Below are 469,437 nucleotides of genomic sequence, written 5' to 3'. Positions count from 1 at the left end.
TTTCTAACCTTTTGCTGCAGACCGACAATTAAAGGGAATGGAAATTTCGTACTTATCTTGGAAATTTTTCGCTGGTGGACAAAATCGAAAATCCAGGTTATCCGGGTCGAAGGACCAAAATGTTGGGTTGTGATGGGGGTGGCTGGCATGGAATTTGCCTTTTGGGCTGAAATAGAAACACTCGAAAAAAAGCGAACACTTGACTTTTCGTAAGTGCGCGAGCGCGACCGGGCGTATGTTTATTCGGCGAAAATCAGTTTTACACTAAAGCTTATTCTAATTAGCTAGGCTCTCCCGAGCGCAGCGAAGTCTCCAATTTGAGCTGCCACGGGGAGAGTAGAGTTGGATACTCTGTGGTGAAGAGCGAGAGGGAGCGGGTGACAGTCCAAACTTGGACATATACAAATGTAAAAACAAATCTTATTAAATTAAATTTATAAAATTTTTGCTTTCATTAGAAAATTAATTTGTTTTATGTTAAAACATATTACGAACATGGCAACCATAAAATAACCAAAAAATATGTTTTCCACCTTTCTGTTAGTGCGTCTTCCGGGTATAACCAGATTCTACTGTATATACATATGTATATGGTATTAGCCAATCGTATAACTCAGCAACTTCTCCAACGGCGATTAGACGATTGGACACCTTATTAATTTCTCTACCTTATTCACTTTTTCGACTGTTGTTGAAGTGCTCGGCCTTCTGAAAACATTTTGTTATACCAATAAACGTTGCTTCGGTCCAAGGTAGCTTCTCCGTATGCCACATTCAACACTCTGAATGCATCCGCGCACTTAATTTCCTTTTTCACACCAAATTTGATACAGGTTCTTTAATTCATTTTTTGAATAGATAAAAATCAAAGACGATCCAAAAACACGTGCAAGCATAGAATCTGTCAACAATTAAGTGAACATACAAATTATTCTAATGTCTTTGGTAGTATATAGTAATATAGAATACTAATGATACTATATAGTAGTATACTAAATATACTATATTATTCTTCTATCATAATCTTCTGTTTATTAAAAATTTTTAAAAAAGTAAAAACGAAAATGTTAAAAAAAAAGAAAGGCTATATTATGGCTCGATATGGAGGAGTCCGTCCAAAAAGAATAATACAATACAGTTGTAAATAAGAAGAGTTAAAAAAAGTACTCTCACAGGCCAGACATCTGAAATCCTCACAGGTTAGTCACTAGAATCACTGACTTGCAAACAAACGGACAAAAAGGACGACTGAAAGACGGGCATGGTTAGAGGACTTTCCTATCATTCAAGCTTAAGCGTCGTAGATTCTGTCGACTGACAGAAATAAATTGGAAAAATTTCCACTAAAAAGGATATTTTTTTGGGATTTGGAAATGAAAATGAAAAAGGACAATTTTTTGGGATTTGTAAATGAAAATGTGGTATCGAATGTGGGATGTATGTTTTTTGTATTTATTTTGAATTAAAACGAATATTTAAGTGCATATAAAGGATTATAAACCGAATTTCGTGTAAATTATATTTAATCTGTATCCATATCACTATCCAAATCATCGTTATTGCGGGTTTCATCCGCTTTTGGGTTGACGTTGTACTTATTGTAGGCAGCAACTTGGCGCAATAGCTCAGGTTTTGATTGCAGAAACTTACGGAATTCGATGCACGTCAAAGTGAAATTGCAATTTATTTTTATTTATTTATACTCTGGTTCCGGGGCAATTACAAATTACCTCTAACCGATTGTTAAGCTATAGCTACTAGGCCTTAAGCTATATTTACATACTTGGATTTACATTAAATTGAGTTTTAATAGTAATATGAGTAGATATTGGTTAGAATAAAAGTATAGTCTATGTTTTACATTAAGTGATATAAGTTTGTAGCCTTTAGGAATTTCAGGGAAGAGATGATATTCATGGTACTTGAGGATAGGGAATCAATTGGGTTAGCTGGTAGGAACTTCTTTCTTTCCGCCTCAAAAAGAGGACACTCTAGAAAAATGTGGCGTATCGTGATACTGGTGTTGCAGAGCCCACATTGGGGTGCAGGTTGCTTGTTAAATAAGTGTTCTTTTGTGTATTTGGTGTGTCCGAACCTTAGTCTTATAAATTTCACCATATCTTTGCGGTTGATGTTGTCTTGTGGAGTAATATTATATTATATTTCGAAATCTCTGATTTCCCCTCTATTGTTTCGGAAAAGTATTCGATGGAATGGAGTGTGCTTCGGATCTACCCAGATCTGCCGATACATTTTTTCGATATCGGCGCTAAACACGTATCGGCGCCACTTCAGAATTTGAATGGTCAAGTCGGATTGTAAGACAGGGCCAGCATGAAGGATATCATTTAAACTTGTACCATTCGATGAAGGGCTGGAGGCATTGAATTCTACACGGAGTTTAGTAGTTACGCTCTTCGGTTTTAAGACGGCGTGATGTGGCATATAATAGGCGTTGCCATCATGGGTAGGAAGAACACCGAATCGTATCTCGCTTTTAAGGCCTCATCTCTTTTTAGACGCAGCTCATTTCTTAAAAACTGAGCCAACGCGAAAGAACTGGAATGCCCTAGCTCGGAACCGATATGTTCTGGGTCGCGAAAAGGCAGAGTAACGACATATTTGCCACACTCGTCTCTCGTGGTCGTTTAAAGGAAATTCTTCTCGCACATGGAATCGGATTCTTTTACCAACTTTTTTGGTAAAATTTTGTAAGTAGTTTGTCCAGTGAATTATCGTACGCGTGGAAGATCTGCGTCGAAAAGGAGTAAATTCTGCTTTGTGCTGAGGCTGACACTGGCCCAGTTAGAAACCAGCCGAAAATAGTCTCTTGCCCCAAGAGAGAGCCACAGATGTTGGTTCCGATTAGCACATCTATTTTTGCGCTCTAATAGAATTTTGGATCCGCCAGTGGAAAATCAGAAAGATCCCGAAGGAAATTTTGCGGAATTGGGTAGGAAGGCAGATTTCCGGCTAGTTGAGGGAGGACATAGGCCGTCGTCTCCAACTGCAACGCGGGCCTAGTCGGAGATCGGATGGTGAAACTGCGGAGCTTCGGATTCCGGAGTGTTGATCTGATCTGATCTTCGGTCAGAAACCGAAATGAATTTGGCTAGCGCTAGATCGGAAGCAGCCATATTTTTAGCTGTGCGCTGCACTGTGGCTTTGGATGGAGTAGCACAGTCGTCGGAAATCTGCGCAGGCGTTTTCACCGAAATGCTTGGAATTCTTGGACTCTTCGGCCCTTGTATTGAAAAAAATAGACCTGGGTTTGTCAGCGGACAATTTCTTCTTATCGTCCCCGATGGGCATAATCGATGAAATGCGAAATGAAAAGGAAGCGGTTTTGGAGCACGGTCACACTTTTTTAAATGTGGACAGATTCGTTAGACTGCACTTAATAAGTTTAAGATTGCTACCGTGAACGGTAGAAAGCAGCGGAAAAAGACCGTATAGGATGTAACGGGTCTGAAAGTGGTGTAAAATTTACGAAGTGGAAACGCCGTAGTTTGGACTAATTGGACAGCTGACTTAGAGTGACCAGCGAATTGTATAAATGACCGGTGATTTATTGTAATCAGGTCCATCTGATTTACGTTTGGAACACTTGGAATGTAGAACAAGGTCGAAAAAATGTTTATTAGAACGTAGAAAAATTTTTTTTTTCTTTACAACTGGAAACGGAGAAAATTGGAATGGTGGAATTGGATCTTTTCTCCGCGTTGTAAGTACTTCTAAAAACAAACACAAATTAATAACCAAGCAATACAGGCAAAAATATTTGTCGGGTGATCGACTTATATTTGGCGGTCGTCTATTTATTTTTTTTTTTTAATTTTGGTTTACAAAGAATAATTTTTTTTTTGGATGAAAAAATTATTGTGTGTCTTATAGTTTTTATAAAAATTTAAAAATAATTAAAAAAATATTGAAAAATTTATTTGTTAAAAAAGAAAAAATCGCTTTTAATTTATTGCTCGGAAATTGATTTGGAAATTTATGGAAAAAATTGATGGAAAACAAAACGCCTTTTCCGCGTCGGCATTCGGAAAAAATTTTATTTGTGGTTTGGATTTGCCGACGGGAAACAATTTAACGAATGCAGATAATATGAGCATTGTATGTCGGTAATATATGTAGATAATATATGTGGGTGTAATATATGTAATGTACAAAGAAACCCTATTTGAGCATTTAGCAAACCTATCTTCCCAATTTTCTTAACATGTGTGCCTACCCAGAGCAGGAAATCACTTTTCAGCAAGATGGGGATCTCAAGTACACTGCGAAAATTGTTAAAGAATGGCTCGGAAACCAAAATTTTAAGATGATGGAGTGGCCAGCGCAAAGTCCCGACCTCAATCCGATTGAAAACCTATAGTTAATCGTAAAGAGACGGCTGGGACAGTATCAGTTAGCCCCATCCAACTTGGAAGATCTTTGGGGGCGTGTTGAACAAGAATGGAATAATATTCCAAAAGGAATATTCGAAAATGTAGTTGAAAGTATGCCAAAATGTATGAAAAATGTCATAGAAAATAAGGGTCTTGGACAAAATATTAATAATGAATTTATTTTGTATTTTTTCTCAAATGGGGCAAAACTGAGTACATGCTGCTTGTTTTTGTTTTTGAATTATTACTTTTTCAATTCTTCTTTTTCTATTTTGCTATTTACGCCTAATTGTAAGAAATGAACAAGGTGTTTAATAAAAAAAGTTTTTGTCATTTACATTATTCGTTTAATATTTATGTGAGCTTAAAAATGAAAACGTTGATCGTGGAATCACTTTTGCTCCCCACTGTATGTTGATTTTGCATTTTTTGAACTTTAATTCTTTTTCGTTAGTACGATTTGACAATAAATCTTACAGCAAATTTAACGAAATTGGATTTTCTAACCTTTTGCTGCAGACCGACAATTAAAGGGAATGGAAATTTCGTACTTATCTTGGAAATTGTTCGCTGGTGGACAAAATCGAAAATCCAGGTTATCCGGGTCGAAGGACCAAAATGTTGGGTTGTGATGGGGGTGGCTGGCATGGAATTTGCCTTTTGGGCTGAAATAGAAACACTCGAAAAAAAGCGAACACTTGACTTTTCGTAAATGCGCGAGCGCGACCGGGCGTATGTTTATTCGGCGAAAATCAGTTTTACACTAAAGCTTATTCTAATTAGCTAGGCTCTCCCGAGCGCAGCGAAGTCTCCAATTTGAGCTGCCACGGGGAGAGTAGAGTTGGATACTCTGTGGTGAAGAGCGAGAGGGAGCGGGTGACAGTCCAAACTTGGACATATACAAATGTAAAAACAAATCTTATTAAATTAAATTTATAAAATTTTTGCTTTCATTAGAAAATTAATTTGTTTTATGTTAAAACATATTACGAACATGGCAACCATAAAATAACCAAAAAATATGTTTTCCACCTTTCTGTTAGTGCGTCTTCCGGGTATAACCAGATTCTACTGTATATACATATGTATATGGTATTAGCCAATCGTATAACTCAGCAACTTCTCCAACGGCGATTAGACGATTGGACACCTTATTAATTTCTCTACCTTATTCACTTTTTCGACTGTTGTTGAAGTGCTCGGCCTTCTGAGAACATTTTGTTATACCAATAAACGTTGCTTCGGTCCAAGGTAGCTTCTCCGTATGCCACATTCAACACTCTGAATGCATCCGCGCACTTAATTTCCTTTTTCACACCAAATTTGATATAGGTTCTTTAATTCATTTTTTGAATAGATAAAAATCAAAGACGATCCAAAAACACGTGCAAGCATAGAATCTGTCAACAATTAAGTGAACATACAAATTATTCTAATGTCTTTGGTAGTATATAGTAATATAGAATACTAATGATACTATATAGTAGTATACTAAATATACTATATTATTCTTCTATCATAATCTTCTGTTTATTAAAAATTTTTAAAAAAGTAAAAACGAAAATGTTAAAAAAAAAGAAAGGCTATATTATGGCTCGATATGGAGGAGTCCGTCCAAAAAGAATAATACAATACAGTTGTAAATAAGAAGAGTTAAAAAAAGTACTCTCACAGGCCAGACATCTGAAATCCTCACAGGTTAGTCACTAGAATCACTGACTTGCAAACAAACGGACAAAAAGGACGACTGAAAGACGGGCATGGTTAGAGGACTTTCCTATCATTCAAGCTTAAGCGTCGTAGATTCTGTCGACTGACAGAAATAAATTGGAAAAATTTCCACTAAAAAGGATATTTTTTTGGGATTTGGAAATGAAAATGAAAAAGGACAATTTTTTGGGATTTGTAAATGAAAATGTGGTATCGAATGTGGGATGTATGTTTTTTGTATTTATTTTGAATTAAAACGAATATTTAAGTGCATATAAAGGATTATAAACCGAATTTCGTGTAAATTATATTTAATCTGTATCCATATCACTATCCAAATCATCGTTATTGCGGGTTTCATCCGCTTTTGGGTTGACGTTGTACTTATTGTAGGCAGCAACTTGGCGCAATAGCTCAGGTTTTGATTGCAGAAACTTACGGAATTCGATGCACGTCAAAGTGAAATTGCAATTTATTTTTATTTATTTATACTCTGGTTCCGGGGCAATTACAAATTACCTCTAACCGATTGTTAAGCTATAGCTACTAGGCCTTAAGCTATATTTACATACTTGGATTTACATTAAATTGAGTTTTAATAGTAATATGAGTAGATATTGGTTAGAATAAAAGTATAGTCTATGTTTTACATTAAGTGATATAAGTTTGTAGCCTTTAGAAATTTCAGGGAAGAGATGATATTCATGGTACTTGAGGATAGGGAATCAATTGGGTTAGCTGGTAGGAACTTCTTTCTTTCCGCCTCAAAAAGAGGACACTCTAGAAAAATGTGGCGTATCGTGATACTGGTGTTGCAGAGCCCACATTGGGGTGCAGGTTGCTTGTTAAATAAGTGTTCTTTTGTGTATTTGGTGTGTCCGAACCTTAGTCTTATAAATTTCACCATATCTTTGCGGTTGATGTTGTCTTGTGGAGTAATATTATAGTTTTTAATTGATGTTTTGTTGGGGTTGATGTATTTGTAGTGTTCCGATGTATTTTCCCATATTAATATGGATTCTTTTTTAAATAAGTTTTTAATATATATTTGTGTATCTTTATAATTTTTATTGATTTCGAATATTTGTGGGAAGATATGAGCTTCCCTAGCAGCTAAATCTGCCGTGTCGTTCCCAGTAATATTTGTGTGGCCTGGGATCCACAATAATATTATTTTTGGTTGGCATCGGTTAAGGATGTCCCTGATTTGGGACGTATAAAAAGTTTGATTATTAATATTGCCTATTGATTGTAGTGATGACAGCGAGTCAGAGCAGACAATAAATCTCTGCTTCTGGCTTTCCGCGTATTGGCAGGCAGCATAAATGGCTGCCACTTCTGCCGTGTATATAGTGCTATGTGCTGGTAGGAGAGTGGATTTGATAACGTGTGTGTCAGTCGTAATGCTGTAAGAGACTCCTTTTGTAGATTTCGATCCATCTGTGTAAATGAATGTGTAGGTGTTATAGTGTTCTTTGAGGGAGAGGAACTTTCTTTGAAATACTTCTGGTGGGGTGGAGGATTTTAAGGTGTAGTGTAAAGTTAAGTTTATTGTGTCTTTTGAAAAAGACCATGGGGGAGTTTTTTGTTTTCCGGATTTTAAAGGAGGAATAAATAAACCATTTTCGTATCTAAATTTGGATACTCTGTGTATGATAGAAGGAATTCTGGGTTTTCGTCTAGATTTTTTAATTTTTTGTAGGACGCTTTGAAGAGGAGTGTTGTTTGCGAAATGGAACGACTTACATATTCTTGCAGATGTCAGACTAAGTCTTAACTCTATTGGCATAATTTCAGCTTCAAAGAGAAGATTATTAATAGGTGTGGTGCGGAAGGCACCAAAAGCGAACCTTAAGGCAGCGTGGTAGAGCGTTTTCAGTTTTTTTAGGTATGAGGTTGGGCAATTCCCGTAAAACGGTAGGCAGTAGTCGATTTTAGACATTAAGAGGGCATTTATTGTACTTACTAGAGATCTGAAGTCGCAGTTGAGTCGTTGGTTCCCTAACCATTTTATAATATCTAATCTTTTGGAGATCTGAATTGCCAATGACTCTATGTGGTCTTTCCACCTGTATTTGTTCGAGATTATTAATCCAAGGATTTTAAGGGAGTTAGTTTGGATAAGGGGGTAAGCCTGAGAATTGATCTTGAAGTTGCATCTGTGTTTTCTGCATATGTGTAGGTGCTGGCATTTATGAATCGAGAGTTTCGCTCCAGAATACTCGCACCATTTTATTATGTCTTTGAAAAGGGGATTGATTTGCAAGGAATTTACGTTTTTGTTTATTTTCTTTACAATAGTGAAGTCGTCTGCGTAGGAGAAGAACTGGAAGCCCCTATGGACTTCGATGGTACGACAGAGTTTGTTGAAGGCTATTAAAAATAGAACCACTGATAATGGGGAACCTTGTGGAATCCCATTGTAGAGTGGTTGGTTGTCTGAAAATTCGTTGCTGACTTGGACTTTAATTTTACGTTTGGTCAGGAAGTTTTTTATAAAATTCAGTATTTTTGGGCCGATTTTCCATCTATGCAATTCGTCGATTATACTGTGTATTCCAATTTTATCATAGGCTTTTTCAAAGTCAAGGCTTATGACTGATAGGTGGCTTCTAGTGGATAGGGCTGCTGTAGTTTGGTAATCTAACAGAGTTAGGCACTCAGATACTGACATTCCCTTCCGAAATCCGAGTTGTCGACTATCGAGAAGTTTGCTGTTAACCGCAAGCCACCATAGTCGGTTTGCTATGATTTTTTCTAGTACCTTAGATATGCAAGGGTTTAGCGAAATCGGTCGATATGAGTTTATGGATATTTTGGCTGTGTTGGGTTTATGGATTGGTAGTATTGTGCTGTTCTTAAAATGCTGTGGAATGTGGCTATCGAGAATGTTATTAAATAAGTCTATAAGGCGGAGTGATACAGGGTAACTGATGTTTTTTAACATGGGATATGAAATCCGGTCAAGCCCTGGGGTCTTCCCTTTAAGGCTATTTAGTGCTGCTCTAAATTCTATGTATGAGATTTTACTTTCTATCAAAAATGACTCTGATGATGTTTCGTAGGTGGGGATTATAGCTTTTGATCGTGTCTTATTTGCTTGAAAAGAGTCGCTGAAATTAGAGTCGGAAGACGATTCTGACCAGTGGGTGGCGAAAATTTGGGCGATGGTTTTTTTATCAATAATGTTTAGGGTAGGAATAGTGGGAGAGGTTATGCAGTGAATGTCATTTCTAATCTTTCTGCCACAAAAGGTGTTGATGTTTGCCCAAATCTTTGAAGGAGATGAGCTGGGATTAATTTCCGCAGTGAAGTTTTGGAGTGAGCTACGTTTTGCTTGCTTTATTTCTCTTCTCAGTAAAGCCTTGGCTTTTTTAAACTGTATAATGTTTTCGATGTTAATACACCTTCTTAATTTGTACCATGAATTGTTTTTATTTCTTTTTAATTGGTCGAGAGTTTTACTCCACCAAGGCACAGTGTGTTTTTTATTAAAGATTGGGTTTGTTTGGGGTATTGCGATGTTGGCACTTTGCCGAATAATCTTAATGATGTTGGCGGCTTCTTGGTTAACTTGGTTGCCAATTGGTTTTTCAATGTGGTATGTCAACGTTAGAGATGTAAAGAGGGGCCAATTCGCAGAGTCTACTTTAAACTTGGGTAAACTTTGACTGGCTAACATATTTAAAAATAGTGTTGCCCTTCTTGTTATTATTCGGCGATCCCCAGCTCTGATGCCAGCTGTTGAAGTCGCCAGTTATAATAGTGTTGTCGTTAGGGTTTCCAAACATGTTTTCTAAATTGTGTAATTCAACTTTTTTGTCTGGGGCAATATACGTTGATATAAGTCGTATTTTTTGTTTGGAGTGCAAAAGTACTCCAACCGCATCGAAGTCGTTCCTTAGAGTTAGAGATTCATATTGGATAGAGTTGTGGACAAGTATTGCTACTCCTCCGTGAGTGTTATTTGACGTGTTTTCGTGTATAAGTGTGAAGTTGATAGGGATAGGGATGTTATGAAGGGAGTGAAGATGGGTTTCTTGCAGGCATATGGCTTTTGGCTTATAATATTTTAATAGTAATTGAAGTTGGTCGTAATTATTTAGGTAACCGTTACAGTTCCATTGAACAATTAATATCATCAAAAATACTTATGTAAAGGGAAAATGCAAATGAAATGAGAATTAAACTTTATAAATAAGTGCTTAGAGCTCTTCTTCGGAGCTGTTGTTATTGGCTATTTTACTTAATTCTTCTGCCAGACTTAAGGAGTTAGGTTTAATTTTTTCGGTTTTGTTTTTGGCTTTTAAAGAGGGTTTTGCAATAGGGTTAGACTTATCTTTAACTTGGCTTCTAAGTTTACGATCAGTTTCTGGAATTAGTCTGTTAGAGTGGGTCATCTTGGGGGCTGCTGAAGTTTCGGTATCCATTTTTTCGTCGACGAATTCTTTTCTTGGGTTTATTGACTTCGATGAGGTACTGGGCTGGGTGTCGATGATGTCGCTGTACGATCTTATTTGGCGATTGAGTTGGTGTGCGCTAGGGTTTTTGTGTGTAGATCCTTGGGATTTGTCATTCTGTTGTGTTGGCATCATTATTTTTTCAGGTTGTTGAGCAGATGTTATCTTGGAGTACGGAGTAGGCTGATGGATATGTCGAAGATTGTATATTCTTGTTGCGGTTTTATGGTCCACTTTTTCAAGAGTCTTAATTGTTGTTATCTCTTTTTGCTTTATAAAAGCGGGGCATGATTTATCTAGGGGGCTGTGGTTGAATTGGTCATTGATGTCGTACTTGCAGTTTACACAGAATTTTGGCTTGTCGCATTCCTGGTCTTCTGTAGTATGTTCTTCTGCCGAGCAGTTCTTGCAGGCTTTATGGCTTTTACAGGCATTAGAAGGGTGTCCAAATCGGAGGCAGTTGCGGCATTTGAGTGGGTTAGGGACATGGGGTCGAACCTTAACTCGTTCATATCCGACCATCATTGTTTCTGGTAGAATAGTTGATCCAAAAGTGACAATTATTAGTCCAGATTCCTGCAGCTCGTTGTTCCTAAACATACGAATCTTTTCAATGTTAATAACTTTTTGGTGTTTAAGTTCTTCTAATATTTCCGTTTCGTCAATGTTGCGTAGTTCGTTGGAGTAAATAACACCTTTTGAATAGTTTAAGGATTGATGTTCAGATGAGGATACGGTAAAGTCATGGAAAGCTGTTAGTTTCAGTAGCCTACTAGCTTGTATTAGGTTCTTGGTCTTCACTAATAAGGTTCCGTTCCGAGTTTTATTACATGACTCTACTTCGCTTCCGCATGTAAAGTCAATTACTTTTTATACCCGTTACTCGTAGAGTAAAAGGGTATACTAGATTCGTTGAAAAGTATGTAACAGGCAGAAGGAAGCGTTTCCGACCATATAAAGTATATATATTCTTGATCAGGATCAGTAGCCGAGTCGATCTGGCCATGTCCGTCTGTCCGTCCGTCTGTCTGTCCGTCTGTCCGTCTGTCCGTATGAACGTCGAGATCTCAGGAACTACAAAAGCTAGAAAGTTGAGATTAAGTATACAGACTCCAGGGACATAGACGCAGCGCAAGTTTGTCGATTCAGGTTGCCACGCCCACTCTAACGCCCACAAACCGCCCAAAACTGCCACGCCCACATTTTTGAAAAATGTTTTAATATTTTTTCATTTTTGTATTGGTCTTGTAAATTTCTATCGATTTGCAAAAAAACTTTTTGCCACGCCCACTCTAACGCCCACAAACCGCCCAAAGCTGCCACGCCCACACTTTTGAAAAATGTTTCGATATTTTTTCATATTTGTATTAGTCTTGTAAATTTCTATCTATTTGCTAAAAAACTTTTGGCCACGCCCACTCTAACGCCCACAAACCGCACAAAGCTGCCACGCCCACACTTTTGAAAAATGTTTTGATATTTTTTCATTTTTGTATTAGTCTTGTAAATTTCTATCTATTTGCCAAAAAACTTTTGGCCACGCCCACTCTAACGCCCACAAACCGCCAAAAACTGTCCTTCGCACTTACACTAGCTGAGTAACGGGTATCAGATAGTCGGGGAACTCGACTATAGCGTTCTCTCTTGTTTAATCACAAATGGTGATACGTTTTCAAATGTTTTGGTGTCTGTTCTCGTGATAGTTATAAACTTCGATTCGGTTATGGGGGTCTTGCCACAAAGTGCGGGGTAATTTAAGTCAGGCGGTTTCGTCATTTCGTTTGTGCTTGGGCTGCTGCCCGGTACACTTGCGTTTGTGTAACTGTTTTCCTGTATAATTGTTTTTGTGCTTTTTTCTTAGATCTTCTTTGTGCGCTTATTTGTTTTTACCAAACTTGGTAGAACTTTGTTTTTGTGATTGGTGGATTTACCGAAGCTCTTCCGATAGCACGTCTTTACCGATTCGTTGCTATTCTGTGTGGGGAAATTGCAATTCACCATGAGAATTGCTCTCAAAGTGTCCACTTTTATTGTGGATTTTTCGGCTGTAAAAAGTAATTACGAACATCGGAACTAAAACTGTGAAAAAGGTGGCAGCTCTAGATTTTCTTAAGCCCTCCATTTCTGACTTCTCCTGACTTAAAAAAAAGCAATTGCAAACATAAAAGGCATTTTTCACGCTGATTGATTTTCACAAATAAAATTAAACAGGTGTTTGAGCAGCAAGAAGCGATGAGAAACGAAACATTTCGATAGCAAAACGATAAAAAACATTTTGCGAAAACCTCTAAACACGAAATCGTGCGTTTTGGCCCAAATCGAATTCGAAAAAAAATTACGATTGCCGGAGCATCCCTGAATATGAATTCTGTTGCCTTTGTTACTATAAAATTCATTTTTTTGCGATAAATACCTATAGTCTATATGTAGATGTACTATAGTCGAGTTTGATGATGTGTACTGTGTACATTTTATGCAATGTCTATGTACTATGTATTACATTTTGAATTTTAAAATGTAATATAATTATCGCTGCGTATTGATATTTTCGGATTCGATCGAAGGCAAATTCATAAAAAAAAGAGAGAACGCTATAGTCGAGTTCCCCGACTATCTGGTACTCGTTACTCAGCTATTGGAAGTGCGAAGGCAGTTTTTGGCGGTTTGTAGGCGTTAGAGTGGGCGTGGCAAAAAGTTTTTTTTTTTGGCAAATCGATAGAAATTCACAAGACTAATACAAACTATTCAAAGAATTTTGCAAAAGTGTGGGCGTGGCAGCTTTGGGCGGTTTGTGGGCGTTGAAATGGGCGTGACAAAAAGTTGTTTTGGCAAATCGAAAGAAATTTACAAGACTAATACAAAAAATATCAAAACATTTCTCAAAATGTGGGCATGGCCGTTTTGGGCGGTTTGTGGGCGTTAGAGTGGGTGTGGCAACATGAATCGACAAACTTGCGCTGCTTCTATGTCTCTGCAGTCTGTATGCTTAATCTCAACTATCTAGCATTTGTAGTTCCTAAAATCTCGACGTTCATACGGACGGACGAACGGACGGACATGGCCAGATTTATAAGGTTGGAAACGAGTAACGGGTATAAAAATTCGTTCCCATTTTGTGACAATGTGGGATATTTCACGGGTTTTGGGAAGTTCCTGTGGGATAGGAAAAACGCTTAAAAATGTCAGAAAACCCCAAACAATGTGGGACATCTACGACGCTTATAATGCTCGAAAATATTTATATAGTTAATAGGGTCGGGTCGGAAGCGCCTCCTTTTACATGTTAATAGTTTCTAGCGATTATCGTTTACCCATTTGAATTAGTTTTGGTTTTTATACAATACTACGTAACGCCGTAATGTAATGGTAAATTGAAGCGAAATCGAAATGGCAATCGTAACCGTAATCGTACCGCAACTAGTCGGGAATGTGGCTAACCCTTGACAGCTGCGAGGCGCTCGACCTCTCTACAAGCAACAGCTTTAAATACCAAACTAAAACCAGTTAATTTAAATATATCATTTTATTTTATTACACTTTTTATATATCGCATATATAGACTATATATATATATATATATATATATATTTACAACTTAATTATGCAACTATGCAAATTAAATTTTTATCTAGGTCTAAATAAATGTATTGATTATGAAATAAGCTTTGAAAATGTAATCTTTTGCGCCCTTACTTTTTCGATTTAAGGGGGGGTAGGGTTTTAAAGGGAGAAAAAACAGGTTTTTACAGATTTTTTTTGGCGTACGGTAAAAGTAAATTTATTTCTGATTATTGTACATTAAAGAGTAGTATTTGAACTATATTCTGTGAAATATTGGTTGAAAAATATTGAAAATTGACCGAATGCAGCAATTCTTCGTAGCGCCTCAGAAAAAATACATTTTGCGGTGCACGTCATACCTCAGCTCTGGATAATCTGATATGAAATACCAACGTTTTTCCATCAATTTTTATGTCCTCTAGGTATCCTGTCGAGTTTTTCCATTTATTATAATTTTTGAACTTTTTACAAAACTTGAAAGTGAAAATACCGATTTTTGGCCAAAGTTCATGACTATTGTTGTTAATAATAAAAAATTAAAATCAAAACGAAAAATCTCGACAGGGTTACCTCATAAATTATGTAAGGAAATACTGTAAAAATTTGAGAACGATCGTTGAATAGATTTGAGATACAGAGTGCACCGACTCAAAAACATCGATTGAGAAAAACGTGTTTAAAGTTTTGTTGCTGTCTTCCCTGCTGAGGATTACTCAGGTTGTCGTTCGAGACCCGCCTACTTCCAAAGCTATATCTTTGTGAGTTTTGCTCCGATTGACTTCTATTTACAGACAACAATCTGAGTTACTATACTTTCATAATATGCAATTAAAAAAAATCACTTTTTTGAACCCTCAAAACCCTACCCCCCCTTAACTTTGACAATTGGCCAGACCCTTAATAATATACTACTCGACAACTGACTGCATACAATAGACAAAATCAGCTGTCTTACTTATTTCCACCAACTTAACATTAAGCTTTAATTTGAAAGTATAAAAGTTTGTATTATGTAACATTGTTAGATTTAAGCAATTACATACTTTTTAATTAATCCGAAATCAAAATTTCATGTCATGTTCATCCATTTAATTAAGTGAATGTAACTACTTTTTTAAGCACCGTGTGTATTGCACCTGGAAATCTTTTTCTTTCTGCTGTACTTAATGTAAAGTCCAGTCAAATAAGAAAAGCACGGATCGCTTTCTAGATTATTTAAATGCTAACAATCTCTACTTCTCTCTCTCTTTATCGAAATCGATATACGGCAACATAGGGAATATGCGAGACATAGAAAGTGTTTAAAATAAAAAAGCCATCCGTTTATCGACTTTCGACTTACTAGGGATGGGTATAAAAGGTGAAGTGAAACTTTTCTGGCAGTGTAGCACGTAAATAATAATGCGAGTGAAATTAAAAATTATTTTTAGAAGATCTGTCATTAAATTTACTATTTTTTCTACGTGTCTGAAGTGTAGTGGTCTTCTCTTCTTTCACAATATTTTTAGCTTGCTGATTAGTCTATCGATTTTCTTGTATTTCTCGTTATACTAAAATGTCATCAATTCAGTTTTTATTTTGTATTTTCAAATCTTTATTTCTGAAAAAATGATTTTACTCGCTAAGATCTTTGCCTAGCAATTGTGTGCGTTGTCAATCAATATACGTATAGGTTCTGACTTAAAGATATACTCGGAATTGTATCTTGAATTGGCTGTTATAATTGTATATATTTCTTGTGTATTAATGGTACAATTTATATTTGTATTACTGATTTCTAGACATTGCAAATGAAATTAGACTTATGGTTTCTCCCCTTTTTTACTCTAAGTTTGAAAATGGCTGCGGTTCGATAACTTAGTCAATATACCTAGTATTATATTTCAATTTCGCTTTGGCAGTGAGAAAAACTCAGCTATTTAACTCAAGACATTTTAAAAAGCTTTCTCTTTTTGCCCTTGCTTATGTTATGATTATGGAAAGAAACTAAAGTTTAACATCGCCGATTATAGTTTTGATAACGCCTAAAGCTGGGCAACAAAGAACGGCAAACCAGGTAGCTTAAAGAAGTTTTATTGCTTTTTAGTTCAAAAGGAAGTCATCGTGTGCTAAAAGTGCGATAGAAAAAAAAAATAGCTTTCTTGAGTGTATATACTTTTTTCTTTTCCTGCTCATGCTCTGCTGTTAAGGTCTCGCTTGTAGTTACATTTATTTTTATAATGTTTAAAACCTTTCCATCACCCAACATCGGTTGCCCTTTAGCTTAATCATCATTTGTTTTGCTTGAGGTAGTTTTTCAATTCAGGATCAATATATACAAGTTGAACACAAAATTCTTGTAAGTGTATGAGTGTCAATCAATTTCTCTTAGGGTTACACGTTCTGTCCACGGTCGAGGTCGTGGGTTCTACAAAGTTAGGGTAGGTATTATTGGGGCAAAACAAGTTACGAGTTTACACATAACAGAAAACAGTGCATAAAAATTAAACATATTATTGAATTTCAAAAATCTACATAACGATTTTATTACGTTTCAGCTTAAGCTTTGTGTATTTGTTTTGGTAATCTTTTTTATATGAATGAATCTGTCAACAAATTGTTATTTTATAGCATACAATCTTTCGTAATTCATCAGGTTGCAATTTTTTGTATTTTGGTTGTTCTCATTCTTTGTTTTCATTCTTACAGAGCGAGAGCTATAAATATATATATATATATTAATATATGCATATGTACAAAGACTTAGCGTGCTGTTATAATATTGGAAAGATTTAGAAAGGGTCAATAGAGAGTATTATTATACTTGACTTACACTTATTATAACACTCGATTTAGGTCAGGAATTGCAAATCGAATGAAATATGTGGAAAGTCATTCGCCCTGCCACATTCATGCTCTTACTCTATGGGTTTTTATACAGTACGCTTGAAGGCTATTAAATAGCTTACTTGCGGTTACATCCATAATCCAACATAAAGAAATCATAAACCAAAAGTCGAGAATATAGACAACTGCTTAATTCATGCTTTGATCTCTTCCCTTTGTTCCTCGCCAATTTCACAGCCGTTTGCATCGTATGCAAAATTATGTTCAAATTCTGAATTTCTAGCTCATAAGTCTTTCACTCGCACCCCAATATTCCGTCACCTTTCCCTAGCAATTGAAAATCAAACGGAAATGACAAAAAAATTGGCAAAATAAAAACACTAAGGTTTTCGTTTATGTTTTTGAATATTTTTTTGTTTTCTTATTTTTGTTTAAACTTTTCATATATTGTGTACATTTTTCTTGCTTTCTTTTTTCCCCCTGCAGAAATAAGGTAAAAAGTTAAAAATAATCTGTATTTCGATAGTTTGTTTCTTTACATTACGTGTAGAACTACAAAACAAGGTATTTATAAATGTAACTTTGTATATTTGTATAATAATAATTGAATATGCATGCTATAAGGCATTTAACTAAAGTCTACTGTAAAAACGAATCTAATAAAGAGTTTATAAAGCCGGGATTATCCATGGATTCCATTGGAGCTTTCTCCTGTCCGTCTTCGATATTATGAATAAAAATGTTAAAGAATTTTATTTGTCAAAGTGCAGACTATATTTAAATAGAATTCTCTTCTTCAATGCATTTCGATCGTTTGTTAAAGTTATTTCCATATACATCCATGATGTCATGCTAATTTTAGTTCGTCTTTACACAAATTCATCTTTATAAATTAAGTTGACTTAAAACTAAAAATATGTGGCTTTATGTGTAGGCGTGTATATGCGTGTGTGTAAATTATATTTAAACTAGAATTAGTAGTAAAAGTAAAAAATTGCACAATTCAAGTAGAAAGCTACGTAAAATATTTGATGTCTTCTTTTTACATAATAAAAGAATCACTTTAAACGTTAATTCTTTTATTAATATTTTACAGTGTTCTTATTTTCGATTTTTAACACAAATTTTTACTAAAATTAAAATAAATTTGATTTAAGTTAAAATAAGGCCAACAATTTAAAAAAAATTGATTAAAAATGTACATTCCAAAGCAAAAAATCCTAAAAAAAATCTAATAAAAATTATTTTGAAAATTAATTGCATTAAATTTTGTTTAACATAAAAATTGCCAAGGTAAACAAGTTTGCACGTTTTTGTACTGGCTTCCATAAAAATTTTGATTTTGCCAAATTAGGTGGATGAAACTTATGGTATTATGAAATTTCGAATTACCAATGTAAATTTTTAAAAATATATATTGAAGTCTTTTGGTATTTATTTATTTGTGTGGGTTTTATCAAAGTGATTGAAAACTATTTTCCACCAAAAAGTGTTTGTTAAACTGGAAATTAGAATATATTTTAGATTTAATACCTTTTGATGCCTTTTGGTTTTTGAGTAAGACTCCAATCACTTTCATTTCATTATCCTTTGTTTAGATTCAATATCAAATTTTTTTGAAAACATGTCTAAAACAATGCCAATAATAAAGGTTTTTTCTGCCAAATATTTTTGGATAAAATTATAAGAATTGAAATTCTCTTTTTTAAAACATATAAAATATGTTACTTGTTTTTTTAATATTTTTTTTCATGTCGCCTTTCATTATGATTAAAAAATATTTATAAAATCAGTCCAAGTTTTGCGTGTTTTTTAAAGTGGTTTGTTTTTAATTATTTTAAATGATTTTAATTATGGTGGATGATAATGTTATTATCATAACTTTTTGTTTCATTTAACAGATTTACTCTCTTCTCTACATTACGAATTTAGAGTTATAGTTAAATATTATACAGTTGTTTTCATTACGTTTAGAGTTAGTAATTATTATTTTATATATTTTTTAAATATAAACAATCTTTATTCTCTTCTCTCTTCCCCTGTTCACACCCTACTGTCTGTTTTTCATTTCTGATCTGTTTTGCATGTAGTTTGGAGGATCAATTTAGTTAACAAAATTCGAGAATTGATCGTGAATCTGATGCGACACGCATTAGGTCATACATCCACCAAAAAATTTATTCTAAATTTGATGATTTTCAATAGTTCTCTTAAATTTTTTTTTCTCCCTGTTCCTTAACGAGTTTGTCCAATTGTGGTTGAAGATTGGTTCAATTAAGCTTTAGCGTAATTGTTAATAGGCCGTATTATATATTAATTTGTATGAATAATCTTTAATATTTGCAGGCTTAAGACTAAATAACTGCATTTTACGCTTGTCCACTTATTTATCCACTTTTTAGTATTTAGTTCGGCTTGAACTCTCTAGAGAGAACTCCCTTTTTCCCTATATCTGTGTGGTTCAGCTGCGCTTTTTACTCCAGCAGGACGTCGATGTTGGGTTGGTGATGTTGATGGAGCTGCCTCTGCGTCTGCTATGCAGTCGTCGAGTGCTCCGACTTGACCGCTACTCCTCCAATAAGCTGCTCTTGGTGCGAGTGCAGGGCAACACCCATCAAGGCCATCGCCGTCTGAGCATTCGCATACATGCTGACGTTGCCGCCCACCGCGACACCGTTGCCCATCGGTACCGCTGATGTAGTGGAGCTAGCGGAAACGGCGGCCGGGATACTGCTGGTGGCCGCCGGCGTGATGGGTCCTGTGGCCGCACTTCCGCCCATGTATTCGCTGCTCGTACTGACCGCCGACAAGGAGCCAGAGGCGCAAACGGAAGCGGTTACGGGAGCGGAAACGGTAAGGAGCTGTGGCTGTGGTTGAATCTGCGGCTGAAGTTGCGTCGAAAGCGGGGGCTGGAGCTGAGGTTGCAGTTGACCTTGCAGCTGAGGCTGCAGCTGCGGCTGTGTCTGGTGCTGGGAGTCGTTCTGGGTCAGGGTAGAGGGCTGGGGCTGAGGTTGATGCTGGGCCGCGGCTGCCGCCGCCGAAGTGGAGGCAGAGTCACAATCTATGCCGGCGGTAATGGCGCCCCCAACTGATGCTCGCATACGCTCAGCACGCTCGAGGCGCTCGTTCTCCTCTTGGGTAATCTGAAGGTGCGACTGGACCGAGGGCGGGATGGCATGAACGTCCCAGATCTCCTCGAGGAACTTGGGCAGTTTGCGGTTTTTGAGCTTTAGTGAGAAACACATCTCGGCGTTCTGGTTGCCCAGCGTACGCAGCTCAGTGAGAATCGAGAGCAACTTTGCGTAGAAGACGAGGCTCATTGAGTCGCCGCAGTGGCGGTTGAGTATATAAATGCGTAGAGTGTCGATGTAGTAGCTCTGGATCGCTTCGACTAGTTGGGCCTTCTCCAGGCCCGGCCGGTCCGAGAAGATCACAATGGCAGTGAGAAGCGCGTATTCGACGTTGTCTACCTTCATCGAGAACATTTGGCGGCAGAAATGCAGCAGGTCTTCAATGTTATCAGCCATTCCGGCCATTTTGTAAGAATCCCGCGTATAGGATCTATTATTCGCGAAGAATATTGAGTCCGAGCTGTGGTCATAGCGCCGTGCCATACGCAACATCATCACCTCCGACGAGCAGGCCTACACGTTAAAAAAATAAGTTTATAGTCTTATTGGTTAAACCCAGTGATTTCGATAATACTCACCTTTAGTAACGTGATCTGGTCCTCCTGGGGTATTTTTGTAAACGCTGGTAGACCTTTAGCAAACTCAACAATCAACTGGACCGTGAGTATGGTTATCTCGGTAATGTGCCGAAAGCTGACGTCCGTCTGGCTCTCGTTCTCATCGGGTTGACTCTGCAAAACATAGAAAGGAATTAAGATTCAAATTATATAGTAAATTTCGATCTGACCCACCATTATACGTCTGAGATCCTCTTCAGATGGCTGCTCATAGCCATCCTGATACCAAATTAGCTTGTATATAACGGCCAACTGATTGTACGTTAAGGAAGGTATATTGCGCGCTTGACACTTGGCCAATATTTCATCAGGTAGTAGCTGTACCGGAAATTGAAAAGTATGGGTAAGTGGGAGTCTGGTTGACATTAAGATCGGAGACTAAGAAATCCTAGTTACTTGTTAGAACTACATTACTATTATATTTCTATTACATTGCCATTACTATTATTATTCACACTACGCTGGTATTTATGTTCTAGCGGCAGCTTCCACGACTCTTTGCTTCTGCTATTGGGATTCTTTATTACTATTACTATAGACTCTTAATATAATTGATTATATTGATGTCTCATTACTATTAGAATTGTATTATGTTACCACTATAAAAATACCACTAATAATATAAAATATAAAATAATTGATATAGTAACTATTACACGTCCGTCCTGTCCGACACCGTTCCACATCGGATACAATAATACACCAGCGCCTCTGGCTGGGGAAACTGCTAACTTCACACGAACCTCGACGGGCAAAAGGGGAAAACATACACGGTATCACAATGGACCTCTAATGGTCTAAGTGGGTCGGATAACCGAAGGCCGGTAAAAACTAACCTAACCTAACTATTATATTACTTTAAGTACTACTTTCTAGTAATATACTCTTATATTATTATGACAACGGTTGGGGTTTTATTATTTCCATTTGTGATCTATAATCTTTTTTGAGTGATAATTGATATAAACCCTTACCGGAATAGTGGCATGCTGGGGCGGCTCGCATGTCATAAGGTCAAGAATCTCTTTCTTAACAAAGTCGTGGGCGCTACCAGAGCCCAAGCTGCCGTTGCCGCCGTGCTGAGAGCTGGGCGAAGTGGTCATTTTGTCTTTTTCCTTCTGGGCCTTCTTTTCCCGCCGCTTCATTGCGCACTGGTTTTCCGGGACGACGCACTCTGGCCGCATGCCCACGGCCAGGCACTTTTTCAGGCGGCACTCCTGACACTTACGCCTCATGTACATGTCCATTTCGCAGGCGCGGCCGAACTTGCAGCAGTACACGGCGCTCTTCGTAACGCTGCGTCGAAAGAAGCCCTTGCAGCCCTCACAGGTGAGGGCGTTGTAGTGGTAGCCGGAGGCCCTGTCGCCGCAAACCAGGCACAACTCCTCCTGCACCCGTGGCGCAGGGCCCTTCTTGCTCTTCTTCGCATCGCAGCTTTCGTTCGCCGAATATCCGTTCAAGCTGCTCGAAGGTGAGAGATCGTCGCGACCTGTGCACAAAAAAAGGGGAAACAAACCTTATTTATTATGGGGTTTCTTTAGCAACGATCCATAAAACATAAGACCCAAATAAATAAATTTTCTTTCGGGGAGTTCTATGTTCTCCGCCATTTGCATGTTTTGCAAGCTCCAGATCCAACTGGAACTCGTTTGCTTACTAATCAGCTTTGCTGTATCAGATAACTGGCAAACGCAGTTTGGGAACGCCCACCCCCGCCATTGTCCCCTCAGAAATTTAAAATTCAATTAACGTTGTCGCTGAAAGTCAACGAAAATCAGCCGAAATCAACAAAATGATTGGTTGGATACAACAACAGGATAGAACTACAGGACTCTAAAGTTATATTATAAGTTTTAACAGGATCTATTGATCTAATTTTACAAAATATTACCCATTCGTTCAACTACCTTATAAAAAAAGGTCAAAAGTGGAATACCTATGTATTTCATTATACCAACATAATTCTAAATTTCAAATCGGATGTGCTATTAATAATTCTTTCTATTTTCTTTAATAGATCACCAACAATATTATCGATTACATTTAAACTAGGTTCTTTGTGGGAATTCGGGAATATTAAATGGCGTTAGACATACATCGCGAAGATAATCACACTTTCGGGACTTCCACAGATATAACAGAACATCAAGTGCAATTTTCCCCACGCTGTAGCTATTTGCCAATAAGGGGAAAACAAAGGATAAATGGATCGTTGGGCGTTGGTAGCGCATAAGTACGTGCTGCTATTGCAACTGCAACAGAAACAGCCACAGAATTGACAGTGACAGCAACAACTTTGGCAGGGAAGGCTGGCATAGAAGGCACTTTAAGATACGAGAAGCAGGAAAAATCGAAGTCGAGGCGACTAAGACGTCACTTGGGCACAAATGCCCACGAATGCCCTCCTTCCAAGTGTACCACTCCTGCTGCGCCTTTCTTCTCAGGCCTCAGCTGCAGCTGAGTGCAACGCAGTGCATTGTCGGCATAACACAGTTTCTAACAACCGTTTTCCCCCCTTGCCTTAAAATAAATACCAGTACGCCCCATTGTCGAGGCTTTTGCTACAACTACTTTCCCTCCCCTGCTGCAGTCGCTGCGTTTCAATTTCACTGCCAGCGTATAAAATAAACGACGGCGTCATGCTAACTTTGTCTGCTCCAACGGCTCATGGAAAATGGGAAAGACGCCAACTTGACTGTATCTAAACTGCACTCAATCTCCAAGTTTGTTTGTGTGCTCCGAAGTATGTAAAAATGTGGAAAACTGCTGCTGCTCTTGGGGGGAAATCGCATCAATAAAAGAAAAACCGGCTGCTCCAACAGGATCGCCAAAGCTGAAATCAGAGCCAATGTCATCCCATGGGATCACCACTGTAGATCCGATGGATCACAGATAAGTAGGCGCCAGGTGCCAGGAGAAGTGTATTGAACATTAGTTTTATGCACTGCTTGTAATTATTTTCCTGCACTCAAAAGCAGCTTGCTTACAGATACAATAACTTACCACTCACGGACCCACAGAAAAGATACATTTCTTTTGTTTTTATTTGTGAAGCACAAAATAAATGCAGAACGGCAATGATGAAAGAAATAGACGCCAAAGCAACAACAGTGCAGCACAAATGACACCCCCAAATACACCCAACTGCTTACCACCCACTCATTTGGAGCTGCTTATGTTTGGAGTTCATTGTGTTATTGTGTTTAGTCGCTCGGTCTCCGTTCCCTATTCCGCTTTACATACCCACATAACCCATGTAAGTGAATCTACCGACTAAGACGTCACCGGGTTGGCGGGGGACGAGGCCAGAAAGCTATAGCTATAAATGAACCTCTATGTATGTATTTATGTATGTATGTATGCACATTGCCAATACAGCAAGCGCCAGCGTGAGCTTTACAACTTACTCTTCACTTCTGGTGGGGATCTCACGCCAGAATAAAAATCTATTGAATATACAATGATTTTCAAAATCAATTCAATGTGTTTCGCCAGGGAAGAATAGAATTTAGTTGTGGATCACAAACCTATTCTGTAGCTATTTTATTAAAACTAAGCCCAGTGCAAGTCTGTCTTTAGGAAAGTTTTCGCGCTATCGAAATTACTGGAAGGCAGCCAGCACTCCATTAAAAAAGCGAGTTGCTTTTAGATTCTGCACAGAAAATACACGCAGTGTATATAATTAACTGTGTTCGTTAATATGAATCTAGTTGGTCTAGCTATGTATTTATTTGGTTGCGGCTAAGCACTGGGCGCCCAGCACTTTGGGTTCTTTGCGTCTGTCTCTCTCTGACACTCTCTCGCTCTCTCTGCGCCTCTTTGTCTGCTCGTGCATTCTCCCTCGTGATGCACGCCCTTGTTGAAAAACGCTGCAGAAGTGTTGATGTAGGCCTCGAAAATATGCAGTTTGCCTTTGGCATTGCCACTGTCACTGCGGGCGGCGCACCCCACCCACCTACGTGTGTGTGTGTGAGTGCTGTGTGTGTGTGAGGAGAACGGATTGCATGTCGCAAAAGCTTTCGCAGTGGTATAGGTAAGTTCTCCCTTCTGGCGTTGGCTTCGTTCGCTGCATTTTGCATCTCATTTTGTCCGTTCGCTTCGCCTTTTCTTTGCTGTATTTATCACACGCTTTTTGTGCTAGGCAAAGAAATTAAACTTTTTGTTATTGCTCCTGTTGTTGTTCTCCCCTTGTTTTTTGTTGTTCATAGGGCCGAACTGCTACAGCAAAACTATCCCTTTGTATGCATTTCTCCCGCTCAGCTGCGTGTGTGCTGTGAATGTAATATTTTTAAGCGGATTGTTGTCTGTGAATACACAAAAAGAGGCAAAAAGGAGACAGCCAGGTCGCTTTGCAAAGAATAGAGAATAGAGCGGCAAAGTAAATAAGTTTAAAGTCGGGGGCCGCCCACCACCCCTTGCATATTAGCAAGTTTATGCGACGAGCCAGATTTGCACGATTTGCAGCTTCGAAATGAAAGCCAACCAGGGATGAATAGTCGACTTTTGATGCACAGTTGATATTTGATCGAAAAGGATAAAGCAACATACATATGTATGTACATACAGTTTCATATCATGGGGTGTCGGAATTTTTTTTAAATGACAGAAAAAAAAGAGATTTTAAACCATTGGGCTAAGAATATTTGCTGTGACTTTAACATTGCTAACAAACTTTTCTTTTGAATGTTTATTACGCCAAGTAAAACGAGTTTCTCCGTGATTACATAAGCGAAAACCGACGACCCTAAATAAAAATAAGTTGAGCAGGCCCAACTAACCACCAAAACTGCGGGTTTACCCACAAAGGGGATGATTACTGCAGGTGGTTGGGGTTGAGGTTGGGGATTCAGGGCTGCTCCCCACTCCACCTTGGCTTTGGCCGTAGCTATGATGATTTGTGATGGCCAACCGGCCGAGTAGCTAAGGCCGAAATAAACCCATTCCGCTCAACCAAACCCACTGGGGGCATTGTGGTTTGTTCGGGTGTGTAGAATCAAAAACTGAAAAACTGTACTACCGAAAGCGCATGTCCGATGCACTGTCTGCAATTCTCTCCGTCTATCTCTATCCCTCTCTCTCTCTCCTTCGCTTGTCCCAGTCGCGCGCCTCTTCGTTTGTTTGGGGTTGCACACGTTTTTCTGTTCCACGGGGTTCTCTAGTGCAAGGCTGCAATTTATTTTGCACGAGTTTGTCAGTTGTTAGGCACGTTTCGCTATTTCCGACCCCCGAACGAACGCTTCGCCTTCAGGGAGCTTGGATTATATGGTTGAAAAATTGATTTTTTCAGTTCGTTGGCATGTTGCCGCCTAGCCATGTACTTTCATGTTCCTGACCAGGGGCAGGGACACGGACATGGACACGAATCCAAGTCCGGAAGAAGGTTGGGGGATGCACTGTGTGCAAAAGATGGCTGAAAAATAATTTTTAGCCTACTTTACGCCCAGGTCGGCATTAAGACGAGGGTCGTCGCTTGACCTTTTGTGAGTTTTGAAACGCATTATTTGGCCTTTTTCTTCTTCTTACTGCGCGGAGTTTTTGTAGTTGCAAGAAAGCGCCACTGGTTTCATTTGGAGAAAGCTGCAAGCGCCTTATTAACGAATGCCATTTAAAACATTAATATGGCTGTGTTGGCAGAAAAATGGGAATTATTTTTGTTAGAATGTTACCTGCTGATGACAATAGGTAAAACTTGGTTTCAGAACTAACCTTTGGTATTTCTAATATGATCATAATTTGCCTGTGATTCCAAAGATTGGTAGTTTACTTTTCCCAAAAGCCCTGAGTATTGTTTAGCTTTACTAGTGATATACTACCCCGCTTTACCACTCTGTTCATTTACATTATCTAAATTCAGATTCCCCCTCTGCTGTTTTGCGGCTTATATACTTTAAAGTGGGAACCCACTGCTTTTAAAACGCGTTCCTTTTTTAATTATATGTGTTTGCGTTTATGTGCATCATGTACACAAAAAGCGCCTCGTGTAATGTTGCATTCGTGTGCGAGGCACTGGATTTGTTTACAATTAGCTTTTTATAGCCAACATATGTTGGACACATCCATGTGCGATGCTTAATGTACGAGACTTTGCCCCGCGGCATCATTTACCATTGTTGGGCAGCTTCAATCCCGTCCAGATATTTTGGTATGTACATGGGAGTGAGGGATGGCTCTGCGGGAAACAGAAGCGGGCTGCTACACGTAAGGGCAAAGAAAAGCCCAGCAAACAATGGAGCTCAAAACAAATGGCTATGGAGTGAAGCCATTAGGAACACAAAGCCCAAAGTGAGCTAGGAAAAACGAACTCGGAGAATAAGAGCTAAAATAAATGGGCACAGAAATGAAGAAGTTTCAGGGTAGCCAACAAAAGCGTTACCGTCAGTTCTATCGCGATGTTTTTTTTTTCCTTTTACACAGGGTTTATTTGTTAGGATAAAAATTTGAAGTCTGAAAAATTGGTAAGCGCTACTAAATGCATTCCTTGTTCTTCTAAATATAGATATAAAAAGAGATACCGCTATAGTCGAGTTCTCCGACTGTCACATACCCGTTACTCAGCTAGTGAACAGAAATTTCTTCTGCTGATCCTGATCAAGAATAAATACACACATATCAAGAATATATATATAAGTACTTAAATATTCCTTTACGGATTACCACCCCAATCGAATTCACACAGACCAGAATCTGCTCATTGCACCTCGATTAGTGAAGCGATTCAGCTGCTATGCAAAGTCAGGCATATAACTTGGGTTCAAGTGCAGTTAGTGGGGACGCTATTAAAATTTCAGCAAACGGAAGTAGCTTATTAACTGTGGAAAAATAAAATCCAAACCGAAAAGCCAAGCTTGGCATAGAACCTGAAGCGCAGTTATAGTTGAGTTTTAATACGACCTTGTTGCGGTAGGTAAAAGTAGTGTACGACTTTGCCGCATTCTGTCTGGCGTGTTCGTTTTATGGTTATTGTTATTATATTATCAACATGTTGTGCAGCATTCGAGCACCCCACCATCCCAGCACCTCTTCGCCCACTTGCCAGCTGGTGATTTGTGTGGCTTTGTCGTCTTTGCTGCAGACTTATTAAATACCAGCTCATTGTTGATGGTCAGTTATTCTTCTATTCAGCGAACGGACGACGACAGACGTTGTTCTGGCTCTTCAGCGATGGACGATGTATATTAATATTTTGCAGTAGTAACTTTTTGTTTTTTTAACTGTCTAGAGTGCGTGGGCTAGTCTTCGTCCTTGAAGTATTTTAGGTCCCCTCCCGCAGGTGGGGGCTGATAATGCATTAAGTGCGAAACTTAAATCAAGAAGGATAACATTTGAGGAGGAAACTTATTTGCCATGCTTTAATGTAATTTTTCCTGTGCTTAATTTATTTTAGACGTCTACAACTCGTTACCTAACCTTTTACGGTTGTTCACTTGCGCTTTTAAGAGCGGTAATATTTTAGATATTCTCAACACCCAGCGAACTCCACTCTAATAAATGTACAATGGTTTATACAAAATTTAAAGCAGTTTTTCAGGATTTCATTTTGTTGGTTTTGGCTATGGCCACAGATTAGACAATTGTAACCAAATTTTCCAACCAAAAAACGTAGGGCAGATGAGGATTCACTGGGCATGTAAACAATTTCTCGCTGAACGTTGCCCGCGGCCGCCAACTGTGCGTATGCGCGATTTCTTCGGCCCTTGGCATTGTGGGAAATTCTTTTGTCAAGTGCAGCAAAAACATTTGAGTGTGTGTTTTTTTGTATGGCGTATTACATTACAAAGTCGTCTTTGGTTGTAAAACGAATCGACAAACCCTCTCGAGTGGAAGAGGACAGGTGGCGTTTTTAAGCGGTAAGTTATTCGCTCGATATTACAAAATTCATTTCTAAGAATTTTAAATTTATGCAAGCATAATTTTTGCGATTATGAATTAAACTTTCGGCTTATGTACAGTCACGTAAATTAAATGCTGGCGGGAACTATAAGAATGATTCATAGATTGATTTAAAGATAAATAGGATAGTTAAGACACTAAACAAAGCCAAGAGGCTATACTCGTCTATCCGATACCCGTTACTAGTTTCACGTACTGTATTAAAAAAATATATAGCGATACCTGTTTAGTTTACATTACCCTCTTAACCTAATTTTAATAATTTTTTATACATTCTACTCATAAATTAAGTCGTTTTCATTATGAAGTATTAAGTATTATATTATACACTCATACATATATACACTTGGAAAACAGATTATGAGACTTTTGGCCTAACAGTAACTATCGTTCTTTGAAAAACAAAAATCCTGATATAAGACATCGCACTTTTAGCATTTTCAACATTTTTTTAGATTAACGAATTATGTGGCAATTAGGCACCAATCAGTGCAGTTTTTTATTAAAAATAATTTTATTTTTGGCGTTGCTATGTCAAAATGTATGTCAAGGGGGATCTTGTCAGTCATAGGATTTCTGCTTGTCAAATGTTTTCGATCTCAAAAAGAAATCGCACGAAGGCAGCTGTGAATACCTATTTTCGAGTGTGGGAGTCATTTGTCGCAGATAATTTCTATATCGGCACACAAGCACCAGTATGTACGGCAAGATACAGAAATGGCTCACTGTGAGAGCCTTACCTGGTCGCGAAAGGGAAAATGTTGTTTTCTTTAGAGCATTGACTGTAATTTTTCTTTACTTGCCAAGAACAGAAACCGATATTTAAATGAGCAAAGGTTTCATACAGCACACGGCTAGGTGTAAGGTCGACCTACTGCATGCTGCTCACATTACATTTCCGCGGCTATGCCACAAAAACAAGCTAAGCTTCACAGCTCAGTACACTGGCCACTTTAATTACAGGCAAGAGACGAAGCCTAAGGTAAGCGATTTTCTTGGCCAGGTAAATGAAACCGAGACCCAAGGTAAAGCTCGAAAGCATCGAAAAACGAGCGAGAACTCTGAAGTTGCTTTCGTCCAAATTGTTTTTATTACTAATTATAAAGATGCGATCATCGCAGGCATCATCATCATTGGCAGCAGCAAAATGCGAATTAACCAGAGTGACTTGAAGACATTTTATAATACTCTAGGAGGCAGTTCCGTTCAAAGTTAGCTAATAACAGAGGGGAGTAAAAAAAATTGATAAAACTTTGTCAAATGCTACAGAAGATCTCAATAGGACAGTGTAATTGACGCAGAAGTGGCATAAAACGAGTTTTTCTTAACGGATAGCCTCCATTAATACCACCTCATTAATATCCCCATTAATACCAATTCCAAAACAAGAGAGAACGCTATGGTCGAGTTCCCTGACTATCAGTCACCCATTACTCAGCTAGTGGAAGTGCGGAGAGACTTCAACACTGACAGTTTTTGTAGGTTTGTGGGCGTGGCAAAAAATGTTCCGTCAAATCGATAGAAATTTACAAGACTAATAAAAAAATAAAAATATCAAAACCTTTTTCAAAAGAGTGGGCGTGGCAGCTTTGTGCGGTTTGTAAGCGTCGCAAAAGGTTTTTAACGCAGGTTTTAAAGGGTTCGCAAGACTAACAAAAAAAAAAAAAAAAAAATCAAAACATTTTTCAAAAGTGCGGGTATAAAAATTTAGCTGGTGAAATTCAAATTAAGTACGAGCAAAAAGACAGATGGCAACGCAAAAAGAAATATATAGCTTGTAGAAACAAAGCAGACAATTGTAAATAATTCAGCATTGAATCAATTGAAAACTAGAAATGGAAAAATGGGCGAGTGAAGCAAAAGTGGCGGCACCAGCCTATACCACAGATACTGGCTAAAATTAAAACCACTTTCAGACGGCGGCAGCAATCCGTAACTAGTTTCAGACTCTAAGTAGGTTCGGCAAGTGCAACGAGAGCACTAAGGCGAGCGGAGTGCACAGCGATCGCAATCTCTATCACGGCCTGTAAGTGTATATCTGTATCTTGCAGATACACAGCCACATCCACTGCAGCAGTAACAGGCTGCACTGCCGCTTTCTAAACCAACTCCAGACTCACATGATTTGCTCGGGGCCTAATATCTGGTTGCTCTGCTCTGGGGCTCGCTCCGACCTGGTCTGGTCTTTCGTTTCGTCTCAGCTCGGTCCATATCGCTCCAAATGCTTGTTTGTGCCACAACATGGCCTTGAAATTTTAATCAAGTTTCGCGCTAGTACCGTGCCTTAAGACTAAGACTTGAAAGAGAGACCCAAGGCTTGAACATGGCCCCTTCCCGGCCACTTCGCCGAAAGTGCCCGTCATGATGGCTTAGTTCGACTTAGGAATACTTTATGAGTGTGCGTTTCAAGCACTGCGATAGAAACGAGTTCTATTGAACTTGGCACTGCTCTTCAAAACAGCAAATCAGACAAAAATAAAAGGCAATTCTTCGGCTACTGTGGGATTTTCGGACTTATTGTTTCCAAAGTGATTAATGACATATCTGGTTTCTTCTCTCTATTTTTTGGCAGCAGTACTGTGTAATATTTGCAGAATATTTTATTTCACCGGACGCACCAAAGAGTAACAGCGATAAAAACTTCCCGGTGTGCACGAAGGATGGGTACAAATTTAAAAAATCTCAAAACATTAATGAACATTTTTGTAGAAATACCGAAACGAGCCATACACTTTATTGTTGCTTTATTTAATAATATTTAATATTAATTAGTACTTATTACTAATTCTGTAAAAAATAGTTTGAACAACAATTCTGGTTAGGAGAAAGTATTCTTGCTATGGGGTTTGCAAAAGGATTGCAAGTGAGAGTTAATAATATAATCGAATATAAAATATGAAAATAATTATGAAGCCAGCAGGAGGAACCTGAAGACATAAAATGAAGAAACAGCCATTTTTGTTTTCTTGAAAAATCCAATTTCGACGACAGGAAGAAATGTGTAATTTAGTTTTGAAAATTTTGAGATATTCCCAGTCAGAAGGGGTTTGTAATTTCTTTTTAACAGAGGCTCTCAATATTAAGAAACGACAATTACTAAGAGCATTAATGCATTAAATATATTTCATGTGTATTTCATTGTAAGTTATGGATGTTCACCTGTAGGTATCGAGTAGATTAAATAACCATTAAAAAACATAAGTGGGCAAATATAACAATTTCCCACACTGCTGTACAAACATGTAACAACCAATTTTGTCTCTGAGTATTTTGTCCCTTTCCTACTACGTGTGCGCATTTTAATGACTTAAGCTTTGCGTTCGGGGTACAAAGTACACATATAAAAGACGACAAAGCCCATTCTTATGCACATGTATATATACGGATATATATTATATAGATGCTCAGATCAGATGGCTGGACAGATCAGACTAAGGAGACAGACAAACAGCCGAAGGCCGAGTCATATTAATGCCAAAAGAGCCAGAGAATTGATTTATTGGGCACTGAATATTTTTGGACTGCAACTTCTGGTCTTCACATCGTACACTTATTTTATTTTTTCATTTTTGCGACCATTTCTTCAGTTATGATTGGGTCAAAGTGCTCGGATCTACCGCTTCTACATTAACGCATAATTTGCATTTCGCGTGAAATTTGTTGTTGGTGATCTGACGAGTGATTCAATTTCAGCGTTGACTGAGATTGCATTCCGAACCGATACAACCCAACCCAGCTCAAAAATGAATTTCTTGTTAAAACTTTTTTGCCGTTGATTTTTTCGCGTTTTGGGTGTGTTCGCAAATTTTAAAATTTAAGCGAATATACTGTCTGTTTGTCTTTCCAGAGTGTGCTCGGTATTAAAAGTCAAATGAATGCAGAGGCCACATCCTTTCCGATTGTTCTCCACCAACCGCTGGTCATGTGGATGCCACATTTTACATGTGTCGCTGAAGCGTTTTGCTTGCCATCTTACTCCGGTTTTCTGTATTTCATTTATTATTTGGATGGGGATTTATTCGTCATGTATTGCATGGAATTTGGCCATTACTTAGCCGAGTCTGTCACGCCCGAAGTGTGGTTGTAATTAATTAGCTCTTCAGAACTTTAAACTGGGAACGCATAATTTCTAACCATATCGTCAAATTTCTGTATTTAAGATAACCATAAAACTTTGAATATGATACAAAAAAACCAAACATTTTAAACTTCCAAAAAATAATTTTTGTTTTCAACTTGGGCTTGCAGCTGCCTTAAAAGTCAATCACTATTTATTTAAAAGTCTCTATTATGACACCTTGTTGTTTTAAGCGATCCGTTTGGTTCGATTGACGAACGGTGGCAAATGTTTTCCTAACTTATCAGAAGTATTAACTTGCCTGACATTAATTGTTTATAGTCAATACACAATTATACACAGAGAGTCTGTGCTTAACAAAATTAATAATAACATTTTGATCCATTGCATCCAAGGATTTCCCCCTACTTTCCTTTGCGACTGCAGGAGACTAAATAGGAATGCGTAATACATATGTGAGCATGAGTAAGGCAGCGTTCCACTTTGACATTGAGTTGCGTGATCCGAAGCGTAGCCCGATAAATAAACACTCTCTATGGATGAAAGCCAATTATTAGTAAGACGCAGATAAGGCAGCCCGACAGACTGAATTGCAAGCTTGTTATGCTCCTTTGCCTGGTCACTTGGTGCTGCCAATTAAATGTTCAAATTCGATAAAAATCGCCAGAGCTCAAAAAAGGGATCAAAAGCATTTCCAACTACTTTAAAGACACATAAACTGCCGACAACCAGGAGCGGTAGGGGGGCAGCTTGAGCCGCCGTCTTGGCCCGAGTAGAAGTAGAAGGCAGATGCCACGATGGAGACCGCAACAGCTGCCAAATCGAGGGCTGTGGGCACTGGAGGCCGAAAAACACAGAATGAGACGGCGGGACGTTAGCAATTGGAATCTAATTTAAAATTAGTGCTTACAGGATTGAAATAAATTTAGTCAAGCGACGGCTGCCGGTCTCGGCCCTTTGTCCCTTCGGCCAACTGCTAAAAGCAACAGCAGCAAACTCATTCAAAATGTGTCGACGAGCCTCGGTTCCGGTGGATGCCAGGTGGCATGTGGCTTGACTCTGACCGGGAATTGCGGAGAGCTCGGAAGTTTGGGATCGAGATAAAGCTCGCCCAAGCTAGTTTCACTTGGGTAAATTTTCATAATTATATCTATGTTTTTTATCAATATATGGTCCTGCGAGTGTTTAACGATCTTTCCTGGATGATATACATTTATTATATGTATTTATGCGTTCGAATTCTGTGTAGATCCTTCAGAATATCAGTGAAACCATTTTACATTTATGAGTAAACATCACAAAAAGTACCGCTAGTCGCCCACATATAACCAACACGTGGGTTGCCAAAAGAATTGTAAGCATAAGCTACTGCCACAAAAAAATTTTTTAACCCATTTTTCAGAGAATAATGTTTATTACGTTTTATTCCACGTGTAACGGATATAACGACAAGCAAAAAAAATGATACAAAATTTGTGTGAAGATTGTCGTTGAATAAGTACAAACTATACATTTAACAGTGTCATTAAAAATCACTAATAATCATGAGAGTTAGACAATATAATTTTGCTTACCAAATAAGAACAAAACACAAATTTTCTGGCCCGTCCGGACTTTTAAAAATAGCCACCTTGAACGTTATTTATTTTTTCAGAAATACAACATTATTCGACTAGATATATGCTTTGTAAAAGGCACAGTAAAAATTGGTTGCCAAAAGCACAAAGAAAAAATTATGTGAAAATAATTTAATAAATTATTTTGATTGTATCATTGTTATTTTAGCAGAAAAAAATAGACACTCCAAAATTATAATTTTATTAAACAAAAGGTGAAATAAAAACCTAAACAAAAACTTGGGCTACGGCTTACATATGGCTTAGAATCAACAAAAAATAAAAGCGAAGTCTAAAAGAGGGGAGAAAATATTCCAAAGTAAACAGAAATACAATTTTTGTTTTTGAATGGATAGGTAATCATAAACATCGTAATCATTTCCACCACTTTATTACAAATGAAATTAGTTTAAAAAAAACCGCCAAAAGTGGCAACGAGATTTTTGGTAGTAAAAATAGCAAAAAGTAAGAACGAGAAGCAACCAAAAGAGCAAAGGCAAATAGAAATCGCGTGTGCGCTGACGCAGCAAGAATAACAAAAAGTCCAAGCAAAAAATTCGACTATTCCGAACCCACCTCCATCTTACCACCTCCTTAACCCCTCCACCATTAGTATAGTACAATTTTTCAAATAGTCAAAATAAAGGGGGAGCGAGACGGCTAGCACGCACAGAAGTTGTGTTATTATTATTTATAATTATTTTTTTGTTGCCAGCACACACACGATTCGAGTCAAAAGTGTGAAGCTTCTTTTGTTTTTTTGTTTTTTTTTTTTGTGCTTTTGTTGCCATATTACGCCTCAACATTTAACCTTGAGTCGGGCGGGTCATCGGCCGTTTTGGCCAGCGAAAATTCTAACGATTTCGTTGTCAGCTACAACTACAATAGTACTCTGTATAACAATAACAAAAATGAGTGTAAAACCTGATGGGAATTACAAAAGTAGAACTTGCTTTGTTAGCTGATCTAGCTACTTATTCTTTTTCATCTGAGTTTGGAGTCATACCTGGCGTATGCGTAATAAATGAATTTCCGTGAGAGGGGTGTAGAAATGGAAGGTTTAAATCTGGATGCTAGAACAATGAGTTTGTTTAATTAAAGATAAAGGTCATAATTAAATTTTGTGAGGTTCAATTTCGTCCACACATCTCAATTACGATTTTAAGAATAAAGTAAATGTGTAGACTCACTGACCTCGTCCAATGCAAAGCAAACTAATTATGTATCGCCTTCTTTTAAGCGAAAAATACATTCAAAGCAGCAAACAAAACCTCTTGTTTTAATTAAAAAGGTTTTTAGCGGTATACTATCAATAGGTTAAACGACTTGGTCAATGGCTTATTTTTAAGATTTGACCTCTTCCTTCGGGCGTTGTACAGTGGATTGGGTATTGCGATATGTACATTTATTGTACTCTCCATCAAAGTCATCAGCACGTGTCTTTATTAATACTCTCTAATATTTTCGCACAACGTTTTAATGGTTGTTATTTCCCACCAATAAACCTTTTCCGTTTCCCTTCGAAATCGTTCACTATATGTTTAAGGAAAAAATACTGCAAGTAATGAACGCGAAGTTCCAAACAGCAAAACACAAATCAATGTATGTATAAACGCAATGTCCCTTTCCTGGCCTTCTACTTGACCACGATATATCGTTACATACATAAGTATATCCACATATTTTTCGCCAGGTGTGTGTTGAATTCAAGTACGCTTGCCACTTTTTTCGTCGGTGCGAATCGAAAATAATTGCTTGACCGTGCGGACTCGATTTATATTCACCAGCATGAATGAACACGGCAACAAAAACTTCGAATTCACGGCTTATAAAATTAGGAACCGAAACAAAAAACAAGCCTAATTCTCATTTAAAAGTCTAATATGTACATAAAATCTACTTAAAACAAAAACCAGATAGAACGCTATAATCGAGTTCCCCGACTATCTGATACCCGTTACTCAGCTAGTGGAAGGAATCTAGTATACCCTTTCTTTACGTATGATAGGTATAAAAACTGGGAAGTGGTGAAGTCATACACCTAACTCAGCACAATAAGTAAAAAGAAAGTACACAGCCACCAACTTTTTTTGTGTGGGTGGTTGGTTGCCAATTGCAATTACCCAGTAATTTTTTAATTGCTCCGCCGCACTTCACTTGGGGCCAGTGCGTTTATCGTTTTAAATGTACAATGTATACACATACGCACAAGTAAAAGTGCCTGAAACTGTGTCAGGTTTATCCGCAGGCATTATTTGTCGGCTGCGAAGGCTGCTTCAAAAGCCAAGTCCAAGTCTGAGAGTTTAGCGTTACCAATTTCTTTGATTCCATCGATTGTCTAGGCTAAGGTGGGCGTTGCTTGTGCTGATGTTTTTTATTTTTTGCCAAACTATAGCTGTTTGATTTTTGAAGGTTTTTGCAAAAAAAAAACGGCTTAACAAATATAAGTAATGCCGAAAAATGTATACGCAAAAAAAAGAAATGTTAAATAAGCACGCACTTATTTGCCTAAAACAAATTACAAAAAATAAAATTAAATGTTACAAGGTTAAGCCTTGACAACGGCACGAATTTATTGTTTAAATCGAACAAACAAAAATTTTAGCACAGAAATGAATAATGAGCGAAACAAAATAATGCGAATAATTGGCCTAATTGTTGACCGATTTTTATTTAGTTTTCGAAATATAACAGTTCAGAAAAGGTCAGTTTGGTGATTTCGTAATGGTGCTACTATAGAGATATATCATTTTTCAAACAAAAATGTGCACCTATTAATCTCATAACTATTAAGTAAATGTAGGATAGTAAAATGTTAACTACATCTCTGGTGTAGTAGACAAAATTGTCCGTCCAATAAATATTTTCGCTTTAACTTAATTCCTAAGAATTTTTAGTGGGCGCTTTACGTGCCTAAGTAATCTGCGTTGCAGCCGAATTTTTACGAATTTTCGCCCATTTTCTACTACTCTCGTAGTCATTATCTTATCAGGGTGATGGAGCCGAAGAAAACACGGAGAACAATTCAGCCACGGAACGTACTATATTTTGTTTATATTAGGAACAAGAAAAAAGAGCATTGTTTTTATGGCAAAATAAATAGCACAAATGTGCATTATCAGCCAGTGGTGGTATCTACAAAGTACCTCACACTAACACGCATATGGACACACACACTCACGATTCACCAACACACAGGCACTAACCCCAATTCGAACTGAACGATTGCGGGGCACTGTGTTATCAGCAACGCCCGAAAAATAGACCCAAGCACAAAAACTCACACCGTTGAGGAAAAGAAGCAAACAAAGTGGGCGAAAGTGGGCAGTCCCCTCTCTACTTCCCCCCGCACTTTCTCGACGCCCTATTAAAGGGACCCGAAAAAGTGTATTGGGAGTCTCTGAGCGGGGTCTTATTAAGATATTGATTTGCAGCACGCAAATAACGCATCAACCTCAATTACAAACCACTGGACAACTTGAAACGTACCCTGTCCCCAAGTTGAACGAACTTATCAGAAACAACAGCTAGCTAGCTTTGTGTTAAGCGCCTGCGACTAATTAAAATAATTATTGCTGGTACTTCCGCACTTCTCAGCCTGCAGTTTTAGTAGCTCCGCAGACCCTGAACTTGAACCCAGCTATGAGTCAAACAAAACTAACCAGCATCGCCGACTGCAAATTAACCAAAATCGTTAAAAGTGAACATAACAACCGACTGCCAGTTCACGAACTCTTTGGCCAAGTGTGAAGGCTAAATAGCTCTGAACAAAGGAAAAACACGTTTGGCTTATTGGAAGTGCCGGTTTTCTGTTCAAAGGTCTATCATAAAGTAGTTGGCTAGTTGTCACTCCTCGGCGGCATTTACATATCCAGATGCCGAAGGCGAGTGTTCAGGCCCATAGCCAAGATACCAAGATACATATCTTCTAAAATAAGACACGATCTGCAAATACCTAAACTAAGTAGTTTTCTTTTAGGAATTAGCAACTCCGATTTTCGTCCCTAAGAATAAATGAATTTTCACCTGCACCGTAACGAGTATTAAAATAAATAAAATTAAAAAAAGGTATGCTTCGATAATGGCTGCTAACTAACAGAAATGGAACCTTTAGCTTTGAGAAAGACAGAAAGCAGCGCTAGCCAATCCCATTCTGAGTTTTATTTGAGAAAGCAGCATACACAAAGCGGAACTATTACGATTACGAAAACGAATCATTTTTTCCAAGGTGCGTGCTTCCTATGCAAACCAAATCGCCTCAATCACCTTATGGCCATTACAATGATGCCTAATGCTACAAACAATCACTCTCGCACAGTCGTCTTCCGTCCCGCTTTACACAAGCACGCGGTGCGCCCCAGAAATGCGTGTGCGTTTCCAATTTGGGTTACACTCAGTTTGCGCCGCCGAATGCTGCCCTACTTTTGAGATACAGATATTCAATACCCGCGCGGGAGTACGTAGCTGTTGCTGCCCAGCCGGCGATTGAAGTCAGCATGTTTGGCGCTGCGTTCCGTCCCCGAAAACCAATATTTAGTAACGAAAGGTGACCGACCGGCTTTCCTGACCTTTTTGCCGGGCCTCACAGTTGTAAAGAACACCGAATATCGTTTTGGGTTAATTTGGGTTTGCTTGGGTTAATAGACAGATCCGGGTCAGTCGCCCACATGATGGATTCACAATTGTTGTTTTGAGACAGTCATCATTTATTTAAAAAATGTTGAAAGCTAATGTTGTAGCTTGAATTTATCTAAAAAAATTAATTTAATACTACAATATTAAGGAAATAACTTCCTTAATTGATTGTGAAAACGTACTCTGCAAGACATCTTCAATTTAAATTGCCACCAGCAGCAGCTCTCATTTGTCAGCCGATTGGTTGAGTAAAAGGGAGAGGGGTAAGACAGAAGAAATTAAATTCTTCTGCATAAAAGTCTTTCCAGCATTTCCCTAGGTGTTGTGATTGCACTTCGGATACGCCGATTTCAAGCGGCCCATGCTGAGTGGGAATATACATACAGCTAATGGCTGATGTCGTGGCGAGCTAGTTGACCTACTTTCCGGCACGCACTATCAGACGCCCCGCCACCAGCCACCCCCACATTTGTCCCCACTTGCTTGGTCTTACTCGCTAACGCTCGACGTTCGTAATCAGAAAAACTTAGATAAGGCGCCTGTTCGTAGTTTTCCGCAAAGTCTACACATACCTGTAAACTTTACAGGTTAAAACGGGAAGATACGTCATTGAAATATAAACTAAAAAATAGAAAAGTGAGTAAAAAGTAATCAATTCTAGTGGATGTATTTTTTTTTTGATGTCAAGCATTGCGTGACAACCTCTCAACAAATCGTGGAGTGAGGGGTTGGGCATACGTAATATTGTCCTCTTAATATGGAAATCCACCTCATTTTCGGCGAACAAGGTAATTAAGGTCGAACATTATTTTAATAAACTCATCATATGGTTTGTAATAGCCAAAAAATGCAAAGAAATTTTGCGAATCGGCACACAGTAAACTATTTGGAGAGCGGTTATGATAGAGTGGTTAAAAATTAAAATATATGTAAAACTTAATCTTTAAATATTTCATTACAGGCATCGGGCATATAATACATACATGTGTACATATGTACAAGGAAAAATTAAAAAAAAAAATCCCCGAAGTCTAGTTTGATTAAATCAATCAGCGGAAAATAGGAGCTGCAGTTGCGATTTCTCCTCACACTGCCTACATGATTTTCAAGAGCCTTTCGCCGCTTCCAATTCGCACTTTCCTCCAAATGCTGGCAGCCAGCTTATTTCAAGTTCACTATCGACAAACGGGCAGCAAACAATGAATAATTTATGCAGAAATGATTATGTCGCTGGTGCAGTGGCGAGGAGGGGAGGGAAAATTGCCACCAATCAGCGGCGCATAAATCAAAAATGTTGTTTTCATTAATCCATCAAGCATCTCCCTCTTCGTGGGGCCATCTCGATCTGCCGCGGTGCAGCTGAACACGAACATGAAAATGAAAAAGAGGGGCAAGGCAAAAGTGGAAAATCATGGCTCAGCTGCGAGCAACAACAACTTTCACCCGTCCAAAGAGCGAGATGGGCAGAAAGAAAGTGAGACAACTAATGCTCTTATAGAAGCTCAAAGTAAAGAAAGTTAAGAAACAGAATTCCCATTTGTCTTGTAGTTGCTGGTGTTGATGTTGTTGTTGATGTTGGTGAGCAGCTAAAACTCGTTTGGGAAGTAGAAGAAAGTTGCCTCGGCCGCTTTAAGAATGCTGGACTAATTGGACGGCGGCGAGAAAGAGATAGTTGTAGACCAGGGCTGGCCAGTGTGTTAGTTGGTCGGCATTGGTGTCCCTAGTTGCGGGAAAATTATCTCTCTCACTTCCCTTTTCTGCCCCAAGGCGATCTTTTCCCTCGGCACTGTCTCTTAGCGATTGCTTAATGCCAAGTATTCTCGGAATATTTGGTAATTTTTTCTCTGCGTTTTGTTTGTTTGTTCCATTTGTCTGCACTTTCTCTCACTCTCTCTCTCTCTCTCTCTCTCTCTCTCTGTTTCACTCTCTTTTCACTTTTTGTTTCTAATCAAGAATAGAAACAGACACACTCGGTCCGGTTTTACGAAAATATATTTATACGAAAATATTTCACAATTTTGTTCGCTTTTTTTGGGCCACATTTGTGCATACACACTACTGACATAGTTCGGTCTTTCTATTATAATTATTAATAATATTTTTGTGTGTACAGTGGGACAGAGCGAAACTTCCGTGGAGTAAAACATTTAATAATGTTTTGGATGAATTCATCCACAATCTGAGTAAGTTATTTTCTCGTAAGCCGCCTTTAAAATGGTATGGTCTGTTTTTATTATTTTAAAAGATCTGATTAACTTAACAATATACATAATCTATTAGATCTCCTCCTCGCTCTTTCGCACCTTTTAAGCTGTTTCTGCTGCAATTAATCGTATCTCGCATCAATCAAATTTAAAATTGTGTTGACCAATGAAGCATTTTTAGTGCCGTTGACTTGCTTTTAGTCACAGCTGCAGGCTGTTGTGTCATTAACCTAAAAAACGTGTTTGATTAGAACGGCAGTGCGAGCGGGAGGGTTCTTTATTGTGCTTTATTGCACTCAATCATTGCTCCCTCTTTCTCTACCTACATATGTATAAGTAAATGACTGCTACCAAGTACAGCTATTATGTACATCATGTGCACGGAATGTACATCAGCTAACTAACCATGTGGCATTCTTGCTTTTAAAATCTTTAGAATACGAATCACGTGGAATCAAGTTTCAGAGATAAACAATCACCTTATTATGCACAAATGTGCATGTGGGTTAAAACATTTCGAATGGTTATCTCAAAAGTCCCGAAGTCTACTAATTAGTATCCAAAACTCCGATATCGGCCTGTCAGAATGACAGTTGTAAGACCTTTAAAATAAGCATGGCCAGGAGTCAAAGTCAAGCGACAGTCAAAGGGACTTATCAATGTCAGGCGACATTCTCGCATTGCAACTACAAACAAACGAAACAAATACCCAGTCGCAGCAGCAAAGCAACATCTCGTTTACAGCAACTGTGGACACAATGTATGTACATAATATGTATCTGACTGCAGGAGCGGGTGGTGGGTGGGTGGTGAAGAGCGATAGCAATTGCAAGTGAACGAGAGAGAGTGAACGAGAGTCGGTGAATGAGCGAAGGGAGGGGGAGGGGGCGAGGCGCGTTCTCGGCGCTCCGCTTCGGTGCTTCACGAAGTGCTTCGTGTTCGCCTGATCGCGATTGTCGATTGCTGACAGCAGCACCAGCAGCAAAAACAACAACTGAAACAACACTGTGAAATGGCGGCACAAAATCATTGACCTCAATTTTTCGTCATGCGAACACACACCAACATTTATTTGTATGTAGTATGTACATCGGTACTTGCGGTAATTGCATAGGTGTGCGAGAGTGCAAGTTAAAGTAAAAGGCAAAAAACAATACAAATAAGAAAAAACTTGTCAACGGGCGTTATCGTTCGCCAGCACTGGTATTTTGCTTAAATTATTTGCCATTGTAGGACTGCTGTTTAACTTCATTTGCGGTCGTCCTTGAGCATCGAAACCCGCTTTAAACCAATTATTCACATATGTATGTAGGTACATACTCATGTTTGTCATAAGACAGTGCGAATATCGACCCACCCCAGTGCGTTTGACAAAAGAAATGCAAATAAGCTGGACGGCATGGGAGAATAAAACGAAATGAGATGAGGCGAAACGAGCAGCAGTTGTGCACAGACACGCAACCGAGTTTTGCTGCTGCTGCAACAATACCACTTTTTCAGGGGGCAAGGTCATGTACTTGAGCTTTTGTTCTGTACATCACGTTCGACAGAGCAGGGCAGCACGCTACGAGAGAGAGGCAGGGCTGACGTCAATGTCCTTGCGGTTTACTTGGCCTCTTTCTGGGTCCTTGCCCAAAATGCAGTTGTGACCCAGTTTGAATTTTTGGGGAATCAAACGCGGACTGCACTTCAAAGCTACCTTAGTCACTAAACCGAAAGAGGAAACCCAAACTCAGATTATGTAAATATCCAGTTTTTGAACTAAATTTTCCTTGAGTTATGTGAAACACTGACTTGTAATGCGATATGATCAAAGACTGCAAGATAACTTAATATTTGCATTTCCCACAATTGATATCTGGGACAGTCTGTTATCTTGTTTGCATAATAATTCATACAGATAGCATTGTTTCGTTTAATACTTTGCAGAAATATAAATTTAATGAAGCTGAATGCATATGATGTTCGTAGCCCAGCTTACTTCTAGAATGCCTTTGCACTTACTCGCTCCATGACTCGTAGACTTAGGCAAAGAAAACGGCATTACTCACTACTTGAAGCCCAGACTAGACTTGACCTGCCCCACTCGCCTGTACAGAGACAAATACAAGCCCATGACCCAGGCGCCAGCAAAGACGTAATGATTGCAGATATTGGCCTTGAACTCTCGCTCCCGTCGTCAATCGAATTGGGTCAAATGCAAATGCTGTCCTGCCGTCGCTGCTGCTTCTGCTTCCTGACCTGACCTGTCCTGGATTAGCCATTTGGCACGAGGTCAGTGCCACGGCAACGACCAAAGGCGAGCACGAATCGCTCGAAATGACGTCACTGCTTCCCTGCTCACCAATTGCAGTTGCAGCACAAACAGGAAGCGAAGAGTGGAGAGCCGAAGAGCACATCGCAACAGAACTCAAGTGAAGAAGCAGCATTCCTTCAGTTCTCCCTTTTCCGGCTGCTCGCTGCAGGGAGGCCCTAAATATAGAACGACTTGAGGTAGGTTCGAGCTCAACAACGGGCATTGCATCAGCAGCAGCCTCGGAATGGCACCAAACCGCCCTTATGTCTGCATATGGCCCGGTGCAGCGTCTACATGACATGCACTCGTCCACGACACTGCTGATAGAGTGCCGAACAACAATGCTGGCTGCCTGTGTGCGTGTTTATTGCACTCAGCAGCAAACGAGCTCCTGATGATCCCGGGGAAGCGAACGAAGAAACATAAAATGGGCACCATAAAGGATTTTCGCATAATTAAATATAATTGGCCCACTACATCAATACAGATACAGATACTTAAATACCAATTACGGGAAAGAACTAACGAGAATCTGTGTTTAAAACTAAACTTCGAAATCGTAACATTTTCTTCCTTAAATCTTTTGGATCTTTATTTAATATTTTATGCAGTTTTCAGGAAATGGACCATACTATGATTCTATAAGGTCATTATTTTAAGAAATTGGTATGTTGTGAGGATACAAGCTTAAGGAACTCTATTTTTTACAACGCCTTTACGAAGCACGAAAAATAACAATTTAACGCAACATAACTGGCTTGCTCTGTACAGTTCATAGATCTTACCTGAAGATATAGAATTTACCGAATCGCTTCGGGGCGTGTGCTGCATTCCTAGGCCTCCCATTCCGCCTCCACCCACTCCGACACCCGATCCGCCGCCGCCTCCTACAATTCCGATAAGGCCATTCGAGGTGCCATTCGCGTGGTGAAGAATACCCATTCCCCCGATACCTCCCCCGCCCCCCAGGTTCTGCTGAAGGTGGAGCGGGGTGGCTGGCGTTGAGGGGGTTGTGGAGTTGATGAGGCCTTGGCCATTCTGAATCTGTTGCATTCCATTGAGGCCCCCATTGAGCATCCCGTTGGCCAACGCGCCCAGATTGGTGGCACCCGGTACATATTGGCTATTGCTGGAGCCTCCATTCCCATTCGCGTTGCCGTTGATCGGGATGATGGTTGTCTGAGCTGGCAGAGTGCTAGAGCAACCGTGCATGGCCAGCGTGATGACGCTCTGCTGCTGCTGATTTAGGCCATTGCCGTTGGAGCCGCCGAACGAACCGGATTCATTGCCGCAAAGCCAAAGCTCCTGATCGCAATAGTCGTGCGAGTCCAGGGACGAGGGCGACATGTTTACCCCCGAGGGCAGGACGAGCCCGTTTGAGGAGGACGTGACCTCCGACGACGACTCCTCCGGTAGACGCATGAAGCCGCCGTTGTTTGACCAGCGCCGCTTCATCCTCTGGTAGCCAATGGCCGCCGTTTTGGGGCCGTTTTCCGTTCACTTGGCGTCGGCTGGGGACAAGGAGCTTGTCCCTGGCAGTTGGTCAATATGTGGAGAAGAACTATCTCCTGATGCTGTGCAAAGCTCGGTTGTGCGGCTAGAGGTTCTACTCACTTCTGGCGGTGTTTTGTGAAATTTTGTGGCGGAGCTAGTATTTTTTGCGCACTTGCTTGCGTTCAAAATACATTTTCGCCCAAATTCCTGCTCATTTCGTGCGGGGAACAATCAGAGCTGTAAAAAAGAGTGGGTACAACCCATAAAGATGACTCAAAAGTGCCCCAGAGAAACCAGTTCTAGGCTTTATTTCAACATTTTGTGGTCACACTGGAAAATGAACGGTTCAACGCACCTGGGCGGGGGCAAGCTCATGAAATTTTCATTTCATTTAATTGCAAATTTTCGCACTACCTTGAACACGGCACTGGTCTGAGGCTAAGCCCAGAGAGAAGAAAGCTTGCCCACCAAAAAGGAATACGTAATTCTTGAATAGATCAACCCGTGCCCCAGTATCTTACAGAGAATTATACTTAAGAGATTTCCACCATTTGATAAGCTCGCTCAAACTGAATTTATAGTCATAAAGAATGGTATATAGTATAACGTATAGAATAAGTTGACCCGAAGGCGGAATACATTTTAGAAACAATTTATCTTTTTTTTTAAATTCAAGTTGTGAATTATTATCATGGCGAATCTTGATTGTCCCCAAAATAAATGGTCTACTTTACTCGCGTACTTAACTTAACTCAATATTTCGTTGTATTTCACTAAATATGTACTTTTAACTTTACAATCATTCAATGGCACCCATCATGGGTGAACATATGTAAGTTTGAAAAGTCACTGGACAGTACACCCACTCCCCCTTGCGTGACATGTACAAAGCTGCATTCGTTTCTTTTGGAAAGCCGGTAATAGCTGGCACTTAATTAGCGAAAGTCACTCGCCAGCATAGACAATTGGCATAAATAATAAATGCAAACGACCCAATAGTTTGTACTGACGATTGTCAACTTATTAACCATGGCTGGTCAGTGCGAGATACGGATTAATCAAAGTACCGAAGTCGAGAATCCTCTGCATTTATGCCCGATTGACTCACTCTGCGATTTACAGGTGAATCATTATTTTGTATACTGGATTTCGACAGTTTCAAGCTGTGTGTTTTCTTCCCCAATCGTGTTCTTTTATGGTCTACCCACCATTAAGAGACCGGCACAACAAAACCGAGAGGAAAGAGCAAAGCGAAAATAAAAATAAAGCAAAAGTCTGAACTTTTCGTCTCTTTGTGCTATAAGGCACCAAAACTGGTTTTATGCCGTACTCATTCGCCAAAGAGCAAGCGAGAAAATAAAAAAGCTTAGAAAATTTGAAAAGAATCTCGATCAAGCGCAAAGTGAAGAACAAGGTAAGCTGCAAAGAAGCAGTCAGAATGAAAAGAAAAGGGAAGACTAGTCTAAGCTCGCGTGACGACTGAAGGGTGAGGGGGAGGGCGAGGCACTGAGTTGGGATTTTGGCCCGCATTAAGGAAAAAACCTGTCGCCCTCGCTGCCAAAGTCGCTGCCGACTGAATTCGTCGAGCAGCAACACAAAAACAATGCAAACAGGTTGTTACTTGCCGTTTTTGCTTTGTTGTCTACAAAAATAATTCTGAAAACATCGGAAGAAGCAGAGACGGAACGCGTATTTATCGCATTCTGAATATACTACACACATAGTATATACGACGTGTATATGAGCGGGATGCGCAGCGATACACATGCGTACGCGACATTTATGGCATTTTTGTGGTCTTGTTGGTTTTGTTGATGTTCTCTGTTGGGTTGCCACTTTATTTTGCCCACTTTACTTTTTCTTGGGTTTTCCCTGCTTCAGGAGTTCAGGCTGAAGTACAAACGACGTTGAAGAAGAGTCAAAAAGCCAAACACGCTTTTCCAGCTTCCTGTTTGCAATTTAGTATTAGGAACCAAACAGAACGGAGTAATAGTTTTAAGAAATGGTGAGACAGAATACTGAGATAAAGGTAGCGTACAACTCTATTTATAGAATCTTAAAAAATAAAATATTTAAAGTATTTGGAGCTTTAGAAGCGATAAGTTTTCCCTTAGCTTCATGTATCGGTAATTTTGACCTGCGGTCAATTAGCACGAAAATAGTTATGCAAATTCAAAATTCAGTTGAATCCTAATAAATTGAACCGCTGTCTTTTAAACAAAATACTTTGTTGGATATCTTGAATACAATTGCTAGCACCATATGGTAAAATTATTTAAAATCGTAAGTTAACTACCCTTTTTCATGAATCGAAAGGATTCTGAATCTAAAAATTCCATTGACTCCTAACTCAACCCATTTAACCCTAAAAACTTGACTGACCCCTGATATAGTAGGGATAACCTGCTGGAACGTTTACTCTGCAAAAGTATGTCAATAACTGGCACGCGAGGCTCGATGGTTAGGAGTCCCACTCTCCTTCACGTCCTTTTATTAGTTACCAACCCTCCCAAACAACTTATTAAGAATTGTTGTACACGATACTGAAATCAATGGGTGGTGGTCAAATAAGCATATGTTGGTGCCTTCAGCTCTGGTAGAGCGAAAACAATTAAACATCCGTTCCCGGATAGTCCAGCAGGAATAATATAATAGGCAAATGAGGAACGAATACTTCTGCGAGCGGATCATTTTATTTTCCTGCACGTAAAACCAGCGCTGCGTGATTTCCATTTGCTGATAAGTGGAAGGAGCATACATGTGCGTTACGTTCCCACAAATTCCTTTAAAGGAAGAAAAAGAGTAGTGAAGCAAATGACCGATATTTAACCATATTTAACCTGCAGGCGATACCGTCATTGACCGTGCCAAACCGTATTTAACTCATAACTTGTAAAATATTTTACATAAATTAGAAAGGAAAATAAATTTATCCGTAGAATTAAAAAAATGTGCCTGAAGTTCCAATAATCTAGAATTAAAGGTTCCCAAAATTCCGACGTTTACAATAGGCGACAATAGTTCAAATAGGGTGTAGTTTTAATCACTAAACATTAAATTTTTTTAAATTCAGAATCACCATTTATTCATTCATAATTCCCAAGAGGGGCTGCAAACCTAACGGTTGTTTCTTTCCATATATCTGTATTTCTTTCACTATCAGCCCCAACACAATACCAAATTTAACCAAAAGCAGGTTTAGCGTATCTTTCCGCGAACTCAGTGGAATGCGTTTTTATGATTGTGATTTTTTAAAAGTTTTTTAATTTGGTTAAACATGAAAAATTGTGCCATTCCATTGACACATATCCAATATTTCGGTTAAGACAAATCCAAAGTAAGCTGGTGGAATTCGTTTCAGTTCGAATTGATGCGGTATGTTTTAAGAATACAAAATGCATCGTAAGATTTCAATAAAGTTTTGTTATCTGTAGAAGATTATGAAATTCGATGGCTTCCATTAGCAAAAACTAGAACAAATCTCGTTTTCAATAAGTAGGCTATAACATGGAACCTACATTTCCATTAGACGCATCTTCAGTTCTGTATTTCTTCAGCTGCTGACTTTCCCAAGCAGATCTGTTAACGGACCTAAATATCCCAGAGTCTCCTTTTATTAATTCACATGTTCTTTTTAATTTTATCGACAAAAGTCTTTGCACAAAAAATCAATTAGCAATAAAAGCTATAGAAACTTTTTAATGCTATGCCCGAAAAAGATTTATAGCATTTCGCGATGGTCCGCTTTCGGCTTATTTAGAGCACTAAGCAACAGGGCACGCGTTTGAAATAATGGAACAGCAAATATTTTATTAAATAATATTTAAATCTTTGTACATCCTTAAGACAAATACAGCTTAATAACCTTGAAGCATCAACCACTACAAATAAATATAAGAATTGATAATAGGTGGCAAGAGGAAAAAACCCTAGCGACGCGTCACGACTGGCCAAAAGTTTAGTTAAACTGGTTAATGTTAACTGGCCCGGCATTAAAAATGCGCTTGAATCATTTCCTTTTCCGGTTAGTTTGTGTCTGTCTTGCTTTCTGCGGCGTCTCGATTTGCATTTATAATCAATAACACTAATGGTTTGACCTTTCTTGACGGCATAGAAGACACATTAAACCCAATATAGAATGACAGCGCACTGTGTGAAACCAGATTTAAGACTCATAGTTGAGGCTTGAGAAATTATAAACCACAATAACTTAACTGGATAACTCATTGTTTTTACGAAATAATAATACATCTGACATGAGTAGACTTGTCTAACGGTATTTTCGGGAAAAGCAACTTAAAACCATTAACAAAAAACTGATTTTTTGACATAAGTTATTGAATTTAATAGTTATAGGGAAAAAGATTTAAGATTTAGGACTTATGGTGGAGGTTCAGGAAATAATAAACCACACTAACTGAACTAGATAACTCATTGTTTTTACAAAAATAATACATTTAAATTGAGCAGACTTGTCTAACGGTATTTTCCGGTACGGCAACTGAACACAATTAACAAAAAACGGATTTTTTTTTATATGCCATTGACTTTATTAGTTACAAGGGATAAGTCAATGATAAGAATGACGACGGCAAAATTATTACAACTACATTTTCGCGTTGTTTGGATGATCAACAACAACAATATAATTGTTTTGTCTACTTGGAAAGCAGTGGAAAGTCATGGAAACTCTCGTCGTCGGCGATTGTCTGCGAAAGTGTTGGCAGCTCGACTTTGTTACTAGTCTGCGAAAGTCCACAAGGCATAACTTGTTCCAACCTCAATTGCTTTATGGAAGGCTACTGTTAAAATGCATTTACACACATTCGGTCTATTCAGACCAAACGGAAAGGAAAACCATCTGGAAAAGGCTGCCAAGATAAGGCACTCAATGCAATTGATACAAGAGCACATACAATGGCACCTGTTTGCCATTCCCGTTCCCCATTTTTATCCAAGGGCTGAAAAACGGAGTGGTGCTCTCTCTCGTGACCCACTGGTCTGTTCCCATCAGTTTGGCCGCCCCGGTCGTGGTTATATTGCACCTTTTTAAGGAGGGGTGGTGTTTGACACTTTTGAAACAATTATGAAAGATGATATTTCAATTATCCAGGCTGATTTGAATCATGGATGATAGTAACGAAAAAACACTGGGAATTCGGTTTTCTCAACATGGTGGAAGTAAAACACTGAATACCATGTATAGACATACATATATCTATATATTTGCATAAAATCGCATTAAAATTTGCCATTTGGGCACTATAATGTCCCATAAAACATTAACAACAGCGGCAAAGACGAAGTGGTCGACGCCATAGGATATAAGCAACTTTTTTGTGCCGTTTGTTTGTGTCCAGAAAGTGTAGCAAAGAAGAAAAAGCGAATAACTTAATTTGCAAAAAGCAGTTGAAAAAGAGAATCTCTAATCAAGTGCTTCGACTAAAAGATACCTGGCACTCCGTTAACAAATTTCAAAGTAAATATGCAATTCTGAACCAACCCAATGGCACTTTTTAGATTATGCGGGCGGGACAGTTTTTCGAATTTATGTGGACTTGGCCAAGGCTAGAAATAAACTTGCACAACTCAGGCACCGCAAGAACCTATATACGGTGTAAGTAAGTGGTATCAAAACAGAAAAGAGCTATAAAGTCGAAACTATAAGCAGAGACGCCCAGGAAACGATGGCGAACGGGTGCCGGTAGGTCAGCGGCGTCAAAGGGATTGGACAAATTAATTGAGGAAGAGTCAAACTAATGTTGGGGACTTTAACGAAACCTTAGCGTAAAGAACGCTGTTACCTAATGCTTCATTAAATTAAGAAAGAAAAACCTAAGCGCATATGCAAGAGGACTTCATAAGCATAAATATGTCGCAGTGACTTTTAAGCAATATACGAAAAAAAGAAAACTTAAATTCATAAAATTTTAGACTGTTTTAAAGAAGAAATTTTATATTTATTGGAGCCAAAAAATATCATGTATATGTGTATGTACATATGTATATACAGTTTGACAAACCCTTTAGCTCGTCACACCAATAGAGTTTACATGTTCCCCAGCATTTACATCTCAGCCCAAACCGTATTAAATGATTTTCGAGCCTTTTGTTGCCACTCAACAAATCGAATATGAATACACCGAATAAAAACTCATCAACAGAATATATGATGTAAAAGTTAGAGTAAATATGTTGGCTAAGTTCAATGAATGTCCACTTGAATTTATTGAAATACATGCTAATTACGCAGTCGAATGATTCCCTAGACTAACACACACATATCCCTTTACACCGTGGATCTATAGTGCCCGTGGCCGTGCCCGAAAAAGATTTGATTATGTTTACGCAGGCGAAATACACGATTTTTAACGTTCTCTCTTGACCGTCTGTCAGTTGTCAAGCCCATAATTAATGTATTGCCAATCGAACCCCCATCCCGAACATGTGTATCATTTTGGCACATCATAATGCCTGTGTCTACAACATGAATTCATCTATGCGAACAAATGATCTGTGTGTCTTGGCATTGAAAATTTGTGGTAATGTATGTAGATTTCATTTCGGCTGGATGAATAAGAAATGGAAATTGGTTTTGCTCATACAAAGTGACAAGTGCGCCAAGACAAACACATTAAGGCCTAAGCAAATCGAAAATGGTTTCCGCTTCCGAACATCGAACTTGTTGCCCAACTCACATCTTTCGTTTAGCAGTTGACCACAAAATGTTGTTATGGAAAACCAAGGTGCCCACACTCACCATATTCGTCAATATAGTGCGCCAGTTCTGCTACTAATCCAAAAGTATCCATGAGCACACTGCGTTCTCGAAAGAGGTATTTTCAGTTGACAAAGCACTATTTGGAATGTTGGATAAAATCTTTTCACTACCTTTATGTATATGTAAGAGGATCCACGGCACAAATACCTCACACACTCGCGCACTATCTTCGATATATGCAATTTTGTAGATGCGGAAAAAGTCACAGACGACGACTAGACGGGCGTCTTATGTCTGTGTGTTACGTTGCTGATGTTTGATTTTGAGTTCTGGCTTTCGTTTGCTCCTATTTACATTTAGGTCCCGCTAAATTTTCTCAACCGCTGCACTAGGCAGCCGCCATATAATATTTGTACAAATATGAATATATACTCTCGGTTTCCGGTTTTTAAGAACTATTTTCTTGTCATTCCTCGCCACATATGTATTTTTACTATTATTTGAGTTTCAGCTACAATGCATTTGCACTTTATATTAATCTCTGACGATGAATTGCACTTGTTGTGTTTGTTGGGAGAACTGGAATTATTTGGGTTTTGTCTAACAATTTTTCATAAATATAGGTGTATATGTGATTTAAACATGTATTTTATTTGGTTACAACATTTTGAAGGGTTTTTTTTGAAAATGTTCGGTGTTTGGGTTTATCGTACTACTACGTTGTCGTTTTGCATTGTGTGCTGTATTTTGTATCTTGTTTTTAGACAAACGCGATCTGGCTTCGTACGTGCGAGCGAACAACCGTTAACAACAAAGTCCAAAAAAATACTAAATCGAGACGAACAGAATGTTAAACCACCACAGCAAATCAAACTCACCACACACTAACACAATAACAGTGGCAGCTCAGCCGACGCAAAAAAGAGCGAAAAACAAGACTGCTTCAAAATTTCTCATTTTTTTCATTTCAAATTTTACGCTCTAAAACGAAAAAAGAGAGAAAGAGAGTCAAAAGCGGAATCGGCGCTAAAGTTGAATGTGAAACGCAGGCAGCACTCACTCACACAGCTCCAGACACACACACACACTAAGCAAGCAAGCGACTTGAATGAAAATGCCGATGCAATCCGGCACGTATTTGTATCTGCGAGCTGTGTGCGAACGTATACGGCCGTGTGTGCGTGAGTGTGAGTGCCATCATCGCTTTTATTTCTTGCTGCTTTATTTTCGGTTTTCTACATTTATTTGTTGTTTTCTTTTCGTTCATTGCTACTTTCGGGTGCACAAGTGTAAATTCACACGTACATAGGTACATACATTTGAAATATTTTCACATAGTGACGCTTTGCAGTAGGTTATCAACAATTTCAAATAGGTAAAAGTACGATAAGTCCATTTTATAATTAAGGGACGTAAAACCGTTTTATTGGAATATATTTATTTAAATAATTACATCAGAAAACAACCATATTTGTCGGTTTTAAACTATTAAAGTACATATGTTGTCCCACCTATCATTTATTTGGCTTAATTGTGGGCTCACTAATTCACCTTTGCGATACATTACAAGTTTAATTTTCAATAAACTTTTACCTTGTAATTTGTTTTTTAATACAACAATAAGATTTTAATTAATAACAAGACAGCTAGTGGAAGTTCGAAGAAGAAATTTCAACACTGTCAGTTTTTGGGCGTTAGAGTGGGCGCAGCAAAAATTTATTCGGCAAATCGAGATAAATTTACAAGAAAACAATGGCATAGTTTTATCCGGCCAAAAATACTTTCTCACGTCAGCTGAATGAGTAAAAAATCAAGATAGAGTCAGAAAACCTTATAGAGTCCTCCGAAGGGGTAAAGGAATTTGGCTGTTTTCCATTTGTTGGAAGGGAAATCCAACAGAAATTAGTTGTATTGTAGACACCGGTATTTAAAGCAGACACAACTAGACGTAATTGATGTAAAGGAAGAAGATCACCAGGGTAAAAAGAACGCAGATCAAACTAACACGAAACAGGGAACAGCCGCAAAAGTATCTTAGTACGTACATATGTATGTACATAAACGTAACGCCGCCGTCTGCTGGGCGACGTATAAATTGCACATTTCAAATACATTGTGGTTAAAAAGTCAGAGCAAAGCGAACCGAGATACTCAGATACAGATACGCACACATCGCTGCAGATAATTGTTTGCCCCCTCCCTTTCCTACCGCCCCCCCCCCAACTGCCTATCGAATGCTACATATTTACTTAACGTCGCTGTGTGCGTCGACTTAACGCTGGGCAAGTTCAAGTGTAGAATGCAATAGAAAATTGCATTCGCTAGAGCGAGTTGCTCTCTCGCTCTCTACGCATACGCATAGAAAAGCCGGCAAAATGCAAGGGTAATAGAGATGAGGTGTGGGAATGCGGGGGTGGTCGTGCTGACGGGGACAGTTGTTAGCATGTGGTGAGTTTCGTTCTGTTTGGTGTTGGCTGGACACATTGAACCACAAAAGTTCAAGATGAAAACACAAAATATCAACAATGACAGCTGAGTAGTGGGGACTGCAGAGGCTTGGTGTTCTTTTACTTGTACTTGTTTGGTTATACCAATGCAAACACAGCTGCAATCCATAACTGCTTTTATGATGATTTTCTTCTCTTTCGTCCTTTTCCTCATTCTACTCCTCCACACGTCCCTTACTCTTCTCCACTCCCATTCTTCTTCTTCTTGGCCGACTGCCAAACGACTCTCAGTTCAGTAGTACACTAGAGCAATTGCTTAGAGTATGGGTGCAACATGTATCTGTGCTTTCCTATGTGTGTCTGTGTATCTGTGTAACTGCATGTGGGCGTGAGAGAGTTTGTCTAGCTTTGGGGGTGAGAGTAGGTGAGAGAGGGGGGAGCGATCGAAGTCATGTGCATGCCTTTTGTTGGGGTAGTTCGTCGGAAAATAAATGAAATAGAAGAGAGCCGTTTGCCAAATAGTGAAAACTTGAACTTGCTTGAGTAGACGATACCGTTCATAGGAAGAAAGAGGTTTGATGTGAGTTAACATAGCTCTTAAAAAACAAGCTTTTTTTAAAAGAAGAATTGTTGTCTGTTTAGAAACGATTGCTTTTGAGTAATTTCACCTAAAACGAAAATAAACAAAGAAACACTTCTTTGTATAGCTTGATTAAACTTATAACTAATGCTCTAATCAATAATCACGTTGACCCTTTAGTCTGAAACACGTTTCCGTTTAAGATGCAATATATTGGGTGTATCCAATTCGAATAAGTTGGCTTTTAGTTGGAACTAGTTCATTCTTATTCATTTTATCCAGTTATTGCAGTGCACAGATAGACACAGATAACACATAATGTATCTGAGCATCATCCACCAGCTACAGTGGCTACGTGTGTGTATCTATGTGCATTTAGCGAGCGAGATAGCTGGCTAGAAAATAGAAACAAAAGAAAGGACAAAAAACTTGTCTACATGCCTGTCGCTCAAGCTGCAAAATTTATGCGAAGACACACAAATCCACTGAACGACCGACCGACAACGACAACGCTGCCGATGGTTGTTGCTGTCGGTGCCTGGTGTTTTGGTTTTATACCCATAGACAGACTGCACCAATCTGCTTCTGCTTCACAACACCATGTCCCCCCTCACCCTCACCATCAATCCATTAAATGCAAAAAAGGCCGACACAGACACAGAGAGAAAAGATGTACAATTCACATAAGAAGAAAAAGCACACCAACACTTCAGATATTTAGATATATTATTTCTTATTTAGCTTCAGTTTCTTGGGCTTAGTTCATGAAGTTTAAAGCGTGCACGAACGTTTTATAATTTGTTTTATTTTTATATTTTTTTTTTTGCTAATGTGGTTTGCCTTGTGTGGCTAGGGTTGCTTCGCTTCGGATCAGAGCGGTTCGGCTTGTCTTTTGGTATGATTTTGACTTTGAATCGGGTGCCACAATAAGCAGAGGGCAGGCATAGAAGGAAGGCAAAGTCAGGTTTAGTGTCGCTCAGTGGCAGGGCGACGTTTTGCAGTTGAGGTAGTCGTGGTGAGCCGCGCGACGAAGACTGGAGGAACGGGCAGTAAAAGTGGGCAAAAAGGAATAGATGACTCCACGTTGGGCAAATAGGCAAAGATTGGCGGTTGTTTACCGATAAGCGCCCATGAATGGGTGACGGCAGTAGTCGACAGACCAAAGGAGAGCAAGTGCCATAGTTATCCAGACGGGCTGTATGTACTATATGTACATATGTAAACACATGGCCCTGCCATGCAAGGGGTTGTTGAAAAGGTCATGTACAGACACAGTGGGCCGAATTGAGCAAGTGTAATAAGATTTTCGTGGGGTTGTCGATGTTGCTTTGTCTAGTTTTGTATTACCGCAAAGAAATAGGATAACGCATTATTCGTATTATCCATACTTACTTGCAAGATCATTTTACCCGTTACTTGCAGATTCAGGGGGTATGCATGATTCGTTTAGAAGTATCAAAAATCGTTTCCGACACAATAAATTATATGTTATGTTGTTAAACGGGATCACTAGCCGAGTCGATACAGCCATGCTCTAGATCAAGATCTCAGGATTTGTAAGATTTTGGCATTGTCAATTTGGCCATGCCCATTCTGACGCCCATAAAATTAATATTTATATGGCCAATGTATTTGCTTATCCATCATACATATATTAAAAAGAGTTGATGTTTTACACTTCCCGACGTGCAATTTTCCAAAGTAGTCTGTGTTCTATTAATTTGCAATTTTACAAGAAAAAGAACTATAAATTACTTTGGACTAGGATTCGGTCATTATCCAAGATCTAGTCAATCTTTGAATGGGACCTGATAGACTCGTAGCAAAGAAAATAAATACTTATTATTCGAAAATAATATTTTAATGAAATTTGTTTTTCACTCTTTGATATCTTGCTATTACAAAAAATTGTTGGGGGCTTTAACAGCCCATTGCGTTTTCATATTTTACAGTGCGGATATTTACATGTTTTGTTGTTTATGTTGACTGGCATGACATTATTTATTAAGAGTACCAATTTTGGGGTAATACCAAACGAGCTCCCAACATTTTTGTAGATGTGTGGCATCCTGGGTGCCAACAATTCTGATCATAATGCTCACTGACAGGTAGTCCCCCAGCTTGCATACTAAGCAAAAAACCAGCGTACGAACATATTTAATTGGCGTGCCCTTGTCGCGCCAGTTATCGATAGCTATTTCCTGAACAAGTCAACTGGATCGCAATACGGCCAAAACAAAAACTCATCAGTATTCAGGAGGCTGGGGAAACAACAGAGCTCTTGTTGTGCAAGTGCCAACTCATTGGCTTAGCTGTAAGTGTTGGGTGCTGTAATTGCAACACGCGCTACTGCTTTTATCGGGGGCTAGGAGCTGATGCTCCAGTAAGCACCCGACATTGTTGGCTGATAAAAACAAAGCTTTTGGCTACAGAAATAACCATGCTCTTGCCACAACGCAGTTTGCGTCGTCCGTATTTGGGGTCCCTATGCACCCATAAGCCTCAGGCCACCCCAAGAACTAAGGCAAACTTGTGATCATTATACTAGGGTATACTAGATTCGTTGAAAATATGTAACAGGTAGAAGGAAGCGTTTCCGACGATATAAAGTATATGTATATATTCTTGATCAGGATCAGGCTAATGAGTCGATCTGGCCATGTCCGCCTGTCCGAATGAACATCAAGATCTCAGGAACTCCGAAGCTAGAGATTGAGACTAAGCATACAGATTCTAGGGACGTAGACGCGGCGCAAGTTTGTAGACTCATTTTGCCACGCCCTTTCTAACGCCCACAATCCGTCCAAAACTGCCACGTCCACACATTTGAAAAATGTTTTGCTATTTTTTTACATTTTTGTTACTCTTGTAAATTACTCTCGATTTATCAAAAAAATGTTTGGCCACGCCTACTCTAACGCCCACAAACCCCAAAAACGTTCACTGTGGAAATTTCTGCCTCACACCTACACTAGGTATCAGATAGGCATGAAACTCTCTTGTTTTTAAATTGCATATAATTATTCAAGTGTGCATTGGGCTGCCATGCTGTCGATGCACGATGTATGCATGTCAAACAATTAATTAGTGCAAATTTCTTTCACTGTTTGGGATTCTGTTTATTTTGTATTGTTATACCCGTTACTCGTAGAGTAAAAGGGTATACTAGATTCGTTGAAAAGTATGTAACAGGCAGAAGGAAGCGTTTCCGACCATATAAAGTATATATATTCTTGATCAGAATCAATAGCCGAGTCGATATGGCCATGTCCGTATGAATGTCGAGATCTCAGAAGCTACAAAAGCTAGAAAGTGAGATTAGGCATACAGACTCCAGTGACATAGACGCAACGCATGTTTGTTGATTCATGCTGCCACGCCCACTTTAACGCCCACAAACCGCCCAAAGGTGCCACGCCCACACTTTTAAAAAATGTTTTGAAATTTTATCATTTTTGTATTAGCCTTTTAAATTTCTATCGATTTGCCAAAAAAACTTTTTGCCACGCCCACTCTAACGCACATAAATCGCCAAAAACTGTCAGTGTTGAAGACTCTCCTTCGCACTTCTACTAGCTGAGTAACGGGTATCACATAGTCGGGGAACTCGACTATAGCGTTCTCTATTGTTTTATTGTATGCGTCTTTTGAATTAGGTTTTATAGTCCCTTGCAATAACGAAGCAACGCAGTAGTCGAGTTCCTTGACTATCATATACCCATTACGTAGCTAAGGCCAGTCCGAAGGAGGTGGAAATAAGGGGGAAAGCGACTTTTTTATTGGTAAGAATATGCTATTGAAGACTTCCATAATCAAAACAATTTGAATTTAAATATTTTATTCAACCATATTTTGTGATATTTAAATAGAAATTGACAAATAATAAGGAACAAATAAATAAAACAAAAGAAAAGGCTATACTCAAGTTCCCCGACTATCAGATATCAGCTATTCGAAGTACGAACAGGAAATTTTCTCATTTTTCTGGCTAATAATAGAAATAAAGAGAAACAAGAATTAAATGAAAAATGCATAACAACATGTTTCAAAAGTGTGGGCGTGACAGATTTTGGCGGTTTGTGGGCGTTAGAGTGGGCGTGGCATAATGTTGTTTTGCAAATAGATAGAAATTGACAAGTCTTATAATAAAAGGAGAAAATATTTCAAAACTGTGCGACTGAAAGTTTTAAGCTGTTTGTGGGTGTGGCCAACAAATTTTTGGCATACCAATAAAAACAAGAGAGAATGCTATGGTCGAGTTCCCTGACTATCTGATACCCGTTACTCAGCTATTGGAAGTGCGAAGGAGCGTCTTCAACACTGACAGTTTTTGGCGGTTTGTGGGCGTTGGAATGGGAGGGGCAAAAAGTTTTTTTCCAAATCGATAGAAATTTACAAGACTAATACAAAATTCAAAAAATATCAAAATATTTTTCAAAAGTGTGGGCGTGGCAGCTTTGGGTGGTTTGTGGGCGTTAGAGTGGGCGTGGCAAAAAGTTTTTTGGCAAATCGATAGAAATTTACAAGACTAATAAAAAAATTAAACAAGAGAGAACGCTATGGTCGAGTTCCCCGACTATCTGATACCCGTTACTCAGCTATTGGAAGTGCGAAGCAGCGTCTTTAACACTGACAGTTTTTGGCGGTTTGTGGGCGTGAGAGTCGGCGTGGCAAAACATTTTTGGAAAATCGATAGGAGACTAATAATACAAGTAAAAAGTTTTAATACATTTTTTAAAGCTGTGGGCGTGGCAGCTTACAAGATTAATACATAACTAAACAAAGTTTTAAACATTTTCCAAAAGTGTGGGTATGGCAGTTTTGGGCGGTTTGTGGGCGTGACGGCTCGGTCGGAAATGCTTCCTGCCTTTTGATGCTTGCACTCCTGAAATACACACATTTTCAGAGAGGAGATTCTGTGAATAATCTCTATGCAATAAATACTTTAAAAAGGGCAATGTACGAATCGCGACGCAGCTGCTGCGGTTCTTAATTCTTTTGGCCTTTTATCTAATTAGGTTCATAAAATGGGAAACCCCGGACACGCACACAAACAAACAATAGACTAAAATTTAAACGTAGCTCAAAATAATAATAAATAGAAACGGGATCCACAAATTGTTAGTCGCGTTGCAAACATATCTTTTTAACCGGGCATGGTTTCATGTTATAAAGTTAGCCGCTACAAAAATTATCAAATTAAAATTTGAAAGTAGACAGACCACGTTAGAATATTATCCTAAATGATTTGAAAACCAAAGACTACATCGCTACACAATTCAAGAAGTGTGTTTAATACTGTTTAAACTTTTGAATAGAAGTCTTCGAGAGTTCTTTCATGTGTAGAATTTAGTTTGTTTATGCTCAAATGTATTTCCACCACCATTATCACAAGCAAACACCACAAAAACACGAGAATTTCAAATATGGAAAACAAGACAGTAGGAGGACGTATATGGAACGTATCCCCGAGACTGGGACGACTAGAACATGTGGAGGTAGAAACCGAGGACCTAAGCGGGAGGAGCATATTTCACTTGTGCGTGAACGTCCTGTGGATAATTTTGTGCTTCTATGTCCTGTCCAAGCTGACCCATCTCGTGGAGCAGTTCATCGGCCAGCGGCTCCTTCGCCAGAAGCAATGGTGCGACGTCCACACAATTAAAACCGATTGGGAGCAGACCCTGCAACTTTATGAGGAGGACAAGCGCCAGCTGGACGCACAGGTGCGCGAGTTGCGAGAAAGGAACCTGAGTATGGAGCGCTTGATGGTCGATTTGCGAGACTACAACATCCACTTGATCAGTGAAAACTTTATGCGGTCCGTGATGCAGGAACAGGTTAACACAACATAATTGATTCAACATATTGTCAATCAATTGATTTTCTTAATATCGCATGAAATATTTTTGATTTAGTTTTGTGTCATTCAAAGACACTACTAGCTAGCAATGTTAATGAAAGATCTAATTGACCTCGAGACATGTAAAATTTTTTAACAACCAATGTTCTTTACTCAGAAAACAAGGCCGGCGCAGCCAAACATCTACATCACCAACAGCCACTTCCACCTTATACGCCAGATGTTTCTGAATGAAAGTCAAATCAATCTCGACGTCCATAACGCTGGCGAAAAAGGAGCCTCCGCGGAGTCGAAAAATGTCTGGCTACAGTATCTGAGGATGCGCAAGTGCTATATGGGTCCAATTGCTGATCCAAAATTGATAGATCCCAGCACTACCGATCAGATCCTCCCAATTGTTATGACGACCGAGCAGTTGGCCGAGTTGCAAGGTAAGTAAACTAACATTTTAGGTGTTGTAAATAATCGTTGTCCACTTTTTAGGCATGATCTAGTTGGTTTTAAGTTAAATTCAAACAGATATTTCGATTGTTATATTAATCACAAAACAAAAAAAACACAAAAAAAAAATATTAAAATTAATTAATATATAATTTGTCATTATTTAAAAACGGAAAGGGTGCAAGTCTCAGTCAGCGCTAATTTTAATATCCTTGCAGCTAAAATCACAAGATTATTATGATATTCGTGGAGGTTATCATATTTTCAATTCAATTAATATACCAGATTCAAATTCAGCTCAGTGCTTCGGTCCCGGGAAAATCGGTTTTATTTCTTTATCCACCTACCGCCAACCTTCAAACCACCTTACAACTGCCTCAAACTTCACCCCACTTCGTTGGCCTTCGTGTCAACATCTGGCGGAAACGAAACAGAAACAAAAATGCAAAATATAGCTGTCTACCAGTTTGTCGTCTGTTTGTTCCAACTGGGGCTGCTAAGACGATGACTTATCAAGGCAGAATTTAGCGATTGGTTCTTCAGCTTTCTTCTCCGTTCCCCCTATGTGCCAGCACTTTCCATTTTATTTTCTTTGCCATGGGGTCACTGGCAGTTATCGTTGCAATTTTGTAATCAGTTGCCGGCTCAAGGTTAAATGCTCGCCGGCACTATGGACAAAGTCTGTGGGTGCAGGTCCTATTCGGCCTGATGCCCTTCCATTTCTATTATTTCTTTCCCCGTGTGCCATTTCCGGTTTCGGCGTTCATTTGCTCATATTTTTGGACGAAGATTCGCCATATTTGATTTACATTTGATCGAAAGCTGGCGCTCTCGATGTTGTTTTGCTTACTACTTAATGGGTCGTTTGCCTGACTGGCCCATGAGTATATACACGTATGTACATATGTATAAACATACATATGTATGTACAAATGTGCAAACGAACTCGAATCGGATTTATTTAGTTATTCATTTGCGATTGTCACTTGGTTGAGTTAGATTTATTGCCATTTATATGCAAGTTTATTGTATTTTCTGGATCAGTATTGTGCGTTAAATTGGGGGTTTCCTTCCTCCGTCTGCACTCGCATTTTCTGTTTTTACTGTCTGATTTGACAATGATGACGCTGATGAGGCCTAAATTGATTAGCGGCGAGTGATGTACATACATACATATGTATAAAGAACTTAACTGATGAAGTCATTGAACTAATTCATGTATTTGCCTTCGCCAAAATACATTTTATATCTGGTTTCACGTAAAAAAATTAAAAAATATTTTTCGCCCCGAGGCAAGCAGAATAATTACCAAAAAGTTAAAACGAAAGTTTTTCTGATATCTTGCGAAATATTCCAATTAAAGGTTTTTTGTTTGGATTTCGTACTACATTAGTATTTTAAATGTTTAGATTACTCATTTTTGACCCTGTAACGATTGTAGATTTATTTATTATAAGCTTTGAAGCCAAACACATCATATTACAAAAATTAATTATTTATTTATTTATTAGAGATGATAGTATAGTTTATAAAACTAACACTAACATAAGCGTAAATAGTACTAGCTACGAGGCCATCAACTATGTACATCTATATTTTCTTTCAGTTTCAAAAAAAAGTTATTAAAAAGTTTCTTTAAAATCAGATTATATTTTAAACTCTTGTATTTGGTAGGGAAAAACACACAATATCCATAAGATAACAGAAGAATGGTAACCAATGTAAATATTCTGTTTTGACCAACTTATGTTTTTTATTTTTAGCCCACTTAATGGTCGGGGTCGCGAAACAAGCAGCGTCATTGGAGCACCCGCATCTTGTAAGACTGGACGACTCTATCTATACAATCTTATTGTTATGCACTAGCCATCAAGTCGAGTCAAATTGTCTGGCTACGCCCATAAATACTTGGTCTAACATGTATGACGCATGACCAGGTGTATATTTCTATGGCTAGGGTATAGTGTCGCGCCATCTACGCAATTGGGATTCGTAAGCTAGTGGCTTATTTTAGTTTCGTATTTATAGATCGTGAACAATGCGTAACACTTTACATTTAACCAGCTTCGGATGGCATTTGCAAAACTTATTTTTTTACCACTCGATCGATAAATTAAAATTCTCCAAATACAAATAATTTCGCACATCAGGGGGTGGAACGGAGAGTGTAAGAAATAATCTAATCGTTAATTGGCACACTAACCCCAAACAGAAATTTTGCTGCCATTGGCCCCATTCCACACTCACTGATAAAAATAGTTTACGTTTTATCAAGGTTATTTGCCAAAAAAAAAGAAGCAAAAACAAAAATAAACAAAGACGAAAACGAAAGTGGCAAGCAAAAAAAAAAAAAGAGCGAGGGTGTGAGAATAGATAGACCGCGCCAAACACAATTGGAAACAACCTTGAGATAATGCCCTCATTTATGCATTGCAATTTTTTTTATTTACTGTCAAACAATAGCTAAAATTGAGAAACGGATATATTTTCCGCATGCTATAGCTTAGCATGAGGAAAGAAATGTTAGATTTTATAAATAAAAACCACAAAAAAAATGTATAAAATCAAAACATCTTTCAAATGCGTGCGGTTTGCGGGCGTTAGAGTGCATGTGACAATCTTTTTAAACACACTTGCACTGCGTTTGCGTCGCCAAAATCCGCAGGCTTAATCTCAGTTGCATAGGTTTTATAGTTTTTGAAAAATCTCGACGTTTATACATATGTACAGACGGCCAAACAAGCAGACATGACCAAGTGGATCCGATCAAGAATACATACATATGTATACTTTACACTTTGCAGGCCCGGAAACACTTCGTTCTTTTATTTATCTTAGTTATAAAATATAGTTGACAGTATGCCGATTGCTTAAGTATAGGCATGTTTAGATTAGATTATAATCTTTACGAAAATGTTAAGAATTGGCTCAGCGATCCCCAGACGGGGGACCCTAACGAAATGTTTGTTTACCCAAAAATTAGGGTCAGGGCTAGAGACATCGCTCGACGTTTCTTTCCTACTATCAAGAGTCGCCTACGTTTTGTTCTGTGTTTGCGAACGTGTATCTGTGTCATGTGAAAGCGAAAAAGATACATAGTAACACCCACCAGCAGACGGACCGTGTCGCACAGGAGAAGGGAGGTGGACAGTAAGTGTTCATGACTTCCATTCTAATATCATTTAAATGCTCCGTAAATACTGTATACTCAGACGAATTCCTAGCCGCCCGCCTGACTCTCTTCTAAAGGCCAGACGAAAATTTCTATATACAATATTGCAGCCGACGTCGGCCATTTTGTTTTTTTTTACTTGTGTTTCGTCGGCATTTTGGCAAAAATTTCATGTAGCCTTTGTATTGCCGAATCGTTGTTGTTGGCTGGTGTCTGTGGGACTGTGTCTACCCTGCGCCTGCCACTCCCTCCATCGCTGCCTGCCTCTACGTGAGTGCTGGATACAGCAGTGACACGCCCCGCACGGCCCCACTCACACACGCCTTTATCATAATCATCGTCATTGTGTCTTGTTTTGTGGAGCGAAAAAACGTGTTGCTATCGCTTTTATTTTATTATTTCTCGCTCTTCGCTCATATATTTATACGAACTTTTTAGTTGTTGTCATTGTTAAATAAATATTGTCGGTTGATTTTTGTTGTTCATTATATTATTATTCCCCTGCATTGCTCTGACTACAAATATTCAAGTGAAACATTGACCGACAATCAATGGCCGAACTCCTCCCACCCAACGGTTTACAATACATCAAAATCAAATTTCGAAAAACTCAGGGTGAAAAGGATAGGCTCCTGCAAAAACCGGTTTACTTGTCTACGAGTGAAAATACCGAAGTAAACTACAAAAATGTCAATAATTTTCTAAGCTTCAAAGCGCTGAGATAGTGCACAAAATCATTTTTTTCCAACTGGTCCTGTGGCGCAATGGATAACGCGTCTGACTACGGATCAGAAGATTCCAGGTTCGACTCCTGGCAGGATCGTGAAGAATATTTATTTTTTAATTATTTATGTCGATATATATATATATATACGTATATATTTTAAAGTATTTTTATAAATGAGATAAAAATAAATAAAATATTTGTTTTCGCCCAACGTGGGGCTCGAACCCACGACCCTGAGATTAAGAGTCTCATGCTCTACCGACTGAGCTAGCCGGGCACTTACAGCGAGACCCCAGAAAAGGGGATACGAGCTTGTTCTTGTCCGCCAAGTAGCATATTGACAAACAAGATGCATATAAGGTGTGTACTTTGAGTAACTTCCACATGGCTAAAACGAATACACATGGCGTATACGTAATCTAATTCTTTAGCTAGAGTGATTCAGGTCAAGCTAATTAACGCGACCAAGCAAATTGAATCAACGACTTTGATGAGTTGGCCATGACAAAGATAATCAGATAATCAGAATGTGATCAGTGGTCGTGTATATGCACGATACTCTGCTATTACACGATACTTTGCGGGCTCTTATTGCTTAATCAATTGAGGGAGTAAGGGAAATTCCATTCATTCATAGTGCGCTGCTCGCTCTTCTGTTCGCTCTTCTAGTTGCTCACAACTATTCATAGATTTCTATTTCATTTTTACCCTGACCCACCGCAATAGTTTTTATATTGCTTTGTCTACCCCTTTTCTCAGTCGACAACAGCTGCAGCAACAATAGCAATTCCAACTATTTATGGCAAAATTCATTCGTTTGGTTGTTGTTGTTGCTAGCTTTCTATCGCCATAGCTGCTCTTGATTTAGTTTATTATTGTTTGATGCTTTATTTTGTTTGTTCCTCTTTTCTGGTTTCTGTTTTGCTTTTCAGTCCGTGGTTCATTGAGTTCCAAAGCGATAACAGTCTGAAATCATCGTCACACGCACATGTTTTCACGCACGGATCGTAAATACAGCAACAACAACAAGGGCAATTTCAGCTAGTGCGAAATATTTTGCAGCAGACGGTGCGTATACGCGGCGTATGAATCATATTACTCATACGCCACACTGTCTGGCGCACAAGCCTCATAGTTTTCAATTTTACCGAAATCTGTCTGCGAATTTTTTAAGCGGTATTTAATATACGGTCTATTATTTTCAGATATGCTCTTCTTGTAATATGTTTTCTCTTTTTTAAAAAATCAACACAAACTTATGCATTTTAAGGTTTCTCATGTGTGTATTCATTTTTTTGTTGCCTTTCATTGGCCTTTGTTCACAAATATATATATATTTTTTTATTTGAAATGCTTTGTTCTCATTTCTCTCATACATACCTAAATGTAAATAAACACATGAAGTTTATGTGTATGTGTATTTTTTTATTTGGCAGTTTCACATCCAGGTGTGTATGTATTATCAGTATTTATTGCGTTTTAAGTTCGTTGTTTCCCACCAATTTTAAATTTTTTAAAGAAAATATAGCTAACACTCTGTATTTGCATACATAAAGCGTACATTCATTTACAAAGTGCACAGCACTGTTCTAAACTTTATCAAGATAGGAAGAATGTTGCTATTACTTACTACGGAGTGGTATGTGTGCAGTATAGATAAAAGTACATTTACCTGCCGATCTTATGTAAATACATTCAATTTAAAAAAAAAATTTCCAACCTTAAAACCACAAGCGCTTATCTCAACAAATGACAAATCATCGACGTTGAGCGCGATGAGCGTACACAAAAACAACAAAAAGGAATGCGTTTTCAAATGCCTCTTTTTGTTTGCAATAAGTACATTTTTAAATTTTTGAGATAACCAAAATTATAGTACATCCTTGCAAAGAACATTAACCTTTAACATATATCGGATAACAGGATAACAGTTGAACATTACTAATTATTTATAAAAAAAAATGCCATCAATTAAATAGCTATGCGAAAACACAAAAGTAGCTAATATACAGGTGCCTAATTATGATTAATTTCTAATCATTATTGTGCCTTAGAGTCAGTGCCTCGACTATCAGGTACCTTTTACTGTGGTAGTCAATTTTAAATGGCCTTCAGATTTCGAAACCCCCATGTGATATTTTACAGAATACATTTATCTACCACATTTTACATAAAAGGTATACCTACTCGTATGTGTGCAATATATGTATGTAAATACACATGACATATTACTAACATTACTAGTAATTCGCTATGTAGATTCCAATAGTGAACTCTATATCAATGAGAAGTCCCATTACTGTTTCTGTAGCGATCGGAAGAACTAGAAAGAAATGCCTAAGTGTATCAAAATAAAATGTATTTTTAGGTCCCTGGCATTTCAACTTGATTTGCTTAGCAGCCATTTTGATGACGTTTGGCCGACTGTCTGACCGACGGAGAGACCCAGAGCACAAAAAATCACACACAGGCAATTGTCTCGCCATACACATACACTCGCATGTACCGAAACGGGGGAGAAACTCATCTGTATGCGATTCGACTGACGACATACACAATACCCAGGGACCCCTGCCCCCCTTTTATTCGTTGTATATATGTGTTAATGGGTCTCTGACCTGATTTAACAATAATAAATAAACTGTCACGAGCAAAAAGAACGCGGCAAGGGTGGGGGCAGGTGGGTCGAATTCGAGGTATAAGCGATATATACAACAAGTTTAATATGGTTGTGAATAATCGAACGGATAATTGAATAGAGAACTTATGAGTCAATGCAAATGTTATAGAATCCTTCTATTCTAATATTAAGTGAAATGCCTCAAATTAAAAGTATGTATCTACATCAGTTAAATTAGTTTTCCATAATAATGTATTTTTTTGGCCCGGAATAAGTGCTACTCAATTCTGCAGCACGCAACATGAGTTGAAAAACAAATAAAATCAAATAGGAAATAAAAATTAACCAAAATACACATGAATGCATACTTACACATACATCGGCTTCTCATTAATTGATCCCCAAAAATTGTTTTACAAGAGCTTGAAATGAATATTACAGCCCTTAAACGCACTGTACAACAAAGCCGAAAAATAACAACGCAAATATTATCAACACCGCCTCCTTATTGTTGTTATTTTTTTTAGCTTTTTGGCAAATTCGCCTCTTTGTTTGTGTGACTTTTTGAGCGACTGGGGCGTGGAAGTGTGTGCGTGAGTGACCTTGAAATGGGTTGCGCTTCGCTGTTGGCACATTTTGGAAATTATCGCGCGTGTTTCTGTATTCGCGTATGCGAACATCCCGCTCTCCCTCCCACCGCAAGAAACGAAAGTAGCCCCTCGCTTTCGTTTTGATCGCACAGATGTACATATGTATGTATGTATGTACGGGACACGGCGGTTGACAAAATGCAACCAGCTGAAAAATGTACATTCATGTGGATGTACACATGAGCGAACGCGAGCTAAAAAGAAAGAAAAGAGAAATGAAATGCGCTCGGCAATTATCAGAGCCGCTGCCATGAAATTAATTATCTTTTTACAGAGATGCACGATAAACTTGTGCGACTCGCCAAAAGCCAAAGTTCGCTGTATTAATTCAAGGCCAAGTGCGATACGCGAAAAAGTGCAAACAGCAACAACAACTGGCAGCGCAGTAGCAGCAATAGCAATGAGTATTCATGTGTACACAGGCGATATATACTTTATTTAATATATGTACATATGTATACATATGTAGGCGCACATGAGTGTGTACGAGAGACTTCCATGCCAGCGCAAATATATCAGCAAAATCAGCACCGAGAATCACTAGCGAATGTGTTGCGCAAATGTTTTCTCTTTTCTTTCTCCACTGTCTCGGTTGGAGAAAGGGAATACTGGCAAAGTGTGCAGTAAACATCTGTATTGCAAAGAGAACTGTTCCATTTGAAAATATGTAAATTATATGGGCCTAAAAGCAGCATCAGAGCTACACTGATCAGAAGTGCTGAAGAACGCTCGTACTTGATCTAGCACTAGGTCCCATTCGAAATATTCAAATTGAAAAGTAAAACTTGCTGGATACACTCAGTCTGATTCTTCTCGAAATGGACTAATTCTCAATGTCTATTTGTGGCACGAAGTCCTCGCTTGTTGAGTTAAATAAACAAGAGAGGATTAAAGGTAAGGCTTCGAAGATTCGAACAAAGTATCCATCAAAACCAAAACGTCATGAACATCACCGTCCTTATGGGATTCATTATGTACATACATATGTACATATGTAGTTGATTAAAATCATGAAAGCGAAAATTTCACATGATTTTCAAGGACAAACACAACGTGCATACATATGCATGTGTATATCGGGGAATTTGTTATTTTTTGGTTCTTCTGTTCTCCTGCTTCGGTTATTTTGCAGAAATTAATAGTGCGGGTTTTTGCATGAAGCCCACACACACAAGCCCACGTTATTATTGCATTGTGATACATACATATATAAAATAAAAAAAAACCAACGCCAAAAGCAAACAAGAACCCGCCACTCTGGAATCGACAGCGTCGCACGAGGCTCCTGTGCTAATGGCATTTGGCCTATTTATGCTTCCACGTATCGAAAACACACACACACGCACAGGAGGACCAAAAACAGCGTGGTAGAAATATTAGGTAACGCTGGCCCCGGGTTTGAAATTCGTTTTTAACCCTTCGACGGCGATGGCTGCAGTTGGAAAGTTAATTGGGTTAAAAGCGCACTGGGTTAACACAGGGTGCTTGGAAAGTCCTACCAGCAAATGTGTACAGCGGCTCACAGGAAACTCGAAGGACGCAAGCTTTACAAGATACTAAATTTATTTCCTCCAACACCTTCATACATACATATATATATATTTATTTTTGCTCACAGAAATTAAAAATTATTATTTTTAAAAATGTATTATTATTATTAAATTAATTATTCACTAGCCAAAATTTTTTTCATGTAGCATGTACTTTTGTTTTTTAGGAGAATTTTTTGTACAAAAAAATTTTATTTTTTTCATAAACTCATTTACATGTAGCCAAAGTAGACTTAGGCACAACAGTTCTTCCAACCAAGTGTTAAAAAATAAAAATGTAATATAAATCTTCGGTCCCCAAAATCAATGTACAGAACTTTTTACATTTTTGGAGGACCCTGTACTATCAGACTCGACTGTTCGCATCCCCGGCTCCCGCTGTTGCAGTTACCCAGTTGCGGGTCTTCGTACGCGCATGTAATAGATATACAAATTTATATATGTATATACATTCAAGATCAAGGTCAAACTACATATAGAAGCCTATGTACAGATAACACACACAAGAAGGAAGAGAAGAGTGCCGAACCCAAACACAATCACAATAGCAGAGCAGAACCTTTGGTCTTGGTCCGATGCCAAACTCCGTCAGACCGTCCGACAATCCGACCCTCCGACCGTTCCCTCACCGACCGCTGCGGTTTAGCTACCCTGCAGACCATTTGACACACTAAGCCAGGAGTCGTGTGTTTTTTGTACTTCTTTACGTTTTGACAATGGCAAGCAAGTGTACCTGCTGACTGGCAAAAAAAGCATCTGCTGTCTTTCCGTTTCAAGCCTAGCGCAGACGCGAAGACCTTGAACAGCCACTGCCAGAGGAAGACGAGCAAGAGCCGCAGCGACAAATTTGAAGAGGAGAAGGATCGCATTTTGGTCAAGCTACAAATTCTATGGTATAATCAGGAAATGCAAGCACGAAGGGAGAGGAAAGAGGAAACTGGCCGAAACCAGTTCTGCAGCTCTGATATCCAGAGCCTTCCAAGAGTCCAGACACCGAGTCAGACTGGGAACGGCTATCATGTTTCGGGCGCATGATTGAAAAATCATTGCTGGAAGCCTTGGGGAGCTTATTCTTGGCCCGCTTCCCTCCACCTTAACTTCTCTTCCTCGTCCTGCCCTTAGCATTGCGTGTCCTGTTCACATTAAACTGAGTCTGGGCATGGTCGCGGGCTGGGCCGTCTAGACATTAAATAAGGCAAGCTAATTGTATACAATGCTCAATCGATGTGATCGATTCGATTCGATTTGGTTTGGTTTTGCTAAAGTTTCGCTGGAATTGCCTGCAGCTAGCACCTTTTATGCTAATTTCAGTTATTGAGCAGAGCCTAGAGTTTAAGAAAGTATTATATCTCGCCTATTCAATTAACAGTTGGAAGGACGGTATTTTTGTGGCCGGTATGTTTTGTATTTTGCTTTATAAAACCGACGTAAAAGAAGTTTGGGATGTTATTGATCACCCTAATATTGAGATATATCCCTTTATTGAGTTGGAAATAAATATATTCTAAACATTTACTATATTCTACACCATTCTTGAAGCCCAAAAACCAATAAAAAAAACTCTAGAAAATAGTCGAGAATTCAAGCGTACCGTAATCTGGTTTTCCTTGGAGTATTGTTTGTGGAATTGCGCATACGCCACATTGCACACGTCCAGCATCAGCAAATCCACGAAAGATGAAATGAGAAGCAATCGCAAGTGAAATTGCTAAGAAAAATAGACAGAGCAACGCAGAGGATAGGAGAACAGGGGTTATGTCTGCTTGTCGTGTCCTCACAACGACCGGCAACAGCCTTGGCATGAATTTTATTACACACACATCTCCAACCCAAAACCCCCTTTTGCTGGTTGATTTTTGGGTCGCCGCAGCCCGCGCACCGCCAGACATATCCACAACTTAAAGTGAGCAGAGTGAAAGCGAGAGAAGTTTAGGCGCACGCACAATTCGGGGCTTTCGAGGGGGAAGTGGCTGAAGGATCGATTATTTTTGCGCCGACAGTGGCCATTTTATTTTCGGAGTCGTAAAACCAACCCAAAGGAACCTCTAGGACCCAACGTGGAGGCTGGATGCCGTTGGCTTATGCGTGCGTCTGGCGGCGAGGGGACTTGTGGGTGTTTAGCCTCAAAGAGTTTCGTCCCTCGCGCCCTCTCCCCCTTTCCACCAGAAGTGTTTGCGACGCCGAGCATTTAGTGGCAAAGAACGACGTCGACGTGGCGGTCGGCGTCGCAGAGCGCGTGGTCGTGTATAGTCATCGTCTGGCGACCTTCAACTTTCAACTTTATTGCCATTGTCAGTTCGACGCCTAACGCCCACCTCGTACCTCCTGCTTTTGTCTGCCGGCTCGTCCCGACTACGACGCGTTTTTGTAATTTAGAGGCTTACATTCGCTCCATGTCTGGATGCGAATCGGTGTTCGGTGATGGTCGGTGGTGGCTGGGCCACCACCTTTTATTTGGCTTGTCTGCAGCGCCCATGACCTTGAACCTGGCCACGTTTTTACGTGAAAGGTGAAAGGCACGTTCTCGGCTTACATAGGTCTGTGTGCTCGAAAGTATCTTGTGTATTTTATTCCTTTGCCGTTCGTGCCTAATATTCTTTTTGGATTCCCTTTGTCCAGCGTCATTTTAAGTTCTCTAATTATATTTAAAATTTATATATAAAATCGCGTATGCAATGTTACTACGAAGAATATGTATTTATAATGAGCATTAAAATTCCGGATGCTTTTTAGAACAAAGCGTTAAAGTGATGGCTGATGGTCTGCATTTTGTCGAAAACATAAAATCTGTACCATTTCTTGAATAACGTATAAATGTATCCTATTTTAAGCTTATAAATACTTATAAAATTAAAATGAAATTTTTACTCAACTATGCCTGTTTGCAGATCAAGAATATATTTCCATTATATTGTCAAAAATGACGTCTCCCCTGCGTTGCAGTTAAAATTGTAATACTCTGCCAGGGTATAAAATGGAGTTCTACATCTTTCGATTAAACAAAAAAATCGATTCCCAAAAACTAACAAAAAGGTTAAAATAGTTAAGCTTCTAAGGCTCTGTATGTGCTTGATGTCGTATAAAAGGAAAGGTATTGATTTTAAATTGATTTTAAATGAATATTATTGAACATTAAAAACTCTCCCTCTCTCTTAGCTCCCACACTTTTGATTTTTGTAGTTGGATTTTTATTCATTTTATTATTATTTTACTTGCCAATTCAATCGATAAGCTAATTAGAAACTTTGACTTTTTCGTTCGCACTCCTACTAGCTAAGTAACGGGTATCTGATAGTCAATGAACTCGACTATAAAGGACTTTTTTCTTATTATACATATTTCTCTATGAACATTTGTTTGTAAATGAACAAGAAACCCCTATATATTTAGCGATCCTTTGCAAATGTAGACATTATCGAAATTTAAAAACATTTACAAACCTACTTGAACTGAAACTCGTCAATAAATTGTTAAAAAATATCCATACACCAACCGGGTATACTTTATAGGAGTTCGCACTACTCGTACATTCGTTATACAGCACCATCTACCTTTTGGTTTTGGGACTCGGACTCAAACGGTTATAAGTTAGCAAAGAGAAAACGACCATGTGGATTAAAAAGCGCCATCTAGGTGGCAAGAGTCATCGAGCTTACAATCATGTAAAAGCGCTCTCTGGACAAATACGCCAAACAGTGAAGCGAAGACACCAACCACTTGCTTTTTAGTCTCCAAATATAAAATTAATATGTTCATTATTATTTAATTCATTATTTTCTTAAATCATTTCCTTGCTAGTAATCTTCTTCATCATGATGTCTAGACAAGTCTTTGTACAAGAAATTAAAATTGAACTACGTAAACTTTTAGAAACTGCACTATATATTCTTAAACATGTTTTCAACAACTCACCTGTTTTCCCGGTAGGACTGTAAGGATCATAGCTTCCGGCCGACATCGGCGATGCATAGCCGTTAGACATGTTGTAGCTGTGATTTTGCGATCCGGGGGATGGCGAAAGTGGCGGCGCAGAGCTGGGCACGCTACCTGGACTAGGAGTGGACATCCAGTCCTCGGTGCTGCGGGTAGTGGAATAAAGACATAATATGTAATATATGCTGCATTATATTACATTTTTTTCAGTTGTCTTACACATCAATTCGCGGCCTTTTATTCGGCACGAGCACCAAGTGACCATTTGCAGCAGCAGCCGACGTCGAGGGCGCTGCTGTAGAATTTGCCTTATTGGATGTGGTTGCTGCGGCGGGGGCAACAACAGTAGCTAAGCTAGATCCTCCGTCTACCGTGCCCACGGAAATGACGTCGGGCATGGGCTCAATTTTAATTGTTGTGGGTGTCGGCCTTAGTTTATCCTTGACTGCTGTTGCAGAAGTTGTTTCTCTTGCACCGCCATTCGCACTGGCCACATGCAAGGTCAGAGAGGCTGAGGAAGATGGGCCTGCAGAGGCAGCTAATTGTTGTTGTAGCAAAATGTGGCTGGGTATGCTCGACCGCTTTTGCATTGACTGTTGTAGTTCGCTCGTCAACATGGCCACGCCTTCATGATGCCCATTCGCTTAAAATCACATAGTTTCCAAGCGACAGCTAGAAAAAAAAGAGTGGATTCAATAAAAATTACAAAAGAAAATAAATCGCCCCCGGGTGGACTCGAACCACCAACCTTTCGGTTAACAGCCGAACGCGCTAACCAATTGCGCCACGGAGGCTTACATGCGACCTTGGTCTAATGTCGAGTCTAAGGCGTGCCAAAAGCCTTTGTTGTTAATACAAACTAAGTCATAAGAAAATCTTAAGTTACCATGCAGATCCACAGTACATTGTTTCCCCCGAATTGAACGCATTCTAGGTTAAGCCGGCAAACGTAGCAAATCGTTCACATTATTTTTTATTTAAGTATAAAGTTAATAAAACTTCGCCTAAGAAATCTAAGATTTTTTTTATAATTTTATAATTTATAGGAATTGTGATAGATTTTATCGTATATGATAAAATATTTTTTATATGCATTTTACAGGTAATGTAAGTAGAAATAAAATAAAATACGTGCTCCATGGCCTCCGTGGCGCAATTGGTTAGCGCGTTCGGCTGTTAACCGAAAGGTTGGTGGTTCGAGTCCACCCGGGGGCGGCAATTAATTATTTTTTTTTGGGTGCTTTCATTTTTGTTCTTAAAAGCAATAAATAAAATATCAATATTAACATTTTGTATGAATTTACATATTTGTGATCTGTGACAAAAGGAAAGCCCTTTAACAAAATGGGGAAGTAAAACTAACAAGATAAAAAGAAGTATCGCCCCCGGGTGGACTCGAACCACCAACCTTTCGGTTAACAGCCGAACGCGCTAACCAATTGCGCCACGGAGGCTATAGCGCTGCGCTCGTCAAGTGGTAGATTTCAGCATTGCACTATAATACTCGTCTGATAAACTCCAATAAATCACTGCCATCGTTGAGTTTTAACATAGTTTAAAAGAACAAATTCGTGCAAGTTCATAAACTTAAAAAATGTAATTCACCACGTTTCTTTTATATTTATTATTTTTACGATAAACCGATGTCTAATACCAAAAGTTGCACGATGCCAATTTAATGCACGTTAAGTGTGACATGGAACTGGGGAACTACAACTTAAGAAGAGGGATTCAACAGGGCGTTCGCTAAAGGCACCGCCTTCCACACACGAAAAGCACCAAAGCAGGGCGCCGACAAAATGGCGTAAGCATATTGACCCAGAATCCTTGATAAGGTCGTTTCACGATGGGTAGAAGCACTTCCGAACTTTGGCGTCATACACCGACTAGAACCGAGCGCTATGACCCAATTTTAATTGATCTGGTTTTTTATTTAAATCTGGTTTCTAAGAGGATTATTAAATTTTCATTATCATTTCAATGATCCATAAAGGTCCAGAGAATGTAGTGGAAAAGCTAACCGAACTGCGAGCTCAAAATTTAAAAGTAAGCCGTGCAGACTTATTTTCAATTTTAAAACTGCAGCATGTTTATATTCAGATGTTACATCCGCTAGTTCCTTTGCAATCGTCGGAGTTTATTCGCCTTTTGGTTTGTTTCGATTTACTTTTGGCATGCACTTGCACTAAGTTCTCGGACCGGCTTGTTTTAGCTCATGCCGTCGGACCGACAAAAGCATTGCTGACGACCAACTGACCACCAAAAGGGAAGCGGCGGTAGATGGGGAGGCACTGCAAATGATGTATTTCCGCTGAATAAAAAACAGAGGAATTCGGTTTGGATAGTATTTTTCTAAAATCGTCGGGAGAACTTGACGAGCCGACCACAACTCATCTGCATTTCCAATTCCCAACGCTGCCGAGCACATAGCGGCTGGAATTTATGTGCATAACAATTAGCAGAATGACATTTTTACTTTGGGTAATATTATTACCCGTTACTCGTGGAGTAAAACGGTATACTAGATTCCTTAAAAGTATGTAACCGGTAGAAGGAAGCGTTTCGACCCTATAAATTATATATATTATTGATCTGCCCTTGAGGTTTCGGTAAGATTAAACACGCATATTCTCGTGTCGCCTATCCTGTGTAAGGTTGTTCTTGCCACGCCCACATCAATCAAAAGATGTAATAGTTAAACAAAAAAAATTAAAAAAATATACACATTAATTAACACTTGTTTGGCAAAGTCAAAAGCTTCCTTTAAAGAATATTATAAAAACACAATTTTGGAAAACTTTTTAAAATACAACTTTTGTTTTGGATTTTGTATGATTTTTTATTATTTATTTACTATACTATAGTACTAATGACACTATAGTGACAGGAAACATTTAAACATTTGTATTATGAGTCACTAACTAAAAAAGACATTCTTAAAAAATCGTAAAATCAGGAAATATGGAAAAAATTAACCCTTTAAGCTTTTTGGTTGTACAGACCTTTAACGTTTTTTTTTAAATTTACAACTTTAAAACTTTTGCAAACTTGTTCTGGTCATAGTATTAGGGTAAAATTAAAGAAAGAAGCAAGAGAGAAAGGTATAGTCAAGTTTCCCGACTATCAGATACCCCTTACTCAGCAAATGGAAGTGGTTTGTGGGTGTTAGAGTGGGCGTGGCTACATGGCTCAACAAATATATGCGCTGTGTCTACTTCTCTCGGAGTCTGCATGCTTAATCTCAACTTTGTAGCTTTTATAAGACCTAAGATCTCGACGTTCATACGGACGGACATGGCCAGATCGACTCCGCTATCGACCCTGATCAAGAATATACTTTATATGGTCGGAAACGATTCCTTTTGCCTGTTACATACTTTTCACCAAGTCTAGTATACTCTTTTATTCTTTTTTTTTATTTTTTTGCTTTAACATTTTTAAAAATTAGAATCCATTTGCGATCTTGAAATTAATTATTTATATTTTCAGCAATATGTTTTAAAAATTTCACCCGAGTCTACTCTTTACTTTTGGCAAATAAACTGTTACTCACTTACCTAATGTATTTGTATTCCGTAATTAATGCGCTGTAATGATTGTTTACATTTACTTCTCCCTGTGCTATTAGCTTTTATTGTTTTTGCTACTTATAACCGAAATTTTCAATTTTCACACTTGCTATCGGGGATAACTTTATTAGATTGCACATTCAACACATTTAAATGGTATTTTAAATTCAGTTTTGCTCGACAGTGCAAGTGCATCTTCTACAAAAAGGAAAAGAGAGAATCAGAAAGAGTGGGGCTGAGAGAAAGCTAACCAAAGACTAGAGAGCGAGAAAGAGAGAATGAAGTGCATTAGCAGCGCCCAGACACGTGCATTTTTCGACGGTTCAGTTGTTGGCGCAATTAAAATGTAGAACCTAAGACTCAGCAAAAAATTTGAATAAACTATAATAGGCACAAAATCGGTGTAATACGTATTGGGCAGAAGCTGCTTTTCATTTCGGCTTTTAAACAGTTTTGTCTGTTTTGTCTGCTCTCAATTCTCTCCGTGAAAACTCTCCTCTCTGTCTCTCTCTCTCGCTTGGCGAGTAAACAAGCCCCAACTGCATGGAATTTTTGTGGACGCGGCGGAAACGGAGGGGACGTGTCTCTCACTACAAAAGCAGCAAAAACAACGCTGGATATCCAGTTCGGCACAGTTTTTCTGTCTTAAGTAACTATGTAAAAGGTTTTTTAAATAGGGTATATAAACACTGGAGCTCTGTTTCAGCACATACAGAATCGGAAAAACGATTTTATCAATGCGAACTCGAATACACTCCGTCGCCGTCCGTTTTCTAGCATGGCCTCCGAGTTTATTTTCGATTTTTCTGCATTTTTCACCGACAACTGCGCGCGATGTATTTTGTTTTACTCGAGAAACTCTGAAACTGAAACGTCAACGGCGCCGCCTCTCACAATCAGACAGTTGGCAACTTGTAATTGTTGCTTTTGCTGCGCAGGCGCTCTTTTCTGACTTTTCTGGCTTGGCAATGCCACCCTTTTGCTCACGAGCTTGACTTTTGGTTTCTGTGATTTTTTTTGTATTTTGGCGCTATGTATTTTTGACTCTCGAGCTGAGCTCGCTCAACTTTCGCGCAAGTTTAAGCGGTTAGAGCAACGATAACTCGTTGCAGTAGCCACAGCGGCAGCATTCAGGTACAGTGGTTAAAGTTTATGACCCAGCAAGTTTCAGGAAATTTTTATAGACGGGAAATTAGATGTACTATGTACATACATATTATGTATGAATATAGATATAGATAATAGAGATTCGGAAACGCTTTTTTCTATTTGCTACATACAAACCTAGGACTACGAGAAAAATATCTACATTTTATTTTTGAAAATATAGTTGTTAAACATACATATCCATTTTCAAAAGCCAAAAGAGGAAGCTATGCGGTTTTAAGCCGCAAAATTACTAATCTTGAAGCGGCTTTCTTCAGATACATATGAACATACATACATACATATATAGTTTCGATTAGGCTTAGAAGTCAAATCTTGTGTTCGACGTGAACACTAAAATGGATAAATACTTGTACTTATGTATAAGCTAAGCATTGCAAGTTGACAAAGTATCAACAAAATTTTTATAAGCCATATAATCATTTAACAATTTTCTGGATGAACGTTGCACATATAAAACAAGCTGGTGGCAAGCATATATGTACATATTTACATATCAGATATATGTACATTTCTAATTCACAAAGTACCAAAAGAATTCATTTGGACTGCACTTAGTTTCTTCCACTGTGCGCGCACTTGCCCAAACATACGTACTCAGGTTGGCTTTGGGCCAGAGAGCGGTTCTTTTGAGGTACTGAAAACTGGTTTTAGTGTTGGGCTCATAGGCATAGTGCGACTTGTTGTTGCTGCTGCCATTCTCTGCCTCTTTGCGCTGTGACTTTTAAGCTCTACTTTCTGCCGACTGCGCTGCCGAGATTTGTATTTGTTGCTGTTTTTCTGGTTTCATTTTGCGCCTGTGACTTTGTAACACACTTTTTGTTGTTGATTTCCCCCCCTTCTTTCGTCGCTGCTATATGATTTTGGTTATAGTGCTTTGGTGTAATTATTTAATAGAGTTTTATATTAACTTGTATCCACTCTCGAATTACAATTGTCTGAGGAAAAGCTACGCGTACTTTGTGCTGACCGTGAGAATTTAAATACATACTATTGTTGGTCAGGAGGGAAAAAATCTTCTTTCTAAAGTCGATTCCATCAACATAACCTCATAAAAGCTATACCTCTATGCTAATTTGCAATAATCGTATATTGAACCTATTAGACAGGGAAATCCAATAAAGAGCATACGACCCTGCTGCCATCCCCTTCCACGCCCACACTTTCGGGGACGGGAACGAAAAAGGGGCGAGCAGAGTAGTGTGGTCAATGGAATGGCAAAACACGCGAACGGCAGGCATGCAAGAGGCAACGATACAAAACGCTAGCGCAGCGGTGACGAAAACGCTGAAAACAACAACTACATCTACAACGGCAAAAGCCGACAGCAAGTTGAATGACATAAACCAACAACTGACCTTCAACTCAGAGACTGAACCTTAGAAAAAACGAACAATTTTACAATCGCATCACACACATATAGCCTCATGCAAATGGGAATGCGAGAGTGGCGTATGCAACTTACAGCTTTACAGCTCGTTTGTTGTGAAAGAGAGATTTCGGGTGAGAAGAGGAAACCACCTAAAGTACTGAGCCGTGGCGAAAATTGTTGTTGCAACCAGACCCCCGCTCTCTCTTACACTCATACTTTCCCAACTAGTGCACACCACCCCCTAACCAATACACCCATACCCTCTGTAATGGGCGGCAACAGAGGAAGTCAGCGGACAATTGCGCATGATACGCTCCAGATTCAGATTCTAAAGGTGGCAGAGTAAAGAGCGATGAGTCACGACGAACGGATCGAGAAGTGATCCCATAATAGTTCATTGGTTATTTTAGAGTAAAAGCGTCAATAGATTTATTAAAAATAGGTTGAAGGAAGCCTTTTCGCGTGTCCATATGGCCATGTCCGTCTGACTGTCTGCCCGTCTATCAATATGGAGGTCGAGATCTCGGAACTATGAAGGCTTAAAAGTTGGGACCAAGTATGCGTTTTGGTTTTGTTAGCAGTTGCTATAGTTTTAGTCGACAAAAAAGTAAAAATCCACAACTTTAACAAAAAACAAGAGAGAACGCTATAGTCGAGTTCCCCGACTATCTGATACCCGTTACTCAGCTAGTGTAAGTGCGAAAGACAGTTTTTGGCGGTTTGTGGGCGTTAGAGTGGGCGTGGCCAAAAGTTTTTTGGCGAATAGATAGAAATTTACAAGACTAATACAAAAATAAAAAAAAATTTCAAAACATTTTTCAAAAGTGTGGGCGTGGCTGCTTTGGGCGGTTTGTGGGCGTTAGAGTGGACGTGGCAAAAAGTTTTTTTGCAAATCGATAGAAATTTACAAGACTAATACCAAAACGAAAAAATATCAAAACATCTTTCAAAAGTGTGGGCGTGACAGCTTTGGGCGGTTTGTGGGCGTTAGAGTGGGCGTGGCAAAAAGTTTTTTTGCAAATCGGTAGAAATTTTCAAGACCAATACAAAAATGAAAAAATATTAAAACATTTTTCAAAAGTGTGGGCGTGGCAGTTTTGGGCGGTTTGTAAGCGTTAGAGTGGGCGTGGCAACATGAATCGACAAACTTGCGGTGCGTCTATGTCCCTGGAGTCTGTATGCCTAATCTCAACTTTCTAGCTTTTGTAGTTCCTGAGATCTCGACGTTCATACGGACAGACAGACGGACAGACGGACAGACGGACGGACGGACAGACGGACGGACAGACGGACATGGCCAAATCGACTCCGCTATTGATCCTGATCAAGAATATATATACTTTATACTTTATACGTTTCTCGTAGAGTAAAAGAGTATACTAGATTCGTTAAAAAGTATGTAACAGGCAGAAGAAAGTGTTTCCAACCATATAATGTATACATATTCTGGATCAGGATCAATAGCCGAGTCGATCTGGCCATGTCCGTCTGTCTGTCCGTCCGTCTGTCTGTTCGTCCGTATAAACGTCGAGATCTCAGTACCTATTAGAGCTAGAAAGTTGAGATTAAGCATGTAGACTCCAGAGACATAGACGGAGCGCAAGTTTGTTGACGCATGTTGTCACGCTCACTCTAACGCTTACAAACTTTTGTAAAGTGTCTTGAAGTTTTTTCATTTTTGTTTATTATTTGAAAAATGTTTTGATATTTTTCACATTTTTGTTAAAAAAACTGTTTGCCACTCCCACTCTAACGCCGAAAAATCGCTAACAACTGTCAGTGTTTTAGTCCCTGCTTTGCACTTCCTCTAGTGGAGTAACGGGTATCAGATAGTCGGGGAACTCGACTATAGCGTTATCTCTTGTTTTTTCTTTTATTTGCAATTTTTTTTTTAGTCAAGAAGATAAATATATGAAATATATTAGAAGTCCATAAGAGTCGATCCAGCCATGTCCGCTTGGCCATTCGTCTATACTAGATTCGTTGAAAAGTATGTAACAGGCAGAAGGAAGCGTTTCCGACCATGTAAAGTATGTATACTGCCAAATACTCTCCTTCGCACTTCCAATAGCTGAGTATCGGGTATCAGATAGTCGGGGAACTCGACTATAGCGTTCTATCTTGTTTTAAATTGAAATTGACCTATTCGAAATTGTTTCATTCTATTTGTTGATGGGTGCTTTAAGGAATTGTGCGGTTATTATTTTCCTTTACCTGATTGATTTCTTGCAGATGGTTTCACGATAGCAAAGAATAGGGGCGAAATATGAAACCGGAAAAACGGGAGAAGACGAGACACCCAAAGTATACCCAGTACCGATGACGTAAATTGCGGATGGATGCCGATGAACGGAGCATGCTCTTGCACTTGGCAGACTGCAAACGCTCTCTGCTAAGAGTACTCTACAACAATACTACTATGGAAGGTAGCAGAGCAGAGCGGCCTATTTCTCGATGGTTGTTTATATTTGGATGCAGTTTTATGCGCTCTCCTATCTCTGCCACGCTTTTATTTTATTTTTTGTAGGTTTGTATTTTGGGTTTGTTATTTTTCAGGGCGTTGTAAAATTGAACAAATACATCATGTGACGAAGGTTGAGGACGGGTGGAATAGTAAACAGTAAAATGTAAAATATGTGCTTAAAACGAGTATCTGGGTCAATTATGGGTATTCATTAAAGCGTCTTTAAAGTTTTGAAAATATCTGTGAATTATAGACATTATACTGCTCCGACAGCGTCGACTGCCAGATACTTGTGACTTATTTACAAAAAATTAATATATGCAAGCAACAAATGAAACTGAAGTTTACAAGATGTTGAGTAACGTTGGAAGGGAGCGCCCAAAACTTGTAGGTCTAACTAACGCAAGCTTTGATATTATCCTTTTTGACCTCCAAGCAAAACTAAGGGGAAATTGCGATAACAATTTCCTAAAAAATTTGGCTCCCGAATTGAATCAAAACTTGTGTATCTTCAAAAATTTTTTTATTTTCTCAACAGAATTTAAAGATTGTTGTGTCAACTTTCAGAACGAAAAATATTGGTCGCAGAATATTCAAGTAAGAAGCATTTCAAATGGATTTTCCGGTAAAACTACCAATCGCAAATTACATATAAATTAGTTCACAGAAAACCACCTTTTTGTTATGGTCGCTTTTTTGTTATTTTACAATATGAAACAAGAGAGAACGCTATAGTCAACCAACTTGCGCTGCGTCTATGCTTTAATAGTTCCTGAGATCTCGACGTTCATACGGACATGGCCAGATCGACTCGGCTATTGATCCTGATCAAGAATATATATACTTTGTATGGTCTGAAACGCTTTATTTTGCCTGTTACATACTTTTCAACAAATGTTTTCAAGACTATTAGCCCCGTTACTTAGCTAGTGGAACTGCAAGAAAAAAATTTACAAATTTTGTCGTCTTATCAATAGAAATGGGGTAGATAAACACCAAAATGAAAAGTAAAGCTAAACATTTTCTAATATTTTGGGCGTAACAATTACGGGTTTTTTCCGGACAAAAATCATTTTAACTTAAAACTAGAGCGAAGGCAATAGCCGATTTCTTTGACTGTCAGATTTTCTACCACATAATAGAAAAGTACGACAAATTTTAAAAGTTATGGACGTAAAAGTTTTGTGCGGTATGCGCTTTATCTAAACTTTACATGTTTTATAACCCCGGAGATATCGACGTTCATACGGACGAACTTACGATATGCCAAAAATTTTTTGGCCTCTCCTTTTTTAACTCCCACAAACCGCCCTTAGCTGCCACGCCTACGTCAAGTAATTGGGACACTACAAAATTCTATCACTTGCGTCTCACTACGGATCAGAAGATTCCAGGTTCGACTCCTGGCAGGATAGACAACCAAACCTCTTAACAATATTATCATTTTTGTTTTTACTAATATTTTAACTTCATTTAAAAATAAAGCGCCCCCGGGTGGACTCGAACCACCAACCTTTCGGTTAACAGCCGAACGCGCTAACCAATTGCGCCACGGAGGCTTCGGATTTTTTTTTGAAGTAACGTTAAAATTTCAGCAGAAACCTATTCAAAAATTCTTGCAAGAGATTTATTATGAAATATTTTCAAAATTTATAATTATTTTTGTTATTATTAAGGAGCCTCCGTGGCGCAATTGGTTAGCGCGTTCGGCTGTTAACCGAAAGGTTGGTGGTTCGAGTCCACCCGGGGGCGCATACCAAAACCTTTATTTTGCTATGTAATATTTTTATTTTTACCTTAAGTCTTAATGGAAACAAATGTTACCCAACTATGCTTTGTCGAATTGTAATAACGGTAATATTTTGCAGATATAGATGAATGATTCTTCTTTTAAAAAAATTTCAAATGAATAGTAAATTAAATATTTTCGTCCTGAATATGAGACACCTGCCTCCGTGGCGCAATTGGTTAGCGCGTTCGGCTGTTAACCGAAAGGTTGGTGGTTCGAGTCCACCCGGGGGCGAAATATTCTTTTTTAGATTTTTTATACCCGTAGACTGAAAGGGTATACTAGATTCGTTGAAAAGTATGTAACCGGCAGAAGGAAGCGTTTCCGACCATATAAAGTATTAATATTCTTCAATCAATAGCCAAGTCGATCTGGCTGGTCGACAAAACGATCACCCTCACACTTTTGAAAATATTGTGATATTTATACCCGTTACTCGTAGGTAAAAGATTCGTTGAAAAGTATGTAACAGGCAGAAGGAAGCGTTTCCGACCATATAAAGTATATATATTCTTGATCAGGATCAATAGCCGAGTCGATCTGGCCACGTCCGTCTGTCCGTCCGTCTGTCCGTCTGTCTGTCCGTATGAACGTCGAGATCTCAGGAACTACAAAAGCTAGAAAGTTGAGATTAAGCATACAGACTCCAGGGACATAGACGCAGCGCAAGTTTGTCAGTCATGCTGCCACGCCCACTGTAACGCCCACAAACCGACCAAAACTGCCACGCCCACACTTTTGAAAAATGTTTTGATATTTTTTCATTTTTGTATTGGTGTTGTAAATTTATATCGATTTGCCAAAAAAACTTTTTGCCACGCCCACTCTAACGCCCACAAACCGCCCAAAGCTGCCACGCCCACACTTTTGAAAAATGTTTTGATATTTTTTTATTTTTATATTAGTCTTGTAAATTTCTATCGATTTGCCAAAAAACTTTTTGCCACGCCTACTCTAACGCGCACAAACCGCCAAAAACTGTCAGTGTTGAAGACCTCCTTCGCACTTTCCCTATCTGAGTAACGGGTATCAGATAGTCGGGGAACTCGACTATAGCGTTCTCTCTTGTTTTTATTTCTAGTGTGTATGATATGTATGTTATAACAATATTTATAGTGTGTAATGACTTACTTTATATATTTTAAAATAGTTAACGTTGGCCCATGAGGGGATCGAACCCGCGACCTTCGCGTTATTAGCACGACGCTCTAACCAACTGAGCTAATGGGCCTGACGAATCAACCCAGAAAATTAAAAGCTAGACTGAAAAAGAGAGAGCGCTATAGTCAAGTTTCTCGATTATCAACGAGAAATTTTCATATTCTCTTGGGCATATCTATAATATGCAAAAAAAAAAATACAATTAAAATCAATAAAAAAAATATCAAATCTGCATTTCTAATCTCAACTTTCTAGCTTTTATAGTTTCTGAGATCTCAACGTTCATATGGACAGACAGGACAGACAAACCATATAATTTGGTACAAGTTTTGGTATTTTAGTCTCAAAGTTTTACGGTTAGCTTTTAACCTTATGATTGATTGGACGACTACTGTGCAGTAATATGTAAACTGTAATTTTGGGAACAAAATAATATGCGCCCAACGTGGGGCTCGAACCCACGACCCTGAGATTAAGAGTCTCATGCTCTACCGACTGAGCTAGCCGGGCCACTTGATCCATTTAAAACATTATTTTCAGTTACGTCGCTGGCTTTGAAAGAAACTACGAAATATCCGAACAGTTCTGTTCATAACGATTTTGGTGATACAATTGTATGGCCTTGATTTCAAAATCATTGTCTTAAAGCCATCGGGTTTACCACCTAAGTATTGTTTATGATAAATTACTGAAATGCAGGGATTGCTAGGTCATTGTTTCGATAAAAACCGTACTAGGAAGCCCTTGCAGTAAATGTATAATTAGAAATTAACTTGTGTAAACGGAATTTTGTATACATGTATACTTTATGACGAAGCTATGATTTCAATTAATACTTTGAAGCTAGTTTGCGTAGAAAACGGACATGGATATATTGTCCCGGTCGTTAATACTAGCCAAAAATATAGATACATACATGTACATGTATACTATCATGGTCGCCAATGCGTTGCATTTCTGACTAAAATTAATGTACACTCTATAAGGGTATATCAAATGATGTTTATAGAAAAGCAAAGCAATTTTTATTAAGCGTGACAGTTTTTGGCTGTTTGTGGGCGTTTAAGTGGGCATGGCTAATATGCCTGCATGCTTAATATGCCTTTCTAGCATTTATGGTTCCCAAAATCTCAACGTTTATACGGAAAAACAGATAGACAGGCGGACATGGTTAGATCTACTCGTTTAGTGATCCTAATCAAGAATATATTTCCTTTATGGGTTTTAAAACGCTTCCTTCTACACGCTACAAACTCTTCAACGACTCTTTTATTCTACGAGAAAAAAACAAAAAAGTTACATGGCGCATATTCCATGTAATTTTCTTTACTACATGAACTGAGGATCACAGTGATCTGTCGAAGATTTAAGCGTTTTGCAAAATCACGTTCCAATTTCTTTTTATATTTCGAACATACAGCCCGGCTAGCTCAGTCGGTAGAGCATGAGACTCTTAATCTCAGGGTCGTGGGTTCGAGCCCCACGTTGGGCGCATATTATTTTGTTCCCAAAATTACAGTGTACATATTACTGCACAGTAGTCGTCCAATCATAAGGTAAAAAGTTAAAACTTTAGGGACGGGAGTAAAATACCAAAACTATTATGTATATGGTTTTGAGGAAAGAGCGGTAAAAATGTTTAAAAATACATTTTCTTGCCCGTAGCTTGTGAAACCCCAAAACTCGTTTAAAGGGCATTTTCTAGAATATCCAGTAATGTTTATGTGTGACATACATACACAACTTTTTTGTCATAACAATAAAATTTGGTTTTTGGTTCTTTTTGCCTATAACTAGGAATTTATTACATTTTTATTTTAACGCGAAATTAAAAAAACAAAATCTCGATGTAAGAGTGTCCACGTAGTTATCTCAAGTTCTTGTATGCATAATTTTGATGCTTGTATTAAAAAAACGGTAAAATTTATCTTAACTATACATATTTTATTAGGTTGCCTCAGAGGTTTTCTTAAATTTTTTGGCTACTAAATGTAGTTTGTTTACCCGTTATTAGTAGTGTAGTTTTGATTAGCAATATATAAATTTGTTATCAAAATAGAAATAGCTTTGTCACTTTAGTCTTTCGGCTGTGTGCATTAACGAACTAAGCCGTGGTCTGCCATGACTCACAAGATTGTTGAATAACACTGTTGTATTTTTTCAGAACATTGTCCCGTCTTTTCTGATGTCCGTAAACCGATCAAAACTTTTCCAGCCAAACTATTTTAAAAATATTGCAACTCTTATTTATTATTTGTTATGCCCAAACGATTTTGGCTATAACCACTCCAACTCATCCAAACCGCCAATTTGGCTGTTCACCATACCAATAAATTTTAAAAATAGTTTGAAAAAATTTAATTTTTTTCCCCCCAATTTTGTTAACGATATGGAAAGAGCATCCATTTGCTAGTCAAGGAACTAGCCAACAATATATCGATTATAATGTGCATTATTCAGCCCGGCTAGCTCAGTCGGTAGAGCATGAGACTCTTAATCTCAGGGTCGTGGGTTCGAGCCCCACGTTGGGCGCATATTATTTTGTTCCCAAAATTACAGTTTACATATTACTGCACAGTAGTCGTCCAATCAATCATAAGGTTAAAAGCTAACCGTAAAACTTTGAGACTAAAATACCAAAACTTGTACCAAATTATATGGTTTGTCTGTCCTGTCTGTCCATATGAACGTTGAGATCTCAGAAACTATAAAAGCTAGAAAGTTGAGATTAGAAATGCAGATTTGATATTTTTTTTATTGATTTTAATTGTATTTTTTTTTTTGCATATTATAGATATGCCCAAGAGAATATGAAAATTTCTCGTTGATAATCGAGAAACTTGACTATAGCGCTCTCTCTTTTTCAGTCTAGCTTTTAATTTTCTGGGTTGATTCGTCAGGCCCATTAGCTCAGTTGGTTAGAGCGTCGTGCTAATAACGCGAAGGTCGCGGGTTCGATCCCCTCATGGGCCAACGTTAACTATTTTAAAATATATAAAGTAAGTCATTACACACTATAAATATTGTTATAACATACATATCATACACACTAGAAATAAAAACAAGAGAGAACGCTATAGTCGAGTTCCCCGACTATCTGATACCCGTTACTCAGCTAGTGGAAGTGCGAAGGAGAGTCTTTTCAACACTGACATTTTTTGGCGGTTTGTGGGCGTGGCAACATGAATCCAACAAACTTGCGCTGCGGTATGCTTAGTCTCAACATTCTAGCTTTTATAGTTCCCAAGATCTCGATGATCATTCGGACAGACGGACAGGGTAACGAGTAACGGGTATAAAAAAAGGATTTTTAAATTCACCTGTAGTGAACAGATTTGAATTTTATTCAATGAACTAATTTTATAATAACAGTTTTAAATGAGATAACATTTTTCTTGGGAATTAAAGTTAATAGAACAGTAGGTTTAGAACAAGTAGGTCAATAAGCATATACTAAAAGTATTATTTCAAAATTCAATATAAGTTATTGCAATCCAGTGAATTGCCTGCTAATAGGACGTTTAATGTATATAATGCTATGTACACGACAAAATTTAAAACAAGAGAGAACGCTATAGTCGAGTTTCCCGACTATCTGATACCCGTTACTCAGCTAGTGAAAGTGGTGAGTAAGTCTTCAACACTGACAGTTTTTGGCGGTTTGTGAGCGTTAGAGTGGGCGTGGCAAAAAGTTTTTTGGCAAATCGATAGAAATTTACAAGACTAATACAAAAATGAAAACATATCAAATCATTTTTTAAAAGTGTGGGCGTGGCAGCTTTGGGCAGTTTGTGGGCGTTAGAGAGGGCGTGACAAAAAGTTTTTCCGCAAATCGATAGAAATTTACAAGACCAATACAAAAATGAAAAAATATCAAAACATTTTTCAAAAGTGTGGGCGTGGCAGTTTTGGGCGGTTTGTGGGCGTTAGAGTGGGCATGGCAACATGAATCGACAAACTTAATCTCAACTTTTTAGCTTTTGTAGTTCCTGAGATCTCGACGTTCATACGGACGGAAAGACGGACGGACATGGCCAGATCGACTCGGCTATTGATCCTGATCAAGAATATATATACTTTATATGGTCGGAAACGCTTCCTTCTGCCTGTTACATACTTTTCAAGAATCTAGTATACCCTTTTACTCTACGAGTAAAGGGTATAAAAAGCGATATGAGAGAACTTACAGGCGCATTACATTTGTTGTTGCGTAGGTTAGGGTGAGTAGCTCCCACATTCTCACAGACTAACATTTCGGATTGCACTGGACAACTCCAATGGCCTTTCGCGTCCGACAACATGCCATTGTCAAAGAATGAGCGTAGAAACAGGCAGATTGCGTTAAGGACTGCAAGAGATAGAAACTATAATCGTTTCAAAACTTGCAACGCAACAACGGCAGGGTAGACCGGATGGCGGACGAACAAGCATTGAGTCTGATGTCAGGGGCATGAAGTTGCAATGAAAATGAAATTACAAACGGTCCAAAACATGGCGGGATATTTATAGGAAACTGCACTTGTGTGAGCGCCGCACATTATATTTAGTCTCTAGTGCCTGGTTCTACTATGTTCTATGAGGCGGTTTTTAAATATGTATCTGCGATATACTTTTCTGCAGGCAAAGGGGACGTCGAACATTTTGCACCATAACTATTCTGTGCGCTGTTTTCGCTTTCAACGAATGTCTGCTGTAGCGTCCTATGGCGAAGTTGCAAGCCAAAATGGACGACGATGTCTCTCGGCCTGCTAGACTTGTTTTCTGTATGTTGTTCTTTGTAAATAGCGCTCAAAAGACTAGAAATTTTTTGTACGGAATAGCGCCTTTAGTGAATTTAGAAGTGAATGTACACACGTCAGCAACAATGTTTTGTCATGGTAATGTTTTTCGTTATTTTTCAGATTTTATTTTAGAATAGTAGTATATAATGTAAAAACATAAAATAAAATTAATGTGGTATTTTTCGTATCCATTTAGTATTTTTTTTTAAATTTATACAAAATATATGACAGTTTAATGGACGACATAAGTGTTTTGACATTACGCTTTTCCACATCTAATATAACAAAAACTTAATTTCATAGCTTTTAATCACAAGATTAATAAAAAATAAAAGCACCTTTTGCATTTATAACCTTTTGGAGTCGTGTTGGTAACATCAATAATTTGCATTGATCAGGCAGAAATCGTAAGACAACAGATAAAGATAGTTTAGAAAAACTTACAATTCTTTAAAGTTAATACGGATAAGGAGTATTCTGTTAGTATGCATTCTAGTTCTAAAAGTTCACCGATTTCGCGAATAGCGAAACAGCATTTGTACAATGAGTAAAAGCAGGGCTTGTTCTGATATTTCTGAGGCCTACAAACACACATATGGCAGGAGAAGAGAGTACAATAAAGAGATAGAGAGAAAGAACCGCAAAGAAAGAGAGAGAGAGAGCTGCAAGCATACACCAATATATGTACTTACTAACGAATTTAGGTGCGAAGACGAAACGGAAACTAAGAGCAACAACAAGAACCACTCATACAAATATGCCCACAAAAAGCATTAATACAAGAGCATGGGCAAACAACAACGACGTCTGTCTGTCCCAATCTACATATGAGCTTTTGTATTAGGTTTTCTCTTCTCTTTCTGGTCCCCAGCAGAAGCAGACGATGAAAACAAAAAAGCATGTGAAAAACAGAAAAGACAAAGCCCCGAGAAAAGTGATAAAGAAAAAACACGGCTAGGATTCAAATAAGTTGGATACCTTTTACGACTTACTACTGCTATGCTGCAACTTTCAGAAGCTAAACAATAAATTTGTTTACTTTTGACACTCTGTGTTTCGTTATATTACCAGACAATCACTAAAACACACACCCACTATTCCAATAGTAGTTTCCACAATAAGGTTACGGAGCACAACGTGAATTGGCCTCTAAACGTTTCTTAGACCCGAAAACACGCATTTTTCTTCGAAGATTAGTATTCAATTGAGTACTGGCTTTAACCGCTCTCGAGAACTGCACACTTCTAAAGTCAACGACGGACTGAGACCCACTGATTTTCTCCCTGGGTGATGACGCTTTGGCTCTCTCTCAACGCAGTGTTGGCGTCGCTGCAGTTTGTGGTATTGTAGGGGGAGCTGCATCGTTGTTGCATTTAACAAAAAAGGTCAAAGAATGCAAAGTTTACTTACATATGAACAGCTGCGTTCATTGAAATAGCATTGCATGAGAAACTTAGAAATATAACGGTATTTTTCAATGTCTCTTTTCGTGAGCGAGTTTTTTTTTTTAAATAATTATTGTAAAATGGACTGAATTGATAAAAAAAAAGAAAGTCCCGTTAGTTTTTCAAGTTATCGTTCTTATCTTTACATTCTTGAGCAAATGCACAACTTTTAGGATGTTCATTAGAATATCAGTGTCTGGTTTTGTCCAACGAAAAGACCCGAAATCATCAATATTTTGTAAAAAGTCAATTTGGTTAAGTTGATTAGTATATTTGAAAGGGCAATAAATTATAAACCAGGACCAAGTTCAGTTTTTTACCCTCAATAATAAAAACAGTATTTATGTGTATTTTTATGTTTATAATTTGTATTCTTTTATATTTATATGTTTTCTGTGCAACACCATTCACTACGAGCTATACATAGAGATCAAAACGCAAGAGAGAAAGAGCTTCTTAACGGAAGACAATAATAATAGTGTGGCCAAAACAAATATATAACTTAAATACTTAAATACAAGGGCCAATGGTATTTTTGTAAGGGAATAATATTTTAACAGTCCAAAACATGTGATTGATGGTATTATGGACCAAAACGTATATGTTAAAAAACTTACTAATGTATTGCTGTCTTTTACTAAATTGAATATGTGCTTTAAATGTACACTCCAACAGAATACTAGAATTGGTTTAACCAAAATAATATAAACGTAATGCCATACATCAGCACAAGCCCCCGATCGAAAAACTGTGGGGCGACATTAAACATGATGTGTCGAAGAGCTCATCATGCTCTAAAGCTCAGCTTTAAGTTGCATGGGCTCAGATTTCCCCAAAATGTTTCCAGAAAATGGTGGACTCCATGCCGCGCAGGTGTAAGGCACTGATAATCAACAAAGGCTATGCAATAAAAATATTAGTAAAAAAAATTAAGTCATGTTGATTTTTCTTGCTAATTTTTCATAACACTGATATTTTAGGGAACATCCAAATGTATGCCTTTTATGTTCTTTTTATCCATATTTTCGAAACTATTAAAGAAATAAAAGAGATTCATCTGTTCATCAATTATTTTAAATTAAATACACAATGATGTTATAAAGAAATTTGGCCATTAAAAGTGTAATTCATAGATTTTTTTTATCGTAAACATGAACCTCATAAGCACTGCTATTTCAATAAACACAGCTGTCGGTAGTCATAAGTGGGAATACAATAAAAACCGGGACACACGTATAATTAATGTGTAATTTTGGAGATAATTACAACTCTCTTAGCTTGTAAACTTACGGATCACCAATGGCTCTGCTTGGATGGGAATGTCGATAACAATGTGCAAAATAAATTTACGAGCTTTGAATTTTTTAACTTGTTTGAACTAGCTTTGGCGCAAGTGGTCCTGTGGCGCAATGGATAACGCGTCTGACTACGGATCAGAAGATTCCAGGTTCGACTCCTGGCAGGATCGACTTTTTTAATGTTTTTATTATACGTTAATTATGTGCAATATTCTATATTAATAAGTCTATATTAATTAATTAAAAATAAATTATATTCTTTTTTTCAAAATATAAATTCAAAACGTTACATATCCTTGATTATACTTGGACTAGTTTCAAGATGTTTACAAACAGATAAACAATCAAAACAGACATCTTTATTTCAATCATTATATTGTGTTTAAGACCATTCTTTTTGGTGAGATTCTGTTCAGGCTGCTCCATCTTCATCCCGGTTTTTGCAGACTTGAGCTCCACTCCATCTTTGTCTATGGATAATTTAAAACAAATATTTAATATTTTAATTCCAGAAAAAACACGAACAGATATGTGGAAATGTTTTGGGGTAAGTACAAAAAAAATTTTACCAAACATCGGTTTTGCGGCGGGGACTAAACAACTTCCAGCCACACCGCAAACTTTGTGCAGTACGAGGCCAACGACATTTGTTGGACAAAACAAAAAATGTCGCCCAACGTGGGGCTCGAACCCACGACCCTGAGATTAAGAGTCTCATGCTCTACCGACTGAGCTAGCCGGGCTGTCTGGTTCTAAATTATAATTGTCATTTTGAGAATGCTCAGCTGCTGCCGTTTGGAAAAAGCTTTTTAGCTTAGGGAGACAAGATCTTCATGGCATTTATAATTCAAGCTAACATGTGGTCCTGTGGCGCAATGGATAACGCGTCTGACTACGGATCAGAAGATTCCAGGTTCGACTCCTGGCAGGATCGGTGACTTTTTTTTTGTCCCAACCAATTTTCAACTTTAATAAATACATTTGCATACAATGCATACATACAATATTGGCACCATAACTAGATGTAATAAAGTCAAATCTGTTTGTCCGTCCGTGTGTGTGTCTGCGCAAACTAGCCTTCTATTGCATATCGGAAGAGCCCAGAACACACCGCAATATATGTATGTATTTTGAAATGTTATTTTTGCTTTCATTATTTCTGATCAAATATGGTTCTAGCAAAGACATAAGAATAACAAGATGCGTAACGCCATAGAATTTCTTTTGCCACACCCACTCTAACGCCCACAAACCGCACAAAACACGTTTTGATATTCTTTTTCCCAAAAATTTTCTTCCCACGCCCATTTTTACTGAAAAATGTTTAAATTTCTCCTTCGCACTTTCACTAGCAGATAGGCGGGGAACTCGACTAAACGTTCTCTCTTGTTTATATTTATATATATGCTATATGAAATAATAAAATGATGATAAGACAACTATGAAAAAATTGAATAATTCATACCAGGAGTGTTTCCCCAACGTCTGTTTTAATCTAACAGCACACGCTGACTCGCTGAAACAATATCTCAACTTACTTCTATTCGTTTCGCAATTGATTCAACTTTATGTATAGTCATGAAGTCTTAGCAAAATACCATCTACAAAAGTCGTCTAGTCAAACATTAAATGGCGATTTAAATACTCTTATCAAACGCGTATATACAGAGTATAGTATACACCGAACAATGTCGGGTATAAGTTTGTTTGTAAAATTTTTATAACTTTTCCCATTTAATAAACTATTTTGATTGATTTGTGTATTTTTATTGTTGTTATATAAAACAACTGAGGTAGTTTGAATAAATATTTTGTCTAAGATTTGAAATATGTAGAATTATCTTATAACCATATTTGCCCATAATTAATCTATACATTTAAAATAATTGACCAACTAATATAAACAAGATGTATGTCGTCTATAGAAATGTGCAATAAACAGAAACGGAAATAAAATGGATAATTATACATTTTTTTCCAGTGCTGGCAGTCTGAGCATCTACGCTCTGTCTTTGTAACACAACACTGCATATGCCGTCAAAAAAGCTTTGGCGATCGCTTAAAAGCGGCCTGCTGATAGGGAATTTTAAAAGTGCCTTCCTAACTTTAAAACGTCAAACATGTTGTACGAGCTAGTGCTTCTTCTCGGTACATTAACCTTAGTCTTCTATATCTGGCAAAGGAGTACCTTATCCTTTTGGAAGCGCCATGGAGTAAAATACATCAGTCCGCTGCCTATTGTCGGCTGCACCCGGGACTTTTTGACCGCAAGAGTGCCGTTTTTCGAGCAAATCCAAAAATTTCATGAAGCCCCTGGCTTCGAGAACGAGCCTTTCGTTGGAGTATACATGACTCATCGTCCGGCTCTTGTAATTCGCGATCTAGAACTTATTAAGACGGTGATGATCAAAAAGTTTCAATACTTCAACAACCGCGCACTGCAAACTGACCCACACAACGACGCCCTTGGATATAACAACCTCTTCTTTGCACGAAGCCCAGAATGGAGGCAGTTACGCACAAAAATCTCTCCAGTTTTTACGACTGGCAAGATCAAGCAAATGTACCCTCTAATGGTGAAGGTAAGTCAAAGAGAGATCTTTTTACATTTAAATGGGACTTATTTAAGTTTTGTATTTTTTAGTAAAATTAATTTTCATATTTAATGCTATTCATAGATTGGAAAGCACCTAGAGGATAGCGTCGAACGCCTAGGCAGTGGTACTAAAGTCCAAGTCAAGGATCTTTGCGCCCGATTCACCACTGACCTAATAGCGACTATAGCTTTTGGCGTCGAGGCCAACGCTCTGCAGGACACCAAGAGCGAGTTCTTCTACCACAATAAGGCTATATTTTCGATGACTTTAAGTAGGGCCATTGACTTTGCCATTATTTTTATGCTTCCTTCTCTGGCGTCACTGGCCCGTGTGAAACTCTTTTCTAAGGAAACCACCAAGTTCATTCGGTCCAGCATCAACTTTGTACTAACGGAGCGCGAACGGACAGGCGAAAAGCGAAACGACCTCGTCGACATTCTTCTTGCTATTAAGCACGAGGCTGCTGCCAACCCGAAAAAGTTGTCAAAGGAAATTGACTTGGACTACTTAGTTGCCCAGGCAGCTATATTTCAAACCGCCGGATTCGAAACTAGTTCGTCGACAATGACGCTGTCGCTTTATGAGCTGGCCAGGAACGAGGCTCTGCAGGAACGTCTGCGGGAAGAGATCGTTGACTTTTTCGGTGACGATGACCATATAAGCTATGAGCGTATTCAGGAGATGCCCTACCTATCTCAGGTTATCAACGAGACACTCCGCAAGTATCCTATCGTGGGCTATATAGAACGTGAGTGCTCTCAACCGGCGGAAGGTGAGCGATTCAACCTAAAACCATTTCACAACATGGAGCTGCCGCACGGGATGTCTATTTATATGTCCACTTTGGCCATTCATCGGGATCCCCAGTACTGGCCGGACCCAGAGAAGTTCGATCCGGAGCGCTTCAGTCCGGGCAACCGCGAAAATCTTAACATGGACGCATACATGCCTTTTGGTGTTGGACCGCGAAACTGCATTGGCTTGCGGTTGGGTCTGCTTCAGTCTAAGCTTGGACTTGTGCATCTTTTGCGCAACCACAAGTTCCACGCGTGTGATCAAACTGTTAAAAAGATCGAGTGGGCTCCAGTTAGCCCGGTTATTGCTTCTAAGCATGATATTGTCCTTCGATTGGAGAAGGTTTCCCGGAACTACGTTTTTGGAGAAAGATTACCTACGAAATAGAATTGTGAACTTACAACCGACAATATAAAAAATTAAAAAAGAGAGAATGCTATAGTGGATTTGGGTGGTAGTGCGAGATAGGAAATGTGCATATCAATAAGAAACGCCCACAAACATGCCCAAAACTGCCAAGCCCTCATTTTTGCAAAACGTTTTGATATTCTTTTTACATTTTTGTTAGTCTTGTAAATTTCTCTCGATTTGCCAAACTTTAATTCAAACAAGAGAAAACGGTATAGTCGAGTTCCCCGACTATCTGATACCCGTTACTCAACTTTTGGAAGTGCGCAAGTTTGTCGATTCATGTTGCCACGCCCACTCTAACGCCCACAAATCGCCCAAACTGCCACGCCCACACTTTTAAAAAATGTTTTGAAACATCCATGTTTCCTTGGTGCTTTCATTTGGTATAAGATTTAAAGTCGATACTGTACATCACAAGCAAATTGAAAACTTCTGCAAGATCTGCAGAATACTTGAAAATATTATTTTAATAATACTCCACATCACGTAAAGCTTTCTCATACGAAATCAAAAATGTAGGTGGAATGCAATGGGAAATACAATGACATCAAATTTAATGATAAACTGCTGCTAAGCCAATTTACAGTTGACTTGTTCTAAGGGTGAAACTGCAACTGCTACAGACAAGGGCACTGGCAAATGCGTGGCACGCAACTCAATGACTTTGGACTGACCTTCTTATTTGGATTTGCTAGCAACTGCTCCCTCCGGCGTATCGGGATATCGCGTGCGACTTTTTATACGACTGCTGCGTAACTTTTGCCACCTTTTGCGAGAGTGATTTTCCCTTCCGATTGAATTGCAGCCCTTCTACGACGAATCGAACAAGGAAAGACACTCAGATAAGGACATCCACCTGCACCCGCTAATAGTAGCTGACATTGGGTCGTTACTTGCTTGACTTGGCCATTACTTTTAATTAGCCAGTGGTCATTGCATAAATGTGTTTCTGCTAGATTAAACTCGAGTTCGTCATCATAACCAAACTAAAACTGGGTTTAAACTTCGCCTTGAGCGGGAAATTACATGCAAATCGACATTAAATTAATATACTCGAGAATTGCGTGGCCCCTCTTCTTGTTGCTGGTCTTCTAATTAGCTGAAAACTTTTTACCCCTTCGCAACCTTGTGCTAGCTATATAAGAAATTCGTTAATTAACAAACTGGGCGCCTGGACCCCCCAAACTTTATGGAAGAATTATTGAACGATTAAATCTTAAGATGCTTTTTGTGGTTTGTCTTAAGCGGATCAAGCGATAAGTAATATTTATTTACATTTTTATTTATTTGCATTCGCATTTTTTATGAATGGATTTCCACTGTAACCGACTAAAATTGTCCCACATTCTTACAATTTTGTATTTTTTTTATTTAAATTAATTTATTGATAACTAGACAAGTTGATATGGGCATGTCCGCCGGTCCGCTGTGTTCTCGGGACTAGTTTAAAATCAGGATAGTAAAAGTTTGAGCGAGAAGATTCTAGTAGACGGAGCGAAAGTTTATTTGAGAACGTTGCCACCCCACAAACCGCCCAAAATTGCCACACCCTAACTTCTCAAAATGTTTTAATATTTTTGTTTTTACTATTTTTATACCCTGTTTATGTGCCATTAAATGTATCTGATAGTCAGAAGATCGATTTTTTTAACGACTTTAAAAAATTCTTTTTTGCACTCACATTAATAGTTTATTTGCGGAGAAACAGACAGTCGGACAGACACACAAAATGGCATTACAATTCCAACTCGGCTGAACAAATTATTAGAAATAAAGTGGTCGAAAATGATTCTCTAACTGCAAAACATCTAACTGAAATCAATATATATTTTCTATTCTCTAAGGGTACAAAATTGATCCGTGTTCTTTTAACTATTCATCATTCCTGCAAATTAAGATGTTTTTGGCCGCGTCATGTTGAATGCTCAATTAAACTGAAAGACTTGTTGACAAGATGACATGATCTATTAGCTCCAGCTATTTGTCTTTGGTCGGTTGGAAGGAAAAAGGCAATTAAATTAGGTTGCTAGCGCTGCTCCGGTGGAAATGCTCAAAGCAAGGACATCGACAAGACGGGAAAGACCCCTCTTACAGCAGATAGTCACGCAGCATATATGCACCAAAGACTGCTCGGCAAGCCAATGGGTTTCCCTCCGCCCGCTGGAAATCGTTCAACTTAATTTATGCTTTAAGTGGAAAAACTAGAGAATGAGATTGGCTTTCAACTGTTGGACATTTTGCCAGTACGTAAAGCGAAGGTCGACTAACGAAAGCATGGTTTAAGGAGTATGAAATTCAACAAGTAACACCTTAAATAGATAGTTCTTGCTTGTCCTTTAAAAATCGGTCATTATTCTTATTCAATTCCTTTTACTTGCAGTAATAGTTAATTTTTGTTCGTGTTTAAGAATTTATAAAAAGGCTATATCCAAGAGTTTAACGTTGTGTTGCAATAATAAAATGACTTCAACTTTTTTTAAGGACAACGCACACAACGACTATCATAATCCTTGACGACCTGGTTTTCCGTTGACCTTTTAACCTGAAAGGGACCATTGGCTAAATAGTGAATAAGAAACAGCAGAGAACCATAATCCTCGAGAAAAGTAAGTTAGCTAGCAGGATTGCTGGCCTTAATATTTGCTTTGTAGATCTTATACTAATTTATATGGACATGGTCCTGACAAAAAATGACGTTTTGTGGACATGGCCTCTAAATATCATTTTGTAATGCATTTTTTACGACATATTTCTCAAGTCTATAGGCTCAGGGGTTCAGAAGTTATTAGATATTTATAGCTCTTTTCCCGCTAAACTAACGGCGTTTTCCAAAAGTAACACTTATATAGTATTTTAAAATAAATTTTTCCATCTGCCTCCATTTTAAAATATTATATCTTATATCAGTCATGGATATGCTCTTGCTTCGTATCGCGCAAGTATGTTTAAGAACGTTGCCACACCCACAAATCGCTCAAAATCGCGGCTCCCACACTTTTGAAAATAGTATAGTGTAGAAAATAGTATACCGGAAACTCGAAGACCCTTTTAATACAAGATTCGTGGAAAAGTATGTAAGAGCCAAAGGTAAGCGTTTTCGAGCATATAAAGTATATATATTCTTGATCAGAATCAATCGCCGAGTCGATCTAACCATATCCGTCAGTCCGTCCGTCCGTCTCTCCGTATAAGCGTCGAGTTCTCAGATCTAGAAAAGCTAGGAAGTTGAGATACAGCATGCAAACTCCAGAGACATAGAAGCAGCGAAAGTTTGTTGACAATTTACCCATGTTCCACGCCACCTCTAACGCCCACAAACCGCCGAAAACTGTTTACGCCTACACTTTTGAAAAATGTTTTGATATTTGTCCATTTTTTATTAGTCTTGTAAATTTCTTTTGATTTGCCATAAAACTTTTTGCCACGCCCAAACCTACGGCCATTAGTAGTTAAAACAAAAAAGTGTAAAAATTCGATCCTGCCAGGAGTCGAACCTGGAATCTTCTGATCCGTAGTCAGACGCGTTATCCATTGCGCCACAGGACCACTTAAATAACACAACGAAACATTTAGCCAAGAGCTATTACTTCAATATGCCTGATCTACCTGACTGAGAGTGATTTCTCACAAAAGACGATTTTTTTTTACAAAAGGTTGAATATTGTTTCAATTTATGGATTGAAGGGAAACTCTGTACACGACGTCATTACAAAATACAAATAATAATAATTTGAAAAAAGGTTTGTTATTTTTTTATTAGTATTGCAAATTTATATCGATTTGCCAAAAAACTTTTGATATTTCTTCATTTTTTGTTAGTCTTGTAAATTTGTATCGATTTGCACAAAAACTTTTTGCCACGCCTACACTTTTGAAAAATGTTTTGATATTTTTCATTTTTTTATTAGTCTTGCAAATTTATATGGATTTGCAAAAAAACTTTTTTTCTCGCCCACCCTATTGTCCACAAACCACCAAAACTGCCAGGCCCACACTTTTGAAAAATGTTTTATTATATTTTCACATTTTTGTTAGTCATGTAAATTTTACTCGATTTGCCAAAAATCTTGTTGCCACGCCCACTTCACAAAATAGTTAAAATTTCAGATAATCGGGGAACATGACTATATGGTTCTCTCTTGTTTCATTTATAATTGTCCTTGAAATTACAATTTCCACAAACTTGTATCGATATCGATATTTATATAAGTAAGGAATATTGTACTAGAACGATTACCTTCCACCTGATAATGAATGACCTTATTTGTAATGCGTATTGTGCAGCACTGTGGCAAATGCAAATGCAATTCTAAATGCGACGCCATTTCAAGAATTTATATTACGCGTACGCCCCGCAGAACGCCACACTTACCACAATGCAGCAAGCCATTTTTGATTCTATGTCATTTTCCCCCAAGTCGAAGAGGAATAAAGGAAGTGCAGCGATCTGTGTTTGCACATTTCGTTGCTGTTTAATCCCAACGGGAGTAGTAAACACTTGGCAAACACACAGAGCGACGCCGAAAGGAAATGTGCATAGAGATTGCATGGGGAAAAGTTGGACGAGGGTTCCGCATTGGCAATTGGCAATCCTTGACCCGTCATAACGTCTCTTTTTCTCCCTCGGATTTTCCCCACTGACAGCTGAGTTAAATGAGATATGCTTTTTACATTTTTTCGATAAATTTGCAGCACATGCATTGGATTGAAGGCTTTTGGGGTGGAATGAAATTATTAGCCAGTGCGAGTCTTAACATACCAATGGCCAGAGGATTTGCTCAACGCTTAAAATTGAGATTTACTGGGGCAATATTTATGGCATAACGCAAGAAGCTAGCGAGCTGAACCAATTTGGGAAAAGTACTTACTTATGCCCAGATTCAGTTGCTTTTCTAGTGACATTGATTAATGCCCGGGCAATTAGTGCATTTGCTATATAAGGGAAGCTCCCTTTTCAACTTGCCATAGAAAGCACCATGCGTTCCCTATTCTTGGTTTGTTTGCTCTTCGGCTCGGCTTGGTCTCTGCCCGAATCGGACCTATCACCCACATCCCCTGCTCCCGGGAACGACACCTCCGAGGAGCCCCAGTTGCCCGCATTCTCGCCATTTAGTCTGCGGGATGGCAGGTTCGCCATAGGCACTTTCGCCAAAGTGAACTGGTTCCAGGCCCAGGCTACCTGTGCCGCCTATGGGTACACTCTCGTAAGCATCTCATCCGAGCAGGATCAGCGCAGTCTGCGCAATTTCCTCTTCATCTACGCCCGGAACCAGCAGGATCTGATGACCGATCCGCTCTGGACCTCGGGCACCGACCTGGCCAGTGACAACAACTGGGTGTGGTTCAGTAAGGGACGCGCTCTCAACTACCGCAACTTTCAAAATGGACTACCGGGCTACTCCAGCGACAATCGCCACTGCCTTGGCATCAACGGAATTAACGGACTCTGGGTGAACGAGGAGTGCTCACAGCAGCGCTACTTCGTATGCGAGAAGCGTTGCCAGTTTGATGACGATGTAAACTAACCTATCTTGACGAAGTGAGTCAAAAACTGTGGGCGGGTGTTAAATAAAATATCTGCCGACTATGTGCAATTACAAAAGAATTTGAGATTATAAGTTTTACATTTTCAGCAAGGCAGCCTTAGGGTTTTAGTTACGTATCAATCAGCTTCTGTTTGGGTAATACATCTCCTTTTTGTGAACTTGTTATGCTGGGCTGGGAATGCTCGAGCCCATTGCTCTTATATAAGCACATTTACTTAGTTTTAAAAGCGTGGATCCATAGTATGTACATATGTAATAGGTAATAGGTATTAATTACTCGACTAAAAGGTTTTCTCACAGTTGATACCCATTGTGTCATTGTTATGTAAAGAACTACGAATGCTCTGTATCTGAGCGATTCAACATTTTTGACGTTGATATTTTGCTCTATGGGTATATACAGTAGAATCCGGTTATAACGATTCTGAAAATACAGCAAAATAATGCCAACAATTTTAAGCATCAAACGACTCTGTTAGAAGTGAACATAACTATCAGTGACTGACGTCACAAAAATGTTTACGCCGTGCGTGTGCAGACCGCATGCCTATATTCCATGAGATGTCCCGTTATATTTCTGGTTTTTATTAGCTTATTTCTTATGAAAAATTAATTAATTAATTAAATATATTAAATTTTTTGCTTGATTAAAAAATTAATTTGTTTTATGTTGAAACATATTACGAACATGGCCACCATAAAATAAAGAAAAGAAAATATTTTTTTCCACCTTTCTGCTAGTGCGTTTTCCGGGTATAGCGACGTAAAATCGTCGGTCCCTTGAAAGTCGTTATAACTACTGTAGATATAGATATAGATACATATGTATATGTCTATAGTGACATATTCACATATGTGAATATGTCTTTTATACAAGCAATGTAAACAACCCGCAACCGGAGCAAGCGATGTCGCTCTCCCTAAGCGGCACTCTAAATCTTTAATTAAAGTATACAATCAATAGCCAAGCGGGCGATTTTTGTCGCTAAAATGTAGTCTTAGTCTGAGATCAAAGAAATAAAGACGTGAAAATTATTTCTCCATTGTTTTTTTATTCTTAGTGTTGTTCTTAGTCAACTGACGGGACATTAGTTCGACTCAATAAAACATTACATTTCACATTGACAACCCTACTTTTAATTATAATGTTTAATATACATATAAGATAATTGGATTCGGGTTTAAAATATCGCTATGTATAAACAAAACAAATTTTATTCGCAATTCTTAAGGTAAGGAAATTAATTAATTTGAATATCGCGGTTATTTTATTTCTCAGATTACTAAGACAAACCCCAAGCTAAACCCATTAAGTATTTGTATACAAACATTTTCGTTATATAATTGCATCGTTTCAATGCCTTTATTTTCTAATATTTTTGCATTGGATATTGTTTATATATTTTCAGATTGACTAACCCAATATAACAATTTTAGATATATACTCTTTTGTCTAGCGATGTATAATTTAGCTGACAAACATTTTCGCAAATGAAATTGTGCTTCCGTTGGCAGGGTTCACTATGCCAGAAATTGTCAGTTCCCAAGACAAGACAGGCATCTTCACCTGTTCGATCAGACTTGGGTTCTCTTTTACTCCATTGTGCATAAGTCACGGGAACGCCAGTGCTCATCCACGTCCAGAAATAGCTCCGATCTACTAGATTTGTGGCGCCCAACCAAAAGGTTCTGTTTCCAAATAACCGTTCTAAACAAAGGCCAAACATGAAGTGGTTTCACTTTTCTGAATAAATCTTACCTTTCTTGTTGACGTAGTAAAGCATTAGCTGATGCTGCTCGTTATTCCTAACAGTAGCTAGGACTGCTCCAACTCTATTACATATATAGTTTGCTTCCAGCCAGTTTACCTAAAAAAAAAAATTATTATTAAGCCAGATGGTCATAAGTATTGACCACAGCTCACTTCAGCAAAACCTGCCACTGAAAAATACGCATCGCACTGAAGAAGCGGACTACACTTTGGATGTAAAGCTAGATCCGTATTGTTGGAGTTACTGGATGCTAATACCAAAAAAGGTAAGCTACAGAAAATGAACAATATGGTAACCATACTGAATATAACTCAGCCAGAAAATAATGCATTTATATGGCCATGTCTACAAAATATCCCATTAAAATTAGCTTAAAATGCCATTAAGAAAAACGCAACACAACAAACATTAAGATCACATGTTATTTCTAGGAAAATATAAAATTTTTATTAAATAGAAAAAGTGTAAACAATTGTACATACTTGTCCCAAATGCGTATAAGCGCTAGGTAGCCAAACCGTCGTTGTTGCGGCCATATTCTTATCAGGTAAGAGTTTTTAAATATTTAATTATTGTTTTTTTTTGCTATACGAAATATTATTGAACAGACTCGTACACGCGATTGCTCTAAATCTAAATAAATTTTAATGAAAACTGATATGGGGATCCCGAAGTTTGACTCAAATAGCATACATGTAACTAAAAGGTATGTTAATGTGTAATTAGTAGTTTAAGTTCTCTGAGCTCTTATCGCTTAAATGCTCGTTTTTCATTAAATTGCGGGCAAGTATAACCAAGTGACTGAAATAGCTGTGATTTTTTTAAAAAGTCCTAACTTAAATATGGTTGACAAGAAAGTTTGCTCTTTGTCGTCTATGTCCCTCTATACCTCGATGGTTTAATTGCAATAGGTACAAAAAGTAAACATTTTCCTCTGTATTCTACAGACAATATTGACACATTTTTTTGGTGGCAAAATAAGATATTTAAACTTCAACTTCTGTGGTTCGTAAAATAAAATCGACTGCTCCACTGGGTAATTAAAATACTTTTAGCTTGAGAATCCATACCGGTTTGGAATATTTATTTAAAGGGTATGTATTGCTCTTTCCTTTGCTATTAATTTGTTTAAAGGTTGCCCCAAAGAACACTCTATAAGTATAAGGAATTTTCCTGTCACATTTCAACGAGGAATTTCGTATACTTCACTCAATGGTAGTAGTCGCCGTACTGGTAAGTGGGCGGATACTTTGAAGACTTCCCGTTCGGCTGGTAAAGGTTATGGTGCGAGGAGGAGCGGTAGGCGTAGCTGGTCGAGAAAGTCTCTGGGCGGTTGTGGGCAGGCGAGTAAGCGCGTCGTGCCCTCCGCTCCTCGATGTTTGCAGGCCATCGCTGGTGTCGACTGGTCGAATCCTCCGAGGATCGTCGTCGGTGATACCGCTTAGCTGAAGGAGGCGATCCAGCGTTTGGCATAGCCATTACCTGTTGATGACGGTAGCTGCTGTCGTCCCCACTTGCTGCACTGAACGCTTCACCCCGTCGTCGGAATCGCTCCTCAACGGAGGAGTTGGGTGTTCCATGCAGATCGATAACGTCGCCGTGAGAGTTACGTCGCGCCCTCTGCATGTCAATCGCTACGTCCTGGTGGTAGTTCTCATAGGGACTTCGCCGCTGCCGCTGACGCTGCTGCTGCTCGTGAGTATCCAAACGCTGTCGCCACTCGGTCGCCGAAACCTGCTTGCCATACAGATCGGGTTGAGCCTGAAACTGTGTTGCACCCTGTCCATAAATGTTCTGGTAGGAGGAGCGACGCCAGCCGTCGTCGTACCTCCGCGGCGCAGACTCACGTACCACAACCTCCTCCTCTGTAGCAGCAACTTGTTGACGGTGCTGCGATCGACTCGAGCTGCTCTCTGAGGAGTCCTCACCAGAGGTGCCCAGTCCTAGATCCTTCTCGTCCACACCGTAGGCCTTGTACGGGGCTCCCAGAAAGCCTTTCGAGCCATATGGGCCGTTGATTCCAATGGTAGGGTATTGCATGTAATATGACTGTGAGAAAGGCTTTTCTAGTTGACGGTCTTTCGTGCCGTCGTCTACTTCTGCGTCGCTACCATCGTCCTTTCCCGTCCAGGTAAGACAAGATCCGGGTCCGAAGAGTGATAGTAACACAGGCAGCAGAAAAAGGCCGTGCATTGCGCCGAAAAAAATCACCAAAAACACCATCTTGAAGAAGACCAGAAATATGTAGCTCTGGGCCAGCAGAAGGGCTACAATACCCAGAATGGTTGAACTGGAGCCCTGAATAATTGGCAGACCAAGGGAGTGAAGAGCTTCTCGGACTCGTGCCTTGGGACTGCGTTTTTTCGAGGACATGTATGTGTAGCAGATGTGAGCGGTGAAGTCCACTGAGAAGCCAATACACATGATCAAATTAATCATCGAAATGGAGTCCAGATTAACGTCCCACAAGGCCATATATCCAGCAACGCCTAGCTCTATCGAGATGACCGAGAAGGCCACCCACAAGGAACAAAGTATATTAGGGATAAAAACAAAGGAGATTATCATCATGATAATGGCCCCGATCACCATTGCCTGAAGTGAAACCGGTCTCACCAGTTCGAACTGATCAAAGAACACGAAATATGGATGGAAAATTGAGGCATTCAGTGGAGAGTCTTTGCAGATCTGTCGCAGATCCCGAACCATCTCTTTTTCGTGATTGGTATCTGTGATGTTAACCGCTTGAATGAGAAAGCGCGAGGCAATAATTTGGGTTTCGTCCTTGTTGAAGCGTACATCGAGGGAGAAGGGGTTACCAGGGAACAACCAGTGCTCCTTTACGGCATCAATGAATGTCTGCTCGTCGTCTATGGTAACATTAAGGAGCTCATTGTTCCGGTCTAAGAATGAAAGGAACGAGCGTAGCCAGGACTCTGTATAGCGCCTGGAAGTTACGTATGAGGTATGCTCCAGGGTGCTGGTCAGGTTCTCCACTTGCTCCTGTACTAGAGGATCCGAGTAGTTTAACGGGCCTGCAATAATTACCTGTGAAATTTTGAAAATAAAAACGAAAGCATTATTGCACTGTGACTGCAAAATATTTTTTATAAAACGCACCTGCATCCTGTATGGAAACTCGCGGTAGTAGTCGTCCTCGCGATCAAAAAACTCCACCGAGTAGGAGTCTTCCCGGGAGAGCTTTCGTCGTTCGAGGCCCTCCTTTATTTGGGTGATTCCGTAGCAGGCGCCAACCAAATAGCTTGCAAAGGCCAGGATGATTATAGCCTTACACCACTTGTTGTTGATTACTGCAGCCATCTTATCCTTGAAGAACGCCATCAACATGTGATCCTTGTTGTCGATGGGATTGTCAGGATCGTTAGTGTCTATGCCACCAGCCATGACCGCCTTGTAAAGGAAGTTGCGATTCTCTGCGGAGCCAAACAAAATGATAGAATGAAGAGTTGTGAGACTAGTTCCCATTGGCCTCAATCGTCGCCACCACTTGCTTAAGCAGTGGCTTTTTTAGTTGTTTCTGTCTCATGATCAAGTTCATGTTGCAGCTGTTGGTGCTAAGCCATCTAAACTAAGAAAACTTCGATCCGGTTGTGGTATATTCCACATTTTAGCTGGCTAACTAAACCTTGCAGCTCGTACACTCAAAGAACAGCTTCAAGTTGGAAAAACAAGCACATTTCTTAAATATTTCCATACAATGATAGGCGTAAAAAAAAATGTTGAGTCAGGAACAAAATTATGCAACCTATTCTACACAACTAAATAATATTTATAAAGGAAATCCCTAATTTTCTTGTTATACTACATTAAAACAAAGCTCAGCGTGCTTACAAAATAAGAATAGGTACAATGCAAACTCACAAACGCAGCAGTTCACTCACCTTTGATTGCAATAGACATCGGCAGGACACGGCAGCCAAAAATGGAATGCAAATTCTTTTGCTCTCTGTAGCCCGAAATGGCCATACAGGCTGCAAAGAAGGTGATGTGCCACAGGAATGTAAAGCAAACGGCGAACACGGAGTACGTGCAGAAAATCCTGACTGATCGGAAAGGGCTGATAATTCCGATCAGGAACGAAATGAAGTCAGTGACTGAGGTGATGGTAATCGACACTGCCGCCTCCGACATCATAAGACCCATTCGTTCCGCGACAGGCATTTTGGACTTGGTGCGCCGCCAACCGGCCAGCATTACGAAAGTGTCGTCAATGCCAATGCCTGTGAAATGAATTTACCACTAGTTGAGAAGGTCAATAAGAAACGTTATATTTTCTAACAAACCGATCATCAGGAAGGGAGCAGCGAGATTGATGCCAATGAACTCAATGCCGCAGTACATGGCCAGGCCAAAAGCGGCCAGGGTGGCCATAATGGCCGAGACGTTGCCCATGAGCCCCAGGAAGGGTTTCGAGCGAACTGCATCACCCATCATGCAGGTGATAATGCTGGAAATTGAAATGTTATAACGTTAAAAAGCGTTCAAACTGCATGTGAAGGTACGTACCTAAACAGACCCATCATCAGAAAGGTTGAGCTAAAATAAGGCACCACAGTCTTCGTGTTCTTCTCGAGTTCGTGGTCCAGCGTACGAGAAGCGAAATATGAGACCGAAATGTGCTTGAACTGCCCCGAATTCTCTGCGTTGCCAACCACCCGGAGGAAAGTCTCCTCCCACTCGGCACCCCTAATAAGGCCGAATAAGTTTGGTTTCGAACAAATGCCTAGATAATTTTGGTACTCACTTGGCATCCTGCCTTTTGGTGTCTGCGGTCACGAAATACACCAATTGAATGGCCGGAACACTAATCACATAATTGTCCTCAGTCAGCTTGGTGCCGCCAAAAAAGACAGGAAACAAGTGGGCGTCCCACGTGACTGGATTAAACATGAAAGGAAATGTCAAATTCAGCTGACCCGCTTCGATCTAAAACCAAAGAGACCAATACATATAAAGTTGTAAAATAATTGTATTAATCGAAATGCAGTAAATATCAAATATACTTTGAGAATAATTGGACTGATGGTAGTACTTACATCATCCATCAGTGCATCCAAATTAAGAATATCGTTCTCAAAGCACTCGTTCTCCCAGCGAGCACAGTTGTCCTTGTACGTATAGGTATCACCATCATAAGTGGTTGTGGCATTTTGGATAATGTTGTCCAGCTGGCGCAGCTCCTGGAACACCTCGCGGCGTATCATATTTTTGTCGCCATCCTTCGTTATCACAATAACTCGCCCGAAGCGACCTAAAAAGGCACACAGACCTCACATTAGCTGCGGTGACCATGGTTAAATCTTCAGAAAACAGTTAGCAAACAATTGATTACTTTTTGCGGCTTGAAGGCTAATGTGCTTGCTGCTGCACACGCCACTACGTGACAATAATTTTAATTAAATATCTTTGGATTGTTTTGCGTATTTCAATCGTGTTTCTGTTTGCCCATTGATCGCACTTCCACTCGATATTGCCCGATTATCCCAATAGGTATTTGTATTTAATGCGCCATAACAAAGGCTGCCATGAGTATTTGCGTCACAGTATTGATAGACTGTGTATATAAGGTACATCAAACTAACTACTATAATGAATATGTTAACTCATACATTTAAATAAAAACTTAAGATTATAGCAACTATCTTACAGTCAAATAAAGTCAACATTAAATGTTTACTTATTTTAAATAGAGTTGAACAAATAAAGCAATTTATACAGGTAAAGGCTATGATTCCAATATCCAGTATCCAATTCCTTCTTTTAAAACAATTTGTGAATGAACTTGAAGTTGCTTATACGCCATCAGAAAGCCAATCACGTTGCACAGTTATTCTTCTTTACGTATGACTTAAAAAATTAAACATACCATATGTATGTATATTAATAGGGTCGGAAACGCTTCCTTTTACCTGTTTCATACTTTTTAACGAATCTCGTGTACCCGTTTACTCTACGTGTAACGGGTAAATTTAAATAATTGCCCGTGTGGTAAATACGGTATTTATTATGTTAAAGGTACAATAATTATTCATCACAAAATTGTAAATCAAATCATCTCTATTTTACCTCGTCAAGAGGTAACCAATCTTTGCTTGGTTATTATACTGGAAAATAAACATACGGAAATCTCTTTCTTCCTGCAACAAGATCTCCTAAAAATTGTAAAAAAGGAAGTTACGTTTTGCTCGATTTTAATCGGATATATCAATCTTCAAAAATTTGTATACCACTATGCTGAGTAACAAAGCGATTAATTAAATTCATTTTTTTTTTGATTTTTCCTCTGTTGCGGTCCATAAACAAATTTCCAAAAGACAGGGGAAAGTTGCAGCTGGCGCGCCTCTTGTGGCACATTTGGCCAAAGTGCAATCGAAGCGGCGAACTAGCTTTGTGGCTAACTGGTCGTAACCGACTAAATGCGGTCTATATAATTCCGTTGAGCACTAACAGCGAGAGCGTGGATGTGTATCTACACAGGTCGCTTGTGGCCTCCACACACTCGACGGGTTTTTGTATCTTAGCTGTCATGTGGCAGACGAATATCCAAACAAAGTTCAATGATGCGCCGAATTGGAGCTTGCAACTTGAATAGATATAGATGCCTTGTGTATGTACCATTTATTACAGTTTTCCACACTGGATTTCTCGGCCAGAACCGCAGATCTGCATGCGTTTCCATCCGATAACTTCTCAGTGCACATCGAGTACATTCTTGCAGAATGAGGCTAATGTTATTGAAATAACAATTGTAAGTACTCTTTCAGAGTAGCAAACTTCTAAGCTTTCTTATGGAGTTTTAACAATCCAACTTTATTTGATTTTGAAGCCAATTTTGCTGAAAGCGCACGATTATCTTAAGCTTTGTCTGAATTCCAAAATTTATTGAAGCAGTCAATTAAATACGGCTATTAAGACTCATAGTTTATAGATATACAAATATATTTGTACAGTAAAAAAATAAGTACTAAACTAAAGCAGCATAATAAGGATAGCGTTATAATTGAAACTGTATGAATTGAATTTGATTGTATTTTCAGATCGCTCTGTTATTTTAGAATTAAGTTAGAATAATATGGTTGGGTATTCCTTAGTTTGTGCGCTCCTTATAATTTCACGACTGTGTGTCATTAGGTAATTATGCGGTAATCTGCTAGATTTGGCTTTTGACATTTTTAAAGTGGCAATTATTGCAAATGTTTTGTCTGCTAGTACTATTGTTGCATTGCGGTGGTGGTTGTGTTTTGGCCAATAATCCATTTAGCAAACTTAATAGCCTGTAAAACGGAGCGGGGTTCAAGACCTCAATAAAAGCAAAGATATTATGTCTCCATCTCAGCCGCGTGCTGAAATTATTTATTGCACATTTGAGTTAAATGTCAGTGCAGGCGGAACAAAGGAAAACTACTAAAGCTTAGAAAGCCGTAACACAGCCTTTTTCGACAGGGTGAAAAGTTTGTAAACATTTAATTTTTCGACGTGAGTTGAAGATAGTTTTACTTGGCCGATGTTTGCCACAGTAGTCATAAAGAGTCCATTTATGCCGTCACTTACCGGGCCTCGTAATGCGTCCGACGTTAAAGCGGTGCGTGTAATTCACTTTGAAGTATTGCTCAACGATGGCACGCTCAGTCTTTCCCTCCCCCGCAATTGGCGAGAATAAATACTCGGGATCAATTTGATACTTCAGCTGCTGGTAACTGTAAAGTTCATACTGAAGTTTAGCTATTTGGCTTCACCACTTTCATCGGTTCACTTACCCAGTCATGCAGAGCAGCGTCAGTAGTACTGGAATGATAATAAAATATCCAGGATGTTTGGCTATGCTTATTCCCAGATGGTAAAATGATTTGTTCAGTGTCTTATCGACACACGAAATTCCACACGTCATCTGAAAAGACCAATAAACAAAATTGGTTGGAGTTATAAGAACGTATAAGATCGTACTGCCCAATATTATATACAAAATTGTGAAATCGCGTGCATGCCAAACCCTAATTCGATTCGCCCAGTGAAGGTGAAACGACAAATGTTAAATCTAGATGGAAGTCTCAATTATATTTTTAGTATGGCTAAGTGTATATCGTATAAGTATACACCTCCAGAAAAGTGGAGCGGTAAAAAACATTAAATTTGCAAATTATACCTGACAACATATATTTTGTCTTTTATATGATGAAAGTTTATAATACTTAGATTAATCTTATGATTAATCGTAAGATTGTTAAGTTAAATATTTTCATGTTTGTGTTTTTAAACTAAAAATCATTAAATTTGTTCAATGTATTCACAGACAGACAAGTGTACCGCCTGTTTGTTGCCGTGTCTATTTGGCTTTGTTCATCGACACCTTCAACTTAAACTTTAGACACGCATTGTTTTTGGTTGTCTTACTTCGCTAAACGAATCTCAACAAATGCCCTTGTTCATCTGTATCGCACTGAAAAATTAAACAAAAATAAAAAACAAAATGACATGGAACCCTAATAACGTTCATTAATACGCGTAAAGAACACAAGTACGTAGCAATAATGTTTATATAATGAATTAAAAATTACAAAAGTGTTAAAAAAGTGTTTGTCGCCCCCGGGTGGACTCGAACCACCAACCTTTCGGTTAACAGCCGAACGCGCTAACCAATTGCGCCACGGAGGCCGTGGAAACTTCGAAAAATGTTCTAAATTTCAAAACATAAACAAAAACCTGAAAGAAATTAAAAAGAAGCATAAATAAATTCTAATAAGAAGTGCTTAGCAGCTTAATTCGCTGTAAACTCAACAGCAATGGTGTCATGTGTCCGGCCAATAGAAGTAAATCATGTGTGGACAGAACATCAGCTGCCTCCGTGGCGCAATTGGTTAGCGCGTTCGGCTGTTAACCGAAAGGTTGGTGGTTCGAGTCCACCCGGGGGCGCAAAATCATAATATTTTTTTGATTTGTACCTTTAGGAATGGTTTCTTGATTTTGCCATTTCGATGCGCACGAAACATCGATTCTACAAGTAATATTTCTACCACTAACTGAGAAACTATTTTTGATAGTCGAGGAACTCGAAAACAGCGTTCTCTTTAGTATGTTCTGTACTCGAATTGCGCAATTGTTTTGGTCATATATCACGCCAAACACGCGCCCAGCCATTTGACCTAAAACATATCTACGTTGTACAACAATGATCTTTATATTTAAAAACTATTTTCTGAAAAGCAAGAAACCCAACCCGAAAACATATTTGTTTTAATTTAGCCTTTATAAAAATGAATACCAGAAAACAGTTTGAATTTCTGAATTTTTTTTTTATATTATTATATAGTTTTTATATGTAGTTTATCATTGTGTACAAACAAATGGGCATTGTTCTCAACATCTGAGCATAAGACCTCATAGAATCAAGAATATATCAGTATAGGCATAGACATAATCAAGCAGACATTTGTTGTAAAGTTTATACCAGTTTATTTTCCATTTTTCAGTCAGGGGTTCAACGAAAACTGACGCTGCACTTTTACCACAGTGTAACAATCTTGCTCGGCTTTTCGTACGGTAAATACCGGGATTACAACATGCCCAAGCCATGGCAGTTCAGCCTGCACCTAAGTCGAGCTCTTCGCTCGCCAAATTGAGTCACCCAGCCGTCTCAAGGTTATAGAGCTGGCTGGGGGTCCAGCATTGACTCCAACGCCGACTTCGAGCACCTGGCCCTCCGTTGACATAACGGTTCATTATGTCAAAATCATTTAATAAGCCGCGCGGGCAACATTTCTCAGCGCGCCTAAGTTTTCTGGTCTCGGGCCGTGCTGGTGCATCGATATTTGCGTTTGGATACTTGGGAAAACAATTTTTGATGTTAATTGGTTCAAAATGTGTCGGAAACGTAGCATACAGTTTGAACAGATTTTGGGTTTCCTTTCATCTCTTTTAACACAATATCTCCACTTAGTGTCTCATCGACCTCTGGAGCCGTTATGCAAAAGCTAAATATAAATTTGAAAAAAAATGAGTAAGCTCGCATAACCAATAGCTTCAGACTCGGTCCAAAATTCATTAATGATCTTTACAAATACATGTCGCAAGTTCAGTAGGAAAGGGCCTCCGTTTTCGTCTTCTTAATGTCAGTTGCGACCTTATTGTTGACAATAAATGTGGTCTACAATGTATGCTTCCTTATTTTAGTTGTAATGAATAAAGCGTTTTCGGAGACACCATCTAGGTCTACAAATTTGTGCTGGACACTCCCTCCCAGAAAGTTAGTTAGCCACCTAAAAGAGTGTTTTTTGTTGGCGTCGGCTTTTACATACATTTGTAGGTCAATCGGATTCTTTTCTTTTGCCAACCTCATTTTTGTATGTGGATAAAGATTTTTTTATTAATACCCGATAAAATGCGAATGTTTGGCATGAGATTGGAATGTGCTTCAAAAGCTTTTACGTTTTTGGTCCGAGAAAGTTGATGACCAAAATGAGTTTGTCTCTGCAGTCTTTTGTTTAGTTGTTTTTACTTTCTGTACTAAACCATTTCTCGTTTTATTGTTTGCTTTTTCGGCTTCCTTACTGTTAACGTTGTTCGAATCTTTCAATTTTCTAAAACTAATGGCTGTTTAAAAGAATTCTAACCCATTTTCGGGTCAATTAGAAGTATAGCTCCTGGATTTTTCCTTTCTCTAAATCAACTGTTATTTTTCCGCACTCTAGTTTCGTTCTCAGCTAACTGACTTTTTTGCTCGATTTCTGACACATTTTCATCACCGTTAGTGATTTCATTATTTGATGACAGGATTACATAATTCCCGGTTTTATCCAGCCCGTTTAAGTGTTTATTGTGGCCGCCGTTGCTCGGCTGAAACAATTTATATAATGCATATTTACAGGCAGAAGAAGAAGAAACAGGTGGAGGCTAAAACGACCAGCGAAAAAATTGATTGCGGGCAAAACGCATGCAAGCTTTTGGTGAGTTTTTCTTTCTGACCAAGTCAACAACTTTCACTTTTGCGATTTTCGGCAGCACATAACTGCCTAATAATTACAAAATTAATATTAATTATTATTTAAATATGTATATCTTGCTTTTGGGTTTTGGTTTCGAAATGTTTCTTTTTATAATGTATTTGTCTGTAGGTTTTGCCAAACAATAATTTAGGTCAAGTCATTGAAGTAGAACACAGCTGCGATTTATGACCTTAGCGCGTGGGAGGGACATATCGTCAAAAATATTTGTGTGTATGTAATTACGGTGCTAACTCGGCTTAAGCCGATTCACATATAATTTATACATACATATATTACTGTGTTTTTGGCCACAATTTGTCAGTTAAAAAAGGTCGCTTACAATTGAAATTGGTTGCCACACAATGGTTTGCAATGAATTTTAATTAGTTTACTTCGTAGCGAAACATTTAGCATTGAAAGCATTAACCGTATTTGACTGCTTTTTCAAAAAGTGGCGGTGGAAGAGTGTCTAAAGGCGGGACATACCAGGTTCTGCTTTGAGGCAAAAGCCAAGATAAAAATTCACTTTCTACTTTTTGCGCCTCTTGACTGGCTGACTAACCGAGTGGATGGACTGAGCTGGACAGAGCGGGACAAGTCGGTAGGCATGCGCCCAGCCTGGAACTGGGTCACACTGGCACATAAAAAACTTGGCTTTAACGCACAGTCACAGGCACGGACTCTTTGTGGCCGCTTTAGATTTGAATTTAGCTTTTTGATTTGTATGCTTTGCATTAATTACCCATTTACCTGATTGGATTTTGTGAGACTTCTTTGAGTTTTAGATCTGGAAGTCAGTTGAGCTTTAAAGCCCTTAAAAACCGATATAAGCAATAACACGATTTGTTCAAGTGATAATGACCAAGCAATGCCGATGAGTACAGGTTGTTATTTAAACATTTTTAAATATTTACTTTTATTATTTTATTATAATTTATTTTAAATAATAAAGGTATTTTTCACTTTTAATAATTGCAAATGCACTTTTCTATTGATAAAGGCCCCAATACAAGGATAATACAAAGATAAGATTGATACAAAGATAAGTGGAAACTTAAAACAACCATAATCTAACGTGTTTTCTTAAAGTCTCGTAGCTTTGTTGTCATTAATTGAGCAAAGATGACGTTTGCTTTCCCGTTCACTTTTACTAGTCTGCTGGATTTACTTTCCTTGGAAATTGGTTAATTATGACAGAGTTTTTCCGGCCATCAAGAGCGAGTTAATCAACCAATTGACACACTGGCGACGTCAGAAACGATAAAATGCGAGCGACAAAAAATGAAAACCCAACTCTCTGAGAAGAAACTGCGGCGAAGACAATGAGAGAGAAAAAGAAAGTGCACGGCTGATCGTATATCATATGTCCAACACATATGGATACGTGTGCCAGTTAGTGACGGCGTTTCTGAACTGAAACCAAAAAGAGCTTTTCAGAGAAAACTGGCAGGAACAGCGATAACTTTTCCTTTCAAGATGCCCCAAGCCTTTTCCCTTTTCTAGCCATTTAACTATTTAACTATAATTAGCTTGCTCAAGCACTTAGCAAAATTTACAATACTTTGGGCCAAATATCAGCATGGGTCTTCTCATTTTCACAACATTTGCTTGCCGTTAATCATTTAAGCAAACACTCAATTATACTCAGCTTGAATTTTAGCTAATTATGAGTAGCTTGTGTATTTGCTAATTGAAAACTGTAAACGACAAATAATAAAACAGTCCAACTGACATTTGTGTCCTGCCGGGTACGCAGACACGACAGTGAGCCTTTTCCCACAATTACAAAGAAATCCCTGGCTAAACCAGTTCAAACTGGCTGCAGACTACCTGTCTACATATGTATGTCTTCAGAGTGGAAATTCATCTACCTGCCGAATTCCCTACTCTAAGACCATTTCGTGCAACTGTACGCAGTTAACAAATGTAAATGGCCTAAATCAGTTTAACCTTGGGCATAAGTGGACCCGACATCTGGAAATCGATGATGCGGTTGAGTCAATCAACCGGTTTCCTTTTTTAAACGCGAATTTCACTTGAACTTTCATTAACTGGGCCGAAAAACTCCCTCCGTTATGTACGCAACCCAACGCCAGATCCATCCGACAAACCGGATCACCAAAGTTCAGTTTATGTAATCACTCTTGTTTTCGCGTTGTATCCGAATACAAAAATGCAAATGCCTTATGACGATATTTCATATATGTACATATATAACATATATATTCAACATGTGTATTTCCTTGGCCGTTTTCCAGATTATTTTGATCGGGGATTTTCGATCCGCGCTCCACTTTCTGTTGCACAGGTGTGTGTTACTTTAATTGTACGCTGTAATTGTAGCCGCTTTCAATTCAAGTTTCATTAATTTGCCTGTCAAAAGTATTGAGTTTCTTTCTCGATAGCCGATTGAAATAGCCAGCGAGTTGGACTTGGCCCGTAGTGGCAAATTATTGTTGCAATTGCACTTGCTGTTTGGAAAAAACGTCAATTATATTTTATTGCCGATGCTAATAGAGACCAACTTATACACTTAAAGTTTGGTCCCCAAACAGCGATTGTACTTGTTTAATGAAGTAAGGCTTAAATTGTCCATGAAGTTTTTGAGAATACCGCTTGCTTCAAGCTTGCTTCTGACACTAATGAACTGTTTTCCATCAGCAAAGCTATGAGTTACTGAGCTCACTATACTGCCATTGTAGCTCATAATGTGTACACAAAAAAATTCGGAAAAAAACATCTTTTTGTTGTAAAATAATCTAACCACACAATGAGATAATCACAAACAGTTTCTTTTTAAATTAGTGCCGAAAGTTCATACTAATTCTTGTTCTTATACAGTTTCCTGTAGTGATAGTGAATTAAAAAAGACGTAAAAAAATATATATATGTTTGAATTGTATTTAAGGATGTTACAAAAAAAACATTCTCTGCAACTACGCACTTTCCATCATAAGTTCCGAAACGTAGCAGGACAGATTTCATCCCCTGAATACCACCAACCCCTAGAAAAATCTGCGCCTCTATTATCTGCACTGCAACCGAAAGGAATGTCTGAGGATTAAATATGAATCTCGACTTACCTTGTATCACCGATATGCCTTGCAGTGTTTCTTCACTTTGTTTTAGATGTATGTGGTGTGTGGATGTCTCCAGCAGTTTCAATGGACCTAAAACTTACACACGAGCCTTTTAATTGCACACTGCTCTACGTGATTATCCTATCACAGAATTTTTTAGTGATTTTTTAGAAATTGCACACTGTTTGCACTGCCTTTGGCCATCGTATTTCGTATTATTTCGCCTGGCGGACACGTATCAAAAATAAAAGCAACGGAGGTGGGTGCGATGGCGGAGCGACCGGCAACCGCTGACTTTAAGACTGTATCACGAACTGAGGGAATCCGCTGAGACTTCAGATCTCTTTGCACAGATCGCGTCTTGCGTTGCGACTACGTAGGCGTCGAGCGATTTTGAATTCAGTGACCGTTGACGTTGACGTATCAATGGCTGAGTTCTTTATTTCCGACGTCTTTTGTCCGATGACAAATTAACTTTTATTAAGATTCTTTCTAGAATACTAGTCCCTGGAAAGGAGAGACACAAGTTCCGCGCACATGACCGCCTCGCACCACGTAACGGAAACGAATGAGGTCTTACGTTAGGCTCGGCGCTCTCGCAGCGCTCAGCTTAGAGCTCGGCTCTCACCTCTTACCTGTAGCGTAGCACTCGATCTCCACAATTTTCTTTCTTCATTTCTCTCTCACGCTCTTTCAGGTGAGAGCACCTGATGGCGGGACTTTTGGGAAAATGTGTGCCTCTCCTATCCCTTGTATACCTGTTTCCATCTACCAGTGCGTCGCTGCAGTCTGAAGGTCGCATTTTCGCTCATTAATCGCCACTTTCTTCTGCGGCTGCGCAAAGTTTTATGGAAATTAGCATTGCGAGTTCGGGTGAATTTCGACCCGTCTATAGACGAGGGCGATCCTAAAACAGATGGGCATACTATGTTTCATTGGAAGCGCACTTCTGTGCATTGTTGGAACTAAAATGGCGAATGTACTCAGGCTGAGGATACTATTTTTCTGTATACGATGTACTTTTGCTGCTAGCTTTTAATTCAAAAAAATTTGAATGAACTACAAAAAAACAGAAAGCTTAGTATTTGAACATCAGTGACCGTATAATGGATCTCCGCTAGGAACTAAATAATTTTTGGGATATAATTCATGTTAGTCAAGCGAATAGCGCCTACTAAGGTGCGCCTATAAAATATAATATATTGAGCTAAGTAGATCAATACTTAATTCTATGGACTTTGGTTGAGGAGTCTTTGTGACAACACCACAAAAGTCTGAAAGAGGTTTAATAAAAAAATTAGTAAGCTGTGTTATGTGCAGGGATATGAGTAGATCGCGAAACTATGCGCCATAAAACTAATTTTATTAAGCGCGGCAAACTTGTTTTCCGCAAGAAATCTTTAAATTACAAAAAGATAGAACAGATACAAATAGAACGCAGTATTACCGCTGAAAATTTAAGCGGAAATTTTAATAAAAATCATTTACAATTTATTTCAAACAGTAAAAAGTGCACACAAGTGGTGGCAAGAAAGGGGCACAGTGCGCGATAAAAATATACTCATGCGCAGAACCAAACAATGAACTATCTCACAGTGCGAGCATACATATAGTATAAGTGGTGTGTGTAGTAATGCCAGCCGGGCACGTTCAACTCGGGCGAGGAGAATTATATTGGATCGGTCGGGTAATTGGGCAGTGTAGGTGTAGCGCACGGCGGACCAATGTTGAATTCAATTCTGGGCAATCAAGCGAGGGATCTATATATACACTCATGCGATGAATACAGCATTAACATTGTCCCAGGCGGCGGCATTAACGAGAAATTTGATTGGCTCCTGAATGCGCCGCCAAGACGGTTATGCGCAGTTCGAATCCAAAGTGTGATCCTCCAGTTCGATGCCTTGGGATCGCAGCTGCTCCATGAACTCTGTCTCCATTCGAAAGAGATCCTCGATCTCCCGCTGACGGCGGGTATCCTCTATAGTCTGCAGCCTCATACGCTCTCTCACCCGAAATAGCACATATAGGATGGAGATGTGGACACCCACCATTAAATTGATTCCTTTTTCCCAAGATTCCGGAGTGTACGAACGCGCTCGCTGCTGCTGCTCTATGTAGCGCAAGTAGGTGACAAGTACAAAGTCATCAAGCCGATAGTTCGCCACCTGAATCGCCAGTATCAGCAAACATATAATACCAATCGGCACAATGTATAAGATTTTAATGACCAAGAAAATATTCAGAAATTGTTTGGAACCTTCCATGCCGGCGATACTAGTGAACAAAATTTTCTTCGCTAATTTGACAGGTTTCAACTGACTGACTCTATTTTAGAAAAGACTTGAAAATGTTTTATAATATTAAATTTATATTGAGTATAGTACCTAGCAATACATAACCAAATCGTCACCACAGCCACAGCCGCCAAAAGTTTATTGGTTTTAGGGGTAATATACATATGTTGGGGTTGGTAAAAAAATCTAACATTTTGTTATTCTTTTATCTTAAAGCATATGTTTCTGAAAATGTTATCCCACATTTTCATAAAGATTGAAGCAGTAGAAGCAAAGCTATAGCTTTTCGAGGCGGGCGCACAATGCAACCAGGGAAGGACGGATGTCTCTTAGACAGCTGAAAATAGATCATTTGGAAGCCGAATCGAATGCAGAGGACAACTGTTATGGCCGTGGAATTGACGATGAGTTCCCGTCATTGACCGCTAAACTAGGAAAATGTGTACTTGAAACTGACTAGGATTGCGGAAACAGTTTTCGACCGAATCTTTTTTTTTTTAATTGTTTGTAATTTATTTGCCGTGTACTTGAACGATTCAATAATTTCGTATAAACTTTCATCTTAATGTTATGAATTTTTAAATAAATTTTGTCTCATTGTAAAAAGTGATTTTTTGGAAAGTGATTTTATTTGAATGAATCGTTCAATTACACCACAAGTGGCTATACTAATGATAATGTTTGGTTTTATGCATTTAGTTATGCTATGGATTAGCGCCGTAGTCACCGGAAGCCTACCATATAAATGGCTACATACTTCTACAAAAATCCAAACTTTTCCCCATTTTCCCGCACCACAACATATATGTATAACCCCTTAACGTAACCATTTACTTTTAAAGCCTAGTAATAATAAGCTTAAAATCCAATCAAGTCCTACGTACTATGATTAAGCCTTAAAATTCAAACGCTGCAAGCGAATAAAATTATTATTATCCGTTTAAGAACCAAAATCTATTTTAAGCTCCCAAATATTTACATAGTACATAGTTTGATTGAACATTAAATTTTCGAAATAGCATTTAGTAGCTGAAATTATAAAATATTAAAGAATATTATTATATTTAAGAAGGAAATCATCACATTATTAATTCGTTAAACTAAATGTTCATTCATACTTTTTTATATTAATTTTTAACTTCGGTTCCGAAGTTGTTAATGGCACTTATATGTTTGTAAAGGTTGTAAAAGTATAAAGTATGCAAGTATACGGTAGCCAATTTAAAAAATTTTAATTTGTAGTATTTAAGAAATTTATTCTAATTTTTACCCAGCATATTTGGCATTTATATCAATTATATAGGATTAATAAAAACATATTAAGCTATTGTAAAATTTAAATCATTTATTTTTCAAAATATATTGAAAGTTACCTTTTAAATAAAATAATTATAAAATAGTTCTCGGGATCTTTACGTTCATTTTGACATACAAAGGACAGACGGATCAAAAATAAGGCGCAAACATTTCCTCCTATCTGGCATATACTTTTCTATCAATTTGCTTACCCTTTTAATCTGCGAACTACGGAACTAAAGGTTCCGTTATCGAGTTACAAACGTTATTCATTTAAGACTCAAGCAATTGCTAAAACCATTTGAAGAAGCTGGAATTTTACAAGTCATTATCTTCTTGCTTCAAAAAGGATCTGCGTGTAAAATCTACACTGTAGATGTTAGGTAGAGTTCTATTAGCGTGTCCAACTCCGAGAAAAAAAAAACTCAAAATAGAGAGACAACAGCCTAGAATAAAGTCGAGTTGGTAAACACAGCAAACCAGGAACAAAAAAGTCAATTTTATTTGGTAAATTTAAATATTTTTTAAACTGAAGTAGTTAAAGCCCTCAAATATATTGATATACATAAATTTCGCGTTTTGTAATCGGGGCTGGTCCGTGAAAATAGACGATTATCAAGTTTTCAACTTTTTAATATGGTAATAATTTTTATTATTTTGTTCTTTAGCATACACATCTGTAAAATAAGGTATGTAGTTCAATTTTATTTTTTTTAACTTGTTTTTATTTACCATTTCAAATTGTTTCTAAATAGGCAAACATGAGTACAGCTTGACACATTGCCATAAAAGTTATCATCACATTTTACAACACTGGATCGAGGTAAGGCAAAAGCGCAGCCAAGTTTGCTTTACCAAGTTCCTTTTCAAACTTATTTTTTTGTGTGACCCATGATGTCCAGGAATTTTAGCATGCAAGCTAAAGTGTTTATAAAACCATTGGTGCTGTTCCAAATTATTGACGCCTACGAGCGCCGACCAAAAGGTGACAATCAGGTAAGTGTGTGCGGATCTCCTGCCCAGTAAATCTTCCAATAATCGAATCAAAGGTTATGGGTACTTTGCTGGGGCGCAACAAGGAGGGCCACTTCGAGATTACCAACTGTTTTCCTGTTCCGCACAAGGAGCACCCGGAGATTAACCGCATTGATCTGGATATCTCATATGCCTCCGAGTTCCTAGAGCTAAATATGCTGACCTATTCGAACGAGCGCGTGCTGGGATGGTTCTCCACAGGGAAATCGGTGTCTCGCTCCGCGTCCCTGCTCCACGACTATTATGCCAGAGAATGCGGCGAAATACAGCCAGTGCACCTGGTAATGGATGCAACCCTGAAGAGCCAGCGACTTTCGACCCGTCTGTACTGTGCCGTGGAGATCGGAGTACCTGGAGGCACCAAAGGGCTGATGTTCTCATTAGTTCCACTCGAGATTAGCAACGGAAATTCCGATCTGGTGGCTCTGCGTTCCCTAGAAAAGCAATCGCTGCAACAGGGAACCAAGCAAATGGAGCGTTTCCTCCCAGAGTTGGTGCAGGTGGTAGATGCCACTAGGGACATACAACAGCGTCTGGACTTAGTGCTGCGCTACATCAACGATGTCTTGGCCAGGAAGAGAAAGCCGGACAACGTCATCGGCAGAGCCCTTTATGCCGCTCTTACCGCTGTACCGTTGTTGGACTCGGAAAAATTTCGGCTCATGTTCAATACCAACTTACGGGATATGCTCATGGCCATCACGCTCTCTACGATGATAAAAACCCAGCTGGAGATCAGTGAAAAACTTTCTTGCATGCAGGATCAGTAATCAATGATTCAAAATTTACTTGATCGACCAATAATCTGTATTACGGAGAAATCCCATGGTCCACTTATCTGTTTTTTCAGGTGGCTTCCACTTATTAAATATGCTTTCATTGAAAGGAATATGCATCCAACAATTTTGGGGAAGTACACGAATTGTAAATGTTAAGGTCAAACATATTTAAAATCTAGCAAACACGTCCTATAAAGATTAAAAAATTAGTATCGGCTCTCGAACTTTGGAATCTAGAATAATCACATTCAGTGGTGATTATGAGCTTGTACCGTTAAGGCTTCCCCCATTCTACACAATTTTCTTTGCGTTGTTCAAAAACCTCTTAGGCAAGGCTTGCCGGGAATTTTTTTTGCAGCATCCGGTTCTTTGTCCCTCTGGTAAAAGATTTTTAGAGCAAGCGATTCATTTGGCCAATGAATTTGGCCGTTTAAGCCTCAAAAAGTTAGCGGTAAATACAACAATAGTGCGGCGACAGGGAAACCCGCAGCGGATCGATGATCTCTACGGACGGTGATAAGGTTCGGTTACAGATCTATTTCGGTCTGTTCGAATCTCGACGAAGAGGGCACAGCGGAGGACGGGAGAAGAAAGGTGGTCGGGGATGTGGACCACCCAAATAATTTCGAGATAATAACGCCTTATCACTGTTCAGGGACAGTCGGCGGATGTTCACCGGGGCAATCAATTAGCTGGCACGAACTGAAAATTAGCAACCGTTGACGTTGACCGTCGATAGTAGCCCTACGACACCCCTCTTCGCAGACGAATCTCCCGATGTCTCTCTGCGCCCCCAGCCTCCGCCGCCTCTGACTTATCGCTCAAGCCAAGGGCTATCGGTATGCCCCGGTCGCCTTTCCTGATAGACATCGCTGGCAACATTGCTCTGAGGAGTGGATCGGATGCGGACCAACACCCTCAGACGTCCAGCGACCGGCGATCAGAGCCGACGCACCAAGTATTAAGACTGTGGTCAAACCGTAATGAAATCCGATTTCATAATGAAAACCCAGGTATACTGAGTTTACACCACAACCCAAGGAAAACCACTATGCCAAACGTCCGTACCGATCGGGACTTTCTTAATTGAACTTATAGTGCATACCGCGATCGTCCGCCTGATATTGACAACTAAGTATTATGCTTTCGCTGCTGCCACACCACCCGCTCGTCTGCCGCTGCTGCCTGCTGGAGCAGCCGCCGCTTTACCACAGTCTCCATGACGCTTCTAGTCAATTGGCTGTGGAGCTGAAGGCCCTAGCTCCCACCCTGCGTCTGGAACCGGGCGACAACCTCACCGACGTGATCTGCGACCTCTGCCTTCGACGCCTGTACGACGCCCGCGACTTCCAGCGGCGGTGCGAGCACTCCGAGCAGGTGCTCCGCATGAGGCACGAGCACTGGAAACACACGGTGGCCGTGGGAGACGCCTTGGCCCTGGACGATGTACTCGAATGCCTGGAGCGAGAAGTGGGCAGCCTGGAGGGACCGATGGCCATGCCGCTGCAAACAAGCAAGCCGGTAGCCTATGTGGCGCCCTTAATGGAGACCGTTGATTTTGGTATGTTATCACGCACGGGTCGGCCAAAGAACCAAGGATTAGGTCATAATAGAAAATGTAATATAAAATGTTTCGTTTTTCTAACACATGCTGATAATAGGCTGATAACAAACTAGAATTCTATAGGGATGAAGCCATTAAATTTAAAAAATAATCTGCTAGACAAAAACTATGCATTCATGAAAAAACGGATATGTATACCTGCTACTTATATACATACCTGGTGCTTATAAAAAGATTCGTTAGTGTTTATTTTTTTTATTGCAGACAGTATATTTATTGATTTCAGCCTTAAATTTGCATCGCAGTAAAAGAGACATTTCAGGAGACATAATATTCTTGTTCTAATTGCAAAATTCTATTGATATGCTGGTGTCTATATCATTCTGTCTTGTTTATATTGTCCTTTGAACTTCCACATTTGAACTATAACATTTTTATGACCACAGAAAGCCTGGACATCCAAGACAGCTCGCCCATTGAGCTTGGGACGCCCTCGTACTGGGAATCGTCGGTTGATTCAGGCAGCCTTAACACTCCGCATCACCAACCGGAGACTGCCGAGCTCCTAGCAGCCGAACCTCCCACGCCCCCGGAATCATCCGAAGAACCGGCTCTGGAACCCGCAGAAAAGCCCAGAGAGCGGACACCCAGGTCGCGCCAGAAAAACCCCAAGCCTAGGGAGAAAACCGCTGGTAGCTTGCACCCGCGATCCTTGCACCCGTGCCCCGAGTGCGAAAAGAAGTTCACTCGCAACTTTCAACTCAAGCTGCACATGACAGCTGTGCACGGCATGGGCGAGATGAGGTACCAGTGCGAGGAGTGTGGCAAAAACTTTGCCTCGCGGCACAGTCTTCGCTACCATGTGAAGTCGGTGCACTCAACGGAGCGCCCATTCGGATGCCAGCACTGCGAGAGACGCTTTGTCTTGCGCACGCAGCTGCTGTCCCATCTTCGCACCCACACTGGCGAAGCCAAGCCGCGCATATTCGAGTGCCAACGCTGCTCAAAGAGCTGGCCCACCAAGTCCGACCTCCGCACCCATATGCGCTCCCACAACCCCAACATGGAGCGGCCCTTCAAGTGCGATCGCTGCTCGAAGGCCTTTTTCACTCGTGGCCACCTCAACTCGCACCTGCTGGTACACACCGGTGAGAAGCCATTCGCCTGCGAGTACTGTGACAAGTGCTACCAGAGTGTTGGCAACCTGAACAATCACATGGTACGCCTGCACGCAGAGATCATCGAGGCCCAGTTAGAGACAGAGGTTATCGAGAGCTGAGGCCCACACCCGCATCCTAGGAAGAGGCTGCATCTAGTATTAGGGGCGCTGGAGGGGCAATTACACCGAGTCCACCACCTATAACTCTTACATTACAGTCAATAATATTTATATAATATCATTTTTTGGCAAAAGGTGAATTAAGTCTTAACACAACACTTTAGAGTTACGTATTTCAAGCTGTCAAAATACTTGTACTATTTTCTTATTCATTATTAATGCCAAGTTGAAAAAAAAAATGTTTTTTGATATTTCATATATTAATCTAGGATAATGTAATTATTACTGTTTTAGTTGTCACTAATCGTTTTTTGAATTTACATACATTTGTACATACGTACATCCACTTTGAGTACTAGTTTTAATATAGCTTATATTTGTACTTTTTTCTATAACATTGAATAAAATACTTTTGCTCGAAAATTTACTTTTAAACATCGCTTTAAAAAGTTTCACGATAGAAACAGTTTGTTCTAAGTTTATATGCCGTTCATAGTATTTAATTGAAAAGAATGCAACAGGTTGATAAAAACGATGAGGACCTCTAATGCATACAGTCAGGTCAATTGAAAATCCCCTGCCTAATATGATAAAAACCCTTGATGGTTAATTTTCCTGCGGCAGTGTCCGAAAACTCATTATCAAGCAAAGTTGTGGCATTAAATGTATTTTTCCCCTTCAAATATCTGTATTTTGTAACACGCTAATTTCTATTTTATCCCTTTTCTTCACAATAGCAAGAGTAGCTTCACTCAAAATGCTATAACTCACAAACTAATAAACGCACAGCTGACAAATTTATACACATGCTTTTTAAGGGTTTGGGTTAAAGATTTAAAATATTGTTTACTGTGGTAGGCCGGAGACTTAACAATTGACCTAGAATGTATGTACATTCTTAATCTTGTCTACTAAACGAGTTGTTTTTTTACTGTCGGTACGGACCGACACACAAATTAGCACGGCAATCTCGGGACCTAAATATAAGGCTATGAAGTATTTCGGTCCTTTTTGGGCATTGCATTATTGTTGCCCAACAATGAATTTGGCAAGCATTTCCTATGCGCAGTCGTCTTATCTTATCTTCTTCGCCGCAAACGGTTGATTGCCAAACGCAGCCGCGAGGAGAAAGTATCAAAACACCCAGCATACACAAAAAAAAGGTAAAAAAACACATTTAAAATAGAAATCGTGAAAAAATGTGGATTGGAAATAAGATTAAAGCTTAAGAAATTCGGTGACAAAACATACAACAGCTAAAATAAAAAACCCCAAAAAGCAATATTCCGCAATTGTATTTATGGCTATGTGACTATTACTAGAAACATATAAACATTTTTTGTTCAATTGACTGCTTACTACTACATAAAATCATTTTACCAAGAATGTTAATTTTTATAAATTTTCAGAATTTGTTAACCTCTACAGCGATGATAGCACGTAGTAGGACTCTGCCCAATAATTTATTTCAGGTTTTTATAAAACCCAATTCAGGGCTTATCGCACAAAGCTTTGGTTTAATTGCACGCGGGCTCTAATATGTGTGTCTACCACCTATTGAGTAGAAAATAAAATGTGATCACAGATCGTATTTAAAGAAGAAGAAGCGATTGACAGAGGGGCCATGAAAGGGGTCGATCCACAGCAAGATTGTAAGAAAAAGCGCAAGTAAAATTTTCCAGTTATTATCAGTGGGGAATTTCGTTGGCGTAGTGACAAGGCAGCACCGTGAGTTTGTGAAGTGTAAACATTATTATCTAGAAACTTGTTGTAAGGCCAAAGGGATTTTATAACCCGAAGTAAATTGTAGCTTTGGCCGGCAAGGCATTGGTCTTTTAAGCCAACTATTCGTTTGTTTGGTTTTTAAAAATTTCTGTCTTCCCTTGAATTCCCCTAGAAAATATATGTTAACAAAATCAAAAAAATCTTTTAACGACTTAAAATCAAGGGGGAACGCTAAAGTCGAGATCTCCAACTATTAGATACCCGTTACTCAGCTAGTGGAAGTATGAACCAGAAATTTCAACATTTTTTGACACATTGAAAAGTATCTCGATGTTCATACGGACAGACGGACATAGCCAGATTGACTCGACTAGTGATCCTGATAAAGAATATATATACTTTATAGTTTATAACCAGTGACGATCAAGTCTCCAACATAGAAAACCTCTGATGTCAACTTTTGTGACAACAATTTTTAGCAATGTTCACTAATACCGCTTTTTTCCTTAACCATTTTTTTTTTTTAAAGTCTTGGTATGCAGCACCTTTGGTTAATTTTAGTTTTCGATTGGTCGACTTTGGACTCGTTATGGTCGGACAACTACAGCAGATTTTAATTTTTCGTGTACATAAAGTAGTCGTCTTCGCACACTCTCCTGGTGCTAAGGAGTGCCGTCCACAGTAATATATTCTCACCACGTAAGCTGTAGTGATTAATATATATATCATCACATCTTGGCATTTTAACTTTTTTTAAAGATTTTCTGTATAAATAAGTATGTTTAACTCAGACAATTTGAAGCACCCAAACCTAATTTTCTGTGCATACTAAGAGTTTAAAATAAAGTTATATAACATTTTCAATTTTTTTTTAATAATTCGGACTAATAAGCTATATTTTACATTTTGATGTTTATGACTAATTGACGTCAGTTTGAAGATGTACTTGTAAATGTTTAAGATAAATTCTTATAACGACTGCGTATCATACGACCGCGAAAAGACGAAAAATACTTGTATACCCGTTACTCGTACTGTAACGTAGGTTATGCATGTTCAATTAAAAATATGTAACAGGTAGAAGAAAGCGTTTTATACGGACATCTGTCTGTCTGTATAAACGTCATGATATTGGAAACTATTAGGGCTAGATTAAGTATGCAAATTCTAAAGACGAAGACGCAGGGTAAATTAGATTAAAAAAACTCGCCCACAGTTTAAAAAAATATTTAGATTTCTTCTTGATTTTACTATCTGTCTTAACAATTTTTATGTAAGCTACTAAACACTTTAAAATTTCACTAGTCGTGGAAATTGATTATAGCGCTATCTTAATGAAGAAGATACACATATTAATTTTACTTAGAAGTTTGCAATGGAACGAATGCTACAAATATGTTCATATAAAGAAGGTATATTCTGAAACAGTATCAACAGCAGGGAGGATATATCCTAGTCGGTCTCTCAGTTAGTTAGTTTCTACGTTACATTGCCATATGTCTTCTCTCAATTGCTGGTAGTATATAAGTCGGGACGGTACGGATCAGACCACAATATGACCATATAGCTACAATAGGAGCAGTGGGTATACACTAAATTTGCGACATGTAATCATAGTTTCAAGTAATCATCGAACATTCTAATCGGTTTGAGATGAATAGAATATTCAATGACGTAATGGAGATAAATATATATGGCGCCTGTAGGCAAAGACGAGTTTCTATAAGTAATACGTAATAAAACTAATAAGTAGTACAATTTCTAAAAGTTTAAGTCAAAATCAAGCCTCACTAATTATAAAACAAAATGTCACCGTGCATGAGCACGACATTTGTTTCAATTTCAAAACCACCACAACAATTATGCACTTGAGCTCTAAAACCGAGAGAGCAGTTAAAGTGTTAATCTAATTAACTTTGATAGACCCTAAAAGCTTGAACTCAGGAAACGACCGCTGGCCTGGGTCGACGATGAATCAGACTCAATGGGGTCTGATAACCTTGTCTCAGTTTGGGATGCATGTGCATCTTATTTTTAATTTGCGGGCCTCTTGCTCACTTTAAGTATTTGCACTTCCGAAACGTGATCGATACGAAAAAAGAGAAAACTAAGGGAAGTCCTCTTGGGACACTGTCCCAATTCAAGGCCTTTAACTGAGGCTATATACATATGAACGTGCTCTGCAGTTCCTGGATCAGGGTGGAGTACACTTTTGTCTTTATGAACCAAGATTCGTTTACCTCAGCCTTATCACCCGGTGCTTATTGATTACACGGCCTCGTTATCACTCTTGATTGGACTGAGAAGATCCAAATCTATGCATCGGACTGAAATCATACCCCAGCGTATGCTTATACAGTACATAACTTGACTTAAACATAATCTACAAAAATATAACTAAAAGTACTAATTGACTTTATTAACATAAAACCAGCAACGATTTGTGTATATGTACATACATATCCATCAAAAATGTGTCTGTCAAACAAGTTTTTTCCCGCCAGATTGTTCAAAGAGCAGGCGACCCAGCTTTATCTGCTGCTGGACATATGAGTTGAGCGCTGGGGAATCCTGGCCCACGGAACCACTAATAGCGCCTTCGGGTGTGACGGACTGGCGCACCAGCTCCCGCAAACTGGCAGAGATCTTAGCGGTACGGAAGCGATCATTTTGGCGACGTTGGCGACACTCAACGAAGCGCTGGGACTGATAGTTTTTACGTTCGATATCCTCGCGGAGCTGGTCCCTGCGTAACCGCTCTTCCTGCTGTCGCTCCCGCCAGTGCTCCTCGTGCTGTACCTGCTCCGTGTAGTTGTCGAGCTGCATACGCTTGAGGTACGATTCCAACAGCTGGCCACGTAACTCGTCTGCACGTCGCAGGCGTTGCGTTAGCCTCATGCAGATGTCGCGCTTACGCAAGGTGTCGTCCAGGTGTTGCTCCTCCTGATGAACGGTGAACGCCTCGCGGCGACGCAACTCCTCGCACCGTCGCTGCGAGATGTTAAGGTCTCGTTCCAGCCGTCTGGCCTCCAGGCGCTTCTTGACCGCAACGTCCTTGGCGTTAAGCGCTCCACGCAATCGCTTAAGCTCTGACAGATCCCGCTCAGCCAAAGCGTGCAGTCGCGCCTTGGTCACCAGGTAGTCCTGGAATTGTTTGTCGTGAACCGCATGCTTGTAAGCTTCCAGTTGCTCCACGTGATGAAGCTGCCGCTCAAGACGTTCGTTCTCCCAGAACTTCCGCGCCAACCAGGCCGTCTCCTTTTCGGCGGCCTGTTGCCTCCGTTTTTTCGCCATGCAGTTAAGGATCTTCTGGTCGTGGCTGGGGACCTGCTGATATGCGGCTCGCACCATTGGTGCAAGGCACAAGTTGGCCATCGAGCTGCATAACGAGCTCTGCTTGACCTGCGGTTGGTATGACACCACAGACAAATTTTCTTGCGATTTGGATTTGGCCCGTCCGATGATAGAAAGGTTTGGTGCGTCGTTAAGGGGGGCCAAAAATATCTATTAGGGTGGTACAGAGTTGAAGAACATGCAATCACGTATGTATTTAACGAATATTAAGGTATTTAAGATGTAGAAAGGTAAAAAAGCGACTGCTTGCCAGATTGGTCACGAGCACCACGTATCGACGATTACATTTGTACTTACTCTTAATATTACAATTTTAACTTGTTAAAACTCTATGAGCCAAAATGTTTTTCACTAGAATCATACCTTAATCTCAACTTTCCAACTTTTATAGCTCTGAGATGACAGCGTTCATTTAGACAGCCGGACGGACAGACGGATACGGGTAGATTGACTCGTTTAGTAATACTGATGAATTAAACGCTTCCTCCTACCTGTTACATAATTTTCCACGAATATAGTAACGGATATAAACAGAATGTGTTTTTTTTGGAAAGCTTGTATATTGATGCTTATTTGCTTAAAAAACTTAAAGAATTTACTATTAAACGATTTTAAATATCAAAAAATTAATTAAAAGAATTAAACGATTTCAAAGCAAGAGTTTTGCGTATAAATTGCAAACGGCTCCAATTGCTAGTTTCCCAATCTAACAATCTTTTTCATGTTATCTAAGCTTACTTGAAGCATTCTGCAATCCTTTTGAGCACGGCGCCTTCGACGATCCTGAGGTGTTTGCTTTAATTTCTGTGAAGGCTGCTTCTCCCAAGACTCGCAAGTGCGACTTCCTGCGCTCTTTGACCGCCGACTTCTTCCTGAGCTTGTAATTCTTCTCTGAGAGTCGAAGGAACCCCGCCTGCTGTGAGAAAACTTTCCTTCTGTTGACGATCTGGAAGTACTTCTTCGGTGGCCCTGGCTGCTAGAACTAATTTTGCAGCTTAGACTTTCTCTTCGCTGCAATTGCTCTAGAGTTTGAATGTCGTTTTCCAGTTGCAGCAATTCGTTGACGCTCTCCTGCCGATGAACGCTGCGCCCACTCACGGAACCGCTGCTGTGGGAGATATAGCAGTCGCAGGGGCAGATGTCGCAGCAGGTGTCGCTTAAGTCCAGATGCTCAAGCAGGTCTAAGTGCTTTGCTTTGGACTGTCCCTTGTCTTTGCTATTGCACAGCGACTCGCTGCGTCCGCGACGCTTTTGTTTAGGCGTCATTATGATTGTGGAACTAATCGCCCATCAAGATTCAAGTAGCTAATCTAACGAGGCCAAAGTTTAAACTGGAACACAAAATGAAGCACCCAGGATTTTTTAAGAGTGGCGTTATAAGCCCAAATTCCAATGCCTGCTGTGCAGTGACACTACACTTTCGACTGCCTTGTTTACTTTTTATTGATTGGCCGTGCACTACGCTAGTTGCCAAGGGCAACGACACAAGCCCACCGAACATAAAGAAAATGGGGCGAACTGTAAGTAAACTCCTTGGTAGTTATAATGTCTAAATTTGGATTTTAGCACAGAATGCGGAAATTATCGGCGTCAATTAGCTTATACGGAAAGTGAAAGCTCATGAAAGAGTGCATTTTACTAAAATGCACCAATACTAATCAGGATGATTTCCCACTGTAAAAAATGCAAGGACCTCAAAAAAAATTTAGGAGTGGCATCCACCGGTTCAATAAAGAAAAAATAATTTTTGAAATATTATATATTTTAATAATAATAACCAATTTTGTATGCAATTAACAACATCTAATGGAGTAATCAATTTTACCAAACCATCTCCTTAAAAAGTTAATGAATAAGGAAGATAGATGTATTGCCCACTAAATACAGATTAGCTTGAACAAACAATGTTTAAGCATTTGTTGCTCCAATACTGTGATACAACAATTTTTAAAGTAAGGAATAGTAATAGTATTGCTGTTCATTTTGAGGTTTAAGCTTAAATATGCTACAAACAAACTTAATGCAGCGCGAAAGTGTTCCTATTCAAACACCAAAGGTATAGAAGTAAAAGGTAGCACCGGACATGATGGCTCTAACTGCAACGACGTGGCGAAGCAATCGGCTGAGGCATGGAAATCGCCAAGAATCTCCATCACCTTTCCCAGTGCGAACCTGGTAAATTTGTCAATATGAATTTTGTTTTAAGTGTTAGTATATGCCTTTAAGCTTACCAAATTTTTGGACAGCTCGGATCCAGTTTGGCCGCATCTTTAAGCATTTTTTCTCCCAATCTGGGCTCGCCCAGTATTAAATGCGCCTCTCCTAGAGCACGCAGAGCTTCTGTATGATTTGGGTTGGCGGCCACAGCGTTTAGGAAACATTGCTTGGCGTCAAACCATTGCTCCAAATAGACATGCACTTGCCCACGCTAAATAAAAAATGGTACTTAAATTATTGAGAATCGGAATGGAATAAAAAAGGAATGGAGAATTTAAAAAGACTCAGTTTTAAAATCCTTGCAGGTCTCGCAAAATTTAAAACTATTTATCAACCCAACATAGTTTATTAAGATCGATTTTCGCTGATCAAATTAAAAAGAAAATTCAGCTCTGTTAAGTTTTATCTTAATATTTTCACAATTTCAGTTCTAACCGATCGTTCCAATGTAAGCTTTATCACATAGTTTTTCTGATTGTGCGGCAGCTTGAGCCGCTTGACATCTGTGCCCATGTTTGAAGATTGGTATAAGACAGACAAACAAATTAAAATACTTTAAAAATATTAGAGAACGATGTAGTCAAATTCCCCGATACCCGTTACTCAGCTAGTTGAAATGCGAACGAGAAGTTTCAAGATTTTTTTGGCATATCTATAGAAATTAGGAACAAACGAACAACAAATTTTGTTGGATAAATCGATTGAAATTTACCAGACTGACAACTAAGTTCAAATGTTCCAAAAGTGTTGGCGTGGCAGTTTGCATTAGAATGGGCGTGAAACAAACTTGCGCAGCGTCTACGACTCTGGAATCAGGATACTTAGTTTGCACTTTCTGGCTTTTCCTGAGATCACTAATTTCATACGGATGGACAGACAGGCGGACATGGCCAGATAGACTAGGCTATTGATCCTAATGAACGCTTCCTTCTAGCTGTTACATAATTTTCAATAAATCCAATATAAGCTCTTCTTCTACGAGTAAATTAAAAATTTTACAACTTACCATAAACATAATCTGATGCGAAAGCGGATAAATCTGTGAAGCTTCGTGTATGCAGTTGAGTGCCTCGTTGGACTGATCAATGCGCAGATAGACATCAGCCAGCAGAAGCCATATCTTAAACGAATACATTTAGCATCCAATTTAACTTATAACTTCACTTATATATTAAACGAAATTGGAAACGCACTTCAATCTGTAGCATCCAGGGGCGTCGAGGTCCAGGACGCTGTGTAAATGAGCTAAGTGAGCTTGCTGCTTCACTCAGAGCCTGTTCAACGCGGGAGACTGCAGCCAATGAAGCCGCGTACACAGAATCTTTAAAGAATGAAATTCAGTTTAGTTCTTTCGACAAAAGTTAATTCCATAACGACAAGAAAAAATGTTGAAACGGAGGCGAAGATAAGTAGATAAGGATAAACAAAGTGTTGAGATCATGCACATATGTTTTAGCAGAGGGCAAAAAGGTTATATTATCGCAACAGATTACGAACCAAAAGCCCATTCTAAAAAAATATTATGTTTAGACTTATTTCGAGTGTCCCAAATACCGTTTAATGGTATTTTTGAGACCTCCGAAGACAAAAGTCGAAGAATGTTGCATACAAATCTTGTTTCATACAATACTCTTTGAGTATAAGAAGAACGTAAAAATGTTGGGGTGCATAAAGGAGTCCTTAATATTATTTACAAAATGTACGTGTTAATAGGAACGTGTTTTAAAAAAGTAGTGCATGGGAGGAAAACTATATGATCAGATAATTTATCTAGATAACTACTGAACCAGTAAAATTTTAGTGAATGCGACTCCCGGTGTTGACTATGTTCGAGTTTGATTAACCGGAATTTTCTTAGCAAACTTACAATTATATATGCGAGTTTGATTTGTTTGTTACGTATAATACATTGATTCCGCAGAGTTTGGGATACAGATATATATACGAGTGTATATACACAGAACATTCACATTATTAGATAGAGAACAAGTCAGATGCAAGCGGCAGCTATCGAACTCTTACTTGAATCCTTGTCGGACATCTGTGAAGAATGTGCCAAGTGAACACCACTCTTAGTATCAGAGTGTTTCTCCTCCTCTCCCGCTAGCTGGGCCTCGTAAACGTCCCGCCACACGGCCAGCATGTGCTGTACAGTGCCCAGCGCCGTCTCCGCGTCCTCTAGATGCAGCTGCAGGTGTGCCTTAACGTGCAGTAGCTGCAGATTATCGGGGAATTCGTGTAAAGCATCATCCACAACCCCCAAAGCTTCACGAGGACGGCGCGACGCTGTCAGCAACAGAGCGAACAGGTGTAGACATGGCGCATGTTCCATGCGCAACGCCAGGGCGAAACGGATATGAACTAATGCCTCCGGCAGCTGTCCCAAAAGCGCGTATTGCAAGGACAAGTAGTATTCCGCCAGGTGGTCGTTCCCATCCAACTGCACAGCGCGCTCCAAGGCGTCCAAAGCCAGCTTGTGACACGCATCTCGCTCGCTTTTTAAGTTTGACTGAATGGCTAGCTGTTGGTGACCGATGCCCACAAAGAGTTGGCTTCGTGATGGTCGCAGGCCTGTACATGGAAGAAGTAGAGTTTGGATTAGCGTAATAAAATGTTTAAATCTATATACCCAACGTTTTTTTTTACCCTTTACTTCGCGCTTGAGCGCTTGCTGAGCATAATCGAGACCTTGCTTTACTGTCTCCAGACTCTCGTAGCAAAGGCGAGAAGCCAACAGACAAGGCAGGGGATCACCAGGAGTCAACTTCATTGATTCTTGCAATACCCTTAGAGCGTGCGAGTGTTTTTCGGCTGCCATCAAACTTAATCCGTACTGCCGCCACACATGCTGTTCACCGAAGCTAAACTTTAGCGCCTTCTCAAAGGACTCATTTAATAGCTGGACGAGCCCCCAGCGCACAGTAGCCAAGGTCAGGAGATCATAGACGGCCGTAACGTTGCCCATAGCATGCTGACGGGCCTGTCTAAACTCAGGACTCTGCGACAAAACTGTATCCCTCACAGCCAGTGCCTCGGCTATAAGTAACAACAGAATCACCTCTTCCTGCTGGTTCCGAGGGTTGAACTGCTGGCGGGCTGCGTATTTTCGCGGCTTCCAAAGTTTTTTGGAGGACCCTCCTCGCAGCGTTCCACCTCCAGATTTTCCGGTAAAGGGAGGAGAGTATATCGTGCCCGAGATCCCTCTTAAAAGGACCTCAGCTAGCTGACGGGCCAGCGTGAGGCGCAACGATTGAGTAGCCCGCGTTTCGATGGCGTTCAGCATGATTCGATACCGTTCAACGGCCTCTTGAAGCTTTTCCGTCTTAATAAGCACTATTGGCGCCCGCTGTAGGGCGGTCTCTAGGATGGCACCCATCCTGCGGTTCATTTCTAGTCCACTTTGACCACTCGCCGGTATAGTACTGCTAATGGCAAAACTGCTGCTAGAAGGCTGCACAGTAGACGCGTTTACATTTAACGTAGAACCAGCAGTTGAGTTGTTCGACGAGCCACTGCTCCCACTAACGATATCGTATTCCTGCAGATAGAGCAGGCCTAGGTCAGATGCACGCTCAAAGCAGCTAATCTGGAATAAAAATTAAAAAATTACTTACATTTTAAAAATTAAATCGAAGATCTTACCATTTCCGTGTCCTTTTCGGCCTTCTTAAACTTAGATGACGGCTTCGTAGTCTGCTGCTCTAGGCACAGTCCCTTGATTGCATACGACTCCGCAAGGATTTTTAGGCTACGACTTTTAAAAAGATACATATGTAAGCAGAAGAGCGATGAGTTTTAGGATAAGTATTGGGATTTTGATTGACATAAAAACGGAATAATTATATTGGGTATGTCCTGAAGAGCTACAATACTATTTATATTGAAACACCCTAATATTTCCCCGTGCAGATAGACAACATTTTGTTTACTAAACGTTGTCTTAACTTACAGGGTCAGCTCCTTCTCGGCAAGCGTATTGAGTTCTGCCTTGACGAAATTATCCAGGCTCTGTTCATACTCTCCGCAGGCAAAGCACAGCTTGGCCAGCAGCAGATAGGCGTCCAGGGCAATGCCCGCCTTTTGACCACTTTCGCCCAAAGCCAAATGAAGGAAGCGTCGGGCCTCGGTCAAGCCGGACTTGGCACGCCCAAAGTTTGAGTCTGACGCGAGTGCGTTGTCCTCCAGATAACTCTCCAGACGGGCTTCCCCCACTAGAAAGTTGGCCAGGCACTCTGTTCCATGGAAGAGTGCAGTCATTTCAGAAATACCGTCATCAGCCGAAACCGTCTTACCATTGTGCGGGGACCCGGTCTTCAGTTCATCTGTTAGCGCGATAACCCGGTGCCACTTGCCCTCGCTGCGACAGCTCTCAATCAGGGCCTCCACTTTGGTTGTGGTGTTACGCATGTTTCTGTTGGCCATATGTCCACTGCACGGAAAGTGTTGCCAGGATGGTGTCACTCTATGCTTCCTATGTGTTCCCGTGCTCGCTGTAAACTCCTCTGCGCCTAAAGCGGATTCCTTTAACAGTAATTAATATGTTTTACAAACATTGGAGTTTTTCGCTCTTCCTCTTTCTCACAAATGGTTGCTATCGATAGATCCTGTTATCGGTAGTCCCGCTAACAGCGTGCTGTAAGGCGAATTGCTTACGAGTGCTGCTAAGACATCTGGGGTCCTCTGTTAGCTGTTAAATTGCATAGTCTCGGTCAGCTGTTCCATAGAAATTTATTGTCACAAGTTTGTTGGTTGTATCGATATGTACAATTGTTGTAGCTCTTCTCTAATAAGATGATACTTCTGGTCGCCAAATAACACATCATCAATCCTACATATTAGCGGGATATCTCAATTTTATGTCCTGGTCTATTTTAAATCTGTTATCAACATGTTATCCGCAAAAAATATAAACTATTGTTATAGATAATATGTTTTATATGTTTAGATATTTGATAGTTTTCAGTATTTAAGGATTTTGCGAATATAAAAATATATATCTAGATATTGTTTTATATATACATACTATTTTAAATTTAATTGTTTTTCGATTACAATTTTTTTTTAATTGGCAACACTGGCACGGGCACGTTAATCGAGAAAATGTAAAGCTATGTTAGTTGAAAGTGATTTTTTGTAAAAGACTAACGCGTGCTAGGCCTCTGCAAAAGATAACATATTTTAAGGATTTTTGCGATATAATTTATTTAAAGTGTGGCGAATTTAACGGGAATAAGAAAACGAAAAGTAAATATAATGTTCAATTTGCCCCTGGGCAATCGTTGGGTTTACAGGGCGGTAAGTGTTTTGCCTTTAAGTTCCATTTTGGTATGTTAGCTAAAGGTACAGCACGTGTGGCTTTGTGTGTGGACACTCAGCTGTTCCTAAAGTTTGTGTTTTTCGCAAGTACCCACAAGAAAGCATTCAGTTGGAAAGCTATGAAGAAATCGAGGTAGTCCAGGTAGAGAATTTGGACTATAGTAGTGTCTAGTTGTGTGTCTGTTTTTTACGTGAATTTTAATCATCTAAAATAATATGCACCCTTATTATTCTGCGTTTCGGAGTTGAATTGAACGTGTTTTGTCAGTTTCACGAGCCATTTAAGCAAGTAAATTTGTTTTCTCATCCCCACCGTTCTCCCAGCCATCGATAACTTTTATCGCAGGACCATCACATGTCAAAGTTAATGTGTGCCTTGTGTGTATTATGTATGCAATATTTTGGTACTACTTTATTTAAATATACAAAATCTTAGGTAAAATATCCGCTTTAAATTACGTTTAAACAAACGAGCGCAAAAAACACATCACAGATTCTCGGCATCAAGCTCCTGTCTCCTCTCATTCTACAACTTCCGTGCCAATCTGTTAGGCGCGGGGAGAATCTCTGTTATCCCCCAACCGAAGGAATTCTGTTCGTTTCAGAACGGAAAGAAAATGCCGGTAAGTGGCAAGTTCGATGAACACAGTGACCGAAAATCCAAAAATAAAATATACATATATCGAGCTGCTATCAATACGAGAAATAATCGACTATTAGATACCCCTTACAGTGCGATGAGGCAATTTCATAATCTCTTAGGTACAACATTTTTTTGTACTTTTTTTTGTGTACATACAGTTGCGATCAAAATAATAGTAGTGCCAGATAAATCTGCAATAATATTCCAATTTAATCACTTTTAAAAAGGTATTATAGTATTCAAAGAAGTTGGGCTCAGTAAAAACAGTTTAAAACTAAAATTCTTTTCCCACCAATTAGTTTTTTTTTTGCCCACGTCCAGTTTTAAAGATATAGAATTTTGAAAATTTTTAGTTTGGAAAATATAACCCATTTAAGAATTAAGCGTTTGCCCATGTCTCAAAACTAAATATTTTCAATAAAAACGCCCATCCCTTAACATTTTTTTTATCGTATGCCCTTAAAATGAATATTTTCTTCTCCCCACCTCTTAAAACTATTTATTTTTAATAAAAAACGTTTGTCCTCACTTTAAAAATAGTTTTTATCGTTTGCCCACCCCTAAAAATAATTCTTTTCGATTGCCCACATCCCAAAACTAAATATTTTCAATAAAAAACGTTTTCCAACCCTTTATTGTTTTTATCGTTTTGCCACCTCTTTAAACTAATTATTTTCAATAAAAAACGGGTAAACAATGTTTTTGAGATTACAAAAAAACAATTTTCAAAAATTTTCGAAATTTAAAACTGGATGTGACAAACCAAAATCTAATTGGTAAGCAATCGATTCCAGTTTTTATATTTGATAAAATCAAGTTTTCATATTGAAAAAAATCGATTTTGCTGAACCCAGTTTTTTTTAACTAAAACATTACCATGGCACTGCGAATATTTGTTAAAAGTAGCATGAAAATTCTTACGTATTTTTTGTATGTAGAGTACGTGATAAAGCGTTTCGTATAGGGAGGGCAAGCTGAAAAGTGGAGAAGGGGCGATTTAAAGATTTTAAAATTGTGGGTGGCCGTTTTATTTCCTGTTTACATTCTCAAATTGTGAGTCATCAAATACTATCACTATTATTGACGATGGAACTTTTTGCCACACGGATTTTTATACCCGTTACTCGTAGAGTAAAAGGGTATACTAGATTCGTTGAATCAGGCAGAAGGAAGCGTTTCCGACCATATAAAGTATATACATATATTCTTGATCAGGATCAATAGCCGAGTCGATCTAGCCATGTCCGTCTGTCCGTCCGTATGAACGTCAAGATCTCAGGAACTACAAAAGCTATAAAGTTAACATTAAGCATACAGACTCCAGAGACATAGAAGCAGCGCAAGTTTGTTGCCACGCCCACTCTAACGCCCACAAACCGCCAAAAACTGTCAGTGTTGAAGACTCTTCTTTGCACTTCCACTAGCTGAGTAACGGGTATCAGATAGTCGGGGAACTCGACTATGGCGTTCTCTCTTGTTTTTTTTTATTTATACATATATGTTTGGATTGCCTGCTTTTTCCTTTTCTCGCAGTTTTAGGGTGCTCTGTAAAACATAAGTAGGAGAAGTTTAAAAGATGAATGGAATAGCTAACGGACCGTCTGTATCACAGTTTCTGATGCATTGCCTCTGCAGTTGTTGTCCCGGCCAGCAGGGCTGCTTTTGTTTAAGGTCCGCAATCTTTTGTTTGCTTTTGCACGTTCTTAATATGCGTCGGTGCATCTGTCAACGAGCCGGCAAACTCTCATTAGTGAAGCTTCGTTTTGTGGTTGTTCGTTACTAAACTACACACATTTCGGCGACCTTGATGTGCTTCATAAGTATATATGAAAAAAGGTGAAAAATTACCAGAAAAGGTAAAAATCTATAATTTTTTTTTTAGATTTTAAATAGGGTAATTAATAGGTTTACGTTTTAAATTTTTTGAGGGTTATCTTAATGTATTCATTAAGTCATCTGGGGATAAAAGAAACTAAAATTGACATAAAGAAAGTGATAATTTTTATTTACTCCTCATGTAAATCCTCTTTTAAATCAAATTTACTGGGGTCAAGAATGGCACCGTTCAGTCCAGGTCGTGAAGGACGTGACTGGACGTGAAGATTGTTTTAGAGAATTTATAATGCATTTGGTTTATTACCTTTAAAAAGAGTAGCCAATTCCAAGATCTTTTCGAGATTTCTCTTCATATTGTCAATGTACCTATTATTGATTTATTATACCTTTAATAATCTTTAGGTGTTTCTTAATTAGGCATCGGTTTGTTCCACCAGACATTGAGACTTTGCAGCTCAAAGAAGCTGGGTCCGCAAAAATCGAATTTTTGAAATTTGAAAGTTGGAATCGTTTGCCCATAGTTTGCCCATGTTTGCCCACCAATTAGTTTTTTTTGCCCACGTCCAGTTTTCAAGATTTGAAATTTCAATAATTTTCGAAAATTTTCGAACTTCAAAAAGTTGAGTTTTTTGAACTTTTTTTTTTTTAAATCGCAATAACTTCGTTTGCCCACGTTTGCCCACCCTTTAGAATTTTGAAAAAACTTTTAGTTTAGAAAATATAAGCACTTAAAGAATTAAGCATTTTCCATACCCCAAAACTAAAAATTTTCAAACAAAATCGTTTGCCCACCCTCTAAAAATGCTTATTATCGTTTGCCCACCCTTTAAAAATAGTTTTTTTCGTTTGCCCACCCTTAAAAAAAAATAAAAACGTTTGCCCACCTCTTAAAACTAAATATTTTAAAACAAAATCGTTTGCCCACCCTCTAAAAATGCTTTTTATCGTTTGCCCACCCTTTAAAAATTGTTTTTTTCGTTTGCCCACCCTTAAAAAAAAATATTTTCGTTTGCCCACCTCTTAAAACTAAATATTTTAAAACAAAATCGTTTGCCCACCCTCTAAAAATGCTTTTTATCGTTTGCCCACCCTTTAAAAATTGTTTTTTTCGTTTGCCCACCCTTAAAAAAAAATATTTTTGTTTGCCCACCTCTTAAAACTAAATATTTTAAAACAAAATCGGTTGCCCACCCTCTAAAAATTCTTTTTATCGTTTGCCCACCCTTTAAAAATTATTTTTTTGTCCACGACTTAAAGGTATATTTTTTAACAATAATTATTTTGTACACGCTGAAATCTTTTTCTATCTCTTTCTTACTCCTAAAAAACGATCAAAGGCCAGAGGTGTTGTTGCATATAACCAACATATACATATAAATAAAACACACATACACATTTTCGGTTCTGCTATCTGCACTGAAAAAATCAAGTTGAAAAAAAAATAAAAATACATAGTTTTAATGCTTTTGAAAACTCCAAATTATGTTGGATAACAATATGGTAAAGCAAACACAATTGGTATTTTTTTTCTGGGTTGTATGTATGTAAACCAATTTGCTTGCAACGAAACATACGACTGAATTTTAGCTAAGTAGCTTTTCGGTCGGACATCGAAGTAACGTTAAGCATATAAAATTGTTGTTGCTCAGCATAAGGAACTAGTGAAGAATAAGCAGAATACACCATAATGTTTTTGTAATATGTACGTATGTATGTATTGTCAATGCGGCAAGTACCACGTGTGCGTGTGGATTGGCGCCACAGCTTACTGAAAGTAATTTTTAATGAAAAATATTTTTTTTAAAGGGTGGGCAAACGATAAAAAGCATTTTTAGAGGGTGGGCAAACGATTTTGTTTTAAAATATTTAGTTTTAAGAGGTGGGCAAACAAAAATATTTTTTTTTAAGGGTGGGCAAACGAAAAAAACAATTTTTAAAGGGTGGGCAAACGATAAAAAGCATTTTTAGAGGGTGGGCAAACGATTTTGTTTTAAAATATTTAGTTTTAAGAGGTGGGCAAACGTTTTTATTTTTTTTAAGGGTGGGCAAACGAAAAAAACTATTTTTAAAGGGTGGGCAAACGATAATAAGCATTTTTAGAGGGTGGGCAAACGATTTTGTTTGAAAATTTTTAGTTTTGGGGTATGGAAAATGCTTAATTCTTTAAGTGCTTATATTTTCTAAACTAAAAGTTTTTTCAAAATTCTAAAGGGTGGGCAAACGTGGGCAAACGAAGTTATTGCGATTTAAACAAAAAAAAGTTCAAAAAACTCAACTTTTTGAAGTTCGAAAATTTTCGAAAATTTTCGAAATTTCAAATCTTGAAATCTGGACGTGGGCAAAAAAAACTAATTGGTGGGCAAACATGGGCAAACGATGGGCAAACGATTCCAACTTTCAAATTTCAAAAATTCGATTTTTGCGGACCCAGCTTCTTTGAGCTAGACTTTGCCGTTATCTGACCATATCATCAAAACTTGGGGTGGCCAACTGAAATAATCTTTGTAAACTCCTCAAACTGAGCGATATTTTTTTGGCAACAAAAACATTTATTTTTTCATATGCGTCATGCATACATTTTCATTTTATTATACCCGTAGAAGGAGTAGAGTAGAAGGGTATACTAGATTCGTTGGCAAAAGAAAGCGTTTCCGACCATTTAAAATAAATAAGTATTCTTGATCATACAAAAATGAAAAAATATAAAAACATTTTCCAAAAGTGTGGGCGTGGCAGTTTTGGGCGGTTTGTGGGCGTTAGAGTGGGCGTGGCAACATGAATCTTGCGCTGCTTCTATGTCTCTGGAGTCTGTATGCTTAATCTCAACTTTCTAGCTTTTGTAGTTCCTGAGATCTCGACGTTCATACGGACGGACAGACGGACATGGCTAGATCGACTCGGCTATTGATCCTGATAAAGAATATATTTACTTTATATGGTCGGAAACGCTTCCTTCTGCCTGTTACATACTTTACTCTACGAGTAACGGGTATAAATATGTAAAAATAGGTTGTTTTTAGTTCATTTTAGTTTACGATGCAGTTTTTTATGATCTTCTAAATAAAGCAAGGATGAGCAAAATCGGTTCAGTAGTTTTTTGTAATCACCTACGCAAATTTGAAAAACATGGTTCTAAGAAAACGACGTTCAAAGTTAGCGGTTTGCTCACGCACAGGTCGAGCGCGCCGCTTTAAAGTTGCATAACTTCCAGCATTTTGAAAATATAATTTTTAAACTTCGGAATTATATTCTCGAAACATATGCCTATCGATAAAGGCAATGAAAAAATCCATCCAGATAGACTCGGAAAGTGATCCTGATTAAGATTTTATACATTTCATAGTACATATACTAATTACTTAAGCTGTGTATAAAAAGTTGGTGTCTCAATGATTGCAATACTCTTTGATCCGGTCGAAGTGAGAAATTCCTAAATCCAGTTTAATCCAGTAAATATTTTGGATATTTGTAAAATTTTTTTATAATTTCACTGAAAGGATATTACCTTGTATTTCTTGAGCCACACAAACGTTCACCCAGAGTTTACATCAGTTGGTTGGCACATCGAAGAAATTGTATGGTATCCATTTTTCGCCGATCTAAGCAAGCAAATATATATAAATATATACATATGTACAGTTGCGAAAAAAATAATAGCACCACCACACCTTTTTTTGTTTTTGATCAAATAAATTAAGGTTGAGGTACCGATAGAACCAAATACTGATTTTTCGCATAATGCTAGATATTTTTCCCATCCAAAATTGAAAAAAAAAATTTGAATTGTTTATACCTTAATTTTTTATAATTTTTTTTGGGCGGCAAGGTCTAAAATGAGGCGAAAAAAAAAATAGCACCACTATCGATTTTTTCAAATAATCAATAATTATCGAAGGATTGCTTTGGTAAAAAGCATGTGGTTATTAAACTTGACACTTAATCTATTATTTCGAAAATGATTTTTAAACAATTTCCTTTAAAAAATCATTAAAATGGGACGTGGAAAGCACTGCACTGAAGAAAAACGTGGCTTGATCAAAAAACTCATTTCTGAAGGAAAATCTTTTAGAAATATTGGCCAAATCCTTCAATGCTCAAACAAAATTATAGGAAATGTAATCACCTACAACGAGAATCCCGAAAAACGTGGGAAAAAACAATCATTGGGCACCCATCTCTTCAAAAGGCTCGTGCCCGAGAGCAAGAAGCATCCATTTAAAGCTCCTACCGAACTGAAAAAGGATCTCAACATATCCGCAACAGTGCAAACAGTTCACACATGTCTAAGGGAACATGGTTTATAAGGCTGTAGTCCAAGGAAAGGTCCTTTTTTCAAATGGGAGACACATACCCAAGCGCATTAAGTTCGTCAAGGAACATTTAAATTGGCCATGCGAAAGATGGACGAACTTTTTATTGTCAGATGAGAGCAAGGTGGTTTTTTTTGGTGGCAATGGATCTTGATCGAATGTAAGGCGCCCTAGGAACACCGAATATAAGCCAAACGACACAGTAGAAGCAATTAAACACGGCGGATCCAGTGTAATGGTATGGGCATGTTTTTCTTACTATGGAGTTGGACCAATACATTGGATAAAACCATAATGGATCAGCATGTGTATGTGGATATTTTGGAAACGGTTATGCTACCCTTTGCTGAATATGATATGCCGCTTAAATAGGTCTTCCAACAAGACAATGATCCCAAGCATACCAGCAGGAAAGCCAAGGAATGGTTCCAAAATAGATCAGTTCATGTTCTGGAGTGGCCTGCGCAGTCGCCAGACCTCAATCCCATCGAAAACCTTTGGTCGAATATTAAAAAGGTAGTTGCAGCTTTTAAGCCAACTAATAACGAAAGCCTATGGACCGTGATTAAGGAGTCCTGGAGCAATATAACCCCAAAACGGTGCCAGCACCTGGTTGACTCCATGCCAAAGCGTTGCGCAGCTGTTATTGCTAATAAAGGATACACTACCAAACACTAAATTAATGGGATCGGCGTAGTTTTAATATACAATCACTTGTTATTAATGAATTTGTTACTGTTAAGTTTATATTTTATGTTTAAAGCATTTTTTATGAAGTGGTGCTATTATTTTTTTCGCCCTTTTTTGTAATTTTTCATAAAGTTCCTTAAATAAGTTAAGAATTCATAGAACAATTGTAATTTTTTTTTATTTCCTAAAAAGTGAATTGTTTAACCTTTCTAAAAAGGTATTTCAGATCCTTTTAAACCCAAAATTGTAGGTAGGAGACTTATTCAAAGTTTTACTGGGCAAGTGGTGCTATTTTTTTTTTCGCAGCTGTATATAACTGGATGAGAAAAGACTCCGGCGATAGGAGTTGGAAAGCTACATATGTATGTACATATATACGTCTTGCTTCCTCTTATGTAATTCGCCGATCTGAGTAGAAACACAAAGCTAAAAAAAACAACTGTTTTGCCTAGGTATTCAAACTCCCAAATCGACATGATTACAAATACAAGTTTTGATTCCTAATTGGCGCAGCTTTAAAGCCAAGCCGAAAATATTTTAATGCATACAGTTTCCAGTTATTCCGCGTTGGCAAAAATTTGTCAAATTTTTTTCAAACATGCAACATAACAACGCAGCACAAAAGCGACAAGATGTCAACTGTCACTACTGATGCAGTTTTTGGACCACAAATCTCAATTTAAAACAATCAAACAATGAAAAACATAAACAAATAAAAAAAATATCGAAATAAGTATGTACATACCTCTTAGGGCGACGAAACTTCAAACTTCTGTAGTTAGGTGACAATGGAATACCCTTTTTAAATACACACTAAAAATAGAAATATTGAAGTGAAATACTGTTTCAATTTTGGATAGTTATAATATTAAGGTTACAAGAAGAATTCTTATTAAGTTATTTGAAAACAAAAATTATTATAATTTCTATATATTAATTAAAATTGAACTAAAAGATGTCATATTAAAAAATAAACGAATATAAATATTATATTAAGATATACTGCAAATAATCAAAATGTACTGGTATTCTTAAAAAATGTGTTTTAACAGCATAGAATAAAAGAAATAAACTTCATTGCTAGCTAATTGTAATTTAACCAAAAAATTGTTTAAATGCATTGCTTAAAGAGAATTCAAATACACCTTTTCAATGGCGCAAAAACTGTAAACAAACAAAATGTGCTCTGCTCAGAGAGAAACACAGGCGTATAGCGATGGCGCAATACACATGCACAACCAGTTCTCTCACTGTTTGTACATCACATTCGCCTCAGAAAGCGCGAGAGACGAACGATTGGCAAATGAACCAACCGAAATGACCAACCGTCACTCCGCCATCTAGCTGCACAGTGAGTTGTAAACTTGTTTAACCATTGAAACACATTCTTAGTATGAATATTTACTTGACTTGTTAGAAACTCAGCATTCTCCTTTTTAAAATCCGCTCTTGATACATTTTACTTTAAGGAGCGCATATAAGTTCATTTAGACATGAATACAACGAAATATTTAGCGACAGCTGTTATATTCAAAAACAATATTGTTGCCGAAAACCACGCCTTAATCATAACACTAATAGCACTCAATTTATTTTTTCATAAAAATAAGACTGATTTCTTTCTTTCCTTTAAGAACGAAAGCGCCCGAAAGTTTAGGAAAAAATTGTATAACTTTAATTTTCAAATTTTTTTATAATGTTATAATTTTAAATTTTTCTGGGAAAATTAAAGTAAATATGGTTAACAGCTTACCGCATGGGAGATGTACCACTGTGCGCCATCTGTTCCATTTTTGTTCCACATTGTACCATAGCAACCACATCGCAACGCCTTGGCACTGAAACGTTTCATTTGCTGAAAAAACCGCGACAAATTCGGAGCTCAAGCAAGCGGGCGTTTCATTGCGAAATAAAATAATAACGACTACCAGCTGCACAGTGGAAGTGAGAAAAGACCGACGGCAAAACCATAGAGCAAACCCGATTAGTCATGCGTAACCGATTGACTAAATCCCGAGGCAGAGTCGCTAGAAAAAAAATACAGTTTTAAAGCGATTAATTAGGTGTTCTAACGTTGTAAGTTTTTTTTTTAAAAGAAAACGAGATTATTCCTCTCTCTTTTAACCCGGGAGTATGTGTCAAAGTTACAGTTTAGTGTTGGTATATATATACATATACTACTATATACATATAAGTGTATAGAAATGCTTTGTGTTTGTGTGCGAGTTTAAATAGCGTAAAACAGTTTAAGATATTTAGCAAGCTGTCACTTCCTTTGATACGCTTTTGCAACGAAGACAACAATGACATCGGCGACATTTGCACGCAGAAGCGAACAGTGTGACAAAATTGTTTAAAAGTGCAAAAAATTAATGTGCCTGGCCAAGTTCGCACGTTCCGCAAAATAGCGAACCACAATGCGAGAAATAAAACTGAGTGGAACTGAAACGAGCGCCGAATGACAGAGGAAAGCAAGCAGCGAAAATAAAAGAAAATCCTATAAATAACAGCAAGAAATATTTATCAATAGTAAAAAGGGGCGGAAAAATATATTAAAGGTTTAAAACTGACGTAAACAAACAGAAATTCTTACTCTCCTCGAATATCGAAAGTGATATTTAATAGGTGATTAGTTAATAACGAGACAGTCAATCAGGCATTTGATAATAAAATTCTTGTACCAAACCTTACCGCTAGCCTTATTAGTGAATTTCAAAAAGCACAGAAGTCTTTACGGTTCGTAGATTTCGTGTTGACTTAAAAAAGTTTGTAATGTGCAGTGTTTTGAGTTATACAAAATATTACCTACTCCCATGCCCTACTCCATGCCCTCCCGTCAACGAATTGCTGCCTGGTATGTTTCAGTTTCATTAAAATGTCTGGCGTCAATTAAATTTGCATTAATTAGACAAGGCAAGCGCGCTTTACGTATTCCTACTGGTCGTGTGTGCAACACAGGCGAAAAAGCATATAGAGAGGAATTTCCAGATTGGAAAAACAAGGATATCACAGTGAATACCTCAATCTATCACAAGAAATGGCTCCTCACCATTTGTCCAGGGGCCAGATCTCAAGTAGAATTATGTATATGTGCTTCCAATGAAGTAAAGCGGTGCAACTTTTTTTTATGCTGTTTAATGTTTACAAATTTTGACTGCATAAAAATTTGACTCTTAGTCTTAGGTTTGTAAATTAATACATATGTATGTATAATTAACTTAACGGGATCTTATTGTACATCGTTATGTATGTATGTATTTAGTTGTTTCATTGTGAGTAACTACAAAGACGTTTGTTGCTTGAATTAAGTAGCCTTTAAGGTATATGAAGTGTTAATATGCTTTTTTTTTTGTTTTTAAAAAACCGGAAATGTTTATTGTCAAATCATGTTAAACGTAAAACCTTTATAAGTAAAAGAAAGATTAAAGCAGCCAATAGAGTAAATCCACCCAAACAAGACAGATCCCGAATAATTTGGCTCTTTGCTTTAAGAAATATGCCGTGACCGTGAGAGGGCGAGTGAGTAAGAAAATCGGCAAGCTGCTTAGCACTAAAGGCAATAACAAGTTTTAAGCTCTTCTAGATGTGAGCTCGACGACTACATATAAATATATATCCACCTAAAACTAAAAATCAGACACTCTCACTCAATTCGCTGATACGCGCAGTATTTTGTACTCTTACTATTATGCGCGCCCAAAAGATTCGTAATATGTACATATATGAGAAAAAAAAGCAACGGTCTATTTGTGTAAGGGGTATGTGGAAGAACGGCAATAAGTAAAATTGGCGGAGTCAAGGGACAACTAGTTGAGGAACTGGACTTCAGTGTTCTTCCTTGCTATATATACATATGTACATACATATATAAAGGGTGTTTATTTTTAGGAGGTTTATGTTTTTAAATTGAAAGAGAAAATGGACAGATTGCGGCAGAGCGTTATTTTTAAAAAGATTTTTTTATTTAAAAGATATTTAGATGACTTTTATGATGGAATATAACTTCGAGCAAATGGCTACCATTTATTTTTTTTAAATACTGCTTCCATGAAATCCAATTTTCAACCACTTTTTCAAGCATTTAGGGCCGTATGTCGGCAATAGCTTGTTTAATGTTGCTTCTAGTGCCGGAATCGTGATGGGCTTGTTCGCATAGACTAACGACTTCAAATACCCCCACAACAAATAATCCCATGGTGAATTTTGGCACGATCTTGGAAGCCATGGCACAGGACCATTTCTGGAGATAACGCTGTTACCGAACTCATCGCCCAAAAAGTCGATGGTTTCACGGGCAAGTTGAGCCGTCTTGTAGAAACCAAATGTCGTCTAGACCATTCTCACGCACTTTTGGAAACAGAAATTCATCGAGCATGGCTCGATAGCGGTTCCCGTTGACGGGAACATTCATTTCTTCATCGCCAGCCCATAAACTGCATCAAACTCTGCATTTCTCTGAGTGCATCGGTTTCTCATGGTATGCTTGTGGATTGGTGTCGACCCAGATGCGGTAATTTTTTTTCTTTATCACACCACCTAGACAAAAGTGAGTCTCGTCACTGAGCAGCATAAAACCGGCAAAACAAACGGTGCACTTTCCCAAACGACGTCTGATTTTTAAAATAAAATTTAACGATTTGGTATCACTGCTCAGCTCCTAACCTATTAATCGTGAATTGCCAAACCAAACTGAACATAAGGCCTCCGACAGATGTCAAAGACGGCCGAACTGAACCCTATTGCAAAAAAAAACGTAAACAAAAACAAGAGAGAACGCTATAGTCGAGTTCCCCGACTATCTGATACCCGTTACTCAGCTAGTGTAAGTGCGAAGGACAGTTTTTGGCGGTTTGTGGGCGTTAGAGTGGGCGTGGCAAAAAGTTTTTTGCAAATCGATAGAAATTTTCAAGACCAATACAAAAATGAAAAAATATTAAAACATTTTTCAAAAGTGTGGGCGGTTTTGGGCGGTTTGTGGGCGTTAGAGTGGGCGTGGCAGCATGATTCGACAAACTTGCGCTGCGTCTATGTCTCTGGAGTCTGTATGCTTAGTCTCAACTTTCTAGCTTTGGTAGTTTCTGAGATCTTGACGTTCATAGCGACGGAGAGACGGACAGATCGACTCGGCTATTGATTCTGATCAAGAATATATATACTTTATATGGTCGGAAAAGCTTCTTATTGCTACCTATAGCTTCCTATAGACGCATAGCAAACTTGGTTGTATCTTCTAGTCAATAGGCTTTTTTTAAGCGTAAGCTGTTAAGGGTGCAGGTGAAGTTCGACTTTTGCTTCACCGGTTCTGAGCCAAAAGTGTATTAGCCTGCGGTATATGTCTTGGGTGTGATAGGCACGTAGTATTACGGTATGTAGATATTTTTAGCTGATTTTTCTGTAAGTATCTCGGAGTTATTTTACCAGTCTGTATGTATGATGATTCAAAATACTGCATTGACGCCATTTTGGGGGGTAATTAATTGAACATTTATTGTGAATAGAACAAGTAATATGCAATATAAGAGATGTGTATAACGGAGCTCTTATATTTATACCCGTTACTCGTAGAGTAAAAGGGTATACTAGATTCGTTGAAAAGTATGTAACAGGCAGAAGGAAGCGTTTCCGACCATATAAAGTATATATATTCTTGATCAGGATCAATAGCCGAGTCGATTTGGCCATGTCCGTCTGTCCGTCCGTCTGTCCGTCTGTCTGTCCGTATGAACGTCGAGATCTCAGGAACTACAAAAGCTAGAAAGTTGAGACTACGCACACAGACTCCAGAGACATAGACGCAGCGCAAGTTTGTCGATTCATGTTGCCACGCCCACTCTAACGCCCACAAACCGCCCAAAACTGCGACGCCCACACTTTTAAAAAATGTTTTAATATTTTTTCATTTTTGTTTTGGTATGGTAAATTTCTATCGATTTGCAAAAAAACTTTTTGCCACGCCCACTCTAACGCCCACAAACCGCCCAAAACTGCCACGCCCACACTTTTGAAAAATGTTTTAATATTTTTTCATTTTTGTATTGGTCTTGAAAATTTCTATCGACTTGCAAAAAATCTTTTTGCCACGCCCACTCTTACGCCCACAAACCGCCCAAAGCTGCCACGCCCACACTTTTGAAAAATGTTTTGATATTTTTTCATTTTTGTATTAGTCTTGTAAATTTCTATCTATTCGCCAAAAAACTTTTTGCCACGCCCACTCTAACGCCCACAAACCGCCAAAAACTGTCCTTCGCACTTACACTAGCTGAGTAACGGGTATCAGATAGTCGGGGAACTCGACTATAGCGTTCTCTCTTGTTTAATTTATTATACCCGTTACTCGTAGAGTAAAAGGGTATACTAGATTCGTTGAAAAGTATGTAACAGGCAGAAGGAAGCGTTTCCGACCATATAAAGTATATATATTCTTGATCAGGATCAATAGCCGAGTCGATTTGGCCATGTCCGTCTGTCCGTCCGTCTGTCCGTCTGTCTGTCCGTATGAACGTCGAGATCTCAGGAACTACAAAAGCTAGAAAGTTGAGACTAAGCACACAGACTCCAGAGACATAGACGCAGCGCAAGTTTGTCGATTCATGTTGCCACGCCCACTCTAACGCCCACAAACCGCCCAAAACTGCGACGCCCACACTTTTGAAAAATGTTTTGATATTTTTTCACTTTTGTTATGGTATGGTAAATTTCTATCGATTTGCAAAAAAACTTTTTGCCACGCCCACTCTAACGCCCACAAACCGCCCAAAACTGCCACGCCCACACTTTTGAAAAATGTTTTAATATTTTTTCATTTTTGTATTGGTCTTGAAAATTTCTATCGACTTGCAAAAAATCTTTTTGCCACGCCCACTCTTACGCCCACAAACCGCCCAAAGCTGCCACGCCCACACTTTTGAAAAATGTTTTGATATTTTTTCATTTTTGTATTAGTCTTGTAAATTTCTATCTTTTCGCCAAAAAACTTTTTGCCACGCCCACTCTAACGCCCACAAACCGCCAAAAACTGTCCTTCGCACTTACACTAGCTGAGTAACGGGTATCAGATAGTCGGGGAACTCGACTATAGCGTTCTCTCTTGTTTTATTTTAATTTTATATATATTTCTCACCCGTCTTCTTAACATGTCTTTTAAATTTTTGTGACCTCAATATCTCTAGTGTTGTACATTACAGGTGTGTTTGTCTAAAATACGAAAACTCGCTTACGAACTATTTCTAAACATATCGGTTAAGTTAGGCTTTATTAACTAACGTTCATAAAAATACATCGTAGCCCACGGTTGGTTTCAGGCTACCGAAATAACCAAGTCGTTAATACCTTTGTTAAGCTTGTTTTAAAGCAATGCAATCAGAACACAGTAGGTAATACTTTAAATAAAAAATGTTATTGAATTTCAAGCTCTTTGACAGCATATAGTTTTATTATTACATTTATTTTGATGTTTAAGCATTTCCAACACACAACGCCGAAAAGGAAAACAATTTTAGTAGAAGCAGTTAACAAATTTTTAAATAACGTTAGATCCCAAACGATTCAAGAATGGGCAACGTAATAGCATCCACGGCAGACGTGGAGTCCTCTCGTGGGCGTGTTCATGTCTCCGCCGGGCTACGCTCGCCGGAGGCAACGGAGTATTCCGCCGGAATGCCGCCACAGATGGTGGAGGCTTTAAGGGCAGAAGTTGGAATGAGTGAATTGGCAAATCCCGGGACAGTTGAGGAGCTGCACAGTCGCTGTCGTGACATCCAGGCCAACACCTTCGAAGGCGCCAAAATCATGTTGAACAAGGGTTTGAGTAACCACTTCCAAGTGACCCACACTATCAACATGAATTCCGCTGGTCCCAGTGGCTATCGTTTTGGAGCTACTTACGTGGGCACCAAGCAATACGGGCCAAATGAGGCCTTTCCGGTTCTTCTTGGGGAAATCGATCCGATGGGCAATCTTAATGCGAACGTTATCCATCAACTGACGTCTCGTCTAAGGTGCAAGTTTGCCTCGCAGTTCCAGGACTCAAAGTTGGTGGCCACACAGCTCACGGGAGATTATCGCGGCAGAGATTACACAGTATCGCTGACAATGGGCAATCCGGGCATCTTAACGGGTTCCGGAGTAATTGTGTGTCAGTACTTGCAGTCTGTTACCAACAGACTGGCTCTAGGATCGGAGTTGGCCTACCAGTACGGGGCGAATTTGCCCGGGCGCCAAGTGGCTGTATTATCAGCAGTTGGACGCTATGCCGTCGGTGATTCCGTGTGGTCTTGCACATTGGGTCCTGCCGGATTTCACCTTAGTTACTACCAGAAAGCCAGTGATCAGCTACAGATCGGAGTCGAGGTGGAAACAAATCTTCGTCAGCAAGAGTCGACGGCCACGGTGGCATACCAGGTTGATCTTCCCAAGGCAGACCTAGTCTTCCGCGGCAGTCTCGATTCAAATTGGCACATTTCCGGAGTTCTTGAGAAAAGACTGCAGCCGCTACCGTTTTCGTTGGCCATTAGCGGTCGTATGAATCACCTAAAAAATAGCTTTCGGCTGGGATGCGGCCTCATGATAGGATGAATCAAATTTATTCGATAGTAATCGAGCGGTAGCACGAAAATGCGTGACAACTACGTGGACCTTTCTTTGTTTTTTTTGTTTCAAATAAGAAATAGAAGTATGTTCTATTAATATTAAATAGATCAAGATTGCGGTAAAAAAACGTACTTATTATTTAAGGCTATGCAATTTAAAAACTGTTTGGTCAAAAGTAGTTGATTTTAAAATTTAAAGTGGAAATGTATGTAAATACAAATCCAAACAAATGTCAAAATTTTTATATATAAATTATACGAAAATTTAAACAGATATGAAGAAATGTTAATTAAATCAATATTATTGTAAATAAAAACTTTCGAATAGACTCGAACTATTAAACAAAATTGAACGTTATTGAAATTAGAAAAGCTTAGAATTTTTTCCAGTGCATTAAGTACACGCATAAGCAAATAGATAATTGTGGGATTTGTTTTTGCATCTGTTTTGTCATATAAAGCTTTTTTTTTTTAACTAATTGCTGCCACCCAATTTCAGGTTTTTATACATTCATTGTTGCTTTACCCAAAGTATCACTTTGTATAAAGTGACGTGGCTTCATAAATAAAAAAATGATAATACGTTTGCAAATTTAAGGCAGTATGAAATTGTTTTTATACCCGTTACTCGTAGAGTAAAAGGCTATACTAGATTCGTTGAAAAGTATGTAACAGGCAGAAGGAAGCGTTTCCGACCATATAAAGTATATATATTCTTGATCAGGATCAATAGCCGAGTCGATCTGGCCATGTCCGCCTGTCCGTCCGTCTGTCCGTCTGTCTGTCCGTATGAACGTCGAGATCTCAGGAACTACAAAAGCTAGAAAGTTGAGATTAAGCATACAGACTCCAGGGACATAGACGCAGCGCAAGTTTGTCGAATCATGCTGCCACGCCCACTCTAACGCCCACAAACCGACAAAAACTGTCAGTGTTGAAGACCTCTTTCGCACTTCCACTAGCTGAGTAACGGGTATCATATAGTCGGGGAACTCGACTATAGCGTTCTATCTTGTTTTAAATTAAAATTAAAATTTAATTTAAATTAAAATTAAAATAACAATAAAAAACGTGTATGGCAAAAGAGACCATTTGATAACGGGAAAGAAAGAACAAAAAAAACTTTCCAAATTCTTTCCAAAAATCAATAGAAGTTGTAAAAAATCGGAAATTATGAAATCAAAAGCGTTTGGTAGAAGGGCAATGGAATCTAAGCGCAGTATTTTTCAAAAAAATAAAATCCAATATAAATCCAACAAATTCTGGAAATTGGAGTACCTCAATGGCAATGTGTTGTACAAAACTATTAATTCTTAATCTAAAATATTCATTTCCAATGATACACAGCAATGCATTGCGCTGTGTTCAAATAATTAAGTCGTTGGAATTAAATATTAAATAACTGTTTTTTTCGATTGTATTATATATTGCCACAAAGGACCATTTTTACGAGCCGTTCATTTCTTTTTAAGGGTAGTATTCCCAAAAGACTTTAGCCGACCTAGCGTCTCGTGCGTCTCGTGATTAAGGTGCACAAAACGCGAAAACTCTCACCTCGTCTTTATAGTTATTTGTCTTTTTCATTTTCTGCCTAGTTTTTGCAATATTTCGCCAATTTTCCTTTATCTGCGGATACCCTGGTTAATAGAGCGTTCTGATTTTAGTGTTTCGTGCTCGACTGTCGTTGCATCCCTTCCTGGATTTAGCATTCATGTCGTTTGCTGCTTATAGAAGTACCTGCGTTTATAACGGTTTCAATTTGGTTTCCATTTCACCCCCAAAATTGAACCATGTCATTTCTACCCTCGCCCATCTTCGCTGCACTACAAATTTTAAGAAATACATTTCTGTGTGTGAAACGTGTCCGTGTCCAGAGGAATGCAAAAAAGGGAGGTGGTTTGGTTGCTTGGGGACCTATATAACCAGCAGTAATGTTGGGAACAATTTAGCATTTGCGACAGCAATTGAACTTGCTGCTGTTGACATAATTGAGAGTTGTATTTAAAATGTATTTTGCTTTTTTCACACCCACACCTTCCCATTCCGAAATTCTTTGTTTAGCTATTGTGTCACATTTTTTCTTATTCGCATTTATCTGCGCTAGATATCGACATGTTAGCTGCTTAGTTGTAGCTGTGCGGAAAAACTATCAACATATATATTGCTGAAAAAAAAGATTTGACTACATTTCTATGAATTGAAAATGTAATAAAAATAAATCAACCAAAAAAATAAGAAAAAAAACTGTGGCACCAAAGGTGGCAGTAGGGCAGCAGGAAAAAAACAGAAAAAAAAACACAAACTATAACACCACGTAACAAATAATTCGAATTAAGAAAAATTATTTCAACTACTTTAAATTGACAAACCCTGGTAAAAAAACAACTTGCTTTAGGTGTCTTAAGTGCATTTTAATGTAAACAAGTGATCAGGCAGTGATGCCAGTCAAGTAAAAATCGTTCCTAATATTGATAAATATACTATTCGTTTAAAGTGATCTGCTTCTACCCTTTTGAGTACGCAGAAACAGAAAATGTTTTTAACACATTTATTTCTAGCATAAAACTACTACCGGTGACTAGCTAATGACTACCCAAGTCAATCGAGCCATATTAATCTATCATTAATCACAACATTTAGGCTTTACCATGCATCTTCCGCATCTTCAGTTTTTTCTGCAGTCTTGCGCATGAGTCAGGATTCAGTGAGGCGCACATAATCAGTCAATGGCCTTGCAAAATTATACAGCCCTTTGCCTGACTTTAGTCTACTTTAGTCCGCTTTCTCTTACGGCATTTTCATTGCATTTCATTTTGGTTTTATTGCTGTGACAAGCAGGACTCACATTGACTCAAATGGCTTTTTACATAATTGATTATCTGGCCTTTGGACTACATTTCAATTTCTGCAGTCTTAACTCCTGATTACCATGAATTTTCCATGTTACCTGTTTTAAACATTACCTGTTTTAATCGCTTTCTTTATTTCGGTTCGTACTCTTGGAGATTTGACCACTTACTGCATTGGACAATGACTAAGTTTACTGCTAAATTTACTGTTTCAATAGTAGAAAACGCGGAAATATCAAAGTTGAGTAAAAGTGGAAATGCGAAATAAAGGCGGAATACTTTACACTTTACTCGAAAGTCAGTTATTTAACTGACAAAACTGACAAAGTGCAGCCGAAAAAATAGTTTTGGTCTCTTATTTTATTATTACTTTCCTCGTCCGATCCAAATGAATTTAAATGTGTCTCCTGTTTCCATTTTTCTGAAAACGTGTCAATTAAAATTGGCGATAGTGCAACGCGTAGCAAAACGGCTCCGTACAGTCATCAGGGCTGTATATTTCGGAATGGCACTCTCACCAAGTTACATACACGTTGTATTAATGCACCTGTGCCGTATGACAGTCGCCTTTAACGGCTCTGCTGGGGACAATGCTGACAATGGGAGATGGATAAGAAAGTCGGTTGGAAATGTCGCTTGGCGGAAAGTATAAGCAGTTCTTGGTGCCGTCATGTGACAGCCGAATTAGAGTTAGGAATAACGACACCAGAACATTTCAAAGAATTAATTTTGAAAAAATGCGGAAAATAATGCGACGGATAACGGAAAAGCTTAATCGAGCAGATTCTTTTTGTTACATAATCGGGGAACTCGACTATAGCGTTCTGTCTTGTTTTATATATTATATACCTGCTTGTGTACAGTGTCTATTGGGTTAAGTCAAGCTTATGTGGAAACAGTTCAATTCAAATAATGTGGGTACTACATAGTCAAGCTTTATTCGTTTTGTGTTCTGTTTATATTTCTGGAAAATCTTCTAAAAATCTCTAAGGTTACTATCGCTCTGCTAACGTTTAAATTGTTGTCCCACAGCCTGTGGGCCACTCCATATACCTTGTATGGAAACCGCCGGCCATGCCCACAGGACTTGATTTGCCATTCAAAACCTGTTCCGCGTTGATGATTTGGCTGTTCCCGCTTTCCTAGTGGCCTTTGTTGTTTTTCTTGCTGCCCCTAGCAACATCAATTGCTGGGCATTTTCTTCGCAATCTTAAATAACTGAAGAGCGAATTTTTGGGAGTTCTCTGTTTTAAAAAAAGCCTTGACAAACAACAAATTTCCTACACTAAATTGTTTACAAAATTAAGAAAACTAACTACTTCCGGCGACCAAGACGAGAAGAATCTCAGCTAAATAACAAAAATTGAATCTCAATAGCTCCGCTTTTTAGGCTCATGGCATTGTTTTGACTTTGCCATTTCCCACTGCTCAGTGTCCTAGTTTTCCACTTGCCTCTCTGTGGGGGTTTCGCAAAGGAAGGAAACAACCTTTGGCACGGAAACAACGCGCCGCATATTTTTTTTTTCATTAAATTTTTCTTTAGGGCCTGCCGTATCGCGCACTTCGTCCTTTCGTGTTATTCGCGGACGGCAGCGTGTTGTTCCCATTTCGAATCCGCGCGTCTAAAAAATTGCCGTTGAGGGAGCTTAGTTATACGAATATGGGTCTTAAGGTAGACAACTACCAAGATTTATGAGAACCTCTGTCCAAAACATCTGGACTGCTGAGAGATACGTTTCAAATCTGAAACTATTAAAACAATAAAACGAAAGGTGTTAGAATACGCACAGATTTCGTATGGATATCAAGCTAACATTTATGTTACTTGAGCCATCTAAGGGAAGTATGTGTATGTGTAAATGATCTCAGTTATGTTGTCTGAAAATAGGGACTCGCAGAGTAAAAGGGTATACTACTAAAAGGGTAGTTTCGTTGAAAAGTATGTAACAGGCAGAAGAAAACGTTTCCGACCATACAACGTATATATATTCTTGATCGGGATCAATAACCGAGTCGATCTGGCCAGTTGCACTTCTGCAACATCATTTTTTACCCTTTTTGGTAATCATTTTAAGGGGTCCTTGTGTCTGCACAGGTTTATAGTTGCAATCCACAAAACCACCCAAAACGAACGAGGTAACTGGCGCAGGGGAGAGCTCCGATAGAGCCCTCTCAGTTCCAGCCACAAATCATGTAAATATTAATGCCGGGCTAGAGACGTCCAAGGGGAACGAGGATAGAATCGGGGTATGAAGCACAGCGCCTGCACTCAATTTTTCAAAGTTATTTTTGTCGTTAGTTTGTTGGCTGGGTTTCGGGCTGTTTTGACTGCTTCTCTGCTGGTTATTCAGCTCCAGCTCACATCCTGTTTTGGTCTATGGAAGTAACGAATGCAAAATGCTGGTCTAATATTGAAAAATCTGCAGAGCTTCTGGCAGATCCCAATAATGTCATTCAGTTCATTCAGATGCAGTGAAATTCCACAATTCATTTTTCTATTTTATCTTTTGACTCTTGCAGGGTACACTTCAACGGAGTGGATAAAGTCAGGTGGAGTACCATTGTACCAACATACTCACCAAAATGGATAATTTCGATAAAATATTTAATAGTGAAAATGAAAACGGTTGAAGTTTCAGAATAAAAACAAATAACACGCCAAATAATGCAATATTAACAGCAACGTTAGTCTAAGACATCAGGTATTTTACATTGATTGGCACTCAAGCGTGCTAAAATAAAATCTTATGAGGGAGCAAAGCTCTCCGGGCAAGGTCATACACTGTGAGCCATGTAAAATTGAATATTAAAAAGTGGAAATACAAATATAATATTTGAAAAGTGTAAAAGGTAAATGAAAAGTGCAGTCACATAAAACTTAATAAAATCCAGTGATAGTTGCTCAGTAGTATATTTTAAAAGTAAGGGTTATTCTATGGCGTGCATTCTCTAGAGAAATATGGAAAAGCGACTTAGCGACAGTCCCGGAGATTGTCGCGTAACGAGATCCACCATGACGCCTACTCTGCGCCTAGATCACACTTCCAGGCAAGAGCCTCTTCCGCAGCAGTCGGATAACGGCCCAGCTGGAGCGCCTGGAAAGTCAAAATCTCCGACTCCATTGCCCGGAAAATCACAGGTCGCACAGCATCACCAGTTCCGGGCTCCTCAGCAGCAGCAAGGGCCGAAAAACCGGAACAAGGCCTGGAGCAAGAGGCAACACAAGGCCGGCGGGAAGCACAACCCCAGTGCCTGTGTTGACGCAAGCAGTACCCAGACCCAGTCTACGGGCTCCTCGGTCATAGCCGAGACTCTCCTTCCTACGGCGGCGGCAGCCCACAAGGCGGATCTCGAGAACATTCAGAACATCCAAAACAAAAATCTGACTGCCGGCGGTGGAATCAACCATCATGGGAACGCCGGAACAGCACATCACGGCGGTGGCGGTGCCGGCGCTCATCATGCCGCAATCAGTGGGCACCATCACCATCACAACACGAGGCTGGCGCAAAACGCGGCCGCTGGTGGGGCGAGCATAGGAGGAACCATGCAACTCTATAAGAAAATGTTAAGGTGAGTGATTTTAAATATGTATTTTAAAGTTATTATACCCGTTACTCGTAGAGTATCTAACAGGCGGAAGAAAGCGTTTCGACGCAGAAGGAAACGTTTTCGACCATATTATTAATCAGGATCAATAGCCTAGTCGATCTGGCCATGTCCGTCTGAACGTCGAGATCTCAGGAACTATAAAAGCTATAAAGTTGAGATTCAGCATACAGACTCCAGAGACATAGAGCAAAGACAGTATAATAACAAGATGCGTAACGGCCATACATTGGTTTTGCACTATGCAGCCACTTTTTTGGTGACGACCAAAATTGCTCTCTTTTCGCTCGCCTAAAATCGAGAGCGTTAAAATCCAAAAATAGAATTGCCTTGCTTGTATGAGTAAAAACACTAAAGGAGATCGTGTGCATGTGTGCGTGCTATTGATAGAAGACGCCCTTCAGTACCAGTCCCTAAGGATTCCCTAACGAATCCCTAGGTAGTTCTCTGGACTCCTAGAGGAATCCTAGGGGAAGTCTCCATACAAATCTGGGAGGAATTTCCATACAACAGGCGTTCGTGGCGAGGAATTCGAAGTTCCCGAGGATATCCTCTGGAATTCCTCAGGTATTCCTCGGGAATATCGAAAAATAAACAAGGAAACGAGGAATTCCTCAGGAATTCCCGAGGAACTTTTTCGGAATTCCTTGGGAAAATACCTGTAAATACAGAAAAATCTTCCAAAAGACGTAAAAAATGTATTTAATTGGTAAATTCAATTATTATTTTTATTTTTATTCCATTAATATTTTCCTATTTTTGTTTGCGTTCTTTTTAACATGCAAGTGCCGTCAGTGGGGCAAGGACTTGTCCGGTGGCTGCTGGGCTGGCCTTCTAATGTGCTTATGCTATCTGTAAAGAAATATATTGAAATAATATATATTAATATCATGAATGCAATCAGCTATGCTAATTTACCAATGCGAAACAATACTTACCGGTTTTTTATATTTAACGTTGAAAATGTTCCAAACACCACTTGTCATGTTCTACAATTGAATAAAAATGCAAAAAAGGAGTGACGGAAAACGAAACCGAAAATTCTGACAGGCGCTTGCCAGGGTATTTCCGACCATAATGATTCCGTGTAATTAGAGTAATTCTAATTACAAATAGATAAATAATTAAAAACGAACGCATTGGCGTTGCCTATTTTAATTTCTGCCTGTTTAATTTCTTACAAAATTTAAAATCCTTAAATCAACAAACATAAATTAAATAAACACTTTAAAGTATAAAAATATCCCACCAATAATAAGAACGGTATTCACATAGCGTTTTTTTCTCTACTCTCATTTTGTCCTCTCATCTCTCACTCTCATTTTCGGTCACTGCTCTGAACTACTTAAAAAAAAAAAAACAAATATGAACTTCGAACATAGGCAGCAGCAAAGCCCTGACAAAATTTGGCTTGACTTCGGTGTTTGAAACTTTGCTAAAAAAGACCTGTGAGATTTGTTTTTTCGAACTCTCGCGAGGAAAAATACGGGCGAGGAATTTTGGTACTGAAGGGCGATTTTAGGGCCGAAATCAATTTTGATCTAAGAAACAAATTTGATTAATGTTTTGGTCAATTTTGATTCGTAACTATTATGGTTTGAAAGAAATCTTTTATACCCTTTACTCGTAGAGCATTTCTTACCACCCATAATTGCGCGCTTTTTTAAAAATATTAAAATAAAAACTTAAAAAAATAATTAAACTGAACCTTATTTGCATTTTAAATACTGAAAATTGGTAATTCTTATACTACGAGTAGTAATTTGACTAAATAGCTTTAGTAAATAATTAAATCGTATACAAAGTAAATTATTAAAACTACTGTAATTTAAAACAAAGAATTTAAAAAAAAAAAATTACATTAAATAATAATAAAAATAAAAAATTAATAAAAAAAAAAAAAAAATAAAGGGCATATTTTGTTATTTTTACAATGCATGTGCATACGTGTGCACCAATACAGTGGTCAGCTGTCGCTGTATGCGTACAAGAGAGCTGCAGGCTCTAGAACTCTCCGCTCTTTGGCTTTTGAACCAAATTTCGAGAGAGCCTGGAGCCACTTGAAAAGCCACCACGAAAAAATCGTGTGCAAAAAAATCGTATGGCGTTACGCATCTTGTTATTATAATGTCTTTGGTACAACCCACTCTTTTGCGATGCCAATATAACTTGTTTAATAAAAACATACCAGTGCCTTTTTTATACACGTTACTCGTAGAGTAAAAGGATATACTAGATTCGTAGAAAAGTATGTAACAGTCAGAAGGAAGCGTTTCCGACTATGTACATACATATGTACCGTGGCTCACAGCTTATTTCGACCAGCGTCTATCTGAAACTTCAACGGTCTGTTAAAGCTGAACTAAAATTGTATCAACAAAATTTAAACGCAACATATTTCTTGTATGTTTCAAGATATTATTTATTAAATTATTTTGTTTTTAATTATTTTGGTAGTATTTTTTAAAGAATTAATAATGAAAATGCAACTCAAAACAACGCAACAGCTTATTTCAACCAGTATGTTACTAATGTTATACTTTCTTATGCTTAAAACTATTACTTTTTTTTTAATATTTTGTGTGACCTCCCATGTTGTCAACCACCATTTTAAGCCTTTTCGCCATCGAATTCACTAATTTTTGGGTGAGTTCTGGGATGATTTTAGCCCATTCCTTTACTAATGCTACTTTTATGTAAGATTTATAGGAAATTTGGCGTTTCCGAACGTTTGTATCCAAAATTGCCCACAAATTCTCTATAACATTCATGTCTGGCGACTGTGCTGGGAGTTGCACTACATGGGGACAATTCCACACTAGCCAGGTTTGCACAATGCCCGACTTATGTTTTGGGTCATTCTCTTGATAAAATCGAAAATTGTCCCGTATGCCCAGTTTTTCCGCAATAAATTGAACTTCAAAATATGAAGGTAACGCCTTTTATCCATCGTTGTCTCAATAAATTCGAGCTTCCCAACTCCAGCTGCCGACATACAGGTCCAAACATATTTTCCGGACGATGTTGTTGGGAACATTCCTTTCCTTGTCGTGCGTTCTATTTTCGGACGAAACGATAAATGATGCTTTGGACTGTAGAATCACTAAGAGAAACCATTTCTGCAATTTTCCTGCGCGAATGTCAATTTTTAAAATGTTTTAATACAAGCTCCCGCTGTTTTAAAGTTGTACGTGGACTCATATTGCCAAACAATTCTTTTTGCACGATCTTTGGCAGAGAACTGTCCAAATTAAATCTTGACTGCATAAAAAATAATAGGGCAAGGGCATAGTCCAAAAAAAATCGCTACTTTGCAAAGTAACGAAAAATTGCAAAGCTTTAAAGCAGCTGGTTGAAATAAGCTGTGGCATTGTTTTGAGGTTCATTTTCATTATTAATTCTTTAAAAAATATTATTAAAAATAAAATATGTTAGTAAATAATATCTTGAAACATACAAGAAATATGTTGCATTTAAAATTAGTTGATAAAATTTTTAGTTCAGCTTTTACAGAACGTTGAACGCTGTATGTACAGTTGCGAGCATAAGTGAGTGCTTGTTCATAACTCTCGACTTTCATCATCTATAAAAACAATACTGAAGCAGGTAATCCAATAATTTTTTTTTATTTTTGTTTACCTATCCTATTCGTAACAAAAATGAGACAAAAAAAACCGTAGCAATATGTATTCAGCGAAGACTTAGAAAATAAAAACCAAAAAAAGTCGCAAAAACTCACTTTGGCTCGTTATAAGAAAATAAAGAAAAAATTAATTTTTAATATTTTGTCCATAGCCCCTTATTATGAATTACTTGATTTACTCGAGATGGCATACTCTCTACCAAGTTTTCAATGACTTCCTTAGGAATTCGGTTCCATTCATCTTGTACACGCTCCCAAAGATTGGTCATGTCTGTTGGGGCTGAGTCGTACTGCCCGAGCCTTTAAATTTTTTTTTGGATAATGCAGGTTTGTTTTTTTAACAGCCGCTGCATGTCCAATGTTGCGCAGCGCTCTTCTGGCAGTCCACTCTATTACTTACTCACTAATTTTTTCATTTTTATTAAGAAAAATTATCAACTTTTCAAATGAGCCAGAAATTTACACAATTTGTTTTGCAATCGTAATACAACGTTTTAAATTGATCTCCGAAAAACAACAAAGCAAGATAAGACAAATATAACGGAGATTTCTGCTGATAAGAGAAGTTGGTGAGCAAAAATAGCTGTACTTAATATTTGGCGTTTCTGTAAGATCTTTGTTGTTGGGAAAAAATGGGAAGATTATAACGGTTCTATGTAACAGTTATGTTTTAGGTGAAGTTTGCTTAGGTAATTATTTTAACATAAATTCTGCGTTTTTTTTTTCTTTTCCAGGGGTCACCATAACCACGTGCTGTGCGCCGGAAACAATGCTAACCACACGTGCTGCCTGGTCACGGGATGTAATGGAGGCTCTGCCGGCGGAGCGGGCGTAGTAGGAAGCGGTGGCGCTGCCGCCGCAGCGGGGGGTGGGGGAGCGTCCTGTAAGGAAGCGCATAGCTGCAAGGACACCAGCTCACTGAGTGGCAACAGCAGCATCACAGGCAGCGCGGGAGTGGGCAATACAGTGCACTATTGCTGCGGCCGCTCGAAGTTCTTTTTGCCGGAGAAGCGGCTACGCAAGGAGGTGATTGTTCCGCCCACCAAGTTTCTTCTGGGCGGCAACATCTCCGATCCCCTCAACCTTAATTCGCTGCAGAATGAGAACACCTCGAATGCCTCCTCCAGTAATAACACGCCGGCGACCACGCCTCGCCAGTCACCTATCACTACGCCTCCAAAGGTGGAGGTGATCATTCCGCCCAACATCCACGATCCGCTGCATCTACTGGATCCCGTTGATTCCATGGAGTACGAGAAGCAGCTGACGTCGCCCATGAAGCGTGGAGGGGGAGGCGGTGGAATGCTCCACCACCGGCAGCACCACCATCGCACGCGAAAGAACCGAAAGCGACGGCGCTTCGACTCCAACAACACCTCGCATGCCGGCGATGAAGGAGTGGTCGGAAGCGAGCTGACCGACGAACCCCCGCTGCCCACAGTCACCTCTTCGCTGGCGGCGTCGCCGGTGGCAGCGCCCATTACCGTAGGTGGCAGCTTGCTGCTGAGCGAATCCGTTGCTCCGGCCCCGGGCGAAACAGCGGAAACGGGCCATCAGCAGGCGCATGTGCACTCTCCGCAATCGGCATCGACGACGACGACCGCTGAGATGCCCACGCCAACGCCGACCGAGGCAGCGGTGGCGACTGCGACCGAGGAGCACAAGAAACAGGAGGCACCAGCGCCGACTGCAACGTCATCACCACAGATTCAGCAACATGTGGCCGTTGCAAACGAGAAACCTCCCACTCCGGCCTCTTCAACTAGTACTAAGCAGCCGGCAGAGGAGATGCTCCTTAGCTGTTCGGCCATGTCGGCCTCACTGGCGGTAGCTTCGACGCTGGCAGAGCGAAGGGCCAGCCGAGACTTGCGTCTGGACTTGTCAAGCACGTGCTACGGCGTCGGCGGCACGGGTCTAAGTTTCAGCGGCAGCAACGCGGCCATCGTGGGCAGCAGTTTCGGGGGTGGTGGGAGAAAGAGAAAAATTAGCGAGAGCAGCACTTCGCAAAAAAGCAAGGTGAGTAGAGTTCGGGTGGGGAATGTGGTGGGAACAAAACTCGTTCCATTTGGGCAGACAACCGAGATAGAGCATGCTAGAGAGAGACGGAGGCATAGTCGGTAGCTGAGAAAAAAGAACGATTGAGAAGGAGGACCCCGTTGTTATAGCGGCTTGGCTGCAAGTCACTCGCTGCTTTTGTTTTGATTTATTTTGGCAGCTTTTACGTTTTTCGATATTGGTGTTTTGGCTTTGCAATTTTGTTATTTTACTTAGGCCGGATTAGTTAGAGTATGGCTTTGTACATGCATACAGTTGCGAAAAAAATAATAGCAGCACCATAACGTATTTTATTAACGTTGCGGTACCGATAGTACAAAATACTGATTTTTGGGCGGCAAGGTCTAAAATGAGGCGAAAACAAAAATAGCAGCACTATCGATTTTTTCAAATATTCAATACTTCAAATATTCAATACTTGTCGGCGGTTTCGGTGAAAAGCACATGGGTATAAAACTTGACATTTGTATTCCTATTTCCAACATTATTTTTTAAACATACCATTGCAAAAATTCAATTTCTGAAGGAAAATCACACAGAAATATTGGTCTAATCCTTCAATGCTAAAACAAAATGATAGGAAAAGCAATCACCTACAACGAGAATACCAAAAAACGTGGGAGAAAACAATCATTGGGCACCATTCTCTTTAAAAGGCTAGTGCCCGAGAGCAAGAAGGATCCATTTAAAGCTCATACCGAACTGAAAAAGGATCTCAACATATCCGCAACAGTGCAAACAGTTCACACATGTCTAAGGTAACATGGTTTAAAAGGCTGTAGTCCAAGGAAAGTCCCTCTTTTAAATGGGAGACACATACCGAAGCGCATTAAGTTCGTCAAGGAACATTTAAATTGGCCATGCGAAAGATGGACGAACTTTTAATGGTCAGATGAGAGCAATGTGGTTTTTTTTGGTGGCAATGGATCTTGCTCGAATGTAAGGCGCCCTAGGCCTTTTTCATCAAGTGCTACTATTTTATTTTTCGCCTAATTTTGTCGTTTTTAAGTTCCTCATTTAAGATAAGAATAAATAAAACAATTGTTGTTTATTTCCTAAAAAGTGAATTGTTTAACCTTTCTAAAAAGGTATTTCAGCTCCTTTTAAACCCTAAATTGTAGGTAGGAGACTTATTCAAAGTTTTACTGGGCAAGTGCTGCTATTTATACCCGTTACTCGTAGAGTAAAAGGGTATACTAGATTCGTTGAAAAGTATGTAACAGGCAGAAGGAAGCGTTTCCGACCATATAAAGTATATATATCCTTGATCAGGATCAATAGCCGAGTTGGCCATTTCCGTCCGTCCGTCTGTCCGTCTGTATGAACGTCGAGATCTCAGGAACTACAAAAACTAGAAAGTTGAGATTAAGCATACCGACTCCAGAGACATAGAAGCAGCGCAAGATTCATGTTGCCACGCCCACTCTAACGCCCACAAACCGCCCAAAACTGCCACGGCCACACTTTTGAAAAATGTTTTGATATTTTTTCATTTTTGTATTGGTCTTTTAAATTTCTATCAATTTGCCAAAAAAAATTTTGCCGCGCTCACTCCAACGCCCACAAATCGCCAAAAATTGTCAAAGCTGAAGACACTCCTGCGCACTTCCACTAGCTGAGTAACGGGTATCAGATAGTCGGAGAACTCGACTATAGCGTTCTCTCTTGTTTTTTTTGCAGCTGTATGTATCTATGCAAATGGAAAAACAAATATTATGAAATATATTCAAAATGATGTATATTGTACTTCCCTACGGCACGGTTTTGAAGTCGATATATGTATGTACGTTTGCATACAACTAGTACCCTGTAATCCGTAATCATTTAAAACTTTATATAAATGGTTATAAAAAAATGAATATGAATGCCTTTTTTATAATTCTGTTCTATGATTTCAAAAAGAAACCACAGAGCAGTAATAACCTAACCCCATCTCAATTTATTATTAATGGCACTACTTCTCGCACAACAAACAGCTCTCAAGCCAGCTTTATTTATTTTGTTTCTCTGCACAGAAATTTCATCGTCACGATGCCATGGACAAGATTGTCAGTCCAGTGGTTCCGCAACCAGGTGCCTGGAAGCGACCGCCACGCATCCTTCAACCCAGCGGGGCCAGGAAGCCCAATTCCCGCCGCTCTACGTCCGTCAGCGAATCGGAGCTGCTCAGTCCTGTGGAAGAGCAGCCACCCAAACAGCTGCCCCTCATCGATGGTAAGTGTTTTATTCCAAAGTCTAATGATCCAGATGTAAGGTTCATTTTTATGTTCCGCAGTGGAGATACCTCGTGATGACACGCCGGACTTGCCGGATCATGTGCTAGGCAGTCCGCTGAGCACTACTTCGGCGGCCACCTCGCACACGGCCGGCGAGCAGGATTCTCTGGCCGGTGTGGACATCATTATGGCAAATGCTTCGGGGTCAGGGGGTGTGGGCAAGGCACCGCTGACCAGTAGTTTGATGCTGGAACCTGCTATGATTCCCCCAATAAAAATGCTGCCAAAATTTCGGGCCGATGGATTAAAGTACCGGTACGGAAACTTTGATCGTTACGTGGACTTTCGGCAAATGAACGAGTTTCGAGACGTGCGCTTGCAGGTGTTCCAGCGACACGTGGAACTGTTCGAGAACAAGGACATTTTAGACATTGGCTGCAATGTTGGTCACATGACCATTACGGTGGCCAGACATTTGGCACCAAAAACAATTGTCGGTATTGACATTGATCGAGAGCTTGTTGCCCGAGCAAGAAGAAATCTTTCGATCTTTGTGCGAATTCCCACGGAGGAAAAGCTGCAAGAGCCAACGATTGACGCAAAACCGGAGTTGAGTCCGCCAGAAAAAACGGAAATCGTGGCGAAGGTTGAGGCATCGAGAGCAGCTAACAAGAAAACGAGACGGGGCAAGAGACGACGCAAGGTGGATGAAGGAATACATCATCATCATCATCACCACCATCGCCATGACATAGAACAGCTGCAGCAGCAACATAAGTTGAACTCGTTGCTTGTTAAGCCGCACGAATTCTTTCCCATTTCTTTTCCTCTTACCTACGGAAGTATTCCCCATTTTTTAGCATCGAGCAAATCGCCCAGCATGCTCGGAAACAAGAATCAGTTTCCGGCAAACGTCTTCTTCAGACACACCAACTATGTTCTCAAGGACGAGTCATTGACGGCCAGCGACTCCCAGCAATACGATCTCATACTGTGTCTCTCGGTTACTAAGTGGATCCATCTTAACTTTGGAGACAACGGCTTGAAGATGGCGTTTAAGCGAATGTTTAACCAGCTGCGACCCGGGGGAAAACTTATACTTGAAGCCCAAAACTGGGCAAGCTACAAGAAGAAAAGGAACCTAACGGTAAGTTATCATGGATAAACTATAATTTAGATTAGAAAAAGAATAAGATCATATAAATTGATTTTATAAAGCTACGGCTTCACGTATATACCATAATTTCTGTTAATTGTATTTCATTACAGCCAGAAATATATAATAACTACAAGCAGATCGAGTTCTTTCCAAACAAGTTTCACGAATACTTGCTCAGTTCCGAGGTAGGATTCAGCCACAGCTATACGCTGGGCGTGCCCCGACACATGAACAAGGGCTTCTGCCGACCCATACAGGTGATTAATATATTTATTTTAATATATCATTATTAAAGAGCTAACTGCTGACATTCCGTCTTCTCCCCAATAGCTGTATGCAAAGGGAGATTATACCCCGAATCATGTCCGTTGGAGCGATGCTTACTATCCTCAGACGCCATATGAAGCATATCGTGGCATTTACGCCACCATGCCCGTTCATCGAATGGGCGGTGGTGGGAGCAGCGCAGGCGGCAGCAATAGTGGGCATGCTCAAATGCTTCACCTTAGCAGCTCCAGTCGGTCGCAAAACTATGATACGCCACACTACGCAGGCAGCGCATCGGGATCGGCCAGTTGCAGACAGACTCCAATGTACCAGCCCACATATAACCCCTTGGAAACGGACTCATACCAGCCCAGCTACGACATGGAATATCTCAACCACATGTACGTGTTCGCCTCACCGCTTTACCAGACCGTCTGGTCGCCTCCAGCTTCGCTTCGCAAGAGCAGCTCGCATACTCCGGTATTTGGAAGTGTGCGCGATGCAGAGCTGGACGGTGATGGCAGTGGTGGTGGGGGCAGTGGTGGCGGAAGCTACCACCGCCACGTCTATCCGCCAAACGACGACACTTGCTCGCCTAACGCAAACGCTTGTAATGCGTTTAACTCGATTCGGGACGCGGACACAGACGATTCTAACCAGCTGCCTGGGGGAAGTCGACGGCATGTGTATGCAACCAACTGCGGAGAGAGCTCCTCGTCGCCGCAGGTAAATCACCACGAGGCGGTCGGCGAATTTGTGGACGCACTTATGGACGACGAACAGAAGTCTTCAACAGGCGGAGGAACTAGTGGCTCAGCTTATTGTGATCTGTCGGATGCGTAGAATATGGATCTTTTAGGCAGGGAAAAAGTGTCAAAAAGAAAACAAAGAAAAAAAGCGAAAAAACTTTAAAAAATCCCAAAAACTTTTCGTAAAGAAAAACTTTAATGCAACTGTAAACCGAGACGCTTATGATTTTCTATGCGTATATATTTTTATATATCGTAGTTTAATAAATGAATATATACAGATCTATATATACAATTGGAACAGAGATGCATGTGCTTAGATTTATTGCATTCTTTAATATTATGGCCTACCATTTTTGTTAAAATGCTTTATAGTGGAAACCTTATTTGATTCCGTTAGCAGTTCAATTGTAATCCTAGTTTTAAATCCACAATAAGCAATACAAACATAAACACGTTCTCACGTTTATAAATACATATACTGGCACACTCACATGTACGACAAGCTGTAGCTTTAAATAATATACTAAATTGTCCTAAAAATTGTTTGGAAAACATAAAACAAAATCCCATGAATAGCAATTATTTTTGAGTAACATTTTGGCATAACAAAATATTTAAAGCTGGAAAGGAGTGTGAACAAGAACATGAAATAAAGTAAACATAATGGCAAAGCAAAAAAATACAATACATTATTATACATACATACTTGGCAAGTATGAATATGCTTAAAATTATTTACAGCTAAGCAAGTGTAGCATAAATATCATGTTTGATCAATAGAAAAAATCTACATTTCGCTAACTCTTTCTCCACCGTGTGTGGGGTTTGCGGAATTTATGAGTTTTTGATGTTTTTGAAACATTTAAATGGAATATTTTACTTTTTTTCTGAGAAAATTTAAACTAATGTAGTCGAAAGAATTTAATTAATATATTTAAATATAGGAATAAAACCATATTAAATAACAACATTTGTCAAACAATTTTATTGATGGGAAGTTTAAAAATTTTACATTCAACTCAATATGGATAATTCTGGCGCTTTGTGGACGTAAAAGTGGGAGTTGCCTAAATGTTTTGGCCAGTATGTGGGCGTGGCAAACTCTAGAATCTACATACATTCCTTAACTATTTTACACTGAGTCACGAAAATAGTGGAAAATTGTCAATATTGAAGAAATGGGTTTCAATTCCAAACATAAATATGTACATACTTCAAAAAGTCGCAAGCGCATTAACAATTCTAGGTTACCCATTTGACCTACGAATAATGGGTACAGAAATCATATTTGTTGTTTAAACTTGCCAATATATTACATAAATTCGTTAAATTTGTCATCGTAATAAATGGGTTCCCATTTTTCTTAACGCATTATTATTGCGATGACCCGAGCGTACTTTAAACTGACAAATTTTAAATTTCATTAACGTACATCATTGCCATTTTATTTGTAGTCTACGGATCAGCTGTTTGATCGAAGCATACGTATATGCACGTACGTGTATGTATTGGGTCTGTCTCGCTTAAGCTTTCCAGGCGAAAGCTTCTCAAAATGTTAGTCAGTTTGGTCGGTCAATTGAGTTTTACCAGGCGCGGAATACTATGAACATGTACGATATAACTTTAACATTAAAATTTAAATGAAAAGGTCCTAATTAATTGTTAAGTGAAAAGTAAATCAAAAATAATTTAGCCTGGATCGTGGAAAGCAAGAACGCGTGCCAAGCTCAATAAACTTTCTCTCCGCGCGTCTCTCCTTCGCGCTTGCGGTGAGAAAAATGTGCTGATCAGTCTCATTTTTACGATCGTCAGGCGTTTTGATCAGTTTCGAATTTGACTTATAGCAACGCTGGTCGGCGCTCTCTCGGCAAACAAAGGCAGTCAAAAACAAAGATTTAATCAAAGATATGCCCAGGAGGGGAGTCTCGTTCGACACCAATATTAAAAGGTCCGTGATAGAAGTGTGTGTGCCATTAATCAACATTTTATTATTTGTAAATTGCTTTTCTAATGTTCTTGCGAAACGTGTTCATGTGGCGCCTCAATTGATTTGGTCTTATTGCATTAATTCTCAAAGTGTTGAGTGTGCCATACAAAAGCATATATATGAAGAAATACATTCATATGTAAAAGTGCACATATATACACTTCACTCACTGCCCAAGTCTCCCATTTTCAATGTGAGTGATTCACTGTATGCTGTTTGAAGTTCAGGCCAATGAAGTTAAGCCACAACTTCTGGTATTAAATTACGGGCTTAAATTATTTTCAGCAGTTGCCGCAAACATGTGAGTGCTTTAAATTTATACCATCACGTTAAAGTGTGTATTTCTAAATTCTATTAAATTAATTAAATATTTTGTAGTCTTCTTTAAAAAATCGGTGACACGCTTTATAGAAAAGAATTCTGGTAAAGAGAGAATGCTTTATTCGAGTTCCTCGACTATAAGGTACCCGTTACTCAGGTAGTGGAAGTGCAAACCGGAAATAATAATAACAGATTTTTGACAAAAGGATAGAAAGTTACAATACATATAAACAAATTCAAAAATATCAAAAAGTTTTTTTTTAAGATTTGTAACGCTAATTAAAAAACATGGGTTTTGTGCGGCTTGTTGGTCTACGTCTCTGGATCTGCATGCTAAATTTCAACATTCTAGCTTTTATAGTTCCTAAAATCGAGGCGTACATACAGACAGACGGGCATGGCCAGTTCAACCGGCTATTGATCCTGATCAAGAATATAGATACTTTTTATGGTCGAAAACGCTTCCTTCTGCCTGTTACATACTTTTCAATAATTCTATTATACCCTTTTATTACTAAACCCTATTATTATACCCATTTATTAACGGGTATGACTAATGACGATCGAACTTTCAATATGCGAAGATATAATTTCAACTTTTGTGTCGTAAAATGGTTTTACATGCTTTCAAAATCTTGTGTTTTACCGTTTTTTTTAACGCAGCAGTGGATTTTAATAATTTCGGAGCAATCATATACCCGTTGCTAATCAATTTTAAATTAATATGCGTTCAAAAGTTTGATAGCTTATAGTAAAATTAGTAAAATCTAACAGCAAGCAAATAGAAAGTAAGAGTTATAGATTGTAGGTAATTTTCTAACAACGATCCTAAATCATCTTAGAACAAAAAACAAGAGAGAACGCTGTAGTCGAGTTTCTCGACTATCTGATACCCGTTACTCAGCGTGGTGCTACCGCACCAAAAACTGTCAGTGTGGAAATTTCTCCTTTGCACTTCCACTAGCTGAGTAACGGGTATCAGATAGCTTGGGAACTCGACTATAGCGTTCTCTCTTGTTTTTTATCAATTTTTATGCGGGGTGTACGGGGTGCGGGGTGCTGGGTGCGGGATGCGGGGTGTTGGGTGCATGTTTTACATACATGTTTTTTGGCAAAACGATAGAAATTTACAAGACCAATACAAAAATGAAAAAATATCAAAACATTTTTCAAAAGTGTGGGCGTGGCAGTTTGGGCGGTTTGTGGGCGTTAGGGTGGGCGTGGCAACATGAATCGACAAATTTGCTCTGCTTCTATGTCTCTGGAGTCTGTATGCTTAATCTCAACTTTCTAGCTTTTGTAGTTCCTGAGATCTCGACGTTCATACGGACAGACAGACGGACGGACAGACGGACATGGCCAGATCGACTCGGCTATTGATCCTGATCAAGAATATATATACTTTATATGGTCGGAAACGCTTCCTTCTGCCTGTTACATACTTTACATACTTTTACTCTACGAGTAACGGGTATAATAACTATGTATGTATGTAGTTTACATGTTACAAGTGGAATAACAATCTGGAAGTAGGAGTATTCTCTCCCCACACTTTCTGTATTTATGTTTACATATATCATACAAAGACATCTTATCGTACTAAAATGTAAGCCGAAATTCGCTTTAAATATAAATATATAAATATTATTATTAAATAATAGTAAACAGCTAGAATTAGAAATAGATAGAATTGGCAAGACAAATAATAAAACAAGAGAGAACGCTATAGTCGAGTTCCCCGACTATCTGATACCCGTTACTCAGCTAGTGTAAGTGCGAAGGACAGTTTTTGGCGGTTTGTGGTCGTGGCCAAAAGTTTTTTGGCGAATAGATAGAAATTTACAAGACTAATACAAAAATGAAAAAATATCAAAACATTTTTCAATAGTGTGGGCGTGGCAGTTTTGGGCGGTTTGTGGGCGTTAGAGTGGGCGTGGCAAAAAGTTTTTTTGCAAATCGATAGAAATTTACAAGACCAATACAAAAATGAAAAAATATTAAAACATTTTTCAAAAATGTGGGCGTCGCAGTTTTGGGCGGTTTGTGGGCGTTAGAGTGGGCGTGGCAACATGAATCGACAAACTTGCGCTGCGTCTATGTCCCTGGAGTCTGTATGCCTAATCTCAACTTTCTAGCTTTTGTAGTTCCTGAGATCTCGACGTTCATACGGACAGACAGACGGACATGGCCAAATCGACTCCGCTATTGATCCTGATCAAGAATATATATACTTTATATGGTCGGAAACGCTTCCTTCTGCCTGTTACATACTTTTCAACGAATCTAGTATACCCTTTTGCTCTACGAGTAACGGGTATAATTAATGAAAATACCAAAATTTTTTAAGTGTGGTCTTCTTCACAGTTTCGGGTATTAAAGTGAGCATGATCAATTTTTTTTGCATATCGATAGAAATTTGCAAGATAAATAATAGAATGAAAAAAATTTGTGGCTTGTACCGTTCTGAACAAACTTGTAAGAAGTAGAAGGAAGCGTTTCCGACCATATAAAGTATATATAAAGTATATATACATATTCTTGATCAGAATCAATAGCCAAGTAGATCTGGCCATGTCCATTTATCCGTCCGTATAAACGTCGAGATCTCGGAAACTAAAAAGCTAGAAATGAGAGATTAAGCATGCAGATTCCACAGACATAGACGCAGCGTAAGTTTGTTTACTGTGGTTGTCACAACCACTTTAATGGCCACGCCCTTTGAAAATGTTTGAATTTACTTTCATATTTTTATTAGTCTTGTAAATTTCTAACGAATTGCTAAAAAAAACATCACAAAATATACCCACAAACCGCTCAAAACAACTACTGGCACACTTTTGAGATTTTTTTTATTTATTTTCGTTTTAATGTTTGTCTACTCAATTTCTATCGATACAAAATACTACTTTGGCTACGCCCCTTCTAACGACCACAAACCGCCCAAAACTATAACGCCCACACTTAAGAGCAACTATTTTACTTTATTTTTATTTAATTATTTTTTTTCTGATTTATATCGATATACCAGAAAAAAAGTGAGGATAGTATATACATATATTCATGATCAAGCACAATAGCCGAATCGATCTGGCCCTGTCCGTCCGTCTGTTTGTCTGTCCGTATGAACGTCGATATCTCAGGAACTAAAGAAGCCAGAGGGTTGACATAAAGCATACAGTTTCCAGATACATAGAAGCAGCGCAAGTTTGTTGATTCGTGCTGCCACGGACGAAATTGAAACATGATTTAAAATTTTTTCATTTTTTATTGGTCTCGTGAATTTTTAAAGGGTATACTAGATTGCTTGAAAAATATGTAACAGGCAGAAGGAAGCGTTTTTTGTTTAGATATTTTTTCATTTTTTTTATTAGTATTGTAAATTTCTATCGATCTGCAGAAAAACTTTTTGCCACGCCCACCCTAACGCCCACAAACCGGCAAAAACGGCCAGTGTTGAAAATTCTCTTCGCACTTCCACTAGCTGAGTAACGGGTATCAGATAGTCGGGGAACTCGACTACAGCGTTCTCTGAAGGTGATTTATTTTTGCCAGAGAATATAGTTTTGTTAAATTTTTATTCATGACGTTGAGAAGGTTCTTAGTTCCCCGACCAGGGAAACTTTTATGAACACTATTTAAGAAAAGTCATAACTTATTAACTAATTTAATGAACAAATTATATATGGCCCCAAAACTTATTTTCTTCTCTAGTAAATAAGGGAAATTTGGTTTTGATAATACAGTCTAATAATAATATCTAATATAAAAGTTGATATCAAAGTTTTGCTATGTTAAGGGTGCGATCGTCACTTACTTAAAATGATACATTAGTTTGGACAAAATCTCGAAAACATACTTATTGATTTAGTTCAGAACTAGGTGCCAATCATTTATGTTAGTGACATTCAGTTGCCACGCGTGGACCAATCTAATCGAAAGAATAATTGTAATTGGGCTTATTTAGCCTGCGCAGTTCATTGGGGTAGTACAAATAATGAGTTCTGATTACAGCGATTGCGCCCGAGTCAAGTAGTGCCGATTAGATAAGATAAGATAAATAAAATGGCATTGTGACTCATTGACTCCTCCGACCATTGTTGCGGGTCCGACAATAGGCTCGTACTCGATCAGCGTTTTTAAAGAATGGGTGAACCGCTCAGAAAGCTTTGGAAAGCTTTTAGAGCCATTACCATTATTAATGCTTCGGCGGAGAACTTGTTCTTGTGGATTGTGGATGACCTTGCCGCAAGAGCCACTGAGTTTGATTTTACATAACATATTTAGATAGTCGAAGGGTTTTTGGGCTATCGCATTGCAATGGTTTATGGGGATTACAAAAAGCTTTGTCAGCTGTTTTGAAGTTCACAGCTGTGCTCTTGAAAACTCCCTCTCCGTCGCCAACTTGCGGCATTGTCGCTCTCGCCGTAAATGTTACCCGTTAACCGTTTTGAGCACAGCTACCTAAGCTTTTGGCAGCGCCGTCAGGTTTAGTTAATATTATTAACGGGAGTGTCGGCCAAGTTGTCGCAACGTTTCTCGCGGATCGCAGATCGTGGCGGTGAGGAGAGCTTTTTGCCTGGCGCTCAAAGTGTGAGTGCAAGGTCTTCAGTTTGCTTTCTTCACATAGCGTGGCATTACTCTCCTCCGAATTCAACGCGACGTCGAGCTATTTCGGTTCTGTAACTTCCGCTAGTCGGTGGCTTGAAAAGTAAACAAAAAGCTGCATATCTCCCGCAAACGTGACAATCTTTCAGACGTACTTGAACTTGATATGCATCTGTGAGATGCAGAGATACTAGTTTAAACCCCCGATGTCGCAGAAAAAGACTCAATTTAGAGCCATTTGCCAAGTGCCAAAAGTAAAATAATATGCGAAAGCAGAAAAAACAAAAAAATTTTGCGTGTGTTGGTGGGCCATTGTGCAAACCTTTAATGAGTTGGAAGCGTCAAAAGCCAAATACGAGCGAGTATAAACAGCACGCGAAACATTGAGTTATATTTTCAAAACTTGAGTTTTGTGTTTACGCAAAGATAAGGAAATGCCGTGATAAAAATTGAATTAATTGTTTTTCAATGCAAGGAGCTTGTACTGTTGCGGTTTAAAGAATAAAGTTTAAAAGAAATCAAATAAAACTCAAAAGAAAAGTTATTAAGTATAAATAAAAGAAATAATTCCAATATTGTTATATATTTGTTTATGTCTCGCTCTAACTGAGAAAGGTCAAAATAGATCTAAATGATTATTTCTGTGGCAATAGGTATCCTTCTTTTCTCTACTTCTCATACTAGAAGAGCCTCCACGGCTCCGTCAATTGGCATACACAAACGCGGTATTTATAATTTCTGGTTTGATCAGCCACCGCAAGCTTCTAAACCAACATTCTTTACGTACGCGGACTGCCGATGCGTCTGAGAACTGAAAAAAACTGGAGCCGACAACAACAGCTACCTATAAAGCCAAAAACCGATTGCCAAAAATAAAATAGAGCCCATTTAATAGCCCCGCGGACAGCGCAAACAACAATGATGGCCAAGAGTGTGGATACCAAAACCAGCATCAACCATGATGCCCAACAACTGCAGCTGCCCCGGCAGGTGTCATCGGGCGTCAACTTGCCACATTTGCAGGTCCGACGTCATCGCCGAAGCATCTCACAGCTGATGGCCAGCATGGGTAATTTTTACACCTGAAGATAAGGATTTAATTATGTGCATAGATTACTTGGCTCTCATAGAGCGACAACGAAATTTTTGCGTCATCGTGAAATGGGATAAGAGTAAACAAGTTTAGTTTGTTAAGATATTTCAACCTTTAGAATTGGTTAGCTTTATATTATGGTTTGTGTATGTGAAAACTCAGCACCGAGTTTGCTGTGCACTAGAACTAAAAAAGGAAACAAAGAACTGATTATAAATAAACAAAACATTTTCCGTTTAATGTGGCTTATATAAACCGTTAGCCACTTCTTGCCCCTTTCAATTGCGCGTTGGTAAATGATTCATAACCGATTTTAAAATGCATGACGCTCTGCAAGTAACGATACTTATCGATTTTGTTATAAATATATTAAGCCTTATTTACATTTGTACTCATGCTTGATCATGGCAACAGGAAGTTTTGATTTCTTTGCCATTGTGTGTAGGTCAGGTGGAGCAAGCGTTTAGTGGGTTTAATGACCATTTCAGGAGATCTACCACCCGCTAAACAAAAGCAATTCAACATGTACGGCCTCGGGCTAAGGACATTTGGATTACAAGTATGGAATGTCAGGCGTTATCAATGAAAAGCTTTAACATTCCGGCGAAATAATACAATATGTATACAAAAAATTTGCATTGTCCGAAATAAAATTAAATTGTGCGTAGAAACATTTTTTTCGGCGATTTAGAAATACAGAGTTTTCAATAGGAAAATAGGAATACCACAGTTTTAATGGCCACCAAAAATTGGTTGGTGTTTTTTTCAAGGAAAAATATTCTTGGCGCAAAATGGGCTTTCTTTTTATTCATCTTATCTGTTAGCGATAAAAGTGTCAATTTTTTTATCAACTTAGAGCTTTTTAAGTTAATTTGCTCGGCAAAACCATAATGAGTTTGACAAAATCGCTATAGAAGTGAAAAGGTGTTAAAAAATGAGGATTATTTTATTGAATAGGCTGTTAAATTTATTATGCCGCCTTAAATTTCTCAAATAATAATTAATAATCGACCCAATGTGTAACTAAGTTATTTATATCAATCCATATAATCAAAAATATTATTAATGGTTTGAAAACTATTATGTCTTCACACTTTTATCTAAAAATCTTGGAATTTGCACTTTAAAGAACCTCCTTTAAGACCTCCAGAAGTTCTTGTTTGGTTACTTCGAGCCGATAACAAAAAGAGCTTTGTGATAAGATATATACATATGGCAACACTGGTTATTTGTGCTAGCTATAAAATAACAAAATCAATACCAAGAATTTATTCCTGCCAGTTGAACTAGTCCATAAGCTAGCTTATGTATGTAAAAGTTTAATAACACTTTGATGGCACCTATTAAGATAGGGTCTGATAGTAGTGCCCCAACGTCATTGATCGTGAACGCCCAATTCAAAATTCTTTGCACTCAGCGTCTCAGTTTATTTTAATTATCAGAAGTGATAAGGCGCAATGTAAGCTTTGACTCGTTCGACTGTTTGATAAATTAAACCAACAACTTCTGAAATAGTATCAAAGAAATATATTCTAGATTCCCCACTTTATATTTGAAAATACAAATTTTCCTATTTCTCTAAATATGAATTTAAAATATTTGTATCCCCCAATAATTGCGCAGTATGTAGCAGACAGAAATAAAGGACACCTGTTAGGGTCTGGAAATCAAAACACTTGACTTAATACTGATTTATTCTGTTTATTACTGTCGTCGATAACTGGGCTCTTTGCAAAACTGTGCTGAATCAATAAACTCACTTAATCGTCATTGTTCGGCCTACCTACTGGGCAGTATGCCCTAATCTATTTGTTGCGCCGTTTTATTTGGGCTTGCTATCTAAATGTCAATCAGCTCGATTGTATTTCTAAACTTAAAATGTTGTGGGGAACTAAAACAGTAGAGATTAGGACAGTTATATGGCAAATCTGTATCTCAACTAGATACATACGTACGATACTTAATATGCTCCTCTGATGGGCGTTGTGGGAGTAACCAATACAATTGGTTTCTTAGCCAGTAGACCTGTACCAGTACCTGCACTGAGCTAAGAGCTATATTTACGGGCGAATATGCGTCGTGTGTATTAAGCTCAAAATGTCTACAAGGTTGAAGCAGGGTTCCTATGTCAAGTTCAGCCAAGAGGAGTACTATAATAAATTAAACTTAACTATATCACATGTCGTAAGCTGTGATCTTGCACGAGTTTTTTTTTGGAATGGAGATAGCATTCGTTAATTATTACCATTTAATGGTTACAACACAAGCTGTTGAGCCAGGGGACATTAACATTTATAAATCGTAACTTCGCAGGTTCCTAACTTACATCTATTTAAATAAATGTATTTAATTCCATAAAAATTTAATTAATTCAAATTTATGATATTGATATGTATTCTTCAAGTTTTGCTCGTTTAAAAATAATTTCTTAAGATATTACAAATGTAATATTTGTGTCTGCCGCTCTGTAAATGCTTTTGTTTTTTAAGAAACAAATTATGTGTTACAATCCAAAAAAATTTTAGATTATCCAACTCAACATGAAACAGAAATAATAACACTTCCACTAGCTGAGTAAAGCGTATCAGATAGTCGGGGAACTCAACTATAGCGTTCTCTCTTGTTTAAAAATGTGGGTGTGTGGCAGTTTTATATTTTATTATAATTATTGTTAGTCTTGCAAATTTCTCTCGATTTATCAAAAATCTTTTTGCCGCGCCCACTCTAACGCCCAGAAAGCGTCAAAAATTAGTAGTTTTGAAATTTCTCCTTCGCTGAGAAGCTGACTAAGTCACTAGCTGAGTAAGGGGTATCAGATAGTGGGGCAACTCAACTATAGCATTCTTGTTGTTTATTTTATTAAAGCTATTGTTGGCTCTTTGCAAAACTGTGCTGAATCAATAAACTCACTTAATCGTCATTGTTCGGCCTACCTACTGGGCAGTATGCCCTAATCTATTTGTTGCGCCGTTTTATTTGGGCTTGCTATCTAAATGTCAATCAGCTCGATTGTATTTCTAAACTTAAAATGTTGTGGGGAACTAAAACAGTAGAGATTAGGACAGTTATATGGCAAATCTGTATCTCAACTAGATACATACGTACGATACTTAATATGCTCCTCTGATGGGCGTTGTGGGAGTAACCAATACAATTGGTTTCTTAGCCAGTAGACCTGTACCAGTACCTGCACTGAGCTAAGAGCTATATTTACGGGCGAATATGCGTCGTGTGTATTAAGCTCAAAATGTCTACAAGGTTGAAGCAGGGTTCCTATGTCAAGTTCAGCCAAGAGGAGTACTATAATAAATTAAACTTAACTATATCACATGTCGTAAGCTGTGATCTTGCACGAGTTTTTTTTTGGAATGGAGATAGCATTCGTTAATTATTACCATTTAATGGTTACAACACAAGCTGTTGAGCCAGGGGACATTAACATTTATAAATCGTAACTTCGCAGGTTCCTAACTTACATCTATTTAAATAAATGTATTTAATTCCATAAAAATTTAATTAATTCAAATTTATGATATTGATATGTATTCTTCAAGTTTTGCTCGTTTAAAAATAATTTCTTAAGATATTACAAATGTAATATTTGTGTCTGCCGCTCTGTAAATGCTTTTGTTTTTTAAGAAACAAATTATGTGTTACAATCCAAAAAAATTTTAGATTATCCAACTCAACATGAAACAGAAATAATAACACTTCCACTAGCTGAGTAAAGCGTATCAGATAGTCGGGGAACTCAACTATAGCGTTCTCTCTTGTTTAAAAATGTGGGTGTGTGGCAGTTTTATATTTTATTATAATTATTGTTAGTCTTGCAAATTTCTCTCGATTTATCAAAAATCTTTTTGCCGCGCCCACTCTAACGCCCAGAAAGCGTCAAAAATTAGTAGTTTTGAAATTTCTCCTTCGCTGAGAAGCTGACTAAGTCACTAGCTGAGTAAGGGGTATCAGATAGTGGGGCAACTCAACTATAGCATTCTTGTTGTTTATTTTATTAAAGCTATTGTTGCTTATTTCTATCGGTTTTTATCTTTCAAATTGCAGTTGAACAGCCCACTGACGATGTGTACCAGCCGGCGCACTATGGCGGTTACGTTAACAGAGGCTACGAGGATATAGACAGCTCCTCTTACTTTGCCCATCTCGAGGCGATGGCAGATGCTGGCATCGTTGGTAGCGCCTTGCCGCCCCGCAAACTCACCAACTCGGATGACGAACGCGGCAGCGGGGAAGAGGACTCGTCGGGGGAGAACTCTAACAATGAAGAGGGGGAGGAGGGGTCTCGGGACTGCACGGACGAAGCGGTCGTCGAGTATCAAAACCGCTGCTTGCCAGAATTTCAGTTCTCACTGGTAGATTCTGAGTACGATGAGACCCTCGCTTTTCCTGACTCGGTGACTATCCTATCCAACGTGGGCGACAAGCCGGTGCTGGTGGAGCGCAAGGAGACGGACGATGATGAGGAGGAGTTTGACGACGAAGAAAACAGCAGTGTAGTCCTGCGACACGAAATACCATTTACTAGCATATACGGGCCGAGCGTCAAGTTCAATTCGTTCCAGCGCAAAGTCTTCATTCCGGGTCGTGAGATTCATGTTCGGATCGTCGATACGGAACGTAGCGTCACCACACATCTGCTAAATCCCAATCTGTGAGTGAAATCCAATTATACTCATATAGGCAAGATGAATAAAAGGGTATCCTATATTCATTAAAAGCTCTTCGTTTTATATTCTTGATCAGTTTCTCGAACTGAGACAATCTGATGATGTCCGTCCGTCTGTCCGTATGACCAGGAAAATCGCACGAACTATAAACAGTTGCCTACGTTGTTTGTCTTGAACGTTTGTAATATGTTTATGAACGTTGCCACGCCCATTCTAACGGCCACAACTTGTCCAAAACCTTGCCGCCCAATTTAAAAAATGTTTTCCTCTTTTTTTATGTTTACATTTGTCTTGCGAATCTGTATCGGCCGAACCCCATTAGACCACTTCTATTCTATTTTTATGAACAGGCTGTGTTCTTGTTGTAAACCAATTGGCTTAGTTTTCTTTTGCCACTGTTTCCACATTTTTTTTCTTTTACGCAGATACACAATCGAGCTGACCCACGGTCCCTTTAAGTGGACGATAAAGCGGCGATACAAGCATTTTAACTCGTTGCACCAGCAACTCAGCTTTTTTCGTACCTCGCTCAACATTCCGTTTCCCAGTCGCAGTCACAAAGAAAAGCGTACCACGCTGAAAGCCACAGCCAGAGAGATGGCTGACGAGTCCACTCTAAAGGACCTTTCTTCCCACACTAAGGTTAAACAGACAAGCACTCCGATGAACTCCGACGACAGAAACAGCAAAATCGCCAGCAGGAACGGCAACAATGACATGGCTATCATCAGTCCCAATCACAGCTCCATTCTGGCTGGTCTTACGCCGCGACGCATTCAAAAGAAGCGCAAAAAAAAGAAAAAAAGGAAGCTACCGCGATTCCCCAACCGTCCTGAGAGTCTGGTCACTGTAGAGAATCTGAGCGTCAGGATCAAACAGCTGGAGGACTACTTGTACAACCTGCTGAACATCAGTTTGTACCGATCTCACCACGAAACGGTAGGTATACGTAGAATGTTAGGAAAAATGTTCAGCTGCTATTAAACTTTGTAATACTCAATAATATATTTACCTATAAAAAGCAGACCAAAGTCAGTATTAGACCCGTTACCACTAAATAGCAATCACTAATTATATAACTAGACATAATATATGTTATTTCGCCAAACCCGATCTATAACTCAACTAATTAACTAAATCCCAATCCATGATCTACAGCTAAACTTTGTTGAGGTGTCTAATGTGTCCTTCGTTCCGGGAATGGGAATTAAGGGCAAGGAAGGCGTGATTTTGAAGCGAACTGGATCAACGAGACCAGGGCAAGCGGGTTGCAATTTTTTCGGGTGCTTTCAAAAGAACTGCTGTGTGCGCTGCAACTACTTTTGTTCCGACGTAGTTTGCGGCACGTGGCGCAACCGATGGTTTTTCGTAAAAGAGACCTGCTTCGGCTACATCCGCCCAACAGACGGCAGCATCCGGGCAGTGATTCTTTTTGACCAGGGCTTCGACGTGTCCACGGGTATCTACCAGACGGGAATGCGCAAGGGTTTGCAGGTGCTGACGAACAACCGTCACATTGTGCTCAAGTGCTGGACACGGCGCAAGTGTAAGGAGTGGATGCAATACCTCAAGAACATGGCAAACTCGTATGCGCGCGACTTCACCCTGCCCAATCCGCACATGTCCTTCGCTCCGATGCGCGCCAACACCCATGCCACGTGGTATGTAGACGGCGCCCAGTACATGTCAGCCGTGGCCGACGGTTTGGAGGCAGCCCTTGAGGAGATCTATATTGCCGACTGGTGGCTCAGTCCCGAGATTTATATGAAACGACCCGCACTCGACGGAGACTACTGGCGCTTGGACAAGATCTTGTTGCGCAAAGCCGAACAGGGAGTGCGTATCTTCGTGCTGCTATACAAGGAGGTCGAAATGGCACTTGGTATTAACAGCTACTACAGCAAATCCACGCTGGCCAAGCACGAAAACATTAAGGTAAGTTTGAAGGCCATTTGAATACTTTATGGGCATCTATGAAGCTTTCTTTCTTATTAAATGTTCGTTAAAGGTCATGCGACATCCAGATCATGCAAGAGGAGGTATTTTGCTTTGGGCACATCATGAAAAGATCGTCGTTATCGATCAGACCTATGCGTTTATGGGAGGTATTGATTTGTGCTATGGGCGATGGGACGATCACCACCATCGGCTCACGGATCTGGGAAGCATATCCACGGCATCTTTTTCTGGCAGCACGCGTCGAACGCCAAGCTCGTACTTCACCAAAGACGAATCAGACTCAGCTTTCGGATCACGAAAGTCGTCGCGAAATGCTCACTACGATACATCCGCTAAGGAAAGGCCACCATCTCCACTCCCGCAAGAACCCAGTACTAGTATAGAAATGAGAACTTTAAAGCCTGGTGATCGCCTACTTATACCGTCTACGCTCGTTACGAGTCCGGGAGAAACTCCCGCTGAGTCGGAAATTGCTTTAGAGGGGATGAAACTTAACACCCCTGAAATGGAGCGTAAAAACGTACTCGATCGCCTGAAGAACAACGCGATGAAAGGCGCCCGTATGGGCAAGGACTTTATGCACCGACTAACAGCCACGGAGTCGGAGGAAAAATTTTCCGAGGTGTACACTATCGAGGCGGAGGATGTCACGGACCACGAAGTCAACCTTAACATGGCTTCAGGTGGGGAGCAGGTTGCGATTACCACATGCAATACACAAATACTCAGTGAGTTCTGCGGTCAGGCCAAGTACTGGTTTGGCAAGGATTACTCCAACTTCATACTTAAAGACTGGATGAACCTAAACTCGCCGTTCGTGGATATTATAGATCGAACAACAACACCGCGAATGCCATGGCACGACGTAGCTCTGTGTGTGGTGGGCACTTCCGCTAGGGATGTGGCCCGCCACTTCATTCAGCGCTGGAACGCCATGAAGCTGGAGAAACTACGCGATAACACGAGATTCCCCTACCTAATGCCAAAAAGCTATCACCAAGTGAGGCTGAATCCGACCCTTCAGCAAAACCGTCAGCAACGGGTCACGTGCCAGATACTTCGCAGCGTCTCCGCCTGGAGCTGTGGCTTTATAGAGGCGGATCTAGTGGAGCAAAGCATCCACGATGCCTACATCCAGACAATCACCAAGGCGCAGCACTACGTGTACATCGAAAACCAATTTTTCATTACCATGCAAATAGGCATGGGTGTGCCAGGCGCTCATAATAATGTGCGAAATCAAATCGGGGAGACACTTTTTAAGCGAATTATACGGGCGCACAAGTATAAAAATCAATATGTTTATCCTGTTTATAGTAGGATTAAAGATAATCTCTTCTAGGGAACGGAAGCCTTTCCGAGTTTTTGTGATTATGCCGCTTCTACCGGGTTTCGAGGGCGATGTGGGTGGCAGTACTGGGATAGCAGTCAGAGCCATTACACACTGGAACTATGCATCTATTTCCAGGTAAGGCCAGCATGCACACCAAATGCATTGTGAAACCATTGCCAAGTTGATAGCAGCACAACAAAGAGCTTATAATGCCCGTTGCACGCATTAAAAGAGTATTGCTAGACTTCTTGAAAAGTATGTAGCTGGTAGAAGGAAACGTGTCTGACCATATAATGCCGAGACAACCTGCTCATGTCCGTCCCTATGAACGTCGAGATCTCAGGAACGCAGAAAGGGTTGGTTTAGTTATACTGCCACGTCCACTCTAACGCCCACAAACCACTCTAACGCCCTCTAGCCGCCCATGGCCCCATTCTACGTCTAGAAATTTTGTTATTTCTCATCCGCAAGTCCACTAGAGTTTTTTTTTTGGTTCAGTTAACTTCTATTTAAAAACCATAATAACATAGCTTTATAATTTAAATTTAATTAAGATAATTTAATTAAGATTTTATGGCAAATCATGGTTCTACACTTTTAAGATTGTAAAAGGCAGGTTTTGAATAGACGATTACCTTCTCTACGTTTTTATTTTTGTTAAATATTTATTTTGCTTTTACACTTGCAGGGGACGCACCTCAATTTTGAACCGCCTGCAGGAGGCGGGTATTGCCAATCCGCAAAACTATATCTCATTCCACAGCCTGCGAAACCACTCCTTTCTGAATAACACACCCATAACGGAACTAATATATGTTCACTCAAAGCTTATGATAGCCGACGATCGTGTTGTGATCTGCGGTTCGGCGAACATTAACGATCGGTCAATGATCGGAAAGCGGGACTCCGAGATTGCGGCTATCATCATGGACGAGGAGTTTGAGGACGGACGAATGAATGGCAAGAAGTATCCAAGCGGAGTGTTTGCGGGACGCCTTCGAAAATACCTTTTTAAAGAACACTTAGGTCAGTAACGTATTTTTCTTCTTTTCGGTTCATTAATCAATATCTTACAATGTTATTTAATCAGGCCTCCTGGAAAGCGAAGGTTTTAGTCGGTCTAACCTCGACATTAGCGATCCCGTTTGCGACAAGTTTTGGCACGGCACCTGGCGTAGGATTTCAACCCAGAATACTGAGATTTACGACGAGGTGTTTAAGTGCATCCCCACCGACTTTGTAAAGACCTTTGCCAGCCTTCGCAAATACCAGGAGGAACCGCCAATTGCTAAAACCGACCCAGAGCTAGCTGCCAAAAGAGCCAACGACATTCAGGTATTTTTTTCAAAAATTAATTGAAGTTTAGTTTGCTCTCACGAGTGGTATACTAAATTCGTTGAAAAGTATGTAACAGGCAGATGGAAGTGTTTCCGAAAACAGAAAGTACATCTATTTTTTATCAGAATCAGAAGTCGATTCGATCTGGACCTGTCCTGGAAAAAAAATGTAAAAAAAATTTTGGGCGTGCCAGTTTTTTGGAGATTTTTTTTTGAGATCTTTTTTTTTTGAGATCTCGACGTTCATACGGACGGATGATCGGAAACTCTTCCTTCTACCTGTTATAAGTCTTAACGAATCTAGTATACCCTTTTACCCCACTCGTAGAGTATATACACTCAATCTGTTATATCTATCAATGCTAAGCGAAAAACATTGCTAGAAAAACTTTAATGTATTATATTTTTAATTATAGGGTTACCTGGTCAACCTGCCATTGGACTTCTTAAATAAAGAAGTCCTTACACCGCCTGGAACTAGTAAGGAGGGCCTAATTCCTACCTCTGTATGGACATAGTCTGCCAAAGGCCTCCAAGAGGCACATAGATTTTAGAAAGCTTTAAAAAACCTCTTATCGCATACCACCCACCAAAAGCGTTTTTCTTAAATGTCAATGTCAAGCTATACATTTTGTAAATAGTGTATAAATAGGCGTAGATAACTCTAGATACTTTCAAGTATATGTAGTTATTCCTAACTAATAGTTAATTTATTTTACAGTGTTTGTCTAAGTAGTTTTTAGATCCCTGTTGTTATTTTGTATGATGTTGAACAGTATTTTAGACCGATTTACACAAGTTGATTAAAGTGATATGAAGTGCAAATGAAGAACTACAACAAAAAATTATTCTACGTTGTTTAAGTTTATAATATGATCTTATTTGGTATACATAAATTGAATATATAATTATTACAAAGGTATACATGCTAGCCTTCACTGTTATAACCGTTACTCGTAGAGTAAAAGGGTATACTAGATTTATTGAAAAGTATGTAACAGGCATTATTATTATGCGTTTCCGACATTATATATTTATTTATTGAATCAAAAACGACTTCTTTTAGTTTACGAAAAGAAAACAAAAAATAACGACTACCAGATACCCTTTACTTAGCTAGTGGCAGTGCAAAAGAAAAATTTCAACATTTTTCTATATATAGAAGTTGGAAAAAACAAAATGTAAAAATATTTTTAAAAAATTCAAATGTGTAGGAGTGCCAGTTTGGTTTTAGAAGAGGCGTGGGCAATTGGTACACTGATAGAAATTGCCAAGAAAAACGAAAAAAATCATAATATTTCTTAAGAGAGTGGACGTGGCAAAATTTAAAAACAAACTTGGTTATATATTTTTTCTAGCTGCTTGCCCTATCTCAAATTTCTTGCTCTTATAGTTTCTAAGATCTCGATATTCATACGGACGTACGGGCATGAACAGATCGAATCGGCTAGTGCTCCTGATTAAGAACATATAGACTTCGTATGATCTAAAACGAGATCTGTTAAAACTTTCAACGAATCTAGTATACCCGTTTACTCTACTCGTAGTGTATATATATCTCTCGCTGTTATGTGTATCAAGTAATTGCTCCAAAACCCTATGAAGCTGCTCAACAGCGTAGTGGCCATAGGAATCCCATGACTCTCACTACCTTGGCAGCATTCGGTCTCTCAAACTCCGAGATCGAAGGGAGAATACCGATAGAAAGCGGGTAGGGTATGTTATTGCAGCCGCATCCATGGTAATTAAATGTAGTAGACTGTCGCAGCTCGGCTCAGTAATATCATCCACATGGATACCCAGAACACCCCTCCTCCATGTCCTCTATTGTTGCACCTTCCAGCTTCAAAAAGCCAGTGGGACGCATTCACCCGCGACTATGTTTTTTTAAGACATGCACTCTCAGGATGGCATCGAATTCGGCCGTAGTCCATATAGGAAACCGTTCCAAAATGTATAGGGCCTAGTGCCGTCTCGAAAGCTGCTGAAGCTAGTTGCACCTAATCAGCGGAGAGTGGAGAATGGTAGACCTGATCAGAATCACTGCCCCTCCGTTTGCGTTGCCAGTGCTCGGATCATTGGCAGTGTAAGCAACGTAACCGAATAATTTGGGTGCCTCCATCCCTTTGCAGTTTGACCAGTGTGTTAATGTGTCTGTTGTTGCTGCTGCTTATTTATCATCTTCATTAGTTCCATCTGCTTCTCTGGAAACTAGCGGAGCGACTCCTGTCGCTGTAATGTTGCTGTTGTTTGCATTGTTGTTGTGCCTGCTGCTGATGTTGTCTTGCAATATCTGCATAGGAGACGCTGCCTGAGAAGGAAATTATCGGTCTGCCTCCAGTGGTTTCTCCTGCCCACCTCACTTTTGGGCTTGGAGCGTTAAATGTACGCCTTGCTTGGTGCAACCCGAGTAATTGGCAGGGTGCCGTACTCCATAGTTGTAACGGGTACACAGCACAGAGCTGAAAGGAGTCAAACATATTTGTTCATACTCGAGTACTGATTGTAGGGGCGACTGAAGAGCCGCTAAATTATAGATTTTTTATACCCGTTACTCGTAGAGTAAAAGGGTATACTAGATTCGTTGAAAAGTATGTAACAGGCAGAAGGAAGCGTTTCCGACCATATAAAGTATAAATATTCTTGATCAGGATCAATAGCCGTGTCCGTCTGTCCGTCCGTCTGTCTGTCCGTCTGTCTGTCTGTCCGTCCGTATGAACGCTGTGATCTCAGGAACTACAAAAGCTAGAAAGTTGAGACTAAGCATACAGACTCCAGAGACATTGACGCAGCGCAAGTTTGTCGTTTCATGTTGCCACGCCCACTCTAACGCCCACAAACCGCCCAAAGCTGCCACACCCACAATTTTGAAAAATGTTTTGAAATTTTTTCATTTTTGTATTAGTCTTGTAATTTTCTATCGATTTACCAAAAAACTTTTTGCCACGCACACTCTAACGCCCTCAAACCGCCCAAAGCGGCTACGCCCACACTTTTGAAAAATGTTTTGTTATTTTTTCATTTTTATATTGGTCTTGTAAATTGCTATCGATTTGCCAAAAAACTTTCTGCCACGCCCACTCTAACGCCCACAAACCGCCAAAAACTGTCCTTTGCACTTACACTAGCTGAGTAACGGGTATCAGATAGTCGGGGAACTCGACTATAGCGTTCTCTCTTGTTTTTTTTTAACTTTCAACGAAATTTTTTATTGGACTAGCGTACTATTACCCTTATTGGGCAACTTAATCTAATCGGAAATATATTAAACAAATTTTCCTTAATATCTAAGTTGTTTACATAGATTACAGAGATTGGGTAGTTTTTAAAGTAAATGGATGATTATAATGAATACAAATTGAGGGGATTTACATGTAGAACTTTAAGTCAAGTCCCGGTTAATTAGGACTTGAGGGTGGTGGCGTTTTAGTCTTCTTCTTTGGGCCGCGATGCTTAGTCGCCTCGCTAGGCTATTTGGATGAGCTTTTAGCCTATTGTCATATTTCCTTGCTAGGTCCTGGATCCTGTCTCCGATTTTTGGCACCTTCAGATCTCGTTCGATGTCTCTGGTCCTCATGTACCAAGGTGCGCCCGTGATCTTCCTGAGCGTTTTTGCCTGGAGGACCCGAATTTTATTAAGGTGCGATTTGGCAGCGATCCTGTACACGAATTATAGACAAACGGTAAAAGATATAAACATTTTCGGCCTAGAAGTATGCACTAAATTATGTGATACTCTGAGCCTAGCTTTACGCGACGGGAATAACGTCGATGCATTTCAGTAAAAGCTTTACGTAGTTTAAGCTGTGTTTTAATGCACATGCATTTTTTAATTAGCTTGCTGCATTTCTGCCAGAACAGAGTTTTGGACACAAATACCAGATAGCTAATCGATGCGCCAGGGAAGATCTGGAAAGCTTTAGTCTGATTATGAAATTTTATGCTGTGACAGAGAAAAGGGACTAAGCGACTCCATCCGTTTTCGTGCTAAATTCTTTTCCTTTTGAGATCCGGTAGAGTGCAAATCGTTGCAGTTGCTGATAAGAGCCAGAATAATAGATTAGATTGTGAAAATCTAGTTGGGGGGGAAAAGTGTTTGGCGAAAGCTTAACCAAACTCAAGTGAGTAAAGCCGTGTTCATTTGCATGCAGATGCATAACCTTTTGTTGCCCAGGTCACGGAAAGAGTGTCCACGGAGGCAACCAGGCGGCGGACTGGCAGCCAGTGCCAAGGGTCGGAATTGTCCGTCTGGAAAACCCTTGTCTTTCATCGGGTTCAACCAGCGGATCGAGCCCAGCAAGCCGAGTTTGCGTGCCTGTCCCGAGGAGCACCCCTGGAAGAGGCATGATGGACTACTAAGGGAGCAGCAGCAGAAGCAGTAGGAATGATCAGCAAATAACATCGAGTGCGGTTTAACTGGCCAACAGCGCGCATGCGTAATAGTCTGCAGTGGCCAGCGTTGGCGTTTTATGGAACATCTAATGAAAATTGGCAGTGCCAAAAGTGTCCCAATAATTTTGACCCCAGTTAACCCCAGCACCCATGTGGGATTAACACAAAAAATTTAGAAAGTGAACTTAACCCCAAGGGGTAGTGTAGATCCGAGCATCCGATGTCCGACTATAAATTTTCTGGTGCATTATATCAAAACCATTAAATGGGATTTAACCCAGTACTGCCGAATTAAATCTCTTTTCATTTTCGCTACAAATTGGTTATAACCTGTATCGAGTTACATAACCTTTATGATACTCATCTGAAATGCTTTGCGAATTTGATTGCTATTACTAGAAGCCATGAATATTTGATGAAAACACCTCTGAAGAATTAGAATACATTTTTTTTATAATTTAAGTAAAGCTAGATAAAATCTAAGAAAATTTCTCTTGTTGCGAATGGAAACGAATCGTGTAGAAGAATGCCCTTTTTGACTCTTTTGTTTAAATTAATGCCTTAAAACCCAAAATGGCTTGCCAAAGCCATACGGTTTTTAGCACACCTTCGAGGGAGATCGATCTTTCGCCGATGGATAAGATGCGTGAGTTTATATAACCTTGTTATACCCGTTACTCGTAGAGTAAAAGGGTATACTAGATTCGTTGAAAAGTATGTAACAGGCAGAAGGAAGCGTTTCCGACCATATAAAGTATATATATTCTTGATCAGGATCAATAGCCGAGTCGATCTGGCAATGTCCGTCTGTCCGCCCGTCTGTCCGTCTGACTCAGGAACTACAAAAGCTAGAAAGTTGAGATGAAGCATACAGACTCCAGGGACATAGACGCAGCGCAAGTTTGTCGAATCATGCTGCCACGCCCACTCTAACGCCCACAAACCGCTCAAAGCTGCCACGCCCACACTTTTGAAAAATGTTTTGATATTTTTTCATTTTTGTATTAGTCTTGTAAATTTCTATCGATTTGCCAAAAAACTTTCTGCCACGCCCACTATAACGCCTACAAACCGCCAAAAACTGTGTTTAAGACTCTCCTTTTCCCTTCCACTAGCTGAGTAACGGGTATCAGATAGTCGGGGAACTCGACTATAGCGTTCTCTCTTGTTTTCTAATATTTTTATTTTGCAGATACTCATGACCATCATACATGAAAAAACTTGTGAATTATACAAAAGATATGAAATGCAAACAATGATGCTAAAGGAAGATAGATTTAAACAAACACGTACTTAAAAAACTATGTATCAACTTTAAGCTGAGCTAAATAAATGAATTGGAAGCAGCAATTTTGTAGAATAATGAAATATGTATTGTAATATCGACATTAGCAAATTTTTAGACTTTAAAGTTGCAACTCAGAAACCAAAAACTCTAGCAAATCAAGAAAATCTTGTAAAACACGATCGTGTTAAAGTTAATATTTCTTAAATTCAGGAAGGAAAGAATAATTGTGTTTTTTTTTTGTTTAGTAAATACTGTTTTTGGGTTATGCGAATTATCTTTTTGAAGCTTATGTGCTCAGCGCTGTCTTCTAGAGCTCTCTATACTTAATTATAATAAACCTGAATAGATAAAAATTCCCCAAAAGGCGTCCTTCTCCTGATTCTTAATTATTAGTTTTTATTTACGTCTCTTTCCTGAAACAGGTCGCGGCAATACAAACCAAACTCCTCGACTCCGGGAATCAAACCATGGAACTCTGTCCATCTCGACAGGATAATCGGGTTGTTTCCGAATATGTTGGCTATGTTAGCATTATGCACTTTGAATAGATCCATATGTGTATGTGAGGTGTAAATGTGCACTCGATAAAAGTTTTAATAGTTTAAATTTCAGCAAATCGTAACAAGCACAAATCGAATGACAAGTCTAGCAACTATTAGATAATGAAGGGATATTTATACATTTAGCTTAGACTAGTGTAGCATCAAAAGTTAATATATTATATTATGAATGGGTTGACCGAGGAGAGACCGAGCATAATTGAGGACGTCGTTATATAGGAATTGACTTTATTTAAACATATACTTAACTAAACCCTATTGACAAATGATGAACTTATCCACTTTCATAACATACTATCACTTACTCACCCTTCAACAAAATCGAATCCTTTCAATTCAATTCAATTCAATTTAATTCAATTCAAGCTCACTCACATCCAAGTAACGGAAATTTATAAAAAAAACATCACAAAAAGTGCTATAAGAAACATACATATGTCGCCGCTTTCCATTATATATGTAGCTGCTTTATATTAAATTTGTCATTCTGAATCATTATACTATGTTAATCTTAATTTAAATAATTGATGAAATGTAAAGCAGAATTCTCTAAAATTCGTCTTGTGTCCGTTAGATGCCTGGGCTAACGGTTGTTTCTGTTTTGCGTAGCCTAGGCGCGACACAGCTGTAAGAAGTGTGGCGCCGAGCTTCGAGTAGTTTCGGGCCTGAATTTCAGTGAAATTCGACGAATGGTTTTGACGCGACAAAAATGCAAGAACGCAGCAGTCGCGTAGATTTGGGGTGCCAGGGTCCGTTAGGCTGATCTGGCACAAGCCTATAAATACTGAGTTTGGTGTCGAAATGAGACAGGCTTCATGTGAGAGTTCCGTATGTCATTGCCTAGGAAACGCGCTGCCCGTGGCATCGACGGTATCGATGTAGTGAACGAAAATAATAATCATGATATCATAATTATAGACAACATCAAATTCCTTCGAAATGAAAGACTTCAAAATCTAAGCCGTTAAAAAATGAAAAACCAAGCAAAAGAAATTAATACTATACAAAAGATAAGCCATGATTATACATACATATAAATATTGAAATATATATATATGCAATTTAGACATGGCGAAGAACATCTCTAGTACATTGATAATTGTTAAAAGTCGTTCGAATTTGTAGGTTAATTGAATTGTATTTCATACACATATAGGGAACGCTGTTAGGGTAGACGTGTAACTCGAGATCATGTATATTGTATATAGAGCATTTAGCTGCGCCTCTCAAACACAGAAACATAGAAGAGCCACAACGGTAACCTTTAAAAAATGTTTTGATATTTTTTCATTTTTGTATTAGTCTTGTAAATTTCTATCGATTTGCCAATAAACTTGCCCCAAACCACCAAAAACCGCTAGTGTTGAAGACTCCCTAAGCACTTTCAATAGCTTAGTAACGGGTATCAGATAGTCGGGGAACTCGACTATAGCGTTCTCTCTTGTTTTATTTACACTTGTAAATTTTTCTCGCTTTGCCAAAAAACTTTTTGCCACACCCAAAAACCGCCAAAGACGGTCAGTGTTAAAATTTGGCATAGCGACATATGTCCTCGCGACATATCTCCTCCCAGTACATTTTCGTGTAGGAGCTATGTCGCTTTTATTTCGGAGGAGATATGTCGTTTTGAAAGCGTATATATGGTATATATATATGGTATATATATGTATGTACATATGTACATACAATGTACATATGTATATGATCATTTGCAAAGAAAGACACACCAAAAGTGCGCTTTTCTAAGTACGTACATGTATAAATGCGCATAAATACACGTTAAAATTTTTTTTTTTAATTTTACATTTAAGTATGTTATTATATATTATTATTTTATACAAATTCTTGTTTGGTCAGTATGTATATTCTTTAAATAGTTTGTAGGTTGCATTCTGTTGTGGGTTTAAAAATAAGATTATTCTTAATAAATACTTGAAGTTATATACAAATATTTTTTTCTGTGTAAACGTCAGTATGACTTGGCGCCACTGATCTTCTTTACTTTGCGACTACAGCCATTTGATTTCGGTTTGGCACAGTGTTCAGTCGCTTTTTAAGGAATAAATAAGAAATGGATATTAAATTTGAATTTAAGGAGGGAAGCCGAGCCGGGTGCTCCACATTATTGTATACGCCAGATGACAATCAGATCTATGTTAAAAATAGACAATTAAAAGAAGGTGACATCGCGTACGTGTGTCGTATCAAAGACTGCAAAGCTCGGGTTCATCTAAGTGCGGATAAGACTCGCCTTTATTCGAAGACGGAGCAAGTGCAGCATTTTCATGGTCCGCAGGGCCAGGAAATGCAGAAAATCGAAGTGCTGTCTGAAGTTAAAAAAAAGTGTCAAAGTAGCTCCAATAATGACACCAAAAAAGTTTTTAATGATGTTTTGGCTGAGTAAGTAAATTCTTTGTGTTGTTCTTAGAACCGTTAGCGCTCTATGTACATGAGCCTTTATCGCTTCCGTAAATACATACATACTAGAGGTGGGCGCGGCGTACAGGCCTCGGTCTTTTTCTTGGGACTAGGTTTCGTGCACGGGCCACCTCTAATACATACATATGTACATACACGCCAACTTTTGGATGTTATCCCAGCAGACAAAAATTCCGTTTATGATATTAAAAACGATAGTTTTGCGGACTTCAGGCGGACAAAACGTCCGATTTCAGATCCGCGAACGATACTTAAGTTAATCATCTGACAGGGGTTTTGTGGCAGCAAAAGCTATCACTTTCGGAACCCGAAAATGATTGAGTTTGCGGACCTTTTGCGGTATCAAAACCGTACCGATTTCGATATCATTCGCGATACTTTTATAATATTATTTACGAAACGGATTTGTATCATTCGCGATACTTTTTTAATATTATTCACGGGACGTATTTGGTATCTTTTGAGATACTTTTATAAATTATAAAAGTGTTCGAATAAATTCGTTTCAGATAATAATAATAATTTCATTTCTTTTTTTACATATATATAAAAAACAATGATTTATTTTACTTTAAATTGTTATTATTTATTTTTATTATAGTTACTAATAATAATAATAATAATATATAATTTATATAAAAGTAAAATGATGGAGTAAAATGAATACATATTGAAGTAAATTAAAGTAATGAAATAAACTGAACTTCAAACATAATCATAAAATAAACTTCAAATCTAAACAATACGCGCGCGCGCGTCAGAGCCAAGCAGATGTGGGCACACTGTTCCACCGAGGGAGTGGGCACACTAAGGCGGCGAAAATAACGACAAATAAGCGGGCACACTAGGCCAGCCAGAGCCCTATATGAAGCGGGCCACCGCCACCAGTCTCCGCCGACGATCGGTAGCGCCCGTTTTCGGGTCAGGTTTCGATAATTAGGCGGAAACTCCGATTCTACGTCCGTTTTTAATATCTTTATTGGACATTTTTCGGATCCATCCGCATTATGTCCGCTCTTTGTTTGCTGGGTTATCATGTACAGCCTTAACGGTTCTTCGAACAAGAGGGTATTTTTGTGATATATATTTTTTTATGTTGAGTGTGTAAATACTCTTGAAAAGTACACAATACAGAAATACACAAGTGCATTCATAATACAAATCCTTTTTTGTTCTCTAATTAGAAAAACGGAAGGACAAGCGGAGATCGAAGTCAATTACGACACTGTCGATATTCAGGTGTTCTTGGCACGGACTGTCGGTCTAAATGAAACATTTTCAAAACAAGATCTTTTTTCTGGAATGTGTTCCGACCTAAACTCTTCCACATCATCGTCATCAAGTTCATCAAATTTAAGCCAACTCTCGGATTCGTTATTTATACAACAAAATCCTTGTAATGTATGCTTAATGAATCCGAAATCTGTAATGCTTCGCCCCTGTAACCATGTCAACATATGTAGTACATGCTGGGACCAACTTGTCGATAACCACGAACAAAATGGAATTGAAACTAATCCCAAATGCCCGACCTGCCAACAGGAAGTCGAAGAGGCTATAAAAAATGTATATATATATAACTAAATAAATTTAAACAATGTAATAGCAATTCGTTTTATTCATCCGCAATCTATCTGAAATTTTTCTGCTGTGTCGTTTTTAAGATGATGTATCTCCAAAAACGACACATCTCCGCCGATAATAAGCTGGATGAGTTGTGTCGTTTTCAAAACGACATATCTCCTCCCGAAGTTTTTTGAGTTCGGAGGAGATATGTCGTTTTCAAAGCGACATATCTCATCCGAAATTAAAACGACATACCTCCTAGCGGAGATATGTCGTTTTGAAAACGATTTAATTTCGGATGAGATATGTCGCGAGGACATATGTCGTTACCCCTTAAAATTTCTCCTACGCACTTCCACTAGCTGAGTAACGGGTATCAGGAAACTCGACTATAGCGTTTTCTCTTGTTTGTTTTTGTCCTCAAATCACAGCCGAAAGAAGAACTTCTAGCAAAGTAAGACACAGTTTAGCCATCCAATTGTTATATAAAAACGAGTAAATAGAAAAAGCAAATAATTATTTCAAAGGAAGACACAAGAAAGTGAAATTCAACTGTTAGTAGCAAAATAATTATGAACCATGACAAATAATAGCAATATGCAGGAAAAACAAACGATCAAAGTAATGAAAAACTCGTCCTTATGAATGTAACACTAACGAATTAATTTAAAGTTTAATAAAACGATATAAATGAGAATTTTACTGAATGCAAAACACAAAACAGAATTGAACAAATAAATTACTTTTATTTATTGGGTTGGATCGTTAATTCACAATTTACAGGAAAATCAACACAAATGTCAATGAAAAAGTAAACTGTTTTCTTATCTACCACATAAACAAATAGGCCATCTGAGTCTACTTTTGTTTTAATTGTTGGTTTGAACAATTTAAGTGTTTTTATTCTTATTATTATTATCTATAAATATTCTTAGGCTTTAATTAAAGGTAACATTAAAATTTAAAGTTCATTTGCTTTTAAAATTTGAGACTTTATAATTATCGTCCACAAATTTGTTTCTTGAAATGCAAATCGTTCTTAAAAGCAAACATTTACTTTGCACCCCACCCGTGCTGCATTTTAAATGAGGGAATCAATAACCTTTATTTATAAATCAGAGCTTGAATTGTTTATGCAGTTTAGTAATAATCATATGAAAATTCTTAAGATTATTTTAAATATGTAAATGCTTTGGCAACTCATTTATAAATCAGTTCAATAAATAAATTGATATAAAACCAATTCCTTCAGAACCAAACATTTTTTTGAATTCCTTTTTATATAATATTACCACAATTGACCCATTAGTTACTAACTGAAAACGAGGTTCACTGTTCGATTGATTATATTCGAGGTGGACTTAAAAGGCGAGTAAAAAGGTAATTTTAAATTAGTACCAAGTAAATTCCAGATCATCCTTCCGGCTTTGTTGCTAATTTTAAGTCCGAGCCCATCCATTAAGGTGCAGCTGGGTTTTTGATATAACAGATTATAACACAACGGTCTCCGATCTCTGATTTCTGAGCTTAAAGCTCAGCTTGTTTTGGATCCAAGCCAGCATATTAAGCCTGACTCCGATCTAAGCTCTTGCAGTTAGCGGGCTCAACTGAAAGTGAACGGAAATCCCAAGAAAGAAACGAGCAATCCACAAAAACGATCTATTGAAAGCCACAGCTCCGAAATGAATCGACTAGGAATGGTGAGCCTGGGCCTAATGTTCTGCCTTTTCGGCGGCTTAAGCCGGATTTCATCGGCCAAACTGGAGGAGAAGTTCTCGTGGAAACATCTGGCCTTCGATTGGCCCACTCCGGAGGCCGAGGCGGAGGCCAAGTCGAATGGCCACTACATCGAGGAGAACAACCTGCCGCTGGGCGTGGAGCGTTGGCAAAACAAAATCTTTGTCACTGTGCCAAGGTAAGTTTCCCAATTCAAAACCGAAAACAGACATCAAATTTACGAAAATGCGTAGTTGAATTTTCTTTTTTCTTATTATTTACCTTTTTGTTGGCTTGGTTTGTAATTAAATGTCAAGCTAGACTTGCAAAATCATCGAGCGTCAAAAGGGGAAACCGGTTTTCTCGCTGGCTAGTTAACTTTATTATTTTTTTTTCTTTTGTGTATGTCCATTTTGCATTTTAAATCGTGGTTTCTAAATGCAAATCGTTACATGAAGTCAATTAAAAAATTAATAAGAGAAAACACATGATCGGAAAATTCTGTGGAATATTACAGACCCCATTAAAGGCAATCTCGATAACTAGTAAACAAAATTATTGTGACGTCATCTTTTTGGGATTTACCACCGATGCGCTTATTGCCCAAAAAGCCCCGAAACCCTTTCTGATATTAGAGAGCTATGAATAACCAAAACAAGATTCTGTTTGCTTTTCACATTAATGAAACAACATTCTATAATAAAAACATTCCGAAATATATGCTACATATTTTCCCATCAGTGTAATGTTTTCATGTAAAACACTGTAATTATACAAACCATAATTGCCGGCTATGTTTTATCTGATTGGGCTAAGATATAAATTAAATCTGTAGCTAATATTAGGCAATATCCATTGAGTTATAATTTTTCGGAGATAGTTGGCATTTTTAATCTAATAAACTTTTTTTTGCCAAAGCCTTAGAATTAAATAAAAGTAATAAACTAAGAAGTCTAAATTGCAAATTCGTGGCTTAAAATTTTAATTTATATCTCCTCTGTATTAAATGATCTACTTTCTATTTATGTAGATGGAAGGCTGGTGTTGCTGCCACCCTCAATTATATCGATATCAATTCGACGGAGAAGTCGCCAAAGCTTCACCCTTATCCCAGTTGGGAGGCCAACAAGCTGCCCATCGATGTGCAGCCACAGGACCAAAAGACACCATCCGGTGGACGTCTTGATGCCGATAAGGCTCAAGATGCCGGCATCCAGCTGAAGGACAACTCCACTGTCATTTCCACCTTCCGAATTCAAGTGGACGTATGCGATCGCCTGTGGGTGCTCGATACTGGCTTGGCCGACATCCTGGGCAGTCCCAAGCAGATTACACCCAATTCTATCCTGGTATTCGACTTGAAAACGGATACCTTACTGCGCCGTTTCACCATTCCCGCTGATCAGACCAAAGAGGACTCGTTCTTTGCGAATATTGTGAGTATTCATAGGCGCATTTTTCAAATTCTAAACTGATAGAATACATTAATATTTAGGTTGTGGATGCAGACCGCTCAGAGTGCCAAGATACTTTTGCTTACATCCCGGATTTGGGTGCCTACGGCGTGATTGTGTACTCCCTGAGGAACGACAAATCCTATCGCGTCAAGCACAACTTCTTCCACTTTGATCCGCTGCAGGGAGATTTCAATGTCGGCGGCGTGAACTTTCAGTGGACGGATGGCGTTTTCGGCTTGGCCGTGGGTCCAATGAACCCAGATCACTCCAAGGACATTTACTTCCATGCCTTGGCCAGTACCAAGGAGTTTAAGGTTTCGAACCGAGTGCTGCAGAACGAATCGCACGTGACCGGTGGCGATTCGTACTACGATTTTAAATACGTTGGTGACCGTGGCATGAATGGCCAGTCCACCGCTGAGGTCTTTGATCCCGAGACCGGCGTCATCTTCTATACGCAGGTGAACAAAGACGCCATCGCCTGTTGGAACATCAAGCGTCCCTACACTCCCGACACCCAGGGGCTAATCGATTCCGATTCGCACACCCTGGTCTTTCCTAATGACATGAAAATCGACAATGAGGGCACTGTTTGGGTGCTATCCGACAAGATGCCTACGTATTTGTACAAGGAACTCGATCCCTCGGCCGTCAACTATCGTATTTTGATGGGCCAGAACCGCGATCTCATCAAAGGTACTCCATGCGAAATGTGATCACTTGGATATTTACATCTACATGCTGTGTTTGTGACGCGGTGCATTTTTGTATTTACATTATGACATTATTGTTTGTTAGTAAGTCAGCTTAATAAACTATTTGAAATGTGATTGATTGGGTGTATGGTGAGCCTAAGTTAAATGTCGGATTTCAGGAGGTTGTCGCCCAGTTGCACCTTCTCACCAGGCTTAAAGGCAGGCATGCCCAAATAGGGGCAAGTAGAGCAGCGGAAGGCGTCTCCCAGATAACACTACAGAAATGAAATCAGTTAAAATCACGAATATTGAAAATGTATAAAAGAACTTACATTTCCACAGCTGGACTTCGCAGTCTCGTTAGCCTTCTGGCTCTGTTTTTCAGTCTCTAATTCCTCGGCCAAGCCGCAGGAGCAGTTTTTGCATGCCTTGCGCTTGCCCGTGGTGCTACAGACACGTAGACCAGCCGGATCCGGTTTCTGTTTGTCCTCCTCGTCCAGCAGCTCCTCCTCATCGATCAGTTCTTCATCGTCTCCGCTTATCTTCCACACATTGACTGCACTGGCGTTCTTTTTAGCGAAAGACAGCCTCGCTGAGGATCCCGTCTCGTAGCCAGGCTTCTCGGCGGTCAGAGCATCTGGAGAGTCTTCACGACAGTTTATAAATCCGGATAACTTGATCTCCTGCAGCAAACTAGCCGCCGGTCCGATAAAGGACACCAAATGCAGTTTGCCACTCGGCTTTAGCATGTGCAGCAGTTTTACGTAACTGTCGGTCAGCTGCGCGCACTCGATCACAATCAGGTCGAAACTGGAGTTGGCATAGGAAGCTGGAATGCATAAAGACCATTGATTTCAATCTGCTGACTCACTAGCTAGACAAAACAGCACACAGACACCACACCGCAACTTACAAAACGACAGGCGGTGCACATTTTCCAGGGCCACATCGCCGCCGGTCGCCGACTTTAGTTGCTGCACACGCTTGTCCAAATCGGCGCTATCCGTCCATATATACAGGGATTTCTGCAGACCCTTGAAGTTCTCCATTGTTGCGGTGTTTCTAGAATATCTTAAAAGTTCACGGAACCGATTTTTGATTTCACAAGTTAGATATGGCAGTGCAGCAAAAATATAGCGGTGATATCGATTGTATCTGTCTATCGAGTTTAAAGTGATATTCAGTGGTTATAGCTGTTGGCAAGAAAAATTCACTATATATGTATTGCGCCAGCTTCATTTAATAATGACTTATAGCTTGCATACTTATATATAATTAACAAATTTGGTTGCTAAGTGTGCGGTTCTGCCAATTAACTGCACTCAAAGGTAACATATAAGCTCGACGTCGTGAATTGCCTCTAAGATTCATCAATGTGTACATTCCCACGACCCATTTTAAAATGACATGTGCCGTTAAGAGAAGGTTGGTAACTTGTACCTTGAATTTTAAATGGTAGAAAATCGATATCTGTATGCACGGCAATAAAAAGTATTGACTAAAATAGTTTTAAACAAAATAAATGGAGGAACTTCTTTTATAGTAATGTGATGGGAATATATATATAAATGTATTTAGAATTAGAAATATATTAGCTAAGTCAAGTTGGTTATAATATAGCCAAATGACCATTGCAATTCAATACCAGTATCAGTGCTGCGAAGCGCCGAACATATCGCCGGTAGGCAGCGACTATTATAAATAAGCGTCTATCGGACTATCGATACAACATCAACATCCTCAGTCGCTTTTTTATTTGTAGCATATTATAAATATAACTCGAGCGCTAGTTGCAGCCTTAAACAGAAGCCAGCCGCTACTACCGCTAGTCGCTAGTCAAGATCTGCCCAAAACGCTGAAATATGTGTGATTAGTCGTGAACCGCAGCTAGCCGCAAATCCAGCCAGAGCTACAACAACAAAGCCAATCCGCGATTAAGAGGAAGAGAGTGCGTGAGAGAAACGACAGCTGCTCTGCGTGTGTGTTGGTGCAGCAGGATAACAAAATAGAAAACATACAGCAGCAGCAACAACAACAACAGTGTATAAAGTGCCAAACGAATTTGCCAAATAGCCAAAACCGAAATAATAGGAAACATATAAACAAAATTCCAATCAGTTCAATGCTAAAAGACATGTGCATAAATGAAGAGCTACAGCCAATTTAATTTAAACGCCGCCCCGCCCGCCATTGCCTACGATACTGCGGTTGTAAATCCCAACAGTTCGCCCCTCGATCCACACCAGCAGCGGCAACAACAGAGCCAGGATATGCCGCACTTTGGACTGCCCGGTCCGCAGACGCCGTCGTCGCAGCAGCAGCAGCAACAACAATTGCAAGTGCACCACCAACAGCAGCAGCAGCAACAACAACAACAGCAGCACCAACAACAAATGCAAATGTCCTTGCTGCCGGGTCCTTATCGGCCACACATCGAGGAGAAGAAGCTCACGCGGGACGCCATGGAGAAGTACATGCGCGAGCGCAACGACATGGTCATCGTTATCCTGCATGCCAAGGTACGGAAGGACTTCCTTAATTAAGCCTGTGTTTCCAGGTGCTTGTGCTAAAATTATTATTTAAGCTATTGTGGAACAAATAATTATAATAATTACGCTATTTTACGTTTGAAACACATTTTTAAAAAGTTAAAGCCAAAAGATAGATATGAAGAAATAGCTTGACTTCTGATTTAAATTATAATTACCTTAAGTGGCTTTTTTAACAAAAGACCATTGATTGAATGCCGGTTAGCACAAAAGATGCAAGTTTTATTTTTCTATTAAAAATCTAACGATGTGTCCCTTTCTTGAAGATCCTACCTATCCTTGACAGTTTAGCTCATGAAAAAAGTTATTTTTTTAATTGAATTCTTAACTAATCGGTCAGTCCGCACCGCAAACCCCACCCACTATTAAATAGTGCTAGTGTTTCAATTGTCCACTTTAAAGTGTTACATTTTTGCGGTTTATTGCGAAGGCAGACTTAAAAATGGAATCAAATTGTCGCGGTTGCTTTTAGCGGTGGCGATCTTCAAGCGGCGACTGCCGCCAAATGCGAATCCTTCACACTCGACTGCCCGCAAATTGAGCAACGCGAGCCCAGTCCAGTCCGCAATGAAAATAATTGAAATTAATTACAGAAAATTAACAAAGCTGCCTTGCTTGCGGTTTTGATATGATTTTCCGATAATCTGGATGGCAATTTGTACTAATTGAATTTTCCCTGCACCACCGTGTGTCTGCCTGTGTGAATTCCAGGTGGCCCAAAAGTCCTATGGCAATGAGAAGCGATTCTTTTGCCCACCGCCGTGCATTTATCTTTTCGGAAGTGGCTGGCGCCGGCGGTACGAGGAGATGTTGCAGCAGGGGGAAGGCGAACAAGGGGCACAACTATGCGCCTTCATCGGAATCGGGAGCAGTGACCAGGACATGCAGCAGCTGGATCTCAATGGCAAGCAGTACTGTGCGGCCAAAACGCTCTTCATCTCAGACTCGGACAAGCGAAAACACTTTATGCTGTCGGTGAAGATGTTTTACGGAAATGGTCATGACATCGGCGTCTTTAACTCGAAACGGATTAAGGTGATATCGAAGCCGTCCAAAAAGAAACAATCGCTGAAGAATGCCGACCTGTGCATAGCCAGCGGCACCAATGTAGCCCTGTTCAATCGCCTGCGTTCCCAGACCGTCTCCACCCGTTATCTTCATGTGGAGAACGGACACTTTCACGCGTCGTCAACACAATGGGGAGCTTTTACGATACACCTGCTGGACGACAATGAGTCCGAGTCGGAGGAGTTTCAGGTTCGCGATGGTTACATTCATTACGGAGCCACGGTCAAACTGGTATGCTCTGTTACGGGCATGGCCCTGCCACGTCTGATCATCCGGAAGGTAGACAAGCAGATGGCCTTGCTGGAAGCCGATGATCCCGTTTCCCAGCTGCACAAATGCGCCTTCTACATGAAGGACACGGACCGGATGTATCTCTGTTTGTCGCAGGAGAAAATCATACAGTTCCAGGCCACGCCCTGCCCCAAGGAGCCCAACAAAGAGATGATCAATGACGGAGCCTGCTGGACCATCATATCCACCGACAAGGCTGAGTACCAGTTTTACGAGGGCATGGGTCCTGTGGCGTAAGTATGGCTTACTTACAACTCGATGGATAAGTTTTCACGACGTGCTTTCTTTTAGTTCCCCAGTCACTCCAGTGCCAATCGTTAATTCCCTTAATCTCAATGGCGGCGGGGATGTGGCCATGCTAGAGCTCAGTGGCGATAACTTTACGCCTCATCTGCAGGTGTGGTTTGGCGACGTGGAGGCGGAAACTATGTACCGCTGCACGGAGACATTGCTATGTGTGGTGCCAGAGATTTCGCAGTTTCGAGGCGAATGGCTTTGGGTAGGCTTACCAATGTAAATCATTGAAATACATACTATAAATTCTTCTTGTAATGCTCTTTGCAGGTACGTCAACCCACGCAGGTGCCCATTTCACTGGTGCGCAACGATGGAATCATTTATGCCACCGGTCTGACCTTCACGTATACACCTGAACCAGGTCCTCGGCCACACTGCAACACACAGGCCGAGGATGTGATGCGAGCGCGACAGAACAATAACAATAATAACATCACTAGCATAAGCAACAATAATAACAGCAACAATGCGGGTTCGCCGGGCGGCGGTGGTTTGCAACAACAACAGCAGCAGCATCAGGCTCTGCCCTCAATCTCAGAAGTGCAATGGAATAGCCATGGTAGCGGCTTATCCTGAGTGCAGGATTATTGCATCGCACGTATATGTATCCTAAGTTTATAGTTTTTATTGAAGTCCTTAGTTTGTAGATTGGCAATTTTTCTCATACTAATTTTTCACCCCTCATGACGTAAACCAAAATGTGTCCCATCCTCTCTAAAGTAAATCATCCTATATACATGTATCTAGTGCTAGTTTGGAACCAATAGATTTGTAAATGCCCCATAAAACTATGTAAATAACTCGAAAAGCTCACTGACATATATACGTTTGTATGTGCATGAATATACCTTTACACAAAACATGTAATTCTAGTTAAATATACAATTTATGTAAGTTTATAGACGATTTTTAGGAGCGGTTGAAATATTTATGATTTTCTTTGCTATGAATTTCCAAAGACTTAAATGAAAAAAATACTGCGAAATACATCAGAAATCTTAATGATACAAAAGCCAGTAGCCACGCTACAAAAACATTCCATTTCCCCCTTTAACTTTCTAAAAAGCAATGACAAAGTCTAGTGGGAAAATTTTCTTTCTGTATATACAGTTTTGTTGATATTTTTTTTATTAACCAACTCCTTGGAAATTCGTAGCATTGAAAATCCCGAAAAATTATTTTGTAAAATAAAATCGCAACCAGATAAAGCAGCGAATTGTTTAAGAGTAAGCGAAATGCCTAACATAAATAAAAAAAAAGAAATCCGTAAAAGAAAAATCAAATCATGTCATTATATGTTGTTGGTTTAGCGTGATTCTTCGGGTTCAGCATTTCTTGTTAGGTCTGAAGTGGAGAGCTGGGGAGGATTGGTTGCCTTAAATTGCTGTGGGAATATTACCCAGTATCGTGTGAATATTTTTAAACAAAACAAGTGCAGCTCTTCCCACGTTGGCTTGCCTCAACCCCCTTGGCCGGACCTACTTTAATTATAGTTTGGTCTGGAATTGCTGAACGCGAAGCTAAGAAGCAAATATACATACATATATATATAAAACTATTGTTTCCGTTTTGGCCAAGCTAAGGAGCAGAATATTCTCACAGCCCAAAAAGCCGCTCCTCAGCTGCTGTGAGAATTTTTACGGCCTTTGTTGAATATTTATGCAGTCGTCGTTGCTGGTGTCTTTACAGATTTACAAATTAAGATTCGCAGTTTTGAATTAATTATCGCTTACTTCCGCTCGACGGAATCAGAAGGTGACCGCTGGCAAAGCATTTAATCTCATCTTGCACTTGGGAGACACATTTCTTATCAGAGTCAGCCAATAGGAACTGGCCTGCAACCCCTAAGATTTAACTGCATCGGGCGATGGGAACAAAAGACTCAAACAACGAACTTCGGTTGCGTGAGGAAAACTGGCTTGTTTATTATGATGGAAAAACCACCACCAAAAGTTTTGGCTCTGGCAATTGGAACTGCAACCTCTTAAGGTCGCCGCCTTCTTATAAGAAGTTGAATATGAAATTAGTTTGGAATTTTTAATGAACAATTCCTTTACATTTCCCCAGGCCTCTTTCTCCCCCACTGTTTGGATAGGTGAGTGCGATGATTGTGGTCGGTTTTTAGAAAGGGGGAGACAGCAGTTTCTAAAAGTTCTCAGGACTGCTACACAACTTCATACCGTCTACTAAAAAGATAATTATCTTGAAAAATCTAAGTCTACCTGCCGTCTTTAGTCGCTCGCCTGCCGACTGCTGCTGTTTTTCACACGCTTTGGAAAAATGGAAATTCTCGCAAAATACAATGCGTGGGAAATCGGTGGCGTGGGAGTCAGCTAAGAAAATCAAGGGAAACTATATAATCCAGTACATTAAAAATTAGTATTCACAAGTCTTTGGACACGTATTCCGTTCCTTGCATGGTAAATCCAAAACCGTAGGTCAAGATTGGATTATTGATTGCAAAATATGCGGGGTGACCTGAACTATTTTCAAAGTCGTTACCGACAATTTAACTTATTTAATTCTATTGTTATGACCCAACAAAGATATTTACATAAGATTAATATATTATTAATGACTTTAATGAATTATTAACGCTTGTGATAGCACACCATTTTTTGTCTAAATTTTTAAGTTAAATATGTTACGCTAACGCGTCATGAAGCTTGCAAAAGTAAATTATTTATGAAAATAGGCTAACACATTATTCTATACGATCCAACTTAGGACAAAGCTCATGTGTTTACATCCAAACGAATAGGAGAAGTTTACTTTTCTGGCCGTTGATATCGAAACTTAATTGCTTTGGAATAGAGGTAATGCATCCCATTCAACACATATTAAATTCAAAATAATTTGTATATAATTTATTAAATAATTGAACATTTCTATGTATTTGATACAAAACGTCATCAGTACAGATATGCAGTTAGGATATACAAAGATATAGGTGCAAAATGTGTAGATACAAATGCATATATAAAAATATGTAAGACCTTTTCTTCATACAAAACATTGTATTAAATATTTAACCGGAATGTGCCATAAGAATACCTAAAAGTGTAATTGCAAAATTTATACAAATACAAATACTAAAAACAATAGTTGAAAGTTGGTTTGGTATAATCGATAGCTGAACCAGACCAAAATTGGAATGAGTTCTCTGAAAAGGGAATGCCATTAGAATAAAGTGAGGTGGGTATTAAGTATGATTTAAGTCTATAAAGTACTAGGCTTTTATAAGTTATTGCAATCGTAATTTATAATTATTATAAATATTTGCGTTATGTGTAGGTTTTACTAGTTGGCTCGAATGGTTCGATTTTTGTTCATATTGGTCAACATCAACGAGATATATGAAGTCAGCAGATCGTCCATCTTGTAGCCGAGCGACGTTTCGCATAACAGTTTCGAGCCCCTTACCAGATTTCCGATGGTCATGTGGAAATATGTATTGCCTGATGACCAATTCGAGATGCGTGTAAATGGATGCGTTACCAAAATGTCCTGCAAATAAGCAAAATATTAAAATATTATCAGTTTTTAAAATAATGTGAGCAAAAGTATGTATAAAGGTGCTTATCTTCTTAGTTTATATTGTAATCAATTTATAAGTTCTTACCTTGGTCACTGGATGTATGAGACTCACGCCGTGCTTGTTAATGGCTATCAAAAGCATTTCGGGATAATTCGGTTCGGTGGTTTGTTTCACCTCAAAGAAAGCGGATCCAAAAGTTGGCCACCTGAGCAAATATATTGAAATGAAATAAGCATGTATAGAAACATGATTACGTTGAGAAACCCACCTATATACAATCTTCAAGAAGGCCACCTTGGCGTCTTCGGAAGTCATGCCGCCATCCTGGTTATAAGATGCAACAATCGATCGCTTCCATTCGCTAGTGCTCTGCATTTTCATAATATCCGACGGAATAAGTTCCCTCAACATTTGCCTGAAAAATGTTTTTGTTTTCTAATGTTTTCTCAGTTGTAGGATGATCTGTGCTTACGGTATGGCCTGCAGTTCCTGTTTATTTTCACCAAAACGCACACGGAAGACTAGAGCAGCTAGCTTAGCCGCCTCCTCCCTGGAACACTTGTGATAGCCACGCAACAGCTTGGGCAACTCCTGATGATAGTGGAAGATAAGATCGGCATTCCGATCCTTGCCTGGCACTGTGTTCGTCCACAGTTTCTTCATGAAGAAGACCTGATAAGTGAACTGCGGATTGGCTCCATCTCGTATGGGACGTGCTTTTTTAATCCAGTCGGTCAAATGGCGTACGAAATCGAAGAAGAAATCACCTTCGGGAACAGAAATTACCTTATCGGCAATCTTCACAAACAAGGAGAAACCTTCGCTGGTGCGCAGCGATAGGCGCTGCGAGATGTTGTTGCAGAAATCCTTCGCCCGAGTGGAGCTGTCTACTTCGAAGGCCTCGTCTGTGTCGTCCGGAAAGTAGACCTTGTGGAATATCTGTGTGGTTTTGTGCTGTATGGCTTCCACCTCCACCTGATGCGGCGGATATTTACGCTGTCCATGGCGTATAGTTTTTTGTAGTCGATGCATTGAGTCCTGTGGTGTTATTAAAGAGTAGTATTAAGTAAAACTACAAGATTTATCAGTAGCGTTACCTGTGAAATGGGATGACGCCTGGTGCGCAGGAATAATAGCAATTCCTTGAGCAATCCCTGCGAACAGGCAAACAGTCCCGTGGCCAACCACATGAGCTCCCAGCCCCTCTCCTCGGACATTCGGTTGCGGTTGTCCGTTAGCTGCTTCATAAGTTGACAGTAGATCTCGTCGCGCAGAATTTCGTGCTTCAGGGGTCCATCAAATATGTGGTCCGTGATTTCATTGCCCATCCGCGGACGCTTGGAGGGCAGATCTCCCATATACTTCAGTATGGCGGCAAAGGCGAAACAGGCCTCCTCGGCAAACTCTTCCTTACTTTGCAACTTGCGTAGCAGCGGTGCTTTAATGGGATCCCGGGAGTAGCGCCACAGTTCCTCACTCCGTTTTGAACTTAGAGTGAGTGTTTTCGACATTGTTCGTTTTGGTGGTAAACGGAAGTGATCCAGGGCATACTCCATCAGCGTATGAGGTCGATCCCTAGGCTCCACAGCACCACCATTGGAAGCCATGCTCAGGCGTCGTCCATGATGCGCCTCCTCGATGTTGAACAGAGCCAAAATATCCTGAGGCGGTTTGCTAAGGGTGGGCAGCACGTACACGGTTTCGGCGGGGAAGTCTCCTCGCTCCTGGGAACGATCGCAACGACCTATGCACCAGCCGTTGTTCAGAACTGATTCCCCACAGGATTCGTCCTCCAGTATGATCAGATCTCCCTTAAAGAAAGACAGAAAGCTGGTTCCATCTGAAGGCGCACGATAGTCCTGCAAGGCTATGACATATTTCGAGCTGAAAGCAAAGTTAAATATTATTATTTGGTGTTCGTACATATTGGATCTTCGGGAGCTGCTTACCGTTTCTTCAGGCCATCCAAGAAGTAGACAACTAGATCTCGGATATCCTCCGCATTGGGACTCTGGAAGGTGAACTCCTCACCTCGAACAGTGGAAAGACTGAAAGTCTGGGTGAACACTTTGTTGGTCTTCTGACTGGACACGGCAGTAATCTCGGGGAAGCTCAGTTCCAACAGAACCTGCTCCTGATCGTCCACCACATAAACGCCGGTCCAGTTCACGGCAATGATAACATCGTTTTTGGGCAGATTCGGACCGGAGTTTCGATACGCTTCGTAGAAACGAGAAAAGAGCAGGGGCCACTTGTACTTGGCGTAGCTGACAATATCCTCCTTTATTTTCAAGGGTGCAATTTTGTCCTTGACATAATAGGATTTCTTATAGGCCTGTAGAACCAAAGCAGCCCAACGTTCGATGGCTTTGTCCACACCGCTGAGACAAAAGTCGGGTATGAAGTTTGGCAGAAGAGTAAACAGCCTCTCCATAGACATATCGGTCGAGTATTCGATGAAATATTGCTGCGCAGCTATCATGGCCAAGTCTTCCTCCTTATCGCAGCGGTATTCGCCAAACTTAACGCCTCTCACCACCTGCTGGTAAATTAGGTTGGTGGCCACCTGATCGTGCGTGGGTTCGTGCCAAGGGGCAAAGATTTCCTTTCGGAAGAAGAGACGCCACGGGGCATTCCGCTCCTGAGCGCCCTGTTCCTTTGCATACTGCTCACATTGTGAGATGGCGTCCATCACGTGGTCCCCGCCACTTCCCAAAGAACTTACTTTGTCGAACAGAGCTATGTACAGGGAAAAACCAAATTGATCTTTAAGAGTTATCTTGTCTGAAAGTTGATTGCAAAGTTCGCGGGCCGTGGTGGCGGAATCTGCCAACAGAGTCTTTGTGTTTCCATCCATAAAAGTAATAGGCAGCATGATGGGCTTTTTGGATTTCGTGGCTTGCAACTCCAGCCACGAAGGCGGTTGATTGCGAGTGCCATTGTTGAACGTTCGCTTCAGTCGCTCCTCGCAGTACGGTGCATAACCAGGGGGACCCTCACGGATAAAGGCCCTTAAGTAGTTAACAAACTTTTCCGATGGAGCAAAACATCCAACGCAAAGAGATAACAGAATCCAACCTCTGGCATGTGAGGATTTCAGAGGATTATTCGTCAGCTGCTTGCAAATCTGACAGTATATTTCGTCACGCAGCTCCGCCCGCAAGATACCATGGCCAATGATAAAATGCAGCTTTTCAAGGTTGGAGGTTGGACGGGATTGGAGCCACGATTGGTAGCTGTCCGCCGTGTATTCATCATCTTGAAGTCGCCGACGCACATCTTCGCCCAGTTTGTTCTTCCGCTTCAACGTCAAGGATACAAGCTTGTGGCGGATCGATCGTGGCTTTTGCTTCAAGAAAGCATCTGGGTCCAGGCCCATAAGCTGAGCCTCTTGGAATTCCTGAAAGAACAAAAATGAAGCGAACCACTAATGTGCGGCTTAAAGTTTAAACTCACCTTACTCCTGATGAAATTGCGTCCCAAGGTGGCTGTGACCTTTGACATGACGGAAGTGGTGTCCATCCGATCCATTGTGTGATACTTTGGCTCTGGCATATCCCCTGTAAATCTGAGAATAGTAATCCACAATGCCTGGGCAGCAAGTTGATCGCCTTGCGTATGAAGCGGAAGTAGGGGATGCTTTAAAGCTTTTTTAGCATACTGATGATTGACATTTCCTTGGAAATAGGTGGCGGCGAATTTTTGGAACTTGAATTCCGATAGATCCTCCTCATCCTCGGATATGTGTATGGGTGCAATGATATCGTCTTGGTTGACGGTTTGCGCGTGAGGCAGATCGTTGAACACGGACGTTTCACGTCCACCATGCGGAGTAGGGGCATCGCTACTGGAGTCGGGAAGGAAGTCAAACATGGCCTCCACCAGTTTGCCATCGTCCACCGGCTCCTCCTGTTTGCGAGCGGCATCATTGATAATATTCATATTGACCTCCACTCGACGACGATTCTCCAATTGCTCCTGAATTTCCCGACGCTCCAGCTCGTGCAATCGATCTCGATAATGCTGCTCGGCGATTTCTCGGGCATGCTTATTGCCGCGATGTAGCAGTTCCTGCTCCTCCAGTTTGCGCAGCTGAAGAACCTCGGCAAACTGTTTATGCTCCAAGCGAAGTTTCCGGTAGCGACGCATGGCAATCATTCGCCGCACATGAGACTGTATCTTTATGACGGCCCACATCTTGTGACCATACTCCCGCCTCACCAAATATCCTCGGGCATGAGCTTGCAGACCGACAATGTGACCCCGTAGATGGCGGAAACGATGTGACAGAACCCTAGAACGGATCAACGCTTGCAAACGCATGTAGCCCACTCTCATGTTTCTGTATCGTTTACGTTGGGCATAGCCCTTCCAAAATCTCTGCACAGTGATAGCAGCAGCTCTTAGGCGTAGAAACCTTCGTCGGTACACCCAACCGCGAATGCTGCGCTGCAAGATAAGGATTTTTCGCGTCAGCACGCGATCTCTCTCCTGCTCCAAAAACAGATCGTGGGCATCCTTGAGGAAGACCTTGGTGTGGCCCAACTGATAGTCGGACTTGCCCAGAACTACAGCACAAATCCTCGAAGTGGCCGTCTGGCATTCCGTGCGATGAGCTGGTGGAACTCCTGGTATTAGGAATCGATAACGCTCGACGAACTCTCTAAACCCATGCCGAATGGGATATCCAGCGCGACGAATTCGGATCGTTTCCATCATGCCCGAGTATCGCAGCTGTCGGCAGCACAAGCCACGGTCAAACATCATTGGCTTCTTCAGCTCGTTGGGTTTGATACAACGAATAAAGAATGGCTGACAACTGCTGAGCGTCTTCATAAGCGCATCTAGGGACTTTCGAAACTGTGTGGAAAGTGTGGGTGTCCGCTTGCGCGTTTCTGCACCCATTTCTATGTCCTGAGCAAAGATTTGTCGGAGGAACTTGTTAGTACTCTGGCTAACCAAATGCAATAGATCAGGACTGAAGGTATCCCGATTTTTGTCTAGAAATCCTCGTGTGTCGTAGAACACCACGCCGGCAAAGTGATTCAGTCCAAAGCTGGTGTTGATATCCGACTTGGGCTTCAAATAGTTCTTGTGCGATCCATGGGTTTTGTGTAGCTTGGCCAGCATCGTCTGATCGGTGCCCTTGGGAAACCGGGCCTCCTCATCGATTAAAGCCATAATATTGAGCTGCTTAATAGCTATCAAATCGAGCGCATCCTGATTGTCTACAAACTCAATGTGTTGCCAGTTGATGGCTTCGTGGTTATACTCTTCCTGCTCAAGCTTGAATATATGCTGCACGAAGAACTGCTGCAGATTCTCATTGGCATAGTTTATGCAAAACTGCTCAAAACTATTCTGATCAAAGTTCTCAAATCCAAAGATGTCTAGAACTCCGATAGCATTTCGGGATGTGCCGCGCGGCTTGAAAATTGCCGTATTGATCTTTCGAACGATGTGCACGAACATACGTCCGTATATGCCTTTTACAAAGGCATCGCGCACATCAACGGATTGATCGCGCGATAGAGTGGACACCACGGTTTCTCCATGAGCGAAAAGCGTTCGACGTGTTAGAGCATCTATTAACGGCTGAATGGGAAGTCCAAGTAGACCGGCAACACGCTCCACATTTATGTGTTCTGGTATTTCAGTAGCATCCAGATTATCCACCACCGTCGCCTTATACTTGATGTTGCCGCAATGGAGAAGGGCAGCCAGGAGCTTAATAATCTCCCAGATTTCCTGATCAGAGAAGAGCAAAACCTTCATGGCAGATCGAATGTCTGAGAACTCGGCGGCATCATCGCGTCCCTCGCATGTTATGCTATTGCCACCAGTCAGGTATCTTTTATGCGGCAAATGAAATCCAAATCAATAATGTTAATTGAAGATGGAGACAATTACTTACTTGTAATCAGCAGCCATGCCAAGATCAAGGCGGCTCTTCTCATCTGACGATAGCCCTGCCAAAATGCAGTAAAAGACATGATAATTGCGTTCGCTATGATTTTGGGAAACAATTCGCGACTTCTCCAGCAGGTATTGCTCTATTTTGGCTCCCTCGATCACGCCATTAGCACTGAAGTGTATATCTATGTATTTGCCAAAGCTGCAAATGAATTCATTTGATTATTGACAGATCGGTGATGAAGATTCTATGCATATAGTAGTTACCGCGATGAATTGTCATTGCGAATGGTTTTTGCATTTCCGAAAGCTTCCAAAATGGGATTCGCCTCGAGGATTTGCTGTTCGATCCATGAGTGTTTGCCACTAATCGCAGCCAGATACTGCAGGATTAACTTTGTGCTCTCCGTTTTTCCAGCTCCCGACTCTCCGGAAATGACGATACACTGATCCTGGCGATATCGTTTCATATGCGCATACGCATTGTCGCCAATCGCAAAGATGTGCGGCGGTAGCTCTCCGATTTTTCGTTCCTTGTAGAGCTTGATCTGATCGCCCGTGTAGATGGGCAGAATCTGGTAGGGATTAACAGCAACCAGTATAGAGCCGGTGTAAGTCTGAAATAATGAAAATTATAAACGTTAAATCTCATCTCGTGGTACATATTTATGTTTTTAGAAAGATAACGCCTGCCGCCGATGTGATTACTTTTTTCTTTCAATTTCTTATAAATGGGGCACGATAAGGAATTGGAGGCTGAAACTGAAAAACACTAAATATTAAGTAGGTAACGATGACGCAACATAATTCGATATTATCGAGCTCATTTTCTTAAGTTTACCCTCAATAGTTTTAAAAAACATTTTTCTTTCTAGTGGTTAACTCTAAACTGGTACAGGAAAAACCAATTAAAGTACCTAGCTGCATTTGAATGCCATACATATAGATCCACTTACGTATATCAGATTCTCCTTGTAGCGGATGAGCAGATTCCGCAATATGCCGGCCTCGTGCAGATCACCCAGGGATATCATGTCCTCCACTCCCTGGACGGAGGACGCGTGCATGGCCTTGATGCGGCGCTCGGGGGCCAGCCACACCTCGTCGCCATCGTCATCGCGCACCTGGATGCGACGACCCTCAGCGGAGACGACACGTGCTCCAATGGCCACATCGAATTCTCGCCCAGAGGCCGGCTCTATCCAGATGTAGTCACCCTGTCGATTAGAGGCGTGTATACAAATTTACCATTTTTAACCAATTTACGATTTTACAATTTGACATTCAGTTCTTTACGAGGCTGTTTGTTGTCAAAGTCACTTGAGCGGAACGCAACAAAAATAGTAATACCATGGACAGATATGGGCAATGCACAGTGGTGGGCGCATTGGATGAATATGTAAAGGTTTTCCGTAAAAACCTTATAGAGAGAGTTTCGAACAGGAAAGCTATTATCACATTAATAGATAGCCAATTATCTCAGAACAATTAAAACCAAACAGAATTCAATATTGATATTAATTAAAAGGTGGAAAAGCTAGATGCGTATAAAAAGTATAATGATTAACAAATATGTAGATGGGAAGAGAGCAAATCAGTTGAAGAACTAAACAGGTTAAAAAATGGAGAACTACTTCGATAGGATTCCAATGATTTCTAAAGTACGTTGATGAAACCATCAAATATTTCCATCCACCACTGTTGAAGAGTAACGGGAGTTGAAGTGAGCCATGGCGTGGAACTTCCGCTTTTTGCTTCTGTTAGCTGGTGCTGGTGCTGGTGCTCATGGCGCAGGGTAAGGTGAGAAAGATGGAGTACCTCGATAAGAAGTGATTCCCCCACTGCGGGCCTAGGAGTGCTAGGGAGTGAGATACTTACACGTGTTACGATCACCATGTTCGTCGTCCTTCATTTACTGATCCTGGGTTGGCATCCAGGGACTAAGGCCCGTTCCTCTTCGCTGCTGCCGCTTAGGTTATTCTTCTGTGAAGAAAGACAACAAGTGGCGTTGGCCGTGAACAACAATAACAAAATACGAGTTAGCGCCTGTGGCAACAAAAACCGGCTTCGAATGGGAAAAAAATTAAGGTGAAGTTTACGGTAAATTGAAAGAATTCACAACTTGTCGCTGTCTTCGTTTGTGGTCCGTCGTCTCTTTTTGTTGTTCTTGCTATCAAATCGCTTTCCTAGCTCGAGGTAAACGTCTTTCTTTCCTCGATTTGGCCAACACACTCTGCTCCCCGAGTCGCCAGCAAAGGTGGCAACTCATTAACAACACAAAATCAACAGCGAATTAGTCATCAAACTTTAACGCATCCACAAAACTCATACTTTCGATACTTCTTTTCTTCTTAAACTAAGGGAAACCAACCCGACCCAAACGAACCGATACGTGACCGAAAATCCTATAAAAAAGTAAATAAACCTTAACACCTTTAAACCTTTAGACATGCAAAAAAGGCCATCGAGCTATTTTCACTTTTTAGCCTCAGTCGCTTCGAACAATCAGCTTTGGCCACGAGAACCACCTGAAAAGAGGGTCTAACCGAAATCGAAGGTCTCAATGAGCTGCGTTTGTTATGCAAATTACTTGCTTTTCATTGAAAAAATTTACTTTCATTACTTTGTACGGCTCGACAGTAGTTTAACAATGTTTTCGATTTAAGGCGATAGAAAACTGAGCCATTTTTAAGTAAATGTTTACGAAAAAAAAATAGAAAGGTGCTGATACTGACAAGTTATAGTTAGGGTAAATGGAACCTTTAAATATGTTGTTTAGAAGTAAAGAAAATGAATAGTACAATTATAATAACCAATTTCACTGCCTTTAAAGTATTGGAAAACACTGCTCATAAGCAAGCAAATGTGAGCTGATTATAGAGCCTGATTACAACCATTAATCTTTATATTAATCATTTAAGCTTGGGAATCCGCACACGGATCAGATCGACTAAAGCCCCAGTAAAACTTATACAATCAACTTGTAGATCAGCTTTTTAAGCGAACTACTTAATTTTCGAAGCCAGCCATGATTCAGAATTTCAAACTGGCGTCATTTCCCATTTCCCAGTCGGTTACCATCGAAACCGCCTTTCAATTGGACACCCCATCCATCATTTAGCACATGGACTAACGGCTGCCTCCGCACAGGTATGGTGTGGCATGGTATCATCCGTGGTGTAGTTACTCATTGGGAGGCGTCTCTCCGCTCCACGGTAATTGCAACATGCCAGACAAAAAAGCAGCAACAGCTACGGAGCAACCAAATTTAGTGGCACACGGCGGCACGTATACTCATACTCGTACACATACCAGTCTGGTTACGCTCTGCCGGTCAAAATACAAGTCTAGTGCACATAGGGAACCCATCTATTCGCGATCCACACTCGAACACAACCATATAGCAACCTGAATTGTCGGCTGGAGTTCAAGCGTTTATCTGATACATATGTACATATATTGAATAATATTGCTCAATACTCGTTGGTCTGTTATCAGCACCCAATTTAATAGTTTAATTCCCTCATTGCCTTCTACTATCCCCACTATCCTCAATTACTTAAATGTAGAACCCGGAAAAGATTCGATATTCATTTTATTCGAAGCTCTGTTTAGTTTGTATTCATTGTGCCTTTGGGATTGATTTTTAAACAAATGTTGTTGAGAGGCGATCTTCACTTCTACTAGTACTTTAAGCTTTTTTCATATTCTGCACTTAACTGTTTTGCAAGTGAATAGAGCACTTAAACTAAGCGCAGTCATGGCCGAATTATTTAAAAACCATTACCTAATTGTCGTACCTGCTGTTATCAGAATTTTCATGCAGCGCAAGCACAGATAAGCAGCGAAACATCAAACAAGGTGTAAATCGAGGTGTGAGGCAGACGTAAATCTGGGCATGACCAAAAACGATTAAAACCCTAGAATCGAGCAAAGAGTGTCTAAGAATTTCCGGCTTTGCAGATTTAGCATCGAATGGTGATAGTGCCCGTCAGTGACGAACGACTGGCACGTATCTATGTGCATTTATTGCAACCGTATGTATATACACACATGTACGACTGTTTATACATATATGAGTAAGAGAGTGCGTTTTTAGTAGACTGAGTTGTGAGTGATCCAAAAGTTCATCGAGAGTCATTAGTGAAAGTTCGTGTGTGGCAGCCACGTACAATTACGGTTTATGCCATCTACTCTACATACAGACACTCGGCCATATATTAGCTACAAACATATACAAATGTAATGCTTTATTGCAAAATTTTTTTAATATAACCCCTTTTTTATTAACTTTGACTTTGACACTTTTGAGCAACCTGTGGCATAAAAACATTTCCTACCACAAAACTTCATGTTTGTCTCATTAACCAAAAGACCCTATGTGTTTTACCTTATTTATACGTTTATTGGAGCAATGTAGTTAAGTCCTTATTGTTTTATTGACCTTTGAATTAGATTTCTCATGATAAGATGGCTAATAATAAATCTAATTTATGAAATAGGAAGGGATTCAAGGGAACAAGCTAATTTACTTTTTCATTATATTGACTGCACAGTAAAAGTATTTAAAAAAAAATTTTTTTTTTTAAATAGTAGACTTCTTTATCCTTTAGAATTCTTTTTCGCAAAGCGTAGTTTTCTCACACAATTTGCTTCTGGTTTAACAACTGAAATCTAAAAAATTTAACGACTCACCAGCGACAGCAACAACAAAATGGGCAAAGTATTATGTTCGTTTCTTTATTATGTATTTAGAGAAGACCTTAAAAAAGTTTCACCAAACAAACAGAAAGTCGCTGCGTGCGCGAAAGCCCCCAGCAAACCAACAAAAACGATCCAACAACCCAAATGAAAACGCAAAAAAAGGTTGAGATGGAGAGAAGAAACAAAAACCGGCTAATGAAAAGCGTTTATTTGAAAAAGGGTTTTCCAATTGTCCACACACGAAATGTCCCGTTGTGCAACAGCAAGAACACCAAACTGGACAAACAAGTGTGCCTGCGTTTTTGTTGTCATTGTCAATTATAGAACTCTTAACCGCTGCACTGGTAAAAAAAAAGCATGCGCTTTGTGATCAATTTGCATATATGCGAAATTAACAGTGATATGAATGGAATTTACTTAGTGATTTACAATCCATAAATCAGAAGAAATAATAGACAGCTACAAATAATACAACTGGCTGATTAGATTAGATGTTAGAATACTTTCAGAAATCTGATGCATATATAGTTTTCATAATAATAATCATCATAGATAATTAAAAAAAACCGTTTTCAACTGATATACATACATAAATGCAAAACACACTTTGCACTGTTTTAAAGGTTGGCCACGAACTTCTATAAGACTATAATTGAAATCCAATCTTTTTGATTTGACATCGTTTTTCTCAGTGCCGCAGCCTGGTTCAAGCTCAAGGAGAAATAGAGGGAGAGAGCGCACTGGTAAGAGCGGTCGGAAAAGGGTCGTGGCAGAGGGGGGAGCGGGAGCAGCACCCATGAATGTGTTGCACTGTGAGCCGCTCTTTACGCATCTCTCCTTCTCGCTCGCTCTGCAGTTCTTCGGCAGGTGTACCTGTTAGTGTGTGCGTGCGAGAGAGTCGGGCTGCGCTTGTAGTGTGCATGTTAGTACCGTTCTAGCAACGAAACCTGAAGCGTAGCTATTTAATTTGGTCAATCGCCTAAAGTAATAAAAATGCAATGCAGCCACGTCTCCGTCTTGAAATGCAATAAAATCGATGTTACACGGAACCGTCGTTGTGACCCTTGTCATTTTCCCCATTAGCTTTTCTAGCCACAACCAGACACACACTTACACACACAGATTGGCAGGGTTAATGCACTCTTTTCTTTTCTTTTCTTTTCGTTTCTTTTCTGTTTTCCAATCACTCTCTACCTTAATTGGCGCCTCAGAATTTGCACTCTCCCCTTTTCGGTCACCGAATCCGAATTCTAATTGGAATCGCTCTCGCCACAACCGTTTAATTAACACCCGTCGAAAGCGGGATATGCTTTTTCAAAAACAGGTTACATAAATAGGTCACGCACCAGCAGTCGCAGGAAAAGAGCACCGCGCCGAAAGTCCACTTTTCCAGCACAGTTAAGCCGAGCAACAGGTTGATCCCAGTCCTACAGACCACTGATCATTTTGGGGCTGTGCGATTTGTTTATTGTTTTTTGCCGAGAAGACAAGACTTGGAGCGAAAAATAACAACCGATAAACTGATCAATAAGAGTGACCAGGTGGTGGGGCCAGTTCAGCATGGCCTAAAAAATCCGCGGATAACTAATTTTGTTATACTACCGGGTAACATTAACAAAGAAATGGAAAAACTTCGGATCTGGCCACACTGTCGCATTATCAGTCCGATCGATAGCCATTCGGTAGCATCGATATTAAGGCACGAAAATCTAGCTAATTTATCGGAGTTCCTATTTCTGGCGCGAATTTTAAAGTGTCTGCCACAAACTTTTACTCGTAGAGTAAAAGGGTATACTAGATTCGTTGAAAAGTATGTAACAGGCAGAAGGAAACGTTTCCGACCATATAAAGTGTAATATTCTTGATCAGGATTAATAGCCGAGCCGATATGGCCATGTCCGTCTGTCCGTCTGTCTGTCTGTCCGTATGGACGCTGAGATCTCAGGAACTAGAAAAGCTAGAAAGTTGAGTCTAAGCATACAGACTCCAGAGACATAGACGCATCGCAAGTTTGTTGATTCATGTTGCCACGCCCACTCTAACGCCCACAAACCGCACAAAACTGTAACGCCCACTTTTTTGAAAAATGTTTTGATATTTTTTCATTTTTGTATTAGTCTTGTAAATTTCTATTGATTTGCCAAAAAACTTTTTGCCAGACCCACTCTAACGCCCACAAGCCGTATAAAAACTGTATGTTGAAGACTCTCCTTCGCACTTTCACTAGCTGAGTAACGGGTATCAGATAGTCAAAGAACTCGAATATAGCGTTCTCTCTTGTTAATTTTGCAAAAAGCTTTCTTTTTATTTCAATAAATTGAATATATCGAAATGGTTTGTTGATTACCTAATTATTTATACGTATTGCGAAAAGTAGTCAGTATATCAATGTTTTATTATTTTGTAATTAAAATCTAATTACGCCTCACTAATAATTGCATTTCGGGCCAGTAGTACTATATTATAATGGATCACAATTATATAAATTGGTTAGTGCATTCAGACTATCAGCCCCGATGAAGTACCTCTTGTGGATCTGCTTCCTTTTCATAGGGAAATCCCACGGATACGTGCGCCTTACAAACCTGGCGTGCGAAAGCTATGACAAAACATTCGTTGACTTTCCAGAATGCCGACTGAAAGTGCTTGGCAGGGGAATCATCGGGGCCAACATCCATGTGAAGTTTCTAAAACTGCCAATAAATAGGATGGCCGTGAGATTCACCGTTTATCGGAAGCTATCCGGATACCATCCGTTTCTATTCAATGTTTCCGAGGAATTCTGTCGCGTCCTAAAGCATCCCAATCGTCTGAGAGTCTTCTACTACTTCTACACCGCCTTTTTGCCCTTTTCCAATCTTAATCATACATGTCCTTACAATGTGAGTACGTTTGACGATAATCAGATTTATATTAATATGTCTTTTAGGCTGATGTTTTCATAAGGAACTGCACCTTGAGTGACCGCATGTTTGCAAAGGTTCCATTGCCAAAAGGCATCTACAAGTTGACCCTCGAGATGGATGATGGAGTCGTAAACTGGGTTTCCATCATAAACGTCTACTTCGAAATTAATGTTGACTAAGCGCGGAAACAGAGGCGCATTCAACATGGCAATATATGATATTTTAAAACTTGAATTGCATGTGGTATATGTATATCTATCTTACTCGGTATGAAAAAGGTATGGGTCGAGCTCATTTTATTTTCCCAAAGAGAAGTTTTAAAGATATTTGCTTATATGCACACATTAACAAGAGGGGAAGTTCAACAAGCCGAGTTTGTATACTCTTCCAATAATTATTTTACTTACGGCTATAAAAACTTATATTTATCAAATAAGAACATTTTGTGAAGAAAACCAAAGAAACTATAATTTCTTCTCCTTCATTTTAATTTATTTTACTGTTCATATGGCAGCTATAGTCGGCCATTTTTAATCTAAATATACCCGAAATTATATATCGTCTAAAAACTGCAGTATACCAATAGAAGGAATGCTTTAGGGAAAGTCTAATGCAAATAGCCTAAAAGCAGGGATAGCTTTTTAATACTGATTAATACTGATCAAGAATATATATATGTACATACCGTATATGGGTTTCTTCACTGCGCTGGTAACTCCTGCCTTCTGCAAGGGCATAAAAATAAGTGTCAGTCCATACTGAGTTATACTCATAATATTTAATTAGCTCAATGCTCAATTCTCCGCCCCGTAAGTACTAGCGTTATCAACCACATGGCTGTTATCACCGGCTTTTTAAAAAAACTGATTGCGGCGACAAGACGTCTTCGTTTTATCAATAGTTAATGTTTATTGAAATTTCTTTTTTTCTCGTTTAGGTTTAGGTGGTCAGAGTAAGCGCCTCCACAGTTGGGCAGCATATACAAAATGTGTTCTCGCGTGTCGTGTCTTTACAATGTTTCATTTAAGAATATGAAGGATGTGCGGTGTGTGCTGTTTTGGGATTGATTTAGTATTTGGAACAATCTTGGGAGTTAGCAGAACTTCCATCGGTTGCCGCACTCGTTGCACATGACGAAGGTGGTCATAGGTTCATCCGCGGAACGCGTCTGCAGCTGGTTGTAGGTGCAGTTGCGCTTCTTGCACTTGGCGCACTTGAGGAGATCGGTCTTGGTGCCCTGCACGGTGGCCAGCTGGGCATCGTTGATGGCCTCCTTGACGAACTTCTCGCGCAGCTTCTTCATCTCATCGCTGGCCATCTCCTCGGGCGTCATTTTGGCCAGCTGCTTGGCAGTGACGGCGCCGCACATGAAGTTCCCGCGCAATCCCGGATTCTTGGGGTCCTTCAGATTGGCCACGCGCGACCTAATGCGATTCTTGTACTTCATATCCGTGTTCTTGAACTCGGAGTAAATGGCATCCTCCAGCTCGGCAGCCATTTCCTCAGGCTCCCCGCATCCCTCAGGCACTTCACCAATCTTTAGTGCGGCGGCCAGCATTTCGCGGCACTTGATGCGAACCGCATCTGTCATGCCGCCGGAGGGAAACGAGGACTGTGACGAGGATGACGAGCCTTTTTTCTCCTTATCCTTGGATGAGCTGGATGAACTGGACTTGTCCTTGCTGGAGGATGACGACGACGACTTAGCGCCGCTCGTTGACTTCGAGGCACTGCTGTTGTTGGAGGAGCCCTCCTTTGTGGAGCTGTGGTTCGGAGTGGTGGGCGCCGGGCTGGCCAGGAAGCGCTTCCAGTTTTTGATCAGGGTCTTGGCCAGAGCGATTACCTCGTCGTCCTTGCTGCTCTTGCGCAGCTCGTTCACGGTCATGCCGATGCGCGTTTTGGTCAGAATGTCCAGGTTGATGTTCAGCGTTTGCAGGGCCTTCAGCAGGTCCAGAGCCTGATCCTGCCCCTGTGTGACGGATATCGTTCGTGACATGATGTGCGGAATAATAGCTTATCTCGATACTCACTGTGCCGTCGCTGGCCATCTTACTCATCTTCTTTTGGATTCGAAACACTTCCTCCTCCACGCTCATTTTGGGACACTCAATCTGATCAGAGGTTAGGTTAACTGACGTCGGCTACCGGCTATGGTCAGTGCTGAGGGTCTGCGTCAGTTGTTTATGGGGAAGCCGGGCTATTACCTTTTTTCCCTCCAATAAAAGTTGTTTACTATTTTTTCGTTTCTGTATTCGCAGAACGAGTTGAAAGAATACCCTAACGCGTTTTAGTGGTACCGGGCGGCGGCTTGTCAAGAAATACCTTCCCATGGCTACTGCAAACAATTTCCAACTGGAAGTAGTGTGGGTTTCATAAGCCGTCAGCGTTACCGTATTTAAAAGTACAAATGGGCTTAAGCGAGTACACACACCCATAAACTGTTCTTAAAACTTGTTCTGCTTGCAAGCAGTGCACTTTCGTTTTTCCATGTAAGAACAGCGTTTTTAAACGGAACGTTTTTGATTCAAAATCTTAACTGTATATATCATTAACAGCCAATCCAGAATATTGTCAGAGGAATACAATATACAGAGACTATCGATACTTTTAAAAGTGGTCCGATAGTCCTATTGGTTATTCCACCGCTAGCTCTAACCTCACGCTTTTTTCAGATCCTTTTTAGTTTTGCGTTTGCGCCAAGAGCTGTTGTTCTAAGTTGAATTTCTAAAGTCGTTCCTAGCTTAAAAAGCATATATTTGCTCTAGAAGTGCAAGGTAAGTAGCAAGACTATCTTAAAATTTTTTTTTTTATAATTTTGGAACTTTAAAATGAGGTACACTAAAACTTTTCGATTCATATTAAAGTTTCCGAAAGTTAGTGCTGTAATTAAAATAATTCTTCTTTTCTAAAAAAAAAAACATTAAAATTTTACGCCAGTTTTCATACTCCTAATAAATTGAATTTATTAAGTTTCTTTTTACTTCATTCGTTCATTTTCGGATTTTCTTGTGTCAGTCGCCGTTATGTTTTAGGGTTGTCGAAGCGACATAATGTAGTTGCCACGGAGTTTCTTTATATTTGACCGTTGAAATTCGAGAGCTTGGCTACCCTGAAGCATGAATTCTTCATTTCGTTTCCTTTCTGTGTTCAATTCTAACGGGATCTCAAAAGGTCAAAAATAAAAAAGGCTGCGTGTGAAAAGTCTATTCAGGTTAATGAAAAAAATCAGTTAGAGAACAAATTTCGCCTTTTCTAGTTCGGGGGATCTTGTTTCATGTGCGTATTTTGATTTTCGCTTTGAAAATGTTTTCCTGTTAAGCTTATTCATTTTGGCCAACCAGGTTTAAAGAGGATTTTCTGCTATTTTGCCTTTTTGTGCGGGTTTGTGTATTTGTTCGGTTTTCTTTTCTGTCTATTCTCTTTAAGGCGTCGTTCGTCTGACGTTTCTGTTTTAGGTGCTCTTATACTTTTGCAATTCATCTCAAACATTTTAATTCAAAGTATTATAACAAGTACAACAAACACAACACTCCTTTTAAATTCTTGCATTCATTTTCATATTTTCTTGTGTCAGTCGCCGTTATGTTTCAGGGTAGTTGCCACGTAATTTCTTTCTATTTGATTAAAGCAATTCGCAAGCATGGTAATCCTAAAGCATGAATTTCGTTTCCTTTTTGCGTTAAATTCTAGAGGGATCTCAAAGGGTCTAAAATAAAAAAGTCTGCGTGTGAAGTGTATTCATTTTAATAAAAAAAAAAGTTAGAAAAAACAAATTTGGCTCTTTTTAGTTCGTGGAAAAAAATTGTATCCTGTGTAGCTTTTTTATTTTTACCAACCAGGTGTTCGTATATTCTGTCTATTCTCTTTTGAGTTTTGGAACTTGATGGAACTCTGTGGAACTCTGTTTTAGGTGCGCTTATACTATTGAAATTCATCTTAAACATTTTCATTCAAAGTACTTCGTTGTACGGTGGGTTCCCTGAATAAATCTGAATAATGTTAGGTTTCGTTTCTTTTGGGTTAGTTTTCAACACTTTTTCCAAAGATCAGATTTACGTTTTCCACGATCTGCCCATGTTTTTCTTTCCTTTGGTTCATATTTTGAATTTTTTTTTATTTTGAAAATCTCAAGGGGAAGCATTTGCTTTCATAGTCTTAACAAATTTTGTCATACACAGAAATTCTTTCCCCTCGTCGTCAATTACTATTCGCTATTCGATCTTTTATGTGCAACTCCTCAAATTACTCGTTCTTTCATGAATTTTCTTTCTCCTTTTCCCCAAAATTCTCAAACTGACAAGTGTTGTTTTCTTTGTTTCTTTATTTTTATCAAATAAATTTCCTTGTTTTATGTTTAAACGAGTTGCTCAACATTTGTTGAATTGTTTCTTTGGGTCAAAATACAATACAATATTTCAAAAAATGTATTTGTTTCATGTACGATTCCCTTCATATTTTTCATCTGCTGTTTACTTTTCTTTGCTTTGTGTAATTGCCCTCATAAAATTGATTTTACCATGTACGAATATATATATCTCATAATTTATACAGTTTCTAGTTAATATAGGCAAATGATTTTACAGGGATCTTCAAATTAGCGTTTTCGGGAGTGGTTTTCTCATCTGAAATGGGTTTCTTCGAAAGTTTCCCTCCAACTATTATCTACTTATTAAAGGTTTCTAATTTGCTCCAATAGTTAATCAATATTTTTTGTTTTTATTTCTTTAATAATGCTTAAATTAATATTGTTTTGTTTTGTATTTCAGTGTGTGTGTGTTCAGTTAGGTATTTATAATTAAAAGTAGTATATATGATGCATAGTCCGCTTTATAATTATTAAATTTAAATGTTTAATCATAGAATTTGCATCCAAGAAACACAGTTACAAAGGTTTTAACACTTACTATTCTTTCGGTTTTGGCTTTCTTTCTCTCGAACTATTGATTTTTTTTTTTTTAATATTTCTTCCTTTTGGTATTGTTTATTTTAAATAAAAGTTAACATAGTAAAAAATAATAAAACGTACATTTCGCTACGAAAATGTGATTCGTTATTGAACAAAAAATTATGAGTAATGAAAATGCTTTTACTGTTCTCTCGGTGAAAACAAACTATTGTAATGTATTTAGTGTATTTTGCTTCTTTTCGTAGAAGATTTTATCAGGCTGTGATGTTGTATATTATATATTTTATCTTTAGTTTATTTTATTCGCCTTGTTCACTGGTTAGCGTCTGCATTTTGTTTTTATAAGGTAGGGTGATTTTTTGATTAAGTGAGTGGTAATAACAAAAAAAAAACAACTACATCAGGTTTTGGTTGATGCAATAAAACAATTCTTATGACCGCCTCTGCCGTTTTAGAAAAAATCTCGTATCGTGAACAGTTACTAGATATAAAATCCATAATGCGGATGACTTAGCCTGACTCTGACTAGTTTACACGAGGTCACTTGCTTGATCGCGATTTTATCGGCTAAAATCTGAATAGTTGGCCGCGTATAAACTAAAATTGCTTTTTGTGTGTTCTCTTTTCATATATTTTTAAACATATGTATAATTTATTATACATGTTTTGCTTAGCTTGTTGGTTGGTATTTTTGTTGCTTTTGGCTTATATGGCGGCTACAATTGTTTTGTAATATCCCCTTTTTGTTTTAGGTTTTAAAAAGTTTCTTGTCTGTGATATACGTAATATATAAGATTTCATTTTGGTAACTTGCTGCTTGCTTTCATTTTTTAACGTCAGTCACCAAAACTGCAATTTGAGGAACTACTCCTGCTTAAACAATCGATTTAAGCCAGAGTGGGAAACTGACGCTCATCGTTGACCTTGGGAGCGGTGTTCTGTTGTCGCTCAAAACGCTTATTCTGTCCTGGACCGCTGTTCTGATTGTTGTTTTGGTTGTTTCCCGGACCACGACGATCGATGGGTGGCCTTTGATTTGGAGCGGAGGGAGCACCGCCCTCGTTATTATGCTGCTGGCCATCTCGTGGGCCACGGTTTCCACCCTCACGATTGTCTCGGCCACCCTCACGATTGCCGCCGTCGCGGTTGCCTCCCTCGCTGCGCGGTCCGCCTCCAAATCCGCCGGGTCTGGGACCTCCACGGCCACCGCGTCCTCCGAAACCGCCTGGTCCGCCACGGCGACCATCATTGAAGTTAAACTGAATGTCCAGGACGCGCTGCTGCCTGCCCACACGCTGTGGATAAAGGGCAGGATCGTACTCGAGCTCCTCTTCGCTGTCGTTCTCCTTCTTCTTGTTGCTAGTTAAGACGACCATTTTCTTCCATTGTGTGGTGTCCTCGCCTGCGGATAAAATTGATTGTAGATTGTTTTGTAGCTAATAGGTCATAGCACATAGTTTACTATTGTTAAGCTAAGATCTGTTTAAAATCTAAGGAGTTTCCTGTGATTTGTAACTTTACTATAAATGCGGATTTTAGCTAACATGATTAAAAGTTTAATTGATGGTTAGCCGAAAAGGATTCTTTCCATGGTATCGAATTCAAATGATTAACTATAGATCATTTTGCATTGCACACGCACCTTCTCCAGCCTTGCGGATGTTAAAGGTCGGCTTTATGCGCTGTCCTTGCTGTGCCTTCCACTCGTCCAAGGTCAGCTCTTTGGCCTCCTCCTCGGCAACAGCCTGCTCGCTCTGTGGTTCAGTGCCAGAATCTTCAGCCTTGGGGCCACCCTCTGCATTGGTCACATTGGTCTCGCTTTCGTTCTTGTTCACATCATCAATAGCTTCTTTGACCGATCCCCAGTTGTGGGAACCAGCTCCATCGCGTTTGTCAATTGACTTCACACCTGTGAATATAGTAATAAATGTTGTGTTAATTATTATTGACCTACTTCTACATCATTTCAGAAAAGCCAACAAAAAGGAAAAGCGGAGATTCTATACTTGCAAATTGTCGCGAAAGTAAGTTTTTCTGTTTCATTTAATTAATCTACTTAATATTAAGTTATTAAACCGGTATAAAAGTATTTCCAAGCCAAATGAACTCTATTCTAGCAGTAGCAATACCCCACTAATTAGGTCAATCTTGCCTATTGAAATCTAACCACGATAGGACTTTTCACTGCCCTTGCATAGTGACAGATAAGCCGACAGCACCCGTTCACTGTAATCAGATTCAGCGGGGGAACTATTTCGTCCCCTCTTACCCAATGAGTATGCCTGCAAAGGCCTCCTACAAGCACTTGCGTTAGACGGGAATGCCGCCAAGAAGATGGAAGAACTATTTTTAACACATTTTCTCTGTCGGTTTGTGCCGTAGTGCTTCTTGTTTCTTTTGCTGCCGCTGTGATTATAATTTTGGATATTCCAAAAACGAAGCGGTCTAAGAAGCAGGCAGCAAGAAAACAGGCGGAAAATGCGAGGAAAGAGATTTCATTCAATGGAAAGAAGTGTGTGCTGTAGTTAGTTGAATGTTCTGTGCGACCATTAGTATTGATTTGACTGATCCCCCCACGTGAGTGGGAGATTTGCCTGCGTCGTTTGACCACTGCTTGACCATAAGCTTACCGTGAATTTATGTGCCACAATTGATTTACATACACCGTGTTCCCGCTCTTTTCTTCTATTTGCCTAGCATATACCACATCTTACTATCAAATTATTTTTAAAGCGTTTATAATCCAACTATTTTAATATAGATATCTATTAAATTTTTTTCCATTGGACCAACCTGCTGTTGGTCTATGCAGGCTAATAATTATTAATATAATATGTTTCGTTATAGTTTGACATTAAGTCAATGACCTTGATTAGTTGTACGAATCTTATTGTGATTGCATCAATCGATGAAAAGTTCGCGTTAGTTATAAAAAGGAATTCTATTTCAGATACCTAATTCGAATTATTTTCCTTCAAATATTTGTTGGGTGGGGTACACAGAAGATTTCAGTCATGTTGCCTAAAGGCGGCTAATAATTCCTCGTGACTATAAGCATGGTAATTGGTTACGAGTAAACTGTAGATGGAATGTGTTTTTCCTGCGTCGCCTGCTGAGTTTGATTTTCTAGTTGTCATGGAGTGTTGTTTTTGGTTTATTGGTTCATTTTTTCTTATTTTCTTGGGCATGGGCGCGCTCATTTTGTGGTTATGTCTACCGTGCCCCTTGGTAGTTCAACGTTAGATTCGATTTGATCAACAGAAACACTTTAGCATTTTAAAAAGCTCCAGTGAGAATAATGGAATGGGTGGAATGCAAAAGCATTCTCATAATTTGGGTAGATTTACTCCCAAAATTCCATCTTCTCAAACTTTTTTAACAGAAAACAAGCAAGTTAACTTTGCTATGAAAGAATGTAGGTACAATTGTTTAGCTCGAACCCTCAGAAATCTGAACTGATCCGGAGTTAGTGGTCTAAACTGTATCTATTTGACCTGAACTAAGGACTTTCCATCTGCTGTGTTGCATTAACGACTTGACTTAATGCATTGACCACACTTACCAGTTCTATCGGAACCAGACTGGCGATCGAACTCGCGCTTCCTGTTTTGGCCATCGTAGTTGCGGTTCTGACGCTGGGGACGATCTCCGCCAGCACCTTGACCACCGCCTGGGCCGCGGTATGGTCGCGACTGCTGGCCATCGGGTGCTCCGCCGTTTTCGCGGACATTGCGGCGATTGTTGCGCTGCTCACGAGTCTCGGCATTGCCGTTTTGTTGACGGAAGTTTACGCTGCGCTGCTGCTGGCCACCTTGTCCTTGTCCTTGACCCTGTCCTTGACCGCTGCCAAACTCACGTGTTCGGTTGGCGCCACCTCCTTGCCGTGGAGCACCTTGTTGTTTGTTGTTGCTGGCGTTGTTGTTGAACTGTTTGTCGGCTGATGGGATGAACTTCTTGCCATCGGCCTTGTTTAAAGCATTGTTGGGCTTGTTTTCCTTCTCGGCCTGATTTGGTTTTTTGGCATTGGGTCCACCGGTATTGGATCCTGCGGTCGCCTTGTTATTGTTGTTGGCCACCTTGGCGGTCGTTTTGGTGGCCGCTGCAGCAGCTGACGGCTGCTTCTTCTTGCCAGCTGCTGCTGCGGCAGCGGCGGCCGTCGGCGCCACAAGATTATCTAATGGATCGCTGACATCGTCGTCCATGAACAAAAGTTCATAACGATTTTTACCGGCGCTGTCCATGATTTTGTGGGTGGGTGTGTTTTTCGTTGCTAGCTGGCTGCCGCTTCAATTGCCTTTTTTCTGTAAAAAGAAATATTTACACACAGTTTTAGTGTGGGAATTGATTGATTTTCCTCTTTCGCCCGCTGCCTCACACCCTTTGATATTCGATAGGATTTCTCTTTCGTGTCACAAACTATGGTCTAATGTGCCCCATATTCGCTGGATTTATGGTTTACACAATAAACTCTTGGACTAACGTGAATTTTTGCAATTTATTTAGGCCTTTTGGGGGGATTTTTCTTACTTTTCTGCTGGCTGTTTGGTGCCTGCTGCTCTCTAACCTTAATTTTCAGTGTTTCTTCTTCGCCTCGCTGCTAGTATTACCTACACACACTGCCTCACGCGATTCCACATGCCCATGGGCCAAATCACGCATACAACCAGCACAAACAGAGCGCCCACATGTGTTCTTGGTATACATAGAAAAACAGAAACTCACGTTTTTCCACGCGTTTCGCTGCGAATGTCGAAAATCGATTCGAATGGCAGCTGTGTTTAGCGGGCTCTCGATTTGGCGGGTACTTTTTAGTTTGAACCAGTCATGGCATCGGCTGGAAAATATGAAGAAAAATAAGTATATTAAATGAAAACCGACCAAATAAAAATACATTATATATTTTAAAAATTCAGATTTGAATACTTAAGAAATGGCCACAATAAGTTATTGGCTGTTTTCTGGTGCCTTTGTACGCATGAAAATAAATTCATTCAATACTTATTTATTAATTATTAATTTGTTTATTTTAGCCAAAAAAATCATCAATATGTCGGACTGGGAGGATTTGGTTCGTATTGCTTCGTACAAATAATATATGCTTACTAAACTCAACTATTTCAGCCCTCTGCCCAAACTAGCGGTGGAGCCTCGTTTAGTAAGCCTGAGAAAGAAGCACCCGGATGGAGCGATGATGAGGACAAGGGCAAGAGCTTTGGCGGCGGCGGCAGAGGAGGTGGAGGCTATCGAGGAGGAAATCGTGGTGGTGATGGAGATGGATTTGGTTTCCGTGGAGGACGTCGCGAAGGAGGCGGCGGCTTTCGAGGTCGCCGCGACGACAACGAGGATGGTAAGTGAATCATTTATAGGCACGGTACTTAAAGTTTGGGTTATGGTCATTTAAGTCATTACTGCTGAATTCTATGTTGTGAATTGTTTTGTCATGTAGTTTGTTTTTTCGTTTTGTCTATGCGTGTTTGCCCGATTCGTGGCAAATTGGCCAACATTTTAGTTATGGAACTGCCGCCGATCCCATCGAGCTGTGATAAGGATGAGGTGGGTGCATTCATCGATCAGCTGAACCTGAGCAAATACACGAACAGCCTACCATTGATTCGCAAATTGCGTGACTACATGCTGACTGCCTTTAAGACATTGGTCAACCAGGCATGGGCTTCTCTCGAGAAACTAGCTCAGGAAAAGCGTGCTCAAAAGGCGCATCAGATACGCAAAACAACTGATATGATGAATAGCCTTATGGACGACATGAACCGATTGCTTTTTGAAAGCGAACATGAGGAAGCGAATGGAATTGGACAGTTTCAAAACATTATTGCGGATTGTAGAGCTGATTTGTCCCGGTTGATGAACCTACAGCAAATTGTAGTACCGCAACTTTCGCAAGTCGTAGATAGACAAATAAACAGAACCAGCAGGACTGAGAGCGCTCGATCGAAAGGCTTAACAGAAGTCGACGACATAACGGAAATACAAAGCGCTGCATATAACGTGTATCATCAGGTTTTTGGCCAAGGTTACCAAACAGGTCGAAGGCTATATGATAATAATCAAGGTGTCTTGAGAGATGATTCTATTCCAACAGAACACCAAAAACACCCAGGAAATAATCAAGTGGAGGGATCTACTTATGAAGTGACTAGATTTCAGCACTGGTTAAGTGAGCACTTCGTCTCTCGACATGAAATAAGGGCAATGCGTTTTGGCATTCCGGAAATGGGTTTTCAATCTTATGCCTGGCCAGATGCAAAAAAGCTACATATTTCGACGGTCCACCAAAAAAAGATTTCTTATTGTCGACTATTAATTAGGACACGCATAATATTGACTGTTGCGACTGAAGCAATCCAATCGAGTAGTGTTCAGGCCAGTAGTATGGTAAACTTGGCACGACACCAGCGGTCGCAAAATCAGAACACGCCAGATGGAGTTTACGTTAGTCGCTACAATGCAACTGGTGATGAGGGGACTCCCTGTTCCGCAACTGGTGTCCCCGGCAGAGCAGTGGATATGCGTGCTTCGAGCACCCCAAATGAACATAACAGCGATCCAGGGTACTTAAACCAAATATCTAGTACTACGCTTCTCTTCCTTACCATCTATGAATCCTCTTTAGTTCATTTTCTGAATTAGCGATCGAGTATAAAGGCAGATTCGAACATTTAAAGCTTACAAAAACAACACCAAATTTAGCCAGTCCCCGAAACATTTAATTCGAAATTTGATTTGACAGTAAACTAATCCAAAATAAAGTCAGCTTACTTTTCTAAATTTTTTTCCAATCCCATCGCTTACTTTCGTTTCCTTCTCTTCACATTAAATGAATACATAAGCTAAGCTAATGTCCGTTTCACAGCTTGTCTTTTATACCCAATTTGACCTACGAAGATGGAACCATACCATTATTGGCAACAGGCGGCGCTGCATCGACACCGTCAGATCCATCACTGCCAGCAGAGCATTCATTGGGGTTAGAAATGGATAGCGGCACTTTGGTGCTGCCTGCAGATGCAGATGAAACCCGGTTAGTCGGACTTCCTGGATCAACGGTGGTGCGTTCGCGGCTTGGAGGCGCTCCAGCATCAACTCCTTTAATATCTTTCCGGCCTAGACTACCGGTCATTGACGAAGAACATCATCTACGTCTCAGCAGGGTGTCACGCGAGCTGCAGTTGAGTATTACTGTCCCTCCGGAAGAAACCACACTAATCCAGCAACGTGAGTGGAGCTCGATTTTCCGTCCACGTGATCAAATGATTAGGTACGCCGAAGGTGGTCTCCCTCCTCGGCAGGCACTGAGGGTCCGCCGTCGCAGACGAGGTCGCCGTAACGCTTCAGTCGCCAGTCCTCCACTAACACCGGAACGAATTCTACGTCGCGAGGAAGCATTCCGAAGCAGCCGGCACATTGCAGCCACTTTTATGTCTAGCTTGCTACAAAACGCAGCTGGAGAAGTATCATCGACTTCAGTGGATAAGATAATGGGTATCAGCCGAAATGGACAACCGCAGATACAACTGACCACAGCAGCAATAACCTCTCTAGAAGTTTCTGAGGCACCAAGATTTTCGGATTCTGGGGCTTATACGCAATCTGCAGCTTTCTCGCAGGACGTTGCAGTAGCTCCCTCGGACATTTCTACAAATGCACCAATTGATCAAGCATCATTTGATAAAGCTTTGGCTATATTACCGCCCATAAATTCCACTCCAATAAGTCAACATCCAATTGCTGTCTTTGGACCTAAAAGCGGTCTTGAAAATAAACCACAAATAATGGACAACTCTGATATTATGAATACTTCGGTTCCACCTATGCCAATGGAAGTTGACGAGGTCCCAGTGGAGGTTTCAAACACTTTGGCTAATATAAGCGATCACGCTTATGTGACTGATGTACAGATACTACCAACGTTGCAAATTAATTCCTCGAATTCTGCTAGCACATATATTACCAGCAGTGCTCTAAATCTGGCTCCACCGACTTCAACAAATGATTTGCAAACGGTTAATACGCGCAGAACTTCAATGGAAAATCAACTGTATAGAGAGTCTATAAACGATTTGGAATACATTTCACAACACGCTAATGTGGTTCGCCTAATGGTAGATCGCCAAGAGGAACTCGGTGTACAGGGCAACTCCCTGGGACATGTTACGGAAAATAGGCGAGGCTCATTGAATTATAGTACTATGCCCGCTGTAAAAGTATACGATCCACAGATAATTCAGAACATTCAGAAGGACAAGATAAGAATAGTTCATGGGCTGTTTGGAGCTCTCATCAGGCAGTGCCAGGTGGACATGCACAATGCACCTTTTATCCGTAATCGCAAAGATGCGATAATGGCATATCGCTTTTTACTTGAGCTCAAGACTGCAAATATTATAAGTCTTAGTCCGGACGGTAGATTCTTCGCTCTTCTCTAAATAAAATAAGATGAATATTAACTTAAGGAATATGATGATCGTTTAATAATAGTCTTCTTAAATATTCGAATTAATTTGTAATTGTTATTTAAATCATCTCCATATTAATTATTCCAATACCTGGTTGGAGTAACAGTATTTTATCTTTATATTGTTCGTGATTTATAAATGAATGCTTTAAAAAAATACTTAAATAAAGTAATTATGAAATTGAATTTTGGCTTTGATTAATAATTATTACTAATGCATTTTGTCTTCAGATTTGTCTTATGATCATCATGGTTTAAGCGGATAAAATTCATGTTTATCAAAAATCAACATATTTTCTAGGTGAAGAACGTCGGGGCGGACGCGGAGGCTTCAATCGGGAGCGCGGTGAACGTGGCGAAAAAGCAGAGGGTGGTTTTGAAAGGCGCCGTCGAAATGATGACGATGTTAACAATAACAATGATATAGTCGAAGACGGCGAGAAGAAGCGAGAATTTTACATTCCGCCAGAGCCTACTAACGATGCAACTGAGATCTTCAGCAGTGGCATTACTTCAGGCATTAACTTTTCAAAATATGATAATATTCCCGTTAAGGTAAGAAAATGCAATTTTAGTTAAAAATTTTTCAACCGGTATATAACTTAATTCTTTAGGTGAGCGGCGAGGATGTTCCCAAAGCCATTAGGAACTTTGAACATGCTGAATTGCGTGATATTATCAGAGAGAATGTTACCAAATCGGGCTACACGGTTCCGACTCCAATTCAAAAAGTTTCTATACCGGTGATTGCCGCTGGCCGTGATTTAATGGCTTGTGCCCAGACTGGCTCTGGAAAAACGGCTGCTTTTTTGGTGCCTATCCTCAGCAAACTGTTGGACGATCCCCAAGATCTGGAATTCGGAAAACCGCAGGCAGTGATTGTATCCCCAACTAGGGAGCTGGCAATTCAGATCTTTAGCGAAGCGAGGAAGTTTGCTTTCGAGTCATATCTGAAGATCAGTATTGTTTACGGAGGCACCTCTTTCAAGCATCAAAACGAGTGCATAACCAAGGGTTGCCATGTGCTAATCGCGACTCCGGGACGACTGCTGGACTTTGTTGACCGCACTTTCATTACTTTTGAAGATACTCGTTTTGTAGTATTGGACGAGGCCGATCGAATGCTGGACATGGGCTTTTCGGAAAGCATGCGGAAATTTATGAATCATCAGACAATGCGTCCGGAACACCAAACATTGATGTTTTCCGCCACGTTTCCCGAGGAAATCCAGCGCCTGGCAGGCGAATTCTTGAAGAGTTATGTCTTCGTTACTATTGGCGTAGTGGGAGGAGCTTGCTCAGATGTACAGCAGACCATTTACGAAGTTAATAAATTCGCCAAGCGATCAAAGCTAATGGTAAGTGGACTGGACTTCATAATTAAAGCGTATGATTAATTTTTTTCTTTTCTTTAGGAAATCCTTCGCGAACAAGCGGATGGTACCATTGTCTTCGTAGAGACAAAGCGTGGCGCAGACTTTTTAGCTTCGTTCCTGTCGGAAACAGAATTTCCGACAACCTCTATTCATGGCGATCGTCTCCAGAGTCAACGCGAGCAGGCCTTGCGTGACTTCAAGAACGGCTCTATGAAGGTTATCATAGCTACTTCAGTTGCGGCTCGTGGTCTTGGTAAGTGAGGACACTTACTTTCCTAGATTAAATTTCTTATAGTTGTGGTTCATCTCAGATATCAAGAACATCAAGCATGTGGTCAACTTTGACATGCCCAATAACATCGATGACTACGTACATCGCATTGGACGTACAGGTCGAGTAGGCAACAATGGCCGGGCCACATCTTTCTTTGATCCTGACCAGGATCAAGCTCTTGCAGGAGACTTGATAAAAATCTTGGAGGGATCTGGCCAGACCGTTCCGGAGTTTCTACGCGACTTAGGTGGGGGCGGTGGTGGTGGTTACTCCAACAAGAAGTTCGGTGGCGTGGATGTGCGTGGTAGGGTAAGTAAACTTAAAACACTTTTGTCGTACTTAAGGCTTACTGAATTAATATTTTTTCATTCAGGGAAATGCCGTAGTCGAGGCAACCTACGCTGAGGATAACGAGGAGTGGGATTAATAAAAACCTTTGGACACAGATGTTAAAATACTTTAACTAACAACTAAGATTAACAGAGTTCTTTGTCTTGTTTAAGTTCAAACTCAATAGGCGATATATAAAAACTATATAATAGCCTAATAAAACGCATCTTTATGAGATGCAAGCTTAAAAAAAACCGTCCGAATTTTCTATTTTTAATTTCCTTTTACGAAGTAATATTTTTTTAAGGGCTTTTAATAATAAGCGTTTGCTGGTAATTTGCCAAATTTAACTGAAACTTCTTTGACCTTATCTAATACCATGTACTACCGTGTTTGGTTTTAAGTACTCATACTTCGTGTTCCGTTGTTTGTTGTTTGCCTTGCTGCCCCTCGTCTCTTATGCTCTCTCGCTCTCCGTTGGAGCCGGCTTTTTGAACGCATGCCTCGCCCTGCGTGCGCCCAGTCCTCCCCCAAAAAGCATACCGACCAACAAATGTTGCCCTTTTGCTTTTGCTGTCTTTGCAGAAGAAAATCAATAACTGAGAAACCCACCACACTGCTGCTCTCCGTTTTGTATTTTCAACTTCCGCAGCCAAGTAAAAGACATTTCAGTCTCTGACGGAATTTCGCAGCGCGTAAACACTTTCTTCGCATCGCGCTTCGCATGACACATTTCCAAATAAGAGGAAAAAGGTGTAAAAGTAATTCTGGTTAATTGTTATAAGTAAAACGAATCATTATTGAGATTAAAGAGTTTGGTTTCGTGGCGTACGATAGTGTTTTTTCGATTAGTGATAAATTAAACAGTGCTATTGTCAATCTACAGATTGGTAACCTAAATGCAAAGAGCGATTATGAAATAAGAAAGCCATTTGGGTTTTGTCTTTGTTTTCACAAGGGTTATTCGATTCATTCCTGTTCACGCAATTTGTCTGCGAAGCCGCCGTAGTAGTTTCGCTTTCGAAACGCATTTTGGATCGGTCTTGGGGTTGTGCGTAATGTCTAAACCCACCCCATTTCACTCGGCAATGCTCCAACACCGACCAACCCACTTTTACTAGCCACCACATACAGCAGCAGTAGCAACAATAAAAGCGTCATTTTAGCCGGCAAAGTCTTGGCATTCTTTCTTTTTTTACACATTTCTCTGCGAATGGCGTGATGCTACTGTCCACCAAACCTTTTTCCTCGAATCACGCACTAAATTTAAGCATTAACTTATTTGTGATTGTAGTAAAGATCTTGTACCATAACAAATATGCTTTTCTGTTGCCTACTTTTTTGGGTCATCGGATTCATTTCGTTTTATTGTAGTTCATGAGGAAACATGCTATACCTGTCATCGTGTGCCAATTGGTAAACAAAAAACATTGAAAGCGCCGAAATAATCAAGAAAAGTAAACTAATTAAATATAAAATAAATCACCAACGGATTTTGGCACAGAATGAGCCAAACTTTTAAAACTTTAATGCACGGCATTGAAGGAGACAGAGATGGAGTTTCGCAGCAGTCGTCGGAGGATGTACCGGACTCCACAGCGACAACCACGGCGACTTCAACAGCCGGCGACGTTGGAGGCGGATCAAGGGATGGCGGCGAGGATGACTTCACCGATGACAACAATTTCGAATCAAATTTGCGACGTCGCAAAGGCAAAATAATTTCCTGTGCCAAGGAGACCATCGAGAATGGTGAGTGCCAAATTCAGAACGAAAAACAAACCACAAATTCGGTTTCAATATATATGTATATATGTGCGCATATTCATACAATTTGAAGTCGTGACCCACAGCTTTGTCTATTTGTAAACGATTGCCAAGCTCCGGCAGATGAATATTTAAGTTTACCGCCATTCCATCGTAGACATTTGAAAAACAAACTTTCAACCTGTTCATTTGTGTTTGGTGGTTGTGAAATGAATAGAAACTTAAAAAGCATCTGTGAAAGCGGAAACTTGCTCGAGATTGTAAGGTTATAAAGCAAAGCATGCTCTATTAAATTTTGATAATAATATTTTTATTGATTTGCCAAGGTAAAAGTTTGTTTTCCGGGAGAGTTGTATGGTTTAATGCAAGACTTGTAATTTTGAATTCTTCATAAAAATTAAAGCCACATGTTATGTGAAAGTTGGTTATTTTTACTAGAATGTGAGATAGAATTTTACACCAATATGCTTAATCGTGTGCAACTCGGTTAATAGTTTAACATATCCGTGCGTTTGTTCTCCCTTGGCACTGACATCAAAGTTTTTAAATGGGCTGCGTTTTCGCACGACCCAAGCAACTATCCAATTACGCTAAAATTACTTTCAGATTGGCGCACATCCTGTCAGCAATAGACAAATAAAAGAAACTTTTGCATGCATTTTACTCAGACGTCGGTGTGCATGTAGATGGAGGGTAAAGGAGGCTCATTGCCATTGTCCCACTTGAGTCCTTTGTGCAGCGGAGCTATTGAAAAGCGTCGCCGTCTGAGGGAAGGCGCTATTTGAATTATTTATGCGAAGATTACAAAGGAAATTCGCTTCGAGCCTTGCACATCAACGCCGACTGAACTGTAGGATATTTCCCAATGGATTACTCGTTAATTGATTGAGCACCGCGCTGGCTAATTTTGCACCAGCCTATCCCCATATCGATTGTCTTTTCCTTGGTTGTCGCACTACATTAGAAGTCTACATTAACCAGTCTAGTTCAAGTGCTTGCCTTTATTGCCCCGCATATAGAGAGTTATTGGCTTATGTTTACTTGCGGTAACTTGCTTGAGAGAAGTTAATTAAATTTATTAGCTTTTATGGGTCAAGGTTGCGTGTATATAATATATGGGTTGTCTATATTGGATTGATGGCTAAACGAAATTTGTTATGACAAACAGAATGGGACTTGTTACAATATCGGCTTGTGTAAGGGTTGCTTTTATATATGTTTTCATTCCGTGACTTCTGACAAGCATTTGAGAAATTAAGTTAGGAAAATGGAATTATACTATTTCATTTGTAACACGGTAAAGTATTTTCCTAAAAGCTATTGCTTTAGAGCTATATAAATAACTTGATCATAGATAGGCATTACATTTTCTTTAAACTTATGTAATCATCAATCTTGTGAAATCTTTCTTGCAATTTTCTGCGCTAACAAGTCCGGTTGAATTGCACAAAAAATTTAGCAGCATGTTGTGGCGTTTTTCGCGTAAGCTCGTGAAGAGACTATCCCTACTTCTCCCGATTCATGGCCTCGATTGGCTCCCCATCAGCCACCCTCTTGGCTCGCTGGTGTTGCGGTTCAGGAAGTGCGCGGATTTACGTGTTGCCAAAATGTCAGACCTGACTTTTAAACTTTACTGGCAATCTAGGACGACCGAGTGACGTGGCCAACTCACTCACGCCAGTGCACATTGGGCCAGCGAGCCGATTTTTCAACGAAAATTTTAAAGCTAGGTTAAAATTTCGTACATATGATAGTGTCGATACATATAAAAACACATCCAAGTTTCAGACCGATCTGACCACGCCTTCCACGCCATATAACCTTAATATTAATAACTAAAAAATAACAATGCATTCAAAATGACTATACATAAGTATTTTACATTAAACAAGAGAGAACGCTATAGTCGAGTTCCCCGACTATCTGATACCCGTTACTCAGCTAGTGTAAGTGCGAAGGACAGTTTTTGGCAGTTTGTGGGCGTTAGAGTGGGCGTGGCCAAAAGTTTTTTGGCAAATAGATAGAAATTTACAAGACTATAACAAAAATGAAAAAATATCAAAACGTTTTTCAAAAGTGTGGGCGTGGCAGCTTCGGGCGGTTTGTGGGCGTTAGAGTGGGCGTGGCAAAAAGTTTTTATGCAAATCGATAGAAATTTACAAGACCAATACAAAAATGAAAAAATATTAAAACATTTTTCAAAAATGTGGGCGTGGCAGTTTTGGGCGGTTTGTGGGCGTTAGAGTGGGCGGGGCAACCTGAATCGACAAACTTGCGCTGCGTCTATGTCTCTGGAATCTGCATGATGAATCTCAACTTTCTAGCTTTTATAGTTTCTGAGATCTCGACGTTCATACGGACGGACAGACGGACGGACAGACGGACGGACAGACGGACGGACATGGCCAGATCGACTCGGCTATTGGTCCTGATAAAGAATATATATACTTTATATGGTAGGAAACGCTTCCTTCTGCCTGTTACATACTTTTCAACGAATCTAGTATACCCTTTTACTCTACGAGTAACGGGTATAAAAATGTTCATAAAAGTCGTGTTCTACATCAAGATCTATTGAAAATGGATTTACAAAGTCAGAATCTGAATCACTATCACTATTGTTAGCATCAAAATCGGGAACATTGTTATTATTGTTCATGTTAACAAAATTTTGCAAGTTTGGTGATTTCAAAAGTTCGATTACGTCTGCTGGTAGGGGTAGTTTATTTTGTTAGCCCAATCTTTTTGTTAGATAGATGCTCGATACAAGAGGATCTGAGGAATCCATTGCTCTGTGGAAAAAGTCTGCCATGTTCTGCCGTGTACTCTTTCAAGCATGTAACCTCCTGTCACTCTTATAGTATTTGTTGCGATCCTCTGAGGCGTTTTCGCCAAAAACACCTAATGGAAGGATGCTTATATTATTTGGTAGCCGTGCATTATCACTTTATGGACCGTTGCCGACATTGGAAACCATGGATACAAGGACATATATCGAGTTATGGTTTTCTGAAAATATTTTTTAAATTGTGTTGGATCAATTGGTAGGTCACAATGAATAGCAATTAAAATATTGCTAAAATATGCAATGAGGAATTCATGAAGACCTAAAATTTCAGCTAGTAGCATAGGTGGGCGTCCAACTCGTCTTGATGTAGACAGCTTTGGATTTGAAGACAACAATGAACTTACTGTTATAACCATGTTGGACGAAAGCCATTTGGTATGCTTTGTCTTAAATCTGGCCATATTTTTATTACAATTTGCCAAATTCTTTTGTATGTAAAGGTGAAAGCCTCTCACTTTGGTGTTGATTTTATCTTTTTCTCCGTGCTTAAGTCGAACTCTTTCAGTTCATCATAAATCCAACTCGAAACGGAAGATGCGCTTCGATTGTTTTGTATGTAGATGTCAAGCAGTTGCTCATAGGCGAACTCAACCACAGCTGTAATATTAAGGATTATACACATCGGAGCAAAAAGGAACCAAAAAGATTTTTAAAATTAGTTTATATACACTTTGCACTATAATGACACATACTTACTTTTTGGCACAATTTGGCACAAAATTAGTTATAGCAGGTTAGCTTTTTTCTACTTTTGGACAACAAGAATAAGCGCACACAAAAAAACACATTAACAAACATAAACGAAATTTTTTTAATACAAATATTCTACATACCTTGGTCCTTCTATTCCATTATATTTGTGAAAATTGGTTAAACCACAAAAATTTTGGCACGCTCGCAAGTCAACAAAATTTGTCCTGCGCTTTTTAGTTTCACACGCATGCAATCAAAAAGCTGACTTAGAACGGCTGCCAAAATTTCAGGAATGCATCAAAACAATTAAAATCTTTTGATTCAATTTAGTCGAAGTATATACTATTCAAATTTTATTATTAAAACAGGTTTACTTTCTATGCAAAATTTGAATTTTCCTCGAAAAATCGGCTCGCTGGCCCAATGTGCAGTGTTCCATTAGCCGAAAAACCACTGAAAATGCATTGCGTGCGCTAGGAATTAAAAGAAAATCATCGATTTTATTACGAGTCCACTGTGCTGCAAAGCGTCTCCTAATGGAATTGAATCATACTCCCTCGTATCTAACGTAGACTTTTGTGTTTCCCATTTCTTTGCTCTTGGCTCCATTGTCTAACTGTCTGTATTTGTATTCCCATTTTTGTTTGCCTCTGCTAAAGATTGTTTTGTTGTCATTTTTATTTGCGTTAGCTTCAGGGCATTGCCTGTAAATTTGTTGGTCTGGCTGCCATCGGTATTGACAGCTCCCCCGAATGTTGGGGGCATAAAGTAGGTGGTTCTCAATAGATGCGCCATGATTCTGACTGTTAACCCCTTTTTATGGCATTGTTGTCAGGGGTTCAAGTGGGAATTACATTTGTTGTGCTCGCCGTAAGATTTTTTTTTTTTTTGTATGCTCTGAAAGAATTAACGTAGCTCTGAAGCAGAGTTTCGTTAAATTTAAAAACATTTTGCAATAGTTCTTTTCCATTTTTTGCGGTTTTCAATTTGAGTGAAATTGAAGGCTTCGTATAAACTGCATCCATTCACTTTTGGTTCCAAAGGCAGTTAAAACAGTTTAAAACAAGAGAGAACGCTATAGTCGAGTTCCCCGACTATCTGATACCCGTTACTCAGCTAGTGGAAGTGCGAAGGAGACACAACACTGTCAGTTTTTGGCGGTTTGTGGGCGTGGCAACATGAATCAACAAACTTGCGCTGCGGTCTATGTATGTCTCTGGAGTCTGTATGCTTAATCTCAACTTTCTAGCTTTTGTAGTTCCTGAGATATCAGCGTTCATACGGACATGGCCATATCGACTCGGATATTGATCTTAATCGAGAATATATATACTTTATATGGACGGAAACGCTTCCTTCTGCCTGTTACATACATTTTAACGAATCTAGTATACCCTTTTACTCTACGAATAACGGGTATAATTAACGCTTCAGTAAGAACTAAAATGACCACGACTGTTTACAGATTTTAGATGTATAGAGACAAACTGCAGCATATAAACAAAAACCTGGCTAATGTTTGTTTAGTCGACTTTTTTTAGGGTTTTTCTTCGACTTTATATTAAGGTTATTTTTTTCTAAGGAAGCTTATGGCTCAGCAAGCAGCACATACACGAAACCATGGATATAAAAGCTTTATTTGTGTCAGATTTTCAGTTTCTTTTTGCGTCTGCTAAAAGAAAAGCTAAAGGGGAATAAAGACATTATTTGTGCAAAGTTGCACTTCGCTTCCAGTTGCACTTGAACTTTGTAGGATACTCGTATTCAAAAAAGACGTCGTTGCAAGCCGGAGATTATGAGACCTTTCATAAAGCTTACAAGATGCTGAACCATTATTTTTGCATTTACTTTGTCAAGATGGGAAAACTGATTTCTAAATTCAAAAAAAAATTTAATGACTTTCATTGTTTGTGTTGCACATTTCATAGCGCTTAAGTGCGCATTGCACCAAAATTCTCTTTCTTCCGTTTCCTCTGATAAATTATTGGTTGTTTCTTTTCGTATACCGAAGAAATTAAATAGAACAGAGTGCTTAAGATAAATATGTTTTTTGTGTATATTTGTGTGAACTTTCCTTGACAATATTGATAACCTTAAAGCAAATTTGCAAAATACTTATCAGCCATATTATTGCAGTTTGTTTTTGGCAAAACCACAGCTTTGCTGAAAATCTTGATATGTAAATGCGTGGCAAGATGTGTGCACTTGTAGCAACTGAGCTACATACAGCCATTATACCAACCGGCTTATCCTGGCTTGCCTGCCGGTTGTCTGCCGTTTTCCCGGGCGATGCAACTTACAGGCAACCGGATGTTTCTGGGTATGGTTCTATCCGATGCAGGGCTAAAATATGCTTGGGCAAATTCTACCTAAAAAGCACTTGACTGACACCTGATGTGGGATACTTACAGGTAAAGAAGCTGAGCTTGCATTCGCCGGCAATTCCAGCCATAATTCGGTTTGGACCTGTGTGTACTGATGTTTTAAATTGTTGAATTCATCGTGGGCAAACATCATCGCGGCTTTTGTTACGATGGCATCGAGAGCAGCTTAATTTCCGTGGAAATTCCCTGTGCAACCCCACACATCCTTTGGGTTGATTTTCAGGTGAATCGGGTAGCATTTTCATTTGCGTAGCAGTGCCTCGGCATATGGCATATAGTTTTGATTGGCTGCTATCTGATTGGCTTCTGTCAACTTTTTATACCCGTTACTTGTAGAGTAAAAGGGTAGAGTAGATTCGTTGAAAAGTATATAACAGGCAGAAGGAAGCGTGTCCGACCATATAAAGTATATGTATATATTCTTGATCAGGATCAATAGCCGAGTCGATATGGCCATGTCCGTCTGTATGTCCGTCTGTGTGTCCGTCTGTGTGTCCGTCTGTCCGTATGAACGTCGAGATCTCAGAAACTACAAAAGCTAGAAAGTTGAGATTGAGCATACAGACTCTAGAGACATAGACGCGGCGCAAGCTTGCTGATTCATGTTGCCACGCCCACTCTAACGCCCACTCTAATTTTGAACAAGAGAGAACGCTATAGTCGAATTCCCCGACTATCTGATACCCGTTACTCAGCTAGTGTAAGTGCGAAGGACAGTTTTTGGCGTTGTGAGCGTTAGAGTGGGCGTGGCCAAAAGTTTTTTGGCAAATAGATAGAAATTTACTAGACTAATACAAAAATGAAAAAATATCAAAACATTTTTCAAAAGTGTGGGCGTGGAAGCTTTTGGCGGTTTGTGGGCGTTAGAGTGGGCGTGGCAAAAAGTTTTTTTGCAAATCAATAGAAATTTACAAGACCAATGCAAAAATGGGAAAATATTAAAACATTTTTCAAAAATGTGGGCGTGGCAGTTTTGGGCGGTTTGTGAGCGTTAGAGTGGGCGTGGCAGCCTGAATCGACAAACTTGCGCTGCGTCTATGTCCCTGGAGTCTGTATACTTAATCTCAACTTTCTAGCTTTTGTAGTTCCTGAGATCTCGACGTTCATACGGACGGACAGACGGACAGACGGACAGACGGACGGACAGACGGACAGACGGACGGACAGACGGACATGGCCAGATCGACTCGGCTACTGATCCTGATCAAGAATATATATACTTTATATGGTCGGAAACGCTTCCTTCTGCCTGTTACATACTTTTCAACGAATCTAGTATACCCTTTTACTCTACGAGTAACGGGTATAAAAATGTTTTGTTATTTTTTAATTTTTTATTAGTCTTATAAATTTCGATCAAAAATACTTTTTGCCACGCCCACTCTAACGCCCACAAACCGCCCAAAGCTGCCACGCCCATACTTTTGAAAACTGTTTTAATATTTTTTAATTTTTGTATTAGTCTTGTAAATTTCTATCGATTTGCCAAAAAACTTTTTGCCACGCCCACTCTAACGCCCACAAGCCACCAAAAACTGTCAGTGTGGAAGACTCTCCTTCGTACTTCCACTAGCTGAGTAACGGGTATCAGATAGTCGGGAAACTCGACTATCGCTTTCTCTATTTTTTTTTTTTTTATTTAGTACGAGCTTTAAAGTTTTTATAACAATGTGTTATAGGTTAAAGGAGCAGTTCTCGTACTTAGTGTAACATATCTATTGATTTATTTTTAGTAAAACTGCTTTTATTCCATATAGGAGCGACTTTTAAACTACATTTTCTGCTTAGACCAAAACCATGACCGCATTGACCAAACTTTGGTTTCAAACAAGGTCTGAAAATGAGGGAGTTGGCATACATACGAGGGTCGTTTGATAAGTCCGTGACTTTTTGAATAAAATATATTTTTTTCGTCAAAGAAGCGTTTTATTTCTCAACATACCATAATCTCCTTTTAGCTCTATACATTTAGTCCAGCGTTTTTCCAATTTTTTTATTCCTTCCAAATAATAGGTTTTCTCAAGGCCCTCAAAATAGTCGTTTGTTTCTGTGATGACCTCTTCATTTGACCCGAATCTCTTACCGCCGAGCCATTTCTTCATGTTTGGAAACAAAAAATAGTCACAGGGGGCTAAATCTGGAGAATATGCTGGATGGGGTAGCAGTTCGTAGCCCAATTTATGAAATTTTGCCATGCTGACTACACACGTGTGCACCCGTGCATTGTCCTGATGGAACAGCACTTTTTTTTTCGCCAAATGCGGTCGTTTCTGCTTCAAATCAATATCGAATCTGTCCAAAAGCTCTGAATAATATTCGCCGGTGATCGTTTTACCCTTTTCAAGGTAATCGATGTGAATGATACCTTGTGCATCCCAAAAAACTGTGGCCATGACCTTGTTGGCCGACAGACCCACCTTGGCCTTCTTTGGTGCACGTTCACCCGGAGAAACCCACTGTCTTGATTGTTCTTTGGTCTCTGGTGTGGTGTGGTGGATCCATGTTTCGTCTACGGTAACGAAACGGCGCAAAAATTCGTTTGGATTGCGGTTGAACATCGCCAAACACTCCTTTGAAATGGTCACACGGTTGCGCTTATGGTCGTGTGTGAGCAATCGCGGCACCCATCGCGCGGAAAGCTTTTTCATGTCCAAATATTCATGTAAAATGTGATGTACCCGTTCAGTTGAGATGCCTACAGCCTCAGCTACCTCACGCACTTTCATTCTCCGATCATCCAATATCATTCCATGGATTTTGTCGACGATTTCTGGCATGACGACCTCTTTTGGGCGACCTGAACGTTCGGCATCACTTGTACTGGTACGACCACAACGGAACTCAGTAAACCATTTCTTAACCATTGAAATTGATGGTGCAGAGTCCCCATAATATTTATCAAGTCTTTCCTTGGTTTCGGTGATGGATTTTTTACGCAAAAAATAATGCTTAATTAGCACACGAAATTCACTTTTTTCCATTTTCGTTAAAATTCACGAGATCGTCTGCTTTCAATGCCTATAAAACGCAAACCAAAAAACGCAGCTTTCTCAAAATTTTACAGTCAGCTGTTAATCGATAACTGCTGACAGGAGCAGTGTTGTATTTAGAGCAGGTGCGCGGCAAATACAAAAAGTCACGGACTTATCAAACGACCCTCGTACATACATAGGTGGGCTGACCGAAAAGCCAGACAATCTGACAATCTTACCTGCATTCCCGATGCGCATAACATTGCTGTATTGATGAGGCTCATGTCCGGATGGCTTAGCCAAAGCCGTAACCTGCTTTGCAGGAAACAATAGACGGTATACAGTGCACAGTACCCAATTTTATTCTGACAGATCTTCCTAGCACCTCTTCGACCGTCGTGCTTCCGTCCAAGTTGAGCTGAATCGCCCAAGGTATTGCTCTGCTTGCTACTCAGCCAAAAAAGTTCCTCCTAAAAAGGAAAATGAATGTGAAAAAAAAGGTTCTCTGTATTTATATTGCATGTGGTGAGTTTTCGCCGCGGGACTTGGCTGTAGTCCAAAACACACCGCTTCGCAAATCCAAATGCACGTCACTTGACATGTGCTCCCCAAAATTGAATGTTTTCCAAAAGTCGTTTCTATGTTCGAAAGAGCACCATTAACACACTCCAGTAACGAACATAAAAACACTTCAAAATTGTGTATTATGTACACTTATTGAGTTTATTTAGCTTGTGAGAATTGTTCGCAGTGTAGGTATATATATACATATATATACATATACAAGTCCGCAAGTGCCGCAAGTGCACTTTGAAATTCTGCCGAAAACGGCTAAAATAGAAATTTAAAAATCAATGAGGGCAAGTGGAAGTTGAATGTGTTTACTGTCTGCGGGAGAACTTTATTAAATCCAGTTCGAAACTATAAGAAGCCTTTAATATTGGCTTTAGGTTATTTTCGTTTTTTATTTCTTGGGCTGATTTGTATGTAATGTGAAGGTTCAATACACTCTTAAATTATCTCGTCATACCTCGTCATATGATGGACCCATAAGTATGCTTCAATTTCAATCAACTTATGACATAAAAACTCCCTATTTATTGAAACTTTAACGCGTTTATGCGATTTTCAATATCTTTTATTTAATTTCCGTTATATGGACAGCTTGAAAATTTTAGAATTTTTTAAAATTAATTTCCGTTATATTGACAGCTTGAAAATTATGGTAAAATGCAAATGCATTCTTTCTCTTATCAGTTTTGTTGATGTGCGCAATTTAGTTATTTAATTTACATCAGTGCAAAATCAATTTCCGTTTGCTGTTAGTACGCAGGGCAGGCGAAGAAGCAGAAAATTGCTGTCAGAGTCAGGCGAGCCATAATGTTTATTTAATAAATGACGGATCGTTTTAGACAGTTATGAGGATTCTCTATAGTGCACTATAGTGGAAGTGAGAGACAACTAATCAAACAAAATTCCATTTGTAACAAATTTGTTGAAATTTAATGTGTCACAATAAAACCAAATAGATTCACCGTACAATAATTCACTTATATACCGAAAAATATAAGGTATACATACATGAAGAAGAAAAATAATGCTTTCTATTTCACTGGTCGGAATCAACTTATCCATATGCGTGATTGTCCGTCTATTTGTCCGAATAAATGTCTTCTTTTCGGAAACTAAAAGGACTAAAAAAATGTGTAGTGCTACTAATATTTCAATCCTAAAAACAAAACGATTCTTACGAAGTTTCACTGTTCAAGTGTGCTTTCTCTTTATCAGCCATCGACTGCTCCTTAATTGGTTTGTCTTTGCATGTTCCCGTCATACATCTTGTTTGCCTGTTTGCTATTTAGCAGATGTCCAAGTACCAGTAAATCAATTATGTTGGTAAATCTCGGAAGTAAATATATTATCTTATCATTGGTTTTTGTGGGCCTACCTTAAGTGCTTGGAGTTAAAGCAGGTATTCTGTCCGTATCGTTCAACAATACTCTGTTGATGCTTTTAATGGGTTTTTATATTTTTGGGGCTTTTGGCCAGTGTGTTGTACGTGTGTGGCTAACCTGCAAAATTGGATTTAAGGTATGCAATTCTTTCCATTTTTATGACTCTTAATAAAAAAAACTAAGCTAGAAAACTTTTGCCCTTCCCTATGCATGGTTTTATGGTCGTTAAAAGCCGTAAGCAATAATATTTATCCATTTTACCAGCACTTACTTTCAATTCTCATATAAAGAAGATATGGAAAACATGAAAATTTATGTCTTGTTGAGTTATTAATCAAAAACTCCAAAGGAGGGTGTTTATTCATATGGAAAGAAGGCTGTTATTATTATAAGGATTTATATCGCCATTAGTTTTACTTACAAACGCGTCCTCAAACCCAACTATTTTCTAGTTCACTTTCACAGATTAAATTACGCAATACTCCGTCATAAGATTGACTCCGTCATTTTAAGATTTTTATACCCGTTACTCGTAGACGAAAGGGGTATAAGAGATTCGTTAAAAAGTATGTAACTGGTAGAAGGAAGCCTTTTCAGCCTTATAAAGTATATATGTATATTCTTGATCAGGTCAATCTAGCCGTTTCCGTCCGTCCGTATGAACGTCGATATCTCAGGAACTTTAAAAATAGACGCAGCGCAAGTACTCGTGATGTTGCCACGCTTTAAACCGCCCACTAGCTCCAATACTTTTGTAAATTTTATTTAATTATTATACCCGTTACTCGTAGAGTAAAAGGGTATACTAGATTCGTTGAAAAGTATGTAACAGGCAGAAGGAAGCGTTTGCGACCTTATAAAGTATATATATTCTTAATCAGGATCAATAGCCGAGTCGATCTTACCATCTCCGTCTGTCCGTCCGTATGAACGTCGAGATCTCAGGAACTTCAAAAGCTAGAAAGTTGAGATTAAGCATACAGACTTCAGAGACATAGATGCAGCGCAAGTCGATTCATGTTGCCACGCCCACTCTAACGCCCACAAACCGTCCAAAACGCCCACACTTTTGAAAAATGTTTTAATATTTTTTCATTTTTGTATTGGGTTTGTAAATTTCTATCGATTTGCCAAAAACTTTTTGCCACGCCCACTCTAAGGCCCACAAACAGCCAAGTCCTTTGTACTTCCAATAGCTGAGTAACGGGTATCAGATAGTCGAGGAACTCGACTATAGCGTTCTCCCTTGTTTTACTCTATATTTTTGTCTATATCTATCGATATGCAAAAAAGAATTTATAACTACTTTCTGGTTTGCACACCCCTTAGCTGAGTAATGGGTATCTGATAGCCGAGGAACTCCAGTATAGCGTTTTCTAGTGCTTTCTTTTGTCGAGGGGGCCATTAACAGAAAACATACCACATCACAATGTTCTAAGCCTTAAGAGAAAAATATCGCTAGTGTACCCACAATTTACATTTAGCTTGTCACAGATTAAATTTCAAGCAAATACAAATTCCCGTCCTAAATTTAGTTTAAGCCAATTAAAATTATTAAAGGCACGACAAGTGTATGTTGCATCTTTAGAAGAGCCATTAAAATGTTGCATATTATCCTGACAACATGTGCTTTTTAATATGTATGTGGATAACACATACGTTCGCGTTATAACATGGCAGCGCTGACAACCAAACAGTGTTCGACACAAGGAAACTCCGCTTCCCTCCCACTCACGTGTCCTTGGAATTTCCTGGGCGCTGGCTTTCTGTCTGCTTGTCTGTTGTTATCTCGCATCCGGCTTTTTCGTCCTTGCCTGATTTTGGTTTGACCTAAGTGAGTTTTCATTATAAACGTAAGAAAGATTTACTATTTAATTATCTTACTTAATGTGTAATTATGTCTGCAAGCATTTACTTTTTGGCAACACTTGTACCCTATTAGCAATATATATAAACTCACACCAAAGTGGGACATCAACATTTAGGACCTTGTTTTCAAGTATGTCTTCCTTATAAAATGTATTTATAAGGCCAATTTTAGAAACTCACTGATAAATAAGAAAAATAAAATTGTTGAGTTTTCAAAATACATATTAGATACCTTCTCTTCCAAAATGCTTTCACAGTTGTCAATTAAGTCTTCAGGGTATGGGAAAAGTAAGTTGTGAACTTTTCAAGTTGTCGCCGTTAGCCCTCATTAACTTTTTCCTTAGCCAACTAAAAGGAACACAAGGATTTTACTTTGATATCCTTTAGCTATTTCTCTTCAAGTCTAACATATTTAAACCCAAGATAAATGGTTGAAAACGTTTATCTAAATTTTTTTTTTATTGATTAGAGGGAATCAAAATTGGAACTACTCGGACGCTTTCCATTATACATATATGCAGATTCAATCAATATAGTCAAAGCCCGCTCAAGAGCTCGTTTCGCAGATGAGTCCCTAACACATACCCCCTTTTTTCTTTTCCCCCTTGTCGTTTTGGGAGGCCAATTTGACAGTTTGAGTGGTATTGGTCGTCAGTTATAGCATTTAGGAGCAAAGGGGACTTTAAAAGCTTGTCAAAAAAATATTTTTGCATTTAAAATTATCAGAGACTGTATGTGGAAAATATAGAGAGATAGATTATGTCTGTGAGTGATTTTATATATATCTTTTTGAAGCCTTTTATTTATGAGAGTTTCGGAATTGAAAATGCAAGCCAACATAACAGTAAGCCGCTTGGTGGCTTATTGCATTAGATTGATAACGGACCACTTTTACTTAACATGATTTAAACTCAATTAAAGACTGCACTCTGGAGCCCAAAGAACACATATCCATGCCGACGATAACGTTCCACTGCCCTTACTACTATATGTATATTCCGTTCCTTGTCTACCATACACAAATGCAATTAATTTATGCTGACCAAGTTTATGTCCTTGAATGTTCACTGTCCTGTCAATTACTTTGGCAGCAAAAGTTGCAGATTAGCAACCCAAAGGGTGGCGGCTGCATAAATGGAGATTGTCGGAAAGGGAGTGGGCACGATTAAGGGGAACCCAGTTTGGAAACATTTATCACTCAGAAGGACTCTGTGCATCAATAAAAATGTGTCCCACAAAACATGGACACATTCTGTTGTGCAGCAGGATATCGTACTACTTAAACCTCAACCGGGAAAAACATTTCGGACAAATGATTTCTGGTGCAGCGGTGTGTTAAATTTTCGCTATTAAATATTTTATAACAAAGGATTTTATCAAGCACGCGTATGTCAGGCATATTAACTCTATTTAAGCGTATGCCATTAAGAGCAATTTGATGCGGGTGGAATGTACAATTGAAGTGCATATTGAAGAGAATCAATTCGGGGTCATTAAGCATTTGCCTGCAGCCTGATCTCCAAAGCAATTAGGTGGGTAATTGCAGAGAATATTTTGAGAATACATATAATTAACTAGTACTTATATTTATGCTACGCAATTTTAAAAAAATCAACATGTTTTCTCCAAAGTTTAATGAGAATCCTATCATCTACGACTTGGTTCACGTCCTTTGTTTACCTTTAAAGCCAAGCTAACCATATATCGCACATCTTACATGCGGTAGATGGACATCGTGTCAACTATAACAGTGTATAAAGTGTTTTCTCCCTTGAACGGCTACCTGATTTGACTCAGTGATGATTAAATGATAATGGTGATAAAGGCAGGATGTGCTCCATTTGCGATGAAGCGGCTGAATTGATAGAATGGTGGGATGGCGGAATGGTGGGTCATCATCAAAATAACATAATCTAGTTTCAATTAGACGCAATTCAAGCTGGAGCCAATTAAGTGAAGCATTTAGCTGTGAGTGCTGAAGGTTTGCTAATGAGCTTTTCCAGCTCCTCTCTCGGGCACTCGGGCTCTCGTCACCATCAAGGTTAATTAAAACATAAACTGTTTTAACTAAATGCTCGTTGGAAATGGCGAGGGTGCAGCCATCAGACACGAATCTGCTGATTAAATTTAAGCCATCACACTCCTTCATCCCGCTTATGCAACAAATTATGCGTCCTGGCATCATTTTGGCGCCCAGCAAAAGGATGCGTGGTGGGTGGTGCGCCCAAAGCCGATTTCATTAATTATTCAAGGCACAGTCCGTCCCTTAGGGGGTCCCAGTGCTGCTGATTTAACAGCCGAAAGCATTAGTTGGCACTTCCTTCTCCGACTTGAGTTGTTCCAGTCCAAGAGGAGTCATCCTCGTCCTTGTCGGTGTCAACTTAAGCATGTGCGGACTGTATAATGAATTGTGTGGTTCATGCTGAGGAGGAGACTTCTGCTTGCCTGCTCTTGATGTCGTGTATTACTCAACAAAATTGGTTTGGTTTGTATTGGATTGGATTAGGAAGTGTGGCTTGATTGCACTTTTTCTTACTTTTGTATGTGATAATAAATGGGGAACATTTATTTATATATACATAGTGACTTTGCTTGGAAAGCCTATTAATGTGACTAATAAAACTTAGAACTTAGAATTGAAATTTTATATGGATTTTCAAACGCCGCATTCGCTCTTTATTAAGCCAAATCACGTGAACCGAACATTAAAGTAGCCAACAAATTTTTATACCCGTTACTCGTAGAGTAAAAGGGTATACTAGATTCGTTGAAAAGTATGTATCAATAGTCGAGTCGATCTGGCCATGTCCGTCTGTCTGTCCGTCAGTATGAACGCTGAGATCTCAGGAACTACAAAAGCTAGAAAGTTGAGATCAGGCATACAAACTCCAGAGACATAGACGCAGCGCAAGTTTGTCGATTCATGTTGCCACGCCCACTCCAACACCCACAAACCGCCCAAAACTGCCACGCCCACATTTTGCAAAATGTTTTGATATTTTTTCATTTTTGTATTGGTCTTGTAAATTTCTATCGATTTGCTAAAAAACTTTTTGCCACGCCCATTCTAACGCCCACAAACCACCCGAAGCTGCCACGCCCACACTTTTGAGAAATGTTTAGATTTTTTTTCATTTTTGTATTAGTCTTGTAAATTTCTATCGGTTTGCCAAAAAACTTTTTGCCACGCCCACTCTAACGCCCACAAACCGACTCTCCTTCGCACTTCTACTAGCTGAGTAACGGGTATCAGATATTTGGGGAACTCGACTATAGCGTTCTCTCTTGTTTCCTCTAAGGACGCTCAATTTTTTTGTGGTGTGTAACCCTTATTAGCATATGCCGCCCCTGACCGGCAATAAAGTGATTTCCAGCCCCTAGCTAGGTTTTTATTTACTCGCGATGCTTTAGATTTATTCCCAAATCCCTCAGTATACTGCGACTATGCACAACGCGTGCTCTTTTTGCGGAGGTCCTTCCGGCTGTGATCCATTCTTTTGTCACAATTTTATGAGCAGAGCGTGAGGGTACGATGTCTAAACACATTTGTGTGTTTAGCATATTAAACTGGCAATCGTACAGCGGTTACATTGATTGCGTATGAGTTTATATTCCACCGGGTCGTTGCTATTTCGGTTATGGGGGAGTGGTTTTCGCTGAAATTTACCACAGACAAATTCACAGCTCATTTGCAATGCAACAGCATCCCATTCGATCCATTTGGCGCTGGTTAAAGGTTTGGATTTGCGTTGTTCCTGTTTTATTTATGGAATTAATTACGAAATTCCGCATTACGTGATTTACTCTTTTGCCCAAATAAGCAGACATCAGTTCGAACTGCTTCTGCGGTTTGTTCATGTCGCTTATAATTAGTTTTATGCGAGTATCGACATACAAGCGTACCAAATATACATATATTTTCAATTTGCTTGCTCTAAGCCTTGTTCCTCGCGTGCACCCTAATTACGTTTGCTTTTGTTGCCAAATCGGAGGAAACGCTGTAAGCGGAGTTTAAGTTGTATAATTGAGTTTGTTACATAAATATCTAAATATTCTAATGAGTGCGGATAGAGGCTTGGTATAATGTCACAATGAGTAATTAATGATGGGAAATTTCGCTTGTGCAAAACCAAGCTGAATAACTCATTGCGAAATGTGGTCTTTTTGAGTTGACGAAAGCTTTTTGAGAATTAAGGGATTTTGGGTCTTACAGTTTAATTCAATTCAATTGAAATATTTATAATAACGACCGTAACGCTACTTCAAGTCTTAATGAAAATGGGTTCGGTTATGTCCCCATTAAACTTAAACCGAATTTTGTATAACCGTAAATCGTTAGCGAGAAAATATTCAGGGAGAAGTCATCCAAAGTACTTTTTCACAACCTTATCGTTTAAAGGCGAAAACATTCTGACCTTCGTAATAAGCTCGGCGAACTTAGAACGAAGCAACCATTATTATTACTCTTATCGAAAGAAAACATTGGCAAGGAACCAACCCAACGCTTGAGGTCACTGCAAGTGGCATTTTTCATTAGCCAAATTTCATTAAAGCTGTGACTATCAACACAAGGACATTAATGGTGGCAGAATGTCATCGCCCGCTATCAGTTTTAGTGCAGCTTTGACAGTTCCTTTTTGCTTTATGCTATTTTGGCTACTCATTGAAATATTACTTTTTCCTGGGCGTAATTAAGTTTATCGGAAACCATTAACAATATGAAATATTATTCAATTGATTCATTTATAAAATAATTTTGGATATTGTAGTAAAACACTTAAATATATGAACGCTTTTATCAAGCTAGTTTTAATTAAGGTTTAAATTTGCAGTAAAGTTTTTCCAGTTGTAGAAAATTATGAGTTTCTTATTATTTAGACAGTCATTTTCACGCGATATTTTGTTTATTTTAGGCAAAAATATTTGTCTGCATTCTGCTTTCACCACTTAGCTTTTGCATTTGTTGATGAGGCTACATTTTCTAATTAAAAGTTCCGGCAATGTTGGTTGTCCATGTTTTAGCCATGTCAGGTTATTTGCGGTTCGTATTCTTTTTCTTTGAGGTGCTCTGGTCTGCGTTTATTTTTTTCCCTGATTTTTCCCTATGCTGCAATGTTATGCAACCCATTTTTGTACAACTTTATTTAGGATGGAGCGGATTATTCTCAACTAGTCTGTAAATTGAATATGACTAAGATTTCAAGGGGTTTACCAACTACTTTGCTTTACCCTTTCCAGCTTCCCGCCAATTACGCCGCAAAGTGCCCTACGCAGGTCATTTGATGACTCCTCGTCGCCTTTGGCTCAATAAAATTCCCACACAATGTGATGTGGTCATTGAATTTCCTGAGGATGCACCAGACGAAGCGCTCCGCTGGCTCCTGGCCCGCATCCGCTCGCAGCCGCCGGCTGGTCTGGGTCTTTTGGTCCAGGTCAAAGCACACGAGAGTACGCGGCGAAACGCCTTCTATGTCAGTGCTCCCGTTAATGTGTAAGTGAAACCCTTTTTCTATTTGCCCATTGTTTGAAATATTATAGCACTGCTATGAATAAAATATATTTGAATACAGGCAATAAAATATCACTGAAAGTTGTAAGCAAAATCGAAATTGTTTTCAGACTGTTTAAAGCTGCCGAAGAAGCCCGCCTGCCAAAACGTCTTCGTCCGGATTTGGGTGGTGCTTTGAGGGAGTTCACCACCCGCGAGAGCCATTGTTTCCAACAGTTGCGCGGTGACGTGGGAAGCACGGCACTATTCACCTCCCAGGAGCGTCAGTGGCTGGTTCTCCAGGTGCTGCAGGGCCTGCGTGCAGGCTGCAGTGACATCGATGCCCTTAATGGACGAGCGGCTGTCCCCGAGGGTCAGAGCATTGTGGCCACCTGGCAGGAGTCCGGCCTGATCACACAGGTCTTTCCGCTGCACGAGCCCAGTTCGCTTACGCAGCTCCAGACGCACTGGGTCAAGCAGATATTTGCACCTCAACCTCTGGGTAAGATTCAATCTCTCCCTCAGTATCATCCCACTATCCGTGTCACATGACATTATAAGTAAAGCGTTGAATCGAAACGAAAGTCATGCGGCAAATATTCTCTTTTCAGATGACATTGCTGCCTATTTTGGCGTTAAGGTTGCCTTGTACTTTGCCTGGCTGGGTCATTACACCTGCGCCTTGGGCGTTCCCGCTGTGTTTGGCACCATACTCTACTGCATTCTATGGGGCAAGGGTCAAACAGCCCAGGACATGGGCCACGTGCTCTTCTCCCTGTTTAATGTAGCCTGGGCTTCACTGTATCTGGAGGCTTGGAAGCGCTATTCCGTGGAGCTGGCCTTCCGATGGGGTACTTTATCAACGCCACCAGAGCTTTTGGAACCACCTAGGCCCCTGTATAAGGTAGGTGTAACAGAAGTTATTGACAATTTCCTTGATTAATCGTATATCTCGTATCATTGCTCCAGGGACCTTTGGAGGAGAACAACGTGACTGGTCGTTTGGAGCCCAAGGAGGCACCTGCATGGCAGCGTCGCGCGTTTCGCTATCTGGTCAGCTTTCCCATAATAGGATGTTGTCTGTGTGTGGTTTTTGCTGTGATGTTCCTCATGCTGCGTTTTCAGGTGAGGCTTAGCTTTAAAATCGGTTCTTAGTACAAGTCCCCAAATGCGTTTGCCTAAAAAATACCAGAATGGCCTTACAAATATCGAGCTTTGCATAAAGAAAAATTTGCCAAAAGCTAATTGGTTTTATGCTTTACTGAAAATTAAGACATTTTTATTCTTTAGAGTCTGAAATACCCATCCTGGTTACTAGTGTTTTAATACCATTAGCTATTGTTTACTATTAGTACTATCACGACATTCGTATACTTAACGTGGATTTCACGTTAAGCGTGATTCCGATTTCAGTTCGCACGTGTGAATGAGGTTGTGTGTCTGCTTATCAGTTTGTTTGATTTTAGCAGTTTTATAGACGCTTTACAATGATCATATCAAGCATATTTCGACTGTCTTGCAAACACACATATACATACATTGCCCGGTTTCCGGCTGACCCATTTAAGCCGTTAATTTTTCTAAGTTGGTCTTAATTCTTTAAAAATATTTTTCGCAACTAAAACATTCAAAGAGATAAGGCCAAAGTAAAATAAGTCTATCAATCACCACACATCATTGAATTGTTTTGACATTTTCCTTTTCATTTATGTTTTCGTTTTATGTTGTTTTTTCTATTTTTGTATACTTCACAGGATTGGCTGGATCACCATAACATACCAGATAAAGGAATTGCTCAATGCATGTATAATTTGCACAAGGTTCTTATTCATTTTTCAATTGCATTTAAATAATTTAGTATGAGTAATGTATGATCGAACAATCCACGCATTTGTGTTGTAGTTCTTATTTGCCATTATTCAAAAACGGAAATATCGCAATAAAACTAAACACTAGGTATTGGTTAAATAATTAAATATAATAATATGTTTTTATTTCGTTAAAACAGTTTCGATAAAAGGTCAGGGGTGCGCGGTGATGTTTTTGAGTAGTGATGAATTGAGGAACCGCAGGGTGGTTAACCAAGTGTTTTTTTCATTAAAAGTTTTTCACACATATTCACTTTGGTATAAGTATTATTGCAGTGGCTTTGGGCCATCATTTTGCATACGCAATTTTTTGTATTTTGCCGTCCCAGACTGACGTTAATTAAAATGCTCAGCTGGCGAAAAAAAACTGCCTATGGAAAACTGAAAATAGATACAGAAAGGGGAAAGAAAGAGAGCTGGCGAATGCAACCTCGACGTTGATAAAATACTTGTACAGTAAAACTTTGCTTTGCGCTAGAAAATGGTACGCATAATTGAAAGTCTTGAGTATACGAGGGTCGTTTGATAAGTCCGTGACTTTTTGTATTTGCCGCGCACCTGCTCTAAATACAACACTGCTCCTGTCAGCAGTTATCGATTAACAGCTGACTGTAAAATTTTGAGAAAGCTGCGTTTTTTGGTTTGCGTTTTATAGGCATTGAAAGCAGACGATCTCGTGAATTTTAACGAAAATGGAAAAAAGTGAATTTCGTGTGCTAATTAAGCATTATTTTTTGCGTAAAAAATCCATCACCGAAACCAAGGAAAGACTTGCTAAATATTATGGGGACTCTGCACCATCAATTTCAATGGTTAAGAAATGGTTTACTGAGTTCCGTTGTGGTCGTACCAGTACAAGTGATGCCGAACGTTCAGGTCGCCCAAAAGAGGTCGTCATGCCAGAAATCGTCGACAAAATCCATGGAATGATATTGGATGATCGGAGAATGAAAGTGCGTGAGGTAGCTGAGGCTGTAGGCATCTCAACTGAACGGGTACATCACATTTTACATGAATATTTGGACATGAAAATGCTTTCCGCGCGATGGGTGCCGCGATTGCTCACACACGACCATAAGCGCAACCGTGTGACCATTTCAAAGGAGTGTTTGGCGATGTTCAACCGCAATCCAAACGAATTTTTGCGCCGTTTCGTTACCGTAGACGAAGCATGGATCCACCACACCACACCAGAGACCAAAGAACAATCAAGACAGTGGGTTTCTCCGGGTGAACGTGCACCAAAGAAGGCCAAGGTGTGTCTGTCGGCCAACAAGGTCATGGCCACAGTTTTTTGGGATGCACAAGGTATCATTCACATCGATTACCTTGAAAAGGGTAAAACGATCACCGGCGAATATTATTCAGAGCTTTTGGACAGATTCGATATTGATTTGAAGCAGAAACGACCGCATTTGGCGAAAAAAAAGTGCTGTTCCATCAGGACAATGCACGGGTGCACACGTGTGTAGTCAGCATGGCAAAATTTCATAAATTGGGCTACGAACTGCTACCCCATCCAGCATATTCTCCAGATTTAGCCCCCTGTGACTATTTTTTGTTTCCAAATATGAAGAAATGGCTCGGCGGTAAGAGATTCGGGTCAAATGAAGAGGTCATCACAGAAACAAACGACTATTTTGAGGGCCTTGAGAAAACCTATTATTTGGAAGGAATAAAAAAATTGGAAAAACGCTGGACTAAATGTATAGAGCTAAAAGGAGATTATGTTGAGAAATAAAACGCTTCTTTGACGAAAAAAATATATTTTATTCAAAAAGTCACGGACTTATCAAACGACCCTCGTATAATAACTTTTTTCCTGAAATTAACCTAAATCGATTCTTGGATGGCTATAAGTATTTTCATTGAACAGATCCGCCTTAAATGGTAATTTGCAAGTCAGATTAAATTGCTTAACGAGATTTAAGCAATTTCTCATGCACGACACATAATAAATTACTCTAGTGATAGTTGACAGAAGTTAACTACTGAAAAGCTCTTTTGCTTGCCTGTTGATAAAACTGTTTAACCTTTACCAGCGGGTATTTACCTTTTCCCATCTGCTCGTGTCGTTAAAAAGTTCAAAAGCTGCCAGCGCAGTGGACAAGCTCCACACATCGCACTAATCTGAGAATGGACCAATTGGTAGTTGTTGCTTGGCTGTCGGCCACCATTCGGTGTTTGCAGGTAGTTCATGTGGCTTAATCCGCACCCGGAGCCAGAGGACAATAGCATTTTTGGTTCGGCTCTCTTTAGTGCTCAACCGAGCAACTAAATGTTCTCGTAATGAAGCGTACAGGCGATGGGGGACATCGTGTGCTTATATGTGTTGGTGCGGCTATTTGTCAAACTCACACTTTTGGGTTCACTACTGGTCAACTAGTTATCAATCCAACTTGTTACTGAAAAGGTTAAACATTAAAAATTTCCAACTACCAAATTAGTTACCGTGTCCAATATATGGTTAATTAGGTAAGTTGAACAACATAAACAAATGTTTATATACGATACAAAAGTGCACATTATATGCGATACAAAGGGGAAATGATGGGTAATGCTGCAAATGTATGGCAGGACAACTGCCAGATCGTCGACAAAATTGCAGTTAATGCTCGGAAATGATTTTTAATTTAATCAAAGCGCGTTAACACTCAATGAGCTCTTCATTAGCAGGGAAGAGGTGGGTGAGGTTGCTAACAGGTCACTGGAAGAATGAGTAATACTGACGGGTTAATTAAGGGGAAGTATGACGGGAGAACTAACATTGATGGAAAACTCGACTAAAAGTGGGCTATGCTAATTAATATTAATGTTATGCGTGTGTCAGCTATTGACAAACTATTTACTATACATTTATTACAACTCGGAATATATACCCCTACAGGACTGGTGGGACTCCAAGTTGCCCGAGGAAAGTGTATTATGTTGTCTGAGTGTTATACCGAAAGTCTTGCTGGCGGGAGCAATTACCTTGATGGACGAGGCGTATTTTAAGTTGGCCGTTTGGTTGAACGACCGAGGTAAAGAGGATGAATATTATCAGATATACATAGTTTAAATCTCTAACATTACTTATTTCATATACAGAAAACTACCGCCTGCAGTCGAAATATGAGAACCACCTGATAGCCAAAGTGGCTCTTTTTCAGTTTGTCAACTCCTTCCTATCGCTCTTTTATATAGCATTCTATTTGAGGGATGAGGAGAAACTTAAAGAGGTCAGTAACTCGAATATTATGAATATAAATAGATTTTGTAAAAATAGCTTTTTATATTTCGGCAGCAACTGGCTGGTCTACTCATCTCCCGCCAAATCATTGGAAATCTCAGGGAGTCTGCGATTCCCTACTTTCTTGAACAATGGAAACTAGCCAAGTTGAGCTTCAATATGTGGGGTGCTCTTAGCCCTACCCAAAATGTGACCCGCAGTCTAGCCGAGGAGCTGGCCACTGCAGAAGCCGAACTGAAGGCAGAGTCCACTGGAACGCCCACCAAATTTCACCAGCCGGAATCGGCGAGTAAAAGGAATATTGGACAGGCTGAAATAGAGAGCTCGTTGTACAAGGTGATTGACACAATTCAAGTAGTGAATTCTCTGTGAACGGCCGTTCCATTTCCATTTATACTGTCCCACAGTACGATGGCACTTTTTCTGACCACTTGGAGATGCTCGTTCAAATGGGGTATGTGGTGCTCTTTTCGGCCGCTTTTCCCCTAGCTGGAGTTTGTGCTCTGATCAATAACCTGATGGAGATTCGTTCGGATGCCTTCAAACTGGCCCATGTTCATCAGCGGCCCTTTGGGCAACGAGTGGCCAACATTGGAACCTGGCAAAATGCCCTGAGCATCCTGTCGCTCGCCGCCGTCATAGTGAATTGCGCCCTGATTGGCCTCTCTGGACAGGTGTCGAGGCTATGGCCAGGATTGACCACGGCACAGACAATTATTCTAATTGTTACCCTAGAGGTGAGTTTTGTGCACGGAGTGCACTTCTAATTATCTGGATGGGAGCGCTATAATTGAGACAAAATTGCCATGGAGATGTTTACTTATTTACCTATTAATTAGCGTATTACTAGTTGAAACCTATGAAAATACATTGTTGACTTCACAGCACATAATGCTGGGTCTGCGGCAAGCACTTACCTGGCTACTGCCGGAGTTGCCCTCGTGGTTGGCAGCGGAAATCGCACGCGCCGAGCATTGCCGCCGGGAAATGCAGTGCAAGGGCACCTCGCCGCGGCCCACACCACCTACTCCGCAGTCGACCACGTCCACGCAGCCGGAACAGGAGGGCCCGGGCGGATCGCAAATGGAGAGCGGAACGAGTACCACACGAGACCCGTCCATCGAGAGCCAGGTGGCCGAGGATATTCTTCTCTACGGACAAGAGTTCGCTGGCTACGGCCGTAGCATCGAGGCGGATGTCAATATTTATGAGAATCGTGATTCATCGCCCGATTCGCCGCCCTCGCAGGTGAGCTAATGAGCTGTATACGTGTGTACTTCATATGCAACTATGTTTTGTACTCTACTTTTCAGACCAGCACCATACTGATTAGGCCGCTGCATGAGTCAACGCCACCTCATGGTGGAGCCTCTCTAGCCAGTCTGCATCAGGACGGTAATGACGGGTAAGTGCCTTTTCCATTAAAATATTAATAAAAGAGTAAGGGACAGGAAAACTTAAGTATTTTGAACACGTATCGCCCATGAACTGTATGAACATGCACCGAAAATACTTTTTACATTCGATTTTTTTATGAAATTTTTAAATTTCCTTTTTTTTACAATTCCCAAAATTCCTTTTGGTCTCTTAAATTAAGCTAAATAAATTTGTATTTTAATAGTGCCTATCAGAGTTGTGTTAAAATATCGAAAATGTTTATACCGGAAATTCCACCATACCTGGGATATTCAGTGCGAAATTTAACAACTTTTGCTGGTAGCAATCCAAAAATGCAACAACACCGGAAGCTGCAGAGCGGGTAAATTATGGATGGATAGTTAGTTAGATGGATTGATCGATGTGTGTTTCGAAACATGTTTTAAATGCTTTTGACGCTGTACATTTATGGGACTAGTTCCGACTGCAGATTGCTCATTCAAGTTTATTTTTAAATAGTTTCGCAATTAAATTGTTTTTATGCAAAGAGCAGCTGGAATAAGCATTAGGTGTGCTTTCTTTACTTTCCTCATGTTTCCGAGCTTTCAATGAAACCTTCTAAAATTGGCTGACCTGCTCTTAGTGACCTATTTAACATAACATAACAATTTCTATATCTTTTTACTCATTATTCTTACACTTATTACTTCTTGTACTTCTCGCTTTATGTGCGCCACACAGAGCTTCCGCCAGCACGCTAGCGCTGAACTCGGCGGCATATGCAGCTCGCATGCAATCTATGCATATCCAAGAAATACCGCCATTCCGAAAGAAATCAACCGACTCAGCCGATCACACCGGCAGCAGCGCCAGTAGCAGTCCCCAGCGAACTACGATGCGACAACTATCGGCGCAACGGGAGCCGCAACAGACGATCCCAGAGATACCACCGTACAAGACGCGCAAGATATCCGCAGAGAGTGCCATGCATCTGAATATGAGCGTAAGATCTGGGGATGGACGATGTAGTCGTATACCTTATAAACAGGAACTTACCCCACTCACAAGAATTACCTTAGTTCTCCAAATGACCTACCGTGTCTCTGTAGCTGCTCAATGTATTTATTGTGTCCGTAGACTCTTGCATTAACTATCAAAAGCCAAAAGCCTCGATACTGGTTACTTAAAACTTACTAACAACGTGTAGATCCACCAAATCACCGGCCTACCTAACTACCTGACCTCCTATTTATCAACACTTCAGAGATTTGAGATTACAGAACATTACAGTTGCAAAGAAGTTTGCTTTATAATTATCACGATGCCTGGGTATCCAAATTTGAGTCCTCTTTTATAGCAGCGTACTTCACTTTAACACAGTATAGGTGACATACACATCGAGTATCTTACTTAATGTGCAAGGAAAACTATTTGTTAATAATATTGAAAACATTCTGCACTGGCCATTTTCCCCCCCACGAAATAGTTTATAACACTTTTAACCAAACCGAATAGCAAATAAAATACTCACCTAACCTAACACCTCGCTCGAATTTCGCCTTTTAAAGGACAAGCTACACATAAAACTTCATGCACCAGAATGGATGTCACGTTTGAAAGTCAACGACAATGCTAATCTGCATAGAAGCATAGATTGTATTTCAAAGGTAGTGGATAGATAAATACTATATATACCATATACTCGTATGTCAAACCGGAAGCATATACCTAAGAATATTGTGTTTGTTACTCAATGTGTGTTGTTGGTGTTTTATTCTTGAACATCGCAGGATCTGTAGTAATGTACACCATAGTAGTAAATCATCTGTGTTAAACCGTGTTAAATATTGCTTTTATTGGAGTTCAAGTTGGGAAAAGGAATAATGAAATACCAAATTTGATTGGCATGGCAGAAGCTTTCGTACACACAAATTCACGCTAGCTTCTCTATCACTCACATACCCCACTCACAAACAGATGGCATGGATTACTAGCATCATACATAGATCATAGTGTAATCTTCATAAGCTTTTGATGTTGACAGATCTTAAATATCGTTTTCTTTTCAAAAGTACAATGCTAATAATATCGGTTTATTTTCGATTCAACTTAAGGAACTCGGAAACACCGCAGATACAACAGACATCTTAAAGCCAGCCCCATCATGGTGCAATGTGGCCATGAGGTCGGGAGCACCTGGCAGCAATTTGGCCACGCCACCAGCTTCTCAGCACCAGCAGCAAATAGTGGCCTCATCCTCATCGTCCTCCGGCGGCGGTGGCAGCGTCTTTAGCCCCAGTGGCCCTGGACCAGCTGGAGTTTCTGGTGGCGGCATCAGCAATTCCCAGTCAAGACCTAGTGTCGGCGCACTATCGAACTCTTCATCTAGTTCATCCCATAAACAGCAATTGAAGCAGCAGGCCAAGGAGGAAAAGGAGCGGGTCAAGGAGGAAAAGGAGCGGGCTAAGGGGGAAAAGGAGCGGGTTAAGGAGAAGGAAAAAGAAAAGGAGAAGGAGCGACTGAAGGAAAAGGAAATCGAAAAGGGAAAGGAGAAGGAGAAGGAAAAAGAGAAAGAGAAAGAAAAGGATGCTCAGGGAGCAGCAGCATCCACATCTACGGCCCACACTGATGACGAGGCTAAGGGTAAGCTTTATGCTTTACAACATAAAATAGTTTGATTTGTGGAGAGAAATTTCAATATTTTGAGTTATTAATGTTGTTACAGATTCGTAATTTATGAGCACAGGGTTGGTGTACCTCGTTAGAAGTTATAAGTTTCCCTTTGCTGATAGTATTTTCCATTCATTTACAGCCGCCGAATTGGCCGCCAAGAAGTCTCGTCTTAAGCAGAAGTTGGTGAAGAGTGCGAGGTCAGTGGCAATCTTCTCGCTGAAGCTCAAGGAGAGAAGACAACGGGAGGCGGAGAAGGCAGCCACCATAGCAGTGGAGCATGCCAAGGTAGGGCAAAGGAGAGGGTAAAGCCAAGTGATAATTCTTAATAACTTCGTCTATGCAGGCTCTGGCAAAGCTGCCCATGCCGCAGCCAGTTGGCGGCGAATTGTCTCTTATACCCATCGAACAACTCATACAAATTGAGGATATCATACCTGCAATGAAAGCTGCAAGCACCTCGGGAGCACCCACATCGTCCAGTCAAGTCGGTCCATCGACGTATCATCAACAGCAGCAGCAGCAACAGCATTACCACCCACCTCCACATCCACATCCGCACACGGATAATTAGGCTTATAAATATCAAGATGGATGGCCACCCCTTCGCACACTTTGTAAATAGTTTTCTATGCACCCGCCCCCATCAAGCCGAGATTTTATCAAAGTTACTGATGGTATATGAGCAAATTTGCTGAATGTGTGTCTTGTCCAGAGTTGGAAGAAACTAAATAACTATACTTAGTGGTTACCATATAGAAAAATAAGTTACTCAAACAATAGGTCGACAAGATTGAAACTTTATTTGGTTTAGAGATAAACGATACAGAACTTAAAAGAAATTTACCTGCAGATTAACAACGCTAGTAACCTACAGGCCAATTCCATTAAAATTTTCTAACGTTTATTCTTCGTGTGCTCTTTGGTTTCCCAGTGTAACCCAGGCAAATTATTTCAAAACCATTTCATATACAAGTTTATCAAGTTTTGTATGAATGGAGTTTATGTGAAAACAAACTGAATAATGTTTTTGGCAATTTAGAAATTCGGGTACAGTGCAATAGAAATGCATCAATAGAAATTGTAATAAGCAAGGGAAATAATAATTTTTAAGAGTTGTGAAACGAATTTTCTGTTAGCGTTTTAGCTGTTAATGTGTTTTTGTAGTCATTGTTGCTTAGCGTCGTTTAGTCACTTTGTTACATATATAAAAATATTGAAAATGTTAAATTTGCATTTATGTTGCCAGTGAACGAATACTAAATAATTACGTAATTCCAAACACTTTCACACGAAAATCGAAATCACTCAAAACAACGACACGCATAACTGTGAGATAATATCGTCCATTGTTCCTTCCATATAAAGGATAACGCCTTCGCACTCGCTTTTAGCCATGGTACAACAGATCTGATGGACACTACTATTAAATGCAGCTTGCTATTAACGCTGAAAACTACATATTACTTGCTGCAAAGATTCCCCTTGTTTTTCTAAGTATGGTCCTAGCTTGATCAATGAAAAAACGAAAAAAGTTGCACACTTTATCGACAGTCTAGTCAAAAGATCTACACTTTAGATGCACCCCAACACAACTATTTGCTATTTGTAAATAAATAGGGTTATTTGTAGGGTTAAGTGTAATTTAAATGAGGTATACAAATTATATTAATGTAATAATTAAACGTGCTCTTGTGTTAAAGAAAATTTCAAGTAAAGCCATTCAATAAATAAATTGTATTAACTGGATGGGATGGCAATATGGGGCGAACGACCATCTTATGTGGAAAAAACCCATTTTTTAAAAGTCGTTAAAAAAATTTTTTTTAATTGAAATGTATTCAAACAAGATAGAACGTTATAGTCGAGTTCCCCGACTATCTGATACCCGTTACTCAGCTAGTGGAAGTGCGAAGGAGAGTCTGCAACACTGACGGTTTTTGGCGCTTTGTGGGCGTGACAAAAAGTTTTTTGGGAAATTAATAGAAATTTACAAGACTAATACAAAAATGAAAAAATATCAAAACATTTTTCAAAGTGTGGGCGTGGCAGCTTTGGGCGGTTTGAGGGCGTTAGAGTGGGCGTGGCAAAAAGTTTTTTTGCAAATCGATAGATATTTACAAGACCTTCTGCCTGTTACATTCTTTTCAACGAATCTAGTATACCCTTTTACTCTACGAGTAACGGGTATAAAAACATCAATTTATCATGTTACGTACTTGAAGTTTTAAAAGAGGGCGCCACTGTTCAGTAAACAGCTGCTTTTTGTTAGTCGCTGAAAAATCTTACAAGTTTGAAGTGACAAAAAGTGCATAAACAATTATCAAAAGTGTTACTTATAACATGAAGTCGAATCCTTGTGGTTTTTAATATGTGTTTGTGATCTTCGAATGTTAAAATTAACTGTGGTGTCCCAATAATCTTCAGTAAGCTGTAACCCTAATAAAACACAACTTTTGTAGTGTATTCTAATTTTTAAATAGAGCTACAAAGTGAGTCCGGCTCACTCCGTCTCTAAAACCTGTTATATGTTGTAGAGTTATCAATTCTTAGTATATGCTATTAGTATAAATGCACACTTTTGCACACTTTCTCCAAAATTTAACTTTTAAGGGTCTAACCTCAAAGTGAAAAATAGCAAATTGTTCGAGAAATGGATAACAGAAACGACGAGAAATGCAAAAAATAACGCCATTTTTAATTGTTTTAAAGCTTTAATTTGTGTATGACGATGAACAATAGGCGTGAAACATAAATATATATATTACAATAAAATTCTAGTTCCTTGAATTTTATGTTTTTTGGGAAACATTAGTTTTTAAACATATTTATGCTATTTTTAAGAATAAAAGCTGTGAAGCAAGAAGTAAAACTTCGATATTTTTTAAAAACAAGGTAATCAACCCCCATTTCTTACTTTATTGGTTTAATTTAAGAATATATTTGAAATTTTTTCGATCAAAAAATTTTTTGTTGTACACTGAAAAAAAATTTGGGTTGTTTTTTTTTGTTTGAAGGCAAGACCACGCCCACTTTTCCTCAAATATATTACTATTTTTATCATGATAATAAATCAAAAAACAGAACTTAAATATGTTGCTTCGTTCTGGAGTTATTATTAAAGCATCGTGGAAATATTGGGTAGCATACTTTACGGATGACAATTTATTTTGCGGGGATGAAAATTGAATTTTAGTTTTAAAGGCATTTTTGTGACGGACCGACTTGAGGCAAGCGCATCTATTTGCTGCGAACCAAGTCAAGCCCTTCCAGACATTCGAGGTTAAAGAGATTCAGGATCAGCTGACCCAAGCGATTCAGATGGACCTGCCTAGAGAGGCAGCTGATGTCATAGCACGCCAGAACAGCAACGATGACATCGGCAATGCCATTTTAAAGGTACTAGAGGATCGTGCGATCCTCTACTTTACTTTGGTGCTCAACGCTATTATGAGCTTGCAATACTTCCCTTCTCAGTGGAAGTTCGGGATAATTTCCATGATCCACAAACCTGGCAAACCAAAAGGGAAGCCCGCTTTCTAAGGCCGATCAGCCTCGATCAGGTCGAAGCTGTTTGAGAGACTGAGAGACCCAAGGGATTACTCCTGAGCACCAGTTCGTGTCGACAACAGCTGACCACAGCACTGTTGAGCAGCTCCATAGGGTTGTAGAGGAAATATTGACTGCCTAAAACAATAAGGAAATAGCACACCCTCTTTCTGGATATACAAGAAACTTTTGAGAGAATCCTTGCTCAGATCATATCTTTAAGGAAGGCGATTCGCAGTTAGATATAACTCAACCCTTTTCGCTGAACATGTCGCTGCGGGTGCCCCTCAAGGAAATGTCTATAAAATAATATGGGTACATTTGACGCGTGTCTCACCTACAGGATCCGACGTGAGCCTAAAGCTAGCTGCTGAAGTCATTCAGGACTACGCAAAAAGATTTTCGGCATGAGCCAGGCGCCGATGGAAAATGGAATATTGGGATAAATAGCGGCCAGTCGACCAGAGCAGCAGAAAGTCAGTAGAATATCTTGGAGTAATTATGCATCGCAGACTCGCATTTGGCAAACATATAATATTACGGACCTAAAAACGCGCATATGTGCTAAGATGGCGAAGCACTATTGTCGCCCTGGGCATTACTCTTCCACCAATGAGGCTTAACAGAAGACAACCAAAGGGTTTTATTCTCCGATCGCCTGAGGAGGGTCAGTAAGCACAGTGACCACTATGCCTTATTATTTGTAATTGTTCCCTTCTATGATATTATTATTGTAATTTAGAAGCCAATATGGGCTGAATTAATAGCTGCCAAAGGGGTAGATGAAATTTAAAAAAAAAAAGTTTTGTGCAGATGAAACTGTTTCTCCTTTGAGTATAGAAATTAATATTGAATTAATATTTTTTTGTATTAATCAGCGCATTTTATTATCGATTAGTTTCTAAATAGATGTCATATAGACACAACTATTTTAACACCCGTTACTCGTAGAGTGAAAGGGTACACTAAATTCGTTGAAAAGTATGTAACAGGCAGAAGGAAGCGTTTCCGACTAAAGTATAAAGTATAAATAATAAATTATATATATTCATTGATCCTGATCAAGAAGCCGGGTCCTTCTGGCCATGTCAGTCTATGTATGAACGTCGAGTTTTCAGGTACTACAAAAGCTAGAAAGTTGAGATTAGGTTGTTTTGATATTTATACCCGTTACTCGTAGAGTAAAAGGGTATACTAGATTCGTTGAAAAGTATGTAACAGGCAGAAGGTAGCGTAGCCGACCATATAAAGTATATATATTCTTGATCAGGATCAGTAGCCGAGTCGATCTGGCCATGTCCGTCTGTCCGTCCTTCTGTCTGTCCGTCTGTCCGTATGAACGTCGAGATCTCAGGAACTACAAAAGCTAGAAAGTTGAGATTAAGTATACAGACTCCAGAGACAGGATCTCAGGAACTACAAAAGCTAGAAAGTTGAGATTAAGTATACAGACTCCAGGGACATAGACGCAGCGCAAGTTTGTCGATTCAGGTTGCCACGCCCACATTTTTGAAAAATGTTTTAATATTTTTTCATTTTTGTATTGGTCTTGTAAATTTCTATCGATTTGCTAAAAAACTTTTTGCCACGCCCACTCTAACGCCCACAAACCGCCCAAAGCTGCCACGCCCACACTTTTGAAAAATGTTTTGATATTTTTTCATTTTTGTATTAGTCTTGTAAATTTTTATCGATTTGTCAAAAAACTTTTTTCCACGCTCACTCTAACGCCCACAAACCGCCCAAAGCTGCCACGCCCACACTTTTGAAAAATGTTTTGATATTTTTTCATTTTTGTATTAGTCTTGTAAATTTCTATCTATTTACAAAAAAACTTTTGGCCACGCCCACTCTAACGCCCACAAACCGCCAAAAACTGTACTTCGCACTTACACTAGCTGAGTAACGGGTATCAGATAGTCGGGGAACTCGACTATAGCGTTCTCTCTTGTTTTGTATTGGTCTTGTAAATTTCTATCGATTTGTCAATCAACTTTTTGCCACGCCCACTCTAACGCCCAGAAACCGCCCAATACTGTCAGTGTTGAAGACTCTCCTTCGCACTTCCACTAGCTGAGTAACAGGTATCAGATAGTCGTGGAACTCGATTATAACGTTTTCTCTTGTTTTCTTTAGTCTGATTTGTCTTCACAATTTAATAACTGATAAGTTAAGGGAGTTTTTGTTATAAAATTTTGCATGTCCGTTTTTATAAGTCACACATATCCATAAAAATACCTCTGCTTCAGCAAATATTTTATCATTCCTTTCAATTGTAATTTTACTGAGTAAACCTGTAAGATATGTAAATCGTGTACACGTCTCAAATAGAGCACTCACTTTAATTAAACAGGTCAAGGATAATGGAGGGTCAGCTGTGAAACTTTTCCAGAACTGATTGCACTGCCACTTGCATCTGCCCGGCTGTGTTTTAATCATTACGTTTAAATCAGATAGAACCACTGCCCTCACCACAGACAGCACTCGATGGGTACAAGTGTTTCGATGTACGATTTCCTTCGCCTGCTTTTTTTTGCAACAACATTTTTCATTTTGTTTTATAGCTAAGCTTAACGAATGGTGGACGGTGGACACGGGTCAAGTCAAGTCTCGACACACATGGGTCTCGCAATTCCACGTACAAATCTCAAACCTCAGACCCCATACCTCGTTCACCGTCACCGTCACCGTCACCGTCATCGTCATCGCCATCAACACTTGTCATTGTTGCAGGTGAGCTGTTAGCAGTGGGCAGTGAGCAGTGAGCTGCCCGTAACTGATTTCAGTTGGCTGATAAAATATCTGAGCCGAGCAGTCGTTGGCCATTTGCCTGCTTGACAAAGGCACTCCTCACGTACAGCTAATTAACGCGCGTTTTAAGGCCTCGCTCCCGTAATCCCCAGCCCTCTCACCCTTTCCCCATCCGATATCACGACTCTCCATCTGGCTGACTCCCTCCTTTGTTTCACAGGGCACGAGTCGCATTACGAATGCATTGTGGTGCGACGCTCCGGATCTGGCCAGAATGTCCTACCGGCGTAGATTGAGGGGCATATGTTTTAGAAGTTCACGTACTTATAGCATCGAATATTTATGTTTGATTTGGTTAAAAAGCCAACGGTAAATTTGATTTGTCAATCAACACAATAGCTTTTAATAACAAAATAATCTATTTTGGAATAAATTTAACAAAACAGTGCAACACTTACAGGTTTGAGAGCAAAAGATAAAACAAAAACGAGCGAAAACTAACTTTTTATCTTTAAACATTTTTATTTCACTATAGCCTCTTGACTGTGCTCCAGTTGCTTGGATTTGGCGTACATGGAATGCAATGCTGCCAGGCTGAAGGCGCCACATTGCTGAGGCGCATCGCTCAAGACACAAACGGACCCGCTGGTGGAGTGGGACACTCCGAGAAGGATGCATAGTGCGACGACGAGGCACAAACAACCGATACGCAGCCTAAACATGTTGCCAAAAACTCGGGCTTATTTGTACGAAGCTAAACGATTTATGCACATACATTCGTCGCGAAAGGTTGAAAAAATTAAATTGCTAAGTTAGGTAAATCAAACCAAATAATTGGCAAGAGCACTAGAATATATAGTTAATGGAATTAACATCAAATTTTTTCCAAAATAAATTATTCAATAGAAACAGGAGAGAACGCTGATACAAGTTACTCAGCTATTGGAAGTGCGTATAAGAGTCTTGGCGGTTTGTGGGCGTGGCAAAAAGTTTTTTGGCAAATCGATATAAATTTAAAAGACTAATACAAAAAAATAAAAATATTTTTCCAAAGTTTGGGCGGTTTGTGGGCGTGGCAACATGAATCGACAAACTTGCGCTGCGTCTCTATCTCTGGAGTCTGTATTCTTAATCTCAACTTTCTAGCTCTTGTAGTAATGAGATCTCAGCGTGCAGATCGACTCGGCTATTGATGCTGATCAAGAATATATATACAAACGTGGACAAAAGTATTTTGACGCAATGCAAGATCAACCACCGCTTTTAACTTTTAAATGAGAAGAGTAACGGTAACCAAATTAATTGTGGATTGTTTTTATTAAAATATATGGTCGGAACTTTATATGGTCGGAAACGCTTTCATCTGCCTGCTACATAGTTTTCAACGAATCTAGTATACCCTTTTACTCTACGAGCAACGGGTTTAATTATATTACGAGGGTCGTTTGATAAGTCCGTGACTTTTTGTACTTGCCGCGCACCTGCTCTAAATACAACACTGCTCCTGTCAGCAGTTATCGATTAACAGCTGACTGTAAAATTTTGAGAAAGCTGCGTTTTTTGGTTTGCGTTTTATAGGCATTGAAAGCAGACGATCTCGTGAATTTTAACGAAAATGGAAAAAAGTGAATTTCGTGTGCTAATTAAGCATTATTTTTTGCGTAAAAAATCCATCACCGAAACCAAGGAAAGACTTGATAAATATTATGGGGACTCTGCACCATCAATTTCAATGGTTAAGAAATGGTTTACTGAGTTCCGTTGTGGTCGTACCAGTACAAGTGATGCCGAACGTTCAGGTCGCCCAAAAGAGGTCGTCATGCCAGAAATCGTCGACAAAATCCATGGAATGATATTGGATGATCGGAGAATGAAAGTGCGTGAGGTAGCTGAGGCTGTAGGCATCTCAACTGAACGGGTACATCACATTTTACATGAATATTTGGACATGAAAAAGCTTTCCGCGCGATGGGTGCCGCGATTGCTCACACACGACCATAAGCGCAACCGTGTGACCATTTCAAAGGAGTGTTTGGCGATGTTCAACCGCAATCCAAACGAATTTTTGCGCCGTTTCGTTACCGTAGACGAAACATGGATCCACCACACCACACCAGAGACCAAAGAACAATCAAGACAGTGGGTTTCTCCGGGTGAACGTGCACCAAAGAAGGCCAAGGTGGGTCTGTCGGCCAACAAGGTCATGGCCACAGTTTTTTGGGATGCACAAGGTATCATTCACATCGATTACCTTGAAAAGGGTAAAACGATCACCGGCGAATATTATTCAGAGCTTTTGGACAGATTCGATATTGATTTGAAGCAGAAACGACCGCATTTGGCGAAAAAAAAAGTGCTGTTCCATCAGGACAATGCACGGGTGCACACGTGTGTAGTCAGCATGGCAAAATTTCATAAATTGGGCTACGAACTGCTACCCCATCCAGCATATTCTCCAGATTTAGCCCCCTGTGACTATTTTTTGTTTCCAAACATGAAGAAATGGCTCGGCGGTAAGAGATTCGGGTCAAATGAAGAGGTCATCACAGAAACAAACGACTATTTTGAGGGCCTTGAGAAAACCTATTATTTGGAAGGAATAAAAAAATTGGAAAAACGCTCGACTAAATGTATAGAGCTAAAAGGAGATTATGTTGAGAAATAAAACGCTTCTTTGACGAAAAAAATATATTTTATTCAAAAAGTCACGGACTTATCAAACGACCCTCGTACATATTATAGACTTTTAAAAATGTTGTATATGGGGCGATAAAAGCAAAACCAGAGAGAATTCTATAGTCATGTTCCCCGACTATCAGATACCCGTTACTCAGCTAGTGGAAGGGCGATGTTGATTTGCTATTTTTATTGAAATAGGGAAAAAAATAATTAAATAATAAATTATTTAAAAATGTTTGTGGGCGTTAGGGTGGGCGTGACAAAAGTTGTTTGGTAAATCGGTACAATAACCAGAATAATAAAAAACTAAAAATTTATCAAAACTCTTTTTTAAGGTACGGGTGTGGTGGTTTTGTACGGTTTGTAGGCGTTGTGGGCGTGGCAAACAAAATGTTGGCATATCCGGAGAAAATTACGGGACTAATGAGAAAATTAAAAAAATATCAAAACATTTTTCAAAGTCCATAGTGTCTGAGATTTCGTTCATACGGACTCGTCTATTGATCCTGATTAGGATTGTACATACATATGTATATACTACCTATATATCTTCTACATGTTACATACTCTTCAACGGTACTAGTATACCCTTTTACTCTGCGAGTAACGGGTATAATAAAACAAGAACGAGGGAAAACTAACTTTCCAAAGTATGTGTAAATATTTTCAAAACGATTTTTAAGCATTAAGTTTATTAAAAAGTATTCTGCTGCTACATATCGAAAGTTATTCTAAAATGATACGGAAATAACAATGTCTTGCATCGCACAAAGATATCTTAAATTGTCGAAACTGTGGCAAATTCGCATATTGTAGTAAAGTTCCAAAATTGTTTATATACATATATGTATGACTGCAGAGCTGACCAATCAAGACGTCCGACTTGGCAATTAGTCTGCGCAACACCCAAACGAAATGAACACAAAAATAATGGAAACAATGGCACAATGGCGGTCTGAGGAAATAGGTAGTTATGTAGGAAACCACAACGAGCTAATGCTGCTATATGTACAAGTGCTCAGTGCAGATCGCGAAGGTTGGTCAGATGATGATGATGGTGATGCGAACAAGGTAGCCACCAAACAGCAAACAGACAACGCTTTATGGGCGATACTACCGCAAGATAGTGGACCACCAGGCAGAGCCAAAAACTTTTGGGCCTTGTCAGCGAGATACAGGTTGGTGAAATTTCGTCGGATTTGGATTTGGATTCGGAGTCTGGGTCTGGGTCTGGGTCTGGGTCTGGGTCTGGGGCTGGGGCTGGTGCTGGGACTGGGACTGGGACTGGAACTGCTTCTTTGCACCTGACCCGAAAATGTTTCACATTGCGCGAGTTACAGTTAAACGCCATCTTTTCCATTGAATTTTGGCTGGTACTTGTGAAGATCTCTTGTTACGGCGAGAAAGCAAGGTGCAAAAGGTGTTGAATCCCAGTCCCATCCAGTAGCCGGCAATTTGTTTGTCCAAAATGGCTGGTTGGGCCATTAATATGGGTAGAAAACACGGTCGCCGGAGGATGCCCCCAAAAGTAAAATGAAACGACAGAAACGGCCACGCCTCGAGGGCGCAACGGTAAATGGCCCCCAAGACTGCGTTTTTTGGGGTAGCGTTTATTTTCTCGACATTTTTGTGTAGTTTAGTCAGAGTTGCGAGTCGGATCTGACCCATGGTTTATTCACCTGTGCTGCTCATAGCCACTGTGAGCTTAAATTAAAATTTAAATTGCTATAACATTCGGCTGTGGCTGTAGCTCTGTGGTTGCGGAGTGGAGTGTTCGTTGTTGTTTATCTTAATGAAACTTTTTAAATCACTTTTAAGAGCGTCAGTCGGTTTTGTCGGCGGTCGGCGACTATTAAAGCATACGCTATATATAAAGCTCACACTCTCTCGGAACTCTTTGATTTAAGTGCATTTAATTTTGAGGCATGTGAAAATTAATTACATTTAATTAGCCTGGCCCCCATCCCGTTTCGTTCCGTTAAGTTCCCCAAAATACAAGTTGCCGTTGCTTGCTTTTGATGGTTTGATAATTTCAATTTTCGTTTACCCAATACAAAAAACACCCGGCAACGTGGAAACTAATAAAACTTTAAACTCATCCAGTAGCACCGACTTTATGGCCCCTTCTCGAAAAAACGAAGGAGTGTGGTGTGGAACAATCTTGAGTTTGCATGTGGAAAGGTCACACGATTCTTTAATTGAATTTCAAACGAAATGTACTTAGGCTTCTGCCAGCGGGTCGGTTTCTCTTTCAATGCTAATCAAATTAAAAGGAAGAAACGTTCTTTTTCTATTTGCCTCTGTTTTAAAAGCATTTAAATCTCATTCGAACGAAAATTAATTTGTATTTAACTTAATTAAAGTAAACTATTAGGGTGGCAGACCTCCTAATCTGAATTAAGGAAATCAGCTTTCTTAAGAATATTACAATTAGCTTAGAGATTCATTTGAACCAAGAAAATGCTAAACTTATTCAGCTCCTGCCCCTTATTGAAATCAATGATTAATGAGATCAAATCAAAGCTCATATTTTCGGTGTTAGACCGAATCCTAATGCTAAACCTTATATTTATATTAATCGACTCACAAAAGAAGAAACAAAACTGTTCAAATTAAATATTTTTTTTAAGTGCTTTCATTTATTATTGTATTTACGTTGGAGAAATAATTTCCATCGGCTCAGTGTAAATCCCAAGAGGTAACTTATTTTTTATAAAAAACTATAAAGTCGTTTCGTTCATTATAATGTCCCATAAGATCTTTACATTTATTTGTTGTTTCGACACCTGCCATTCGCCACTTAGACGGCGATTCTATTCTGAATGTGACACACAGAAATCTTGCCCCATAGGTTAATGTCTATCATCTGACTTTTGCCAAATGACAATTACTTTTTGTTCTCGAACACTTAAAATGGAACTTGTTTGGGCTCTGAAACCAGCAAGAACTACACAGAACAACGAAAAGCAAGAATGTTTTAATGTGCAATTAACGCAAATTTAATTAAACAGCAAACGGTGAACAGTGAGTGCAGGTCTAGTGGTCTAGAGATCTCTCATCTAGTGACAATTTATTAAGGCACATTTTGGCATTCGTATAACCAAAACGTGGTACAACCGGGCGATTGGAGTAAGGAGATCGCCAAGAGCGCAGTGATCTCTTCATTTGTTGCACGCTGAAAACTGTCAACAATTTTGATGAAAATAATTGGCCAGCAGCTGTGGGCGACGACGGGCCCAATTATGGTTACTGGGGGCGATAAAATGCGTACGTGTTCATAAATATTGTCAATTAGCAAAGGGGACCAGGCCCAGTCCCATGCCCACCGATCGATGGGCCAGAAGATATAGCAGAACCGAAAGGAGCCAGGGCTAATTGCATCAGCAACTGCAACTGCAGTTGCAACTGCAGCTCCAACTGGAAACAAGTTACGCAACAATCATCAATGGGGATTGAGTTACATTTACGATCGCTCGAGATGCCCCAACGCGGCGGCTGGGTTGATTGATCAAACGGTGACAATATGGCACTTACGGGTGCAATCAAAACGAGGATGGATTGGATTGATGGGATGCGCCCGCAATACTCGATCTCGATCCGAATCCGATCATTATTTTATAAAGCGTGCTGACTGCATAGCAAAGCGTTGCCATTGCTCGAATGCCGCATGATTAGCTCCCGGCTACAGCTCCCAATCGGTTTTTATTTGCGATTGATGAGCACCTCTGGCTCCCAGCAATTCACATTCCTCGCCTTTGACATTTTCGGTCTCGGCAGTTAATCCCTGAGTTAATTAAATTAATTAAATGTTGCAATTGCTACTCGGGGGATTTGGCGTTAGTGTTCTCAGAGATCCAGTAAGTGAGTTATTGCTGTTGGTAGTGCATAAAATTGACTGCATAAAATAAGGAAGCTGGAGAGAAAGTTGGTCGGTAATAAGGGAAGCCCTATTTTATGTAGGTCAGTAGTCTGTTTAGAACGATATTTACTTTTTATTCATTCCTAAATTTGGTGGGCTTTTTAGTTTAATTTAAAATGTTTACAGGTAAATTTCAGCTCATTTGGGTTTTGCAATGACGATCTTTCTTGTGAAGACGAAGTAGTGCTAGGCTGTTTTCATAAGCTAAAACGCTTCCATAGGTTGTATTATCTGACACGTTCTATCCAATCCAAAAAAGTAGTTGTCTTACACAAATATTTCTGAAAGTGTGGGCCATAAATGCACTGTGCATTGAGCACAGTTTTAGTTCCGGCTACTCAAGCGGCAAAAACGTATTAAATAACTAAGCCAAATAACAGAACCATAAAAGAGATCTCAGGATGGGTGTTAATCAATTATACGTCACTGGAAACTCGGAATTCAAAAACTCTGTGACAGCGACAATGGGCCAGCTTTGTGCCCAAACAGACCATGGCTTTTTGTTTTGTGGGGAGAAACGGTAGCTTTTCGATCAAATGAAATATTGCTACACAATATTCGAATATCTTTTAGCTGTTTTCGGTTTTATTGGGACGCTAATGAAAACGTCGATTGCATTGTTCGCTCAAGAGAGGGCCGTAAAACATAAATAAATAAATTTGAGACTCGTGACATTTGTAAAATATTTTAGCGGCCCAATAAACCCAATTTCACAGCTACTAGTGCGACACGTTGGACCACCGTCGACTTTAAAAATGATGTGTATAGATAGGAATACATTCGAAACTATAATTACTGGCTTATTGCGCAAAAGGCTTGGAGTTCGATCACGGAATGGAACAGGACTGCGATTTGTGGCTTTTTGTCGGTTCCGCATTTTTCTGCGACCAGGCGCCCGCCGATTGATGGTGAAAATGTAACCGTCACTGGCTACATATGAGGAGCTGAAGCTGCGACTGAAACTGACTGACGGGCAGACAGATCTCCGCTCCTCCGGATGTGGAGCCGTGAGGATGTTGACGTTTAACTGTGTCGCTAATTGGGCGGTTTTATCTGGATTTTTTTTTGCCTTTTGTTTCTGTTTAGACTTCTCCAGTCCACGTCCTCCCCAACCTGGTGACAAATAACAATCAGCCGTGAGACATGGCCATCCATGTCCGCCAGACAGAAGCCGACTTCCTCTGGAGGTTCGCGATGCCTGTATAGCGGTTCAATAGGAATGTAGGTCGCATTAAACGAATAATTAATGTCGAAACGCTTTAGACTCACGGCATTAGCTGCTTCAGCTTATTAACATTCTCTAGTAAATGTGCTTTATTGGAAAAATAACGGGATTAGTAACTTGCATTATACGCGAATTATTTTCAGTTTTAAAGAACCATAAAATTCTAAGAAGCATAAGCACTATTAAGTGTTTGAAATATGTTAATAAACATAAATATATACACTTTATTTGTGGCTTCGAATGCTATGATCCTTTTAACTATTTCATGGAATCCTTTCCATTCATCTATCTACTTACTTAACTTATTCATACGAACGTCTGCCCAGAATTCACCAACCGCATACCTCTGTAAACGGTTTCCAGAAATAGCCAAAAGCAAAAACCTTTTCCTTTCATTAAGCTGTGGCCTCCTTTGAGCTCGACGCTCTTATGATTGACATGAAAATGCTTAAAGTTTACTTTAAAGCAATGATAGAAATGTTGACTAGATTTCAGAGTCAGTTCCAGATTAAAGAGACATACATAGTCTTCGTCAGGGGTCTATAACCCAGAGTTATCCAGCACCTGCTCTGTCCTCAGTCTGGTTCATTACACGAAATCTCGGCTTCTGGGTAAAACATTTTTTAATAAATATTATAAAATGGAAGCTGTCGGTCGGTCGCGGTAAAGAAAAAAATAAAACAAACACTTTACAACAAAGTTCATTTACAAGAAAAACAATTAAACTAAAAAGACAAAACCGCTGACAAAGGAACGCAGTTAAAGACCTTAAGAAATGTCAACTGTTTCTTCTTTTTACCCCTCTCGGAAGCTGCTGTCGTCTGTGATTTTTAGTCGGATTCAATCCCCGCAACCTGTCATCCATGGGCTACACAGACCGAAACCGAGATGGAGTGGGACTTGCGTTCACCACCTCCTTGCCAGGCGGTCCAGGCCCGTCATAAAACAATTAAGTTTAATTTTGTCACCGTGCCCAGGCAGCACCCATATCCCCAAGTCTCTTGGCAATTAACGCATGTTTCATAGTTGTTATCGTCGTTGTTGCCTGGGTAATTGTGCACCTGTTGCCGCCTTTCGTTACAACCGATGTGGTCGAGGGGCCACATCAAAGCAGTATACCACTATTTCGATTTACGAAATCCGTATTTTTTAATATATAAATATTGTTCTAAGACTCCGCAAAACAGAATGCCATTTTGTTTTTCCCAAATCCTTCTTTACATGTGCTCGTATGTACATTTGTTCCGGAATGGAAAACTAAACTAAAAACGCATTGAAAAATATTCCCTTCAAATCTCAGTCAAAAATACTTCTAATTTCAGCAGATAGAAAGTAACAAAGACACGGATAACTTACTATAATACTATAATATACTATAAGTAATAGTTTAAATAGTTGAGAAAATGTAGTATGACTTTACCAGCTTATTTCCAGAGCAATTTTTAACAATTCCATCTAATTTTGGTTTGTGCTAACATTTAACATACTGCAGACCGTGCTTTTTTAGATCCTCCTTTCTCTGGGGGAAAGACTACCTAACCATACCTCGGGTCCACTGCAGTCACCTATTAACTTTTTATGATCCTTTTTTAGTTGGGTGTTTTTATCATTTGTTGATAATTATTATGGTCATTTGTGATAATTGTGGGCTATTGTGTCATGTCTTGCAGGAGCCACTGTTTTATTTCTCTTTTTTCGTTTATCTTGACGCGCACTTTAGTAATAATTGTCATTAAGATAATTACTTAACTGGTATGTGGCCTGGCCCCTGCTCGTTGGAAGAGTTTTTAGTTTATTAAATGAAAAGCTATGACGAAACACAAAGGCATCAGCGATCCAAAGATTTACTATGCCAGATTAGACGGCGTTTAGCCTGAGAAAAGTGAAAATCCTTTTCGGAAAAGGTCGTAAAGGTTGGCCACCAACATACCCGCTGATAGTAAAAACGGATTTGGTGATTGAAAATGCGTTTTTAATTGTGTGAAAATTAAGAAAATTATGAAACAGATCGCGATGCTGGAGCCATTCATTGCCCACTCTAGATAAGATTTCTTCCGAGAATCGCTAGCACGGAGAGAACAAAGAAAAGGCATGGCCCGAAATGACAACTTCCTGATGGATGGCAATTTGAGGGCTATAAATCGTGATTGAAATGCTCGTTCATCTTATCGCGATTGAACCGAGCACCACCCAAATAGTTTCCACAAAGAACTCTCATAATTAAATTATGCAAATTTCGCACTCTCCGTTCGTCGGCGCCATCAAAGCCGAGCAATAAACCACCAAAACCAAATCAAGTCAACATATGTACATATATACGAGTATGTTCATATACATATGTAGTTTGATTTTGGCCAGTGGATCACTGCTTTTGGGCGTTTTCCTTTCGGCAGGGCGAGAGAATTGTTAACCTGTCACATCGTTAAAGATTTGATTGATTTTGCTCAGGAAGCCAAAATATCTGGGCGGTCGCCACAAGATCTTAATGAGAAAACGTAGCGCATTTAAATGTGTGGCGGGGCCACTAAACTAAAGTTTATGGCGAAAAAAAGTTAGCTTTGTGGTTAAAAGGCTGCACATGAATAAATTATGTGTTCTATTTTACTTACTTGTGAATCTTGTGGCGGTTTAATCTTAGACATTAATTCCATTTTTCCAAAAAAAGAAATAATGGTACTTTATTTAAAAGGATATCACAAACTTCTGAAAAATATCCTGACCACTTCCGAATTGAATAACCTTAGTGATTGAAATAAAAGATTGGAAAAAAGATTGGAATAAATAAGTTTTTCTTTCAGTGTCATCTCAGCTTAATCTATGCTCAAATTTTGTAGTTAATCGTTCAATTTCGGATACACACCACCATCAACAGCGAAAACAACCAGTTTGCGTTGGCGACAACTTTGCATTCCCCTCGACGAAGAAACATTTTTTCCAGTTGGGTTTGTTGCTTGTTTTAAAGATTCAAAGATTTATCACTATTCTTCACACAATTTCTCAATAAGCAGATCAATCGGTGCTCTCGCTCGCACATTTTATTGCCGTCTCGCTCCCCATGGGATTTCAATGAAATGTGTTTTCGAATAAAAATGGTCCATGCGATGCGATCGAATTTAAATTGAAAAATTTGATTTTAATTCTTGCATTCGAAATGTGTTTTCATTAACATAATTAACGTCCGATTAAATGTTTAGTATCGCCCTCCCTCTCACTTTTTACTTCCATCCCTCTCGCTCGCGCCGTCTACTTGTTCGTTTTCGTTTGAATTGTTGTAAAAATAAAATAAATTACATTTTAAGAGCAAAGAAAGTTCCCTCCAAAGACGTTGACAGCTATTCGTCAGTCCATTAAATTTGGGTTTTTGTTTTGGTTTTCAGGAGGCTTGTATTATCTGTTTATAGGATGCATTAAAAGTCAAACGATCTCGGGCGTGTTTGTTTCATCACTTTCGTGAGTTTTCAATATGGGGGGTCCATAGGGGATTCAAGATGTTTAACCGGGGCCGATGGGCCCACAGGTCAAGGGGTTGAGGGGCCTTCCCACCCAATTGATTTATGTTTGTGGCTCATTTATATTGAAATTTGATATATTCCAGCGCACGCTGTTCATTTTGCAAAAGCCGCCGTCCCCACTTCGTATTTTGTATTCGAATTAATTGAAATGATTGTGATCTACAACATTGCCGAGCCATACGCCTCGCTTATTCATATGTACATATATAGTTTAGCCACTTTGAATCTGTGTATACATACATACATGCAAATGGGCATATATAATTCACGAATATCGCTTTGTCCGCGCTCTACTCTCCTTTGTCTTTGTCTCATTTTCAGCGAACTTTTATTTCATCCATATAAATTTTATCTCGGGTAGACAATAGTATAACACCTCCTAAATGCTGTTGTTAGGGCCTTGTTTTAGTTTTATGGCCAAGGCTTGACACATACCTAAGTGATGTGGGCCTTTTGGATCACTGAAATTAGAAGGTGGGCGTTACTTCAGAATTTGGATGCAAATTTCAGACCATTTCCACTTTTAACTTGCCGATAACATTGAACATTTAAATAACCAACATTTATTTAAACATTTTTGCTTTATTTTTACATATAATTTGTTAATATTTATTTAAATTATTTAAAAGGAGTTTGTAGTTAGTGTCTGCATTTAAATAATTCAAATACATTCCATGGCCAACAAACTGTTTTACCTGGAAATTCAGAACTTTCAACTTTTTAGCCTTTTGTCCGCCTTGAAAAATCAAAAAACCCAAAAAGGTCGTTCAATCTTATTGCCAAAATGTTGAACCCACCATCGCTGGAAACAAACTTGGCAAATCAACACATTTGTCAAGCTACACATAACAAGGCGCAGACGAGAAGGCCCAAAGAACCAAAGATCCAAACAAAACCAAACTCCATCCAACTAAGGAAATTAAACAGAATCCAAAACGAGGACAACACCAAACCGGAGGTGAAGATCGGAGGGGAAATCCAAGGTAAAGTTGATCACCCGCTGACAGAAAATCACTTGGCAACGTGGCTGATCATTAACCGATAACACATGACATTAAAGAGTTTCACAAATAAGTTTTAAACGCACACAAAATAAGATAAATGCCGACCACCCCAATGAGGGGAACCAGTCGACTGGGCGAACGAACTCAGAATCCCGACGACAATAACGAGCGGAAAATTAATAGTGTGAACAAAGAAGAAGAACCATGGGGAAGACAGGGGAGATCGGGGGAATCGGTAGGTGGGGATGGGGATGGGGATCTGGGCATCTGAGATAGGTATCAGCTTACATTGGAGACGGCCCCAAAACGACGACGGTAGTAAGGAGTTGGAAATTTGTCAAAATGTCAACGGGTGAAACAGTTTTGGAGCGTTCATGAGAGTCACCTGGAGGATGCCTTAATGCGATGGGATGCAATGGGATGCTACGGAGGGACTTCATATGGGGCAACCACGTAGCTTTTGTAAAACAAACCATTAGCAGTTAATAAACATTAGTCATGCGACAAAACAAAGTCTCCTGGGTCTCCAGTCTGCAGAGGCCCTTTGATTTAGTGAGTGTAATTAAAACTCAAGTTTCCATCGCTTCGCATATGTAAATAATCTGGCGGAATTCCACGAAATGCCAACCGAACTGAAAAACGAAATACGAAAGAGAGTTTTTCAACTAAGGTTGAACAAGTTTTGTGGTGTTTCTCCTCCACCCGGTCCTCATATGTATAATTATAACGAATCGCCTGTTTAATCAAAATTTATGCAGATCGTGGTCAGCCGAGGCGAGCAGCGCGTGTTGACCGTCAAACCATTATCAATCATTGCAAAGAGGATCGGTAGTTGCCTAGTTGCTAAGCTGGCCACTGTTCCCGGAGGACTTAGGAGGTTCTCCGACGGGTAATCCTGATAAGATCGTTTTGTAAGTGATCGTGGACAAATGGTGTACAAGATACTGCCATGTGCATTAGAGTCTCTATTCGGTAATCGGCAATTGGAAGCGCGACTTTCATTTCCAGTCCTTGTGATTCAGAAAATCGGATCCATTTTACCGGATCCCATTCCATGTTGCTGTAAATGTATACCACTTCATTTGTATCTGAAGCTTCCATAAATTCTGGTGGTGTGTCACTATCCTACTCCACCTGTGTGGATCCTCAGAGTCCTCGGCCTGGATACCTCCTTATTTATGAGCTTTTCGTCCAATCACAAATCACTTGGGGAGCATTTTGTTTTGCACATTTTTATGGCGGCTACTGATGCTATGCAAGTCGAGGAAGTGGAAGTGGAAGTGCAACAGTCTCGAAGGGAACTGAAGTTGAATTGAAGGTGGTTGAAGCTTAAATGCTTCAGTATGCAGTATTTGTAAGGTACCCTAGATTGGAAAAAATTGTTTTTCGAAATTTATGGAAAAAGATTTGGATACTTTATTAAAAACTACATTTTCAAAACCGCGAAAAATCCTTGTTTTATAAACTGCTCAAGAAGGGGTTGATATTTTAAAGGCGCAACAAGATTTACTTTGTAGTTCCTTAGTTAATAGTAAACTTTAAGAGGCACTAGTCTTTGTATTGAAATTAAATTGTTGGCCGCTATGGTCAATCGTGAACCGCTAATAAAATACCTCAAGAACAATACCTGTCATCCTGTACACCATTTTGGCCATCGTGCCGGTTATGTCATCTAGTCCATAGCTTCAGTTCCTTTCCACACTCGCACACTCGTACACGGCCAAGACGGCAGAGCCGTGACGAACCGAGTTGCCTGAAAAGATGATCGCTGCGCATGCGCATAACCGTAAGATTCGCACATGCCTGGGAATCGGATTCGGAATCGGGCGAGGATGTGGATGTGGATATGAATGAGAATGTAAATGTGAATGTGTGTGGCTGAGGATGAGGAACAAGAGAAATACATTTTGAAAATTTAACGATGCGCACATTTTATTACCGCAATTAATTACAAAAACAACGCGGCCAAAACGAAATCTTAGTCACTTTATCAGAGAGGTCCAGTGAATAAACAGAAAGAGAGAAGTGCAGGGAGAGCGATCTGAAAGGAGAGATAAGCTTTATGATAGATGTGACTAGTAGTACGCTACTACCAAATGGTTCTGGGTCTGCAGATTGCAGCTCCTCTCGTAATTGGAGGCGCGACAGTTTGTCTCCAGCAGTCAAACCTGGTTAATTGGAGAGACTCCCGGTCTATGAGAGAGATACGGAGCGAGAATGGTACGGGGAAACCTGTTTCTCGACCAATTAAATTCGAGAGCGGGAGCGTAAGCCAGGCTTTAGGCCTGGCCAAAAGACGATGACGGCTGCTGTGGGCTGTGAGTCCAAGACATTTCGTGTTTCAACGCGTAACGCGACAGTTCCCGCGGCTACAAAGCGCCTCCGCCTTAAAAAATAGCCATCCAAAACGGTAACGCCAGCGGTCTATGGTCTATGAGTGATTCTTCGGCGTGGAGAAGAATGGGTTTCAAGCACGCCATGCTGCAGCGCAGTTACGACCTCTCGCCCTCACCGGCGCGTACATCACCTACCAACGGAGTCCAGAATGTGGGAGCTGGTCCCCAGATGCCACCGGCTCAAGTCACTGACTTCAGCATCAGTAAAATTTTGGGCAAGGAGCGTAAATCCGCTCAGGATACGAGCACGAACATTCTGGATCTCTCCAAGAGCAGTAGCAACAGTATCAGGAGCCCTCAAGCTGTTGGAGGGCTGGCAATACCATCATCTCCTTATGGCACCGCCTACTCCATGCTGCCGCCAGACTTGATCGCCATGGCCAATGCCACCAAGTTCTATGCCCAATTCTTTCCGCACTTGTTGCCCGCCTATGCGGCTGCTGCAGCAGCTGCCGGCTTGAGTACCCCCCCTACATCGCCCTACCCAACGCATCAGCATCAGCCGCATTTGCAAAATCAGCAGAAACGCTTCTTTGCACCCTATGTGATCAATGGATCGGTCCCGCCGCCACCACCACCGCAGCAGCAGCAACAGCAACCTCTTAACCGCACCAAAAGCACCGCATGCGCTCGCCCGGATTGCCCGGAGTGCCTGGATTACTACCAAAGATTGCAGACGGGTGGCTTCAAGCAGACCGCACCTCTCATCTCACCCGCCGCCTCCTCGGTGAGCAGTTCCAGCGGTTCTGTGCGTCCTGTGAGGGATCTGATCATGAGCGCCACTGGAGGAGACGCCGGCACTACATCTCACATCTCACTGACCACCGTGACCAATCTGAGCCTGAATTCGGTCCAGGCCACGGCCGTCGGAATGATGCCAAAGATGGCCGGAGGAGTTATCACCACAGCCGTCGGCAGTAAAAGCAGACCAATGGGTGGAATCAGTGGATACAATGGCACATCCGCCGAGGAGATCAGCTACAAGTGCAGGATTTGCGAGAAGGTATTCGGATGCTCGGAAACTCTGCAGGTGAGATTTTAATATTATATTCATACTAGAATGGTGTCCTCTTAAAAATAAATAGGTATTTATGAATACCTATGAGGGCTTTAGTTAATTATTATCCTCAGTAAAAGTTATTCAACCTGTATACAGATGTTAATTCCAATTATTATTATTATATATTATAGACAACACTTAAATATTTATAGAGCATACAAGGTGTGCACCTTTTTACCTTATTACTTTCGTACATTAAGTCAACAAAGATCCTAAACATATTAAGTTTCCAACTAGAGTTCAAGAAACCAAGGATTTCGATTATATTTTTTTTTAATAAATTATTGTATAAGATTTGCTTATAAATTCGGAAACACTAACAGACTTATACGTAGAACCAATTAAGAATTTTCTACTTACATACAATCATTTTGCAATTGCACATGCATTTTTTTGCAATTATAAATGACAAAATATTTAACTATTATGTTCTTACCAACGGGCTTGTATAAATTCATCGCAAAGCGAAATGTATTTCTGGGTAATCTTAAATGATTGAGCATTATTATTGCTAAGCCATTTAGATATCTTTAGGAATTCAACTCCTTTCAAAGCATCCAAGCCAAAAACAGCGTTAACCTTTCATATGGCCATACATCACATCAGATGTTTGCACGGTCCTCAAAGTCAAGAGACGCACGAGATCCTCCCGAAACGGGTTTCTTCACCAACTGAGATACCATCCGGAATGGGGCGGGGCCTAAAAAACAGAGAAACAGTAGTCCAATTGGGAGGCGGAGCTCTGAAGAGGAGACTTGAGAGTCAAGTGGAGTTTGGAAGAGAGAGGCAGCGAAGAATTGAGTGCCTTATGCAAATCTCGCCAGCAACCCGTTCAAAATGGAGTCGGCCCAAAACAAAAGCGGGCAAAAAAGAGAGAACTGGTTTTACGCATGGGTGCAGCTACAAGATACGTTAGAAAGAGCAAGCCGTCGAGCAAGCGAGAGGTATTCACAAAATGGCCCCTTTGAAAAAGAACACCAAATTGAGTGGCTATCTGAATAATTGCAAGATACTTTCAAAGTTGCATACATGTACTGTAATTTACTTTCTAAACATGTTAGTCCTAAAATATATTTTAGCAAAACCCTATTTTGACTGACAGTAAAATTGCTAAGAATAAGGAACATTCTAATGTATAAGCGTGTTATATTGTGCAATCCTGGCTTACTTTGTACAGGCATAAGTGTATTCAACGTTTAGCTTTCCGAACTGGAGTTCTGTACAAAAATTCACTCACGTAATTCTTTAACGTCCCGTGAATCCACTGCCTTAATACATATGGTATAAAAAATATAACTAAAAACTTTAATTCACTTGCTGTACATGGTTATCCCTAAATCTATTTAACAAAATCTTTTGACTGACAGTAAATTTGCTGTCTTTTAGAACATCGTTGTTAAATGATCTAAGCAACCGACTTAACTTTTAGGGCCTAATTAACCTCTTTTTTATAATAAGATACGTAGCCATATTAAGAACACATTACTATTGTTTGGAAAATGAACCTAAGTGCAGGTATTTATATTATATATTTTTCTATTTATTTCAGGCTCATGAAAAGACGCACAAGTCACCGCGCTACGAGTGTGCGGATTGCGGGAAGGGCTTCTCCCAGCTGCGGAACTACAAGTATCACCTGTCCGTTCACCGGGGAACCAAAGAGTTTGCGGCCGAGTGTCCCGAATGTGGCAAGACATTCAACGACAAGGGATATTTGAGTAGTCACTTAAAGATCCACCGGAACCGGAAGGAGTACGAGTGTCCGTACTGTCCCAAATCGTTCAATCAGCGTGTGGCCTTTAATATGCATGTCCGGATCCACACCGGCGTGAAACCCCACAAATGCAACGAGTGCGGAAAGAGATTTTCGCGGAAAATGCTGCTCAAACAGCACATGCGAACCCACAGTGGTGAGAAACCGTATCAGTGCTCCGTGTGTGGCAAGTCCTTTGCCGATCGCAGCAACATGACCTTGCACCATCGCCTCCACTCGGGAATAAAGCCCTTCAGCTGCCCCCTGTGCCCCAAAGCCTTCACCAAAAAGCACCACCTAAAGACGCACCTGAATTACCATACCGGCTGCAAACCGTATGTCTGCCCACATCCCAACTGCAACCAGGCCTTCACCCAGTCGAGCAATATGCGCACCCATGCAAAGAAGTGCCAGTACCGTCCGTTGGATGGACTCACCGTCTCAGCATCCGCACTCCCAGTACCAGGAAAACAGCCACAAGGTCCACCACCCACTGCAATGGCAATGGCCATGGCTCAAACCTTTCAAATGCCGCCACCACCTGGAGCTCTAGCACCTGGAACTGGTCCACCTCAACTGCCGACTCAGCAAACCCTTCTCAGCAATCTTAGGACATTCTAAATCGATGGAATCGTAGTGCCCGGCCAGTATCAACCAAATTTGTGGCAATTACAAAGCTTAGTACTTCCACTGTTGTTATTCATTTCACACTTATTTTCAAGCAACGATTTTGCTAGAAATTAAATTAGGACTATTCTTAAATTTAGTGTATTACATAAAAAAATGTATTTTGCTAAAAAATAAGCACGTATAATGCCAGTCAATAAAATAAAAAATACAACAAAATATTGCTAAGGGATTAGAAATATGCTTGGGTTCAGATTTTGTTCGTGTCTGGTACTCTGATATTATTTAAAACGAATTTGACAATAACAAATTTCAAAATCGGATTTTATTTAAGGCCAGTACTTGTGTTTTTATGAAACAAATTAGCGAACCATTGCAGGTAATTAAACATATTTAAAAGTGCACTCGCGCTCAGGCAGATGGCGTTACCTTATAGTTTGCACCACTGTAAGTGAGCGAGCATAACATAACTGACAAAATCGTGCTGTTAAATTTTAAGCCAGCGCTACCAAAATCGAGTTGGAAACTCTTTTCCTCTTTAAATCGTAAATCTACACAACTATCGATAAGTCGATTGCTGTCGATATGCGACCTACCGATATCAGTGGGACCAATTTTTCCGGTATGACCGTGTTGTGTAGTTTTGTTAGAAATTTACATTTTTAGCGAGCAGAAAATACGCAGGAAAAGCGCAATAAAGTCAGTAAAAAGTGCCTGCGGACCCGGGCTGCGGTCTATAAAGTTGGCCGGAGAAAGGACTTCAACAAATTAGGTCGATTTGAGAATTCGATTCGGTTAATTTCGCCAGAAGGCTCAATTTCACCATTGCACACGTGTCTGGAGTTTTACTGGGGTTCGGTCACCTCCTCCGTGGATTGCAGACGATCCCGTGGTAGCGCTGGGCAATGCCCAGCAGACAGCTGCGGCCAGTTAGAGATTTTTCCGGCGGCAAGGAAGCTGCTACAGCAGCAGGCGCTGGTCAGCAACGGAAGCACCGGACCGTCCATGGCTGAGTACTGGCAGCAGTTGACCAACGGCATCGGAGAAGCGGGACCCGGCAATGAGTCACCCGCCATGGCCGCCTGCAACGGAGGTCACGAATCGGCGGCAGTTGGTGGCGCCAACAACAGTCACGGCAACAACAATTACGTGAACTTTAATCAGTTCATCATGCAGCACAATCTGGGTGGAGGACCGCCCTCCAATGCCACTGGCACTATGCAACATCCGCTGGGCAGCAGCGACACAAACTACTCCCTTGGTGGCGGTGGGGGAGCCTTTGGACTTAATCCACCAGTGACATCTGCGAGCAGCAACAACTTTGCAAATGTGAGTCATCAATCTCCGAAGGTTAAAAATCAGATATTTATATTGTATTCTATCCATTCTCCAAACAGTTTTACTCGCAGCCCATATTTCCATCTTATCAAAATGGCGACGGCATCGCCAGCGCCGCCTTTACCAACAGTTATGGATCGGGCAATCCGAGCAGCAGCAATTTTTCGAGTCTTTACACACCTTTTGGCAATAATCCGTTTGACTTCAGCGCTTCCAAGCTGCAGGCCTCGGCTCCGGAATTCGTGCCCAATTTGGCCAAGCTAAGTCTACAAGAGACCCCGGCAGCTACTACGAACGGAAACAGCACTGCCAGCCTAGAGACTGCCATAAATGAGACGAGACCTAGGACTCTTCGAGCCCAAGATCCAGCTGAACGGGGAGCTAACAACCATCGCACGAACCACAATTATGAACGGGAGCGAGAGCGGGACCGTGACAGGGACTCTCGGCCCGGAAGTACGCGTCAACAACGCCGCTCCGACTATCGTGATGATCGGGAGGACCGATATGAACGAAGCGATCGTAGAAGGCCGCAGAAGCAGCAACGCTACGACAATCATCGCAGCAACAAACGGAGGGATGACTGGAATCGCAACAGGGACCGCATCAACGGCTTTCCGAGGGCCGTTGACGATTTGGACACGAGCAACGAGAGCGCCCACCCATCGCCCGAAAAGCAGTCACAACAGCAGCAAATCTCTCCACGGAGAGGTCCACCGCCACCACCGGCGGATAACGAAAAACTATCGCAGCGAGAGAAACTTATTCGAGACATTGAGCAGCGCCGATTGGAGTGTCTTGTATGCGTGGAGCCGATCAAGGCGCACCAGCCAACCTGGTCGTGCCAGAACTGTTACCACTTGCTCCACCTCAAGTGCACCATCACTTGGGCGAGCAGCTCCAAGTCCGAGGTGGGCTGGCGTTGTCCAGCTTGCCAGAATGTGCTGCAGGAGTTGCCACGCGAGTATCTCTGCTTCTGCGGGAAACTGAAGAACCCGCCGGTATCACGGACCGAATTGGCCCACAGCTGTGGCGAGGTTTGTTGCCGAATTGAGGGTTGTAGCCACGCTTGCACTTTGCTCTGTCACCCGGGCCCTTGCCCGCCGTGCCAGGCCAACGTGCTGCGTAGCTGTGGATGTGGACGCAGCTCAAAAACGATGCAGTGCGCCATGAAGGAAGAGCTGCTCTGTGGCGAGATCTGCGACAAGACGCTCAACTGTGGCGAGCATCGCTGCCAGGCAGAGTGCCACTCGGGCAAGTGCGCAGCGTGCCCCGAACAAGTGGAGCAGCATTGCCACTGCGGCAAGCAGGAGCGCCAGGTGCAGTGCACGCGCGAAAGCCAGGACAAACGCAGCTATTCCTGCAAGGATAGTTGCGGTAAACCGCTTCCCTGCGGCAACCACAAGTGCAAGGACTCCTGCCACGCGGGAAGTTGTAGGTAAGGTCAAACTCACTTCTGAAAGCCATTTCTAATGTTGACTGAAATATAGACTATATTTAATATTTTAAAATGTGTAGTATCTAGTAAAAGTTTTAATCTTTATTTTCGTAAATCGATAACAACATAAATCGGTTGAAACTCGAATATCGTCTTACGTTTGTAATATATGTGCATTAAACATTATCCATAAAGCCAGAAAAATCCTACAAAACTTCTGAATTGCATTTTATATGAACCAATTTTATGCTAAATTATTCAGCGAAAACGTTAGCAATGAAACAATGAAACTATGAAACAATTGCCTGATAAACTGATAAAATCAATCTTTTCAGACCCTGTAAGCTGAGTCCCGAGCAGATAACCAGTTGTCCTTGCGGCAAAATGCCTGTACCGGCTTCCCAGCGTTCAAGCTGCCTGGACCCAATTCCCACTTGCGAGGGCATTTGCTCTAGGACGTTACGTTGTGGGAAGCCGGCGCACCCGCACCAATGCGGGAGCAAGTGTCACCTGGGCCAGTGCCCTCCATGTCCCAAGCAGACGGCTGTAAAGTGTCGTTGCGGCCACATGGACCAAATGATCAAATGCCGGCAGCTATCAAGTAGAGCAGACGATGCCCGCTGCAAGCGACGGTGCACCAAGAAGCGCAGCTGTGGAAAGCACAAGTGCAACGCCGAGTGCTGCATCGATATAGACCACGCTTGTCCACTGCCCTGTAATCGAACCCTAAGTTGTGGCAAACACAAGTGCGATCAGCCGTGTCACCGGGGCAATTGTCCGCCATGCTACCGCAGCAGTTTCGAGGAGCTGTACTGCGAGTGTGGTGCCGAAGTGATCTATCCACCAGTGCCGTGCGGCACCAAGAAACCAATCTGCAAGCGCCCCTGTTCGCGCTCTCATCCATGCGAGCATCCGCCGCAGCACAACTGCCATTCGGCGGCCGCCTGTCCGCCCTGCATGATGTTCACCACGAAATTCTGTCATGGCAACCACGAGCAGCGGAAGACCATTCCCTGCTCGCAGCCCAACTTCAGCTGTGGCCTGGCCTGTGGCAAGCCGTTGCCGTGTGGCGGGCACAAGTGTATAAAGCCGTGTCACGAGGGCGCCTGTCAGTCTGCCGGCGAGATCTGCCGCCAGAGCTGCACTAAGCCACGGTCGAACTGTGGTCACAAGTGTGCATCTGTCTGCCACGAGGGAGCCTGTCCGGAAACGCCTTGCAAGGAGCTGGTGGAGGTGCAGTGCGAGTGCGGCCACCGAAAGCAGAACCGCAGCTGCCAGGAACTTGCCAGGGAGCACAGTCGTATAGCCACCATCCAGCTGGCCTCTTCTATGGCAGAGATGTCACGCGGCAATTACATGGAGCTCAGCGAAATCTTGGCTCCTGCCAAAAAATCAAATAGAACGTAAGTGGTGTCTATTCAGCCAGATTTGAGTATATTGTTATAAATATTCATGCCAATTTGTATTTAGTTTGGATTGCAACGACGAATGTCGGCTACTGGAAAGAAATCGCCGACTGGCTGTGGCCCTGTCTTCTGGAAATCCCGATACAAAGCAAAAGTCCCTTACCAAGTACTCGGAGTTTGTTCGTGGGTTCGCTAAGAGAAATCCAGCGCTGACCAAGAGCGTTTACGAGACGTTGACCGACTTGGTAAAGTTGGCGAAGGAAAGCAAGCAACGGTCAAGGAGCCACTCCTTTCCCACGATGAACCGCGAAAAGAGGCAGCTAGTGCACGAATTGTGCGAGATATTTGGTATTGAATCGGTTTCCTATGACAAGGAGCCAAATCGGAATGTTGTGGCCACGGCTCATAAGGATAGGGTGAGTTCAACTTGGTGAAACACCAACTAAATCGCATACTCATTTGGCTAAAATATTTGCAGTGCTGGTTTCCCGCCACAAGCATCATGGAAGTGCTGGCTCGAGAGTCCGGGCAACGCCGTGTCCCGGTGCCCAGTAACAATGCTTGGGGCCTAAAGAAGTAGAGCAAATCCATGTGGATGATTGTATACAAAGATATTTTATATGTTTAGTTGTTGGCGCTGGAATACAATACCTTAAAATGGATAAACGATGCGGTAGGGAGCCTGGATGAGTTATTGATTGATCCTACATGAAGGAAAGTAAGATGCGCTGCGAGGACAATACAGAAGGATTATTGCCGTTACCACGTATATTTTTTAAATTATATCAAATGTTAGTTAAACCATAGAATGCTAAATGTTGAATACTTGAATATGGAGTGAACTGGATAAGCAGGCACAGATGTGAAGAATCATGTTAACCAATCTGTTGTACGATGAATTTATCCATAATCGAAACCTGGCCACGTTACATCTAAATACAAAGAAAAGATAGAAAGAAGGATAAATATATGAGTAAATAGAGCAGAGGGCAATTCTTGCGTTTATTTTTGGATGAATGGACTTTAAAGAGCGTAAGTAAGGTGTATCCAAATAAAAAGAAATGGAATACATTTCTTTGAGGCTTTCCAAATTGAAATCTCCGTGTTGGAGCAACAATCTTTAGTATGGTAAGCTGCACCAGTTAGCTTTTTTCAGTGGTCATTATTCAGTGATGTAAGTCGTTGTTATTAACGGTCGCTTGTTTAAATCGAAAACTAAAGTAATTTTGGGATTTGCTTCGCTGAGAACAGAAATAATTTGTTATTAAAAATAACACCGTATTAAAAATATAGAACATACGAGGAACGTCGTGCTTCACCATTAGATAATTAAAGTTCCACGGAAAGGAAAAAACCCAAAGTGGAGGTGCTCAAGGGATATTCCACCTGGTAAGCCTGGTAGTCGAGGAAACTAGAAAATACCCCCTGGACTGCCCACAAGCCGAACTCGTTGCCATCTCGTTTCTGGCAATGGGCACAGGCCTCTAATTTGTTGCCATTGCCGTTGCCATTTTCACGAAAAACAATAAGCGGCGCCTGGGGAATAATGCCAAAATAAAGATGAAATGTTACGACAAGTCAGAGTGGCGAGAGATGAGGCCCTTGGATGAGGCCAGCTCACGCACTCCACCGGAACGCAATGGATGCGGGGGCGTGGGCTCGTATATGAATATAGACCTGACATAATGAGCAGCCTATAAGCGAAATGGCTGCCACCAATCCGCCACCCGCCACCCGCCTCCCATCACCCCAATCCTCTCAAGATGTGTGCGTAATTTGAATTTAGTCTGCCGGGGAGTTTATTAACAAATACAAGGCAATCCCGACGTTATGGAGGGCTGAGATGAACAAAAAAGAAAGAACGCTTTCAAGGAGAAACGGCCTCTTTGCCTGGGCGGGGAAAATAATTCCAGGGAGATTAAATTGTGGTTGGCATCTGTGGGCAGGGGGTGGTTGCTCCGAAAGCTCGCGAGATTGCAGGGGAAAGAGTTCATTTTGGGTCAATTGTAACCATTGCATGTGCGTGTGGGTGTAGGTTAGATTTTATGTGTACAAAGTGTGCGCGTAATTTTAATTATGTGTTATGGCAAGAGAAAAAAATGCAAAAAAGTTGAATACAACTGGAATGGCAGTTATGCGGGCGTATGCTATTATTGAATGGTACTTGAGGCATTTAACATTCCAACAATTTCGGAGTGAATGCAAGTATTTATTTATCATATATAATTTAAAACCAACAGCAAATTTAAATTGTTTGAAATTACTTTTTGCGGTTAGGTAAGTGTGGATTTAAATGATTTTTGTAAGCCAACATTGATGGTATTTAAAAATATGGGCTTATGGGCTATTATTTACTGCCAATTTCGAGTGGTTGCATAGCTCCAATTAATTAATGAAACCGCTTTAATATGACACAATTGCGAAAAGTGTATTCAATTAGGGTTTTTAAATTCTTTTTAATTGATAGCTACTTGTTCATGCTTATGTATGCATTGTATTGGTAGTTTACACCGAACTATGCAGTTAAAAATGATAAGTCGCTTGTTTGTTTAGTTACTTTTTTTTAGAAATTTAAATATGCGGACATCATTTTCATTTCCTTTGCGATTCTACAGAACTGATAGGTTTCCCAAAGGTTAGCTCACAGTCAGGCATTCCAGTAGGAACTTTGGCATTTCGGTTGCCCAAAAATAGTAACTTGACAAACATTTGTTGCCCATTTGTGACATTTGAGTTGGGCAAGCTTTCATACATACATCTATGCATATAACATATGGCATATGCAGTAGTATGTAATATGAAAGCTGTCCTTAAAATATTCATTAAGTCTGAGTGCAGTGGCTGAAATTATGCCTGCGTGTGGCCCAGTATCCTTCGCTCCTCCTGCTTCTCACCTCCTACCTCGCACCAAAAGAATGTCCTGCGTCCTGCGAGGACGTGACCCATGCGAAAAGCAGGCGACCACAGAGCTGAAAGAGGGGCTAGCGCAAAAGATGTGTGCCGAGTGGCTTGGGTAGTCGTCGCGTTGCTTTCAATTTGCGCATTTTGGCATTTTTAAAAATGCATTAAAAAAGCAACACCAGCCTCCGACTCCACCTCCGCCTCCACCTCCATCTCCGTCTCAGCCCCATCAGGGAGCACAAATAACGTACCCAAAAAGATCTGCAGACAGACACAGAAAAAGTTGCGATGAAAGCGCGAAAATTACTTCCTAAATAGCCGCCTGACTGCCTGCCAAGACTACTCGACAAGCGGAGGCTTCCAGAAGCTTGCTTTGCCGAAGAAAATGGCCTCCAAGCCGAGACGACTACGACGACCATGTCCTGGGCTCAATAAAAGAGACACAGGCACACAAGCGCACATACATAGGTATGGCATGCAAAGGGCCAGGAGTTAGAAGCCAGGAGCAAGGAGGCAAAGGGCAGGAAAGGGTCACAGACGACGGGGTCGCAGAGTCGAATTCAAATTGCAAATTCGCCGCAGATTTTTTATGCACTTTTCCCTAGCCAAAATTAAGCCAAGCGAACGCTGCGCTGCGGAACGATTTCCAGACCGGTACCAAGACCACGACCAGGAAAAGGACTACGACCTGGACCGGCAGGATAGGGATGAGGTCGAGGCCCAGGATGAGAGTGAGAGGACGACATTGCTGACGTTTTGACAGCGAAATAAAAAAGGAAATAGACTGCGACTGGAATGGTAATGGAGGGCGGGAGTTTGAGAAATGGAGGCCCAACTGAATGCAAATATTATCGTATCTACATGGGAAGATGGAGCTCCAGGGGAATATCGAGGTAATCGCAGAGACAAAGAAAAAAGTTTCCAGGTTTGAAATCTATAACAAATAAATTGTATATTATGTTAGCTACATTCTTAATGACACTTTAGTTGGAAAACAATTTTTATAGAATACAAGGATTAAGTTTTAAATTCAAATGAACAACTGGAAAATTTCTTATGGGAGAATGCTATAGTCGAGTTCCCTGAAATTTAGAATCAAAATGTTTCAAAAGTGTGTGTGCTTTAAAGAATCTAGAATAATAATTTTTGGTTTCATTTAATAAATATATAATATTAAGAAACCAACTTTTATTTTCAGTGCATGCGCAAGGAAAACAGAAAAACCCAAGAACGCCTGCAACGACTAGTCTCGTCTTTCTATAAGCGAAAAGGTGACAAACTGGTCGAGCCACTTGTGAGTAACTGGAGAATGAGTACTGCGAAGGCCAAACCCAAACCCAAACCCAAACCTAAACCCAAACCCCAAGCCCAACCCACCAGTACCACCCACTGCCTATCTGTCGCTGTAACCCCACCTTAGGCACCCTTCCGCCATCCAACTAAATGCATTTCGGTTTTTATTCATATTTTATTCAAATGTGGCAACCAAAATGGCACAAACACAGCGCAGTTATTTATGTAATTCGTTCTTTTTTCCCGCAGACATCCTTGTTGCATTGGAGATGCAATAAGAGAACTTGGAAATGAACCAAATACGAAGTACGTACATTTTTCAAGCAGGAGAAGACAGTTTGGTGGGTCCTGAAACCCGATTCCTGTTATTCTTTGGGAACTTTGTTAAAATGTACGGTTTTGTTATTCTTTGCTAAAACATTTAATTTTTGCAGGTACCTCGAACCAACTTGCTTTAATAAAATTGCAATTATAAAATGTCACTGAGTTGGTCCTGTATTGACTCCTTGATCACATTCGCGAATGGGCCAGGAATTTTACAATTCTCATTTTTCAAGCCTGAATGGGTTGCTTATAAATAAAGCCGCGAGACATCAGCTTTCCATGAATTGCATTTTCGCTTCGCTTTCACTCATCCTTTTTCCTTTTTTTCTCCAATATTCCGCCGCTGCCTCGCCTGACGAAGCCTTTGCTTTTTTGCCATAAACTTGTCATCATTTTAATATTGGCAGCTTATAAAGGCACGATAGATAGGGGGGTGGAGCGGGGCTCGGGCACGGGCTTCGTTCAGGCCCGATTCGAACCTCATAAAGTGGAAGCGGAGCGGTACGACGACCCAAAGCCAATGTCAAGCCAAGTCAAGACAAGCCAACTCAGCAGCGGATTATCTGCGACAGCAGCATGGAAAGCGTCGACATGGCTGGTGGTGGTTGGTGGGCGGAAGGTCAGAGGATGTTGGTGGTGGGTGGTAGGTAGGTGGTTTTTTGGGTGGATTTGCAGGACAGAACGACAGGTCTAGCCTCGCTCGCTAGCTAGCTAGTTTGTGTGTTGCAGCAATTTACTGTAAAATACAATTTCCCGTTTTTATAGCTCATTTCCAACAACATTTGCTTAGCCACCGTCACCAGCGTCTATGGGAAAACAATTTTTATTGCATTTCACTGGCAATAAGGAAAATGAGCGGCGAGGAAAATTCAGGCAGTAGAGTGCCTACCAAGGCAGCCATATCCTGCAGTAGTGGGTGGCTAAGTGGTGAATAGTGAATGGTGGATGTCGAACGGTGAGGTAGTAAGTAAATATTACTGCTTTTCTTTTCACTTCCTCCCCCATCTGCCGCCAACTTCGTCCCTTCCCCCATCGCCTTTTTAAACACTTGGCATTAAGTGCAACAGCTGGGACGGGAAACGGTGGCCAGTCAGCCAACGTTTCCTGCGTTAGTTGTGCGCTCCAAGATTCAATTATAATGCAATAAAGCGCGAATCAGAGCTACAATAAAAATAACAAAAAAGCAGCAGCTCCAACCGGGCGCACACGAATGGAAAGCGGGTATACAGTAGTGCATATATACATATACTTACAGATTCTGGGGGACTCTCGTCCTCATATGCATGCCGATTATAGAGGGTGTTCTGGTTAATATGATTTCAAATATGTAATTGTGTCTTTCGTAAAATAAAATCAATCAAATAGCTGTTACCATTTATTAGCTATACAATTTTACGAATGTGCTGAAACGAAAGGGTTATGCTCTTTGAAAATTAATTTTAATGTAATTCTATCACAGCGAAATTAGCCCTCATTCATATTTAACACAATTAAAAGATTATTTATTAATATATTTCAACAAAACATAGTCCTGTTTATGTTAATAAAGAACTCAGTTTAATAGTGCCCTAAGCTGAAAAGTTTTAAGGTACTGAAATCCAATTTTAATATTTAATGCTAATTCGTTTCTTTAAAACTGGGCGAATCTTAAAAAACAATCGATTAGTGAACTGTGTGTGCATAAACTTAATTAAAATCCCATCGGCAATTTCCAAAGCACAGTCAAGGCTGAAGCAAATGGGGAAATGAAGAACAGACTAAGAAAATTGATAAAACGAAGACCTTAAGCGATTTCTAGCTTCGGGTGGGAAATTCCAGGGAATCGCTTTTCTGGAACGTGCTCGGAATATGCAACAAAAAGAAAATCGGACGGGGAAGATAACCCCACCACGGTGGCAGCCGGGTTGGGGATAGCTAAGTGCTTAAGTGTTCTAATGTTGTTCCCGTTCCCTTTCATTTGCGCTGCCATCGCCCTCCACTCGAGTTGCAATTTGCAAGGCGCAAGCTTTTTACATAACTTCCACCCTCCACCCTCCTGCTTGAAAAATATCCCAGCCTCATTTTATTGCAATTATTGTTGCTGTCTGACGCTTATTATGAAAATTATCAACTTGATGCTACACCACTGAAAACAAACTTTAAATGGGGAAACCAAAACAGACTTAACTCAAATTTCCACTAAAAACAATTAAGCGCTGAAAGAATTTGGATGTTTCGAAATAACGAAAAAACATAATATATGCCATGAAATTGACTTGGGGCACTTTAATTATCCAACGTAAGAGAAGGCAAAGCCAACAAAATGCTAAGCAGCAACAACAATAACAATAATGGCAACAATAATGCCCAACAGAATTCAATTAAAAATGGAATCCCGGGAAATTCCTTGTAGTCGCCCAAAATGTCGAAAAGCCATATTGTCAAAAAATAAAATAAAAAAACAAAAGCCTACTTTTAAAGAAGGGGAAGCCCAAATTGTTCAACTCACGAAGGTGGCTGGCGAAACATGTGGCTAATAAATTTTGCCAGGACCGGGCCTAAAAAAAAATCAACAAAACGGATGGCGGGGAAAAAAGAGAAAAGACAAATCTGCTCCCCCGTAATCCCAACTTAAGTATGTAAATTGCCGCACGTTCATTTTTTGATTTTCCAGCATGAAATCAGTATAATCTGTTTTGCAGACCTCCCGATTTCCTCTTACCTCTGAACTGACCAGTTGGGGAAATGTCAATGTTGTCGCTGGAGAGTAAAATCAACTGGCCCAGTCGAATACACAATACAAATTACTTGCACTTACCATTTCGGTCAGCTCAAAGTATCTAATAAACGTATTTATGAGTAATAGGTTGTCAGGCAGATATACATACAAATATATTTTATAATATTATTGATGCATATATAAAAAAGTATGGTTTCTTTTAATGAAGAAGTTAAATAATAAATAAGTTAAATTCCTAAATATTATTCTACCTAAATTGATCTTGGAGTAATGTTTTTTAGTTAAATAAACAAAAACTTTGCTTACCAACTTTCATTTAAGACAACTGATTTTTCGGTTTTTGCTAGATCAGCAGGTACTCAAAGTGCATTGAATTGTTTTGTGGTTAACTTAACTCAGCCCACACGTTTTTTTTTCGTGCATTCCCAGCAGTGATGTCCTTTGGTCCTGCTGTCCTGCCCAGGAGCGCTGATTAACGCACTCGAGCGCAATCTGCCTCACTTCACTTTTATGTAAACACAAAACAGAAATATAAAGGCAGGAAGCAAAAATAAAATAGAGCTCGTGGCCCTCCAACTGTCTGCGTTTCTTTTCGGGCCTATCTAGATGGCAGTGTGGAAACTCGGCTCCCCCCTTTTCCATGTCTCTGTTTGACTGTCTGCCTTTTCCCATTAAAGGTAATTTTCATATTTCTGCAAATGGCAGCCAGACTCAATCTCTCTCTGACTGTTCCGTTCTGTTCTGTTCTGTCTGTTTGTTCTGGCCCGTTCATCTTTTTGGCTTGGCACACGGCAATTCAATCATTTAAATTCAAAAATACACATAAATATATATAATTTATATGCATGTACATAAGTACGAAAAGTGGGTTGGTTCGCCAGGCGGCAGGAATATATTGCCAACATAAGCCAACGACCACCGTTTGGGTGCGCAATGTGAAATAGGTGAAACAGGACGAGCTTTTCATAGCTTATTGAACAGGTGATGAAATACCTGATACTCTTGTTATTTTTCCTGGCATTTTTACACCCACTACTGCTGGCTGGGGTCGCTCTAGTCACTTGGAAAAAACAAGGGGAAACTGTTGGGATTTCAAGTGAACTTATAAATTTAATTGGCCATAGTCTATACATGGAGGGCGAATAAGTCCATATTGACCTTGTTAATTATATCAAGTGATTTTTTATTGTTGTTAGCAAGGGGTTTTAAAAACTTTGGTGTGAGAAAAATATTTATCTTTATACTTACAAATTAAAGAATTGTTTTTATAAATTACAAACACTTGAAATAAGCTGGCCATAAGGAGGAATATGATTTAATTTGTAATAATATTATCTTTTGATAATACCAGTCGTTAGTTCATATCGACATTAAATTAAGCTGTTTTTTATTTTAACGTTGACCACTTATTTATTTTTTTAAATAGCTTAACTTTAACTAGCTTTGCACTAAGATAAAGCTACCCATTCCACCGCACAGAGCATCTAAGTAATAAAAGTGGCAAACAAACTAAAAAATCTTTGCAAAAGCGACGAATAAAAAAGGAGAATGTTTTTTATCATGCTGAAGCAGCTAAAGTGGCGCAGCAAAAAATATTTATTACTTTCTCCGTACTGCATATAGTTGGCTATATAAGTGTGTATGTGTGGGTGTGCCTAGTGGGAAATTGTTTGCCCTCAAGGTGAAAATATGCTAAGTAACAAATAAAAGCAGGATCTCTATCAGAGCCGCCCCTTCAAGCCCCTTCAACCTCAGTCTCATCTTGCCTCCCCGTTCCTCTTGCCACCATTTTGGGGCTGCAAATGTTGCAAACGACTCGACGAGTCTTTGCCTTTTTACATATTTTTGAGGTTTTCCAAAACCAAAGCACACAGGATGGCGGTAGGTGGTGGGCGGTAAGCGAGAAAGATGAACGGCCAAAGGAAAAGCCGAAAGCAGAGCTTGTAAACAAATTAAGAGATTGCTTTTGGGCAGGCGACCGTCAAAAGCGTTGAGCTTGAAGGCCGAACAAATGGCCAGAACAGAACCGAGCTGAGAAGTCAGACCAGTTTGAAGAGGCGTTACAAGTTTAGTAAAGATTTGAAAGGGGCGTTTCTAATCAAATCAGTTTGGCTGCATCCAATAAATTTCCCAGCTGAGGGTAAAAAATATTTACAAGCAACACTGAAAACACTTTGCGTTTGATGGGACGACTTTTTGTGTTTCGAAACATTTATTCACAAGTCTTGCTTATTTATCTCAGCAGAGGAATAGATTAAATAGTCTCAAATCGCCCGAAGCAAGGGAATATTTAGTTTCTCGGCGTTGGCTTCTCTAATCAATTTGTACAATTCGTATATCTATAAATTGAGAACAAATATCTTTAGACCTCAATAAATATTATTGCTATCGACAGTATTTGGTTAACACGTTCCGTTGAAATTATTGAATAATACAGAAGGTACAAAGTTAAGCATTAAATTAGCCAATTAGGAACAAAGAAAAATGTAGAATTTATGTGCATACGATTTTTTTGAGTACAGGAAATGCGTTCTCCTGCACTCAAATAAATCACTTCGTCACAAATTTGGTAAATTACATTTATCAAAAACAATAATACAAACAATATTCATGGCGTGGCCTGGGAAAATTCTAATTAAATGAGACTCGACTCCAAGTTTTCGAGCTGGGCAGAAGTTCAAAAGTTGGGAAAGCGGCTCCGCTCGCGGAATAGTTTTCTAATTAACTGTGAACTATGCGTTGCGAACTGAGCAACTGAAAAGCGAGAGAGATAGAGATAGCGAAAGAAAAATGAAAAGAGAAAGGAACAATGCAGTCCAGGTGGAAAGAAAGCGAAGCCGGTGAGATAAACCGTGAAATCTCATGAATTAACTGAGCCAACTTGTGACTCGGCGCAGCGAAAGAAACAAATAGAGAAGTGAAAACTATTTGGAAACAAAAGACAATTGCTGCAGAGTGCCAACGTTGCAACGTGGGAATCGTCGTCGTGGAAGGGGTATGGAATTGGCTGTGGTGGTGTGGCAATGGGTGGGTGGTGAAACGGTTTAGCCAGGACGGAAAGCGGAACGTCGCCAGCAAACAACTTCGAGTGCGGGGCCTTCCCTCCATTGTTACCGCCATTGTACCGGAAATGCCGCACAAATGAGAAGTGGAAGGAAGTTGACAAGCCAGCGGGAAACGCAGGCGGAAGGGAGTTAGTTTGGCCCTGCCAAGTGTGAAGGCAGTTGACTGCAGGGCAACTGCAGCAGCAGTAGCTGTAGTATCAGCAGTAACAGCAACACCAACAGCAACGGTAACGTGCAACACCAATGTGCAACAGCAACTTGCAACACCAGTGGCCAACAGCAACGTGAGAGGCGTCAACACAGAATCCCGTACACATGACAGGCCGGAGTTGCGACTGCGGATGCGGAATGTCTGGGGTTAAAGGAGCTGGAGATGATGGTGGAGATGGAGATGGCGAAGGCGCCACTGGGGTCACTCCTCTAATTAGCTGCAGTAATGGTGTGTCAACAAGGGAAGCAACGGGTGACAGCACAAGCTGCAGCTTGAACCAGCAGCACCACCAACTTGGGTCCCTAAGACAACAGTCCTGTAGTCCTGTATAAACTAAGCAGTCTCTACGGTAACTATACCACTGCTGCAGCCAGAGCCCAAGGAAGTGCAAGGGATAGCGAAAAGGACCTGGTCACGTGGGACAGGACGACAACCGGCTGAGATGAACAGCCGGCTGAAATAAACGCCGTGCCGAGAGTGCAGCCAAGTCTCTTAACCCATTTAACCCAGACAGTGAACCGAGCTTAAATGTAGCATTTGAAAGCATTGCATTTGGTGCCTCTCGAATTTCTTTCAATCTGGCATTGGCTTTCAGCGTTTTTAGCTTCCTTGAGTTATACGAACATTTCTTGGCAATGTGCGATCTGATCTAAGTTATCCGACCTTTGGGCACAAGGACTTCTGAAGCGAAGCAATTTATGGTAGATGGTTCTCACCCAAAGCTGGATTCGAAATTTCATTGTTAAAATAATATCTACGTAAGTATAATAAACATAACAAGAGCACATTTTTGTGAACTTATTAGCATTACGTAAATATGACATTTGATTGGAAGTGATTATTGTAGCATAACCGAATTTGTTAACTTAATTCTTTTTTTATTATTTTATTTATTAATTTAAGAAAAATATAATATTTTAATTCCAAAATCCAAAAATGCCTTATCAATGCTGGAAATTTATAAAACGTATGCTCTATTGCATTTTAAATAAATGTTGATTGGACTTGTTGATTGGAACTTCAACATTGTATAATATTATTCGTTATCTAACACCAAAGAAATGCGTATGTTTACGAAAGACAAGAAACTTTTTAAGTTAGGTAAGTTTTTATTTTGAAAATTTTTGTTTTAGTCCTCTTTTTGTCCATCTTGGTATATGGATTTGTATATTAATTATATGAACAGCAATAAAGCTACCTCATTGTTACATTACTTCATTACACATTACTAAATAAGCTCCATGCAAGGAACCTCGAAGCACTTATATTTTTATACCCGTTACTCGTAGAGTAAAAGGGTATAATAGATTCGTTGAAAAGTATGTAACTGGCAGAAGGAAGCGTTTCCGACCATATAAAGTATATATATTCTTGATCAAAATCAATAGCCGAGTCGATATGTCCATGTCCGTCTGTCCGTCAGTCTGTCCGTATGAACGTCGAGATCTCAGAAACTACAATAGTTAAAAAGTTGAGATTAAGCATACAGACTCCAGAGACATAGACGCTGTGTTGCCACGCCCACTCTAACGCCCACAAACCGCCAAAAACTGTCAGTGTTGAAGACTCTTCTTCGCACTTTCACTAGCTGAGTAACGGGTATCAGATAGTCGGGGAACTCGACTATAGCGTTCTCTCTTGTTTTTTTTTATCAATTAATGAGTGTTTAAGCAAATGTTCCGGACATTGCGTCACATGCAATTTAACATGCATTTTTGGAAAACGGTGTGTTTGCGGCTCAGATACTTATGGCATGGCTGACATGGCACCAGGTGAACCAATGAAACCGTTTGCGTTTCCCAATTAGGAGAGAATGAAGAATGAATGAATGAAGAAGAGAAAGAAGAATTTGAAGAATGTCATATGCTTAAAAAATATTTTGAAAACACAAGAAATTTATTGAAAAAACCACCTATATTCACGGGCAAATTTTGAAATTCAATAACGGTCGTAAACAAATTCAAATTCAAGTCTTAAACAAGTAAGATTTGAATCAACATTTATGTTTTCCGGGTTCTGTACCCACTCGGCTTTAGGTATTTCAGGAATTATCCATGCAAAATCTGTGCCAAGCATTCAACGTCTATTCTACCGGCAAACGGCTGAATCTTGCCCCAATTCTAATTTGGCTGACTTTTACATTTTTTTCCTGTGCCTGACACAAATAATTGGCGCATAATGAGCATAACTTAAGGAAAATTACGAGTACGGAGCGTGTGCTTCGAACCCTGATGGGGCGGAGTGGGCGTGCCCTTGGGGCTGAGCTCGCTGGATAGCTCCGAGTTTTGGTTGCGTCGGTGGGTGGCATTGGTGGTGCCACTCTGCACACTGGACTTATGCATATTTCAAAGCAAACTTTAGAAAATATGTCCCGTCGCCGGTTTCTGCAGCTCTGCGGTTTTTCATTCCATTTCGTCTGGTCCCTTTTAGGATCCTACAACGTTTTTCTTTAATTATTCAAAAGATAATTACACTAAAAAATCGTTTGTCGCTAACTGGCTGCGAGCAGCCCAATCCCAAGTTGCTGAGCCAAACCTATAGACTCCGGTGCCATTGCCAAGGCAGGGAAAACTTTGAATTTGCCTTTTTTTTTGGTTACTTGGGTATAATAAACTGGCTGCTAAAATGTTATTTTTATTTTGCTTCTTCTCATAATTGCTCGCCAAGTAAACGGAGCATACGCACGAGCAGCCGGATGTCAGCGAAAAGTTACGGGAAACACAGCCCAGATACGGAACACAAGCGGTTTGGCACATAAGAAGATAGCCGAGATGCAGATACAGATACAGGACAACACACTCGGAACTGGCAGGCACATATGCCATGTTGCCAGGAGGCCGGGATGCCAGGATGGCAGGATGCCAGGCAACGAGGTTGGGGGAAAAATGGAGGCAGAAGATGCAAATCGGCCGGATGGAAGACCGCCAGACTACTCGCCCACTTTTTAAAAGTGTCTCGAACGCTTTGTTTTATTTTCCAGCCTTCACATCCTTTTTGGCTGCCTTAATTAATTCAATTTATTTTAAGAGATGCAATAAAACGACACGATCTGCAGATATGCAGGACGCTTGAAAACAGAATCAGTATTGATTTTTTCAACTACATCAGAAGCCACTATCATTATTAATAATTTTAAATACATTATTGAGCAAAGATTGGCACTGTAGATTAAATCAGTATATTGCATATTTATTTATTACCAATAAATGGGTTAACATGGCTTAGGGTCTAAAGGTCATTGGCGAGGTGTTAAAGAGATTTTTTTTTGTACCATTCAATCAATTAAATGTGGAGAGGATAAATTAACTGAAAAATTTACCTCTGTAAAAGCAGGAATATATTTTTAATCAATATTTAAATCTTCCTCGATGCTGCCACGGTATGCACGTTTGGTTTTATGGCCGTCTGCCTACATAAAAGGCATCTGTACTCGTATATTGACCGTTTCGATTTGGCCCACTCAATGTGCATTTAAGCATCTGGCCAACCGAACTGGCGACCACAACCAGTTGGGCCTTAACGGTCAATGCAGGCCGAGAAAGAGTTCGATAATTATCGAGGCATATTTAATAATAACAAATAATAATAAAGGACCCACAGACAGTCCGCGTCAATTTCGTGTGGTCCGTCCCAAATATGTAAATACATATTTACAAGTGGGCATTATGCCTATACGTATATTCATCTCCCTTAGTACTTTTCATAAACAAATGTGAAACGCGCATAATTGCCAGAAATTAACGTAACCGTATAATCAATATTTATCGTCTCTATAAATGCACGGACTCAAATATAAAAGTACATACATTTGAACTTTATGCGTTTATGGCCGTTAAACACGGTATGTGTGTAGCAATTTGCCTTGCGCTGCGTTGGCATTTTAATTTAAATTCAAGTTGGCAACTGCAAAAGTGCTCAATATATTTTTTTGCTCCGTTCGTTTGTTGATTTTGTCCATCAACATACAAAAATGGCACGCAAATTATGAACCGCAAATGTGCGTGCCACTGAAAATGGTGAAGTAGGGCTGCCTTTTTTTGCTGTGGGCGGCAAGGCCTTCCACCCGCTGGGCGTGGCGATTGAAAGGCCCGAACTGAACTGCACATTTGCATGTCCAACTGATGAGACTGGCCGACCTGACTGCCCCACAACGGCCACACATCTATTTTTAATGGACATATTTTCATGTGCCGGACCATTTCATTTTTTGCACATCCACTTATTTTCGCCATTTTCATATCCGTTAGTAGAAGGGTATACTAGATTCGTTAAAAAGGATGAAACAGGTAAACGCTTCTACGGCTCTATTAGCTATATATATTTTAGCGATCTGACTGTGTCCGTCCGTATAATTGTCGAGATTCTTGAATGCAGATTATAGTAACGCTAGTATGGCCAATCTTCTCCTACCAATCTAACGTTATAAACCGACCTCAACTGATGCGTCCACAATTTCGTTTGATTTTATTTCTTTTCTTTAATATTCTATTACTATTCCGAATAATTGCATTTCAAGTTATTAACGCATTACCCCAACTTCCTAGCTCTCTTTTGCTTGAGTAACAGATATCTGATAGTCGAGAAACGCGACTACAGCGCTCTTACTTTTTATTTTGCTTCTGTGGGAAAACAACGCGAAATGAAAAAAAGGATATGAAATTTATTTACGCAAACATTGCGGAGCTTATCTATGGCCATGGTTGGTTTAATGCCTGGGATATGGACGTGGCTTGATGATTTTTTTATTGATGCCTATGTTGAGGTCGCGATTCGCTGATCTTTGTCAAGTTTACCGCCGTTTGTTTTTGGGAATGTCAAATCGGACTGGAAACATAGCAAAGGAAGAAAATAATTATGATATAATTAATATGTTATAATTGACTGACAGATCATATTTCAAATTTACCATTTGACTAAAGTCTTTTATATTAAATAGGCAATTATTTAGTACTGCAATGTGACAAACTCATTGATTAAATGGTATAATGTAAATGGGCACGTGTAAGCTTTAATAATTAAATGAAATGCTTGCGATTAGCTTGTGTTAATGGGCGTATAATGCTAGAAAAGTAATAAATAAAATATTATAGAGAACTATTCCTTTGATAAGCTAGTATCTACGAAAAGGAATAAAAAGGGGTGAAATATTTTGAAGCTTAAAATCAGCCCAGAATATAAAAGAAAGTGTTGGAAATTTAATGTTGTTAACAACATTTTCCACAACACTAAAGGGATAAGGGGAACCACCCACCTACCTTGCCAGGTGTGGGGTTCGAACCCACGCTCTCTCACGAGAACCAGGGCTTAAATCTGGCGCCTTAGACCGCTCGGCCAACCTGGCTACAAAGAAAGAAACTTTCACAGTTACATTTAGATGCTTGATTGGCAAAATGAGGTCCTTTATGAAAGTAAAAGTTGCAACAGGCTGAATACTTTCATATTTGTAGTAAGCTTTCACATTTCTATGTCATTTGTTTTAAAAATGTTATCTAAAACATTATGCGACTTAAAATAATCCAAATGTCCACTGAACAAAGAAACGCTGCATAAATCCAAGCTCCACAGCCAACAAAATCCACAAATGGAAGTTGAATTAAATTACTGCCTTACACAGGTGAAACTTTGCCTGGCTTACTTTCCAACACTAATTGCTGTATACTTCAATGAACTTTATATCGTACAAATGTGTTCCCCATGTCCTCCAACCCATATTCGGTTGGCAACGCTGCAGTTTTATCTAAAGGCTGCGTCAACTATTTGACCAGGAACTTCAACAACTTGGCAGTAACTCATCAACGGCAGCTGAAGAGGCAGCAGTTGCAGCCACTGCACCACCGAAACCTACCGACCACACATGTCAGTTGTTGCCAGTGGAAAGTGGCAAGAGGCAAGTTGAAAGTGGCAAGTGGCAGACGCAACTGGTGGCCTTTGCGTGCCTATTTGCACTTGCCAAGTGCCAAGTGGGCAAGTTTACATTAAATACAATAAATACCTGCCACAATTTATGCAACGCCAATGGGGTGGCACGTTGCGCTGCGATAATGTGGCTGGCAAAGGTGATATACATATTTAATGGCACCGGAAGCAATTCAAACTGCATACAAGATTCAGTTCAATCTATCTTAATTCCAAGGGATAATGCTGAAATGTATGCTAAATCTTCTGACGGCAGAGCGCGGTTTACCTGAATTTATCTACAAAGTTCCGCTTTAATTGGTATGTTAATTAACTATAGACTCTTTGTTAACCTGTGCGACTTTTGTTAAGTAAGATTTATTCACTATTTTGAATAACATATGATCCCAAATACTCATATTGGTGGTTTAAACGGTGTTGCAGTTCAAAATTGCGAAAAAGAATTAATTCCTTTGATGAATTCAGCTTTTGCCAAATAAGAAAAAAAAGCAAAGTTGAAAATTGAAAATAAATTCCAAATATGTACATAAATAAAACGCATGCAATATTCATAGAGTCCTTAACAACTTTACGCTTTTGCAAAGGACTCAACTCACATATCATAAACATGTTTCACACGTTCTCTGGCCCGAATTTCCGCCCTCCGCCTGCTAACCATTTACGTTGGCATTTTGGGGCGGCCACAAAGCCCAAAACCCAGCCCGTCATCGTTGACTGTTTATCGATGATGTGCAAATTAAATTTTCCAGTGCAGAGGCGGCTTTGGAAATTGGAGGGCGTGGCTGTCCGTCCGGAAAGGACAGCCGACAGCCGACAGCAGTATTGATGGATACGATGCGCACGTGTCATAGACCGCAATCGAAAATATTTTTACACTTCAAAATTATGGAGACTGGTGGTGGACAAACAAACAAATAAATAAATAGAGCTGACAGAAAATTGTGGCTGCCACACAAGCCTTGTGGCCAATGGTCTTGGTTCGAGGACCATGAGTTGGCAAATGTACTGAAACTTGTCTAAATTTATAAAGCTGCAAAATAGCAAGCTGGTGGAATGGTATACATACATATGTACCTTTATGGAAACCAGGAGCCAAAGCCAAACGAAGCAAATAATACCCTTAGAAATATAAAAGTAAATGCAACTAATTTGTAAGGCCACATACGAGTATGGGGGCGGTTAATGCCAGAAAGGACTTTGTAAGTGTTTGTTAAATGCAACTAAAGTTTTTCTTGTAGAGCTTTTGTTGTTCTTCTGATGCTCACTTTGACATACACTGGCCAAATATGAACTGTTCGTTGTTACTATATAATAAACACTTAAATAAAAACTGAGGCATAATGAAAAGTTTTTAAAAACGCCACTTTGTGGTAATATTGTGTAATTATGTTTAATTGGAAGACAAATTTATTATTTATTTTCATTTATAAAATGCATACTTGACAATATTATTTTGTTAATTAATTATTTGGAAGATGCATTTTGCTTCCTAAACTCAATTCCCGATTAGATTAAATGAAAAGATTCGCAACAACTAAGAATAAATAGACATAATTTCATTTTTCTTGGAATAAGGGAGACTTGCATTACTTTTGCAACATATAAGACTTGCTGTTGCGATTATAAACTCTATAGAGACTTATTATTCAGCCCGCAGTCTTCAAATGAATAACATTGGAATCTGGATCGTGTGCTTTGTACTTTCTGGGATCCGCTGTGTTTGTGAATCCTGTTAGCGGTATTCGTTCTTCCAGCTCTACAGTTCCACAGGGCGATTGCCTCTTTTAGGTGAAGTCCCTGGATGGCATTCCTTCACACCATTGTACCTGGTTCTAACTGCAGCGCACAGCTATCTCAAAAATTTCACGTTTTGCTATCTGTGAGATATATTAATGCAATTTAAAATTGTATACAGCTAAATCGAAACTTTGCTTAACCTTTCTGCAAAGTAGCTCGCCTGGGAGAGTACGATATGGAAAAATATGAAAAGTGCTACGGAAATTATTGCACAGTTCGAATAAAGGGAATAGTGGACAGAGAATTTAGGCTAAAGACTCTGGCCAACGATATAGCTATTCTTTGGCTAAAAACCAGAGTACAATACCGCGGTGGGTTCCATATTTCTTTTCGAAAATCAACATTATATTTAAGTAACTGATACGATGTTCCTTCACAGAAAACTTTAAACAAAACTCCATTGTGAAGGATATTGGGTGGAGCAATTACATTAACTCTTTGGATCCGCTGATTGGAACTGGCGAGGAAAAAACGAAATCAGGCCAAGATAATGCTTTTATTCTGGATCTTAGGGTGCTAAGATCCATTATTATGTTATGTATTTAACAATAGACGTCTTTGGAAAACGAAGTTTTGCGTCGTAAGTTCGAATAGACAATTTTTGTAGCGGTGACTTCGGTGGTCCTTTTGGAGCATTGGACCCATATCTCGTTTTATTCAAGCCGGAATCTCTAGTTCCGGAAACAGTTTTTTCTCAAATGCAAGCGCGTTAACGGATCCTTTTGGTGCATGACAACTATTTATTGGCATCAGCTTTCCATGATCATGACTAGGTCAGTATAGATCTACTTCTGTGTCCTTGATATCAGATTTTTTCTAAGGACCAGAGGGAACTTAAGACAAATGATCTTATCACATATTTAAATGTTGTAAAATCTTTAAATTCTTTAAATTTTTTTTAACAACTTTCGGCAGATTTATGAAAAAACAAATCAAGTTTTTGTAGAAGTTCATGGGTCTGAACTAAAAAAAAATCCAATGCAAATGGAATTGTCTGGCCTCACTGGTTTAGTTCAATAGTTTTACATTTTTGGCGTTTGCCGTCTACGATATAAAGACAGCTAAAGAATCGTGAGAATCGGTTACCAGGACATCGGCTACCAACCCAACCAGATCGTCAGCCATTATGTTGTTGATTTTCTTCCCCTCAGATCTTCCATGCGTAACTTTTGTTTTCCTAAGCCACGCTTAAGCATTTGGCCAGTGCGTGTGGCAAGGCAGTATTAGCATCCGTTGCCGGCTTCTGGGTTTCCAGTGTGTGTTGGCTGGTTGGGTGGATGGCTGGTTTGTTAGTGCGTTTGTTTGTGGCTGGCTAAATCCTTTCATTTTCATAACTCGTCATAGAATGTAAACAAGATTAAGTTAGTTTTCTGTGCTGCTCAAGTGGCTTTGGTCGCCCCAAGTGCCAGGGAGTACCAGGGATTGCTTGGGGTTGGGGGCTAGAATCTAGTGTCGAGACATAGGGATATGCAATATGCCTGGCTTGGGTCCGGGCAACTGCGGCTGTCGTCCTGCCCACAACAAGTCCACCAAGTGACTGTTGCAATTGCTTGAACTCGGAGCTCTCCAGCTGTTGTTGTCCTTGCCGTTGCTGTTGTTGCCATTCTACTAAGCTTGGTAAAAGTTTTCGTATTAAAAAGTTGGACGTAGGGATTTCACAAAAGCTTCCGCCGCATTATATTGAGAGCTGATTTTGAGGATGCCCTTGCCCACTGCTCAACCGCTAGCCAACACTCATTCCCCATTCAGTCCCCTTTCCCTCCAACCCACCAGAAAACTATCCAGCCAACCAACTTGCAACGCCCTCGTCTTAGCCTTGGTTTTCTCGTTTGATTGCCCAAAGTGACATTGCAGTTGTTGTTTGTTTGTCGTTCGCCCTAATAGTAATTAAAGTTATAGCAAACATAAATTAATATGCAGATTGGCGGTTCGGAGGCGGAGTCCCTACCAGCCATCCAGCCATCAACAGCCAAATTAAGTTGCCAAGTGCTAGTTTTGACCTAACAAATTAGTTCATAGTAATTAAGTAATGGGAATTTAATAGTATCAGAAGGCTTTTGAATACTGTATATTATTTTCTCTTCTGTCTAAAACAATGATTTACTTAAGTTTGTTTTACTTTCTTTTACATTTTATTTTCCATTTAAGGCTATGAATTCTACTTTCAATTGATTCAAACGCCATAGACTATTATTTGCCTGTAAGAGCCAATTATATTCAATCCATATTCAAAGGCATATGGCAGCAACTCAAAGCCAGTAATTTTATCAAATGCAACCCGTATACGCAAACAGAACTTATTCGGTTAACACCTCTGCTCACTCCTCATACATGCTTATTATGAAATCACCCGCATGCTTCAAGTCAAAATTGTAATTAAACTTATTAGAATTTCATTTTAAGCACATTTGTGCCCAAGTTGGAGTTAATCAATAAATTAAACATTTGGTAGGCAGGAAAATCTTTGCAACAGCTCTTGCATAATTGCGTAGGCGTAATGTTTGTTTAGTTCAATTCTCAAAATACGTAGACCGGAATGTTTAAACAGGGATATTTAATGCAAGTCCTGGCATAAGTGAACGGAGAGCCAACTGCGCAAAACCTCGCACGTTGACCGCACCAAATAATCAAGTTTTGTTAGCCGCTCGATTGCGATTTACCGCAGGGACCAGAGCTCGGCTAACCCCATTCCCATTTCCCTCCTCGTTCTCGTTCTGAGTATCAATCCCAATCCCGTCGTGAAGCCCCACTTGCAAGCTCATCATCTGCGTAAGTCGGGGCTGCCACGCCCACTTACAGCAATTTGTGCACATCGCCATACATATGTGAATTTCCTGTAATAGATCTTGCGGCAAACATAAACTGCATGTTAAATGCTTTTGCCTCCAGGACAACTAAGCCCCGAATGGAGGGGCTGTGGTGGAGCATGTTTCCTCCTGATGAGCTCAATGGTTTAATGCATTTGAATATATGCATATGCTTGGTTGGCTGGTTGGGTTGGGTGTATGGCTTGTTGTGTGGGCGGAGTGCGTGCGTCATGCTCGAATGATAAATTGCTTCAGTCAGGAGGACTGAGAATGAGAATGAGGTGTGGATGCGGGAGCAGGAGGATGTTGAGGAGAGGGAGGAGTTGTGATAGCCAGGGATAACACACAGTGCACAGTTGATGCCACACAATTTACACATATTAAGTAATGCTCCCGGTAACTAGTCTATCAGTGCGTATATCAGCTGGAGATGCCTCTGAAGGGGGCGGTGTGCCTGGTGCGCCTGGTGCGCCATTGACGGAAGGCCATTGTGCTTGTGCACATGGACAAATTGCAACAAGATGGCTGAAATATCTTTGGCGAGGCAAAAGATATCCCAGCATATCTTCAAAGTCCCAAAATTGGTCACTGGCGTGCAGCAAATTAGTAAGCACATCGGTTGGCTGGGAGGCATTTCAAGTGTTTTTGATTAAACATTGCAGCACATAATCGTATCTTGCCGACTTCTGAGGTTATAGCAAAGGAAATAGTTGTTTTAATGCCCTAAATATGGTGCAATTACTTGCACTTCATCTGGGAAATTTTCGGTTCTATACTCACATTATTCAGGCTTCAATTGCACTGCCTAAGCCCGATTAATAACCGGACAACTAAAACTTATGCAACTTTACTTAATAACAATTTGATGATTTTGATGTGTGGAGCTGTCAATGTGTTGGTTCATTATTTATGCTTTACCATTAAATAGCATACGCTTTTTGTAAGTTTACAATCCAGAATTAAGATTATACTCTAATGTATATGCAAAGTGATTGGTAGAAAATCATTTAAAACGCTCACAAAAGAAGAGCAGCTTTTGTATCTACCCATCTTACAGTGACGGCCCACCTTTAATTTCAGTTTTTATTTTGCCTTTGCCTCGAGTGCACGTCCTGCACTCTTATTTGCTACCTATAAATTGCGGCATTCTTTTGTGGGGCAGCCGGAAATGTATTTTTGATTTAAAATGCGTAAAGCACTGGGCACGTTGCGTATACGCAATGTGTGTGTGCGTTCTACTTTGTCTGGTCCTTTAAAATTTCAATCCTGCTCACTTGCACACTTCCCACAAGAGGGAGTTCAGCCAAGTGGGGTTACTTCGTCCTGTCGACGTTCCTGAGGCGATTCATGTCAAGTGGAAAATTAAGATTGATTACGGGAGATAAGCCGTTGAATTTACAACGAATTTAATTGATTGCATGTTCACCCGTTTGTGCCTGGCAATGTGTGTGTGTATATACGACACGTCAGCCATCAAGTGCGAACTGTCAATTGCATAGATGCAATGTACTAGATGCAATGTACCAGATGCAATGTCAGTGCAATTTAATTGCATAGCCGGTGAAAATCAAACACCACGCTCATTTTTCCCACTTCATAGCCAGTTGACATGGCGGCATTAGTTCCTTAACAAAAACTTCAGCTCGCAACTCACAACCCGCAACTCACAAAGGAGGGGTTGCGGTAATAAGCCGAAGATGATGATGGTGTGCCAGACAAGCATCGACAAGCTGAAATTTCCCGAGCTGAAACTCAAAACTGCCAAGTTTGGCTGCGGCGGAAAATGAAGCAAAATCAGCACCAACAAAAGAAGTATCATTCTTAGGAGCGTTTTCAATAGCATCGGCAATGCGCAGCTACAAAATCTGCTGCTTCAAATGCGGTTTTTGTACTCTGAAGACTACTAAAGGTACTTGCCAAGGCTCGTAAGGATTGCAACAGTACAGTTTTGAGTTTATATGAAGAACAGAACAGTAATATACTTATCCTAAAACTTAAACCATCAAAATTTTGCATTTTAGAGGCGTCGAAATTCAGCACTATTCGTTTGTCAGAGACAAATTCGTTGAATATTCATCAGTATTCAATGCTCATAATTGTACCTTCCTAGAAGTAAGGTAATCTATAATATCTATAATACAGTGCCAAATTATTACGGTAACATTACCATCAATTTGGTGCCATTATCCGCGAGCAATTTTATATAATAGGAATTCCATTATTCATAATAAGTGTAATAAGGCAAATAATAAAAAAAAGAAAGAAATTACTGCAAGAGTATAGACAAACTTGGAATTCGAGAGCAATGTTACGAGGTGCTAAGCTGTGGGCTCTTTTGTATTCCGTTCCTAATTAACTGATTTGCAAGCTAATAGGGTATTGCTGAATTCCATATAGTTGGCATATCGACGCTTCTTTGAAGCTGTGCTAGGCAACTCCCCATCTTCCAAAAAGCAGGATGTCGTTGCTTTTGTGTGGTTTGCTGCTTGTTATGCCATTTTATACTTGGCGTGTTGGAGCAAATGTTTATGTTTGTTTACTTATGCATGCGTGCGAGTGTCAACCTCGCCCTCATAGTCATGCACTTGCGATATCAGCACTTGTATCTTTGTATCTACGTGTATGTATCTGCGTGTGTGCGCGCTTGTGGCTCATTTCAATAACAAAACCAGCTCAACTCACTTGTTACCACAACTGACGCACTAAACTGAAAATATTATGCAGAAGACAAAACAAGGCGGAAACTGAGAATTGCGACCACAATTGTTTGCTTCAGAACCCTCGAAGTTGCCTGCCGCATATCCGCCCATTTCACTCAAGTGCACAATGACAGCTAATCAGGTCTGCCATGTTATAGGCCTTCCATCGCCCATTGACAGGTTAATGCAAATATTGTTTTGAGCATCTCGAATCAATTGGTATTAAAATTCACACAGGACAGTTTAAAGTATGGCATTTGTGTTTGATCAGGCCATAAAGGTGGTGTTTGCCATCGTAGACGGGGAGAAATGGACTTTCAGTCTTATCTTGGCCTGCAAAAGTTTGCTCCATGGAAAGCACTTTGTACCTGCATTTGTCACAGAATTTATGACGTCCGTGTGCTCTCTGCGGGGTGGCAGAAAAGGACGAAAGGACTTCTAGAAGTTGAAAGGCACGAGGATGTTGAATGGTACAGGGACGACAAGCGATGGCGCTGCAAAATTCGTTCGTTTGCTGCTCACTGGACTTTATCTAATAAAATCTAAAGTGTTTAATCCTTTGCACTCAGCTGCCGTCGCTAGACGTTCCAAATGGCCGCAATCTGAATTTTGGCTGCTACTTTCATAGCCCCGTTTATAGCCATTCCTTTTGCTCCAGGGGCCGTTCGTTCTAATCGCCATTGCAGATGCATTCGAATGTCCTGCATGCCCTAAATTGGGCATACTAGCTTGAGAGATCAGTTATGTATTTATTTATGTATTATTCAAAATTAAGATGTACGAGAAAACTTGCTTATATTAATACTATTACAGGAAACTTATATTTCTGAGGGCATAAACACTTTTGTTTTTTTTCTTATGTAGGTAATGTGGTAACATCTTTTACTGTTTAAATTCCTTTACTTCTTTGTCCGAGAACTTAACTTTCATCTAAAAAAATTATAAAGCACTTTCATTAAATATTTACCACACAAAATCATTACTGAAACATCATCCTAATTACACATTCATCTCTGCACAAGTGGTCTCTTTATAAGCTTACCATCAAGTAGTCCCCTCGAAACTCGTTGTCAGTTTATCGTTCTTCATGAGAGTGGTTTCCGATCGAAAATCTCTTGGGTTCAAGTCCCCTTCAACCTGACTGCTGATAACCCCAGCAATCGCTAGCTTACAACCATCTTGGCGGAGCTGTAATTCAAGTTCAGTCAGCGCCAGTTCGACAAGAGCATTTGGTCGTCTCCTTCTCCACCAGCATCTGCCACCCTCTAAAAATTCATTTCGCCCATCTACAAAGAATTGCACAAAGAGAATACCAGTTCGCAGCTGCAGCTGCAGTTTCAGTTTCAGCTTCAGTCGGTCTGGAAAACGGTTTCTGAAGTCCTAACCCACTCGATCAAATTACTTATTGTAGCTGCGCCGCAGGATGCTAAAGTGCCATTAATACAAATAGAGTGACACAGAAGCAGGGAGCCGAGGATAGTGAGTCCACGGGTATCGCCTTTGGCCAGGTGGAAATGGTGGCTATCGCCTTGCCTGGTCGCCTGCCGCGCTTTGTATTCCACTGCCTCCACCTCTCGAATGCCATAACTTTGGCGCCCAGCAATGCTGCAGATTTGGCCAAGTGGAAGACTAATCTGTGAGTCCACGCTCGCGGGGCATGCGGAGGTGTGAGTGATGGTTGGCATGGAAAAACTTTGAACAATGGGCTGGAAAAGTTGTTTTTTCTTCGTTTTCCAGAAACTAGTTTTTTGCTGGCGAGGTTGTCAACTGTGAGTAAGAACAATAAAAGGCATTTCGCTAGCCAGCGGGTGTCCTGATGTCCTAATGTCCTGGTGTCCTTGTGTCCTTGTGCGCCGCCCCCATTTTCATACCTATGTCTCAGCAGCGAGGCGTGAAAACAGCAGGCCAGAAATAGAATTACGGCAAAGTCCTTCTCACTTCCTTCCCCTTTTCTGGGTGCGTTGATAGATTTTCTGGCTCTTCTGAACGATTTGCATTTCAGCGTTTAAAGGACACCCTTGACCAGGCAAATGGACGCGCGTATAGCCATTGCGAAGGTCATCCAGGGGCGTGTGAACTTTGGGCTGAGCTCAGCCGAACTGGCCATCTGTCCTTGGATGGTTGTCGAGATGAGTTCACTCGGGGCCCCATAAAGTGTCTAAAGAGGGTAGATTAGCTAAATTCCTGGGTGCGATACAGGACTTTGGGGGACTAGTATGCTGAGCCAGCCAAACTAAAGCAACTGAATTCTAGCGGATGCAATTTTTTTAAAAGGGTTCTTCAAAACTGGCAGATAAGTAAGTATATTAAATACGGAATTGGCTAATAGACTTAAGCATTTTATTACGGCTCAAAGTAATTTCATTTATCCAGGTTTTATAAAATACATTGCGAAAGTAAGTGTTACTTATTTAAAAACACTTATATGTTTTTACTTTAATTGTAGCTTTACAATAATTACACATGTACATATTTCTTCCAATTTAACTATTTCAAAGAACATTTCACAACATTATTTTGTGATTCTTTCTTTCCGTTCAAACATGTTTTAAGGGCAATCACAATAAGAACAATGTGTAGGCAACATATTGTATTATTTTTCTCATTTCACTTGCCTGCGGTACTAACCTTATAGCCGTCGAAGTCGTAATAGCAATTCGCCATCCCATATCGCCCATCGCCATATCCTGATTGCCCCATCTGCACATGTCACCCAGCAGGCTCAGCAGAGAATCCAGTGCCCCGTGCCTTGCCCTTTGGACCCTGACCTCAGCCCCAATCCGCAGCTCAGTGCTGCAAAGACCCCCGCAACGATGTCCCCAATCCAATAAATTTACAATATGCTGGCATTTAAGTTTGTTTTGTACCCTAACCGCAGGGGAGACACACGGGTGCCAGTGATTTCGGATGATTTTCGCTTTTCCTTTTGACGGGAAATGAAGTGGAAAGTTACTGAAAGTTGGTGCGGTAGGTAATTATATTATGCAAGAGATAATTAGATTAGAAACCAAAAATAAGTATTTATATTTCGTTCTTCATTTATCTTCATAAGGGACTTCATTAAATTAATAACAAACGATATAAAAAGCCTATCGGTTGTGGATGGAATATGGAAAAACTTAAATTACAATTTTTAAAATGTTAATTTAATAGATCAAAGAAGTGTATGTTAAATCTTCAAAATAATTCCGGAGAAGTGTTTTTTTTTTCAATTTCTTAACGAATATGAAGTTTTGATAGTTGACTGTACTGCTAAACTGTTTGTAAGGGTATAACGTCTTCGTTTAGGTCATTAATATTTTTCGATGTTCATGTTGTTACTTTTGCTCTACCGCTGCTGTCGATATTTTACAACCCGTGGCGCAGAAATTTATGTTTGCGCCTTTGCACCAAGTCAATGAATTGCAACAAATTTCGCTTGACTCCCCTTAACTACCATCGAATTGCCCTTCGTCCCGGCGCCCCTGTTCCACCTTGCAGCTTGTTAGGCGGCATTTATTTATTTATTTATCGCGCGTTGCCTTGACAGTGTAATAAAGACACAAATGTGGGGTTTGCTGGGGAGGTCAGGTGTCGCCTGTTTGTTCTTCAGCGATCTTCCCTTCTCCCCCTCTGTATGTGGTTAAAATTTTTAACTCCATGGGCGAGGAGGGAACCGAGCGCTGGCTCATTCGGATTTATGTTGTGTTACGGATTTTTGTGGCCTATAAATCGTAATTACTTTAACGCGGCTAAATGAGTTTCGGCCAGAAGGCATTAGGCTTCGTTGTTGCCATTATTGTAGATGCTTGTTTTTGTTGTAATGGCCGTAATTAAAATTGGTTGCCTTCATAATGTGATTGGCTTGGCTGCACGGCAATGAGAGCCCACAGTTGTATTTTAATAAAATGCCATATATCAAGAAGAAAAACCGTCGAACGTCTTGCGATTTATGGGCTTTGCCAGCTGTCAGTTGGTAAGTGGGTAGGGTTGGGGTTGGAGTTTGGTGGTAAGGGGAAGCTCGGTGTTGGCCAGGTCAACAACGCAGGTGAGTGAGCTGTAAAAAGTTTTGCTCCTCTGCTCTTTGCCAAACTGCCACCCGCACTCACCCGGTGCACCCCCTTGGTCCACTTGCCACTAAACAAATTCACACGACACGAAACATTGCACACGGCCAGGGGCTCTAAGGGAGGTGGGGGAGGTAAGGCTGTATATATGCATATATATGTATGAACCGGGGGTGTGAGGTGCCCGGAATGGAGAAACACTTCAAACCACTCAACTCGTCATAGACTAAATACTTGTGAAGCCGTTCGGCGGTAGGGTTCAGATGAGTGGCGTTCGAGGAGAGTGCGGGGAGTGCGGAGAGTGCTTGGTCAGGAGGTGGCGCCCATGGCAAATAACATTTTGCAAAATCGGCCGCAATTGCCAAACTAGCCAAATTAGAGAATATGCAAATGCAAGCAACATTCACACGATGTGACTGGATGATGACTGTTTGCCGGCCAGAGTGAGAGTGAGAGGGCACACGTTGGGCTGGAGGACCAGTGATGGCCAACAGTAAGAAGTCGTACCCAGGGTGACTTTACTGCGATGGCGTCATTGCCTAATTGCATTTAGAAGTATTTCCACAAAATGAATTTAAGAATTTGGTAATTGGCTCAAGAAAGTCCAAGATGGCAACTCATTCACAGTATTTCTCTGATTCGATGAAATGCGTATATTGAACTAGATCCTGTTTTTATGTATTTATAATTATGACAAATATATTTATAAACTCAAAGTAAGTATTTACAATTCTTTCAATCTTCTAGGTGTCGTTCAAAGTTCTTCGAACAAGCCTTTGAAAATCTCTCGACTTCGCACCAATCGCATTGAGCTCATCTCTATCCGGCAGATTGAGCATTGTTGCTGTCGTAATCATAGTCACAGTCGTCCGAGTGCACACCATCGTCGCCATAATCATCATCACCAGCCATCGTAATCGGCAGACGGCATCTCATCGACCTTTCCCCTTGGCCGACAAACTGGACAAATAGTTGCCAGCTCAGAGGAGTAGCACCATCCAGATGGACTGACAGACAGCAAGAATGGCGGGGTGGCAGGGATGCCGACTCGAATTGAATGGAAGGATTGGGAGCTGCTTCAGTGCGGTACAGGAACCGTCATTAAAATGCGCACATCGAACCAAAGGTTTATAACTGGCTGCTGTGGTCCGTTTGTCGTCTTAGCCGAGAGAGATGAGACGGCAAACCGAGGGAACTTTCCCTGGCCAACATCCGATTGGGTTGACTCCTTTCTGCTATTGACGTGTCGGCCAACCGAGACTTACTGAAACAGCAAACATATCGACTAATCATTAAATTGGAGCGACGTCGTCACCAAATTGTGCAATTAAAACTGAATTGAGTTGGCCCACTGAAAGCAAGTAAAATTTTACCGAAATTGATGACCCGACCAGACCACATTGAGAAATTGTTGCATCTCTAAAAATAAATTAAATTAATAGGTGTCTAATCGATTTTAGAGCCCCTTGAACTTAACAAAGGTCATTTGAACGAAAGAATATTTATTGTTAAAATGAAATCAATATAAGTTAGAAGAAAATCAGAATTTTGTTCAGTGGCATTTTCTGAAATATAAATAACCCAATCCCAAATATTGGGTTTCCTTAAATTGCAGCATACACGTATGTTAATTTCATTGTCGACCATCATATCAAATGGTTTTCGGCACTGTAACTAAAATCTTCTTTAATTGCCAGTTGCTACATTTCTTCACCAGTTTGGTATCCGCACCCGGCTTTCTACTTTTTCCTTTTTGCTTCTTTAACCAGCTTGCGGCGTCACGGCTTAAACAAAAGACTCGGGCACAGTTGTAGGGCTGCATATGTAGGAGTATGAGTATGTGCGATCGGGGATGGGTGTTCAGGGTAAATCGGTTTACCCCCCACATAAATCCCTGGCCCGTGGCCCTGGCCTTTGGGGTTCCACCCCATGGCTGGAACGGGAGGAGATTGGGAGGGAGGATACAAAACCACCAGCAGACAGGCGATTGCATTTGGGTATTGGGGATTAACGTTGCTGAAAATGTTAAAACGAAATCCGTTCGCATGCTGCCGCTATTCTCGTTGAGAGCCATGTTCAAACTGTCGCTGCTTACAAAACCAAAAACAGATGGCAAAAGGAGGCAAAGGAGGCAAAAGGAGTCAAAAGGAGGCATAAGGAGGATGGAGAACGGGCAACGAAGCCCCGTGGAACACACACAGGGTGTAAAAAATGACAAAAAGGCATTTGTAGCCATAAAAACACTGCAATTTGTATTTGAAATTGCCGCAAAATCCCAACAGCAGCAGCCTCAGCGGCGGTGGCGAATCGCAGGAAATGTCCTGGCCCAGGATCCAGCCCAATCCCAATCGCAGTCCCAATCCCAATCGCAGGCCCAGTCGGCACATCAGCTCACTTGAGTTCCAGGCAGTTGAATATGTATGGCATTGTCGTTGTCGCAACTGCAGCATCAGCCACATCAGCAAATCCACTGGGCGCTGTTTTTCGACGAGACAGTTACTCCAATTGGGAAATGGAAGCACGCGTTTTGGAGCTGCAATGCATGCGTACGCGGATTTCAGAGGTGAGAAAGCAGGAGGTCCCCCATTAAACCCAGGGTGCCATCATCGGTTTTATAAGGTCCATCCATTAGAAAGGGAAGACATTTACACTTATTTGATGCTGAAACATATTAATAATAAAAAGCTCTGAAACGACCTGTAAAAATTATTATTTATATATATTTATTCATGTAAATGAACCCTTATTATCTAAGGCATATTAACCATTTGTTTTGTAAGGAACATTATAGTTACATTGGAATGTGTGAGCCCCCTCAACCGCTCAAGGGTTAATCGCACAATATCTGATTGTTGCCATCAAAAGTTGAGCTGGGTTTGACGCTTCGGTGGCCTAGCTGCTGATGTTTTTGGGGCTGCATCTCTGTGCTTCTGCAACTGCGGCTGCTGTTCGAGAATAAAAACCGCAAACAATAAGCTGATCCATTGCAGCGGGCGAGGATTGGAGTGGAGTGGAACGTGGAGAGGAAGATGGAGGATGGGATGGTGACGGAAGCCTGACACGCATGTTGAGCATTAGAAAGCGCACAGAGTTGGACGGGGGCAGACCGCAATCAATATTTTATCAAAGCGAAAGACGCTGTGAAAGCTCAAACTGCACAGACGCTCTTCTTCAAAAAATTTCAACATGGCACACTTTTTGTAGTGCGCGAACAAGCAGGGAAAAAATAGTATTTTGCTCTTAAAGCTAGGGAAGAAAATGTTACCTTTAGATATGATTTAGGCTCACCAGACCTATATTATAATTTTTGATTTCTCAGTAGAAATAAAATAATACCTTTGGGCAGCAAATGCATATAATTTGCTATTTCAATAAAGTAGCGACAGTATAGCAGCATTCCTTTCTCGAAAAAACGCGTTCAATGCAAGATATTCGTGTGTAAGGTTTCTCGAAAATGACCACTGGGTATTTCAAAGTCGCTCACTAGATATGAGTATTTTTCCATTTTTCTTCGTTCAAGTCGGTGCTATTTACTATTCATGTTAAGCCGTGGCGTGTGCAAAAGAAAAAGTGCAAACAATGGAAAGCAGAGAAAAATGGGGAAGCAGAGGAAAAACCATAGAACTGAAGCTCGAACAGGCAGCATGAATAATACAAAAATCAAAGCGCGTCCCTGAAAACCGAGCCCAAAGTCATAAACGGATTCAGACTTGAGGAGATCGGGGCACCGGGAATCACATATAAATAGAACCAGAGGTCCGAGGATGGAGTCCTAGCTAGACATACAGAAGACAGAAGGCAGAATCGTTGGGCAAACTCTCATTAAGCTGCTTGAGTAGATTCGTTAATAAATGATGGCGAAACGCAGTCTGGCAATGTCATCAATCATATTGCAATCAATTAATTTGCCTGCGGCAGGATACATGCAAGGACATCGACTGGGGACCCCAACACTTGAATTTCCCATGCACGTCCAAGTCAATTGCATTGATTCGTTTCTAATTCGGGTTCGTGTTTTCTGCTACACAAGCTTCAGAGCAAACCAGTTCAGCAAAATGTCCCCAATATAACCAGAACCCGAAAAAAGTAGGAAGGGAACATATATAAGAAAAGTGGATAACTGAGAGCAGGAAAATCCGGCATCAGGCGACTGAAGCCTGGAGTCTGTTGTCTGTAGTCTGGAGTCTGGACACTCTTGGCTGTCATTTGCAGCACATAACAAAGCGTCAATAAACAACTTTGACAAAAAAGGCGAGATCCGGAGTTCGAGATGCAGATACTGGCACCAAAAACAGTGCTCTATGTGCAATACATTGCTCGATTCGGTAGCATTCCCGTTTCCATGGATACCTATGTTCGTGAACGGGGGGTGAAGTTGATTAAGTCCTTGGACCAAAGGTGTTGTACTCCCTGCTAGCAACTGCTTATCCTGAACTGGAATTCGTCCACCAGAGGCGATTCACATCTGGCTACAGAGTGATTCTGATTTTCCGCCCTGACAGATGGAGTTTGGGTAAACAACCAGCAGAGGACCATATACCGAGCACCAATTTGGTTTAAATCATGGCAACTTTTAACATTTGATTAGTCCGCCTTTTTGAAAATAGATAATTCAGTAGTTGAGAAGGGGAAATGCATTTCCTAAAAGGCTGCTCAGGAGAGAGTAGAGCTTCAAAGAGGAGGACATATGTATATTGTTGGCAAGACAGTCAGTAATAAGCATGGAAAAGGGGGGTTTTACCCATTGAAATATATTAATACCATTTACTTGTTTTACAGTACACAATTAGATAACTGTTATTTTGTGGGTGACAAAATCGGCTTATTGAATTTATGCCTAAACTAAAAGTACATTATCAAAACGAACTAAATAATAAAATGGCCAGCATCAAGTAAACTCTCCTAATTAGCAAGAAGTATAGCAGCTAGATAAGAGGGAATGTTAAACTTTTCCCCACGACAGCTAAACTTTCCCATTTCGCAAATCAGATTTGAGAACTGTAACTGCCTGATAATCCGCTCCAGCATCCGCACTTGATATTAGCATTAGCCATTGCATTACCCCCCACTCACTTCCTGCAATTTCTGCTGGCTGGAACCACTGACCAATTCGCCGGCTTGTTGACCTGTGCGCTTTTGTTTAGCCCCCAAAAACCAGGGCCACTCCACTCAGACCCTCGCCGAGAACCGCAAAAGTTTTTAAGCCCAGTTTTGGCTGTAAAAATTATAACTGCCCCACTGACTGCTGAACTGCCACAACGTCCTCATCGCTGGCTTAGCCCCAGTACACACACACACACATAGACACACACACTCACACGTGAGTACTTGGAGGCCGAAAATTCAGAGAGGAGCCCTACTCGTACCCAAAAAAGTAGGCTAATGCCACTTTCGAGTAGTTCGGCCGCAGAGTCTAGCTTGTGAAGTGTGTTGGCTGCAAGTGCACTTGTTACCAATTAAGCTAATCCGTCAGATAATTAGTAACATAACACACAAGCACACACACATACACACGCGACGGGAAGAAGAACCCTTCTCTTGGTCCTGGCAGTACTGCCGCCTCTTCCGCCTCTCCCGCTCCTCCTGCACCCACTTCCTCTGCAGCCTCGGCACATGCAATTTATAGCCGCACGTGGTTGTTGCATGTATCACGTGACACTTGATTTCCGGCGCAGTTGGTTTGCCCTCCGTCTCCCGCCTTTCCCCGACCACGCCCCTCTAGCCAGCTTCTCCCGCTGCTGCTCCTGTTTGCTTTGCTTTTCTTTGCGACTTTTCTAATTTGGACGTTGGCACAACATGCAATGCAATGCCATCGTCAACGTCGTCGCGAAAATTTGTGGCTGCCACCTTATTAAAAGCGCCCAGCAGCTGAGGCTCAGTCTCCACCAGACAGCACACAGGGCCGAAAACACTGAAAAAAAGTATGTGGTGGTCATGCCTGTTTTCCCAGAAAACGCGATACCAAAATGTTTTAATCTGAAATCCGCTCTTATATTACATTTCTAATGCTATTTCGAGGCTTTGCCTTTTTCTAATTTTGTTTCTTAGTATTAAGGTAAGTTTGTACTCTTAGGTGGCTGTAAAAAATATCTAGTAAAGATCCCGTATTTTATTGTATTCTTTTTTGCATATAAATGAAAAATCTCTACTCGGGTAGTTTTCTACGGCTAGTATTGATACTTTTTCAGAAAACATTTTGTTAAATATTACCAGCTATTTTTTTAATAAACCCATTTTAGACCACATGCCAAGGCGCAAGTATAGGGTCTGCAACGCCTGATAATTTGTGGACAAATTCAGAGGTTGGAATTGGAAATTGTTGCAAACCAAAGTTGGTAGATTTCAGACTGTATTTTGGCTCTTTCTCTATGTGTGTGCGATTTCCGGCCCTCTTGTTACCCAGTGCTACCAATATTACCCATCCCGTCAGCCTCTATGTGTTCCAGGGCCACTTTTCGTCTTCGTCAACCGCCAGTGCCACTGCTGTTGCAGCAGTTGCAAATTGGCTGGCAAATGTCGTTGGCTGCTTTTAGGCTGGCTTATTAAAATTTAAACGTGTTCATTTGCCTGCAAGTCAACGGCTGCAGGTTCCTGGGATTACTCTTGCAACAACTAGTTAATGTTTGATTTGCCAGGATGCCACACATGGTGGATTTCATGGTGGTGGCGATACCATCCAACCCTATTCCTTTCAAGCCTTTTGAGTACATCGCTCGTCTCGAATTTGCAATTTGTTAACCTGAGCAGTTTGTCGCCACATGAAAAGGAAGCGTTAAATTATGGTGGATGGAATCCCTCTTGCTGCAATAATGAAAACTCTTGACAAGTTGTGATAGGTGCAAAGTGTGCTGGAAGTTTGCAATGCGTCTCACTAAACAATTTAAAAAAGAAAGATTTCTAACTACGTTTTAGATATACAAAATATATTATAACTTAAAAGGGATCCAAACATTGAAATTATTTGTAACATTTAAAACTAAATTATTTAAGGGTTGGAAAGAAAAGGATTACACATTTTTTGGATACAATTCTATTACTAAAATAAATTTTCCGCCTTCATTTGTTCCAATTTGTTCCAGTTGACAATACTTGTTAAACCCTCCCTAAAATTACCTTAAATGTTTTAACTCTGACTTATACCTCCGCTCTTAGCCACTCAGAGAGCATTGCTCTAATTTGTTTATAAGTGAACCCACCGCTTGGCCCCATCTTCACATAATGGCTAATTAAATCGCTTGAATTACAAGCCAACAATATTAAAATATTACAATATAAACTTTTCCTTCTCGAACAGATTTTGGCCAACAAGAACAACAATGAAAATTAGACTGCTGCTTTGGGGAATGAGACGATGGGCATTTCACAATTGAGGACGGGGCCCGCAAAATATTTCCAGCAGAAACTTTTCACATTAAATAAAATACAAAATGCCCATTAACAGTTCGAGTGGATAAACTCGGTTTTGCATTTCGACATACAGATACGTAGATACATATATACAACCGGAACAGTCCCAAACAAAAATTGAATTTTCGGTTCGAGGCTCAAACTCAAAAACTCGCGCATGGAACATGGTGGGAAAATGGGGAAAATTGTGGGAAAATGGGTGAAAATGTTGGGGGTAACAGCGTCGAAGGCGAATGCCACAAGAGCATTGTTGGTATTGCCTGTTATTGTTGCTTTTGTTGTTAGCTGGTTGGCATACAATAAAATACGAACGAACGACAACAAAGAAGTACAAATTAAATCCCAATTGGAGTTGACCGCAAAATGGAAAGGACCACAAAATTATAACCACAACGATGTGGACGGAGGAGCAGGGGCGTCCTGGGAACATTGCCAAGGGGGCATAGGAGGGCACATCGTTTTTTGGGGAATGGGGGGAAGGTTGGAACTGGGGGAGCCCGCAACACACCCTACGGCAAATCGAAGCTGTAGATAAGCAGCTGTGGTGGCAGGAGTACCAATAGAAGCTTTCAGTTTGTTTTGTATGTAGGCGTTGTGGCCTGAAGAGGTTGTGGGTGGTTCGCAACACATAGTTACCGCGCTTCGTTTCATTTGGGCAATTGATCTGGCAATCGACGTGGCTGCCATTTAGTTTTGGCCCTTTATTTCTCTTCCTGCCCAGCCGAAATTGATATTTATATATTTAACCCAGAGCCCACAATAAGCCCACATTGGATCATAGGCCATGGTGGCGTACACCGATAGCCACACAGGGCGTATGCTTAATGTGGCTAAATGACGTTGTGGATTTCAATTGATTGGGTGGAAGTGGAACTGGATACGGGTGTTTTCTAGTTCTCCAGTAGGCGGCAATGCTTAAATTGAGTTGTTTGCCTATTTTTAGATTACAGACAGTAAGTCAACCGAGAACTTTGCCGCAGGATGTGATTACACCACCAAGCTGGGGCGGATATTGCCTTAAATATGATTTTATCTGGAGTCATCCCCCAGGGAAAGGAGATTCCTTTAGGTGGACTTGCATGGAAGATTTTGACAGAAATGTATGACAACTTAAAAGGTACTCCATAACTACATTATATTTTTAGAAGATAATAGGGAATAGAGAACGCTTTTATGTTTCTTCAAACTCCAAGATGGCGTTTTTTTCGTATCGATATTGGTGACAAGGAAATAATTATTAAATAAAACCACTTACCAGCCTGAACACTTTACCTCAATTTATGGTACTTCAAGCCTACTCCTCAGTGATAAATGATTTGCCATAAATAGCCATCAATCGGGAACCGAATGCATCTATGCTAATAATCTCCCTAAAAAATGGCGTTATCAAGAGCATGCTATTAGTATTGTGAAGAGTACCGCCCACCCTCCGAGCCCACTCCCCCCCTCCGTTCCCTTTCCCCTACCATAACCCCTCATCCATGGCACAATCTGAAACCGTCGGTTGCGTGTTCCACATTTATAATTAGCCAACAATAACAATGCCAGCAGGCAGAGCAATTGCAATACAGACAAGTGCGACGCCTCGTATGGCAGCGTCAAACTTTGGCCTATAAATCGTAGCGCCAAAATTTAAATTAAAACCAAATAAATTAAACGCCTTTCATTGAAGATTAATGGCCTTAAGGCGGGTTGCGCATTGTTCCCAGTCGGAAGTGGTCATGGCAGTGAAGCTAGTTTTTGGGGAACTGCGAAGGGGTAGAGGGGTAGGGGTAGGTTAAGGCCCCCTTTGCAGCCTCTTAACGCTTGACTGCGAATTTCACGGTTGATGGATTTTTAGTTTTAGATACCGAGCCACCGACTTCGGTCTTTAATGCTTCGAGAATGGCTTTCTTCGTGTGCTTTAGCTCGGAAAGAATGCTTTAAGATTGAAGCTGCCATCGACAATTACCACACGTACTCAATTCAATTTTATTCTTTAGTGAATACAAACGGGCTTTCTTGATCACGTGCTGGTAATCGGGCCACCACACGAACTTCCAGCCAAAGACATTTATGGTGCTGCTGTTATAGAGGCATGAGGCTATCTCCAAATCATGTGAGACAGTAGCCAAATTCAGCAGATCTTGGTAGTGAAGTTTAAAAGAGAAATTCAGAAACAAAAGGGGTTTAATATGTATGCAATATTTAAATTTCTCAAATGCCTTTTTCCACTTTTTTTAAGAATTTCTTTACACTAACAAAGTCTGAAATCATGCTGTTAGATGAAAATCATTTAAAGTCGTTGTCACATAGAAATCATGCATTCCAGAAGTTAACAAACAGCATGTTTTCATTTAATGCAATTCCAAATGAGTCAATTAAAGAGTTTTAAGCAGATTGCATGCTGTGTTAGTTTACAACATTTTATTCATTCAACAGCCTGGGGGAAACATACCGATACAAATGCGCTAACAAATTTTTGCAGATTTTCAACAAGAATTCCCTTGCCAATTTTGGTTTATCTGAAATGCGAACAAAACGGCCACCGAGAAGTGCAGTGCAATTGTGAATTCCCATTAAACGAAAAAATGTATTGTGTGGTGCTTTTAAAGATGTAACATTTAATATAAATTGAATTTGCACAAAGCATGTTCAAGCTGTGTTTGATTTCGAACGTTTCGCTTTACAAATTTGTGTGGAGTTTTCGTTTTTGTATGAGTGTTTAAAAAATTCAAAAGAGCCACAGAAACTCAGTTCCAACTAATCTCTTAAGCAAATCTACTTTCCTGAGGTATCAATATTCAAAGAACAATGTACTTCTTAAAAATAGATTGCCAACCCATTAAGTTCTGCATTCGAGCTGGCTATATAATCCACCACCCACCCCTTCTTTTCTCTAAAGTTGGTGGGTGTGGAAAATTCGCTCAACTTTTCCACAGAGTTATGTGTGCGAAAAAGTACCGAAAATCTTTAGCGACTTTTGCCCCTGTGGAGCAGCTGCCGTTGCTGTTGCTGTTGGTGTTGCTTTTGCTGTTTTTGGCTGCAAGCAAATTGTCAAGTTGCGGTTGCGCCTTTGAATTATGCAGTGAGCAGGGGGAAAACCGGGGGGTGGGCCTCCCAAGCTCCCAAGAAGAAGCTGGTGGCACCGGCATCTTTTAACGCAACGCGGAGAGAAGGAGAGTTTGGGCGTCCAAGAGTGTGCAGGCGGAGCGGGCGAGTTGCTAAATTTATATGCAGCTTAGTTGCAACCCAAAAATTCTACAAATTTTAATAATAATGAGCTGCTGTACCCTCGCGTGTGTGTGCGAATGTATGTGTGTAGACATGTGCTGCTAAAATAATAAAGCACCGGCGCACACACACACACTCACACGCTGACATTGTTCAAACTGGAAATTGGATTGCAGCAGATGGCGCCCAGGCGGAAAAACCCACCCACCTCCTCCAACTCCTCCTCCTTTTCCGACCAGGCGCTCCTCATAATATTATTATGTTGCAGCTGCCAAGGCGCAGAGCGAGATCATTGCAGCAACTGTTTGCACAGTCCAAAGGAGAACGATGGCGAAGGAGGAAGGATGCTGGACGCAGGGCGAGGCGAATGTGGCGACGTGTGGTCGCAAATGATATTAACAATTCATTAATTAACCTCATTTCGTTAGGGTTATGATGAGGCAGGACCAAGCCAAGGCACAGTGACAACACAGAGATTGTCTGGACCGCACAAAATGCGAACCAGCATCCAGAATCCGGTGGCCAGCGAAAGAACGAAGGTTCTCACATATCCGGTCCCGGTGCCGGTGCCCCTAGTCATTGTTCCTGTTCCGGCATCTAATTCTGGGTCCGCACAGCTTAGCCAGTCAGTCCATGTGCATATTAAGATAGTTAGTAAAGTTGATCCAATTCCTTCATCCCAGCTCTTGCTATCTAACTTCATTTTAAGCTGGTCATAAAACTCACATGTGCGCTGCGTTCTAGTCGGAATACTAATTTTAACCATCATTTTTTTAATGTTTTTAATATTTTTTTATACTCTGTAAAAATGTAAAAAAGTTTATCTGTAAATCAACATTTTTCATGTTTATTCTGTAAGGTCTTAGAAATAAAACGTCATGAAACTTAATTTAGTTTTTAAAGGACATGCATACATTATTGTCGAGGACGACACAATATCAACAACTGAAACCCAAATCAATGGTCTTGAAATAGGGAAAAATTTAGATGAAACCATTTCAGATTTCAGCCGAAACGTCGCTTTGTTATTCCAACTGCCATTTGCCCACTAAAATTATTCCCCCATTCCGTCGCTTTCTTCGTCCTGCCCTCCGTGGGTTGTGGGTTATGGGTCGTGGGTCTGCCCTCATTCTCATCATCTTCCTGCCTAGCTGCTACACTGACATTTTAAATAATTAATGTATAATGCATACCAGATGGCACGGGGCAGTGGGGGGGTTGGCGAGCTGCCTCCGAAATTGCTGCCACTGTTTAACAAAAATAAAGCAGAGAGATGGAAAGCTGGTGCTCAACTTTTGCCACTGGATCCGAGAGCAGCGGATCGAGAGCCCTCGACTGCGACTCGTTTCCCTAATAAATAAGAGATATTTTAATGTTTTTACGTAATTATATGGCAAGGCAATTAAATATTAAATAACTCTGCGTTAACTAGTTTTGCGGCCCACCGCCAGTGCCAAACTCGTCTCATGCGGGGGCATGAGCAGTACATGTACATACGTCAAGTGCACGAGATAAAAGGGGGTCGCGGGTCAGGAGGTGACAAATCAATCAGCAAATCACTTGGCGTAATAAACTGAAGGCAGGTCAGCAAATCAAGCCAGACAGACGGCAATTTCCGCTTTGCAATTGGCATCGCCATGGCGGAAGGGGCTGGCCTCAATGCTCCGTGGGTGGGGGTCATGGGGTCAGAAGTGAGTGACTGCATTGGGTGGGCCCCAAAAGGGGGAAAGGGGTGTGGCGTAATAAAATGTCAGATGTGCGATAAAACGAGTAGACCAGGCTGCTTAAAAGCACCCCGCGCCCAGACACAGGACCACTTTCAAACTCAAACTGAAACTCAGACCCAGAACCAGACCCAGACTCAAACTCACTCACACATTGTGGGAAGCTTTAGAGCTTCCAATTGAATGCACAGCGGGAAAAGGATGATGTACAGGATGGTCGGATTGGGGGACCCCCACACGGGGTGGCGTTCCGAGGGCTCTCGTGAGCTTGATATTATCACTTCCTGGACATTATTTGGTGCCATAGGCCAAAAAATACTTGAGCTCTGCCAAAGCATCTCAAAGATGCAATTTGTATGTGTCTGCATCTATAGATGGATTCTGATCCCTGGTTCGCTATGAAAGTTATGCGTGGGCAAGATAGAAAAAAATTGTTATTAATTTGTATGCGATTGAAATTTAAATCCTAGTAAAACTAAAACTAGTAGAAACTAGAATAAAACAAATTTTATAAATTATGGCTATAGACCTTTTATTTTGCATTACCTCGGATGCTATTTTTTTCTGCTTGTCACACATCAATATAACAGCTTAGGTTATAAAATTATTTTAAGCTGCTAAGCTCTATAGCATTAGTGCTTAAAAGTACTTCAAGAAGTTTCTAACCAAATACTTGAAGGCACAATGTTTTATGCTTACCGCTCTAAGTTCCCTTCTCAACAAGGAGTAAAGAGGCCCTCGCACTTGTGTATTTTTGCAGCTGGCAAACTTTCTAAAGAAATTGCACTTTGACTCATTCTTATTACAATAAGCGACGTTCTCTGGCTTGTTGGCACCTGCCAAGTCAAAAGTGGATGCCACTGAATGGACTCCACTCCGCTCTTCACTCCCTGCTGCCCCACAACCCGTTCAACTCCCCTGTAATCTCGATGCGTCTGGGCTCGAATTCGAGCCTTGGTAACAAACGTAACGAACGGAAACGGATATTGCATACTTATGCCGAGTGCAAAATGGCAACCCATGGCCATGGTTGTTCGCCTCCCCATCTGCAGGTATATAAACATACATATATAGTAATACACATATCGATACGGTACGAGGAGCGGCAGCCACCAGCAAACTTTGTGAAAAGGACTTGTAAAATCAAAAGCCGATTAGATTCCATTTGAATGAGCAGAAAGCCGGTTGGTCATTTCGCTGCCGCTGCATCAAGTACTTCAAAGGACAGGACAGGAAAGGTTCTGGTTCTGGGTTTGATTCTCATGGCAATAGTAGTGCGTATGGCGTATGGTGCTAGGCGGGAATTGGACTTCAAACAGTCTATATTACCAGTGTTTGGGTCTCGCAAAATCACGAACTTTGAACCTGAAAACAGCACGAAACACGAAAATGGAGCCACCAGCAGCGTTGCAACGCGTTGTCATGATCTGGATGGCAACGGGATTTCAAGGGGAGCGCATTGCTGACAATGCTGGGAATGCAGATGCACGCATACATATAAGCATATATCTGCCACGGTACTTGATTAAATCCCAATTTAAACTAAGCAACGGGCTTTTACAAATGCTCTCCGGTCTGCAAGCCGAGCTGGATTTTGTAATGGATCCAGATTCAGTGATTTTTTTGCAGGCCTGGCATTCGAATGGCCGAAATGCAGAAAAAGTATCGAAAATCGGTAATTACTGCAGAAGCATATCTGTTTTTAATGGGTAAATATTTGGGGCTTAGTAATATACTTCACCTCCATTATTGGTTTACATGTTTGATGACTGACATTTCCATAACATAATTTTAATTAGATGCTTCAGTTGTTTAAGGTTTGATAATTATTTAAATTTAGATTAGTTCTCTGATCACATTGATAACCATTCAAGTATCCAGACAAGGCTCTTTCAGATTTTGCCTAACATTTAAAATCAATCCATAGTTGACAAGTTCTGCCTGACTAATTGATGAGTCCGACTCCTTTAGTGTCTCAAAAAATGAATTGATTGAAACTGTGATTTAATTTCCACCTTCAAGTGTCCTTCTTTCTAGCAACTGCGGAATTGCCACTCAGAAATCACACAATTGCTCTCTGGCCTGGTTGAACCACCTTTGGACAATATCCTTACCTTCGTCCTCCTGCACTCAATATCCTGCCGTCCTGCCCCCTGCCACCTATTCGTGTTTCTTCTTTCATCTCTTTGTTCCGCCTGGCTCACATGACGCCCCTTGTCGAATCATCATCATCTGCATTGCTCAGTCATGTATGCTCTGCCAACTGATTTGAGCCGGAGTCAGAGGTCCCGATGGGAGAATCACTGCAGTGAGGTATCCGCACTCCTTGGCCTGTCCCTGCCCTGTTTGCCTTAATTAGTGCAGTCGAGCGGCTAGCTAATCGTTTATGATTTGGTTTTGATTCGTTCGCCGAAATAACCACAAAACTGAAGAAGCACCGGGACAGCAGATACTGCCAGTTGTAATCCTCAGCTCCACTGGATGGGAGAACTAAATAAAAATGCTGGAAATGCTGCACCACATGGGAAGCCCAGTGAAACCGCTGCTCTGTGTGTTTTCGACTATAAAATTAAATTGCGATGTGGTGGAAAAGTTAGAGCAATGCCCAGTGTAACAAACACAACAACATACTCTACCTTACTGCCCCACATTTGGTCAAACACACACATGGACACGCAGTGGCGCACAGATACTGAAGGGGGGTTACAAATCGGAGTGGGAGAAAAAAGTGCTGCAGTGAACAATTGTGTTCAGTGCATATCATTTGGTTAAAAGGATTCGTTTTACTCTTTCGTGTGGTTCGGACTCCAGTTACCGCCCCAAACTGCAACTGTTTGTGTGTGTGTGTTCGCTTGGGTCTGTGTGTGTGTGTATGTGTCTGCGAGTGTGTACAAATCAACTAATCTGCTCCCCACGGCAAAGTTACGAGAAGACCGACAATTATATCCGCTCTCTGCTCACAATTTTTGCATGTCGTAAAGTTTCTAGTGCTGCACAGCTCCAATTCACTCCGTTCGCTCCCTGTTAGTCCCCCATCCCAAACCTACATATACTCGCATGCATACGTACATATGCCTTTCCCCCATATATGTTTGTCTGTATGTATATTTATAGCTGCAGTTTGGCCTTAACGGAACTGAAGTGGCAACTAACATACGTATGCTGAATTTTTTGAATGCCCTTCCCGGTTTTATTTTTCTTTCCGGGAAAATGCTGGACTTTTCGTTCTGAAGCAGGAAGCAATGGGATTGATGTCCCTTTGGTGAAAGGAGACTGATGCAATGCATGATCAGCAACATATGCCTAAACTAAGCAGGGTACACATTTAAGAAAGTATATGATACTGAATGTTGTCTTTTAACTTATTTTTAGATAAATAAGACTACATAATGTTCAATGAAATATACGTTTTTTCGATTGGTTTTGGTTGGTTTTTAAATGTATTTTAGTCTTTTTAATAAATTGATGTAATCCAATGCAGAACGCAGTTACTTAATACCTACATTTACTAGTTCCATCATAAAATCAAGGCTCTAAAATTTTTTTAAAAAGGAGGTATTTTTATTAGATGCAGATATTCAAAGTTACATTTACTCCCAAAGAGCATCTAAATTTAGCCCATTTCATTTAATTCGGAATTTCAAATGCTGTTGCATACTTTCGAGAGCAGTGAGCTGCGCAGCCCGTATATATGTATATGAATCTTCCCTGCCCGTGTATCCTTGCTGCCAGGACTGTTGTGTCGAGTGTGAATCTGCCCTGGCATTACTGTTTGTATTGCAAAAGTTGTTGTAACTTCGTTAAAATAAGCACTCTGTTAGTTTGCCCGCTGGTGCGACGGGAAGGATCCCCTTTTACGTGCCCCAGTCCTTATTCCTGTGTGTGAGTGTGGGGGCAATGCAGCAGATTTGTCGGCGGTTTTTGCCATTACTGCTATGCCGGCTAGTCCTGCTAGCCACTCCACTCGTCGTCCTTTCGCCTGCCTTTTGGACGCCCCGATACTTGGCATATCTGCATTAGTAATGGTGAGTGGCGGCGAGAGCCAGGCAAATTGGGTGGATTTGGATTTACCTGCACGTCGCCGGCTTTGACAGCCGTGTGTGCTCTGCTCAGCTATTCCCCGTTCCCAACACCCCCTCTTAGATAGACACCCCTTTGCATTCAGCCCCAATGTGTAGCAACATGCCTGCGAGGTAAACTTAACATTTAGTTTTCGGGCGTCAGCTCCTTGGTGGCTATTAAATTGCAGCAACTCCTAATGGCGCTCCCCAAGCAGCACATTTCCTTTCACTTTTGGATGCGATGTGGCTGAAACAATATCGATACTTGTTAGCCGAGGCACAGGTAAATGCCGTAAGTAGCAGTATGTACTACCACCTGCAGTATGTGTGCACTACAAAAGATTCATAAGGAATAGGCTATTTTGGTATTTTAAAAGTCAAATTATCCTTGCCATATTAACCTTTAATATAAAGTAATTATTACAAGGGTCTTATAAGTTTCAATTTCTTTGAGTATAATATAGTATAAATCGCAAGTACACACTGCTCAGACCAATTTTACTCCCAGTGCAGCCATTTTTAATAGCAGGTGCAGTTGCCGCTGCAGCTGCAGTGCAATACCCACCGACAACTTGTACTTAGTGCCGCTTCCTTCCGACCAACACGGAAAATGGAGGGGGGAAAACTGTAAAAGGCGAGCGGAGGAAAACGAGGAGCAGGGCGTATGTGAAAGGGGGGATTTCGTATAGCCGGGCAAACGGGCCAACGGACCAACAGCTCGTCGGCAGGACTGTCTGAAATGCAATTAAGTCGCATCGACATGCAATCTCCGGCGTGAGAAGGCCCGGCCGCATAAAGGACTCCGCAGGAACAACAAGTACAACCACACGGACCCACCAATCGCGGCCAAACGGGAAGCGGGCGGTGGAGAAAGCCTTAAAAGCGCTGAAAGGTTTCAGTTATCCCCTAAAAAAAAACTTACACGCACTCGAACAAGAAGGAACAACACACACAAGCTGAAAAGGGAATCCGGCTTGACGAGGCCGAAAATACCCTCAAAGAAGCATGTGGTTGGCTCCTTTATTTATAGAGCTGGTAAGAACATTACGATTGATATCAGGAATTTATTTAGATACACCTAAAATATAGCTCACAGCAGGGGCATAACTTATTTCAAACATTTCCAAGAAAGCTATGTTTTATTACCTCTCAATATACACATTTCAATAGAATAAGATGCTATAGTAATCCCTATTATAATAGGAATCTTTATTAACCACCACGTTATAAAATCTTTGACTAACCGAAAAAGTCCTCAGTTGAAGCATGATTTTACTCCCAAAAGTTACAACTTATTACCACTCCTTGATAACTATCCCATCATAGAGCTTAAAGAGTATCCATGCATTGCATTCCACGCCGTGCAGAACATTATTCCGCCGAGGGTGGCAAACAAGATCTCGTTGCAATGGAATGCACTTATTGAAACACTTTTGAGCGCCGATAATCCAATTATGGCCTGACCAGGGGTTCCTCATCCAGCCCTTCTGCAACCGGGTCCTTGTAAATTTGCTGCTCGTTTCCCCGCTTTACGTGCTGTTTTTATGGAAGACAGTGGGGGAATGTGCCACAAGTTGGATGGCGAAAGTGGAGCCACCTGGGGCAACCGCGTCTCCCGCACATAATTTGCCGCAACTTATTTTGCCTTGAGTCAAGTTTCACACTAAAATGTGTAAAAGGGTCAACAGCTGCAGGGCGGCTTTACCCGCAGTTGAAGCTCATTGAAGGCTAATCTCTGGGGTCCGCAGCTGATGGGGATGGGGATTGAAAAAAATAAAAAAACCGTGATCAAATCGAAACTATAGCGGTAACTGAACACAATTCTCATCAGTGACAAACACAAAGGGGTGATATTTCTAGCATTTTATGTTTATTTCATATTCAATTTTCAGTATCGATATTCATTTTCAGTTTTTCATTTGCTACTTTAACTTCTTCTTTTATTTAAATTTCGCATTTTTTAGCCGCTGCGTATTAAATTGAAAAATAATTGGAAATAAACGCTGGCTTGAATAAACATAATGAACATTCCATTCCGTTTGCTGTATGTACAATATTATTTGATAAAAATTCCATTTGGTTTCTTTTTTTATTTGGGGACATGGGTTGTTGGGCAAAAAATCTGTAAAACTGAATGGTTAGGTAAAGAAAAAAAATTGAATACCAGCAGCTTTTTCGTTTGTTTGTTTTGCCATAATTCATTTGTCCACTTTGTCTCATTCAATAGTATATTTACCAATATCATTATTATTATTTTACTTGTGCATTTTGCATCATCGTCGTGTAAACAACTACAATTAGTATCACGATTGTCATTGTTGTAACCGAAATAATATAAAGAGGTAAAGAAAAAATAAAATGCAATGAAATGGTGAGTAATGAACGTAAAAAACAAGGATACGTTTTTATTTCGTAATTTATTCCTCTCAGTTAAATTGCTTGGAGTTCTGTATGTCTGTGTATGACATGATTATGCTTTTCATTATTTTACCATTATTATTATTTTTTGCCAAACTGATATGTACTTATATATGTTTGCGTGTGTGTTGTTAAAATTTGACTGCCCGTAAAGTTTGCTAACCGTTTTCTAGTTTAGCTGTTATATGTGCAATGTCCGCTACTCTTGCTTAAAAAACAATTAATAATTGCTATCCAATAATTTTCATATTATTAGTGTATATCCTTTTATATATCTCGATTTATCTAAATGTGTATTTGTATTTATATTAAATGTACTTATTGGCCTTGTCTAAATTGTAAATTATAGGCAAATAAAACTAGATTTTGTATTATTAGTTTGGTTTTGCAAATTCGTTTTAAAAATAGTTATATAACTATTATTAACATCTTATGAATCTATGTTGTTCTATGGAGATGAAAAACGGTTTATTAACTATACTCTAAGTGTGTGAGTGTGTTAGGAATCATCATATGTTCGCTGATGTGTGTATGGTTCTGTGTAAGTAATCAATTGCATTAATTACCATAAATGTTGGCCAAGACACAAGTCATGTATTGGGCGCCGGAAGTGTGAATCAGGGTAAGTAAGAGCCGCACTTAGATGACCAAGTTCGTGTTGGCGAGTGGAAGAAATTAGTTTTGGTGATGAGCCTAGGACAATTTTTTAACAAAAATCATAGTCAGGATTTGGAAGAAATTGTAAAACGTAAAAAGAAAATGCCCAGCACATGACTTGTTCCACTACTTATAAATATACTTTTTTCGTATGTATATAAAACTTATCAATTACGAGTGGACATAAACCGATTTGCTTGTCTTTTATTTAATTGTATCTTTATTGTTGCGGGCCTGGCTCTCACAATTAGCTACATCCCAAAAATTCGTACCTACCGATTAGTTTAAGGTCTTCATTTTATATATATTTATATATGTACATATCATACAGGCAATGATCAATTGAGTATCTTCAGCACTTTAGACACATCAGTGGAGTCCGCTCCTAACATACTTCGCCGGCAACTAAAGCCAACATCAGAGGGTCATGGTGGTCATCACAATGGGTATCAGAAGGGCCATCGCGAAGGATAACAGGAATATGCGCTGGCCAGAACTGCTCAACGCGCTCGCCTGACAGAGCAGATCCTCGGGAAAGATCTCCAGGATGGGCAGGTGGCGACCCGATGTTGGCTCGTGGCAGGTGTTGGCGCGGGCTCTCTAAGGAATTGGAATAGAATCTCTTTAGCACCATTTCGCAATCAGTTAAAATAAAGTAAATATGATTTGGATATCAGTGCATTGCCATATAAGCCATATTAATTGGATAAGTTGTATAAATTTGAGTCTCTAAAATGAGAAAGAAGTGGCATATAGATTTTGTATCACAAACCATTCTCAAATAAAGTATTGAATATTTGAGAGTTACAAAATTAACTTGTATGTTTAATGCATCTTCTTAGGCCACATCCAAAATAAAGAACTTTAACTCGCATTGCATTAATACCTTAAAAACGGTTTAAAATAATATAAAAGCTTACGCGCATATCGGCAATCGATAGGGGTAACTTTTGGTTAAAAATTAAGTTTCACACAAGGTTAAATAGAAGGGTAAACAATAAAGTGGTAGGTAAACCGACTCACCTGTACCATGCGCTTGAGGTCATCCTTTTGGATGACCTTTATCTGTGCTGATTCCCTCAGCCATCGGCGCAGCCAGTGACCGAACCACACCAGCCCGCACTCACATTCCAGCGGATTGTGCGAGGTGATGAGCCCACCCATGATGCTCCGCGTTCCCACGGCATCCCAGTAACTCTTGTTGGGGTAGAAGCTGTCGGCGGCCAGGGCGTTGATTCGATTGTGCGAGATGTCGATGGACAGGTGCGGCACCTCGCGCAGGGTATAAAATATACCCGGCGGGAGGTCGGATATGCGGGTGTGCGAGATCTTCACCTGCAGTCGTTGACTTCGCGATAGCCCGGTGAAGACATCCGGGGCAATGGTCTGCACATTGCTGCCATAAAGCTCGAGGAGCCGGATTTTCGTGTTATTCGCCAGTTTGGCGAAGAGCTGTGGGCCGATATTTGGCTCCAGGCAGTGCACCCTCAGCTGCTGCAGACCCGGTATCCTGGCCACAATCTCACCCAGATTGGCATGCGAACTGGCATGTAGCTTCCTCAGAGAACGTAGCTTGGAAAATGCTTGCGGATTGGTTACCTTCACGTCCAGGATATTCAGTTCGGCCAGGTGCCGCAAGCTGGCTAGATCGTGCAGCGTTATCCTGCGCAGCGGATTGTGGGCCAGGTCCAATACGCGAACTGATTGCGGCAAGTGCTCCGCCGCACAGCTCGCATTTGTGAGTTTGTTGTGCGAGACATTGACGTGACGGAGATGGCGAAGGGAACCCAGTGGCGACAGCTCTTGCAGATAGTTGCCACTCACATCAAGGTAAGAGAGGAGGGGAAGCTTCAGCGGCGGCAGGACATACAGCCCCATGTGGTGGATGCTGAGTTTCCTCAGGCGCGGTGTGTGGACAAACACCTCCCGCAGGTTGGTCGTCACCAGAGGATTCTGCGACAGGTCCAGGTTGGTCAGATTATTCAGAAAACTGAACGTGTTGTCCGGCAGAATGGTAATGCGGTTGCGAGCCAAACTGATGTCGTACAGGAATTGCGAGTTGATGAACATCGAGGCATCCAAGTACTCTAGATTGTTGTGGGACATCTGGATGGAGCGGAGAGTGAATCCGATATCTGTAAAAGCCGGAACTGGCCAAACGCTTAACTGATTCTCCGCTATGTCCAGATACTCCAGTCGCGTGTTCATAAACACTTCTCGTGGCAGAGCCCTTAACCGATTTGAATTGATACGCAGGATTCGCAGTTTCCTCAGGTTCGAGAACTGCTCCACCTGCAACTGCTCCAATTGGTTGTGGCTTAGATCCAGTTCCTGCAAGCTATTCAAGCCCTGAAAGCTGCGACGCCTCAGTGAGGTGAGATTATTGTGAGCCACGTTAAGAATCTCAAGAAACTCCAGGTCTCCGAAGGCATGGCTCTGAAGAGAACCCAGCTGGTTGTGGGCCAAGTTAAGGAACCGCAACGTGTTCGCCAGGTTTGTAAAGCTATCCGACTTGGTCACATGGTTGTGGCTAATGTCCAGCTGGTAAATATACATGTAGCTGCTCAGCTCGTCATAAAAACTGGCAATGTGATTGTGACTAACATTGAGTCGTAATGGAGTGGTGGTGTTTGATACATAAAGAAAAGATTTTAACGACAGCGAACACAGCTGATTGTGCATCATATCCAGGGCAGCCAGATTGGGCAGCACCGTAAAGGCGCCATGAGAGATGTTGACCAGGCGATTATAAGACAAATCCAAGTAGCGTAGGAACTCCAAATTGTGAAAAGCATGGCGAGCTATGGTCCTAAGGCGGTTCGATTGCAAATTAAGTGTCTGCAAATCCCCGAGGCTATTAAACGTTTGCGAATCGAGTCGCTCCAAGGCATTGTACGACAAATCAATTTCCACCAAATGACTATGAGCTTCGGACTGAAAGAGTCCGCGGGGTAGTGTCTTTAGCTGGTTAAAGCTCAGATTAATATAGCTCAATTCCCTCATCTGTGCGAAGGACTCATTCGAGACTTGCTTTAAATTATTGTTGTCCAGGCCCAGCCAAATAAGCTGGGAAAGTGGCAAGAGGGCATCTAGGGGGTCCAGACTCTCCAGGCTTCTGGCCGGAAAGACGGCGAACGAGAGCTCCAGAATCTTGAGGGTTTTTGAAACATTCTCAAAGACCAAAGGATGATGTATAGTTATGTCGTTGAAACTCAAACTGATCTCCTGAATTTGGTCTAGTCCTGCGAAGGATCCTAAATGAAGATGGGTTATCTTATTATTTCGCAGCAGTATAGTTTGCAGATTGCTGCCCCAGGAATCCACAGCGAAAATTCCTTCGGGGATGTCCGTGATAGAGTTGTAACCCATGTTCAAGTACGAAAGCTGTGTGTAGTTTTTCAGGCCGAGAACAGGGATCATGGTGAAATTATTGCCACTCAGACTAAGAACGCGTAAATTTTCAGTGAACGAGGGAAGATTGTTCAGCTGGCTAATCTGATTGGAGGTCAGATAGAGGTACTTTAGGTGCTGCAGTGAGGATAAGGCCACAGGCACGGTGGTGAGTCGGTTTCTCTCCAGATCCAGATACTCCAGAGTGTCTGTGAGACCCTCAAAGGCCGATGGATGCACTCGACTGATCGCATTGAAGGCCAGTACTAGGTGGGCTATGCCCGTGGCCTTAAACACCGCCTCTGGCAGCTGGGTGACAAAGTTCTGCTCTAAATTCAAAGCTCTCAGATGAACATCTGAATAGTTCTGCTGGAAATAGTCGGACTCCAGGCTTTCAATGCAGTTCTGACCGAGATCCAGGCGTTCCAGGTGCATTCGCAGTGGCCTCACCTGAAGTTCTTTCCACTGCACACTCCGTATAAGGTTGTCCCTTAAACTGACAATTCGCAACTCCGGCAGTTGTTCGAAGAGCTGCTGGGGGAAAACTGTAAGCAGATTACTGGACAGGTCCATGGTGACCAGGGAACGCGGCAGATAGTTCCCGGCCACTTGGTAGATCCGATTGTTGGACAAATCCAGCCAAAGTAGTTTTTGCAACTGCTCGAAGGGACGACCCCCTGTCGCCCGATCACCAGAACTCGGAGATGGTGGGTTAATGGAATTACTCGATTCTAGTCTGGTCTGCACAGCGGCCAAACTGGAAGGCTGGGAGCTGTTGTCGTTTTGGGAAATTACTTCCACTGATCCACCTCTCGGCGCCACTTCGGTTATATCGTTGTCGGATAAATGTAGAGATCGAAGAGTGTCATGCTGGGCATCCCAGTTGCCATCCAAGGTGGTGATGTGATTGCTGAAGAATAGGTAACAGTATTTCACAAAGTTAGGGTAATCTTACTTCTATATTTAGTCTCATGCTAAGCCCATTTACGTTAAAATAGTTACGAGACTTACCGTTGCGCCACCAGTCGCGAGAGGGAATGCAATCGCTGCAGTGCATCCAGTGGCAGGTGCTGCATCTTGTTGCCAGATATATCCAAAGTCATGAGCGAGTGGGTCATCGTGCTGCAAAGGGAGAAGTACGATGAAAACGAGGACGAACGAGGTGCCACGCCTATCTGCATAAAATTATCCAAATCATTCCACACGAACTGCAGCGGGTGGTGGTGGGGTCTGTTATCAAAAATATATAATGGCCAAAACTTTCACTAAAACTTTTGTTCACAACTATCAACAGTTTCTGCTTGGGTCTGCTACATCCTCCATCAACATCTGATTCCCCATCCCATGGCTCATATAAATTGACGTGCTGCCTGCCTTTTGACATATACCACACACAAGTCGGAAAACAAATATTTAAACTTAATTAACGCGTAGCAACGACCCAGGCGACCCCAGCTGCCTCCCCGTGGCACCTACTTCTCTTCCTCTCCGTTCCCCATTAATAGTTATACACACGCACCGCAAACTCACCAAAAGTACACACACTCACACACATATGTGCAAAGGAGTGGACCACATTGGAACTTAAAGTTTTAATGATTTCATAAGCCACTTCTTTAGGGCATGGTAACAAAATCTCTCAGATTGCTTTTACTGCATGCGCGTTAGTCATAAGGCATACGCACTTTTAATAAAGTGATTTATTTACAGCTCTTGTATTATGTCTATACGGTGAGTAATATACATTTGCATTTAATGGGTAACATGCTGCTTTTATTGGCTAACCTGATGTATAATTAATATTTGATATAACTCATACGCAGTGGTGACACATTTCGTACTGCAAACAAATACTTTTTTAATATTGTTACTTGTGATACGATAAGTAAGTAACATTTAAATAAATATTGTATAGAACTGATATCGTTTTGAGGAATAGTATATACTAAGGTCCACCCTCGACTTCAAAGCAAGAAGCTGAGGAGAGAAAAGGAAACAGAGTTCGGGGAAACAGCGACCTCAATTATGAAAACCACGAGGTTTTCCAAACAAGTTCCAGCCTCCTCCTTAACGGCAACAACAAATACAAGCGCAGCGACATCCTTTTGTAGTTCTCGGTGTTGTTGTGTTCCCGGTCTGGTTGTTTATGCGACGAGGAATCAAACGCAAAACCAAATTTTTGCGGCTCCTTTAAACCACTTTGCGCCAGTCGCTTTTCCCGCTTTCCTTGCCTTCCCTTTGTTTTCCGGCTTTCTTTCGTCATTTGCCGTTAGTTCTTGATGTTATCCTGGTTTATTATTACCGAATGACTTCTAACTAACTATTGCTTACGATTCAGGCAAATAGTACTCACAATTAGCTATATTTAGAAGGCATTTTAAATTTCTGTTCTGATTTCTTCTTTATAAAAACAATACATTGAATGGCCCGATGCGTATATCCACTATCTTTAAATACTATATCTAAAACGACGGGGTATTGGAACTACTATTGGCTTACTACTGTTATTTATTTAGTATTATTATATTATTACTATTTAGGTAATTTCCTTTTGGGTAATACATTGCAATGCAAGGGTGAGTGGAATAGATATAAATTACGGATAAATGCTGAAGCTGCCATAATAGCAAATTTATTAAAACATATTTTTTCTTGTATACTTTTTTAACACTCGCAACATTTCTTTCGTTCTAATTCCATGGAAATTCCCACTAGCATGTCGCTGCGGCATGTATGTACATACGAATATGTACTATGTACTTGGAATACCGGAGAAGTGCGCATTTATCGGCACTTTGCAACTGAACACGCAACAAACACGTAACACACAACAAGCCGATCCATACACAGACCATACAACCTTAATGGTATGTGCGTGTGCTTAATTTAGCAATGTAGCTGTGTAAATTATTAATTAGCAATTTTTGAAATACATAAGTGTTGAAATATTGATGGGAACTTTTACATATGGCATCATAGTCCGCAACAGAAAATGGAATCAAGTCTTCTCGTGAGTGTTCCCTTGTGGGCAATAAAGGCACCCAGATGCACACATGTATATATCTAACTGGGAGTTTGGACTACAAATGTAGGTATATGTGAATGAAACCTTTACGGACCACACCTGCGGTCAAGAGCGAGTAGGTCCTCAAACATGCGTTGTTTAAGGCCAGCAAAGGTAAATACAAGGGCTGGTGAGCAGCGGTTTGTGTACTTTGTACTTGCACTTTTAAAATTAAGTAACAGGTTATTTTTACGTAGTGTTTATATAAAAAATGCATTGCTAATATCCTAAGTATATACACATCTGCGCACTAAAATAGATTTCTAAGCATATCTAAATGGGGTGGATTTAGCCTAATGATAACTCTATAATGATTTTTTAAAATTGTGTACTCTGCTACATTTACCAAGATATTCTTAGTTAGCATACCTAATTTAATCCAGAGAACTTTTCCACTAATAGACATTGCGGCCGGAGTTTATTATGCAGATTATGCGGTAGGAGTGAGAAGTAGAGAAAAAGAAGCACGTCGATGGTTGCGGGGGGGTGGGTGAAGGTAGACCTTAACCACATTTGCCAGCCTTATGAGCATTAATTAGTTTGATTTAAATTCTTAATGCCATCGGAGTGTGTAACTGTGTCTTTGGCCAACTACCCCTTGAGCTCTTTTTCCCGGAAACTGCACACATCCGTTAACTGCGGCCTTTCATTTAACTTTAGCAGCTTAATGTGTGTGCGGGTGGGCGGTCGCCTGCGGTAAAGGGGCGTGACCCCAACTCTGGTTATCCTTTGTGCTCGTTAAAAAATTTCGCGTTTCATTTCATGGCAACAAAAAGCGTATAAGATGAAGAGCAGAAAAAAACCAAAAATGCTGCCAAATGCGGTCGACTCTTCCCCATGATTTCTCCCATTCCCATTCTACACACACAAAATAACGTGGCCAAAAGGGGGCGGGGAGGGGCCATGGAAAGTTGCAGCCCCAGTCGAATGTGTGATGTATAATGCGAACTGAATCACAAAACGCTGACGAAATACGAGCCTGTGTTTACTGTACTACAGTCAGAGCAACAATCACTTTTCTCTTCGCGTATGTTAACTTTTTCTCTATTTGGCCGCTTACACTTTAACGGGTTTCTATAAATTGGGAAGACTTTAAGACCAAAATGGTTGACTCTATATGCGTTTTATTCAAAAATTATACATTGCTGTTATATTTAGCTGTAGATCCATTCCATACAAAGCTTAATAGTCAAGCCTTCAGAGGCTTACATTTTGTCACAAATCAAATCTAGTATTCAAAACATTAAGCTGAGAAGTTTTTCTAATTTAGGGCGGGAAAATGGCCTATCAAGAGCATTTATTTATTCGGCTTAGCGCTTAAAATGTTCCCTTACCGTCCCTTCTCATTTTGCTTTGCTTTTCTCTTTTTGTGATTATTTACACTCAAACAAATAGCGCTTGAAAGTTTTTCATTTTCTCTGGTTTTTTTGCGTTTTCCGCTGCGTGTGTGAGTTTGCATTTCCCGCTTGCATTTTCAGCCTGAGTGCCCCGCTGAAAACGCGACGCCACCACCCGTCCTCGCTTTGTTAAACTTAATTTTACGCCTTTTTTACAACTTGCAGGTTTATGTTGTAAAAATATACAAAGCACTCTTCACCGGCAGACACACACTCTCACGCATGCACACACTCTCACGCGCCCAGGTGGAAAAGGGGTCATGTAAATAGGCCGGCCAACTGTCCTGTCATCATCTCCCTCTCCTGGCAGGTGTGCCTGTGAAGGTTTGGGTTTGGGCTTGGGTTCCATCTCCACTGCTCCTCCTGCCAACGTGACTCGCCACTTTTCCAGTGGAAAGCACTCACCTGAAACTCCGCTCGGATATATCCTGCAGTTCGTTGTCGATTAGCTTTAGTGTCTTAAGACGCAATCCCTGGAAGGTCTCATCGTCGACACTTTGCAGATGTGTGTTGGACATCTCGATGTAGCGCACACTACTGTGCATGAACTCTGCGGAGGAGCGGGTAAAGAAGATATATGGATCAGAGATTTGACAGAACAAAAATGTACATATATACAGTTAAGAATTTAAATCACAATGTTATGTTATGAGTGAAAAGTTCTTTTCTAAATAATATGAAGCCACCCTAAGATAATAAACAAAATTCTAAGCTATATATTTGGGACTTGAACTTATGGAAAAAGTTGTTCAAGTTACCACTGCTACTTATAATGAATATTTCACCGTGTTCTGCTGGGAAATTGCGTTAATATTGGATGTACCGAAAGCATCCAACACCCTCCGCAAAGTAAGAGCCGTCTCCGCGATGGCGGCTATCAGTTCATCATTCAAATTGATTTTAAACGGCATCCGAAGCGTTTACCATAAACGAGGGAATATGGGGCTTTCGCCAATTCCCTATGCCAACCGATACATAGATGTCTCTCCCCGTCTAACGATGATGGCTTTTGTTTTGGCAGTTTTGATCGCCGGCGCGTTAAGGCAAATGGGTCATCAGCGTGCCATCAGACAATGGACCCACCAAACCGGTGGACCAGAGAGGACCAAGTCCATGGCACATCGTCCATTGCCCGTGGCCCAAACCAATTCCCCTCCGGCGAGGAAGCCACGCTTTCGATTTTGTGCTCGTTTTCCGGTCGAGCCAGAGGCACAGGATCCGGGCACTGCCTGCAGAAAAGAAAGCAACTCGCCATCGTCTCCGAAAAAATTCCAACAAATTTCATTTTATGGCTATGCAAAAGACAGTTACATCTTGGCTGAGCATAACAATGAAACGCAACGTACTCGATTGCTCGATTAACTTTTTAAATTGTGAATGGGAAGTAGCCAATTCTATTAGACCCCTTACCAAAATATATAAAGTTTCAAATGAATGTAAGCGTTCTATTTCGTTAAAAAATATATTTTTGAAAAAGAATCTTTAAAATAATAACATTTAAGAGTGGCATCGACCGTATCAGGTTTACTTTAATCTCACTGAAACTTCAATACGTCAAGACTGAAATAATTAGCTTAAAAAACCATTTGAATGGAAGGGATACCGTTTTGTGTGTTAAGAAAAAACAATTCAGTGATTTACAATTTTTAAAAGTTTTTCCCTGAACGATTTCATGCATATTGCATATTTTTTTCGAGCTTAATTCCCTGCCAGTCAAACCTCAACAAAATTTCCTCGGGAATCAGTGCGTTTTTACTTATTAAATATTCCATGGCGCACAATAAAAAATAAAGAAAAATTGGCAAGCATAGAGCGATTGATTTTTGCACTCTCTGGCGCATTGAATATTTATAAGGAACAATCAATTGGTCAGCTTTCGTTTTATGCGGTATTTTTTCTCTATGTCTAAATGCTTTGATGTTCGCAGTTTTTTCTCAGTCTGAACTCATCAAATTGATGTTTAATTATTTCGCTCTGCAGTCAAGTTTGATCAATTTTTGTTGTTGTTTTTTTTTTTTTTAATTTTTGGCAAAACGCAGATGGTTGAGTCAATCTCTGAAAATCCGGGATTAGTCGCGAATTTCGCTTTGACTTTAACGCGACCGTGATGTCAGTGATTTGGTTCAGATACTGACACAGGAATATGTGCATAGCAAATGCGGTGGAATAATGGTTGAACAGAAATAGATGCGCCTCCGCTTTGGACTTTCGGTCTAAAAAATTCCCAAAACAGCGAACCGAAAAGAGAGGAAATCTTTCAATTAAAAGCGAAAAGTGCATTTTCATGTTGCACGTCAGTCTCTCTTCCAGTTTTGTGGCAATTCTAGAGGAGCAAAACAGACAAAGTCGGGGAGAGTGGGAAAAATGCCACGCCACTCGACCAAAAAATATTTACCATGTCGGCGATCGGGTTGAGGGAGTGGGTGGTCGATTGTGGGATGTGGTCTGTAGGCGGTAGGCGTTGGGTGGTGTCATTTGTAGCAGTGCCTCGCCGCCTGCCAACCCGCCGAATGCTTAAGGTAAGGTCAGGCCATAATTTAAGTTGACAAGCATGACATGGAAATTCCCTTTGGTCGCAAGCAGCAGCAGCCGTTGCCATAATCAGGCTGAAACACATGGTTACGCCACAAGCGTGTGTGCGTGTGATTGTGAAGAGCTCCAATTCCATGCGAAAGTCGCCTTGGGTGACCAGTTCCTTTGAGAGCCGCGTCCCTCGTCCCCGGCACTCCAAGGACTCTCGTCCGCCCCCGCTGCTCCTGTTTAATTAACACATGCTCAACGAATCGTAATTTAATTGTGGCTTTGATGTTTCCCTCGGGCCTGAACTGAGTCATACAAAAATTGAAGACATTTAAAGGGGCCAGGAGCATTTTACCTCACACGAAGACTAGTTATTTCCAATTAATGGAAACTTGCTATTGAATTAAATGACACTTTTAAAACCTTGAAATTTCCATAGTACTTGCATAATTGTATTCGTAATAAATATAATATAATGCTTTAGTACATAGAAATTAATGAAATTAAGTAAATTGAAAGCAAAGAGAAAGTACTAGCGATTAAATTGTATTGAAATAACAGTACTATTAATAAGCAAGTGCTCCAGTATAATCAAGCCAGTGCTTTCGAGTGTTGACCAAGCTAAACTGTTAGCATAAACCCATATAATGATTGTATCGGCGATACGCTTAGATAGTTGATTATTCAAATGCCAATGGCTGCATATATAGTTTGCATTACGGGTACGGAGACCGGACATACATGCGCTACACGAAGTAATATAAGCACAGAGCAGCTTACATCTTAATTACATATCGCATATTAATACAATATTAATCATACGCCCTGTTGACACGCGTGCGCCTCCCTTGACCAAGCAGCAAACACGTGGCCAAAGCACGGCGCATTGCTCATGCAAGGCCAACCATATATACTCGCAAAACAAATGTATATATGCATACGTATATGGAGAAAGTACGCATGTGTGTGCGGGGGCGTGTGCATATCTAAGCCATTGCCAGTGTTTTGTCAGGAGTGGACAAGCCAGCACAACAACGGCAACAACACATATGGCGTTAATAAACTTCTGGCCCCGTGCTCCATGCCTTAGGGTCCACCAACTGAAATGAACTCGGGAAACAAACTGGTGGAATGGGTACAGCGAACTGGAGACCAAGGACTGGGCATGGGGATGTGCATATACGGAACCTGGATGGAGACTCCTTCTGGAGTCCATCGCACGTTGTTGGCTTGTGCTGCTTTATGGCCGCAAGTCAATTCTCTGACAAAATGCCAAGCATATTTATTTATTTACTTTTGCTTCCAGGCACAACAGCGAAGACCACTCCCAAACTTACCATCCTCCCAGCTTTTTGTATGCTCGTCCACGACCACGTCCGACGTTCTCGTCTCGTTTTGCGTCACTTGCCAAGTGTTTATTCAACTTGCCCCACCGAGTATATGAAAAAACACAATAAAGTACAAACAGCCAAGTGTTGGTGGGTGGTAAGGGGGCGGGCAGTGGCAGCATAGATGCAATATTAACTCGGCCAAAACCAACGAAATTTCTTTGACTTTTGTTTGAACCTTAAACTAAAACAAAAAATTTATTTTATAAAATGTCCTGAGACTTTAAGTAGTTAAGGTACTGAATATATTTAAGTTATAACTATAGTCGATTCTTTTTCGTTGTATTCAAGCATTATATTATTTAGACATGTTTTTCAATATTATTTTTTATACTTTAACTAACATGTTAGACTTTTTTCAAAATGAAAGACTATGTGGCAAATATGAGCACTTCTTATTATTTCTTATGGAAGCATTTTAGGGGAAGTCATCTAGAGGACACCATAAAATGTGGCCGAGAATCGTGTAGCCCTTAATTCTAACTCTATCATCTCGACAATTTGTGTTCTTTAGCCCAACTAAAGCTGTATGAGGCTCGGTAACAATCTGCTACGACATTCAAAACCGATGCCTTAGAGCCTGTTCGTCCGTGTGTTGATGAAGATTACGTCAGCTGAAAAGTTATTGTTTTGGCCCGGCATTCAGGAAGGCAACTAAAGACAGGAACCGGGTGTGGGTGCGATGTTCGGGCTGGGAAACTACCATTTATATCCATATACTTGGTGTCCTGCACAAAATGGAGAGAAAGAATCAGGCCCAGGAAACATGCGGCATGTGGGCAAACTGTCGTCTTTCATTTTCGATTTTCGGTCGGTCGCAAATAGTTTTCGGCATGAAAATTGCGGCCAAATCGAACCAAGGATGCTGCTATCTACCAAAACGACCTCTGGCCAAGCATGAAAGTGACCAGCAGGAGAGAGCCCGAAAATGAAACATTAAAAATAAATCTAAATTGGAGATCCACTATTTTCCATGTTTTCTTTTTTGTTACGTCCCAGTAGACAATAGGAATTCAACATTAAATTACGGAAATATTCGGGGCAGGAACAAAAGTGTCACTGCTGCATATTCTGTGTGCGGTAGCGACGCACTGGAAATTTTGAGATATTAAATGAATTTCCAACTTGTGTCCCCAGTTACAGTTGTCAAATCCTCTTCCTCACCACAGTTCCCATTTCTATTTCTGGGTGCATAGTTGTGGTTATTTTTTCGGGATGCTCGACCACATGGTGACGGTCCAGGCAGGAAGTCGGTTCGATGAGGGGAGCAGGCTGGAGAAAGCGGGAGCAGGGGGCGTGGCACGCAATTAGCCAGACTGTCAACCAAAGTGTTTTCTCTTCCTTTCTCCCGCATCTCTCTGGATTTCTGTGTGTGTCCGCTTGCATTAGAATTGCTAATTGCCAAAAGTTTTGCAGCTGCAACATTTCTTCTGCTGCTTGAATGCAATCGTTGTCGCTGACATCCCCATCAACGTTGTCATTTATATATATGGGATAAAATTCATATAGATAGTCCTAGAGTTGAGACATCTGCTTGAAGTGCAATGCTTGATGCTGTAAGAACAGGCTTTATGTCCCTGTGATATGGAAGTAAAGGAAATATAAATTGGAATTTGCTGACGTGTCATTACTTTTAATTCGATTAGTTATAACATTTTAAAGTTTCTCATCAAAGCAAAGGCCAATGCAGATGCAATTGGAAAGTTTTGCATAAGAAACGAAGGATAAATTGCCAATGCGGAGTAGCCATTTCGGACCCTCCGGGGAGGTCACCGAGCAGGAGACAAACTTTTCAATAGTATTCCACTCTTCCACTCTTCCTGTCTTCCCAATTCCCGGTGCTGCCAATGTCTGGCCAATTTTTGTGTGTTTTGCCAGTCAACAACTTTGTTTATTATTTTGTTTCTGTTATTTTCTTTTTTTGCAACTTTATGCGGCAACTTTTGGCAAAAAAGACGACTCTGTGGGCGTGTCACAGTTGTTAACGAAGAGGAAGCGGATTGTAGAATGGTAATATTTTCAACACAAGGCTCAAAACACACACAAAGCGGGGAGAAAAGAAGCCACCGCAATGAGAAACATTTTGCGCTTGCAATGGAAATGGAAAATGACAATGGAGCTATGGAAACTTGCCATTCATTCATTACTTAAAAGGGAAGCAAGAGTCTTCGCTGAGTCTCCCGACTGTAAAATACCTACTTTATGAATTCTGGAGAGCTATAAACTTTTTAATGAAATTGAACCCATTGTTGTGGCCAGAAGGTTACCTGAAAAGTATGTGCTGAGTTGTCTACTTTTAACTAACAATTGTTTCGCTAATTAGCTTTAAAATCCAAGTCAGGCAGGATTGTTGTATAGGTTGGTAAAAAAAAATAAAAAGTATTATTTCACCTCAGCCAACTTTCCTTCTTATGTGACCGAAAAGTGTGCATATTACACGCTATAAACCATCTACCTCTGTACTTATTAAGTGCCAGGTATGAAAACTACCAAAATTTGCGTGGAATTTGCCACAGCAATCGTTATAAAACTTTCTCGAAAGCAAAGGCACTAGGGAAGAAAGAAAAGCGGAAAAGACAAAGAGGGGAAAAGAAAATAAAATGAAAGGAAACTTTATTTTTACAACTAATTGGCAAACTTAAATGTAAGATTTCGTTTTATTTGTGGGCCGCGACAAAGCTGTTTGGGGCTTCATTAAAAAATTACATTTTTCCAGCTACAGGCGACAGGAGCACAAAGACCCCAAAGGCACTTGGTTTGTCAGGGAAACAGGAAATGGGAAATGGGCAATGGGTAATGAGAGAAGTAAGAAGCCGACCGACGAGTCCTTGTCCAGGGCAGCGGCCATGGCAATTTATGACCAACTGGCAATGAAAATATTTGCCACATAAATAAGTCGTGACAAGCTGGAAGGACACATTGACAGGCGATACACGGGGCCGGAGGACAGGATATCGAAAGGATCGCAGGATATGGCGGGGTCGCTTACCTGGAAACTTGTACAGGGCCACCTCGTTGCAATTAATCTCAATCAGGGTGCTTGTCTCGTTGGGCAGACCGGCGCACTGGCACATGGAGTTGAGTGGACAGGCGTAGAGGATGTCCTGCTGCTGTGAGCCCAACAGGGCGGCGGATCCCCTGCCTCCGGACGAGGACGGTGGACCCCGGCCGGTGTTCCTTGGCCTGCGGTGGCCACCTCCGCCGTCGAACTGCCAGCAGTGCGAGGAGTTCACCAGGCATGAGATCAGCACCAGATACAGATGCATCCTGAAAGGGAAGCGAAAGAGGTTTGCTCTTTAGAAATCTGCGATCTATAGATAGCATCTTATAATCTAGTGGTCTTCACTTTTCCTTTATTCGCCCGTTTCATTTCAGCACGTTGGCTCACATAAATCCACTGTGTGGAGACACCTTTTGCCGAGGGCATTTGTTTATTCGTTGCTGCTTTGCATAAATCACACGTTTGAAAAGCGAAAGCAAATGAAATGGCATAAAATTAACGTTAGTCCACACGCGTCGACTACGCACAGTGGCACAAAACAAAAATATGCAAATACATATTTCGATCATGATATATAAAATATAATATAAAAGAAGAGTAAGTACCGATTTTTAAAATGAGCTAAAATTTTAATTGATTTTCAAGCAGAAAATATACAGTCATATAGCATCTACATCACCCAAGTTTTAATTGTATTTACGACCATTTTTATCCCGCACAGCACTTTCCAGACACGAGTGAAACCTAAGCCCTCAAGCATTCTGCTTGCAAGCTCGGTGCGTAAAAACAATTAACTTGATTTAATTGTTTTCGTAATACTTTTGAACCAATGTTGATATTTTGGCTTAAACGAGCCCCCCTCATTGCGCGTCCAACACGCCAAATGGCAACGGAAGAAGTTTTCGACTAAAAGCCTGCGACAACTCATGCAAATGAGCCGCAGTCGTGTGACACAGTCCTCTTTTGCCAGCCGAACTCCCTCTCATCCGCCATGCAATCTTTCATACACATGAAAATGCCTAGCCTTAAAAAGAAAATATGCACTGGCGGAAAAAAGGTTTAACTATTAAAAGTGATTAAGAAAAAATTATTCATCAGCAGTAACTTATTAGCTAGAAGACCAACAATTTGACTAAGTGTCTTAAATAAAATTCAATATTTCTTAAACAAATCTCAATATATTTCTAATCAATCATTTCTCTCGGCTTTGATGAAAGTCAGAAGAAAGTGCGCAACCACAACACGTAGAGGCCTCAACAGCCGCAGAGAAGTCGCATATAAAACATGTTTCATGTACTCTGGATGTGTGATGTTTATTTGACACGCCAAAGTATATAATAACAAATAAAAACTTTCGGCTCCGCCATGAAACCATGGAGCCATGGAGCCATGGAGCCACGGAACCTTGCCATACTAGACGCTGGCGACAAGGACGAGTACGGGCCATTAGCACGATTGTTGAGCTTTAAGACTCCCGACGGTTTACCTTGAGTGCGCCAATGTGTGGGTACCTGCGCACATTACGACCAGCCATAAAACTAGGAGCCAAGAAGAAAAACCCTGTGCAGAATGCCACTCAATCCCGCTCCCATTCGCCTAAGTCTGTAAGTTATTTCCAGTCAGCTCAAAGCTTCGGAAAAGTCAAATATATTTTATACACGATGAAATATGGCTGAAAAAATGCTGAAAAAAGTAATGCGGGAGGTCAGGATAGCAGAAATTATACGGCTTAGCTCTTAAATTGGCTTGCAAGAAGAAAAACTCCAAAAATCAGGGGCTTACCAAAAAATTATTATACTATTGCTTAAAACGAAAACTAGCCTCCGCGTGGTAGATTCTGAAACTGCTTTTCATTCGCAAAGGGTATATACTATTGTATTGTTGCAATAATTTGATTTCAAATAAAGTTCTTTGGAATTCGGAAAAGGAAAATTCTACTGACATGAAAATATTTAGCAATCAATCACATAAATATGCAATCTGGATACCACAACTTTGTCCCATCTATCTTTCGTTTCAATTAAATAAATATATTCTAATTTAATAAATCTTATCTCGCCAACTGTTTACCTAAGCTTCCGACTGTCATTTGCCATATGCACAAAACATTAAATTCGGACTGACAGAAGAAAAACCAATCAGAAAAGCTTCAGTTTTCCGCCCGGCACTTTTGCTGATTGTTTTTCATTACGCTGATGGTGACAAATCGAAGTCTTTTCGCATCGCTTGGACCATGTAAAACAAATGATACATCACTCAGTTGAGTGCGTATATATAAGTAGTATCAACCTTTATGCACCTTTCTCACACATATACACATGCGATACATCAGAATGGGACAAAGTCGAAGAAGTCAGGATGTTGGACGACGGGCGGCAGAATAAAAACGAAAAAGATAAATATGTCGTAAAAGTTTTTTATTTGCGTTTTATTTTTTTTGATACAGAAAATGACTAACTTGTTGGCTGACAGACAAGCAGCAAACAGGCAACGCTTCGGGCCAGAAACAAGTGGTGGTCAGAGGGGGAGTCGGTCTGTGGGCTGGTGGGTGGATGGGTGGTAGGTCATGTTGGACAGGGAACGTCTGTCACGCACACACGACCCCCCTGCCCCATAAACTGGACCCTGCAGATGCGGGCGCTGCGTCCATGTGACCCTCAACCTTGTCGGACCAAACTTTTAAAACAAGCGAACAGAATAAATGAGTGAATGAAAAGTGGAATGAAGGAGTATCATGGATACTCTTTAAGGAACAGATATATATATAATAAATATTTATATAAATATTATTAAAAATAAAGTAGCGGGTTTAAAGTTAGTTTACAAGTTAGTATTTTCATTAGCTTTTTGTTATTATATTGTATTTGTTAAAAACCCACAAAAGTATCTTTATCTTAATCCCATTTCGTTTTCCCTTTACGTCTTATACGCTTATTTCCATAATATATGCGATACCCTTTTCCCCACTTTAAGATGCGGCCAAAGAGCAAACTATACAATAAAGTGTCAATCCCCACAAACGCTCCCATTACTGAGGAATCCTTTGCCGCCATCATCTTCCTTTGAGGAGAAGGACGAATGCCACGAAAAGGTCAACAAGAGGCAGGCTGCTAGGCGGGGCAGACCGCAAGTTTTTATTACGCATATAATGCCAGCGATTTGCCAAAGGAGAGTGCGGGCGGGCGGGAGTTTAAGTGGGAGTGGCTCGCAGAGTCTGCATCATTTTTATACTTTTAATTTTTTATGCCGGTGACACAGTGACATGAAATGTCAACGAGCTGCAAAACAAACAGCAGCAGAAGCAGACGGAGAACCGGCAGCAGCAGGAAAGTCCTGGACAAGGACCAGGATAAATATGATGAGCGTCCGTTGGGGATGATGTCCTGTTAGTTGACGGCGACGGCGACGCCGACGCCAACGCCGCTGTCGGCGACGACGCGAGTTGCGCAGCGCAGCATGAAATGGGAGCAAAACGTAGCATACATTTGGGAGTTGTTGGCTCGCAGTTTCTCCGCTCGTTTCGGCTCGCCCTATCTCTGTCGAGAATTTGCGAGTTTGTGCGATAATAACATATGTAAGTTGCCTCCCCGCACACAGAGCATGCATATGTGAGCATGTCGGTTTTAAACTCAGCCCCATAAGCTGCTCCCATTTATGCTCCAGCTCCTGCTGCTGCTCCAACTCCAGATGCCGTTGCTGTTGTAGAAGGCCAACCAACGCTTTTTCGTCCCAAAAAATAAAGAAATCCAGATTTTAAAGCCGTCGCTCAGACGGGGATCAAAACTTTAAATGAACTTAACAAACTGTGAGCGTGTATTTAACGCAGCCGAACATGAAAAAGGTTCTTGGGCAAGCGATTACGTGGTAGTAGGTGTTCCTTTCGTATGTGTATGTATGTAAGTGGGATCATTATATGTATATATAATATCCTCAAGATACATTACACTTAATCGGCGTCAAGTCAATTAAGAATACGGCAAACTTTGGCCGGGCCTTTCGACAGGAGTACCTTAGTAGAAAGGATAAGTTATTGTATCCTAGCAGGAGTTTCCTGAAATGTTTGGTATTAAATCTAAGACCTTATTAAGGATATACTCTTCGTTATAAGAACAAATTAAACACGTAATTATGAGACACACTACAGCCATTTTATATACTGATTTATCTTTATTTTGAACGCTCAAATGACCACATTACTTAGACTATTCCTCAATTCGACACTTTACATTTTATCCACATCTTCGCTTCCACTTTTCCACAATATAGCCATCCATTCAACTAGCTCCGATTTGCTGGCAAAAGTCTAAGGCCAGTTCTTGGCCATATCTCACACCTTGACAGATGCAAAACGATCCATCTTTGGCATGGGAGCTGCACATATGCAGAGGGTTTTATGAAACCATTAGCAGAACGGCGCAAACTTTAAGATACATTCATCTTGCGAGCCGTTTTAAAAAGAAACTTAGCACCGCACTGGTTTGACTCGGCACCGATTCCTTGGCCATATAAATCACACCCCGACACAGACACACCAACGAAGATCCACATTCACATCCACAGTTTAGTCAGTTCATTCAAGTGTCGTTTATCGCTTTTGCTATTTTGGCAGCGCCTTTCGCAAAACTGTTTTCGGTCATAAATATGCCAATTTGGCAGAGCGACCCTCACACTTTACCCTTAACAAGGTGATTTCCCGGTACTCGGGAGCTAACCAAAAAATCAGCCATCCAGCTAGTCAGTCAGTCAGTCAAGCGGAGTCAGTCAGAACAATAAAAATAAAATTTATTACTCAAAGTTTATGGCATAGCAATAAATGTATCTTTTCTGCTGAGTATCCCAGTATCTGTATCCATAAATATGCACCCATTCGCACCTATGTGCGGCATGCGGGGGTGCCACATGTGGCGCCCAGAGCCGCCAACACCCATGGACATCAGAATTATTATGTTGCCCCAGCCCAGCCCAGCCAATTTCACCCCATTCCAACCCATTTCGACCCATTCCAAGCCATGTTCCACCCAGAGCACAACCCTTGATTCAAATCCCATAAAGTTGTCGAGTGTCTGTTGCTGTGATAGTTGCTACTGCTGGCTATTTCACGTTGGTCGGAGCTGTTTGGCAATTGCCGCATCATTAATCTTACTCACGGAAACGACGCTTAGGTCAAAGTTTTGAGTTCGGGTAATTTATCTTCGACTTGCCGCAATTATGTGCCCAGACGGTGCTGGATACGAAGGGAGAAAAAACTAGACAATTTTGCACCGTGTGCTGACACCTCCGTTAATTCCAATCCCTCCGGCAATCAGCGACGCACCTGAACTTTAAGCCGGATGCAGAGGACTCTCTTCTGCAGATGCGGGGAGATATATTTACATAGAGCCCCACTCGCGAAAGGATTGCTCTAATAACTCTTTGCCTAAATAATTTAAGAGCAATTTCGCGCCCACGGCACTAAAATTAAATTGAAGTGTTTACGGAAAACACATGAATTGCTTATGAACGCCGAGCGCCAAACTATCCAAGGCCGTTCGCCAGGTGGGCCGTACGAGAGGCGGGATTGGAGGCCTCAGGCGTGTCATGTTGTGCGGTGGGCGTGGTCGCGGCTCCACTGTGCGGCAACGCTTTGGATATATGTATTCCATGCTTATCAAGCAAATGACAGTGCAACAGTGAAACAGAAAGTACAGGGCGACAAATGAGTGATGACCAAGCAACCCCATCGCATGTGCACAGTGGCTGAGGCTGACAAAAATGATTACATTTTATGTATAGAAATAAGGAACTAGTTGGGAGCTCTAAAATATCCCACAAGTTGTTAGTACTTAAGAATGGTTCTAAGCTCAAAAGCTTGTCTTAAGGTCCATATTTGTATCCATCTCAAAACGTACTTACAATTGGAGCCACACAAAATAAATAACATTCTATATGAATATAGCATATAAATAAGGAAATATAACATTTTTCATTAAATCGCAACAAATCTTAAATACAAAAAAAAAAAAAACCAAATATGAATTTATTTACTTCCTAAGTCACAAGTAAAAAGTAAAGGAATGTAAGGGTTTGCTTAGCAAGTTAGAGGGTAGTAATTATAAAAACTTCTTAATTTGCGTGACTTGCAACCAGAAGCCTACAATTAAGTCACAATTTACTGAGTAGAAATGGTTTCTGAATGGACAACTCTCACCATATATTGCACAAGTACATTTACGTTTGTTACTTTCCATTTGAATCTGCTGTTGGTATACATACAGCTGGTATACATACAACGTTAGCTAAGTATCGTTGGGATTAATGAGAATTTCCTTCAAAAGTCTCCGTAATTCCCTGTTTTGGGCCACTGTTCCAGGCTGTTGTTATTATTCTCCGGGCACACAGCCGCACAATTAATTGCGTAAACAAAACGCGACGGACGGGAAGGCATGAGCATTGAATTATTCAAATCATCTATAATTACAGCTGGCAACCCGCTCGATTGCCTGCTCCTTGCCGTCCCTTCTTCGGTGCCACGCCCCCTTCGCCCCAACGCATTTATCAATTAAATGCGAACGCAGCGGCAAATCCAGCAATTGCAACAATAAGAGCAGCAAAGGCAACAACAACAGCGGCAATGAGGACATTGCTGGGCCAGCAATTAAATTATTAAAAGTTTGTCATAAATAAAGTGCGGCACTTGACAATTATTAAAATGAATTACAATCCAGCCAGAAGGATGGAGACCCAAATGATGGGCTCCAGGATCGATGGCGGCGCCAAAAAGGATTGACTAAGGGAAAGGCCAAAACGATACATATACGAGCTTTTAAATTTATGCGTTGCCTTTATAGCCATTTTCTGTGTGTGTGTGGGACGACCTCTGGGTTTATGAAATGCCAAGCGGCTGTTTTCGTTCTTATTTTTGCAATTGTTTAATCTCAATTACCAGTGCGAAATATGCAATAAATCTGTTATTGTTTGCCTTTATAACCGATTTGCAGGGTATGCTGGCCTGGTTGCTGAACACAACCAAAGAAACCGAAGCAAAGCCACTCCTGAAACCATTAAAAAATGTATTAAGTCCGATACTAAATCATCGTTGATTTCTCATAAATGCTAAGATAGGTACTCCTAGTAGATATTATTGTTATACTACTTATAATACTATTTCTCCATAAAGCAAGAGTCAGAGTGGGGTCTTGTTTTTATTACAAACTTTTCAAAGCCATGAAGGGGTATTCAAAACTCGATCACTTTCCAGTTTTGGGTGTCTGCTCCTGCATGTGTCACGGTGTGTCAGTGGCGTTTTATGCCATTCTTTCAAGTGGCCCCGACACACAGTTGCTGCAAATGGCAGGCGTACCGCCATTCTTCTGCCTCGATTTGCCACCTTGCCCCAAACTCCAAACGCGTTTTATTTTTTGTTTCATGTACGAAGCAATAAAAACACAAATAATGGCGGCAGTTGGATAAAAAGAGGAAATGTGTGTGCAGGGGACTGTGAGGAGGAACATACGCAATTTGTGCTGCGTTTGGGGATTGTTGTTGGATTGTAACATTTCTGTTTTCTGTTTTCGGTAGCTTGTTGTTGTGTTTGGTTTATGCGATCCCTTTTTTGTTGCTTTGGTTTTGGCCCTTTTTTATTTGCCTGTTTGGGCTTTGTTGGGCTGATTTTAAGCCTTTAAGCACATAATTTCAATTGCTGCATATAACACAAAACGGATTAATTTTGATTTTGACGTATGATTTGTGTGTTTGTGTATTTGTGTGCACGTAACATTTCAAATCTGTGCCTCTGAGTGCCAAATACCCGGACCCGACCAATTAATGCCTTACCCAGATTTCTACCAATTTCGGCCTAAGTATTTGGCAGGGAAAGTGCACGCTGAACCTGACAGGAAAATCCAATCCCAAAACCGAGAAAAGTGCTCAAACGCATCTCCACAACTCAAAGGGTTAGTGGCAAAGCCGAGCCTTAAATTTTCGACTCACAATTTGAAAGGTAAAATGTTGCCTAAAGTAAAGTATGTGTTCATGTGAAAGTAAACGAGGTCATGCCGTTTTTTCCAAAAAAAGTTCCATTCCGACTGCAAAAGGAAAAATATGTTTAGCCTAATTCAGGTGAGCGATTTCACATTGCTGATATTGAATTAAAATTACGGGTATAATCCATTTAAATACATTTTCAAGGAAATAAAGCTCAACCGGTTTAAGGCTTACCTTTTCTTATAGGTTGCAACTTATACATTTTACGCAAGCACTTTACATAATTTTATAAGCTTTTAGCAGTTTAAACGATTTAGTATAAACTTAGTGTCCTTGCAGTTTAATGTGTTAATACATTTATTAAGCATTTGTAATTAAACGTTGACTAGAAATATATTATATTTTCACTGCTCGTGCTCTCTAAATTCCATTCCATCTTTAACTTAACCAAAAGAGGTATTTGCATTAGCTAAACTGGACCTAATTAATAACACTTGATGAAAGAACCGGAATATCAAATGTCTGCTCTGAATTTATCTGTGGTTTTGAATCTCCTTGAAGCATCAAACACTTCAACCGCAACAGCAACTTTTGCCATAGTTTTTATATATATACACATTCTTATACATTTATATGGAAATCAGGTTGGCGACACTTTGCCAACTAAATGGCTTCATTAGGAAATTAAAGCGACAATGACTGAAAAACATGGGAAGGCGCAAGAGAGAGAGGAAAAGCTCGGGCTTTCCAGTTGAAATTTATGAATTTGTGGCATGATTGGAGCTAATCACGTTGCCTGCCATTACCAAAAATTATTTCACATATAGCACGGACGGGAAAGAAGGGGAAAACAATATTTAAATATCTTAATGCGTTAAATTTACGAGTCCCGGCCATGAGAATGGCCACGCATAAACTACATGATCACATACATATGTATGTATGTATGAGGTACGGCCGGGATATTCAAATTCGGTCAGGTGTATAATTAAATTGGAAATAGTGAGCACACGCACAGGCGAAATGAAATACTTTGGATTTGGAATATTTAAACGAAGGGCCATCGTCGCCCTATAACGCCGGCCACTTGACCGCCACTTAGGACCTGGCCAAAAGGTCAAAGTGTACAAAATTCACTGGAAAGCCATATACAATTTGCTAGGGACATACCATCCTATTCTCAATTAACAACATCTCGTTCTCCATGTCCTCATGGATAAATATTCAACCTCGCTGGCCGTTTTTAAAGACAGCAAATATAATTACACCTGCAAGAGAGGTCGTAAGTCCCCATCGTTCATTTATTCTTGGCCAATTTGGGGAACAGCCACCGGCACTTCGATGAAATGTGTGCCAATGTCTCCCCGGGGCTTGCAACCCCTGAGAAAGCCACGGATGATATGCGACATGGGGGAATCGTTATAATCCTAATGAATGTATTAAAGTTGCAGGAGAAATGAATATAAGCTCGTCAGTGAAAGCCTGCAGGGAATTGCGTGGAATCCGAAACTGAATAAGCTTTCAAAGGTGCGCTGATCTAATTTTTTAAATCGTATTCTCTTTGAGGGAACACAGAATACCTCTATAATAACAAAATTAATAGGATCTTCCATAAATAATTTGTTGCCCCAAAGCATGCATACAAATGTCGACTCAAACATCTCAAGTTAAAATAATAAGTGGTTATCATCATATTAAATTAGTCACCAATACATTAAATGAGAAAACTATAACATTATTTAGTAAATAACCCTTTGTCCTGTGCAAATTATACATGCGGACTATGCAATTTATTTTGGAATAAGTACACACGTTGAGAATGCGGTTTGCTTTGGAGGTGCCCAGTCTTTCCATCCCCAACTGCAAGTGAGTGTGTCACGTTGAGGGGCGCTTTCCTGATTAAATGCGTAAATTTAATTGCCTGGACTGCGACACGTGGCGTATAATTAATGACGTGAGTCTTAAGGACTCGAAACTCAGCTGAAGACAGCAAAGTAAGAGAGAGGGAGCGAGACAACTCAAACCGAACAGCATCTGAATAAGTCATAGGGTTTTCGGCTTTTCAATACGGCAGGCAGGAAGTAGGGATAAAGGGTCGGCCAACATCCGTAGGACACAAATAAGCCATATCATTCGCATTTCGTGTATTGACTGGCAGCTAACATGGCTTCGCAAAAAGTTTGCAACGACTAGTGCAATTGTCCTCCGTGCATACCTAAGTCCCCCCATCTAAAGTACAATTGCAACTGTCATACGCACGCATTCCCCGGCGGCAAGGGGCAAGTTGTTGGCAGAAATCGAGGTGGAGAGTCCTCTCCGCACATATATGTATATATGTTTTGCCATACGTATATACTATATGCATTTGGCAACAATTTATAAGGGCAATACGTGCAGGGCATATGCCCGGGTTAGGTTAGACTTCCTGTCGAGGACATCTATGCGAGGTCCACGCGTGTGCATACCAATGTCCCAACCAAGAAGACCCAAGGCAACGTCGACCAGTCCAGGACATGGCCATGCAATCCGGGCAATCGCAGCAAACATTTCAGGAACTAGTAGCAAGGAGGAGGAGCTTCCAGTAAACAAGGCTGGCATGGAGAACGGACGGAAACTAGTGGCAACGGATGGCTTCGGGCCAGGAGCAGTAGATACCCTAGGTCTCCTTGTACACCTTACCAAAATTTGTTGCAAAGCCATTAAAAAGTACCTTTAAGTTCTTCGTGCAATTTTTTGATTTCTTAAATATACTTGTTTGATTTCGTTGATATGAAAACAATTATCGCCACTTCTTATCATGAATTACAAAAGAGATAGACTCTAGAAATCATAGATCTGAACAGAAAATTGGATTATAAAGCCCCTAGTACAGAAAAGGGTATCGAAAGAAGGCGGAAGCGAAGCCTGAAACTTATGTCGGAGGTGGTCCCTGAATTCAGCTTGAAGTTTTTCGAATTGCTCGCACTGCGCCGTCATGTCGTTCGCCCTTCTAGCCCGGTTTACCCTTCGGCTCCGGTATTACCAATTCGATAATAAATATTGCAAGCTAGACAACAAAAGAAGAAGAAAGAGCATATATTTGTATGTATGTGTATTGTGTATGTCTGCGTATTGAAAACGAATTCAACAAGAAAACGAGAAAGTTGCTTGCACAAAACGAGCGAAAAACAAATTAAATTCGGTTTCTCGTTCTCATTTTTTGCCCCACTCCGAGTTTTCCCTCTGCAACACAAATTTTTTTAGCAATTACGTGGCGTGGAGAGGGGCATTTGGGGTGGCGGGGGATTTTGCGAAGGCTGCACGAAGTCAACGATTTGCATAAGTTGGGCGTGGCATTGCTGGGGCGTTGTCGCATTGATTACAAGCGTGAAAATGAATTTCGATTATGCGATGAAGGCAAGGACGAGGGTTCGCTGACAATGTTTTCGTTGCTTTTTGCCAGGACTCATTGTCAGTCGCCTGGCGCCGCAAGGTATGCTGTGATTTCAGCACGGAATAAGGCACTGCAGTCGACTGGTCGGTCGATCGGGGGTTCACAGCTGTGATAAGGTTAAATTCGCTTGGCTAGCGCAGCCAGATGTAATTTGTGCAATGCATACGGAAATGTAATCACAGGCAGTGCTGAAATCTAGCACACAAAATTTTCCACCGACAAATATCTGAGAGAAGCCTGGAAAAGAAAATACATGTACCACTACATGCAATCCAAGGCCAATCATCAAATTTGCTTCATTTATCTAGCCACTTTATTGCAAACCTAGAACATATTTTTGCATCCTAGTCAACAAGTAAAATTATTTCATACAATTTCTTGAGTAACGTTATTCTGTGGGCAAACATGTAAACACAAAATAAATAAGAGCATATCTTTGCTAAAGTAAAAGCATATTTTGATATTCGTATACACAGTTACAGTTTGGTAATTATGTAAAAGTAATGACAAAAGACTTTGAAAATATGTACTTCCGAAATTATAATACAAGGAAAGTTTGTAAGTGACTTTATTTATAAAGACTTTCAAATATCTATCTGAACTAGTTAATACACAACTAAAAATATCTACAGATCCTTACGCATTTTTATATTTATATATACAGGGTATAAAAGATGAGCAGCATTATTCATTTTCCATTCGTTATTCGCGAATCCACTTATGGTTTTCCTTCTCTGGTATTTTTTATTTTTTGATCTATTCTTGTTCCCGCTGGATTCGGAGTCGCATTGAAAAATGTACTTTTTATGCTTCATTACGTGGCATCTTCCTGTTGTCAGTTTTTCTTTACATTTCGTTTAACATTTGTCACTTTTATAGCCGCATGTGTGTGCGTCTGTCAGTCCGAGTGAGTGTGCGAGTATGTGTATGTGCCCTGGAAAATGCCTCGCAGCTGCCCATCTTCATTTGGAATGCTTTTTCTTTCGTTTTCCTTTTCTTTCCTTTTTAACGCCGTGTCGCTCTAGTTGTTGCTATTGCTGTTGATTTTGTTGCCTTCGTTTCATCAACAGCTGCTTCTTCACTTAACAAAATTACTTACAAATTGTGACTTCTTAGTCAAAGTACAATGCATAATCATTTCCATAATCTTACCTAAATGCATCGAAATTTCGACTTAAGTATGAAATCACACAAACGCTATTTAACAGTTCAAATAATTGTTTTACGAATATACAATAAGTTTAAGAAATTATATCTAGGTTATATGTTCTTATTAAGGATTTTCATTTTGATTTAAGATTAAACTGTAAAATTCACAAAGAACTCATATTTATATGGAGTGGATCTTTTTGTTTCTTTTTTTTCTGAGTGGTTCTAGCAGACAGAGAATCCCCAAACACTTGGCCCAGCCTCTTTACAACTTGATTTAAGGTTCAGTGGATATGGCGCCATGCCGTTCTGCCCTCGCCTCCACCAACTCCTCTTGCCATCCCATGTGCTTGTCTCCTGACAAATGTCATGTTCAAATTGCAGACTGAACTTTTGACTTTTGACAACGACAGAGAATCAACGACGCGATTCCTTGATAGATATGAAGTGGATTTTCCCAGGAGTCAAGGTCGATCATAAGCGAGGACTCGCAAGGAAGGCAAAAATGTATATTGCTGACTTTCTTAAAGAAGTTATACTTGAAACAGTTATTGGATCCTAAGCCAAATACATTTTATACAAACATAATTATTTAAATGGTCATTAATCTTCAACATAATCCTTTATTGCACATATTAAAACAAGTATTTTTAGCCAACTACCCACTAATGATATGCCGGCAACAAATCTCTGGAACAAAATATAAAACCATTCTCCGATGCAACATAACATCAACATCAAAGCTATAGAAGCATGTCCGTAAATGATTAATTTTGAAAAAGAATATTAAGGATTTTTTTTGGTATATAATTATTACTGTTATTACACCCTTTGCTGAATTAATTGACTCGTCATTTTGGGGGTAACAACTCGATTGCCTCGTCCATTTACGTGTCACACTTGGTCCATTTATTTCGATAAATACATTGATCTATCACCAGATGTTCCGGAAGCAAAGCCCTCGGCATAATAGCTTCATTACATTAGCGTGTTAAGCTACTTAACATGGTAAAGTTCCAACGTAACCTGTGTTCCGCAGGAAGATTGAACTGGCCTAATGCCCGGGCAGATTGAAGGGGCGTGTCACATTAGAACTGATTGAATTAATCAGCCTCATTATTTTGCTACTATTTGGGGATTTAATGCATTTGCAAGCCATGTTTCAATTAGGCCACAGCCAAGGACTTTGACTCCCAGCTGCATAAATTGTCGACTCGGAACGAATCGATTGGTATTGAATTGAATGGCACGGCTTGGAAAGGAATGTTTAATGTAAATGTATAAAGAAAAGAGCTTCAAGCTTGAATACGGGAATTTATGGGGCTACGTGCAGGGCATTTGCCAGTTGAAAGAAGATGTCTCACCGCCCATTTGCCAACCGGACGCCCCAGAAGGAAACCCTGCGATTGGGAGTAGGCATATTTAATGACACAAGGAGGAGTCGGCATAGACCATTATCGGAATTGGTTATCCGTAACAAAAGCTAAGGTAAACAATTCTAACAAGCAAACAAATGTGTAAACAATCGAAAAAGCTAACAAAACATTTCTCTTTTTTAGAAAACAAATACTTAAGCGATGTATTCGTATATTTAAGCAAACAGCTTGAATTATTGAATTATTGTTTGGTAGTTTAGTCAAAAAGTTTTCATTTCATATTTCGAATGAATAACCGAGGATTACCATTCAAACGATGATGATGATTTCGCAATCAATGTCCCAAAAGTGCCGAGGCCCCGACAGGTGACAAGCTTCGGCACACACAGAGCTCAACACTCACATTCACTTCTTTTTGTGGATATATGTATCTACAAGATACTTGGCACAATGAGGAAGAAAACAGAAGAAGATATATTACGTACATCAGGCATCCTTACTTATCCCACACACGAATATTGTATTATTTTCAATAAGCAGGCGACATATTGATAACAAAGCTTTGAAATATATACAAGCGTGCCTTCCTCTTCTCACTCAGCCCCACTCAGACTCAGCTGCCCCGCTTTCTCGATCCTTGATTTCAATAGCTGGAAAATATTGAACATACGTCCCCTTACCCCGAAACCCCGAAACATTTTTTTCCCCGTCCACACAAAAGGAGATGACAGGACGAGGTAGCATCGAAGCGCAAAGTATTTTGTGCCAAAAAAGGAAAGAGAAATATTGTATGGTCATGTCATTGTATGGCTTATAAATGTATGCAGCGATGTGGGGATTAGACTACTGCTGGAAGTTGGAATTCTATTATATTCTCCACTCCTGGGCTGTGGGCTGTGGGCTGTGATGATGCCAGAATGATGATATGAGTGCAATGACAGTAGAACCGCAATACCAACAGAGTCGGAATGAAAACTGCTGAGAATGGTAGTAGAATGGTAGTAGAAAGAAAGTGAAAAGCATTTAAAAATGGCAGACAGCAAAAGCAAAAGATGCAAATGAGAATCGGTTTATGCCTCGTGTTCCTGCCTCCCATGCCTCCCCTGCACCCTCTGGATAAGCTGCTTCTCCCATACTCGAAAGTTAACATACATCCCTGCAAGACCACAGTCCTCCACTCAGAGTCAGTCAATCACTCCTGCTTCGATTACAGCAGAAGGAGTGACATTTTTAGTTGCACCAACACAGCAGAAAAAACCCGCAAAATGAATGAAAAGCCAAGATGGGAGAGGGCCCAGTCCCCGACTACACCCCCCTTTTTCATATGGCGCCTGCTGCTGTCACATAATCCCCTTTTCAATAAGATTTAAATTTGCATTTGACACATATTGGACGAGGGCAGCCGAAGACGAGGGCACCGACAACAGCCCAATCCTGTTCAACAAACCAACGAAGGACGGTGTCGACAACACCTCACAGAACTCAGAAACCTCTGCGAATAGGAAACTATATGCATATATCTGCACATAAATATTTCTTTAGGTACCTGTGTGTGCGTAAAAATATCTTTGCAACAGACTGACGCTGCGAGGATAACATGATCCCAGCATGCGAATCTCAAAAAATTGCTGAATTGATAAGCACAAACATATTATCGTAAGCCCATTTTTTCATATTTTTCAGATTTGGTTTCTGACACTTTTTTTCGGCCAATAATCAATCTTGGCCAATTGATTTGCTGAAAATTCGGCATTCAACAACAATCATTCTTGCAATTCTTATTCCAAAATTCATTACAGAGTTTCATCCGTGTGATGAAGAAATAAATCAATGCAATTTATTTTAGTTTACACTGTCGGAAGGGGATTAAATCAATCTTAACATTAAAAGCCATTGACCATTTATTGGATTCAATAATATTTACGGATTATAAACTGCGTATGTCGTAGAATGATAGAATGTGAGATGATTTCCAGCCTGCTTTGGTTCAGACACAAATATTGACTGCACCTGCCAGCAAAGCATAAGCATATCTTAAATATTCCGCACTTTTCAGCCACCACCCACTTAGCCAACCGAGCGCATTAGCATAGGCTCCACAACAGCACATATATTTAACCTCGGCACATGCATACCAGAGGAGAATGCAGTGGCATTGCCTCGTAGAAGAAGGGCGTGGGCGTGGGCATGGGCTTCTAGGGGGGGGAAGCGGATTCGTGGGGACAGGTGACAGCTGAGGAGGAGGAAAAGGGGACGACGTTAGAGGTGAAAATAGAGCAAAAGCTAGTTTACAATAGAGGAAACTGCGCGTCATTAGCATAGCTAAGGGAATTGTTTTAGTTGGTTTCATTTCGTTTGGTGCGCTGGAGCGCATGGTTTGAATGGGTTCGATGGTTTGTACCCGCTGAATGAATGGGTGTGGCATTGTGGGGTTCTGGGGTAGATGGTGGCCAACATGGCTGACATGTTATGTGATTTGATTTGGATGTCCCCTCAACACCGCCGATTCTGTGCATGGCTGCAAGTGGTCGTTGGCAAATGGGGGTAAGTACGTTTTGGTTTGGAAACCTCATTAGTTTGACATTCCAATATGTCAGATTGTGGCTACTGGACACTGGCTGCTGCGGAAAAACCAATAAAAGAGCGCCAGCGAATTCCGGGAGGGGTTGCTGGCATCAAAGCAAACGTTTGATGTTACTGAGATGTAACTCATTCATGAAGCCTGGATATCAAGTTGACTTTTTTAATCAAATCTGAAAAATGGAATCACTCCGTTATTGTGTATATGTATGTAATTATTACTTTATATATTCGACATATTTCACAAATGTTCATCTAATCAAAAAAAATTTTTTCTATTCAAGTGCAAAATATACCATTCTCTCTCTATTTAATAATAATACTAATCCGCCATAAGGTCCTGTTACCCAACGACTCACAACCATTTCCATTGCCTAACAATGGATATCATCGTATTATCATCCTCCACTTACGCTCTATCTAATTGCATCTAATCTAGCATTTCAATTCCTGTTGCCGTTCTCTGTCACAAAGCTGCCAGCTCCTCAATGGCCAGACACCCACTTACTCCATCCGACATATGCTCATTCATTTATCATAGTCGCCATGGCGATTGTGTTGGAAACCCCTTCGGGTTCGGCAGCATCCATGGCTCGCTTCATTAAAAAGTAAGCCCTTTTAAATTGGCCCCGTTCCCACTCATCTAGCTCCTAGCTCGCCAAGCCATTCCATTCCATTCCGCTTGCCAAGAACCATCCGGCCAACAACCAATTGACATTCATAGAAAGCAACGAGACTGCGTTCTTTTCTCCTTTCCACTCCGGTTTCCACTACTGGTTACTGGTTATTCCCCTCCAAATTCCATTTTTTTTTCTTTTTTTCGGATCCTTCTCAAATCGTTTTGGCCTGTTCATCTTTTTTCTGACTACCAGTGTGTGGGTGTGTGTGTGTGGGGCTGTGTGTGTTTGCCTTTCAATTTGCTGACTGCTGCGTGTGTGCAGAGAAACATAATCGGGCAATACTTTTCCAGCTATTTGCGTGGCAAATATTTTTGCGGAGCCCGGAGAAGAAACCCAACGAACCATCGAAGCGAAGGCAGCAACAAAATTGTCAAAGGGTTCGGATTTTCCATGCGCGTCCTGGTTTTTGGTTTAGTTTCTGGCTCTGGTGCTCCCGGCTTTGGGCCTGTTTGTCATCAGCTCCATATCTCAGGGCCAATTTACATTTACGAGCCGACAGCCAAGCAACCAACCGGGCAGCCGTCAAATATGTTAAATAACGAACTATTTTGCATTTTTATTTTATTCTTTTTCGCCCTGCTGATATCGAACTCGGAAAAGTGCGTTGTGGTTTCCAAGCGAGGAATGCCTTGAACGTCGAGAATTTGTGTGCGGCTTTCAATGAGGAATGTGTGAGAGCCTCTGCCACTGCGTCTGCTTCTGCTTTTGTGTCTGCCTTTGGTATATGTACGAATGTATGTCCTCCTCCCTGCTCTGTTTACACAACCATGTCAATTTAAATCTATGTCAAAACATACGACTTAGTTGAGGTTTATTTATGTCGGTCTGCCCTTCCTCCGCCTCACCACGCCGCCCTTACAATTCAATAAAAAAATGAGGCAGAAAAACATTCGGAAAGCGGTTTTTTCCACTTTTTTATTTGCATTTCCGAGTCACGTAAATGGATCTTCGGCACTATCTGGATAATATTCGATTTCCACACGCTCCCCGTTTCAAAGCCCTTCGCATTGGGCCAATACCTTTTAAATTGGTTTGCCTGACAACGCCTCTCTCAATAAATATCTAATTTCCGCAGTATGTGTGCTCATACAATGTGTTTGGTTCGAACTTCAAATTAAAGTGGGAAATGCTCATTTTATTTAGCCACCCATTAAGTGGGGGCGTGGCCGAGCTTAAGCCCATCAAGCGTATGATTAGCGTCAATCAGTGAAATCGTGGACGTTTAATTAAAAATCAATCAGTTGCTGTGACATAAATCCGAATGGTTCGATAAACAGTTTATATAGCCAACGTTTACTAAACGTAGGAAAACCTGGCTTTTAGCCTAAACAATTTTCTGGGGGTTGATACATTGAAAATTTTGTAGTGGACATCAATCATTTTGTTGCTCGGCCTGGGCAAAGTTTCGTGTTAATCAGGAGAACACCCATAGCATGATAGATTGACTCCGTATTTTGTGTGACTAAGGTGAGGTCTTAGTAATTAGGGGTCTGGGTTCGATTGGAAATTGTAGACGTAAAAAAATTGTTCGTTGTTTGACTTTGAACCTTAACTTTCTAGGCTAGAGCGCTTTTTCTGGAAAAATTGTTTTCCTTTCAGAACTATTTAAGTTATATCACGCACAACAGCCGAAGTATTAATAAAATAGTTTTTAATGAATACTAGAAATTTAAATCAGTCGAGTCCGCTGGGTGTTAAAAAAAAGTCTTTCTGGGACACCGATTATAATGGGCAGAGATATAAAATAAAACAAGATAGAACAAGATTAGCTCGCCTATCTGATACTCAGTGTTATAGTCGGTGGGGAATTCATCTAAACAATCTAGGCGTCTCTAGACTCTGCATGCTTTATATCATTAATATAATATAATATATTTCTAGCCTTTATAGTTTCAGAGATCGCGAAAGTTATACGGACAGACAAAAATTAGAACAGACACTTTATAGGGTAAAAAACGCATTCATCTTATATTACTGTAACATACTTTTCTACGCACCTTGTATACACCTTTACTCTAAATGTAAATTCTATTATTAAGTACACGCATATACATTTTTTATAGTATTAAAAGTTTGTGTGCAGCAATTTGATTTATTAATCTCATTATATTTTATTGAAAAAATCAGCACAAAACTCCATAAAGTCAATCATCCAAAGAGCCGTAAGGCTACCAAATAATTTAATCGACGGCATGATATGGATATTTTGTTTCTGTGAACCGGGTGTTCATTATAATGAGTTGATTAAGAGCTACAGTAAACTTTCTATCCTGGCTAGACTCTGGTCAAGGAAAATTAACTTGGAATGCGAAGAGTGGGGAACTGAAATGAACTCAGTTTATGATTGCCTTCACGCCTGTCTGGTCATTAACCTAGGCGCAACTTTGCCCCGAAAAACACATTTGCGGTCCCCGCTCTTGCTTTTTGTTTTCTTTTTTTATTTTTGCATTTTTAGTAGTCCACAAATAAAATTTTTTTGTTTGTTTATCCATGATGAGGGTTGGACAGAGATTGCTGGGTTGGGGGAAAATGTAAGGACAGAGGTCCTAAAGCATAAACAGATCAATAAAACAAGGCGAAGAAGAAAAGCCGACAGGACGACAGCCGCAAAACTAGCTGAGGAATTCGCCCAAAAGAGGCCAAGAAACAACAACGTCAACTGGCGCAGTTCCCATGCAAATTTCTCCAGACCTATGTATCTGCAACACTCCCTCAGAGACCCCAAAACCCCATAAACAGAGCCCACAGAACCCAGAGGCACTCCGAGGACGACACCCTCCACGCCATTAACCGTTGCCCGTCCATTTGTTTGTACAAATAATGTGTAAGCAGGCATATTTTTGTCAACGAGGCTAATTTCTGTCACAGATTTACGTGACAATAGCGCAGGCAAGAAGCGAGAGCCCAGAAACGCTGGGAAAGCTAAAGAAATCCGCATCAACACGCATAGTCGGAATAAAAACACAACAATTACAAAACAGGTTCCATCCAAAGGAATGGGTTGGTGGGTGGTTTTGGACAAGTCTGGCAGTTTTTGGTCGAAATATTTTCGTTTCTTCTGCTGTCAGCGAGGTTGCTGTTTCGTCGTCGTCGTTTTGCGGGCAGTTCGTAAAAGTCATAAAAAGAAATATACCAAGCAGGCGACAAAAAAAAGTAGGCCCAAAACAAAACTGAGCCGTGAAGAACCAACGTCGAAAAAAACTGGGTTAGCTTGGGTACTCCCTCGAACTTTCCTCATCTTTCCCCACCTCCGTGCCATTGTTGCTCGTTGTTTTTTTTTTTTTTTTTGTAGCACCTATGCACCGTTTTTGCTCTTTCTGAACGATGCACCCTGCTCCTGTCCGTCTTTGTTATTGTTGTCCAAGAAACTCAATGTGTGACACATATGCAGTCTCCACTCCTCACGCCCACTCCTACTGCAATTCAGCTCGTTCCACTTTTTTCCATCATCTTAAAGACTATAAACACTGATCCATTGTTGAGAAATGTTTGAAACACCTATACGATGTTTTTTAATCCTTCCTTCAAACAATCCTCTGTTTATATTATGAACGTAAATTTCATTCGTATCTATATACAACCATAAACTTCTTTAAGGTCTGATAATTATCATATACATATTGACTTATTAATGTGCTATGATGATATGTATCATGGCGATACAGCTTTCCCATACAGATATTTTCATTATTTTTTGGAACTGGAAGTGGACCCCTCACTCCCTCGCCAATTTGATTTAAAATTGCTACAGCCCGCATATCTGTTAATATATTTTATTTGTGAAGTCTAGAGAAAATGAGTCTTAGCTCTTATCTTAGATGTTTGTCAAATGACTGTTAGTTTATCAATAGCATTCAATAAAACCAACTACTATCATTGCAAATCGATGGCACCCAACATTGGAGGGCCAAATTAAAACTTTTACATAGTCCAACCTGATCCATGACCAAATCGAAATTTCATCCAATCCCCGGGACTGCAATCCAAACACCCCGAGACATTTTCCCGATGCCTCAACTGATCTGTGGACACGCCAGCGAGGCAGCAGGATGCACTGACCTGGCCATCAGAATCGGTGATTGACGCTGATATGTTTGCCACATTTAATTGGGAGAGTGGGTGGCGGTAGGTCACCACTACACCCACCCACCCATCCGTCTACCACCCCCCGTCGAGGTTGTTTATTGGCTGACAAGTGCTGCGCATCCGGGCTGCGTTTGCGGAAATGAGCAAATGACTAATGACTGACCAGAGCGAAGGCACCCAAGGCGACGAGTGACCCTTGCCCACTCTGTTTCTGTTTCGCTGCTTCTGTGGCTCTGCTTCTGTTTCTTGTTTACTGTGCGCTTCAATTAAAGCATCTTGCAGGAAATTGAACTTTTAGTCAAGTGCCTGCTCGAGTGGGTGGCTGGGAGTGGGTGATGCTTCTGAAGGTGGAGGGGGATGTGGGAGGTAAGAGAGTGGGTGGTTCTTCGAGACAGCGACGGGGTCGGCGACGGCGAGTTGCTCATCAATCTGTTACGTACTTGACTTGTGGGTGGGTTCGTGGGTAGGCGGCTGTTCAGGGCTTGAAAAGCGTATCCGTATCCAGTTGTTGCATGTGCCTAGGTTACTTTTCTCTCGTTCGTTTGCTTTTTCTGCTTTCTTGCCACTTGAGTTTTGATTACTGATCACTACACTTCGCAATCACCGCTTGATTACTTTTGATTCATAAGCACTGCCGGATCTCTCGACCGATTCGATCTCTGGTTAATGCTTCGTGGCTCTCGAAGCCTATCTATTTGTGGTCACCATTTCGCGGCACCATTTTATCTAGCCGGCTAGAGGTACGAGATGTTGCCGTTACACCAGCAACATCACAATACGGGCTGCCACTGAGGCAAGAACGATACTCGGCGATGCTCACGCGCCAAATTACCAACGTGCACTGACACATCCGTGCCACATTATGCGCATTTTATGGCACATTGGCGACCTCGACACTCGCTTCGTTTTTAGATCACCCGACGGCGAGGCATGCAACACGGAAATTGTTGTCCTAGGCGCAACAGACCCACAACCGAAGCCCCCAAAGACCCCGAAGCCCGTCGCCACGACCCAAGTAGCTGGAGAGAGTCCAAAAGCCCGAAGACCCCCGATTACCGGAGCATCTGGGCATGCGCCGTGCCTGAGCCGGAATTAATATGCCATCTGGCAATGCTCCGTCATCAGGCGGAGTATTCAATGAAATTCTAAACTGGACGTTGACTTGATGGGGGCAAAGATGAAGATGGATGTACCAAAGGTGGATGGGGGGGACGGACCGGCCAGATTCAAGTTCAGGTCGCCTTTTGACCGCAAAATTCCGGCTGGCAGCTAATAAACTCCAGAAGGAGCCAAATTTGTTGTTCGAATTTATTGTGGAACATTCTTTCAAACTAACCCACAACTAAGACTGATAAATGGCCAAGAATACTGGCCATTTGCAAGTTCCTGCCAGTTTTTAGAGCACTCAGTTAACCCCAAAAGTTTTATATGCCTCATCTAGGTGCGTCCCATTTCGGTCCTCTTACCCAGCACCCAGCACAGCTTCTTCTGCTGTTTTTAATCTACGATATTAGCCGTTAGTGATGTTTTAATTAATTTTTAAGGTGCACCCAAACTGGCTAAGATCCGGAAGGCACATAAATGTTTAAAGATATAGAAGGAGGCTTTAAGATGCAGAAAGAGGGCAGAGAACTCGGGATGAAGCCAAAACCGCATGCTAAGATATGATGGCAGATGCCAAGTAGGATGAATAAATGGCTTGGATGCAAAGTTTAAATTTTTCATAGTTGGGTGGCTCGGTTTGGTTAGATTCGTTTGGGACTTGAGTGGCAAAATAAAATCTACCTCATCTTTGTCTTCTTGAGGCTTTCATCGGTCAAACTAAGTAGCAAATGGACGTTAAGCACTGGCAGTAAATTGTTGCATTCCTACGAAATTTCGTTATGGCTAAGAATTATACTCTCTAAGAACACCTGATTAACAAAACAGCAAAAAATTAGACAAAACTAAATTGTTTAGCTATTAATTTCTTAAAAGAAAAATATTTAATTATTACTCCAATAGCAAAATCTTTGTTTAGTTTTTACACATTTTAACGCCCGACTCACAGAACCCAGACACGGTTTTTACGAACTCTAAAAATATTTAAAATAATATAAAATCAGGAAAACCCTTCAAACAGAAAGCTCACTGGCAAGATTTTTCTTCTTTCGTCGGCAATTTTCGTTTTCCAGAGCACAAGCACTAGTTCCCTCAAAGAAACATTTTCCATCAAAGTTGCAGGTGGGCAAGATGCATTTTCCGCAAGGCTTTTTGCAGTTTTGTCCCCATCCAAAGCCGACTAGCATATAAGCTGTTCGATTAACAATAGGAATACAAAAAATATGTAAAATGTCGAGATCTTTAGCTTACCCAGAACAACTAAAAATTGCCATTTCATAGTGGCAGCTGGCTATTGAAACTGAATTTATTAGCTCCAAGTACATTGAGTGTAATATGAAATTGGTTAAGGTTTAATGCATTTAAAAAGCATTACAATCCAATTAAAACTTGGCAATACGAGTATAACATAATAGTTGATGGTATAAACCTTTAGTACAGATTCAAATTCAACTTATAAAACAACTAAATTGTATTATTTGATTATTTTACTAACTCCAGTCAGTTAAAATCAATTGTATCTCTGAATTTTCCAATCTGGCGTTCTGGAGGTCCACTTGATTGACTCATTGCAGCTTGGGAAGTCGCTCCTCGAATAAATTCTGCCATAAAACTGGCAATGAAACTTATGTATAAGAAGTTATGCTCTCGGTCGATTCGATAAGCTTCAAAAATGTAATCTGATTTTTATTGTACTGAATGCAACAATGAGCGAGAGCGAAAGAAATATTTCAGAAGGATTTGATTTAAAATGCATGGGAAAATAACTTCAATCTGTTCAGGAAATTGTTTAGGGTGATTGAACGTAAGCCGTTTCAGCTAATCCGAAAAAAATACATTTACAAATGTCCTTCGTGATGCTCAACGCTCTGCACATTTAACAAACAATTTTCGGTCAATTGTGTCGAAACATTCCCTATTTCGATTCAATACCTACTGTAGTTCAGAGTTCCACTTGGTTCTGCTGGGCTCCGCTTATCCTGGTCCTCAAGCTCATCCTCCTGCATCTTGTTCTTGTTGTGGTTTAATGGATTTGCAGTTTGCAGTTCCTTAACAATTCCATGTTATTTTCGCTTTTTTGCGTTTCCTTTCTCGCGCTTGCCCTTTTCGTGTTGGAGTTGAATTTTCGCAATCGCCCCCTTTTATTTTTTGTGTTTGGTTCGGATTTTTCTGCTCTCATTTTGTAGTTTTTTTTTTTTTTGTATTTTGGTAATTGCTTGCCATTGTTGGTAGTGCTGCAACGATTGCAGGGCGAACTTTCCCCAATGGAGTTCGCAATTGTTGAGCATTGTGCGACTAAAGTAAACTCTTTAAATATCCCCCGGTTGATATCCCTTTCCTCATGTCCACGCCCCTCAGTTATCAATCGAAGAGAAATCAAGGAAAAGTTTTTTTGTTCTGGGATGAGGGCAAATCTGTGCCTTCAAATTAACTCGTACCCAACACGTATCTAATTTCATTTTCACTACATGTGTGGCACATAAAAAACTAATTCAAAGCGCTCAATATAATTTATATCCTATCTGGACAACAAACAAAAAAAAGGACACCAGGAGCACAAGCAGGAAAGGACGAAACGAAACTCCAGGGAACCTGGGACCTGAGACCAGAACCAACGATGCTCAATCGCACACAGCAATCAGCCCAAAAAGGCGAGCGAATTTTTTTTGTAATTTTTATGACCCCAAAAGACGCATCAATTCCGAAGGGCAGATCTCCGAACAAAGGACCCCAATACACACCCAATAAGAGAGGGCGGACAAAGCAAACTTATTTAAAGATGTAAGCGCAATAAAATAAAATAATAAAAATACAACTTTTTACCCATCCTCAGAGCTCACCCATGCGTCCAAGCGTCCTCGACATTTGTGTAGCCTCCAGAGCGAGGGAAAGTGGGTCTTCGTCTCCGACTATAAACTGTTCCAAGTTATCTAAAGTGTTAAATCACCTGATGCCGTCAGCATGAAATTTACGCACATAAATCTTTCGGGACCAACCCAAGTCTGAAACTGAGAATGGGCCGCAAAAAAAACATAAACCAAACATAAGCAGGCCCCTTTAACCAACGAAAAAACACGGCAGGAGCAACAACTCAAAAAGCTAGAAAAGCGAGAGTTGATCGGTGGGTTGTAAAAACCGGAGATATAATGTTTAATAAACCTATGATTCTCGTCTTTGGCTTGTTTTTTGTTGATGAATGAACTTGGAACTTCATAAGAAGGCTTAATTTATGAAACCTGATGCCTATGATATAGTTAATTGAAAACAAGAGAATAGGATCATTTTTAAGAAAGTAACCTTAGGGTCTTTAACGAAATTTAATCTATAATGATTTCTTATTATATTATTCTTATATAATCTTGAAACTAAAATCTCTCAAACACTTCTCTGTATTCTACTGGCATGAAAACGGAGCAAGTTGGCCGTAGACAGTAGACCATCCCTTCCCACATTTAAGCCCCCAATCGTTGGGGCCATCTTCCCCCGTGCCGAAAAATCGTGCATGTGCGAGTGCGTGGAGACCGACCTTTGAGTTAGTTTGTGTATATTTTATGGCTTTATAAAAACGCTCTGACCTGTCGAAGTTGAGCAGGGTCAGCGATGAGATGCACAGGGTCGAAATGTCTGGATTTATTTTTTCGAGACTATCATATGCTGATTGATTGATGCGGGTGATTGGACTTTAACAGGGGATTTCGAATTGCGCTCAGTTAAATCGGAAGTTGTGATCGGAGAGGACGCTGTTCAATTGCCTGTTTTCTGTTCTCGCTTCTGCTGCTGGTGCTAGTGCCTTCGCGATTCTCCCCAAAATCTACTTGGCATGTTTTAACAACAAAAGCGTGAAACTTTTGCTCCTTTCACCCGGCCAGGTGGGTGGATTAGCGGGCTCACAAGGGGGTTTGTCGCATCAGTGGCAGCATCAGCAACTGGAAAATCAACAAACAGCGCAGTAAAACTGCTTCAAAGGCAGCGAAAAATAAAAATAATAGCACTAACTGGCGCAATAATACAAGCAAACAAAAAACCAGGTAAACGATGCGCATTGTGGTGGGTGGTGTAAAAAACAATTGGGAGTTGGCAAGTTGAATGCTTTGGCAAACGGTTAATGTTATGAAAATGGTAGCGACAATAAGAAAGCGTTCACTGTGTGCACAGGACACAGTTTCTTTTTCCCACAATCGATACAAGTTGTTTTCCGGTTATACCTTTTAAGTCTAAAGGCTTGACAGCTCACTCAATTGTTATGACATTTGTCGTATAAAGCTTCAGATTGCGCACAGCATACACACCTGCTTATTGTTATCAAAATAATTTACATTTGAGTATATTTTCAAACATAAAAGTCTGACCTTACCAGACCTTACAGTTGCAACGGATTTAAAATAATAAATAAAATAAACAAAATGAGTCAACGGTGTGGCAATAGCTCGAGTTATCAATTGGATAAATGGTCCACGGTTTAACTTTTTATTACAGTTTACTATTTATTTAAAGCTTACAGTTAATTAAAATGTATCTTTAAGCAGGTTAAATATTACGATAAATTAAAGAACAACTTATTTTGAGAGATTATTTACTCTTTATTATTGTTTGTTTATGTAATTTTATATATAATGCTTAAGAAATAGTTTCAAAATATATTGAGCGAAATCTGCCGTAGTTTAAAATCATTTATATATCAATAGAAGTGATCGTAACAAGTCTTGTTCTTTGCAGCGGAATCAGTGCACATTTTAAGGCCTCAGTTCGGCTATCTGGTTCAGTTATCTTGCTTGAAATGTTTCCCCAGAGGCCTTCAAACAAACTGAAATTGAACAGAAAGGAAGTGCAGGGGATAAATAAAAGAAGCAGAGTTTAGTTACCTGTAAATTACCTTGGAAAACTTGCCGACAACTTTGTGCACTTGCCCCCTGGAGTCCCCCCTGGTGAACCTAATGATCCCCCCGACTGTGTGCAACAAGGTAGAGCCAATAACGAAAAACTAATTGAACATGCAATAAAGCAAAGTGGCAGGTTTTTTGAAAGCAGCATACGAATAATAATGAATTAATTGATTACAGATAAATGGGAGCTGGTAGCTACCAGCTGAAGGTTGTTCTGCAAATGGCCCGGGGTTGCAAGTAACCAAATACCTCAGCACATTGAAATCGCTTGCGAGTGCGGAACAAACAGTCGATGAAATCAAATTAAAGCGCACACATCAAGGGTATAATAGCACGACATCTCAAAACGAACTTTCTCTAATTAAAGGTATTTTGATATATAACCAGAAACATACATGGCCTCTATTCTCGAAAGCTCTTCCCTAAATTCCCCTCTTGACGCAGATGCGTTGATGGAAATGAAAGAGGCAGGCTAATTAAAATTTAATTGCACATCTAAATGAAATTTACAACAAACAAGTGAGGAAGGCTCACCCATTCAGACAGACCAGCAAGAGCGCTCATTGAGTGAGCGGGGAAAAGATAGACAGTCAAATATCACGCATACGCAACGTTGTCTACTGCGGGAACGGAAACGACAGTAGTTCAAATATATCTATTAATAAAACTAATCTGGTTCAGAGAACTCTGTGCTGAAATTAATATGGCTAATTACATAACATTTTTTATGATTTTGTGACCTTAGGTTAATACGTCTTATATAAGTATGAGAACTATAGTAGTTTAACCATTGGCTTAAAATCTAAAATCAAAAAACGAACCATATTTTCATTTCCTGAAACTTAACAAGAAGAATTAGAAGAATTGTGATCTTAAGTTAAAATGTCTTATATATGTAAGTCATAGAACTATTTAACCATTGCCATAATATCTAAAATAAAAAACGAAACATATTTTCATTGAAACTTAACAAGAAGAATTAGATCATCCAGAAAAACAATGAAACAACGATGCAGCTGGCCCAACTACTGAAATCGCTCAACATATTATTAGATTTTAAATTCAATTGCATAATGCAGGAACCGACTGGCTGCCGAATGGCAAACAATTCCGTGCCACGCCCACAAATATGTACACATTGAGCGGACGGACGAGCAAATGAACAAACCATTTGGCTAAAATATTTTTCAAACGCAAAATCTAACCAACAACATACAGACGCAGTCGTAGTTCATAGAAAACTCTGTGCCAAAAACTATTCTTTACATAATTTATACGAAATTTCGCACTAATTGCAATAGTTAATGCAGATTTCAACCGCATTTGAATTTGTACGTGCCTCGTCGCCCACCCACGCTCCCAGACCGCAAAATATCTCATTTACATACAACGCAGAAGGACATGCAGGAATCGCACTTCATCCCGCCATCCATCCTTTCAAAAGTCCTGACCGAAGGCGAACAGCTGTGGACCGCTCATGTGAATTGCATGAAGTGCCGCCACGTGCTCCTCTCCTCCGGCGACTCTCCTGCGCTCGTCCAACAACACTCCACCTTTTCACACTCCACCCACCCTGACCCTTCCACCTATCCACCCACCCTGCTCCATCATCAAAGTGTGGTGACCAGTGAACCAAATAGTTACACGAACAACCGCAATTGATTTTCGAGGGCTGCGGGACCAGGAGCGTGGAGTATCATGTTTGCCGAATAACTGCACTCTTACCACTTTATTCACTTTATTAAATTACATGTTTTGCACCGAAAAACAATGAAATTAAAACTTCGCACAGCGAAAATGGAAGACATGTGTAATAAATTTAGATTCGTATCTGAACGGGTTAAGTGTCATGAAACAACCTTGCAGATATCAGTGACAGCTTAGATTATCTAGCGTTTTCGTTTAGAAATACCTCCATTGTTTAATATTTTGTATAAAATTAGAGTTTGCTAATACACTGCATCCATTGTAAAAATGTTTTTTGTAACAATCGCTTTACTTTCTTCTCAATACTTACACGTCGGCTACCAAATACAAATAATAAACTGCCGGTTTTTAAAAGCTGCTTTTATACTATGCTTCAGAAATGCAAATCTCAATTCATTTATGTGAAAAATTCTTGTTTCGCACACCTAATTTCCCCACGGCTGCCGATTGTGTTCGTTAGAATTTACAACTATGTATAGAGCCATAAATAAATAATAAATAAACTTTTGAACAGAAATCTTTGAGATAATTGGCTGAGAAAGTGAAAAGCACTCTATTATAATTTGGCAATCGATTTGAGTTTAAATATGCCAGACAAATCAGATGCGCTCACGTGGACAGACACACAACCGATAAGTGTATTAAGTGCTTTATTAAATGCATGCGATAATCTTAATTGAAATTGCACACTCGTTTTTGGGCACAGACACTTGGCAGTCAGCTTGGACAGTTGAGCTGCTGCCTCTGTAGCTGTTAAGCAGCCAATTAGTTGGACAACACAACGGAACCGGAAGTAGGCCAGTGGGAATGGGGGATGTGGGGAAGTAAAGAAGCGGCCTGTAACGCTGTCGAAACGGAATACAGGCCGCTACAGCACAAACTCTTGAGCGGGGCACAAATACTCCGGAACTGGGAGCTGGAAGTGGTGTGGCGGGCATATAGACACTCTTTGGCAGGGAAATGGATTGCGATTGCAAGGGACGGGCAAATCACTTGGCTAAATAGACAGCCAAAAGGACGGCCAACGTTTTTGGTCAGTTACAGTTACATCAATTGGCAAACAGATGCACTGGCACACCAACCTACCAGCCAACCAAACTAACAACCAACCAACCGACCAACAGACAGACAGACAACAATTGTCCGGAGACATGTTGCTCTTGTTGGAATAAACAGCCGGCAGCCAGACAGATATGAGCTGGGAGTATGGAGGGCGGTCCAGAAGGGGCAATCAAGATTATTATTGTTTGGGGGCAGCACCAGAAGCACCAGCAGCAGCACCACCAAGTACTTGGAACACCAGCTTCGCACACTTTGACTTCAACTCATTCACATTTATGTCACTCCATCCGAACCCTGGCCACTCATGCCCCCAAAAACAAATAGAACGGGCGGGCGGATTTCTGGGCGTGGACCATTGCTTTGAGGACCATTCAAATGCATTGTTGATGCTTGTGCTGATATTCAAATAAAACAAAAAAAATAACAAGCCAAAAGCAGTTTTTCATGTTTGCATTAACAATTAAAAACTGTGTGGTAGGAAAGCAAAAATAGCTTATTCAATTGAAACACCAGCAAATATACCCATTAGCTTTTTCATGGCATCATATGCAAATAGGTCGCTCTACAACTCCTGATACGAACAATGAGCATACGCTTCAAAATCACAAATAATGCACTTTCATAGTACGCACTGAAGTTATGGAATATCATTTAAGTTCTATTAATATTGTATTTGTTTCAAATTATATAATTCCGGTTCTCGCACAGCAATTCGCCTTTTTGAAGTGGCACTTATGGCACTTAGATATTTCCCTATCGAAATGTTTACATCCGAACAATTGGTAGAGAGAAAACAAATACTTTTAATAATTACTAGCAAACATGACAAAGACCTCGTTTTGGTCTATCATGCCACACAGCATTTTACAATGTTTTCGGGCTTTCCAGCTACGGTTACCAGTGTATTGTGGGTAATTTTAGCTTCTGCATGCAATACTTGTGTTTGGTCACCGCCCACACAAAGTGATGTGACAAGCAACGTCAAACATACATTTTTATCCTCCTTTTCGGCGTATATTGGTGTATGTGCCAGCCTTTGTGTGCAGGACACTCTCGAATAATGCAGTTGAACTGAAAATATGGAGTACATACTTGTGTCCAACATGGTATTCCATTTGAAGCCTTTGAATAATTAATACCACTCAAAATGTTTGTTTCCCCATTGATGTATGTGATCCAACATAATAGTGGCACATCTACTCTGTATGCACGAACGTTTGGAAAGTTAAGCCATTGCGGAAAGAAGGCATTTCTGGTAGTTTTTAATAAACTAAATATTAAAAGGTAGACCGTATTTGGTCTCTTTTTTGATTTCACTTATCTGATTGATATTTTAACAAACTGACTGTAAAAGTGAAAGATGAAATCCTTTTAAAAAATCTATTTCATATGCCTTGGTGTAAGTCAAGTTCGTTATGAGCTGATGACTGTAGCAACCTAATTTTCAAATATATATACACATTATTTTGTCACTTAGAAATATATAAAAACGTCTTTATTACCTTTGATTGGCCATTTACTTAGTTTATTCAGTCCTTGATCATTGAAATTATCAGCAAGGCAATTTAATTTATGCGAGATACTTACATTTTATGAAGTTGTCGATAGCCGACAATGGAACTCATAAACAGAAAGAAGGCACAAAAAATGTTAGGTAAACTAGCTTGTAATAGCAAAATAAAGAATATGCAGCCAAATCTCTGGTCGTTGTTCTCTCGGGTCCATGACAAATAGTCCTTATCACTGGTCTTACAAGCATACAAAACCAGGGGAGCCATTCACACGCACCAGCAACAAAAGCTGATAAAGATGTTTTTCTGGATGCTTGTTTTTGTAGCCGCTTCTGGTGTTGTCTTTGCTTTTTTTATGACTTCAATTAACTCGGCTCTGCCGTGTCCTTAGATTTCCTGCCCATCCCATTCCATTCCACCTCGAGCTGTGGATGAGAGGACCTGCGTTCATAATTTTTTATCTGGCCAGCTTAAGTTGTCCGCGTTGTTGTTCTCCACATTGTTGGCCCTTCGTGTGATTGTTGTTCTGAATGTTGCTGTTGTTGTCTTTGGCATGCATCATTAGTTAGCCTAATGTACTGTGTGGATATCGCAGTAGCAGACCACGCCCAATCCAGACCAGGTGCCCACCGGACAGAAGTCCGTGCGAAGTGGATGGTCGAGTCGAGGATGGTGCTGGTGCCTGATTTCGCTGGTGGTGCTGGTCATCAGCAAGAACAATAACGCCGTTGTAACCATGGATATAGATAGTAATCACGATTTGCACACACTCCCAGCACACTCATATACGGCTATACACAAGAGAGAAATTTCCCGTTGAAGAAGAACGGCAATCAATTGCCAAAATAGAACCGTCTTAACGTTTCGCTGCTTCCGAGCCCGTTATGCACAGTAGGCACTCGCTTCAAATGTCTGTAATATTTAAAAAATACTTTTGAACAGGGGATTTAGATAAATAATATATTTGTACCCCATACCATTCCCATTTCAATATTATTTGAAAGTTATTCTTAAAATATTTTCTAATTTCAAAAAAAATGGATTAAAGTGGTTGCTCTGCTATAACTACATATGTACATCTTCGGTCTAAAATCTATTCTTTCGGCTAACCCGCTTTAAGGTATTTCTTCTGATTGGTTGTCGTTTCTCACGAGTTCGGCCTGTACTTATCCGAGATAGATAATCGCAACTAGAACGGCCATTTAGACGGCAGCTCCCTGCTTACGACTTTTCCAGAGCCTAGTAGTTCCGTGGCTGCACTCCACCTCGCTTACCACCCCTCACCATATCGCGGATGGCCTTTGTGTGTTTGACGTTTATGTTAACATGTGTGTTGGTGTGTTGTCTACCGGCGCGTGTCTCTGCGGTGGGTTGTGCCATTGTGTGGGTGCGAGTGGTCGTTGTGTGCGTACCCTGCCATGTGTGTGGGTGGCTGAGCATCTGCGGCGTGCCAGGAGCCCAAAGTCTGGGATCTCGAGCCCGGCCCGGAGCCGGGAGCCGGAGTCGGAGAATCCCTACCTCCTCCCACTCGCACCCTGGGCTCCACCAGCCATTCGGCTTATGCTGCGACTCTCGCGCGGCTAAATCGCTTTTGTGTGCGTCGAACAGTGGAGCAAATTGTGCGGAAAATCGCGTGAATCAAATGTGTGTGTCTTTCAAAATTTAATCGATATACATAACCTTTATTAAATTAAAAAAATAAGTTTTTAACCATCTTGGATTTTTTGAGAAACGCAAAAGCAAAAGATGCTTTTCAATGCAGATTTGACAATATTTTTATTTCAATTTAAATTCAAATTATTTATTAAATATTTAATAAAACCAGGTTTATATGAACGGTTGCATATATAAATATTTACTAACTCTTTAATCGTCCTTTTTGGTCCAAGTTGATTTGACCAATACCTCTGCTTGGCCTCGTTCACTGTGCCTTTTGGCCATTGTTTAACTTTGCTCCTTACTGCTGCTTGTTGCTGTCTTTTGTTGTTGTTTTGTTTTGGTTAGCAGTTGGAAAAGCAGAAAGATACCAGTAGGTAGGAGTGAGGGGTGAGGGGTGGAGACCGACCCTGATATAAGGTTGGACCAGTGGAGGGGAGGTGGCCATAAAAAAGCGCTCGAGGTTGTTAAATTGACAACGTTAAACACTTTGTTTGGCATTTTCTGCATTATTAGGCCAACTGCCGCCGCTTGTCGGTGTAATTGATGCCAGAAAGATCCCTTTCCCTTCGATCCCCATTGAAACAGAGATTTAAATGGCTCAAAAGTTAAGTTTTCGTAATGCGTAAGCGGCTTAGAGGGGTCCTCATATACTCACTCGTATGAACGATTGGGCAAAAGCCTTTCTGACGTTAAAAGGGTGGCTCAGAAAGCTGTGCGAACAAACATTTCAGTGTTCCAGCTTCGTCAGTTGATTTCACTGTCAATTGAAAATGACATTATTATATTGAAAAGTTTTTAATACCTTTAAGTGGCTGCCACCGAGCGGAAGCAAGGATGAAATGAGATGAGAGTGGTTGAGTGGATCAAAGCAATGAAGCGCGGTGCGGAAAGAGGAATTGCTATTTTATGCATAAAATTCGATTAAATGCCAGAAAGGTTAAGAACAAAAATCTCTGACTCTGACATCCTGCGCATCCTGATGCGCTGCTTTATCCTTAAATTAGGCACGAGCGCACGTAAATCTGTTGAATGTCATGTCAAAAGGGCAAAAGCCAAAGCTCGTAAAGTCAGCCACTTCCTTTTCCTTTCCCCCCTTTCTTTTTTGTTTGGGTTTATGACAGAAGGCAAAAAGGATTATACACCAACCGGTTCCACAAAACGTCTTCCAAGCAAATCGCATAAAATGCAAAAACGTATTAAAATTGACAATAAAGCGAATTTTTTATGTTTACGCGCAGGAGAGACTGACAGCGAATAAACGATGCTGGATAAGAGGAATCATTTAAATTTTTTAAAATGGCGAACCACTTTAAAGCTCGTTATGCATTTTTTATGTGGCCTCAAAGGGCCGAGCAAGCGGAAAAATAAGCGTGAGCACAAGCGCAACCACAGGAATAAGGCAAGTAAGGTTCTGTTTATTTGCCACTTAATTTGCCTCCGTCTGTTTGCAGCTTTGTTCCGCTAACAACCCATCCACACACCAGCCAGCCATCCTGCACCTTCTGCAACTCCACTCGAGTACAAAATATCAGCTCAGCTGCAACTTATGAGGCAACTGCTCCAATCCCCTCGTCCCCACTTTCCATATGCACAAGCAACCCTGCCCCCTTACCATCCCACATCTTCGAAAAGTGCCAGTTCAAGGTTTGCCTTTTCGTTACGGGTCTACTCTATTTTCCAGACTTGCATTTTCCAAACAACATCTACATAACCTTCTTAATTCATATTTATCTAAACTTTTTTTTCAATACTTTCATTAGCTTTCAATCCGACCACATGCCTCAAATGCAAATTTTATAATTCATAAATATTGTGATACATTTTCCTGTAATTGTAAACTCATTATTTTTTCACTACCTGTAATCAAATTAAAACACTAAATTACATCTGAATGCATACGAAGGGATGATCAAAATGTAAATATACTGCCATTACCATGATAATTTTTTTACATTCCGTATTCACAGGCTGTTTTGAAAAAATTTACATTTTGTAAATACGCCGCGCACTTAAATATTCATTTATAATTTATTCATTGCAACACTTGTTTAAATTTAATTCTAGGGCATTTATGCATCGGTGTCGCTTTTGCGGCTTTCTCCAATGCTGTGCGCACTTTTTCTTGTGTTGGAGTTATTACAGAAAGTTTGGAAGCATAAAAATTTCTTACTACTTGTCTGCAACGAACCGTTAAAACTTATGACTTGTCTGTTGGACGCACACAGCCATATATATGGGTGGTGGTAGTTGGGAATTGGGAGGATGAGGTTGAAGGTGGTCGGAAACTGACCTGGGAGACGCGGTGCGGAGATCTATATCCGCTTTGTCTGCTTGGTTTAGACCTGGATGTTGTTGTTACTACTTCGCTGGCGCTGCCGTTGCCGTTGCCGCTGCACTTTGTTTGTTTGTTTGTGCCGGTAATATTTCCTTAAATCGAGTAAACAAGTGGAGTTCAACAAAGCGGAAACGGAAGCACACTGCGTAGCTTTGCAGCACACACACAAGCACACTCGGCTTCGTTTGAGTATGAGTGTTGCTTCCTTCATGTAAGGAGCTTCCCAAATGCGAAGGATATTGTCTCAAAATATGGCGGCAAATATATTTTCGCTCAGCTGCAACAACATCCAACTGGAAAAGGAGCGCTCCTTGCTTAGTCATCTTTTTGTTTTTCTTGGAAATTGCTGTTAAAAATAACAAGAGCTCGTCCTGAGTCTCTCCCACTTGCTTGCTTGCCAAGTTACATCCTTCCTTTTCGCTCGTCTGTTGTTTATCTTTAGTTCCACCTACTCCGCCGAGTCTTCCAAGTCCTCCGCCCATCGCCCTCATTTGCCCACTCAATTGAAATCGAGACACAAACGGCCAACGAAGCGGCAATTGTATTTATTTGCACTGCTAAATGGCATAATCGAAGGCAACCCGGGTCAAGGGCTGCCAAATGCTCCTGGAGCCAATTCCCCACGGATTCCGGAAACGACAGGCTTTGTTGTCGTGTTGTCTCAATTGCATTCGATACGGGCCTGGTTTTAGCTTCGCATTTCAGGCATTTCAGTTTGACACGCTCCTGGGCTTGTGTAAGCAAATCAGGGCATCTCAATTAGAATCTTGCACGAAGGGAAGGACAAAGTCACTCTGAAGAGTAGGGACCGAAAAGACAATATAGATTTACTCTTAAAATATTGTATCAGATTATCCCAAATACGAATGATGTATTCATATCTAGAAAAACTCTTATTTCAAATAAATTTCCTTACAAATAACTTTGACCGTCTAGTTTCAAACACTATTTACTTTCCGTAATGAGTGGTAATCAATGACCGAATGACTGCTTAGATGGTTTTGGCCTCAATTTTGTGGACAGATTTTCCAGCTCACATTTTAGGGTGCTGCTTCTGCTCTTGCTCTTGATGTTGACGAAGTAAACCAAGAAATAACTTCAAAGTAATGTTAAGTAAAGTTAAAAAGGGAACATTTATTAAATTCCACTTACCTTCCTGCCGGTCTATCTAGTCACTCTCCACTATACGCAGTACGGGGGAAAATTCCTGGGAAGAAGGGAAAAGCTTGAAATGCTAACTAAGAAGTTTGGAGCTGCTGTTGATGTTTTCGCAGGCATATTTCCCATGCCTTTTAGTCTCTTTAAAACTGTCAGCATAGCTGGTCGGCTTCCAAAGTTCAAGAGCTTTCGGCCATAACTTTAAATAGACGAGACTCAAATGACACCCAAATGGTTTGTCATCAAATTATGTATATTGTTGATTGTTTCTTTTCCGTCTTTTTTATTTTGGTTGGAATTTGGTGCGGCCGAAACCACGACGACTGGGTGGAAAACAAGAAACGGGCATCATTAAAATACTGTTACCGGCCCCTGGTCTTTGGACTCTGGACTTTGGGCAATGCCAGGGCTCGACCCCGAAAACTCTTCTGTGTCGACAGAGGGCAACCGCAACCAAGATTGTTCAGGCATATACCCTTTTTTAATTTGCAACATGTCATTGGCAGAAAGACAAGTAAAAAGGATGCAGTAGCGTGGTAAAGGGGGGGCTCCCCACTGCCCGCCACGCCCCCGTCAGCTCACGCTTTGTTGCGCCTTTTGTAGCTGGGCCTTCCCTTGGTTTTTCCCAACGCTCCTTTTTTGCGCTTTGGCCAAATAACCCAAGCAAAAACAGAATTAGCAGCAACGCCGACGACAGCGATGGGAAAAACAGAAGATGAAGCGCAGGCAAAACAGGACACGGCCGAAATTCACAGCGAGGGGCGGCCTAAAAGTTAACAAATGAGAATCAAAAGGCTGCAACAAAACATATTTGCGTTTATTAAGCCAACTTATCTATCAAAAAGCTTAATAGCTCGCTATTTAAGAAGTCTTTACCACTGTAAACTGTAATTAAATATATATTATTTTTACAGTTTTGAAAACATATGTTCCCTTTGAATGAAATATTTTGTGACATACTTTTACAGAGTTTCCTTTTCATAAGCATATTTTTATAAGCAAATGTACATACATATGTATATACAATTCGCTCAAGTTCGGTAATTGCTATACGCAAGGTCGATATGTCGGTTCTTATGATTTATTTTTATGACATTCTAGTTTGCAATCAATTTTTGGAAACAAATCCTTTAATCGACCTACGACGGTCACCGCAAAAACATATACAGTGTGATGGACGATGGGAAATGACCAAAAAAAAGTGGCAAGAGAAAAAGGTAGCTGGTTTAGGGAAAAAAGGAATACAAGAGCAGGGGGTGAAGTTGAAGATTTGGGGAGCAAGCGGGATGGCAGATACAATGTCATACAAATGACCCATATTAAATTTATTACGGCACCGGGAACAGCACAATGAAATTCAATAGCCAGGAGAAGGAAAAACCTAATGGCAAGCACAAACAAATCAGCAACGCCTAAGCCGACAGACTTTTGTATGTACCCGTACATATCGGATTGGTTATATATAATATGTATATATGGCTATATATAGGAAGTAAATGCCGGCGCGGGGCTGAAGAATTGGGAATGAAAACCAGATTTAAGTCAGTTATTTGGGTAAACTTTTTCACTCACTTTTCTTTTTTCGATTATGTTTTGCTTCCGTTACTTTTTTGGTTGCTCCTGTTGGGCTTCCACAAATTGATTTATAATCCTGTCTCGAATTTCCCCTTTCACTTCAGTGTTGCGGCGAATTTTTGAAGAAAGTTTTGTCTTTCAGCGACACGCTCAGGTTTTAATATTTCAATTATTTTGCGATTAATTGGGAAAACATTTCCACTGCATATTCGAGGTTACGCGTCGCTGCGATTCGTGCTCAGTGGAACCGAATTTTCTTTTTGTTTACCTGCGATATGTGCACGAAGCCCATTATCCTGCAGCTAATTAAGAAACGTGAGACAAATGACAAGCGCCGGAAAATTGTGTGGTTCCATATGCGACAACCTCAAAAGAGACATATAAGAGCGAGAGACACCAATTCCTTGCAAAGCATTGTAGAAACGTTGTTGCGCGATTATTCATAGCCTTCAGAAACATATTCTCCAGAATCACTAAAAACAATTTCAACTCACAAAAAAATATTTTGTATTCCTCGAAATTTGTATGGATTTTTTTATGCTGCAATGATAAAAGCTTATGGGTTATTCTAGGACATTTTATTGTGATTCTTAATACATTGAGGAAAAAATGTTCTGAAAATGTACGGATAAGCGCCTTATCATACGATCAACTCCCCCCTTTGAACTTAAGTGTGCGCAAAATAAAACACATAAGCCCAGAAACACATACGGACAAAATACATACATACGAGTTTATGTATACATATATAAGTACACACTGCAAAGGCGTGCTGGGCTTAAGACCGAAGCAAGAAATTTATTAATTATCAACTGGCCGAGGTCGAGATTGTAGATGTTCTGGTGCTTTGGCCCCACTCCTTCGCCACAAACATTTCCCCCCACACAGACAATCTCGGCAAAGTCCTGATTGGCATTTAAAGCTCTTTAGGATAGCTCTCCATGCCATCCATCGCATGGAAGGACCTGCAGAGGGGCGCAAGTCAAGGAGGCTGACAGCAAAAATCGAAGTGGAGTGACTACATTGAGCCCCAGCTGAGCTGCTTAACGCTGTCAGAGTTCTGACATAATCCATGCAATTGTAAATTTAATAAGGCCAGAATAAGGCAGAAAAGGGGCAACAAGCGGGGACTTTGGATTTGTTATTGTGGTGTTCTGGTGTTATAGCTTGAGACAGCGAATACTCAACCCAATTAAAGGATACACAGCTGTGCTCGTGAGCTCTACGAAAATAGCCAGGAAGACCTTCAGGTGCCCAAGTCTACAGGTACTGCAGGCCAAGAGGTTGAAAACCAAAACCAATTCCTTTTATGAGGATTCCCTTGGTACTGGAACAAGCAATACCGATTCTAGCAAAACTGTAGATTAGGTAAAACGAGCCGATTGAAGTTTACGCTTGCAATTATCTCATGTGGTTTTGCTATTTCAATTAAAACAAAACATTTATTTGAAATTACAACATTTTTAATCTATTTTAAACGGTAAGAAAGCCAAAACGATTATGTAAATTAGCCAAATAGCCTTAGTAGACTACGTAAGGTATTTTCGTAAGGTATAATAAAAAGAATACAAAATCTTTGGAGATCAAATAAATTTAAGACTTTTAAGCCAAAGTGGAATAAAATAAGAAGAATGCTAATTATACCCGTTACTCGTAGAGTAAAAGGGTATACTAGATTCGTTGAAAAGTATGTAACAGGCTAAAGGAAGCGTTTCCGACCATATAAAGTATAATTATACTTAATCAGGATCAATAGCCGAGTCGATCTGGCCATGTCCGTCTGTCCGTCCGTCTGTCCGTCTGTCTGTCTGTCTGTCCGTATGAACTTCGAGATCTCAGGAACTACAAAAGCTAGAAAGTTGAGATTAAGCATACAGACTCCAGAGACATAGAAGCAGCACAAGTTTGTCGATTCATGTTGCCACGCCCACTCTAACGTCCACAAACCGACCAAAACTGCCACGCCCACACTTTTGAAAAATAATTCGATATTTTTTCATTTTTGTATTGGTCTTGTAAATTTCTATCGATTTGCCAAAAAACTTTTTGCCACGCACGAATAAACTCTATTTTCTGAGTCCTAAAGACCCCAAAAACACGTGAACCGATCGGCAACATCATCCTGGCTGGGTGGCATATACATACGTGATATTATCAGCTGATGCTGATGAATATATGATGATAGAAAAAAGTAGCAGAAGAATAAGGCATTATTAGGGCACCTATGGATGATAGATAAGTACTTAATGCCATTTGGACAAAATCTTACGCCTTTTGAAACTCGACGCTTTGTATGCGAATATCATTCGGATTATTTGGTCATGTTACCCGCATTGGTTAAGTCGTTCTTCATAGACCTCGCAGCCCTTTTAAATTCAGTTCTTTGCAAGAGATCAACTACTTTTTACTGTATTTTTACCACGAAAATAATTTACGTTATGCTGGAAGCTTACCTAATTAATTTCGATCTATCACATTTCTCTTCAATCAATTTCCCTCCATTAAAAATGTTTTATTTGTGCTTAAATAAACCCTGACTTTATGAAAAATATAACGTGACAAATGCATAAGAGATTAAGGGAATTTTATTTTGGTAAAAGAGCTTTTGACATAATCTTAAGTGAGGTTAATAAATCAATTAAATTAAAATAATTAAGGCTATAACTAAAGGTGGTGGTTATAGCATGATAAATACGATAATATTTTAATTATATGGAACATTTGATCGGCTTAAATGTTTTCGATGAAATATTAAATGAATTTATTATGTTTAAAATAAAACCGACGAGTTAAGGTTGTTAAGGTTTTAGAAGCTTTTATTTGTCACATGGCCAACAATAGGCCTCATTAAAAGGTTTACGTACTTTTTGTCAAACATTGCACATATGTTCAGTTTATTCGAGGCTGGGAAACTATTCAATTATTATTACACACGCTAATTGAATGGCTACCGATCTATGCTAATACATGCATATATTATTTATGCATTTTTCCGAAAATTTGTTTTCCTTCGCATTCTTGTTGGTGTTGGTGCACAGTTGCGACGAGAAAATCATAAAAGTTTCTACTCTGATGCCGCTTTACCATTTCAATTTGTTTGTTGATTTCATTTTTTTATTTTGTGTGTGTGTTACAGCTTTTTCCGTTGCGGTTGTTCAGCTATGTGTGTGTGTGTATGGGGTGAATTTACATTTTCGTTTTTGCGCAAAAATGTCACAAACTAATTGTATGTAAATATGTCAAATGTATGTCGTCAACACCTGCATATTTGTGTGCGTGCGGCATTGGGGTGTGTTTGTATTGCATATTGACAATTTCATAAATGCGGTAACATTTTCAATTAAATATGCGCGCAGCTCCGGCAAACACAGTAGCACAAAATGCCATATATACACACTCACTCAGACAGTCGCACGTGTGTACATTTTTCTGCCACGCCCACACATAAAACTCCCATGCCATCAATCCTGGGAAAGTCGATTGATATGTACAGTGCACACATATGTGCAGGTGTGCAGTATTTTGGTCGGTTACAAATTGCAAATCAATCAATAAATAATTGAAATGAAAATCATTTTGCTGGTTTCAACTTATCTTCTGCAGACTCCCATTCCCCACAGTGCGTTTCGCTTTGGTTCGACTACACTCGCTCGTATGTATGCAAATGGGCAAAATTGTGTACATCTATCACTGGGATCGCACCAGAGCCCAAATCGAAATGGCCCAGACGCCACTGGGCGGAAAGGTGACAGACGACAGACAGACTGGTCTGCCAGTCAGGAAGAGAGAGCCGAGGATGAATTGCGAGTCCTTCGCCAGGTGTGTGCGATTAGTGAACTAAACTGTGGGTATATTTCTTATTTCCACACGCGAACCGATCAAAAAAAATACATATTTCCAATTCCAGTTTCGAACGAATCGGATTCTAAATAATGGCAATATTTAAACAATCTTAAGCGCATATACTTGATTGTTTGGGTTAAGAAGAATTTTCTATTTCGATTCACTGTTTTTAGAAATCACAGTTTACATTCATAAAAAAGTAATTGTAAAAGGGGAACAAAGTCTAACTGATCATTCTTAAAAGTGTAGTTTTTCTTAATTAACAACAACCCTTAACATCCCTAATACGTTTAAAATCCTTTTCCATTCCGATTGCCCCATGTTGCACATTTCTCTGTTTATTGCACAGTAGAAATAGTTATATAATTTGCTTGTGAACCGATTTTATTAAAAGAATTTCTTCTATTTTATTGGAAATAATGCTGATAACCGATTTGGCGCCTGCCCCAGCCAAAATGTTTGTCATTTTCAATTTGAAATTCTGTCAAAATTTTGCCACGCGCGTTGTGGAAGAGAAGGGAAGCGGAGGGGATGGGAGGGGTTAAGTGCAGGGGAGGCGCCACCAGGCTCAACTTGTGTGCGCCGGAAAATTCGCTTAGCCAGCCACTCCAGTGAGCTGCAGCATCTACGGGCCAAATTTAATTTCCAAAAAGTTCCACTTCTCCTTCTCCTGCTCCTTCTTGTTTCTATTTTTTATGTGTTTTTTGTTTGTAGCTAGTTATTTTTTTTGTTATTCGCAGCGCTTCGTTTTTGTCGTTATGCCAAAATCCTGCACAAATCCTTTGAGCCAGAACACGAACAGCTGCTTTTGGCCAGAGTCATACCCGTATTGTTGTTGCCACGCCGCTTTTGTTGTTTTAAGTGTTGCTGCTTTGGTTGCAGATTTACGCACCAACAAATCGTGGAATTTTATTTCCACCACTATAGTAGAAAATGGTTGTAAAACGGGCGCGGCAGCCGAAGGGGCGCGACATTTTCAATTTCGCTTGTGCTAAATCCTACATATGTACATACAGTCATACATTCATACGATGCCAATCGATCCGATCTTGATTGCATTTTGTAAATACAAACAGCAATAGGCTAGACAAAAAGCACACATACAGACACGCGTACTACACAATGTCCCCCAGTTGCGGCGACTTTTCAATCAATTTGGACACCTGCCAGTTGAGCTCAGGTGACAATTCTCAGCAGGTATCCTCACCTGTCCATTTGCCTGTAACCAACTTAAATAGATTGCCTCTTAAGCTGGGCTCTTCTGCAAGGATGTGTTTGGCCACTGTCTAATTATTTGCATTATCAACTACTGAGGCTTTGTCCAGCCTTACAATAATGTAAGCAAGATAAAGAGATGAAGTGTTGGCAAATGGATTTTGTCGTAAATATTGACCAACATGACCCTAAGCATACATGACCGAAAATAAATAGAGCACAGAAATTAAAATAGAATTAATATAGAAATTAACATGTATTTTGCTTTTCGTTATCACTTTGCGGCTGGGCGAAGGAGGCCGTGCTGGCGATGGCGATGACGCGTCAAGAGCAGGTTTCTGCCACCAGGAGCAGGATCTGCAGGATGAGCAGGAGCAGGAGAAGGAGCAGCCTCCATCACCCAGTTCCTTGCAATCTAAATAAAGCTGATGCCGAAAAATAACCCCAAAAACCCTTGAAGCGAACTTTTCCCACTTGCAGCGGCGCAAATGAAGTGCCACATGAGCCAATGTGTGTGAATGTGAGTGCAAGTGCATTTGAGCGACTGCGAGGGCGAGTGTGATTGTGTAAGTGTTTTTATTAAAACCGAATGACAAAGTTTTTCCTCGAACAGAAGCTGCCGTTTCCACAGTCGGAGAGCCCAAAACCCAACAACGTCAACAACAGCCAAAAGCTAATTTACACTTTTGTTGTTTCGGCTACTTTATAGAAGCCATGCAGCTTACATATATGTGTGTGTGTGTGGTGTGTGTGTGTGTGTGTGTGTGTATGTAACGCCATAATGGAAAAACTATATTGCGAGGAACAAATGTTGTCAAAAAATTTGTGAATGCTAAAAAACAGTCAAGTGACTGTGAATAAAGGAGGCGGGTCTGCGCTTCTGCGCTTCAAGGGGGCAGCGTAAAGCGAATAAAATACAAATATATTCAAAAGCAAAAAAAATTAAAAAGCAAAGCAAAACGAAAGCGGCAGCGGAAAAAAAAGCAAATCAAATGTGTGTGAACTTTAACACTATTTACCGCCCAAAGAGTGTGCAGCGGAAAAAGTTTATTCATTTAGCTCAACGAGCGATGAAGGCAGTCGCATCCAACCACCGATCCAGTGCCACGCCCACATCCATCCGCCCCCTCCACTCGATGAGCAGAGCATTTCGAGCTCATTTTGCACACAAGTGGACTCAATTTGAATTACATGTGCCGTGTGCAACCTCATTAGACTTGATACTGATACCAGCAACCAGCACAGAATCAGTGGGAATTTTTTCCCATTTTCAGCCGGCTCTTTGGCCCTTCGGCAACTGTCTGGCTCCAAAAACGGATACGTCTCAATTAAAATGTATTTTTACAACCTCCGCTCCATACTGGAATTTATCCCTAATTTGCACGGCAAAGCCTGAATGTTTCTGTGAATCGAATTGGGCTTTGCAAGGAGAAATCAAAAGCATTCCATTAAAGCGTTCCATTTTCTAACCAACGATTCGATTAGGTTTGTTTAGGAACACGTTTATTTTATAACCTTCAAAATATAAAATGCTATATAAATTATTATTTTCTTACCAAACAGAATTTTCAAGCAGGAAATCCGATCAGCTATGATTACATTGATTTATGTTTTCATTCTACCTTGAAAATATTTAAACTTAGCGACTTAACTGATGCATTCATCATATATCTTCACCTTTTGGTATAAGTGACTCTGTGACCCTGGTCTTGTTACTCTCTTGTCAGCGGTAAGATATTTATGTGGATGTGAGTGAGAAAGAAAACTAGCCACCCACCGCGAAACTAAAACAAGGAAAACGCTGCATCGCTGCAAAAAGAGCCTGCTGTCCAGGGAAATGTTTAAAAAAAAGCGTGAAAATCTGTGGCGAGTCAATGTGGGTGACCAACTCTTTGCCGTTTTTTCGCCAGCAGTCTAAATTGGCTAAGGTGTGGGTGTTGGTGGTGTTGCTGGTGGTCGTAGTTATTCTGGTGGTTCTAGTTGTCCTGATTCCTGATTCAACTCGCTTGGGTTAATTGTTTTTATTTCGCTAACTCGCCGCGAGAAGCGTGAAAAACTTCAACGAAACGAAAACCAAGCCACCGCAGAGCTTTGAATAACTTTTAGCTGCCGCAAAATATTGGCTTAACGTGCCGGGCGTTATATTTTCGGTTTGCATGCCAAAAAAAAAGGAAAAAAAAAGAAAAAAAGGAGGTGTCAAACAAAGGGAATATAAGTAAGGAAGAAGGAGACCCATGGCTAAGCCGGAAAATGCGGTGTGGCCAAAAGAGCAGGTCTGCTAAAAAAAACCTCCTACCACCCCTATGTCTCTACTCGAGCGTAGTTCATTTGCAGTTTTTCTCAGCCTGAGCCCAGTACAACACAAATAAAGTGTTTAGGCTTCTGGGAGACTCGAAAACATGGAGGTGGATCGCCCCAAAGCTAGCAAAAAGTTATGAATATGGGGTGAATGAGAATGTGAATGATGAATGACGTGGTACTCCGACTGATGCAAAGCCAATAGCTTCCGTGAATGATAAATGTAAAAACTGTGACAAAAAAGTGTCTTTTGGCTGTTTTAAAAGCCATGACTTTGGTCGAAAAAAGGCCATGCCAAATTCTAAAAAACATAAGCCTCAGAATTAAGATATTTACCTTTATTCAATACATAAAGCTTTCAAAACACCCACAGGTAAAAAAAAACGAAAACGGGAAATGTTTTTTAATGGCATTCACCGCCTCGGCTCAGGTTACTAATTTAATATTATAGTTGTTTTAAACAAATTCGGTGGCTTTGAAAACCGATATCAGTTAAGTGGTCTTTTTAATCTTTTCAACAACTTTGCCCTTTATTGACTCAAATGTATTTATTTTCAGGTATTTTATTTTCCCGACTGTTGTTTTTGGTTGTTGGGCGCAATTACACAGTCGCCTATGTAGTTAAACCCTTTTTTACCATTTTTTGTTTGGTTATTTGGTTTTTGCTTGCATTTCTCGTTTTTCAACTTCTCCATTGCAATGGCAACAATTGCTGTTTGCTGCGCCTGTGGTTGTTGTTCATTTCTTCCCTAGAGCACATGTATTCCCTATAAATTTTTTACGATTTTATGCAATTGTATAGTTTGCGAAAAGTTTGTTGCAGCCCTTTTTCGGTGCCGTCGTCCGCCGTCGTGGCATTGTTTTTAACAAAAACAACAATAGGCTCCACAATGCACCAGTCGACCCAGAGCGCCACGCCCACTGACCGCCCTCCCGTCCTGCCCAGCCACCCCCTTTAACATCCTTTTAACCATGGGCCACCACAAACGCGCCGAACAAATGAACTCGAATGTCCTTTATATGCGTTCAGTGTTTATTGTGTCATTTTCTATGCTCCTGTGTTTGGCTCTGCGCTAGAAAACTTGCCAACAATTTGTTGTAGCTTCTGCTTGGGCTGTTTTGCAGGCAAAAACAAAAAATAAAAGAAAAGTGCATCTTCAAGGCCCCACTGCGGGCACAGCGAGCAACATCGATCCGTTTCGGGAAAGCTTTTGGATTAAATTCTACATAATTCATGGCTATTTTTGCATTATAAAACACAATGTATTGGACTTTAATGTGGCGAAGTCCTAAACAAGTTTACCTAGCCTTAAAAGTTGGCGGAAAACTTTTTGACATACTGTATTTCTGCCTGTTTGCTGATAAAAAGAGATGTTCGGACTGTAACAGGTTTTGCTTGATGGTTATATACCGAGTAGTTTTGGTTAAATAATAATTTACCTTTTAAGAAGTATGCATATATTGTCTTACCATATTTTCATAACAAACAGCACCCCAAAAAGCCCTCTGGCTTACATTTTTATTAAAGAACAAACTCCTTTTATTCGGCACTAAAGCATCAAGAATTCCCTCCCATTCATCAATTAAATATTTCGCTTGTTCGGCTATGGCATTCGGCATTTTTTAAAGCTTTATTAAGCAACTGCAATGCATCCGATGTGGAATTATATTGGCACCAACCACCGCCCAACCCCCACCTCCCCGCCTTCCATCCAGCCGCCGCAGCTTCCTTTCATAGACAAATATTGCACTGGCAGATGCCCAGCGGCGGACCTTCTGCACTTTCCTCGTCAACAGGCACGTACTTCTATACGCTTTCCAAGTATATTCTCGACTTTTCCAGATTTTCTGTCATGCATAGGCATTGACACGTTGTATTTTGCATATCTGGCTGCATATATAATTATCGTATGTAGAAGGAAATTTCAGTTGTCAATAACTATTCAAAATAGTAAAAAGGTCTTCAGGTCTTTTGAAATCAAAAAAATTTGATAGCGCTGAATTGAATGATTGTTTGAGTAATCTGTTAATATATTCAAAGGTTTCAGCCCTGCCAAAATCCCCAGATCAGAAGCTGACAGGTACAACTTTTAAACACAAGGGTATTAAATCTTTGCCTTTTCGAAGTAAGCCTCATTCTCGTTTTTTTTAATGTCGCTTTCAACGATCTGCGGAACCTCACACGCCACCCGGCTCAGTCTCCATTTTCCATTTTCCGGGGACTCACCTCCCTTTTACACAGCATGGAAATGTCGCGGCTTTTGCTTGCCACTGCTTTTATTTCAGCTGATTTTTTTATTACGGCTCTTTTTGTTTGGGCGTGTGTATTGCCCCTGTTGTATTGCCGTTGTTTTGTGTTCCAGGCGGCGGTCAGTTACGGCCACGATGGCCGCGGAGAACGTTCGGTTTATATTGAAAAATTTGAATGCTAGTAAAAAGTTTTAATTGTCGCCGCCACGGCTGTCACATGTTGGCCTGTACGGTGGGGTCATTTAAAAAATGCAGCCGCCACCGATGCCACCAATGCCAACGATGTCGCTGCCACTGCCACCGCTGCTGCCTGTTATTGTTAACAATATTTTTCAATACAATTTTCCCTTGATTAAAATACGCAATGCACTTGTTTTCCGCCGGGGCGTTCGGCCAATCTATGTCGGCTTAAAGTCACTCCCCCACACACTTTTCTTATTTAATAGTTGTTTACTTGGCTGGATCATGTACCGAAAGCGAGGTGCATTTAAATTGCCATATTTATGCACCAGCAAATCGCTTCGGCCCAAAATGTTGTATCATGCCCCAGTTTTCATGTAAAACATAAAACAAAATAAAATCGCGCCCTTTTTGTATACTCTGTGCATTTATAATTTGCACTCTTCCCCTTGTCTTGCTTGTTGTTTATCTCCCGGCTCGAAAAGTTCGAACTGGCTAAAAGTTTTTAATGAGCAACGACGTTGGACGTCATCGTCTTAGCCCCCAAAACCCCTCAGCCATCGAAATTGCACACGGAATTTCTTGCCGAAGTTTTGTTGTGCATTTTCGTGAAATGTTGAAGTGAAATCGTGACAGAAAGATGGCTGGCTTGAAGGTGGTGATTCGTCCGGACAGGACAAACAATTATCAAAAGCTTTAAGTTTTCCCAGAAATGTTATATTTTAATCAAATCTTATTCAATTACCTTTTAAGCCAGGAACTTGACCAATCTGTTCTCTAATAATGCAACAATCGGCCATAGAATTAAGTCGACTTACGTAGAGATTTAACGAATAAACAGCAATTCAGCAGCTTTGTCGTACAGTAATTATCCGGTTTTCCTACCAATTATGCAAGTGAGATTGCCCACAGCTTCGAATAAAAATGTCTCAAATTGCTTTCAAGGATTTACTGAGCGAGGTGGCTGATGAAAATCGATACAAAGCCTATTACAAGGTAATTTTATATTAATGTCTTATGCCTGTAACGCGGTAACCTAACCTCTTTACCGCCCTGGACTCACTTAAGTTTTTACAACCCCTTGGCAACTGATAAACTTGGACAATGCCTAAATAAGTTTAAATTTAAACCGACTAAAACACTTTTTGGTTGGTATAATGCATAATTTTTGTTGAGATTAACATTAACCTTCGATTCAAGATTATTTCCTGCGTTCATCCTTTTGACTTCACATTTAATCATTCAGCTTTCACGCGGCCACCGCCGCATGTTAATCTCTTAAAGAGTGCGTCCGCATCCTTGATGGCGGTGGGCGAAGTGCATCCGATTCCAAGTGCAGGTCAAGTGGCCGCCAAAGAAAAAGCCGCAGCGCTGCCACACGGAGCCCGAACACATTTATCTCTCGTTTGCCGCGCGGCAGGCTGCTCTTTTTAGTCCTTTTTTAGTACGGTGCCAGCTGCGCATGCGCAAGGAGTGGAATATCGGAGTGGGTTGTTGTGGGTTTTTGGCCAATTTTTGTGGGACTACCACTCCAACCGCTCCTGTCTTGGCGGCTTCTCCGTCCGCACAACTGAGCCACAGTCTGGGGTCTTCGCTTTGGCGGAAATTTGCGGCATTTGTTCAATGTGACGGCGTCAGTGGGATGCAAATCTGTCAGCAAATTGGCGGCGATTAGGCGCCAACTGTTAGATGGCGATAGACAGAGCCACTCCCGCAAGTCCAAAGCTCCACAACTCCACAGCTCCATAACTCCCAGTTTGCCGGCCGACAATTTAGACATAATTTAAAAGCGTCGCTTCGTTCCACACGCAATGTCGCTTACGCAATGGCCACACATCAGAATTATGCATAATGACATTGGCAGGGGGTAGTGGGCCAGGTATCCACCGTAGTGACCTGCTGCCACCCACACCCACACCCACGTCTCCACCACCTGCCACCCAAAAATTGGCATTAGTTTTAGGACGCGGTGGGCATTTTTGTGTGCAGCGTAGCCGTAGCCATCGGCAGCTTAATAACTTTTATGCGTGTTTGCACATCGCTCATGCATCGAATTTGATGGAAAATACGCCCGAGTATCCCGTTTTGCGAAAATGCACCACTGGGAATCATGAACAATTTGCGAGGCAAAAAAAGAATTATTGGTTCAAAGAGATGACGATTGTAGAATTCGATTAAAATTGTAACCAACGAATTTCGATGGAGTTGATTGGGAACCTGAACCAATTACGTTTTTTCCAACCCTCGACACTAAAGCCATTTTAAAGCAATGAAAGTCAGCTCAAGAGCCATTCTGAAGTGAGTTTGAAAAATGCGGTGTATTACGTATTATTCAGATTAACATGAGTGTGATATTTATCACCAGCTTGCACCACACTGTCACCAGCTCATGATGAAGTGAACGCCATATAAGCGTTATATATTATACATACATATATATATGTAAAGCGGAATATGTTAAACCACTCCAGCTGTTTGACACTTTATGATGGGTACATGTAATGCAGAATATATTAATCGGCACTCAGGTGTTGGTGATAAACTGATAAACAAACGAGCGTGAATATACGAGTATGTGGGCAATCAACGCGAGTTTTATTATATTGTATTTTGTAGTTGATTTGTTTTCCGGACCTAGCCGAAATCAGGGTTTGTTTGCTGAATATATGGATAGACAGGGTGTCACTCTTATCGCGCGTACAGCAGAATAAATATTGAATACACATCGAATTATATTATCAAATTTGGTTGTTTGTGGTACAAGAACTGGCAAGAACTACTTCTCGGGCACATTGCACTGCTGGCAGCTCTCCATTTGGGCGGTATAGTCTTCGATCTGGATGGTGGTCTCAAAGAAGTTGTAGCGCAAGTGTACCGCCGATGTAGCAGCGTCCAGGATCTTCTTCGGATTGGCATTTTCAGCTGTTCGGAGGAGAGGAGGGAAGAAAAGGCAAACGATTAGACGATTAGGTATCAGAAAGATAACACTAATGGGGGACCAACTCCACTGCTCTCGCACTCGCACTCGCTGGCTCTATCAAAATTGTCCACGCTTAAAAAGCCATTTCAAAAATAATTACGCTAATTGCTCACTGTCAGCCCATGGACATGGTCATGAAACTGTGCCAGCGGGGGGCACAGCTTAAAACAACAACAAATCCATTGGGATAATTACCCTCGATGCCCGAAAGCGCGACCCCATCGCCCATCGCCAACGAACCGCTCCAAACCACTCCAAGCCCCAACAAACTCCCACCCACTCGGACAAACACATGCATCAGGGCAAAAGACCACCCAACGACCTTTCTGGTCTGATTCGGTTTGGTCTGGTCTGGTCTGTTTTGTGCTGGCTGTTTTGGGCGGTAGAGGCCGACGGCCGGGATCCGGGGGCAGCTACTTACCAATGGCCAAATGTGCAGATAGCGCCACTTTATTAATGCTCAGCGCCCAGATGCGCAAATTGTGCACCCGCTCAACTCCCTCGATGCCTTGGAAAATCTGCAGCACCTCGGCATAGTGCATATAGTTGGGTGTCCCCTCCATGAGCACCTGCGGGAAAATGGCAACAGGGAGCAGTGTTTACAAGCCATCTGATAAATCCGTTCAAGCCACGGAGCATTTATGAGATTTTAATATCGTAAAAGGAGTGCAAAAGTCTGTACGACTGTCTTACTCATCTTACGTTTATACGTTTATACGTTACATTACTTAAAATCTTATATCTTCAATTATAAAAACCATTTGAGAAATCAGAGAAGGGAGAAACACAGTTAAGGCCAGACTCACCAGCAGGGCATCCTTCATGATCGTGAACGTGGTGAAGAGCACAATGATGGAGAACACAAAAGTGCAAATGGGATCAACGATGGAGTACTCGGGCCAGAAGTAAATCACGCCGGCGGCGACAAACACTCCAACGCTCTGGATGACGTCGCCAATCACATGGATGAGGGCTGCCCGGACATTCATGTTGACGGCCTCGCGTCCAACCGGTCCGCCGTGGTGATGTGCTCCGGGTGCCGTTTCGGCCAGAACGGCTGCAATTTCCAAATCCAGTGTGGGATCGACCAACTTGGTGTTTTGGTAGGAGAACGTCGGCAGCCCGCCGCCAGGCAATTCGGCATCCTCCGGCGCGAAGGCCACACCGCCCTCAATGCGTTGGCTGGGTGAATCGGAACAGGGTGTGGATGTGGCCTGCACATGGGACGGTATGGCAGTTGCTGCGGGGTTCTTCTTCTTTAGTTTCTTGGAGCCGCCATGGCTGTGACCATGCCCACCGCCCAGGCCATGGGAATGGCCATGCTGCAGTTGAACGCCCATGCTAACCGAGTTGGAGAGAGAAATTGGAAACGTTATCACAAATATTTAATATGCTTGAAAATGTTGCAAGCTATTCTGTGCCAGTTCTGTGCCCGTTCTGTGCTGGTCCCCACGTTCCTCCGAAAAATCATCTCAGTCGGGGGCCCGTTAGCCAGGCCACAGTATGAAAACAAAAACGCACCCAAAATGTTCGTTTTTTTTTGTTTTGGTTGTGTGTGTTTTCTGGCTAACAAAAGGGGGTGGGGCCTAGCAAACGGTATGCGGGAAACGCTTTTGCATTGTTTGGCATTTTATTTCAGCATTTTAATGCACCAACAACAGTCGCACCGCACACCCAAACAAACACACTCAGGTCATGGACAGTGGAGCCAAATGGTCGAATTAAACAGCAGGAAGCCAATTCTTTTTTATGAAATTTAAAGCGGGCGTTGTCAGTGGTTGCACAGGAATTTGTGCAGAATTTGACAGCATTTTTCGGTTTTGATTAAAAGTATTTTTGATAATCCCTTCAATTTTAAAAGATTCAAATACAAGTACATATAAACAAGAAGATGCGTAAGTTTAAATTGTGTATTTCGGTGCACTGCGAAGTTATTTAAACACTCTTAACGGCATTAACAAGGAACATAAAGCTAAAATATTTTTAAAAACGCATATTTCTATGTTTCCTCAACCAATTTGCATTGTAATAGTAATTGCTTATGAAAGTACACATAACACTATATGGCACGTCTTTTTAGTTTTTCTATTTTATCGCCCATATATTTTCGAACCCTTTAACTAGACTTTATAGGTTGCGCAGTCATTTCCATAAATCAATTACACTTTTCTTTTCAAAATAAATAATTTTAAGCACTGTACGGTGTGCACTCCAGCGCAGCAGCAGTACCGTGCAGTACGGTGCCCTCTCCCTTTGGTGGATGCATTATCTTGCACTTTGAATCCTGCTTTCAGGGTTCATCGTCCACCGTTCACTGTTGAATGTGGACTGTTTTGCCACTTTGTGTACCGGAAGGTGTGTGCGAGTCCTGTGCGAGGGATCCTCAGAGCCGACCAGCCAAACTAACCGCTCCTGTCCGACGATTCCGACACCGACCCCCCGACCCATCCACTCCTCGAACCACCGACCCCCCGAACCACCTACCCCGACCACCAGCCGGGCCCATCAGGGCTGCTCCAGTTCAGTATGTCCGGACACATTGCCGCATGCAAATACAAATGTATTGTCGAAAATGGCAAGCGGCTGACCAGGACACTCCCCAATCCCCAAAACTCCACTTTTTTGCAAACACTCCTCCTCCTGCGCCGCTCAGCTCACGGTACGGATCGGCAGTTAATAGCTCGGCACATTGACTTTTTATTCATTTTAAATGCTCCGACATTGCAGATTTATGGCTTTTCTATTTGGGGAAAAAGGCCATGGTCGACCAACGGACCGGGCTCTTTGGCTCTTTCTGTCCGTCGCCGACGGCTGCACTTAGCCGGCTTTTTGGGGAAACAATGCAGTGCCGGGCATCAATAAATAAACTGGCATAAATTACGCACAACCATTGGCAGTAGCAAACACAACAAAGCACAAAGTGAGCAGCCAAGTAGCGGAACCATCTACATTTATCCATCTATAGATCTAGCCATTCCTATAGACCAGGCCAAGTACCCATCCCATGGGAAGTTCGGCAGGGAAATCGATTTGCCGCTAATTGACGTACTCAATTGACGACTCAAAGACATTTTCTTGGCCTTAAAAGGACTTTACGACGAGCGATAAAATGTTACTGCCACTGAATGAAAAGGTTATATTTACGTTAAACAATAAATATATTTAATGTTGCATATTAAATAATTAAAATTAGCAATCAGTTCTTACACAAACAAGATTTGGGAAAATTTATAGTGGCTGTCTTAAAAACACCACCAGTCCAATAAAACATAGGAACTCGCTGTAAAGTGAGCGTTAGGTTGCGATGAGCGAAATAAACGTGTTCCGTTGTCGTTCCATCCTGATCCTGGTTCCTTGGTTCCTTAGACCGACAGCTTAACGAGCTGCTCATCCGGGTGACAGACCAGACTGAGATCAGGGTCAGGACAGACTAGGACCAGAGCACACCACATGCCCCGAGACATCCTTAGACATCCTAGTGGCTGCAAAATCCTGGCAACAGTCACATACGCGACCAACGCCAAAGCCCTAGCCGAGCCAAGAGGCGAGCTGAGTCAAGATATGCGCTAATATTTATGTTCCTGTCAATTAAATCAGGACGTGGCATATACGCCACACAGGCGGACCTGCCTCCCCTTGGTCCTTGGGCACACTCTCGGTCGCAGGACCCAGCATCAAGCTTCCAGCTCCCAGCGCCTGATTCCCAGACTTATCCGAGTCTTGGTGTTGTCATGGCTGCTGCTGTCGTTTGTTGGCCACTAACGAGGCGAGTAAAGATGCCGCAAAATCAAGGGGAAATGCTTCATTGCGCGCTACAAATTACAGCGCCACAGTTGGAACAACAATGCTGGGTTGACGGCGGAGGGGCAATGGCAACTGTGGAGGGAGAACATGGCGCCGGGCGCCTGGTGCCTTTCTTGATGGCCGGGGAATGTCGCTCGCATTGGCATTTTTTGCGCTCGAGGACACACTACGCAGGAGGGGATCGGTGAAGGAGGAGCGAGAGGCGGAGTGGCGTAGTGGCCGCGGTAATGCCTCGGCAATCGGATGTTCAAAGTCGAAAAGCGTATGTGCTCCGCATGGAATCCCTGGCGCCACCGTGGACCGCCATCACTGACCGCGTGGCCACGCTGGCTAGGACCGACATAGTAGGAGGTAGGGTCCTAACAATGTGTGCTTTTTTCGGGGACTACAGAGTGGTGTTCGACTTAACTTTGAAAAAAAGTGCTTTGATACCTTCTGCTTCCCACAAATTCATTTCTTACTTCTTCTAATACCTTCCTTGCACATTTCTGAATAATAATATCAGGTTTTCTGAGAGGAAAGTTATGCAGGGTATACATTTTTGCGCAAGCATGGAATTAATTGGATAAATGTTCCACTATTTTAGGCGAACTATATCTAAGGATTTATAAAATACTGGATTGCATGTAATCATAAAAACTGAATTATTTATAGTATGCCACGAAGTGGCTCACTATGAAATATGGAACATAAAAATATTTATGGCTACTTTTAGGGGTTATGAACTAGGTGTTTCCACCGACTACTCATTTTACTTATCAGGTTACGGAATAAGCTGATTTGCCACCACTGATACCTGAATCTGGAGCTAGCTGTGGTTCTCTGAACAATTTATTTAGTGCCCATCAACGCGACGCCCCACATGAAACAGCAGAGGAAGTGTTTTCTGCTTCTTCATCACCGTTTATATTTATTTTCTCCTTGTGTTTCTTCTGGCGTCTCCTATATTTTTTCCGTTTTTGTTTCTCTGCTGTTTGACAAATTATGGCCACATTTGGCCTGGTAACTTCTTCGAACCGAGCTGGCTGGACCATCTCAGCGTGGTCTTAGGAAATTGAAAATGAAATTGAGTTGTCAGGCTAACAAGCTTTTGGCCAGCTTCGGTCTCAAGTGGCTGCCCGGAATAGGAAAGCGGAGGACCGATGACCAGGCTCAGTGCTCACATAGTGAACACTAAACATAAGCAAGGAGCAAAAGTATATCAAGTGGAAGAAGCGAATTCATAAGAGAAATTATACGACGGATTGGAGCTGAAACAAAGCTAAAGCATTTTTAAGGTATTTAAAACTATAGAATCCATTGCAAAGTAAAAATTATCAACCATCGCCAATGTATAATAATATGGTAATAGTTTCATTAGAAAAATGTACTAAATTGCAGTTTCCACGTTCCTTTGCCCCAAAAACGGACTCTGCTCCGTATCAAATTTATTTGATTGCCTTAAAGAAATTTAGCTGTGCATTCATCCATCTGTCCTAACTGCCATTGCCACAGCTAAACGCCTTCAGCTCCACACGCTGGTTGTAATTGCTTTAGCACCTCGCTGCCCCACAACTTGCCACCTCTTTCCAAAATTCCACCAGAATAAACCTCTCATATTTCACTGGCATTTGCTCTCGCTAATATCCCACTTGCAGTTTAAGGTCGGGCCTTGCGGAGGTACAGTGGAACCTCGTCATAAGGACTTTTCTCGAGGACTCGGTCTCGATTAATGAATTAATCTATTAATGAATTCACTTGCTGGATGCTAAGTCGTCAGTTTTAAGTTTTATTTATGTAGAGGTGTATGCATTTAGGTAACTTGTATAATTATTGTAATCATTTGTTCCAAAATTAAAAGATTTAGCTCAAGTGCAAAAGTCGTTTCGGGTTAATCTTGGTCATCCAATGCTATGTTTTCCCAAATACCTGATAATCGCAACTAACACGCTTTTTAAATTACCAACTATCATTTGGTATTACCTCTAAATATGATCATAGCACATTATTGAGGATCGAGCCTGAGTTTCAGTGTATTTTGTCGAGATCTCTCTCTCTTTCACCATTTCTCGTTCTCGTACCCTTTCTCCATTTCCCCGCTTTTGACCCTAATGGGCATTTTAACGATGTGAAGTCGACGGACGTCGTTGCCGCCACTCAAAACTTAGCCGAACAAGAACGCACAAAGCGAATCCGGAAAATTCAGTGCGTATATGTATGTACATATGTAGGTATGTATGTGTACGGATGTGGGTGTGTGAGAGGCGTTTTCCAGCTATTTTCTTCATTGTGCTAATTGAAGTAAAAACTGGCAAAAATAAAATCCAGAGAGCTCTCAACAACTAAATGAAACTAAGTAAAAAGCCTTCAATAACAACGAGAGCAAACGGGACTGAAAATAGTTAAAACTTGCAGCTAACTCGTTTGCCCGAACGCATAACGGTAAAAGGCGGCCATTTAATTTCATTGTTCGAACACAGTTCAAAGGTACACAGAAAGAAATGCGTACCACCTCAAAAAATGTTTAAAACTATTTGGTTCCTTTCCCGGAAAATTCTGTTACTACATATAGAAGAGAAATAAGAAAACTGAAATATTTTTTCGATGTACACGTTCTTATTCTAGCTTCAGCATTGACTCGACTTAACTTCCTGCTTTTATGGCAGCTTCCAAAGATGGCCTTCGCCACGCCCCTCGCCCACCGCCCATTTCCACAAAGTCCGGCCATCTTCTTCTTTTCCTCGGACAAATCCGTAAGCCAGGAGAGTTGCTTCTGCTGCACGTTTTTCACAATCAATTCACGTAATCAAACAATTCAAGTGGCAAACACTGAAAATGCCAACGTCAACTGGAAAATTTTTGCGCTACCGCCCAACTAGCGGCAACAAAAACAAAAGCAACAACAGCTGCAGCAACACTCGTGCCGGAAAATAGGTGAGTTGAGGTGGACGTGGCATTGGGGCGCTCAGTGGGCGGTGGGTGGAGAATAGCAAGTGGCAAGGGGGCCACACACACACACGTTAGTGTGAGCTCGGCATTGAACGTTGCGATTTATGCGCCAAAAACTATGCTTCGACAGCCACATGAATGAGCATCAATGGGGAAAGAAGGTGGCACAGGAAGGGGCGGGGCAGACAAGGGGAACGGAGGACGCAGAGCCTTGCAGGTTGGCACTCGGCGAAATCAAAACAAGCGGAGCGATTAATTTTCATTAGACGAACCGAGAATGCCCTTCAAGCACCCAATCTTACATTTAATTACACGTTATACCTTTTATATAGTGAATATTGTTAGGCAAAAAATATATATATTTTGAAAGAGATTACAACTAGGATTTTATCTTGCTTTAAAGGATATACAAATATAATCTCTCCTACTTTACAAATATTACATATAATTACTTCTCAAACTCTGTCAAGCCCAATATAATTTTAAAGCTTTTCAAGAACCACAAATCCAATCTTCAATTACTTTGGCTTAAATGATTTTTTTTTTAAAAAAAAAACAATTGAAAAATCACAATTAAATTAAGTAAAGCGTTAAACTTTGCGAGCCTCGATTTATTTTTAGCTGGCCAAAGTGAAAAAAACTCCACTGGCCTAGGGGCTCCCCATTGGCCGCCGTTTGGAGCATTATCGAAACCATCTTCGATGGCACGTTACCCCGTCCCGCCTAGAGAATTTTCCACCTTTGAGACTGGCCAACACAAACACAAGCAAACTCCTCGTCGACACCGCCTTTTGGCTTTTGTTGACGCAGAAAGAAAAGTAAAAAAAAAGCGAAAAAAATGCCGTAAAAATAGAACGGGAAGAAATTCTAAACTTGTGGAAAAAGTTGTCGCTAAAATGTGGAGAAAGTTGCCGCAACAACTGCTGGATACGTAAGGGAATGCCATCCAGGAATCGCGCAGTTGGCCTGGGATCGGGAGGCACTTGGAGTGTGCACCATGTTGACCCATTTGATGCCTCATACCCGGACAAGTTGATTGCGGCAATTGCAATTGGAAAACTGCCCAGGGGAAAACAGGGAAAACTTTGCCGCCGCACGGATGGGCCAAGCGGGACGGCGGTCGTCCAGCAATCAAAGATCTGCATATCAGGGTGAATCATTCCACGATAAGTACTTACATGACATTCACCAAAATGGCCAGCCCGGAGGTGATCAGCATGATCTTCGCATTCACCTCGTAGTCGCCGCTGATGAGTCGTCCGATGGCCAGCCAGACGAGGATGCCCGTGATGACCCAGATCATGAAGACGGAGGCCATGGCGCCAATAACCTCGGCCCGATACCAGCCGAAGGACATCCTGTCAAAGATAAGAGCGAGTGGAGCTTAATTAATGTGGGGGCAGGTGAAGATAATGAGGCTGCGATAGAGACGAGCAAAAAATGTCCACTTGCCACCCGACAAGGATGGCAAAACTTTGTTACTTTGGCCATGGGGACAACTTTGCCAACTAACAAACTATTATATGCAAACAATAATTGCACTTAATATGTTCTGGATAGTACCTTCTTTTAATCAATTTTTCAGTTTTAAACTTTTAGTTTCACATGCACAGTTTCATATTTTTCAGAACCAAGCTAAGTGGCCACTTTTTACTAAAGCACTACTAAAGCACAGTACTAAAGTACAGATATTATTCTGAAGAGCTGTTTATATTTAATTTCCATATTAACAACGCCTCAAATGTATTGCTACAATTGACATGCTCTTAAAATAAAGATTTATGAAATAAACCCCCCTCAGTGAAATAATATCTTTTCATAAGCCCCAAGGAGAAGGGGAAGTCGAAAGACAAACTGTTTGGTCACAAACGAAACATAAATGGCTGATGACATAAAGAGCGGTCACTGTGGCCAAGTTGAAAATTAACACGAGTTGATAAATATGACCAAAATTCGTCAAATGCCATTTTAATTTCAGTTCGTTTAGGGGCGCGGCTTCTTCCCAAATGATAACATTTCGACGGGCAGGAGTTTGTTCCAGGATTTCCCTAATGTAATGAGCGTTTTGCATGTGCGCCCCTCTGCTTATTTCGCATGTAGTTTTTTACCCATATTTTCCTTTTTTTGGTTGGGTCAAAGTCAACACCTAAACGGCGGCGGCGGCGACGGTGACCAAGTCGAGGGTCGTTCAATTAAGGCCCAACCTAGACCAGAAAACAAGCCAAGCCACATCAGAACGAGCCAGGAGCAGGACCAAAGCCAGGACCAACCGGTAACCGACAGGTGGAAGTGGAAAGTGGGAGTGGTGGCAGGAGTGGGAGGTGCAGGAGCGACCACTCTCGTTATAAAATTGAAATAATGGCAAAAGGCAACAATTTTGCCAGCCTGCTAACTAATGCGATGCCAGAAGGCAGCAGGCAGCTACAGCAACGAATGTCTCGCCATAATAATACAATTTAATTTCCAGCAAACATCCGTCGTAGCCCCATCCCACTCCCAGAGCCACCCAAAACCCCCGGCAGTGTCAATGTATGGCGGAGCTCTCTATACGTGTATATACAAATACCACTATATATACAAATATATATACGCAAGTGGGGCCTTGCAGTTGGCGTTGCAAGTGCAGCCATTTGCTTAATGACCGCCTGCTGCTGGCGGCCCACCCCCTCGTCCTTCGGTCCTTCGGTCCCCCGGTCCCTAGGTCCTTAGGTCCTTCATATTCCCGACGGAGGAGCAGCAACATCGCTACCTCAATGGTGGTTCCGGCACACTGGGACCGGGTGCGATAATTAAAAGAAAGTAGCCAAAACACTTAATTGGGATTAGCGATAATGAAATACGGTAGTGTGTTATGCCAAACTAACTTTTTTGGCAGCCAACAAAGTCAGATATATAGGGATGGTATATTAAAGACGGAAATTAAATGACTATAACTAACTTGTTAATCACTTCTCATATCTAGAGATAATATCAAAACTTAATGGTACAACATAGCAACAATTGCAGTTCGAAGTCAGTCGTGCTATTATTTAATTCCGGGTTATTGACTCAACTTTATAAGGAAATATTTGCAAAATTAGTAACTAGATTTAGTACCCAATTTAGGCCAATTTAAATGTAACGCCTCTACAGCTTTGCGCTAATTAACCACTGCTAATTGATCAACTCAAAGAAACCTGGTGCTTATTAAACTATGTCATTACAGAGATCCAATGCTGCTACAATTTGCAGCATTCATTATCAAGGAAAATACCGCAGGTAATAATTGAATTATTCCACTGTACCGTGCTTAGTTTTACCTAGCTTTTGCATTTCGTTTTCTGCGTTTGCCTTTGCAATTGTGCAAATGTGTTTTGTTTTGATAAATTAGGCTTGTCAACTCGGCAACGGCAGCCCAAGCGCCAAAATAGGTGGTGCGGTGGGCGCAGGAGCCCGAAAATATAGAGGAGGGCTGCGAACCGCACTGAAACCAAACCCAGCCAGAGGACCAGGCCCAAGGAGAGAGGCATCCAGCCAGCCTGAGACTGGGACTGGTGCAACATGCAGCAGCAGCAACAGAAACAGCAAAAGCCGCAGCAGCAACAGCAACATGCAGCATGCAGGAGCAACTGGAACAGAAACAGAAACAGAAGCAACATCAACGCACAGGAGACGACGAAGATGGAGGCTCTGAGTCTGGCAGTCTGGGAGTCTGATGGCAGGAGCGAAATTTACAAAATTACCATGCAACACGCTTGAAATTGCAAAAGTTTTTCATTATTCACTTTGTGGCTGCAGTCGAGTCGTCGAGTGAGTGAGATTTTTGCATGAATGAGCAGAACGTGCCGTTTGCCTCCCTCCTTCTAGTTGAGCCCAAGATGGATGCCGTATGGGAAGCGAGCGGGGGCAGGCGGCTGGGGACCAGAGGGGGCGGATGTTGAGGCGGAGACAAAGGAGTGCTCCCAAAAACCAATTGAAAAATGTGAAACGGCCAAATGTACAGTGCGCAGCAGCAACAGCACCAACCAGTGATGTCGAAAGCTTTTTCAAAAACTAAAAGTTATTTAAAATAAAGGGCAAATGCATTTTAAAGTTTCAAGTTTAATTTAAATACTTTAGAATCAACAAAATCAATTAAAACACTATATTTTTTAAGAGCTTTCACTCAGATCATAAACAATTCTCCAAAAAACGAGCAACTTGGAAAATTAGTCGCTCAAATTTCACATTTTTCGTTTTGTTTTACTTGCCCAAAAGAGGTATTATATAATATTAGAAATAAAATGTGGACAACACTGTGAGCAGAGGCAGCACAGGGGCCGCAGACAAGAGGAGCAAGAGGAAGGCACTGAAAATTTGGAAACAGGCTTTTCGCCTAATTAGACGATGGCGAATGGGAAATGCAGGCAGCAGCAGCCAAGGATATGGAGGATGGCCAAGCCGAGCGACAGAAATTATGGTTGAGAGCAGAGAGAGGAATATAAATTGCAGGCCAATGCAGATACACTCGTTATAGGGGGAATCTAGTTTAGAAGTGTTTTGCAAAGCAATTTTATATATTCAGGGCTTGAAAATATAACTATTTGTCAGTTTTCTTCCTTTTGTTGTTCAGCTTCAATTGTTACGTTATATGAAAGTTTCTGAAGATCAACTGATTTTGATGTAAGCACGACGAGTTTTAAGAACTTAGTTCAATCATAATAAATCTATCTATTGCTCTTTTTACTTTATTATTATATTCTTAAACTCCTGTAGAGCCCCACATTTAAGGAAAAAGATATTTAAGGAATAGCTTTACGTTATTTCCCAGAGCAGAGTCCCAAAGCACCTGGTGATAAAGGAGGACGCAGAGGAGCGATGCCACGGTAGTTGGCAGCAGATAGTGAGAGAAGGTAATGCGAAAAAGATTGAAACTTTACGTTTTATTGATTTCCCTTTGCCCGGCAAACGACTTTTGGCAGTGTCTCCATTTCGGAGGGCAGTACTTACCGCTGCGTAGATGGGCGTCCAGCAATCCAGATGGCAAACAACGAGATCATAAAACTGGCGAAATCGGTTAGCAAATGAGCGGCGTCTGTTGCAATGGCTAGACTGTTCGATAAGACGCCACCTGTTCCAGGTCGGGAGAAAGTAAATAAATGCGCAAAGAATTAACTCGACATTCTGTGGGGGTTGTGGATGCTGATTGGGGGGATTACCCCCAAACGGCTGCCGCCGAGTGACAATACCCCCGGACGGGGGTTTCCTCAGACGGAAAACATGAAAAGGGTGGAGTTGGAGCCCTTTCTCTCTATTTCCCATTATCGCAGCAACAATTTCGATTTGAAAGCGAAAGAAAAAAGAGTGCAAAACGCAAAGCAAGGGGCGCAAAAATGAAATCCTTTCCTGGCAACTGGGAATTGGTGGCCGCCTGCTCCTTCGTCCTTTGTCCTTTCTCCAGCGAACATTGTAGGTAATTGCAAAGCGATTAACGGGAACTGTCGAAGCTCCAACGACATCGTCGCCACTCGAAAATTAAATGTTTATTGTATAACCAACCCCGGTGCCGTCATAAATGGAGGAGGGTTGATGGCAGACAGTAAGCCCTTCCGGTCGCCATATTGTTGCACTTCCGGTCCTCAGTTTTTAATCGTCTCGTCGTCGTCCTCTCTTCGTGGCCTTCTCCCTTTTCTTCTCCTTCGCCCTTGCGCTACCCACATTGTTTGACTTTGCCTTATTTTTTTCGCTTTTCACTTTATACGTTTTGTTTATTTGTTGGCTCAGATTCTCAGAGGTGAGTAAAATTAGTTTGGGAATTGAGAGGCAGAGGGAAAGAAGAAATGGCAAAAAGAAATCGAAGGGAAAGAGTCCTTTGTGAAGTCGAACTTTAAGCATAGACCAAACGGTGGTCCTTTTATGAATATTAACTCCACTCACCCACGATTTCCGCAATCATGAAAACCAAACACAAAATGCTCGCAATGATCAGTTTTCGTCGCGCCTTCACGTCGACGCCCTCGCTGCGGGCTCGATGGCAATGATCCCGAACTGGAAGCAAAAAATATAAATTAAAAATATGTTAGGCAGGTGAATCTAAATCGTTATATCTGGAGAGTATTCCATTTTATATTTAAAGGCAATAAACTAAACCCTAGGCTTAATAGGGATTTCGGGTCAGTAATAGTCATTATATAATTAAAATGCATTCAGAAACACAGTTTTAAAAAAATAAGAACACATATTTTTCAGGTTTCTTAATGTAGAGTTAAAAATTTTGAGTAAGCGCTTTGTCCCACTTTGTCTACATAACTTACGCCCGCTTTCAAGCTGCTCATTTATTCGTAACTGTTGATAAAAGCTCTTACCCACATGCACCCAATTGATGGCCTTTAAATAAATTTGGGGATATTCTTAAGCCCGGCTAGAGACTGTAACCTCCTTTTTTCGCAAAAGTGGTAAATTAACAATGTGCCAGTGCACACTTGTATGCCCTATGGGGAATAAGTTGGCCGTCGCCCATCTGTTATGCCGCTGAGCATGCAATACATATTTACAAAACAGGCATTTAAATTTATTTAACATGGTACGTGAATAATGACCGCCAGCGCAGTTCCTACTTCTGCTCCTGATCCTGCTCCTGCTCCTTGCCAGCCACGCCCCTCCCATATGGATTCGGTATATGGCCCATTTCCAGGGGTTCTGCGCTTGTTTTTTATGCTATTTTTTGTTCTTTTCCTCGGGGTTTCTTATTTTTTTCTGGTTTTATTCATTTTGGGTGTCAGTGACAGGCGAAAGTTGGTAGCTGCTAGTTGCTTGGCTTGGTTTGGTTCGCCGGTTGACTGGTTGGTTGGTGGCTCTCGGTCGGCTAGGAGCAGTCTATTAAATACTTTATTGCATTTGTCGCAGCCGTATTTCATGCTTTGTCATTTCCGCTGCATTTTCCTTGCATTTGCTCTGGTCGCCACCCACTCCTCAACTTTTCCGCGCCAAGCAGCTTTTCATTGTCCGGAGCGGGAAAAGCTACAGGAGCTTCGTACATGTGCATATGCTCCGCTGGCTTGGCTGCTTTGCTGCTCTGCAAGTGGAAGCCATAGAGATGAGCCCGTGCAGATGTGTACTGTCAATTAGGCCTTGTAGTCTAAAAAGCTTTGGCACTTTTATTAGAATCTGTACAATAAGTCGTTGCTATAAGTAAAGAAAACTTTAGTTAAATTGAACTATTTGACGCACATCTCAAATGCTTAGTATGAGCATGCATAGGTGGGCACTTCAAAAAGGCATAAGTTAGGTAAGCAGACCATTGATTTAATTGTAAGTATATACATCTAATATGTATTAAATATTAGGGAATTCAATTATCTAGGTTTTAAGTGTTTTCGACACCTTGCTGAAAAGCTAAACTGAGAATTGTTATACAAATGTAAGTTATTACTTCTAATATGTAACCAATTTAAGTTGAAATAAAATTATTCGCCAACTTTAGATGACACGACTAAACGTAGATTATTTTATCCATTCATGTGTTAACTTATGCCTTTCCGTGCGTGTCTCCCCACATGTGAAGTGCCTCATCTCTGACACGGTGGCTATGTAGACGCGGTTTCTTCATTTGAATCCAGCACAAGGCCACCGACGCCTGGCCTGCGTCTGCTGGCAACTACTTCCTGCTCTTGCTCCTGCTCCAGCTCCTGTTTCTGGGCCGGCACCTGCTCCCGCCACCTCCTCTTCCGCCGCATCCCCCACATCCTCCATATCCTTGCCCACACACTCGCTCAATGGCAGTAACAATGCCGGCAGCGAAATTAAATTCTTGTGCATAACCAAGGCCCGGCACTCTGTAGGAGCAACTGCTACTGCAACTGCAACTGCTACTGCAACTGCAACTGCGGCGATTGTGGCACGTGAAAATTTCACCTATTAGACCCGCATCCAGTTTCGAGTTCCGAGCTTCGAGTTTTCAGGATCAGGTTTCACCCCCTCCGGTGGAGCAGCCACTGCAGGCAGCTGATGCATAAGAATCGTCATACTTGCAATTTAAACAACTCCGATCCATCTGCATCTTTAATTGGTCGCCTTGGACCGTTCTGGTTTCGTTCCGTTCGCCCTGTTTGTTTGCGCAATGCGGAAAGTATGTGGGACTCCTGGGAAGCTGAGGTTAATGTCTGCGATTCACGGGTATGGAAGACGGTGGATATGGGCGCCACATTCACTGATGTGCTCCCTCTCCTCGTTCACATCCATATCTGGTTCTGCCATGGCAACAATTGTTCTCCGTACTTGTTCTTATAAATAATTAATGGGGGCAAGGCGAAGTCATCGCCGTCAGTTGAGGAATGGGAATGGAAATGGGAAAAGGCAAGGTGCAGGCGCACAGGCATTAATTTGATAGAAATAAATATGCGACAAAAGCCATTCCATTATGTGCAAATATCAATAACAACTCGACAGGTGCCCAGAATCTACGCCAACTGAGATCTAAAGATAATCCAATCCGGTGGCTTTGGAAACATTTCTGTCTTTATATAATTGTTACTTGTCACTTGTTACACAGAAAAATATTAGTCACTTCTGTGCTTAGTTTTAGAGTATTATTCAGCTCAAATTGAAGCTTAAATTTACAGTGCAGTGCTTCGAAATTAAAATATTTCAATTGAATGCTTTTTTTTTCAGACATTCCACTGGCATTGCATTCAAGTTATCGAAAGAAATAAATTCCTCATGAAACTAAATCAGACTTTCAGGAGGACCTGGCATATTTGATTACGCGCTCATTATGCTCATATATTATATTCATATGTTATGTCATTCCACATCAGATATTCATTTCCACGCAACATCATATTTTGTCTAATTAGTGAGTTACCCTTGCTCAGTTCCCCCTCCCTCCGCTTGAGCACATCCATAACTGTAACCAGGAATCCGGAATCCGAAGCACGCGGCGATAACAACGAGGACGTTTACTCGGGGGAACAATGGACACAGACCTATGCGAACTGCTTAGTATTCCAGCATTTGCGAATGGACGCATCTGGAGCGCGTTTTACAAACGACTAACTACGGCCAAAGCAAATCAATGCAGCTGCATCGAGCTGTATGAGCTGCATCGAACTGCACTGACTGCACTCGACTAGTCGAGCTATCTAATGGGAGTTAGTAACTCAAGCCATGATTGAATGCAACGAGCGCCCCAAGACGATTGCATACTATATATAGTTCGAGAATTATCGCTGTGTGTGCCAGTGTACGACGGAGGCAGAAGCACTTTCAGAAGCGGATCCACCTCGTCTAGACGCCAGTTAATTTCGTTTCGGGCCCAGCTCGTCTGCCAATAAATCGAATCATCGCCAAAAAGTAGAAGTAACTAGGAACTCTCTGTGCGGCACTTGCGACTATCGCATACCCATTGACCTGATGTACAGCTCGTGTTTCTGACACTAAAATAGGACATTTAAAAGCATACAAAATTTAACTATATGAGCTGAAGGCTCATGGTTTGGTATTTAATGTTTCTGAGGATGCATTCAAGCCTCGCACAAACACGTTCTGTACGGGGTATAGTACTATTTTAAAAATCGAAGCAGAGGAAATTAAAATATAAACTTGACACAGCCACGTCGATTTCTCGGTTTCTGACCCTGAACATGCGATGGCAATGACTGAAAAAATGATCCAAACATTTATTTGGTCCATCGACGTTGTCGTACGTAAATTATGGCTCCTCGGGCGATTTATGACATATGGCCATGGTTGGTCGTGGGATGCGGTCTGCTCCCAGCAGCGGTGTGTCAGCAAAGAGCATACATTTTGATTATGCCGCAGATGCTGATGGGGGGAGTGGATTGCTCTTGGTTGCCGGGCCAGTTCCACCATAATTTGGCTTGCCAACCTCGAGAATCATCAGCTGATTGATGACACTGAGGGGGCGAATGGGCAAAAGTGGCGAGTGGCAGAGTGGGAGTGAAGCTTCGATTCGAGTAAGTGGTAAGTTGTTTGCTCACCATATTCGTGCAGCATTTCCAAGCGGCTTTTATCCAGCGAAGTTGCCGCATTCCCATATAGCCGGGCATCATTCATTTCCGACGATTTCCGTGCCGTCTGCCAATTAGCGAGCATTTACCCGATATTACAGCTCCTCAGTCACCCATACATTTGAGTACCAGCACGAGTATTTTGCACAGAGTTTTCGATTTTACCCGAATAAAAATAAGGAAAGCAAACAATCAACGCTCCACGCTTAGGAACAATCAAGCATCGGAACCATAAAAAGGGAGAAAAACACGGAAAATAACAATGTGAAAACTAATTTGTTTGATGTTCGTTGTTGTCGAATTTGATTTGTTTGCATTTGACTTTTAGTGCAAAATGCCGCTGCCTGCTGCGTTTTCTTGATAATTTATGAATGACTGCAAATTGCTGCGAGGCAGTCCGCCCTGATTGAAAGCGACACGAAAGTGCCCCGCAGTTTGTCACCGTCACCTTGCCACCCCTTTAAGCCCGCCTCCCAGTCCCTCTTAGCCCCTTGCAACTCTCTTAACCCCTTGTTGCCACTCACCTTCCACGTTGTTGGACCGCCCATGTAAACAAAAAATTTGTGCAGGTGTCGAAGGCGTTGCCGGGTGATTGTTGTTGCCAATGCCAGCGACTCCGTTCCCACCTGGTTGTCCCTGCTCCATCAGGTGAAAGGAAGGAGCCGTGCCATAGTTGCTCCGCCGCGTCCTTCCCGAGTCGCGTCTGCAAAGGAAGAAGATGGTCAGTCGATGGAACAATGAAGATCATACGGATATCAAAACAAGAACACTATGTTATAGGGTATATACATTACAATTATATATGTACAGGGTTAGGCCTAGCAGCACTGAATTACATATTGCTTAACTCTAAAAACTTCTACTTTTTCATCTACATATGTACATACGTACTTTAAAATGAAATAATAAAATACAATTTAAAGAATTACAAACCTGGCAAGTACCTGTAAGGTTTTAATCGGCTGTGCACACCTTGCCAAATGCTTGTATTTTTAAATAAAAGTGCTGGTTGAAGCAAAATGAAGTCTTAAAGAGACAAGTCAAGATGATGTAACTTTAATAAACATTTTTATTTTTTGCCTCACAAGAACTAACAACAAGTCGAGAATGTGGTCTAAACAATATACAGTACTTTCCAACTAATTCTTTAATTAAAATGTGCCATTCGTTAGTTTTATTTCATCCAAGTTGCTGTAGAAATGTACTTGTTTTCCACGGTAAACAAGTGAAAGACGCCCAAAAAGAATGAGTAGTAAGTGCAGCCACAGCAACAGCAAGAAAAGTTTTTCGGGGAAGCTTCGACTGGAAAAACCACGGAATAGAATTAAAACGTAGCGTTGCCGGTGCCAACAAAACACTGCGGCATTTAAGCAGACACAATGTACGGTGGGCCATCGACTCCCATAACCGCCGCCCAACGGCCCCACCGACCGTCCATCAGCAGGCAGTTGCCACTGTAATGAGCTGGAGCTTTGAAAAGCGAGGCGAAATGCTCCGAAAAGGGGTTTTTTTGATAGGTGCTAAAATGAAAAGTGCTGCGAAAAATTCAATTTGAAGTTTTGTTACTTAACGCAAACTACAATGACTACTTAAAGGCCACGCCCACTCCTTCAACGCCGCCTTCGTCACCGGCACGTGTGTGTGCGTGTGATGTGCCCGTTGATAAGTTTCTCATGTTGCAAGTGTGTGGGTGTGCGTGGGAGGGTGTGGGTGTGCCAGACCAAGTGCGCGTAATTTTTACTACGGAAAGTGCAAATGGCGCTAAACTACTTGCTCTGCAACTTTCCAACGCAATTGCACAAAGGAGGAAAATATAAAAAAAAAAGTTGAGGGCTGCGAAAAAAAAACAGCAAAATACGTTAGCCGTCGCACTTTAAGCTTTCGATCCAACTTTTGGAGGTTCTGCGCACCTAGAAAATCCCAAGACTCCGGGAACGGGAACCCGACAGTTGTCTCTGCTCCCACGCGGTCCGCTCTTACGCCTATTTAACAAATCAGCAGCTCATTTGGCGCTTTATGTTAATTTGGCCCAAAAGAGATTTTATTTTCGGCCAACTTTTTGCGCTGCGCAAACTTTTGCCCAGGAAGTCAGACGATAAACCGTTTTCCCACCATCCCAAACTTACTTGGCAATCGGTGTATCCTCGTTCCTTGACATTATTTAATGTTAATTTTACCTCACTTTATTTCTCACTTCTCACACTGAAATACACTAATAACACCAGACGTTACAACACAAGATCCCACCAGCAAGTGTTCCTTATAAGATCCCATATGCTCCACTGCTCCACAGAGGCTGTGAATGATAAGATCCGAGCAAATAGTAGATAATCGTGGTTATCTTAACTTACAACTTTCAGATCGGCGAGAGCCGAGTGCAATGCATGTGTTTGTACTTCGAGGGGCGAGGGGTGGATAGATCAATCTGGAAGGTAAGCAAAGCAGAAACAAAACACTTACAAAAATACGTGGAGAGTTGTCTCTTAAGAAGCAAAAATATATATTCCCTAGCAAAGCTAAGCATTAGTCGTCCTAATAAAAATATAAAATATGTATATTTTCCATACAAGTGCTGTTATTAAAAATTATATAATATCCAAGCGGATTGAAAAATAGTGACAAAATTGATGATAATGTAATTAGTTAATGTAAATAAACAAGCAAATTATAATGAAGATAAATGAATACCAACATGATTAAATGCTTGAATGCACAATAATCGTGATTGTCATTATTTCCACACTTAAAATTCATTTATATCGCAGCAGAATATATACATACAAATACATCTATACTTTCTTTTCAGTGATAAATAGCTCCCAACTTGTTGTTCCAGAATTTTTCTGAGTGCAGTCTCGAACGAAGAGGAAGAAAGATGCCCGTTCTTATCAGGGGGTACGGCCTGTCAAGTGTGAATATAGCACACGGACCGTTCAATGATGGTAACGTGCGGTAACAAAATCAACGGGATGAGTTTGCTTTGAGAGCGCGTTTACCCAGCGGGCAAATAAGGAGATGAATGGAGAAAGCACTCGCCGGAAATTTGAATTGCCCGCTTCTCGATGGGCTGCCAGATGGATGAAAAAAGTTTGATTTTGGTATTCGAAAGTAGCCCTAGCCGTAACAATTTTATTATTCTAAGGTTCAATAAAACGAAGAGAGTTTGAGCACTGCAATAGCTTTTTCTTCATTTTTAAGAGCATACCAATATAACAAATATTTTACAAATTTATTGGGATAATTTTTTCGTGGGTAATTACTTGAAAAATACAGAGCGGTTTTCAACATGTTGGGCTTAATGAATTATTAGGCCTGTAAGATTTTTTAGGATGTTTCGGAAATGCCATCCCCAAGAATAACGGTAATGGTAAATGCCATCCCTAAGCGATGAATCCGTTACGACTCGCACATCGCTGGCACGAAAGGCTATGTTTTAAAAAATCAATATGAAGGCCACAACGTGCGGTAGTTCGTGAAAGTTTAGCTAGCGTTATTAGTCAATGATGTCGGGGCGTTGTGCACTCAAATTGATAGCCGATAATTCGCCTGGACTGCCGCCGCGGCAGTGACCAGATAGCTGGCCATGGCCAACTGAACGGAAGAAGAGCGCGAGAAAAGAAAAAAGCGAGCCACAAGCACCAACTAGCCACCAAGTGATGGCCTCCTCCACATCTTCTGCGCGTGGGAACAACAAAGCAGCCACCACCAACACCACCACAGCCACAGCCACCGCCACCGCTCCCGTCTCTACCGCCTCGTCTGCTGCCGTTTCCGGTTCCGGTGCCACCTCCGCGGCTGCTCCTGCCTCCGCTCCGCCAGCTGTGACCCTAAGCGAACTGATTGGGCAGCAGCTCAAGCACCTGAACTCCGATGAGCTGCTGCACAAAGACGAGCTGCAGCTGCTCCTGCTCATAACGCCTGTGCAACGCCAGAAATTGAGCCGCAACCTGGAGGATGGAGATCTGGAAGCCAGCACGTCGGCGGCGCCACTTTCGCGTCCCGAAAACGGCGAGGAGGATGACGACCTGATTGGGGCGGTGGGTGGACTGGGTATTTCGTCCCCAACTATGACCAAGGAGCCGGTGCTGGATTTTAGGTGACCTAATCGATGTGGCCATTAGCCGTTACAATCCCAATCCCAATTTCAAACCCTATCTATTCCACTGACTAACAAGATTTGTCAAAATGTTAACGAGTCGTTGGTGTCGTTTTACGATACCAACCTCATTTGTTATCTAATATCCTAAAATAGAAAAATAGTTTATGCTCTGTAAAGTTGCAATGTTATGTTTACATCGTAAGAACACACAAGAATATAATAAGGATATGAATTATTAGATTCTTGTGGAAAGACGATACGGCCATGTCCGTCCAACTAAGTAAGGGATATCTGATAGTCGAGAGTGTCGACTCTAGCGTTCTCTAAGGGTTTTACTTTTTGTTACAATATAATTTAATTGCAATTTTTTAAAATATATTTTTCCCCTTCTTTTACACTACACCCTAAAACAAAATGCAAAACCACATTCAAACCGCGTGGTGCCTATTCAACCAGTGGGGTAATTTTGGTTAGGGTCTTTGGCGACCAGGCCATTATGCAAATCCATAATTACCCCATGAAATGAATTTAATTTGTGGGAGGTGATTTTGCACCCTGGCACATTGGGCTTTATTTTAGATTGAATGAGCCGATTTTTAACAAATTAAAATAAAAATTGATATTTAGTTTATCAATCCAAAATAAATGATATAATATGTATGTGAAAATGTGAAGTCACAATTTTGAAGTCCCATTTATATGATTTCATATAGCTACTGCCAAACCACTATTTGAAGTTAGCCGTTCTTACCAGTAGTTTTTGTAAACACGGCCCAGTATAATCGGTTGCATGCATTCGTACGTTTAAGTTAAGAAGCATTGTTTGCTGTCGAACTCGGAATTTGGGTCACTTCGTTTTGACATTTGCCGTGAATAATTAACCATCCCACCCTCTTGCCAACCGCACAGGCCACACGTACTCAAATGGTTTCAACATCTGCGCCACCAAACGGGCCACTTCAAGTCGGAGGAGGAGTCTCGTCGTCTGCGGGAGGCTGGAAACGATTCATACCGCAAGGAGCGGCATCCGCTCAAGGCCAGCGATCTCTTCACGGAAGCCATTTTCCTGGCCCCGGCCCGGAACACGCTAGCAGCCGCCCTGGCCCACGCCAATCGCTCCCTGGTCCTCTTCGATTGCGGTCTATACGCGGTAAGAAATCCATTACTGGAATTCTTTCCCTTATAAGTGCTATACCACTAGACACTAGCCTAGAACAATCTTGGTTTCACTTTTAATATCCATATATGTATTAAAGAAATTCCTTGTTTTTCTAGGAATCCTACGACGACTGCCTGTGCGCCCTGGATCTGGGCTATCCGGAGGAGTACTTGCCATTGATTAAGCTGCGCCAAGCCGCCTGTGCCTTAAAACTGCGTAACTTTGCGCTCTGTGAGGAGCATCTGCACGAGCTCCTGCATATTGAACTGAACCAGGTGTTCGAAGCGAGGACCCATGAGCTCTGGCACCAGTGCGAGGTGCTCAAGGTGGAGCGCTTCGAGATGGCCGTACAGACGGGCGATGATCTGGATACCAACGATTCGAAAGCCTTTGAAATGTGAGTTCGAATGTTCCGTTGGGGATAAAACCTAATTTGTTTTATATTTTATAGAGCCTGGTTGGACAACTCCTCGTCCCTGCACACAACCAGAGCGGTGGCCAAGAACGCGCTTATTTTCGAATCGGAAGCGGTGGCCATGGTCCCGAGTGGCAATTGCCGGGTCTGCGACTACTGCGGAATCACTCAGTTTATTCCCTTTCCCTGCATTTACTGCTCCAACCGCCTGGTGGTCTATTGTTCCCGAAAGTGCCGCTTCAAGCATGCGGCGATACATGCGGTGGAGTGCTTTGGCCACCAGATCGAGCTGTTCGAGTCCTTTGGCGAGGTTTTTGGAATGCCGCGACTCCTTCAGCTGGCCTTCAGGATGCTGATCACAGGACTGCCGGAACTGTTGGGCCATTGCCGAAAGAAACCGACGCTCAGCAAGCTTTGGTCGGCCATCAATGGGGGAATGCAGGAGCGACAGGACATCGCCTACAGTGCGGTGCTGCGATTGGAGCGCTTAAAGGAGGAGCGACCCACGGACACGGTGATCGCATTGGCCCTGACCGCCCACATCCTGTCCATTTACCTGAGCAAGTGCACCACGTTCTTCGACCAGCTGGAGAAGAGTCTGCCTACGGCCTCTCGGATGTCGAGTGCCGAATGGGAGCTGCTGTGTGCCGCTCTACTGATGCGTCACATTGGCCAGCTGCGCCACAGATCGCTCACTGCCTGCCGATCCTTCGTCCTGCCCGCTGATCCGCACGTCTTCTCGCCGCTCAACGAATTCCAACTATGGGCTGCTCCCATGCGCCTCCAGGAGGGCCACCTGCATCTGCTGGCCGGCGAGGTCGCTGTCGTGTCGTACTCTGTCTACCCGGATACTCTGAACTTGTGCCGCCACAGTTGTTCCTCCACGATCTGCGCCAAGTTCTCCGGCCGCAAGGTTACCGCGCTGGCCCTTTTGGATCTGCCGGCGGGCTCCGGCATATACAACTGCTTCGCCGGAGGTAACTTTCAGCAATTACCCCGGGAGGAGCGCACAAAACAGCTCGTGGAGAGCGGCATCAAGTGTCACTGCAACGCCTGCCAGCTTACGCACTCGGATGATCAGTTCGTAAGTTGGCACATCATTATTATGCTCAATACTGTGTTCCCTAGAAATCTTATTCTATTTTTATGTTATTTCTTTTCACATCTAAATTATTATTATAGTTTTTAATTGTTGGCTGGCATATTCTGATTTCCCTTTGCTTAAATTTGTTGATGTATTTCAAAATATTTTTTAAATATTTATCCTCCACACAGCATAAGTTTCATCGCTACCGTTGTGATAACCCAAACTGTATGGAGATCTTCACACCCAACCCTCTGCCCCATGCTCCAAGTCTGCGGTGGTGGCTCTCCGAGGAGTACACCCAGCCGGAGTTCAATGGCGCCGACCTGATCATGTGTCCCCATTGCGGCGAGTACCAGAAACTGGAGTGGTTCTGGGCCTTCTCCACGTCGCTTATCGATTGTGAACTAATCGAGGAGAGGTGCAAACTGTACGCGGCCATCGAGCGGGCCGAGAACCAACTAATGGATCTGCACGAGTGCAAGGTGGATCTGGCCAGGCTGCTTCTGGAGCAGTGCCTCATGGTGCACCGCGGTAAGTCCTCAATAGTGGGGAGCCTTGGCTATATATACATATGATTTTTGATCATCACCAGCTCACGCTTCCCTCTTGGTTGCGCACCTTTCCCGCTTCTTGATCCACCATTTTATTGAATTTAAACAGATTATGCAGATATCTCAAGTTATCTATTTGCGATTAAAGCTCTAAACCAGGATAAATATCCATTATAAAAATGATTAAACTGATAGCGTTACGAGAGGTTTCGAGATCTTAAAAATTCATGCTACGAGTATAAAGTGGAAATTTATTCCAAGCAAAGACTTACTGATTAATATTAGATATTATTTTATTTTATAATAGCTACACAATTTAATTGCGTTACTAATGAAGCCAAATTCAGGAATCATGTACCCCAAATATTTTCTGCTACTCCTTTTCTCCTGGATCCTGGTAAACTATCTCTTGTGATCTCTCTTTCTCTGTCTGCTCCTTCTACCTCTAAAAACTGCGCCAACCAAAAGAGGGGGCCACAGTCCTGGACGACTGGGAGTTCAACAAACTGGGGTCCATCCTGCGATCCGTGCTGCCCAGCGTGATGGCACAGTACGGCGGACAGTCGATCGAGTACGTGAAGTACTTCTCCTACTTCTGGGACGTGATGGCGCTGAGCAACTACAAGTGCAACGATCGGGAGCTGATGCAAATGCTAAATGCTTTGGAGTTCATAGCCGACGAGTTCAAGGATATATTCATCAACTACTACGAGGATTATATTGCGCCCAAATTTGCTGAAGAGTCCTATGGCAGTGTCGTAGATACGCAAGTTTAGAAGAGAGCCCGAAACCAAATGAAGCGAGCAAAGTTAAATAAACCTAGATATATTTTACTCAGTAGCGAAAGGAAAAGGAAAGAAAAACAATAAGAAAAGAAAAGAAAACACCCACACAAATTCTAGGAAAATTCTATTGTTGACCCATACAAAACATAATTGCATATATACTTTGTGCTATTATTAAAAAAAAAATGGTGCTGAGATATTAAATTGTACGAAACGAATGTTACATTCATTTAGGTAATTAAGTCAAGGCAAATAGCGTGCGAGAGAAATCAAAACGATCATATTATTAGAGAGTCATATCATGCACACATTATGTTCATATCACACCTAGGAAATGATTAATTAACTGATTATATATGATTGGTTATATAGCAAATGACTTTTTCATTTTGCATTGCAAGCAATATTTATGAATTAACATAGCTACAAGGGCAACCCTTTAGCGATGGTCCACTGTACTCCATCAACTATTGGACTCCCCAAAATTTAGTTAAATACCATTTGAAACAGAAAAGGAAACAGAAACTTTGTATCTTGGTGAGGTGTACAGTGACCACAGCCAAAGTGGGCAACCTAGTCGGAACCTAGGAAGAAAGGCCGAAGCAAATCTAAGTGTAAGCATTAATTTAGCTTCTGAGAAGCTTCTACCTAAGAGTAGCTACTGATCTCGATTGTTTGCCAGGAACACGACAAATTGTTTTATCCACCACAAAAACCCTTACTCAATCACTTACATACATATGTATTTGCTTGCCATCGGGCAGCCTGACTGTAAGCTTTTAATGCTTAAAAATCAGATAGGAATCAAACGCAATCACTGCAGAAACAGAAAAGCAAAAACCAAAAAACGAAACGGGAAAAACAAAAAACCGAAAACCAAGAAACAACAAATGAACAATTTAAATTAATGAATATTCGAATTATATGAACAAACAAGTGTTTTTTCAAACCTCGCCTTAATTTTTTAAAGTGTTTTGAAATATGGTACGGTAACGATTACGATAACGAAGACGAAGATAACGAGTTTTGATCTCGAATCGAAAACAAAAAAAATGCAAAAACAAAACCAAAAACGCACTGATAAAGCATAGGCCAGGCAAAATTCACACCGACACGCCCACACACACAACACACACACGATCAGACACGCGAATCTATATAAATAAATAAATACAAATAACAAACAAGATACTCAAACAACTTCTAGCAGCTATAAACAAATGCAATAAATTCTTTTTAACAACAAACGATGTCTTTTAATATGGTGTTTTAAATTGGGTTGAATAAAATTTTTTCTGTATATACAATTATCAAAATAAATATATTTTCCAATAATTAAAATCAAAATTTTTTCTATCATTTATAAGTTTATTAAAAACATTAACTGTTTCCATACTTAATCATTAGCCTTATTTTACCAACATCTTGCTGTTATTTACTTCTTGGAAAAAAAGTTCATGATGCCGGCTTGTTTGGTTTTTGGCGCATCTTTTCCAACTTTGGCGGTTGTAGGAGGTGATTTCTTTTTGTTGACGGGGGATGCAGCCTTTGGGGAAACCATTTTCTTGACTTGCTGGGCTTTTGTCGGTTTTCTTTGCGTGATAACGAAACCATCTTCGTCCAGATAGGTTTCACTTGCCGGTTCCGTATCCATTTTCTCGTCCATCGAGATGACTTCTTCATCGGCGGTCTTCTTGGGTGGCTGCTCCTCGTCCTCAGAGTCGCTGATTCGTCGCCGCTTGGAGGACGAGGGCTTCTCCGGATCGGATTCGTTGTCCGATTCGATAACCTTTCGCCGAAGCTTGTCCAACTTTTCCTCCTCGTCAGAGGATTCAGCGCTCTCCTCGTTAAACAGTTGCATGGAGGTGTTTGCCCTTGAAGGCTTTTTGGTGGGACTGATGGCCGTCTTCTCTAAGGCTTCCTTAGCCTCTTTCTTGGATTTATCTTCATTTTCCGGTGACGAGTTCTTTGCTCCTGCAGGTTGCTTCTTAAAAAAGTTGTCCATGGTGCCGGAAGCCGGTTTGCTGGGCGTTTCCTTGACATCCTTTGGTTTGCTAGCCGCCGCTGTGAAGAAGCTATTAATGCTACCCTTTTTAACCACTGCAGGCTTGGATTTAGAGACCTGATCCTTGGGCGAGGTCTTCTGGTTCTCCGGAGAGGACTTGCCCTTGGCGCCTGCTGACTTTTCTGCTCCTGGCTTTGATGTCTCTGATTTAAGTGACGATTTTGAAGGTTCTAACTTAACCACAGACTTTGATGGCTCCGATTTAATAGGTTCGGACTTCACTCCATTGCTGAGGGCCACTCCATTTGCACTGGGCACTCTCTTTCCCGCTCCAGGACGCTGCTCCACCCTGGCCAACTTCACCTCCAAATGCTGCATAGGCTTGAAAATCGCGGCCGGCACTTTAGTGCCCCCGGCAATTTTCACACTATAAAGTTGGGACTCCGCATCCTGCACTTTTGCCAGCCAATCCTGCACCTTGCCCTCCACCACTACAGAGTACAGATCATCCCCGGAATCGGATCCTTGCTTCTTGCGCTTGCCATGGACCAGAAATCTCTTCTCGAATTTAATGTCGTGTTGATCTTTGATGTAGGCATCCAGCACATCGTTCACCTCCTTGTAGGACAGCTTGTACTCCTCCAGAAGATCGGTGACCAGCACACAGCGGTCGAAATCAATCATACAATCGTCGAGAGCCTTTTTAAGCGACATTTCGACAATTTGCTTAGTAAAATTAGCGCGAAACTATATTGAGGGAGTGCCAACTCATATGGCTAAATTATGTCCTAAAACTTACCATTATAATAATGAATACTGATTATGCAAAAATGTGTTGCTTGTGCTAATTGTATTGTTAGAGAACAAAAAGCGCAAACTTCCGTAAGTTAACAAGTATTAAGGGTTGTAGATTTGTTTTGTTTAATTTATTATTAATTATTATTATTAATTACGAGTCCTAGCTTGAATATAGCTAAATGAAAAATACTGCTGTCTATCGATAACCGCTGTTAGCCGCTTTCGCAAACAGAAGAAGAAGCAAGAAGTAAACAAACTAGACATCCAACTATATCTTAATTATTTTTTATGCCAAAACAATGCAAATAAATCCAAAAATCCACACAGAAGCGCAAATAAAAAACGAGTAAATGGTGAAAGTACAAGTAAATGCTCTAAATCAAAGATCAACTTACAGGCAGGATGCAAATCAGGCGCGCATCTCCCAAATTGAGGAGTTCATCAACGATGTGCTGAAAGAGGACCTCAGACAGCTGGAAAAGTGCATCGGACAGTTCAACGAGGAGATCATGGAATATGTGCAGCTGAAAAACACCCTCCAGACCTTCGACAGCCACCTAACAGATGGCTACAAAACGCAAGTCAATATCGGCAGCAACGTATTCATGCAAGCTCGCGTCCGGAAAATGGACAGCATTCTGGTCAATGTGGGCAAGAATGTGTACCTGGAGATGAGCATTCCGGAGGCAGAACGCTTCAGCGACACCCGCGTCAAGATCTTGACCAAGCAATCCGATGTCCTGCGCGAAGAAAGCGTCAAGAAAAGGGCCCAAATCAAAATGGCACTAATAGCAATCAGCGAAAGAGCCAAACTAATTCAGCAGGATGAGAACAAGTAGTCTAACTGCCTCCACAGAAGCAGATAATGAGTACTCTTTAAGAGCTTTGGCTAGTTAACTTGTGACAACAAGGATTCAAGGAGTTTTCAATAACTCTTGAGTGATCAGTTTTACCAAGATTACACAAGCACTTAGTTTTTATTTTCTACCACAATTTACAAATAATTTACAAGTTACGCGCCTCAAAAGTGTTGTTGGCATACAGATTTTGGGTGAGAACAATGTTCAAATGGAATGGTAGCGGCATGCCCCTGGCTGCCCCTACGAATGATACTCAGACGATCCAGAAGGCCGCAATGTGGATTGGGCCACCGGGTGCCCTATTCCAGATGGGCTTCGTGAGATCAAGGGGTTGCAGTACTGATCGTTGAGAGTCCGATTCTGGTCAGAAATTCGCTGGGATGTGCTGGTCAAGTTCTGCAATCGTCTGGCCATCTGTGGAATTCACCAATAGGTTAGACAATTGAGATTATTTTATTTTAATTCCTGCTGCCCGTTATTGTAGTCCAATGGTTATCCGATTTTGCAAAATTTGAAACAGGCTTATTGAAAATGAAGAAAGAATTGAAGATTTACATGGTATATATATATTTTGGTGCTGTTTTTGGCATATAAAGTATGTAAGAGATTTACATAGCTCCAACTTACAGTGTTTACCGCCTCGGCATTGGTCTGACCGCCACTCGTCAGAGGTGGACAACTCATCGCGGAACTGGACGCGTAGTTGACCGCCTGCTTTACTCGTTTCATCTCCTTCTCCAAGAGCTTGTTGTCCCGAAAGAGAATGCGGTAGTCCTCGGCCAACGACCGGTTCTCCTCCAGCAGCATGTGGATGTGTTCCTCGGCCCGCTTGGCGCAATGACGCATCGCCTCGTCGGCCCTCACCTGGGCGTCCTTCCACTTTCGGAAGGAGTCGATAATCTGCTCCTGCTGCTGGTTGACTTCGGTCTGTTGCCTAGCGGGAAGAGAGAAGAAGGCAGCTGCTCTTATATGGATGCACTCTATCCTGGAAAATTACCTACTTCAGGCGGATCTGCATCTGTTGGCAATTGTCTGAAATGGTGCGCAACTCCTCCCGCAGACACTCAGTTGTCTCATTCATGCGATGGACACTTTCGCGGTGCCGGATGTCATCCAACTGCAGATGGTCCTGCATGTTCCGAATATGGTTGCGCATTTTCTCCAACTCCAAGTGGCCAATCTTTTGCTGCTCTTGAAGTGCCCGCTCGCGTCCCGCTGACACAGCCTCCTTCTCCTTCAAAGCGATTACCTCTTCTCGCAGCATTTTGCGCTGAAATTCAAAATCCCTGTGTTTTATTTGTCTTCAAGCGTCAAAGGGACGGATATCACCTCTGTTCTAAGCTCATCTTGCAGCTTCTCCACTTGATCCAGTCGCGATTGCAGGCTCTGCACTTTCCTCTTGGCTCCCTTGAGTTCCTGGCACTGATCCTCGAAGTTGGTCATTAGGTTTTCGTACTTCGAGCACAGCTCCACGCGTTGATCTTCCTGGTTTCTCATCAGTGAAGAGAGTTCCCTCAATTGGCGGGAAAGATCACCTGTAGATATTTAATATATGTATTACTTACACTGTTGACTAAAAGGATTTTATTTAAATAAATTACATAATAATAAGATAGGTTTTATATAAAATGAAGAAGGTTTTCAATAAGGAATTCCTTAACAAAATACTAACAAACAAGTTATTAACTTAGCTCCTAGCTTTAGCTTTGTTCAGTGTTAAGTTTTTACTTACAATTCTTCAGCTTGAGATCATGTATCTCTCCTTTGAGCCGACTGTTTTCGGTTAAATCGGAGTAGCTCTTGATCATGGACTGCAGCTGGTTAATTTGATTATCTCGATCCTTTAGATTGTCCTCCAGTCCTTGGATTTGGCAGGCAAGGTGTTCGTTCTGGTGGAAAAATAGTGGCAAGAAATCAGAGAAGCAATTAAGAGCAATGTAAGAATAATATGATTTAGTGGGTCCAACTTGTATCTCTAGTTCACAGTTGATCCGTAACGGATCCACAAAGTGGAGCTCGGGTTCTGGGCAGGATTGGCTGGCTTGTGAGCTGTGCTGCAGCTGCTGCTGCTCCACCTGATCGGTCAGCTCCTCGAGATCCCTTTTGAACTCATCGATGATGCTGAGGTAATTGTCCCGGGTGGCCTGGAGTATATCCGCTTCGGTCTGGCAGTGGAGCAGCGTGTGCTCCAACTGCTGGCGATGGGGGCAATCGGAGGGGCTGGGGTCTGTGTTCTACAAATTCAAATGAGATGTGGAACTACTGGCACCGCTGTTCTCCAAGCTTACCATGGCAAGTCAGAAATCGGTAACTAATTGCCTGCAAATCCGCGCACGGAATCACCTGTCAGTTGTCAATTGTCGATTGCTGAAACGCGGATGTATCTTTGTGTTTAAATCGTTTTCGGTGTCGAATGCCTGGAAATGGAGCCTTCGTGCCGAGGTCAGAAATATATCTCGCACAGCCCAGACAGCCCAGAATTTCGGCTTCATTACCGTTTCATTTCATTTCAATAATATTGCTATTAAAAGTTTGTCACGAAAATAAAACCAATTCGAAACGTAGGTGGCAAGGTTTCGGGTTTCTGGTTTCAAAGTTTCCTTTCTTTGGCACTTTGGCACAAGTTTGGTGGGGGGGACTTCCCCCTAGTTTTATAGATATTATTATTTGCGCGGCCCGACTGTTTGACACGATTTGAAAATAAAGTTGCAGCGGGTGGCAGCGAATAATATCGTCTGTCTATTCCTTGGATTGGGCATACGATATAGTTATTTACGAGTGTTATTCATTGGGAGAGGAGTTCATGGGGAAGCGTGGCTCGGCGCACTTAAAAGACTTTTAAAGGCATATTATATTGCGGCGGGGGAGTAGAACGAAATTGATAGCTCGGGGAAATGTGAAAATCGATTAGGACGGGGGCAATGAATTCTTATGATTCCTTGTCTGTCATTAAACCCGTTAGGGGTTTTCCCGATAATTCGGTTTTCCACACACTTTCCATCGACAGCAGTTGCACATTTGCTTTGCGCACACTTTTCAATGCACTTTGTCCCTTTTCGAAAACACTCAAAAACAATTTGCACTCTTGTCCAACTTTCTTCTCACGTTTTTAGCGTGCGATTTTCCCGCTAATTGCTCGATTTTCCTTTCGTGTTTCGCGCCGAATGCCAAGAACAAAAAAAAAGTAAAATTTATTGAGCGCGAAGGCGGCTAATTACGGGTCGTAAATAGGCTAAGCGAGGATTTGGCGCGATATTTCTGGCGCTTCCTTGATTTGCTTCACGCGACCAAACAGCAACCGCCGACGGATGACAGGATTCTGAAGCGAACTGCTCCGGTTCCCAGCGCCGACGACCCCTTGACTGGAGCTTGGGGCTTGGGGCTTCCTGCCGAGTTGTGTTTGATTTTGCGCCCGACAGTTCGCCAAAGAGGTGATGGCGTGAGGGGCCGCGACTTGTTTACTATTCACACCTAAACTAAGTCAGCTGAATATTTGTATTTGCATTAAGCTCAATTTATGTTGTCTAGGAACTAGTTGCTTAGGGTAGAGGAATTTCTGAATTTCGAAATATCGGAATTTCCGAAATCGATGTAAAGGTACGACCAAGGTCCTCGCAGTCACGAGGATCACGAGCAGTTCTCGTCACTCAAGTCCCAATCCCGGCGGCTCTCATCAATATGCATATCACTGCTCGCCTGCGTCGCGTGTCGATTGTGGGTAAATAAATAACACGAAACCTATTTCCGATTCCGATTCGCCAGTTCCCGGGGTGATGGCTCATCTGGACGGAGGGCAGAAGGTACTCCCCCTTTGGGCAATTGCAGTTGAACATACAGCCGAGTTTCCACAATAAACACATTGGCGAACGATTTGTATTTGTCGTATGTAGACAAATGCCCGGAAAGAGGGGTGAAGTGGATCACAAAATGTCTGGGCCAAATATATATATGGGCAAATAAATCAGGGACTCAAATAGCAACAGTATTTCCTGTCATTCCAGCCAGGATTTGTACATATATACCAAGTGTATGTAAATCGCATTGCGAAGGCGAATGTCGATTACCACATAAGAAAGTTCTATGTACTGAAACGTGTATGTATTTCAAGCCAGACGGGAGCTCATAATTGGGTTAAGATATAAAGGAAATTTTATTTAAAACTAGGTAAAATCAATTAAAACTATTCACGGCAACCTGTGATTTCGGTTTTACCTTTTGCACTGCTTCTGACTTATATGTGTGGATTAAGCCATATACATAGATTTGAGTTGATTTTCGTTGGAAACTATCTCGATGATAAATAACTTAGGAACGACAAACTTTAAGCTATACTAATCTACTTAACATGGCATAGCTAACTGTTTAAGCTAAATGTTTAGGAGGCCCAACAAGTGACATAGTTACTTGGAGGTCCTAGATGTTGTCGTTGTTTTCGTGGTTATAGTTTTAGTTGTCGTTGGCTTGTTTGAAGGTTTAGATTTTGGTTTTGTATTTGTTTTTGCTGTGGCTCCTGGAATTTTGGTGGCTTTGGTGGGCTTCTTTGTTTGGGAAGGTGTTTTCGTATCGCATTCCTGCATTTGATATGACAACCAGGGTTATTGGAATCGGTTACTTGCGATGCAATCAAAGCCGTCAAATACTCACAAGTGCCGTGTGTTTTTGCTCCTGCTGGGATCTCAGTTCAAACAACTCCGCAATAGTCGTACAAAAAGGGTTTTCCCTTGAGGATTCATCGTAGATTTCGTTGTAGGAGAACTCCATTGAACCCTGAAATGGTTCACATATTTAATGATTTTAATATATATTTGTTCCATTCCTATTCAGCAGGAAGCGACTCAACTGACCAACTTGCAAATTAGATCGGCGATCTCCCTTAGAACATCGGTATTTCTTTGGTTAATGCCATTTTCCGATTCAATTCTTGCCTGAAGCTCTGAAATTTTGACTTTTTGTATGGTTATAGCGAAACGCCATCGTATCGAGAATCAGAAATACGCACTTTTAGACTCGGTGTCCAGGCGCTGGTACTTTGCGTGCAGTTCTCGATTAACTTGGTTAAGGGTGAGCAGGCGTCTTCGTAGGGCTTCTAGCATCTGAGCGTCCGCGTCCTGGTCACAGTGCCCTGTTTCGGAACCAATCGAGCTTAGGCAGGATTGGTCAAGGTCAGACTGGAGGATTCTCAGGTGACTGCGAATGGTTTCGAGTTTTTTCACAGTATCGTCGCGCTCGGATGCCTGAAACCAAGAAGAATTATATAGAATAAGATATTTGTACTTATGCTCAGAAATTTGTTGAATCCCTCACCAGCTCTCCGAAGAAACAGGATAGACGTTTTCTCCCACTCTCTATGGCTTGGTGATCCTGTTTCCTGAACAGGTCAAAGAGCTCATTGAGTTCCGCATTCAGCAACCGCAGCTTTTCGCTCTCCTGGTTGTCGTGTATTGAGAGATTCTCGAGCATATCGTTTGTCATCGTATCTGCGGTCAATAAATCGCTGGCCGAATCCTCCAAGTGGTCCTCATCCCGTTTCCTGTCCTGGGTCGCGTGCATCAAGGGTCCTTCACATGGCGTACTTTCCGACATGATCTCAATGCAGTGTGTGATCTCCTGCAGCTGTTTTCGGGGGTTTCGGAATACAAATGGGTTAGTTCTTAGATAGAAGGTTCCGATGAGCTATTAGGTTGAATACACTGAGAATTTTACCAGAAAAAATTTGACATTTTACTCAAAAGATACTTGTTTGGGTTTCAGATTGTACGGTTACACAGACGATTGAGCGATAAGAAAACTAATACAGTGAATCTATTTTTAAACTAAGCCTAATAAGTCTAATAATGAGTAACGTCACCTGATGTTTTTTCGTTTAAAAACGTCTATTAATGTATGTACATACATATAAAATAAATTCCATAGCTTGTTACAATATCCATTTCTTGTTCGGATCGTAGTGCACTAGACAAGGATCGTTCGGTCCTTGTGGGATGTGGGAAATGGGATATCTTACCTGTCGATTGAGCTGCGCTATGCACTGATCCTTCAAAAGTAACTTCTGCGTGGCCGTTTGCACAACTTCATCTAAGTCTTTCATCTGCGACTTTAAGTTACAGATCTCGTCATGCTTGGCGGCTATCTCGCTGGCTAAGGACCTCATGCTCTCGTTCATCTGCAATAGATTGAAACTCCAGTCAAAGCCAAGCTTAGCTATTGGTGAATAAAATATAACGTTTTATTGAGCAGCACAAAATGTTCGTTTTCAGTGGCACAATCTTTTAGAGTTCTCGCTCCTGCGATACTTCAGGTCGCACTTAACTTTGGAATCACCGCCGCCTCTTTCCCTCAAGGATCTATGGCCTACCTTCTCGCTCTCACATTCCGGCCGGGCCTGATCCTTTCCACCACCCTGCAGTTGGCTCACGGTCACTGTTTCCAGGGAAATGCCGTGGAAGTCAAAGGTTTTACAGTGCGGAGAAGTCTGCACATGACTTAAAATCGCACAAATGTCCTTCCGCAGCTTGCGGTTCTCCTCGAGGGTCTGTTGCTGTTGTCCTTGGACAGACTGAGTGCAGGCAACGATCTTACTGTACGCCTCCTTCTCCAAATCCGAGACGTTGCCCAAGATCATGCTGTTTACGTGCAGCAGGAAATCCACCCACTCCTGGAAAGTGCCGAGACGCAGCTGTAATGTGTCCTGCAAGTAAGCAAACACGATAAGCTAGAGATAATAGCTCTTATTACATATTTAAGCTGAAGAGACATTTTTCAAAATTATTATTGATGAACCACCTTAAACACTATTTTTAATTAACATGTGAATGTTCATGGGAATCTTACGTTAAATAGATGCCCCCTTTGATTTACGGCCACTCTCACCATGTCATCGCATTCGTGGCCATCTAGGCAGTCAATCTCGTCCAGCCGCTTCAGAAATATGTTGTTCAACTCAAAGCTCATATCGCCAGCGTCTCCATTGGCATCCCGCAGCTTCTGGAGCAGACAGCGGTAATGGTTGGTGGAGATCGGCTCGGTGCTGGCAGTGCACTGGACATGTGCTGAGGCTTCTACCGACGATTGCTGATGTGGACGGGAGGCACTTGGTTCGTTTGGCTGCACTTGTCGGCACTTTTGGCTGGCAGATGTGGCAGGTGGTGGCGATGGAGGTCTCGACGCATTCAGACCCATGGACTTGGCGTCCAAGACGAAACCGACTGGGCGGCTGCCCATGATATCAAACCAAAATCAACTACAGCGTCCTTCTTCCGTTCCTATAGGTGTGGCCGGATAGCATTAAATTTTCGAGCTCTTATGGCCCCGATTTAGAGCTGATTTAGTCTGCCAGGTAATAGCTTGTGTAATTAGACATGAGTAAAAGGTTTCCACATCAGAACGTTCACTTCGAAAGCGGCAATCTCAAGGCACTGCTGATCGGAAAGATCGGGGCGCGAGGGCCTCGAATGCAGTTCTCCTCCCCTTGAACTGCACGCAAATCACTTTGCGAAAATGCACTCACGAAAGTAAAAAATCACAGCAGTTGTAAAGTTGTAAACTTATAAAAAACAACACAAAAATGGGCGAAAAAAAACGGAAAAAAAACTGAAAAAAAAAAAAAACAAAAAAATATATCTGATTCGAACCTTGGCGGCGACGTCAGCGCTGCGTTCATATCTTTTGTTTGCAGTCTTCTGACGTAGCAATGTAGTTTTGTTTATTTATATTTTCTTGTTTTTGAGCTACACACACGCGTATTAAGTATACGGTTTCAGGTTGTTGCTTTTATTTCTTTCCCCAATCCGAATTCCGAATTCCGCGACTTTGGCGAACAGCGCTTCGCCTGGGAACCGTTCTCGATCGCCAACGAAACCGAACTGAGCGCTCCACAGACCCAGAGAACTGGGGAGAGCCCCAGTTGGGAAACTCGACTCTCTGCTTATCAGTGCGTCGGATCGGGATCGGGTTCGGATCGAATTGGATCGCTCCGTGTTTACCCAAGAACTTAGCAGGGTTAAATTTCTGGCCGGGCTCACGATATACTCGTATCTTACAGCATATGCGCACGCAAGTCATCGCTGTTTGCCCAAGTTGCGGTTTCGGTTCTGCCAATTTCGTATAATTGTTAACCCATCCGGTGGGGTATTTGCCAGCGGATAAGTTTGTTTGGCCGAACTGATAACTCCGAGTCTCTGAGTCGTTCAAGGCGGTTACACAACTGCTGGAAAGTCTTACGAACAAGCGGCAAAAGAACTGAATATAAAGATTGAAACCAAAAAAATGTATAGTAATTCCGATAAGAATGAATATTATAATACTTTAAATCGTTAGTTAATAGAATTCAGTCTTGCCCAGCCCAAATTTTACAGAGCTAGCATAATATGCTGATAATATATTGGGTACCAATTGAAAACAATATATTTTGGCTGATTTAAATTGTTACCAAGTTCTTTTTATTATACAGGCGAATAAAAGCATTTCATTGAAAATATTTAAAAATCCTTTTAAAAGATAGACAACAACTGTGTTAACGCTCATTATACGTTTTATTTATATCGATTTTTCATATGTAAGAACAAAATTTATTTACAGTATTTAGATTGCGTTTACGTACTCCGTACTTATGCTTTTGTTTCGGCGTTTAACCTTTTTTTCAAAATCAATTCTATGTGTCCTACTTAATTCAAATCCATTACAGAACTGTTGCCTATATACCTGGAATTGATTTCACATATCAACTAATAGATAAAACAACTTTCGTACAGATTATCATAATCACTTCACGTTAAACACATGCTCTGGGAGTACACAAAAATAAAGATAGGAATAGTCATTGCAATCCTTAAGTTCTGTTCACATGAATCTCAAAACGTGAATGTTTTAGCAAAAGGATTTTGATTGGGACAGACGTATAAATGTACATCAAACGCTCTTTAAAATTCATAATTTATTTATAAATTTATTACTTTAGCTATATTTATAGTTATTAATATTTTTCGCTTAGATTTCTGTTGTTGCTTCTTTACCTTTTGCTCAGCTTCTTACAATTAGTGGCTGCATTAAGCAATACTTCTCTTATTTTGCTTTGCGTACGTTTCTTGTGGGTGGATGTGGTGTGGTTGTGGCTCTGAATGGGAAGGTGAAAGTGTATGTGGTTTGATTTGGGCTAATTGCTATACACTTGTAATGCGCAAAGAAATGACCATAAACCGTAATTAGAGAATATCAAGAAATATATTAGAGGGATAATAATTATGGTGGTGCCTTATCCAATAGCATTTTTAACTTTTGAATTTTGAATGTCAGGCTTACAAAATGGGTTGCGAAACGAAATTTCACGATTCGGGGCGCACTAATTGATATATTTATGTATTCGGGTTATTGGCTGGCGGTCATCTATAATCGTGGTCAATATCTTTATCAATGCCGCTCGTGTACTCAGGCGCATGCAGTCCGAGCCGCAGATTTGTTTTTAGTGTGCAAGCCCTGGCGATTTGAAGATGAGTGTGATCCGGATTCTGCTCAAGACGCTTCTGCTACTTTAAGTGGGCCGCTTAGGCCAAGTAGTTATAAACTTTGCGATCTTCCGGCGATCGTTGCAGATACTCGCGTTCGATGAGGCCCTCAATGCGCTTTTTGATAAACACGGGCGAGGGCAAGAAGCGCGACTTTAGCTGCGACGTCACATCTGATACTAGCAAGTTGTGCTGAGAAATATAAAAAGGAATCATTGTTAAAGGTCAATTTAGCAAGATAGTAAACTTATACTTACAGCCATGCGCTTGCGGGCCTTCATTATGCGCACAATAGCCGCTTCGATCTCATGCTTACGATCCTCGTCGACCTTTCCGCGCGTTTCCTTGCGCTCTGGCTCTGATTCTCCCTTGGCGGCTACCGTTTGTATCTTCACCCTAAAATAGTTTAGATATTATTAATAGGCGCCGTTTTATATCTTATTAAAAATAGTATCTAACCTGTGGAACTTGGAGATGAATGCGTCGTTTACGTAAAACTCATCCGTGGGCTCAATGTCCTTAGTTTTCGTTTTAGAATTGCGTACTAACAAACGCTGAGCGGGTTTGCCCATGGACAACGATTGTAGTGCTCGGACAAGCTCCCGTTCTGGTATGTCTGTCTCTTGATGAATATCATCGTAGGTGAGCACGTCGCGGTTATTAAACAGCAGTAGCACGCACATCTATTTTGGAATGTAAAATACATGTTAAATGTTCATTAAAACATTCATTTTCGATCCATGTAATGCATGGCAAATCAACATACGTTCTGCTAAATGCACCAAATACAAGATATTTAAGCTTACCTGGTAGGTGGACACCTGCAAAACGTGCTTTCGTGTGGTGGTCGGCACCGCACAGCCGCTTGAACTGGAGCTGGGGGCATCTTTATCTTTTTCACTTTCGGCTGCCTTGCGGCCATAAAACACAGCGTTGATATAGGCGGTTCCTATTTTAATGAGTAGGCATAAATACAGTTACTTAAAAAAAGGTAATCATATAACTAGCTAACCCATTTGTGGCTGTAACGTCAATTGACGTCCTGAGTGCTTATTTAAATAGAAGTTCTTGAAAATGTCAAAGGCTTCACGAGGAGCGGCGGGTATATTGCAGTTCGGAGTTGCTGTCTGTTGCGAAAATTCAATATAAGTAAACATATTTACATACTTATGGAATATTCCAAACCTACCTGTGTGGGCCAAAAGCCAGTGGTTAGTATGCGAACAGTGAGCTCCACACCGCCAAGGGATAAATTGTTATTATTTACAAAGTTCTTAAACTCATCCATGATCGTATTGGAGACTGACATATCTTTAAACATGCCCTCTAGCTTTGAGGTGAATTGACAGCCGCATTCAGTCTGCAATAATTGAGTTAAGAGCGATAAATATTTATCCAAAGATGCCGAGCAACCTAATCTACCTTTAGTTTTGATATCATATTTTTCTCGAAATCATCAGAGACTGATTTGTTCAGCAGCAATCTCTTGGCTAAATGCGTCTTGTAATAGCGCTCAAAGACATCTTTCTCCAATAGGAAACGGAAAAGAACCATTGTCTTATCCAAGATGGACTCGATTTCCTGTTCGCTCATCTATGGAAAAATAATAGAAAGCATTTATACATGTCAGAAAGGAAATTATAAATTAAACTTACTCCCTTGCCGCCCTTTTTCAGTTTGTCATCGATGAATAGCGAAAGATACTCCGGGGATTTGTTATTCAGGTTCAAGAAATGTTCAAAATCGGATGAGATGACATTTTTGAATATGCGATCGTTGGCGAACGAGTGCACCAGAAACTGGTCGAAGCGGTCCTTGAGATCCAGCAAGTTCTGCACGAATGTGATGGGATTCGTGTTGCCGTTTTCTTCCTCCTTAACCAGCATGCGTCCTTGCTCTCGCAGATATGCCGACATGGTGTCCGCTATCACCTTGAGGCCTTCCTCCTTAAGGCGCGAGAAAAGCTTATATGTGCAGGCCAGATCCTCGGTTTTTGAGTTCTTGATCATGTACACCACGCCCGAGTTCTCCATTTCAACAATGGGTCGCATGTGCTTTTTGATCAGTTCTTCTTCGACTACGCGCACGATGCGGGGCTCTGTATCCTTATCTAGATACAGCGCTGCCCGGGAAGATTCCTCCGTGATGCGCGCTTCCACTTTCTTGATGTAAACGCCAGCGTTGTTTTCGGCAAGAAAGTTCTGCGACTCGAATTTGTAAAACGCCGCCGACTGCGCAAGGAAGGGCTTTTCAAAGTCCTCCTCGTAGACAGTGCGCGAATTAATCCCTAGAGTGATCAGCATGCTGCAAGCATTCTTGATCGCTAGATGGTTAATGGCTTCGCCATGACGCTCCTCCATCACCATGCCCAGCAACTTCTCCCGCAGAGCCTTTTGAATCTCAGAATAGCGAACCACCTGGTAATGGAAAAAGCGATAAATTAGTAGGTTTGAATACTTAAGTACAGATGCAATGAAGATTTTCCTACCTGATCCCTGAACAAAATTAATCCCAAATTGTACACGTTGTCCACCTCACGCTGCTGCACATAAACTCTATCCATGTACATGAGTATGTCGCGGATCATCACCATAGATGTCTGGTGGTCTGTCCAGGCCTGGTTTAACTTGGGTAGGAAATTGCTGTGCAGAGCCTCCAGCACGTCCGCCCGCACTTTGTGCTCCAGGTGTTCTGAGACGACCTCCCTCAGGCCGTAATACAGTCTGTTGCCGTGCTTGTGCAGCACCATGTTGTACGCATTCCGGTAGAGCTGTTCGAACGACAGTCCAGAGTTGTTCTTTTTCTGTATCTCCTGGATGGCATTCTTTAAGCTGGCCCAAATGGTTTCCACGTACTTCTCGTCCATGGAGGCCTGGAAATTATGGGATTATTAGCTTGGATAGTTAACAAGTTAATTTTCAGGGATTAAAACTTAAAATGTTAGATTATTATGATATTCTTAAGACTTTCGTTGTTAGTCTAGTACTGCAATTTTACTAAAAGTTTAAATCCCTGTTTGGTTCTTATCAGATGGGAGGCTAACATTGAAGGCCCTTCGCTTGTACTCGGGTAGCCAGAGTGGGTACTTCCGTGCTATTTCCCTAAAGCGTTTTTCTGTATTTTCTACGATCACTGAAGCGGATGTTGATGGCGCAGAACTGGTTACACTAGGCGCAGTCCTAACGACAGCGGGAGCAGCAGGAGCTGGAACTGGCATGGGAACTGTCGTCGGCGTGAGCGTGTGGATATTGTTAGTTCTGTTATCAGCCCGAATTCTGCCGCCGCCGGCGGCGAGGTGATAACTGCGCCGTGAGGCAGAAGTTAATCCCTGCGAGGACAATCGATGCTGGGACTGCTGGTGTTGCTGCATTGAGGAGGCGTTGGGCACATTGATGTTCATGCTTCGCGCCTGTTGATGTCCAAGAACGGTTTGCCTTGCAATCCGACAAGGCACTGCAGAGTCCACATGACCGACAGTTGCGCCATTGAAGTTGTTGGAGCCGGCCACCATGCGACTGTGGTAGCGGCCGTTGGCGTTGAGGTTGTTCAGTGGCTCCGGCTGCTGCTGGCGGGGATCGCGGCCTTGCATGAGATGGCTACGCTGGTCCAGCTCCCACGTCCTGTCCCGGTAGTGGCTCCTCTCTTCCTCGCTGAGTGCCAGAGAGCGAGGGGCTGGATAATGGCCCGCTAATGAAGCCGGTGCCTTGCGGGACCGACTTTGATTTGACGACTTAATGGTGCCGGCTTCAATGTCACATCCGCCGCGCGGTTCTGCTGCTCCTGGTCCGCTGCTCCTCCTCCTCCTCTGTGCTCCGTACTCCGGCCAGAGTTCTACTCGCGTTTCGGGTCTCGCCCTTCACCCTGCTCTCCACATACAGGTGTTCACAGTCTTTTTGTGTGTGTTGTTGGGCAACAATAATTTCTCGAAAACTACGATTGAATTCGTTGTAACTTAAAAACTAAAATGTGTTTGAAAATTCCCCAGGCCCCGGTTGGTGTTTTGATGTTTTTATTTGGTTTTGATTTTTTTTGGTTTGCTTTTCTTGTCGCCTGACATTTTGTTGGGAGAAATGTTTGGTGTCGCTTGACCTGTGTATCTATTATTTGTCTTATATAAATTATCTACCCCTTAATACATGTAAATGCCATTATATTATCAGAGAATTTTTCAAGTTCATACTGCGATCAGAAGATTTTTCAGTATAGTTCGTTATAAAACTGCAAACGAGTAAATGCAATGTTTCCTAATAAGTTTTACGTTTTTTAAATTGGTTCGCAAATTGCAATAAGGTCTGTAGTACGTAACGCAAATAACTATAGAGATTACAAAATATAAGCTAATATTGCTATCAATGACTAAAAATAACCACCGCGTTTAAATATATTCGAACACTTGAACTTAAAAATGACAAGATCAAGGTTTTTTAACAAAATACATGGCATAATCTGGGTTATTATGTTATTTAAAATGATATTCTGAATTGGGGCTTAAGAGAAAATGTTTTTTTTAATTTGTATTACTTTCGGACCGTCAGATAAAAGATAGTCTCACAAAATATCGTTCTTATCAATAAAATCCGGTTGAAAGTGTTTATCGTGGTTTTTCCGATGCTCCATTATATGGTCTTACCGGAAAGGCCCGAATGCGCATTTTGCCCTCCTTCTTGGGAGGATTTCCCCGAAGATTCATGCTTTGCAAGCGTCGGCACTGCTCCTCCACTTTATTGGCGGTTCGGACTCCGGAGCAGGGAGCTGCAAGAAGAGCAGGTGTTTCTCCGACTTTTCCGATGACGGAACCTGCTTTCTTTGGAGGCAATCAAAGGTTCACACAACAAGAGCACAGTTCTCACAGTCCTTGGGTTATCCTGGAACGGTTAAGGAAAGGTGAATGGATTAGTTTTCTCACAGCCATCTCGGCATGTTTACAAGACAATCCGCGTTGGGTGGTGCCGAGATGAGCATTCTGTTTTTGTATATTTGAGCAAACATTCCATGCAAATGTTAGGGTGTCAAGCGCGATGTACACAAGCAGACATATGTACATACACGGGCATACAATTGCCCGTGTGTGTATGTCTATTTGGGGAAGCGGCGGATTTATTCGCGAATAGTTCGCAATTGCGAATATATCCCGGGATTCCGATCCAATCCGCGGTACTGCGCCGTCACTTCCTTTGTCGCAGACTATATCGCAGATATCGGATATATGTGCGCATACATAGATTCGCTGGCCCATCCGATCTCTCCGCGTAAAAGCAACGGTGAAAAAAAAACTCACACGGCGACAATATAATTGTTATGTACATATACGTGCCATTAATACAAGAACCGTTGTTTCGCACGCACTTCCAACCGATGACCGATAAATAAATGTCCCACGAAGATGCATTCAAATGCCAGACGTTATCAAGTGAATACTTTTATTTTCAATTTGTTGCTTTCTTTATTTTCTTAACGATTCTACTATTTCACTTTGTCATGGAAAAGACTGGTTACATATGTGTGTGTGTGTGTTCCTGCCCGTCTTTCAGTTAGCGCTTGTGTGCGTATGTTTTTGTACCTGGCCTTTCCAAGCGGCTTTCCACGGCGTTTCCGCACGATTTTCACTTTTACAAAGTTAATTTCACCGGTGCAAATGCATAAGTAATGTCACTACTATTATTTAGCTTGATTTGTTGCTGTTTTCAACGTTCACTTGCATTGCATATTGATTGTAGGTTGTAATAGGGATGAGCGATAGAAGTAGCCTTGTTGTTGTTTTTAGGGGCGAATGGCGATTTCGATCGATAGTTCGCAATCCATTGGTCAATAGTTACATTACCAGTTGTTTTCAGCTTTATAACATATGCAATAAATTTTGCAGAAAAAATTAATAGGAGAGGAACTAACGTTCTACATAGAAAACTACTTAAGAAGAATTTATTTATTTAAGCACATAACTTTAAATTTTTATGAAGTGGTTTGTATGTATTGTGAAGTGAATACATTTGGAATGTGTTCTATTTGGCTAACATAAATTAAATTTTTAGATAAGTTATATTATTTTATTTTTTCCCATCACTAGCGTACAGTGTTGCAAGTTTGCTGTAGTCCGCTGTGAATGACAGTGTTTCAAAATGACAGCCCTAAAAGTATGCTGCTTTTAAATACGCGCTGACTACTATTTTGTTCAATTTTAAATTTCTTAATGCAGCGAAATATAGTTAGATCTCCAAAAAGGGATTATATTAAATTCTTGTAAATAAGTTATTAGGCCGGTTAAAATCTATAGTTTTCCCTATCAGCGAAATTCCCGTTTTGATTGCGAAAAGAGTGAAAGCTCAGATGAAGAACTAATTACCCTGCGACAAGGTCTCGGCATTCGGTTAATAATTTAATTATGACAACTTGCAACAGGCGAAAAACAGATGTAAACGGATATCCAGCGATGGCTACCGCATGTGGCTTTCTTAATTGCCCATTGAGACCCATCGAGACCCACTGCCTTCCTTGGCCGATAAGCAAATTTGCAAAAATGTACGACAGAATTGCGAGTTTAATTTGGGCATAAACCTTTTAGCCGTGCGTGTAAATTATGCGTACTTTCACCGCTCCGGAGGATCAGAGGATCGGAGGTTCGGAGGAGCCCTTTGGGCTTCATTTGTCGTGCGTCGAAATTAATTAGCCGCACTTCAAGTTCCCTTGTGCGTAGGTGTTCCTCCATTGTCGTCAGCCGCATTTTTTTTACCATTTATGCACGACTGTATGTTTGGCTGATGCGCCGCGAATTAATTACACATTAAAGGGGCACAGGCACAGGCAACATCACCATGGATGTTGCGCGCTGCATTATCACAAAGATGCTGAAAAATGAATGGTTAGCCAGTCTGGAAGGCAGTTGGGGAAATAGTCGCAGTCGCTGCAATATATCCACATAACCACCATATAATCGTGCCCCATCGCAACCACTCATATTCACACCAGGCACTCGCTGCAACAAGGACAATAAATCATCTAAAGACAGCCAAGCGCAGACAAATTCACGGAGATTTAAATAAAAATCAAAACAAATGCTAGACAAAACACGAGTCCGAGAGTAGGGAGTAGGAGTTCGTAAAAGGCGAAAAGAGCCTGAAAGGCAGCCGCATCAATATGGAGCATACACTTGAAAGAACTGGGGTGGCAAAAAAAGAACTGGATATTTGCATTCGTGTAACTATAACTTCATACACAGATACTAATTTTATGGCTAAAACTGACGCTTATTTTATGGAAGTGTATGGATAGTGTCCTACAACAGCAACCACAGCACAAAGTCGGCATTATGAATAACTTTTAAATTTGAATGTGAAATAATCGCTTTGTCTAAGCGGCTACCGTTAGCAACATGCTGCTCTCGCAAGTGTTGCTGCAGTGGCTGCTGTTGCTACCATTGATTTATGCAGCAACATTTGATGAAATATAATACAAAAGGCGCACAGCAGCCGCAGCAACAACAAAGATAAATTGCCGCACGCTAAATTGTAAGCTATATAAGGTTTAAATGCAAAGTGTGTTGTCCGTAGCCCGTTGCACGTTGCATGTTGCATGTTTTTGCTCGCCGCTTGGCTGCTGCATGTTGCAACAAATGTTGCTCGGCATTTATGGCTTCATTTGACAACAGTATTGAAATTACTACATTTTCCAGCACTTTTCCTACTCTTCTTTATTCATTTGCTCCTACTTTCTCACAATTTACTGGGCATTTGTTGCTATTGCACGGTTTTCGTCTCGACGGATCCGGTCAAGGCGATGCACTCGATCTCCACCAGAGCATCCATTGGCAGCTTGGCCACCTGGAAACAGCTGCGGGCCGGGAAATCCTTGTTAAACACTGGAACGGCAGATAAGAAACATAAACCATATACATATGGGGTTCTTTTTGTTAATATAGTATAGCTGTCATAAAGTTTTTACAGTAAACAATAAATGGGTGATAAGGCGCTAACGATGCCGATTGCCTTATCAGGCGATTGCGATCAAAAGGCTGGTATACAGTAGGTATTGCCATATAAACGAATTTTATAAATGCGGCTAAGTATTTAGAAAAAGCTAACCAAAAGTATATGTTATGTGACTATTTGCAACGTACTTAGTACTTACCACGCTTGTAGACCTCGTTGACGGCCCCGAAGTCGTTGAGATCCTTCAGGAACACAGTGTTCTTGACGACTTTGTCCACTCCGGAATCGGCCGCCTTCAGAACAGCCTCCAGATTCTCGAGGGCCTTTTCCGCTTGCTCCGTGGGTCCACCGGGAACCAACTGCATGGTGTCCTTGTCCAGACCCAGACATCCGGACACATACACAGTGCGATCGGCCACCACAGCCTGGCTATGGGATTATGCATGTAAATGACAATGAAATTTAAATAGGAGGTGGCTCTATCAGTTTTCATGTGTTTGCCTTTTCCTCTTCTTACTTGTAGGGAGCCACTGGCTTGGCGGCATTGGCAGTGCTAATAAGTTTCCTCACAATCGTCGACATTTTGATCTCGGAAACGATACTATATACTGGATACTGACAAAAAGTAAAGCCGATTGCAGCTGCTAAAAGTGAACTGATCGAAAGCTTTGACTTGCGTTCTACAACTGGCTGTTGCTATCAGCTTTTGCTTTTCACAAGCTCATTTGCCTTTTTCCGCGCAAGCAGGTGCCGTCAGCTGATTTGTTTAACAGCTGTTTGATGGATCTGTTATTGAGATGTTAAGTGCGGCAAATTAAATGGCTATTCTGTTCAAAATGTAAATCGTTTGGTTTAATTTTTTAGTTATTATTTATATGATGGTTATAAAACAAAAATTTTGATTTCAATAGAAGATCATTCCACAGCACTGAAATACTTTTGTTTTGTTTAAGCTTCGCGCGAACTCCTACAGTACAATTAACTTGGCTCAGCTTCTTTAATATCTTCATTAAAATTTTTCTCCGGAATTTTTAATTCCCGATCTTCGGAAATTTGGGTCGCACCCGCTTTCTCTAGCTGGCAGACTTTGCTTTTGCCAGCCGATATTTGATTTTACGCCATGAAAAATGCATGCCATGTCACATAGCCACGCCCATCTGGGCCGCCCCGACTAATTATTTATTATTTGGCAATTGCTGTCTGTCAGTCGCTGTCAGCCGGGCCAAAAAGGTAAAAAGAAAGCCTAACCGAAAGGTTCCCGTTTCAGAATCTTTACGCATGTCAAAAGTACCGATAAAAGAAAACATTCTGTAATTACATACCCGAAGAAGATGGGGAAGTTCCTGAAATGTGGCAAAGGGTCTTAATCCCAGATTGAAAGCTGCACCCAACCCCAACTGCAGCATGCAGCATGTAGCATGCAGCGTAGGTGCAACCTCAGAGCAAAGAGAACACGCCCAGCAAAACGCCGCCTCAAGATTGATTGCAGACGGTTTTTTGTTCCTGTAGCTCGAGCACTGAAAAAAAAACACTTTCTACGTTTTCAATAAACCAATAATATTGTATTCTTAAGGTTTAGCTTGCGTTAATACTGGTAATACGAGAGTTAAACAAAATATATTTTCTGCTGAATTCTATATTTAAAATTAAATGCATATTATACCCTTTGCTTAGAAATTTATCTCTTCTAAATTTAATATTTAGGATGTATCTTTCTTTTGTGGATGAACTCTTAGAAATAAGCCAGATGCTGTGATCTCAAAATAACATGTTTTTTCAGTGAACTCCCGCTGGTGCTGCTGGTGCATCCCACGAAGTTGCAATTGATCGCTGAAAGAAATTTCTTTCGGCTGCCTCTGCCCGAAGCATTTTGATGTCGCATTATAGTGCATTAATTACTTTATGATCCACTTTATGGGCATAAAATATGCAAGTTCCAAAATCGAAAAAAATGCATATTTCAAAAGAGGAATCTTCGTGGGTGTTGCAGGGGTTTTTGTGTTTCTCTTTGTCGAGAGTCAACAAAATCGACATTGATATTAATTAGCCGCAGCCCGGTATTGATTTATACACACAATTTACTTTGTTTAATGACGGCCTCTGGCCTGGGCAAACAATTTTACTTTTAATGCTTTAATAAATAAAGCTCTAAATATGCCAAACGGCAACGAGAAGATGCCATATAATTACCGGCCAAATAACAAATTGCCTCTGCCCTGAGTTGCAGCAATGCAAAGGTGTGCATTAAGAAAGGGCCACACCAGAACCAGATTTCGAGTCCCATCTCAAACCCTCAAGGATCCCAGAATACTGCAGATATCAGTTATGGGAGCAAGTTGCTCGATATTTATGGCACTTGTTGGAGGAGTTCCAAGGCCTCCATCCCTTGGAATGGCCCATGTCGATGTTATTGCAGGTGCGGATTTTTGACTAAGGGATGGTACATGTTTATTTTGGGGTTCACGAACCTAGCTTAGGGTAATTTCAATAAGAACGTAACTAATTATATTGGTTATGCAAGTATCAAGGCAATCATAAAGGCATTGAGTACTGCTTTTCTAAATTTATAACAAGTGAAAGCATTTTTTTAAAGACCCCTTTTTTAAGTAAACTCAAAGATCTATTATGGGACTGTTTGATAAAAATATCGCACCTGAAACCAAATGATTCTCCAGTTGCGATCCAATCAACTTTCCCTTTCCACTTGACATACTCCTGCAGATGGCTCCCCATCATTTTGTGGCTGCCATCTTTTATTGGCTCAAATAACTTCATTTGTTTAAGGCTTTATTGGAGCGCCGCTGGCTAAAAACGATGCTGGGACAGGTCTTTCCATGGCGCAAATTACAACGATTTCTCAGACGACCAAGGCGACCAAGGAGCTGCGGCTACCGTCAGTCTGGTTATGGGCCGGTCTGGTTATTGGATACTCTATAATTTGCATGTGATTTTTATGGCTTGCTCGATTTTTATGCTAAGTTATTTGATTTTAATTTGCTGCGTAATTGCCGGGCTTCGACGTCAGCTTGACCAGATGGAGATGCAGGAGGAGCACCGCCAACTGGTAGTCACGTTGTCTAGGTCCACCTTCCTGCCCATTAACCGGCAGATTTATGTTTATGGCACTATTGACGCGACTAATCCCAAACACAATGTTGGGCTACTCAATTCTCAATTTCTCAGAATCGGAGAGGAAGCAGTTTATCCCAAAGGGGGTGGACCGAATCGAGGCTCAAGGACGATCCGCGAAGAAATAGTAAAGAACCCAGTAATTAGCATGGCATTTGTAAGGAAGCCAAATACGAAATATGTGGGCCATATATTAGTCCTACCAAGGGGAGCTGTGGTCTTAATGATATTTGAATCTGTCGTATTAGAAAATGTATACTACATTTTAGAGCTGAATATATGAGAAAAGATTACAGACAAGATAACGCTATAGTCGAGTTCCCCGACTATCTGATACCCGTTACTCAGCTAGTGGAAGTGCGAAGGAGAGTCTTAAACACTGACAGTTTTTGGCGGTTTCTGGGCGTTAGAGTGGGCGTGGCAAAAAGTTTTTTGGCAAATCGATAGAAACTTACAAGACCAATACAGAAATATCAAAACATTTTTCAAAAGTGTGGGAGTGGCAGCTTTGGGCGGTTTGTGGGCGTTAGAGTGGGCATGGCAAAAAGTTTTTTGGCAAATCGATAGAAATTTACAAAAATAATACAAAAATGAAAAAAATCAAAACATTTTCCAAAAGTGTGGGCGTGGTAGTTTTGGGCGGTTTTTGGGCGTTAGAGTGGGCGTGGCAACATGAATCGACAAACTTGCGCTGCGTCTATGTCTCTGGAGTCAGTATGCTTAATCTCAACTTTCTAGCTTTTGTAGTTCCCTAGATTTCGACGTACATACGGACGGACGGACGGACATGGCCAGATTGACTCGGCTATTGATCCTGATTAAGAATATACATATATACTTTATATGGTCGGAAACGCTTCCTTCTGCCTGTTACATACTTTTCAACGAATCTAGTATACCCTTTTACTCTACGAGTAAGGAGTATAAAAATGTAAGTTCCAGTGCAGTTAGAAACCATATTGCATGACTTTCTAATATTGCCTTGCTCCTTGCCGTTCATTTTGGGCTTTTTTCATGATATAATATTTTAATGGTGTTCATAGTTAGGTTTACCATTACGTTGAAACATAGTGTCATAAGATACACAAATAAACCAAGCCATAAACAATTCCTTATGTGAGTGCTTTTGCTTGTGAATTTCCCATCCCCGCTGCTACCTTTCTATTGGCTTTTTACCAAGTTTACCAAGTCCATTCAAACCGCTCATATCCACAACGCCCACGTTGGAAGATCTGTCAGAGGTGCCTCTCTACCGGCTTTAATTACCGTTCCGATTCCGCCTCCCGTTTTGCGCCGATCACTGGCGCTCCAAAGGCCGAAACTCCACAGGAGATGGCCAACGGAGTTGACATGCAACTGCCAAAACGCTGCTCAAGAAAATGTTACTTGGTCGCGCAAGTGAAAATTGCACTTTTAGTGTGTGCGCTGCATTTTCGTTAATTTGCAATGCAAAATAGCTGCACGATCCCGATCCCGCTCCAGATCCAAATCCACGGGCCGAGGCACACGCCCTAAACGCCACAAATGAAAACTAATGATTTTCACTTTTTAACTGCGATGGGAGGGCAAGTGGAGGGCAAGTGGGGTTGGCTCACGCAAAACTCGCCGCACGGAAGCGAATGGGATTGCGGACTATGGGTTGAGTTGCTCTGGGCTTGCATGGAAAATTTGAAATTTAATCGCTGGCAATTAATTTGGTCCAAGTGCAGTGAAAAGCGTTTCACAGAAGCGTGCGTGGAGGGGAGCGTAGTGGGTGGGGCTAGGACTGGCGCCCCCACAGTTGCAGCAGCTGCACCGCCCGCTGAGCGTCGAGGTGGGTCAGTCGCATGTCCACCTGTATCGATTGGGAGCAGCAGCCGCCACGGGAGCCGATACACTCAAAATAAAACTACCTGACATGCAAGAATTTATCCCCTATTAAGAAATCCGGGGTAGATTGTAAAGCCAATAACCTTGTCCATAAGACATTTTTTTGATTTATTTATATTTTGTTTAAAGGTCGTGGTTAGGTTCGAAATATTTTTTTTTCTAAAACTACCATTGTATTAAATTTTATTTAGTAATTCAATTTTCCCTCGGTGCACCGCAGCACAGTTGGAGCGGCATCTGTGTGGTCCACGGGGCCATTGGATTTCAAGTCTTGAGTCCCTAGTCTACCCAGCTCGATGACAAACGAACGTTCAGCATTCAGCATCCAGCACTCGGCACCGGACATTCAGCATTGGGCATCCAGTATACAACATCCAACTTCCAGCATTCGACATTTGGCAAGTGGTCAACCGCTCAACGTCGCAGTCGGTGGGCAGGAAAATTGAAAAATTAACAAGTATGAAATGTGCAATTAAGGTAGCCTAGTCCCGTCCCCCACATTACCAGTGGGTAATTCGAGCCGCTGCCCATTCCCTACATCTCCGCGAATCGCCTTGGAAGTCCAGGAAAGTGAGGATGACAACGACATGGACAACGATGTCTACACCTAAGCTGCTGCTGCTGCTGCTGCTGCACCTCCGACTCGAATCGAACCAGCAGCACCAGCGAGCAAGAGGCGAATTATTAATCTACTTTTAATTGCAGCCACCCGGAGGAGCTTCTTAGCTTCTTAGCTTTTTAGCTTCGGCACTAGGTACTTGTTGTGGCACTTAGCTCCACCCCGAGATCAGACACCATTGATAAATGTGTGCCAATTGTGAAATAAATGTTTGCCTGCCTGAGTCTTCTGATTCGGCTGCTGGCCCCTCCTGCTCCCTAATTGAATTATTGGCAGGGGCAAATTTGTGGCAGACACATATTCATATTCACATTCTCATTCAGTAAGGTGGGCGTGGCAGCCTGCCTTATTGATTGTTGTTTGCTCAAAGGCGGAGTGGGTTTGAGCCACTAATAATATTGGGGAAGGAGGAGCGTGGAGACGCGTGCGAGATTTAAAATCTGGAAAAAGACTTTAATGGCCGTTACAGTTTTTTGAGATTTAAAAGCGATTCTGTAGCTCTGGAATTTTCAGTTGTGAAATATTCAGAATGATTTATTTTTCGTTATTATTATTGGTTCTTAAATATATTATTTCTTTTAAGAAAAGAGAGATACCTGTTACTTGCTTTTTCCTAACAGATTTCCCAACTGATTCCAGGAATAACTAATTGGTTGCCACATCACGTGTGGCCCACCTGGGTGAAAACCATTAGTCGGTACCACTCGTACCAGCCCAACAGATTGCATCACATGACCCAGTTCGATCATATTTTCGAACACAAATATTGACTTATTTTTGCCATTTTACTGGCTTTTCACCCACTTTGCCTTTGGCCTCGACATAATCTCGTCCGGCAAAGTGGCACACTTGGAGTCGGTCGGAGCTGTAGTTTCCAACTGGGAAATGCAATTGCAGCAAATTGGCCAGCAACAGAAGTGCAACATGGCAAAAACAACAAAACAACCACAATAACCAACAAGGTACAACGAGGTCAGACTAGGGCGATGGCGATGGCGTCGATGTCGATGGGTCCATGGGATGCGAGTCGCCAGTTGTTGCTCCTCCTGGCCATGTTCACCCTAATGTCAACTCATATAGTCCGCGGTGGGAGGAAGGCGGCGCTGGTTTTGGCCTACTTGGCGACCAAGAAGCAGGCACACTGAGAAAATATTTTATGGTGCCTAATATTTTAACTAAAATGATGCTTACATAAAATTATAGTTTAACTATAACCATAACAGCTACCATATAGCCAAAAGGGACGACTTCAATTGTCAAAAGCATCGAGCACCAAAAATTAAGTTTATATATGCATTATAGGAGGTGGTGTCACTGAGCAAACGGACACCAACTTTGCATTTGGTTCTCTTCTTCTCAATTTGGCAGTCTGGCCAAAATGCTATAAACTTGACCATAAATACAACAATTGAATGGGCCGCCACTGAAGGACAGAACAAATGTATATAGATGCGAGTCGGATGGGTGTGAGTATCGAGGGCGTTGCCGGAGTGGAGCTGTTGTGGAGTTGTGGTCTCCGGTCATGGAACCCATCCCCGCCCAACTCCCCCTCGATGACCAATTGATAACAGCCAAAATAAAGGGAAACTCCGAGCTCTGAAGGCGACATGCATCTGCAGTTGTGCCCAAGTATCTCCTCTCCGCCTTCACTAGCCTCACCAGCCTCTTGTAGCTGTCACTGAGTGCACAAAAAGAAAACGACGGAAAAAATTCATTAAATTGAAAAAAGGGTACCAAGTGCAAAAGGTTACAGGTAGAGCCAACACACAAAACAAACCAAAAAACAAACGAACCGAGGTAAGGGATAAAAAACACAATAAGCGAATTGAAATTATTGCTTCGATGGCGGAAGATTTCATGCTCTTACCAGGAAAATTAGAAAATGAAATTATTTTTTTGAGCACAAGAAATTTGTTGTTTCTTATGTTAGAAACTAAAAGCAATACTTAAGCAACTGCGATTTTTTGAATCTATTTGGATGGGAAATCCAGATTACCGGAATAGCAAGCCCGATTCAAGTTGGCCCAAAACAACAAAGCCAGCAGCAGCGAAACACCAACGAAACCGAGAAATAAATCAGACAAAAGTTTTCCAGTCGCAGCTTTGACTTTAGAATGCCCCGATGTCCAATGTCCGATGCCCGATGATGAAGTGATTTCCAGGGGCGGGGGCTCCGGTTTTTTCCCAAGGGGGAGAGCTTCAGAGGGTCTGAAGTTGGGGAGGGCAACTTGCAACTTGCAACTTGAAGCCGGTGGAGCGACTTTAATGCGCACGCGCTGCCTGCCACTTAACGAGCGGCGGCCAGAAGGAAAGAAAGCTCCTGCTGCCTTCGAGGGCGTTGTAAGATCTCCTCGATGGCTGTGAAAAAGGAAAAAAAGTCGAAAAAAAGGGAAAAAGAGGTGACAAAGTCACGAAATTCTTGTCAATTTTCAACTACAGACCAATTTGTTTGTCTTCTCCCAGTTGCAACAAAACAGGACAAACAAAAAAAAAAAGAAACGAATCGCAAGGAAACTAGGAAAAAAGCATCGTGACAAATCAAGCTACCAAAATTGGAAGCCAACTCCGCGGCTAGAAGACTCTGGAGTTGGGTGCCCCGAGGCAATCGACCCATATTAATAACTTTTTCCCAGCCCAATTCTTCGCAATTCTTCTCTCAGCTGCCTCCGTTTTCCGCACAGTTTTCTCACATGGCCGATTTTGGTCGGCCATAAGGCCAAATGAAATTGTCTTGGCTAAGTGATTTCCCCAGTTCCCGGCCATATATAGGCGATTGATTGCTCCACTAGGCGACGATTCTTGCACAAGGCGGCAAAACACACTTGGATCTTCGATGTGCTTTTGGGATCAATCCTTCGGCCATATCAACAAAATAATTTGTGCAACACTTGCGGCACAATAAATTTCAATTACAAACGGTTTAAGGCACTTTTACTGCCACCAGAATTTGATTTTGATGTAATGGTTACTGCTCAAGTGAGGGAGGTGTGAATGTACATATATGGTTTTTTTTTACCAAATATGGCCAAAACCACTGTTGGGCCCAGACTTCACAAACAAATATTTGGAATGTTTCGTACAGAGGAAAATAAACTTAGTTTATGCTATATTGGTTTTACATACAAATATACTATTTCCTATCGTTAATACTAAATATAAATTAAGTGGACATCGAAAACACAATTTTTGTACTTAGTAATGTTTAGAAGCTCTTTAAAAGAAAATTCATATTTTTTGCAGTGATCATTGCGATTGCTCGAGTGAAATATTTTTTAGAAAGTCCCCAACCGATCTCAAAGAGGCTTCAACTTCGCAGGGAACATGAAAAATCAATCATGTCAGGATGGGAATAAGATGTTGACCACGGTCCAGATCAAAAGCCTGATCGGAAACATTATGGCCACATTGTGTGAGCTGAACTGGCCGGCTTTGCTAGCAAAAATGCGTATCGAATTTATGGACCCAGATGGGGATGACAAAGCCACCAAATCCGATCCAATTCTGAACACATATCACAGCGGCGACCACACCCGAGATCCCAATCCAAGTCGGCCCACTTGATCCTGGCTGGAAAACTGCAAGCGCCACATGTTCGTGCCTTGTTTTGATTTACTCTGGCGGTTAGTTTATTTATAGACGCCTCCAACGGGCCTCCTGTTGCGTCATCTGGGGGCGGCGGTGGGTGGCTCGCGGCTCACAACTCTCGATCTCGAAACCACCACCCAGCTGCCCCTCATGGAAAAGCCTTCTTGAGCCCGCCGTCGCTGTTGCTTTTTAATTTGGCAAATTTATACACACACGCGACCACCAGAAGTTTGCCAAGTCGGTTGTTTCCAATCGGCAATTGCTTTATTGTGCCCAGCACGATGGAAATAATGTACAGTGAAATATACTTACATATGAGGATGTATGTATAATTTAATAATAAATCCATTAACGTAATAAAAACAATAAAATTCAATTGGTTTTAAATAACACAATCAACTTATAAAGCTTATTTATTTCAAAACAAGCATTTGACTTTTCCATTTTTTGGTCATTCTGCACCACTGTACTGGGAGTTGATTCATTCAGCCGAAAAACCGTTTCCAATCCGGACCACCCACTGTCTTAAATTTCAGCAAATCCACTCGGAAACCGAGACAAGACTCTCGACTCGAACTGGGCATATTTATCAAATTGCGCAGAGAAAAAGGAAATCGCAACAGATGCTAAACAAATGTCGGCTTAATTAATAGATTTATTGGTTTTGTCTTGCATATTACAGCGGCGAAAAATTGTTAACGAATTAATCCTTTCAAGGCGTGCAAATTGCGGGGCATTACTCATACGCCCCGATGTGCCCCCGAATCCACTAATGAGCCACTGGCTGCTCCCTCCCTCCCTTGGGTCAATAAAAATGGCTAAAAGCTGCATTGGCCGTTGCCAAATAAGGTGGGTCCAACTCGCATCCAACTGGCGCATCTCTCGTGGATATTTTAAATTTATGAAAGCCCCCGAAAGGTTTTGTGCCAGTTCCAGCGAACAGCGGGCGAAAAGATCAGCTATTCAACCATTCAGCCATTCAACCATTCAGCCACTCGTAGACCAGGCCAAAACTGTGGGTCGCGTTCCGCCTGAATCTTCGACGGGCAACACATGTTCGGCCTGCACCTCCTTTGCTGCTCCCTAGCTTGCGTTTATCATCCACAGTCAAAATGATGATGACGATGGCGGCGGATGACTATGGTTTCTGCGCTGCGCCGAAATAAAGCCATCCGTTTGGGTGTTCACTTCATTTGTTTAGACTGGTAGTAAGGGCAACAGGTGTAATTTTTTAACATATGATAATAATTATGATAATAATGATTATAATAACAGTTTATTCTTTTTAGCTAAGAACTAAACTAAGCTAAGCTTAATACCCACTTGCACAATTCTCAAAGTTGCAATCAACCAAACGCGGTTGATCCAAGTAAGCTTATGTGTATAGTTCGTTTGGTATATTACGCAAACATTGAACTGCAATGGATTTTCTCCCAGTTGAGTTGCACTCGGCTTCTGTTCTTAGGTCTAGGGTCTGCACTTCAACTGCAACTGCAACTGCTACTGTGCGCAAAGCTGTCAAAAAGCGAGGAAAGCACAACTGATGCTGGTCGCATGGCCTGAACTCCATGTGGGCTTGATTTAGTGCTACGTTCTCTGACTGCTGATGCCGCGGATGAAGATTCGGGATGGGGATGGGGATGGGGATCGGGATGAGGACGATCGGAGGGAGAGCTGAGTTATGACATGAACTCTGTAGCCCCGCTCTTGTCTTCGGGTTATGGACCTTGAACTGGGAGGAATTTTTTGGCCCAGCCGTAGAATTGAAGCTTTCATAACTATCAGCGCAAAAACCTAAGACCTTCTTTGCTTTTTTGCTAGCTGTATTCATTATTATGTGTCGATTGAATAAGGTCTTATCAGTTACGTTGGTTGTTTATTAAGGGGCACTCAAATAGCGAGATTGAGTATTTTAATTAAATATCAATTACAGTAGTTATTGACATTAGAAAACTCTTATATATATTGATTTCATTTTTATAATGGAAGGTCCTTCGTAACAATAAGTTCACTAATTGAATACGTAGAAGGCTTTTAAGTTAAAAATTTATTATATATAAACAGAAATAATGAGTTTTGTAACATTGATTTGTATTGGATTGCCCCTGAATTAAGACCATAGAGTGGACTCTTATCGTTCAAAGAGCCTTTCGCAACTCGAAATACTGCTTATCATTTACAAAATAAACACTCAATTGATATCACATATAAAGCGGGCTGATCGAGCTGCAAATAGTCACAAGTCAATCGAAGTCCGTAATGGCTGCATATAAAAAATATTCCTTAGTTTTCCTTTTCCTGGTTTACTGTCTAACTGAAGTTCTGGCTAGACATCCTACTCGCGAGGAAGCAGAGGAAAACATGTCCCAGTTCATGAGTGTCCTTCGGCAGGAGCAATTTGTTGCGGGCTCACCTCGATTTAACGATGTTCTGGGCAACGCCAGGGCCATTGTCGAGTATCAGGGCAAAGGATTCATTGGAATCCGGAGCATTTTCCAGTGGATGACCAGCCCGAATGCTCGCAACGATGGCGTCTACAACTTTATGCAGTTCTACACTGACGAATCAAGTGGCTATATAGGCATTCAAAACTACGACAAGAGCTCCAAGTTTACGATTCTGTTTTCCGTTTGGGATGCACTTGATGCATTTCCGGGTGATGATTTCGCGTGCGAAACTTTCGGCGGAGAGGGCGTCGGCTACAAGTGCTCCAACAGCACGTTCCCGCTGATCAGCAATGCCATATACTTCCTCGATGTGCAGATCAAGGGCTCTATCTTCAGGGGCTATATCTCAGATCCGCAGGAGAATCTCGACAGTGTGACCAGCAACCAGGTGACCCGTCACTTGATAGGCGAAATCATCACTCCGCACGAAAAGCTAACTAACCTCATACCCTTCGGATACTACAACGAGAACTATCGCGATAAGGACACCTGCAGCGAGGCCTTTGAACTGGTCACTGTCAACCAGGCTCCCCATCAATACACGAAGTATGCCCATGCCAACACAAAGTTCTCCGAGGCCTATCTCTACAACTCTGAGTGTGAGGTGGAGAATATTTTGGTGGCTCTAACGGCGGACAAGAAGAGCACCATCTACTTCACCAGACCCACTGATTTGGGTCTTTATAATTGAGTATCCGAATATACGGTAATGAAAGTATCAACTTATTGGCCTCATTTATAAGCTTTTCTTTTTATACCCGTTACTCGTAGAGTAAAAGGGTATACTAGATTCGTTGAAAAGTATGTAATAGGCAGAAGGAAGCGTTTCCGACCATATAAAGTATATATGTATATTCTTAATCAGGATCAATAGCCGAGTCAATATGGCCATGTCCGTCTGTCCGTCCGTCTTTCCGACCGTCTGTCCGTATGAACGTCGAGATCTCAGGAAAGCTGGAAAGTTGAGATTAAGCATATAGACTCCAGGGACATAGACGCAGCGCAAGTTTGCCGAATCATGCTGCCACGCCCACTCTAACGCCCACAAGCCGCCAAAAACTGTCAGTGTAGTAGACCTCCCACACAGATACCACTAGCTGAGTAACGGGTATCAGATAGTCGGGGAACTCGACTATAGCGTTCTCTCTTGTTTTTTATATATTTTTAAGGAAATATAATGTGATCTATAAATGTCTTTATTGTTTTTGTTGAATAATATAAACAGAACCAATGTATTTATTTTATTAAATTGTTGAAATTAAGATGCTTCTTTAACAATTATATTTGTTTTTTGAAACAAATATAGCTTTGCTTTTTTATTGCTTGTGCCAAGGAGCAAAGACATAATTATCAAAAATCTTTCCAGCTTTCAAAACTTTTGTAGATCATCGCTTCTTTCTGTAAAATCCAGGCTAACTTATTACTGCATGAAATCAGAGTGCCTGGTTGTTTTCAGGAAACTTGTCTAGACTTTTTGCTGCTCCCGTTTCTGCTCATTAAGACCTGCGCATGTCCTACGCAGTGCGGCAGTAACTTTTTATTGTCTGTGGGGGCAGGCGGACAAAAAGTGGCCGAGGAGCGAAAAAAAATAAATAAACTGTCCCATTGTCTTCTGGGATTAGGGCTCCTTGAGCTCTCCTATGGCTATGGCTATGGCTTCTGGCCCAG

The 469,437-nt window shown here is 40.6% G+C and overlaps 37 protein-coding genes, 3 long non-coding RNA genes and 20 other non-coding genes across 91 annotated transcripts; 32 read left to right on the top strand and 28 right to left on the bottom strand.

Moving 5' to 3' along the window:
• Window positions 1-17,447: 17,447 nt before the first annotated feature.
• On the bottom strand, window positions 17,448-78,055 carry LOC6529075 (ecdysone receptor). 3 transcript variants are annotated; one of them, XM_015198673.3, is made up of 8 exons: window positions 77,899-78,055; window positions 77,174-77,383; window positions 73,836-74,288; window positions 73,596-73,762; window positions 21,674-22,188; window positions 20,874-21,017; window positions 20,661-20,813; window positions 17,448-20,595 (listed from the first exon to the last, which is right to left on the bottom strand). In XM_015198673.3, exons 3-8 carry the CDS (start codon window positions 74,231-74,233, stop codon window positions 19,486-19,488), a joined length of 2,487 nt encoding a protein of 828 aa, XP_015054159.1. In that variant the 5' UTR covers window positions 74,234-74,288; window positions 77,174-77,383; window positions 77,899-78,055; the 3' UTR covers window positions 17,448-19,485. The 3 variants fall into 3 exon arrangements, with proteins under 3 accessions (XP_015054159.1, XP_002090088.1, XP_039227441.1); XM_002090052.4 differs by lacking the exons at window positions 73,596-73,762; window positions 73,836-74,288; window positions 77,174-77,383; window positions 77,899-78,055 and adding exons at window positions 44,204-45,149; window positions 51,673-53,169; XM_039371507.2 differs by lacking the exons at window positions 73,596-73,762; window positions 73,836-74,288; window positions 77,174-77,383; window positions 77,899-78,055 and adding an exon at window positions 51,673-52,592.
• On the top strand, window positions 59,413-82,357 carry LOC6529074. 3 transcript variants are annotated; one of them, XM_015198707.3, is made up of 3 exons: window positions 59,413-60,500; window positions 60,681-60,954; window positions 62,728-63,532. In XM_015198707.3, exons 1-3 carry the CDS (start codon window positions 60,021-60,023, stop codon window positions 62,895-62,897), a joined length of 924 nt encoding a protein of 307 aa, XP_015054193.1. In that variant the 5' UTR covers window positions 59,413-60,020; the 3' UTR covers window positions 62,898-63,532. The 3 variants fall into 3 exon arrangements, with proteins under 3 accessions (XP_015054193.1, XP_039227442.1, XP_002090087.2); XM_039371508.2 differs by lacking the exon at window positions 62,728-63,532 and adding an exon at window positions 81,957-82,357 and having other exon boundaries at window positions 59,423-60,500; XM_002090051.4 differs by having other exon boundaries at window positions 59,494-60,500; window positions 61,007-62,887.
• Window positions 64,887-64,959, top strand: Trnar-acg. The gene has a single exon. It is a non-coding gene; the product is annotated as a tRNA-Arg (tRNA).
• On the bottom strand, window positions 65,068-65,140 carry Trnak-cuu. The gene has a single exon. It is a non-coding gene; the product is annotated as a tRNA-Lys (tRNA).
• LOC120320812 lies at window positions 69,839-71,268 on the top strand. The gene is made up of 2 exons (XR_005560383.2): window positions 69,839-70,100; window positions 70,163-71,268. It is a non-coding gene; the product is annotated as an uncharacterized LOC120320812 (long non-coding RNA).
• Trnan-guu lies at window positions 74,337-74,410 on the bottom strand. Its single transcript has one exon. It is a non-coding gene; the product is annotated as a tRNA-Asn (tRNA).
• Trnan-guu lies at window positions 74,758-74,831 on the top strand. Its single transcript has one exon. It is a non-coding gene; the product is annotated as a tRNA-Asn (tRNA).
• Window positions 74,997-75,070, bottom strand: Trnan-guu. The gene has a single exon. It is a non-coding gene; the product is annotated as a tRNA-Asn (tRNA).
• Window positions 82,358-83,673: 1,316 nt separating the features above from the next.
• Trnan-guu lies at window positions 83,674-83,747 on the bottom strand. The gene has a single exon. It is a non-coding gene; the product is annotated as a tRNA-Asn (tRNA).
• Window positions 83,748-83,866: 119 nt separating this feature from the next.
• Window positions 83,867-83,940, top strand: Trnan-guu. Its single transcript has one exon. It is a non-coding gene; the product is annotated as a tRNA-Asn (tRNA).
• Window positions 83,941-84,137: 197 nt separating this feature from the next.
• On the top strand, window positions 84,138-84,211 carry Trnan-guu. The gene has a single exon. It is a non-coding gene; the product is annotated as a tRNA-Asn (tRNA).
• A 923-nt stretch (window positions 84,212-85,134) lies between these two features.
• Window positions 85,135-85,208, bottom strand: Trnai-aau. Its single transcript has one exon. It is a non-coding gene; the product is annotated as a tRNA-Ile (tRNA).
• Window positions 85,209-85,575: 367 nt separating this feature from the next.
• On the bottom strand, window positions 85,576-85,648 carry Trnak-cuu. The gene has a single exon. It is a non-coding gene; the product is annotated as a tRNA-Lys (tRNA).
• A 909-nt stretch (window positions 85,649-86,557) lies between these two features.
• On the top strand, window positions 86,558-86,630 carry Trnak-cuu. Its single transcript has one exon. It is a non-coding gene; the product is annotated as a tRNA-Lys (tRNA).
• Window positions 86,631-87,597: 967 nt separating this feature from the next.
• On the top strand, window positions 87,598-87,670 carry Trnak-cuu. Its single transcript has one exon. It is a non-coding gene; the product is annotated as a tRNA-Lys (tRNA).
• Window positions 87,671-88,037: 367 nt separating this feature from the next.
• Window positions 88,038-88,111, top strand: Trnai-aau. The gene has a single exon. It is a non-coding gene; the product is annotated as a tRNA-Ile (tRNA).
• A 4,648-nt stretch (window positions 88,112-92,759) lies between these two features.
• Trnar-acg lies at window positions 92,760-92,832 on the top strand. Its single transcript has one exon. It is a non-coding gene; the product is annotated as a tRNA-Arg (tRNA).
• Window positions 92,833-93,332: 500 nt separating this feature from the next.
• Trnak-cuu lies at window positions 93,333-93,405 on the bottom strand. Its single transcript has one exon. It is a non-coding gene; the product is annotated as a tRNA-Lys (tRNA).
• Window positions 93,406-93,523: 118 nt separating this feature from the next.
• Window positions 93,524-93,596, top strand: Trnar-acg. The gene has a single exon. It is a non-coding gene; the product is annotated as a tRNA-Arg (tRNA).
• Window positions 93,597-94,706: 1,110 nt separating this feature from the next.
• Window positions 94,707-96,483, top strand: LOC6529057 (probable cytochrome P450 6w1). Its single transcript, XM_002090049.3, has 2 exons — window positions 94,707-95,244; window positions 95,341-96,483. The coding sequence occupies exons 1-2, from the start codon at window positions 94,783-94,785 to the stop codon at window positions 96,439-96,441; spliced, it is 1,563 nt and encodes a 520-aa protein (XP_002090085.1). The 5' UTR covers window positions 94,707-94,782; the 3' UTR covers window positions 96,442-96,483.
• Window positions 96,484-99,938: 3,455 nt separating this feature from the next.
• On the bottom strand, window positions 99,939-100,011 carry Trnar-acg. Its single transcript has one exon. It is a non-coding gene; the product is annotated as a tRNA-Arg (tRNA).
• Window positions 100,012-101,412: 1,401 nt separating this feature from the next.
• LOC6529055 (macrophage mannose receptor 1) lies at window positions 101,413-102,070 on the top strand. The gene has a single exon (XM_002090048.3). The coding sequence runs from the start codon at window positions 101,442-101,444 to the stop codon at window positions 101,988-101,990; it is 549 nt and encodes a 182-aa protein (XP_002090084.1). The 5' UTR covers window positions 101,413-101,441; the 3' UTR covers window positions 101,991-102,070.
• A 1,271-nt stretch (window positions 102,071-103,341) lies between these two features.
• LOC120320436 (galactose-specific lectin nattectin) lies at window positions 103,342-104,102 on the bottom strand. The gene is made up of 3 exons (XM_015198669.3): window positions 103,936-104,102; window positions 103,771-103,879; window positions 103,342-103,719 (listed from the first exon to the last, which is right to left on the bottom strand). The coding sequence occupies exons 1-3, from the start codon at window positions 104,080-104,082 to the stop codon at window positions 103,445-103,447; spliced, it is 531 nt and encodes a 176-aa protein (XP_015054155.1). The 5' UTR covers window positions 104,083-104,102; the 3' UTR covers window positions 103,342-103,444.
• Window positions 104,103-104,191: 89 nt separating this feature from the next.
• LOC6529053 (patched domain-containing protein 3) lies at window positions 104,192-118,429 on the bottom strand. Of its 2 annotated transcripts, XM_015198670.3 has the most exons (11): window positions 117,867-118,429; window positions 111,562-111,692; window positions 111,356-111,501; window positions 108,841-109,055; window positions 108,549-108,730; window positions 108,311-108,490; window positions 108,088-108,251; window positions 107,686-108,024; window positions 106,904-107,217; window positions 105,635-106,831; window positions 104,192-105,550 (listed from the first exon to the last, which is right to left on the bottom strand). In XM_015198670.3, exons 2-11 carry the CDS (start codon window positions 111,690-111,692, stop codon window positions 104,993-104,995), a joined length of 3,426 nt encoding a protein of 1,141 aa, XP_015054156.1. In that variant the 5' UTR covers window positions 117,867-118,429; the 3' UTR covers window positions 104,192-104,992. The 2 variants fall into 2 exon arrangements, with proteins under 2 accessions (XP_015054156.1, XP_002090082.1); XM_002090046.4 differs by having other exon boundaries at window positions 104,192-106,831.
• Window positions 112,383-112,456, bottom strand: Trnan-guu. The gene has a single exon. It is a non-coding gene; the product is annotated as a tRNA-Asn (tRNA).
• Window positions 112,641-112,714, top strand: Trnan-guu. Its single transcript has one exon. It is a non-coding gene; the product is annotated as a tRNA-Asn (tRNA).
• An 865-nt stretch (window positions 118,430-119,294) lies between the features above and the next one.
• LOC6529050 lies at window positions 119,295-120,194 on the bottom strand. Its single transcript, XM_002090045.4, has one exon. It carries the CDS (start codon window positions 120,128-120,130, stop codon window positions 119,723-119,725), a length of 408 nt encoding a protein of 135 aa, XP_002090081.1. The 5' UTR covers window positions 120,131-120,194; the 3' UTR covers window positions 119,295-119,722.
• A 1,805-nt stretch (window positions 120,195-121,999) lies between these two features.
• On the top strand, window positions 122,000-123,479 carry LOC6529049 (eukaryotic translation initiation factor 3 subunit F-2). Of its 2 annotated transcripts, XM_039371303.1 has the most exons (4): window positions 122,000-122,145; window positions 122,212-122,279; window positions 122,359-122,452; window positions 122,506-123,479. In XM_039371303.1, exons 3-4 carry the CDS (start codon window positions 122,369-122,371, stop codon window positions 123,259-123,261), a joined length of 840 nt encoding a protein of 279 aa, XP_039227237.1. In that variant the 5' UTR covers window positions 122,000-122,145; window positions 122,212-122,279; window positions 122,359-122,368; the 3' UTR covers window positions 123,262-123,479. The 2 variants fall into 2 exon arrangements, with proteins under 2 accessions (XP_039227237.1, XP_015054194.1); XM_015198708.2 differs by having other exon boundaries at window positions 122,212-122,452.
• Window positions 123,480-123,774: 295 nt separating this feature from the next.
• Window positions 123,775-126,914, top strand: LOC6529048 (zinc finger protein Xfin). Of its 2 annotated transcripts, XM_015198709.3 has the most exons (3): window positions 123,775-124,283; window positions 124,369-124,831; window positions 125,281-126,914. In XM_015198709.3, exons 2-3 carry the CDS (start codon window positions 124,411-124,413, stop codon window positions 126,111-126,113), a joined length of 1,254 nt encoding a protein of 417 aa, XP_015054195.1. In that variant the 5' UTR covers window positions 123,775-124,283; window positions 124,369-124,410; the 3' UTR covers window positions 126,114-126,914. The 2 variants fall into 2 exon arrangements, with proteins under 2 accessions (XP_015054195.1, XP_002090079.1); XM_002090043.4 differs by having other exon boundaries at window positions 123,775-124,831.
• Window positions 126,915-130,236: 3,322 nt separating this feature from the next.
• LOC6529047 (trichohyalin) lies at window positions 130,237-132,996 on the bottom strand. Its single transcript, XM_002090042.4, has 2 exons — window positions 131,931-132,996; window positions 130,237-131,342 (listed from the first exon to the last, which is right to left on the bottom strand). The coding sequence occupies exons 1-2, from the start codon at window positions 132,456-132,458 to the stop codon at window positions 130,320-130,322; spliced, it is 1,551 nt and encodes a 516-aa protein (XP_002090078.1). The 5' UTR covers window positions 132,459-132,996; the 3' UTR covers window positions 130,237-130,319.
• Window positions 132,997-133,136: 140 nt separating this feature from the next.
• On the bottom strand, window positions 133,137-138,010 carry LOC6529046 (tetratricopeptide repeat protein 7B). Of its 2 annotated transcripts, none has more exons than XM_002090041.3 (9): window positions 137,702-138,010; window positions 137,359-137,641; window positions 137,052-137,163; window positions 136,056-136,995; window positions 135,432-135,980; window positions 134,603-134,730; window positions 134,416-134,529; window positions 133,424-133,620; window positions 133,137-133,364 (listed from the first exon to the last, which is right to left on the bottom strand). In XM_002090041.3, the coding sequence occupies exons 1-9, from the start codon at window positions 137,829-137,831 to the stop codon at window positions 133,232-133,234; spliced, it is 2,586 nt and encodes an 861-aa protein (XP_002090077.1). In that variant the 5' UTR covers window positions 137,832-138,010; the 3' UTR covers window positions 133,137-133,231. The 2 variants fall into 2 exon arrangements, with proteins under 2 accessions (XP_002090077.1, XP_015054154.1); XM_015198668.2 differs by having other exon boundaries at window positions 134,603-134,700.
• A 528-nt stretch (window positions 138,011-138,538) lies between these two features.
• Window positions 138,539-172,025, top strand: LOC6529044 (7SK snRNA methylphosphate capping enzyme bin3). Of its 3 annotated transcripts, none has more exons than XM_015198712.3 (7): window positions 138,539-138,704; window positions 160,165-161,217; window positions 165,631-166,912; window positions 168,967-169,165; window positions 169,227-170,314; window positions 170,437-170,583; window positions 170,657-172,025. In XM_015198712.3, the coding sequence occupies exons 2-7, from the start codon at window positions 160,604-160,606 to the stop codon at window positions 171,434-171,436; spliced, it is 4,110 nt and encodes a 1,369-aa protein (XP_015054198.1). In that variant the 5' UTR covers window positions 138,539-138,704; window positions 160,165-160,603; the 3' UTR covers window positions 171,437-172,025. The 3 variants fall into 3 exon arrangements, with proteins under 3 accessions (XP_015054198.1, XP_015054197.1, XP_002090075.1); XM_015198711.3 differs by lacking the exon at window positions 138,539-138,704 and adding an exon at window positions 139,104-139,348; XM_002090039.4 differs by lacking the exon at window positions 138,539-138,704 and adding an exon at window positions 148,072-148,280.
• Window positions 153,365-155,075, top strand: LOC6529045 (mitochondrial import receptor subunit TOM40 homolog 2). Its single transcript, XM_002090040.4, has one exon. It carries the CDS (start codon window positions 153,759-153,761, stop codon window positions 154,779-154,781), a length of 1,023 nt encoding a protein of 340 aa, XP_002090076.1. The 5' UTR covers window positions 153,365-153,758; the 3' UTR covers window positions 154,782-155,075.
• On the bottom strand, window positions 162,016-162,824 carry LOC120320749. The gene is made up of 2 exons (XR_005560289.2): window positions 162,192-162,824; window positions 162,016-162,105 (listed from the first exon to the last, which is right to left on the bottom strand). It is a non-coding gene; the product is annotated as an uncharacterized LOC120320749 (long non-coding RNA).
• An 893-nt stretch (window positions 172,026-172,918) lies between the features above and the next one.
• Window positions 172,919-189,327, top strand: LOC6529043 (phospholipase D2). 3 transcript variants are annotated; one of them, XM_015198715.3, is made up of 9 exons: window positions 172,919-173,293; window positions 183,411-184,017; window positions 184,459-184,972; window positions 185,192-185,968; window positions 186,042-187,276; window positions 187,335-187,460; window positions 188,014-188,351; window positions 188,416-188,660; window positions 189,079-189,327. In XM_015198715.3, exons 2-9 carry the CDS (start codon window positions 183,518-183,520, stop codon window positions 189,178-189,180), a joined length of 3,837 nt encoding a protein of 1,278 aa, XP_015054201.1. In that variant the 5' UTR covers window positions 172,919-173,293; window positions 183,411-183,517; the 3' UTR covers window positions 189,181-189,327. The 3 variants fall into 3 exon arrangements, with proteins under 3 accessions (XP_015054201.1, XP_015054199.1, XP_002090074.2); XM_015198713.3 differs by having other exon boundaries at window positions 172,919-173,633; XM_002090038.4 differs by lacking the exon at window positions 172,919-173,293 and adding an exon at window positions 178,830-179,327.
• A 7,464-nt stretch (window positions 189,328-196,791) lies between these two features.
• Window positions 196,792-198,944, top strand: LOC26535603 (probable E3 ubiquitin-protein ligase LUL3). Its single transcript, XM_039370596.2, has 2 exons — window positions 196,792-197,302; window positions 198,526-198,944. The coding sequence occupies exons 1-2, from the start codon at window positions 196,974-196,976 to the stop codon at window positions 198,923-198,925; spliced, it is 729 nt and encodes a 242-aa protein (XP_039226530.1). The 5' UTR covers window positions 196,792-196,973; the 3' UTR covers window positions 198,926-198,944.
• A 1,546-nt stretch (window positions 198,945-200,490) lies between these two features.
• LOC6529042 (protein yellow-like) lies at window positions 200,491-202,910 on the top strand. The gene is made up of 3 exons (XM_002090037.3): window positions 200,491-200,822; window positions 201,654-202,059; window positions 202,119-202,910. Exons 1-3 carry the CDS (start codon window positions 200,590-200,592, stop codon window positions 202,794-202,796), a joined length of 1,317 nt encoding a protein of 438 aa, XP_002090073.1. The 5' UTR covers window positions 200,491-200,589; the 3' UTR covers window positions 202,797-202,910.
• LOC6529041 (anamorsin homolog) lies at window positions 202,808-203,901 on the bottom strand. Its single transcript, XM_002090036.4, has 3 exons — window positions 203,689-203,901; window positions 203,108-203,604; window positions 202,808-203,050 (listed from the first exon to the last, which is right to left on the bottom strand). The coding sequence occupies exons 1-3, from the start codon at window positions 203,822-203,824 to the stop codon at window positions 202,937-202,939; spliced, it is 747 nt and encodes a 248-aa protein (XP_002090072.1). The 5' UTR covers window positions 203,825-203,901; the 3' UTR covers window positions 202,808-202,936.
• Window positions 203,902-204,485: 584 nt separating this feature from the next.
• LOC6529040 (suppressor of hairless protein) lies at window positions 204,486-207,879 on the top strand. Its single transcript, XM_002090035.4, has 4 exons — window positions 204,486-205,294; window positions 206,036-206,916; window positions 206,975-207,182; window positions 207,248-207,879. The coding sequence occupies exons 1-4, from the start codon at window positions 204,920-204,922 to the stop codon at window positions 207,554-207,556; spliced, it is 1,773 nt and encodes a 590-aa protein (XP_002090071.1). The 5' UTR covers window positions 204,486-204,919; the 3' UTR covers window positions 207,557-207,879.
• Window positions 207,880-209,843: 1,964 nt separating this feature from the next.
• On the bottom strand, window positions 209,844-222,663 carry LOC6529039 (myosin-VIIa). Its single transcript, XM_002090034.4, has 12 exons — window positions 222,482-222,663; window positions 218,310-218,414; window positions 217,388-217,648; window positions 216,699-217,048; window positions 216,433-216,633; window positions 213,975-216,369; window positions 212,468-213,918; window positions 211,616-212,402; window positions 210,991-211,556; window positions 210,787-210,933; window positions 210,603-210,723; window positions 209,844-210,487 (listed from the first exon to the last, which is right to left on the bottom strand). Exons 2-12 carry the CDS (start codon window positions 218,325-218,327, stop codon window positions 210,281-210,283), a joined length of 6,504 nt encoding a protein of 2,167 aa, XP_002090070.1. The 5' UTR covers window positions 218,328-218,414; window positions 222,482-222,663; the 3' UTR covers window positions 209,844-210,280.
• Window positions 222,664-223,622: 959 nt separating this feature from the next.
• Window positions 223,623-224,610, top strand: LOC6529038. Its single transcript, XM_002090033.3, has 2 exons — window positions 223,623-224,017; window positions 224,065-224,610. Exons 1-2 carry the CDS (start codon window positions 223,652-223,654, stop codon window positions 224,218-224,220), a joined length of 522 nt encoding a protein of 173 aa, XP_002090069.2. The 5' UTR covers window positions 223,623-223,651; the 3' UTR covers window positions 224,221-224,610.
• A 298-nt stretch (window positions 224,611-224,908) lies between these two features.
• LOC6529037 (transcription elongation factor S-II) lies at window positions 224,909-226,363 on the bottom strand. Its single transcript, XM_002090032.4, has 2 exons — window positions 226,072-226,363; window positions 224,909-226,010 (listed from the first exon to the last, which is right to left on the bottom strand). The coding sequence occupies exons 1-2, from the start codon at window positions 226,135-226,137 to the stop codon at window positions 225,135-225,137; spliced, it is 942 nt and encodes a 313-aa protein (XP_002090068.1). The 5' UTR covers window positions 226,138-226,363; the 3' UTR covers window positions 224,909-225,134.
• Window positions 226,364-226,685: 322 nt separating this feature from the next.
• LOC6529035 (ATP-dependent RNA helicase vasa) lies at window positions 226,686-239,544 on the top strand. 2 transcript variants are annotated; one of them, XM_015198716.3, is made up of 9 exons: window positions 226,711-226,815; window positions 230,918-230,971; window positions 233,978-234,015; window positions 234,069-234,294; window positions 237,722-237,975; window positions 238,035-238,778; window positions 238,836-239,049; window positions 239,108-239,379; window positions 239,444-239,544. In XM_015198716.3, the coding sequence occupies exons 3-9, from the start codon at window positions 233,995-233,997 to the stop codon at window positions 239,495-239,497; spliced, it is 1,785 nt and encodes a 594-aa protein (XP_015054202.1). In that variant the 5' UTR covers window positions 226,711-226,815; window positions 230,918-230,971; window positions 233,978-233,994; the 3' UTR covers window positions 239,498-239,544. The 2 variants fall into 2 exon arrangements, with proteins under 2 accessions (XP_002090066.2, XP_015054202.1); XM_002090030.3 differs by lacking the exons at window positions 237,722-237,975; window positions 238,035-238,778; window positions 238,836-239,049; window positions 239,108-239,379; window positions 239,444-239,544 and adding exons at window positions 234,457-235,516; window positions 235,819-237,572 and having other exon boundaries at window positions 226,686-226,815.
• LOC6529036 (plasminogen activator inhibitor 1 RNA-binding protein) lies at window positions 228,520-235,684 on the bottom strand. 2 transcript variants are annotated; one of them, XM_015198667.3, is made up of 5 exons: window positions 235,559-235,684; window positions 233,670-233,781; window positions 232,510-233,248; window positions 230,590-230,856; window positions 228,520-230,349 (listed from the first exon to the last, which is right to left on the bottom strand). In XM_015198667.3, the coding sequence occupies exons 3-5, from the start codon at window positions 233,186-233,188 to the stop codon at window positions 229,835-229,837; spliced, it is 1,461 nt and encodes a 486-aa protein (XP_015054153.1). In that variant the 5' UTR covers window positions 233,189-233,248; window positions 233,670-233,781; window positions 235,559-235,684; the 3' UTR covers window positions 228,520-229,834. The 2 variants fall into 2 exon arrangements, with proteins under 2 accessions (XP_015054153.1, XP_002090067.1); XM_002090031.4 differs by lacking the exons at window positions 233,670-233,781; window positions 235,559-235,684 and adding an exon at window positions 233,475-233,627.
• Window positions 239,545-240,028: 484 nt separating the features above from the next.
• On the top strand, window positions 240,029-270,254 carry LOC6529034 (anoctamin-8). Of its 5 annotated transcripts, none has more exons than XM_015198718.3 (18): window positions 240,029-240,153; window positions 240,775-241,152; window positions 259,127-259,379; window positions 259,508-259,878; window positions 259,988-260,280; window positions 260,346-260,501; window positions 264,132-264,267; window positions 264,335-264,465; window positions 264,531-264,812; window positions 264,884-265,213; window positions 265,362-265,724; window positions 265,790-265,881; window positions 266,098-266,235; window positions 266,595-266,856; window positions 267,422-267,520; window positions 267,968-268,496; window positions 268,666-268,811; window positions 268,870-270,254. In XM_015198718.3, the coding sequence occupies exons 2-18, from the start codon at window positions 240,906-240,908 to the stop codon at window positions 269,095-269,097; spliced, it is 4,056 nt and encodes a 1,351-aa protein (XP_015054204.1). In that variant the 5' UTR covers window positions 240,029-240,153; window positions 240,775-240,905; the 3' UTR covers window positions 269,098-270,254. The 5 variants fall into 5 exon arrangements, with proteins under 5 accessions (XP_015054204.1, XP_039227704.1, XP_039227702.1 ...); XM_002090029.4 differs by having other exon boundaries at window positions 240,086-240,161; XM_039371770.2 differs by lacking the exon at window positions 266,098-266,235.
• Window positions 270,255-289,517: 19,263 nt separating this feature from the next.
• Window positions 289,518-293,206, top strand: LOC6529031 (zinc finger and SCAN domain-containing protein 21). Its single transcript, XM_002090026.3, has 2 exons — window positions 289,518-290,588; window positions 292,168-293,206. The coding sequence occupies exons 1-2, from the start codon at window positions 289,596-289,598 to the stop codon at window positions 292,990-292,992; spliced, it is 1,818 nt and encodes a 605-aa protein (XP_002090062.2). The 5' UTR covers window positions 289,518-289,595; the 3' UTR covers window positions 292,993-293,206.
• Window positions 293,207-293,615: 409 nt separating this feature from the next.
• On the top strand, window positions 293,616-298,173 carry LOC6529030 (protein shuttle craft). The gene is made up of 5 exons (XM_002090025.3): window positions 293,616-294,327; window positions 294,396-295,774; window positions 296,110-297,177; window positions 297,245-297,596; window positions 297,659-298,173. Exons 1-5 carry the CDS (start codon window positions 294,004-294,006, stop codon window positions 297,758-297,760), a joined length of 3,225 nt encoding a protein of 1,074 aa, XP_002090061.1. The 5' UTR covers window positions 293,616-294,003; the 3' UTR covers window positions 297,761-298,173.
• A 14,777-nt stretch (window positions 298,174-312,950) lies between these two features.
• Trnal-uaa lies at window positions 312,951-313,034 on the bottom strand. Its single transcript has one exon. It is a non-coding gene; the product is annotated as a tRNA-Leu (tRNA).
• A 30,177-nt stretch (window positions 313,035-343,211) lies between these two features.
• Window positions 343,212-381,314, bottom strand: LOC6529027 (chaoptin). 2 transcript variants are annotated; one of them, XM_015198666.2, is made up of 7 exons: window positions 380,905-381,314; window positions 359,187-359,464; window positions 352,695-352,839; window positions 348,840-348,950; window positions 345,462-348,738; window positions 345,359-345,385; window positions 343,212-345,038 (listed from the first exon to the last, which is right to left on the bottom strand). In XM_015198666.2, the coding sequence occupies exons 2-7, from the start codon at window positions 359,461-359,463 to the stop codon at window positions 344,856-344,858; spliced, it is 4,020 nt and encodes a 1,339-aa protein (XP_015054152.1). In that variant the 5' UTR covers window position 359,464; window positions 380,905-381,314; the 3' UTR covers window positions 343,212-344,855. The 2 variants fall into 2 exon arrangements, with proteins under 2 accessions (XP_015054152.1, XP_002090059.2); XM_002090023.4 differs by lacking the exon at window positions 345,359-345,385.
• A 1,086-nt stretch (window positions 381,315-382,400) lies between these two features.
• LOC26534656 lies at window positions 382,401-382,885 on the bottom strand. Of its 2 annotated transcripts, none has more exons than XM_015199050.3 (3): window positions 382,817-382,885; window positions 382,596-382,757; window positions 382,401-382,539 (listed from the first exon to the last, which is right to left on the bottom strand). In XM_015199050.3, the coding sequence occupies exons 1-3, from the start codon at window positions 382,842-382,844 to the stop codon at window positions 382,481-382,483; spliced, it is 249 nt and encodes an 82-aa protein (XP_015054536.1). In that variant the 5' UTR covers window positions 382,845-382,885; the 3' UTR covers window positions 382,401-382,480. The 2 variants fall into 2 exon arrangements, with proteins under 2 accessions (XP_015054536.1, XP_015054535.1); XM_015199049.3 differs by having other exon boundaries at window positions 382,596-382,745; window positions 382,817-382,875.
• A 119-nt stretch (window positions 382,886-383,004) lies between these two features.
• Window positions 383,005-384,738, top strand: LOC120320767. The gene is made up of 2 exons (XR_005560309.1): window positions 383,005-384,346; window positions 384,399-384,738. It is a non-coding gene; the product is annotated as an uncharacterized LOC120320767 (long non-coding RNA).
• Window positions 384,739-395,909: 11,171 nt separating this feature from the next.
• LOC26534488 lies at window positions 395,910-396,323 on the top strand. The gene is given in 3 exon segments (XM_015199025.2): window positions 395,910-396,068; window positions 396,071-396,112; window positions 396,174-396,323. Coding segments are annotated over 3 exon segments (219 nt in total). The 5' UTR covers window positions 395,910-395,953; the 3' UTR covers window positions 396,236-396,323.
• A 13,630-nt stretch (window positions 396,324-409,953) lies between these two features.
• On the bottom strand, window positions 409,954-429,204 carry LOC6529025 (zinc transporter 2). Of its 3 annotated transcripts, XM_002090021.3 has the most exons (8): window positions 429,066-429,204; window positions 427,464-427,642; window positions 422,849-422,959; window positions 421,922-422,042; window positions 418,132-418,311; window positions 411,028-411,562; window positions 410,643-410,790; window positions 409,954-410,163 (listed from the first exon to the last, which is right to left on the bottom strand). In XM_002090021.3, the coding sequence occupies exons 1-8, from the start codon at window positions 429,095-429,097 to the stop codon at window positions 410,018-410,020; spliced, it is 1,452 nt and encodes a 483-aa protein (XP_002090057.1). In that variant the 5' UTR covers window positions 429,098-429,204; the 3' UTR covers window positions 409,954-410,017. The 3 variants fall into 3 exon arrangements, with proteins under 3 accessions (XP_002090057.1, XP_015054151.1, XP_039226485.1); XM_015198665.3 differs by lacking the exons at window positions 427,464-427,642; window positions 429,066-429,204 and adding an exon at window positions 426,910-427,263; XM_039370551.2 differs by lacking the exons at window positions 427,464-427,642; window positions 429,066-429,204 and adding an exon at window positions 425,775-425,829.
• A 1,149-nt stretch (window positions 429,205-430,353) lies between these two features.
• LOC6529024 lies at window positions 430,354-436,282 on the top strand. Of its 2 annotated transcripts, none has more exons than XM_015198719.3 (6): window positions 430,354-431,035; window positions 431,948-432,188; window positions 432,314-432,594; window positions 432,649-433,696; window positions 433,888-434,230; window positions 434,292-434,858. In XM_015198719.3, exons 1-6 carry the CDS (start codon window positions 430,596-430,598, stop codon window positions 434,402-434,404), a joined length of 2,466 nt encoding a protein of 821 aa, XP_015054205.1. In that variant the 5' UTR covers window positions 430,354-430,595; the 3' UTR covers window positions 434,405-434,858. The 2 variants fall into 2 exon arrangements, with proteins under 2 accessions (XP_015054205.1, XP_002090056.1); XM_002090020.4 differs by having other exon boundaries at window positions 430,357-431,035; window positions 434,719-436,282.
• Window positions 436,266-437,802, bottom strand: LOC6529023 (DNA polymerase delta subunit 3). The gene has a single exon (XM_002090019.4). The coding sequence runs from the start codon at window positions 437,752-437,754 to the stop codon at window positions 436,471-436,473; it is 1,284 nt and encodes a 427-aa protein (XP_002090055.1). The 5' UTR covers window positions 437,755-437,802; the 3' UTR covers window positions 436,266-436,470.
• A 233-nt stretch (window positions 437,803-438,035) lies between these two features.
• LOC6529022 (protein UXT) lies at window positions 438,036-438,799 on the top strand. The gene is made up of 2 exons (XM_002090018.4): window positions 438,036-438,184; window positions 438,236-438,799. Exons 1-2 carry the CDS (start codon window positions 438,138-438,140, stop codon window positions 438,675-438,677), a joined length of 489 nt encoding a protein of 162 aa, XP_002090054.1. The 5' UTR covers window positions 438,036-438,137; the 3' UTR covers window positions 438,678-438,799.
• LOC6529021 (uncharacterized protein MCAP_0864) lies at window positions 438,786-446,247 on the bottom strand. Of its 8 annotated transcripts, none has more exons than XM_015198662.3 (12): window positions 445,530-446,245; window positions 445,054-445,386; window positions 444,703-444,861; window positions 444,003-444,311; window positions 443,698-443,932; window positions 443,543-443,631; window positions 443,343-443,465; window positions 440,431-440,587; window positions 440,028-440,233; window positions 439,700-439,968; window positions 439,326-439,632; window positions 438,786-439,112 (listed from the first exon to the last, which is right to left on the bottom strand). In XM_015198662.3, the coding sequence occupies exons 1-12, from the start codon at window positions 445,917-445,919 to the stop codon at window positions 438,939-438,941; spliced, it is 2,751 nt and encodes a 916-aa protein (XP_015054148.1). In that variant the 5' UTR covers window positions 445,920-446,245; the 3' UTR covers window positions 438,786-438,938. The 8 variants fall into 8 exon arrangements, with proteins under 8 accessions (XP_015054148.1, XP_015054150.1, XP_002090053.2 ...); XM_015198664.3 differs by having other exon boundaries at window positions 443,543-443,643; window positions 445,530-446,244; XM_002090017.4 differs by having other exon boundaries at window positions 443,543-443,643; window positions 445,569-446,241.
• A 1,651-nt stretch (window positions 446,248-447,898) lies between these two features.
• LOC6529020 (cullin-3-A) lies at window positions 447,899-453,927 on the bottom strand. Of its 2 annotated transcripts, XM_015198660.3 has the most exons (11): window positions 453,759-453,927; window positions 452,829-453,063; window positions 450,687-451,070; window positions 449,854-450,615; window positions 449,621-449,791; window positions 449,388-449,558; window positions 449,211-449,325; window positions 449,005-449,147; window positions 448,658-448,881; window positions 448,456-448,594; window positions 447,899-448,390 (listed from the first exon to the last, which is right to left on the bottom strand). In XM_015198660.3, the coding sequence occupies exons 2-11, from the start codon at window positions 452,886-452,888 to the stop codon at window positions 448,238-448,240; spliced, it is 2,322 nt and encodes a 773-aa protein (XP_015054146.1). In that variant the 5' UTR covers window positions 452,889-453,063; window positions 453,759-453,927; the 3' UTR covers window positions 447,899-448,237. The 2 variants fall into 2 exon arrangements, with proteins under 2 accessions (XP_015054146.1, XP_002090052.2); XM_002090016.4 differs by lacking the exons at window positions 452,829-453,063; window positions 453,759-453,927 and adding an exon at window positions 451,242-452,215.
• Window positions 453,928-455,856: 1,929 nt separating this feature from the next.
• LOC6529019 (rutC family protein UK114) lies at window positions 455,857-456,811 on the bottom strand. Its single transcript, XM_002090015.3, has 3 exons — window positions 456,638-456,811; window positions 456,320-456,549; window positions 455,857-456,050 (listed from the first exon to the last, which is right to left on the bottom strand). The coding sequence occupies exons 1-3, from the start codon at window positions 456,700-456,702 to the stop codon at window positions 455,929-455,931; spliced, it is 417 nt and encodes a 138-aa protein (XP_002090051.1). The 5' UTR covers window positions 456,703-456,811; the 3' UTR covers window positions 455,857-455,928.
• Window positions 456,812-467,553: 10,742 nt separating this feature from the next.
• Window positions 467,554-468,491, top strand: LOC6529017. Its single transcript, XM_002090013.3, has one exon. The coding sequence runs from the start codon at window positions 467,582-467,584 to the stop codon at window positions 468,458-468,460; it is 879 nt and encodes a 292-aa protein (XP_002090049.2). The 5' UTR covers window positions 467,554-467,581; the 3' UTR covers window positions 468,461-468,491.
• Window positions 468,492-469,437: the final 946 nt, after the last annotated feature.

This window comes from Drosophila yakuba, chromosome 2L, assembly GCF_016746365.2.
Source record: "Drosophila yakuba strain Tai18E2 chromosome 2L, Prin_Dyak_Tai18E2_2.1, whole genome shotgun sequence".
Taxonomy (NCBI): Eukaryota; Metazoa; Arthropoda; class Insecta; order Diptera; family Drosophilidae; genus Drosophila; species Drosophila yakuba.
This window is presented reverse-complemented; position numbering and strand designations above follow the sequence as displayed.

Bases quoted from the DNA above. Each gene is read 5' to 3' on its own strand.
- LOC6529022 (XM_002090018.4), top strand. From the start codon at position 438,138: ATGCAAATAAATCCAAAAATCCACACAGAAGCGCAAATAAAAAACGA. The intron at 438,185-438,235 runs GTAAATGGTGAA...ATCAACTTACAG, and splicing joins GAAGCGCAAATAAAAAACGA to GCAGGATGCAAATCAGGCGC.
- LOC26535603 (XM_039370596.2), top strand. From the start codon at position 196,974: ATGGATATTAAATTTGAATTTAAGGAGGGAAGCCGAGCCGGGTGCTCC. The intron at 197,303-198,525 runs GTAAGTAAATTC...TTCTCTAATTAG, and splicing joins TTTAATGATGTTTTGGCTGA to AAAAACGGAAGGACAAGCGG.
- LOC6529036 (XM_015198667.3), bottom strand. From the start codon at position 233,188: ATGGACAGCGCCGGTAAAAATCGTTATGAACTTTTGTTCATGGACGAC. The intron at 230,857-232,509 runs GTAAGTGTGGTC...CTATATTCACAG, and splicing joins GTCTGGTTCCGATAGAACTG to GTGTGAAGTCAATTGACAAA. The intron at 230,350-230,589 runs GTGCGTGTGCAA...TTTTATCCGCAG, and splicing joins CATCCGCAAGGCTGGAGAAG to GCGAGGACACCACACAATGG.
- LOC6529034 (XM_015198718.3), top strand. From the start codon at position 240,906: ATGAGCCAAACTTTTAAAACTTTAATGCACGGCATTGAAGGAGACAGA. The intron at 241,153-259,126 runs GTGAGTGCCAAA...TACCCTTTCCAG, and splicing joins CAAGGAGACCATCGAGAATG to CTTCCCGCCAATTACGCCGC. The intron at 268,497-268,665 runs GTAAGCTTTATG...ATTCATTTACAG, and splicing joins CACTGATGACGAGGCTAAGG to CCGCCGAATTGGCCGCCAAG.
- LOC6529057 (XM_002090049.3), top strand. From the start codon at position 94,783: ATGTTGTACGAGCTAGTGCTTCTTCTCGGTACATTAACCTTAGTCTTC. The intron at 95,245-95,340 runs GTAAGTCAAAGA...TGCTATTCATAG, and splicing joins TGTACCCTCTAATGGTGAAG to ATTGGAAAGCACCTAGAGGA.
- LOC6529045 (XM_002090040.4), top strand. From the start codon at position 153,759: ATGGGCAACGTAATAGCATCCACGGCAGACGTGGAGTCCTCTCGTGGG.
- LOC6529039 (XM_002090034.4), bottom strand. The intron at 216,370-216,432 runs GTAAGTAATTGT...GCCGCATAAAAG, and splicing joins GGCATGGCTGCTGATTACAA to ATACCTGACTGGTGGCAATA. The intron at 210,934-210,990 runs GTAAGCACAGAT...AACATTTTTCAG, and splicing joins CAGGAACTGCAGGCCATACC to GCAAATGTTGAGGGAACTTA.
- LOC6529019 (XM_002090015.3), bottom strand. From the start codon at position 456,702: ATGTCGACGATTGTGAGGAAACTTATTAGCACTGCCAATGCCGCCAAG. The intron at 456,550-456,637 runs GTAAGAAGAGGA...ATAATCCCATAG, and splicing joins AAGCCAGTGGCTCCCTACAA to CCAGGCTGTGGTGGCCGATC. The intron at 456,051-456,319 runs GTAAGTACTAAG...CTGCCGTTCCAG, and splicing joins CAACGAGGTCTACAAGCGTG to TGTTTAACAAGGATTTCCCG.
- LOC6529050 (XM_002090045.4), bottom strand. From the start codon at position 120,130: ATGGAAGGTTCCAAACAATTTCTGAATATTTTCTTGGTCATTAAAATC.
- LOC26534656 (XM_015199050.3), bottom strand. From the start codon at position 382,844: ATGAAATGGCAATTTTTAGTTGTTCTGG. The intron at 382,758-382,816 runs GTAAGCTAAAGA...TTAATCGAACAG, and splicing joins GCAATTTTTAGTTGTTCTGG to CTTATATGCTAGTCGGCTTT. The intron at 382,540-382,595 runs GTGAGCTTTCTG...AAATATTTTTAG, and splicing joins AAAGAAGAAAAATCTTGCCA to AGTTCGTAAAAACCGTGTCT.
- LOC6529023 (XM_002090019.4), bottom strand. From the start codon at position 437,754: ATGTCGCTTAAAAAGGCTCTCGACGATTGTATGATTGATTTCGACCGC.
- LOC6529035 (XM_002090030.3), top strand. From the start codon at position 233,995: ATGTCGGACTGGGAGGATTTG. The intron at 234,016-234,068 runs GTTCGTATTGCT...CAACTATTTCAG, and splicing joins TGTCGGACTGGGAGGATTTG to CCCTCTGCCCAAACTAGCGG. The intron at 235,517-235,818 runs GTACTTAAACCA...TCCGTTTCACAG, and splicing joins GAACATAACAGCGATCCAGG to CTTGTCTTTTATACCCAATT.
- LOC6529074 (XM_015198707.3), top strand. From the start codon at position 60,021: ATGCTCAAATGTATTTCCACCACCATTATCACAAGCAAACACCACAAA. The intron at 60,501-60,680 runs GTTAACACAACA...TTCTTTACTCAG, and splicing joins GGTCCGTGATGCAGGAACAG to AAAACAAGGCCGGCGCAGCC. The intron at 60,955-62,727 runs GTAAGTAAACTA...TTTTATTTTTAG, and splicing joins GCAGTTGGCCGAGTTGCAAG to CCCACTTAATGGTCGGGGTC.
- LOC6529048 (XM_015198709.3), top strand. From the start codon at position 124,411: ATGCTTTCGCTGCTGCCACACCACCCGCTCGTCTGCCGCTGCTGCCTG. The intron at 124,832-125,280 runs GTATGTTATCAC...TTATGACCACAG, and splicing joins AATGGAGACCGTTGATTTTG to AAAGCCTGGACATCCAAGAC.
- LOC6529049 (XM_015198708.2), top strand. From the start codon at position 122,348: ATGATGTCCAGGAATTTTAGCATGCAAGCTAAAGTGTTTATAAAACCA. The intron at 122,453-122,505 runs GTAAGTGTGTGC...ATCGAATCAAAG, and splicing joins GACCAAAAGGTGACAATCAG to GTTATGGGTACTTTGCTGGG.
- LOC6529042 (XM_002090037.3), top strand. From the start codon at position 200,590: ATGAATCGACTAGGAATGGTGAGCCTGGGCCTAATGTTCTGCCTTTTC. The intron at 200,823-201,653 runs GTAAGTTTCCCA...CTATTTATGTAG, and splicing joins ATCTTTGTCACTGTGCCAAG to ATGGAAGGCTGGTGTTGCTG. The intron at 202,060-202,118 runs GTGAGTATTCAT...ATTAATATTTAG, and splicing joins ACTCGTTCTTTGCGAATATT to GTTGTGGATGCAGACCGCTC.
- LOC6529041 (XM_002090036.4), bottom strand. From the start codon at position 203,824: ATGGAGAACTTCAAGGGTCTGCAGAAATCCCTGTATATATGGACGGAT. The intron at 203,605-203,688 runs GTAAGTTGCGGT...TATGCATTCCAG, and splicing joins TGTGCACCGCCTGTCGTTTT to CTTCCTATGCCAACTCCAGT. The intron at 203,051-203,107 runs GTAAGTTCTTTT...TCATTTCTGTAG, and splicing joins CGAAGTCCAGCTGTGGAAAT to TGTTATCTGGGAGACGCCTT.
- LOC6529025 (XM_002090021.3), bottom strand. From the start codon at position 429,097: ATGTCAAGGAACGAGGATACACCGATTGCCAA. The intron at 427,643-429,065 runs GTAAGTTTGGGA...CTTCCTTTGCAG, and splicing joins GAGGATACACCGATTGCCAA to ACGCGACTCGGGAAGGACGC. The intron at 411,563-418,131 runs GTAAGTACTTAT...CAACTCGGTTAG, and splicing joins GCCATTTTGGTGAATGTCAT to CATGGGCGTTCAACTGCAGC.
- LOC6529038 (XM_002090033.3), top strand. From the start codon at position 223,652: ATGAAGTACCTCTTGTGGATCTGCTTCCTTTTCATAGGGAAATCCCAC. The intron at 224,018-224,064 runs GTGAGTACGTTT...TATGTCTTTTAG, and splicing joins ATCATACATGTCCTTACAAT to GCTGATGTTTTCATAAGGAA.
- LOC6529046 (XM_002090041.3), bottom strand. From the start codon at position 137,831: ATGGCCAACAGAAACATGCGTAACACCACAACCAAAGTGGAGGCCCTG. The intron at 134,530-134,602 runs GTGCGTTTCCAA...TATTCGTTTAAG, and splicing joins CCTGGATGCTACAGATTGAA to ATATGGCTTCTGCTGGCTGA. The intron at 133,365-133,423 runs GTAAGCTTAAAG...CAAATTTACCAG, and splicing joins CCGAGCTGTCCAAAAATTTG to GTTCGCACTGGGAAAGGTGA.
- LOC6529055 (XM_002090048.3), top strand. From the start codon at position 101,442: ATGCGTTCCCTATTCTTGGTTTGTTTGCTCTTCGGCTCGGCTTGGTCT.
- LOC6529047 (XM_002090042.4), bottom strand. From the start codon at position 132,458: ATGACGCCTAAACAAAAGCGTCGCGGACGCAGCGAGTCGCTGTGCAAT. The intron at 131,343-131,930 runs GTAAGCTTAGAT...CCACCCTAATAG, and splicing joins AGGATTGCAGAATGCTTCAA to ATATTTTTGGCCCCCCTTAA.
- LOC6529030 (XM_002090025.3), top strand. From the start codon at position 294,004: ATGGCTGAGTACTGGCAGCAGTTGACCAACGGCATCGGAGAAGCGGGA. The intron at 295,775-296,109 runs GTAAGGTCAAAC...CAATCTTTTCAG, and splicing joins TGCCACGCGGGAAGTTGTAG to ACCCTGTAAGCTGAGTCCCG. The intron at 297,178-297,244 runs GTAAGTGGTGTC...ATTTGTATTTAG, and splicing joins GCCAAAAAATCAAATAGAAC to TTTGGATTGCAACGACGAAT.
- LOC6529024 (XM_002090020.4), top strand. From the start codon at position 430,596: ATGGCCTCCTCCACATCTTCTGCGCGTGGGAACAACAAAGCAGCCACC. The intron at 432,189-432,313 runs GTAAGAAATCCA...TTGTTTTTCTAG, and splicing joins TCGATTGCGGTCTATACGCG to GAATCCTACGACGACTGCCT. The intron at 432,595-432,648 runs GTGAGTTCGAAT...TATATTTTATAG, and splicing joins GATTCGAAAGCCTTTGAAAT to AGCCTGGTTGGACAACTCCT.
- LOC6529075 (XM_002090052.4), bottom strand. From the start codon at position 44,873: ATGAAGCGGCGCTGGTCAAACAACGGCGGCTTCATGCGTCTACCGGAG. The intron at 22,189-44,203 runs GTAAGATCTATG...TTTTGTGCACAG, and splicing joins GGTAAATTCTATATCTTCAG to GTCGCGACGATCTCTCACCT. The intron at 21,018-21,673 runs GTAAGGGTTTAT...TTTCCGGTACAG, and splicing joins CCCAGCATGCCACTATTCCG to CTACTACCTGATGAAATATT.
- LOC6529043 (XM_002090038.4), top strand. From the start codon at position 179,177: ATGATGGCCAAGAGTGTGGATACCAAAACCAGCATCAACCATGATGCC. The intron at 187,461-188,013 runs GTAAGGCCAGCA...TTACACTTGCAG, and splicing joins AACTATGCATCTATTTCCAG to GGGACGCACCTCAATTTTGA. The intron at 188,352-188,415 runs GTCAGTAACGTA...TTATTTAATCAG, and splicing joins CCTTTTTAAAGAACACTTAG to GCCTCCTGGAAAGCGAAGGT.
- LOC6529017 (XM_002090013.3), top strand. From the start codon at position 467,582: ATGGCTGCATATAAAAAATATTCCTTAGTTTTCCTTTTCCTGGTTTAC.
- LOC120320436 (XM_015198669.3), bottom strand. From the start codon at position 104,082: ATGGTTACCATATTGTTCATTTTCTGTAGCTTACCTTTTTTGGTATTA. The intron at 103,880-103,935 runs GTGAGCTGTGGT...TTTTTTTTTTAG, and splicing joins CAGTGGCAGGTTTTGCTGAA to GTAAACTGGCTGGAAGCAAA. The intron at 103,720-103,770 runs GTAAGATTTATT...GCCTTTGTTTAG, and splicing joins TTACTACGTCAACAAGAAAG to AACGGTTATTTGGAAACAGA.
- LOC6529044 (XM_015198712.3), top strand. From the start codon at position 160,604: ATGGAAAAGCGACTTAGCGACAGTCCCGGAGATTGTCGCGTAACGAGA. The intron at 170,315-170,436 runs GTAAGTTATCAT...ATTTCATTACAG, and splicing joins AGAAGAAAAGGAACCTAACG to CCAGAAATATATAATAACTA. The intron at 170,584-170,656 runs GTGATTAATATA...TCTCCCCAATAG, and splicing joins GCTTCTGCCGACCCATACAG to CTGTATGCAAAGGGAGATTA.
- LOC6529027 (XM_015198666.2), bottom strand. From the start codon at position 359,463: ATGCATCTGTATCTGGTGCTGATCTCATGCCTGGTGAACTCCTCGCAC. The intron at 352,840-359,186 runs GTAAGCGACCCC...GCTCCTCCGCAG, and splicing joins GGCCCTGTACAAGTTTCCAG to AGTTCATGCACAGTAGTGTG. The intron at 348,739-348,839 runs GTAAGTCTCGTA...CCTATTCTTCAG, and splicing joins TCGCGACTGGTGGCGCAACG to CAATCACATCACCACCTTGG.
- LOC6529020 (XM_002090016.4), bottom strand. From the start codon at position 451,787: ATGCAAGGCCGCGATCCCCGCCAGCAGCAGCCGGAGCCACTGAACAAC. The intron at 449,559-449,620 runs GTAGATTAGGTT...CAATTATTGCAG, and splicing joins ATATGATATCAAAACTAAAG to ACTGAATGCGGCTGTCAATT. The intron at 449,326-449,387 runs GTAGGTTTGGAA...TTTTCGCAACAG, and splicing joins CTGGCTTTTGGCCCACACAG to ACAGCAACTCCGAACTGCAA.
- LOC6529037 (XM_002090032.4), bottom strand. From the start codon at position 226,137: ATGAGCGTGGAGGAGGAAGTGTTTCGAATCCAAAAGAAGATGAGTAAG. The intron at 226,011-226,071 runs GTGAGTATCGAG...TCCGTCACACAG, and splicing joins AGATGGCCAGCGACGGCACA to GGGCAGGATCAGGCTCTGGA.
- LOC6529053 (XM_002090046.4), bottom strand. From the start codon at position 111,692: ATGACGTGTGGAATTTCGTGTGTCGATAAGACACTGAACAAATCATTT. The intron at 111,502-111,561 runs GTAAGTGAACCG...TGAACTTTACAG, and splicing joins ACGCTGCTCTGCATGACTGG to TTACCAGCAGCTGAAGTATC. The intron at 108,025-108,087 runs GTTTGTTAGAAA...TTCATTTCACAG, and splicing joins TGCTCCCTTCCTGATGATCG to GCATTGGCATTGACGACACT.
- LOC6529031 (XM_002090026.3), top strand. From the start codon at position 289,596: ATGAGTGATTCTTCGGCGTGGAGAAGAATGGGTTTCAAGCACGCCATG. The intron at 290,589-292,167 runs GTGAGATTTTAA...TATTTATTTCAG, and splicing joins GATGCTCGGAAACTCTGCAG to GCTCATGAAAAGACGCACAA.
- LOC6529040 (XM_002090035.4), top strand. From the start codon at position 204,920: ATGAAGAGCTACAGCCAATTTAATTTAAACGCCGCCCCGCCCGCCATT. The intron at 205,295-206,035 runs GTACGGAAGGAC...TGTGAATTCCAG, and splicing joins TCGTTATCCTGCATGCCAAG to GTGGCCCAAAAGTCCTATGG. The intron at 207,183-207,247 runs GTAGGCTTACCA...TGCTCTTTGCAG, and splicing joins TTCGAGGCGAATGGCTTTGG to GTACGTCAACCCACGCAGGT.
- LOC6529021 (XM_015198664.3), bottom strand. From the start codon at position 445,919: ATGGGCAGCCGCCCAGTCGGTTTCGTCTTGGACGCCAAGTCCATGGGT. The intron at 443,466-443,542 runs GTCAGTTGAGTC...GAACCATTTCAG, and splicing joins CCGATCTAATTTGCAAGTTG to GGTTCAATGGAGTTCTCCTA. The intron at 439,969-440,027 runs GTGATATCCGTC...TTTGAATTTCAG, and splicing joins AAGATGAGCTTAGAACAGAG to CGCAAAATGCTGCGAGAAGA.